At 49.0% G+C, this 555849-nt stretch overlaps 22 protein-coding genes, 1 long non-coding RNA gene, 3 other non-coding genes and 1 pseudogene across 69 annotated transcripts in view; 12 read left to right on the forward strand and 15 right to left on the reverse strand.

Moving 5' to 3' along the window:
* Positions 1 to 2142: 2142 nt before the first annotated feature.
* On the forward strand, positions 2143 to 53781 carry LOC123623175 (store-operated calcium entry regulator STIMATE). The gene is made up of 8 exons (XM_045530001.1): positions 2143 to 2425; positions 38644 to 38692; positions 41674 to 41769; positions 44150 to 44271; positions 49150 to 49262; positions 50259 to 50336; positions 51099 to 51248; positions 53080 to 53781. The coding sequence occupies exons 1-8, from the start codon at positions 2266 to 2268 to the stop codon at positions 53194 to 53196; spliced, it is 885 nt and encodes a 294-aa protein (XP_045385957.1). The 5' UTR covers positions 2143 to 2265; the 3' UTR covers positions 53197 to 53781.
* Positions 32278 to 35312, reverse strand: LOC123623177. Of its 2 annotated transcripts, XR_006729817.1 has the most exons (4): positions 35217 to 35312; positions 34820 to 34855; positions 33966 to 34725; positions 32278 to 32473 (listed from the first exon to the last, which is right to left on the reverse strand). It is a non-coding gene; the product is annotated as an uncharacterized LOC123623177 (long non-coding RNA). The 2 variants fall into 2 exon arrangements; XR_006729816.1 differs by having other exon boundaries at positions 34820 to 35312.
* A 4435-nt stretch (positions 53782 to 58216) lies between the features above and the next one.
* MUSTN1 (musculoskeletal, embryonic nuclear protein 1) lies at positions 58217 to 60348 on the forward strand. The gene is made up of 3 exons (XM_045530002.1): positions 58217 to 58527; positions 59770 to 59902; positions 60073 to 60348. The coding sequence occupies exons 1-3, from the start codon at positions 58519 to 58521 to the stop codon at positions 60177 to 60179; spliced, it is 249 nt and encodes an 82-aa protein (XP_045385958.1). The 5' UTR covers positions 58217 to 58518; the 3' UTR covers positions 60180 to 60348.
* On the forward strand, positions 60281 to 78561 carry ITIH4 (inter-alpha-trypsin inhibitor heavy chain 4). Of its 3 annotated transcripts, none has more exons than XM_045529998.1 (25): positions 60281 to 60362; positions 62968 to 63085; positions 64250 to 64410; positions 66124 to 66228; positions 66368 to 66530; positions 66670 to 66780; positions 67284 to 67412; positions 68074 to 68190; positions 68446 to 68614; positions 68693 to 68818; positions 69003 to 69184; positions 69266 to 69451; positions 71640 to 71779; positions 72014 to 72168; positions 72500 to 72526; positions 72828 to 72881; positions 73012 to 73065; positions 73278 to 73424; positions 74306 to 74368; positions 74570 to 74596; positions 74686 to 74802; positions 75796 to 75970; positions 77522 to 77676; positions 77806 to 77902; positions 78353 to 78561. In XM_045529998.1, the coding sequence occupies exons 2-25, from the start codon at positions 62996 to 62998 to the stop codon at positions 78420 to 78422; spliced, it is 2820 nt and encodes a 939-aa protein (XP_045385954.1). In that variant the 5' UTR covers positions 60281 to 60362; positions 62968 to 62995; the 3' UTR covers positions 78423 to 78561. The 3 variants fall into 3 exon arrangements, with proteins under 3 accessions (XP_045385954.1, XP_045385955.1, XP_045385956.1); XM_045529999.1 differs by having other exon boundaries at positions 74306 to 74347; XM_045530000.1 differs by lacking the exon at positions 73012 to 73065.
* Positions 78562 to 82551: 3990 nt separating this feature from the next.
* On the reverse strand, positions 82552 to 95586 carry ITIH3 (inter-alpha-trypsin inhibitor heavy chain 3). Its single transcript, XM_045530004.1, has 22 exons — positions 95464 to 95586; positions 94821 to 94841; positions 93678 to 93844; positions 93481 to 93585; positions 93083 to 93245; positions 92471 to 92584; positions 91730 to 91855; positions 91327 to 91443; positions 90918 to 91086; positions 90229 to 90354; positions 89749 to 89930; positions 88411 to 88596; positions 88116 to 88255; positions 87259 to 87404; positions 86529 to 86537; positions 85442 to 85474; positions 85146 to 85187; positions 84876 to 84989; positions 84181 to 84385; positions 83361 to 83533; positions 83056 to 83167; positions 82552 to 82789 (listed from the first exon to the last, which is right to left on the reverse strand). Exons 1-22 carry the CDS (start codon positions 95554 to 95556, stop codon positions 82660 to 82662), a joined length of 2673 nt encoding a protein of 890 aa, XP_045385960.1. The 5' UTR covers positions 95557 to 95586; the 3' UTR covers positions 82552 to 82659.
* A 2836-nt stretch (positions 95587 to 98422) lies between these two features.
* ITIH1 (inter-alpha-trypsin inhibitor heavy chain 1) lies at positions 98423 to 112230 on the reverse strand. Of its 2 annotated transcripts, XM_045530005.1 has the most exons (22): positions 112077 to 112230; positions 111789 to 111809; positions 111312 to 111478; positions 110770 to 110874; positions 110240 to 110402; positions 109600 to 109713; positions 107807 to 107932; positions 107606 to 107722; positions 106744 to 106912; positions 106525 to 106650; positions 105406 to 105587; positions 104953 to 105138; positions 103731 to 103870; positions 102961 to 103115; positions 102859 to 102873; positions 102455 to 102475; positions 101981 to 102061; positions 101747 to 101860; positions 100595 to 100796; positions 99584 to 99756; positions 98863 to 98974; positions 98423 to 98702 (listed from the first exon to the last, which is right to left on the reverse strand). In XM_045530005.1, the coding sequence occupies exons 1-22, from the start codon at positions 112188 to 112190 to the stop codon at positions 98573 to 98575; spliced, it is 2733 nt and encodes a 910-aa protein (XP_045385961.1). In that variant the 5' UTR covers positions 112191 to 112230; the 3' UTR covers positions 98423 to 98572. The 2 variants fall into 2 exon arrangements, with proteins under 2 accessions (XP_045385961.1, XP_045385962.1); XM_045530006.1 differs by lacking the exons at positions 110240 to 110402; positions 110770 to 110874; positions 111312 to 111478; positions 111789 to 111809; positions 112077 to 112230 and adding an exon at positions 109893 to 110107.
* A 3235-nt stretch (positions 112231 to 115465) lies between these two features.
* NEK4 (NIMA related kinase 4) lies at positions 115466 to 151598 on the forward strand. 8 transcript variants are annotated; one of them, XM_045530007.1, is made up of 15 exons: positions 115466 to 115713; positions 117658 to 117924; positions 118879 to 119076; positions 119270 to 119377; positions 121140 to 121294; positions 122965 to 123106; positions 127498 to 127899; positions 133260 to 133409; positions 134371 to 134517; positions 134973 to 135039; positions 136131 to 136300; positions 137801 to 137889; positions 139859 to 140064; positions 140525 to 140658; positions 151032 to 151598. In XM_045530007.1, exons 1-15 carry the CDS (start codon positions 115621 to 115623, stop codon positions 151122 to 151124), a joined length of 2421 nt encoding a protein of 806 aa, XP_045385963.1. In that variant the 5' UTR covers positions 115466 to 115620; the 3' UTR covers positions 151125 to 151598. The 8 variants fall into 8 exon arrangements, with proteins under 8 accessions (XP_045385963.1, XP_045385965.1, XP_045385966.1 ...); XM_045530009.1 differs by having other exon boundaries at positions 136131 to 136240; XM_045530010.1 differs by having other exon boundaries at positions 133359 to 133409.
* A 3192-nt stretch (positions 151599 to 154790) lies between these two features.
* On the reverse strand, positions 154791 to 156784 carry SPCS1 (signal peptidase complex subunit 1). The gene is made up of 4 exons (XM_045530036.1): positions 156363 to 156784; positions 155962 to 156021; positions 155795 to 155881; positions 154791 to 155277 (listed from the first exon to the last, which is right to left on the reverse strand). The coding sequence occupies exons 1-4, from the start codon at positions 156597 to 156599 to the stop codon at positions 155152 to 155154; spliced, it is 510 nt and encodes a 169-aa protein (XP_045385992.1). The 5' UTR covers positions 156600 to 156784; the 3' UTR covers positions 154791 to 155151.
* GLT8D1 (glycosyltransferase 8 domain containing 1) lies at positions 156628 to 167245 on the forward strand. 2 transcript variants are annotated; one of them, XM_045530035.1, is made up of 11 exons: positions 156628 to 157098; positions 157683 to 157908; positions 161052 to 161105; positions 161190 to 161288; positions 163636 to 163849; positions 165207 to 165324; positions 165554 to 165638; positions 165804 to 165916; positions 166242 to 166408; positions 166518 to 166630; positions 166747 to 167245. In XM_045530035.1, the coding sequence occupies exons 3-11, from the start codon at positions 161090 to 161092 to the stop codon at positions 166935 to 166937; spliced, it is 1116 nt and encodes a 371-aa protein (XP_045385991.1). In that variant the 5' UTR covers positions 156628 to 157098; positions 157683 to 157908; positions 161052 to 161089; the 3' UTR covers positions 166938 to 167245. The 2 variants fall into 2 exon arrangements, with proteins under 2 accessions (XP_045385991.1, XP_045385990.1); XM_045530034.1 differs by lacking the exon at positions 157683 to 157908.
* Positions 167246 to 167326: 81 nt separating this feature from the next.
* On the reverse strand, positions 167327 to 174598 carry GNL3 (G protein nucleolar 3). The gene is made up of 15 exons (XM_045530033.1): positions 174454 to 174598; positions 173781 to 173839; positions 172942 to 173079; positions 172710 to 172823; positions 172401 to 172484; positions 171536 to 171668; positions 170606 to 170718; positions 170238 to 170355; positions 169716 to 169803; positions 168704 to 168878; positions 168450 to 168592; positions 168234 to 168370; positions 167980 to 168146; positions 167627 to 167693; positions 167327 to 167529 (listed from the first exon to the last, which is right to left on the reverse strand). The coding sequence occupies exons 1-15, from the start codon at positions 174464 to 174466 to the stop codon at positions 167447 to 167449; spliced, it is 1632 nt and encodes a 543-aa protein (XP_045385989.1). The 5' UTR covers positions 174467 to 174598; the 3' UTR covers positions 167327 to 167446.
* LOC123623700 lies at positions 168938 to 169014 on the reverse strand. Its single transcript, XR_006729988.1, has one exon. It is a non-coding gene; the product is annotated as a small nucleolar RNA SNORD69 (small nucleolar RNA).
* LOC123623703 lies at positions 170477 to 170559 on the reverse strand. Its single transcript, XR_006729990.1, has one exon. It is a non-coding gene; the product is annotated as a small nucleolar RNA SNORD19B (small nucleolar RNA).
* On the reverse strand, positions 171418 to 171494 carry LOC123623699. The gene has a single exon (XR_006729987.1). It is a non-coding gene; the product is annotated as a small nucleolar RNA SNORD19 (small nucleolar RNA).
* Positions 174599 to 174658: 60 nt separating the features above from the next.
* PBRM1 (polybromo 1) lies at positions 174659 to 295000 on the forward strand. 16 transcript variants are annotated; one of them, XM_045530020.1, is made up of 32 exons: positions 174689 to 174823; positions 179411 to 179563; positions 180880 to 180977; positions 190017 to 190164; positions 193284 to 193427; positions 196466 to 196582; positions 199917 to 199985; positions 202829 to 202927; positions 206342 to 206427; positions 207278 to 207373; positions 208003 to 208094; positions 213746 to 213959; positions 220291 to 220432; positions 221567 to 221664; positions 223751 to 223795; positions 229534 to 229810; positions 231623 to 231728; positions 234370 to 235012; positions 239410 to 239621; positions 256081 to 256266; positions 257659 to 257816; positions 258450 to 258713; positions 265906 to 266051; positions 268212 to 268369; positions 277692 to 277875; positions 278758 to 278974; positions 279669 to 279870; positions 283260 to 283424; positions 286779 to 286934; positions 290006 to 290076; positions 290189 to 290405; positions 292118 to 295000. In XM_045530020.1, the coding sequence occupies exons 2-32, from the start codon at positions 179426 to 179428 to the stop codon at positions 292288 to 292290; spliced, it is 5121 nt and encodes a 1706-aa protein (XP_045385976.1). In that variant the 5' UTR covers positions 174689 to 174823; positions 179411 to 179425; the 3' UTR covers positions 292291 to 295000. The 16 variants fall into 16 exon arrangements, with proteins under 16 accessions (XP_045385984.1, XP_045385985.1, XP_045385976.1 ...); XM_045530016.1 differs by lacking the exon at positions 174689 to 174823 and adding an exon at positions 177607 to 177711; XM_045530017.1 differs by lacking the exon at positions 174689 to 174823 and adding an exon at positions 177608 to 177711 and having other exon boundaries at positions 278758 to 278968.
* Positions 295001 to 297827: 2827 nt separating this feature from the next.
* On the reverse strand, positions 297828 to 302406 carry SMIM4 (small integral membrane protein 4). 2 transcript variants are annotated; one of them, XM_045530037.1, is made up of 3 exons: positions 302129 to 302395; positions 298789 to 298876; positions 297828 to 298438 (listed from the first exon to the last, which is right to left on the reverse strand). In XM_045530037.1, the coding sequence occupies exons 1-2, from the start codon at positions 302277 to 302279 to the stop codon at positions 298815 to 298817; spliced, it is 213 nt and encodes a 70-aa protein (XP_045385993.1). In that variant the 5' UTR covers positions 302280 to 302395; the 3' UTR covers positions 297828 to 298438; positions 298789 to 298814. The 2 variants fall into 2 exon arrangements, with proteins under 2 accessions (XP_045385993.1, XP_045385994.1); XM_045530038.1 differs by lacking the exon at positions 297828 to 298438 and having other exon boundaries at positions 298772 to 298876; positions 302129 to 302406.
* Positions 302407 to 304916: 2510 nt separating this feature from the next.
* On the forward strand, positions 304917 to 313757 carry NT5DC2 (5'-nucleotidase domain containing 2). Its single transcript, XM_045530041.1, has 14 exons — positions 304917 to 305157; positions 309160 to 309344; positions 309554 to 309628; positions 309852 to 309907; positions 310002 to 310095; positions 310295 to 310423; positions 310510 to 310570; positions 310654 to 310756; positions 310865 to 310966; positions 311191 to 311272; positions 312857 to 312943; positions 313024 to 313164; positions 313253 to 313317; positions 313397 to 313757. Exons 1-14 carry the CDS (start codon positions 304938 to 304940, stop codon positions 313656 to 313658), a joined length of 1662 nt encoding a protein of 553 aa, XP_045385997.1. The 5' UTR covers positions 304917 to 304937; the 3' UTR covers positions 313659 to 313757.
* STAB1 (stabilin 1) lies at positions 313633 to 340622 on the reverse strand. Of its 2 annotated transcripts, none has more exons than XM_045530040.1 (69): positions 340461 to 340622; positions 335827 to 335963; positions 335458 to 335573; positions 335125 to 335210; positions 334987 to 335056; positions 334498 to 334593; positions 334145 to 334255; positions 333700 to 333896; positions 333328 to 333458; positions 333062 to 333189; positions 332715 to 332797; positions 332368 to 332505; positions 332088 to 332228; positions 331872 to 331934; positions 331478 to 331591; positions 331324 to 331377; positions 331005 to 331085; positions 330353 to 330511; positions 329988 to 330050; positions 329644 to 329739; positions 329340 to 329426; positions 328701 to 328812; positions 328053 to 328239; positions 327866 to 327959; positions 327594 to 327752; positions 326369 to 326464; positions 325663 to 325758; positions 325458 to 325505; positions 325175 to 325305; positions 324890 to 325001; positions 324310 to 324387; positions 324130 to 324222; positions 323903 to 323995; positions 323632 to 323763; positions 323276 to 323404; positions 323060 to 323116; positions 322635 to 322718; positions 321894 to 322089; positions 321697 to 321792; positions 321560 to 321605; positions 321387 to 321463; positions 321051 to 321176; positions 320786 to 320859; positions 320557 to 320631; positions 320182 to 320304; positions 319825 to 319872; positions 319560 to 319637; positions 319304 to 319450; positions 318786 to 318926; positions 318626 to 318685; positions 318012 to 318188; positions 317842 to 317928; positions 317583 to 317732; positions 317433 to 317489; positions 317143 to 317344; positions 316670 to 316819; positions 316446 to 316550; positions 316166 to 316273; positions 315888 to 316081; positions 315648 to 315792; positions 315432 to 315565; positions 315176 to 315344; positions 314982 to 315091; positions 314768 to 314887; positions 314533 to 314682; positions 314363 to 314467; positions 314119 to 314265; positions 313920 to 314036; positions 313633 to 313843 (listed from the first exon to the last, which is right to left on the reverse strand). In XM_045530040.1, exons 1-69 carry the CDS (start codon positions 340539 to 340541, stop codon positions 313787 to 313789), a joined length of 7704 nt encoding a protein of 2567 aa, XP_045385996.1. In that variant the 5' UTR covers positions 340542 to 340622; the 3' UTR covers positions 313633 to 313786. The 2 variants fall into 2 exon arrangements, with proteins under 2 accessions (XP_045385996.1, XP_045385995.1); XM_045530039.1 differs by having other exon boundaries at positions 318786 to 318950; positions 332088 to 332231; positions 332326 to 332505.
* A 2237-nt stretch (positions 340623 to 342859) lies between these two features.
* Positions 342860 to 378154, reverse strand: NISCH (nischarin). 3 transcript variants are annotated; one of them, XM_045530042.1, is made up of 21 exons: positions 377919 to 378154; positions 375725 to 375808; positions 374811 to 374993; positions 365278 to 365326; positions 364161 to 364324; positions 363763 to 363858; positions 362226 to 362321; positions 360174 to 360326; positions 359467 to 359535; positions 358819 to 359004; positions 358517 to 358645; positions 357210 to 357323; positions 356796 to 356907; positions 352342 to 352466; positions 351210 to 351259; positions 348538 to 349944; positions 346289 to 346697; positions 345632 to 345788; positions 345057 to 345185; positions 344388 to 344549; positions 342860 to 344063 (listed from the first exon to the last, which is right to left on the reverse strand). In XM_045530042.1, exons 1-21 carry the CDS (start codon positions 378012 to 378014, stop codon positions 343453 to 343455), a joined length of 4581 nt encoding a protein of 1526 aa, XP_045385998.1. In that variant the 5' UTR covers positions 378015 to 378154; the 3' UTR covers positions 342860 to 343452. The 3 variants fall into 3 exon arrangements, with proteins under 3 accessions (XP_045385998.1, XP_045385999.1, XP_045386000.1); XM_045530043.1 differs by having other exon boundaries at positions 346289 to 346691; positions 377919 to 378103; XM_045530044.1 differs by lacking the exons at positions 342860 to 344063; positions 344388 to 344549; positions 345057 to 345185; ... (3 more) ...; positions 351210 to 351259; positions 352342 to 352466 and adding an exon at positions 355004 to 356209 and having other exon boundaries at positions 377919 to 378103.
* Positions 378155 to 379584: 1430 nt separating this feature from the next.
* On the forward strand, positions 379585 to 382598 carry TNNC1 (troponin C1, slow skeletal and cardiac type). Its single transcript, XM_045530045.1, has 6 exons — positions 379585 to 379665; positions 381179 to 381209; positions 381449 to 381595; positions 381849 to 381963; positions 382166 to 382302; positions 382388 to 382598. Exons 1-6 carry the CDS (start codon positions 379642 to 379644, stop codon positions 382417 to 382419), a joined length of 486 nt encoding a protein of 161 aa, XP_045386001.1. The 5' UTR covers positions 379585 to 379641; the 3' UTR covers positions 382420 to 382598.
* Positions 382599 to 388091: 5493 nt separating this feature from the next.
* On the forward strand, positions 388092 to 398651 carry SEMA3G (semaphorin 3G). Of its 2 annotated transcripts, XM_045530047.1 has the most exons (17): positions 388190 to 388266; positions 389361 to 389415; positions 389516 to 389676; positions 389802 to 389864; positions 390109 to 390228; positions 390499 to 390589; positions 390700 to 390816; positions 390968 to 391113; positions 391306 to 391420; positions 391529 to 391598; positions 391876 to 392020; positions 392271 to 392502; positions 392597 to 392688; positions 393371 to 393412; positions 394095 to 394323; positions 394620 to 394756; positions 396042 to 398651. In XM_045530047.1, exons 2-17 carry the CDS (start codon positions 389397 to 389399, stop codon positions 396510 to 396512), a joined length of 2250 nt encoding a protein of 749 aa, XP_045386003.1. In that variant the 5' UTR covers positions 388190 to 388266; positions 389361 to 389396; the 3' UTR covers positions 396513 to 398651. The 2 variants fall into 2 exon arrangements, with proteins under 2 accessions (XP_045386002.1, XP_045386003.1); XM_045530046.1 differs by lacking the exon at positions 389361 to 389415 and having other exon boundaries at positions 388092 to 388266.
* A 5619-nt stretch (positions 398652 to 404270) lies between these two features.
* Positions 404271 to 419977, reverse strand: PHF7 (PHD finger protein 7). Of its 4 annotated transcripts, none has more exons than XM_045530051.1 (11): positions 419266 to 419977; positions 417980 to 418092; positions 417010 to 417062; positions 416484 to 416575; positions 412308 to 412409; positions 411814 to 411938; positions 411193 to 411352; positions 410244 to 410350; positions 409669 to 409785; positions 409102 to 409226; positions 404271 to 405444 (listed from the first exon to the last, which is right to left on the reverse strand). In XM_045530051.1, exons 2-11 carry the CDS (start codon positions 418021 to 418023, stop codon positions 405380 to 405382), a joined length of 990 nt encoding a protein of 329 aa, XP_045386007.1. In that variant the 5' UTR covers positions 418024 to 418092; positions 419266 to 419977; the 3' UTR covers positions 404271 to 405379. The 4 variants fall into 4 exon arrangements, with proteins under 4 accessions (XP_045386007.1, XP_045386004.1, XP_045386005.1 ...); XM_045530048.1 differs by lacking the exon at positions 404271 to 405444 and adding an exon at positions 408339 to 408892; XM_045530049.1 differs by lacking the exons at positions 404271 to 405444; positions 412308 to 412409 and adding an exon at positions 408339 to 408892.
* Positions 419978 to 420104: 127 nt separating this feature from the next.
* BAP1 (BRCA1 associated protein 1) lies at positions 420105 to 429124 on the forward strand. Its single transcript, XM_045530052.1, has 17 exons — positions 420105 to 420307; positions 420406 to 420435; positions 420533 to 420587; positions 421543 to 421675; positions 422069 to 422188; positions 422684 to 422745; positions 422828 to 422970; positions 423232 to 423310; positions 423764 to 423887; positions 424256 to 424403; positions 424890 to 425074; positions 425565 to 425698; positions 426265 to 426743; positions 426862 to 427025; positions 427274 to 427366; positions 427473 to 427545; positions 427731 to 429124. The coding sequence occupies exons 1-17, from the start codon at positions 420271 to 420273 to the stop codon at positions 427862 to 427864; spliced, it is 2193 nt and encodes a 730-aa protein (XP_045386008.1). The 5' UTR covers positions 420105 to 420270; the 3' UTR covers positions 427865 to 429124.
* Positions 427992 to 429124, forward strand: LOC123623195 (annotated as a pseudogene). The gene has a single exon (XR_006729820.1). The product of XR_006729820.1 is annotated as an uncharacterized LOC123623195 (transcript).
* Positions 429125 to 429623: 499 nt separating this feature from the next.
* DNAH1 (dynein axonemal heavy chain 1) lies at positions 429624 to 497441 on the reverse strand. Its single transcript, XM_045530053.1, has 79 exons — positions 497410 to 497441; positions 493375 to 493414; positions 492847 to 493227; positions 491762 to 491834; positions 489600 to 489774; positions 489046 to 489202; positions 487998 to 488130; positions 485312 to 485473; positions 484478 to 484730; positions 478335 to 478492; positions 477253 to 477464; positions 476238 to 476536; positions 475033 to 475183; positions 474142 to 474335; positions 473833 to 474058; positions 473183 to 473302; positions 472697 to 472779; positions 471476 to 471617; positions 470854 to 471009; positions 470301 to 470499; positions 469968 to 470221; positions 469145 to 469357; positions 467464 to 467628; positions 466858 to 466979; positions 466591 to 466696; positions 465799 to 465978; positions 465167 to 465307; positions 464460 to 464623; positions 464167 to 464280; positions 463220 to 463408; positions 462826 to 462931; positions 462043 to 462156; positions 461401 to 461550; positions 459697 to 459783; positions 459401 to 459587; positions 457851 to 457942; positions 457500 to 457654; positions 455953 to 456130; positions 454944 to 455138; positions 454735 to 454854; positions 454353 to 454511; positions 454158 to 454265; positions 452979 to 453119; positions 452678 to 452838; positions 452043 to 452200; positions 451565 to 451738; positions 450771 to 450809; positions 449099 to 449277; positions 447921 to 448151; positions 446684 to 446880; positions 446069 to 446204; positions 444912 to 445120; positions 444521 to 444692; positions 443907 to 444098; positions 443471 to 443581; positions 442517 to 442702; positions 441962 to 442153; positions 440573 to 440740; positions 440298 to 440489; positions 440032 to 440163; positions 439404 to 439529; positions 438626 to 438745; positions 438393 to 438542; positions 438122 to 438282; positions 437069 to 437294; positions 436759 to 436954; positions 436289 to 436440; positions 435133 to 435329; positions 434747 to 434891; positions 434324 to 434482; positions 434111 to 434242; positions 433168 to 433338; positions 432915 to 433094; positions 432670 to 432846; positions 431840 to 432010; positions 431552 to 431682; positions 430853 to 431204; positions 430308 to 430542; positions 429624 to 429791 (listed from the first exon to the last, which is right to left on the reverse strand). The coding sequence occupies exons 2-79, from the start codon at positions 493411 to 493413 to the stop codon at positions 429670 to 429672; spliced, it is 12885 nt and encodes a 4294-aa protein (XP_045386009.1). The 5' UTR covers position 493414; positions 497410 to 497441; the 3' UTR covers positions 429624 to 429669.
* Positions 497442 to 519517: 22076 nt separating this feature from the next.
* GLYCTK (glycerate kinase) lies at positions 519518 to 524867 on the reverse strand. 4 transcript variants are annotated; one of them, XM_045530055.1, is made up of 6 exons: positions 524843 to 524867; positions 523779 to 523911; positions 522300 to 522715; positions 521890 to 522041; positions 521098 to 521273; positions 519518 to 520788 (listed from the first exon to the last, which is right to left on the reverse strand). In XM_045530055.1, the coding sequence occupies exons 3-6, from the start codon at positions 522674 to 522676 to the stop codon at positions 519922 to 519924; spliced, it is 1572 nt and encodes a 523-aa protein (XP_045386011.1). In that variant the 5' UTR covers positions 522677 to 522715; positions 523779 to 523911; positions 524843 to 524867; the 3' UTR covers positions 519518 to 519921. The 4 variants fall into 4 exon arrangements, with proteins under 4 accessions (XP_045386011.1, XP_045386012.1, XP_045386010.1 ...); XM_045530056.1 differs by lacking the exon at positions 523779 to 523911 and having other exon boundaries at positions 524843 to 524861; XM_045530054.1 differs by lacking the exons at positions 523779 to 523911; positions 524843 to 524867 and having other exon boundaries at positions 522300 to 523707.
* An 8301-nt stretch (positions 524868 to 533168) lies between these two features.
* WDR82 (WD repeat domain 82) lies at positions 533169 to 550937 on the forward strand. The gene is made up of 9 exons (XM_045530058.1): positions 533169 to 533612; positions 538462 to 538559; positions 541172 to 541238; positions 544802 to 544901; positions 545396 to 545512; positions 545754 to 545909; positions 546340 to 546409; positions 546957 to 547099; positions 548131 to 550937. Exons 1-9 carry the CDS (start codon positions 533452 to 533454, stop codon positions 548158 to 548160), a joined length of 942 nt encoding a protein of 313 aa, XP_045386014.1. The 5' UTR covers positions 533169 to 533451; the 3' UTR covers positions 548161 to 550937.
* Positions 550938 to 553116: 2179 nt separating this feature from the next.
* PPM1M (protein phosphatase, Mg2+/Mn2+ dependent 1M) overlaps positions 553117 to 555849 on the reverse strand; it is a 4761-nt gene continuing 2028 nt past the window's right edge. Inside the window, exons 5-10 of one of the 5 annotated variants that reach the window (XM_045530061.1) lie at positions 555426 to 555510; positions 555196 to 555314; positions 554949 to 555012; positions 554589 to 554696; positions 554329 to 554477; positions 553117 to 553986 (exon numbers count right to left, since the gene is read on the reverse strand). In XM_045530061.1, the coding sequence (XP_045386017.1) occupies positions 553845 to 553986; positions 554329 to 554477; positions 554589 to 554696; positions 554949 to 555012; positions 555196 to 555314; positions 555426 to 555510 (667 nt within the window). In that variant the 3' untranslated portion in view covers positions 553117 to 553844. Of the gene's footprint in view, positions 553987 to 554328; positions 554491 to 554588; positions 554697 to 554948; positions 555013 to 555195; positions 555511 to 555849 lie in introns of those variants that run through there. The other 4 variants (XM_045530059.1, XM_045530060.1, XM_045530062.1 and 1 more) reach the window with 4 other exon arrangements.

Below are 555849 nucleotides of genomic sequence, written 5' to 3' on the forward strand. Positions count from 1 at the left end.
CACATGCTGCCTCACCTGGCTCAGGATTTAGGTACTTTCTCATTGTTTTAATATTTATTTAATTTTTATGTTTTTTTAGAGATGGGGTCTCATTCTGTTGCTCAGACTGGGGTGCAGTGGCCCGGTCATAGCTCACATAGCTCACTGCAGCCTCCTGGGCTCAAGCAATGCTTCCACCTCAGTTAGGACTACAGGTGTACACCATCATGTCCAGCTAATTTTTTTCTTTTTTTTAAGGTGGAGGGTTCACTACATTGCTCAGGCTGGTCTCGAACTCCTGGCCTCAAGTGATCCTCCCACCTCAGCCTCCCAGAGTGCTGGGATTACAGGTGTGAGTCACCGTGTGCAGCCAGGTTTAGGTATTTTTTAATTCCAGGTCAGGAAAGGTAGGAAAAGAATTTTCCCACAGTGACTTTGCTCTTGGCATTGGGGATTCTGCCCCTGATCTCTGAAGACTGCTTCTTGTTCCTCTATAGTGCTTTGTCAAAAACTTCATTTTTCAGATCTATGTGCAATTTTCTTTGAGCTTTGTCTTCGAGCAATCAATAGTCTCCTTATGCCTAACCACAGTCTCTTCTGCTTTAAGACACATCCTCTTTGGTTCTCTCTGAACATGTACTGTTAACTGTTGAGCATCCTTATAAGATCCCTCTTAAAGACAGTAATACAATTCTGATTTTCCCTTATCTGGTTATTTTCTTAACCAGATTTTCTGTATTTGCCCATGGTCAGTACTTGTGGAGAGTTTTAAATTTTATAAATTAAAATTTCGTTTAAATTAAAAATCATTTTGTTTCATGTTCTCTGTGTGAGGCACTATGTTGAATTCAAAGGTGAAAAAAAACCCACTTCCTGTCCTCAGGAGGCTCACACTCAGCTATGGCAGAGAGACATGTACAGCTGTCAAATTAGGCAGTTTTAAAAGTTCTGGTGGAGCAGCACACACAAGTTAATGTGGGAGCACGGGGGAGAGGGAGGTCAGGTAGGCCTTGAAAGTAAGCAGCAGTTAGTTCATGGAGCAGGGGAAAGGGAATAGCATCCGTACAGCTAGAATGCCACACAAAGGTACAGAGGTGTGAGAGTGTAGAGAAGTGTGTAAGGGAAGGCTGGAGAATTGCATTTTTTTCCTCTGGGTAAGCAGGTTAATGTTTCTGTTAACCATGAAAGCTTTTAAAATAGCATTTAACTCTCTTAGGTAACTGGAATTTCTTGGGGCTATTTTATGGGGAAGATTTTCCCTAGAGATGATATTCAACTGGACTCTTACCATGTGTATGCTGACATTATGCAGCAGGAAGGAAAGGGGCTCTCAAGCACCAAGAGGTGTCTAAAGAGAGGCCAGAGGGGGCTGGGAGAGTGGATGAGAATGAGGACTAGAGTACCTAGTAGAGGCAGAAAACAGAATCTAAGGAGTTATTATAGAAAGCGTTAGGTGGGAGTAGCTGTGTGTATGCAGGGGGATGTTGGAGACAGGCAAATACCAATCATTTGTCTTAATGAGTCATGTTCAAAATGTAGTTGTACCCCCTTCGTGAATAAGGTGGAAATATGTGCACATCAAGTTTTCAGTGTAAACCTGGTATATTTCTAAATGAAAGCGATTGGATTGAAGTGACCATTTAAATTATGTTTACGGGGGGAAAAATGGACTTGAGGCCTTGAAAAGCATTTGGCCAGGGAAGTAGGAGAAGGACTCAAATGCCTGAGTTGGAGGGAGGACGCGTGTGTACAGTCTTAGATTGTTTTCCTTAACCACCTGCTTCGGAATAATCCAGGCTGCAGACTATTGGGCCCCATTGCTGAACTACTGAATCGGAACCTCTGAGGGTGGAATCCAGGTGTATTAACAAATTGTCCAGGGTGTAAGGATTTATCTTAGGGGGAAAACATTTAATCACAGACCGCCCCTGCTTTCGCCTCAGGACCCGGAGTTCCTGGTCCCTGGGCCCTCAGTCCCGCGTGCGCAACCCGACTCACCTGGTCGGTTTACCTGCGGGCGGGGACCCACGACCCCGCCCCGTAGCCTGGGCGGGAGCCCCGCCCCTCGGGGAGAGCCGGGGCGTCAGAGGCCCGCCCCCACGCCGGATTGGGCCAATCAGGCGCTGCTATCTCAGACGTCGGGTTACGCGCGGCGGTGAGTCGGCCGCCGGGCGGAGGTACCGGCTCCGGGCTCGGGCTCCCGGCTCCGAGCTGGGCGGCGCGGCCCCGGCAGGCAGCGAGGCCGGGCGGGCTGCGGCGCCTCGCGCCCCTCCCGCCAGGCCCGCCATGCAGGGCCCCTCCGGGAACGCGAGCCGCGGACTGCCGGGCGGGCCGCCCTCCACAGTGGCGTCCGGGGCGGGCCGCTGCGAGAGCGGCGCGCTAATGCACAGTTTCGGCATCTTCCTGCAGGGGTTGCTCGGCGTCGTGGCCTTCAGCACGTTGATGCGTGAGTCTGGGACCCCCGCCCCTCCCGAGGCCCTGCGCGCTCAGCCCCGGGCCGGGCCCCGGCCCCGCCTCGGGGCTCCTCCTGTCCGAAGAGTTCGGGCCTGAGCACCCGCGTCCTTTGGCGGGGGTGCCTTCTTCCCTCGCGAGCTCCTGCTGGACATTACAGACGAGGGGGTAGTCCGGGACCCCGAGTCCTGAGCCTCTCTCCTTATCGCTGTAGCCTCTACCCAGGAGTGATCCAGCCCCTCTCCACCTTACATGTCTGTCTTCAGAGATGCCCACCTGAAACTGGCCCCCCTCCCATGTTGCCATCTCGAATCAAGGTTACCCCGCTTCCCAGCCTGGAGTCGTGACCCCAAGGGTGGCATCTTCCTCTCTGTCCCATTTCAAAGGCTCTTTTTGGCCTCTCCTTGCTTTGAACCCACATCCCTAAATCCCCCGTCTGATGCTGAGCTCTTTTCTGCACCTTCACTCTTCAAGGATTTTCCATCTCGTTCGCATTTAAACCCTACTACCCTTGCATCCCTGTCAATACCTGGAGTGTTAGGGCCATACCTTCCGTTTCCCAGTACCACTCTCCCCCACCTCCCACTTCGTGGTCTTTGTCCCTGAGCTTTATTTTTTCTGGATCAGGGCAAGACCCACCTAGACTGCCCTCTCCCCCAGATATCTTCCTTCCTCTCCTTTCTTCCACAACAAGCCCACCTGTTTCATCTCTGTCCCAAGCCTTCCTAATTAAGTCGCATCTCAAGCTTCCCCTGGCTGTTTCCTTTCCCAACCCACTTTTATCATTTATTTTTTAAGTTTCCTTCTTTTCCATGAAACTTGGACAACCTAGTGGCTGAATAGGGAAGGAGGTCTCAGAATCCCTGTGCTAAGTCACCAGGGGCCCTTCCTTAGGAGTCTGTGATGAAGAAGGAAGCCCCAAATGGCCCCTCTGGAAAACTAGATAGTTCCACCCTGTTGTCATGTGTGCTGTGAGGTGGGGAGTTGTGCTTTTCTTAGAGTACATCCTTCCCCTTATTAAAGTAAGAAGCAGTTTTATTTGGCACATAGGTCTAGGAGTGTGCCTGTGATTGCATTTTAGGGGGAAGAAAACATCATACCTATTTGTACAGAGACATTAATTCAAAAAATGACTTGTTCTCAAACTTCCCCACATGGGCAGAGTGGGAAGTTTCTGCAGAAAGTATGCTCCTTGGTACCAGGGAGGGATCCTGCAGTTGTGTGCACATGTCTTGTAGGGTCCAAGGCTGGAGTGGCTGCCTTGCTTGTTTATAACAGGAGGGTTTCTTTGGGTGAATTCTCCCAGGCTTTAGGGAGCCCTGGAGAGGCTCTGATCTTGGACACCACTTTCTTCTGGTTGCCTGGCCCTGATAAGCCGTACAAGTGTCCAACTGTATATGTTTACCACTTCTTTCCTTTTTAGTCCCTACTTGCCTTGCTGTTTGCTCTGCTGAGCAAATACCCACTTGTTCCCGCAGTAATGATTTGTGACAACTTAGCCAAAATCAGCTGCTGACTTGGGTGCATTTACTGTGTCGTTTATGTTTTCAAGACATGTGAGTGGGTCTTCACACTCCTCCCACTTCTCTTTCCTCCAGCCTGCCTTCCTTTCTCTCTAAAGGAACTACAGGTTAATTTTTATTTTGTTCCCTAACCTAACCCTAGCTCTGGCTGTTTTCATGGGTTTGATTGATGCTGATGGCCTGGCTTATCCCTTGTGGTTTGACACATGTGATTCAGAGAGGGAAATGTGATTATGACAGGGCAGAGTTGCTTGCAGCTGGGAAGTCTGCCGGTCGAATGTGTTCAGAGTGGAGCCTTCAGGGACACACTTCTTTACTTAATCTTCAGTGTGAACACATGTGCAAATCCCACTGAGGTTGGTACTTTCTGTGGACTAGAAAGTAGACTCTTGCTCAGAGGCTTGACATGGAAGGAGCGTGTGGAAATGGCTGGTAGGTCCTGGGATGATGTGGGTAGGAGTGATGGAGGGACGAGTTGGAAAGCTGTGTCTTCCCTGGGCACCGAAATGGAAATGAGAGTGAGAACCTCATCCCGCTACCTAGAAACAGACGCAGCTGGACAAGAAGGATCCCACTAACTAGGCCCCAGAAAGGGAATTGGCTTTCTTAGCTCTCAGATTCCTTGGTCCTGTTGAAATAGAACTGTGGGTGCTTTTCCTTCTTGAACTGCTGGGAAGAGGAGACAGTCCGTAAGGGGCTGCTTTACACTTGCAATCGATGCCGGGGGAAAAGGAAAGGGGTGGAGGTAGTGTCGAGAAGTACATCTGTGAGTTCATTGGCTTTGTCCTGGGCTTTTAGTCTTCCCAGTCACAGAGTCTGCTTTGTCAGTCTGGCGGGGCTGCCAGGAGGGGAATCTTTAAAGCCAGGCTCCCTTGATAAGAGTGTCCACCTTGCAGCCCTTGAGGGAGGGACATCATGGTGCGTTAAGATCAGGCCACTCCATCTTTCTTCAGTTCTGTTATCGTCTTCAAGCATATTTTAAATGCCAATCAGTCTTTTCTAAGCATTGTAAACTAAGCCCCTATCCTCTTTGAGGTCTTAATCTTTTCCCTTCCAAGTACTTTCACGCCCCTCTACCACCCACTGAGGCAGTCAGCTCAGTGCCTCTCTTCTGGGGTGCTTGCCTAGTTCTGAGGACAGGTGCTGTTCAGTTTTCCTATTGGACCAGCTCCGTTCTCTAGGAAAAGCTGTGAGGTAATTTTCCTCACTTCACATCCCTGATTCCAGTGAATCCTCAGACCACTGTCTTTATGTTTATTTCTCTACCCAGAAAATGACGTTTTTCTCCACTTACAAATTGCTGTGTTTTTTCCCTGGGTGGTTTTTTCCTGGAGGAAGATTTCTCACATATATTAATGTTTCTGAGGAGGATTTCTTACAAGGATTTCTCATTCTGGGGCTTTGATGGGCCTTTTGCCTTATTGTGTGGGTTTACAGACTGTCTCAGTCCAGGCAGTTGAGAGTGTGGGTGCCAGGTCATATCTGTAGCCCATTCTTCAAGCTACATAAACATACCATTACAGGTCACCATCCGCAGGCACGTCCCAGCGTCAGCATTGCCTTGCTAAGTTGGTGGGCTTTCCAAAGGCTCCAGCTAAGGTGCCCTCTGTATGTAACAAAAGCTGAACAGACTCAGAGGCAAGTTTATAAAGACACTTACCACTTAAGGTTTTCTGGAATGTCACTGAGAGCCACTGGGTGAAATGCTTTAAAGAAATGCTTTAAACGAGGGCGCTTTGTCATGATCTGTCTGCAGAGCAGTTGCTCGTGTTTTGGCGGCTGTCTGTAGTCTGTGACTTGATGAAGTCACTCAGACTAGAGTCGCAACAGAACAGAGCTGAGCAGCCCTGGAGTTCAGCAAGCTGTTCCAGTGCAGGGTAGTCGTCCCGCTATCAGCCAAAGGTCAGTAGTGGCCAGTGTGTGTGTTGGCATTTGGGAGTGTTTACTCTCAGGACATGCGAGTGCAAAGCAAACTCAAGCCGCCTTCACCGTGCATAGTCAGGGTTCTGGGCTGAAGTACAGACAGAATTGGTTTTTAACAAAACAAGTATTTTGAGAGCTTGGATAAATCTGCCTGCCTATTTTCATGTTACAGACATGGGGACTAGCCAGCTGGGAGAAATGTGTCAGTGTTTTACAAAAACACTGCTGGCATTGAGAAGTGATAGCTTTTTTCCTGTGGCCCAAAGTAAAATCACAAACCAGTCCACCCAGCTTTGATATCTTAATCTCAAATAAGAGTCCCTGGTGTTTTCTCTCATGGTGGACTGGCCTCCCTGTTTGCCCTGTGCAGACAGACTTGTGTTGGCACAACCTTTCCTATAGTCATCTCTCCCCACTCCACCCCAGTTTTTATCTTAAAATATGTCACACATAGAAAAGAAAAATAGTACAGTGAACACCTGTCTGCCCTCTACCTAGATTCACCAGCTTTCACATTTATCATATTTGCTTTATCTCTTTATGGGTTTTTTTTTGGCTGAGCCATTTGAAGGTATGTTGTAACCAGCATAACACTTTACCTCTAAATACTTCAGCTAAATAAGGACAATCTGCCACATAACCACAATTTCATCATCATACCTAGGAGAATTAATAACTTCATAATATCTCACATCCAGTGTATAATCACATATCCCCAAATTTCGCAAGTCTGTTATGGCTGGAGTTTTTAAAAATTAAGATCCAGTCAAAGTGCACACATTGTGTTTGGTTCTATTTTTCAGTCACTTTTACTTCTAGAAGAATCTTCATCTATACATGCATCTATACGTGCACACTTTTTTTAATGGTACTGACTTTGAAGAGGCCTGGCTGCTTGTCTTGTAGAGTATCCCATATTCTGGAGTTGTCTGGTGTTTCTTTGTGGTGTTGAATTGTTGCACTGACCCCTGTCTCCTGAGTTTGGTCTGGAGGAGTTATTAGATCCAGGTAGCCATTTTTTATGGCAAGAACACTCCATAAGCAGCGCTGTGTGTTCCATATTACATTTCACCAGGAGGCAGGTGACATCAGGCTGTCCCACTATTAGTAATAATAAGGTTGATTACTTGGTGGAGGGTGGAAGACCTCTGAATCTCTCCCTTATAGAGATATGTCTTCCCTTTGGCAATTCATAAATGATCTCTATGGTGGTAATACTTTGAGATCATGTGAATACCCTGCTCCCCAGTAAGCTTTCACCCTGTACCTCCTCCTGGTAAAATAGAGAAACAGTGGTGGCTCACGAGTCTCTGCACCCAACACATGCCCAGGCAGTGTCAGCGTCCTGTCCTTCTGGAGTGCCAGCCCAGGTAAAGGAAGAACATCCCTTTTTCCATTCCAGGCTGGGATTGTGCCCAAGGGGGAAAGTAGTGTGGCCAATGTTAGCATTCAGAGTCTTTACTTTTAGAAGGTTTCAGGTTTTCTAAATACCAATTAATTTGGTAGCATTTATCCATAATGGTGATTTACTGCTTTATTTATCCTATGACTTCATTAATTTAGAATAAAATCAGGACAAGAAGAAGTTGTCTGAATTTGAGGACAATCTAAGTTGTAAAATAATTTCATCAAATGCATTTTTTAAACTTTAAATACCTCTGTTGGCCCAGGTTGCCCTATAGGGGCCTGTCAAGCTTCTGTTGCTTTGATGATCTGTTTAAAATCGTTTGCAATTAGTATATTTGCATGATGTTGACAGTGTGATGAAGGAGTTTTACAGGTGGTTAGAAATAGCAGGATCCCTGGTTCTGGATTCAGTCTGAGCAGGCTTCCATTTCTGCCTCTGCCATGCAGTGCCCTGCACAACTTCCGCATTTCTCAAAGATTCAGTTTCCTCCCCAGTACAACATGAATAGTAATTTCTCTTTTCTGGGTCTGTGGAGCTTAGAAAGAATGCTGTAAGGAAGCTGGATCAGTGTCAGGCACGCATTAGGCCCTCCATGGGTGTGGGTGAGGGGTGATGTCTTCATCCTTATTATTACAGTATTTGCATTCATGAGTTCCGGTGAAGAACATTTCACAGCTGCTTAAGGAACTCATTTTCTGAATTAGGTTAATCGTCTCCCTGTCTTTCTTGCTTGTATAATGTCTTTACCTTTAGTCCTCTTCATAGGGTGCATAAGAGTAAAACACTTTAACCCAGCCATCACGGTGAATGCGAATTCCAAATTAGCATGCCCTGAAAACAGTTGGCTTTAGTAGTCATAATAATCTCCTTCCTTCACCCAGCCTTTTCTTGTGTTTTCACCTGTAGAGCCCCACGTGGGCTTTGAGAGGGCCGTGAGTGGACTGGGGCTGCCCCACTTCCAGGTGATGAACCTGCATTGAGTCACTGGCTTTATTTCACCCCAGGTGCCTTGGCGGTAGGTGATGGGGCTGGCCACAAGAGCCAGCTTCTTCCCTGCAGCCTGCTCTTTCCTGAGTCTCTGGGGTGCCGGCTCTTGTGCTCAGCGCTTGATACACTCACAGGAACCCTGTAAGGAAGGGGTTATTTTCATTTTATAAACAAGCACAATGAGCAGGTGAAGTGCCTTGCACAAGGTCTCCTGGTTCCTAGGTGCAGAGCTGAAATGTTAGCTGGGTCCCTCAGACTCCAAGCACTCTTAGCCACTTCCTCTGTCCCCGTCTGCCTTCTTTCATCCCTCTTTCCACACAAGTGCGCTTTGTGATCACTCTATCTGTGGCTACTTCATTTTTTCCCCTATCTGAACAATTCTGATTTTCTTTCTTAATAATTATTTTTATGTCCAAAGTATTATCATTTTATGGCTGTTGATAGTGCTAAAAGTACAAATTAAAGTGACTTGCCAATCATTTCATGCATATATGAGTTACATCTTACATTTGCTTTCCTGGCCTGAGCTTTTATGAAGGTTTTTCTTAGCTATGCCAGAGGATGGTGCAAAGGATCCTATCCCAGGGCTAAGATCTAGTATCTGAGGCAAAGGCACCCCCCCCAACCCCTCCACCCTGCAGAAAGGAGGTGAGTACAGGGGTCCATTTCCCAACTGGTGAGGAAAGGATTTCCAAGGCCCTGGGTGGTTTCAGGTTACCTGCTGAGTTTCACAGAATTTGTTTCCCTGCTGCTATATGACTATAAGGAAAGTCGTTAATCTTAAGAGTTACCCTTAAGAGTTATTCTTTTCCTCATGTATGCATGGAAGTAGTTGGCAAGTCTCTTTTAGATTACTCCGCTGCTAAGAAAGCTATCCATCTAATCCAGGGTTTTAAAATTTGGCACTATTGGCATTTTGGACAAGATAATTCTTTGTTGCAGGGGCTGTCCTGTGCATTATAAGGTGCTTAGCAGCATCCCTGGCCTCTGCCCACTAGATGCCAGTAGAATCCCTCATTGTGACAACCAAAAATGTCTCCAGGCATTGCCAAATGTCTCCTAGGGGTGGAAATCACCCCTTTTTGAGAAGCACTGCATCTGTTCAGTTTGTGGAAACTCGTATCAGCTCTAGGAGAACAGATTAGAATGCCAATATGTTGTTCTCAAAGTATAAGAACAGTGGACTATTAGTATTTATTAAGTACTTGGGTGCCAAGCGTGGTACTGGATGCTCCCTTGACGAAGAAAAGCTGAGACCCAGTCCCCGTCGTGGAAGGGCTCACGGCCAGAGCAGGCTGTAGGTGGGCTGGCAGGTAATTCCAGTGCAGTGTGAAGAGGGTTGTATAAGTTGACCAGACTTGAGAGGAGGAAGGAGGGATTCTGCCTGGAGACTTGGGGAAGTATCCTGAGCACAAGGCCGAAGGTGAAGGAGGTATGAGGGGCTCTCAACATGGAGGGAGTGCTGAGAGCAAAAGTCTGTGGAGGAGGGAATCAGGCTAGGGGCCGTGGGGGCAGAGGACCCTAGGAAGGAGGTGGTGTGTGCGGAGGGTTCCAGAGAGCCTGCCTTATTCACTGCCCGGCTCTTTAACAGGTGCACTTAAACAGGAGGGTGAATTAGATGGCAGGGTGTCAAGTCAGGGTCTGCATTTACCTTATGCTCCACTTGGGTTATTTCTTTGAGAACCTTTCTTTTAAAGCAGTTTTTAGATCGAATGTGGTCCCCCGAGGAACATATACTGTGTGTCTTTTGGGCTGCAGAAGAAGAAATGGGGGCCCAGTAACCTCCCAGCCCGTCCTCCTGGCAGTGCCTTCGAAGATTGCTGGTGGTGACGATGTGAGCAAATGAGCAGCGCTTGCTCAGTGCCAGGCACGTAATCCTCACGCCACCTGGCAAGTTGATACTAATATTATCTCCATTTTAGAGACGAGGAAATTGAGTCACAGGTTAAATAACGCACCCAAGGTCACACAGCCACCAAGTGGTAGAGTGAGGCTCTTTGACTCTGGAGACCTTGCTTTTTGGTAATAAATGAAGCAGTCCCTTATTGTTAAGTAGCTTTTATTGACTGTCTCCCACATTCCACGTAGATGTAGAGAAAGTGGAGAGCTTCCATCTGTAGGAATTTATTCCAGCCTCGATTCTGTATAACTGTTGGGTGTGGTCACAGAGTAATGCCAGGCTGGGCAAGTCCTGGGAACCTCTGTCGCCCACTCGGAGCATGGTCCCAGGCTTTGGTAGAGTTGAACTTGGCTACAGAACATCTCCGACAAGAACTCCAGTTGTCAGTACCTTATAGAAATCCTATACCTCCCGCAGCAAGATTGTGGAAATCACTTTTGTGCCTATGAAAGACTTCTCACTTACTGCAATCCTGTCTTATCACCAGACACGTCCTTCCTGCTGTTTCATTTGGCTGAGAATATCCTCTTCATTCGAAAGGGCATTTTGTGCTCTCAGCAAGTTCCACTCAAGCCACTTTGGGGAGGAGGAGGCAGGAGCTGGTGAGCTCAGCGTCACCAAGGGTAGGCCTTCGTGGTGCACCCAGGGGATGGGGTAGCACCAGGAAGGGGCCCTGGAGGAAGTGGGGAAAGGCTGGGGATGCTCATCCAGTGTTTTCCTTGGCTTTAAAACCTAAAGACTTAGTGCCCGGTATTTGTGGCTTTTTCTATCACCAACCATTGATAGGCATCAAGAGCTTTGGTGCTTTTTCTTGATTTTCTTGTTGACAAAGTCATATGCACAGTAGGTCATTAGGAAAAGTTTCTTGTAAGATGGATAGGATGTAGCTAGGTGGGGAAGAAGGAGAAATGCATTTGGGGTATGCAGAAAAAACACTTAAGTCTGCTTGTACTGTGTCTGCAGGAACCCAGCACACACCCCGCATCTCTGGTCTCTTGTGCTTCTGGATCCCTGTTCACTCCAGAGCCAGACCGAGGGTGGGGGCGATGGTGGAAATGGCAGGCTTGGAATCTACTCTGTTGCCTCAGAAGCCCCAGTGGCAAAGCCCCAGCAGACTGAAAAGAGATGTGGCAACTAAATGCAAAGTGTGACCCTGGACCAGGAACCTAGCCCGTGCTTTTCTCCTTTGAAGCCCATAGGATGCCCAGTCAGTGCTGTCCAGAGCAGGCCTCTGCTTGGCTCTGCCCCTTTCTGTGCCGGGGTCTGGTCTGCCTCGCGGGCTGTGCTGGCCTGTGCAGGTACATGGGGATGCTCAGGGGAAGTGCCCTGGTCCCAGTTTGTTCTTGGGAGGTGGGAGGAGACTGAGATCTTTTTCTTTTCTAACTTCTAAATACTTTAGCATGCGTTTTCTAAGGACACAGATGTTCTTTTCTGTAACCAAAGTGTGATGATCAAAACTTGGGAAATTTAACATTACTATATTGTTATCCATCCAGAGTCCATATTCACATTTCATCAATTGCCTAAATGCTGTCATAGCTATTTTTTCGTGGTTCAGGGTCACACTTTGCATTTAGTTGTCACATCTCTTGTAGTCTGGAATAGTTCCTTAGCCTTTCTTTGTCTTTCTTTGCCTGTACACTTTTGAAGAGTACAGGCCAGTGATTCTGTAGAATGTCCCAGATTGGGTTTGTCTGATATTTTCTCCCGATTACATTCAGGTTATGTATTTTTAGCAGGGATGCTGCATCAGTGAGGTTTGGCCTCCTCAGTGCATCATAACCTGAGGCGCATGGTGTTCGTGTATCCCAGCGTTTATGAAGTTCTCTTTGATGACTTGAGTAAGGTGGTTCTTCCATCTCTCCCCACTGTGAAGTTATAACTTTTCCCTTTGTAACTGATGACTGATTTAGAAGAAGATGTTTTGAGACAATGTAAAAACATTGTTTTCAGTGTTCCTTGTAAAGCCTCCCCTAGTTGGGAGGTTGGAGCCACACATACAGAGTGAAGGTGTTTTGGCCAGTTTTTGATCTGGTAACTATCTGGTGACAATGCTGAGTCACATTTGTAAAGTGCTCATTATGTGCCAAGGCCTGTAAATGCTTTATATATGTTAACTCATGTGCTCCTCATATTAGTCCTATAAGATGAGTACTCATATTATCCTATTTTGCACCTAGGGAAACAGACACTGAGAAGTTGATTTGTCTAAGGTTCCAGCGGCCACTGAGTGGCAAAATTGTAATTCAAAGCCAGTGGGTCTTATTCCAGCACTGAGTCTTTCCACCTCCTGCCATTCTGCCCACCTGCCTGCCATGTGCAACGTGCGCATGTGCTACCTGACACAGGACTCTGCTTCTCTAACCTCTCTGGGTCCCGTCTCCTCTGCGTGTGGAGGTCTTCAACATCGTTTGGTTCCTACTGTCCCTGACCTGCTTGGTTTTTCACTGAGAGCCTTGCTGCAATCTTTTTAGTAGACATGGTAGATGGGGGACTGGGAAAAAGCGAAAGGCTTTTCATTTTGAGATTGGAATCTATAGGGCTTGTCAATAAAGCCAGATGAATCTTTCCTATGTGGATAAATTTAACACTTGAGCCTGTGCAAAAGTGGATGGGTAGGCTTTTGCCCATGAAGGAGTAACTGGTATAGAACTTGCTTTTCTTCTATGTGCAACCAGAAAGTAGGCCCATATATATGAAATAACTGTTTGCAGACATTGGACAACAGGCAGCTCAGAATAGTGATCCCTGAGGGAAAAGAAATAATGAGGTGAGCCCTATGGTCTTCCCACTCACATTCTGCCTGGAGACAATTTTCAGATCTCAGAGCAGTGAGGAAGAGCCCAACAGAGCCCAGCAGTCTTGCTGAGTTGAGAAGACAAAGTTGAGGAAACCAAAGCAGTTGGAGTATTCAGGGGGCAATATGGAGAAAAAAGAGCTATGTAGAGAAAAAGCTCTCGACCTCTGCTTAGGGGTCTCCTGGAGACTTTTTATGAACAAATCTCTGTTGCATAGGGTGCAACTCAGGGAGCACATTGAAAAACAGCTGCTGGGGAACTGTAAGCAGAACTGTTTTGGAGACATTTGAGGTCTTTCCAGATAGAAAGGAGAGACCTTGTTGAATGCCTGGGGCATTCAGTTGACACCTCAAAAGAATCACGCCCAAAGATTAGGTCTTACCTAGCTCTAGAGAAAAGAGTACAAAGCTTAAAGACAAGCCTTGATACCTTACACAAAAATTGACTAGAAATAGATCACAGATCTACATGTAGAAATGAAAACTGTAGCAACACTTCTAGAAAAAAACATAAGAGCAAATCTTTGTAACCTTGGAATAGGCAAAGATTTCTTAGGACACAAAAAGCTTGAGCCATTAAAAATAATAATGATACATTGGACTTCACCTAAATTAAGAATTTCTGCCCTTCAAAACATACTGTTAATAAAAAGGCAAGCCACAGAACGGGAGAAAATATTTGCAATATGACAATCTGACCAAGGGCTTATAACCAGAATATGTAAAGAATTCTAGGCCGGGCACGGTGGCTCACGCCTGTAATCCTAGCCCTCTGGGAGGCCGAGGCAGGTGGATCGCTCGAGGTCAGGAGTTCGAGACCAGCCTGAGTGAGACCCCGTCTCTACTAAGAATAGCGATAAAAATTATCTGGACAACTAAAAATATATATAGAAAAAATTAGCCGGGCATGGTGGCGCATGCCTGTAGTCCCAGCTACTTGGGTGGCTGAGGCAGTAGGATCACTTAAGCCCAGGAGTTTGAGGTTGCTGTGAGCTAGGCTGATGCCACGGCACTCACTCTAGCCCGGGCAACAAAGTGAGACTCTGTCTCAAAAAAAAAAAGAGAATTCTTACAACTCTGAAAAAAGACAAGGCAGTTTTAAAATAGGCAAAGAAACTGATTAGACATTTCTCCAAAGGAGATATACAGAGACCACTAAGCACATGAAAAGATGCTCAATATCAGTCATCAGGGAAATGCAAATTAATGATGAGATACCAATATGTACCCACAAGAACAACTAAAATGAAAAAGACTGACCAACAATACCAAGAGTAGAAGAGACTGTGAATTAGGAACTCTTTTACATTGTGGTGGAAATGCAAAATGGTACAACCACTTTGGAAAATTGTTTGAAAGTTTCTTACAAAGAAAATTACATGTACCATACAACTCAGCAGTTTCACCCCTGGAGATTTACCCAAGAGAAAAGAAAACATATGGCCACAAAAGAACTTTTGCATGAATGTTCTTAGCAACTTCATAATTGCCCCAAACTAGAAACAACCCAAATGTTCATCAACAGATGAATGAATAAACAAATTGTGGTGTGTCCATACAATGGAATAAATGTCAGCAACAAAGAGGAATAAATTACTGACACGTGCAACAACATGGTTGAATATACTGAGCAAAAGAAGCCAGATAAAAAGAACACATACTATATAACTTCTTTTGTATGAAATTCTGGAAAAGGGAAATCTGTAGTGACAGAAAGCAGATTAGTGGTTGCCTTGGGGTAGTAAAGGTGGAATTAACTGCAAAGGGACTTGAAAGAACTTTTTGGGGCAGTGGAAATTACTATATCTTGATTGTAGTAGGATTATATCAGTATACATGTTTCTCAAAACTCGTAGAACTGTATGCCTAATATAAGTGCATTTTTGCTATGTAAATTGTACCTGAAATTTGATTTAAAAGAGAAAGGGAAAAAAAGCTTCAAAACGATCGAGCTACTCTACAAACTGAACTGTTGGCCCAAACAAACTTCAGTACTCGTTAAAAGAAGACAAAATTTAAATACTTAACTGTGTAACTAACAGTCATAGTGTATAGCCCCAATCAGAAATTTCTACACATGATGAAGAAGCAGAGGACTGTGTGTGACCTATAATCAGGAGAAAAGGCAGTCTATATACATAGACCAAGAACTCGCAGAGATTAGAGAATCACCAGAAAAGGATTTTAAAACAGTTATGATAAATATGCTGAAGGTCTTAAAGAAAAATTGGATCATAATGAGCACAACAGGAGATATAAAAGTAAATTAAATCAGACTTCTAGAACTGAAAATGTAATTTCTGAAAACCTTATAGACTTATAAGCAGAAAATTAGACTATAGAAGAATAGTGAACTTGAAAACATAGTAACAGAAGCTTTATAAATTAAAACACAAAAGAAAGTCTGGGGAAAGAAAAAATGAACAGAGCCTTAGTGGCCCATGGGACAATATCAAAGGTCTACATGTAATTGGATTTCCAGAGGAAGCAGGAGAGGAAAAGGCAGAAAAGTATTTGAAGAAATAATGACTGAACATTTTCCAAAGTTGATGAAAACTATAAACTCACAGATCTGAGAAGTATAATGAACCCCATGCAGGATAAACACAAAGAAAATCACACTAAACCACCTCATAATCAAATTGTTGAAAAACAGTGATAAAAAGAAAATTGTAAAAGCAACCAGAGGGGGGAAAAACATCATATTCAGGGAAATAAACGTAAGAACTAATACATTTTGTCAAATTATTCAAGCCAGAAGACAGTGGAACAACAACTTTAAAGCACTGAAAGTAAAAACCTGTCAACCTAGGATTCTATATCCAGTGAGAAACATCTTTTATAAATGAAGGCAGATTAAAAAAAATGGATGAAGGCACTTTGATCCTTCCTTGGCCAAAGCAAGTGGCTCCAGTCCTTATAATGGCCATTCGGACTCAGCTCCTGGGCCCCTTTATAAGTTTTGACATCTTTTGTTACAATCTCAAGAGTTAAGTGTGACTATAGCAAATTACATAAGTTTGGGAGAAACTGAGTTGCTTTCCTGCGTTAACAACTGCTGCCAGCACAATAACAAAAGGCGGTGCAGGGGGGTTTAGGCTTGTGCTGGGAAATCATGTGATCTCAGCGCCTTTCCCCACCTTCCCCGTGCTGCTGTGGCACACTGTAAATGCCAGGTCCTAAGCCCTTCTTCGTACACCTCCATGGCACCATTTGGGTCCAGGCTGCCCTTGTTTTACTTGGGCTAATGAGAAAAGGTACTTAAGACACCTTCTTAGCTGAAGTAGATTAGGGGAAAGGGAATATCATTTAGGGGTGGACAGAAACACCGTGGTGACTACTTCTAGTGCCGTGTCCTTTTTTCCTACCTTGGAGGGCTGTTAGCCAAGTAGATCAGCAGTGAGCATGAGAGTGTTAGCCAAGACTGAATTGAAAGCAGAACAGCAGCTTCCAGTTCCCCCTTGAAAGACGTACCTGTTCTATGTTCAGTGAACATTTCCTGAGAACTTAGAATGGCACCTGTGGCAGCCAGCCTCCATGACGGGCCCTAGCAATCCCCACTCCTGTGTTCACACCCTTGTACTGTCCCCTCCCACACTATCAAGGCTAGTCTGTGTGAAGTAGAACATGTCAGAAGTGATGATATGTGGGATAAAATTAGGTTATTAAAAAGATAATACTGTGACTTCTATCTTGGAGTGCTGTCTTGCTTCCTGTTGTATCACTTGCTCTGGGGAAAGCCAGCTGCCATGTCTTGAGGACACTTGAGCAGTCCTGTGGAGAGACCCCAACCCACAGCCACGTATGTGAGCCTTCTTAGCAGTGGATCCTCCAGCCCAAATGAAGGCTTCAGATGATGCAGCCCTGGCCGACAGCTTGACTGCAGCCTTCCAAGAGACCGTGAGTCAGAACAACACAGTTGATATTAAATGTTTGTTGTTTTAGGCCACTAAGTTTTGGAGTAATTTGTGACACAGTGGTACAAAACTATTAGGTTATCATGTATGGAATGTCCGATTTCCTTAAATACTAAGTTTGACAGTTGATATCTCTGACATTTCACTTTGATGCTTCTTGTTTCATTTTTATTGTGAAGGTACATCCTCATTCTTTCAAACACATGTACTGGCTTGTGATTACATTTTTAAGAGCAATTTTTGTGAAAACATGGTTAAGTAAAAAAAGTGTGTTATTTTTCAATATGCATTTCATCATAGAACCAATGCGGCACAGACAGCTCAAAATATCAATGAAGTGTTTGGGAAGATGTGGCTAATGAACATACAGTGTGTCGATGGTTTGAGAAGTTCCATTCTGGTGATTTTAATCTTGAAAATGAGCCATGTGAGTGACCTGAGACCAGGGTAGATAATGATGAGCTATGAGAGCTGTAGTGGAAACGAATCCATCTCAACCTATGTGTGAATTAGCAGCAAGGTTTGACGTTACTATTTCAACAATATTGGACCATTTGAAACAAATGAGCAAGGTAAAGAAGCTGGATAGATGGGTACCACGTGAATTAAATGAGCATCAGAAGAAAAATTGTCTCGAAGCTTGCCTTTCTGTGCTGTCACAACATAAAGGTGAACCATTTCTACACTGTATTGTTATGTGTGATGAAAAATGGGTACTTTTTGACAGTTGCAAGCATTTGGCACAATGGTTGGATGAAGATGAAGTGCCAAAACACAGTCCAAAACTGAATATTCATTAAAAAAAGCTAATAGTGTCTGTTTGGTGGTCCAGCGCTGGTATTATCCACTACAGCTTCATGAAACCTGGTCAATCGATTATAGCAGATGTCTACTGCAACCAGCTGGACAAAATGATGAGGATGCTTGTGATTAAGCAACCAAGATTGATCAATAGAGACAGGCCAATCCTCTTTTAAGACCATGTTGCAAAAAACAACACTGCTCAAACTATAGAGGCTGGACTTGGAAACTCTGTCATTCACTGTATTCACCAGACCTTGCACCAACTGACTACCACTTCCTCCAGGCTTTGGACCACTTCTTGCAAGGAAAGATATTCAATTCTCAACAAGCTGTGGAAAACAACTTTCATGATTTCATCGCCACTCGCTCTCCAGGCTTCTTCACTATTGACATGAGCAAGCTACCATTAAGATGGCAAAACTGTCAATAGCTTAGGCACATACTTTGATTAATTGTACTTTGTTTGTTGTTTGAGATAGAATAAACTAAACTTTTGATTCAACATTGGACATTTCTTATTTAATGACTTAATATATCAAGGCCAAGTGTGAGAAAAGTTAGGAGACTTGATCCTCCTCCAGGAATCTGCAGTCTACTTAGGAAGACAGATCTCTTGAGTAAGTAACTATTCTAGGCTTGTATGCTGAGTGGACAAAAATTCATTCAGGTTTATCTACCTATTGGGCGGAAAGTGAGAGCTTTTCAATTGCATTTCATCTTGGTGAGCCAGAATGCTGGGAGTGTGTTGTAGCGTTACTGTTCCTTCTGAGCTCGTAAAGATAAACAGGCTCAGAGATACCAGCACACATCTCATCCAGGGACCGGAGTTGGCTCCTTCTTCAGTCTTAAGGGTTTCACAGAGGCAGTTTGTCATATTCTTATATTTGCTTGCCTTTAGCAAGCCTACCTGATTGCTCACTGCTTGTATTTTACCTGGTAAGAAATCTGAGTTTTTACAGTCCACACTGGATTGTTGAGCAAAGATGCATCTCAGACTATTTTTGTTGTATAATGAGCCTTTGAGTTACGTGTGGGAGTCAAACAGGGGCTAATGATTGAACTGGAGCCTGCTCAGTCTGTGTATGGTGCCTTTCTACACGTTTTCAGTCTTTTCAGTTGCATGGCTTTGTTTCAGGACCCTCTTTGTAAGGAAGCAGGGGATGGGTCTTCCTCCCCGCTCTCTCTTTCAAAGGTACCAGCAGCCCCAGGAGCTCAGTCTCAAATGCTAAGGGGGAGGACGTGCTAATGGGGCTTGACAGAGTCTTTGTTCTCCACAGAAAGCGGTCCCAGTGGGTTTCTTCTCAGCCGCCTTCTCTTCCCCTATCCCTAGACTGTGCTAAGACACAGTCACCACTCCCCTGATTCTTACAGCAGATTGTGTGGTCACTTCTTGACAGAGAGTTTTAATTCTGCTTTCTTTGGTTCTGTCCCTGCCCACCCACATCTGGACCCTCTTGCATAGCATCAGGTGTGGTAAGACGCTTAGCTAGGTCTCCCGCAGATAGCTTGGTTGAAGAGCAAGTCCGAAGGATGCGTGCTGACTGGGACTCCTGTCTGGCTGATGCACACCCACTGGCACTGTGGCCTGGTAGGAGAGTCCGAGGGCAGGTTGGAGGACCCTACCTGGCCCTAACCCCCGCTTCTTCCCAGACTCTCCTGGATTGTGCTTGGCCTTTCTGAGAAGGAGCCAGAACATTCAGAATAGGCAGGCCTGTTTCAAATAAGAACTAGTAGGGCCAGGACATGCTGATTCTCTAGGGTTTTATCCATTCTAAACTTTTAGGAAGGCTGGAACCAAGGAAGAGCTGTGAGACAACTCCAAAAACATCACCTAGCAAGCCCCTCTGCAAAGCTTCTGAGCACCACGGATGCTCAGTGGCTTCCTTTGTAGCGCTCAAGGAAAGAGGCTGGGCGACAGGCCTCCTCTGAGACTCATTCTGTAAGCAAGCTGTCTGCCCACTCACTATGTATTCTGCATGATAGGCTAAGGAATGCAGAAAAACTTAATTTGATAGTGCCTTTCATGACCACCATGCCACACGATGGTAGTTCTTCCAGTGCCTTCATGGAAAGAAAATTTGAAGGACTCAAGTAGATAGATGAACAAATTGAGCTCTGAGAGTTTAGGAATCCTAATTTGACTGAGACTTTGCCTTCCCTCAGGCAGCTTTTGCTCCAGTCCTCAGTCTTGGTTTATTTATATTGAATTTCTCCCTGTACTGGTATACAAGCTTCTCATGTATCACTTCTTCCTCCCTCCCAGTCTGCCTGCTCCTCATAAGTGGAGAAGAGGTAAAAATAGCTATTTGAGGAAGCCCAGGGTACCTGAAGTGCCCATCAGACCACTCTGGATGGGATTCCCACTGCCAGCCAAGGAGGGCTGCAGATACTTTAGCTCGTACTGGGTCAAGAGTTCCTCGCCTAAGGTTCCAAGCCTCCTGGGGTCAGGTGATTGTTGTAGTTAAGGCTTCCCTGGCTGCTCTCTGTTGCCCTGCTGCCTGACTCCCAGGCCTGGGGCCTCAGGAAATAAGCTCTATTGTTCTCTTCTGTTCAGATCCTGGTTGGTTACACAACTTGTATTGTTTGAGAAGAGAATACTCTGGATACCAGCTTCACTGGGCTGAGGAGCTAGGGAAAAGGTCTTATGTGTAATTTAATAACTGTGGTGTCAAGAGAAGAGCTGGTCTTCCATTAACTGTTTTGCCAAGGGTGCTTACTAATTCACTTTCCTCAGTGAAATTCTCAGGTAAAGTCCAGTGTTCCGAGAGGAAGAGTTTTGTGCTTGGGTAAATGTATAGTACCCGCACAAGGCCAAGGGATGCTCTTGCTACATCTCCTCACTTGCACAGCGGTGGGAGCCTCTCTGAAGACTGGTCGCCCACCATGCTATTGGCAGTCCCACACACTCCGTCCATGTGGCCTTCTGAAGCTCTGGGGAGCTGGGCCTCTGAACTTGGACTTGCCCTTGACTTGTTTACGTAGCTTCATAATAAGCCAATTTCTCTTGGTTTTAGGTGCATGCCCTTGGGAAAACAGTGGAAATGTTTTTGTTCAATGTTATTAGGTCATAAATGCATTTAAATAGGCTCTTCAGACAACTAGGTAGACAAGTGCTTGTCACTCAAAGGGAATGTTCATAGACCAGGGAATGAAGGAGGTATAGCCAGGACTATTGGGTTCTTAGACCAGGGAATGGAGGTGGTCACATGCATGGACTATGGCATCAAACTGCCTGAATTTGAGCCCTGGCCTTTCATGACCACCATGCCACATTATGGTGGTTTCTCCAGTACTGTGTGACTTTATCCCTCTGAGATTGTTTCTTGTCCTCCAGATGTGGGAGATGATTACCTGTCTTGATGGGTCTTGAGAATTAAACAAGATATGGTGCTTAGCACTGCCTGGTGCACAGTAGGTGCTAAGTGTTGGCTCACTGAGGCCCACCTTGGCTGACTGGCTTCCACAGCAGAACAGTTCACACCATATCATCAGTTATTAGAATGGAAAAATACAGATAACTTAATCCAAGACTGCATGCACAGGTGGAATTGGAGGGATTGAATGGCTCACCTGAGACTTCCCAGTAGGTCAGAGGCTGAGCCAGGACTAGAACCCATGTGTCCTGCCTCCCAGGCCTCTGCTCTTTCCCCTCCAGCACTGAGTCATGTGGCCCCTGCCACAGCACACATTTATTTATGCTTGTTATTAATAGTTTGTCCAGGCAGGGCTTGTCAGAGGAGACCTGTTACAGCCTCAGCCAAAGTGGCCCCTGCCCTGTTCCAGTGAACTTCAGTGGGCAAATGTTCTCACTTTTAACCTGCACGAAGACTTGAGTTGACTTCTTACCACAAGCCTTGACATTTTGGACCACGCATGTATTATACATACATTAACCACCATCCGCATAGAATAACATTCTTGAATTGTTTTTCCATCTACAGTTGACTCCCCCACCCACCCCACCCCCATACGGTTGAAAATTCATGTATAAATTTTGACTCCCCCAAAACTAACCACTAATAGCCTAGTGTTGACTGGAAGCCTTGCTAATAACATAAACAATTAACACATATTTTGTATGCCATATGTGTTACATACTGTATTCTTACAATAAAGTAAGCTAGAGAAAAGAACATGTTATTAAGAAAATCATGAGGAAGAGAAAATATATTTACTATTCATTAAGTGGAAGTGGATCATCATAAACATCTTCATCCTTGTCTTCACATAGAGTAGGCTGAGGAGGAAGAAGAGGAGGGATTGGTTTTGCTGTCTCAGGCTTGGCAGAGGCAGGAGAAAATCCACGTATAAGTGGAGCCATGCAGTTCAGACCATGTTGTTCAAGGGTCAACTGTTGATTTCAGTTTTCTAAACTAATTCTCTTTTAGAGGCTTTTCTTGACTTTTGATAATGCTGTCTGGACTGCACATAGAGGTCTGAGTTTCACAAGCTGTGCATTTGGTATCAAGAGGCCAGGCTCAAGTCGGTCCCGATGCTGGTGCCTGGCTGTTCAGTGGGGCATGAGGGTCAGCAGTAGCCTGGGTTCTGGCCCTGGCTCTACCACTTGCTGCCTGTAGACTTCAGCAAGTTCCTTAACTGCTCTGAGCATCAGTTTCTTCGTCTGAAAATTAGTATGATTCTATCCACTTTCTAGGATTAAATGAAGAATGATTGAGTTAATTTATCTTGCGTGCCCAGAGCCATCAGCATTACTGATGTTGATAATATCTTATCTGATGAGGCTGTCTCAGAAATCCACGTGGAACTCAGTTTAATGCATATTGGTTTAGGTGGCAGAGGAAGCTGTTTGTCTTTGGAGGTGAAGCAGGATGCTGTTGGGGGGACCATGTCGGGGCTGGGCCGTCCTTGCCAGCCAGGTTCACACGGCTTCCCCAAGTGAGCCGGCTGCTCACAGAACCTATCACTGCTCACGAGGGCTGCTGGGTGAGGGAGGGGTGGCCCCTTCACCCCTGCCAGGGAATGGCCTTCAAAGTGTATGACCTCCAGATGGTAAGAAGGCAAGTGGAGTCATCTTTATGAATGAAACACACTACATTGGGGGTTTTCCCCTAGTGAAATTCTTACAGTTGAGTGACCCAGTTAAGTGAGTTGGCAGCTTTGTGTCCAGTCCTTTTGCTCCTGGGTTTAACTCTTGGCAAGTGGACCCCAAGAGCCCCACCCTTTCCTTCTAGATTGGAGGAGTGAAAACAGCATCACAAGTGCCCCTCCCTGTACCTGTTACATGTTCTGTTCTCTGCCAAGTTTGAACCACCCCAAGCAGCCAGAATCGCGTCAGAGCCTTGGGTTACAGTGATAGAACTCTAACCTGCGATTTGGAACTCCCCTCACTATGTGATGGGGCCTGTGGGTGTCCCCTGTGACCATAGGAGGCAGAGAGACAAGTGTCCGCTCTGCGCTGCCTGAGTTGAGGATCAGCATCTGTGGTGGGTTGGGAAGGTTGCACGTGTTACCTCTGAGAAATGCAGGCTCCAGCACTGTGCCTTTTTCTAAAACTTGACCAACCGTGAGGTGGTGGTGAAGGTCAGTTCTCTTAATAAAGAAAACTTTTCATAGTCAAGGGCCTCTTATCTAACACAATTGGAATTGTTGGTTGATTAATTTTTAAAAGGCATTGAAACTGGGGAATCCTAAAAAGTAGAAACATAACACAAGGAACACTTTATGCTAACTCATGCCTGTTGGCCTGGAGGATGAGGGCAGCCCCTGGCCTGGAGGACAGGAGCAGAGGGGCCTGTGCCCACCAGGTCCAGCAGTGCAGCAGTAACCCTAGAGCCCCCTGGACGTGGACTCAGCCGGCTGAAGTGACACGTTTCCCATCTCTAGTGAATTCCGCCTGCTGGTAGCTTTTCTCTCAGAGGGAAATTTTCTAAATGAGTTGGGTTTGAGGAAGGCTATTAATTACCTAATGTGCAAAATTGTAGTTTAGTCATTTTTTAATTATTGTTTTTAGCAGCAGAGACCATTATACTTACTATAAAAGCAATACATGTTTACTATAAACAACTAAAACATTATGAAAATATATAGCATAAAAAGTGAAAGTTCATTGTAATTCCATCCTCTAGAGGCCTAACCATGGTTAACAGTTTATTGTGTATCCCTCTATTCCTTTTTCTTTTTTCTCTTTTTTACCCCCACTGCTGTATATGCTTCTAAATTTCTCTTTTTATATGTATAAAAATAGGTTCACACTACACATTTACTGTTTTGGTGACTTGCTTTTTTTCCCCCCATTTAACATAACATGCATTTTTCCATTTCAGTGCAGATAGATCTGTTAAAGAGCTTTTTTTAATATAAATTTTTTTTATTTCAGCATATTATGGGGGTACAAAAGTTTAGGCTACGTATATTGCCTTTGCCCCCCACCCCCCCGAATCAGAGCTTCAAGGGTGTCCATCCCCTAGACAGTGCGCATCACACTCATTATGTATGTATACACCCATCCCCTACCCTTCCCCACACTGCCCGACACCCGATTAATGTTATTCCTAAATGTGCTCTCAGGTGATGATCAGGGAAACCAATTTGATGGTAAGTACACGTGGTGCTTATTTTTCCATTCTTGGGATACTTCACTTAGTAGAATGGGTTCCAGCTCTATCCAGGAAAATACAAGAGGTGCTGTATCACCATTGTTTCTTATAGCTGTAGTACTCCATGGTATACATATACCACATCTTATTAATCCACTCATGTATTGATGGACACTTGGGTTGTTTCCACATCTTCGCAATTGTGAATTGTGCTGCTATAAATATTTGAGTGCAGATGTCTTTATTATAGAATGTCTTTTGTTCTTTTGGGTAAATGCCCAATAATGGGATTGCTGGATCGAATGGTAGGTCTACTTGAATCTGTTTAAGGTATCTCCATATTGTTTTCCACAGGGGTTGCACTAGTTTGCAGTCCCACCAGCAGTGTATGAGTGTTCCTGTCTCTCCGCATCCACGCCAACATTTATTGTTTTGGGACTTTTTGATAAAGGCCATTCTCACTGGAGTTAAGTGATATCTCATTGTGGTTTTGATTTGCATTTCCCTGATGATTAGAGATGTTGAGCATGTCTTCATATGTTTGTTGGCCATTCTTCTGTCTTCTTTTGAAAAATTTCTATTCATGTCGTTTGCACACTTTTTGATAGGGTTGTTTGATTTTTTTCTTGCTGATTTTCCTGAGTTTTAAATAGATTCTAGTTATCAGCCCTTTATCGGATGTGTAGCATGTGAAAATTTTTTCCCATTCTGTAGGTTGTCTGTTTGCTCTCATGACAGTTTCTTTGGCTGTGCAGAAGCTTTTTAATTTAATCAGGTCCCATTTATTTTTTATTAAACAGTTTTTTGAAGTATAATTTATGTGCCATAAAATTCACCCATTGCAAGTATGTAGTCTCTACCTTACTTTTTAACAGTTGATTGTAACATATGATTAGTACCTTCCCTATCGGTGGACATTTAGGTAATTTTTAAGTCTTCCATTCTTACAGACAGTGCCCCACGGAATACTCTAATGCAGACTCATGGGCATTTGTGTGAATGTAACTAAAGAAGAAAATCTTAGAAGTGGAATTTCTGGGTCTCACGATGTACAAACATTTAACATTGTAATAGATGTTGCCAAAATACCTGACGCAGCTTTTCATGTTTGTCTGTGGATTGATAGTGAACACACACACATGCGTGCACGCACTCCCGCGCACACACACACGCATCTTTACCCTCTATGAGTGTGGTCCTCAATACCTGGGCTGTGGATCAGTACTGGTCCATAGCCTGTTAGCGACTGGGCCACACAGCAGGAGGTGAGTGCAGGGTGAGCAGAGAGTGAGCGAGAGAAGCTTCATCCATGTTTACGGCCACTCCCCATCGCTTGCGTCACCACCTGAGCTCTGCCTCCCCCTGCCGCCAGGTCCGCGGAACGTCCGTGGAAAAACTGTCCTCCATGAAACTAGTCCCTGGTGCCAGAAAGGTTGGGGATTGCTGCTCTGTGAGATTAGACGAAATGCCTCAATTTGTCTGTCTGTGGAATACAGGTTCGCAGCACAGTGGTGACACAAAGCAAGAACAGCTGCAGCATATCTCTGTGGGTTTCCCAGCTGCCTGGGACACTGGCTCACAGGATAGGGACCTTCCGGGACAACCTGATTATACGTGGGGCTTCCATCGGTGTTCAGAAAGGACGTACACTAACAGTCAAGCCCTCATTAGGGAGTACGTACAGGTCTCCAGCTCCTCGTGGATCTTACGTCAAACTCAGCATCCTGGAAGCCTCTTCCCTCCCCCTCCACCTCCCCCAGGGCTCACAGAGCAGCACGTTTAACATCTCTGCCTCCAGGGCACCTGGTTTCCAGAAGGCTTCCTTCACTGAGGCCACCCTGACACCAGTTTAATGCTCCTCTTTACCTGGGTGTTCTGGGGACCAGGATCACAAATCTACTTCCCCACATTTACCAAGCAGTCGTTCAACTTACTTTTCTATCAGCAGTTTAAGAATCCCTGTTTCCTAATACCCTCACCAAATGGTTTAATCTTTGCTAATCTGGGTGAAAATAATTACTAATTTGCATTTTTAAAATCAGTGTTATTAAGGTTGGTTATCTTCTCATATGTTTATCAGCCCTTCGTATTTCTTTCTATCAAACAGAATCCCCCGTGGAACACGTGCGCAGTGGGAATGCCCCTCACTCCTACTGCGATCCTTGTCCTTGGCAATGGCACCGCAGCCCTGCTCCTGCGGGAAGCCGGGGCTCTAAGGAGGCCTGTGTTCAGAGAATGAAGCATGTTTTCTTGCTAGACAGTTCAGCTTTTTTTCAGTCATCGTTTCTCTCAACCTTTAGCCAAACGTCTGTGAAGGAGGATTTAAGCTGGCTAACTTAGAAGCTGGCGGCTTCTGAGAAAAAATCAAATCCTTACCAAAAAAGGTTTATGGGGACTTAGGCTGGTTACAAACCCAGATTATCTGGTTCTTGCTTTTAAGACCAGATGTGGTGAGGGAAACCGTGACTGGCTGGTTCGTCCTGCCTTGCCAATAATGATGAGGAAGAAAAGTTTAGAGTAGTCGTCCTCTGACAGTCTTGCTGGCAGCTTGCTTTGTCCAGAACCAAACCAATTTTAGTCCTGTTGCAGGACTCATGACTTGCAAACCATGCTTCTGGGAGATTGTATCACAAAAATTCATGGAACTTGTTGAATTAAAAATAAATATCTGGACATTACTCAATAAATATGACTTAAGTGACAGACCGCATGAATTCCTTCGTTCAACAGGTGGTTTAGCTACCTGTTCTTAGCCAGGCTCCCTGAAGGTAAAGGGGGTAAACAGAACAGAAGTTCCTGGTTTTGCAGAGCTTATCTTCTAGTGGGGAGAAGACAGTAATAAGAAAACGTGAGAATTTCTGAGATTCGTGCTGTGAAGAAAACAGAGAAATGAAATCAAGGGATGGGGCAAGGTGGGACATGCACACCTGTAGATGAGGTGACCTGAGAGCTGAGACAGGAGTGAAAAGGAGTCAGCCACTTCACCTAGTGTTCCGGAGCTGGGAGGAGGGTTCCAGATGGAAGGTGCAGCAGAGGCAGGATGGGGCTTGGACTGTGATGCATCGAGGGAAGGCCCGTGTGGCTGGAGTGCAGGGGGCTGCGGTCAGAGGAGCAGGCAGGGCCTACGTCATGTGGGACCCCAGCCAGAGGAGGACCCGCATTTTTTTTGTACCTACTGTGGAAAGGCATGGGAGGGCTTTTTGTTTGTGTGTTTTAATTTTATAGAAGTATCATTTACATAATGATCATTTAAGACCATTTGCATAGATCTTAAATGTAAAGTTTGGCTTTTGACAAATTTATGTGTCATAGGAATTTTAAGTGGAATGGAGGTGACATAATTTTATTTATATTTTAAGAACACCCCACCAACAACTGTGTGGAAGCTGAATGGACAAACAGTAGTCCCATCTTATTATGTAAAATGAAGTGTGGCTCTGAGTGGGACCTTTGATGGGAGGTGGCATATGAAGCTGTCCCTCTGCTGTCCCTGCCCAGGGAAAGGCTAGGGGGGAGTGGGTTTGAAACCAGAGTCCTGTGCTGGTTTGCCTTGGCTCGGCCCCGCAGGTCCTGCAGTCCCCAGGGTGTTTCTACTCCGACGGTGCTTGTTGATAGTAGCGAGCGAGCAAGTCTGGACGCTGCCAACTCTGCAGGAGATGTGAGTCATGTGGCATTCACAGCTGGACAGGCATGTGGACGTTCATCCACGTGATGTGATTCATGAGGGTTGTTAAAAAGGTCCCTCTTCAAAGATAGCTTTTCCATCACCCTTTTTTTGGTATCTGAAATTCCAGCATTAAAATGTCTTGTTTTTAAGCATGTGAAGCTATCATGAGTCACTATCCTATGTGACGGGAGGTGGCAGTAGTTGATTGAATTGCTTCCTCATGTGACGGGCAGGCAGCAGGATGTGGGGTGGGTAGGTGTGAAGGTTGCTTGGGGACTGGGAAAGACCCAGGGCCCGAGGCACTGTCCTGAGTGGACAGGTCCAAGCAAGGGGCCTGGGAAGCAGCCCCGTGGGAGTGCTGAGAAGGTGCTGAGGTCTCCTTAGACACCTCCCAGCCTCCCGCCAGTTGTTCTGGTGAGAGGGCACGTGGTTACTCAGAGCTCCACAGTGCCCTATGGAGGGAGCTTCTTGGCTAAGTGCTGACCTCGGCACTCTCCTGTGGGCGCCGGGTCAGCCAGTTCACGTGGGTGGTGGCACCAGCCTGCTGTTCCTATTGGACTGAAGCATGATGACAGGGTGTCTCACCCACTCCCTGAACAGGTGATGTGTCACTTCTAGTTTTTTCCTCACTCTGATTAGAGAGGGAATCCTACAGCATCCCAAACTTGATTTCATGGTGTGTCTCCTATTGTCAGCCAAGAGTGTCGTGAGATGTCCTTCCTGTCAGACCTTCAGTGTTTCCCTGGCACCTGCCATGCCCCTGCCCTTGGGCTGCGCCACCTGAGGAGTTCCTGCCTCTCTGCCTCCAGGCGTCCACTTTACATAGTCACTGGTGCCCTTGTTCCGGGCAGAGAGTGGCAGGCCTAGAGCTTGAGAACCTTGATGACTTTCTGTTTCTCTCGTCCAGGTTGTCTCTGTCACCTCTCTTACGTGCTTACCTCTCAGAGCACCAGCAGAGAGTTCTTCCAGCGGCAGCCTTAGGGGCAGATGGAGGCCGACAGACCTGGAGCAGAGAGCAGAGCTTGTTCAGTCTGTTTGGTGTGCGCAGCTGGAAGGAGATTTGGAACCAGAACCGCAGTGATACCACAACCAGTGATTTTGGTTGTATTCCGATGATGACATTTTAGATAACTTTTCTCTTCTTCTGGTTTCCAAACTTATTACAATGATTCATTAATATAATTGAAAAGAAAAAAGAAGGACATTTAGGAGGCCCTGGATCCACAGATTGTAAGCAGGTGTGTGCTTTCTTGTTTTCTGCAGCTGGGCTTTGTGTTTGAGGATTTATTCTTCCTCTAGCAGTAATACCACTGCTATGTCTTGCTGACATGTGCTTGCCAAGTACAAAGCACAGCTCTAGTGCTCTATGTTATTTTATTACTACTCCTATGAGGTGGGAACTATAATTTCTTCCATTTTTTAGAGAACAGTTGTGGCCCAGAGAGGTTAAGCAATCCTCCCTTGTCCCACAGTAGGTTCTGGAGCAAGGGTTTGAACCCAGAGCTCATACACGCAGGCACTAAGCTCTGCCTCCTTTGACTTGTGCCGGAGTGCCAGCACGCCCTGCTCCTCTTGCTCAGTTGAGTAGTTAAGTATCTGCTTCATTCCAGGTACGGGGCTGGGTGCCGAGCGTGTAAACGTGAATCAGACAAGGTTCCTGTCTGCCTCCTTAACTAATCATCCAGTGGGAGAGCAGACAGATGCTTAGCATCACATGTGAAGTGTCAGTCCAAAGGTGTGCATGGGACACTTGGGGAGCCGGAGGGAGACAGGGACACTTAGTTGCAAGGGAATGAGGGAAGATGCCTCAGAGTTATCCAGGAAAAGAAATGTGGGGCCCTTCCTAAGCTAAGGGGACAATATGAGTGACAGCACTGAGATGGGAGATGTCAGGCCATGAGGGTCCTTGTCACCAGCTTACAAAGTCTGCATTGTGCTCCCTGAGGAAGCAGAGGCAGGGTGGGCACAGGAGGATTTTAAGTTCCATTCACTGCGCTCCAGGTTGGGGTGGACTCAAGGAAGAGGACTGGAGTTGGGAAAACCTATGGGAGTGAAGGGGGTCTCCTGAGCACCAGGCCAGCACCCTTTCTGCCACCTCGAGGGATGTCCCCACCAGAAACACTGTGGTCTTACGTTTATGCCTCTTGCTTTCCCGCTGGATGGTCACATTCAGCTGTGTATTGTAATCATCAGGATGGCAGGGAACTGTGGGCTTTGGATCCGGGTGGAGTTAGATACACGTCCTAGTGGTGCCATTTTTGGCCTTAGGCAGACCCTTTGACCTTATCAGTAAAATGGGGCTGCAAGGTTGTCATAAAGATTAGAAGCAGTGATGGGAAGTGCCTGTAATAAGTACCTAATAAATGGTGACAGTGCTGATGGCAGCTGCCTGCTCTTCTCCCCACATTGACCCCATTCAGTGGGCAACTGAGGAAACTTGGTCTCAGAAAAGTTAGGTGACTGGCTTAAAATCGTAACACTTTGATAAAGCTGGAACTAGATATCAAGCCACCCCCACTTGACTGCACTTAGTTCCTTCCCATAAGAATCTCCTGGACCTCTGTTTCTCCCTGACAGTGGCCCGGCCTGGGTGGACAGCTTTCCTAGGCTGGAGCTCGGCCACACGCGGCTGCGGGAGAGGCTGGGAAGCATGCCTTGCAGCTGCCGACCAAGGGAGTTCTCTCGGCAAGGAAGCGCGGAATGCATTTGGGAGGCGACCAGCGATCTACCTCAGTGACTTCCGGGGACTTTGTCCCTGGGTACCTCTGGGGTTTTGGCACTACTGAGGAGGTTTGGGATGGGACTTGGCTGTTGGGGTGTTTCCTTATAATTTAGGAAAGGTGTAGAAACACCTCTGGATTTTTCCTTGATGGCTGGTTCCCTCAGCAAGAGTGGGTTTGCTCACCTCCTCCCAGCGCAGTTTCTGCCCTCTGGGAGCGTTGTAGACCTAGTCAGCAAGTGTGGAGGCGGGCCCTGGGCTCCTGGGGCCAACAAAGCATGGCTCGAGGTCACTGGCCCACCCAGTGCTGGTTAGAGAAGGAGTACTGGCTCTGGTGACTTGGCTCTATTCCAACTCCTCCTCTGACCGCTGGGGTGATCCTGGACAGATCACCCCTTCCCTCACCATTTTCACACCCTTTACACAGGGGCGTTGGACACTCAAGGACAACACTCTGACTCGGGGTCCACACTGCCTGGCTTATGAGTTGGTCCCCAGCTGGCACTAACATTCAGCTGGAGGTGGGACTGCTTACCATTTGCCCTGGCTTAGAGTCTGTCACCTTCAACGTTAGCCTGTGTTGCACGGGGCACTGGCTCTTGGTGCAGCTTGAGAAATGAAGTTCTATCAGCAGCATTCCACACTGGGCAGAGGGCTGCAAAAGTATGGTGTTTTTCTGGCTCCCGGTCATTGGAAAGGGAGTATTTTCCCCAGGAATAAATAAGAAAGCATGCAGACTTCTGCATGCTCACGGCCTCCAGAGCTCCCAGATCCCAAGAGTTGGGAAACTTGCTCACATTCTGAGGTCCCAGCAGAGAGCCTGTGCCCGTGATTTCCTGCCGTCTGTAAGGCAGAGTGATCCAGAGGGTCTTCTGTTGTCTCTTTTTGAAACATTAGGAGCTAAAGTGGCCACTGTGAGGTCTGTGATTACTTTCCTGCTTCAGGATTACACTTTATTTTGTATTTCTATTTGTTAGAGACAGAGTCTCATTCTGTCACCCAGGCTGGAGTGTGGTAGCATGATCATAGCTCACTGCAGCCTCCAACTCCTGGGCTCAAGCAATCCTCCTGCTTCAGCCTCCTGAGTAGCTGGGACTACAGGCATGTGCCACTGCACCTGGCCAACTTTTGATGCACTTCTAGGAATTTACTCCTCAGATATGTACCCACACAGGCAGAGATAGCACATGGCAGGGGATTTGATGGCAGCAGTGTTCGTAGAGTGAATTAAGAGATGACATGGCCACACCGTGGGATGCCACGTAGCCTAATAGAAGAGGTAGAGCCACGTGTACAGTAGGTGAAACATCCTCCCAGGGGCAGGGGGGGTTTCAGGTTAGAGTGTGTAAACCATGCTACCATTTTCTTCCTCTTTAAAGAGACAGTTTGTGCATCTGTCTGCTTGCCTTGCCTGTCCTTGGACGGGTGTGTAAGGTGGGGGACAGTGGTTGGCCCTGAGAAGGCAAACAGAGGTCCTGGGGGTTTCAGATGGAGGGGGACTTTACACGGAGTATGTTCTGTACTCTTTGAGTTTTGTTTTGTTTTTTTTAAGAAAAAAAGAAAAAAATCTTTGTTAGTTTACTGGAGATGCCATAACAAATAATCACAAACTTCGTGACTTCACAGAAATTTATTCTCTCACAGTTCGGAGGCCCCAAGGCCAGAGTGGAAGTGTGAGCAGAGCCATGCTCTCTCCAGCAGCCTCGGGGAGGACCCTTGCTTGCCTCTTCCAGCTCCTCGGGCTGCAGGGATTCCTTGGCTTGTGGCTGCATCACTCCAGTCCCTGCCTCCATCTTCTCAGGCCCTCTCTTCTCCCTGTGTCTTCTACTCTCCTGTTTCTCCTAAAGATACTTGTAATGAGATTTAGGGCCCACCTGGTTAGCCCAGAATAATCTTTCCTCAAGATCTTTAACTTAATTTTATTTGCAAAGACTTTTTTTCCAAATAAGGTCACATTTGCAAGTATTGGGGATTAGGACTTGAACATATCTTTTTGGGCACCACCATTCAACTACTATAATTGCCAACTAGATTTTGGGGGCAAAACTCACCTATATGCTGCTTATAATAGGCCCACTTTACATATAGAGTTGAAAAAAGAGAGATTGAAAAAGATATACCATACAAATACTACCAAAAGAATGTACTCGTTCTTAGTGAAGAATGTAAAAAATTTTATATACTCCACATATTCACCTTTTCCAAAAGATATACTTTAATTCAAATATGGCTAAGGTTGGAGAAGATGGGAGCTGTGTTTTAGGCGAGTTAGAGGGTGTGCAGCGTAATTAGACCAAAAGCTCCCTGAGGGCAAGGACTGTCTGTGTCGTCCATGGCTGTGTTCCCAGCACAGAGGAAGTGCTCAGTGCAGCCGGCTGCGTGGGAAGGTGGCTGAAGAGACCAGGAGCAGGGAGTCCTGTTTCATTGGCACAGGAAGGAAATCATGAGAGCCAGGACTAGTTTGGTGGTAGAAATGGAGAAAGGTGCATGTGCAGAAGACTCTTAAATTGAAGAATTGGCAGGGGAGGTTGACAGTTGAGTGGGAGGAGAGTAAGGAGCCCCGGAGGTGAGGATACCTCTGTTCTACAAGGAAATGGCGAGGCCAGCAGGACTAGCAGGGGCCAGCAGGCCGGGCAGCCTGCGGTTGCAGCATCACAAGGAGGCCAGGGCTGGGATGGAGGCTGGCAAGCCCTTGGCATTGAAGCCCTGAGAGGAGAACTTCTCCCCAAGAGTCAAGAGGAAGAAGAAGAGGCTGTGGAGGGAGGACAGGACCATGGGAGGTGGAAGAGAGCCACAGAGGAGCCCTGGGAGCGTTGGAAGGACAGCCAGGGGAGGAGGGCTGGGTTGGGGGATCCTAGGATCCTCCTAGGGTTGGGCCCCTGAGCTGCCTGGAGGTGGAGGAGGGAGGGGTTGGTGTAGAGAGGTTAGGTTGCAGCTGGCAGACCCTGGGTCACATGCATGTCAGAGACCAGGAGGGGGTGGCTCAGCCCCAGGAGTAAGGAGAGCAGATGAGGAGAGGAGGAGCAGGGAGACAGTGCAGAGGAGGCATGGCAGAACCAGGCTTGCTTTCCTGAGTATGTGTTCAGTGCTGGCCCTTCCGCCTCTCTTCTCTCACCAAAAGTCACAGAGCTAGACAGCAGCAGAGACAGGATTCAAAGCTAGGTCTGTCTGGCTCTGAAGCCCAGGCTCTGGACACTGCTCCTTTTCAGAGTGTAGGGCCCCGTGCCTGTCTTCAGGATAGCTGTACCAAAGGCTGAGAGCCTGCTGAGGAGCGCGCCGCACACTGACGCTCGGGATGGGACCGTGCGCGGGGCAGTGTGGCTCCCCTCTCACCTTTGCTTGCTCACTGGGGGCTCTCTCAGGCGTTAGCTGCTCCTCCACCAGCCTTTGATCCCAGGTCTGGTCGGCAGGCGGAGCTGAGGCTGACCTGTGCTTAAGGTGTGCCTGCCTCCCCGCAGCCTTCCGCCTCAGGGGTGGGTGGTGGATTTGGGGTTAGAAAGGATGGATTGCGCTTTGCTGTGCCCTCCAGCTCCCTCTGAGTGAGTTCTCTCCGTCCTGCAGAAGCACCACTGACGAAGAAGGGTCACTTGTCCCAGACGGAGCTCTGCCTGAGCCTCTGTGAGCCTCCTCGTGGCTGGCTTCTGAGGGGGCAGCTGCCAGGCCCCTCAGAGAGCGCTTGTCCCTGTGGGGCTGGGTACCTGGCGTGCCATCTCTGCACTTCTCACCTGCAGGGAAGCCTGGGTCTCCCTTGTGGGCCACCCCACCCCTCAGAACCTGCAGTGCCGTGGAACGGGGTCACCTCCCACCGAGTCAGCCCTGGCCATCCTCTTTCTCTCACAGCCCATGTCCACTCTGTCAGCAAACGCCCAGGGCCAGAGCCTGACCTCCCCTCCCCTGCTGCCGCTGCCGGGGCCAGCCCCCCACATTTGGCCCTGGGTTACCGTGGTCTGCTCCCTGTTCTGTGTCGTCCCTTGCGGCTGCTCCCAGCACAGCAGCCAGAGCTCAGCCACCACGCACAGGCCGAGGCAGAACCCACACCTCCAGCCTCCAGCCCCCACTGCGAAGAAGCCAGGGGTTTTGTGTGCTTCATCTCCTGCGGGACAGAACAGGGCTCACTGATTGCACAGCAAACCCCTCGATAACATGACAGGAGGGACAAATGAATTTTTCTGGGTTTTTCCCCTTACCAAATTAGATCTGTAGAAGCTCTCTTAATATTTCTTCTTCCTTTAATTAAAAAAAAAAAGGTTTTTTTTACTCTGGAATATTCTAGGGAAGGGGGATAGGAGATGGAGAGGAAGAAGGCAGGAGCCATGCTTCTGCTGTCCAGAAGAATCAAATCATTCTGAATTCTGTATGAGGTGCTCCTACGTGTGGCCGCCGCAGGGCACCGAGCACCTGCACACACAGTCTTCCTTCCCTGCCCAGAGCCCGACTGTGGGTCATACTGGTTCTCCCACAGCCCACTCTGCTACATGAGCTCCAGTCTCTGAGACAGGTTTGCTTTTCTTTCTCAATTTTTTAAATAAAAGCAGTGAATATATAAGAGTGATTTAACTATTCAGAATGATATAAAGAGGCTACTTTCCTGATCCATAATTCTTTTCATCAGAGGTAGTTGCTGGGCATGGTGATGTGGTCCTGTAATCCCAGTGAAGCCGAAGTGGGAGGCTGCAGTGAGCTGTGATGATGCCACTGCACTCCAGCCTGGGCAACAAATTAAGACCCTGTCTCAAAAAAAAAAAAAGGTGACACTTGTATATCCTTCTAGGAAAAAAATTATGCATAATACCAGCATAAATTTTTATCCATCTAAAATGGACGTGAACAGAATCATGGTAGGCATATTATTCTATACTTTATTAATGTAATTTAGAAATCTTTCTATATTACTCCATATAGATTTACCTTGTTTTTAGCAACTGCTTAGTTTTATAGTGAATGTAAGTACCATAGTATATACACCTAACCTCATACTGACGGACATTGATTTTTGTTATGATGGTGTTGCAGTGAATATCCTTATATATCCTGATGTGTCTGCAGGAAAAAAATTGTAGAATGCATACCTGGCAATGCATTGCAGATTAAAGGGGCATGGGCATTTAAAATTTTGATAGATATTGCCAAGCTGACCTTTGAATGGTTACACTAGTTCATTCTTCTAGAATATGTTTTTCAGCCCACTTTTTTTTTTTTTTTTTTTTTTAAGACAGGGTCTCACTCTGTTGCCCCGGCTAGAGTGCAGTGGCGCAATCATAGCTCACTGCAGCCTCCAACCTCCAACTCCTGGGCTCAAGTTATCCTCCTGCCTCAGCCTCCTTAGTAGATGAGACCACAGGCATGTGCTACCATGCCCAGCTAGTTTTTTAATTTTTTTGTAGAGAGAGGGTCTCGCTATGTTGCCCAGGCTGATCTTGAACTCCTGGCCTCAAGTGATCCTCTTGCCTTGGCCTCCCAAATGGCTGTGATTACAGGCATGAGCCACCACGCCTGGTTCCCCAGCTTTTTATTCGGAAAAAATGTTAAACTACAGAAAAGTCTAAATAATTGTATAATGAATACCCAAACCTCCTTCACCGCAGTTCACCAATTATTGTGTTGCCATGGGTGTTAGTTTTCTCAGGCTGCCATAATAAAATGTCATAGACCTGATGGCTGAAACAACAGACACACACTTTCCCACAGTCCTGGAGGCTGGAAGTCTGACGTGAAGGTGTCACTTGGCAGGGACGATTTCTTCTGAGGCTTCTCTGTTGGCTTGCAGGTTGTGTTCTCACATGGCCTTTTGTTGGTGCACTCACACCCTGTGTCCTCATCTCCTCTTAAAAGGATACCTGTAGCATTAGATTAGGGTCGAATACTACCTCATTTAGCCTTAATTACCTCTTTAAAGGCCCCATCTCCAAATACAGTCACACTCTGAGGTACTGAGGGTTAGGACTTCAACATACGAGTTTGGGGGGCACAGTTCAGTCCATAATACCACATTTGCTTCTCTCTCTCCTACTGTATATCATATTAATATAGTATAATTATAACATAATAGACATATAATTATATTGTATTATAATTATACCATTTATAATATATTTGCCATATGTAATTATAATATATAATGTATAATTTTCCCCCTAAACCACTTGAAAGTATATTGCAGGCAGTCTGTTACTTTGGCATGTATCTCCTAGGAATGAGGTCCTCAGGATATGTTTGATGTCTTGTCTTTTATACTGCTGGGGACAGATTCCCCTGAAGCAGAGGACCAAATGAACGTGAAGCGGCTCTGGCCCTGACTGGAGGCTTTCCCTCCAGATGGTTTTGTCCCGCCCCAGTTTCCTCCATGTCTCCCTCCTGAACCTCCTGCCCCGAGGGAGACTTGGCATACGCCTGGGAAGGAGCCTCTTGCCTTTGAGAGCTATTCGGGTGAGCAGAACCTCTCGGCCTCAACTCTAGATTCTTTGGCCTTGTTGATGTCTTAGATCTGCAGTGTGTCAACGAAATGACGGACCTCCTTACGATTCCACCTGCTTTTTGGTCTCTATCAACATGTCTCCCTATATACCAGACTTGCTATTTCAATTCTTTGTAGAGGCAGCCCTTGCTTTGCAAAGTGCAGGCTGCCTGTATTTATTCAGAGTGAGATTTATTGCTTTGGGTACCATTTCCTCCCTCCCTGTCTCCCTTCTCCACCTGTACCCTCATTGGCAGTTCGGAACTCTGCCAGAGGTTGGTTCTTGCCTGCTACCGGTAGTAACGAGGCATCCTCTGTGGGTTTGTCGCTGTCTGTTTCCTCCTCAGCACTGTTGTGTGGGAAAACATCCTACAGGCAGCACTCCCAGTGCTTGTTTTAGTAGACAGAATCATTGTGCAAGCCTTCAATGGAGGATGTGTAGCTTTAAGTCTTTGTATTTCCTCTCATTCAAATCGGTTTTGTGTCTGCAGACCCAAGGTACAGATGTCAAACTGGTGAGTCCTCGGCCTTCTGAGGCCAAGCAGGCTGCTGCTGAATGAGTGCCCCACTCCTGCTGACTGTTCCATCGCAGGAGCACTGCTACCTAGTGGCCATAGCCAGTGTCCTTCCTTGGTCCCGTCCACCCCCAGAAATCCATCATCTACTCAATTAACAGAGCTGCCTTTCTGCAACACAGTTCAACACGTCTGTGACTCTGCTTAGAACTCTTCCCTGGTTTTTCCTTTCCTACAGGATTCATTCCAGACTCTTTGGCCCAGCATTTCATCCCCTCACTCTTTGGCCCCTGTTCAATTTGTCACCCTATTACCTGCCTTTCCCCCAGAAGGCTCCCTTGTTACCTGCTGTGTTGAAGCCAAACTGAATTATGCCAGACACTCTGCCCTGCTACTTCCCTGCACCTATTAAGGAAGTTGTGGTGTTTACTCCACCCAGAACGTGTCTTCTCCCCATCCCCTCCAATCATGGTCTGTTTGCCAGCCTTCAGGGCCTGGCTTGCCCATCTCCCAGCAGGGAAACCTGTCCTAACTGCTGCTCTCCTCCAGGCAGGTGGAGTTGGCCATCCTTCCCTTGTGCCATCGTTCTGCCTCAGACTTCTCTCTTCTCTAGCACTTACCACACTATGTGCTTAAGTGTCTGTCCCCCAAGTTGCTAGACAACTGACTTTACCATTATGTCCTTAGTGCCTGGCTTGGGGTAGGCACTTCGTAAACATTTGGGTGGCTGGATGGATTTATCCTTGAATAGAACAAATCCTGAAGTTGGAAGCAGCTACATTCCACCTTGCTGTTACCAGTGCTTACATGAATAGGCCTTGTCACAGGTGTGAGGAGTCATTCTTCCTGAGTGTCCAGTTCTGAAGCGTCCATACTGTCATCAGCAGTATAGGGCCTCAGTTGGCTTATTGTATATTATCACATGTTGAAATAGAAAGTACCTTAACTTAGGTAGACAGTGAGTAGACTGGTAGCCCTACTTGTCACGTGTACTTTGCTGTTTGTTGCTTTGGAAAGCCGTGATGTCTGTCTTGTCTTTCAGTCAAACGCTTCAGAGAACCAAAGCATGAAAGACGTCCGTGGAGGATATGGTATGTATTTACGTATTAACTCATTTCTAGGATGCTTTTGACAATGTTGGGGATTATTTGGAGTGGTATTGGGGTGGGGAGGGGATGGAATATGAGAAATGATGTGTATGTGTCTAGGATCCCTTAGTTGAGTTAATCATTAGGAATTATGGATAATATAAAGCACTTCTATTTCTTCAGATAACTTTTGGTCCCTACCTTTATTTTATGATCACTCTGTTTCCACTGTTGAAAGATAGAAGGTAATACAAATAGTCCCTGCTGCAGGCTCCTGCATCTGTATCTGCCTGTTAGATTAGGTTTGAATTCTTGGATTCTGTAGTCTATGTGTGTAAGCAGAAGGCAATCTAAATTTGGAGATCAGCCAGCTATGCCATGAAAATACTACTCTCCCTAAAACTAGTCTTTCGTGGTCCTAGGATAAAGGAAAACTATTTCTCTACTCACAGCACTTCTCATACCAAATATATGGGATTTTTTTTCCCCACACCAACCAAGTTTCTGTCTCTCCAGATACCAACAGGGTGTCCCATAATTTAATTCAATTCTGATACTACCTGGACTTAGTATAGACCCCACAGGTTAAGGGCTCAGTCCCACAAGACTGCCCCCAACTTCAGATGCCAGTCACAGTCCACACTTCTGCCCAAATTGGCTCCAAAGTTGGGGGCTCCCACAGCCCCCCTCAGGTTCAGTAATTTGCTAGAATGGCTTACGGAACTCAGGGAAACCTTTATTTACATTTGCTTCTTTGTTATAAAGGGTACAGATGAGCAGCTAGATGAAGAGAGGTACAAAGGCCGAGGTCAGGAAGGGTCCCAGGTCCAGGATCTGGCGTCCCAGTGTGTGGATGTGTTCACCAGCTTAGAAACTCCTGGGCCCTATAGTGGAGGGATTTTTATGGAGGCGTCATCACGTAGGCGTGATTGATCATTAACTCCGTCTCTGGGCCCTCTCTCCTCCCTGGAGGGTGGGAGTGGACTGAAAGTTCCAAGCTTCTCATCATGACTTGGTCTTTCCGGTGACCAGCCCATGCTGAAGCTGTCCAGGAGCCCACTAAGAGTCCCCTCATTTGAACAAAAGGCTCCTGTGACCCAGGAAATTCCAGGGGGGTTATTTAGGTGCTCTGTGTCAGGAACTAGGGTCAAAGACCAAATATTAGAACAAAAGGTGCCCCTAGCACCCCTGTCACTCAGGAAATCACAGGGGTTTTAGGAGCTCCATGCCAGGAAACAGAGCAGAGACCAAATATATGTATTTCTTATATATATTTTGAGATATTTATCAAGCATATATTTATTTCATATAGGATGATCCTTCAGTGGCAGTATCTCCTTTGTAAAATGGTGGTAAAGCTTCAGGTGTAGGTTCCAAAGGTAAAACTCCAAGAAAATAAATCATCTGGAAGGAAATAGCATTTCAACACAACACAGTGTCCACAAGAAGCTGCCTCTGTAGGCTGGCATCTGCCCTAACAAAATATCCCTTCTCCTTCAAAAGAAACTTCAATAAACTGCAGTGATAAAAAGTCACTTCATAAAAATTTAAGCATGTTCTTGCTTATTCTTAAATGCATTACTATCAAATGTCGCTAATTCTTATTTTTATTTTTCCCAATTGGTTTCTCTTAAGTCTAGGTATTTAACTTTAGAATATGTGACTCCCACCTCAGCTCTGGGGAGGGACTTGGTGAAGACCTAGGTTTGGGCCTCTCTGTGTCTTACACATTGTCCTTTGGTAACTCCTCCTCTCTCATGAGTTTAGGGCATGATTTTCCAGCCTTGGTTACAGAGCTGGTCTGGATAATCTCCACAGTTGGTTCCGGTCCTGAGAGCCTGGGGCTGATGCCCAACTGGGAGGCCAAGAGAGGCGGCCACAATCAAGAGGTGCTTTGGCCACAGACGTGAGTGGCCACGTCAGACATGAGTGTGGCAGAAGAGTCTGAAGGCACACACCGTCGCCACCATGCTCCTGCCACATGGATGGGGTGACAGGGTGTCCCAAAGATTAACACTCTTGTTTTTTCTTTTTCGAAACACCTGTCACCTAGCCCACACTGCAGCCTGCAGGCCAGTCTGTGTTACGGGAATAGCTGTGTCTATGGCCATTTTCATGCTCCGGCTCCAATGGCAGCGTTGAGCAGTTGAGACAGGAAACATATGGCCCACAACACCTAAAATATTTACTCTGGCCTTTTACAGAAAAAGTTTGCATACCCCTCATCTAGCCCATTGTTTAAATGGCAGCAGCTGGAATTTGTTTAGGGATCCACCTCTAACGCTGGATTTCTGCAAGTCTTGTTAATCCTGCAAATAGTTTAGCTCATTGTGAGTGAAGTCAAATGGGGGCTCTTTAAAATAGGGGGCACCTTGGGCTTCATTGCAAAGCTGTGATCTAGCATTTTATTTTGAAGTTACAAAATGAAAAATTAAAAACATTATTTTAAATATGATTAATAGTGGCCTGGCTGGGCGGGGTGTCTCATGCCTGTAATCTTAGCACTCTGAGAGGCAGAGGTGGGAGGATTGCTTGAGGTCAGGAGTTTTAGATCAGCCTGAGCAAGAGTAAGACCCTGTCTCTACCAAAAAATAGAAAAATTAGCCAGGTGTGATGGTGCAGGTTGGTAGTCCCAGCTACTCAGGAGGCTGAGGGAGGAGGATTGCTTGAGCCCAGGAGTTTGACATTGCAGTGAGCTATGATGACACCAGTGTACTCTAGTCAGGGTGACAGGGTGACTCTGTCTCTGAAAGAATAAAAACAAGTGGCCTTTTACGGATTTCAAAGGCAGTGTTACTGAAGGTTTTGAAAGTTGGCTGAAATGGCCTGAGTTAGTACTGAAGGCCCCAGGAAGAGGTGACTAGTAATTGGAAGGTTGGGGTCTCCCTGGCAGCTTTTTTCCTGTTTCAGATGTCTCGTTTTCCCCAAATTGCATAGTACCCTCCTGTCAGACAGATAACAAGTGCTGGTTCTATTTTGTACAGGTTTTTAGACACTTCCAAACAAGCCATAGGAATGCTGTTCATCCACTTTGCAAATGTATACCTAGCAGATCTCACTGAAGAGGACCCTTGTTCACTGTAAGTGGTTCGCATTTGAGTACAAACATTGCAAACGTCACTCACCCCTCCATTCAAAATGTAGGCTGGCCTTGCTTTCGCTGCTGGTCCCGCTCCCTCCAGCTTGGGGAGAGGGTGCTCCCCTTTTCTCTTCTGTGTTCCTCTGAGAGGCCACCTGTGCACGCTGTCCCTGAACTCACACACAGCTGTCAGTTGGCTCACAGGGCTTTGCATGGTGACACATGATCCATGCTTTGGCTTTCTGCTGATCAGTCCAAGTTCTGTCCTTCGATTTTATATTGCCTTTTTGTCTCCCAGTTTCCAAGCAGCCCCTGGCAAGGAAAGGTAACACCCTACAGGTGTGTCTCTGTGCTGGAACCAGGACACACAGGGCTTCTCTTTGGTGTCAGCCACTCAGGGTCAGAACTGTTGCTGATAGGCCGGGCGCGGTGGCTCACGCCTGTAATCCTAGCTCTGGGAGGCCGAGGCGGGTGGATCGCTCGAGGTCAGGAGTTCGAGACCAGCCTGAGCAAGAGTGAGACCCCGTCTCTACTAAAAATAGAAAGAAATTATCTGGCCAACTAAAAATATATATACAAAAAAATTAGCCGGGCATGGTTGCTCATGCCTGTAGTCCCAGCTACTCGGGAGGCTGAGGCAGTAGGATCGTTTAAGCCCAGGAGTCTGAGGTTGCTGTGAGCTAAGCTGACGCCACGGCACTCACTCTAGCCCGGGCAACAAAGTGAGACTCTGTCTCAAAAAAAAAAAAAAAAAAAAAAAAAGAACTGTTGCTGACCATTCTTGACCTCTTTGACCTAGAGACCAGGGGTTCTTCTGCCCTCTCACTGCACTGTGCCTTCCACACAGCCCCCAGAGCCGTCTGTCTGCAACCTTAGTCTGGCCACGATATGCTGTCCTCCTTGCTGACAGCATTGCTGCACAATTCTGCATCGAAGCAGATGGAAAGGCAAAGGAGGCTCACACTTCATCCCGGCCCCGTCTCCTGCCTGCTTTCATCCTCATAGCAGCCCAGCTGTATATTATAGATACTTTGATTATCCCCATCTGAAGCACAGAGAAGTTCTATATAAGTGCAGGGTCGCATAGCTCAGGGGTGATGGGGCCCCTCCAGTCTGGCTCCAGCACCACGTGGTGCTCTGCTGTCTGCCGGTCTCACCTGTTTTGAGTACAGAGCACAGGACTTTCTTTACTGCCAGGGCCCGGCACACCGCAGGCTCAGTAAATATTTGGGGAGTGAGTGAATGAACGTAAGGCGTATACATACCTCAGGTGTCCTTGTTCTCATTTTCTGGATGGGTCTCAGGTGTGAGAACTCAGGTGCGAGAAGCTCTGGACACCAGTTAAGTGTCAGAGCAGTGTAACCTCGGGCCAGAGGAGAAATTGCCCTGGAAGCTGTTGCTGTTCCTGCCATCTCTGGTCTGAGAGTGACCCCTTGTGATTTTAAAGAGGAAGGGCAGGCGGAAGACATGTGGCCCCCTCCCTCTTCACAGTGATTCTCGAGCGCTCTGACCCTAGAGCGTGCTGTGCACACGGCCGAGGCCGGGCTTCATAAAATGCCTCAAGCCCCAGCAACTCAAAAGCTGCCGTGGCCAGGTCTTGTGTCCTGAAGCTTACCTGCAAGGATCTCGGAGCCGTGTGGTGGCACAGAGGGTCAGCACCTGGCCCAGTGACCCAGTCTACCGTAGGGTGGAGCTCCGCTGGATCTGGGTGCAGGGCCCTCGAGAGAGGGCGCTGGTGAGGGGAAAGGTTTCTGTCAGACAGGTGGAGACAGACCTCACAAGGACACGTGGTCAGTGTGGGCATACCCTTCGGGCCCTCCTCCTCCTCTCTTCCTCCCACCATCTTGCCTTTTCCTGAGGGGAATAAAGCTCTCTTTTCGAAGTATAAAAATATTACTTGCACCAGACTCCAGATGGAGATGAGTGAGGGCCACGTGGCCCTGCCCCCTTTGTCTAGAGACCCCAGAGAGCATTCTCCTGCCGTGCTCGGGGGCAGCAGCATTGCTGGGGCCTCGCATGAGCCGCATCGTCAGGGCGTGGACAGAACGTTGGATGGATCTGTTTGTCCCAGTTATATTCTGTTTTCCTGTTGATTTCCTTGGCTGCTTCCAGGTACTCTGTCTTGCGTTGAACCTTTGCCTGGCAGGTACACTTGAGGGTTTTTAAGTTCCTTTGTCCCATTTCCACCCCTCCGTCAAGTCATTTGACTCCCGATGAGCTGAGGGGCAGGAGAGCTGCACGGGCACCTTAACACGGCCAGCCCCAAACAAGCCCGAGCAAGCACTGGGCCAGTCAGCCCCTCCAGGCCACACTGCGTCGGCCTTGACCTCCAGCCTCGGCAGGCAGCACGCTGACAGTGCTGGTGCGCCCTCTCCCCACAGGTATCTCATCAACTTCCTCCTGGACGCCACCGTGGGCATGCTGCTCATCTACGTGGGCGTGCGTGCCGTCAGCGTGCTGGTGGAGTGGCAGCAGTGGGAGTCCCTGCGCTTTGGCGAATACGGTAACGGGCCGTGGACGTTGGACAGGGCGCGTTGGGACTGCCGGGAGGTCTGCTCCTTGCCCCGTGCAGCCCACCACACACATGGTTCCAGAAAAGGCTCAGGAGCTGGCAGCTGTCTCCAGCTGGTGGTGGGGCTGCTGGCGGGGCCGGTTCTGGGGCCTGAGCACACCCTCTGTGGGCATGGGTACCTGCCTCACTGCTGGGGCCCTCACCTTGTGGCAGCGAAGTTGGCAGGAGCCAGGAGACACTAGACTTGGAAGGAGGCCAGATGTTTGCCCCTTCCACCAGAGGGCACCAGTGGTCCCACCCACAGGGCCACAAGGCCACTTCGTTCTGCCAGGCTTCCCATAGAGCGCACGGCACCTGCCCACCACATCAGAGGGATGGGGACAACTCTCATTGTGTAGAGGTGCAGAGCTCTGCCCCTCTCTGTGCTGCATATTTGTGCTTGTCCCATCACCGGGCCATTCTCTTGGCAGAGTAGAGCTCACACAGCCAGTGCTGGCAGGTGCATCCCCTTGGAGACCAGGTTGCTTTACTATCTCCCAACTGCAGGCTCACACCCAGCCCAGAATCTGGCATGTACCAGTCACCAGGGACACGAGGGTCATCCTCACTCAGAGACACGGCTCAGAACAGATGACTTGTGGATGCTGGCCAGGCTGTGACCCACTCCCATCTCAGACCCCATTGGGAGACAGCTTAGGTAGGAAGCTGCCTGGTGCTGGCTCTGAATGTGGGAAACAGCTGGATGTGGCCTCCACAGGGGCTGCTGGTGAGAGGTGCCTCTTTGGGCCCTCACTGCCCTCTGGGGTTTTGGGACAGGCTTAAGGGGTAACATCAGCTCTTTCCCACCTTCACAGCTGGCCCCGCTGTCTGCAGGCAGGAGCTCCCCCGCCCAGTTGGAGCAGCATCAGTGGAGCCTTGGCCATGAGAGGGGCACACAGGACAAGAGAGAGGGAGTGCGGATGGAATTCTGGATCCCCTCTCTGCTTTCCTGGTCACGCCTACCAAAGAGCTCATGGCCCTGGGCCTGAAGGCCACTCACTCCTAGATCGCTGAAGATTCACAAGGGCCTGACAGTTTAAAAGGGGAGCTGGCTGTGAATGCCTTGGGTATTTCTAGAAATCTTAAGTAATTGTTTGTCTCCGTTGAGGGGAGATGAACTCAGGGAGGGCTTTTCTTAGTCCCGTCACTTGATGCCCGATGAGTCACTGACTTAAGATAGTGTCCAGCACACAGCGTGTGGCTCCAGGGAAGGCTTTTGAGAAGCCCCGAGTCATCCGTCCTCGGCTTGCAGGACAGAAGTGGACCACAGCACGTGTGGACCAGCGCAGCAGCCTCTTCGTTTACAGAGCAGGCACCCAGCAGAGTTCAGTGACGCAGGAGCTCACCCAGCCAGCGCGTGGGTCGGGGAGCCTCGTGCCCGCTGCGCCGGGACACCCGAACCCTCCACCACCTCCGGGACAGTGCTCATAACTACTCCTTTGCTGTCGAGAGCCCTTTGGGAAAGGATCAGCTCGACAGTAGCTGACCAGTGCTAAGGTGGATCTGCCTGTCACCTGTTGTTTTCTATTTCTCACAATTTCTGTCATTTTCTATTGCTCTGTAACAAACTACCACAAATTTCATGGCTCAAAACGACACGAATTGACTACCTTACAATTCTTTCGTTCAGAGTCCAACATGGGTCTCACTGGGCAAACTGCAGGTGCCGGTAGGGATGGCTTCTGGAGGCCCTGGGAGACCGTTCCTGCACTCTGCAGCCTCGGGAGGCCGCCGCACGCCTTGTCTTGTGGCCCCTTCCTGTGTCTCCACAGCAGCCACACATCGCATTGCTCTGCCCTCCCAATGCCTCCTGCCACTTTAAAGTGGCCTGTGATTACATTGGCCCCACCTGGACACTCTAGATACTTTTCCTATCTTAAAGTTAGCTGATGAGCAACTTCAATTCCATTTGCAGCCACAATTCCCTCTTTGCTATGGAGCATTACACAATCACGTATTCCGAGGATTCAGATGTAGGCTTCTTTGCAGGGATGTTATTCTACCTCCCAGAACTGTTAACCTGCTCATCCATTTGAGGCAGTAATTCCCTGTAAGCCTGCAGCCCCCAGCCCCCAGGCTGCGGACCGGAATCAGTCCAAGGCCTGTTAGGGACTGGGCCGCAGAGCTCCCCCACCTCACCCTCCCTGCCCTGTCCATGGAAAAATTGTCTTCTATGAAACTGGTCCCCGGTGCCAAAAAGGTTGGGGACCGCTGATGTAGGCCCCACAGCTCTCTCAGCTAAATGAAGAGGAGGGGCTTATTTTCCAGGTAGCTTTTCTTCTTCCTAGAAAAGAAGGTCATGAGCTTGCTAACAAGAGCATGGGGCCAGGTGCGAGGCTCACGCCTGTAATCCTAGCACTCTGGGAGGCCGAGGCGGGTGGATCGCTCAAGGTCAGGAGTTCGAGACCAGCCTGAGCAAGAGCGAGACCCCGTCTCTACTAAAAAAATAGAAAGAAATTATCTGGCCAACTAAAAATATATATAGCAAAAATTAGCCGGGCATGGTGGCACATGCCTGTAGTCCCAGCTACCCGGGAGGCTGAGGCATTAGGATCGCTGAAGCCCAGGAGTTTGAGGTTGCTGTGAGCTAGGCTGACACCACGGCACTCATTCTAGCCAGGGCAACAAAGCGAGACTCTGTCTTAAAAAAAAAAAAAAAACAAGAGCATGGGACTCGGGGAAATCAGCCACACATCCCTGGGGGCAAGACTGGATCCAGTGTCTGCAGTCTGATGACCAGGCCCCTCCTTCCCATGCAGAAGGGAAAAGGTCTGTGCCCCACGGGACGGTGCTTCCTGGGCTTTGCCACCCCTCCCTGTCCAAACGCTTTCTAGAAGCCTCTCAGCACAGATATGTTCCCTCCTTTTGGCCCCTATTCTGCAGAAATAATTCAACACCGGCAACACACGCATGTACCTGAGGTTGTCCACTGCAGTAAGAAGCAGGGCGTGCCAACCCTGTCCACCGTGTCTGCCCTGTAACGACGAGGCCCTGGGGAGCGTTTGAGAGACTCACAGGAAACAGGAGTCAGGAAATACGCTGGCACACGTGCACTCACCCCACCGTGGCCGCCATCCGGGTGCACCAGAGGACATGATGCCCCAGAGTGGGGTTACAGATGCTTTTTTTCTTTCTACACCATGTTTCTGAATTTTATTTTAGCATCTAAATGAGAAAAGAAGCAGCTGCAGCTAAGTCATGCAGCAAAAAACTGAGAACATCGGAGCAACATGAGGCAGACAGGAGGAAAAGCAGTTTCCTCTTTCGTCAGTCACTTTAAGAGCAGATGGAGTGAGCACACTGAGCCCGCAGACGTCCTTTTGGTAGTAAATAAGTGGTGCCACGTGTTGTGCGGCCTCCGAAACACACCAGGCCCCATCGGAGAGACTTCCTAGTAGCACTTCCTATCTAACTATTTTCATTCTTAATGGCTTTTCACAAATACTTTCATCTGTTGTTTTTGAGAACTTTTCTCAATAAGGTCAGGCGATTTACTGAAAGGATTGCAAAACCCCATTAGCAGTCCTGTCAAGGAGGGGTTGTGCTTCTGAAATGTTTTTTTGGCTCAAATATCTCTTGTCCCGTAAGTGAAAGTAGAAAGGAAGACCTCAGAAGAGGCGACTCATGTTTCTGCATGCTTTCTGCCATGCTTCTCCCGGGCTTTTCCAGAAAAGGGAATGGCCTGGTGTTTTGTCCATTACAGCTGCGTAATGGCATTCACTTGTGCTTGCATTGTGTGCAGCTGGCAGGCTCGGGCGGGCTGGGGGCCTCCCGCCTGGGCGCCTGAGCAGGATTGCTACAGAAACAGTAGAACCAAATGAGAAGCTGGAGATTTCTCTTTGAGCCAAATTCTCTTCTCACAGACTAGATAAGGGCCTTTGCCTCCCCTGAAACGTTGCCCTCTATCCCCTCTTCTGGCCATCTTCTAACAGAGCTTCCGGGGGGAGCCCAAGGCAGCCTCCCCCATACCCCTCACTCCCCTGTGTCTCCCCTGCTCCCAGGCCCACCCCAGGGTTCTGCGTGTCTCAGGATCATTCCCTGCAGGGGCTGGTCCCTGTCCTTTGAGTACCTTTTGAATCATTCTGGAGGCACCACAGGGCCTGAGTACCCCCAGCTTGGAATGTGGGGCTCCTCGGTTCTCAAGCTTGGTGACTGAAGGGATCACAGTTGGGCCTTTGTCAGAGCCAGGCCTGGGCCCATCACTCCCACCTCCTTGCCCTGAGGGCTTCTCTTCTCTTCCTCGTCCCTGGCCAGGGTGTTTGGGGTGATCCACACTAGGCGGTCGGAATCTGAATTCGTCCAGAATGAGATTTCTGCTCTCAGTGTGAGGGCATCGGGGACGGCCAGGGAGCGGGGTATGGGTGGGAGACACACAGAGAGGTTGATGCTGCCTTCGTCATCCACAGAGGTCAGTCCACTCACGGACGGAGGAAAGGAGGGGCAGCAGCACAGTCACTGGAAAAATCAACAGCGGACAATAATAGCAGTCTTGCTTCACACAGCTTCTGCTGCCAGCAGGCAGGCAGAGCAGCTTTTCTGGGCTCCAGCAATGAGCACTTACTAACTTTAGTGCTTTTTAATTCCATCTTAGAATCTCTTGAAAGAAAGACCATTTTGGTATCTTCAAATGAATTCCTGATTTTATTTAGAACACTGCATTTATCTGTTAGGGGTGAGGTCATTTTTAGCGCTCTGGGGGCTCATGAAGCACCCTTCAAGCCAGGGTTCTGGGGTGCAGGTGGGGGTGTGAAGGCTCAGGAGCCGTGGGCAAGGGGGGTGTTTCACCCAGATGCTGGGCCCCCTGTGACTGAGCACCGCCTGTCCCTGCAGGTGACCCTCTGCAGTGTGGAGCCTGGGTCGGGCAGTGCGCTCTTTACATCGTGATCATGATTTTTGAAAAATCTGTCGTCTTCATCATCCTGTTAATACTTCAGTGGAAAAAGGTTTGCCTCTCGCCCTGCTTTGGCCTCTCCCTGCTGAGCTAAGCACACGGCACTTCCCCATCCCCCCCACACCCCAACCTTAGTGGAAAACCACAGTTGTTTTTTCTAACTCCATGAACGTCCCCTGGATTTGGTCTGCTATGGCAGCTACTCATAAGAGCATTAACTTGTCATTCTTTGACTTAGCCTCCATCCACTTCATTTATATAAATGTCTGCTCTAGGCTAAGCCTTGGGATATATAAAGCTAAGGAAATGCAGTGCCTGCCCTCGGCTTGCTTACCATCTGATGCTAGTTTCAGGCCTTGCAACTATAAATGTTTCTGCAGTGGCAAACGACCTCCTCACATGCCTGTCTTTGCTAGTGGTTTAACTGAGCCATTTGGTGCCACAGGCAGTTTCCAGGATTTGTGCCCACCAACACCCTGAAGCCCTGGCCTCTACCCCCAGCCCCAGTGCTGTGCAGATAAGCCTCCATGGCTCATCTCTGCACTCCCACACGAAACAAGCCAAAGCCTTCAAGAGCAATTGGCCCAGATCTTGGCCTCCCTTTGGTTTTATTTGTGGCTGGGTTTTATTTTTTTAAGAAAATAAGCTAAGGCTTTTCAGAGCTGTTGTCTTTTGGGGTGATTGGGGTGCAGGATTTCTGATGGAAAGTGGTCTGGCCTCATTGCTGCAGTCTAATGAGCGTTCACCCCTTCAATGCCCCGTAAGCCCACACTCCGCTCTCAGGGGACACTGCTTTGCTCTGGCTTGGTGGCTATAAGCCAAGGGGAAAGCTGTGAGAGCACCAGCTGCTCACTGTGGTCCCCAAGGGGTCCCTCGTTGACAGTCCCATCTGGGGGGCCGTGCAGCACTAGGCAGAGGTGCTGTTCCCACCAGGCTCCAGGGCAGTGTCTAAGCTAAGCTCCCAGGGGCATGGCCGTCTCCACCCCACCCCACCCCGCGCTCTCTTGGTGGCCTCTCCTCACCTCACTGAGTCCACTTCTCTTCACAGGTGGCCCTGTTGAATCCCATTGAAAACCCAGACTTGAAACTGGCCATCGTCATGCTGATCGTCCCCTTCTTTGTCAACGTCAGTGCCAATGTTGCATTTTTACCCCAGTTTGTGCCCTGCCTTCCAGGGTTCCTTTCCAGCGCTCTGAGTCTTAGAGAAAACTCACCTTATGGCCCTCAGGTCATTCTGTGTGACCATTTGTCACCTCCAGCCCCCACCCCAGCCCTGGAAATGGTGGGATTGTTTTCTCAAGAGGCGGGCCCCCGCTCCAGGGCTCCTGCGTGCGATGGAGGGTCCTGGGAACTTTGTCTTGTCCTCCGTGCTGGGGGACCTCCCACCAGAGAGTCCCATCCCTTGTACAGCACCAGCTTGTAGATAAGGATCATTTCCAGTGTCCCCAGTCCTTTATTCCAGAGCACAGATCTCAAAGAGAAACTTGTGGACACATGGCTAGAAGTTAGATCGTGAGAAGAGATGGTGAAGGAGCCTGGGACAGGCAGATGATGGCGAGTGTGCCAGCCACCGCGTGGGTCTGTGGGGAGGGCCCCGGCGCAGGTGTCAGAGACCTGGGTTTCAGGCCCGAGACAGGCTGTCCCGTCCATTAGCTCAGCAAAACCCCTCAGAGTGACTGGGGCACGCAGCTTCTTGCCCATTCTCTGATAATAAAACTGAAGCAAAGAAAACACATTGGGAATCTCTAAGCTTCTGGGAGACAGTAGGGGGCTAGGTGAGGTTTTCCTTTCCGTAGTCTGGAAGGGGGGTGGGGACAGGTGGATTGGGGGCTGCTCTGCTCTGCAAAGTGGTTTCTGCCGGAGTAACCTGCACTCTTCTTCCCCACAGGCTTTGATGTTTTGGGTAGTGGACAATTTCCTCATGAGAAAAGGGAAGACGAAAGCTAAGCTAGAAGAAAGGGGAGCCAACCAGGACTCGAGGAATGGGAGCAAGGTCCGCTACCGGCGGGCGGCGTCCCACGAGGAGTCTGAGTCTGAGGTAGGGGCCTCCCTGGCTCTTTGGGGCCTGAGCCATCCCACCCCTGGCCCGTGGAGGTCCCCGCTCTTCACTCAAGTGCTGAGTCACCGCACCAGTCGGGGTGGGGGTGGGGGTGGGGGGAAGAGTCTGAGCTAGAGAACAGCCAAGGGCACGGACCGCTCCCGCCCAGCTGGGACTGCTCCTGCTGCCCCGTGGGGCCGGCTTGTTCCCAGCAGTCCCTCCGCCAGCAGAGAAGGACAGGCACGGAGTGGCTGCCTCGTTCCAGGGGAGCTGGCAAGGCCTCTTACGGGCCTGATGGTTGACCTTCAAGCATTAAGGTGTTTGAGTCCCTGCCCACCACTAAAGAGCAAGGGAAGTGTTGGCTAAGCCAGCTGGAAACTTCTAAAACGTAGGAGTAGCCAGACTTTGCAGGAGGAAGCTCGTCTCCCCTCGTTTTCCGGTCTCCTAAGTTCAGAGGTTTGGAGCTCAGGGGAGGATGCTGGTCACGCACAGCAGCCTCGGCCAGCCCGCAGTACTCACTCCACACCTGCGTCCCGTGGGGTGAGGCGGGGCCCACTCGTGGGAGGCCCTGGGGAGTCCCCGCATTGTGCTGAGCCCTGTGCTGCGGGTGGCAGCTACAGAAGTGGCTGAGACTGACGTCTTCCCCCAAGAGGCCTTGAGACTTGCAGGTGAGGCGCAGGCAAAACACTCTGGGACGGAAGCACAGCGGAACGTGGGGGGACCCTGGCAGTCTGGAGGGAGCTGTGGAAGACAAAGAGATGGGTAGGACAGAGGATAAGCCCGTCTCTTCTCTAGGGGCGTGTCCCTAGAATGTGGCCGGGGCCTGTGATATGAGAGTTTGGTGAGCATTAGGTGAATGACAGACACTGCCATAGGCAGAAGCAGCTCGTGAGCATTGATGGTCTCATGATTTAGTGTCTAGGTAATAGCATGAAATTCACTGTGGCCAGCGTGGCGTGTGTTCCAGAATATGGGACGAGTGACGAGAAGTGAGGACAGGCAGAGTCGGAGCTGGATGGGCAAGGTGCTTTGTGATCCAGGCAGAGCAATGGGCTGTGCTCGTGCCAGTCAGGGGCTGACTGGAGGCAGGAAGCCCTGCGAGGGGACAGTCCGAGAGAGGCAGTCAGACCGTGCGCCTGAAGGAGCTGCCTCCCTTGCGCAGGTGGGCCTTGGACCTCTTGCTCCCAACATGGGCTGTGCCAGTCTCTCCCTGGTGCTCAGAGGCCTGAGGAGCCAGGCAGGCGTCCTGGCAGGTGTAGGAATGAACGTGTCTGTCCGAGGTGACCCAGCTGCACAGCCGAGTCATTTGGGGCTCAGAAAAGGGAAGTGCTCCCGTTTGTCCTCAGAAGGTACAAGGTTGGTTCAGAGCAGCCACTCCAAAGCTCTGGAAGCCCCACTTCTGTGTGCCTCACAGATGTTTTCTTTTCCTTCTGGAAGAGGCTTTGCTTCTGCTGTATTTAAGGCAATTTGAAGGACCTGGGACTCCATGTGCCCAGACTGAGCTTTTTTCCCCAGGAGAACGTTAGGCTGCAGGTCCCTGCTGAGGTTGCTCTGATCGGGGTTTGCTTCCCGCTGGAGGTCGGATGGAGAAGTGGGGAGCGTTAGTGGAGGAAGCGGGGTCTGTTGACACGGTACAGGTTTCAGTAGCCCGTGACTGTCCTTGGAGCGAATGCGGTCTGTGCTGGGCCTGCGTGTCTCATTGTGTAAGGGGCCTCCCCGTGCCCCTCCCCCTCTTCTAAAGACACTCGCCTCCCTGAGGGGACGGGGTCTGGGTGGGCGGATGCGGAAGGCCTGCAGGTGGTGACTCGGACCTGCCTCTGCACGGCCTCAGATCCTGATCTCGGCCGACGACGAGATGGAGGAGTCCGACGTGGAGGAGGATCTCCGCAGACTGACCCCCCTCAAGCCTGTGAAGAAAAAGAAGCACCGCTTTGGGCTGCCTGTATGACACAGTCCCCTGCTGGGGGTGACGGGCGGGGCCCACCGGCCACGGGTCTGCAGCATCGTTCCTTCCCTCCTCTCTCTGCCCCTCCTCTTCTACCTCCACTCCTTGCTGTCTCTGCCCACTCTACCCGCCCCCAGACTACTGTGACCTGCCAAGAGGGAAGAGGAGCCAGCGCCTGCGGGGCCAGGGGCTGAGGTCCCCACTCAGTTGCACTACAAACACTGACCAAATATGCAAGCGAGGAGTTTTGTCTGTTTGTTGTTGTCCTGAGCAGTGTTGTAAGGGACCTTGAGGCCCTGCCCTGTGTCCGACTGGGTGGCCAGGTGGAAGGAATCAGGCACAGACCACGGTGGTCCTTTCGCCAGGCTGCAGGCAGTGTGAGCACGTGACGCGTTTGGGGCTAAAAGTCACTCATTGACCAAATCAGAACCGGAATGCTTTCTTACTCGAAATGGCTTTTGTAACTATTGATTTTTGGAGCCGGTTTTATGAGCTGTGGCCGTGTTACTGGTTTTTGAGTATGTGTTTATTTCCTACAAAGTACCTTTGGGACTAATGGGCAAAACAGAGATTTTTAAGTCTTCCGTATGCTGTTTGACTTTTATATTTTTAAGTTATATTTTCATACTATTGTATTTAAAAACTCTTTTTAATCCCCAAAGAAATGGGTTTGTTTGCCTTTCATGGGGTGTGAGCTGGTGGGAGGAAAAATCCGGGAGTTTTTCGCTTGGGATATTACTGGATTCTGGACATGGATGTGGATGGGACGGGCGCTGCCCAGGGCCCATGAGCTCTGTGGGCTGTCTGCGGGCAGGTTAGAGGCCTTGGTTAAACTTGACCAAGAAAGGAACCTAAGAGGTCTTTGTGTCCTCGCTATCTCTGCCACTCTCCCGTGTGTTCCCTGCCTCTCTACAGAGCCTCCAGATCTCTAGTAAATAGTGACGGCCTCCTAGCCCTGCTGCCGCAGCCTGAGAGCCAGCCCTGGGCCCACGTCCAGGAGCCTCCTCTCACGCTGCCCTGGTGCCTGTCGTCTACTCACGTTGCACAGCAGTCTGGAGGATGTCGGCCTGGTGGGGATGCTGGTTTTCAGCCCCTCCGAAGCTGTGAGGTGGCTGGGTGGGTATGCGGGAGAGAGCTTGCTCTCTACACCCACAGGCAGGAGGAGGTGCCTCTAGGCTGTGTCCCTTGGGGGTGGCCCCACTCCTCAGCATGGCCCTAGGCCCCCCTGGCTTTGGGAGTTTGCCGGGTGGCAGTGGAATGGGTTGACCCCAGCAATTTCTCTGCTGGGGAAGGAGCTGCCTAGTGGTTTGTCAAGCCACAGGCAGCCATGGATGTTTAGAAACAGCAAACCACTGCTAAGGTATAAGCTGGAAGGGAGGCAGCCCGGGCCTTAAGTGAGACAAGTGCAGGGGAGGCCACACCACTCAGAGCCTTCTTTTAGACCTACACAAAAACATGTTTTACTTAAACACATGGGGTCTGAATGGTGGCACGTAAGCCCAGCTGTTAAACCAGCCACCCTGGGGCTATCCTCTGCCTCTCACAGGCCCTCCTGTCCTGGACTTGGGGCAAGCCGGGGGCAGGAGGCATTGCAGCCCATCTTCCTCCAGGAGTGCAGAGCCAGGGGGCTGAGAGGAGCAGGCAGCATAGCTGTGCATAGGAGGCCACCCTGCCAGTGTGGGCCTGGGGCAAGAGGAGGGGCAGGCCGGACGGCGCCTGAGACTGGAGTCATCTCGGGTCCGCATTGCTCCTGTTCACGTTTACTCTCTTCTCGCCTCCAGCTGTGGTGGTGAGTCTTTCCCCGCCGGTCAGTCCCCTCGTGGGGAAGAGTGGCTGGAGCCAGGAGGCTATACGGGTCGAGTTCAGGATGACCAGGACTGATGTTCCTGGTGGGGCAGTCTCTTCCTCTTGGCATCCTGGCTCAGTTCTAATTCCTCCCCTCCTGTTTTGTTTGAACAGCCTGTGTCTGCAGCTGTTTCTTCCACCTTCCTGGAGCACAGAATTGGAGCTTCATTTTCAGTGTTGGGCTCCTAACATTTCCAAAAGAGAGCAGGGGTGAGAGAGTGGTAATCTGTGAAAGGTGGAAACTCTGGGTTATGAGGACGTCGGGTGGTCTCATCTGAAGGCTCGTCCCAGTTCCTGCCGAGCAGTGGGTTTGCGGGACAGAGGTAGCTGGTGAGCGACGGTTTTCCCTGCATCCTGGTTTTCAGGAAGGGCTTTAGTCTCTGAGCTGCAGCTGTGTAGCCGGCTACCCAGGAATGGCGATCTGACGGCGCGTCTGAGCACAGGGGACCCCTTAGTGTGTGGGGCTGGACAGTATGGCCTCTGCGTTTGGCCTTCCCCTCCTCCCGTGTGTGTGAACACGCACACACACGCACGCACATACACACGAGAGTCTGCTCCCCAGGAGTGCCTCCTGCAGTCGCTGGGGGCTCTTGTGTGGCGCCTCGTCCCACGGAGCGTGGAGGGCTGCACGCGGGACTTCCTCCTGAGCTGCCCTCCCTCCCAGGGATGAGTTTCCTCACCACCTGCTCCAAGGTGCCTTACGAGGTGCAGCTCTTCACCTAGCCACGTGGCTTACGTCACCATGCGTGAGAAATGATGGGACGCCGACTGGACACTGTGTGCCACCTATCTGATTTGTCCAAATCCGGACTTTGGCCAAGCCACCGGTGATGGAAACTTGGAAAGCCAAGGTCGTGAACAAGTTTCCTGTAACTAATGGAAATAAGCTGATGAGGTAGAACTGTCATATCTGAACAGAAGAGGTAGTCGTTGCTGTTATTTCCTGTTGTTGTCAGAGGGACGTTGACAAGGGGTGTGGGGGGAATGTCGGTGAGATCGCGGGTGGTGGTGGCTTCTTGGTCCGCTCAGCGGAAACACATGCAAGGTTAGGGTCTGTGGCTCCCCAGCCCCAGGCGCGCCGGTGGCCTCCTGCCTCAGGCTTTAACTTGTGCCTGCCCTGGCAACAGGGAGTCATGGGTTAATGTCACCTTTCGTGCCCCTTTCTTCAGGGAAAATATTAAAAAGGCTCAAATCCAAGTTTTAACTTCCTTAGGCAGAGTAAGCCTGTAAGCTACAGCCCCGAGTCCACATCCAGCGGCTGTCCCGGAACCTGGGGGCAGCAGCCGACTCTGCTCTCCAGACTGCAGCTCACTGGCCGTCTTGCAGCCAGGCCGAGACAGGCAGCTCCGGGGCTTCCCACCAGCCAGAGCAGCCACGTTGTAGGGTGCGGGGCTGGCTTTTAAAGTTTCGCATGCTTGCAGCTGAGTGCATAGCTCTCTGTTTCACCGGTGAAGCATTGGTAGCTCTGAGGGGCTTTGCTTTTTTGGTGAGGGACTTGTGACGGTCTGCCATGTTACCGTGAGTACCTTGAGCCTCTGGGTGGGTTGGTTGGTTTGGTTGCTTTAAGTTTGATTTTTTTTCATGAAGTTAATTAGAAGTCAGACCTATGTGAGCAAAACCATGGCCACTTCAGCTGCCATCCAGTGGGGGTGTTATGATTATGGGAACACATTTTTGAAATGAAAGGGAAGATGATGTACTTGCGTTGTAAAGTGGTTTACAATAAAGTTTGACATCTTACTACGGTTTTTAAAAAAAAAAAAAGCCATCACTTTTGTGATTGTTGGTTGTGTGTTCTCTGATATGGAAACAGCTTAGTGGGATCAAAAAAATTTCCCCAGTGAGTTAGAAGGTTCTTCCCAGGAAGCAGAGTGAGAATGAACCTTACGTAGCCTTGTGGCAGAGATGGGAGCCAAGCTCTGCTGAGGGCGGAAACCAGGCGTGCTCTTGCCGTTTCCACTTCCTCGCTAATGAGATTTAAAGCTAGTCCCCTCCTGAGGGAGTTGCGTTGGGAGAGAGAGGAGTGAACATTCCGTGTCCCTGAGGCCACGGGGCTGGAAGGCAGGTGCCCCCTGGATGGAGCCAGCTGTGGGGCAGCGCTGTGGCATCCCCTGCCATCCGTGGTGCCCCCGGAGCTGGTGGAAGGGCCCTGACGGAGCCCAGCCTGCCCTTGGCCTGCGTTCAGATTCCTGGGCATTCCTCGTGTCAGCACTCGTCTCGCGTCGAGCCTGGCAGGCCTCACACCGGCCTCCTGGCACCGGGCTGGAGGTGGAGGGGTGGGGGTGGGGCCCAACAGCAGTGGAGTGGCATTTGGGATAACCAAATGTCAGCGCCTGGTTGGGTTCCATCTGCCTTAAGCCTTCAAGGATAAAAATAATCTCCATCACAAACTGAAAAGAGGAGCTTGGTATGTCTAATCTAACGGGGCCCTGACCTCCTACCCACATCACTCCCCACACCCACCCCAGGCTTAGTGTCCTGTCCTGGGCCCCGGGGGATCTTCCCCTTGTGAGGATGGGGTGTTAGAAGCTTCTAGCAGAGGAGAGCTAAGTGACCTTTTGGGGGAGGCCTCGGGCCTGTTCTTGTCTTCACAACTCAATACTGGGCGTGGGCTTCACTCTCCCCCTCCCTCTTTCAGCAACTTACCCTGTCCCGCTGGCCGGTCCCACTTCAGTGGCCTCACCTCAGTCAGAGCCTCCGCACCCCAGACCTCCCTGCCTTCCTGTCACTGGCACCTCACCATCGAGCATGGCTTCCTCCCCGGTCCTTCCTGGGCCCCTTACCCCCCCAGCCTCGCTTTGTCCCTTTGCTAAACTTGCACTGGGAGCCCGACAGTGGAAAAGGGGCCCCAGCAAAAACATGGGCACCTCCCCTTGGCCTCAATTTCCCCACCTGTAAACCAATGGTAGCCGCTCGCTCTGAGTTAGCTGTGAGGGCCCAGTCAGCTCATCGTCCTGAGCAAATGCTTCCTAGCGACAAACACAGGAAGCTCCTGCTCTGCTGCCGGCAAGGATGGAAAATCTCTTTCTACTGGAATCCAGGGGAAGGGGTGGAAGAGATAGAAAAACAACCTCTGAGCGGAGCGGTCCAATGGGCTAGGCCCCTCCCCTCCCTCAGGGACACCCCACACCCTGCGATGAGCCCTTGCAGACCAACGGTTCAGAGTGTCGCACATTCCAGAACCCACATCCGTAAACACACACGCACACAGCAAGTCCCACCAGGGCCAGCACCTCCCGCCTGTGAGTAAAGCAGCTGTCCCAGGCAGCAGTGCTCAGAGAGCCCCTCTCATCTCCGAGAATAAACTCTGAAGCCAGCGGCTGTGCGGACCTGAATCATCAGGGAGCCTGTCGGGGCAGGGGGAGTGACGTCCCAGGACGGGCAGGCAGGCTATATAAGCTCCAGAGGGCTGGGCCCGCTCAGATCTCTTCCCCAGCCACTGCCTGCCAGAGAGTCGCCTTTGCAGAGCCAGCACGCACCATGTCCCAGGTAGGAGGGCCCAGCCGGAGCCCTGCTGGTGCCAGAGGGAGTGGAGGTTGGGACCTGGACGCTGTTAGTGCTGGCAGCTGCGTCTTGCGCTGAGCCCCAGGCATGAACAGGAGGCTTTGCAGCCCCTGGGGGGCCGGGTCTCAGGGAGGATGCCCTGAGGAACCCCTGGTCAGCACGGCTTTGGTGCTATTCCGTGGTTTGTTAGGAGGGGTGGGGAGAAATACGTGTAGGGCTTACACAGATCTCTGCATGTGCTTTGTGTGTGTGTGAGGGAGCTGCCTGTAGAGCTTAGCGTGTGCAGTTGTGTACATTTGTAGCTTTGGCCTCTGCAATCATGCACTCTGTGTGCGCGGGTGTATACATAAGGCTGTATCTGTCTCTGTGGGTGTACACATGAAGCTGTATCTGTTTGTATGTACGTACACATGCAGCTATCTGTGTATACACGTGAGGTGTGTGTGTTATGTGCGCACGAGGCTGTATCTGTCTCTGCATTTGCACACAAGGCTGTATCTGTGTGTGTGTGTGTGTGTGTGTGTGTGTGTGTAGACACATGAGGCTGTGCCGGTGGGTGCGCAGCTCTGTGCCTGGGTATTCCCCAGCGAGGGAAGGAATCCCTGCACCTGCCCCCAGGGCTTAGAAAGGAATAAGGCCACAGACCCACAGGCGCCTGGGGTTGAGGAGTAGGGTGAGCACGGGAGGAACCGACAGATCAGCCTGCCTGGGGGGAGGGTTGTCCCCTCCTGTCATGGGGAGGTGCTGACTTTCAACTGTAATTTTGTGGGCATCTGCTCCCAGTCTACCTTATTTTCACCCCCCAAAATAAAGTAAACACTGGCACTTTTTTGGGAGAGGGGCAATCCCTAAGGGACCCCCTGCTACCCAGTGAGCAGGTCTTGGAACTGACCAAGTTCCCTAGGACTGCCCACCCTCGAAGCCAGTCCCTTCCCCTTTGCCCACGGTGCCCAGCCAAGCTCAGGCAGATCCGTGTGAGGCGCAGCAGCCACTACCCCCAGGGGCTCCCAGTCTGGGGGGAAGGGCAGATAGGCAAGTCAGACCGAGAGAGCTGGGAGACACAGGGGTGGGGTATAGTCGGGAAGGCTTCCTGGAAGAGGAGTGAGGCTTTGAATCAGCCTGAGTTCAGTGAGCAGAGAAGAGGGGTCTTGGCCAAGGTGCAGAGGTAGGAAAAGGGTACCCACCTCAAGGCTTCCAGTGGTAAGATAGGACTCTGGGGTCTCCAAGGCTGACACTCAGGAAGCCCCCATCAAGAAGAAGCGCCCCCCTGTGAAGGAGGAGGACCTAAAGGGGGCCCGAGGGAGCCTGGCCAGGAACCAGGAGATCAAGTCCAAGACCTACCAGGTCATGCGGGAGTGTGGTAAGTGTCCTGCGGTCCGCTGGGGCTGGGGGTTGGGGCACAGATGTGCGTCAGTGGTGGGGGAGGGGGTTAAGGGTCCTTTTCTGAGAATCCAGAGTTCCTGGGCTCAGGAGAGGGGCCTCCCCTCCCCGGAAGCCAGGCCAGGCCACTGACTGTGCCTCCTCCCGCAGAGCAAGCTGGCTCGGCCGCCCCGTCGGTGTTCAGCCGCTCCCGCACGGGCACAGAGACTGTCTTCGAGAAGCCCAAAGCGGGACCTGCCAAGAGTGTCTTTGGCTGAGAAGTGCGTGCCACGCCCCTCGCCACCCAAGCACCTAGACACAGCAGCCTTTCCCAAGAACTCTTTTTTTATGCCAGAACACCCCTTCTCCCCTGCCGGCTCTGGGCTGCCGCCCTCCCCTCCAGCTCTGCACCAGCACCAATAAAGAGGATGCCCAAGTGCCCCAGCCGTTCGAGCGCGTCGGTTGGTCACTGGCCAAGGCCACTATCTACAGGGGAGCGGGAGGAAGGGTGGGGTGTGGAACATGTCCTGTACCTTTCCCGGGCGTTTGGGAGGGCCCCAGGGGATAGCACAGGTGCTATCATGGCCATGCCACATGCCAGAAGGAGCCTGGGACGCAGATTCCCAGTGCTGAACTGTGTGTCTCAGACCAGACTCTTTGCTGAGCCTCAGTTTCTCCTATATGACAAGGAGTTGAGCTGGAGCCTATCCCATAACCAGGCCACAGTGACACTGCTCGGGGTGGAGCAGGTGGGGTTTGGGGTTCGATCCTCCTCTGCCTTCTACATAAGCCACTGCGTTGCTTCCAAGGACCCCAAGGCTCTGCAGCACCTGGGGACCTCAAAGCTCCCTCCCCTGCACCCTTGTTCACGCTGCCTTCTTGACAGCTGTGCCCCCTCTAAGACACAGCCAGATAGATGGAGGTTCCTCTCTGGCCAGGGGCAGGCAGCTCCCTGAGCTACCGCCGCCTCTTCCAAATAGCAGGGTGAGCCTGCCCCCACCATGCTGCCTGGGGCATGAGAGTGCCAGATTCTTGGCCAGTGTGATCGTCCCTCTTCAGTCTTGTGTCACCTGTGTGCGTGGAACTGTCAGATTCAGAACTTGCCCCAATATGATGACAAGACCATGGATAGGCTGACGGTGGCAGTGGCTCATTTCTGGACTGGCAGGGCCCAGCCTGGCTCAGGGCTGAGGACTGCCTATCCCGGGGGGCAGATGGAGCTGACTGCTTGGAGCCTTTCCCACGGCCCCGGCCAGCCTGGCCTTATATAGCTCTGGCCGGGCCCATGCTCTGTGCCCCAGGGGAGCAGACTTCTGTGAGGAAGGGCCTGGGCCTGCTCACTGGGCACCCTGGGGAGGCTCCCCAGATACAGAAGATGTATGTCCCTGTGTAGTCCGAGTCATATCCACAGCCAAAGGGTGAGCAGTAGAGGTGAGCACAGAGATGAGACCTCTGGCCATAGTCATGCCAAGGAAGGGGGGGACATTTACTTGCAGCCATAGAAATATTATAGCTCCAGAGTCTATGGTGCCCTTCCCCAGGGCCAGATGCTGCCGGCTCTGATGGAGACAGGGCTGATGGAGAAAGCCCTTCCCCAGCCTCTGGAAGCCACCCACTGCCTCCCCGCCCCGTGTCGGCCCCCACGGTGACTGGCCCTCCCCAGGGCTGGTGTCACTGAGTGGTCTTCCTTCCCAGACCCACCACTTGGTACTTGGGCACACTTTATGACTCATCTTTACCCATCTGTGGCCACAGAGTCAGGAGCTGGCGTTGTCAGAGCCACCAGGGAACATGGGTGCCAGCTGCAGAGTGCCTGCCATTTATTCACACTCTTACTGTTTGGTTTTGTTTGTTTGTTTGTTTGTCTTGAGACAGAGTCTCACTCTGTTGCCCTGAGTACAGTGCCATGGTGTCAGCCTAGCTCACAGCAACCTCAAACTCCTGGGCTCAAGCAATCCTCCTGCCTCAGCCTCCCGAGTAGCTGGGACTACAGGCATGCGCCACCATGCCCGGCTGATTTTTTCTATATTTTTAGTTGTCCAGCTGATTTCTATTTTTTAGTAGAGACGGGGTCTCGCTCTTGCTCAGGCTGGTCTCGAACTCCTGAGCTCAAACGATCCACCCACCTCGGCCTCCCAGAGTGCTAGGATTACAGGCGTGAGCCACCGCACCTGGCCTCTTACTGTTTGTTACAAAAGGAACACGTCAACTTTATTAAATGCAACTTTGTTTTTTAAAATGTCACCGAGACCTTCACCCAGGCCCTTGGGGAGCACTCCAGCACCCCCATGGGTCTGGGCTGTGGCAGGTCACGCCAGTCAAGACAATGGCATTCTGCCCTCTCTCAAGCAGCGATCCATGGGCACCCTTGGCACGACTGGCCTCCATGCCCAATCACCCCATCAGGAGCTCTTCGTGCCATTAGCGCTCTCTTCTGTTCCACGCTCTCCTGTCAGTACATTCCCTGCATCAAGACCTCTGGGCCACGGGACGCAGTGTCTTTATGACTCTCACTTTGTATTGTCAAATTGCAGGTCTTGTTTTGGAGGGCCCTGGACTCCAGGAATAAGGCATATCTGTCCTGCCTTGGCCCCAGTAGATCTTACCCCATGCAGACACCTCCACGGGCCTCTGGATGCCTTCCGGGTCCCCCCCTGCCCAGTCACACTCCCCTGGCTGCCAAGGCCCTCCTTCTCCAGGAAGCCACTTGGGCTGGCCCTGCAGCCCTAGTCTTCCCCGCCCCGCCGTCCGTTTCCCCCCAGGCTGACTCATGGAGAGCAGGCTGGCATCTTCACGGTTGCCCCCTCGTCGGTGGGATGACAGGTGTGAAGGCTGGCAAGGTTCTGCCTTCAGAGGGGGTGCCAGTACCCAACTGCAGCCCGAGCCTGCCTTTCCTCAGTAGATGTTCCTGCCCCCAGCCAAGGTTCACGGACACTCGTCATTTACCTGCTTATCTGAGGCCACTGCAGTTTTTGGCTTAAAGATCCCAATTTCTCAGAACCTGCCCCCGCAGGGGCGGGGCAGAAGCAAGTTACTAATTCATTCCCCACTTGCTCTTCGGTTCAGAAGCAGCCTGGTGGCCACCGGAGCCACGATGAAGCCCCCAGCCGCTGTCCACGCCCGCGGCTTCATGCTGGTCCTGCTCTGGCTGCTGGCTGTCCTCCAGACCAACACTGCCCGGAAGGTAGCTGACGTCCACGGTGCCTGTGTGCGGGCAGCGTGAGCTGGGAACGAGAGAACGTGTCTGGGACGTGGGGGAGAGCTTCCGTGCGTGCAGGCGTGTCAGTGTGTGTGTGCAAAGGAAAGGTGCTGACCACCCACCAGGCGCCACCCGAGGGCCTTACAGGAATCCTCCCACTTAATAAACGGGGTGATCCTGTTTCTCCATTTTACAGATGAGGAAATCCGGTTTTGAGCCCAGTTCTATGGCTCCTGGCTGAGGGACCTCGGGGAAGTTATTTATGCTATGTCTCGGTTTCCTCATCGGTAAAACAGGGTAATAATGAACCTATTCAGAGCACTGTTGTGAAATCAAACCCATAACACCTGTAAAGTGCTTAGCACAATGCTGGGCGCAGAGCAAACACTCGAGCACATGAACAAGCCTCTCAGCACCTCTGTGCTAAGCCGCGTGTGCAGCTAGACAGCGGTGCATACACGAGCATTGCATGTGGGCAGGTCAGCGGTGTGTAAGGCTCTGCGTGAGTGCACATATGTCCTTCCTCTGGGGGACCACAGACCTTGGGGCAAAGGGCATGTGAGAGGCAGAACTGGGGGAGGGTGCGCTGCAGGGGAAGGGCACAAAGAGGAGGAGTCCCGGCTCTTAAAGTCTGGCCCCTCACCTACCTTCAGGTTCTCCCAGTTCCCACAGCCCCTGGCAGGGGACCGGCAGGAGTTGTTTGCCCCAGTTTCCGTGGAGGCCACCACCTCCAGGAACCAAAGGACCTGTTCACTGCCCTCCCCTGGGCAGGGCTCAGCCTGCGCACAAAGCTTCCTGGCCCCACCAGGGCCCTCGCCTCTGCCCAAAGGATGAGTGTGACATCCCTTCCAGACACTGGGGCTCAGGCTTCACCAGCCACTGCGTGCTTGTTCTCCAAGGGACACTGTGGGCCCCCCTAGATCAAAACGGACGTGGCCCCTGCCCCCTGGCACTGTAGGGTGGGGAGTGAGGCACACAGCTGCCTCTTATTTGAGGTGAATGTGCACCTGTGACTGCCTGGCCGGTCCCGCCTGAGGCCGGGTCCGGGCTTAGCTGGGCTGGAGCAGGGCTTGGTCTACGCGTGGGGAGTGTTGCCCTGAGCTGGGGCAGCGATGAAACTCTCCGACCCCTTCTCCCTCACTGCTGCAGAATGACATCGACATCTACAGCCTCACCGTGGACTCCAAGGTCTCATCCCGGTTTTCCCACACAGTCGTCACCAGCCGAGTGGTCAATAGGGCCGACACTGTGCAGGAGGCCACCTTCCAGATGGAGCTGCCCAGGAAAGCCTTCATCACCAACTTCTCCATGTAGGTGCCCCCCACCCGCGTCCTCATCGCCTCCCCCAGCGCGGCGACCCCATCTGCTCTGCGCCCCATCTTCCACCTTCCTGAGGGAGGCGTGCAGGGTGCGTGCAGCTTTACCAAGGAAGCGTCGGTTCGCAGAGACGCCTCCCTGGCTGCATCCGCCATCCCTGAGCGCTGCCCAGGCAGCCGGCGGAGAACCGTGGCACCTGTGTCTGTGCCCGCGAGGAGCACAAACTCACGGCATCCTGAGGCCAGACACAGGCAGGAGCAAGTCACCAAAAAGCAGATTCCAGCTCAGAATATGAAAAACGTCCTAACCCCCTGGACTGCCCCGCAACAGAGAGTCACCCTGAGGAGGGGTCCTCCTTGGCTGCCCCAAACTTGGGTGCTGCAGAGGGTGTTTCTGCTCAGCTGCGTGAGGAGGTGCCCGGGGTTCTGTGGACCCTGAGCCAGTGATGATCCTTACTCTCTCCGTCCTCTGCCGACTCGCTTTTGCAATGTTTGCTGAATGTCTGTCCCTGGGCCCCGGGAGAGGCCATGATTAAGGACAGGGGAGAGGCTGCTCCCTGAAGCAGCGAGGGCAGAGGCAGGGGCAGAGAGGAAGTGTCTCTTAGGCGGGGTCCCCAATGTACCCTGGGGCCTCTGGGAAACGGCCAAACTGCTGTGGAGGGCTGGGGTCCCTGTAGTTGGCTCCTCCCTCCCTCCCTACCTGTGCCCCACTCCACAGCAGCCCCCACACTCCCCACCCCAGAGCCCAGGTCTGTGCTGCCCAATGCGCCCCGTGAGCCTCGCAGGCTGTGCTGGCTTCGGCATGGGTGCCCGGGCTGGTAGGTTGCCATGGCATCTGCCTGGAGCCCAGCACTGTCACCACCCCTCTCTGAACCTAGACCCTGTTGCTGCAGCAGACAGGAAAGCAGAGGGCGGTGTTCCCTGCTCCCTGACCTGGCCAGGAGCCCCAGGTACCGGGAACTGTCCGCCCGGGACGTGGAGCCCAGCTGCCATCCCGGCCCAGAGTTAAACGATAACCAGGAAGGTCAGGGAGGGGGGCCGCGGGGTCCCAGTGTCCTGGCTGCACCCCCTCCCACCCAGCCTGCACGTTCCCACCCTTCATGCCACCCCCAGAGGAAGCAGGCGTATGCTTACCACGGCCCTACTCACCCCATAAGGGGGTTCTGGAAAAGTCATTTTCCTTCCAGAGAAACAGCTCAGGCAGTTCTTTCTCAGCCCCAAACGATGGAAGCTGGGAGCCTCTCCACACCCCCTAGAGTCCCAACCACCAGTTGTCCAAAACCTACTTCCAGAGAGGTCCGCCCTCCCAAAGTGCCTGCCTTGCGCGGGGGGAGGACGGAAACAGCGCAGGGGCCTGGAGTCAGAGCCTTCAGCCTGTGTCTCCCTCCTCAGTCTTGGCCCCGCAGGGCTGGGCGCAAGTCGGCTCAGAAAGCTCCTGCTGGTGATTAACTGGCAGCTCTGGGAACGGTCTGGGAGGGGAAGGAGCAAGCGGGGATGTGGGGCCCGCCCGGGCAGGCAAAGGGAGGGCAGCAGTCAACCCAGCCCTGCCCTCCGCGGCCTCCCTCCTCCGACCCTTCATGAAATGCACGTTACTGACACTGCGCAGGCCTCGGGGAGCTGAGGCCTGGCGCACTCTGCGGAGGCCCTGCCCTCGCCCTGTGCCGTGCAGTGGAGCGGGCCCCTCCCACCAGGCTCTCCTGCCCCCAGGGTCATCGACGGCGTGACCTACCCGGGGAACATCAAGGAGAAGGCTGCAGCCCAGGAGCAGTACAGCGCAGCGGTGGCCCAGGGCAAGAGCGCCGGCCTCGTCAAGTGAGCAGTGGGGGGAGACGGGCTGGCGTGGGGGGTGGTGCAGACAGAGCCCCTGCCTCGGCCCTTGGCCTTGCTCCCACCTCCAGCAGCCTCACCCCATCTGGCCTGGAGGGGCAGGCCTGACGCCCCCCTCTCCCAGGGCCACCGGGAGAAAGACGGAGCAGTTCCAGGTGTCGGTCAGCGTGGCTCCCTCTGCCAAAGTCACCTTCGAGCTGGTGTACGAGGAGCTGCTCAGGCGGCATCTGGGGGTGTATGAGCTGCTGCTGAAAGTGCAGCCCCAGCAGCCGGTCAAGCATCTGCAGGTACCTGGCGCGACCTCTTCCCAGGAGGCCTCCTGGGTGGCCCCTTCCCTGCTGAGGGCAACCCCTCCTCGTCCCTGAGCTTCCTGTGAGTCCCAGCCCAGTCTCCCAGCTGACCCGGTGCCCCACGTCTTGCCTCCAGATGGACATTCACATCTTCGAGCCACAGGGCATCAGCTTTCTGGAGACAGAGAGCACCTTTGTGACCAATGAGCTGGCAGATGCCCTCACCATCTCACAGAACGCGACCAAGGTGGGCCTGCCGTGGACAGCAGGTGGGGTGCCAAGGACCCTGGCTTCAGTCCAGCCCTGAGCCTGGATTTCCAGACAGAGGGACAGTTGGGGAGAGTCTCTGAGCTGGAGGGGCTTCTGGGATCTCTGTGTCTGTGCTGTCATCTGGCAAGGCCTGGAGAAGGACAGTGGGTCCCTGCATGAGCACTGACATCTGTGGGGCAAGGACTTGGAGAGTGGACTGATGTGAGGGTCCTAGGCCCCGGTGGAGAGGAGATAGCTGGATCCCGCACGGCCTGAGCCCGGCCTCTGCTTGCACAGCTCTAGGAACAGGGGACTCACTCTCACACCCTCTGCCCTGCATGGAAGCAGGACATCAATAGCTCAGCCTGAGAGAAAGTTCCCTGGAACGTTGACCCAAGGCTGCATCCTGGAATTGGGACTTCCCAACATACAGACGGGATACATGGTGGTGTTGGCTTGGCCTTGCTGCGCCGCCCAACTTCAGCCCGGTTGTTTCTTCAGGCTCACATCCTGTTCAAGCCAACGCTCTCCCAGAAGCAAAAGCCCCCAAAGCTGCAGGACACAGTCCTGGATGGCAGCCTCATCGTCCGCTATGATGTGAACCGGACTCACTCAGGGAGCTCCATTCAGGTGGGTGGATTCCAGGCAAGAGCAGGGCAACCTGGAAATCTGTCCACCCTCAAGGGTATGAGCTTGGGTAGTCTGGCAGAGGAAAATAACCACTCCTGCTTAGCAGTGTGCACCAGGGCCTGGCACAGATAGAAAACAGGCAGTTTCATTGTGTTGTCCCTGAAACTGTCCTTTTCAGAGGCAGAAAAGTTTGTCTCTATGAAGAGCTTCTCTGTGGGGTTTCCCTCTTTACCTTTGCTGCCAGGAGGCTCACAGCTTAGTTTTGTGCTCAACTGCAGTAGTTTCTTTCATACTATTTTCTGACGTTATTATGCTTCTCTTTGACTCCTTGTTTGTTAAGTCTTCCCTCTTATGATGGATGTCAGGTTTATTGTGTCTGAACCTTTTAGGATAAGCTGCCTCAAATACCAAAACAAATAGGAGATAAAGTTGTGGGGAGCATTCTAGTGAGCTGTGCATGAGCAGGGAAAGCTTCTGTGGAAGAGGGGCTGGGCTGAGCCCTGAAATAGGGAGAGGATTTGGGGAGACTAGCAGTGGGATGTAGATGGGAGGTTGGAACAAGGGGAGCATAGGAGCCCAAGGATTTGGGGTGAGGAGGCTGGACCGGGCAGGGCAGGGCTGCAGCTCTGATTGCCTGGGTGTGGTCTCACTCTGGCCACAGATTGAGAACGGCTACTTTGTGCACTACTTTGCTCCCGAGGGCCTGTCCACAATGCCCAAGAACGTGGTCTTCGTCATTGACAAGAGTGGCTCCATGAGCGGCAGGAAAATCCAGCAGGTGGGTCCCCTGGGCCTGGACAGGGCCCTGAAAACTCCCAGGCCTCTCGCACCATCGGCTGTGGTCCAGCAAGCAGACCTCCATCCTCCTGGGTAGGGGATTCCAGGGGCCAAGGTTGGCCAGAGCATGGGGCAGCCTCTGCCCCGAGAGCGTACGCCACGTCCCCACCCCAGACAGGAGGCCAGGGCTGCCAGCCCAAGGGCACATGAGCCCTCAAGGAACCCCTCTGAGCTCCTTCTCCTCTCCCCCGACCAGACCCGGGAAGCCCTAATCAAGATCCTGGATGACCTCAGCTCCAAAGATCAGTTCAACCTCATTGTGTTCAGCGGGAGAGCAGCCCAGTGGAAGCCGGCCCTGGTGCCAGCTTCAGTGGAGAACGTGAATGAGGCCAGGAGCTTCGCTTCCGACATCCAGGCCTTCGGAGGTGCGTGCCTCTGCGGCCCTGCAGTGGGGGCTTCCGGGCACCTGGCTGGGAGCCACCTTGACAGCGTGTGCCCCTCAGGGACCAACATCAACGACGCGATGCAGATGGCCGTGCAGCTGCTGGACAGCAGCAACCAGGAAGAGCTGCTGCCCGGCGGCAGCGTCTCCCTCATCATCCTGCTCACCGACGGCGACCCCACCGAGGGTGAGGCTCTGCCGGCACCTCCAGGGCACACCGTGCCGGGGAGCAGCTGGGCCCGCACCTGGGCTTGCTGTGGGACCTGGGGCAGGGAGGGGGGCTGCTGAGGCCCCTCTGGCTCTGAGGTTCCAGAAATATCCATTGAGCAAATCACTATTTTCTCACCCTCTTCCCAAACCCACGGGTCCAGGGGAGATCAACCCCGCAAGGATCCAGGAGAATGTGCGGGAAGGCATAGGTGGCCGGTACAGCGTCTTCTGCCTGGGCTTCGGCTTCCACGTCAGCTACGCCTTCCTGGAGAAGCTGGCGTTGGACAACGGCGGCCTGGCCCGGCGCATCTATGAGGACTCGGACTCTGCCTTGCAGCTGCAGGTGCCAGAGTGCCTGGGGCGGACTGCACAGAGCGCTGGAAAGACTCCAGCCTGGCCCTCGTGACACCCCCTTGCCCTGCAGGACTTCTACCAGGAGGTGGCCAACCCACTGTTGACGGCAGTGGCCTTCGAGTACCCAAGCAATGCCGTGGACGAGGTCACGCGGGAAAACTTCCGGCTCTTCTTCAAGGGCTCGGAGATGGTGGTGGCCGGGAAGCTCCGGGACCAGAGCCCTGATGTGCTGTCAGCCAAAGTCAGCGGGCAGACGGTGAGTGTGGCCAAGCCATCCTGGAGGGGAAGGGCAGCTGGGGCAGCCACCCCCTCTACAGCCAGAGCAGCTGGGTTCAAATCCCAGACGCACCAAGCTCCTCATCTCAAAGTGCCCTGAGCCTCAGGTTTTCCCTCTGCCGCCTGGAGGGTGAACCCATTGCCTGGGTTCACCATAGAGATTCAATGAGACAAAGTAGTGATTCTCATGAGACCACCTGTGCTGTGACCAGAATAGGTAGGCACTCAGCACTCAGTCTGTGCACCTGTGAGCACAAGGGGACAGCAGACATTCCTTCCCAATTGTCATCTCCTGCTGTCCTCACACTGGCCCTCGGAGGTTGCAGTCAGGCAGGGAGGGCTGCTCCCATTTCACAGATGTGCACACTGAGCTCCAACAAGGCAGGCCACTTGCCCTGGGCCCCACTGCAGCAGGGTCCCAAACCCCGCTCACCACACGGCGCCCCGTCCTGACCCAGCCTTCTCTGCCTCCTCCTAGTCAGCCCCTGTCATTCCACAAAGGGAAACTGAGCACCTGCCCTGGGCCAGGTCCTGGGTAGATAGTGACGAACAAGGCTGACCCCAACAGCCGTGGCTCATCCTCACACAAACAAGGAGCTACAGGCCGGGATCTGCCCCGGGACTCAGGAGAACAGCGCCAGGGGCCCCAACCTGGCCTGGGGACCAGGGAGGGCTTCCCGGTGGAGGCTCAGCTGAGACTGAGGGATAAGTAGGAGGAGGGCGGAACCCGAATGGTGGAGTGAGGGAGGAATGTTCTGGGCTTGTGTGGCAGCAGGGCAGCACATGTGAGGAGAGTGGCAGTGGGTGTCAGGGGCCCAGGCCCTTGTGTCGGGAGAAGTGGCCAAGTGCCATGACTGTCGGCAGAGGCAACCTCCTGGCTTCAAACCCAGCTCTGCCACCTCCCAGAGGTGAGACGTGGAGAAGTCACTTAACCTCCCTGTGCCTCAGTTTCCTCCTGTGTAAAAATGGGAGTAAGTCATGTACCCACCTCATAAAGTCCCTGTGTGATTAATATCTGGTCCAGATATTAACCTGGTAAAAATTCCATGTGTGTTGGCAGCTGATACTCGTCTGGAGGCCACACATTCCCGAAGAGTGGAACCCAAGGTGACTCAGGGTGGTTCACAGACAGACATGTCTTTGTTTTAGTAGTTATACGTTTATTTTAATGTGTATTTTAAAAAATATGACTCAAACCTCAGACCTAAGATTCCACAGATATTATTACTTGAGGTAAGGCCAAGTAAAAAGTGCTAGTCTATTTAAAGTTAATTTTAAAAAAAACATCAAATAAACAGCTGTACATGTGGACAGGGCAAAATTCATGCAGGTAGCCCAGGTACCTGCCCAGGTGTGCCCTGGGCAAGACAGAGGAGGCTGGTGCCAGTCGGGGCAGGATCTGATCCACATTGTAGAAAGGTCTCTCGGCTGCCAGGGGAGCTCCGGCAAGAGAGGCTTGGGGGTCCTTTGCCCTCAGAGCCCGTTTCCCAGGCTGCGAGCTGGGTCAGCCTGTGACCACAAGCCATTCCCGGGGGGGGGGGGGGGGCGGGAAGCAGCCAGTCCACACAGAGCTGGGGCACATGCTTCCCTGTCATTGTCCCCCAGTGACCAGCCCCAGCAGAGGGGCTAACTCAGGCAGGGGACGGTTGTTGGGGTAGATGGGGCCCCAACCCCAGAGCCATGACACCTGAATTCTAGTCTCAACTCTGCCACTGACCGCTGGGGAAGGCCCTTCCCTCTCTGTCCCTTTGCCCCATCTTTGAGGTAAGGGTGAGCAGTATCTGGGGACCCCTCCTGCTCCACATTGCACTCGCAAAGCCTTCCTGCTGCCGTTCCTGCTCTGATCTGGGGTTCTGACCCCATCCTCATGTCCCTCTCTCCCAAGGGTCGGCTAATCTGAGCTCCTGCTTCTGCTCCTGCCTTGTTGCACCCGGGGTGGTTTGCTCCCTTTTATCTCCACTTCCTGCTCATCCTTGGCGGCTCTGTGATGGAGCCCCTTGCACCCCCAAACTCCCTCCCTACCCTCCACTCTACTCAAAGGGAGTGCAGTCCTCACAGTCAGTGCCTGGGACCTGCCCCAGCTCCAATCACAGAAGAGCTCGGAAGTGCCAGGCCAGGTGCAGACGTCAGGCCGTCACTGCTCCTGCCGACTGGGCCCCTCTTTTCAGCATACACAGAACATCACCTTCCAAACTGAGTCCAGCGTGGCAGAGCAGGAGGAGGAATTCCAGAGCCCCAAGTATATCTTCCACAACTTCATGGAGAGACTCTGGGCGTACCTGACTATCCAGCAACTGCTGGAGCAAAGGTGACAGTGGCCCCAGCCCTCATGGGCCACTTCTGCAGGACACACACCACGCCTGTCACTGGTGGGGCAGGCACAGCTGGCATGAGGCATCCCCTAGGCATGGAGAGAGGGTGGTTTAACATCGTGTCTGAGCTCCTGACTCTCCCAGGGGACCTTCCAGAAGGGGCTGGTTGGGAAGGAGAATCTGTTCTGGCGTCCAGCAACCTCCTGAGCTCCGATGTCCTCACCCTACAGTGTTTCCGCGTCAGATGCCGAACGGCAGGCCCTCGAGACCCGAGCTCTCAACTTATCGCTGCGCTACAGCTTCGTTACTCCTCTCACATCTATGGTGGTCACCAAACCCGAAGGCCAAGAACAGTCTCAAGTTGCTGAGAAACCCGTGGAAGATGGTGGGTGGGGGCTGGGATCCCAGCCTCCTAGGCAGTAGGGCTGGACCCAGCATTCTCCCTGTCCCTTCTCCTGCAGCCGGCCAAGGCCCCGACCCTGCCATCCTCAGACTCCCAGGAGCCCCGGAGACCCGTCCCGTTTCACTGATGAGAAAACTGAGGCCAAGTCTCCTGGCTCCCCAAATTCACTGCACTATGTAGTTCTGGGGTTGGGTAGCAGGATTAAACATAAGCATTTCAAATTGATCAAAACCACCCTGACAATCTCTCTTTCTCTCTCTCTCTCTCTCCGCCCCCCCTTCTTTCTCTCTCTTTGTCTCTTTGTTTTATCCAGAAAATAGACACAAGAACGTCCACTCAGGTAAAGGCCAAATATCTTCAAAGGCTGGGCTAGGTGGTGGTCCACTGACACAGGGCCTAGGGGACCAGCCCCTGAGGTCACTGTCCAGGGCCCAGGTCCGCCCCAGGCCTCTCCAGCCCAGCCTTGCTGCCAGGAGATGGCATCTGACCAAGCACGGGGTGCATTTAGTCACCTGTTCATTCAAATATTGGCTGCCCCTCAGGCCCTACCCCTGGCACGAGGGACACAATCCCCATCCCCCCACCCCCGCCCCCGAGAAAGCTGGGTCCAAGAAGCAAACCCAGGTCTCACTGACTTCCAGGTCACACTCGCTTCAGATCTCACGTCATAGGAGGTCGACAGTCCAGAATAACAGGTGGGAAAGGAGGAGGGGGTGGGAGGGAGATTGACAGGACCTCGGCCCCTGGCTGTGGAGGGAGAGTGCCTTGCCTGGCTCACCTGGCTGGTGACAGGCCTGGAGCTTAAGTTCAGGTGTGTCTGATTAGGAATCAGCCCTGCAGAGCCTTCCCTTGCCCATAGAAGAAGATGGAGTGCACAAGGTAGTTTGAGGGGTACCGCAGGGGGAGGCCTGACATCCTGGGGGAGGAGTTCCAGAGGGGTCCACTGGTGCTCCAGCATTGTTGTCTCCTGGCGTGGGACAGGGGAGCCGCCTGCCCTCTCCACATCCCACCCCAGGGCGGGGTCCCGACCCCTGGCTGTGAGGACCCGCACACTGCCTCAGAGAATTCCGCATGTGTCAATTTTTCCAAAGGTGGAGTTTCTGGCATCCCTCCGAGTTTCGGGTTTGGATTTCACACCTCCTCAAAGATGCGTGGACTCCCGGGACCCCCGGGACCTCCGCATGTTCCTGATTTTGCTCTTGCAAACTGGGAAGATGCACTACCAACCTCAGCGTTCTGTAAGCCACTTCCTGGCCTGCTGAGGGCCTCGGGTTCCTCACAGCAATCACTGAACGCCCCCCAGAGTAGGGTGAGATAAAGCTTGAAGCCCAGGGCCTGGCAAGAGAAGTGGCTGTGGGGCATGATGCTGAGTGATCGTGGGTCGGCCCGTTCCAGGGCACGAGGGAGCAGCATTTCCCGGGGGGCTGCCCTCGCCCTCCCAGCTCTCCACCGGCCACCCCTTTGCCTGGTCCTTGGCATTTCATCCCCCCGGTATGAGCTCTCCTGCACTCCGCCACATAGTGTGAGCTCTTCCAGCTGTCCCTGGGTCAGCAGGCCACAAGCCTTGACAGAGCAGCCTCTCCCACACTCCTCTACAGAGGGGCTGGCACCAACCATGAGGGCTCACGGTGGGGCTGTTTGGGGCAGTCATTGCCCACCCTTCCTCCCAGCCCCCTCCTCCCCCACCCAGCTTGTGGACTTCAGGCATCCCCTCCACAAGGCAGGACTCTATTTGTCCTTTATTTTCACTGAATAGGATTCACTATATTCTGGAGGCTGACTCACGATGAAACCTTCTAGAAAGGGAGGGTTTCCTCCATTCACAAAGCCAGCTACGGTCCCTTGAACAGTGTCTGATCCCCAAGTCTGTACTCAGACACAGCCGCAGAGCCAGGCTAGGCCTGTCTCCTCGGCGTTTGCCCTGATATCGTGCTCTTCTGGTCGAAAATCTCCACAGCGGAGACTATTCTAGGTGGGGGGGGGTGTCCGGGGTTGGAGGGGCTGGCGCCTGGCAGGCAGCAGGTGGCAGGGACGGCTGGAGGACGTGCTCGTTGTTCTGAACGCTCACTGACTTCCCCCTGTTTGTTTCCCGATGTTCCTGCACTGACGCCTGCTTCAGCGCCATCGGCCGCCTCAAATCCTGGACCAGCTACGTCCCATGGTGTGGATATAAAAATCAAAGGTGTCCCCCAGGCCAGAGCCCCTGGAGTAGCTTCTTATCCTAATGAGGAGACCCTGGGAGGGGAGAGCCCTGGGGGTGTCTATGAACCTGTCACAGTGTTGAAGTGGAGAGGGAGCCCCGGCACACCCATCCACCACTCCACCCCTCAACCCTCCTGCCCCCAGGGAGGGCAGCCTAAACCCAGACTTTTTCTTCTTTTAGAAACAATCACAATAGCCCCAGCCCCAGGTAAGTTGCCAACCCCCTCAGCCCCCTTCCCCACCCTTGTCCCCCCAGCCTGCTCTCCCTGCCCCAGGGGCCACGCACCGCTGTCCCAGCCCCCATCCAGGCCGCTTCCGCCATCTTGCCGCTGCCTGGGCAGAGCGTGGAGCAGCTCTGCGTGGACTTCAAGCACTCTCAGGGGCCGATGAACCTGCTCTCAGACCCTGACCAAGGTGAGACGTGCCCGCCCTTCGTCCACCTAGAGAGACCCAGATACCACTCACACCCGCTCACTACCCGCCCACAGAGAAACGCACAGCGTGGACAGACCTGGCCCGGGGCAGGCCCTTCCCCAATCATGGCACAGTCACGCCCTCAGGCCCTGACACTGGCATTCACGCAGCCACGCTGCAGGCCTGTCACTGGGCGCCGCATATGCGGGTCCGGGTGGTCCGAATGCAGATAAGTGAGCCCAAGGGAGCAGGCCAGGGCTGCCTGGGGGTGAGGGGAGCTGCTTGGGCTCACGCAGGAGTGGCAGGGCCTTGGCAGATGACAGAGGAAGGGGTAAGGATGTTCTAGACGGAGGGATTGGTGCCTGCAGAGCACAGAGCCCCGAGAGATGGGACCCCAAGAGGGTGTGGAGGAGGGGGATGGCAGGAGGAGGTGTGTGTGCGCTTCAGGCCTTGCCGCTTCACTCCGGGAAGGGCCTCACTGGTTGAGCTGAGGTGGCAGGTCAGATGCGGAGATGCACAAGCACTCAGGGATGCTCTGCAGCACCATGCAGAACCACGCAGCCACGGGACGGCCACGGCGGCCTTGCTCCTCCCAGATCCACATGATGCCCCACTTCATCCCCCAGGCTGTCTGTCCCTGAGGGCAGGAGCGTCAATTCTCTGTCTCACCCTTGGCCCCGGCCTCTAGCTCAGAGCCGGGCACACCATGGGGGAGTTATGAAGGCTGTTGATTTGAGACCAGACCTCCCTTCTAAGAGGTCTCATCTGAGGGTGGCTGTCACGGAGGGCTGGGGGCCCCTCCAAAGCCACAAGAGATGAGGGATGAGTGCAGAGATTGTGGGGCCGGGCGCCCAGTGGGAAGGAATGCTGAGGAAGGGCTGCCCCCAAGGTGGTGCGGAACTCCAGGGATAGACTCAGGGAGGGCTCCCCGTGAGGACAGTGTCCAGCCCTGGCTGGGGCCACCGCTTTGACCTCCCTGGTCCTGCCCTCCAGGGCTTGAGGTGACTGGCCAATATGAGGAGAAGGCGGCTGGGTTCTCATGGATCAAGGTGACCTTCAAGAACCCCCAGCTGCAGGTTCATGTGTCCCCTGAGCACGTAGTGGTCACTCGGAACCGAAGAAACTCTGTGTACAAGTGGAAGGAGACGCTGTTCTCGGTGATGCCCGGGTAAGCCCCACTCTGGAGGCCCCCAGGGGGAGGGTGACCCCTCAGGCCTCACTGGCTGATGATGTGCTGACGGGTGGCCTGAGGCCACAGGCCTGGGGATGGAGTGGCCGCACTCGCAGGAGGGCCAGAGATGCAGAAGCCCTGTACCCCTACAGCTCTACAAGGCACTGAGGAGCTGTCCTGGGGACCTGGTGCCCCTCACAGTTGGCCTGGGTCACTGTCCCATGCAGGAGACAGTGTGGGTCGGAGCTGGCTCTGCTGCGAATCCTGGGTGACCCTGGGTAGGCCGCCTAGCCCTGTGAGCCTCAGCTTCCGCACTAATAACGGGATAACCATCCCAGCCCGCAGCCAGAAGGCCGGGGGATCCCAGTGAGGGAGTGAAGCCGGGGAGCCCTGCGCCACGGGTGGTGTGGTGCCCGCTGGCACCCCACAGAGAGAAGCCCGAGGGCACTGTCCACAGGGCAGGTTATAAATGTTGTCCTCACATACTCTCGGAGCTCTGGTGAGGAGGGACAAGTCCAGCTGGCTTCAAATACTGGGCAGCCGCTGGGTAGTGGAGGCAGAAGGCGAGCTCTTCTGGGTGTTGTGGCTGCCCCACTCTGGGCCTTTCAGGGGCAGCTCTCCAGCTCCAGAAATCAGCAGGGGCCTCGGGGAGGGTCTGCAGAGCCTGGCCCTCTGCAGGCAGTGCCCTCCCAGCCCCCTGCCGGTGCCATAGCCTGTCTTTCCCAAGTGTGGAAAGCCTTGTCCATTGTCACCCCACTGTGCCCTTTGGCGGGGACTCGTCTCCATTCAACTGAGTGCACACCCAGCAAATGCAAGGTCATCTGAGAACCTTCCCAATTGCTTCAAGGTCTTGACGTTTCTTGTTATCTGATAGATTCCCAAAAATCAATAGCACATCTATGCCGAGAAAATGCAATGAAGGATCCTATGAATTTAGTGATAGAAGGTCCCAATACTTGCATGGGCTACAGAAGATATAAATAAAATAGACCACATCTCTAGATTGCATTGAATCAACAGGACAGGTACGTTCAGGGCGATTCCATTTCAATGAGCTTCAGGTTAACAGCAGGGTCTTATTCAGTGTGCTTAAAGGAGCCTAAGATTCATGAGAAAACCAAAAAGGCAAGAATCTCAAAGACAGAATGAGAAGAGACTTGCCCTCTAGACAGTGAAACACATGATTAAACACCAGCCACCAAAAGAAAGTGGCACCAGCCATAAAAGCAAAAGGGATAGAGTCACCGGGGAAACCCCCTAAATCACATAAAATGAATTTGTGAGAAGCCAAATTTAAGAAAACCAGAGGGAAAGGGACAATTATTTTATGTTATAAATAATGCTGGGGAAACCAGATATCATCAAGTTGATTTTGGTCATGTTTTACCATTGAGGAAACTGAAACCCAAAAGATTGAGGGGACTTCCCACCCAAGGCCACACTGTGACTTCCTGACAAGAAGGGAGGCCAGCCCACCGCCCCCAGACTGCTGAGGGTCCGTGCGGGGGGTCTCTGCCTTCCTGCTCAGGATGCTGGGTCTCTCCGCAGCCTGAAGATGACCATGGACAAGATGGGTCTCCTGCTGCTCAGTGGCCCAGACAAAGTGACCATTGGCCTGTTGTCCTGGGATGGCCCTGGGGAGGGGCTCCGGCTCCTTCTGCGTGACACTGACCGCTTCTCCAGCCACGTCAGCGGGCCCCTCGGTACTCTGCCCATGGCCCAGGGTCAGGGGGTCCTCAGAAGCCTCTTCTGCCTGGGAACAGGCAGCGTCCCTCCCCTCCACGTCTCCCGGGCTGTCTTTATGCCTTGCTGACCCACCCTTTGTACCTCAGGCCAGTTTTACCAGGAGGTGCTCTGGGGGTCCCCAGAAGCGTCAGATGACAGCAAACGCACACTGAGGGTTCAAGGCAATGACTACCCTGCTACAAGGTGACTCAGCACAGGCAGGCCGCTGAGCCTGGCTGGGGCAGGGTGGGGATGGAGAGGCCAGGAGCTGGCTCTGCAGGACCCCATTCTTTCTGTCCTTGCCCAGGAACTAGAAACAGGTGGAAGCTAATGCCTTAGACACGTCTAGGCCAGCTCTCAGGGACCCCACAAAGGGTGGCCAACTCAGACCCACAGAAAACACACCGGCCGAGAGCACTGGCGTTGGTTGGGGACAGTAGGAACCTCTCCCTATTCACACCCCAAACTCCCGGAGCCCTGGACTCTGGAGGCCATACCCTCTGAGCCACTGGGCGTTGTTGGCCTGTGCTGGAAGGAATTCTAGAGGGACACTGGGACTCGGCACCCTCCACATTCCTGTCCCTAGCTGTCCTCCTCTCTTCCCACCACAGCTAAGATTTACTGAACACTTGTCTGTCTGTCTTTCCATCCCAGAGAGCTCAAGGTGGATTACCAGGTGGGGCCCCCAGGAACAGAGGTTTCTTGCTGGACTGTGGAGCTGTAGTTCTGGTGACAGAAGCTGTGCCTGCTATGTACACTTGGCTGCCACCCTGCAAATACAGGGTCACCTGTGGGCCTGGACCACGATGGGGGAAGGGATTCCCCCTCATTACAAATAAAGAAAGGGGGTGCGAGCACAGGGAGTAGGTGTCTCTAGTTCTCTCTGGCCGAATCCCAGGGCCTCAGAATCTCATCCTGAACACTTAACCATCATGGAACATGAGATCTGCCACTGTCAGCTAAGGGCCTGTGGCCAGCAAGGTCCATGGAGAGCTTTCCGTCCAATCACCCCTCTTTACAAACAGGGAAACCGAGATTAAACCACTTATGTAATATGTCACTCCAGCTCCCAGCTGGGGGCCTAGGGCTGGAGAACATTCCAGGAACAGAGGTCCAGTCTGCTTTATGGTCACTTGGACTCTGAAAACCAGTTTTGACTCAAAAAAAAAAAAAAAAGAGAGTGAACTGGGTGAGAATCCTTTGTAGTCCAACTCCCTGACTTTCTCAGGGAGCTTTTGGGCCCCTTTGCAATGGAATTTGCTTACACAATTTGATTTTCACACCTGTACTCAGGAACAGGCCTGTCTGCTCACTGCCTGGTACAAAAGCCAGCACTAGAAGGCAAAGGAGACAGAGAGACAAGTCCCCAGTCCCAAGGGGAGAACAAGGGCCTGTTCCCAGGAACCTCTAGTGTGATAGGGGTGATCTGAGTCCTCAACCCTAAATCCTATGATGTCTCCTCTCGTGTTCATGCCACGGGGTTAGGCACCCCAAAGATTCCACCCAGCTTCTGCACAGGCAAAGCATACTTTAAAAATGTATTATTGCTCCTCCTGCTTGTAAAAAAAAGGACACAAGTCTGTGGCTTACAAATAAAAAGCATAAAGAGAATAAAACCAAAATCCATGGGTATGAGAATGAAAGAAAAGAGCCAAGCAGGAGGACAGTTAAATCAGAGACAACAGGGTAGGGGAAGCTGCAGCGGTGATTGAGCACGAAGCTTTGCTGTGAGCTTCCTGGCAGCCAAGGTAAAGCAGAAAATGAGCTCATTTGCTTGCTAAGAGGAAACAGACCAGATCATCAGGGAAACGTTCTTTCCCAGCTATGGAGGGTGTTTGCCTAGTGGGTCTTTCTAGAAGGGTTAGAGGACAGGCCAGTGGGAGGGGTCTCCAGCAGCAGCTTTTCCCAACACACAGAAACACTGCTGCCTGCACGGCTGCTTCCCCATCAAGCCTCCTTGGCAAGTGGGAGTCTCAGGCTGAGTCACTTTGTGAAGGTCATTGAGAGGCCCGCAGGCCAGAGCGTCAGTGGGGATTTGCTGTGGGGCTAGCTGTGACATACAGAGAGGAGTGCCCACCCCACGCTCACCCCTCTGGGACACGGCCAGCTGGCCCAGGCTGCAGACTTTGTGCGACAGCAGAGGAGTCACACTTGACTTTCTGGCCCTGCCAGCACCGAGGGGCAGGTACTCCCTGTGAACAGCTTGAGTCGATCCCTGCTCTTCACTCTTTTGTCCACCAAGTGCTTTCCGGCACCTGCTTGAGCCAGGCCCTGGGGGTGCTGTGGGTACGCTGGGCACATGACAGGTACAGTGCCTATTGTGACAGCTGCCACCCAGAAAATGACCTGGTGCTGCAGAAGCCTGGAGGGATACGGGCTTTCAGGGAAGGCTAGTATTGTAGAGGTGGTATTGTTGGGGATGAGTTTGAAGAAAGAAGAGAAGTTAGCTCAGTGGAAAAGGAGGGCAAGGACACCAGGTGGCAGGAACAGCATGTTCCCAGGCCTAGAGCCAGGACACTGTGCTGAGGTCAGGGACAGTGAAGGAAGGAGGGGCTGTTGGATGAGGGGGAGGGGGAGGGAGGGCCAGGCCAAGCGGGCTGTGCACACCTCACCACACAGCATGGCCCCTGTCCTAGAAGCCAGGTTGCAGGCAGGGACAGGCAGAGCTAGTACTGATGTGGGACAGGGAGAGGACAGAGTCCACCTAGTTTTTGCCTGCATGAAGGGCCTCCCTGCCTGTGTGTGGGGGAGAGGGGACAGGATTTTGGCTGGGGACCTCTTCTTGCCTTTCTCCCAACCTGCGTGGCATGGCTGCTACCTGGAGCTGCAGGGCAGAGACAGGCACTTTGGCAGGACCAGAAACCATACTGAGGATGCTGTTGTACACTCTCCGTCAGCAGGACCATTCTCCCCGTTTCACAGATGAGAAAATTGACCTCAAAATGACTGGCTGAAAGCTATGTGGCTCAGCCAGCCCAGGATTGAATGAGATGACAGGGGCTGCCCACTCTGGGGCGTCCCATCACTGGCCTAGGCCCTTTTAGCCAGTCCAGCCCATACCCCTGCCACATTCACCCTGAGGCCATGGGGCACCTTCAAGACAGGAGCCACATCTCAGGTGGCTCCCTAGAGCAGTAAGAGCCACTGATCCCCCACTAGTATCCTGTAGCCACCTGGGAGTCTTCTCTGATGAGAAATATTTCCTCCTAGACCACCCTTCCTGCCCTCCAATCCCCTCTCCAGGCCCCTGGCCAGTGTGGACCCCAGAAAACTATAGTTCTGGCTCCAGCAGAAGGGAGAGGCTGTGGGGCCCCTGGAGTGGGAGGTAGGACAACTTTCTAGTCACCATGGCCTCATGCCACCACCCCTGCCCACTGACATTCATGGTGCCCCCCAGTCTGATTCCAACCTCCTCCAGCCTTACTGTGCCGCCTGCTCTGCCATCAAAGCTTCCACTGCCTCCTTCAATGGGGTAACCCCTGCCCAGCATCCCCTCAGCCCCTCAGGCAGAGAACAGCAGAGGCAAAGGACCTAGGGCAGGAGGGGTCAGTCACATTTGCACAGTGGAAGCAGCCTGTGTGTCTGGAACCCAGAAAGTGAGGGGTGCTCCTGGTGTGTGAGGGGAGCTGGAGAGGCCATAGGAAGGACTTTTGTCTTGGTCCCTGGAGCAATGGATGGAAGATGTCATTTGTAGGTATTTAGGCAGGGAGTGGTGATCAGTTCTGCTCTGTGGAAAGCTCTCTCTGGAAGGCAGTAAGGGAGGCAAGGAGACACAGGAAGGGGCAGTTGCAGTTGTCCAGGTGGGAAAGGGTTGTCCAGGCTGAAGATTTCTCGGAGCCCCTTCTCCAGGAATCTCTCTCTGATCCCCTACCCTATCCATATTCAATGGAAGGTTAGAGCAAGTGGTCACCATGAGGTGAAATTGGAGGATTCCAGAGATCCCTGGCCCAGATGAAGGCAAACTTGGGCACTCATGAACATAGGAACTGGATTACTAAGCTGTGTGTCCCCAGATCCTGACCCAGGGTATTGTGTTCATCTTCTGAATCAACGGATAGGTGGATGAATGGATGAATGGATGAACAGACAAATGCTTGAAAGGATGGATAGATGGTAGGATGGATGAGTAAACAAAAGCTTGGTTGGAGATGAATGGGTGGGTGGGTGGTTGGATGGATGGAAGGATGGAGGGACAGATGACTGAAGAGATGGGTGGATGGTAGGATGGATAGGTGGGTGGATAGATGGATGGCTGGTGGAGGGATGGACAAATAGATGGACAGATGGATGGACAGATGGATGGGTGGATGAGTGGGTAAACAGATGGTCAGATGGTGAATGGGTGGGTGGGTGTGTGAATGGATGGATGGATGGATGGATGGATGAGTGGGTGCATAGATGGTCAGATGGTGAATGGGTGGGTGGGTGTGTGAATGGATGGATGGTGGATGGATGGATGAGTGGGTGCATAGATGGAGGGGTGAATGACATCCTCACTTAGATGTGGGCTGTGGCTTCCCTAGAGCACTTTCTACTTCTGAGGGTCCTGATAAGAGCTTTTGAGCCACATCTCTTTACTTTTCTCATGACCTTCCTGAATGCTGAAATGTACTCAATCCTTCCTGACTTCTCAGCCCCTTTGCTCCAAAGTCAATTCTCGATTTTCCTTTCCCAAACTATCATATATTTGACTCCCCATAACGCCACTCCTAACCAAATCTGTCTCTTAGCTGTGTCAGTTGAGAGGCCCAAGAAGTTGGCTTCCCACCAGCCTTCCCCTCCTTTGGGCTGTCTAGGATCCCAGCTATTCCCTGGAGCAGAGGCTCATGAAGGCATGTAGAGGCTGGTAGCTCTCTGGTTTCCAACCTGGGCTTTATTGTCCCAGTCCCTCCCACAGGGCCCATTCTGCACCCCTGTTGCAGATGCAGGAAACGCATTTCAACAAGAGCTGGTGTGTCTACTCAAAACAGGTTGGGGACAATGTAGTCAGTATGGACACCATCAATCAGCCCTTCCCCATTGTTGTGGACAAACCAGCAGGCGACCTTCGTGCCGACACTGGCATCCTTTCTGTAGTCTTTCTGGGAGCCCCTGGGGGAAAGAAGAGAGAGGCTGTAATACACAGGGTGGGCAAAATGGCTGCTGTGGCCATTGACCTGAGGTTGAAAAAGAGTGTGAAGTTGGCAATTCTAAGAGCCCAGAATTCTTCAGTCCAGAATGAAATCATATGATTTCTCTTCTCATGAGGCCAAGGTTAGGCTTCTCCCTCAAATGGAAATAAGAGTACCCCATAGAAGACAAGAGCCCATGAGGAAAATGTGCCTGGGCAGAGTGAGGGACCAGAGGGACCCCCTCACCTGGTAACAGTCAGCCGATGGTTCTTCACCACCATGGTGGCATCTGGCTTTGTGGGGTCAGAGCCTGGGTGGATGTCAGACACTTTAAAGTCAAAAGGGTGGAAGAATTGCCCTGGGAATGAAAATGTTCACACTGTCAGCACCTGGCCATTGCCATGGGTAACCCAGCCACTGACCTTTCAGGGTTGATGCAAAGACTGAATGGGGTGTCATGAGCTGGGTATAGAGTGCCTAAGGAGGCCTTGTGCATGTCTTTCCCATGCTGCTATCTGGCCTGAACAGCTTGCAGTCTGAACATTCCATACCCAGCAGCCCATGTGTCTGTGCTGACATCCAGTGACTGTCCATGACATAGAAGCCTAGAAAGTCCTGGTGGAAAGGATGTTTCTTCCACACCTGGTGCAGGACAACCACAAAGGTAACCCCATCTCCAAAGGAGACCACCATATTCTTCTTCCTGTTGATGGTCACGGACAGCCTACAAGAGAAGAGGAGGTCAGCAGGTGGCTGTGGGGCCCAGTGGCCATGACACTGAGCGTGTGAATCAAGGGCATCTTGGCAGGGCCTCCCCTGCACATGGCACCCGAGAGCCCATGGACTCCAGGAACTATCTCAGGAGTGTTGGAAAGAGGATGCCTCATGCATGTTGTGTATGTCTCCACTGAATGGATCCTTGCTCCTTAGTAAGCAGCAGTCCAGAGGCCTGGGTCCAGCCCCAGCTCAGTCACTGATGTCCTGTGTGACCTCGGGCAGGTCCCACCCCTCTGTGGGCCTCAATGGGAGTAGCACTCCTGCCCTGCCACTGGGCTCCGGGGCATCTGAAGACACAGGAGAGGCCGGGGAGTTTGAGGACTCACATTTCAGCCATGGGAGATGCCAAAGGGGATTCTTGTTATCACCACCTAGCACTCTCCCCCAACCAGCCCTTCCCTCGAGCTCAGGCCTGTGAGCTGTCCAGCTACCATTCTGGCTCTGACAGGGCCCCAGAGGTTGGTCACCCTCCCCTGTGGCAGGGGACTGAACTCTGAGGCAACCAGTCTTTCCTGGGATTTGTCCAAATCCCTCAAGAGCCTCCTTAGAGCCTCAGGCTGTAGAAGCCCTTGTGGACCTAGCAGGGGACATTACCCATCCTGTGTGACTGTGACTGTGTCCAGCCAGCTGAAAGTGCTGGGCACAGCTCCACTCCACAAGGTGATCTTCTCCGTTGTCACCTCAATCTGGAGGTCCATCTGAGTGTTGGTAATGCCCAGTTTTCCAAAGTAAGTCTTTCTGGTCTCAGAGTCAGGGCTGCCTCTCTTGTCGCCAATGATCTGCCCGTTAACTGTGAGGCCTGCCAGAGGGTCAGGCAGGGAGAGAGACCAGCGAGAACTTCTGAGTCCAGGCTGGCCTTTTGGGGTGTGCCTTCCCCTTCAACCAGATCTGCTGAGAGGGAGCAGAGTGGGAACCCCAAGGAGAGACCAGGACTTCAGAGCCCAACCCTGTCTGTTCCTAAACAATCTAGGTTTGGATCCTGCTGGGACATTGTGGATCTGCCTTTTGCCTCAGCCAGGGAGTGGTGTTCAGAGAAAAACTATTCCCCAGACACACTTTGGGTCCTACCCCCAGGCCCAAGCTGCCCATTCACCCTAACCATTTCTCCAATGGCACTGGCACATGGGGACTTAGCCTGTGGCCCCCACAGCTCCCCACCCCAGGGAGTGCTCTGTATATGAAGATGGATGAGTTCCTGGGCAGAGCGAGGACCTGATCCATGTGCCCCTTGGGGCTCCAGGCTCCCTCAGGAATAACCCCTGGCCCCAGCCCTAGCCTGCAGCCCCCACCTGTGTCCGGATCCCGAATGAGGCGTAGCACCGTGCCTGGGTCTTCATCAATGTTGAAGCAGAGGGCATCGTCTTTCTCAGGAACTTGGATGATGAAATGGGGGTCCCCATCCACTAGGGGCACATCAGAAAAGCGGCTGGCTCTTGGGACCTCTTACTACACCTGGGGCCTCCCCAGCCTCCGGGCCCCCATGGGTTGGACTCCTAGACAGGCAGGAGCGCTGTGCCCAGGACAGTTCCCTTGCCCCCAGGAGGAGCCAGCGAACTCACCGTAGTAGTAGGGTCTTTGAGGAGGGTGGTAGCTGACTTGGGCTGCAAAGGGGAGAGGGCTGAGCTAAGCAAGCAGCCCTAGGGAGGTGCCAGGACCCCCACCCAAGATTTGGCTCGCACCCCTCCCCTTCCTCTCCCTAATGCTCTCGCCCCTCCCCACCCCCAATTTCCTCAGGATACATTGTCCCTCTGCCTGTCCCAGAGTGCTGATTCAGGAAAGACCACAGACAGGAAGGGGACAGGGTCAAGCTCTGGGCCATGGGCAGGGAGGGCTGCAGCGGCCAGCATGTACTCACTCAGGAAGGCCCCGGAGGTGGTGACAGAGGTGGCTAAAAGAAGCCAAAGGGCAGTCGTGAGCAGGCTCTAGGGATTCCCTCCCCCAACCCTGTGTCTTCTGCCTGTGCTGGGGCTACCGGTCCAGTCCCCAGTGGGGCCCCAACTCCAGCAGATAGAGGTGGAGATGTGACCCCAAAGCTTAGGCTTCAGAAATGGGGGCATGCCCAGGGAACTTCTTTACAGGGCTGGTGGCAATAGGAGTGTAATTTACGTGCTAGGGGCAGGGCATATTGATGTATCTAAGATGCAAGCCATGAAGTCATCAGCTTCTCTCTCTTGAGTAATGCTCACAGCAGACATCTGCTCCACCCCTGGACTCCCCATCCCCCAACTGGGGTGAGTGAGGCTCACAGCTGACTATTGCTCCTTGGCAGTAAAACACCCACTCACATGCACATGCACACACAGGCACATGTATGTACGTACATGCATACACATGCATACACATGCACACACATGCACACACATGTGCCAGTACATTTGTCAGGGCTGTTCTGGAGGGAAAGTGATGACCCCATCCAAATGTGCTCCCCTTATAGAGGGAGGTGGGTCAGGCCAACAGGGGCTGGGGAGGCCCTGCCCGGTGGTGGGGGCTTTTGGGAATGATGTTCCAATTTTAGGGGGACACAAGCACTGTGATCCCCAGTAATCCCTCGCATGGGCCCTGGCCTACATCCCAGCTCAGCCACCTACTAAGTCCTTGAGCAAATAGACTTAACCACTCTGTGCCTCAGTTTCCTCACTGTAAAGTGGGAATGGTAAAAGGACCCTCTTGGAGGGTTGCTGTGGGGTTAGTGGCTGATGTGCAGGTCACAGAACACTCTCATACTGATAGTCTTTCCTTGGGCAGGGGAAGCCACCCCAATCAGCTGACAAGGGCTCTGAGGCCCAGAGAGGGGCAGAGTCATGGCTGGGCAGTGGAGCTGGACCTGAGCCCGGGTGTCCTGAGGCCTCCCAGGCTGGCTGTCCCAGCTGGCTTGGAAAGGCCTCCTCAGTGCCCTTGTGTCTCTTCTCCATGATGCCCCCCAACGACTGGCTCCAGCTTACCTTCTGCATCTGCAGGTGTCGCGAGGGAGAAAGAGGAGAAATGAGTTAGAAGCCATAGGCTACTGGTGTCAGGGCCAATGCAACCAATGGCAGTGGCCTGAGCAGGGCCCAGGGCTTGCTGCCTGCCCAACCAGCCTCCCGGCAGCCAGCTGTGCCCCTGGAAGAAGGAGTCCTGCAAGCCAGAGGCCTGGCCTGGCCTAGACCGGGTCCTTGCCCCCTGTGCCTCCCCACACCAACCTCTGCACGTGCCCTGTGCCCAGCTGCAGTGGGCATTTGGGACCCCTGTTGAGTAGGATGGTCTGGGGTCTGGCTGAGGAGACTGGGTCCCAGCCTCCAGCTCTCAGGGCCTCTTCCTCTCACAATCCCCAGGTGCCTGGTAGCCTGCTCCAAGTTGGAAGTGCTTCCTCTTGTCTACCTAAGCCCTTCCATGCTGCAGCCTAAGCCCTCTTCCTTGAAGTGGGCCCTGGGCATTGTGCCCGCTTACTCACATCCCTTCAAGAGATGCAGTGGCTTCTATTCACCCCGCGCCCCACTGTCCATGCTGACGGCTTCCTTCTCTCCAGACAACCTTCCCCAGCCCTTGGCCAGTTTTTCTTCAGGTGCCCCTGGACCTGCCCCTCTTTGGCAGGTGTGGTTCTCCCCATGCCTGGCCCACTCCTCTGCTGGGCACCCGGGGCCCAGGGTCCTAGGGGGAGGCCTCCAGGTTCTGGCTTCTACCCCCGGTGCCCACCTTCCCCAGGTTTGTCGGCGATGTCCTCATTGTCCTCGGGCTTGGTCACCACCATGGAGGTCAGTGGAGTCACAAAGTGGTACTTGAGGGACAGGTCCAGGGCTTGGGCTGTGAGCTTCTCCTTCTCCTCGCCGTGGGCGTTCTTGCTGTGACGAGGGCAGGCCAGGAGGCTCAGCCCAGAGAACAGCTCCCTGCCTGCCTCCCCTGCACTGGCTCCCAGAACCAGACCAGGGGCCCCAGGGGCAGCCAGGGCCCCTCCTGACCTCTCCTATTGTGGGGGCCTCCAGGGTGGAGCCCACCGGAGCTCGGAAAAGACTGGTTCATGTGGACAAGCCCTGCTTCTTCCCTAGGCCTTAGTTTCCCCACCTATGAAATACACGGAGCTCCAACAGTCACTCGTGACAGCGTCTGCGTGCCGAGTGCTCAGCACGTGCCAGATCCCGTGCGGGGGCTTCACAGCTGTCCCACCTCAGTGGGCACTGACGCTGCCCTCTCGAGAGGGCGCAGCTCTGCCCTCCGGGAGCTGGGAGCTGGGGTTCCAGCCCTCAGTTCCGCCCCGCCTTGCCATGCCTCGGCCGCGCTGGGTGGGGGAGCAGGGTGCTGAGGCCCTCCCTGCCCTCGAGGCACTCCCAGGCTGCCGGCCGTGGTGCTTGCCCACTTGCGCCTTGACAGCTAGGGAGCGGGGACACAGGGTTCCTTACCGATGGCTCTGCAAGCAGTTCCCGGGGCTGGGCCAAGAAGAGGGCAGGACAGCTGGGACTAGGTGCGGGGGCGCCCTTCCCTGGGGTGCGGCCGAGTCACAGCCAGCACAGGTGCAGGCACAGGTGGGCGCTGGGGCAGGGTGGGGCCCAGCTCACCGTTTCTCCAGCAGCTGCTCAATGGTGAGGTAGGCCCAGAGCCGCTCGATGTAATTCCCGAAAATGTAATCCCGCTCCTGCAGGGCCTTCTCCACCTCCTTCACGTCCACCTCCTCCGTGAAGGTCAGGTCGTTGATGGCCTGCGGCAGGGGTCGGAGGAGGTGAGAGGCTGGAGGCCTGGAGCCAGGTGGGCCAGGTTCGGGGCCACCACTCCTGGGCTGTCAGCCAAGAGGCTGGAGCCCTATTGGTGCTGGTCCCCTGGCCCAGCACACTTCCAGGCCCCAGCCCCGCTCACCCCATGGCCCTTCACATCGGCCTTAAAGCTGTTCAGGTGCTCGTCCGCCAGGCGCCCGGACACCACGATCTCAGAGCCATCATAGAAGTGCTGGTAACTGTTCTGGGTGAGGTCCAGGATGGCATTCTCAGGGTACTCCACCTCCACGCCTGTCAGCAGTGGGTTGGCCACCTCCTCGTAGAAGCCCTGGAGTTCAGATGGTGGGGAGGGGACCGGTCATGTCAGGCCGCAGGGCAGGCACGGAGAGGCTGGGGTGGGTGGGCTCCCACTGATGCTGCAGCATGTCGTCAGTCCCCCAGGCTGGGCCAGTCCTGGCTCCTGATTTTCGCTTCTGCCTGGCCGCCCTGGCTGTGCCCTGCAGTCTGCAGGAGCCCTCTCTGCCCCCCACCTACCCCAGGTAGACACTAGGGAGACTAGAAAGAAAAAACAGAGTTCTTGGCACATAGAAAGTACATACGCAACGTCTGTTGGAACGAAAGCAAGGAGGAAAGGGAGAGAGGCAGACGAGAAGGCGAGGTAGGCAGGAGAGCAGCCATCAGGAGACGGACTGGGGGAGGGGTGGGGAGCCCTGCAGAGGTGGAGGTGCCGCTACCTGCCAGATTCAGCAAACAAAATGATGGGACTTGCTGTCAAATTGAATGTCATAAACAAGGAATTTTTTTTTTTAATATATCTGTTATGAGTTGAATTGTGTACTCCTAAAATTTAACCTTTTTTGGAGAGAGGGTATCCAAAATAAAGTCATTAGGGGAGCCCTAATCCAAGATGACGGGTGTCGTTATAAAAAGGGGAACTTGGACACAGACACACATAGGGAAGATGTGGGAAGACACAGGTAGAAGATGACCATCGACAAGCCAAGGAAGGAGGCCTAGAGCACTTCCTTCCGTTCTAGGCCTTTTACGTACCCTCAAAAGAAACCAACCCACTGACACATTGATCTTGGACTTCCAGCCTCCTGAACTGGGAGACAATACATTTCTGTTGTTGAAGCCACTCAGGCTGTGGTACTTTGCTATAGCAACCCCAGGAAACTAACAAAATGTCCTATGCAATATTTGGGGTATGCTTACACTGAAAAAGAATTCATTGTTTATCAGACATTCATAGTTAACCATATGTCCTGCATTTGATGTGACGATCCTACTGAAGAAGCAGGTCTGTTCTGTGTGGCCTGAGGACAAAATCAGAACCATTGTTGATGGGTAAGAGGTAGTTAGAGTAGATTTCAACACAAGAGGAAGCTCTTCCTAATAACTGAAATTGTCACATGGTGAAACAGCTGCCTGAGGAAGTAGTGAGCTTCTCATTCCTGGAAGTGTGCAAGACAAGGCATACCTGCAACTGCAAATCGGCATCGGAATCCTCATAAATGCGTCGGGCAAACCCATGGTTCTCCAGGGCCATAGCATCCAGCAAGTTATAATTCAGATTGTTGCCAAAGCCCAGATTATACAAGGGGAACTTGCCCCTGATGGCATTTCGCACGTTCTCTTGGATTTTTTCAGGATTTGTCACACCTGTAGGAGAAGAGAGTGTTCACACTCCAGCCAGAGCCCTGGGGACTGGCTAGCCCAGCTCTGTCTGGAGAGAGCTGACCCCTGCACAAGCAGAGTTGGGGGAGTCATGGCCACAGGCCCTTGTCAGGGCAGATGGTGGGGTGCCTTGGCAGAGGGAGGCAGAGCCCTGCCCTCGAAGGGCTCACAGGCCATGGGGGACCCTGGGAAGAGCTGCCCAAGGCTTTCCAGTGAGCCAGCTACAGTAGGAGCAGCGGCCAGGTGCCCTGCTCCAGTGCAGAGCTACACCCGCCCTCCTCACCAGTATTGGCTTCCCCGTCAGTCAGCATGATGACAATGGAGGTGCTCCTCTCTGGGACTCTGTGATTCTCCCGGGCCTCATTCAACATACCGATGCCCCTCAACAGCCCGTCATTGAGGTTGGTCACTGGGACACAAACAGCACTGTGGGAGGGTGTCCTCAGGGTGCCAGGGTGCGGGGAGTCTGGGGTGGAGGAGGCCAGGACCGCAGGCCTTGCCCACGTGCCCAAGGACCCCGTCTGCTTCAGCCAGACTGCATGGATCAGTGCATGAACACACAGGACTTACGCTTTCAAATGAGGGGGAAAGCACGTGGTGATTGTAAACGCAATTTGGAAAACAGTCCAGTGGACTCCCAGCCCCTCTCACTGGGAGGAGATAGGACTGGTGTAGGTGATTTTCCCTAAGATAAGAAATGGGGCCAAGAAGGGTTTGCTGTGGCCTTAGCTTGCTGGGACTTTCTGGGCACCAGGATTATGGGTTAGAAACAAAAAGAATGGGTTTCCCGGGACCACAGAGAAGCCACCCGGTATCCTGTCTTCAAGCCTGAGGATTGCCCACTCCCACCTCTCCTCCCAGCTCGGTTCTGCAGGGTCTGAGACCAGCAGGCCCATGAGGAGGAGGCAACCAGGCTGCGCAGGGCAGAGAGGGGAGCTGCAAGGAGGCCCATCCACACTCCTCTGCTCTTACTTCCTCTTTCCTCAATGGTCTTCACAAACGCCCTGGCCTCCTGCAGGTTCTCAGCAGTGGCTTGGACTAAGTGCTCTCTCCAGGTGGTCACGTCGCTACTGAACAGGATGAAATTCAGGTAGTCCACTTCCTTCATATCGTCCAGGATTTTGAGGAGGGCATCTCTTGTCTGGGGAAGAGAGAGACTAACAGACAAGGAGTGGGAGAAGCAGCGACAGAGAGCGGTGGAGCTTGTGCCCTGCGTCCGCGGGCTGAGCCGAGGCTTGCCACACAAGTGGGCAGAGGCCTTGAGCCTTCTTTTATCCTTTCTCCTCATTCACTGCAAATATCAGCTTTTTCTACCTAACAAAAAACCTCTTCTTCCCCCATTCCACAACCCCCGGCTCTGCCGCTTGCGCAAAGGAGGTACCTGCTGTATTTTCCGGCCAGCCATGGAGCCGCTGACATCAATCACGAAGACCACGTTCTTGGGCACCACTGGGAGGCCTTGAGGTGCAAAGAAGTGCACGAAGTAGCCGTTGACTATCTGCAAAGGGGGGAGAGCAACGGAAGCCATGTCCCTTTAGCAATACCACATTGACTGCTCTTCCAGATAGAAGCCAGACATTCACCGGCCTGGGCAAAAGATGTCCCTTTCCCACCCTCGAGGGGCTGCTGTACAAAGGCTCTGGGCCATTGGCTGTCCCATGTCACATAGGAAAACTCAGTCTTGGGCTGAGGATCAAGGGTGATGTCACTAGATGTGGCTGCAACCCTGCCCCACACCAGCCCTCGCCCAAGCACGATGATGATGATTTGGCCAGCCCGGGTACCTGTACGCTGGCTGGAGACTCTCTGTTCACATCATAGGTGATGGTGAAATCTCCATTGAGGAGGGAGTCTGTGCAGTTTGGGCATGAACGCTGTTGGTCTAAGCTGGGCTTGAAGGACACGTGGCCCTGAGGGACAGAGATGGAGGACCTTGCTCAGCTTGGCCTGGGCCTGCCCTCAGGCAGATCGCAGCCTGGGGGTGCCCACGGGTCGGCCCTGCAGAAGCCAGCAGCCCTCAGTGTGTGCTCCTCGGGCTGCGCTCTGGAAGTACTGAATGTCCGAGTTGTGTTGTTTATATAAACATTTGTTCATCCACCGCTCCCTGTCAATGGGGTCCCTGGAATAGCTGGGGGCCTCAGGGACTGGAGCCAACCACCCAGCCCCAAGAGTGAAGTTCTGTTTAATCTTTTGCCCCTCGATGTGGAGTCAGTAGATCTGAATGACTCTTTCTGGCCTTGGTCTCCTAACCTGTAAAACAGGAACGATGATCCCTGCCCTGTCCACTTCTCAAGGTGGGATTGTCCCCCTATGCCCCGGCACAGCCGAGGCCCCAGTTCCTCTGGCAGGTCATCAGCAGCCCCCCGAAGCATCCTCACTCTGGACCCAAGAGGGCCAGGAGGAAGGCGATGGCTGCAGACTGATCTCCCCCCACCCAACACGCACACGCTTGCCTCAGCCATTGTGGGCTATGGCCTGTGCCAGTGTTCCTGCCCTGCCCCCGGGCTGAGGGGCGTCTATACCACCTTTTTCCCTGAGAAGGACTTGGTGAGGGCACTGCCCAGGAGGTCATTGGTGATGAACGAGGCCTCGGCATCCAGCATGCTGATGCCCTGGGGCTCGAAGATGTCTACGTTGATCTGGAACAGCCAAAGGGAGGTGATGTCACTCAGTGGCAGTGCAGAGGCCAGCCTCCAGGACAAGACCCACGGGACTGAGGCGGGTCTGATGATGCAGGGACCCTCTAGGGCAGTGCTGAGGGTCTGCCTGGGATCTCCCACCAGAAAATGACCTCAGGGCTTGTAGAGGGTGTCCCAATTCCGGAGTGTTTCCACCACCTGCCAGATTCTACCACTAAGGCATTGCCTTTGGCTTTCAGTGGTGAGATGCCCATGTACCCAGTTATGAGCACGGCAGAGGCAGCCTGTGGTATTGCCCTGGGGGGCCCAGCCCCAGATCTGGGTCTTCAGAGTCCAGCCCAGCCTCCTCCTCTCGGCCCCAGCTGCTGTGATTCCTCCAAGCCTCCTCAACCAAGCCCGGGGCCAGAACTTTCTGTCGTTGACCCTGGTCTGAGTCTGCCCCTGGGTTCTTTCCTGCACCCCTGAAGTTGGTGCAGGAGCTGCAGGAGCACAGATTACCTCAAAGTGTTTGACCAGTTGCTTGGGCTGGACCTTGAGGTACATCTCGTACTTGCCCTTGTGCCTCTTCAGCAGCTCCTCATAGGTCAGCTCGAAGGTGACCTTGCTGCCCGCAGCCACGTTGACCGAGACGGTGAACTTCTCCAGCTTCCTCCCGGAGGCCCTGAACCAGGAGCAAGACGGTGACCCCCAAAGACTGCATGAGCCCCCCTTCCTCCGCCCTGGGTTCAAGTCCCAGACCTTTGGTTAGGGAAAGCCCTAACCATTCTCCAGCTCTACATGGAACAATGTAAATAGGGCACAGTTTAATATAACAATAATAATAGCTGTTCTTGTTCACAGCTCTGAATGCCCTTGAAACCCAGATGTTCTCCCGAGGCCTGGGGGTCTGCGCTTACTTGACCAAACCGGCTGTCTTGCCCTGGGACACAGCCTTTTCATACTGCTTCTTGGCGACTTCCTTCTCCTTGACGTTCCCAGGGTAGGTAATGCCATCAATAGTCCTGCAGGGAAGGAGAGTTTGTGGGGCGTGGGGGTCACACCGGGCCAGACCCTGCCCTCCAAGCCCAGAGCCAGCGGCCATGGTGGTACCCACAAGGTGAAGTTCGTGATGAAGGCTGTCTTGGGCAGGTCCACGTCAAAGGAAACCTCCTTGGCCACGTCTGCACGGTTGACGGCTCTTGTGGTGACAACATTGTGAGCAAAGCGGGAGGTCACCTTGCTGTTGATTTTGGTGCTGTAGACCTCGATGCCATCAATCACCTGTGGGAGAGTGGGCAGGGGTCAGCCAGGCAGGGTCACTGGGGAACCAGGCCTGCAACCTGTCCTCCCTTCCAAACTCTCCTGTGCAGGTTCTGAGGCCCCTGTCGTCCTCCCAGTCCCACATTCAGTGGGCCACCATCGTGCTGGGGCTGGCTCTGCTTTGCGATCTGTTTACACACAGCTGCAGCCGGTGAGACCTGTCCTACCCACTCCCATCTCCAGAGCTCCAGCCATGCCCAGGTTTGCCCGGAACACTTGCCCCTGGCTCTTCCTGTTCATCCTTCACACCCCAAGTTCCCTCACCCCCCACCCTCCCTCACACACACCCACCCTCCCTCACACACCCCCACATTCCCTCACGTGCACCCCACATTCCCTCACATGCACCCCACCCTCCCTCACGCACACCCCACATTCCCTCATGCACACCCCACACTCCCTCACACACACCCCACATTCCCTCACGCACACACTCCAGCAGCCTCCCATGTCCTTCGATAATTGCCAGAGTCTGTCTCCCAAACAGGAACTTATGTCCTGCGCTAAGGGGTTCCTGGACACCCCCCTTCCCACAGTGGTGTTGGACTGAGGGGGCTTTAGCAGATGTCTGGGTTAAACAGGGATATAAAGGTGCTTTGTGAGGGTGACAGACACCGCTCCACTGTGTTCTCAGCCCTGCACACAGGGCCAGGTGCCAACAGGTGCTTGGTGTTTGTGGAAGGAAGGGATGCCTGGTGGGGCCCTCCTGGGCTGCATCCCATGATGGTGGGGGCCCATGAGGTTGGGGGGGGCCGCAGTTGTGTGGTGCTCTTTCCCAGGGGTCTTGTGCCGTGCAGGAGTCTGTTAGGGCAGAGGGCTGTGAGCCGGTTTGCCGGTTGTGAGGGGCCTGTTGTTACGGCCCACACCTTCCGCAATTGGGCAACTGGCTCCATCCTCCCCTGCCCCACCTGGCCCCTTTCCCAGAGAAAGTTCTTACCCCTTCCGGGAGGCTCCGTTTCTGCAAAGATAAAAACAAACAGGAGTTAGGCCAAGGCCAAGGCCACATGGCCTGGGAGCAGGCTGTGGTCTGGGACCAGGGTTCAGCAGCGCCTGCCTCCACACACGCTTGAGGGCCCTCCCAGAGCCGCATGTCAGAGCAGGAAGGACTCTGAATAGACGGGGAAACTGAGGTCCAGAGAGGGGCAGTTCTCCACGTTCCCCGGGGGAACAGGGCAGGGAGACCTGAACCCAGAGCCCTCTTTATGTCCCACATACCCACCTCATTCTGTCCCTCATTCTGCCTTTCCCTGGCCCCCAGAGCCCTTCAGCCTCCTCCCAGAACACCCCCACCCCACCACACCCCGCAGGGCTCAGCTCAGCACGTTGTAGAGGCCTCTGCACTCGCCTAAGACTGGGACCCTCACAGCCCTCAGGGAGGCGAGCAGTTCCCAGTGCATTGCTCATTTGACAGGTAGGGAAACCGAGGCTCAGGGAGTTTTAAGAGCCTTGCCCAGGGTTAGACAGCAGGTTTCTATAGGCCTTGGCTGAGCCCAGTGCTCTCACTGCCCAGCCCTCTGCCTCCTCTCACCCCAACGCCCGCTGGACACTGAGGCCCAGAGGGCGAAGAGGGGCAGACTCACCCCCAGCAGCCGGAAGGAGCTTCTTGGGAAGCCAGAGGCTGCCAAGCCGGAGAGCAGAGCCAAGACCAGGCAGGGCCACCAAGCAGATGCCATTGCTGAGCACACAGACAGGCCCACACTCCTTATATGAGCTGGCCTGGTGTTTTCCAAGCAGGGTCAGCGACCCGAGTGGGAATGGGAGGGGCGGGGGTGGGAAGCTCCTCCGGCAAGCCGGGCATGGGCGGGGTTACGGTCCCCAGATGTGTGTCTGAAGAGGGCCAGTGGTCACCGGCAACAGCGTTGGGGCTTCACTCCTGACGGGGGACCACGGAGGCCCTCAGGAAAGCTGAAGCTGTGTGCTGACGTTGGGCCCTGGGACTCCCTGGTGTGGGTGATGGAGACAGGTGCGGAGCTGCATTCAGAGCAAACGGTATCTCCGCATTGTCGCCTCTTGTCCCGCCATTGATACAGCCTCTGGTCTGGCCCCCTAGATCTCAGCCTCTCCCTTTTCAAGGCAGCCAGGGCGCAAAACCAGACCCATCCCCTTCAGGCTCAGACCTCTGCAACTGAGCCCCTCACTCACTGGGGCTGCTGTGGCTCCCAGGGCCCCAGGGAAAGGGCACACCCCAAGTCCTGCGGGCCCAGCTCTCTGTGATCTGGCTCCACCTGGCTCTTCTGAACGTGCTCTCCGCCCACTGGCGTGCCCTCCCCTTCTCTGGGCACAGGGCCTCCCCTCCAGCCACCTTCCTCCTCTGTTCCCTATGGACAAGGAGACAGCCCTGCTCCCAGCCCCAAGCCCCCGAGGGCCTGCTTTGTCATTATATTAATATGTTGAGGTTTCGGAGCTCACCTCTGACTGCCCCCTCTGGGCCCAGAGCTCCTGGAGGGCTAAGCCATGTCACGTTCCCCTCTGTCCTCCCAGAGCCCAGCTAGGGACTTGGCTACCCTCAGCCTCTTGGGGAGTCATTCCCCTAGAAGTCTCCAGTCAGGCTGGGCTCTGGCTTCCAGGCAATGAGAGTTTCAGAGGCAGGACCTGGTCCTTCCCAGTGGGAGCTGGGACTTCCTGAGCCACACCAGAGCCACACCAGTTCCCAGCCCCTCTAGGGCCGCTGCCACATGCATACCACACCCATGGCTTCTCTGAGCAAAGCTGACCCTGTGACCCTCCCCTGGGTGGGCCACTACTGAACGGAGTGGACGAAGATGCCTGGGCCCAGGACAGCTAACTTGTGGACTGCGCCCTGGCCTCGGCAGAAAGCTCTGGGAGCAGAGAAACAGGGCAGAAAGCAGAAGTCATGAGGCAGTGGCAGCCACGAGGACAGTGTGGACTCCCCGTTAGAAGAGAAAGAAGCCACAGAGCAATGACAGAGAGTTGCCAAGTCAGGGAAACGATGCCCGAGTGACAGATGCAGCTGCCGAGGGGCCGCTGCCTGTGCGTGAAGCTGGCTGGGCGGTGCCTGTCTCCCTCAGGCCTCCTGAACCCTCGTGCCAACTGCCCGCTGCAGCAGGCGCCAAGCCCAGGCCGACGGGGCCAAACCCAGCAGGTGCTGACACCTGGATGTGGGGAGAGGACCCCTCAGAGCTTCAGTCTCATTGTTTCCTGGCTCCTGGGATGTCCCATGCACATGGTCATTTTCAGCACTTGTAGCCGCTGACGGCTGGGTGGCTGAGGTTGTTGCTCATTGGCTGCTGCGTGGTGTTGCCCGATGGCCCCTCCTCACGGGCCTGCAGCTGCCGGCAGAGCTGCTTCCATCCTCCTGCACCCAGACTGCAGCCTCCTCCCCAAGTGCGTGGAGCCTGGGGAGAGGGACAACTGGAAGCAGGGATTCTGAAGCTGTCTAGAGCCCCAAGGGACGACTGGGGACTTGAAGGAAACCAGAGTCATCTTGCAAAATTTAGAATTAGAAGGAACCTAAGAGATCTTCAGGTTCATCTCACTTTTATTCTACAGGAGGGGAAGATGAGGCCCCAGGCCTGGGGCAGCCTTTGAGCTCAGCATTTGTGTTATTGATTTGGGCCCTCAAAGCCAGGCCTCGTCTGGTCTGGGCCCTGTGGACCTCATTGGTAGGGGCCACTGGGCAGAAGCCAGAGCAAAAGCAGAAAGCCTGTGGAAAGGAGTGTGTGGAGGCCCACCCACCTTCACATGATGGACTCCCCAAAGTGGGGGCTCTCCCTGTGATGTTGCATTTTAACTGGGCCCCAAGGCCAAGCCAGGAGAAGGAGCCCCACTGGGGCAGTTCCAGGCATTCACATGAGAAGACGGAGGGGTGCCGTTCCTGGTCCCCCAAACTTACAGTCACTGCCTTTGGAAAGTGCCAGCCTGGCTGTCAGAGTTGCAAAGTCCAGCAGGGAACTGGGGCTGAGGGGGAGGCCCTGACCCCAACAGTGCAAGCTCCCGCTCTTGGTGGGACTTCTTCAGGAGCCCGATCCACCTGTAACAGTTCTTTCCCATGTTCATTTTAAGTGATACTTTGGAATATCCAGAACCAAGTCCCAACAGGCTTTGACCGTCAGCCTCCCAGCTGACTGGAGTATTCATATGGGGGTGGTTAAGTGCACAGATGCTGACATCAGACAGCATGGGTTCAAACCCCTGCTCTGCCACTTGCTAGCTGAGTAATTTTGGAAAAACTACCCAACTCAGTTTCCTCAGCTGTAAATGGGCATGATGAATGTGCCCCCTAGGGCTGCTGGGAGCACAGACTTAGTGAATTCAAGTGAGGTGCCCAAACAATGCCTGGCTACAGGCAGCGCTGGGTCAGCTGAGGCTGTTCATGCTGCCAGAGTGTCCACTGGTCCCTGCGCCTAGCAGGGAGCTGTGTGCGGGGGGCACTCAGGGGACAGAGCTGGTGTGGGCTCCCCTCCCAGCCTCCAACCTGCTTCTCCCATCCCTCGGTTTGCTGTGACCCCTAAGCCCTTCCGAGGGGCAGTGTCTTGAGCTGCCTCCCTACCATCCTCCCTCCCAGAAAGCAGCCAGCTCTGGGGTGGACACAGTCTCTCTTTAATGGAAGTCATGGGGTGCTTGACACGGGACCAGCTTGGTCAGGGAGGTGTAGCCTGGGCAGCAGGTCAGGACACTGTCCTCCTCTGCAATGGTCCCAGGGCAAGACAGGTGTGCCGGCTAGAGGGCTCAGAAGATATCAGGGACAATATAGTCGGTGTAAACGCCATCGATCAGTCCAGCCCCATTGTTGTGGATGAACCAGCAGGACACCTCGGCCCCATGCCGGGGGTCCTTGCTGTAGTCTTTTTGCAAGCCCCTGGGGAGAGACAAGATAACTGGGGTCACTCTTTGGAACCTGCAGGGTGGCACCTCCCAGGAAAATCACCCCACCTGTGTGACACCTGGAGGAAGGCCCAGACCACCGAAAGCAACTGCAAAGCAGCCCAAGGCAGAAATGCTGGGCAGCACCCGCCCACCTGGTGACCGTCAGCTGGCGGTTCTTCACCACCATTGTGGCATCTGGCTTTGTGGGGTCGGAGCCTGGGTGGAGGTCCAACACTTCAAAACTAAAGGGGTGGAAGAATTGCCCTGGAAAGACACATTGGAGGCAGCAGTTACCACCTTGGAGCTTGCACTCAGTAGGTGCTCACCGGGGGTTTACAGAGCTGCTTGAATACTTTTTTCAAGGGCTTGATTAATGCTTGTAAGTCCTGGCATCAAAAGCTACCTCTAGTTCACTTGCTGTACAGAAGGAGATATATTTCCAGGTGGTTCTACCTCCCGTCTTTTATAACCAATTTCAAAGGGATCTGGCTGGGGAGAAGGTTCGAGGGGCAGGTGCCCATGGAGAGCAGTGTTCATGGGAAGGCCACACAGGAGCACTGTGGCCAAGGACCCACCCCACTCACAAGGTCCCTGGGAACCTTCTGGACCTTTCTGTTTGCTAATAGGACCTCTCCTTGCACCTGCTCCCAGACTCACTTAAGCTTTTGTTTCACTGTGTGTTTGATCACAGCCTTTTTGAGGGACAAGACCCTCACCAAGACAACCCGTCTTTGGAGTTCTGAGCCTTGGAGGCCACATTGAGGGTGGGCCTGTCTTGGTGCCCAGCTGCAAAGCTGCCCCACAGCCCCAGGACCCACGAGTCGCCTGGCTTCAACACCCTGCCCCACAACTCTGCTCTCCTGGCAGCCGTACCCAGCAGCCCATGTGTCCGGGCAGACATCCGATGACTATCCAGCACGTAGAAGCCCAAGAAATCCTGGTGGACCGCACTGTCCTTCCACACTCGGTGCAGGACAACCTCAAAGGTGGCCCCGTTGTCTAGGGACACCATGAGGTTTCTCTTCTTGTTGATGGTCACCACCACCCTGCGGGGCCAGGTGGACATGAGGGCAGGTGTGGCTGCACTGCTTCTCTCTCCATTCGGCTGCTCTCGTGCTCCGGGCCCCAGCTGTTATGTCCAGTTCCCTCCGCCCGTGGTCTTCACTCCCAAGTGGTGGGCTGTTACCTGCTCCATGCTCCTCCCCACATGTTGCTGTTGTGTATGGGACCCTTATGGTGAGCCAGGCCCGGTGCTAGGCCCTCCTATGCAAACTGCATCATTCACTTCTCACTCTGACCTTGTGAGGACCAAGGCTCAGAGAAGTTAAGTAACTTGCCTGAAGTGGCACAGCTGGTAAGCAGTGGAGCCAGGACTTAGATTTCAGTCTAACATCAGAGTCTGTATTCTGACTCCCACTTGTAACCTGTGTCTTCTACACCCAACTCTGTCCACCTCTTCCTAAAGCTCAGCTACCCAGCATCAGGCTCTGGTGCTCGGCAGTTTGTTGAATGATTGAATGAGTGAAGGAAGGAAAAAGCACAAGGAAAACTATGACAGGTGCCACAGGGGAAACCCAGAGAACTCTGTTCAGCAGAGGAAGAGAGGGCTTCAGGGAAGAGGTGGCCTTTATGCCGGGCCTGGGAGGATGAGCTGGCTTTGTCTGGTAGAGGTGGGTGGCATTGAGGGCAGGATGTCATGTGAGCACAGGCAGCTGGGCCCAGAGCACATGTCCAGGAGCCAAGGGAAATGGATGTGTCTGCACAGGCCACGTGGCTGTCAACCGCTGACGTGGCTCAGAGGCCGGAGCCCTGCAGGCTCAGGCAGCGAGCCCTGAGCCCGTGCCACGCCTCCCCCTGCCTCCCCTCCCAGCCCCAGCGGGTTACCCATCCTGCCGCAGCGCAGCCTGGTCCCTCCAGGAGAACACAGGCCCTCCGGAGCCTGGGTTCAGTGTAATGTTCTGAGGAGTCACTTCCAGCTGAAAGTCCGTTGCGGGGTTTGCAATGCCCAGCCGCCCGAAGTACGTGCCCTCATGCTGCCCAGGGCCCCTGTCCTTGTTGCCAATGAGCTGCCCATTCACTGAGAAGCCTGCAGCGGGGCGAGGAGCCGTCCGGGTCAGGGAGAGGCCTGCCGGCCGCGCCTCCTTCCTGGGAGGCACCACCCATGCCACTCCAACCCATGCCATTCCATCTTTGAGTGTGTTGCCTCTTGTGGGGCCTTCAGGACTCCACCTCCCTTTCCACCCCACCTCTCCTGCCACACTAAGCCTCCCATACTGAGCCCTCGGTTCCGGGCCCTGACAGTGGTCTTGCCTCCCTGAGGACCAGGCCTGGGGCTGCCCCTTCTCTGTGGCCTGAGTCCCTTACACAGGGACAGGCTCCCCTGACCTGACCGGCCCAGCAGCCCCTCCTCACCCTCACTGTCCCAGCACAGCCCTGAGATGACCCCCTCAGAACGTGGTCACTGTTCGTCTTGCTCTGCGGGAGCAAGCCTGTCTTGGTTCCCACTATGCCCCCAGCCCCAGCGGGTGCTCAACAAGCATGTGCAGACAGACTGACTGGACTGGGGGGAGGGAGAGAGGAGCGGGGAAGGACCGTGTGGTGGAGAGAGAGTCATTCCCGGTCACCAGGGCACTGCCAGGAGAGAGGCACTTTGAGGCCCTGTCCAGCCATGTGTGGGGCAAGCTGGAGCAGCACTGCTGCATAATTTGTAGGACCTAGTAGGAAATGAAAATGAAGGGCCTCTTCCTAACAAATTGTTAAGGATTTCAAAAGGCAACAGAAGAGCGTTAAACCCAGTTCGAGGCCCTTCCAAGTATAGCCCCTGTTTGCCTGCACAGGTCACACGCTGGCGAAGCTAGCCTGTGTAGGGTCCAGCCAGGAAGATGGGGTGAGAAGCGGCAGGTGGAGCCCACCCGGGCGGACGGTGCACAGGAGTGGGCAGTGGAGGCCTTGGCCACAGTCCGTCTGTGGCTGGATGTCAAAGGCAGAAGAGCCTGGGCCCTGCTCTGTCTGGCAGAGGCATGATGGCCACTGTACCTGTGTCGGGGTCTTGTACCAGGCTCAGGATCACACCAGGCTCCTCATTGATGTTGAAGCACAGGGTGTCCTCTTTCTGGGGCACGTGGATGATGAAGTGGGGGTCAGTGTCCACTGGGGGCACAGCATGGAGTCCATTAGATTGGGCATTGGGTAGATGGGGCTGGCCAGGGGCAAGGGTTCAACTAGGCAGATGCCAAGAAGGGCATCCCTCAGACCCTCCCAAGGACTCACCACCAGTCACTTTGTCGGGCAACTGATTGATATCGGAGCTGGGGCGCGTAGGAGAAGGCTGTGAGGCTGACAGCACGAACGCTGATGGGCGAGAGTGAATGGCATTTAGAAGGGAAGGCTAGGTCTACCCTGGAGCCTGCTGGCCCCTTTTCCAATGCCCCCTCCCTCCCAGATGGGCTGGCCTGAGGCCCCAGGAGCAGGGTGGCCACTGAGCATCACATGCACTTGACTGGCTCTTGGGATGTGGGGACAAAAGTTTGGCCCAGTGCAGCTGGCTGGCCCGTCTCTGTCTCCTCCCATGGGGCCTCGGTGGGGAGGCCAGGCTGTCCAGGGGGCTGTCCTAAGGACTCCCGGTGAGGGAGGGAGGGAGGAAGCCTCGGGGCTTTGGTCAGGATGGAATGCACAGCTGGAGGCCAGGAGTGTTCAGAGTAGAAAGGGGTAGAGATGTGAGTCGCCAGGATGACTGCCACTCACTCCGTCTGTGTCCCAGCATCTCTGTAGAAGACAAGGACATAGAGAACAGTGTCACCCACAGTGCCCCACAAAAAAGGCATGCAGCTCGGTCCACATCAGGCCTGGGCCCAGCCCTTCTCCTGGGGGTCTCAGGCCTCCCCCAGGGTCCTGCCTCCTCACAGACACGCACCCACACATGGAGGGCCCAGGGAGGCTGCTGGGGGTTCAGGCTGAGCAGAGGCTCATGAGGCACAAAGGGTTCGCTGGCAAGTGGAGAAGGGTGTCCAGGGGAGGCAAGAGCCTTTGAAGAAGGAGTGGAGTCAGGGAAGGTGTGGGAGTGGGAGCTGCATGCCTGGGGGCTGGAGCCCTTGTACCTGCCCGGCCACCGGAAGCCCCGCCCCAAACCAACGCCATTTAGAACTCACCCAAGGGCAGAGAATCTGGAAGGGAAGGAAAGGGAAAAGAATTAAAGCCCAGGAGGTTTTTGGCCCCTGGTCTCCCCCTCTGCAGACCCCCGCTGCCCGTACCCTCTGGGGGCTTGTCAATGACGGGCTTCAGGCCATCCTGGTCCGCCATGCCCCTGATGGTCATGGAGGTCAGCGGGGTCACAAACTGATAGGCCAGCGACATCTTCAGGGCCTGGGACGACAGTTTGGCCCTCTCCTCCCCCTCCACCTTCATCCTGTGAGTGAGACAGATGCCGGCTCCAAGCCTCACCGCCCAGGCTGTGATGGATTTGCACTCCCTCATTCTTTCACCCGTTCACTCACTCATTCACTCATTCAACAACCGTGTATTAAGCACCTGCCCCATTCAGTGGCTGTGACCTCAGGAACCTGAGGGTTTAATGACCTTCCACAGAGAAAACCTGAAGATGCGGCAGGGTTGAAGGGTATGCCTCAGAGATCACAGAGAATTTAATAGCTCTGAGATCTGGGTCAAATGGTCTAAATTTGCTGAGCCTCAGTTTGCTGGTCTATCAAATGGGGATGACGAGGGAATTCCCCTGCACATTGTGAGGGTTAAATGCATCTGGACACAGCAGCCCCACGGCAGCAGCAGCTCCCCCAGGGCAGCCCCATGGGGGTGAACAGCAGGCTGCCCTGTGTCCCTGCCCGGCCTGCACACACTGTTGACCGACTGGTTGATATTAACCCAGCGAGCAAAGCAGCAGAGGAAAGTAAATCTGACCTATTCGCAACCTCGGAGGCCCAGAACCACCCCTTCTCTGTTCCCACCTGAGCGCTGGGGGGACTCTGGGGTGGACAGCACCCCCCTGGGCTCTGTGGGGCCGTACCGCTTGGCCAGTAGCTCCTGGATGGTGAGGTAGGCCCAGAGGCGCTCAACATGGTTCTCCAGCATATGGCCACGCTCTTGGAGCAGTTTCTTCATCTCTTCCTCATCCACCAGGCAGGTTGTCCTGAATTCTTGTCCCTCCTAGGAGATGAGTCGGGTAGAGGCCGTGTAGGCAATGAGAAGTGCAGCCCTTGGCTGGTGCTTGAGGCTCTGAGGGGCCCCATTATCATCTGGTCTCTGCAAATTCCTTGAGCACCACCTGCTTTCCTGAGCCTGTTCTCCTCATCCTCATTCATTCATTCATTCCTTCTATGAATGCCTGCCAAGCACCCTCCATGAGCCAGGCTTGGCCTAGGCCCTGGGGATCGCATGGGATGGAAGGACCAGACCCTGGGCTCATAGGGTTACTCTCCCTAGGGAGAGCCAGCAGGTACCCGGTCGTTTCCACTACGACCTGCTCCTCCACATGCCCAGCAACTTACAGGTGGGCTGCACCGTTCACCTTGCCATAGCACACAAAGGTGCTTTCTCTCTCCAGTTACAATAACAGGGGCCACCACCTCCCAAGGACGTCCTACGCACCAGGCACTGCATAAGGGTGTTGGATGAATTATTCCATTTACTCCACACAACACTCTAGTGCAGTAATACCCCCATGGTGTACAAAAGGAAACTGAGGCCCAGAGAACTGGACCCACCACTTGCCAAGGACACTCAGCCGGTCAGGGTGGAGTCAGGGTCTAGCTCAGCTCTCCTCACTCAAAACCTGAGTTCTGAACCTTCAATCACACTACGGGGCTCGAGTCTGTGCCCCGGAGGGTGGGCTCCAGGTCTCACATGCCTGTGCCCCCCTCCCACCATACATGTGCACACACATTCAAGCGCTATGCCACGGCACAAAGCCTGGTACACAGTAGGTGTTCAGGAAGTGGTTGTCAAGTGAGAAGGGAGAGGCTGGCTTCTTGCTCTCTCACCTTGAGGGGAATGATGTGAGAAATAACAGATAACTGCCGCTAACCACGGGCACGTTGGCCCCATTCCAGCCTGTCCAGCCCCAGGATGCCTCTGTGTTCAGGCCTGATTGATAGGGGTGCATTGGTGGGGATGGGGGCACTCCTGTGGGGAAACAGAGGCCTCTGGGAGTGGGCAGTGCTGGGAACAGTGTGGGTTTGGAGCCTCTTGGTGCTGCCTTGTCTCTCTACCCTCCAGGGCCCACTATTTACCCCACGGGCCTGCACATCAGCCTTGAAGCTGCCCAGTTTGTGGTCAGCAATGCGCCCAGCCACCACAATCTCCGAGCCTTCGTAGTACTGTTTATGGTGGTGCTGGGTGAGGTCCAAGACAGCGTCCTCGGGGTACTGCAATTCCACATCCACCAGCAGGGGTCTGGCCACCTGCTTGTAGAAACCCTGCAGGGACGGAAGGTGCAGCCTCAGAACTGAGACCCTGCGCACCCGATGGGAAGCCTGCCCACAAAGTGGGGTGTTGGGAATCCCCATTTTAGAGAAGGAATCTGAAGCTCAGAGAGGCTAAGTAACTGGCTTGAGGTCACGCAGCTTATTTGAACTCTGTGCCAGAGCTTTATCTGCTGCTCTAGGCTGATGGGCAAGTGGCCACCACAGCTAGGCTCCCCGTGGCATGCCATTGGCAGTACATGGGGGCTGGGGGGTGGAGACCTGCAGCTGCTGGGTGGCGTCACGGTCCTCATAGATTCTCTGGGCCCGTCCGTTGTTCTCCATGGACATGACCTCCAGGAAGTTAAAGTCCACATTGTGGCCGAAGCCCAGGTTGTAGAGTGGGAACCTGCCCCGTATGGCTTCACGGATGTTCTTGAGGATTTGGGAACGGTTCGTCACCCCTGCAGCCATATACCTGGGCAGTGACAGGGTGCCAGCCCGCAGGCATATGGTGCACGAGGGGGCTCTGGGGAACACTCCCTGGGGTGCAAGCCTCCCATCTCAGACCACTCCTAGTCCCCATGGGCATCTTGGGGCATTGCCTCCTCCTGGCTTACCTGGGGGACTGCAACAGCTGCTGACGGAGCTCCTTCCAGACCCTGCCCGTCTATGAGGATCCATCACACGCAGACCTGATTCTGCTCTAAGCCCTCTCGAGGCTCCTTGCTGCAGTCTGCAAGGCCTTGCTTCCCTTCCCACCCTTGTTTCACCCCTTTCTGCTCATGCCTGCAGTTCCTGGGCGGGCCCTGCCAGTGCACACACCTTTTGCTCAAGCTGCCACCTCCATCAGAGATCCCTTCCTGTCCCCTCTCCTCTCTCCAGACTGAGCTCAGGAGTCACCTCCTCCAGGAGGCCTTTCCAGACCCTGCCCTTGTCTGTAGTTGCACAACCCCATGACACCCTGTTCTTTTGGGGCCCTCAGCAGAACGTCGGCTCCTGGGCCTGCCTCCCCCAGTGGACCCTGCTGGGCTCCTTGAGGGCAGAGACATGTCTCATTTCCTTCGTATCTTGTCTCAGACCTTCGTCCTGTGCTCAGCACACATCAGTGATGAATAGTTCATTAAACTCAATCTAGGAATCCTGCCCTTCCTCCTGGGCCCTGTGCAGCACAGGTCATGCCTGCAGAAATGTCCCCAATTTCTCAGCTCGCAGGAGGTATGCCTTGGAGCTCCTGCAGACTTTGTGGTCTGAATTGTGTTATTAGACCAGTGCTTGAATTTACCCTGAGCTTTTCTGCCCCTTGATGGTATCTCCAATGGTTGGGTCTCCGACTTCAGCTTGAATGCCTCTGGTAACAAGGAGATCATCACCTCCTAAAGCAGCCCTCAAGGTGCTTACCCTCTGTGGGATCGCCATCTGTCAACATGATGAGAATCGACGCATGGTTGCTGAGTTCTGGGAGGCTTTCGTGAGCTTTGTTCAAGATCTCAATTCCCCGGAGCAAACCTCCATTCAGGTTTGTGGCTGCAAACGAGAAAAAGCAGATCAGTGCATGCTCTCACTCTGAGGGGACAGAAGTGACACCAAGGTGGCCTGAGACCCTCCACCCTTACTTACCCTCATCCAGGGTGAAGCGCTGCACGAAGTCTCGAGCTGCCCGCAGATTGGCCTCGGATGCTTGCACCAGTGAGCCCCTCCATGACTGCACTCGGGTCCCAAAGAGGACCAGGTCAAAGTAGTCCCCTGGTTGCATGTCCCCTAGGATTTTAAGGAGTGCCTCCCTGGTCTGCAAAGACAAGACAGTTAGTAGAGGGACAGAGCCCCAGAGTGGCCCCAGGATGGCACCTTCCGTCAACCCCAGATGCTCATTTCAGAGATGTACAGTGCGGATAAGCAGGACAGGATGGACAGGACAGCCAGGTGGCCCTGAGGGAGGAGTGTCCTGCCAGGCCCTGGGGTGGATGAGGGGGATGGGGAAGGCAAAGAGACCCAGCGTGGAGAAAAGAAGTGATCAGGAGTTTGGGAGGGGCAGGATTGAGAAAGAGGACCCTAGGAGGCCGTGCTTCTAGAACTCTTCTTGTCTTGCCGTGGTTTCACTGTGCCACAGACAGGGCAGTCAGAGCACAGTGGTCAGTGGCCTGTGCCCTGCTACAAGACGCCTCTCCAGGGACCACCATAATTATCCCCAGCACTTGGTGTGCACAGGTGTCCTCTTCTAGCATGTCCCTATGGAGACATTCCGTGACCCTGCGGGCACCGTTACTATTCCCATCTTTGCCACTTAGGAGAGATGAATGCACTTGCCCAAGGCTGCACGGTGAGGAAGTCGTGCTGAATCCAGAGCCCCTAACTGCTGGGATTCCCTGTCAAATCACCCAGCATAAAGCCCAAATCAGACTCTGGCGGAAAAACTGGCCTGGAGTGAACAGCGGGGCTGAAGAAGCTTCCGCTGGGCGAGCTGTTTGAAGCTGCAGCCTACCTGCTTCACTTTCTGGCCTTGCATGGAGCCACTGATGTCAATCACAAAAACAACGTTCTTGTTCATGTTCGTCAGATTTTGGGGGGCAAAGAAGTGGGCGAAGTGGTTATTGGCCACCTGAAACAGAGGAGAATGAGCGAGGTCTCTCTCACAAGCATCCCTTGCCTGTCCTCTGGGTCGGGCCAGAAGCTTCAGGCTCACCAGGAGGTCGCAGAGGTCGTCTCGATTGACATCATAGGTCACCTTGAAGTCCCCGTTCAGCAAGGATGTAGAGCACGTGGGGCAGGACTGCTGCTGGGCCACAGTGGGGCGGAAAATCACGTGACCCTAGAACCATCGGGGCGTGAACCATTACTGGTTGGTTCAGCTGCAAACAGGATGTTTGCAAAGACAACATAAGAAGGTGTATGTGTGAGAGTGTGTGTGTGTGTGTGTGTGTGTGCATGTTTGTGTGGGCACAGAAATGGGTCCGGTGGGCCACTCGCCTAGCTGCTGAGAGTGCACCTGCGGGTGGCAGGAGAGAAGACCCATTGCTTATATGCTTCTGAATCATTGGGATTTTCTATAATAAGCATCATCACTTTGGGTACATAAATAAGAACAAAATAAGAGCAGTGTGATAGCATGAGAGACATCAGTCAGCCCAAACTGTTGAGTGAAAAAGCAAGGCTACAACACTGCGCTGGTCACCTGTGTTGACCAAGAGCAAAGACCAGAAGGAAGTGCTGAGAATGGACACTGAGGTCTGGTTTGAGCTGGTGTTGGTGCTTAGGGAAGCCAGGGATGGTTTTTACTCAATACTTTCTATATTTCTGTACTCTCTACATTTTCTTTAAAGAACTTTTTGTTTTTATTTTTGTTTGTTATAGAAGTGAGATAGGTTCATCAAAAAAATAATATAAACAAAGAAAAGAAAAACCTTGAAAAGAATTGTTAGGAAGGCTGGGTCCTTGCTGGGGGCAGTGGCTAACGCCTGTAATCCCAGCACTTTGGAAGGCCAAGAAGGGAGCATTGCTTGAGGCCAGGAGTTCAAGACCAGCCTGGGCAATATAGCGAGACCCCCATCTCTACAAACAATTAAAAAGTTATCTGGGCATGGTGATGTGCATCTGTAGCTCTAGCTACTTTGGAGGCTGAGGCAGGATTGCTTACGCCCGGGAGTTAAGGCTGCAGTGATCTATGATCGCATCACTGTACTCCAGCCTGGGTGACAGAGCAAGACTCTGTCTCTATTAAAAAGAAAAAAAAAGAAGAAGGCAGACAAAGACCCACCGCCTTTCCCCACAGAAAGCAATCATGTTTGCTAACACCCTGACGTGTCACATTTCCTTTAAAAGGAACCCCTCTAAACAGTAAGAAATACTTCTTTTAAATGAATTGCTATGGAGTCCCTATATAAATGAGGTGGGAAATAAAGTATTTGTTCCTGGCTCGGGTTGAGGGCAATCAGGAAGCAGGTACTTGCTGAGCCACCCACATTCCTCCAGGAGCCTGGGGTAGTGGCAAGGAGGGGACTTCTGAGATTCTTGCAAACAGGGGCCAAGGGACAAGTCATTGGGTAGGCCAAAGGCCTTTCCAAACTTAATTACGTTTCCAAGAAAGCAGAAGATTAGAGTCCTATCCACAACAGCACCTGAGGCTTGCTGACGTGCTGGACCTTTCCCAGAATACTTTCTCCCGTGCTTGAGGCAGGCAAAGAGGAAACCAAGGCTCAAGTGAGCCAGCAACTCACCCTGGAACATGCTGCCATGTGTGGTGGAGCCAGAGCTGGCGCCTTCCCCACCTCAGCATGCAGGCTTCTGCTAAATTGCTCTGAGAATCACGAGTGCTGAGTTCTCCAGGGACACCTACCACGTGATGCCTGCCTCTCTCATCCCGAGGGCAGCCTGCAGCCCCTGCACAGTCCCTGAGCTAAGTCTGGACGTTCCATAAGGGATGGGCCAGGCGGAGAAGCCCCTAGGGGGTCCGCCACTATCCCCTGCAATCCCACATACCTTTTTCCCTGAGAAGGACTTCTTGATTGTCTGGGCTGCCAGTTCCTTGGGGAGGAAGGAGGCCTGGGCATCCAGCTTGCTGATGCCTTGGGGCTCAAAGATGTCCACGTCGATCTGCATCATTGAAGCAAATTCTGTACCAGGGCTACCATTTGGGCCATCACCCAGTCTCACCCAAGAGCCAGCATGTATCCTGGCTACCTACTGTGTGCAGTGACCAACCAGCCCTCAGCAAAAGGGCCTGACATATAGTGGGCATTCTGAAAATATTTACCCAATGGAGGTACACATACCTGCACCCTGCAATTTGGCCACTACTCAGGTGCCAGCGATGATTCCAGCCCCTCAGGCTGCTCAGGACTTTCTGGCTTACACATTACCTGGACATTCAGTATCTCTTGTGATCCTTGTGGCAGTTCTGGGACCCCACAGAAATCCCCCATTTAGCAGATAAGCAAACTGAGGCTCAGAGATGGGGAGGAAGTTGGAGGGTTCAGGGAGCTCCCTGCCCAAGAAGAGCCCATCAGAGCTCACCCTGAGGAGTCAGTCCCCTTCCCTGTCTTCTCAGGCCTGGTGGGTGCTGAACCAATGGTGAGGGAGAGACAGAGGCAGGAGCCCTGCCTTGGGACCTGTGATCTACCTGAAAATGATGCACCAGCTGCTTGGGCTTGACTTTGATGACAATCTCGTACTGTGTAAGGCTTCGCTTCAGCACCTCCTCATAGGTCAGCTGAAATGTGACCTTGCTCTGGGGACTGACGGTCATGTGGATGGTGAATTGCTCCATATTTCTCCCCGAGGCCCTGGACATGCCAGGCAAAACAGGCAAAGTGTAAGTGACACGTGGATCCCTGTCACTTAAAGCATGGCCCTCAGAAACAATTTCTCCTGAGTGCTGCTCCTAGGTTTCCTTGATCCTCACCCTTGTCTGAGCTGGTCAGGGTCAGGGCCCAAGGATGGGGCCCTCCTGTCCCCCGGCAGGTGCGGGAAAAGGGCGACTGCACGCCAGCCTTGTTCAGTGCACTCGTGCCAGCATCTTCCCCTGGGCAGTTTGCTCACTCTTCTGTCATTCTGGGTCTGTTCCCCATCAAGGCCCCCTTGCAGGCCTCACATCTATTCTGGCTGGGGAGGGCAGCCCTGGAGACCAGGCCAGCAGGGCCCAGAACTCACCTGACGAGGCCAGCATTCTCTCCTGAGATGGCTGCTTTCCTGTACTGCTTCCATGCAGTCACTTTGTCCTTTATGTCCCCGACAAATGCAGTTCCATCTGCTGTGCTGCAGCGAATGAAGAACAACCTCAGGGGAGGTACCGCTCCTGGGCCACACAGGCCCCTTGTGCTGGGGGTGTGCCGAGGCTAGACCCTGGCAAGGCCCTGTCCGTGTGAGCCCCCCTAGGAGGGCATCTCCTGACCGGCCTTCCACTGCCCACAGTGGTGTGCCTGGGGGGTCTGGGGGGCCTCAGATGCTGGCCTCTGCTTTTTGGGTTCTGGGCTGACAACATGCTGTCAGAGACTCCAGCTTGCTCTCCAAGATGGGAGCCAAGATCAGACCTAAAGGGTTTCTTCCTCCCCTCGGAGCAAGGGCTGGCCTGTGGCTCTTTGGAGATGCAGAGATGCTCTGCACTGTCTGGCTGCTCTGAGCCATGGGATTAGGCTGGGACCAGTAAATGGACACCTCTGGGACTGGGTGTAGGAATCAGGCAGGGCACGTACATGGCAAAGTCACTGATGAAGGCTGTCTTGGGGATTTCCACATCGAAGGCCACTTCCCTGGCTTCATCAGCACTGTTGACCACTTGGCTGGTGATGACATAGTGGGCGAAGCGAGAGGTGACTTTGCAGTTGACTTTCAAAGTCCGGATGAACACTCCATCGACAGTCTACAGTGAGATGTGAGGGAGCCATGGCTGGGACAAGGCCCTCTGAACCAGTGAGGGACCCCTCTGTTATATTGGGGCTCAGCACCCAGCTCCGGTGCAAGGTGCCCAGATGCTGGAGGAACAGTGCAGACCTCCTGGGAAGACCCCTGCTTTCTGCCTGAGTCTGTGAAGTGGGGTGTGAGGTGACAAGGGAGCAAGCCCCCATTTCCAGGACACGGGAGTTCCCTCTGCCCATGGCACTGACAGAGCGGTACCCCCGAGGGATGGGCAAGAGATAAGGGCCCCATCACAGACCCCGACTCTCACTCACTGTGTCCACAGCCTGTCGCTTCTGCAAAACAAAACCAGGGCAAGTGTGAGTGGGAATGCTGAGGGGACCGTGGCCTACCTGTTCAGGGGTGGGAGTGCAGCGAGGCCTGCACCCTCTGCCCCTCAGCCTCTTCCCCATCCCCCGATGCTGCTGGGATGTCACCTCTCTAGTCAGAGGAGGCTGAGGTGATGGGGGTGGCCCAGGCCTCTGGAGTGGGGATCCTTCATCCCTCCCTGGCCGCATCCAGGTTTCGCTGCCTGTTTCTGCCCTCAGGGCTTAGCCACGTACCTGACCGCCCTTGGACCTGCCTGACGCCTGGCCTGGGGCAGGCATGGCCTGCAGGGCAAGGAGGGACACCAGACACACGCACAGCAGCACCCGCAGCCCCATGGCACCATCCATGGTCTCCAGCCTCCTGCTGCCCTGTCGCTTCCCTCAGACCATTAAGCAACACAGTACTGGGTAAACAGGGATTAAACATTAGACAGGGTGAAGGCAAATATTACAATTTGGGAAATCGAACATCAGCAGAGAAAGCTTTCTGCATAGGGAGGTGCCCAGCTCTGGGCTGTGCAAACTCCCAACCAGACTGCAGCTTGTGCCACTTGGCATAGAAGTGCACTCAGCCAGCGTGAGCTCATCCTGGGGCTGGCACAGGGCAGCACCGGTGGTATGGTGACATGTGGCAAGGAGCCACAGTTAAAAATGGATTTCTCAGATACCCTGACTTGATCGTTGCACATTCTATGCAAGTAACAAAACATCACAGGTACCCCAGAAATATGTAAAATATTATGTATCAATAAAAATGGATTTCTAAACTTCATTAGGATTTGCTTTCAAAAATTTTTAAACATCAATGAACTTTTCAGTCATGCTTTAGCCAGGGAGGCAGATACGGTGGCTTAAAAAGTGGGTGACATCTAAGCACACCCATGATGCTAGATGTGCCCATCTGGCAATAGCTTGTCAGAGGTGGTCTGGGCGGTCAGGGGAAGTGACCCAGGCTTTAGGTCAGTAGCTTCATCTCTCTCAACCTTCTCAACCAGATGTGGAAAGAACAGAAGTAAGCTTCATCGTCCTTCCCTCTGGGCAGGGAAGCCCACTGGTAAAGGGGAGATAAAGACAATGATGACATGTTTTCATGATTGAGCGCTGAATATGTGCCACGCATTGCTCTAAGCCTTTTATTGTTTAACTTTGCCCTCATGGTGTCCCTGGGACAATGGCCCCACAGCAAGTGACAAAACAGAGATTCAGACTCAGGTCTTTCAGACTCCAAAGCCCAAGCCCGTCATGTAATGACAGAGGAGCAAAGTTAATTTCATGTCCAAACCCTCCCTGTCCCCCACAAGCCACAACACACTGGGCAGACAGGGCCCCTGGTCAGTCCAGTCTGTGGCCCAGGGTGGGATATGCTGCCTGCAGTGACCCTGATACGACAAGGTGGCCCAGAGGCCTCACTGCTCTCTGTTTGCTTGTGCTGGACTTTGTCTCACAGAGCAGCTTCTGGGAAAGGGTTTATTGTCCTTAGGCCAGGGTGACCTTCTGGCCTTTCTGGTCTTTGTGGAAGATGAGATGGATCGACATGAAAACGGTACATTCGAGGTTCTGTTTATTTCCTGCATATTTCAGTATGGACTGAGCCCTGTGGCAGGTTGGGCATGATGCCAGGCACCGGGACACTGGTGAAATAAAGGTTGAAACCCTGCTGTATATATCTTTTTTGAAACATTAAGAAATTTGTAGCCATTTTTTATTATGGTAAAATATACAAAACATAAAATTTACCGTTTAACCATCTTTAAGTGTATAGTTTAGTGGCATAAATACATCCACATTGTTGTACAACCATCACCACTATCTCCAGAACTTTTTCATTTCCCCCAGCTGAAACTCTGTACCCATTAACCACTAACTTCCATTCCTCCTTCTCCCTCAACAGCTGGCAACCACCATTCTACTTTCTGTTTCTACGAATTTGCCTACTCTAGATACCTCACAGAAATGAGCACATATATTTGTCCTTTCGTGACTGTGTTGTTACATTTACCATAATGTTCTCAAGGTTCATCCATGTTGTAGCTTATGTCATAATCTCCTTCCTTTTTAAGGCTAAATAATATCCCATTTTATCTATATACCACAGCCTGTTTATCCATTCATCCAACAATGGATACTTGGGTTTTTCTACCTTTTGGTTATCGTAAATAATGCTGCTATGAACATAGCCGTACAAATATCTGTTTGAGTCCCACCTTTCAATTCTTTTGGGTATATGCTCATAAGTGAAATTGCTAGATCATACGGTAATTCTGTTTAATTTTTTGAGGAACCACAATTATCATTTTTCATGGCAAGCTGAACCATTTTATATTCCCATCAGCAATGCACAAGGGCTCTAATTTCCCCACATCCTTTGTCAATATCTTGACAGGAGATTTGGGTGTGTGAAATTGTCAAAATTATCTAATAGTACATTGAAGATTTGCACATTTCATTCAATGGAGATTTTTGTCTCCATGAGAAAATCAAACAAAAAGAATCATAAGTAAATATTGAACTCTAGTTAATGATATTGCTAAAGATAAGCAAAGCCAGGCACTAGTTAAAGCAATGAAAACAGATTTCATTCAGTAACAACTGACAGTAGGGGAAAAAGTTGAACTCCATTCTGATTTGTGTAGAGATGACTGGGCTTTTCAAAGGGAGAATGAGGGAGTAGGGAGAAAAAGCGAGAAGGGGGCTCAGGTAGAGTCAGGGAAAGTGAAAAATTACAAAGCCCTTGGTCAGTGTAAATGTAAATAGGCCAATTGTGTCTGCTAGCTGGCATTATGGAAATTAGCATTCCACCCTCCCACATAGACTGGGAGACAGAGAGCCTACTCTTCCTGATGATTATACTGCAAAGGAATGGATTTCAGGTCTTTGGAAAAGACATTCCTAGGTTGTAGGAGATACATACATATATCTCAAAAGGATAGAGGAAGGATTTATAATTGTCAGCTTTTTTTTTTTTTTTTTAAGTAAATTCTCTAGCAAAGGGAGGTGTTGGCGGGAACAAATGGTAAATTCTTTAGGCAGCCTTTAGCTTTCTCAGGCAGGCATTTTTAAATCGGGCCTTAAGCTGTGAGGAGCCATGTTAGAGTTTGGACAGTGGTTATGTGCCGAGAGTTCTTTGCAGTTCCCAGTAAGCAGGCTAAAATTTTTAGAGATGAAGTGTAATGATATCTTCAATTTATTTTGAAATGGATCAAAAAATAAGGTGGACTGCTGGATGGTTAGGCTTGTGATAAAGTAAAACACAGCAAATGATACTGGTAGAATCTGTAGTGTGTCACCCTCTCATTAGAATGTGAGCTCCAGGAGGGCAGGGACTTTGTCGTCCTGGCACACAGGCTGTCAATAAATATTTGTAGAATGAGTGAACACCACTTGTAAAGTACATAGTAAGTGACAGCTGCCTCAATTTTCTAGCTGCCGCACGCGGATGGTAGAACTGAGACACAGCGCGCACGCGCGCGAAAGGCCCGGCGGAGTCTCTCTGGCCGCCAGGAGCCTCGGCTCTATGGTCGGTCCTCCCGGGGCGGGGGAAGGGGGCGGCGGAACCGCTCTGGCCGCTCCTGGCGTCCGCTCTATGGCGGGTCCTCCGGGGATGCCGGAGCATGCGTGAACTGCCTCCACCCGATCGCTATGGCAGCGGCGTCGCCGTGGGCCGGGCCTTCCCGCTCACGCTCCTGTGGGGCCACCTCTCTGGCCTAAGCGGGCCCTCCGGCTGCGGCCCGCAGCTCTGTCAGCTGCTGCCTCCCGACCGTGGGCCGGCGCTGGGAACATGCCCGTGGCCGCCTACTGCTACCTGCGGGTCGTGGGCAGAGGCAGCTATGGGGAGGTGACGCTCGTGAAGCACCGGCGGGACGGCAGGCAGGTCAGCGGGGTTGGGGCCCAGCAAGGGGTGGGGGGCCGAGGGCGCCGTCCGGAGGACTAGGCCCAGGGTGGTCTCAAGGGGCTCATCTCAGATGGCACTTCTTCAGGGAAATGCCATCCCAGTCTACCGAGACGAGGTCAAGCCTCCCTGTGCTATGCGCCCCAAACTTCCTCTACTTCTCCCTTGTGGCATTAATTGGTGTGCTTTATCTACATACCTCTCTTCCACCCCCGACAATTCCACGAGAGCAGAAGGAATCAGGCATTCCCGGGACCTAACACAGCGCCTGGCAAGCATTACTCCTGGAATGAAGGTCCCCAAACGTGTCGTTTCTAAACTGCTGGACTCACTTAAAACTCACATCATTATCTTCCCTCCAGACCTTTTCTCACATCCCCGGTTGCAGTGAGTAGCACCATCAACCAGCCAGTTGCCCAAGCTGGACACCTAGAGTCATCTTTAAGCCCCCCACCCCCACCTCTAAACACTGATTATATTTATTTGCTACTAAGCCAACAGGCCTCCTCTCTGTCTCCACTTGTACCAGGCCAATCCAGGACACCATTATCTCTAGCTAGCTATGGCAAAGGCTTACCAACTGTTCCTGCCGCCTGACTGGCTCTGCTCCAATCCATCACTTTCATTGCAGCCTCGGTAACCTTTCAAAATTTTGATCTGATGTTGATACTCCTCCTTTGCTTTAAGCACTTTATCCCATCACGCTCAGGATAATGAACCAGTTCTTCAATGTGGTTTATTGATAGGTATATATTACATATAATGTACAAACTGGTACCACTTTGAAACTGAAAGGAGGTGCTATTAATAGGTACACCAGGACAATCAGACTGCCCACGCAAGCTGAGAGGAGATGTCCCCCCTAAGTATAGGACCCTCTCACCTCTTCTTCTTTGTCTCAGGTGCTGGTGACTCTGCCTTATGCTCAGGCATAAGAGGTTTATTCAGTAGGCATTGGGGGATCATTGGATTTTTGAGCTGAGGATGGGAGACTAGCTATAAGAATAGCCCCTCACATTTGAGCAGTAGTTTACATGTCACAAAGCATATTTATGTGTGTTTTTGTTGAAGAAATGAATTGTATGGTCTTTGAATTGATTGAGGGCAATGTATTAGGTGTTAGAGGATATTGATGTTTTTAAAAGTGGAAATAATTTTGTATGTTGAGAATCAGTGATTTTTTTTTTTTTTTTTTTTTTGTGGTAGAATCTTAGTCTGTCACCTGGGCTAGAGTGCAGTGGCATCGTCAAAGCCTAGTGCAACCTCAAACTCCTGGGCTCAAGCAATTCTCCTGCCTAAGCCTCCAGAGTAACTGGGACTACAGGCGGGTGCCACTACACCTGGAGAATTTTTTTCTATTTTTTGTAGAGATGGAGTCTCACTCTTGCTCAGGCTGTTCTCGAACTCCTGGCCCTAAGCAATCCTCCCACCTTGGCCTCCCAGAGTGCTAGGATTATAAGCGTGAGCCACTGCGCTTGGCCAGTGATTTTTAACCTTATTGGGCCATGGATCCCTGTGAGTATCTGATGTAATCAGTGGATCCATTCTGTCTGCAGATGTGTATTCAAGTCCATGTACGTTTGTAGGGGGACCTTAGAGGTTAAGAATTTCTAACACAGATTTTATGATTGATCCAATGGTATGTTCTCTTGGACTCAGTTTTTAGCATTTCTGAAATTATACAATGCAGGTGGAAAGGATAAATTTTTGTGACCTCACACTGCTATAAGTCTAACCTGCAAAAAGTATCATTAGTAATAGCAAGTATTTTCCCCCAATTTTGTGCTTGGGAAAGCAAAATAAATAGGTTATTTGACAGGCTCCAGAAGGTTGGTTTTGAGGACATTCGTAAGAGTCCTTAGATAACTCTGAACCCACAAATCTGTATGTTTATTTCACATTGTAAAATACATGTTTCCTTCATAGTATGTCATCAAAAAACTGAACCTCCAAAAAGCCTCTAGCCGAGAACGGCGAGCTGCTGAACAGGAAGCCCAGCTCTTGTCTCAGCTGAAGCACCCCAACATTGTCACCTACAAGGAGTCATGGGAGGGAGGAGACGGTCTGCTCTACATTGTCATGGGCTTCTGCGAAGGAGGTGATCTGTACCGAAAGCTCAAGGAACAGAAAGGGCAGCTTCTGCCCGAGAGTCAAGTGGTAGAGTGGTTTGTACAGATTGCCATGGCTTTGCAGGTACTGTCTAGACTCACAGCATCCCACTTGCTCCAAGGTGGCAGGAAGATGGCAGGTGTATTTCAGGACAATTTTTCCCCAAATACTTACATTAAAAAAAATGCATTTTTTTGAAAATTCATTTATGAAGTAGACTCAGTTCCTCTTACTGTAGCATCGGAATGTTGCTAAGTGAGTGATATCTATATTAAAGTAGGCATGGATTTCATGTCTAATTGCAGGAGAAGCCAGTTCTTTATTCATTTAATATTTATAGCAAAATCAATTTTAAGGGCCCTTTAAGTTGACCAAGAGCGAAGAGTGACAGCGTTTATTACCTGCTGGTGAGCTGCGTCATGCTGAAAGGTGGCTGGGCTAATTAATATGCCTAAACTGTGGGGATTTGGGCTTTCACCCTGCTGGGGCAGAGTGGGTAGAAATGCAAAACAAGTTTGTGTTTTAATATACATATGCTCAAAAGTGAGACTGTTTATGAAGTACCATTTTGAAACTGAGCAGACTTGTCCAGAATTAATTGACCTTGTTTAAATTCTAAGATACTCTCTCTAAATAAAAATATTCTTGTTATTTATATTTGAAAGTATTATTAAGCTGAGGATTTCGTGGGTCTAAGATGAATGGGCATCTGACTTTGTGTAAGTTGTCCCATCTTCAGTAGGAGTTTATAAGCATGTTTTTTAACTGGATTCATGTAGTGCTAAAATGGTAATAATTGTCAAGGTTCCAGGGAACAATTTTGATGGGTACCGGGCAAGTTAATATATGGAACTTAATTTTCTTACTTCAAAAGTTGTAAATTAGACCTTTTATTTAGAGATTATAAAACAATAATTTTTGGTAGGAAGGTAACTAAGTTTCTTAAATTCATGTAATTGCTGATGGTGCATAAGAAACCAAGAATAAATAAATAAATAACTATATTTATATGTAATGAAATTTTATTTCTCTCCTCAGTATTTACATGAAAAACACATCCTTCATCGAGATCTGAAAACTCAGAATGTCTTCCTGACAAGAACAAACATCATCAAAGTGGGTGACTTAGGAATTGCCCGGGTATTAGAGAATCACTGTGACATGGCTAGCACCCTCATTGGCACACCTTACTACATGAGTCCTGAATTGTTCTCAAACAAACCCTATAATTATAAGGTAGGGCTGGCTGTGTATGCTAGTTTACCTTGTCTCTGGGAAAGTAGTCGTAATTTCAGAACCCTTCAATATAGTTAAGTCAGAAGAATTATCTGTGAATCAGTTTAGGGAAAATGTCTTCTTTTTTTTTAAAGCAGGAAGAATGTAAATAAGCTATTTTGACTTTTAATTGTTTATTGTTTTTCTTTTCTAGTCTGATGTTTGGGCTCTGGGATGCTGTGTCTATGAAATGGCCACCCTGAGGCATGCTTTCAATGCAAAAGACATGAATTCTTTAGTTTATCGGATTATTGAAGGAAAGGTAAAGAATAATCTAGAACTAATTAAGCAAGTTTTATATAGTGCAGCTTTGTAAATATCTACTGGCAAAATCATTGATGATTTTGATGAGTCAATGAATAATTATTAATATTGGTGGATAGTTAAGAATGGTGGGTCTCTACCCGTGGAAAAGGTCAAACTAGAGGAGAAGGGATTGATCATTTCTTAACATTAATCTGTAAAGGTGGCTTAATGGTTCAAAAGAATTAGCTTTTTGAAAACCTCTCCCTATAGCCACAGGATATACTGGGTGCCCTGAGAGGTTATTAGTATTGTATCTTCTCCTAAACAGCTTATGGTTAGATGAGTTCCATTTAAAATGAGTCCACTCTGTTTGAACTTGTTCCTTTGGTAATCATCACAATCACCAGTAGCTATTTAAGAACTATGGAAAGCATTGTGTCTGATATGGACATCAGAGTGACTCATTTTATGTTAGTTCAGTGAGGCTAGTTGTCCTTGGCAGTGTCAGGCACATACCGTTAAGTTTTAAGGTCATAAATCACCTACTGATTTTAATATTATCCCAAGACTTGTTTAATCTTTTAATTTGAAAAATATTGAAAAACACATAAGAAAAGTAAAATTTGCCCATAATTCTACTACTTTAAAGAAACAAACAAGAAAGGAGTGAAACTCCCCCTTTTTGTGCCTTTCCTTTTGCTCTCCCTTTGCTGTGACAGTGGGTCTGGTCGTCATCTGTGGTGCATGTATCATGCTTTGTGAACCTGTATCTTGCTCTTGCCCTATAATCCTTTCTCTCCTCAATAAACCTCATTTTTGTGGTTGCCTTAAAAAAAAAAAAAGAAAAGAAAGAGAGGAGTGAAATTCCTCTCTCTTTTTATCTATTTCCTTACCCTGGAGATAACCATTGTTGGTAATTTGGTGCATGGCCTTCCTGGCTTTTTTTTTTTGAGACAGAATCTTGCTCTGTGGCCCAGGCTAGAGTGCAGTGGCGTCAGCCTAGCTCACAGCAACCTCAAGCTCCTCTGCTCAAGCAATCCTCCTGCCTCAGCCTCCTGAGGAGCTGGGATGTGCCACCATGCCCAACTAATTTTATCTATTTTTAGTAGCGACAGGGTCTCACTGTTGCTCTGGCTTGTCTTGAACTCCTGAGCTCAAGCAATCCTCCCACCTTGGCCTCGCCTGGAGTGCTAGGATTACAGGTGTGAGCCACTGCACCCAACCCCTTCCTGGCTTTTTCCTGTCTTTATACAGATGCAACTCTGGGTATATATTAGTATATGTACATATACACACAGATACTTAAAAAAATAAACAGAAATGTAATCAAGGCTGTACACATTGGTACATAACTGGCTTTTTTGACTTAATGTATGAGGGATATCTTTCCAGGTTGGGACCTATAAGTCTTTTATTTTTTAAGCAGCTGCCTAGTATTCTATAGGAAGGATGTACAATAATTTATTCCACAAGTCCCCTATGGATGGACATTTGTTTCCAGTTATTTACTACTGTAAGAACAATGCTGCATTGAACATCCCCGTACATAAATCGTTAGCAACTCTTGTTCTTATTTCTGAAGGGGAGAAATAAGTCCCCAAATGGGACTGCTAGGTTGAAGGATATACTTTTACAATCTTACAGCTTGTATACTTCCTGTAGACTAATATACTGGTTATTTTCTGTTTATGTGGATATATGACTTTAAATGCATATTAGGAAACCTCTACCAGCTTTTACTTTGTTAGTCATAATTGCAGTATTGTTTTTCTTTGTAGCTGCCACCAATGCCAAGAGATTATAGCCCAGAGCTGGCAGAACTAATAAGAACAATGTTGAGCAAAAGGCCTGAAGAAAGACCCTCTGTGAGGAGCATCCTGAGGCAGCCTTATATAAAGCGCCAAATCTCCATCTTTTTGGAGGCCACAAAGGCGTAAGATACTTCCCTTGCAAATAGCTGGGCTAAATAGATGGAGTAAAAAATAATTTTCATAATTGTCATATGAGTGAATTTATGGTGAGTTTTTTTAAACACAAAATAAAATTGCATGATTAGAATATGTAGAGGAGGCAAAATTCTACCTCAGAGTTTTTTGGCTGGGCCTGAGAATTAAACTGACAAATTAACAGAAGAAAAGCATACACATTTATTTAATACTTATGTAAGTTTTATGTGACACAGGAGTCCTCATAAGGAAATGAAGACCCAAAGAAGTGGCAAAACCTAAATGCATTTATGCTAGATTAAATGAAGAGAGGCGATTATGGAAAAGTACCTAAACTATGTGGAGAGGCTAAAGGAAGATGAGAATTATTTTAATAAGACCTGTTTGTACAGAATTCTCTCAGTCTCAACTCTCCGTTCCTTTGTGATTTTTAATTTTTTTTTTTTTTTTTTTTTTAAGACAGGGTCTTACCCTGTTGCCCAGGCTGAAATTCGGGCACAATCATACTGCAGCCTCAAACTCCTGTGTTCAAACAATCCTCCTGCCTCAGCCTCCCAAGTAGCCAGGACTATAGCACATGCCACCATAACTGATGAGCTATTTTTTAAATTTTTTGTAGAGATGAGGTCTTGCTATGTTGCCCAGGCTGGTCTCAAATTCTTGGGCTCACATGATCCTCCTGCTTGAGCCTCCCAAAGTCCTAGGATTATAGACATGAACCACTGTGCCTGGCCACAACTGCTACTTTATTTCTGGTATAGGGAGGACATATTCCATATGGAGGTTTTATCTCCTGCTTTCAGGAAGGAAAAGGGGAGGGTCAGAGTCCCCTTTTTGCACTCACCTTTCAAAGAGCCATTAGTCCAAAATAATCCTTATGCCAAAGTAGCATATTTTGGGATAGCATATACTGTCATCCTTGAAATACATGTTTAGTTTGCTTAATTTCAAACTAGAGAATCATTTAGAGAATCATCTAGAGAACCACTGTAACATTCCTCAAAGGGTTCCAATACATACAGAGTATGCTTCTTTTAAAAGAGCATATTTTAGAAACCATATGAAAATGAGAGATTATCTGAGAAACCTATTACATTATTTACTATGTAAAATAATAATCTCATCTAAAAAATAGTGCTCAAATTTCTGAGAGCTTTTGTGAAGTTCCCTCTTCATTCACATAACTTCTCAAGAGGAAAAGAATTCTTTGACTTGTAGGTTCTGCCTTCACCAAACAGGTGTTCCAGGATCTAAGACTTAGGGCTGGGCAAGACTCACAGTCTCCTTGGCTATTCCTCCTGCCTTGTGGCGTGTTAAATTTGGAAGAGAGGAGACATGTTGGAGGGGCCCAGGGGATAAAGGAGGACCGTCTTTTTGTTCACATTCTCTGTAACTTGCCACCAAACAGCCCTTTGACTTTCCACTGCTCTGGTCTCTGTGGTCCCCTTGAATTCTCTGGGGGTTTACCTAGTTTTAGAAATGACACACTAAAATAGTTGGGGATATTATTCCTGTATGCATTTATTCTGCAAGTCAGGACTGGGCCTATCAATCATTTTTACTCTCAAACTTGGCAAAGAAGTTGTGGTATTATTACAAATATGTGAAACTTGAAAATGAAACTTATAATGACTTCTTTCTTTTCTTCTTCATAAAGAAAAACTTCCAAAAATAACATTAAAAATGGTGACTCTAAATCCAAGCCTGTTGCTACAGTGGTTTCTGGAACGGCAGAATCAAATCATGAAGTAATCCACCCCCAAATACACTCTTCTGAGGGCTTCAAGACGTATGTAATGGTATGTTTCTTTTTAAAGGGTACATGTTTTAGAAACTGTACTTTAAAAAATAGGCTAGCGAAGCAAATTACGTGAAATGATTATGCTTTACTAGAGATGCTGTTGTGCACTTCCTTATTGTAAAGTAAGAATACAGATGAAGGTGATTCATTTAGCCCCCTTTATCCAAAGTGGGCTGTCAAACTGTTCACATAGCCAGTGCTGTAATAACTTTAAGAAATTTTTAGGTGAAATTTGTGTAACATAAAATTAACCATTTTAAAGCAAACAAATTGCATTTAGTACATTCATAATGTTGTGCAACCATTACCTCTATCTAGTTCCAAAACATTTTTATCACCCCAAAGGAAACCCCTTACCCATTAAGCAGTTCCCCGCCATTTTCTCCTCCACTCAGCCCCTGGCAACCACCAGGTGTTTTCTGACTCTGTGAATTTATCTATATGGGATATTTCATATAAATGGAATCAAAATATGTGACCTTTTGTGTCTGGTTTCTTTCCCTTAGCATGTTTTCAAGGTTCATCCATGTAGAATATATTTCATTTCTTTTCAGGTCTAATATTTCATTGTATGGATCTACCACAACTTATCCATTCATCCATTGGTGGACATTTGGGTGGTTTTCACCTTTTGGCTATTGCTGTGAACATTTGTGTGCAAGTTTTGAGTACCCAGTTCTTTTGAGTATATACCTAGGATGGGAATTGCTGGGTCAAATGGTAATTTTATATTTAACTTTTTGAGTAACCACTGTACTGTTTTCTGCAGTGACTGTACCATTTTACATTCCCATAAGCAAAGCACAAGGGTTCCAATTTTTTACATCTTTACCAATACTTATTTTGATTTTTTTTTTTTTTTTGAGACAGAGTCTCACTTTGTTGCCTGGGCTAGAGTGAGTGCCGTGGCGTCAGCCTAGCTCACAGCAACCTCAAACTCCTGGGCTTAAGCGATCCTACTGCCTCAGCCTCCCGAGTAGCTGGGACTACAGGCACGAGCCACCATGCCTGGCTAATTTTTTCTATACATATTTTTAGTTGTCCAGATAATTTATTTCTATTTTTAGTAGAGAAGTGGTCTCGATCAGGCTGGTCTCAAACTCCTGACCTCGAGCGATCCACCCGCCTCGGCCTCCCAGAGGGCTAGGATTACAGGTGTGAGCCATCGCGCCCGGCCTTTATTTTGATTTTTGATTCAAGCCGTCCTAGTAGGTGTGAAGTAGCATCTCATTATAGTTTTGATTTGCTTACCCTAATGACTGATGACATAGAGCATCTTTTTACATGCTTGTTAGCTATTATATGTCTTTGAAGAAATATATGTTAAGTCTTTTGCCCATTTTTTAATTGTATTTTTTTGTCTTTTTTTTTTTTTTGAGACAGAGTCTCACTTTGTTGCCCAGGCTAGAGTGAGTGCCGTGGCGTCAGCCTAGCTCACAGCAACCTCAAACTCCTGGGCTTAAGCGATCCTACTGCCTCAGCCTCCCGGGTAGCTGGGACTACAGGCATGTGCCACCATGCCCGGCTAATTTTTTCTATATATATATTTTAGTTGGCCAGATAATTTCTCTCTATTTTTAGTAGAGATGGGGTCTCGCTCTTGCTCAGGCTGGTCTTGAACTCCTGAGCCCAAGCAATCCACCCACCTCGGCCTCCCAGAGTGCTAGGATTACAGGCGTGAGCCACCGCGCCCGGCCTTTTTTTGTCTTTTTGTTGTTAAGTTGTAAGAGTTCTTTCTGTGTTCCAGGTATTAGACCCTTATTAGATATGTGACTTGAAAATATTTTGTCCATTCTGTAGGTTGTCTTTATTTTTTAATATACATATTTTAATTTTCAAATATATATTTTCTTATTTCTTATGTTTAAAATATATATTTCATATTTTCTATATATTTCTCAGTTTCCCGAGTAGATAGGACTATAGGTGCACACCACCATGCCTGGCTAATTGTTAAATTTTTTTGAGATGAGGTCTTGCTTTGTTGCCCAAGCTGGTCTCAAACTTCTGGCTTCAAGTGATCGTCCTGCTTTAGCCTCCCAAAGTGCTGAGATTATAAATTGTAAGAGTTCTTTCTATGTTCCAGGTATCAGACTCTTATCAGATATATTATTTGAAAATATTTTCTCTGTTCTGTAGGTTGTCCTCACTTTCTTTTTTTAAAAAATTTTTAATGTATATTTTCTTATTTATCTATTTTTTTCTTTTGTTGTTTGTGTGTTTGATGTCATATCTAAGAATCCCGTGACTAATCCAATATTTTGAAGGTTTGTGGCTATGTTTTCTTCTAACAATTTTATAATTTTAGCTCTTTTATTTAGGTTGTTAATCCATTTTTTTATTTTTAATTTTTTTTAATGTGGCAAAATACACATTGGAAGTATGAGTCCTCCATCTATTTTTCCTTTTCAAGATTGGGCTATTTGGGTCTCTTGAGATTCCATGTGAATTTTAGGATGGATTTTTCTGTTTCTGCAGAAAAGTCATTACGATTTTGATAGGGATTACATTGAACCTATAGATTGCTCTGGGTAATATTGACATCTTAACGGTGTTAAGTCCTCCTATCCATGAAAGTGAATGTATGTACATTCATTTATGTTGTCTTTAATTTCTTTCAGCAATGTTTTATAGTTTTCATTGTATAAGTCTTTCACTTTTTTGTTAATTCCTAAATATTTATTCTTTTTCATGCTATTGTAAATGGAATTGTTTTTATAATTTACTTTTCAGGTTATTGATTGTTAGTGTATAAAAATGCAAATGAGGCAAGGCATGGTGGCTCACATTTGTAATCCCAGCACTTTGGGAGACTGAGGTAAGAGGATTGCTTGAGGCCAGAAGTTCAAGACCAGCTTGGGCAATATAGCAAGACCTTATCTCTAAAAAAAATTTAAAAAATTAGCTGGTTAGTCATGGTGGTACATGCCTGTAGTCCCAGCTCCTCAGGAGGCTGAGGCAGGAGAATCGCTTAGCCTAGGAGTTCGAGGCTACAGTGAGCTGTGATTGCACCATTGCACTCCAGCCTCGGCGACAGAGTGAGACCCTGTCTCTTTAAAAAAAAAAAAAAAGGAACTGATTTTTGTGCTACTTTGCTAAATTTGTTAGTTCTCACATTTTTTGTGTATGTAATCTTCAGGATTTTCTACATATAAGATCATATCATCTATAAACAGATAATTTTACTTCTTCCCTTTAAATTTTGATTCCTTTTATTTCTTTTTATTGCCTAATGGCTCTGGCTAGAACTTCCTATTCTATATTGAGTAGAAGTGGCAAAAGTAGGCATCATTGCTTTGTTTTTGATCTTGGAGGAAAAACTTTTAGTCTTTTACTATTAAGTATAACGTTCACTGTGGGTGTTTCATATATGACTTTTATCATGTTGAGATAGTTTTCTTCTATTCCAAGATTATTGAAATTTTTTTATCATGAAAGGGTGTTGAATTTTGTCAAATACTTTTTCTGTGTTGATTGGGATGATCATTTGTTTTTTTTCCTTCATTCTGTTCATGTGGTCTGTTACATTGATTGATTTTCACTTGCCTCAGAATAGGCAAATCCAGCGGGAACAAGTGTTGCCAGGGGTTGAGGGGAAGGGAGAATGGAGAATGTCTATTATTGGGTACTGAGTTTCTTTTCACAGTGATGAAAATATTCTTCTGTTTAAACTGATACACGGAATAATTGATTTCCCTAAAATGACAACTAGAGCATAGCCATCCTTGCTTTCCAGGAATAAATCCCACTTGGTCACATTTTAACCATTTTTAAGTATATAATTCAGTATCCTTAATTATAGTCACAATGTCATACAACTATCACCACTATCTTCTAAAACTCTTTCATCGTTCTAAACAGAAACGCTGTACCCACTGGGCAATAACTCTGTATTCTCTCTATCCTCAGGCCCTGGTAACCTCTCATCTATTTTCTGTCTCTATGAATTTGGCTATTTTATGTATGTTATATAAGTGGAATCATACAATATTTGTCTTTTTATGTCTGGCTTATTTCACTTTGCATGTTTTCAGGGTTCATGCATGTTATAGCATGTATCAGAACTTCATTCCTTTTTATGGGTTAGTAATATTCCATTGTATGTATTATACATACCACATTTTGTTTCTCCATTCGTCTGCTGATAGACATTTGGGTTGTTCCTACCTTTTGCTTATTTTGAATAATGCTGCTATAAACTTTGGTGCACAAATATCTGTTTGACGCCCTGCTTTCGGTTCTGTGGAGTATATACCTAGGAATGGAATTGTTGGGTCATATGGAAATTCTGTGTTTAACTTTTTGGGGAGCCTGTTGTTGCATTTTGAGTTAATTTTTATATATGATATGAAGAGTGCTATAATAATTTAGAAACACGTTTTCATTCAGGGTGAAGACAAATGTTTGTCCCAGGAAAAACCCATGGTCATTGGTCCCTTGAAGTCTGCTAGTGTGAAAGGCCACACCTACAAACCAGACTTGAGCAATATTGCAGAGTCACTAGCCACGATCAGTAGGGTAAATATTGACATCTTACCTGCAGAAGGGAGGCCCTCAACGAGTGACAGCTTAGTTCGAGAGAATCAACCAAGACACTTAGATGCCTCTAATGAGTTAGAAGGTAAATGCAATATTTCTCAAGTGAAGCAGGAGACACTACAGGATATCACTAAGTCCAGTGCTCAACCTGAAATCCTGATTCCTACGTGGTCCTCTGACGTCACTGGGGCAAAGAATGAACCAGTGAAGCCTTTGCAGCTTCTAAACAAAGACCAAAACCCAAAGGACCAGGTGAGTGATACGTACACACAAAATACTGGTTTCAGAGAGAAGACTGGAAAGTACTATTATAAAAATGTGGGTCATGTTGTTTGATTATGCTTTAGTTGTCATTTTAGGGAAATCAGTTATTCTGTGTAACAGTTTAAACAGAAGAATATTTTCATCACTGTGTAAAGAAACCCAGTACCCAATAGCAGTCATTCTCCATTCCCCCTTTATTTTGCCCTAACCCCTGGCAAAAGATTTATCTATGGTGTAGCATGTACGAAGCATTTTATTCTTCTTTATTGTCAATATAATTTCCACTGTATGTATATATAATATTTATCCATTCATCAGTTGATGAATATTTGAGTTATTTCCACTTTTTGGCTACTGTGGGTAATGCTGCTGTGAATGTTCATGTCCAAGTTTTCGTGTGGACTTATGTTTTCAGTTTTGTTGGGTATATACCTAGGAGTTGAATTGCTGGGTCATATGGTAACTCTGTGTATAACTTTTTGAGGAGCTACAAAACTGTTTTCCAAAGCAACTGTATCATTTTACTTCTACCAACAATATATGAGGGTCTCAGTTTCTCTACATCCTTGCCAACACTTGTTATTGTCCATCATTTTGATCATAGCCATCCTAGTAGGTGTGAAGTGGCTTTGATTTGCATCTCCCTAATGACTAATGATGTTGAGCATCATTTTATATGCTTTTTGGCAATTTGTGTACCTCCTTTGGAGAAATAATCTGTTCAGATCCTTTGCTAATTTTTAATTGGTTTATCTTTTTATTATTGAATTGTAAGAGTATCTATTCTAGATACCAGTTCCTCATTAGACACAGCATTTGAAAATGTTGTCTCCAGGCAAGTGCAGTGGCTCATTTCTGTAACTCCACTACCTTGGAAGGCTGCGGTGGGAGGATCACTTGAGGCTAGGAGTTCAAAATAGCCTGGATAGCATAGTGAGACCCCAGCTTTAAAAACATAAAACTAAAAAAAATAGCTGGATATGGTGGCATGCATCTGTAGTCCCAGCCAGCTAGGAGGCTGAGACAGGAGGGTCACTTGAGCCCAGGAGTTTGAGGCTGTGATGAGCTATGATTGCATCTCTGTACTTTAGCCTGGATGACAGAGCAAGGCCCCAACTCTAAAAAAAAAAAAAAAAAGGGCCAGGCACAGTGGCTCACGCCTGTAATCCTAGCATTCTAGGAGGCTGAGGCGGGAGGATCGCTTGAGGTCAGGAGTTCGAGACCAGCCTGAGGAAGAGTGAGACCCTATCTCTACTAAAAATAGAAAGAAATTATCTGGACAACTAAAATATATATAGAGAGAAAATTAGCCAGGCATGGTGGCACATGCCTGTAATCCCAGCTACTCAGGGGGCTGAGGCAGTAGGATTGCTTGAGCCCAGGAGTTTGAGGTTGCTGTGAGCTAGGCTGACGCCACGGCACTCTAGCCTGGGCAACAGAGTGAGACTCCGTCTCAAAAAAAAAAAATAAATAAATAAATAAAAAGAAAAAAAAGAAAAAATTGTCTCCCATTCTGTAAATTGTTTTTTCACTTTCTTGATGATGTCCTTTGAAACACAAAAGTTTTAAAATTTTGATGAAATCCAATTATGTCTATTTTTTTCCTTTTGTCACTTGCGCTTGTAATGTCATGTTTTCTTTTAGGCATATACAGTTTTAACTCTTACATTTAGGTCTGTGATCTATTTTGAGTTAATTTTTGTATATGATGTGAGGAAGAGATACAACTTCACTCTGTTGTATGTGAATATCCAGTTGTCTTAGCACCATTTGTTGAAAAAATTATTCTTTTCCCATTGGATTATCTTGGTACCCTGTAGAAAATCAATAAACTGAAAGTGTAAGGATTTATTTCTAGGTTTTCAATTCTGTACCATTGATCTATATGTCTATCTTAATAACACATTGTCTTGATTACTGTAGCTTTGTAGTAAGTGTTGAAATTGGGAAGTATGAGTCTGCCAACTTTATTCTTATTTTTCAATATTGTTTTAGCTGTTTTCGGTCCTCTACATTTCTATGTGAATTTTCAAATCAGCTTGTCAGTTTTTGCAAAAAATGCTGGGATTTTGATAGGGATCGCTTTGAATCTGTAGATCATTTGCAGAATATTGCTATCTTAATATATAAGTCCCCCAATCCATGAATCCATGAATATGGGATGTCTTTCTATTTGTTTAGGTCTTCTTTAATTTCTTTCTCTCTCTCTCTTTTTTTTTTTTTTTTGAGACAATATCTCATTCTGTTGCCCTGGCTAGAGTGAAGTGGCGTCATCATAGCTCACTGCAACCTCAAATTCCTGGGCTCAAGTGATCCTTCTGCCTCAGCCTCCCGAGTAGCTGGGATTATACGCGAGTGCCACCGTGCCTGGCTAATTTTTCTATTTTTTGTAGGGATGGGATCTTGCTCTTGCTCAGGAAAGACTAGAACTCCTGACCTTAAGTAATCCTCCCACCTTGGCCTCCCAAAGTGCTAGGATTACAGACATGAGCCATCACACCTGTCCTGTTCTTTAATTTCTTACAGTGATGTTTGTTGTTTTCATTGTACAAGTCTTGAACTTAGTTTGTTGAAATTGTTTCTAAGTATTTTATTCTTTTTGATGCTATTGCAAATGGAATTGTTTTCATAATTTCATTTCCGGATTGTTCATTGCTAGTGTATAGAAATATAATTGATTTTTTTAATATTGATCTTTTATTCTGTAACCTTGCTGAACTCATTTATTGGTTCAAATAATTTATTTATTTTTTATTTTTATTATTTTTTTTATTTTTTTGAGACAGAGTCTCACTCTGTTGCCCAGGCTAGAGTGCCGTGGCGTCAGCCTAGCTCACAGCAACCTCAAACTCCTGGGCTCAAGCAATCCTCCTGCCTCAGCCTCCCGAGTAGCTGGGACTATAGGCATGCACCACCATGCCCAGCTAATTTTTTCTATATATATTTTTTAGTTGTCCATATAATTTCTTTCTATTTTTTTTAGTAGAGATGGAGTCTCGCTCTTGCTCAGGCTGGTCTCGAACTCCTGAGCTCAAATAATCCACCTGCCTTGGCCTCCTAGAGTGCTGAGATTACAGGTGTGAACTACTGCGCCTGGCCTTCAAATAATTTTTTTTAAGTGAACTCTTTAGGATTTTCTGAATACAAGATCATGTCATCTGTGAACAGAGACAATAGTTTTACTTATTCTTTTCCAATCTGGAATCCCTTTATTTCTTTTTCTTACCAAATTGCATTGGCTAAAACCTCCAGTACAGTGTTGAATAGAAGTGGTGAGAGTGGACATCTTTGTTTTGTTCATGATTGAATCTGTTTTCTTACACCAGGCTTTTTAGAGCAGGCTTTTTTGTTTGTTTGATAGAATTTCATGTCTAGCATTTCCTCTATCTTTTGTTTTTATTTTTGTTTTCTTCTTCATAAAAGTGGATGAACTTTTTTAGGACCAATTGGATTTCATGGAGAAGCTCTTCAATTGTTCCTATCATTCTTGTACATATTAACTAAGTTTTATTTTGAATATTCCATACTTATTACCAGTAGAGAAACATTTATTTTCCTCTTCAGAATTGGATCATTTGTTGTGTGTTTTCTTGGTCTCCTTGTTTAGCTAGATTATTATGTAATAATATTGTAAAATTAATCATTTACCATATTTTACATCCCATATTGGGTATACTCTTAGAAGAATAAATTTACAAGTTATTTTACCTATGGTTTTGTGTTTGCCAGAGATATAAAAATGTTGTCTTGGCTGGGCAAGGTGGCTCACACCTGTAATCATAGCACTCTTGGAAGCTGAGACAAGAGGATCACTTGAGCTCAGGAGTTTGAGACCAGCCTGAGCAAGAGCAAGACCCTGTCTCTACAAAAAATGGAAAAATTACCTGGGTGTGGTGGTACACACCTGTAGTCCCAGCTCCTCGGGAGGTTGAGGCAGGAGGATCACTTGAGCCCAAGAATGTGAAGTTGCAGTGAGCTATGATGACACCACTGCATTCTAGCCAGGGCAACAAAGTGAGACTGCGTTTCAAAAAAAGAAAATGTCTTAATGATAAGCTGTTAAGGGCCGGTCTCCATGGCTCATGGCTGTAATCCTAGCACTCTGGGAGGCCAAGGCTGGAGGATCGCTTGATGTCAGGAGTTCACGACCAGCTTGAGCAAGAGCGAGACCCCATCTCTAAAAAAAACCAAAATGATAATGGCTATTAGATGGTGGCAATTTTACCTTGTATTACTATCACATTGTTCATTTTTCTTTCTAAAATGTTCCACATAGTAGATTCTTGATAAAAATGTGTTGATTGAATGATATTCAATTACCAGTGTCCTTATACTTGAAAACCTGACTATTCTGATAGTTAAAAATTGGTAAAAATAGATGCAAAAATCTGGCAGGTACAGTAGCACGTGTGTGTAGTCCCAGTTATTCAGGAGGCTCAGACAGGAGGATTGCTTGAGCCCAGGAGTTCAAAACCAGCCTACATAGTGAGGCAACATAGTGAGACCCCCAACTCTGAATAAGTGAGTGAATGAATGAGTGAATGCAAGGAAGAATCTATTTTATTTTAATGTTTGATATGCATTAGTTTTAAAACCATCTATCCAAATAAAATACTAAGTCCCTGGTGATCTTTATAACTTAAAAGGTAATGTGCTACCAATAGTTCTCATTCTTTGACCATCTAATATATGCTAGATATAGTCCTAAGTACTTTTAGTGTATCATCTCAGCTAATTCTCAGATAGTAATACCATGTATAGGGGGCATTAAACCCAGTTTTAGATGAGGAAACTGGGCTCAGGAAGATTAAGTTTCTCCCATGAGACTCCATCTAACTCCTAACTCCATCTAACATCTAAACTCAATGTTCTTTTCTTTGTGTTCTTAAGGGTATATCCAAATAACTGATGTTTACTTAGAAAGCAAATGTATATTAAATTGGAGTTCATTTTGGACATTTGTTCATTTTCAGAATGGAAAACCTATTAAAAGTTATGAAGAGATTAAAAAAAAACCTGAATCAAACATGAGTAGTTTAAGGCTAATCAGGAGTTGAGTAATTTAATTAAAATAATTATTTTTATTTAGAAGAAGACAAAGAAAGCCAGAACATTTAGATAACTGATATCAGCATTCTGTTTTTGGCTGTCAGCACTGCAAATAAGCATTAATTTGAGAAAGACTATTCCTCCTTCTCATTTTCATTTACCATTTTAAAAGTACTGGAGGAGGAGAAGAAAAAAAAGAAGTAGATATGGAGGGTTCGGCCATTTGGAAGTTCAAAAGACTATTTCATTATTCTGTGGGGTTTTTTTTGGTATGTTTGTTTCATTTTGTTATTTTTAAGGACCAAGTTGCTGGTGAGTGTATTAAAGAAAAACAGGGCAGAATCCACTCAGGTTTACAGCCACACAGCTCTGGGTCTGAACCTTCCCTGTCTCGACAGCGACGGCAGAAGAAAAGAGAACAGACTGAGCACAGCAGGGGAAAGAGACAGGTTGGTGGAGATCTCTTTGCAGTAATTCATTGCGCTGCTGTTTGGGAGATAGACTTTGGGAAGCTTGATTTCTATTTAGAATGATTAAGAGTTGCCAAAAAGACACATAAGAAAATGAAAGGAACATATGGAGAAGGGTGGCAATGGCAAGATGCTAAATATCAGTTTTCAAATATCAGTGGAGCTGGAAGCAGAGGAAAGATTTTATCTTCCCCAGCAAAGATGGGCAGATCATTTTGAGAGTTAAAAGAGCAGGCTAATGAGGGTAATCTTTGACCCCTTCTATATTATACTGGTGAACAGTTCTTCCCTCATCTTCTGCACAAAATCATGTTGACACCTCATTTCTTTCTTTTTTTTTTTTTTTGAGATAGAGTCTCACTCTGTTGCCTGGGCTAGAGTGAGTGCCGTGGTATCAGCCTAGCTCACAGCAGCCTCAAACTCCTGGGCTCTTGCAATCCTCCTGCCTCAGCCTCCCGAGTAGCTGGGACTACAGGCATGTACCAGCATGCCTGGCTAATTTTTTCTATATATATATATATATATATATATATATATATATATATATATATATATATATATATATATATGTTTTTAGCTGTCCGTATAATTTCTTTTCTATTTTTAGTACAGACAGGGTCTTGCTCTTGCTCAGGCTGGTCTCGAACTCCTGAGCTCAAACAATCTGCCCGCCTCGGCCTCCCAGAGTGCTAGGATTACAGGCGTGAGCCACCGCACCCGGCCGACACCTCATTTCTTGAAGTAACTTTCACAGGCACCGTCTCCATAAACTTCTTAGGTGGTGATTTACTTTTGGCAGATTCTCTTTCCAAAATGCAATATTTTGAAGTTCTTAAGAGCAAATGACTGACAAAATACATAGGGAACCTACAGACAGGGAAACTCTGGAGGTGGCTATATGTGAAACTGATAATCTCCCCCTCTTTTTTAATTATTTAAGTTCCACGAGTCACCTCAACTTTTGCCTTCTCATCCCATTGTTGGAAAAGTGGATATAGTGCCTACACAAAAGGATGCTGAAAACCAAAGTAGCATGATCACTGGGTCTGTGAGCAGTTCAAGGACCAGTGAGATGTCCTCATCAAAGGTTTGTGGGAGTGTATGTTGAGTTTTTTAAAACCTTATAAAGCCTTTTGATTCTAAAATCCTATGTATATTGTGAAGTTTTAAATTGAAATGTCTTATCCCTGCTTCTTGCCAAACACTGGAAGGGATAGATGTGTGATTCTCAGCAGAAGCTTTGATTGAAATGGTGTCAGGGATGGTCACTTCTAGTTAGTCAAAGAGATCAAGTAGATTCTGACTGTAGGAAATGTGAAAGTCTCCATTTGCCCTTCCAAAAAATAAGTACCTCCTAGAAATGAGGGCCATGATCATTTCTTGCTAGTAGCTATAACTCTAATGTGGACTGGTTTCCAATGGACACTCTTCTAAATGTCAGTGCAAGGCCTTTTTTTTCATGCGGAATGATACATCATGCATTGTAGGTGTTATAAGAATAGTGAGTAGGAATGGAAATGACTCTGTGACCTTCTTTAAAAGGATCGACCATTATCAGCCAGAGAGAGGAGGCGACTAAAACAGTCACAGGAAGAGATGTTCCCCTCAGGTAAGCTGAACTCTTTTCTTCATCTTATCGGCAGCTATTGCTGTGGCTCATGGATGTAAGCATTAGTACTGATTGTGAGGTGTTAAGATTTTCAGGGTCAGGAGCAGTGATTCATGCCTGTAATCCTGGCACTTTGGGAGGCCGAGATGGGAGAATCACTTGAGGCCAGGAGTTTTAGACCAGCCTGAGCAACATAGACCCCATCTCTACAAACAATTTTTTAAAATTATCTAGGTGTGGTGTCACACATCTATAGTCCCAGCAACTCGGGAGGCTGAGGCAGCAGGATGGCTTGAAGCTAGGAGTCTGAGGTTTCGGTGAGCTATGATGATGCTACTGCACTCTAGCCCGGGCAACAGAGCAAGACCCTGTCTCAAAAAAAGAAAAGAAAAAAAGAAGACTTTCAAGCAGTAGTAATCCATTTGGCAAATCGATTTGGAAGAGTTTTTTAAATTTCTTAGTTGAGCCTTTTAAGAAATCATCATAGACTGTTGAATCTGGGACATACCGTCTATTAATACAGAATATTAAAAAGAAAACAAGAGGGCTTTGAGTGGCAGTAACTCCTGGGAGATTTCAGACTGGAAATCAAGTGAGTATTTAACTTGTTTCCATGTCCAGAGTCTACTGGTTGGTAAAGTGCTCTCTTCTCAGGAATAGAGGAAGCTGGAGGAATGGTGCTGCCATGGGATGAGGGCTGTGATCATTCCTATTACTGTTATCTAAAGATAGTACTAGCAGTTTCCATTTATTGAATGCTGACCAGTATTCAAGCATTGTGGTAAACATCTTAAAGGTATTACCTCATTTCATATTTACAATAACTGCCAAAGGTAGGTAGCATTATCTCAGTTTTGCAGCTGAGGAAACTGAGGCTCTGAGGGGTTAAGTAACTTGCCCAAGGTCACCAAGCTGGTAGAACCAGAGCTACGATTTCAGCTGGGTTTCAGACACCAGAGTGATGATGACTATACTGTTTATGTTACTTCAGGGCTGGCCCTTGTCGGGGTATCTTCCATACCCAGTGCAAAGCCCTCTTCGGTTGAGGCCAGCCCAACACAAACAACTGCTGGGGATGTTTGCTTTTTCAGGCTCTTCAGTGAGGAGAGCTTCTGTGAGTGCAGCAGAGCCAGGGAAACCACAGGAGGAAGGCCAGCCTGCTCCTGCCCGACGATTCTCCTCTGACTGCAGCATTGCTCAGGTGCATGACACACTCGTGAAGGAAAAGGTGGACATGTCTACATCTGACAAGGCTATTAAAGTAAATGTTACAAATGTCCGCTCTGTTTATTTCTGGGACAGGGCTGGCTTAAGTTAAATCATTTCACTCTTGATAAAGGAGGGAACTGGTAAATCATAATTAAAAGGATTGTGTTTGACCTATTAAGCAAATAATTTTTTTAGACACTCTTGTAAACAACTGGCATCCTGGTTAAAAATATTTCTTAGGTGGTCTTTAAAATGAGACTTCCCCCAGCCTGAGCAAGAGCGAGACCCTGTCTCTACTAAAAATAGAAAAATTAGTCACGTTTCATGGCACCTGTCTATAGTCCCAGCTACTCAGGAGGCTAAGGCAGGAGGATCGCTTGAGCCCAGGAGTTTGAGGTTGCAGTGAGATACTGTGACGCCACTGCCCTCTAGCCAGGGTGACAGAGTGAGACTTGTCTCAAAATGAAATAAAATCAAATAAAATGAGACTTCCCAAGGGCTTCCATTGTGCAACACTTTGCTTATTCTGCTGTGATACCAGTATACCTATGTGACCAGATTTTAGTCTCACTTAATAATCATGCCTCAGTTTCCTATCTGTGTCAATAGTTTACATTCTCATCTATGGATGACGTATGGCCACCGTCTGATGGCTAAATGAGTAGTTGCAAGGTTTCCCACCCGTGTTCTCCTCTCTATATAATACCCTGGGGATTAATTTTTCCTGACCTTTGAAAGTAATGAAAGTTTGTTTGTTTAACAGCATCATTTAGCTATTTCACTAATGGAGGCTGCCCTCTCCATTTGCCAGGGTTGTAAGATTTGTGTGTAATTGTATCAGATAATCCTTTAAAGCTGCGGTCCCCAACCCCTGGGCTGTGGACCGGTATTGGTCCTTGGCCTATTAGGGACTGGGCCACAGAGCTCCGATATCCCCACCTCCCTGCCCCGTCCAAGGAAAAATTGTCTTCCATGAAACTTAGGAAGGAGGAGCACACAGCAGGAGGTGAGTGGTGGGTGAGCCAGCAAAGTTTCATCTGTATTTACAGCCTCTCCCCATTGCTCACATCACTGCCTGAGCTCTGCACACCACCCCCAACCTGGACTGTGGAAAAATTGTCTTCCATGAAACTGGGCCCTGGTGCCAAAAAGGTTGGGAACCACTTTAAAGCACTTTAACAGTCTCACTTAAGAGCAAACTGAGATTGCCTTGATTTAGGTGGCATTCGAGCTAGTTTAAAATACCAATATTCTTTATGGGACAAACTCTCTACTTAGGAGTTGAAATACTAGAACTAATGATCACTCTCCACTGAAAAGGAAATTTCTTCACAATTGAGACTCTGCAGGGCCTTTGTAGAACTTCACCTTGATATTCCTCGAACCTCCTTGTGAACTTCATGGGTGAACCGGGATATCATTTGGGTATTTGTTAGTTTCTCCTCAGAATTGCATCTAGGAGCACATTGTTTCTGGTCATTTCATCTAAGACTCTTTCGACTGTTACATTCTGGTTGTCATGTAGAATCATGTTTCTTCCAAATATTAATAGGAAAGGAAACCGATTCATTGTCTGTCTGAGGATGAGTTAAGTTCTTCTACAAGTTCAACTGATAAGTCAGATGGGGATTCCAAGGAAGGGTAAGTTCTTGTTTTTCTGTCTCCCTTTATAAACTATTTCTGTTTGAATTAATCGTAAATGTCTATTTATAGTAGTATTCAGACCTGTAGTATTCTCATTGATAATGTTCATGGTATATGCTAGAGCTAAAAATGTCTCCTCTACGAACACATCTGATTTTCATTCAGAACTCTTATAGAATGTCTTCTTAGATCTGTAGATTTATAGTTCTCATCGGATTTAGAAAAATTTTGGCCATTTTCTGTTTTTTTTTTTTTTTTGTTTGTTTGTTTTGAGATGGGGTGTTGCTATATTGTCCAGGCTGGTCTCAAACTCATAGATTCAAGCAATCCTGGCTCAGCCTCCTGAGTAGCTGAGACTACAGGTGCATGCCACCATGCCTGGCTAATTTTTAAAAATATTTTTAAGAGACAAGATCTTGCTATGTTGCCCAGGCTTGTCTTAAACTTCTGGCCTCAAGTGATCCTTATGCCTCAGCTCCTGAGTAGCTGAGATTACAGGTGTGAGCCACTGTGCCCAGCTTGGCCATTATTTCTTCACACTTTTTTTTGGACTTTTTCCTGTTATCTTCGAGATTCCAATTACATATATAGTAGACTGCTTAAAGTTGTCCCACAACTCACTGATTCTCTGTTTATTTGTTTTACTTTTTTGCTCTGTTCCATATTTCATAGATTCTATTGCTATATATCTTTGAATTCACTAATCTTTTCTTCTGCAATATCTAATCTTTTAATCCTATCCATGGGCCTGGCACAGTGGCTCATGCCTGTAATCCTAGCACGCTGGGAGGCCGAGGCAGGAGGACTGATTGCGGCCAGGAATTAAGGACTTGCCTGAGCAAGAGTGAGACACCGTCTCTACAAAAAATAGAAAAAAATAGCCAGGCATGATGGCACATGCCTGTAGTCTCAGCTACTCTGGAGGCCAAGGCAGGAGGATTGCTTGAGCTCAGTAGTTTGGGTCTGTTTCTATTAACTGATTTCTTTCTCTTCACAAATGTGTGATATTTTCCTGATTCTTTGCCTGTCTGATAATTTTTGACTGGTTGCTAGACACTTATTTTACCTCATTGGGGCTGATTTTTTTTTTTTAAGTAGAGTCTAGGCTTGCTCTTGCTCAGGCTGGTCTTGAACTCCTGAGCTCACGCGATCCTCCCACCTCAGCCTCCCAGAGTGCTAGGATCAGAGTTGTGAGCCACCATGCCTGGGCTGGGGCTGGTACTTTTTGTTTCTTTAAATATTCTTGAGCTTTGTACTTGGGTGTAGTTAAGTTACTTGGAAATGGTTGGGCAGAATTTGTACATAGAATCTAGGACTGTTTCTTTCAGGCTCTCTCCTTTCCAAGATTCCTCTCTCACTTTCCAGAGGCAGTGGTTGTCGTGAACTCTGATCTGCCTATGGCCCGCCCTTAGGTTTAGAGGTGTTGACTTCTTTCCAAGATCTGCCTACGGATTTTGTATATTCTCCATTGCCTTCACATAGTTTTTTTGGGGGGGGTGGCGGGGGCAGAGTCTCACTCTGTTGTCTGGGCTGGAGTGCCGTGGCATCAGCCTAGCTCACAGCAACCTCAAACTCCTGGGCTCAAGTGATCCTCCTGCCTCAGCCTCCCAAGTAGCTGGGACTACAGGCACGCGTTTCCACGCCCAGTTAATTTTTTCTATTTTTAGGAGAGACAGGGTCTCACTCTTGCTCAGGCTGGTCTCAAACTCCTGACCTCAAGCAGTTCTCCTGCCTCGGCCTCCCAGAGTGCTAGGATTACAGGCGTGAGCCACTGCGCCTGGCCAGCCTTCACATAGTTGATTTTTGCATTTTGTCCACAGTGTATAGTTGTTGAGGGTCAGTCTGTAGGTGTTTACTTGGGCATTTGGCAGCAGAACTCCCTAAAGGTCATTTTGTATCTAATTTTTAATGACAAATTCTCATGAAGCCAATTAAATAACAAAGGAATTTTTTTTTTATTTTTCAGAAAAGGTCATACAAATGAAATGAGTGCATTGGTGCAATTGATGACTCAGACCCTGAAACTGGATTCTAAAGAGAGCTGTGATGACTTCCCGGTACCAAATCCAGTGTCAGAATTTAAACTTCATAGGAAATATCAGGACACACTGATACTTCATGGGAAAGTTGCAGAAGAGGCAGATGAACTCCATTTTGAAGAGCTACCTTCAGGTGATCAGTTTATTTCTTTACAGTAAGCTGGGAGCATGTGTTTTTTGCAGAAATGTGTCAAGGAGCTAATGCCTGTATATTTTTTTGGTATTTTTATTATTTCCTTTGGATATCTCCATAAAAGGTATATCTTATTTTATGCAAGAGATGTATTCCTGAAAAGTTGCATGAAAATTGATTTTTAAAAATAAATGTAAATAAATAAATGTTTGAGATTTTTCATGTGGATTTTCTTCAAGTTAGTTGTGGTTTATTTAGGTTTAGGAGGTGGTAGTGGTAGTAGGGAGATACAAAGCTCAAGTTTATATATAAATTTTTAGTCATTAAAATATAAATGAAGTCATTAAATCAAACTCTTGTCAAAGGGAAAAGAATCTTAAGATTTTTTTGAAAAATTGTGTTGTAATTGGTATAGTGGTGAAAGTGGTTATTTTTCCTTGTCTTTGTTATTGCTTTTTAGCTATTGTGCCAGGTTCTGAAAAGATCAAGAGAATAGTTGAAGTTTTGAGAGCTGATGTAATTCGGGGCCTTGGGGTTCAGCTTTTAGAGCAGGTGTATGATATTTTGGAAGAGGAGGATGAATTGGAGAGAGAGGTGAGTATTCCATTAGCAGTGTCAGGCTGCTCATGTTATAGAATTTTTTAAACAACCTTTTGAAATATAATTCACATAGCATATAATTCACTTATTTAAAGTATACAAGTCAATGGTTTTTAATATATTCACAGAGATGTATAATCATTACCACAATAAATGTTAGAACATTTTCATGAACCCCCAAAGAAACCCTGTACCCATTAGCAGTCATTCCCCATTGTCCCCTAAGTCTCCCACCCCTAAGCAACCAGTAATACTTCTATCTCCATAGATTTGCCTATTCTGGACAATTCATCTAAATGGAGTGATAAAAAAAAGTATTTTTTTGGTGATTTGCTTCTTTCACTGAGTGTAATGTCTTCAAGATTCATCCATGTTGTAATGTAGCATGTATTAGTACTTCATTCCTTTATATGGCCAAATAATATTCCATTGCATGGATTTTGTTTATTCATCAGCCGATGGAGATTTGGGTGGTTTCCACTTTTTGGCTATTATGAATAATGCTGCTGTGAACACTCACATGAAAATTTTTGTGTGGATTCAGTTCTCTAGGAGTGGGATTGGTTGATCATGTAGTAACTTTACATTTAAACATTTTGAGAAACTTATATGTTCCAAAGTGGCTGCACTATTTTACATTCCTACCAGCAGTGTAAAAGGTTCTAATTTCTCCACATCCTTGCCAACACGTTATTATCTGACTATGTGATTATAGCCATCCTAGTGGGTCTGAATGGTACTGTAGTTTTGATTTGCATTTCCCTGATGAATAATGATGTTGAGCAACTTTTATATACTCCTGTATGTTTTCTTTGGAGAAATGTCTATCAATTTCTTTGCCCATTTTTAAATTGGGTTATTTATCTTTTAATTATTGGTGTTTTTTTCCCTACCACACTTGCATGATAGGGAGGGGATTCTAATAGTGATTTCGTTGAACCTATAGATCTATTTGAGGAGTATTGCTATCTAAACAATATTAAGTCTTCTGATCCATGAACATAAGATGATTTTCCATTTATTTTAGATCTTTAATTTCTTTCAACAATGTTTTGTAGTGTTCAGGGTATATATTTTGTACTACTCTTGTTAAATTTATTCTTAAATATTTTATTCTTTTTGATGGTATTATAATTAGAATTTTCTTTCTTTCTCTTTCTTTCTTTCTTTCTTTTTTTTTTTTTTTTAGAGAAAGGGTCTCACACTGTAACCTAGGCTGGAGTGCAGTGGTATGACAGTAAGCTCACTGTAACCTCGAATTCTTGGGCTCAAGCGATCCTCCTACCTCAGCCTCCTGAGTAGCTAGACTATAGCCACATGCTACTACATCCAGCTAATTAAAAAAATTTCTTTTTTGTTGGATGGCATCTCACTATGTTGCCCAGGCTGGTCTCAAACTCCTGGCCTCAAGTGATCTTCCTTCCTTGGCCTCCTAAAGTGCTGGGATTACAGGCATGAGCCACTGTGCCCAGCTGGAATATTCTTACATTCACTTTGTGTTGTTCACTGGAATGCATAGAAATACATTTGATTTTTTAAAATATTAATCTTCTACAACCTTGCTGAACTCATTTATTTAGTTTAATAGCCTTTTTTTTGGTATGTGGGCTCCATAAGATTTTTTACATAGAAGATCGTGTCATCTGTGAATAGAGTTAGTTTTGCTTTCCAATCTGGATGCCTTTTACATCTTTTTCTAGCCTAATTTCCCTGGCTAAAACCGCCAGGACAATGTTGATTAGAAGTGGCAAGAGTAGACATCCTTGTGTTGTTTCTTAAAGGGAAAACATCCATTCTTTTACCATTAATTATGATGGTAGCTCTGGGGTTTTCATGGATGCCCTTTGTCAGGTTTAGGAAGTTCCCTTCTATTATATTTCTGGTTTGTTGACTTTTTTTTTTTTAATCATGAAAAGGAATTTGTCAAGTACTTTCTATTTATATGATTGTGTGGTTTTTGTTTTTATTCTGTTGATAATGGTATATTCCATTAATTGATTTTTGGATGTTAAACTAACCTTGTATTCCTGGGATAAATCTTACTTGATCATGATTTATACTTCTTATATGCAGCTGCACTCAGATTTCTAGTATTATTCTTAAGGATTTTTGTGTCCATATTCATATGAGATATTGTCTTTAGTTTTTTTTTTCTTGTGATGTCTTTGGTTTTATTATCAGAGTAAGACTGGCCTCATAGATTGACTGTTGGAGTGCTCCCTCATCTTCTATTTTTGGAACAGTTAGTAAAGAATTGATATAATTCTCAGAATGTTTGATAGAATTCACCAGTGAAGGCATCTGGGCCTGGGCTTTTCTTTGTGGGTAGTTTTTTCTTTTGGCCATGAATTCAGTGTCTTTTCTTGTTATAGTAAGATTATCTGTTTCTTCTTGAGTGAGTTGTTTTTATCTTTCTAGGATTTTTTCTACTTCCTCTAAGTTATCTAACTGGCACATAATTGTTCATAGTATTCTTTTATAATATTTTTTATTTCTAGGCCGGGCGCGGTGGCTCATGCCTGTAATCCTAGCACTCTGGGAGGCCGAGGCGGGTGGATCGCTCAAGGTCAGGAGTTCGAGACCAGCCTGAGCAAGAGCGAGACCCTGTCTCTACTAAAAAAATAGAAAGAAATTATCTGGCCAACTAAAATATATATAGCAAAAATTAGCCGGGCATGGTGGCACATGCCTGTAGTCCCAGCTACTAGGGAGGCTGAGGCAGTAGGATCGCTTAAGCCCAGGAGTTTGAGGTTGCTGTGAGCTAGGCTGATGCCACGGCACTCACTCTAGCCCAGGCAAAAAAGTGAGACGCTGTCTCAAAAAAAAAAAAAAAAAAATTTTTTTATTTCTGTAAGGTTTGTTATTTGGGAATCTGTGGTTTAATTTCCAAATATTTGTGAGTTTCCCCAATTTCTCTCTGTTAATGATTTCTAATTATGTTTCATTGTGGTTGGAGAACATACATTCTATTCTTTTGAAGTTATTCAGCTCTGTTTTATGGCCTACCATATGATCTAACCTGGAGAATGTTCCTTATGCACTTAGAAGAATGTATAGATATATAATTTTCTTATTTCAGCATATTATGGGGGTACAAATGTTTAGGTTACGAATATTGCCCTTGTTCCCCTCCCCCCCCAGAAGAATGTATATTTTGATGTCACTGTGTGGAATATTTATAGACGTCTATTAGGTCTAGTTTGTTTATAGTATTCAAATCTTCTATTTCCTTATTGATCTTCTGCCTAGTTGTTTTACCCATTATTTAAAGTGAGGTATGGGTGTCTCCAACTATTATTGTTGTATTGTTTATTTCTCCCTTCATTTTAGGTTTTGCTTCATATATTTTGGTGCTCTGATTAGGTGCATATATGTGTATAATTGTTATATTTTCCTAAGGGATTGACCTTTTATCATTATAACACGTTCCTCTTTATATATAGTGACATTTTTTTTGTTTTAAAGTCTTTTTTGTCTGATATTAGTATAGCTTTCTTGTGATTGCTGTTTGTATGATATATCATTTTCCATTTTTTTTATTTTCAATCTGTTTGTGTTTTTGAATTAAATGTGTGTGTCCTGTAGACAGCATATATTGGATCTTATTTTCTTATCCATTCTAATGATCTCTGCCTTTTGATTGGATTATTTAAACCGTTCACATTTAATGTTGTTATTGATACAGTGAGATTTATAGCTGACAGTTTACTTTTATTTTGTATATGTCTAATGTCTTTTTGTTCTGTATTTCTGCTTTATTTTCATTCAGTGAATATATTCTAATTAGCATTTTAATTAATGACTTTTTAACTATATATTTTTTAGTTATTTCCTTAGTGGTTGCTCTAAGGCTTACCAAGTACATCTTAACTTGTCAGAGTCAGCTTCAAATTTATACTAACTTAATTTCAGTGAGATGTAGAAATGTTACTCCTTTTCCCTTTATCCCTTTGTTGTTTTTTTGTTTGTTTTGTTTTGAGACAGAGTCTCACTCTGTTGCTCAGGCTAGAGTGCCGTGGCGTCAGCCTAGCTCACAGCAACCTCAAACTCCTGGGCTCACGCAATCCTCCTGCCTCAGCCTCCCGAGTAGCTGGGACTACAGGCATGTGCCACTGTGCCCGGACCCTTTATTGTTATATTATCGTTATACATATCATGCCTATAAATGTTATAAAACCAATGTTACATTACTATAATTATTACTTTATATAATTTTATGTGTCTTAAAGAAGATGAGAGAAGAAAGGAAAGAAAGCATATTTGTAGATTTTGCTATCACAACCTTCTTATTTATAATTTCTGGATCTCTGCATTTGTTCCTGTGGATTCAGTTTACCATCGGGAGTCATTTCTGTAACCTAATACAGCTTTGGTCCCACCTACCTCCTTTGTTTTGTTATTGGTAAATATATTACATTTCTATATGTTATAGGGTCACCAACATATATACTTTTTAAAAATTGTAGGAAAATATGTGCAACCTAAAATTTACCATTTTATCTATTTTTAAGTGTATAGTTCAGTGGGATTAAGTACATTCACATTGTTGTTCAACTATCATCACCATCCATCTTCAGAACTTTTTTCATCTTGTAAAACTGAAACTCTGTACCCATTAAACAATAATTCCCCATTCCCTGCTCCCACTAGCCCCTGGTAACCACCTTTCTACTTTCTGTCTCTATGAATCTGACTACTCTAGCATTTACAAAAAGCCTAAACATACCATCTAGAAAAAGTAAAACTTTCCCACAAAGAAAGTTCCATGCCCAGATGGCTTTACTGGTGAATTCTTCCAACCATCTAAGAAAGAAATAATACCAATCCTACACAAATTATTTTAGTTATTCATTTGTTTGTTTTGTTTTTAGAACACTTCTCAACTTGCTTCTACACATATTCTTCCAGAAAATTTTAAGAGGGGATACCTCCCAACTCACAAGACCCTGATACCAAAACCCAGCAAGGACACTACATGAAAACATATCAAATCAATATTTCTCCTGAACACAGGTGAAAAAAACCTTAGTCATCTAGATTTTGTTGAAGATTTTTGAATTGATGTTCATAAGGGTTATTGGCATGTATTTTTCTTTTCCTGTAATGTCTCTGTCTGGCCGCAGCACCAGGGCATTGCCAGCCTCATAAAATGAACCAGAAAGTGCTCCCTTCTCCTCAACTCTCTGTAAGAGTTTGAGAAGGATTGGCATCAGTTCCTCTCCAAATGTTTGGTAGCATTTGGTAGCATCACCAGCAAAGCCATCAGGTCTAGGGCCTTTTCTTGTTGGGAGGTTTTTGATTAATGATTCAGTTTCCTTACGCTAGTTATGGGTCTATTCAGATTTGCTATTTCTTTGTGATTTGGTCCTGGTAGGTTTTATGTTTCTAGGAATTTGTCCGTTTTATCTAGGTTATGTAATTTTTGACGTACAGTTGTTAGTTCTCTTATAATCCTTTTTAATTCTGTAGAGCTGGTAGTAATAGCCCCATTTTAGTTTCTGATTTTAGTAATTCGAGTCTTCTCTCATTTTTTCTTAGTCAATCTAGCTAAAGGTTTGTTAATTTTTAATATCTTTCAAACCCAACTTTTGGTTTCATTGATTTTCTTAATTTTTCTATTTTCTATTTTATTTATCTCAGCTCTAATCTTTATTATTTCCTTCCTTCTGTTTTGGGTTTAGTTTGTTCTTCTTTTTCTAGTTCCTTAAGTTGTAAAGTTAGGTTGTTGATTTGAGATCATTGTTTTTTAATTTAACACATTGAGTACCATGTGAATTGTATTTAACTCAGGCCAGTTTTGAGCCTGGGGCCATGTGAAGCAAAACCTTGCAGTTTATGGAAATCTTACTTGTTGATGTTCTTATTGTTACAGTTAATATTGATAATTTAATTCTAAAAACATGGATTGTGTTGCATATAACTCACGTACAGAAAACAGTAAAAAATAACAAATTAGAAAGAATTGTTTTAAGAAAACACTGTGGCCCCAGGGAAAAAAATTTTTCTAGTGTGGCAGTCAATGTGTTAATTGTGTACACCTATAAATCCCCCCCTTAGCACTACTTTGCTGAATACCAAAAGTTTGGGTATACTGTATTTTTATTTTCACTTGTCACTAAGTATTTTTCTTATCTTCCTTGTGATTTCCTCTTTGACACATTGGTTAAGAGTGTGTTGTTTAATTTCCACAAATTTGTGAATTTTCCAATTTTCCTTGTTAATGATTTCTAATTTCATCGTGTTGTGGTTGGAGAAGATATTTTGTGTTATATCTGTCTTTTAAAATCTATTGAGATTTAATTTGTGGCCTACCATATAGTCTATCCTGGAGAATGTCCCATGTGCACTTGAGAAGAATGTGTATTCTGTTGTTTTTGGGTAAAGTGTTTTGTATGTCTGTCCAACAATCTAGTTGGTTTATTATATTGTTTAAGTCTTCTATTTCCTTAAATATCTTCTGCCAGATTGTTCTATCCATTATTCAGAGTGGGCAATTGATAGTAATAATAGTCTCCAACTATTACTGTTTGTTATTAGGAGTATGAATGTTTATAATTATTCTATCTTCTTGTTATATTAAACCTTTTATTAATATACAGTGTCCTTCTTTGTCTCTTACAACCTTTTAAAATTTAAAGTCTGTTTTGTCTGATATAAGTATAGCCATCCTTGTTCTCTTTTTGTTACTATTTATGTGGAATATCTTTTTCAGTCTTTTCATTTTCAACATTTTTATATCCCTGGATCTCAAGTCTCTTGTAGACAGCATATGGTTGTATCTGTTTTTTTAAAATCCATTGTGCCAGTCTGGATCTTTTAATTGGAAAGTTTAATGCATTTATATTTAAAGTAATTGCTGAAAAGAACTTCTGTAATTTTACTACTTGTTTTCTGTATGCCTTATAGTTTTTTTTTAGTTGTTGTTCCTTATGTCCTCCATTACTGCCTTCTTTTGTGTTTAGTTGATTTTTTTGTAGTGAAAAATTTCAGTTCTCTCTCTCTATATATAAATATATATGTATTGTGTATATATTGTAACTATTTTCTTTGTGGTTACCATGAGGGTTATATTTAATATCCTAAAATTATAACACTTTAGTTTGAATTTATACCAGCTTAACTTCAATAACACACAAAAACTCTACTCTTTTAACAGCTCTGTCCCAACCTCTTCCAGTTATTGATGTCACAATATTATGTCTTTTAACATTGGGCATCCAAAAACATGAACTGATTGGTTTTTAAAAATGCATTAGTCTCTTCAATTATGTAGATAACAAAATGTGAACTACAAACCAAAGTTATACTAATATTAGCTTTTAGACTAATAATTTAAAAAAATGTATTAGTCTCTAAAATGTAGAAAGGGCCGGTCACTGTGGCTCATGCCTGTAATCCTAGCACTGTGAGAGGCCAGGGCAGGAGGATTGCTTGAGCTCAGGAGTTCGAGACCTGCTTAAGCAAGAGTGAGACCCCATCTCTACTAAAAATAGAAAAAATTAGCTGAGTATGGTGGCACATGCCTGTAGTCCCAGCTACTCAGGAGGCTGATGCAAGAGGATCGCTTGAGTCCTGGAGTTGGAGGTTGCTGTGAGCTAGGCTGATGCCATGGCACTCTAGCCAGGGCAACAGAGTAAGACTGTCTCAAAAAAAAAAAAAAAAAAAAAGTAGAAAACAAAAAGTGCAATTACAAATCATTTTTACAATAATAATAGCTTTTTTTTTTTTTTTTGAAACAGAGTCTCGCTCTGTTGCCTGGGCTAGAGTGAGTGCCGTGGCATCAGCCTAGCTCACAGCAACCTCAAACTCCTGGGCTCAAGCGATCCTACTGCCTCAGCCTCCCTAGTAGCTGGGACTACAGGCATGCGCCACCATGCCTGGCTAATTTTTTGTATATATATATTTTAGTTGGCCAGATAATTTCCCTCTATTTTTAGTAGAGACGGGGTCTCACTCTTGCTCAGGCTGGTCTCGAACTCCTGACCTTGAGTGATCCACCCGCCTCGGCCTCCCAGAGCTAGGATTACAGGTGTGAGCCACCGCGCCCGGCCAATAATAGCTTTTATAATTGCCCATGTAGTTGCCTTTACCAAAGATCTTTCTTTCTTTTTTAAATTTTTTACTGTTAATTGACACATTATAATTGTATATATTTATACAATGTGATGTTATATGTATATAATGTGAATTGATTAAATCAATGCAATTAACATATCCATCACCTCATATATTTATCATTTTTTGTGGCAAGAACATTTGAAATTTATTCACTTAGCTATTTTGAAATATACATTATTAACTATAGTCACCATTTTGTGCAGTAGATCTCAAAACACTTATTCCTTGGGCTAGACGCAGTGGCTAATGCCCATAATCCTAGCACTCTGGGAGGCTGAGGTGGGAGGATTGCTTGAGGTCAGGAGTTACAAGCAAGAGTGAGACCCCATCTCTACCAAAAATATAAATTAGTTGGGTGTGGTGGCTCACACCTGTAGTCCCAGGCACTTGGGAGGCTGATCCAGGAGGATTGCTTGAGCCCAGAAGTTTGAGGTTGCAGTGAGCTATGATGATGCCACTGCACTCTACCTGGGGTGACACAGCGAGATCCTATATCAAAAAAACAAAAACAAACAAACGAACAAAAAACAGGCAGCAGGATAAGTTATGCCAATGTCCTGCCCCTCCCAAGAAGATAGCCTTTCATTTGGGAGCTGGGGGGAGAGGAAGGCTTGTGTTCTTGGCTTCACTAGTCTGAGTTTTTGTCTTACTTAGGTAGGAGAATGGTGGGTGGCAGTTGGTCTTGATTCACATACCACTGACTCTCACTTTTTATACCAAGTTTTAGATTTTCTTGAATAAATGTTTCTTCTTTCAAAAGACAAAATTACAACAAATTTAGTTTGAAGATCTCACTTGGCTTTATTGTGATTCTAGTATGGGGAAACACTTCATTCCATAAAATAGAGTAAGTGTTCCAGTGAGTCAAGTAGAAGAGGTTGGTAGAAAAAGGGCTGAATGAAGCAGAAACAAAAAACCAAAAAGCAGATTGGTCATTTTAAGGTTACTTTTCTTGTAGGACAGTGACAGATAGATAGAACAATAGGAAAATAACTGATTAGCTAACATTAGGTTACTTTAGGTTAAAGATTAACACAGAGGTAACTTCATTATCATATCAATTGAAAGTGGCCTGTTTGGGAAATTAGGATGTTATCTGTTTGGTGAGTATGGGTAACTTCATTTTGATGTTTAGTCTGATCTGTTGGGTCTAGTGTAGTGGATTCCAAAACAATGGACTCTTATAATTTTTATTTAACAATTCATATGCTGTATGTCCTAAGCACCATTTCCAGAGATGTTAAATGGTTGGTATTTAAAATAATTTTTACTAGTTTCACTGAGGGGAGTGTGTGTGGGGGGTGGTCTACAGAGCTCCTTATGCTGTCATGCCGAATGTGGAAGCAATTAGGATTGTATTTTATATTCAGTTATGCCTCTTTCAATTTGGAAAAGTTCCTCAGTCTTTGTTTTTAATGACTTTGACATTTTTGAAGAAATATAGGCCATATGTTTTATATGATGTCCCTTGGTTGGATTTTTCTGATGTCTCATGAATAGATTTAGGTTATACTTTATTTATTTATTTATTTTTAGACTAGGTTTCACTGTGTTGCCAGGAGTGTGGTGGCTATTCACAGGTGCGATAATAACACACTGCAGCTTTGAACTCCTGGGCTCAAGTGATCCTTCTGCCTCAGCCTCCGGAATAGCTGGCACTACAGGCACAAGACACCATGCCAGGCTTAGGTTACACATTTTGGGCAGGAATACCATAGAAGTGATGTGTCCTCAGTGCATTGTATCAGGAGGTGTTAACATATATGTTTAATATACTAGGTGTTATTTTAATCTCAAGCATTTCTTTCAACAGACATACCTTGATGTCACACAGTACATTTGGATTATTAGGTTGAATTTTATATTAATTGGTTATTTGTATTACATTTTATAAACGCATGGGATTTACATTTATATACATATGTAAAGGGATCTGCTGAATTATCTATGGGATTTTGTTATTTTATCAATGCTAATATTGGGTTTTGTTGATTTCAAGATCTCTATATACTAATGCTGTTAATCCTTTGGCATGAATGTTGCAAATGTTTTCCCTAGTTTATTGTTTGCTCTTTAATTTCTTACTTTTTTTAAAAACTTAGTTGTAAATTTTTTTGTAAACAAAACTATTAGTATTTTTCCATCATTTCCACCTTTGGTGTCATGCTTAGAAAATCCCTTCCTCTAAGATTACAGAAATATTTTTTTCAACTACACACTGATTTTCTTTTTACCTGTTTCTCAAATAGGTACGTTTGCGGGAGCACATGGGCGAAAAGTATACAAGTTACAGTGTGAAAGCTTGCCACTTGAAATTTTTGGAAGAAAATGTAAATTTTTGAAAATGACCTGTTTTCAAAGGTTTGGGGATTAAAAAAAAAGAAATGAACCACAGCAATTGTTTGGAGGCCATTGACCATCCTTTTATATCTTTGGAGTTTTCTTACTGGAAAAAAAGTGGACAGAACAGAGTAATATGAAGCAAGCTGACAAAAGAAAAACCTTGGCTTTCATACTCTCTTTATGAGGACAAATCTGTTGGGTTTGTTTGGTTACCATTTATTGAGCCTTAAACCACTAACTTTATATCTAGAACTTTATTTTTTTAAGGTACTAATTAGCTTGAAAACAGGACCATAAAATACTGGATTGGAGGCTTTATTGTACTATAGTGACAAAAGCAATAGGAGAAACAAATGATATGACATTACCTGCTATTGTTAATAACCTTAGGGAGTAGTTGGTAAAATATTTTTTTTTTGAAGCAGAGTCTCACTCTGCCACTCGGGCTAGAGTGCCGTGGCATCAGTGTAGCTCACAGCAACCTCAAACTCCTGGGCTCAATACTCCTGCCTCAGCCTCCTGAGTAGCTGGGACTACAGGCACACGCCACCACGTTGGGCTTATTTGGTAAATTATTTTTTAAAAAGTCAATTCACAATTCTGGGAATAAATTTAAAGATTATAAAGTTCTTTCTAGTACTTGAGTAACTGAATTTCTTTTTTACACCTTGACGGATTTTATTTTCATTTAATATGAACCTATTTAGGGTATAGAAGAACTAAAACTAAGAGATATATTGGCTTTGTAAATCAGCATCTTTTAATATACTGGTTTTCTTAGATTTATTTTTCCATCAGTGAAAACATTTCTTAAACACTAATTCCTTTTCCAGTTAAGCAGTTTGTAAGTAAAGTCCAGGTCTATTTAGTTATTTTGGATATACTTAATGTTTGTCTCCTTTACTTTGTCTTCATGTACGTCAAGATATTGGTTGTCTTTCCATGATTTAAGTGTATAATTGTATGTCACATATTTTATTAGTTGTTTAATAAGAGATAATGCCCCTCTAGGAAATAAATAGTTTTTATAAAATTAAATACAAGTTTTGATGAGTAAATTTTCACTTCTGTATTCAAGGGGCTCTAAAAACGAATACTGCTCCAGAAATGTTTTCAGTTTTTATTAAAAATGTTATCTTTCTTTTTTTGAAAACTATACACATACAAAAAAAATACTCTAATGAAATGTTCCCTTTACAGTCACTTAACAAATTTTTACTTAGTTTTTACTCAGTGCCAGGTGCTTTGCCAGGAGCTAGGGATATGTTGGTGGATAAAGCAATAGTCCCTGCCATTACAGCACTCACAGCCTGGTTTCTGAGACCTCTTATTTTCACTCTGAAGGGTTAGCTACAACTCAGGTTGTAAAACTATCTAGTCCCAGTCCTCAGCTGGAAGCAAATATTTGTCAATCTGTTACATGTTTTTGGACAGTCATCAATTTTACTTACATTTTCTAACTTATTGGTATAAAGTACATATTATTTTCTTAGAGTTAAGTCTCCCCCATACTTTTCTTATTCCCATGCTGTATATTTTTTATTTTGTTTAAATATTCACTACAGGCGGTGGTTTAGGCCTGTAATCTCAACACTTTGGGAGGCTCAGCTGGGAGAATTGCTTGAGGTAAGGAGTTGAGAGCAGCCTAGACAACATAGTGAGACCTTGTTCTCTACAAAAGAAATTGCAGGTGTGGTGGTGCATCTCTATAGTCTCCCCAGCTGCTTGTGGTGCTGAGGCAGGCAGGCAGGATTGCTTGAGCCCAGGAGTTTATGATTGTGCCACTACACTCCAGCCTGGGCAACAGAGTGAGGCCTTGTCTCAAACAACAAAAAACAAAAAAACCCACAGTCAGTTTTCATCCCACTGTCTTTTTGTTATTTTGTGGCTCTTTTTTCTTGACTGCTTAATTCATTGTTCATCTTCCTTAACTGATTTTAAAACACATTCTTAAGACTATGAATTTTCTTTGGAGTATACCTTTGGCCACATTTCAGAGGCTTTGATCTGATACTCTTTGACATTAGCTCCAAAAAGTCAGTAATTCTGATTTTGATTTTCTCTTTTAGAAGTATTTAATTTCCACGGACTTAGAAAGCTTTCGAAGTTCTATGTCTTTGCTTCAGCTACATTGCAGTGTTGTTACTAAATGTGACCTGCACAACCTCTACTTCAGAATTTTGTTTTTTTTTTCCTGTTGGTTAGCATGTGATCCATTGTTGCAGTGGTCCTACAGGCATTCAATAAAGGTGGATTGTTAAACACAAAATCACTTGCCTGTTAAATATTATTCAAGGTTCTGTGTAAGACCTAATCAATACAATTTTGTGATGGAGATGTTCTGTATCTACCCTGTCCAATATGGTAGCTACTAGTCATATATGGCTATTGAGCCCTTTAATTGTGGCTAGTTTGATTAAGGAACTGAATTTTAAACTTTATTTAATTTTAATTAAGTTTAAATAGACCCACATGACTAGTGGCAGCATATTGGAGAGCATAATTCTTTCCGTATCATTCATTCAATACATATTTATTGAGCACCTGCAATGTGTCATGTAGTCTTCTAGGTACTAGGCAAACAGCAGTGAGCAAAACAAATTCCCTGTTCCCATGGAGCTAATGTTCTACTGAGAAGAATTAACAAATATATACCATGAGATATATTTGTATATAGGCTAAGTGGATGTATCGTGATAGGGCACACTGCATGGATATCTGAGGGAAAATGTTCCAAGACCAGGGAATTAAGAACAAAAGTCTTTATGTCCATTGCCTACTTGATCTCCCAAATGCTGAAAGATAGCATATTGGTCTACCAAGAGGGTGGCTTTGCCAAACTCTTACATATGTAACAGTCTTTGCTTCATACAATTCATGGCTCTTTTTTTTTTTTTAACTTTTTATTTTGTAGTTCACATCTTATTCAATACAATGATTCCTAATAGTGACATCTTGGCAGCTATGAAATGTCCTCTTTGCAGCATTTAATGCTTTCTAAGTATTTGACTTTTTCACTATTACCCCTCTTTTATGCTTCCATCTGCCTAATATATCCTTGCTCCTGTTTTTAACCTTTGGATGTCATTTTGAGAACATGAAGTAATTTGATTTTTAACCCTATCTGGGAACCTCTCACTTTTTAATCACATTTATTATACCAATATGCTTGGTCTTATTTCTGCCTTCTTAGTTTTTATTACCTTTAAAAAAAAATCTTTCCTGAGTTTTGCTGTATTAAGGTCTTTGCTACCTTTTTTTAAAACTCATAGTTTGGAAGTCCTATATCCTGGCATTGTGAAACAAAGCATTTACCTATAATAACCCTCCCACTCCAAACCTCTAACACAAGACCTTTAAGCACATTTTCCTCTTCAGCCCTCTGGAAAAAGTAAAAGGATTTTACAGCTTTATGGGTTTTTAGTTTGGTCCATTTCAAATAAAGCATGAATTAAATGTTTTCTGCTTAAGAACAGTCTTATTTCAGTGGTACCAAAACACTACTTTACCACAAATTTACATTAATGCATTTTTTCATAGGTGCTTGCTATTGTTACAGAAAATAAAAATGGTGCTTATGCTTTCAGAACCCCAACCTTCTCACTTTGGCTGTACTAATACTCTTGTTGGCAGAACAATGAACAAAAGACCCTTTGGACATAAACTTGCACTATGAGTTTTAATTGGAAACATAAAAATGGTTTAATGACTCCTAATGAATTATAAAACTTTAAGAGTTAAATTGTACTATCTTTTTTATGAGGCATTTATTGTTTTTTATTTATGTATACGTGAAAGAACATACTTGTGTTTTCTGTTCCCCATTTCAGAGGAAGATTATGAAGAGAGGGTCTAAACTATTTATAAGTCACAACCCACCTGGGTTAGAAATGAAATATAAAGAGAACTAAAACTATACACAGTTGTGCCGTAAGAGCATAGGTGGCTTAACTCATATTTTGGGTATGAAGCAATTTAGCTCATCTCACAGGAAACAAAAGCAGGTGCTGATGACGAAAACTCCAATTAGTTATTTTTAGCATGCCTCTTAACTTTTCTCTCCCCTGGTTTCTTATCTTCTGTGCCTGAGTCTTGAACAGGTAACCACTTGAGAGGATGTCGCCGATAGATGGGCCAGGGAGGAAGTGTCAGCTGGGCCAGAACAGAGAAAATGCATCATTTATAGCCATTAAACGTTTTAAAAACCATTCTTTAAAATGCCTAGTTTCCAAATGATTCCTATACAAAAAGGAAAAAAACAAAACAAAACAAAAAAACCCTGATATTCCTATGAAAGCTCTGTGCCACTGCCCAGACAGATACTGTAAGATGGGAACACACTCTGTTTACACATAAATGGCTTTAAGACCTAAAAGAAAGGTGAGGGGGCAGTGTGAACACAAGATACTCCTGCTAGCTTTGACGTTAAGATTATTGCCTGGAGTAGCTGCCAAAGGAAATGAGCTGTGTTCATTTATGCAGTCCACACCATCTGACACTATTAGGCATTCTACTTTTCCAATGATTGCAAGAGGAAAACACTGATGGGAAGGATGAGGGGAAAGTTGACTCTATGCTATGTATGCAGGGTTAGCCACAGACACTACTAACTAGGTCCAACCAAAGCAACCTCAATCTGAGTTGCCACTAACACCCACAAATTTCTTACCAAACACGAAAATGCAAATCCGGCCATAACTATATAGACAGTCCACCCGAACTGTTCAGCCACGTACCCGTAGATAAATCCAATTATCTAGAGACAAACAAAAGTATATTAAACATAGTCAAGCTGGAGGGGGTGGGGGGAAGATTAAATATAAAATCAATACTTACCGCAGAAAAAAGAATAATTCCCTGAAACATCTGTTCAGCTAGTTTCTGGCCCTTGTAGTCCTGAAGTGAAGGAGAGCAAAAAAAATTGGGTCCACCACCGAGGAGGTACAGTTCCTGCCCTGACCTCATAGCTTTGGGACAGGATAACCCCAACATCAGGGCCTGGGCAAGGAATCAAATTCTGGGTTTCCTGAGGGGAACTGAAGTATCCTAACGGAGCATAAACAGGGGGATCCTCGCGAGGGAAAAGAGAAGGGGACACAGGCGGCAATTCGGGCAAGAGAGTGCACGGTAAGTATCCGGGCCAGAAACCGCGCAGCACCGGGTCGGTGCTCCGACAAGGGCTTTGAAGCTGCCAGGCTAGAGAGCAGCATGCGGAGATCCCAGGGCCGCGCCCTCACCATCTGCGTGGGCAGCGAGCTCAGGTGCTCCAGCATGGCTGGCCGAGGAGGCGGGCAGTAGAGCGCTGGCGGCAGGCTGCAGGACGAGGGCGACTGAGACTCAGCGATCGTAGGGCCCGGGGTCTGATGCTGTGCGTCGCAGGGCTGGCCAGCCGAGCCGGGGAGTGCGATGGCCGCGGATCCGGAAGCGGATGTCTGCGATAGGTTGGGACAGCCCATGGCCCCGCCCCGCGCCATCGCTAGACGACGTGCGCTTTCGCTGCTGGCTGTAGTTCGGCGTGCTGCCCGCGAGGGCTGAGGTGGCGACCGCAGCGACCCGGCCCCGGCATCGCGCGCCCGTGAAGGTTTCCGCGTCAGTGCTGTTGGGTGCCGGGGGCCGCGGACCCGGCCCAGAAAACTGCCCTCCACAGCGCCTCCGCGGATTAACGGCCACCGGCGCGCGCTGCGTCTCCATGGCGACGGCCTTTCTCTGCGAGGACCCCGGCATAGGGGCTGCCCCGCGGCGCCTGCTTGACGAGGCGAGCTCGCAGCCGGAGCAGCGGGCGGGCTGGGGACTGTAGGACTGCGCTGCTGCCGTGGAGCGAGCGGACAAGTGGGCTCCGCCCCGAGTGAAGGGGTCGCCGGTGGCCTGGCGGCTGTCTGGGCCCCCGGGCCTGCGTCGCGGGCGCTGAGCTGGCAGGGCGGGCCGGGGCGCGGGCGTCGGTGTCGGCAGCTGCAGCTCCTGCTCCGCCTTCAGGTAAGGGCGGCTGCAGTGAGCCTCCGAGGGGAAAGACTTGTCGGACCTCTGACCCGTGATATCTCTGGGCCTGGCTGGGTCCCTCCTGAGGATCAGGGCGCCCTACTGAGCCTTAGAATTTAGGGGGGACTACCCCAGGCCACATCCTTGAGAGAAAGGGACATTCTCTCGGAGAAGGGACCTCCGTTCTCGGCCATCCCTGGCACCCACAGGGAGAGAGTCCCCCATCCGGTGGGTCCCGAATATGCTGGCTGACTTTACTGGCCCTTACAGACGCAGGATTGGTCCTCCCGTTAGAGACCAGCCAAGGGTTCACCCAACTCCTCTTTCAAGGCTGGTGTATATCTCAAAATCTTAGAGCCTCCCCCGTTACCGCGAGCTAGGTGGGGTGCCCACATATTGGAGAGAACCGTTCTGGGGAACCCAGGCCTCTGGGTCCCAGCTGGCTCTCTGGTTTCTAGGCTATGTAGGCAGGGTTAGCCAAAGACAGTGGGAATCTAGGCATTCCCGGGGCAAGGTGGTGTGTAGCTGCTTCCCTCGTTCATGCAGCCAGCAAATGTTCACGACACCTTGTTTTGTGCCAGGGGACCGAGTGTACGGCTGTTACCAAGACCAGGCTCTTGCCTTACTAGAGCCAAGAGTGTGTCAAGGAGACAGCCACATCACTCCGGAAATATATAACAGCGGAAAAGCCCCGGGCTAGGGAGGTCAAGGAGATGTGGGAGCTCAGGAGAGGTGCAGCTCAACGTGGCGTTTGGAGGAGGCTGCCTTGACTCCTGAAAACCAAGTAGGAGCTAGCTGAATGAAGAGGTAGGAGAAAGTGTATGTATATTCACAGTGCCTTTCTATCCTTCCACGTGGCAGAGAGTAAACAGTAAAGTACAGACACCTTTGACATTTTTCTAACCTCAGAAGGAGCCATTGCATGCAGAGGACCGAAGTAGGGATGGGCTAGAATTTATACTGGTCTCCTTTCCATGCTATGTGTGCTATGTGTATATTTCTTGGTGTGTTTGAACAGACTTTCTGTTGTGTGTATAAATAGACATATCTCTCTGTGTTGTCTCTCTTCAGGTGGACTTCATATGATGGCAGTTGGTGTAGAGAGTTTATGGTGTTTGAGCTATAAAGATATGGGAAAAGGAAATTACCTGTCAGGTTCCATTTGAGAGAGTTCCATTGGAATCCATGTTTTTCCTTATGTTGGAATTTGTTTTCATGATTATTACCAAAGATTGCATTCCCTTTCTGAGTTGAGAACTTGCTCCTAGATTAGTAAGATCATTCAACAAATAAAACATGCCTACCACCATTTGCCAGATACAGTTTTAAGTGGCAGGGATACATCCTAAACATTTTCATTGGGGTCCCTGTTTTCACAGAGCTTACATTCTAGTCAGGGAAGATGGAAATAAATAAATGAGGTAATTTCATAATTGAGGAGGGGGAGTAGTGAAGTTTCCTGATGGTCTTTGAAGGGATCCATAAGGGGAGGACAGAAAAATGACCCTGGGCTTTGGCGACCTCCACAAGAACAGTTTGAATGTAGGAACAGAATTCTGATTGGAGGAGGGAGGCTAAAGAGAGAAGAGAGGAAGTGGAGCTAGAGACTATATCCTTTCAAGCTTTTAGAGTGAGGAGAAGAGAAATGGATCAATGGGTTAGTGGGGGGTGGGAGGGATGTTGCTTTTTTTTTTTTTTTTAATTAACTGGAAGATACCAGAGCATGATAGCGTGTTGATGGGTGTGATCCATCAGAGAGCAAAAGATGATGCTACACCAAGGAAACAATTATAGGATAGGATACAGAGCACCAGTAGAATGGTCTTGCATGGAAGTACTTGATCCATAGTAACAGGAGGGAAAACAGAAAAGGTGGGCACAGCTGCTGAGAATGTGGGTATAAGTGCAGGTAGCTAGCAAGTTAAAGTTGTTTTCCCCTAAAGTTTCTTTCATATTTGTGGGTATGCCTGACCTAGGCCTGTGTGCATTTGTGTGTGTGTGTTTGTTGTTTTGTTTCTGTGAGTGATTTAGGAATGTGGAAATTTTATAATTTCTGAACAAAAATATTTATTTTTATAGTGAACAGTTGAATACAATTGGCTCTCTGTATCCACGGGTTTCACATCCTCAGATTCAACCTACCGAGGATCAAAGTCCATGGAAACAGAGGGCTGACTACACTATGCCATTTTATACAGGGGACTTGAGCATCCACAGATTTTGATATCCATGGGTGGGGGTTCTGGAACCAATGCCCCATGGATACTGAGGACCAACTATATTGCTGATCAAACTGTACACATCGTGTACTCTTACAAAAATGTAGCTACTATTATACATCCAGGGTCTACATGCAATTTTGAGAATTCCTTCTAGCCAGATCAGGGAAGCTCTGTGACCAGGAATAGCACCAGGAAAGGAAATATGGACTAGACATACTCCATGATAATTGGCATTTTACATGTAGGTAACTGTGGAACAGTCTTAGGGGAAGTGGTTTCTGCCATGCTAATCTACTTAAGTATATCAAATACCTGCTAGAATTGTGTTTTTCATGTGTCCAGCTAACTGGAATAGTGCAAGTACATGTGCCTCTCAATCCATATCCTACCTGTGAGTGTTACTGGAAGTTGAGGAGCTAAAACATCGTCCCTTGTGCCATTAACTAACTGAGATTTATCGGAGTGAGATTGTTTTCTCCAGTCGTGGTAAAAGTTGGCTTAATGCAGGCAGATGTTGGGGCTTTATCTGAGCAACTTCCAATTTGCCAGCTTCTATAGATAAGGGTCACAATATAATAGAGGCAGAATGGCTTAGGGTAGATAATGTATATTCTTTAGAGAGGAAGTTCATTGGTATAATGTACTTCATATATACTGAATCTAGAAATGTGTGTGTGTGTGTGTGTATTTAGGTTGTTCCTTGGGAGTCTGAATTATTTTCCCCCAAATTTGCAATCTGGCCTGTGATCCCCAGTTTTTTAAACAGATCTTCAATATATTTCTCCTCTTTACAAAGGCCTTGAGAAATCAAGTGCTTGATATGCACACAATTTGCCTAGAATGAAATTAATTCTAACTTACTTTGATTCTTAGAAAATATGCTATGTTTGAAAGTGCTTTGTAAAATTAATAGCCTTATATAAATGTTAGGTGCTACCATGAGTGAAGATGAAATTAAAAAAGGGCCAAAATGTAGGATCACAATATCCTGGTTGCATAAAATCTGTTTTTAAGGAAACATTTTACCCAGAGGTTGTTGAAGAAATTTAATTGTTAAATTTAGTTCCACCTACAATCTTGTTTCCATTGAATTATTTGTTTTGAAAAAGTGAAAGCATCAGATGAGCTGGGGAAGACTAGCCAGGGCAGAGTGACAGTATTTTTTGTAGTTAAAATGGCTAGAAATACACTCTAAACTTTTGGTAGCAAGATTGGATTTTGTGAATTTCTGTAACTATTTTTCTGTGTTGTGGTTTTGTCAAGTGAATTTAGATAATGTTCTTTTCTCTGAGCATACTCATGTTAAAGGTAACTGGGATACAACTCTGAAGAGGGATATTTTGAAGTGATGAGGCTAAGACCTCAGGTTGCTTGGTAATAGACAACTGAGTCCATGTCTACTTTAGGAATTTTAAGTAGAAATTTATTCTTAAATGTTTCTCTAGTTGTTAGACTCCAGGTATTCCTCATAGTAGAATTTCTTTTGCTTGTCATCTAGTGGTACATGATGTACATGGCTAAAGCTATGTATTTCTCCAAGTTATTTGGAAATAGTTTTACTACCATAAAGATTTCAGATCCCAACTTGGGTTCTTGGAAACTGTTAATTCGAGTTTCTGGCAGAGCACCATATCTGCCTCATGTTTCTACCTGAATAAAAGTGCTTCGGCATTTTGATGGCCATTCTCATATACTTACTGACTTTGGGCGCTTGTTTTTGTTTTGTAGGGTTAATAACTAATATTTATATAAGACAGAAGAGAAAGATGTCATTCCGTAAAGGTATGCTCTTTCTACAAGTTATATTGTTTTGATACCTGGTCAAAAGTAGAGATGTGTAATGCAGGTTTTTCCCATCTGTTTCAGTAAACATCGTCATCTTGGTCCTGGCTGTTGCTCTCTTCTTACTGGTTTTGCACCATAACTTCCTCGGCTTGAGCAGTTTGCTGAGGAATGAGGTTTCAGGTATGGGAACCCTTACAGATAGATGCCTTGGGATCTGTTGAGGACCTGGAGTTCTCTGTGTCCCACATCCTAAGTTGCGTCACTATGTTAAAGGGGAAAAAAGCGCTAAAGTCTTACCAGAAGTTACAAAAGACTCTGGGAAAAGGCATGGTGGGTACTCATTGTGCTGTTACACTGCCCCCCACTTTTCTTCTTCCTATAGTGCAGTTGTTTGCTAAGGGTTTGATCTGACAGAGTATTGCTTTTCATCAAATCAGAGGCCTTAGAGGAGCCTCTGTGGGCTGACATCTGCTCACATTTCAGCAGGGCAGGACTTTGGAACGTGAGGGCAGGCAAGTATCCCTGGTGTTTGATGCCTGCTCTAGTCACTAGAGTGTCAGTCTGGTCACTTTCCTTCACCCACTACTTTCCTTTAACTTGTACAACTGCATCAGGGGGACTCTAGTAATAAGACAAAATCATAAAACCTTGTCAACTGGTTTTAAAAAATCACTTTATTGTATAATTATGTTGCAAGTTATTTTAAATTAGTTGTTCATACTGCTTTGCTTTGGTATTGAGGGATGTTTGAGGCTTCAGGGTGTTTGTCAAGGCATTTTTGGATTGTTACCTACCAGAGCAAGACACTAATAGCGTTCTTCTTTCACAGAGTGCTCTGATAGTGTTTTATAACAAGATGTTTAATTTATATAAAGGTAGTGCATGCTCTTGGTGGGAAAATTTATAAAAAAGAAAATAGGGCTGGGTGCAGGTGCTCGTGCCTGTAATCCTAGCACTCTGGGAGGCCGAGGCGGGAGGATTGCTTGAGGCCAGAAGTTTGAGGTTGCTGTAAGCTAGGCTGATGCCACGCCACTCTAGCCTGGGCAACAGAGTGAGACTCTGACTCGAAAAAAAAAAAAAAAGAGGATTCAAGTTCTGTGAGAGCAATTTCTTCACTGCTTTATCTCCCATGGCTACAGATAATGGCTGATACTAGGAGGTGTTCAATAAATATTAGTTGAATGAATGATTTCAATGCCTAGAGGTAACTGTTATTAAAATTTTGGCGTAGTACCTTCCAGTCTTTTTGTTTTTTATTCCCTCCCCCAGTCTTTTTCTTCACGTGTGTTTTTCTACACGGTGAGATTATACTATAAACTGTCCATAGGACATGTTTTTCCGTGTGATTATATCATAAGCATGTCACCATGTTAGTAGAAACTCTCCATATATAATCTTAATGGCATATAGTTTGTTTCCACAGGAAAACATCTTTTGGTACAATGATTTTTAGGCTTTATTTTTACTTTCAGATTTTTAATGGCAACCCACAGTAAGAAATGTATTACATGCAGCATACACATATACATGTGTATTTGCTTCTTGTCTGTCTTCCGTAATGGAAGATATTTGTCTGTTTTATTCATGGCTATAACCCCAGTGCCTTGATATTGCCTGGCACATAGTAGGTGCTCAGCATTCAGTGAATGAGTAAATGAATGAATATATTGTGAAAGGCAAGGACATTGATAGAACACCACATACAGTTGCTTTGTGCAGTACACTTTCTCTGATCTAATTCAATTTTCTATGCCAATCCAGAAACTTCCTACTTAAATACAGATTGTGACCCACTAAACTGATTTCATACCTACTTATGATTTGTGACTTGAAAAACACTGATTTAGTCTGTTTCTAGGTTTTCACTAATTGTTTCACTCTGTTGTCTGAGCTAGAGTGCAGTGGCATCATCATAGCTTACTGCAACCTCAAACTCCTGGGCTCAAGTGATCCTCCTGCCTCAGCCTCCCAAGTAGCTAGGACTACAGGTGTGCACCACCATGCCTGGCTACTTTTTCTTATTTTTTGTAGAGACAGGGTCTTACTATATTGCTCAGGCTCGTCTTGAACTCCTAGCCTCAAGCGATCTTCCCATCTTGGCCTCCCAAAGTGCTAGGATTATAGGCATGACCCACCATGCCTGGCCAAATTGTAACTTTTGATTACACTTCAGATTTTGTGCTTAAAAGAGGTGGCAAGGGGAATGATTGGGTCAAAGGCCATGTACATGTTTAAGACTCTTGATACAAATTGCCATGATACATTCTAGAAAGGTTTTGTTATTTTCCTACCTGTAGTATATCAGAGTGCCTTCAGCCTGTTTTTAAAAAAGCTTTCACTTTTCCAAATGCTTGATTACATATGAGAAAACAAAAGTTCTGGGCTGTATACTTTAGAGTTTAATGGGGGAGAATGAAGTAAATCAGTATAATCCCTCTTTACCTCTTTCCATGTCTTGGACTCTTTATCAGAAGCTTATGGAATTGTGTTTGTATCACAGAACCTTCCTTATGTGTGTTCTTTTCAGATTCAGAAATTGTGGGGCTTCAGCCCATAGACTTTGTTCCAAATTCTCCCCGACATGCAGTAGACTGGAGACAAGAGGAGATTCCTGTGGTCATTGCTGCATCTGAAGACAGGCTTGGGGGGGCCATTGCAGCCATAAACAGCATTCAGCAGAATACTCGTTCCAACGTGATTTTCTACATTGTTACACTCAACAATACAGCAGACCATCTCCGGTGAGCTCTGCTTGCCTGATTCTGTTTCTAGAGGATGCTCTAGAGCAGGCCAGCTGCCAATCCAAGAATTGTCTTTCTGCATTATATGTATTTTATACAATTTGAGATTATAGCACATACAAGCTACACATGTGACATGTTTTATTGTATCATAAGCATGTCCCCATGATAGCAGAAATGATATAAGGAGCTTATGCCAAGAAGTAATCAACTATGTTGCTATGTACAGAGTTAACTTCACCTGATGTTTTGGTAGTAAGACATTCTCAGTGAAGGAAGCAGCGTGTTGATTTATAGGTCACAAGTTCCTTATCTCATGGACATGCTCTGCGTAGTTCTGGTCTAGAGTGGGAAGGGACTTGGGAACAATAGCAAGGAAGAGTGATGAAGTTTTGAGCACAGATCCTGATCCAAATCCTGGCTCAGAGTGATCTGGGGCTCATTTCTTCATTTGTAATTATTGGGCAAAAATATCCAATTTAGGATTGTTGTGTCAAGTAAATGAGAAAATACATATAAAACACCTAGCACATTGCTCAGTAAATGGTCCTTACAATTTTAGTTGTTGTGATAAATAGAAACCCAATCTGATAGACAGTCTAATTCATGTTTTAAAAATGAATTAAGACTTAAAAAGTTTATTCCAAGAAGCAGCTTGTCTAACAGGTTAACTGTAGTAAGAGTTCTAAAACATTTCTGTCCTTGTGGATTTCTCCATGATTCATATTTAGTTTGTGAAAGTTAATATGATTTTCTCTTATTTTCATTAAGATACAAGCATATTAAATAGGAAAGAAAAAAAAAGACAAAAACCCGCAGAACCCATTAAAATATAGAAATAAAAAACATTAATATAGACTACAGAAATGCTGATATGAAAGAGACCTAGAAAAAATGTGCATGACTTCCTTAGGAAACATTGGCTTTTCATACACGTAGTGCCTCAGACACAGGTGCAGGAATTACTTACGATCATCAGTGTATTAATAAGTCAAACCGTAGATAGCAGACTGATTGCTTTCTTGGGTACTTTTCATTACCTTCATACTTTGACTCATTTTCTTCACCAGTGTATGTGGAGGGTTGAGTTGAATGGTCCATGTGATGAAATGTTCTTAATTCCATAGTTTTTCTAGAGTAGTTCTAGTTTTGGAAGAGAATTACCATAGAATCTTGGTTCAGGGAGGGACTTTTGTGGGAATGCCCTCACTTCAGGTGAAGAAACCAAGGCTCACAAAGATAAAGGAGCTTGAAAACACCCATTTGGCTCTTAGGGTTTCTCTTAAGTTATATTACGCCCCATTGGTTTGGAGACATGAATATTTAAAACTGAAATTTGGTGCTTTATCCTCACCAGGTCCTGGCTCAACAGTGATCCCCTGAAAAGCATCAGGTACAAAATTGTGAATTTTGACACTAAACTTTTGGAAGGGAAAGTAAAGGAGGATCCTGACCAAGGTGAATCCATGAAACCAGTAAGTTCCATGCATCCTGGTTTGTGCTTTGTCCATGATGGGAAAAAACTAGAATACCTGGGTAACTTTGGCTATAACGCAAGTAGTTCCCCAAGGGGACCAAGCCTTGGGCAGGTCTGAGTCGACTGGCTGTCTTCTGCATGGGTACTGAGAGCATTCTAGGAGTTTCTACGTAAATAAAAGCACAGCCACTGCAGTATCTTTTGCCAATGATTCTTTCCTTTTCCAGTTAACCTTTGCAAGGTTCTACTTGCCAATTCTGGTTCCCAGTGCAAAGAAGGCCATATATATGGATGATGATGTAATTGTGCAAGGTACCAAAGATTGTCACCATGAGTGCTGTTCTCCATCCAGATTGTGGGTGTAGTGGTTGTCTTATTTATGGTCTCCTATAAAAGGTCACCATGGGAAGTGGGAGGAAAAGGGAATCAATCTCAAGGCAACTGGTAATGTAAATCTTAACGGCGGATTTACTTCAGGTGATATTCTTGCCCTTTTTAATACACCACTGAAGCCAGGACATGCAGCTGCATTTTCAGAAGATTGTGATTCAGCCTCTACTAAAGTTGTTATCCGTGGAGCAGGGAACCAGGTAAGTTGCTTACTAGACACCCCACTGTCTATAGTATAGCTTAATGGGAAGAGGTGGCAAATTCAGGGAATTCTTGTTTTTGCTGAATTATTTCATTCCAAAACTCAAGGCTGCTTTTCTATAGATTTGTTCATGGACTTTACAACCTAATTGTCCTTGAATATCTGATTTAATGTCAAAATCTAGGTTCCTATTCTAAGTTAGTGTTATCACTTTATTTGCTAATTATCTGAGAATTTAGTTTTAACAAGATTTTTTATTAGCTGTAAGATCGTATCTATTCTGTTTGAAACAGTAAATACATATATCCCATTTGCGTTTTTAGTACAATTATATTGGCTATCTTGACTATAAAAAGGAAAGAATTCGTAAGCTTTCCATGAAAGCCAGCACCTGCTCATTTAATCCTGGAGTTTTTGTTGCAAACCTGACAGAATGGAAACGACAGAATATAACCAACCAGCTGGAAAAATGGATGAAACTCAATGTTGAGTAAGTATGTAACTGACTCAGCTATGAAAACGCTTGTATTTCATTTCTGGGAATCTTGACTAACAGGAGGTAATGTTCTCCACTAACATTTGTCATCTGTTCCACCAAGAGAGGGACTGTACAGCAGAACACTGGCTGGGAGCATCACAACACCTCCTCTACTCATCGTATTTTATCAACAGCACTCCACCATCGACCCTATGTGGAATGTCCGCCACCTTGGTAAGTAGAAATAATTGACCGATGGGATATAGCCATTGTTTTTGTTTTCTGCAGAATTTGGTGCAGTATTGTCTGACGTGTAGAATCATTTGGCTCTTTTTCTCTGAATTATTAAGGTTCCAGTGCTGGAAAACGATATTCACCCCAGTTTGTAAAAGCTGCCAAGTTACTGCATTGGAATGGACACTTTAAGCCATGGGGAAGGACTGCTTCATATATGGATGTTTGGGAAAAATGGTATATTCCAGATCCAACAGGCAAATTCAGCCTAATCCGAAGATATACAGAGATCTCAAACATAAAATGAAATAGAATTTAAACTATAAGCTTTTCTCAGGAAATCCTGCAAGACAGTATGTGTGGGAAGTAACAGTTGCTAGGCTTCATCAATGCCTATCTGTAACAACCCATGGAAAAACCAGATAGACTATAAGTATGTCTCCATCTGCTTTACCAAGTGTTTTCTTACTATAATGCTGAATGACCAGAAGAATGGACTTACATGGTTGATATAGCTAGTTCAGCTAGCTTACCAGCTAATTCGAAACTGCTGCTTGGTTTTAATTTTGGAACCTATGGCTGACTGTAAATAGAACTTTGATTTTTCAATACGTATCTGGGGTTTTTTGTTTGTTTGCTTCCAGATAACTATTTCCATCTACTCATGGTATTATAAGAGGTGATATGAGACATTCCTAATTGCCTGATTGTTTTAATGAATATAACATTCACAAAATTTACAGCTTATGTCACATACCATAACAAATGCACATTATACACATAACAGTTTGGCAGTTTTATAAAAGGACATTGTTGTTACACATAATCTGTACTGAAATCATAAGCATCATCCTCTGGAATCACTTTATCCAAGATAAAAGATCTTGCAGACTGTTCACCTATATTGCAGGAAAACAAAATAAGATTTTATTTTAAAAAAGCGTGAGTGATTCTATACCATGATGCTTTGATAGAAGCTCTTTGCCCCAGACTCACCTGCTGTAGACTCCTCAGGTAGTACCTCCTGTGTCTCTTCTGCAGGGGACATGTCTGAGCTCTTTTCCTGTAGGACCAAAAAAAGGTGTTGGATTAGTAGCCTTTGCTCATTAATCCAAGTAATTAGATACCTGGAAAAATTAAGTCTTTGAAGGTATACGTAACAGGATGTGCAAAATAAAAGCTAATGATCACAAGCCTCAAATACCTAAATTGTACAGGGCTACTTCTTCCAGTGGATCACAAATTATTTAATTTCTAACTTCTGCCCCTTACCATTCATTATACATTATAATGCTAGAAAACTCACTTCAGCTTTAAACAACTCTTTAAGAAATGGAGAACCTACTTACATCAGTTTCATTATCAACAATTTCCTGGTCACTCTCCATGTCTTCATTCTCCTCCTCCTCCTTCTGTTTTGGCACTACATCATGTATGTCCTTTTCCTCCATTATTCCACTTGTCAGACTTGAAGAGCGGAAAAGGATACTATTGGCCAAAAGAGGGCCCCTGATGGCTAGGAAATGAACAAATCCCACGTAAACAGATAGGACCTGTGCTGGCCTGTTAGCCAACGAAGACAGCAGGGAAACACAAGCCTCACCTTTTATGCTGTGTGCATTGTTCTTTTCCAGTTCTTCCAGATTAAAACCACATTTCATGTCTGCCATAATAGTCTCATTAAAATGTGGAGGAGGAGTCCAGAATGTAGGAGGATGGCAATAGTAACCTAATGAGGCACTGATATTAAAAACAAGATTTGTCAAAAATCAGTTCCTTTATTCTATGTGGACACCAAAATGCCAACAAAAAGCCTTACCCAGTCCACTCAGACCACAGCAGTTTGGCAGCACCTTCAACGTTTGGGGTTCCACCTTTTTGGTGCAGACCTCTTCTCTGAGCAAGCATAGTAAAAAATTCCAGAGAATTCTTAAAGTCTGGGACAGTATATTTCAGTACTACCTTAAAAAAAAAAAAAATAGAACTGTCATCATCTGATGGAGTACACATATAAAATGCTTATAATAAAAGACAAAATGGTGGTAAGGACCTCAAGGGAAGGGATTCTTTTACCTGTCGAGTGTCAGCCTGGGAGAGGATGGCACTGGCAGCCTCCATTGGTTTTATCACTTCAATACTTGCTGGACTTCGCAGAGCAAGTGCAGTGGAGGAGTTAAGTGGAGATACAATGACGCATGGACTATCTATGATTGTGATATGCTTGTCCAAGGGGACAACCTGCATGCTCCTGAAAGAAGAGAGATGGAATCAATGGGGGCATTGGTTTATCTGGAGGGCAAGACACAGAACATGAAGCTCAGGGTTGGATTGAACAAACTCAGCACAGTCAGTCAGATCCAGTTTATCATCATTTGCTTCATGTTTATTGAAAACCCTAATAGCATATCCGCCTCTTCTGAAGAGAAACACTACAGGTTAAAACTTATATACTGACCTAAACACATGCTGTCTTTTCTACTATAGATATCCCTTCTCACTGGCAAACTTTTATTCATTTCTCAAGGCCAAGTACAAACATCACTTCCTCCAAGGCAGCTTTCCTCCTAATCTTATTTGTCTTTCAAACTAAACTGTGAACAACTATCCCACTCCAGTCAATTCTTCCCCAAGCATGGCAATGGCTTAACCCTCTTCCTTTCACTGACAGCTTTAAAAAAAAAAAGAAAGAAAGAAAGAAAGAAAATTGTTTTTCTCAAGATAATCAAAATAAAATCATATTTACTCATCTACAATAATAAAATATTCCAGACTAGGCACTGAGACTCATGCCTATAATCCTAGCACTCTGGGAGGCCAAGGTGGGCAGATCGCTTGAGGTCAGGAGTTTGAGACCAGCCTGAGCAAGAGTGAGACCCCATCTTTACCAAAAATAGAAAAAATTAGCCAGGTGTGGTAGTCTTTAGTAGCCTTTAGTCCCAGCTACTAGGGAGGCTGAGGCAGGAGGATTGCTTGAGCCCAGGAGTTTGAGGCTGCACTGAGCTATGATGATGCCACTGTACTTTAGCCTGGGTGACAGAGCCAAAAAACAACCAAATAGTAATAATAATGGAACAGCTCAATATACCTTGTAAGCCCCATGGAAACACCAACATTACATATCCGTTCTTGTTTTAAGCTATTGATGATGCTGCTTTTCCCCACGTTTGGGAAGCCTACAAATAAACGGGAAATGAACAGATGTAAAAAGCATAATGTGTTGGTAGTTATAAAATTTTCACCGCCTAATTTGACATTTGCTTGATATTTAGTGCAAGATCAGAGTTGGATCTGAGCGTCTTCACTTCACCACTAAGACCAACCTTAGCTTCTTCATTTCTTGCACAAGTAATGAAAGGGCAGGAAAAGACTATTAATTCAAACAAACCAAGAGTTTATAGAAGCCAACTTCCTTTAGTGCTCAGTCAAAACAAAGAACTGAATCCAGCAACAATTAAGTTTTTTTCTTTAAGTTGTGAGTGCTTATATGTTTTTGGTAAGGTGGGAAAAAAAGCTAATATTTGAGCAAGCCTTTATTTGACAATACCATATACTGTTACTTAACATGAATCTTGATACTTAAATAAAAAAGTGATGAACTGAAACTCACCAATTACTCCAACCTGAATGGCTTTGCCATAAGTCTCCTGAAAACCTCCAAGAAGTTTCCAAAGGGCCTCTTTCCCAAAGCAGACTTTACTTTTGAATGGAGCAGCTTTCTTCTTTACCTTCACATGTTAAAATTCCAAATAATTAGTTTAATTATTGTGACAAGTCAGTAAAAACCAAGCAATCTGGCTCTAGCACTCAGCTCTTAAAATCACCATACTTTATTGCCTTCCAGATGATCTCCGGATGAAATCAGAGTTGGATCTTGTAATTTTTCATTTTTTAAATCAAGATTTTGTAATCTCATCATATTTCAACCATCCAAAATCTGAAAGAACCGTATTTCTCACCACCAGGAGTAGAAAGTACCTTGGTTATCCTCCCTTTGTCCCTCGGATTTGTTGAGGCCTTGAACACCACTGTTGGCAGTTCTTTCTTCAAATAATTTAGCCAGCTCTCCAAATTCTCCTTTGGTACCAGATCTGACATGAATTAGAAATAAGACACATGCTCCATTTAGTCATTTTGTCGAGATTAATCTGCAATATATGGTAAACTGCTGATTTTACTCTAGTCTGCCTCTTCTATTTTTTCAAAAGGATTTAAGTAGAAAATTGGGGGAAGATAAACTCTCCTACCGTGCTGCCGTTTTTTTAACAGAGCTCAATATCTACACTCCTGTATTTCAATCCCCCCTGCATTGCTCACCTTTTCAGGACAGACTCAACATCTGGATTATGACCCTCCTAACCCTACACCTCTATTTCCAGAATTTACTCTCAGCTTGCAGCCATCTGTTTCCTAACCCCAATAATTCTGGGTCCCATTTCAACTTTCTGCTTCATAAATCTTGGTTCTGGTTGTTCCTGTTCCTGCTGCTCAAACTCAGATACATAATTATGCATTTCACTTAAATATTTTGTCACAACCATCCCAATTTATCTCACTCCTCAACTAATACTCAACATAGTGTAGGTGTGGGGAATTTGGCACATAGTCATAACTTCCTACATGAAATATACTACACAGTAAGCTGGACATAGAAGCTTATGCTCTTAAATAAGCTACGATGGTAAGTATTAAATGGCAAAAGAACAGTAGAAACCAGTCGAATAACTTGTAAAACTCACCTTCCCCCCCACTGCCCAGCACTGTCTTTGGCAACCAGAGTGCAATGCTCTGGCTTTGCTGAGGTCAGAGTTGGATCTTATCAGTCCTCAGTGACAATCAGACTGTTAAGATGTTTTCCTCATACCTCACCAGCACACATGGAAGACAAAGGGCATCCCCTTGGCTCACCTGATTTATTTAATACAAGTACCAGCTTTTTTGGTCCATGCTGAACAATGGCCTCTTCTATCTGAGGACACCTGCAACCAAGAGGATCTCTGGCATCCAACACCTCTAGCACAACATCTGAGGCTTCAATCACCTGTCAAGGAAGAAATGATCAGAACTGCATCCCTTGCTCTGGTAATACCTTCAACAGGAGCCTACTGGCATTATCAGCAAGGTAAGATCAGAGCTGGATCTCATGTCTTCACTTTGGTATGAAGAATGTTGACACACTCATCATTTCTCACATAGGAAAACAAAAGGCTTGTTCAGCAGCCTCTGATCAACATAGATTTCAAAAGCAAAAATAGCCCCTACTATCTGAATACACTATCATCCCACAGGGAATTATGTAGTTTGATAAGCCCTTTTGGCCTTGCCAAGAGCTGCTGAGAGGCATAGTCAGGTCCTATCCACAGGGGGCAGGGAGCCTGAGAAAATGAACAATGGGGATAGGAGTGCTGCGGATGACATCACCATCCTTCACTTAGGTTTCAACGGAGTACTTACTTTGACACTGCTTACATTAATATACTTTCCTCAATCTTAAAAAACACTATGTCAACGTGTTTCTTTAACACAAAGTGCCACTTTGTAAGTCATGCTTGGGGGAACTATGTCCATGCAAAAATTTAAAAGCAAAGAAAATACTTCCATCAGCTAAACACAACAGGAAAGGCCTTAAAAAGGATAAGCCAAATTGCTAAAGAATTCTTCCAGCTCAGGTGAACTCTACTTCCATCTTTACAAGGCTGGTATTAGGTCAAGAAATGATTTGAGTCTTTTAAACCTGGTTACCATTTTTAGACACTGACCTAGGCTCAGATACCTTTTTAAGTTCTTGACAATACAACTTCTTTGAACTCTGTTTACCCGAAATGGCTTTGTTCTTAGTTTTGCAATGCCCAAATTCCTAGAGGATAAAGGGGAAAAGGACACAAAATTATAAGTACGGCAGTTGTAACCCGTATCTCCATTTTCCATAGCTGATTAGCAGTAGTGCAGTTGATATTTTAAATAAGGTAAGAAAACATGAACTCAGTTTTCTTCCACCCAAACTCAGCAGCCCTTCCCCTTTGCATGTGTTTTACTTCTGCATCAGAATTCATCTCTCATTTACAAAGGGACCTAATCATACCTCTTCCACGGGTTCCACATTAGATAGCTTAACAACAGGATTAGTTTCAAGTTTTCTTTTCTTTTCTTGTTCCTTCTGCCTGTCAAGTTTCTGCTGCTGTTTTAGTTCTTCAAGCTGTGTCCGAGCCATAAAATAAAATAGGTGAGCCAGTGACTAGTGCTGTTACCTTACTCTTAAAAAAAACATACCCACACTGCACCACTCACTGAAAATTTCAGCTAACATAACTTACCCGCTGTTTCCTTAGCTCAGCTTCACGAAGAAGAGCCTCCTTAAAGGGAGCGCTATTTGGAACTCCTGGATCTTTCCTAGGCTTCTTGTGACCCCGTTTTTTAGCCTCTTTCCTCAATTTTCGATGGTGCTCTCGGACCTATTATAATAAACAAAGGTTATCTGTTTACAAAAATATTTTCATTTAAGCAGAATTCAAGTGAGAAACCAATCTGGCTGCAGTTTGGTTATGCCCGGAAAATGTCCTAGGAAAATGGGGTTTTAATTGGAATCACACAGAGAGCATGCATGTATATGTATAAATCAAAGAAAATACCTTTAAGCTAGATACAGTGGCTCATGCCTGTAATCCTAGCACTCTAGGAGGCTGAGGCAGGAGGATCGCTTGAGTTCAGGAGTTCCAGCCTGACCAAGTGACCCCATCTCTACCAAAAAATAGAAAAACTTAGTTGGGCGTGGGGGCATGCGCCTGTAGTCTCAGCTACTTGGGAAGCTGAGGCAAGAGGATCACTCAAGCCCATGAGTTTAAGGTTGCAGTGAGCTATAATGACATGACGCCACTGCACTCTACCCAGTGCGATAGAACAAGACTCTGTCTCAAACAAAACAAAACTTTAGAAGGCTCTCTGCAGAGATTATTAACACGCTGAACAGAGTTTATAGACTTTCTTACCACCAAATTACTGCATTTTCCCACAGCTACACTCCTGATGCCTGAGAGCTTATGCACACGGTCCAAGCCCATTTCCCAAGACTAAATCATATTAATCCAGACTTCCCCATGAGGACAGTGAAGCAGAAATCAGTTTAGTAATATATTTGGTATACCACAACACTTACCTTTTTTTGGATTTTATACCGCTTGTGGCAGGTCATGCGTTTACTTGCTTTTTTCAACTCTAGAAAAAAAAGCACATGACAAATGGACTAACACAATTGGTCTGCTTAGTTTTTGGTGAGCCCACTATGGAAATCACGTCCTTTTTTGTGTTATTTGCTGTCAAACCTAACGTTAAGAATCATGTGGGGTGCTTAACACAAACATACATGCCACTCGCAAGTCCCAAAGAATCTGATTCAATAGATCCAAAATGGAGTCCAAGTTCCCTGCGCCTACTCTTCCCATATTAGAATGGAACCACACACAGGAGCGTATGAGACCCCAAACGACAGCTACTTCGTCCCAAGCACTACAAATCCCAAGGCAGGAGAGGAACAGTGGGTTTGGGAAGCAGCTCTCAGCCGACGCGCACGTGCCCGCAGAAAAATCTTGGGGCGTGAAGCCTGGCTCAGACGCTGTTTCCCAATGAGAACCTGGCCCAGTTTTCCTTCCGCACAATGAGCCCGCGGTTAACAGGATCGGCCTGAGATCTTTCAACTCTCGGTTCTACATGGGGACAAGGCGGCGGCCTACCCATAGTCTCCTACCCCAACCTCCGCAGAAGAGCGCCCCGGTGGGTTCGGCGACCACCAAACAGGGCTCCCTCCACGGCCACCTCCCGACCCCACTCACTCGGCCGCTTCATGCTGGCTGAGAAAATGACAGTGGCAGGAGAAGCAGTAGCAACAAGGTTGTCTCCGCGGGCGCCACGTGCGACCTCGCGCCTCCGGCGAGCATCACGCAATTACGCTGCCGCCGTAAAGTGCACCACCGTCCTTCCGCGTGCGCGCTCACGCAGTGTCGTGAGGAGGTGGGATTGCTTGGCGGCCGCCGGGCTGGTTTTGCGGCGGCACCGGGAGGGGTGAGGGCGGTGAGGGCGGCGGGTGCTGGAGCGACGGCAGCGGCCGCGGCCGGAGGAGCAATACCAGCAGCCGTGGCGGCCACGGGGCGGGGCGCGGCGGTCGGTGACCGCGGCCGGGGCTGCAGGCGGCGGAGCGGCTGGGTAAGGCCGGGCCCGGGGCGGGCGGGGCCGTTCCCCCTCGGCCAGCTGCCGGGCCTTTGTGTGGGTCCGGGCGGGCGGGAGCCGCGGCGGAGGCCCCGCCCCGGCCGTGGGGACGCGCCGGTCGGGCCCGGCGCGCGGGGCGGGGCGGGGCGGGGTGCGGCGGCGGCGGGCCGCGGGACGGGCCTGGCAGCCTTGCCGCACCTGCCAGCCGGGACAAAGGCGCGCCACGGCCCAGAAACTCCCCGCATCCTGCTTTCCCGCTCGTCGCGGGGCAGCTTCAAAGCTGTCAACGTTTTTCTTAGTCCCCTTACCAGTGACAGGTCGGGAAAGTCCTTCATTTCCTCCGCCGCACTGGCCTCCTTTTTTGGTGGTGGTTTCTTGATGGCTTGACACAAACTCTCCTGATGATCTTTTTTCTTTCCGTATTTTTTCTGAGTATTTTTATCTGTGGGACTTGTACTTAGAGTAGAAGCTAGGTATTTCAGCTTCTTATCTCAACACTACAAAGAATCGCGGTTTTGAAAACTATACATTTCCTGGTTTAGGGAAGCATAGTTTTGTTATTATAAGGAAGAAGTTTTAGTTTAAAGGGGAGAGAAAGAGTTGAAAAATATAGAAGAAATTCTGAAAAACAAATGATAAGTACACATTATACTTAATATGGACATTCTTACAATTATGGAAGCATGTATTAGAGCAAAACATTTTAATTTACTTTCTAACACACTAGGACTCCTAAAAAATGACGTTAGGTGTTTTTTTTCCATTTGGTAGTGCACTTTTCCCAAATATAATTCATAAGCAAATTGGACACAATGTAAATATTAAAAAGTAGGATAATTTTTGCTTTATTATTAACATTGTCAATAATTTGCATTTTAAGATTCAAAATGGATGATTGGACAGTATCTTTTGAAGAGGTGTTTCAGATTAAAACAATAACAAATATGAATGAATGGAAGGGCCTTGATGACTTTCGTTGGTTTTGGGAATGTACAAAATACCACCAATATTAATATTCTACCAAAATCCCCAAGATTAATAAATTGTAGTGTATCTGTATGATAGACTACTATCATGCCATCAAACATCATGAAAAAGAATGTTAACTTGAAAGAGTCTTCCCTGAGTTAAAACACAGGCTGCAAAATAATACATATGGTTTGTTGACACTTTGGTGGAAAAAAAATAGGTAACTAAGACATAGATAAATATCAAAAATTCTTAACACCAACGTTGAGGGTGGTTTTTCTCTGGGAAGTAGGATTTATAGGTGCATTTTTTTTCTTTGAGTCTTTTGTTTTCTAAGATTTTTGTTTTAAGCGTGTATTACAGTACTGAATGTCACTAGAAATATAAGGGAGTACTTAAAGTTTATAAACTGTCAAACTATTTGGCTATGCTGACTAAATATTCTCCCAGTTGCACATTATAAAGTATTCTTTATTGTCCACTGTAAATTATCATTGGTGGTCAGACTTTTGAACTTGTGACTGTAATCATGGCGATTTTAAAACCTGAAATTGAGCCACAGAATCTATTTCTTTTCTCTTCATGGAAAAAAAATGCCAAAGGGATGCTTACACGCCTTTTAAACTACACAAACTTTTCTTAAAGGCTGCACTTAATTGTACTTTTAATACATTTATTAAAAAGATAAATTGAGCACCCAGATAAGACAGGGCTAATAAAATTAATAAGATGCTATTCCTGTGCCCAGGGAGCATTCAGTCCTTGAGTTGTGCTTTGAAATTTCAAAATGATTTCATGCACATAGTCTTATTTCACTGTCACAGCAATCCAAGGGATATAGGTACACTTTACTGTTCTCATTTTAGAGATGAAAAAACAGATCTGAGAGGTTGTGATTCAGGCAATGTAAAACAGATAACTAGAGGTAAAAAACCTGGGACTCCTATTCTGGTCTTACCAGCATAGGTCCTATTGCTTTTCCCACCTCACAACATTGACTTTCTTGCCAAACTTTCAACATAACGTTTTAAAATGTATTCTCTGGGTGAGAAAATAACTTGAAAATTATCCATAAGTTGCGTCTGTTTCTTGTCTTATCAAAGTAATGATTCAAAGATTGTGGGATATTATATCATCTCAACTACATACACATACTGATAATTTACATTTTTTGTCATTTGATTTTCAGTGGATTATTTGTAAAAGTAATAACTGAGCTTCTGCCAAAATGGTTGAAGTTTTTTTTTTTTAGCCTTGTTAAACTTATATATGATGTCTTCCCAATGCAGATAGGACTTTTGGAAAGAAATGTTGTCTTTCTCTGAATTTTTGTAGGGGAGAGTTTTCCAGACTCTTTGCTCACACGAGCCATTCTCTGTTTGTTCTGGCTTGCCAACACTTGGTGTCACATGTGAGCCTCCCACATGTATTTACTCTCTATTCCAGCTCTGTGTTTGAACTCTACTCTTACTGACTAGGGGACAGTTGGGCAGGCATGCTTCATTCCGGGAATTGACAGTCATTCCATGTGAGTAAAGGGGAACCTCAGTGTAACATCTTTAAGCATATGAAAGGATTTGGTTTTAAAATGAAAAAAATGCCAGGTACTGTTAGTGCCCGAGCCTTTGCAAGCAGTTTGTTTGATAGGTACCAGAGAACTGATATGCCTATTTTCTCCAGTTCTCTTACTTTTCTTTAGCAATTCTATTTGAATGTTTTCTATCTATTCGTACTCATTTTTACTCCTTCTGACTCTTCTTTTCTATTTCCTCTTTCTCTGCCTTGTTCTTCTCTTTCAGTTTTGAATATACTAACACTGAATCAGCACTTCTATAGCCCTGCCTTCTCCCACTGGCTTCACTTGGCCTTCAGACATAATGAGGAGACTGGCTTTTCGAGGCGCTGGTTGTGCTCTGGTAAAGCTGGTAAATTACTGATCATCTACACCCTTTCCCTTTTCTGTCCTTCCTTGCCTTTTCCCTTCCACCTTTCTTAAATTTTTGTTATCCTTTCCATAAATATTCCCTCCTTATGTTCATCAAATTCAGTTGTGTCCTTGTCATAGATTGTTTACAAAGGATTCTTAATTATTTTATCTTAATGAATTGAAGGAAGTTTATCAGCCTTTTATATAATGAACAAAAATCAACAAAACTTGGCTCAGTTTTGGCCTAAGCATTTTGAAGCTTTTAGCTACTTTTAGCCACTGTTAGCCAGTTTCAAACTAATGTACTGTATAATAAACCAAAACCTAAAGGAAGGAACGTCATCATGGTAGATTCTGTTTTAAAACACCATGTGTACTTGAGTTTGAAGAAAGAGATAGGAGACTCCTCTTGTTTCTTAGTTACTTACCAGGATTTTTTATTTGCTTGTTTTGCTCCGGCTTTCTGTTCCATGGAGATCCCCAACTTTTCTTTCCATACTACTGGCAACCAGTGCTCTACTATTCCTAATCATTCAGCTGCTGGTATCTTAGTTTCCTGAAATTGAATGTCAGTAAGTGAAACTTGGATCTGTTATTTCTTTTAGCTTTAAAATATCCTTTGAAATCACAATATACTATTTGGTACTGTTATTATTAGTAAATTGCATAAGCATTGTAGGACTTTCTTTGGTATACACCCTTTCTGTCTGTAGCAGATCATTTCAGTGGTTGCGTTTCTTGTGTTATTGTCAAATGCATCTATTTGTAAAGTTGTGTTAAGATTGATTACTTAGCAGCCAGCCCAAAACCAAGCAGATAATTTATGTGTTTCTGAACAACCATGCAGGACCTAGACCTAAAAGTTCACATTATGAGGTGCTCTTCCAGATTATTTACTGAGACTTAAAGCTATGATTTCAAAATTTATGGGGAACAGAGTACCACATATAACTGAAAATGAAGTAGTTTAGTTTAACAGAAGAGTTTCAAAGGACAGTTTGGCTACTTTTGCCTATGTATGGCAAGTGTCATTAAGTGTTTTCCAGGAGTATGTCTTGTGGATCCTGCTTTAATGAATGGTGAAAATTCATTTTCAGGGTGTTAATTTTAGGGTACATCTCAAATGCTAAAAGGCTAATTGTGCTCTGTCCCCTTACCTTTTTTGCACTACTCATTTGTCTTAGGCACTGTTTCCTACTTTTTTCCACATCATGGCCCTCCAGGAAAATGGTCATAATTGTAAGGCACATGGGAAAGCAAATGAGGCTGCTGACTCCAGAGGTGACTGTCTTGGGGCCTCTGTCTCCCAGGCTTGCCTGATTGCCTCAGGGGCTGAGAGAGCAGTTCCTCCAGCATACTGATATACCACTACACGTGGGTTGGGAAACTCAAGTCCAGAGTAAACTTGGGACCTGAAGTGATTGAGTCATTCAAAATTGTTGATATGCAAATGAGTACATTTTTGTTGAATTTGCCCCATCAAAGCTGAAAGTGTAGCATTCTGGTAAGTGAAAAGGCAAAAGAAACAAGATCCAGAACTTAAATTAAAAAAACTCATAGCTAGTTAAACTCCTTTGCAACAAGTTAAAATATCTTTCTAAGTGAGCCAGAAGTTTGGTGGCAGGTGATCAGCTGAGGGCTTGGTGCCAAAGTCTAAATATAAGAACGTGGCTAATTATTTCTTATAGAAGAAGTTGGATTCCATGGGTTCCAAGAGAAGAAGAGCTACCTCCCCTTCCAGCAGTGTCAGTGGTGACTTTGATGACGGGCACCATTCTGTGTCCACACCAGGCCCAAGCAGGAAAAGGAGGAGACTTTCCAATCTTCCAACTGTAGATCCTGTGAGTAACTTGGGTCACACAGTTTCTGCTTGCTTTTTCCATAATTCCTCTACCCTTCCTTTAATGGTAAATGGTTAATATGCACTAAGATGCAAGGCCTCTCCACTTTTTTGTCTAGCTTGATCTTAACCTTTCTTTTATGAAAAGTATGTATTTAGCCAAAGTCTTACAGTAGTAGTATAATATTTTGAAATAGTAAAGAATATCAGTATGTTATATCACATATGAATTCATTAAATGATTATGTGCCTGTCATGTGTACTGTTCTCATGGTTGGGATATAGCCATGTGTGAGGTAAGTCCAGTTTTTACATGGAGGTTAGATTCCAGTGTGGGGGAAGTAGAATGTAAATAAGTGAACAAATAAATAATAAAGTATTCTTAGCTAATAATAAGTGCTAAGAAGAAAAGTTTGAGTGCTTTGAGCTGTTTTGGCCTGAATATTCTGGAAGATTATTGAGAAGACACCAATCCTGCAGAGCCCTTGGGAAGAGTGTTTCAGGCATAGGGGACCAGCGTAGAGGGGCTGCATTAGGGATGGGTTTGGTGTGTCATGATTACAGACATGGTCAGGAGAAAGAAGGAAACTGGTGAGCTCCAACCAGCCAGAGTATGTAGGGCCTTCATAAGCAATGTTAGGAGTTTAGATTTTATTCTCTATGTAGTGAGAAGCCCTTCTGTTTGATGACTTGTCACCAATATGAACTCATTTAGTTTAAAAGAAAAAAATCAGGCCAGGCGCGGTGGCTCACGCCTGTAATCCTAGCACTCTGGGAGGCCGAGGCGGGAGGATTGCTCGAGGTCAGGAGTTCGAGACCAGCCTGAACAAGAGCGAGACCCCGTCTCTACTAAAAATAGAAAGACATTATCTGGACAGCTAAATATATATATATAGAAAAAAAATATTAGCCAGGCATGGTGGTGCATGCCTGTAGTCCCAGCTACTCAGGAGGTTGAGGCAGAAGGATTGCTTAAGCCCAGGATTTGAGATTGCTGTGAGCTAGGCTGATGCAACAGAGCAAGACTCTATCTCAAAAAGAAAAAGAAAAAGAAAAATATCACCAGTAGCATAAATCTGATGAAACATACCAAAAATATAATCAATTATTAATAGATAATTTTAAAGGATAGATACCATCAGCATATTTCAGGCCTGGGTTTCTATGTGGTAATTTGGAAACTCATCTTTTTTCTTCTCTATTTGCCTCTTATAGATATGTTTGTGTTGAAGAATAGTAGATATAGTAGATAATCCTTACGCCTAGACTGGCTTTCTGTTCACTTTTTTGGTGCTTTTTTCCTTTTCCTATATGTAGATTGCTGTGTGCCATGAACTCTATAACACCATCCGAGACTATAAGGATGAGCAGGGCAGACTACTCTGTGAGCTCTTCATTAGGGCACCGAAGCGAAGGTGAGTTAGAAGCACACCAGTACAGTGGGAGGGATTTGGTCCAGGGTCCATGTTTAAAGGGTTTGACAATTGAGTTTTTCTTTGGCAGGAATGGCTTAACTGATACTGGGGTCCAATTTTAGTCTTAGTTATTGTCAAAATGTGGTAACTTTTTTTTAGTTAAAATTTTTTTAAGCCAGACATGATGGTATACACCTGTAGTTCAAGCTACTCGGGATGCTAAGGTGGGAGGATTGCTTGAACCCAGGAGTTTGAGGCCAGCCTGAACAGCATAGTGAAACCCTGTCTCAAAGAAAAAAAAATTTAGTTGTGGGGAAAAAAACGCATAACATAAAATTTACAATATTAGCCATTTTTAAATCTACAGTTCAGTAAGTATTATGTGTATTAGCATTGTGCAAAAGCCTCTAGAACTTTTTCATATTTCAAAACTGAAACTCTATACCCATTAAAATCTACTCCCCATTTCTCCCTGGCAACCACCATTCTACTTTGTTTCTATGAATTTCACTACTTTAGATACCTCGTATAAGTGGAATCATACCATATTTGTCATTTTGAGACTGTCGTATTTCACTTAGCATAATGCCCTCAAGATTATTCATCCATGTTGTAGCATGTGACAGGATTTCTTTCATTTTTGAGGCTGAATAATATTTCATTGTATGTATACCTCACATTTTGTTTATCCATTCATCCATTGAAAGGCTCTTAAGTTGCTTTCACCTCTTGACTATTGGGAACAATGAACATATAGGTGTGTAGATACATCTTTGAGATTTTGCTTTCAGTTTTTTTGGATATTGCAAAGAAGTGAGATGGCTGGATCATGTAGTAGTTCTACTTCTAATTTTTTGAGGAACCAACATATTGTGTTCAATAGCAGCCATACCATTTTATATTCCCACTAATAATGCACACAGTTCAGTTTCTCTGGATCCTCATCAACACTTGTTATTTTCTGTTTTTTTGATGGTAGCCATCATGGTGGGTGAGAGTTGGTATATCATTGTGGTTTTGGTTTGCCTTTCCTTAATGATTAGTGATGTTGAACATCTTTTCATGTGCATATGGTCCATTTGTACATTTTCTTTGCAGAAATGTCTGTTCACATGTTTTGCCCATTTTTGAATTAGGTTTTTGGTGTTTTTGTTGTTGAGTTTTAGTTCTCTATATATTCTGGATATTAATCTCTTATCAGACACATGGTTTGCAGATATTTTCTGCCATTCTGTTGGTTGCCCTTTCACTCTGTTGATAGTGTCCTTTGGTGCACAAAAGGTTTTAATTTTCATGAAGTCTACTTTGTCTATTTTTTCTTTTGTTGCCTATGTCTTTGGTGTCATATCCAAGAAACCAACATCAAATCCAATATCGTGAAGCTTTTGCCCTATGTTTTCTTCTGAGAGTTTAATAATTCTAGCTCTTACATTTAGGTCTTTGATCCCTTTTGAATTAATTTTTGTATATAGTGTTAGGTATGGATCCAGCTTCATTCTTTACCTGTGGATATTCAGTTTTCCCAGCACCATTTGTTGAAAGACTCTCCTTTCCTCCTCGTTGAATGGTCTTGGGACCCTTGTCAAAAATCATTTGTTCATTTATCTGAGAGTTTATTTCTCAGCACTGTTTTATTCCATTGGTCTATCTGTCTTTATGCTAGTAGCACACTATTTTGATTACTGTAGTTTTGTACTAAGTTTTGAAATCTGGAAGTATGAATATCCATCTTTGTTGTTCTTTTTTAAGATTGTTTTGGCTATTTGGAGTCTCTTGAGATTCCATATGAATTTTAGGATTGATTTTTCTGTTTCTCAAAAAAATGCCATTGGGATTTTGATAGGGATTAGATTGAATCTGTAGATTACTTTGGATAATATTGGCATCTTAACAATATTAAGTCTTCCAACTCATGAACATGGGATGTCTTTCCATTTTTTTGTGTCATCTTTAATTTCAGCAGTGTTGTGTAGTTTTTGGTATACAACTCTTTTACTTTCTTGGTTACTTTTATTCCTGAGTATTTTATTCTTTTTGATATTATTGTAAATGGAGTTGTTTTCTTAATTTCCTTTTCTGGATTTTTTCCTGGAATACAAGGATGGTTCAACATGCAAAAATTGATCAGTGTGATACACTACATTAACAGAATGAAAGAAAACAACTAAATAGTTATCTCAGTTGATGTGGAAAAAGCATTTGACAAAATGCAGCACCTTTTCATGATAAAAGCAGCAAACTAGGAATAGAAATAACTTGCCTCAATATAATGAAGGTCATATATGAAAAGCCAATGGCAAACATCATATTCAATGGTAAAAGACTAAAAGGTTTCCCTCTAAAATCAAAAACAAGACAATGATGCCCACTCTTGCCACTTCTGTTCAATACTGTGTGTGCTGTGGAATAAATCCCATTTGGTCATGGTATGTGTTCCTGTTAATATGCTGCTGAATTCTGTTTGATAATATTTTATTGAGGATTTTTGCATCAGTGTTCATAAAGGATATTGATCTGTAGTTTTCTTGTGGTGTCTTTGTCTGGCTTTGGTATGAGGGCAATGCTAGCCTCATAGAATAAGTTAGGAAGTGATCCCTCCTCATCAGTTTTTTGGGAAAGTTTGAGAAGGATTGTTGTTAGTTCTTTAAATGTTTGGTAGAATTCACTAGTGAAACTATCAGGTCTAGAACTTTTTTTCTTGGGAGATTTTTGGTTACTTATTCAGTCTCCTTACTAGTTACAGGTTTATTCAGGCTTTCTATTTCTTCATTTTCAATCTTGGTAGGTTGTGTGTTTCTAGGAAATTATCCATTTCTTCTAGATTATTCAATTCGTTGGCATATAATTTTTCGTAGTATTCTCTCATAACCCTTTTTTTCTGTGGCATCTGTTGTAATGTCCCCTCTTCATTTCTGACTTTAGTTACTTGAATCATCTCTCTTTTTTTCTTTATTAATCTAGTTAAGGAATTGTAAATTTTGTTGATCATTTCAAAAACCCAACTCTTAGTTTTGTTAATTTTTTTCTATTTTTTTTTGTTCTCCATTTTGTTTAACTCTGTTCTGTTATTATTTCCCTCCTTCTGCTAGCTGTGGGTTTAGTTTGTTTTTCTTACCCTATTTCCTTGAGAGTGAGAAATATTTTTAAAAATTATTTAATGTCTTTTAAGATAACAGTGAAGTTGTTGCAGTCATAGTTAAAAGGGCTCAGTTTTTTAAACTGCACAGGTATCTTGCATACACACCTTCCTGTGGAGGCTATGTTCCCGTTAACTAGAGCATCCTTCCTCTCTTGCTGTCAAAATATCATCACTATTCCCTTCCAAGCCCTGGCAATTGAAGTTACTTGTTCTGAAAAGATACATGAGTGTGTATGACAGAATAATGGTCCCCAAGTATGTCCATGTTCTAATCTCTGGAACCTGTGAATTTGTTGGGTTTTATGGCAGAGGCAAACTAAGTTTGCTAATAACTGACCTTGAGTTGGAGACATTATCCTGGATTATCTGTGTGATCCCAGTGTAAACACAAGAGTCCTTAAATGGGGAATAAAGATTCAGCTGGAGAGAGATTTGAAGATGCTCTACTGCTGGCTTTGAAGATCAAGGAAGGGAACAACAAGCCAAGGAATGCAAGCCACTCTAGAAGCTAGAAAAGGCAAGGAAACAGAATCTCCATTAGAACCTCCAGAAGGCATGCAGCCCTGCTAGCACCTTGATTTTAGCCCAGTGAGATCCATTTTGGACTTCTGACTTCCAGAACTAAGATAATAAATTTGTGTTGTTTTAATCCCCTATGTTTGTAGTAATTGTTGTGGCAGCTATAGAAAACTAATACAATAAGTTAACAAAAAATTAAGATCCATTCATGATTGTTGATATTGCAGTGGGTAGCTAACAAGCTCTAACTTGAGCTGAAGGCAAATTTCTCACCTCAAAGAGCAGAACCACCAAGGATGCAGTGTTACCATCCTGAGTTAGGAGAGCCCTTTAATTAGTGATGGCCAAAAAGGAAGAGCTGTTTTTAAGATGAGGTAATTGTCTCCAGATTGGAGTTGGTTTATCAATAATAGTCTTCTAAAAGTTGTTATTTAATTAGCATAAGATAATAAAAGCACATATTTATTGTTTACCATATGCTAGACATAGTGCCAAGCACTTTCCAGACCATATCTTGTTTAAACTTGTGAAGTATTATTATCACAGTTTATAGATGAGAACTTGCACAAATTCTTAGAACTACTAAAAGATAACTGGAGTTCAGACTCAAATCATTCTGGGCCTAAAGCCTATGCTCTTAACCATTATGTGGTATAGAGGAGCAGCAGCAGCATACTAGAGTACACAAAACCCAGCATAGAAAAGGTACCATACGTCTGCTGCCTGTTTTTCAACAGCAGGCTAGTGCTAAGGGACAGAAGATATAACCCCTTGGGTGCTAGAGCACTGTCAAATTGCAACCTTGAAGATGTGGTACTTTCTTCTGAGCCCTGTGCCTGAGAGCATCTCAGACACTCTGTGGAATGCAAATGTTTTCTCAAGTGTTTATGGGAAGTAGTATTGCCCAGAGCTATAAAATTGTGAATCTCTTTTTGATGCTTTGTCTTGGTTAGTATATTAGGCTGCTTGTTACTAGGACATCCAAATTAACAATGGCTGAAACAAGAGAGAGGTTTTTCTCCTGTGTGAAAGTCCTGTTCTATGACATCTTCAGGGCCCAAGTACTATCTGTCACTTTTTTCTGCATCCTTGTGGTATCACCCTTTTCTGCATGGTCTGAGATAACTCACCACAACTACCTTCCAGCCAGGAGAAAAAAGAAGGCATGATAAGGATGTGATTTGGACATGGTACACTTCAGCTCTTACATTGGCCAGAACCTATCTGCAGTGAGGCTGGAGAATGTGGTCCTTAAGATTTTTTTTTCCCCCTAAGAAAAGGTTTTGCTCTGCTGCCCAGGCAGGCTCCTGGGCTCAAGGGATCCTCCAGGCTCAGCATCCTGAGTAGCTGGAACTATAGGTGCATGCCATCATGCCTGGCTGAGAATATAGTCTTTAGTAGCCATGTAGCAGCTTAGAATGCTGTCATCCTGGGAAGAAGGGAGAATAAGGGTGGGGATAGCCAGCAGGGTCTGTATGTCAGGGCTAGTGTTAATCACTGTTCTGGTTATAACTCTGAGTTTTGGCTATTCTGCAGCCATGTTGTGGCAGGGTGCCTACTGCTATTGTTGAAAGAGAAAAGCTGTTTTGAAAGAACATATACTGCATAATCCTGTTAATGTTAAATTTGGTTTGTGTATACATGTGCATAGAGAAGTCTGGAAGAATGTGATTTAAGTGGAAAAAATCAGTAGAACTATCTCATTTTGGAAGTAGGGGGACATGTTTTTGTCCATATTATATAGAGTAGGATGCTGGAATCCTGATCATCCTTTTGTCTGTGTGGTAATTCTGAAATGTTTGTGAGGAACCTTGTAGCAGTGATTCGGGGCATTGTGTCCTCTCTAGGCACGTATCCTCATTGGATTCTCAATTGTCTGCAGATAATCCCCCAAGCCTGAGAGGCTGCTGAGGTCCTCCCTCAGCAAGGAGCAGTGGACTATGGCCCAGTCAGCCCAAATAGAGAGTTGCATCTTGGATATTAAGTTAGCAAAGCCCTAATGCTCACTCTGAGAAAGTCACTTGCTGCCACCAACATCATCAGTATTAGGCCAGTATGGGCCTTCATTGTCACCCACTGAGAACTTCATGTTCTTATCCTTTCTCTGACTAGCAGATGGAATTCTCCTTTTTTCCCCTCCTAATTAATTTTATAGTTCACTGAAATTGTAAGTAGTTGATACGAGTTTTTAAAAATTAAATTTATTCTTCCTCTTTCCTTTCTGGAGAATTCAGTCCCAAAGCTATTGGGTAAGACTAAGCAAGGTAGGCATCTTCAGGAAAGACAAGAGGAGGGGTTTGGGGGTGGGAGGAAGGATCTCTGGAAATGGGTGAGAGAAGTGGATAGTAGCAGGTTGTCAGAGCCTGAGCATGGTAATGAGGGTAGGATGTTCATGTAGGTGGGCTTTCTGGCACAAAGTGGTGGGGCTTAAGTGGAGGAAAGGGGGTGTACATGTTTGAGGGGGTGGCAGAAGTTTGTCAAGGGATGTCAGAACCTGAGTGGGGTATAAGGAGGGCATCCACACAGGGTGTGGCCTAGCATGGGGGAGGGTCAGAGTCTGAGTGCATAAGGAGAGCATTGTGGGGTGGAAGTAGGACAGCAGCAAGAGGAGATTGGTTACATATAGGAGAGCAATAATGTATGTAAATACCTTGTGGATAATGGGAGTCAGGCTTGTTACTACCTGAGAAGGGGAGTGCAAGTAAGGAATGAAAACTGGAATGAACCCTTTGGTATTGGATTGGAATTGTTAATATTGGTGTGAATTAATGGTTTCCAGTACGTGTAGATATGGAAATAAATATAGATTTGAATGAGCATATGTAATTTCCTAGCTTTGTCCTTTGAGACAGCCTGGGAGCAGCAATAGTGCAGTAAAAATCAGCACATCCAACACCCAGATCTTGGTTTTTAAATACCATTTTACCAATAAAAGGAACCAGAGTTTCTTGAGGAAATGATTGATTTCCAGGGTTGGGGCAAGGAAAGTACAAGATGAGGCTGGAACATCTTATGGTGTTAGGAAATAAGCAAGTGCTCAGTGTGATGGGAACATGTCAGAAGGACATAGAAAACAGAAGCCTTCTTGACAGGACTTCTGCTAACCTGTAGCAATTTGAGCATCAAAATAATTACTGTAATGGTTTGTAATCCACTCAGTAAAATAGGAATCTAGGAGTTCATATTGATATAAATAAATGAATAAATTGAAAGTTTGATGAGGAATGAAGTTTTACATAGTCTGGAGGTACCTCCCCATAAAGTACAAAGAACTTGGTCAATAGAGAAGCCTGGCACACAGCAGCATTAATGAAGTGATCAAAGTTAACTTCATCTGAGTAGACAAGACAAAATTGTATGTGACCTGACAGGATACAATGAGATGAATGCAGCATCACTTCTGTTATAGTCCTGATAAAGAGGCGTAACCTGAATTTAATTGTCAAGAAAGTAGAAAAACTGAAATTGAAGGACACTGCAAAATAACTGGCCTTTAATCTTCAAAAGTGTCAAGATCTTGAAAGTCTAGGAAGGACTAAGGAACTATTTCAGAAAAACGGAAACTAAGGCAATGTAATTAAATGCAACATGTGATCTGGACTTTATTCTTTTGCTGTAAAGGACAGTTTTGGAACAGTTGGGAAAATAAGAATGGGGTCTGAGGATTAGACGGCAGTAGTACACTCATCCTTCAGTATATGCAAGAGATTGGTTCCAGGACTCCCCATACCAAAATCCGCGCATACTCAAGTCCCGCAGTCGGCCCTGTGGAACCTGAGTATATAAAAAGTTGGCCCTCCATATATGCAGGATTAGCATCCCTCAAATACTATAATTTTGATCTGAGTTTGGCTGACAAAAATCTACATGTAAGTGGCAGTTCAAACCTGTGTTGTTCAAGGGTCACCTGTGCTGTATCAAAGTTCATTTACTGAGTTAAATGATTGAATTACGGTCCTTGTTTTTAAGGAACGTACACTAAACCATCAGGAGTGATGGGACATCATGTCAGAACTTACTCAAATGGTTCAGAAAAAAATACTGTTCTTGCAACTTTTATGTTAGAATAAAAAGTAAAAAATAAATATGTTTACTAAAAGAATGCCTGTAACATGTCGGATAAGGTCCCAAGAGAGATCAAAGCCTTAATGACCATAACATTCTTTGTAATAACTTATCTAATTTGCATCTAGAGGTTTAGTTGTCTCATAGAACTCTGTTGGAAAAAAGCCAGAAAGAATAAATATCCATGGCCGGGCGCGGTGGCTCACGCCTGTAAACCTAGCACTCTGGGAGGCTGAGGTGGGTGGATTGCTCGAGGTCAGGAGTTCAAGACCAGCCTCAGCAAGAGCGAGACCCCGTCTCTACTAAAAAAAAATAGAAAGAAATTATCTGGTCAACTGAAATATATATATAGAAAAAATTAGCCAGGCATGGTGGCGCATGCCTGTAGTCCCAGCTACTGGGGAGGCTGAGGCAGTAAGATCGCTTAAGCCCAGGAGTTTGAGGTTGCTGTGAGCTAGGCTGACGCCACAGCACTCACTCTAGCCCGGGCAACACAGCGAGACTCTGTCTCAAAAAAAAAAAAAAAAAAAAAGAATAAATATCCATGAACCTAAAACCCAAGAAATTATCTTGGGAACATAAGAAATTGTCATTATAATTACATGTGAAATTTAAGAAATAAATTTCTTAATTTATTTTAACAAATTGTCATTGTAATTACCTTTGAAGTTTTCCATATGTTCCTTACTATCTTTCTCCAAGATATAACCACTATTCTGAATTTTATGTTTATTATTCCCATGCTTTTTTTTTTTAATAGTTTGGTCATGTGTAGATGTATCTTATGTCCTTTCCTCTTTGGTAAGCTCTTTAAGCTAAGGGCCTCATCTTTGTCCTAGTAATTGATTTTAAAGTGATGTATATAATAGGCACTTGATGGTACTTAGCAGAAAAAGTCTCTGTCACCACTAACTGAAGAAAGAATTCATTTTGTAAATTTATAAAGGAGGTATCAAACATGTACCTGTTTTCAGCCATTTATGAACACCATGAAAGGTAAATCATCTTCATTTATAGAAGATCCCATTAACATGGGTTTAGTGCTTGTGCCCTAAATCTTAAATACTTAGCATCTAAAGGACCATCACAGATGTTAATTTAGGTTTTTATGTCCTTAACATATAGTTTGAAGAGGAAATGCACACACATCTTGATTTTGTTGTTCTCTTTTAGTTTTAATCATGGGGATAATCTGATGGCAGATTCTAATATGTTCTGTCACTTGGAATATTGGACATTACCACAGATAGTTTTGAAATATAACTTTTTATAGGCTTTGGATTGATATCGTTTTTTTAAAAATTTAATTGTAACAGAAATCAACCAGACTATTATGAAGTGGTTTCTCAACCCATTGACTTGATGAAAATCCAACAGAAACTAAAAATGGAAGAGTATGATGATGTTAATCTGCTGACTGCTGACTTCCAGCTGCTTTTTAACAACGCAAAGGCTTATTATAAGGTAAGAAAGCATCAAATTTGGGAGGAATCCAATCTGATAATTGTCTGGCTTTTTAATATTGATCAATGTGGTAGATGAGTAGTGGTTTCTTTTGTGGTTTGAGTTTGCATTTCTCTTATTAGTAAGGAGATTGAACATTCATATGAATTTGAGCCATTCCTGTTTCTCTTGTGTTTGCTCACATCTTTTGTCCATTTTTCTCTTGGATTGTTAGTCATTTTCATATTTATTTCTGGAAATTTTTAAATATCTTAGATACTCATCCTTTTTTGATTATATGTGTTTCAAATATCTTCTCCCACTGTGTGTCTGTTTTTTCACTCTTTTTATGGTGTCTTTTGATGAACATAAGTTTTTATTTTAATATAATCAAATTTATCACTCTTTAAGTTTGTGATTTATTCTTTGTTTCTTGTTTCGGAAATTCCTCTTGCCCAAAAGTTATAAAGATATTCTTCTCTTATATATTCTTCTTAAGGTTTTATAGTTTTGTCTTTTACATATAAGCCTTTAATGCAGCTGGGATTGATTTTTGTGTCTTTTATGAGGTAGGGATCTGTTTTTTTCCCACAGGTATAACCAGCACCACCCTCTTTGCATATGTTGCAGTGTCAGTGCTTTCATTGTTTCCATATCCTCCTGGATCTGTTTCTGTCCTTTTATTCTGTTCCACGGGCAAGTCTATCTATTACTGGGTTGTTTTGTTTATTTCTTAATTATAATACTATAGCTTTATAATTCTTTATCTGGTAATACTGAAAGCAGCTTAACTATACTTGTCCTTTTGCATTTTCTTACACATATTTAAATTAGTGTGTTAAGTCAGCAAGCACAAAAACAATTGTTGGAATTTTTATTGGAATTTCATTGACTCTGTAGATCATATTGGGGAGAATTGGCATAATATTGACTATTCCATTCTATAAATTTGGTATGTCTTCATTTATTAAAGTCATCTTTATTGTATTTTAGTAAAGCTTTACATGTTTGTTTATAAAGAGTCTACAAATATATTGTTAGATTTATTCTTAAGACTGTGTTTATGTTTTTAAATTGAGATATAATTCACACACTCTCTTAAAAATGTAGAATTAAGGGGTTTTTAGTTATTCATAAAATTTTGTGACCATCATCATTAACTCCAGAATATTTATTATGCAGAAAAGAAAACCATACCAATTAGCAGGCAGTCTCCATTTCCCATTTTCACAGCCTTTGGCAACCACTAATCTACTTTCTTTCTGTATGGAATTGCTTGTTCAGACTTTGCATATAAATAGAATCATAACAATATATGGCCCTTTGTGACTGGCTTTTTCATTGAGCATAATATCAAGGATCATCCATGTTGTAACACATGTATCAGTACTTCATTCTTTTTTATGGTTGAATAGTAGTCCATTGTATTGATATACCACATTTTGTTTATCCATTTCCTAGTTGATGGAACATTTGGTTTCCACTTTTGGCTATTATGAATAATGGTGCTATGAATTTTGTGACTATAAGAGTGTCATTCGTAGGGTACTGATGCATATCTTGAAAATAGCATATATGTGAACTGTTAATTCAGTTTATAATCTTTACCTTTTAACTAGAGCATTTCAACTCTTTACAGTTTTTATAGTTACCAATATATTTGGATATATTCCTGCCATCTAAATTTCTACTTTCTATCTCACTTGTTAATGTTTTTATTTTTTTCTCTCTGCCTTCTTTTGGTTTTTGTTTTGTTTATTCCCTCTAAAATTTGGAAGTTGTAAGATCCATTGATAATTTTTTAGTTCTTCTCCAAAAAGCTTTAATGTACGTAATTAACTTATCAAAGCCAGAAGTTAATCATCATGTTAATCCTGCTTCCAAACAATACAAAGACCTTAGAATAATTCAACTCTGATCACCTTTCTCCTTATTTATAATGCTGATGTTGTGTACTTTAATTCTTTTGTGGCAATTTTCAATCCTATAAAATAATATTATTGTTTTATATAGTCAGTATTTATTTCTACTACTTTCTTTATTCTTCATTCCTTTATTGCTATTAAGAAGTCATTTGTCTGTGTAATTGTTCCTTTAAAGGTTATCTGTCTCCTCTTTCTGGCTAACTTTAGTATCTTCTTTTTCTTTTTCATATTCTATAGTCTCGTTGTGATATATTTAGATGTAGATATCTTTTTATTTATAAAATTTGTGGGTTGTAACACCTCCTAAGTCTTAGATTGGTGTTTCTCATCAGCTCTGGAGAATTTTCAGCCATTGTATCTTCTCATATTGCCTGTGCCCCATTCCCTCTTTCTTCTCCTTGTTAGAACTCTAAGTGGATGTTGTATTAGATTTCTCTCAGGTCTCCATTTCTCTTAACCTTTCATATACTTTTGTGTCTGTGTTGTTTTTTAGGTAATTTTTAGTTCTTTCCGATTTCTTGGTAATATCTGCTCTTTGTCTCCCATCCTTATAGCCAAGAATCCTTGGAAACTAAACCTTAGTTTTATCACAAATAAATGCCCTCGGGGTGAATATTGGCCACAGTGTTCTGCTTTTTCATGTCGATTCCCACTTTTATTCCTTATTTTTATGAATATTCTTACTTTTTATTAGCAGCTCATGGATGCATTTTTAAAGTTTTGTTTTATTTTTTAAACATTGTATCCAACATTGTTTTTACTAGAAAGTTTCAGTTCATGCCCACTATACTTCAGGAGTATAAATCTTCAAGTTATTAAATAGTTTAAAAATAGAAGTTATATCATTACAGTCATTAGCTTCTATCTTTTAGATCAGGTCTTGCCTTTAAATTGTCTTTCTTAGTGTAGTAGTAATAATTAGTTTTACTTTAGTAAATCATTTGTCTTCTGCCTGAAGTCTTTCTGTAATGAGAGAGGACATAAATAAATAATTTGATTTCAGAATTCCTTTAAAACATATACTTAGTTTCTCAGAAGAGGGATTAAGGCCTATATATCTTCTAATCATAAGGATTTTAACATTTATAATAGATTTTTTTAAAGTTATGTCTTAAAATACTAGTCTCTCCTGGAACAGGATGCTTTAAAAGTAGCAACTGATTTACAATAAATTACTAAAGTGATATTTTTTCTCTTCTCTTTGCTAATATACAGCCAGATTCCCCTGAATATAAAGCTGCTTGCAAACTCTGGGATTTGTACCTTCGAACAAGAAATGAGTTTGTTCAGAAAGGGGAAGCAGATGACGAAGATGATGATGAAGATGGTCAAGACAATCAAGGCACAGTGACCGAAGGAGTAAGTGTGCAGCTGGAACTGGTAATGGATGGGCTGTTTGAAGGTGGACAGGGCCCCTGCCTGTGATTCCCTCTGGGTTGTCAAGGGCTTCTTGGGCAGTCATATGGGTAATTGGGAGGGTAAATGGACATTCAGCCGGAGAGCTCTAATCCAGTTTCAAGGGAACCTAGGGTATCGTGGACAATGTGTGCTATGTGTGTTTGTTTTCATGAATTGTTCTTATATTAATGCATAGTTTCTGCTCAATTTTAAAGCAAATCTTGCTACCATCAAGAACTAGTTCAGTATTGCTAGATTTGAGACATCATGTAAGGGTGGGCAGTATTGTGATTAAAATTTGGAGAGTTAGTGGAATTACCTTAGGAATATTTTTGCAGGTTAGACTGGTTACTGTTCCTAGAACATGCCAACATTGTTTTTATTAGAGTTTCAGTCAAGAGTTCATGCTATACTTCAGGAACATAAATCTGAAGTGTGTTCCTGCCTCTGGAATTTTGTAGTTGCGCTTACCACTGGTTAGAATGTGCTTCCTTTGGCCTTTCCTGTGACTGGCTCTTTTTCATTATTTTAACGTCAGTTACAGTGGTGTCAACTGAAAGAGGGCTTTTCTTACCACCCTATCTAAATTGTTTGCTTCACACTCCTCTTCATCCTTCACCCCACCCTACCCCATCATCACATCATTCTGTTCTGTGGTCTTCTGTTTTCATTACTATTTGTGAAATAACTTGTTCATTAGTTTATGTGTTTATTTTCTGTCTTCCCCCAAGTAGAATGATAGCTCCTCAAAAGACACCTTGTTTATTTATTCCTGGCATCTACACTATACCTGACCTGTAGGTACTGATAAATATTTGCTGAATGAAAATACATGTTTGGAAAGAGAAAAAAAGAATACTAGAGGGGATCACAACTCTATTCTGCAGCAAAATTGTAAGAAACTCAAAGCAGAGCATTCCACTTTCTTCTGTAAGATACCTAGATAGACCTTTTGCTGAAACACAGAAATAAGCAGTAGTAGGTGAAATTCTCAATTCTTAGCATCTCAAAATATAGTTCCTAGGCACTTTGTCAATTTCTTTTAAGAAATTAAGTGATTGGAATTAGGTAGAAGGCTATTAACAGTAGAGATTTCCTGGAATTTTACTCTGATATGAATACAGGAGAAGCAACTCAACCTATGCTTTTGGGGGTAGAATATTACTTGCAGAGGCCCCAGCCTTACTATAAGCCTCCAGGGTTCTAGTCAAAGAATAAAAATGCCTATGTTTAGGACTTGGCTATATTGCTTTCTGTAATGCATAATTGATGAGAAAGTGAGATGATCTTGTACATTCATATATATACCTCGTAAGTTTCTTTGCAGCCTTAAGGTTCCCATGACAGGAGAGGAATTTTCAAGCTTCTAATTCTTAAGTCAATGATGATTTCCCAGCTGGGAGCAGTAGCTCATGCCTGTAATCCTAGCACTCTGGGAGACCGAGGTGGTAAGATCACTTGTCAGGAGTTTGAGACCAGGCTGAGCAAGAGCAAGACCCCATGTCTGTAAAAAAATAGAAAACTTTGCTGGATGTGGTGGTGCATGCCTGTAGTGCCAGCCACGTGGGAGGCTGAGGCGGGAAGATCACTTGAGCCCAGGAGTTTGAGGTTGCGGTGAGCTAAGATGAAGCCACTGCACTCTAACCAGGGTAGCAGAGCAAGACTCTGTCTCAAATAGGAAAAAAAAAAAAAAGATTTCCTTGGAGTTTTCCCAATTGTGGGAATGGGTTGTATGAATGTATCCATAATACCCTATTTCTTTTGTCACCTGCCAACACATTTTCAAAGTAGTTGATTGGGTTGGGAGGAAAAGAATCTTGGCTGTAGAACATATCTCTCCTCTTTTTGAAACTAACTCCATGGTACTACTATGTTTTAGCCAGGAAGTAAATGACATAGTGGGAATTTTAGTTTACTTTCATTAGTATCATTTTGTTTCTCTAAGCTTATATGTTAGCACTGAGACAGAAGGCTTTAACCTCTGCCAGTCTCCCAAGCTTACGTAGTTGGAGACTCTGAACTAATCACATGTCTTATATATTAAATAGTTATTGGGTGTCTGTTATTGCCAAGCATTGTTCTAGGCCCATGAAGTGTTAGTGCCCTATCTGTGGAATTAATGTTCTACCTTAAAATTGAGACTATACTAAATAAAAAGAGCTTCTGTTAGATTAAGACAAAAATACCAGTGCTTTTATGATTTAAACCAGAAATAATTATTAATCTTCATTTCATATGCACGTAACATGGTTTGGACTTGAAGTACCATTTAACATAAGCCTTGATTAAGGCATCCCATTGCTCACTCTAGAAATTTGCTTTAGATTCACACCCTCCCTGGTCAAGTACTCTTTGGGGCATATACTTTCCCATGTTAAAACAATGACTAAGCTAGGTGTAAACCAGTCAGTCTGAAGAGCAGAAATAGTGTGCATCAATTTATTCAATATTAATCCAGTATTGACATAACTTGAATTCACTTGTGAGGCCTAGTAGAGCAACCCATGGTTAACAGTATGTAGTCCCCACTCTACATAAATGGTCATCTACCAGAATACCAAGACTTCAGTAGATATAAAGAGCAGACACAGAAATGGCCAAGTGTAATGGGGCATGTTTTCTCTAGCTCAGTTGCTCGGACCCTAAAAAGGTATGCATTTCCATCATTTCACACATACACTGCTTGAACTTTGCTATTACAATGTTTACTGTGGAATAAAGTGCAGTAAAAGGACCTGGTACAAGGGATTTAGTTACAGAAACAGTGAAAGGAACCTGGTTAGTTTCATGTAGGCTATTCTAGGGATATAATCCCTATTATCTGGCATCAGAGTATTTCTGTGATATTCTTGAAACTTGTACTTTAAATAAGTAATACTTAGAAGTTGCTCTTTTGAATTAGATTTATAATTTTAAAAGCTATTTAATATTTAGCACTTATGTATTGATTTCTATCACAAAGTATTTTTTTCTCCCCTCTCACCCCCACCCCCCACCAGTCTTCTCCAGGCTACTTGAAGGAGATCCTGGAGCAGCTTCTCGAAGCCATAGTTGTAGCCACAAATCCATCAGGACGTCTCATTAGTGAACTTTTTCAGAAACTGCCTTCTAAAGTGGTAAGTTATGTGATTAAAGACAGGTGAATTAAAGTGTTTGGTTTTTTTAAGTACTTCAAGAATTTTATTAGTTCTTAATAAATAAAGTAAGGTTAAAAGGAACGTGTCGGATGCAGCCAAGAGATCCTCCTCCTGGCCTCAGCAGCAAGCACAAGGGACATACATGGTCTGTCATTTTACTTGACCAAAAGGTTGTGGATTTTTTTTTTTTTTTGAATCGTTTTTGTTTTTTTGATTGATAGTTCTTTTTTTTATATTGTGGTAAAATATACATACCATAAAATTTACCATTTTAGCCATTTTTAAGTCTACAGTTGTGTAGAATTAAGTACATTGACATTGTTGTGCAGCCATCACCACCATCCATCTTCAGAACTTTTTAGTCTTGCAAAACTGAAATTCCATACCCATTAAACTATGTCCACTCCCTCTTCCCCCAGCTCCTGGAAACCACCATTCTGCTTTCTGTCTCTATGAATTTGCCTATTTTAGATACCTCAAATAAGAGAAATCATACAATATTTGTCCTTTTGTGACTGGCTTATTTCTCTTAGTGTATGTTCAGGATTCATGCATATTGTAGCATGTATCAGAATTTCATTCCTTTTTAAAACTGAATAGTATTTTATTGTTTATATATACTACAGTTTTGTTTTTAAGCTTTTTTGTTTGTTTGTTTGTTTATTTATTTATTTATTTTGAGACAGTCTCACTCTGTTGCCCAGGCTGGACTTGAACTCCTGGGCTCGAGCGATCCTACTGCCTCAGGCTTCCAAGTAGCTGGGGCTACAGGCACGTACCACCACACCCTACTACATATTGTTTATCCACTCATCTGTCAATGGCCATTTAGGTTGTTTCCAAAATTGGTAAAATCTTGGTCAGTGATAAAAATAAGCACCTTAACTAAACCTTTTATTTATAAAAGAGAGGAAACTTTGCTCAGGAGACAGGGTGAAAGGAAAATAAATGAGTTCTTCCTCCCTTAGTTCTCCTTGGTCTCCTGGTGTTGTAGAAGAGAGAGAGATGAATTAGGTATTCTTCTACCCCAGAAAGGAAGTGGTTTTCTAGACAAGTGAGACCTTTTGAAGGTATCAGGGCCCCTTATGGCTTCACACCCAAGAGACAATTAATCTAGCTATAGGTTTGACTCACATTAGCCTATGAAACTGCTAAAATTTCCATGGCCTCAGTATTCTTACATTTCTATATAGGCTATACTTTGAGAAGTACTCCACCATACTACTTAACCCCATTGTGGTCATGTACTTGTGTATCTGCCTTCTTCCCTACTCCCTGCATTTCCTGAGGACAGCAAATTTACCTTTGTGTCCCTGCCATGTAGTTGGAACCCAGTATGTCATAGATGTGCAAGAAGTGCTTGTTGACTGATGAGTGGCATTGACAAAATTAGTCATTTAAAGATGTGTCTTGACTAATTATAGGGCAATTATGACATTAGAAATAAAGTGTATGGGCCAGGCATGGTGGCTCACACCTGTAATCCTAACACTCTGGGAGGCCGAGGCAGGTGGATCGTTTGAGCTCAAGAGTTTGAGACCAGCCGGAGCAAGAGTGAGACCCCGTCTCTACTAAAAAAATAGAAAGAAATTAGCTGGAAAACTAAAAATATATAGAAAAAAAAAAATTAGCCAGCATGATGGCGCATGCCTGTGGTGCCAGTTACTCGGGAGGCTGAGACAGTAGGATTGCTTGAGCCCAAGAGTTTGAGGTTACTGTGAGTTAGGCTGACGCCACGGCACTAGCCCAGGGCAACAGAGTGAGACTCTGTCTGAAAAAAAGAGTTATTTTTACTCTGCAGGAGATAATCAGTAGTGGTCAAACCACCAAGTGTGATTTAGAGCAATAAAACATTGATATGTAGTTTCTCCCATTTCGGGAGGGACTTCAGGGACATCAGGCAGGAGTTGGTTGGGGAAAGCAGGTTTCTGTTGGTCCTTTGGGATGTGACAGTTTGAAAGATAACAAGGATTGAGACCTGGAGGGGCAGGGCAGTTTTGACTTCCTTTATAAGTCCTTCCCAAGCAGGCTGGCTGAGTGGGAGAGGTGGATAAGGGAATATGTGGACCAACAGCCTGGATTACTCTGTACCCATCCTGGGTGGCCTTGACATAATTTTTTTTCTGAAGTGTCCCTCAGGTAGAACTGCTGAAGAGAAGAGACAAGAAAGCTAGGAGAAGTGTTAAGAAATAGTGGTAAAATTAGGGAGCAAATGAGATGAAGCAACATTGAGATCATCCCTTCAGCCCAGTAATTGAGTGAAGGCCTTCTGTTTCATTGTTCTTGCTTGGGCTTCAGTCGGGTTGAACAGGTAGGGAGAGCTGGCAGAGCATAGGGTGACTTCTCCTGAACCTCTCCTGCCTGAGAAGACCAACTTTTGATTTTTGGTTGACTTCTTTCCTCCAAGGAACAAAACCTGTAGGAAAGTGTAAGGGCAGTGAATGACCGTAGGTATTAGGAAAGCCTCAAAGATAGTCCTAAACATGTTCAACTTCTTGGGATGAGCTAGTGTTTGATAAATCAGAAATTGCTTATAATTTTGCTTCATTTCTTTAACAAAGTTCATTTTAAAGGCGTTTTGTTTTGAAAAAACTTACTTTGAAATAAATAGAAGCATTAAGTTAAACATGAAGTTAACACATCTTGCAACCTTTTTTCTTATGATCTGTATGAATGCTTATGTGAAATATAATTACGTTATTTAGATTGCCAAATTAAAAGAGCTTATAACAAATTCATCAAGAGCATTCTTCTGTTTTATTTCCAGGCATAGACATCTTGGAACCTTAAATTAAAAATTGTATGATTCTGTGAATTTAGATTTTTTTTTTCTTGGCACTGACAACACCAGTAGAATTTTTTAAAATATTAAATTGTTAGCTGGGCTTGGTAGCATGCACCTATAGTCCCAGAATTCCGGAGGCTGAGGCAGGAGGATCTCTCGAGCCCAGGAGTTCGAGGCTGCAGTGAACTATGATCACACCACTGCACCCCGCCTGGTGACAGAGTTAGACTCTGTCTCAAAAGGAAAAAAAAAAAATTAAATCATAATATGTTAGTTGCCTAATGATAACTATCAAATACCAAGTATAAACTCCTATAACATGCTGTTGGGTATTTCATGAAGCTTCTTAAAAGTAAATGCTTTTTGTTTCAAATATAACAGACAATATGCTGGATAGCTGTGGCTTCAGCCTTGAATCTCACAAAACTGCTGATGTCATTGTTTGAGCAACAGATTGTCAATGTGCTTCTTTGTCTTGTTAGCTGAATACCCTCACTTATTGATAATGCCTGGGTTTTTGTCTTCCAGCAATATCCAGACTATTATGCAATAATTAAGGAACCTATAGATCTCAAGACCATTGCCCAGAGGATACAGGTATGATGGTGACCATATGTAACCATATATGGTTTAGAGAAGATTGGCCTATGGTCTTTCTTAGAAGCTTTTAGAAAATCGAGAAGCCATATGTCTATAAGGGGTTATTAGTAAATAAAATAAACAGATTACAATCACTGTTATTAATTGTAGCTTTGGATTGTATCTTAGTACAAAAATTAAAACACGTTAGTTACAGACATTTCTGATTGTGAAAGGCACATTGGCAATAAAAGCTTTGTTGTTTATTTTTATCTGCTTCCATACAGCTTTAGGATATACTAGAGTAAGTTATCCATAACAGATATTAGAGTGTAAGGTCAGTGAACAAAGGTACTGCTTTGTTCTCTTCATCTCTCTCCCCTGTCCCCTCCTCACTATATCCCCAGCAGTAAATAGCAGCGACTAACACTCACATAGATTTGCTATGTACCTAGCACTGTTCTAAGTGCCCTCCCTAAATGTATAAGCTAATTAATTCTTATAATAGCTCCATGGGGTAGATACTGTTACTATTCCCATTTTACAGATTAGACAACTGAAATGTTAAGTAACTTGCCCAAGTCTCCACCTAAGGATTTGAATCCAGACAGTCTGGCTCCAGAGTCTGTGCTCTTAACCCCTACACATACTATCTCTCCACAGAGTAGGTGCTTGATAAGTAATAATTGAGCGAATAAATGACTAGAGTTTAAAGTTTGATGATTAGTGGTTAAGGAAAGTATAGGGAGAGAGAGCTAAATTATACCAGAAATCTAGTTTTTACAATGGAACTGATGTGGTTCTTTTCTTAGCTCTGCTTCTTACTAGCTATGTCACTCTGGTTAGGTGACTTGCCTGTTTGCTCTGCTTGCACACTGGGTATGGTGTTGCCACTTTGCAGAGTCAAAGAGGTCAGTGACAATGTATGTAAAGCATCTGTCATAGCACCTACAGGATGAGGCCCTAGTAAATGTGAATCACTGATTCTCCCAAGGTAAGGCAGCTTTGCTGCTCCCAGGAGATAATGCAAAAAGGAAAACATAATGTGTTACATAGTCCCATTGAAAAATGATACTGAAAGCAACAGTGGTTTGTTGGGAGGGAGAAACTTCTTTGGCTTTAAATCTGAGAGAGTAGTCAAGAATGACAATGTAGTAATTACTAGTACCACGAATACATTTTCACAGAATGTTAACATACAGATTCCCCAATGTATCCTCTAGTTTTTAAGGCAAACCCATAAGTGCTACTAAGAATGATTCAAGTCTCCTAAATCCCTAGGTTTTCTAACATGTGTCTACGGCGATAATGTTTTCATAATACTGAAAATGAAATCAGATCTTTAAACAGTTCTATTTGAGCTCCAGTTTTCTTTCTCTTTGACTTGTCACCTTATCTTGTCCTTTCTTCCTTCCAGAAGTCTCAGAGTCATCTTTTGCCATCACCCTAATCAAGATCCTGTCCTCTTATATCTGAATTGCTGCAATAATCTTTCCTACCTCTCTGATGAAAAGCTCTCTAGTCATTTCTACATCTTGCTTCCTGATACTGGCTTTCTTCCTGCCATTCTGCTGCTCAAAGACTTAAGTCGCTTGTTTTCTAATGCCTGCTAAAGCATGTCACAACTCCTTGTACCAGTTCAACAATAACCAACTCTGACTAACTTAAGCAGAAAAGGAATTTTTGAAAATGATATTGGATAGCTCATAGAATTGTTGGGAGAGAAGGCTAGGGAACTAGCTTGCAGATAACAGGCAGAACTCAGGGCCGTCATGGCACAGCTGAGGTCATGCACAGCCTCAAGGTGCCACTACTGTTAACCACTGTCATTTTTCACTGTGGGCCCCAGATGCTTGCTGCTCCACTGCTAGACTCTCCTCCCCTGCAGGAGTCAGGAATGAATTCCTGCCATCCCTGGCTATTGCAGTAGTGCCTCTAGACCTAAGAGTGAATTAGCCGACCTATGGTTACTACCCCTTCTCTGGCTATTAGGCTTCTGGCAAAGCAACCATTTGCCCACTTTCAACCTCCTTGTGGAAGATAGGGCCCTCCCTACCACCTGTGTTGGATTTGCCTCCAGATAAGAAACATGCACAGATGTTGGGTAGTCCCACATGGAAAATAGCTACTCTCCTTCACCTGACTTTCTGGATTCTGTCTTATTTGTCCTTACCTTATCTAAGCACCTTGTGCTTATGGCTACTCTTCTCCACCCTCCACTTCACTGAATTTGGTTTCCTCATTCTCTCTAGAACATGTCCTGTTCATTTTTGTGTGCTTACCATTAGTCTTGTGTACCTTTTACCTAGAATGTGTCCCTCTTTCCTTTCCTCTGTAAAGTTAGGCAACTGTGTGATCCCTGGGTTATTTTGGACTGTGTGAGTTTTAAGATGTGAAAGCTCTAGCACATAATAGGTACTTACAAAATATTAGCCTTTGTGTTGGACTCATTTTATATTTAACCCCAAGTGGTCTGTATAACTAGAGGGAGTTTTACTTCACATTATTAAGCCCACTTTAGTGAATTAGTATTCATGAAGCACTTAGAACTGTGCTTGGCACATAGTAAGCACGATGTGTTTGCTAAGTAAAACTTTTATTTGATGTTTTAAAAATTGTAAGTTATTTTTGTGAAAATAATGTAGCTCTGGTTTTGTTACCTATCTCAGAAACATATTTGTAAATGGGTACAGTAGTAATTTATAAAAAAGAAAATGACTTTACATATTGTTCATATATGTACTTTCCAATAATGTCTTGGAATATGGTGACAATTTAAAAATACGTGGAGTTTTTTTTTATAAGGTTATACTGATTAACTCTCATTAAGAGGAACTGCTATATTTTGTTGTTTACTATAGAATGGAAGCTACAAAAGTATTCATGCAATGGCCAAAGATATAGATCTCCTAGCAAAAAATGCCAAAACTTATAATGAGCCTGGTTCTCAAGTATTCAAGGTTAGTTTTTTGTTGTTGCTGTTTTTATTGATAATAGTAAATACTTTAATTTAGGGTTAATAATTTTTATATAACAACTTCATTGAGATATACTTCACATACCATACATTTCACCCATCTAAATAAAGTATGTGACGTAATGGTTTTTAGTATATTCAGAGTTGTGCAACCGTCACCCTAATCAATTAGCAGTCACTCTTCAGTTTCCCTAGCCCTAGGCAACCTCCAGTCTACTTTCTGTCTCTGTATGTTTGCCTATTCTGAGCATTTCATATAAATTAAATCATATACTATGTGATGTGGATTCTTTTGTAACTAGATTTCCTTCATAATGATTCTAGCATAATGGTTTCAAGATTCATCCATGTTGTAGCTGTCACTACTTCATTCTTTTTATTGCTGAATGATATTCTATTGTGTGGATATACCATATTTTATTTACCCATTCGTCGATAGCTAGATATTTGGTTATTTCCACTTTTTGGCTGTTATGAATAATGCTACTGTGAACATTTGCTTATAAGTTTTTATGTGCACATATATTTTCATTTCTCTTGGGTGTACCTACCTGGGAATGGAATTGTGAGGTCATATGGTAACTATATATTTAACTTCCTGAAGAACTGTCAAACTGTTTTGCAAAGTAGCTGTACATTTTACATTCTGCTAGCAATGTACAAGTATTGTAATTTCTCCACATCCTCTCCAACACTTGTTTTCCATTTTTGTTTTTGTCCTTATAGCCATCCTAGTGAGTGTGAAGTGGTATGTCATTGTGGTTTTGATTTACATTGCCTTAATAATTAATGATGCTAAACATCTTTTCATGTGCATATTGGCCATTCTTATATCTTCTTTGGAGAAATGTCTCTTCAGATCTTTTTCCATTTTTTAATTAGGTTACTTGTCTTTTATTGTTGAGTTGTAAGAGTTCTTTATATATATATTCTGGATATTAGACCCTTATCAGATATATGATTTGCAAATATTTTCTCCCATTCTCTTTTCACTTTTGTGATTGTGTCCATTGACACACAAAAATTTTTAATTTTTATGAAGTCCAGTTTATCTGTTTTTATCTTTGGTTTGCTTATGCTTTAGGTGTCATATCAAAGAAACCATTGCCTAATCCAAGGTCACAAAGATTTATACCTGTTTTCTTATAAGAATTTTATAATTTTAGCTGTTTACATATTTATATCTTAGATCCAATTTGAATTAATTTTGGATTAGTTAGTAGGTACATGGTAGGCATATATATAGGGTATGTGTGAGGTAGGAGTCCAAATTCATTCTTTAAATGGGTTATTATCCCAGCTATATGTATTGAAAAGACATTTTTTCCCCATTGAATTGTCTTTGTACCCTTGTTGAAAATCAATTGACCATAGATGTATGGGTTTGTTTCTGGATTCTTGGTTCTGTTTCATTTATCTAAATGTCTATCCTTATTCCAGACAAGGTTATTTTTTGATCCATTTTTTGGTTAAATATTGATTTGTTTCCTGATTTTAAGCTTCATAAATATAGAAAAACAACATGTGTAATGTAGTACACGATGTAAAATGACTATCATTGCTTTGCAATTTCCTCTTAGAAGTTATGTTGTCCTATAAGGAATAGTTGCTTGTAGAAATTTACTGAATTAGTCATATATCATTAGGAATTTAGCAAAGAATGCTCAGAAAATCTTTTGGGGGTAAAATCATTTAGAGTTTCTGAATGTTGACTCAAATACTCAAAATTTCTGTTGGTAGTTAATACTAACTTTTATCTTGTATCTTTTAAGAAACTCTGAGTGAGAGTCAGGAATGAACTGTGAAATCCTTGTATTCTTAGTCCCTAATAGCACATTTTAATAGTGTATAGTACTAATGTTGTTATAGTTCAGAATTTCACTTTTTGGTTTAACTATTTTCTCTAATGTCAATTTTAAACAGAACAGAAACTTTTTTTTTGTTTTTGAGACAATCTCACTCTGTCACCCTGGCTAGAGTGCCGTGGCATCAGCCTAGCTCACAGCAACCTCAAACTCCCGGGCTCAAGCAATCCTCCTGCCTCAGCCTCCCGAGTAGCTGGGACTACAGACATGCACCGCCATGCCTGGCTAATTTTTTTTATATGTATATTTTTTTCTTAGTTGTCCAGCTAATTTCTTTCTATTTTTTTAGTAGAGACAGGGTCTCGTTCTTGCTCAGGCTGAGCTCAAACGATCCTCCCGCTTCGGCCTCCCAGAGTGCTAGGATTACAGGAGTGAGCCACCATGCCCAACCAGAACAGAAACTTTTGATTTAGTTTATTAGTATGCTATTAATTTAAGTGAGTACATCATCCTAAATTTGTGTGCACAGTCTTTAACCTTAGAAGTGCATCTTTGTTCCAATTTTTAGGTTATTGTATACAAGTAGAGTTCATTATATATAGTTGCCCCGTATACATTTTCAGTTTCACTTTCAGTTTCACTTTCCATGGTTTGGGGGTAAGAAAATATTAAATGGAAAATTCCAGAAATAAACAATTCGTAAGTTTTAAATTACACGCTGTTCTGAATATCATGATGAAATCTCGTGCTGTCCAGCTGTGTCCCATCCAGTCCCACACGGTCCCTCTGGGGATGTGAATTATCCCTTTGCCTGTCTACTCTGTGTACACTACCAGCCCATTAGTCAGTCACTGAGAAGCCATCTCGATTATTACATCAACTGTTGTGGTGTAGCAGTGCTTATGTTCAAGTAACTATTATTGTGCTTAATAATGGCTTCACAGCACAAGAGTAGTGATACTAGCTAGCAATTTGAGATGCCATAAAGTGTTTTCTTTGAGTGAAAAGGTAAAAATTTTTGACTTAATAGAAAAGGAAAAGAATCATGCTGAAATTGCTAAGATATGTGGTAAGAACAAATCTCCTATCCATGAAATTGTAAAGAAGGAAAAGGAAATTTGTGCTAGTTTTGCTATTGCATCTCAAACTGCAAAAGTTACGGCCACAGTGCATGATGAGTGCTTAGTTAAGATGGAAAAAGAATTAAATTTGTGGCTGGAAGACATAAATAGAAACATGTTTTGAGTTTGGTACTATCTGAGGTTTCTGGCATACACTGGGGATCTTAGAACATATCTCCCACGGGTGGGGGGGGGCGCTACTGTATTTCACCATTAGATCTTTGTCTATGTATTACTTGACTAATTGTGAAAGAGCTAGGAGGCCTTTTAACTTATATTTAATTAGTGACAATATTATGAAGATGTTTGGGAAGCTTGTTGAAAGGTTAGAGGATGCAGCTTTGTGGATATTGAATGGAAGTCTGCTGTAAGTAGAAAGAGTGTCATAGAAGGTGCCCACTGCATGAGTAGGGGCATTTTAAACTTTCCTTTTTTATTCCTTTTTTAAGCCAAGTAATTTTATCTTGACAGGATGCAAATTCAATTAAAAAAATATTTTATATGAAAAAGGCAGAAATTGAACATCATGAAATGGCTAAGTCAAGTCTTCGAATGAGGTAGGTTAAAAAATGGCTAAAATCCTTATCCCTTTGTGGTTGCTGAATTTTCTAGCTAGTGAAATCAATACAGTAGAAAATAAGATTTATATGACATTTCAAGATTATTCTTAGAGTTGATAATGTGATTCTGAAGACAGTAGAGGTAACTCTTACCCAGCCCCTTCATTGCAGCTGAAGGGCTTTATTTAAAAAGAAATATTTTTAAGACTTAACACCACTATATACTTTTATTGCTTTATACAAATATAACTATATATGTATGTAACATATATTCTACATATATATCATACATAGTGAATATGTATGGAGTATTATGGTATTTGTATATAATATACAAGAGTATATATTCATATTTGCAGTAAGGGTATTTAGCCAGGTATTCAGTCAGGAAATCTAAAGTCTCATCCTGGCTTTTCCTTGTACTAGTACTGTGGTTTTGAACAAGTCTTAGTTTCTTCCTACCTGAAATGGGACTGTTGGGTGACTACTTTCAAAGGTTTCTCTTAGCCCTGACATTTGTTTCAATACCAGGTCCTCTGGTCACTGCAGTGATCATAAACTGTCTAGGTCAGCCCTAGTCTGTTCTCTTCTGCAGAGTCCCCAGGTCCTGGAGCAGAGTCTGCTGCATAGTGGATGCTCAGAAATACGAGGGCTGTCTGGAAAGTGTCCAGCCATTTTAATATGAAAAATATGTATTAACAATGGCTGGATACTTTCCCGACAGCCCTCGTACTTTAGTTGGCATTTCTATTTAGAAAAGAAAATAGTTGTCCTTTTTTTTTTGTTTGTCCAGCATTCTGATTTCAGCTATCAAGTTTCTGAGCCTTTTAATCTTTTCTCTGGATAGGACTTCATCGAATTTGGCTACAGCCAGGCTGACAGGTCCTTCACACAGTAAAGGCAGCCTTGGTGAAGAGAGAAATCCCAGTAGCAAGTATTACCGGTGAGAGAAAGAGTGTTTAGTCTGAGAGCTGACCTGTGCTTATGAAGATAGGCATACTAGTGTTTGACTGATAGCTATCTTGAAAGTATATTGTTGAGTATAGTTGGATTATTATGAGAATTTGTTATCAAATTTTTTATTTAAAAGGTTGAGGTGCTATAGTAGACTTACATCACCTCTTAGACAATGCTGAAGCATTGTTTTTCAGGTAGTGTTTAATGTTAGTTATCAATAAAATGTGGGGTTAACTACTAATAGGTTTTATGTTCATAGTAGAATTTGTGTCATTGTAAAATATGAGCATCTTAGAATTATCAGCAACTGTGACTCAATTTTTATTTTCCATGAAATAAGGTATAGTGCTACAATTAAGTAAAAAGCAAATTGCAAGTAGCCTACTCTAGGCTTTCTATTGCCACTCCCTCTTTTCTGAAAGAAAAAAATTACTTTCTTGGCTAAGATTGATTATGAGGAATATTAAGAAGTACAGAGATAAACTGAGGAGGCAGTTGAATGGAAATTATTTTACTTTTATATTAATGCTTTGTTAACAGTTCCTATTTCCTGTAAAGTAGCCTAATTTTTAAAACATCTTTTCCTATCTGCTAATTGCTTGTTTTTCTTTGTAGTAATAAAAGAGCAGTCCAAGGGGGTCGTTTATCAGCAATTACCATGGCACTTCAGTATGGCTCAGAAAGTGAAGAGGATGCTGCTTTAGCTGGTAGGCATTAGGTTGTGACTAGTTACATGCCTGCTCAGTGGATCCTTTTGGCTAAGGGAAATTAGAGTGACTTTGGTCCAGCCTGGAGTTTCTTGGAGTTCAGAGTACATGCCATTATTTTGTAGCATTTGATTATACTTTAGCTTATTGCTTTATTTTGTGTTAAAGCTCATATCTGGGTAGATATATACTTCTATAAAAACAAGCAATAACCTAGCAGATCCTGGTTTAAAACCTATAATGATAAATAGTACTGGTGAAACCGTTAGGAAATCTCAAAAGGAAATCCATACCATGTTAGATTTTCAGACTGTTGGCTTATATTTTCAGTAGGCTCCAATTTCTTCTTGGCTAGAGCTTATGATTTAAAGATAGATATAAATTATAATCAGAGCAGTGTGGTAAATGGTTATTTAAACAAGTCCAACAAAGGATATTGGGCACTAGAAATCAATGTAAGAGAATACAATTTGTTAAAAATAGGAACCTAAAGGGTAGCAGTAGAGGTATATTTGATTTCATTGTCTTTCTTTTAAGTGTAAATATTTTTACTTTTACTGCAGATATTTTTGTGTAGAGGTAAAATTTATTTTATTAAATTATTCTGGCGTATCTTTCAATTTTGTAATCAAATATAACACAACAGATTTCTCTAATTGTATCTTACTTTTGAATTGAATTATTAAAATAATTATTTTTGAAGTATTTTTAAATCTATAGAAATTTGATAATCACTATGGCCTATTAGGAATAAATTTAATTTTCAACACACTTACCTACAGAATTATTCAGTGGTTTTTTGTTTTTTTTTTTTTGTTTTTGTTTTTGTTTTGTTTTTTACTTGGGCCTGGTCTTATCAAAACTGAAAGAAAATTTATCTTTTTGAGGCCAGGCATGATGGCTCACACCTGTAATCTTAGCGCTGTAGGAGGATTGCTTGAGCTCTGGAGTTCAACACCAGCTTGAGCGAGAGTGAGACCCTGTCCCTACTAAAAATAGAAAAATTAGCTGGGCGCCTGTAGTCCCAGGTACTTGGGAGGCTGAGGCAGGAAAATCGCTTGAGCCCAAGAGTTGGAGGTTGCAGTGAGCTATGACAATGCCATTGTACTCTAGCCAGGGTGCCAGAGTAAGACTCTGTCTCCACACACACACAAAAATTTATTTTTTTTGTTTTCTTTTTTTAATTTTTATTTCAGCATATTACGGGGGTACAAATGTTTAGGTTACATATATTGCCTTTGCCCCACCTGAGTCAGAGCTTCAAGCGTGTCCATCACCCAGATAGTGTGCACCACACCCATTAAATGTGAATATACCCATCTCTTCCACCTCCTTCCCACCTGCCTGACACTCAGTGAATGTTACTACTATATGTGCACATAAATGTTGATCAGTTAATGCCAATTTTATAGTGAGTACATGTGGTGCTTGTTTTTCCATTCTTGTGATACTTAGTAGAATGTGCTCCAGCTCTATCCAGGATAATATGAGAGGTGCTAGATAACCATTGTTTTTTGTGGCTGAGTAGTAACTCCATGGTATACATATACCACATTTTATTAATCCACTCATGTATTAGCTTTGTTTTTCACTGATTGTAAAAGTGACACACACTTTATGTTTAGATTTTCTTCTAATTTTATTACTTCATTAGCTTTATGGTAGCATAACATATTAAAGGAAAACCACACCATTTATAAGATTCTTAAAAACCATTTATTGCATATTTTTCATCTAATGTCTAGTACATTTATAACAGGAGGATTCTTATGTAGTTAACTCAGCTGTAAGAAAACAAAGTGGATGCCAACCAACTTTGTTTGTAGTAGATCCCTCAGGCTGTCATTCAGAACCTGTTTATTTTTAATCTAGTCAAGATTCTAATGTATTTTGCTTTCTCCTTTCTTCCCATGGAAACAACTTAGGGGATAGGTACAGTGAAAATAGCAAAGAAGGGATAACTGATGATGTTAGAGCAACAGGGAAGAGCCCATAGACAGCAGGCATAAGAATTCAGAAGATGTCACCTGGTTTTTTAAGGTGATTCATTTTAGAGGTAAACCTGGGTGTATGTGGAGGAAGATGGAGCACCTAGTGGCAGTCACTATAAGAACAGATATGTAGAGTGGGGGATAGAATAAGAGAAACAGATAAAACCGGCCGGGCGCGGTGGCTCACGCCTGTAATCCTAGCACTCTGGGAGGCCGAGGCGGGTGGATCGCTCAAGGTCAGGAGTTCGAGACCAGCCTGAGCAAGAGCGAGACCCCGTCTCTACTAAAAAAAATAGAAAGAAATTATCTGGCCAGCTAAAATATATATAGCAAAAATTAGCCGGGCATGGTGGCACATGCCTATAGTCCCAGCTACTGGGGAGGCTGAGGCAGTAGGATCACTTAAGCCCAGGAGTTTGAGGTTGCTGTGAGCTAGGCTAATGCCACGGCACTCACTCTAGCCCAGGCAACAAAGCAAGATGCTGTCTCAAAAAAAAAAAAAAAGATAAAACCTTCAGTCCTTACTCCACCAGCAAAAATAAGACAAGGCAACAAAAAGAAACGGAAAGGGTGGGATAAGTAGAAAACATAAAAATGAAGGAAACAAGCCTAAAAATTATGTTAGAAATTACATCAGTATTAATGGCCTAAATTTGCCAATTAAGACAATTTCAGATTGGATTTTTAAAAAATTAGATTATATTCTGGTTACAAGAGACATATCTTAAATATAAAAAATCGGAGAGTTGAATTTAAAAGGATGGAAAGAAGATATACCAAGCAAATAACCAAAGAGTAGCTACATTGACTTCCAATAAGATGGACTTCCAGAGATCATTACAAAGATAAAAAGGATTCATGTCATAATGGTAAAAGGTTTATTTTATCAGGAAGATAAATTCCAAAAGAGCTCAAAATATGTAAAACAAGAAGATGGAACTTTACCGAGAAATTGAAAACACTACACTGTGAGTGGGAGCCCCCTTCCCTCAATTGTTAGATAAGCAGACAGAATACCAATGAAGACTGAGGTTTGAACACACTTCTTCGTCAGTAAGTGTCTTTCCTATTGCTGCCGAAACAAATTACCAAAGACTTAGTGGCTTAAAACAATGCAAACTTACTCTTTTACAGTTCAGGAGGTCAGAAGTCTAAAATCAAGGTGTCAGCAGGCTAATGTTCCTTCTGCATGTTCTAGGGAAGAAGCTGTTTCCTTGCCTTTTCTAGCTTCTAGAGGCTACTTGTATCCCTTGGCTCCTGGCCCCTTCCTCCATCTTTAAAACACAGCACTCCAACCTCTGAATCTGTTAGTCCATCTTCCTTCTTTGAAGTTCTTGCCTGGACCCTTGTGATTGTGATTACATTTAGTGCCCACCCACATGATCCAGAGATTAATTCAGCTTTAAGTCAATATTTTTGACTTAATCATATCTGACAAGTCCCTTTTACCATGTAAGGTAACATTCACAGGTTCTGTGGATTAAAGACATAAATATGTTTTCATGGCCCTTATTCCACCTACCACAAGTTTGATATACTATACATATATTCTATAATTAGAGTACATGTTCTTCCCAGGCTCACATTTATAAAAACTGACCATGCACTTAGCCTTAAAAACAAATTTCAACAAATGTGAAGGATTATTATACAGACCATGTTTCTGACCACATTACAGCTAAGACATCAACTAATAATATATTAAATAAAAAGTTATTCTGTTAAAACTCTTAATAAAATAAGCAAGTCTGATATTATCAAGAAAGAAACAGAAGGTAAAAATAAACAATACTGGGGGGAAGGAAGGAACATACAGAGATTAAAAAGAGAATGTACGAATAGCTTTATGCAAATAAATTTTAAAATTTAGATGAACAAACTCCTAGAAAATAATAAATGTCTAAAACTGATTCAGGAATAAAAGGGCTCATTAGTCATAGAAATCATTAAAGAAATTAAATTATCAGTTAAAAATCTCCCCATATAGAAAATACTAGGCCAAACATTTGAGGAACAGAATTTTGTAGAAACTCCTGCAGAGTAGAAAAGGAGCTTTCCAATTCCTTCTGTGAATCTGATATAACCTAGATGTCAAAATCAAACAAAATATAAGCACAATGTATCTAGCAGTATATAGAAAAGACACTATATGATTACACAGTTGGGTTTATTCGAGGAATACTAGGTTGGTTCAGTATTAGAAAACATTAAAAAGTAGTATTCACCACATTAGCAGATTAAAGGAGTAAAACCGTATGATTGACTCAGCAAATGCATTTGATAAATGCTTCGGTTCCCATTCATGATAAAAATTCTTGGCAAACTAGAAATAGATCTTTCCTAACTTGATAAAGAGTATCTCCATTTTTAATGGAGAAGAGTTAGCACTATTCTCTTTACCAACAGAAACAAGATAAGAATGCTGTTACCTCATTAATCAAAGTACTACCCAGCCTACAGTGACAACAATGAAAGTACAGGATTGGAAAAGAAGAAAGATGGATAAGAATTACAGTTGATAGGTTGTGTTTTAGTTTTGTACTCAAAAGACTCTATAGATAAATTATTAAACTAATAAAAATAATAAGGTGCTAGATTATAAGATCATTGTAAAAAAATCCATTTCATTTCTGGAAATGGCCACAAAAAGAAAATGTAATTTTAAAAAAGATAATAGTTTACAGTAGCAACAAAATATGTATCTAGGTACATATCCAACAAAAGATGTGTAAGCTTTTTATGGAAAACATCAGAGATAGTGGAGTCAGAAAAGACTACTTTGAAATCCTTATCTGTTTCTAGCTCCATGACTGTGGATCCAAGTCCTCTCTGGCTATTTTACAGGGTGACTGATCTTGTGTAAATTATTAACCTTGTATGCCCAGTTTTCTCATTTGAGAAAGAAATAACAGTACCTATCTTGTGTGGTGGTGTTAGGATTACTTGACTCTGATAATTATGAAGCTCTTAACACATATCTAAATACTTAATAAATGATTATTGTTCCTACCTGGAAGTACATAACAATTATGGTTATTCCAATCCACCAAGAAGAATTTAAATTATGGTCCTGATACAGGTCTATGAATTCAGGGAAATGACCAATATATTTTTCATTTCTTTAAAAATGATTACATGTTTCATTTGTTTTGGTGTTTTTATGATTATCTTCTACCTAGAATTTACTCAGTAAGGAAATATATCATTCCTCTGGGATGTTATAGATCAGTGGGGCAAAGTCACAAAGACATAAGGCTAAATCACGTCTGATAGTTTCAGCCCAATCTAAATTCATGCTATCATAAATTTCATGCTAACTGCTTCAGTTCTGAAATCTCTGAATGGCTACTTGCTCCTTTTGGCCAAGCATAGTAAAGAGTCTCTGAAAAAAGCACATTTAAAAAGAAAATATTTTGCAACTTTTTAAACAAGTGTAACTTTTGCTATTTAACATTCTATTTCTATGTAATATTTCCTTAAATATGCAATTATATTAAGCATTTTTGACATGATCTTTAATGAAGGTTAAAGACTATTTTAACATAATTCTCAAACATATATAGCTCAATCTGGAAGGTTGTTAAAAGAACTTTAAAGTATGGTTCTTTCTTTATTTCTTTCTTCTCCTTATATATATATGCCTTTTTTTGGTCTTCCCAGCTGCACGTTATGAAGAGGGAGAGTCAGAAGCAGAGAGCATCACTTCCTTTATGGATGTTTCAAATCCTTTTTATCAGCTTTATGACACAGTTAGGAGCTGTCGGAATAACCAAGGGCAGCTAATAGCTGAACCTTTTTTCCATTTGCCTTCAAAGAAAAAATACCCTGATTATTATCAGCAAATTAAAATGCCCATATCACTTCAACAGATCAGGTAAGATGTCTTCTACATTACTCAGTATAAATCTCTTTTCTTGTGGTTGAGCCTGCATATACATATTCCTCCCTAAAATGGATAAGAATATTAAAGGCAAAAATGCTTTTTACATCAAATTTTAACTGTTCATTTGTCTTATATCTGAGAAAAGTACATATATCTTTCTGCCTATACCTTTCGTTAATATTTTTTGCCTTTTCTAGAAGTTCATATCATTTAATTAATTCATTCATTTTTTATTTTAATAGGTTTGGGGGTACAAATTGAATTCCATTACATGTATATATTATTTAGTGGTGGAGTCTGGGCTTTTGATCACCCAAGTATTGTCCATTGTACCCCATAGGTAATTTTTCATCCCTCACCCCCTCTTATCCTTCCCCCTTTTGAGTCTCCAGTGTCCATTATACCACTCTGTGTGCCCTTGTAGACTCCCACTTATCAATACAAGTGAAAATATGTGGCATTTATTTTTCTTTTCCTAGGTTACATAGTATAATGGCCTCCAGTTCCATCCAAGTTGCTGCAAAAGCCATTCTTTCATTCTTTCTTATCGCTGAGTAGTACTCCATGGTGTATACACACACCACATTTTCTTGATCCACTCATCATTGGATGGGCAGGTACTTAGGTTGATTCCATATCTTTGTGATTGTGAGTTGTGCTGTGATAAACGGGTATCTTTTTGATATAATGATTTCTTTTCCTCTGGGTAGATAGTAGTGAGATTGCAGGATCGAACGGTAGAACTACTTTTAGTTCTTTGAGAATTCTCCATACTAATCCCATAGAAGTTGTACTAATTTACATTCCCACCAACAGTGTATAAGTGTTCCCTTTTTAAGCATCCATCCCAACATGTATTGGTTTTTGCCTTTTTAAATGGCCCTTCCAATTGGAGTAAGATGGTATCTCATTGTGGTTTTAATTTGCATTTCCCTGATGATTAGTGATGGTGAGCATTTTTTTCATGTTTATTGGCCATTTGTATATCTTCTTTTGAAAAATGCCTGTTTATATTATTTGCCCACTTTTTAAGGGAGTTGTTTGTTTCTTTTCTTTCTGAATTTGACTTCCTTGTATATTCTAGATTTAGTCCTTTGTTGGAAACCAGGTTTGCAAATGTTTTCTTCCATCCCATAAGTTGTCTTACTCTTTTGATTATTTCTTTTGCTATGCAGAAGATTTTTAGTTAGTTCCACCTCTCATTAATATTTTAATTATGACAATTAATCTGTATTTAAATTCTGTATTTGTAATTAAACCCCTACGATAAGCAGAGTCAGTTCTTAGAGAATTCATTAACTGAAACCATACCTGAAAGATGGTTCATCTTGGCTTCCTTTTTCTGTTTAGAAGATGTTAAAGTGACCACTGGAAATTCAGCCAGACAAAATACTTAAACCATCATAGTGTCATTAAAAATAGTATGAAATCTCAACCACAAAAAAAAAAAAAAATTCAAAACTAGGCAAAGGACATTTTGGATAAATGGACATTTATTCAAAGAAAATGTGCAATTGACTGGCTAATAAGCACATGAAAAGATGGTAAACATCACTAATTATTAGGGAAATGCAAATCAAAACTATAGTGAGATACCACTTCACACCCATTAGGATGGTTACTTTCAAAAAACAGAAAACAACAAATGTTGGGGAGGATGTGGAGAAATTGGAATCCTTGTGTGTGTGGAATGTAAAATGGTATAGCTGCTGTGGAAAACATTATGGTAGTTGCTAAAAAAAATTAAACATAGAATTACCATATGATCCAGCAATTCCACTTCGAGTATATACCCAAAAGAATTGAAAGCAGGGTCTCAAAGAGGTATTTGTAAACCTATGTTCACAGCAGCATTATTCACAATAGGTAAAACATGGAAGCAATTCAAGTATCCATTGATCAAGAGATGAATGGAGAAGCAAAATGTGTATACATAAAATGGAATGTTTTTCAGCCTTAAAAAGGAAGGAAATTCTGACATACTATAACACGGATGAACCTTGAGGACATTATACTAAGTAAAATAACCCAATCACAAAAAGATAAATACTGTATGATTCTGCTTGTATGAGGTACTACTTGGAGTAGCCAGAAATCATGGAGACAGACGGTAGAATGGTGGTTGCCTGGAGCTGGGAGCAGGGGGAATAGGGAGTTACTATTTCATGGGTACAGAGTTTCAGTCTTACAAGATGAGAAGAGCTCCGAATATTGATGGTCATGATGGTTGCACAACATTATGGATGTATTTAATACTGCTGAACTGTACACTTAAAAATGGTCAAGATGGTAAATTTTTCATTAACTTGTATTTTACCACAATAAAATTGGAGTGGGGGGAGCCTTTTCTTCAATGCTCATTTTCTGCCAAGACTTCTCCAATATCAAGTTTACTTTTTATCTATTCTGTTACAGCTAAAAAAATCAATGATATACTGGAGAGTATACTTGGGCTGTCTATGACATCTGTGAAAGTCAAACCGTGTTTTCTAGACAGATACAAAATTCATGGGGCTTTTAACTCATTTTTAAGTCAATCTGACCTAATATAAAAAATTGAGAACAGGTGACTAGTATTCCCAAAAATTCAAAACATTCTAAAGAATAGATACTTTCAAAAAAGTTAACTGAAAATCCCAAGTTGTAATCAAATTGAGTGAGTATGTTTAAAATGATTTGGTTTGTGTTCCATCTTTTAATCAATCTGTATGAATCTTGATATTACCTATACATTTCAAGCTCCTTTCTTACATCTTATAAATTTTCAAAGATATTTTTTGTAGTGCTTTCAGGAAATCAATAAAAATTTCTTAGGTTCCTGTGTGTAAAGAACAGAAAAACAAAGAGCTTAATTGGCCCAGCTGTATCCTCTTGTTTATTTAAGTTAAAAATAAACTAAAAAAACAATAGGAAATAAGTAATATAAAATACAGTATTTTGTAGCAATATACCCAGATAGAGTCAAGAAGCAGATAAAAATAACTGGGCAAGGTAATGATAAGCTGGTCTTCATGGCAGATAACTAAGCTTACAAATAGTAATAGTACAAAGTCTTTTTTTTCTTTTTTTTTTTTTGAGACAGAGTCTCACTCTATTGTCTGGGCTAGAGTGCTGTGGCATCAGCCTAGCTTACAGCAACCTCAAACTCCTGGGCTCAAGCAATCCTTCTGCCTCAGCCTCCTGAGTAGCTGGGATTACAGGCATGCACCACCATGCCCAGCTAAATTTTTCTATATTTTTATTTGTCCAGCTAATTTCTTTCTATTTTTAGTAGAGATGGTGTCTCGCTCTTGCTGAGGCTGGTCTCAGACTCCTGACCTTGAGCGATCCTCCTGCCTCGGCCTCCCAGAGTGCTAGGATTATAGGCGTGAGCCACCACACCCAGCCAGTAATAGTACAAATTCTTGTACTTGCAGGATTCTGGGAAATAAGAGTGGCTAACAATGTATGTTTCATGCTTTCAAATTTGTAACTTTTTTTTTCAGCATTTGAGCAGTAAGATTTGTGGTGCTGTTATTTAATCTAAACTTTGGAAGTCTTGTATACAAGTAGAATATAGAAAATTGGTTTACTTGGCCCTATTAAAATAACACAGAAATTAAGGTTGACATTCATTAAATAAGTAGATTAGATATTTGTCTTTTATATTCTTTGCCTTGGAAAAGATGGTGGCAGTCTTGTGTATGTTGAGAGGTTCCCTTTTAATTGAATAATTTTTGTTCTTGATTTCTTTTCTCTTTCATTCTTTTTTTAAAATTCAAATAGTCCAATTACAGTAGTTTAGTTCAAAAGAAGACAAATTAAATCCTCAGCCAACTCAGTCCCCTGCCCACTACCTTCTTCCAAGTTGGAATTTGCCAGTATAAACTTTGCTTTGTTAAGTCCCATAGTTCTATACCTTGTACCTCCCCCCACCCCTTTTAAAATTTGTTATAGGTAAGTGATTGAGGCCTAGCTGGTAGCACTCAAAATTTCTGAACAGTCAGCTTTTAGAATGTCTGGTACTACTCCCTTCCAAGGACACTGAATAAGTGGTGCCTGACAGTAGCATTGCTGTGCCAGGGGCCCCTTCCTTGTACTATGCAGAGCAAGAAGGAACTCTAGGGTAGTGCTATTCAATAGAACTTTCTGCAATTGTGGAAATGTTTTATTATCTACATTGTCCAATATGATAGCCACTAGTTACGTGTGTCTTTTGAGCACTTGAAATGTGGCTTGTGCACCTAAGGACTTAGATTTTAAATTTTGTTTAATTTTAATTTAAATAGCCACATATGGCTACTGGCTCCTGTATTTATTGTACAGCATAGTTCTAGGAAGATTGTTAGCAGAAGGAAAATAGTGTCCCCCAAAGCAACAAAAATGGATACGTGAGCAGGAGCTACATAGTGTAGGCTCTATATACTACCTTCTGCTGTGCTGGGGTTTGTCAACCCATGTCTTATTTTCCATTTTTCCCTTCCCTCTCCCTGCTACTGCTATCCTTGTTCCCCCTGCTACATTAGTGTGGTAAATATCTGTAGGTTTATTATTGTTATCGTTTACAAGTTTGAATTTTGTGTTCTTTTTGGGTGTTGAGAACACTTAGCACTTTTCCCTTTGAGTTGACAGGAGGCTGAATTTAAACTCTAGGTGCTAGCTACATAGCTAGTACTGAGAGATGAATTTGTGCTAAGTTGTTTTTTGCTTCAGCCCAGAGATGTTCTTTAATATTCTTATGTCTTTAAGGACTACAAAGTGTCTGAATATGATTTTGGATTTTTTTTTTTTTTTTGAGACAGAGTCTTATTCTGTCGCCCTAGGTACAGTACAGTGGTGTCATCACAGCTCACCGCAACCTGAAACTCCTGGGCTCAAGGGATCTGCCTGCCTCAGCCTCCCAAGTAGTTGAGACTACAGGTGCATATCACAACACCTGGCTAATTTTTTCTATTTTTAGTAGAGATGGGGTCTCACTCTTGCTCAGGCTGGTCTCGAACTCCTGAGCTTAAGCAATCCTTCCACCTCAGCCTCCCTCAGCACCTCAGGAGTGCTAGGATTATAGGCATGAGCCACTATTCCTGGCAATTTTGGTAAATTTTAAGTAAAACTTTGCATACAGAATGGATGATGCCATTCTAAGAGAAAAGTTTATACTGTACATTCATTCTATGAAGCTATTTGCACATATTGTTCACTTAATACTGTTTTTGTGATTTGTTTTTTTCTTTGAGATAGTCTCTTTCTGTTGCTCAGGCTAGACAGTAGTGTCCATCATACCTCACTGAAACTTCTAACTCCTGGGCTCAAGTGATACTCCTGCCTCAGCCTCCCAAGTAGCTAGAACTACAGGCATGCACCACCACACCCAGCTAATTTTTCTGTTTTTTGCAAAGATGGGGTCTCACTCTTGCTCAGGCTGGTTTTGAACTCCTGGCCTCAAGTGATCCTCTTGCCTTGGCCTCCCTCATTGCTAAGATTACAGACGTGAGCCACTGTGCCCAGCCTGTTTTTGTGATTTTGATGGTTAGCATGCACATGCTGCAATTGAAGGATTTAAAAGTCTATCCTGTCTAAATCCATATAGCGTTATAGCAAGTAATGACTCTTTACTTTGTACAAAGTACATTAGGGCTTTATGAGGGCTGGTACTAGCAATAGTGGTAGTTTCTAAGAGAGATATCTAAATTCTTAAGTCTTTTAAGTAAAATAAGTAAAAACCCTAATTTTAAACTGTCTTAATTCATTATAAATGTTTATACTGGGGGAATAGTAGTGATTAGACTCTGACATATCTACCTCTTATTTACCATTGTAAGACCACTCTTCGCTGTCCATATGTGTCTCCCTGGAGATAAATAAATTATTCTAAGTGCTTCTTCATGGTGTTGTCAGTACTTCCTCTTTTCTTTAACCTCCATGAACTAGAATGGCTTCTTCTTTTCAGAAATGGATAGGTCACTGTGATTCTTCATTGAGGTAGCTTTAAAACCTCCTTAATTTTTGTCCCTTCCTAAGGTTTGCTTATTAAGCACTAACAGGATTATTCCATCAGGGTTTTTCCTAGTATATCTGCTTTGTAATTGACCGCTTTATAGGGTCCTCTTATTCTTATAGTGTTTTAGCTTATTCTTTTGGATTTTCAAGTACACTTTCATATTGCTTAGATGTAATGACGCTTTTTACCTCCTTTGTATCTTGAAAGTCATTTTGAAGTTTCTAATCAGTATCCCTAGTAAAGATACCATCTAGTGCTTGTCAAAATTTTTACACTGGACTTTCAGGAAGAATGTTTTCATAATTTTCATAATGGAAAATTCTAGCCTATGTTTGTCTTTCACAGAACAAAGCTGAAGAACCAAGAATATGAAACTTTAGATCATTTGGAGTGTGATCTGAATTTAATGTTTGAAAATGCCAAACGCTATAATGTTCCAAATTCAGCCATCTACAAGAGAGTTCTAAAATTACAGCAAGTTATGCAGGTATGATCTCTTGATTTTGCTAAGTTTATTGTATGAACGATTAAAATAATTTCACGTTTTGAGTGCATTCTTTTGAAGTGTGATTTCCCGTCCCCCTGCCTGCCAGCAATATCACATCATTCATTTCAACCGTAAGTACTGCTGAATATTTTTTTAGAGTTGTCAGGGCAATATACAGTAGAAATAATGGTTTAGACAGGGTTAGCTTTCTGAGAGGAGGAAGCAGGGATTTGTCCCTGGGGGATAATTTTAGGATTTTCAGAAAGTTACCCTGTATTCACAGATGATATTCCATCATTTAGGTTTTACTCCTTTGGTTCTAGACTTTGTTTCTGTTAAAGTAGGGCTAGTCCTAACAGAAAGGACCTCTGAAAGCTAATTAATCATTGTATAGTGTTCATGTGTTCATGATGTAACAGATCACCTCTGAGAGAACCCCTTGCAGGACATCTGAGGGTCATCTAGGGATTTTAAGACAAAAAGGTAGGTATGAAATAGAAATTGGGTCTGTGTGACAGTTTTTGGTAGAATCTTTCTGGAAAGACAATCTCAGAGCAAGGAAGCAACAAAGCCAATTTTAGATCACCCACAGAGTCTTCATTTTGTGTGATCAACACTGTGATCCTTAGTGCTATGACTTTCAAGTATTACCTTTTCAGTACTCCATGTATATATTCCCTAAGCCTGCTCTGCTTGGACTTTCAGCTCCATTTGGCAGAGGTCTTTCAAAATGTATGTGTTGAAAGGTAGATCTTCTTTCACTTCTCACAATAAACTTTATTCTTAACTACACTGCCCCTTAGAAGCCGGGAGTACTTAAATATGGCCACCAGAGCAAGATACCCCTACACCTTGCCTTAGTGCTTTTAACCACTCGGCACCCTTTGTAGTCTTAAATACTCTAGCTAGCATTGATTCCTCAAGTCTCTAGATCCACTTTTTTAATGTACTTTTTTGACACGCAGGCTTTTGTTAAATTGGGTTATTGAAAATGTTTAATGACTCTAATTTTGTGCATCCTACACGTGGTTTACCTTTCTGAGTGAATTGGATATGTGTAGCTCTTTAACGTTCATATATTCATAGGAGTATTCAGCAGAATGAGCTTGACTCCTGAGATCTGCTCTGTTTTAGGCAAAGAAGAAAGAGCTTGCCAGGAGAGATGACATTGAGGATGGAGACAGCATGATCTCTTCAGCCACCTCTGATACTGGTAGTGCCAAAAGAAAAAGGTATATACTCTTCTCAAAGCTGGAGACATCTCAGTTCCTGTTTATATTGTTTTAGATAAGTACAGACAAATGGCTTTTTTTAAGCTATCAAGTATGAATTCTATTATAAGCTTTAAATATTTGATTTCTTCTTTTACAATTCATTTGTAAAGTGGATGATTAACTTTTTTGTACAAATACCATATTGCTTTTAGAGGACACAGATGAAAATGACAACTACATATGTAGCTTGGCAAAACATGTTATTCTTTTTGCCGTCCAGGTTATTTTTTTTAATGTGGCATTTGAAGAGTGCCTCTTAATCTAATTTAGGTAATTTCCACATGGTGAATTATAAAAATGAAATATGAATTAAGAAAAGTAAGGAGAAATTCTGTACTACCACCTCAGTGAAGTTAGTCATTGCTCTTACTCCTTTGTTTGTGTTAACCTGATCTTTATATGCCATTTTAAGAATATCAGATTGTTCTTATAGCTCATGGAATGTTAAGCTAGATATTTGGGTTTTTTTCCTCTCTAGCCTGTCTCTCAACTTCCCTAACTCTTTATTCCTCTCACGGGTTTTGTGGAAGGGGATCTTACTATGAAATTCTGAAGTTGGGCTCCTGTAAGGAATCATGCAAGAACATTTCTTTTGTCTACGTCTTCCACTCGGAGTTTCTCTGGCCTGATCATTGTAGTACACTGTATTCTTCCTCAAGCATAACTGTCTTACCATCTTTGTAGCAACTGTCAAAACAGAGAGAATACCTTAAACAAGGAATAAGCTAATCACTAATAGCAGGACATGACAGATTCAAAATTGAATGAAGTCATTAGTAACTCTTGACAGTTCTGTACATGCATTAAGCAATCCACTAAGATCAGATTTTAAAAAGTCGTTTAGAAAAGAGAGGCTGTCCTATCTTTCCCTCTTATAAATAGCATTGGGAGAATTTTTTAGCATTGAAAATAACTTTGTCATGATAACTAAATTGATTGGTGTACCCTGAGATGTGAGTCTCCTCCATTATTGGCCTATGAATTTCATCCTTCCAAGTTCTTAATTCCTTGTTATACCAGGGACAACGGAGGAAAAGTATGAAACCAGATCAGAGACATCAAATCAAGAACATCTTTGAGTGTAATTATATTACTACTACAGCATCACCTGTGTTTTCCAGATCAGTCACCAATCAAAGATTAAAACTTCTCAGGCAAAAGAAGGTAATGGAGGCAAAAGTGATGGTACAATTAGTGCCAACACTGGATGAAAAGAGAGATCTTAAATTAATTGAATGTTAAGAAAACAATTCCAAGGAAGCATTAGCCCAGGCCATATCTTTAAAATTATGTATCTCTGTGGCTTATAGTTTGTGGGACACTCAAGTAGATTAAATGAAAGTTAGTGCCCTAAAACCTCCTGTAAAAAGAAAACTGAGCTTTATGTTCTTGAAGTAATAAAATTCCACTTCAGACAAAAAGTCTTTATGAACAGTTTTCCTAGGAAGTGTTTTATACAATGAAGGGGAGAACACAAATAAGAGAAGAACAAATATAAACCATCCCTCTAAAGTAATAAAAGAATAAACCTGGGTTTGAAATGCAGCCATGAGTGGATGTTAAAAGATTGAGAGAATTAATTCCTATACTTCAGACTATGACAAAGGAATTAACATGATGAGCCTTGTGGAAGGTAGTTAAGAGGTTTTGGTAACAAGAAATAGACCTCTCCAGAAGTCAGGCAAACAGCAGCCTAGGTTGAGCTAAGCTTGGCCATAGAAGTCAGGGCCAGGTTTTCCAAGTGCCACTTGACTCCTAAGTATTTTGTATGATTCTACTTTTGCTTTATTTTTTTAATACCAAAGAGTGTGAGAAAAATTAAATGTGGGTATGTTCTCTTCATTCTGGGAATGCATTCTTTTCCCCCTACCCTACACCCAAATATCCACCTTCTGTCTTCTGTGTTGAAATGTTCCAGGTATTATTTATCTTTTAGCCTTTGGACTGAATAATTCTCTTTTTTCTCAACCATATTTGGTTTATACCCTCCAATGTTGCTTGTTTTGTTTCTCTTCACATGTAATGTTTGTTTCTGCTTTCCCAGGAACACTCATGACAGTGAGATGTTGGGTCTCAGGAGGCTATCCAGGTGTGCAGTCCTTTTTTATGCATAAACATTCTTTTAAAAGTATAACTTTTCTGTGGCATGGTCAGTACTGATTAGGTGAAAAGTGAAGCCTCAAGCATATAAAAAAAGTATCTGGGTGCCAGTTTATTTTATGAATAAAGAAAGCAGTGCAGTTTAGAAGTCTAGTTAGTAAAATAAATTCAGAATTAGTTAGCCTAGATATGTTCATGAGTATCCTTACTTTGTTGCTAGCTTTGCCGGGACAGAAAACCCCCTCACTAATCATTGTGGCTATGCTTCTGTAGCAACAGGTAGAAGGTGGCATTGCCAGTGACCAGGGACTGGCGGATGCTGATTCCCTTTCAGGGATGGCTTTTACTGATTGGAGGGGGTGGAGGGATCAGAATCAACATTGACAGTCCAAGTGATGTCAGTGCATGTGGTCACTATGCATTGGGTTAGTGCTTCACCAGCATGCATACATTTACTCAGTCTCTGATCTTATCCTCGTCTTTTTTTAAAAAGAATCCATTCTTTTGCATGTTACTTATTTTCAAAACAACCTATGAGTTGTCATGCCATAGTGCTTGTAATAATTGTATAGTATTTTTGTTTTCACATTTGCCATCTGATGTTCACAAAGTATCAGTTACTTATGGAACACTAGACTCTGCTCTTACAGGTCATAAAGGAGAACATTCAGTAATTTCTTCTACCTACCAGGAACTTATTGGCCAGGGAAAGAGGCAGTTTAAAAACAAATGAAATTATATGGAAACAATGTAGTAAAATAATTGCATAAGGTACACAACTATGTAGTTATATAGAAATGTTGTATGATTGCCCAGATAACTTTAAGATTGTTTCCCCACCATGCGTTTCCTTGAAAATTAAGGTCTTAAATTACCTACATGTTGCTACCCTATGTAATCCACTCTATAAAATGACTACGTTATCATTGTCATCTTCTAATATTTTCCATAAGAAAAGTTTTCTGAGACAGTAAATTTAGCGAAAAGAACATGGATTGTATTCTTTTATGTATCATTCATAGTGTCTGGCACTAACTATAAGTGGTAATAGAAACAGAAATTGGAGGCATCATGGGGTAGTGTTACAACCCCAAGCTTTAGAGCCTAACTGCCCAAGTTCAAATCCCAGCTGTTCTTATTAGCTCTGTGATCTAAGCCTCATTTCACCTTCATCTGAAAAAGGAGTTGATGACAGTACCTACATAGGATTGCTATGAGAATGCATTTGGTTAATATATGTAAAGCCTTTAGGACTGGATGCAGTGAGTACTCAATAAATGTAGCTCTGATTATTTTCTGGAAGTATAGTGCCTGTTGACATAAGGACTCAGTAGATGTCATTTTGTTTTTAGTCAGATGTTACCAGTCTGGGAAGACTCATTGGAAAACATGAATGAAAAGGTTTTATCTCTTAAAGATTTGAAAATGAAATATAGCAAACCTTGTAAAAGAAAGAACTTTTGTGTTTACTGAGCTTAATAACAAGTACCACTGAAGCTCCAAGGCCAGGGAGCTAAATGCTGGGAGACCTGGCAGCCTGTGAACAGGGCTGAATTTAAAGAGGCTCTTTATAAGCACCAACTTATCAAGGGACATGATAAAAGCTACATGATGATTATCAGCTGATTCGAGTGTCAGTTCTGATTATTCACTTTGTGGCCTTAGTTATTCATTTGATTTCTCTAAGCCTCAATTTTTACATCTGCAAAATTGGGATAATAATTGTACCTGATTCTCAGAGTTTGGGGATTAAATGAGTACATAGTATTTAGCACATGATAGAAGTGGTAGCTATTATAACTATAAGAATTTTGTGTGTATGTATGCAAATGGATATATATAATAATAAGTAGTAGCTTCAGAGGAATAATGATAAGGACATTTGAGAAAATGGTTGGCCACGAAGTATGAGGGCCAGGACTAACACTGTGGCATGAAACATTGAAAGGAAAATCACATCTAGAAGGGCTGTGGAAATCCTCTAGAACTTAGTAATAAGATAAGGGTAGCAGAAAGTGACTGTGCAGTGTTTTAGGTTGGGTTGGGTTGGGTTGGGTTCTGGAGGTTGGTGGTGGTCCTGGAAAATTAGACTCAGAACAGAGCCTCTACTAGCTTATAATCTTTGTGCAAATGAGATAAAGAACCCATTTCTCAAGACATTTATTTGACTTTCATGTATTGGAAAATTGCTTTAAAATGCTTATTTTGTTACCACAGGACCCTTTGTGGCCCATCTTCTATAAAATTGTATATTTATTATAGCAATGTCTATGATCTGAATTGTTGTCCCTTTAAGCATGGCCCCTTTAGTGCACAATGATGAATACCCTTAGTTTTGAACTCCCTCAAGATGTATTTTACTTTAGTATGTTAAAAGATGCTGATTAAAAAAGGATAATGATTATGCTAGTTACAAGGTCTGGGATTGAATGATACATACCTTTCCAAAAATGGAGAAGAGTAAACAAACTGTTCACAGTTAATGGTTTGAAGGAGGAGAAGTAGGACATATAGAGAGGTTCTAAGAAGAATCTGAAAAGCAAAGTGACAAAGAAAATAGTGGCCAGAAAGTTTCAAATAGGGGACTGTAGTGGCTGAATTTTTGTAATGCAGAGTGTATTCATTTCAAAGGGTATTTAAAGCTTTCAGAAGTCATGGATATAATACAGCTTAGCATCCATAATAGAAAAAGATAAAGCAAGCATACCAGCCACCCAAGCAAATACAGTTATTATAAAAGAGTATGAAGTTTAGCTCTGAGTTTTTTCTGGTAGCTAGGTTAAAATTAATGGGCCTGGGCCAGGCACAGTGGCTCATGCCTATAATCCTAACACTTTGAGAGGCTGAAGTGGGAAAATCTCTTGAGGCCAGAAGTTTAAGACCAGCCTGGGAAATAGTGAGGGCCTGTCTCTACAAAAAGAAAAAGAAAAATTAACCAGGCGTGGCGACATACGCCTGTAATCCCAGCTACTTGGTAGGCTAAGAGAAGAGGATCTTGTGAGCCCAGGAGTTTGAGGTTGCAGTGAGCTAGCCTGGGCATAAGAGAGAGACACTGTCTCCAAAAAATAATAATATAATAATAATTGGCCAGTGAGTCTTAGTCTCAAAGGTACTCTAAGGATCTGGAAAAATGTAAACAAAATAACAAAGCTGGATTGGTTCAGAGAAGGTCAAAAGTGACCCTAGTAATAGAAGTTTTGCTTGCCTTTGAGGATGGAAATCAATTACACATCACTCTCTTAAGGAGCAAATGATACACATGGAGGAAAAAAAATGACGAGTAATAAGAGTGCTAAAACAATAAATTTCAGTTATTAGGGCAATTTCTTACATACAACCAGATTTCACATTCTGGGTATGTCCCACTCAAAGCTACCAAGTATCAGAGTTATTGGTGTTGGAATAATGGGCCACTTTCTGTTCTTTTACTTTGTTGGCAAAATTCAGTTAAAAACTTCCCATTGGTCTGGGCACAGTGGCTCACGCCTGTAATCCTACCTCTATGGGAGGTGGAGGCAGAAGGATTGCTTGAGCTAATGAGTTTGAGACCAGCCTGAGCAATAGTGAGACCCATCTCTACCAAAAATAGAAAACTTGTACGGGCGCATGGTGGCACATGCCTGTGGTCCCAGCTACTTTGGAGGCTGAGTCAGGAGGATCGCTTGAGCCTAGGAGTTTGAGGTTACAGTGAACTATAATGACACCACTGCACTCTAACCAGGGTGACATAGCAAGACTCTGTCTCCAAAAAAAAAAAAAAAACTTTTCCCAGATGAGAGTATTTGTAGCTTCATACAGGAATAGGAAAGCCTAATGATAATTGAGAGTGGTTTGCTGGAACCCAGAAAGAAATAGGGCTGATCTCCTGGTCCAGGTCAGGCCTTAACTGAATTGTTAAGCTGTTTAAAATTCCCATAATAAGGACTGATTTCATTCTGACTAGCTTATTGAAGAGATATTTAAAGCTTAGAGCTTCAAAATTGAATCCCTGAGTCTTCCTTTTAAAGTCAGCCCTCACATGTGAGACCTAAACAAACCATATCTGATTTCAGGTTCTGAAATTTTCCCTTAGTGATTTCCTAAAAGTTAAAGTCATCTGTGTTCTTATCTCTGTAGTATTGGAGCTTGGTCCCACCTTCCCTTCTGTTACCCACTTGCTAAAGGCTTAGAATAAGAGAACTCTCACATCATCACCCCAGGATGCCTCTTTGGAGAGATAGTTTCCGCTAGAATATGAAATGTCTCCTAGATTGCCATGTGGCTCACACCTGTTATCCTAGCACTTTGGGAGGCCGAAGTGGGAGGATCTCTTAAGGCCAGGAGTTTGAGGGCAATAACAAGACCCCCATCTCTACAAAAACTAAAAAAATTAGCCAGGCATAGTGGTGCGCGCCTGTAGTCCCAGCTGCTTAGGAGGCTGAGGCAGGAGGATCCTTGAGCCCAGGAGTTGGAGGTTGCAGTGAGCTGTGATCAAGCCACTGTACTCCAGCCTGGGTGACAGAGCAAGACGCTGTCTCTAAAATAAATAAAAAGTGCACAGAAGGATGTGCATAGATTATATGCAAAAACCATACTATTTTATATAAGGGACTTGAGCATCCACAGCTTTTGGTATCTGCAGGAGGTGCTAGAACCAATTCCTCACAAATACCAATGGATGACTATACTGTATTATTAAATCTTAGTAAATGTTTATTGAATAGAAATTAACTCTTAAGTCATTTCTTATTATTTCCTACCTGACTGTTCGCTTAACATAAGAACAGTTGACCAGAAGTCTTTTCAGAAGAGCATCTCTTCTAACAGTTTACTGGGCAGCTCACCTTGGGCAAGTTGTTTAGCCTCTCTGAGCCAGTTTTCTCAACAATTAGGAGGCAAGACCATCTGCTCTTTCGGGCCCCTTTTGAATTCTGGTTCTAATTTCTGGTCCCTTGTGCTTTATTCCATGCCACTTCCCATTAGTTTCTCAGCATCATATTTCACTGGGGGAATCTGGAGAATAAGACAGGGATTCATACTCTAGGATGAAAATTTACTCCAGAGAATGCAGATGAACCACAGATCATTTATTATTTAAACTAGCTTGGGATTGTGGAATAATACTGATGGAGGGAGGGAGCAGGGATTGACCCTGACAGAATCAATACCGGAGAGACTTGTACCCACTGTGGAATGGAGACACTTAGTCTGGTAGACAGTCTCCTTTTATTTTCTGGGAACCAGAATATACAGGTATTCAGTAGTAGTTGTCTTAAGAGATGGAACATTTATCTTTGCTAGGTTTTTTTTTTTTTGGTTGTTTCCTTTTTTTGTGCTTGGAAGTGAGAATAATAGTAACAAGAGGGAATCACTAGTTTTATTGCACTTTTGCTCTATTCATCTTTAGACAAAAAAATGTATTTCATTTAATTATAGAATTTCATTTTCTTTCAGTGTCAGATCTTTTTTCAAACATTGCATTTCATAAGATATTCTAAACAGCTTTATCTGGTGTTCACTGGCTGCTCCTGCCAGGGTCACTATGTTTTAACTATTTTGGAAATTTTTCTAATATTTGCTTATAGCTTCCAGCATGTTTACTGTGTTTGTGGCATATGTAATCAGTAAATTGTAATCATTATGAAGCACCTGCCCACAGATTAATCTGTTTCATTTCACGTTCATCCACGTATAAAGAAAACTGAACCTATTCTCATTTTTTCCCTTTTCTGCCTCCTCCCTCAACAGTAAAAAGAACATAAGAAAGCAACGAATGAAAATCTTATTCAATGTTGTTCTTGAAGCTCGAGAGCCAGGTTCAGGCAGAAGACTTTGTGATCTCTTTATGGTTAAACCATCCAAAAAGGACTATCCTGATTATTATAAAATCATCTTGGAGCCAATGGACTTGAAAATAATTGAGCATAATATCCGCAATGACAAATATGCAGGTGAAGAAGGAATGATAGAAGACATGAAGCTGATGTTCCGCAATGCTAGGCACTACAATGAGGAGGGCTCCCAGGTAAGGAGGGGTGGAGATCCTTAAGTAGGCACTTTTTCTTTTAGGTGGCGATAGAACAATGCCTTTTGAGAGATCAGCTTGAGAGGCCTAACTTAAGTTATTCTTCTTGGTGACTAGGTTAATAACTTTGTATTTTCTTAATTGGTTAAAATCAGAGGCAGTATAGTATAAAAGTTAAAAGTTCATACTTTGTTGTCTGACATCCTAGATTTGAATCCCACTCTGCCCATCCCTGTGTAACTAACTTATCTTTCCTGATACCCAGTTTCCTCATCTGTAAATTAGGAACAATAATAGTACTTGCATCAGGGTTGTTGTAGGATTTAAAAGAGGTAATACATACCGAGCATTTAACACAGTACTGAATAAGCACTCAAAGGAAAGCCAGTAGCATTAAAATCTTTCATCATCATTATTATTGCTATCTTCCATAGCCCATACTTCTCCAAAGACAGTCCATGAGATGATATAATTATATAAGAATCAGCATGATATTCCCATAAATGTACCTCTAAATAATTGATTTAACTGATTTTGGTATGAAGCATCTGATTTTTATTTCTTTATCAGTATAGCTAAAATACAGTCTTCATTCTTTGATATTTCTTCTATTTTATATCTTTTATCCATTTTAAATCTCCCAGAAATAAAATAACATTTTCAAATCATTTATTTCCTTTCTTCGGCTTGGAAGAAAGCATTACATTTGATTATAAAATAAAATATGCATTGAGGATGCTTGTAGATCAAAGAAATGGTTCCCTCTATCATGGGGGTTTAGTCTGTCCTCAGTATCATGGGCTAATGTACTACTTCTCTGTCACTGGTAGAGAAAAAAGCTACCTTTAAAAGAAGTGGCCAGGCTGGGAGCAGTGGCTCATGCCTGTAATCCTAGCACTTTGGGAGGCCAACGCAGGAGGATTGCTTGAGCCCAGGAGTTTGGGACCAGCCTGAGCAAGAGTGAGACCCCGTGTCTACAAAAAAAACAAAAATAGAAAAATTAGCCAGGCACGGTGGCACGCACCTATAATCCCAGCTACTCGGGAGGCTGAAGCAAGAGGATCACTTGAACCCAGGAGTTTGAGGTTGCTGTGAGCTATGGTGACAATACTACACTCTAGCCTGGGTGACAGATTGAGACCCTGTTTCAAAAATAAATAAATAAATAAAAGAGGTGGCCAAAGAAGAGAGGTCACTTATATCCTCAGCCACTCTGCTCTGGTGGGTGGTCAGGGGAGGACATAGCCTCTGCTGGGGAGGTAGGAGGAGGCAGCCCTGGAGGCAAAGCCATTAGGTGAGTAACCTAGTTGTTGGCTGCATATTACCACCCTTGGCTCCATCTTCAGAGAGAAATCCTTACACAGGGATTGTTTATTTATGTATCAGATTCCAGACTGAACTCGGATTTGGGATTTAACAATATTTGAGATATTGTTCTGTAATCGTCAGATATTTTTAATCTCTAATTCCCATTGGGCTAAGTGTGCTACCTTTAAGGTCCAGTGGGGAAAAAAATAGGTTTCTGAGGAAAACAACACATGTAAATGTGTTTTAGGACTTCTGTTAAAACTTATGATGATTCTACTATAGTAGTTCTCAGACATTAGCTTGCTTATCTGCACACTAGAATCACCTGGGAAGCTTACGAAACCAATTTAGGCCAAGGCCCTCCCTACAGAGGTTGTGATTTTATTGCTCTGTAGTGCTCCCAACTATCCTAAACTGTGATTTTAAAGCTGCTTTATGGATACATATTATACCTTATTAAAAAGTTTTTTAGAAAATAATTTTAAATATGTTTTTGGAATGTAGGTGTACAACGATGCACATATCCTGGAGAAGCTACTCAAGGATAAAAGGAAAGAGCTGGGGCCCCTGCCCGATGATGATGACATGGCTTCCCCCAAACTCAAACTGAGTAAGGCAGCATCATGTTTCTTTTTCAGTTTAGTCTGTCAAGGAGAGATTACCAATTTTCTGAAGTAATATTTAATTAAATTAAGTATTTAATTAAATGAGTATATTTAAACTCACTAGCACTCCAGTATGGAGTTTCTTCCCTCTTCTCAAGCATTGTCTTTTACTATATTTTAAGCAGCTAAACTGTGATGAGCACATGGGGAATAGAATATAACATCAAAGGTTTTGTTTACTTTCCTGAATGTGGTGGACATTTTGTAAACATTAAATAGCAAGAATAGATATTTTTTCTATGTATGATACCTGGAAGAGTATAGTGGCAGATTTTTGTTTTTTGTATGTTTGGTAATTACTAGAATTAAAAATGAATCCCAGCAGCTCCCACTGGACAGAATTTCAGAGATTAGAGGTATCCATTCACTGTACTGTACTCAGCTGTCATTTGAGTGTGGTTTTGGATGGTCATTTTATTAAAAGTCAAGGAGAAAAGATAGCAAAAGTAATTAATACCATTGGACTAAACAAGAAGTTTCTGTCTTATTTAAAATATGTAAATAAAATAAATACCAAGCAAATGTTAGTGATGTCAGATACTCTTTAGAGCCATATTTGCTGATAAGGAGGAAAACAAACAGACCTGCTTTTTTATAAGAAATGACTATAAACTAAATTTCATAGTAGCTTTGGGTTTGATTTACTTCTTTTTAAGGTATTTATCTTTTCATGGAATTACAAAAGCATGCAGAAGGTTTGCAGATATATAAAATTTTCATTCTGGTTTGTAGGGGCACAATACCCTTTAAAACTAGAATTGATTCCATAAGTTGAGTTAGGAGACTAATTAACAATAGATAGTTTAATAATAACTATCTAAATGTATGTATGTATTTTATGGTTTTTTGGAGTCAGGGTCTCGCTTTGTTGCCCAGGTTAGAATGCAGTGGGATCATCATAGTTCACCGCAACCTCCAACTCCTGGGTTCAAGTGATCCTCCTCCTGCCTCAGCCTCCCGAGTAGCTGAGACTGAGACTACAAACACAAATCACCTGGCCAGGTGCGGTGGCTCACACCTGTAATCCTAGCACTCTGGGAGGCCAAAGTGGGAGGATCGCTCAAGGTCAGGAGTTCGAGACCAGCCTGAGCAAGAGTGAGATCCCATCTCTACTAAAAATAGAAAGAAATTAGCTGGACAACTAAAAATATATAGAAAAAATTAGCCAGGCATGGTGGCACATGCCTATAGTCCCAGCTACTTGGGAGTCTGAGGCAGGATTGCTTAAGCCCAAGAGTTTGAGGTTGCTGTGAGCTAGGCTAATGCCACGATACTCCAGCTTGGGCAACAGAATGAGACTCTGTCTCCAAAAAAAAAAAAAAAAAACCATACATCACCACACCCAGCTACTTTTTTATCTTTTGTAGAGATAGGATCTCACTGTTTCTCAGGCTGGTCTTAAACTCCTGGCCTCAAGCAGTCCTCCCACCTCGGATTCCCAAAGTGCTGGGATTACAGGTGTGAGCCATCACACCCATCCTAAATATGTGTGTGTGTGTGTGTGTGTACATATATACACGGACATACACACATCCACACATGTATATGTGTGTATATATGTATATATTTTTTAAAAAATAAATACACACATATTTTACAAGTTTAGGGAAAGGGAATTTTAATGTTGAATGTTAATTTCCTTCTTATTTCTCTGTTTTCTTATGAAAAATTTCAAGCATATACAAATGTAAAGAAAGAATACTACAGTGAACTCTTTTGTATACACCTCTTACCCAATATTTATCAACAGTTTGTCATACTTATTTCCTATATCCCCTTTTTCTCTTTTTTTCTAAATTATTTTAAAGCAAATCCAATCCTATCATTTTACTTCTACATAGTTCAATATGTATGTCTAAAATATGCAGACATTTTCTTAAATAGCCATGAAGTCATTATCATACCTAACAAAACTAGCAAGAATTTCTTGGTTTCATATAATACCTGACAAATTTTCAAGTTCTGTTGTCTCACAAATGTATTTTTATACTGTGTTTCTTCAAATCAGGATCTAATTAAGTTCTGTATAGTATATTTGATTGTTATGCCCTTAAACTCTTCTTATAGAACAGTCTTCTCTTTTCTTTCCTCATGTCACTGACTCATTGAAGAAACCAGGTCACTTTCTTGTAGATATGTTTGTGTTTATATTTAAAGATAAAATACATTATAAGTTCATACTGATACTTTTAATTGAGGTTCAAGGCTACAAGGTTTTTATTCAGTGTCCTTTGTTTTAATATCTATATCTCTTTTTCTTCAATGATGAAAATCTCAGTTCTCGGGGATACCAGTGATAATAGAATTAGAATTCACATAGCTACTTCATTTGCTTTGTTCCACCTTAGTCACAGCTATCTCAACATAAGCAGTACTTACTCTCCTATCAAAAATGTAGTTACTGAAAACAGTTAAAATTTTTTTCCAGTTCTTTTTTTTTATCTATAGGTTATATTTTACTAAAGATATGCTAATTACTGTGTTTTACAAATCACTTGGAATAGTCCCTTTCCTGTGGTTATGCTACCAACTATATACAAATTTAGTTTCATTTATTTTATTATAACATTGAATCTCTTTCTTTAGGTAGGAAGAGTGGCATTTCTCCTAAAAAATCAAAATATATGACTCCAATGCAGCAGAAACTAAATGAAGTCTATGAAGCTGTAAAGAACTATACTGATAAGAGGGGTCGCCGCCTCAGTGCTATATTTCTGAGGCTTCCTTCTAGATCTGAGTTGCCTGACTACTATCTGACCATTAAGAAGCCCATGGACATGGAAAAAATTCGAAGTCACATGATGGCCAACAAGTACCAAGATGTAGATTCTATGGTTGAGGACTTTGTCATGATGTTTAATAATGCCTGTACATACAATGAGCCTGAATCTTTGATCTACAAAGATGCCCTTGTCCTACACAAAGTCCTGCTTGAAACTCGGAGAGACCTGGAGGGAGATGAGGACTCTCATGTCCCAAATGTGACCTTGCTGATTCAAGAGCTTATCCATAATCTTTTTGTGTCAGTCATGAGTCATCAGGATGATGAGGGAAGGTGCTACAGTGATTCCTTAGCAGAAATTCCTGCTGTGGATCCCAACTTTCCTAACAAACCACCCCTTACTTTTGACATAATTAGGAAGAATGTTGAAAATAATCGCTACCGGCGGCTTGATTTATTTCAAGAGCACATGTTTGAAGTATTGGAAAGGGCAAGAAGGATGAATCGGTATGTTTTCAAAGCCATTTTCTATTTGAAAGCTTTTGATATTTAATACAAAACAGATGAAAGAATACTGCTTTGATGTACCGTTTTGGCTTAGGTACATGATTACAGTTGGTAGCATACTGTTCTGAATCCTAATTACTCAAAACTTCTAAAGAACAAACGTGGGGAAGAGAGGGCACGCTATTAAGTTACCTAGATTAGGGCCAATTAGAAGGAGTAATACAAAATTGAAGATCCCTTCACAAACATAAAGTTAAAATACAGCCTTTCACAGAATGTATTTTTTAAAGAATAAATGCTTCTAAGTTTGAAGTAGGAATTAGAAATAGTAACAGGATTTTTAAGGTTTGACTTCAGTCCAAGAATGCTTTAAATAATAGCTCCAAAGTATTGATCTGAGATTAGGCTGATATAAATTTGATCACCGTTTTAAGTACCTAAAAGGGCTTCTTTTTTTAATCTCAGATTTCTCGCTGTAAGAGCCTGCTGCAGACATTAAATGTTCCAAAAGAAGTAAATTTAGATTTTTGTCAAAGTTAAATTTCCTTCTAATTTTGATCTGTGGTATATTTTTGCTACATATCAATAGCATATTTGACTGTTAAGACAAATTGAATTCAGCAATTATAGTGTATTTTCTGTGTGCTCTTAGAGATAGTCGGGAGTATATAAAAAGTTAAAGATATAAACCCTACCTTCCTGGAGTTTACAGTCTTATCATGATGAGAACTAGAACTTTAGACAGTGTAATTCCAGCTGAGGAAGCTGTAAAGCCAGCATTTGCTCTGGACCTTGAAAGAAAAATAAATAGTAATGTTTGCTATTTCTCTTAAGTACCTGCTCTTTGTAAAGCACCATGCTAAGCACTTGATGTAGGTAATATCTAATTCTTTTAATAGCCTTTCTAGGTAATCAATAATCTTCCCAGTTTGCATATGAAGAATCAGAGGCACAGGCAGAGAGAAATTACCCAAAGTTGCACAACTAGAAGTGGTGTGGCTGTTCTTGTCCCCCGCACTGTAGAAGGCGGCTGATGAGCTAGTTACCAGGACATCAGTCATGGAGCACAGCTGTGGATGACAAGCCTTGAACTCTGTGCTCTAAGAGCTTGAAGTATGATGGATGGAACAGGACCTATGCTTAGGGAAAAATTATTATAGACAAGAGATAACATCACAACCTGATATTTAGTAAAGATGGTGATACAAGGAACTCCATGGGCTAGAGTTCTCCTACAAAGGCATGAGGCATCAAGGAAGAATGGGTAGGATTCAAATGAGTAGGGGTGGCTGGGTGTGGTGGCTGACACCTGTAATCCTAGCACTTTGGGAGGCTGAGACGGGAGAATCAAAGGGATCCCTGGAGCCCAGGAAGTCAAGGTTACAATGTGCTGTGATCACCACTGCACTCCAGCCTGGGCAACAGAGAAAGACCCTGTCTTGTAAAAAAAAATGAGTAGGGGAGAGGATATTTCAAATAATACAAGTATTAATATGCAGAGGCCTAGGGTTAGCAAATGAATATGACATGTTCAAGAGATAGGGTTAGAGTTAGGGCTAGATTTCCTAAATGTGCACCCTTGAGCAACACATTTAAGAAATGGTACTTAATTCTTTAACAATAGGGTAGAAATAAAAAGAAAGATGGGGGGACATATTATAGTCAAAATGTGGTAGAGTTATTCATTTATTCAACAAATTTTTATTGAGTCACTACTAGTGAATGAGCAAGTTCTAGATGCGTGGCACACACTGCTTTCATGGAATTTAGACATCCATTCTTGTTCTTGGTTTATTTATGTAGTCCTTAAGTCTAAAGCCACTCCCTTCTCCCCTTCCCTCCCCAGTCCAGTTACATCTTGGGGTTAGTTTTGTGAGTCTTCCACAGAGTATTTGCCTCTTAGATTATTAGGAAATTTGTTTATCCTGTATAGATAACCTGTTTATTTCAAGAATTAAGCAAATTTGTATCTCTAGGAAATAAGTTTTTTTCATTCTTTCTTTGTTGACATTTTTGTTTTTGAGGCCTGGGAGGTAAGAGTCCAAGGTGTATTTATATGAGATAGTGATGCATACAGTTTCATTCTCGTTCTCAGAGCTTTGTTGAGAAACATAAGGGAAGCTATTCTTATCTTTAAGAATGAAGGTAGTTTACAGTATTTAATAAGAATTAAGAATAAGTACTTAATAAGAATTGATGAGGATGCATCACTTTAGTGAATGATAAACTCTGCCTTTATCTAGTATATTGCCAGTAATGGATATAGACATCCCAGATATATTAAGTTCATGAATTCAATGAAGTCCACATACAGTAGATTTCCATGTTGATCTCTAAGAGTGTTCATGCTTTATCACCATTTACCCCTACCCAACATCACCTGGAACTTCACACTCTGAAATGGAATCTGAATGGTGAGACTTAACTGAAGAGAAAATTCATTCGGGTGACAGTGGTTTGTCCATCAGCAGTACTCAGTAGCAACATAGTGCTGATTCTGCTAGTTGGCTGCTGGCTTTCCTAATTTGTTAACAGTATTCTTGGATTGAACACTCTGACTCCCTTGTAGGTAAGAAGGACTCATGGGAAGACAAGGACAGGGAAACATCAAGAGCCTCCTATAATCTTAATTATTTCCTGTTGCTGAATGTGAAGGTAACAGGATTACCTAATAATTGAGGCGAGTTAAAGTTGTTTTTCCATCTTGAGTTTTTGTTCTTGCACATTAAGTGAACACTTGGCCTCTTAGATTGACAGATTCTTCATAGTACTTTGAATAAAAAAAACGAAAAGGACATACCAGGCATTTAGTGACTTCTGTGCAAAATTTTTATGTCTAAACTATGTGACATAATGGAATTATGAATCTGCCCTTTCAATGTAACATGGATTTATGAAAAGTGCATTTTCACTTTTAGTTTTATATTTACAATTGTAAGCTATTATAAAATGAATTTCATGTGAACAGGCTTCAGATATCTATATTCAAAAAACAGGCTCAAAGTGTCTTAGAGATTTCTTCCCTTGTAACTTTTATTGCTTTCCTATAAGTATTAGCATTTCTGTAACCTCAAAATGTATTTAAAACCTTTCCAGTAGCACCCATTTAGGTTATTGGCAGTGTTTTTTAATTGTTTGCCAGTTCACTTTTGCTGATCTGATGGCCTCACTGAAATTTAATGCTCTAGTGGTGTGTGTCAGCAGGGGCTGAATTAGCTTGTTATGCCTGTCACACTCTCCTGACCAGAATGTCTTCATAACTGCTAAGACATTTGTCTGTGGCTAGTTTTGTGAATAATTTTTGTTTGTTTTGTTTTGTGACAGGGTCTCTCTCTGTTGCCTGGGCTAGAGTGCGGTCGAGTCGTCATAGCTCACTACAACCTCGAACTCCTGGGCTCAAGCAATCCTCCTTCCTCAGGCTCCTGAGTAGCTAGGACTGCAGCACATGCAACCATGCCTGGCTAATTTTTCTATTTTTAATAGAGACGGGGTCTCGCTCTTGCTCAGGCTGGTCTTGAACTCCTGAGCTCAAGTGATCCTCCTGCCCTGGTCTCCCAGAGTGCTAGGATTACAGGCGTGAGCCACCATGCCTGGCCTGAAAAATTCTTTAGACCCTGGTATTATTAGTTAATAGAATATATCCGTGGACCACAGTGGATTAGAAATTTCTTTCCGTCAAAATTCTAAAGTTTGTTTTGTCTAGTACCCTTATTTTATAAATGAGGAAAGGGCTCAGAAAAGTTCTGAATGTGACACAGATAATTTTTTTCCATCTTTCATTATCTTGCCTCTGCCAGTTCCCCAGAATGACATAGTTATTTCTGGGAAACTAAGATGAACACTAACTCTGAGACCTGTAACCATTATAGGATGCCCTTATGCTTTGCAGTTTAGGTTCAAATAATCACTGGGTCATGCCAACCTGGGCAACCAAAAAGAAGAAAATGGACATAGCCTGAATCTTTTGTTAAGACTTTATATGATATGTTGTTCTGCATTAAGAGAGAGTAAAAATTAATCTAAAGATTAGATGTAAGTGTTGGACATGGTGTGGAGCCTGGGTACAGTTCTTAATTTTGGCAACCATCTTCTTTTGCCAGAATGGACTGATACATGTGCTAGGTATCTCCAAGGGAAAATGCCTAAGGCCTTTTCTTTTATGTGAGCTATGCAAGGAATGAGAAAAGGGAACTGATAGGAATGAGGCTTACCGTAGTAAAATGACACTTCAGATTCTGCTCTAGCAAACTTCAAGAAGATACCCTTCATGGAACTGTACAGAAACACCATTATATCTATTAACATATTAAAGAAGCATTTAATAGAATTTAACATGTAATTGAGGTGTTTAAACAAAACAGCTTATGTGTCAATGGATACTCTTGATGCCGTTACAGGACAGATTCTGAAATATATGAGGATGCCGTAGAACTTCAGCAGTTTTTTATTAAAATTCGTGATGAACTCTGCAAAAATGGAGAGATCCTTCTTTCACCAGCACTCAGTTATACCACAAAACATTTGCATAATGACGTGGAAAAAGAGAAAAAGGAAAAATTGCCAAAAGAAATAGAGGAAGATAAACTAAAACGAGAAGAAGAAAAAAGAGGTTGGTTTCTTTTCATTTTATTAAATATGAAGACATATTATACTCTGTTCTAGCTGGTCTCATAATTAGCTATGGAATAGAGTCCTGTTTATGTGAATGAAGGCTCGGGGTATTGACTATTTCATAGTAGGTACGATGAGATGGAATTGTTTTTTATCATTATCAGTTTGATCACCAGACTGGAAAAGATTGAAAGTTGCCTGTGACACAGCTGTTATTCTAATATTCTGGGAACAGAGTCAGTTAATTCGAAGTGTGAGAATTTAATGCCTCTTCATACTATTGGTAGATAAAAACCTACGGGGCCTAGCTAGGGCTAGAAAGAATTCTCAGATTCCATAGTTTCTGCCATATCATCTAGTAGCACTGCTTTCCTCTTACATACTCTGGGCCAGACAAATAGCTGATATTTTGGTTGAACCACATACCTAGGAGAAAGTTTTATTTTAATCATATCATCCTAAAAATGTTACTTTGAATCACTTGCCTGAATTTAGAAATATTTTGATAACAAGAATTTTTTTTTTTTTTTGAGACAGTGTCTCAGCCCCCCCAAATAGCTGGGACTAGAGGTGCGTGCCACTGTGCCCACCTAATTTTTCCTATTTTTAGTAAAGACGGTGTCTCACTCTTGCTCAAGCTGGTCTTAACCTCCTGACCCCAAGCAATCCTCCCGCTTTGGCCTCCCACGTGAGCCACCGCACCTGGCCAACACCTTTTTTTTGTTTGTTTGTTTGTTTGTTTTACAAATTTGATCATTTCTGATAAAGTTTGAGTTTACATAGATTCCTAGAATATATGACTTTCCAATAGTTATATTAATCTTTAGCATCAAATCTCTGTAGGTTTTTTTCCTTAGGCAAGAAAACAAAATAAATTTGAAGCAAAGCAGATTTGAAGCAAATTCTTTTTTTTTTTTTTTTTTTTTTTGAGACAGAGTGTCACTTTGTTGCCCCGGCTAGAGTGAGTGCTGTGGCGTCAGCCTCGCTCACAGCAACCTCAAACTCCTGGGCTTAAGCAATCCTACTGCCTCAGCCTCCCGAGTAGCTGGGACTACAGGCATGTGCCACCATGCCCGGCTAATTTTTTCTATATATATTTTTAGTTGTCCAGATAGTTTATTTCTATTTTTAGTAGAGACGGGGTCTCGCTCAGGCTGGTCTCGAACTCCTGACCTCAAGCGATCCACCTGCCTCGGCCTCCCAGAGGGCTAGGATTACAGGCGTGAGCCACCGCGCCCGGCCTGAAGCAAATTCTTATAAGCAATGGCATATCCAAAAAAGGAAGAGAAAGGAGTCTGGTTATTGAGAATAGTAATTTTGCCAGCATAGGGCTAATTGCAGAAACCAGCACCTTCACTCCCATAGGGAATGTATTCATTCAGGATGGTGAATGTCAGTGTGGGGAATGGCAATGGAAAATCTGTGTCTGCCAGCTAAAAATGGTTGATGTAGAAATGCATGGAGTAAAGCTGCAGCTTTGCTATCCTGAGGTGATAGTCTAGGTTAAAGAATATTCTGGAAAATAGAGAGCTATAGAAGGGCTGAGATAAGCTCTCCACACATTCCCAGCTGACTGGAAAACCACATAGTTAGAGGGGGAGGTACAAAAGAACCTGGTGAAAAACAAAACCCAAGGGATACTTGAAAATAGGCTGCAAATTTGAATGCATCCCCTAACGTATACACAGATCCATTAGCAGAGGGCAAATCCTTATGGGCTTGAGGTGTTTGAGTACAACGTTCGCCTGAATTATTGACTGACTGCTAGCTATGCAGGCATAGAAGCAACCCCTAGTGTTAAGTCTTTTATATACCTTTAATGGGAGTCCCAGAGGAGAGAAGAGAAAGAGGGAGAAAAAAAGATTTGAAGACATAATAGCTGAAAACATCTCAAATTTGATTAAAAACATTAACCTGCAGCTCCAAGAACTCCAAGTAGGATAAACACAAAGAGAACCACATTTAGATACATTATAATCAGAATGATGTACGAGGAAATCTTGAAAGCAGCAAATGGATCATCACATATAAGAAAATAATAGTATGATTAATAACTGACTTTTCATATGAAATAATGGAGGTCAAAAGGCAATGAAATGATATTCAAGGTATTAAAAGAAAAAACATGAACCACGATTTGTATATCCAATGAATCTGTTTTAAAGTGAAATTGAAGTAAAGACATTCCCAGATAGACAAAAACTGAGAGAATTCACAGCTGGCAGTCTTGCCCTATAAGAAATACTAAAGTAAGGAGCTTCAGGCCAAAAGAAAATGACACCAGAAGGTAAATCAAATCCACAAAAAGGACTGGAAAGCATTGGAAATGATAAATATGTGGATAAATGTAAAAGATTGTGTGTGTGATTTACTTTTATCCTAATTTCTTTAAAAAAATTAGATTGACAAATGCAATAATTACAACACTATTGTTAGGTTTATAACATTTGTAGAAGTGATATATGTGACAGTAAGAATGCCAAGGAAGGGGGGATAACGGAGCTATCTTGGAGCAAAGTCACAGTATTTAATGAAATTAAGTCAGTATTTAACAAAAATAAGTAGGTGGTGGTAAGTTAAAGATATATATTGTAATGCCTAAAGTAAGTACTCAAAAAACAAATAGCCAAAAAAATCACCACAGGAATTAAAACGATACACAAAAAAATACTTGCTTAACAGTTACAAAAGAAGGTAGTAAAGGAGGAAAAGAGGAACAAAAAGACATAAGACATAAAGAACAGCAGTCCCCAACCTTTTGGGCACCAGGGACGAGTTTCGTGGAAGGCAGTTTTTCCACTGGGTGTAGGGGGGCACTGTTTCAGGATGATTCAAGCGCATTACATTCATTGTGCAGTCAAACCTCCCTGCTAATGATAATCTGTATTTGCAGCCACTCCCACAGCGCTAGCATCACCGCCTCAGCTCCACCTCAGATGATCAGGCACTGGATTCTCATAAGGAGCATGAAACCTAGATCCCTCGCATGCATAGTTTGCAGTAGGGTTCGTGCTTCTATGAGAATCCAATGCTGATCTGACAGGAGGCAGAACTTATACAGAGATGCAAGCGATGGGGAGCAGCTATAAATACCCTCATTGACCCACCACTCACCTGCTGTGTGACCCAGTTCCTAACAGGTCATGGACCAGTACCTGTCCATGGTTGGGTACCGCAGATATAGAGAACAAATAACAAAATGGCAGGTGTGAATTCATTTGTATCAGTGGTTACATTAAATGTGAATAGACTATACACTCCAATCAAAACATGGAGTGATAGAACTTAAGAGAAAAAAGAATACTAAAGACAAAGCGGAATATTTCATAATGATAAAAACATCAACATATTGAGAACATATATTTATAAATGTATATATACCTAACAACAGAACACCAAAAATACATGAAGTGACAATTGAAAGGAGATATAGACAGTTCAACAATTATAGTCTCAATACTCCATCCTCAGTAATTGGCAGAACAACTAGACCAAAAATTAGTAAATATATAGAAAACATGAATATATCACTGTGAACCAACTGGCTTAACTGACGTGTTGAACACTATCCAGACATACCTTGTTTTATTATGCTTTGCAAATACTATGTCTTTTTTTTACAAATTGAAGGTTTCTGGCAACCCTGCATGGAGCAAGTCATTTTATCTTATTGTCATTATAGCTGTTATGGTGATCTGTGATCAGTGATCTTCAGTGTTACTATTGCAGTTATTTTGGAATGCCACGAACTGCACCCATATAAGACAGTGAACTTAATCGACATAAGTTATGTGTGTTCTGACTGCTCCACCAACCAGCTGTTCTCCAGTCTCTCTCTCCTTAGGCCCCCCTATTTCCTAGGACACAACAATATTAAAATTAGGCCAATTAAGAATCATACAGTGACCTCTAAGTATTAAAGTGAAAGGAAGAGTCACACATCTCTCACTTTAAATCAAAAGCTGGAAATGATTAAGCTTAGTGAAGAAGGCATGTCAAAAGCTGAGATAGGCCAAAAGCTAGGCCTCTTGTGCCAAACATTTAACTAAGTTTGTCAGTGCAAAGGAAAAGTTCTTGAAGGAAATTCAAGGTACTACGTAAATGAACACACAAATGATAAGAAAGCAAAACAGACATTGCTGGTAGGAAGAAAGTTTTAGTGGTCTGGATCAAACCAGTCACAACTATGGCTTAAACCAAAGCCTATTCCAGAGCAAGGCCATAACTCTTGTAAGTTCTGTGAAGGCTGAAACAGGTGATGAAGCTATAGAAGAAAAGTTTGAAGCTAGCAAAAGGTTTGTTTAATGAAAGAAGTGATCTCCATGACATAAAAGTACATGGTGAAGCAGCAAATGCTGATGTAGAAGCTGCAGCCAGTTGTCTGAAGATCTAGCTAAGATAATTTATGAAGGTGGCTATATAAACAAATTTTCACTGTAGATGAAACAGCCTTCTATTGGAAAAAGATGCCATCTAGGATTTTCATAGCTGCAGAGAAGTGAGTGACTGGCTTCAAAGGGTAGGCTAACTTCTTATTAGGGGTTAATGCAACTGGTGACTTTAAGTTGAAGTCAGTGCTCATTTACCATTCTGAAAATCCTGGGACCCGTAAGAATTATGCTAAATCTACTCTGCCTGTGCTCTATAAATGGAACAACAAAGCCTGGAGGACAACACGACCGTTTACAGCATGGTTTACTGAATATTTTAAGCCCACTATTGAGACCTGCTCAATGATTTCTTTCAACTTTTCAGTGTTGCAAAAGTGATACTCACTCAGTAGAAACTGTACTTTGAGTACCCATACAACCATTCTGTTTTTCACTTTCAGTACAGTATTCAGTAAATTACATGGAATATTCAACAGTTGATTATAAAGTAGCCCTTGTGTTAGGTGGTTTTGGCCAACTGAAGGCCAATGTAAGTATTTTAAGCATGTTTAAGATGGGCTAGGCCAAGCAAGCTTTGGTGTTCAATAGGTTAAATGTATTAAGTGCATTTTTGACTTATGATAAGTCTGAGGGCATCTTTAGGTGTTTCTAGCCACAAAGGAACTACAGTGTGCTTTAGATCATCCTATGTCCAATTTTATGAATATTAAAAGACAATCAAGGCCGTGCGTGGTGGCTCACGCCTGTAATCCTAGCATTCTGGGAGGCCTAGGAGGGAGGATCACTTGAGGTCAGGAGTTCAAGAGCAGCCTGAGTGAGACCCCATCTTTACCAAAAATAGAAAAAATTAGCTAGGCATGGTGGCATGCACCTGTAGTCCCAGCTACTCTGGAGGCTGAGGCAGGAGGACTGCTTGAGCCCAGGATTTTGAGGTTGCAGTGAGCTATGATGATATCGCTGCACTCTAGCTGGGATGAGAGAGTGAAACACTGTCTCAAAAAAAAAAAAAAAAAAATCAAAAAGTTAGATAGTGGCTGTGTATGTCAAATCAGCCCTGTCTGTCTTTAAGTCATAAGAGGAGGATTCTTAGCAACAACCTGATGGACATTAAGGGAAGCTAGAAGATCTCACACACCGGTGTTTTTATTAAATACCAAAAGTCCTCATACAGGGTAAATAAGGATAAAACAACATAGAGAACTTTCAGTTAAATGTGGAAGATTGTAGACAAATGTTCACTGCTATTTCTTCCCAAAACACCTCTAAAATGATGGAAAGGGGATTTAAAAACAACATAAAAAGACAGACACACAAGCATTCCCCTCCCTCAAAAAAAAAAAAAAATGGAAATCAATGAAAGATGAGATGGTGGCAATTGAAATTTGGGAGCTAAAAATGGATAGATAAATTGCTAACATTGGTTTCAATATCAGCAGTGGATGTAGACCTTAAGCAGGACAAATCCTGTCTTAGACCAGCACAGGGATTAGAACAGATAGCACTTCCAAAAATTGAGATGCATGTGGGGCTGAAAACAGGAGGATTAGTAGAAAGTCTAAAAGGAGTTGAGCCAGGCATGGTAGCATGTGCCTGTGGTCCCACCTACTCAAAAGGCTGAAGTGGGAGTATTGCTTGAGCCCAGGAATTCAAGCCCAGCCTGGGCAATATAGTGAGGCCCTGTCTCTTAAAAAAAAAAAAGTAAAAGGAATTGAGCTTCCAGATCACTGCCTCAACCCTTCCTGTGACTGTTCCTCTTAAAGAGTCTAGATTCAGGAATATGAAGCAGACCTAAGGGGTAGAAGTAAGGTACTGAAAAGGAAGGTTAAGTGAAAGGATTTATACTACATTGTGAGATCCTTTGGCCCTCCTAGCTATTTAGCTTCTAGAATGCTGGATGCCAGCATTCCAAGGCAAGAAGGAGGTTTTCTCTTGAGAAATGGACCAGGCAATGAGGAAAAACTAAAGATAATAACATCTGGAGGTCTCCTTTGAAATCCATCTGTTAGCCAGCCTTTTTAGTGTCTCACTGTTAAATAGGAGCAGGTATTTGTTTAAATAGGATTAAATATTTAAGGAAAATCTCTAAAATGTTAAACTTTTTTTTAAAAAACTTAAGCTAAAATTTAAATCTTTAGGCACATGACAAGTTACTGCATCTGTAAAACAAGAACAGAAGACTATTAAAAATGAACATTCACAGAACAAAAATTTTCTTGGTAATTAAAAATATGTTTGTAGTCATGACCAGCCTGGGCAACATAGTAAGATCCCCTCTCTACATAAAATTTAAAAATTAGCCAGACATGGTGTCAGGCACCTGTAGTCCTAGCTACTCAAGAGGCTTAAGCAGGAAAATCACTTGAGCCCAGGCACTTGAAGCAGCAGTGAGCTATGATTGTGCCACTGCACTCCAGCCTAGGTGACAGAGGAAGACACTGTCTCTTAAAAAAAAGAGGGAGAGAAAATATTCACAAATTATATATCTGATAAGAGTCTATTATCCAGAGTATATAAAGAACTTCAACAAAAACAAGACAACCCAATCCAAAAATGGGCAAAGGATTTCAATAGACATTTCTCCAAAGAAATCATATTATACAAATGGCCAAAAAGTACACGAAAATATGTTAAACATCATTAATCATTAGAAAAATTGCAAATCAGAACCATGAGATATACCACTTGCACTCCCTTTAGGATGGCTATTATCAAAAAAAAATAACAAGTGTTGATGAAGATACGGAGAAATTGGAATCCTGGTACATTGCTGGTGGGAATGTAAAGTGGTACAGCCTCTATGGAATACAATTTGGTGGTTCCTCAAAAAGCTAAATATTGGATTACCATGTGATTCACCAATTCCAATCCTAGGTATATATCCAAAAGAAATAAAAGCAGGAACTCGAAGAGAAGTTTGTATTGTATATCCATGTCCATAGGAGCATTATTTATGATAGTCAAAAGGCAGAAATAGCCCAAGTGTCCATCAACAGATGAATGGGTAAACACAGTATGGTATATTCAAAGTGATGTCTGTCAGTAAGATAGCCAAGTAGAAGCCCCTAGTGCTCATACCCCTCATAAAGACAGCCAGAAAAACGAATAAGCAACTTCATTTTAACAAAAGTAACTGAAGGAGAATGCCGGAGCCCATCAGAGGAGTAACAGAAACGTTGGTGAACACAAAAACTACGTATGGCCGCATAAAGAACAGAAGAAAACGTCGAGCCTCCACCATCCCATCCCCCAACTAGGATCAGCTGAGAACCAGGGGAACATCTCCCTACAACAAGGAGATAAACAAGAGGATCCCATCAACCCCCATAAATATTTTGGACACTTATAAACCATGGCTGGTGTCTCCTCATGCACTAAGCCCAGCTGAGGGAGCTACCTGGAGACCCCATAGTTGTGCTCCCCCTAGAGAAGGAGCCAACACTCTGCCATATTGGAATTGGAACTATGGCTAGAATGTGTCTTGCTCCAGAGACGAGTAGCCACAGCTCCCCTTCATCACTGAGGCTAAGCTGCCACAGAACCATCCCAGCCTGGTGGCCCATCATCCCCAAGCCAAGGTGTGAGCAGCTGTTACACCCTTCTCTGAGGGGCTAAGCAGAGCTAGAGCCATTCCATCTACCTGTGTCCCCACCCCCTCAGGCCAGAGCTGAATTGGCACCCTGCCTCCTGGGAAAACAATATGTTGGCTACTGAGAGCAGTCACACTTCCCCAGTGCCTACACTGAAGCAGTTCCCTGCATCCCAGGGAAATGGTGCCTGGGCCACCCAGAACATTCGTTCTCCTCAGGCCTGAGCTCAAGCGACACGTCACTCACTGGGGAATCAGTCTCCTGGGCAAGCTAAGCAGCTATGCATCCCAGGGCTAAGTTGATGTAGTATTCTGTGTCCCAGGGAAACATCAGTGGCTGAGCTGAGACACCCAACCCTATAGGTCAAACAACTCGAATACCCTGGAGCTACATTAGCCCCCTAGAGTCTGAGCAGCTGAGACACCCGTCTCCGGAGTCATGGCTGTGCTTTTTCTGCAGCAACCCCCTCTCGCTCCCCCTAGTGCTGAAATGACAGTTGTGCTCTTCCCTGCTGGGGTACTGGCTGCTATTTAATCTGGATTTACAGAATCTGGGATACTGACAAGCCCCACGATCTCATGGTCTAGTGTCACTACTACATAGTGCCTCATCCGCTGGGACCCAAGTTGCTACTGAGTCCTATTGGCTCAGATTTCTGAATTGCAGTCATACCCTTCCCGCCATGGGTAGAATCACAGCTACAACCTGGCCCCCTAGACTCAAGATACTAGGGAGTACCTCAGAGTCACAGATCTTGGCTCTGTGTGCAACCTACAGGTTGGATAACCCTGCTACAGAGAGAAAACCTGCACTCCCAGGCCCAGGTGCCATAATAGGTTCATGAGACCCTGAGCCTAGGACCCTGGCCCCATAGCTGCTCTGAGCACCTGCTTCTGGATCCTAGCTGCTTGTAGGTGATGTCAAACCTGAAAACAAGAGTGTTCCCCTTGGCTAAGTCTCCTCATGATGATAATAGTAGGAGGACAGTAACAGCCTATACCACTGCTGCCACAAATGTCTACAGGCTTTTGAAGTACCCACAGTTATTGCTGACGTTGAATCAGCTGAAGAAGCTTCATGGAGACTATACCATTGCACCTATTGAGAAACACAGTTAACAGATCCTTCCCAATGCCACAGTAAAGCCCAACTGCAAGTGAAAGTCTTTCTTTACAAAAGCCACTCTAGAAAGTTTGGAAGAGGCAGTTGGTCTACCACATGCAGACATCAGTGCAGGGACCCAAGAAAAGTAAGGAGGTATGACACCACTACAGGAAACAATCTGTCTCTAGTAACAGACCCCAGTGAAAAGGAAGTTACTGAATTGCCAGAAAAAGAATTTAAAATAATGATCCTAAGGAAATTCAGTGAAATACAAGAAAATACAGATAGGTGATTAAACAAAATCAGGATAACTACATGAACAAGAAATTCAACAAGAAGTTAGAAATTTTTAAAAGCCAAATAGAAGTTCTGTAGCAGAATTCAATGAATAACAAATACAGTGGAGAGCTTCAACAACAGTCTTTGTCATGCCGAAGAAAGAATCTGAACTTGAAGATAGGTCCTTTGAAACTACCCAGAGAGAAAAAAAGAAATAAAAATGATAAAGAATAAAGAAAGCTTATTAGACTTAGGGGATATCATTTAGCAAACAAATATTTGCTTTATGAGTGTTCCCAAAGGAGAAGAGAAAAGAAGAGGCATAGAAAACCTATTTAATGAAATAAGAGCTGAAAACTTTACAAGTCTGGCGAGAGATATGGATATCCACATCCAGGAAACTCAAAAGTCCCCAAATAGATTCAATGCATAGAGATCTTCCTCAGGACAAATTATAGCCCCGCTGTCAAAAGGCAAAGACAAAGAAAATTTTGAAAACTACAAGAGAAAAGCATCAAGCCACATATTAGGGAATCCTCACTAGACTAACAACAGATTTCTCTGCTAAAACCTTACAGGCCCAGGAGAAAATGGGACGATATATTCAGAGTACTGAATGAAAAGAATTGCCATCCAAGAATATTATACTCAGAAGTTATCCTTGAGAAATAAAGTAGAAATAAAATGTTTCCCAGATAAATATAAAATTGAGAGAATTCATCACCACTAGACCAGACCAGCCTTACAAGATTTATTCAAGGAAGTCCGATGTCTAGAAACAAAAAGATGATAATCACTGTCATGAAAACATGCAACAGTATAAAACTCACAGGTGGAAGAGATACACAAAGGAGAAAGAAAAGAAACAACCTTATCACTACAGAAAACCACCAAACCACAATGATAATAAGAGAAAAAGAAAGAAGCAAAGTATACAGAACAATCAGAAAACAATTAACAAGATGACTGGTAAGTCATTTTGGTAGGTAAGCCTTCACCTTTGATAGGTAAGTCTTCACCTATCAAGAATAACATTGAATGTAAACAGATTAAATTCCTCAATTAAAAAACGTAGGCTGGCTAAATGGATAAAAACAACATATACTACCTATAGGAAACTTGATCTGTAAAGACACATGTAGACTGAAAGTTAAGGGATGCAAATAAATATTCCATGCAAACAGAAACCAAAAGTGAGCAGGAGTCGCTGTACTTAATTAGATAAAACGGACTTTAAGTTAAAAACTAAAACGACACAAAAAAGATATTTGTATAATGATAAAGGGACCAGTTCAACTAGAGAATATCACAGTTCTGTGTGCATCCAATGCCAGAGCACCCAAATATATAAAGCAAATATTATTAAATCTAAAGGTAGAGATTGATGCCAGTACAATAATATTAATAGTTAGGGACCTCAACACCTCACTTTTAGTATCGGACAGATCATTTACACAGAAAGCACAGAAACATTGGTTTTAAGCTGCACTTTAGAACTAATGAACCTAACAGACATTTACAGAATATTTCATCCAACACTGAAGAATACACATTCTTTTCATTAGCACATGGAACATTTTCCAGGATAGGCCACATATTAGACCACAAAACAATTCTCAGCAAATTTAAAAGAATTGAAATCATATCAAGTATTTTTTCTGACCACAATGGAATAAAACTAGAAATCAATATCGAGAAACTTTTAAAATTGTACAAACACATGAAAATTAAACAACATGTACCCAAACAGCCAATGGGTCAATGAAGAAATTAAGAAGGAAATTGAAAAATTTCTGAAACAGATATAAGTACAGCTTTTCAAGGAAGACGCGCTCACAGATGCAGTGGAAGCGTGTTGTGCCTGCTTCTGCTCCTGACTAAGCGCTGTTCACTCTCACTGAGGAACAAGTTGGTCAGGAAACTACACCGCAGCCATGGCTTTTAAAGATACCGGAAAAACACCCATGGAGCCAGAGGTGGCGATTCACCGAATTAGAATTACCCTAACCAGCCACAACATAAAATCCCTGAAGAAGGTGTGTGCTGACTTGATCATAGGTGCAAAGGAAAAGAACCTCAAAGTGAGAGGACCAGTTCGGATGCCTCCCAAGACTTTGAGAATCACTACAAGAAAAACTCCTTGTAGTGAAGGTTCTAAGACTTTGGACCACTTCCAGATGAGAATCCAAAAGTGACTCATTGACTTGCATAGTCCTTCTGAGATTGTTAAGAGGATTACTTCTATCAGTATTGAGCTGGGAGTTGAGATTGAAGTCACCATTGCAGATGCTTAAGTCAACTGTTTTAATAAACTGATTACCAGTTGTTAAAAAAAACATGTAAGTAGAAACACAACATACCAAAACCTATGGGATACAGCAAAAATAGTACAAAGAAGGAAGTTTATAAAATACCTACATTAAAAAATAGTTATCAAATAAATGAATGATGCCTCTCAAGGCACTAGAAAAGCAAGTACAAACCAAACCTAAAACTAATAGAAGGAAAGAAATAATAAAATTCAGAGCAGAAACAAGCAAAACTATTTTTGTTTATTTTGTAATGCCAATGTGATTACCACTACACTACAGAAACTTTATTTTTGTTTATTTTGTAATAAAATAAGATATCTTAAGAAGATAAACAAAATTGACAAACCACTGGCTAGACCAACCACACACACAAAAAGACCCAAGTAAATAAAATCGGAAATGAAAAAGGAAACATAACAACTGATACAACAGAAGTACAAAAGATCATTAGAGACTGTTACAAACAAGTATACGTCAGCAAATTAGAAAACCTAGCAGAAATGGATAAATTCTGGGGCACATAAATCCTACCAACATTGAACCAAGAAGAAATAGAAAACCTGAACAGATCAGTAACAGGAATAAAATTCCGTCCATACTGAAAAATCTGCATTAAGGAAAAGCCCAGGAGACCTGAAGCCTCCACTGATAAATTCTACCAAACATTAAAGCAGAATTAATACCAGTTCTTCTCAAACTCTTCCAGAAAATTGAAGACAGGGGAATTCTTCCAAACACATTCTACATGGCCAGCATTACACTGATATCAGAACCAAACAAGAACACAACAAAAAAGGAAAACTATAGGCCAATATTCCCAACATACATAGATGCAAAATTCATCAACAAAGTACTACCAAACCAAACCTCAAAGCACATTAAAAAAGACCATTCACCTAGCTTGCATGTAGGGTTAAAAAAAAAAATCATTCATCATGATCAAGTGGGACTTATCCCAGGGATGAAAGGATGGTTCAACATAATGTGTATAAGTAAACAAGATACATCAATCACACCAACAAAGTGAAGGACAGAAACCATATGATCTCTCAGTAGACACAGGAAAAGCGTTTGGTAAAATTCAACGTCCCTTCATGATAAAAATTCTCAACAAGTTAGTTATAGAAGGAACATACCTCAACACAGTGAAGGCCGTATGACAAACCCACAGCCCGCATCATACTGAATGGGCAAAAGTTGAAAGTTTTTCTCTCTGATCTGGATGCCCAGTCTTAACACTTTTATTCAACATAGTGCTGGAAGTCCTAACCAGAGCATTACACATTTTATATGTGTATCAAAATATCATACTGTGCCCCATAAATGTGTACGATTATGTGTCAACTAAAAATAATAAAAGCAATAACAGTGGTATATCCCAACAATGGAGTATTATTCATCCATAAAAAGGAATGAAATGCTGATACATGCTACATGGATTAACATTAAAAAGCTTATGCCAAGTGAAATAAGCCAGACAGAAAAGGAAAATACATGATTGCACTTGTCTGAAGTATCTAGAATATGCAAATTCATAGAGACATACAGTAGAATAGAGGTTACCAGGGGCCGGGGGGAGGAAGGTGGAGTTATTGTTTAATGATTAGAGTTTCTGTGTGGGGTAATCAAAACGTTTTGGAAATAGTGGTTATGGTTAATTGTATACTTTAAAATGGTCAGAATGATGAGTTTTATGTCATGTTTTATCATAATTTTTTAAAACTAATAATGTAATATACCAAAAACCATTGAACTTTAAATAGGTGAATTGTCACATGTGAATCATACCTCAATAAAACTGTTTTTATTTTTTATTTTATTTTATTTTTTGAGACAGAGTCTCGCTCTGTTCCCTGGGCTAGAGTGCTGTGGTGTCAAGCTCACAGCAACCTCAAACTCCTGGGCTTAAACAATCCTTCTGCCCTCAGCCTCCTGAGTAGCTGGGACTATAGGCATGTGCCACCATGCCCGGCTAATTTTTTTCTATATATATTTTTAGCTGTCCAGATAATTTCTTTCTATTTTTAGTAGAGATGGGGTCTCGCTCTTGCTCAGGCTGGTCTCGAACTTCTGACCTGGAGCAATCCTCCCACCTCGGCCTCCCAGAGTGCTAGGATTACAGGCGTGAACCACCGCGCCTGACCAATAAAGCTGTTTTTAAAAATATGATGACCAAAAAGAAACATTCAGAGAAATATTAGAATATAAAGTTGAAAAATCTCCCAGGAAGTAGAACAGCAGCAAACAGAAATAAAGGAAGAAAAAGATAACTAAAAGATATGCCCAGGAGGCCCAAAATCCAAATAACTGCAGGACATAATTTCACTAAGCGTTTTCTTTTTTTTTTTTGGAGACAGGGTCTCGCTCTGTTGCCGGGGCTAGAGTGCCTGACTTGCTGGGGCTAGAGTGCCTGACGTCAGCCTAGCTCTCAGCAACCTCAAACTCCTGGGCTCAAGTGATCCTCCTGCCTCAGCCTCCCGAGTAGCTGGGACTACAGGCATGCGCCACCATGCCCGACTAATTTTTTCTATGTATTAGTTGTCCAGCTAATTTCTTTCTATTTTTAGTAGAGACAGGGTCTTGCTCTTGCTGAGGCTGGTCTTGAACTCCTGACCTCGAGCCATCCTCCTGCCTCAGCCTCCTAGCACTAAGCTTTATCATATAACAAAGATCCCCTTTCCTTCACTTACAACAATATTTTTTTCCTTTTTTTTTTTTTTTTTTTTTTTTTGAGACAGAGTCTCATTCTGTCTGGGTAGAGTGCAGTGACATCATCACAGCTCACTGCAATCTCAAACTCCTGGGCTCAAGCCATCCTCCTATCTCAGCCTCCCGAGTAGCTGGGACTACAGGTGTGCCCATGACACCAGCCTAATTTTTTCTATTTTAATAGAGACGGGGTCTTGCTCTAGCTCAGGCTGGTCTCAAACTCATGAGCTCAAGCAATCCTCCCACCTTGACCTCTCAGAGTGCTAGGATTACAACCATGCCTGTCCCAACAACCTTCTCATTTCTTTCTGAGTCTTCCACTTGACAAGTCTTTAATGTCCTTTTTTTTTTTTTTTACTAGCAGTCTATTTAAAGCAATACAGGCTTTTTCTATCATGTTTCTCAAAATTCTTCGTCTCTGCTCACTGCCCAATTCCAAAGTCACTTCCATATTTTTTGGTTATTTGTTATAGTAGTATGCCTCTAACAGGTACCTAAATCTCATCTAAATATCATCAACTCAAAAGTCCCAGACCTCATCATATAAGTGTATGGGTGAGGCTCTGGGTGTGATCCATCCTGGGACACAGTTCTTTTCGCTGTGTGGACCTGTAAAACTTAGAAAACAATTTCTCTGATCTTAAAATACAATGAGACTTGCATGGAATAATGGTTATGGATATTCCTGTTCAAAAAGGGATAAGAAAGATAGAAGTGTAACCAATTCCAAGCAGTTTTGAAATCCGGCTAGGCAGACTCCATTTGGTTTCTAGGCCTGGGAACAATCCTCTGCAGCTTGACACTGTCCTCTGAATCATCCTTTTTCAAGAAAGCACATATTTGCAATTGAGTAATTGTTCCCTATCTCTGGAATTTTGGGTGTTGGACAGCCTTTCATTTTGTACTCTCTCTGTCCCTTTCAATTCACCTGACAGTGTTTCTGCTGGAATTATAATACCAGTGTTAGGGAATGGAGAAACAGACCCTTTGTAGTCAACAGTGAGGGACTTGAGTTGGTATAGCCTTTTGGAGATATATTTGGAATATGCATTTTAATAATATTTAAAAGGCTTATTTCCAGCTCTTCCATTTATGGGAAATTATTGTAGGTAAGTAATCAAAGATGTGGGCAAAGATTTGTCTTAAAAAAAAAAAGTAGGGCCAGGCGCAGTGGCTCACGCCTGTAATCCTAGCACTCTGGGAGGCCGAGGCGGGTGGATTGCTCGAGGTGAGGAGTTCGAGACCAGCCTGAGCAAGAGTGAGACCCCGTCTCTACTAAAAATAGAAAGAAATTAGCTGGCCAACTAAAAATATATATATAGAAAAAATTAGCCGGGCATGGTGGCACATGCCTGTAGTCCGAGCTACTGGGGAGGCTGAGGCAGTAGGATCGCTTAAGCCCAGGAGTTTGAGGTTGCTGTGAGCTAGGCTGACGCCACAGCACTCACTCTAGCCTGGGCAACACAGCGAGACTCTGTCTCAAAAAAAAAAAAGTAGGATATTTGCAAAGGATGGTTTATACTAGAACCATTAAAAAGTCTGATTTAACAAAAATAAAAGTCATATTGAAAAGCATTTAATCTCAGGGGAAATGTTCATGATATATTAAATATACATATATATTGTTTATATTGTATGGTAAAGATATTCCATATTTTCTCAATTCTAAGACTCCATTGAATCATATCCATGTAATAACTGTTAGAAAACAAAACAAATTCAGAAGCATTAAGATGGAGAGGAATTACATCAGAAATTATCTCTAGAATTACATGATTTATAATTAACTTATTTTCTTCTTTATGTCTTTCTGTATTATCTAAAACGACCATATTCTATGGTTCCTTTGTTTACTTATCTGTTTATTTAAATTAATGGCAGTTGGTTGTAATTCAAAAAGACAGTTTTAGGTAGAGGCTGTTAGTAATGTGGAGGTCATACTACTTTTGCTGATTCTTGCCTTTGAATGTTATGAAAAGAATTAAATGTATTTGTGTGTTGTTTGGATCCTACATCTGACTCTAATATCCCTTTAATGAGTACTTTTTTTTTCTTTTTTTTTTTTTAAACCTAAGAAGCTGAAAAGAGTGAAGATTCTTCTGGTACTGCAGGCCTCTCAGGCTTACATCGCACATACAGCCAAGACTGCAGCTTTAAGAACAGCATGTACCATGTTGGAGATTACGTCTATGTGGAACCTGCAGAGGCCAACCTACAACCACACATAGTCTGTATTGAGAGACTATGGGAAGACTCAACTGGTAAGTTTGCTTTAAATCAAAGGACAGATTGGTAAGATGTGCCTATTTTACTCCTCCTTGCTCCTCAGGAAACAAAATTTTAACTCAGACATTTTATGCCTTCCAACAATAATTGTTCAATATATGAGTAAATATAATTAAGCACGCACTCCATATGGAAAACATAGTATCTAGCATTATTGGGCAGTGTTGTAGTTGAGTCAAAAGAAATGCAACTTCTTGAAGTTGAGATTTTTTCATTCAACTGATATTTATTAAAAACATACTTTGAGCCAAAATCCATGTAGAATGACATAGAAGAACAAAAAGCTCATGTTTTTCCCCTGGCAAAACCACTCCAGTAAATATTACAAATAAAAAAGAAATTACTATAGGGATGCATTTGCCTTGGCTTAGAATTTGTTTTCAAAAAGGTTTCCTAGAACAGTTGAGACATGGAAAATGAATAGAAGTTAATGAAGCCAGGCTGGGCATGGTGGCTGATGTCTATAATCCTAGTACTTTGGGAGGCCAAGGCAGGAAGATCGCTTGAGGCCAAGAGTTTGAGGGCAGCCTGGTCAGTAGGGAGACCCACCCCTACAAAAAGCAAAAACAAAAATTAGGCAGGTGTAGTGGTGTGTACCTGTAGTCCCAGCTACTCAGGAGGCTGAGGCAAGAGGATCACTTGAGCCCAGGAGTTTGAGGTTGCTGTGAGCTATGATGACGTCAGTACACTCTAACCGAGGCAACATAGTGAAACCCTGTCTCAAACAAAATACAAAAAGACAGAAAAAGAAGTTAATAAAGCCAAAAACAGGTAGAAATGTGAGCCAGGCAATGCAGTTTTTTTAGCTGCCAGTCATGTGAAATACTTTTGAATACCTTTGCCTAAGTGCTAAATAACGTCCTTCAGTATGTCTGCATCCTTACTAAAGCACCCAACTCTAGGTGTGTACTCACTGGAGCAAAGTGGAACAGGTCTCATCACCTTCTTTCCTCATTCTCTGTGTTATATCTTTTAATATGAAGGAGTAAGTAGCATTTTTTAGGCCTCATTACACTTCCTTATTTTAAAATATTATTTCTTCTAAGATATTAAGAAACTGTGGCCTAAAAAGCACAGTGTTAGATTCAGACCATGGCAGAATGGCTTAATGGACTACTTCCTAATTTTGCAGTGAATGTGTGATTTCTGAGGCAGGCAGGGTAGCATTCATCTGTAGTCCTAGCTCCTTGGGAGTCTGAGGTGGGAGGATTGCTTGAGCCCAGGAATTTGAGCCCAGCCTGGGCAACATAGCAAGACCACACGCATCTCTTAAAAAAAAAAAAATAGAATGTGTGATTTCTTTTAATGATGTCTCTCTCTGTCTCTCTCTCTCTCTCTCTGTCTTTCTCTTTCTCTCTGTGTTTAAGGTGAAAAATGGTTGTATGGCTGTTGGTTTTATCGACCAAATGAAACATTCCACCTGGCTACACGAAAATTTCTAGAAAAAGAAGTTTTTAAGAGTGACTATTACAATAAAGTTCCTGTTAGTAAAATCCTAGGCAAATGTGTGGTCATGTTTGTCAAGGTAAGAAATTCATTAACCCCAAAAGTATCACTCATTCCCTGGGAATAAAATTTTAAAACACAAAAATCAGTATTTACAAAATTACGAACTCTCTTTTAAACTGTTTGGTTTTTTAAGCTGTGTCTATATAGCTATATGTAAAGATTTAGGAAGAAATTAACCTGAACATGGTTATGAAAGACCATTTGCTGCCCACACTGTTAAGTTATATGCAGTTAGCTTAAGTTGCCAAGCTAATTGTTAGGAATGTTATTTTCTGAAGGATAATCATAAATTGTCAGTTTGGTTTTTAGGTAGTTAGGTATGCTTTTCTGTATCTGTCTTATATACCTGAGCCCTGTCCAAAACTTTCAGGAGTAGTATAGCTATATGAAATATTATAGTTGCAAAGAGAAGTGGTAAGCTAAATAGAACTATTCGTGTTTATAAGTCAAAGGGTGTGTATTTAATAAGTCTATTCTGTAGCCAAGGAAATATTCCTAGATCTCTAGCCACTTAACCATTTATTGTTAACTGCCAGAAAGTCTAATCCATTTAGCTTTTGTTTCGTTGTTGGTTGGTATTTGCTTTTGTATTTTTTGGTTGTGGTTTTCAGAAAATGCACCTAACTAGTTTTGTTCTTATCCCCCCCAGGAATACTTTAAATTATGCCCAGAAAACTTTCGAGATGAGGATGTTTTCGTTTGTGAATCACGGTATTCAGCCAAAACTAAATCTTTTAAGAAAATTAAACTGTGGACCATGCCCGTCAGCTCAGTTAGGTTTATCCCTCGAGATGTGCCCCTGCCTGTGGTCCGTGTGGCATCTGTATTTGCAAATGCAGATAAAGGGGATGATGAGAAGAATACAGACAATTCAGAAGACAGTCGAGCTGAAGATAATTTTAACTTGGAAAAGGTATGTAGAGAGTAACCACACAGAAAAGAATTTTATGTCTCAAAATATGTATTCCAAAAAATAAATGAATAATGTATTCAGAATTAGAAAAAAAGCAATAATATAAAACCTTAGCCAAAGAGAAAAGACAGAAACTATAAAGGAAAAAAAGACATTAATACTTAGAAAATAGTATAATTGAATTTAAAAGTAAGACAGGCATGGTGGCTCGTGCCTATAATCGCAGCACTTTGGAAGGCTGGGGCAGAAGGATCCCTTGAGGCCAGGAGTTCAGGACTAGACTGGGCAATATAGTCTCTCTACCAAAAAAAAAAAAGTTTGAATATTAGGCATGTTATGTGCCTATAATCCTAGCTACTTAGGAAGCTGAGGCAGGAGGATCTTTTTTTTTTTTTCCAGCATATTATGGGGGTACAAAAGTTTAAGTTACCTATATTGCCCTTGCCCCTCCCCACCCCCAGTCAGAGCTTCAAGCGTGTCCATCACCCAGACGGTGCACATCGCACTCATTATATATGTATATACCCATCCCCTCCCCGCCTCCCATCTGTCCGGCACCCAATTAATGTTATTCCTATATGTGCACTTAGGTGTTGATCAGTGAAACCAATTTGATGGTGAGTACATGTGGTGCTTATTTTTCCATTCTTGGGATACTTTACTTAGTAGAATGGGTTCCAGCTCTATCCAGGAAAATACAAGAGGCGCTATATCACCATTGTTTCTTATAGCTGAGTAGTACTCCATGGTATACATATACCACATTTTATTAATCCACTCATGTATTGATGGACACTTGGGTTGTTTCCACATCTTTGTAATTGTGAATTGTGCTGCTATAAACATTCAAGTGCAGATGTCTTTTTTATAGAATGTCTTTTGTTCTTTTGGGTAGATTCCCAATGCAAATGGTAGGTCTACTTGTATCGCTTTAAGTTATCTCCATATTGCTTTCTACAGAGATTGCACTAGTTTGCAGTCCTACCACCAGTGTATGAGTGTTCCTATCTGCACGTCCACGCCAACATTTATTGGTTTGGGACTTTTTGATAAAGGCCATTCCAGGAGGATCTTTTGAGCCCAGGAGTTTGAGGTTGCAGTAAGCTATGATCATGCCACTACACTCTAGCCTGGGCAACAGAATGAGACCCTGTCTCAAATCTAAGCGCTAATTCTTTGGCAAATCCAAGGAGAAAAACTATCAGCTGTCTTAATAAAGGAAAAATAAGGGGTTAAGCTCAGACACACAAAATGTGGAAGAAATCTAAAGACTGTACATTTCTGCTGATAAATTTGAAAGCCTGAATAAAATGAATAATTTTCTAGGATATTGCAAATTACCGAAATGGAATCAAGAAGAGATATAACATGTAAGTGGACAACAACATGAAGAAATTGAAAAAAGTGTGAAAGAGCTAATGCCAAAGAGTACTGAGATCAAATAGCTCCATAGGTGAATTTTTTTTTTTTTTTGAGACACAGTCTTACTCTGTTGCCTGGACTAGGACTAGAGTGCCATGGCATCAGCCTAGCTCACAGCAACCTCAAACTCCTAGGCTCAAGCAATCCTTCTGCCTCATCCTCCTGAATAGCTGGGACTACAGGCATGCACCACCATGCCTGGCTAATTTTTTCTATATTTTTAGTTATCCAGCTAATTTCTATTTTTTAGTAGAGATGGGGTCTCGCTCTTGCTCAGGCTGGTCTCGAACTCCTGACCTCAAGCGATCCTCCCGTGTCGGCCTCCCAGAGTGCTAGGATTACAGGCGTGAGCCACTGTGCTTGGCCCATAAGTGAATTCTTATAACCCTTTAAGGGACCTATAATCATAATGCTGTTTCAGAACATGGGGAACAAAGAAAACTCCCTGGTTCATTTCACAAAGCCAAAATAAACTTGATTCCGCAAACTGACAAAATAAAAACATAAATGAGCTCATAAGTGAGCTCAGTCTCATGAATATTAATGCAAAATTTACTTGGGAAAAATATTTTTATAAGTGAAATTAGATTCGTTAAGAACAACATGGCTGGCCGGGCGTGGTGGCTCATGCCTATAATCCTAGCACTCTGGAAAGCCAAGGCGGCAGGGGGATCCCTTGAGCTCAGGAGTTCGAGACCAGCCTGAGCAAGAGCAAGTCTCCATCTCTACTAAAAATAGAAAAAATTAGCTGGGCAACTAAAGATAGAAACAAAAAATTATCTGGGCATGGTGGGGAGTGCTTGTAGTCCCAGCTACTTGAGAAGCTGAGGCAGGAGAATTGCTTGAGCCAAGGAGTGTGAGGCGGCTGTGAGCTAGGCTGACACCGTGGCACTCACTCTAACCTGAGCAACAGAGTGAGACTCTGTCTCAAAAAAAAAAAAAAAAAAAAAAGGAACATGACTAGGAACAGGGGGAGTTCATTCTAGGAATGCAAGCATTGTTGAAAATTAGGAAAATCTTTACATTTTATTATATTAATAGATCAAAGGAAAAATTTTAAGTCTTTAGATGGATATTTCCTCAGTGTGGTTTCTTAAAATTGTATTTCTATCTTGAGCCTAAAGGCTGTAAAACAAATTCCCTTTTAAAGGTATGTACTGGTGATATTTGTTGTACCACCATTAGCTAATATTTTCTAGAAGTAGCCAATGTAATTAGATAAACATGAGCAGTGAAAATACTGACACTAAAGAAGCAAGATTACTTTTTGCAGATAATGGGGGGAAATTAACTAAAATGCTTTAGGAAACAGAAAATTCAACAAGTATAAATTTGAAAGTTCATCTACAAATCAATAACTATCTTGTATAAACCTAACAATAATTTATAAGACTTTTGGCTGGGCACAGTGGCTCACACCTGTAATCCTAGCACTCTGGGAGGCCGAGGCGGGTGGATCATTTGAGGTCAGGAGTCGAGACCAGCCTGAGCAAGAGCGAGACCCCATCTCTACTAAATATAGAAGGAAATTAGCTGGACAACTAAAAATGTATAGAAAAAATTAGCCAGGCATGGTGGCGCATGCCTGTAGTCCCAGCTACTTGGGAGGCTGAGGCAGTAGGATTGCTTGAGCCCAGGAGTTTGAGGTTGCTGTGAGCTAGGCTGACACCATGGCACTGTAGCCCGGGCAACAGAGTGAGACTCTGTCTCAAAAAAAAAAAAAAAAATTTATAAGACTTTTAAAAGTAAAGAGTTAAGTACATTATAGCAATGGTTAGAAAAATCTTATGGAAGAAAATATCCAGTTCACATTACAACAAAATACATTAAGAAATGACCTTAACAGGGAATATATAGAACCTCTAAGGAGAAAAAGTCAACCTACTGAAGGACATAAAAGACTTGAATAAATTGTTTTTGAAACTTGACAAAATTATTCTAGCATTTTTATTAAGAATTAATATATACACTCACCAGAAAAGGAGGAAATAAAGAATGTTGAAAAGAGCTTTGCCATGCCAGATATTATTATGTTTTATAAAACTGCATTTAAAAAACAAAATTTGAGGTACCTGCTCAGCACTAGTCAATGGAAGGGATAGGCTTTTCACAATTAAATCCAAGCATAAATGGCTAATGAATGTAAAGATGGTATTTTAAATGAACAGGGAGAGGATAGAATCAAATGATACTGGAAAAACTGGTAGCCATTTGGAAAAAAAACACCTAGCCTCTCCATTGCTTCATATTCTAAAATAAATAAGACAGAAACATTAAAAAAGAGAAACAGTAAGTGTACTAGTTGCTAACATAAAAACATTTGTTATTAATATTTAACTATAATTGTTTTTCAATAATAAGTTTGGAATGGAGGAAACTTTTATGTGCATGATACCAAACCCAGTAACCATAAAAGGAAAAAACTGATCATTTTATTGATTTACAATTGAAAATGTCATCAGTTAAGTTAATAAAACAGCCTGAGGACTACTGTTTCTAATATAAAAAGAGCTCTTTGAAGTCTAGAGGGGAAAGTAGCACTAGAAAAATGGGCAAAGGACCAAACATAATTTACAGAGTGAAGGCAGCCAAAAAACGTAAGAAAATGTGTTAATTATCCTAATAATTTTTTTTGTTTGTTTTGTTTTTGAGACAGAGTCTCACTTTGTTGCCCGGGCTAGAGTGAGTGCCGTGGCATCAGCCTAGCTCACAGCAACCTCAGACTCCTGGGCTTAAGTGATCCTACTGCCTCAGCCTCCCGAGTAGCTAGGACTACAGGCATGCGCCACCATGCCCGGCTAATTTTTTTTTATATATATATATTTTTAGTTGTCCAGATAATTTATTTCTATTTTTAGTAGAGACGGGGTCTCGCTCAGGCTGGTCTCGAACTCCTAACCTCGAGCGATACACCTGCCTCTGCCTCCCAGAGCGCTAGGATTACAGGCGTGAGCCACCGCACCCGGCCAATTATCCTAATAATTTTTTAAAATGCCAGATTGCCCAGGTGTTCAAAAGACTGATAATACATGTGCAGATATGGGGCCATACACTCTTATCTCCTATTGGTGGCATTTCATTGCCTCTGACCCAGCAGTCTGATAGCAAGGAATGTGCTCCAGTGGTAACACTCCACAGTGCTCCAAAAAGAATTCTCCACAAGAGGTGACATCAGTGTTGTTTATAAAAGTGAAAACCCTAGGCTAAACCCAAATGTTCATGAATGGGAATTGAATAAGTTGTCATACATTCATATGATGTAATGCTGTGCAGCCAGTAAAAGGAATAAAGTAGATCTATGTGTATAGTAACATTGAAAATTTTCCAAGATATTTGAAAAAAAAAGGTTACTAATTAACAGGTTGCAGCATGATGGGTTGTATTCTCACCATTATTCAATAAAACCAAAATGCCACAGCCATACCACCCTGAGTGTGCCCAATCTCATCTGATCCTGGAAACTAAGCAGAGTTGGGCCTGGTTAGTATTTGGATAGGATTCTACCTTCTGCCTGGAATATTGGGTTTTGTAGGCTTAAAGGAGAAAAAAAGTATTTTACATACATGAATGTGAAAACAAAACTGGGTGATGCAGGGGTTGGATTACAGAAGACGTTCATTTTTTTTAAGTTTTACGTGCTGTAATGTTTGAATTATTTCTAGCAAATACACTGCATGTATAAAATCAAGAAAAATGAAATTTTACATTCTTAATGTAAAAACTAGAAAAAATTGAATTCTTAATGTTTTTTAAAATACTATCAATTTTAGTGTCCTAACACTATTGTGTTAGAAAGGGACCTTGGGAAAGAATGTGACAATTTTTACCTTTTACGTTCTGCCAGTATGTGTGGAATTTATAGAATCTTTTTTTTTTTTTTAAGAGAGTCTCACTCTGTCACCCTGGCTGAAATGCAGTGGCATAATCATAGCTCTCTGGAATCTCAAACTCTTGGGCTTAAGCGATCCCCCTGCCTCAGTCCCCAAGTTGCAAGCAGTACAGGCATGCCCCACCACTCCCAGCTAATTTTTAAAAATTTTTTTGTAGAGATAGGGTCTCACTATGTTGTCCAGGCTAGTCTTGAATCCTTGCCTCAAGAGATTTTCCCACCTCAGCCTCCCAAAGTGCTGGGATTACAGATGTGAGCCACCCCGCTCAGCCAGGATCAGTAGTTTTAAAAGAAGAGGAAATAGCAATCCAGCATGAGAATTAGATTTGTTGTCTAGTATTTGTAAGTTCCCAGGGTCCTGTCTGATAATGAGTTACTTGGGTTTTTTTGGTCTCATATCTTTATTTTAATAACAAGACAAGTCATTCCAGGAACTGTTTTAAAGAATAACTTTAGAACAGAATCCATTCCTAAAAGAAAAATGTTTTCTTAATCTCAGGGGTTATTTTTTTTTTACAGCTTCCATTCCTTCAGGTGCCCCAGCATGTATGTGGGACCTTTCTCATTCTTAAGGATTTTCCAAGAAGATTATTTCAGTATCACATTTCAAGTAATAAAGATCAGGACATTAAATTATTTGGACACCCTAAAGGAGATTATTTTTAAGTGCGAAGTTTGAAATATTCTCAGACAAGGAGATGCAATAGAGAATTTGGGGGTTTTGGAATTTCTTTAGCTTTTTATGTTTTGGAGTTAATATATTTAAAATATCTAGTCCTATACCCATTATCTGCTAGGTTCTCAGGATCTTTACCATCTTTACATTTATCAGAGTATCTTTTTTCTTTTTCTTTTTTTAGCTGGGACTATAAAACAACAATAACAATGTTTGTTAAGTGTTTTTCATAAGTCAGGCATCGTTCTACGTACTTAAGCATGGATTATGTCATTTAAGCTTTCTAACAAGTCCACTATCATTATCCTCATTGTACAGATGAGGAAACTAAGGCACAAGAGGTCAAGTAATTTGCCCAACATCACAGCAGCCAGTAGGTGACAGACCCTATAATTTATTCACAGAGTGTGTGTGTTTGTCACAGAGGCTGGATGTTCCTTTCCATGTTGGAATAAATTAAAATAGTGAAATTTTTAAATCTATCCTTTTTTTTTTTTTAGACAGAGTCTCACTCTGTTGCCCGGGCTAGAGTGCCGTGACATCAGCCTAGCTCACAGCAACCTCAAACTCCTGGGCTCGAGCAATCCTCCTGCCTCAGCCTCCCGAGTAGCTGGGACTACAGGCATGTACCACCATGCCCGGCTAATTTTTTCTATATATATATGTGTGTTTTTTTAGCTGTCTGTATAATTTCTTTTCTATTTTTAGTAGAGACGGGGCCTTGCTCTTGCTCAGGCTGGTCTCGAACTCCTGAGCTCAAACAATCCGCCCGCCTCGGCCTCCCAGAGTGCTAGGATTACAGGCGTGAGCCACGGCACCTGGCCTAAATCTATCCATTTTTAATGTTACAATATTAAGGGAGCTCAATGAATGTGGTGAAGAGGAAGCTTGTGTAGAATTTGCTCCTTATACTCTGCAGATTATTTTATAAAGGCTTTGGGAATGGGGGGAAGTAAGCAGAGGGAATAAAAGCATCTTGGGGTAACATTATTTTATGAAAATTAACTAGAAATTTAAAATAGAATACTTGATAAGACTTAGTTTGATTTCAGTAACCTAGTTTTTTGGTTTCCTAACCTTTGTCAAAGCTTCTGTTGTGGTGTTTTTTTCTTTTAAGTTAATGCAAAGGAAAGTCTGCTTTTTTTCCTTATTTCCTGTCTACTCTTTGTCAGCTGCCTTTTTTCAACCAGTTTCCTTTACCACAGGACAAAGAAGATGTCCCTGTGGAAATGTCCAATGGTGAACCAGGTTGTCACTACTTTGAGCAGCTTCATTACAATGACATGTGGCTTAAAGTTGGCGACTGTGTCTTCATCAAATCCCATGGCCTGGTGCGCCCTCGTGTGGGCAGGTGAGCATCATTGAAGTAGGGAAGATGAGATTGGGTCGGAGAGATATGGAGCCAGTAGAAATTTCATCACTCTTAGGATGAAGACAAAAGGCCTTCCCCTGGCAACTTCTCCAGCTTTCTCTCCTACGACACTTGGCCTACTTTTACATTTCACCACGTGCTCTTCTTTAAATTACTCTTGTGGGCTCTTTTATTTTCTTCTCCCACCATTTACTACTGAGCTCTCAGCTCAGAAATCTCCCTGTCTGCTTCAAAAGGTAAACTCCTTTAACTTAAATTTGAAATGGCACTTCCTTAAAAGGCAATCAGTCTTTCCTGTCCCCTGCAGACTAGGTTAAGTCTCCCTGTTACACAGGCTCATAGCACCTCAAATTTCCTTCTCCTTAGAGTACATATCACATGTTGGTGTTTATTTTTTTAAGTTTCTATACCCTGAGTTTCCAAATGCCCTGAAAGTAAGAACTCTTTTTTTCTCACCTTTGTATCCACTGCTGAAATCATAGTGCGTGAAACATAGTAGGAGCTCAGATACTTGATGAACAAGTAAATTGACAAAAGGACAGAAGTATGGTTAAATGGCAAAAACAGCAGTAAAAGAGTTCAGTACAGGATTGGGCTGTAGACAATAGTGGTTAAGAACCGTAGTTGGTTCTAGGTGGTCTTGGTTTAAGACCCAGCTCTGCTAGTGACATGTCCTTAGGCAGAGATTTACCTCACTGGGCTTGGGTTTCTTCATCATATTCAGTAAGTTATTACACCTACTATTTACCAGGCTCTGAGGGTACACTAGTGAATAAAACAAATATTCTTAGGTCTGTGGAGCCACCTTCTAGTGAGAAGACAATACGAAACATCTTGAATAAGTAAAGTATATAGTATGTTCGATCATGATACATGCTCTAGAAAAAATAGAACAGGATAAGGTATGTTGGGCATCCCATGATTGGAGCAGGGAGGGTGGTCTGTATAGACCTCACTGAGAAGCTGGCAATTGAACCAATACTTGAAGAAACAAAGGAAGTGAATATCTCAGAAAAAAGTATTCTGGGCCAAGGGAACAGCCAGTATAAATACCTGAGAGAGAAGCATGCCAGGCCTGTTGAAACCAGCAGAATTTGTTACTAGGAGAGTGAGCCATGCATATGTTAGATAGGAGATGAGGGCTTAGGAGTAGGGTGCAAATCATATAGGGCCTCAGAGACCATTACAGGGACTTGGGCTTTTACTGAGTTAAATGGCATGCCATTGCATTGTTTCAAGTACAGAAGTGACATTTGACTTAGGTCTTAATAGGATTGCTCTGTTGGTTGTTGAGAATAGACTGTAAAGGATCAAGGGTAGAAGCAAGGGGATTTGCTAGGAGGCTATTGCAATAATCCAAGCAAGAATGATGGTGGCTCAGACCAGGGTGATTGCAAAGGTTACTATTTTTAAGGTCACATTAATAGTATTCTTGATAAATGGGATGGTGGGTCTGAGAGAAGCCAGTGGTGACTCATGTGTGTTGACCTGAGGAACTGGAAGGATAGAGTTACCATTAACTGAGATGAGGATGCTGATTCGTGTCAGGAACCATGACAATATGGGACGGTAATAATATAACTTTATGGTTGGTTGTGAGGAATACTATATAGTACTTCATAGACAGATGTTAATTTTCATTTGTTTCTGGGGAGGTATCTGGCTTTCATCAGATTCTCAAGAGGTGAAGGGGCACTAGATCTTGATCTTCAAAAAAAGATCATAAACCACCATCTTAAAGGAATGTCTGCCCCTCATGTGACCTCACCCCAAATATTGATGTTTTGTGTCATTACTTGGCTCACAAGTCTAGTGACATATGGTTAATTGTGTTTTCATCTTGAGCATCTCAGGAAGACATTCTGGTAGTCAGATAAAACTATTACATTATATACTTTGACATTATTTTAAAATATTTTTTTCCCTCAGATGAGTAGCCAAATGTTCTTTTCTCTTTTTCCAAGTATCTTCTCATGTGATTAAAGGGGGGAAAAATCAACGAAGTTGTCTTATCAAAACAGCCAGTGAAACTCCTCTAAATGGTACATATTATTAAGTTTTTGGTTAATGGAATTTTTGTTAGATTAACCCTTCAAGAATGAAACTATTTTAATGTGATTTCTCCATTTTTCTCTTAAGAATTGAAAAAGTATGGGTTCGAGATGGAGCTGCATATTTTTATGGCCCCATCTTTATTCACCCAGAAGAGACAGAGCATGAGCCCACAAAAATGTTCTACAAAAAAGAAGTATTTCTGAGTAATCTGGAAGAAACCTGCCCCATGACATGTATTCTGGGTAGGTATTTGTGCTTTTTCATTTAATCACATTCATTCCATAAAAACTAATTGAATACTGCTTCTATGTTAGTCCTGTTCTGGGAGTTAGGTATATAGCAGTGAACAAATCTAAATCTCTGCCGTCTTAAAGACTTACATTGGGGCAGAGGTTGGGGAGTCAGTAAATAAATTAAAAAATAAATACAGGCTGGGCGCGGTGGCTCACACCTGTAATCCTAACACTGTGGGAGGCCAAGGTGGGTGAATCACTTGAGTTCAGGTGTTTGAGACCAGCCTGAGTAAGAGTGAGACCCTGTCTCTACTAAAAATAGAAAAATTAACTGGGTGTGGTGGTGCACACCTATAGTCCCAGCTCCTCAGGAAGCTGAGGCAGGAGGATCGCTTGAGCCTAGGAGTTTGAGTTTGCTGTGAGCTAGGCTGATGCCACCACACTCTAGCCAGGGCAACAGAGTGAGACTCTGTTTAAAAAAAATAAATACATACATAAATAAATACATAAAGCATCAGGTGGTAATTAGGCTGTGAATAAAAATAAAGGAGAGTAAGAGGATAGAGAGTAGTATTGAGGCTAAGGCCTGTGGTCAGAAAAAGCTCCTCTGGTGGGTGACATGTGAATGGAGCCCTGAAAAAAGTGAGGAAGAAAACCATTTGAGTGTCTGAGGTTTTATTGCCTTTAGGCATAGCAGATGCCAAATGCAAAGGCATGTTTGAGACACAATAAGAAAGCTGGGTGGCTAGAGCAGGGCAGTGGGTTATGGTAGGGGATAAGCCCTCTGAGGTGGACATCCAGTCATGGTAGGTCCTGTAGATAATGCAGAGATTGAGTTTAGAGTAAAGGGGAAGTCCTGGGAGGGGTTTGAGCAGAGTGGTGGTATAAGCTGACATACACATTAGAGGAATCACTATGGCTGCTTTATGGAGAATATGTTGTAAGAATAGGGTAAGAAACAGAGAGCAGTCAAAAGACTTACAGTCTCTGTTGGACTCTTAACCCTGGTAATGTTATTGTCCCCATTCCAGACTCCTGTTTTGATGTCTGTTCTGTCATTCTACGAAGTGTTCACAGTGGCATTCTCTTTCTTAGATCTAATTGTATGCATCATATACGAGCATCTTTTTCAGCTATTGTATTTCTTTTGACCTTGAGTTAACTCTGTAGCTTACTTGTGTCAGTTGCTCCTTACATCTGCTAGAATAGTTTTCTAAAAGGTTACTGGTCACAAGCTTTACATTGATTGCTCATGGTTTTGAAGAAGCCATCATGCTCACAAACCAGAAGGAAATTTGCAGATTAAAAAGTATTTTAGGCTGGGTGCAGTGGCTTATACCTGGAATGCTAGCACTTTGGGAGGCCAAGGCAGGAGGATCACTTGAGCCCAGGAGTCAGAGACCAGCCTGGGCAACATAGCAAGACCCCATCTTTACCTTAAAAATAAGAATAATAATTAGCCAGGCATGGTGGTGCATACCTGTAGTCCTAGCTACTCAGGAGACTAAGACAGGAAGATGGCTTGAGCACAGGAGTTCCAAGTTGCAGTGAGCTGTGATTGGGCCACTGCACTCCAGCCTGGGTGACAGGGTGAGACCCTGTATCCAAAAAAATATTTTATACTTAGACTTTGTTTGATTGTTTTAATGTTTACTAGGTTGTTTTTGGTGCTTTGAATTTTTTCAGAATTGAACATAGTAAAAATGTCTAAATGTCTGAAAGCTCGATACATTTTTGCCTCCTCACTCTGGAGAGAGGGAACAAAGACCCATGAAGTCGTTACATTCTTCTTGAGTTTGTGCAGCAGAGAATGTCTTCCTTCCAAGTTGTGATCCAGACTAAAGCAGTACTCCAGAGCCTCATGTCCTAGTGTAAACCCAGCTAAGAGACACAATAGGTGCATAATGAAGGTGGGACTGAAGTCTCCTTTGGTTAGGGCAACCATATAGTTTATTGTTTGTTTGTTATTTTCTTAGTGGTTACCCTGGGGATTACAATTAACATCTTAAATTTATGACCATCTAGTTGGAGTTAATAGTGACTGTTTCAATAGTATACAAAAACTCTGCTCCCATACAGCGACATCCCTCCTTTTGTATGTTATTGTTGTCACATTTATGTGCCCATTGACATAGATTTCTTTCTAATTATAATAGAAAAAAACAAGATGACTTACAACCTAAAATATAGTAATACTAGCTTTTTTATATTTACCTATGTGATTCCATCTACTGGTATATTTTGTTTCTTTATATAGCTTCAAGATATTGTCTAGTGTCCTTTCATTTTTTTCTTTTTTCTTCGTGATAGCCTACCATTGAAAATGTCCTTTCATTTCAGCCTGAAGGACTCCCTTTAGCATTTCTTCTAGGGCAGGTCTAATAGTGACAAACTCCCTCATCCTTTGTTTTTCTGGAAATGTCTTAATTTCACCCTCATTTTTGAAGGATGGTTCTGTTAAATGTAGAATTCTCAGTTGATAGTTTTTTTCTTTCATATCTCATCAAATTTGGGAAGGTTTTGGCCATTATTTCTTCAAATATTCTTTGTGTTCCTTTCTCTATTCTCCTTCTGGAACTCCCATTATACCTATATTGGTACACTTAATGGTGTCTCACAGGTATCTTAGACTCTTCATTTTTCTTTAGTTTTTTTTCTTTCTGCTTCTCACACTTTCTTCAAGTACACTGATTGTTCTGCCCACTCAAAATCTTATGTTGAACCCCTCTAATAAATTTTTCATTTCAGTGACTATTCAGCCCCAAAATTTCAATTTAGTTTTTATAATTTCTGTCTCTTTATTGATATTCTCTGTGTGGTAAGACATTATACTGGTTTCCTTTAGTTCTTCGAGTATATTTAAGACAGTTGATTTAAAGTTTTTGTTTAATAAGTCCAATGTCTGGGCTTCCTCAGGAACAATTTCTGTTAATTTCTTTTTTTGCTATGAATGGGCCGTACTTTAGTTTCCTTGCATGCCTCCTAATTTTTTGTTCAAAACTGGACATTTAGGGTATTATAATGTGATAACTCTGGAAATCAGATTCTGTCCCCTTCCTCAGGCTTTGTTCTTACTGCTTGTTATGGGTTGTAGTTGTTCGTTAGGTGACTTTCCTAATTTTTTTTTTTTTTTTGAAGATTGTATTCTTTGTTGTATGTGATCACTGTAGTTTCTGTTCTGTTAGCTTAATGATTCGCTAGTGATTTGACAGGGTTTTTCTGAAATGCCTGGAGCAAAAAAAGCCTCTCTGTCTCTGCAGCTGGGTTCTCTGCATGTGTTGGAACATACCTTCAACACTCTGCCTTTGTGTTTACTTCCTGCTTGCGCAGAGCTTGAAGGTCAACCAGAGATGATAGCTTAGGGCCTTCTCAGGTCTTTTCTGAGCATGCTCCCTACTGTTGACATGTGCATGGCCTTATAGGTTCCCAGGAATATGTAGAAACTTTTAAAACCCTTATTCCCCAAAGCATCTCACTCCCCACCTGTTTTCTTCCCAGGCTTTTTGGCATGTCTGTGGTTTGCCACAACTGATAGATAGCCTTTGTCCCAGCTGGCAGCAGCTGGTTCATTTGCCATTAGATGTGCTGTGGTTTGAATGTGTCCCCTTCAAAATTCATAGGTTAAAACTTAATCCCCAGTGCCAACAGTATTGGGAGGTGGGGCCTTTTGGGAGTTATTTGGCAGAGCCCTTATGAACAGATTAATTGTGTTATAAAAAAGACCTATGTAAGTAGGTTTTGCTCTCTCTTGCACTCATGCTCTTCTGTCATGTGATGATGTAGCAAGAAGGCCCTTACCAGATGCTGGCACCTTAATCTTGGACTTCCCAGCCTCCAGAACTGTGAGAAAATAAATTTCTCTTCTTTATAAGTTACCTAATCTGTGGTATTCTGTTATAGCACATAAACTGACTAAGATAAAATATTTTCAACAAAAATACTTCCAAGTTAGGCAAAATAAAGGCAGGCGACCTGTGTTAGTCTTAAGGAAGCCACCCAACAGATCAAAACAGATAACCACAATTCTTTGAGCACAAGGACTGCTCTACACCCTCAGCACCAAAAACTCACACCAGGAATTCAGGCTGCCATCTTCAAGACTGCCACTGAGACAGAAAGAGGGCCAGAGGGAAGAATGAGGATAAGTTAAAGCTCTCCTGCCAAGTTTCAGTCACTTTTTTCTTAATTAAGTTTTTTCCTTAATTAGTTTGCTTGATTGCTATAAACTTTTGACTATTTTCCAGAGTTCAGATAAAGTTGATTCTGACAGTTTTTCCTGGATTTTTTCAGTATTTCTGTAAAGGAATGGCCCTTGGAGCTCCCTCCTCCTCCATTTTCACTGAAATGATTTGGAGTAATTCCTTTCTAAAGGCATCTATTAGAGTATGTTGCATTCTACAGTTTAATACCAGTTTTATATCCGGGATCTCATTTGATTCTCAACATGACCCTATAAGAAAGATGCTGATATTCTCAAAAAGGTGAAGGTACTGCCCAAGGAGTGGGCCAGAACTAAAACCTACATTTTCCCTCTCTACTAGCTGGTTTATAGGTAGCTGGGACACTTTGGAGAGTGAAAGGAGGTACCAGCAATATTAGGCAGAACAACAGGCATACAGTAAGACATATGTTTACTTTATCTTGAGATGAAACCAAAAAGAAAATGCACGTACTAGTCACAACATGGGATTTCAGCCTAGCTTGTGGAATTCAGTATTCCCCAACCCCCAAAGAAAATGAGTTTTATTACATAAGCTTTGGAGGAGTTATGATTTCATTGTGTTAACTATACACACTGTTATATGTACATCTTATTTTTGTACTGTTTTTCTTTCTCTGAAATAGAAGTTTTGAAGATAATTAGGTGAGGTGTCAGTTTTTCATCTTCCATTACATACACAGAAGGAAGCAGTCCTGTTTTCCTAACTGTTAGATATATGTTCTTTGTTAAGTTCTGTTGAAGAGTTAACTGACTTCATTAACTTAAACAATGATCAGATGGTCACACCTGGCAGCGAGTATCTCCACACTTAACCACTCGGTGATAAAATTTCTAGAACCGGGGCTCCTGAAACATGCTAATTACTAATTTATTTGCAGGTTCTGTTTCCTTCATAGTAGGTTTTTCTAGTGCTTCATTAGTTAAAACTGAAACTCCTCAGTAAGGCAAGAAAAATAAAAAGTTTAAAGATTTGAAAGAAAAAACAAAAGGGTCGATTTTTTTTTCAAAAACTTTACTATGTATATAGAAAATCCAAGAGATATTCAGATAAACTATTAAGTATAATTAATGAAAATATAAAGATATTTATATTTCTATTTACCATGAATAAACAAAATTAAATAAATATACCATTTACATTCAATACCTAGGATTAATCTTTAAAAGATATATAAGACACCTACACAGATACAAAACTATAAGAAAATTACTGGGAGAAATTAAAGAAGATCTAGCTGGCCACAGTGGCTCATGCCTGTAGTCCCAGGAGGGACTGAGGCAGGAGGATCGCTTGAGCCTAGGAGTTCAAGACTGCAGAGAGATATGATTGTGCCACTGTACCCCAGCCTAGGTGACAGAGCAAGACCCTGTCTCTAAAAACAAAAGAAAGAAAATGAATTCAAGATGACCTTAAATAAATGAAAATGATCTATCATGTCTATATTCAGAAGATTCAATATTGTAAAGATGTCAGTTCTCCCCACATTGACCCATGGGTTCATTGCAGTTCCAATAAAAATCCAGCAGGTTTTATAAATTTTTTGTACTTTGTTAAATGCAGCTTCATAAACTCCTGTCTTTTGGGAGTCTGTCTTTTGGGAGTCTGGTAGGACCCACAACTCAAGACGCAGAGATATCACATCCATTTCAGGGCCACCAATCACTTTCACTCTTTAGCTGTGAGCAGAATTCTTACCCTTTCCAAATGTATATTTTTCTTTCTCTAAAATATGAAAAATCTTAACTGTCCCTTTTCTGAATTGAAAGGCCTTTGGATTATGTAAATAAAGTGTTGTGTAAGTCCAAGGCAGTGATAGTAATTTGTAGCTATTTTAAGCTTCTAAAATGTTTCTGATCTGTTTTGCATGTAAATATTTAATAAGTTGTTAACAAAAATTAACATTCTTGTTAAGGTCAAGAGCAAAATACAGATGTCCTTATTGCTCTTACTGAACATTGTTCTGGAGGTACTAGCCAGTGCAATTAGACAGAAGTAAGAAACAGAAGTCTAAAATAGGGAAAATAAGGAGATGAAAATTTAAGAGAATCAACTAAGAAACCATGGCAAACAGTAAGAGAAGTAAGAATGGTTGAGTATGAAATAAATAACAAATCTATTATTTTAAAAGATTCAGTAATAAGATAAAATGCCTTGGATAAACTTAATGGGATACGTGCCGTATCTATATGAAGAAAGTTTTTAAATGCTATTGAGGAAATGCTTGAACAAACTGAAAAGCATACCATGTGCTTAGATAGGTCTGGACATCATAAAGATGTCCATTTTCCCTAAATTAATCTTTAATGGAATCCAAATAGGTATACCAGTGGGAATTTTCTTGTTAGAAAGTTGAGACTAAATAAACTGATTTTTAAAATCATATCAAAAAAGAAACAAAATAAAAATCAGGAAAATTCTGAAAAGCATAGTGAAAAGGGGTCTTTCCTTACTAGATATTACAACATTATATTAATAATATTATAATAATTAAAGCTATTTTATGGTATGTGAGTAAAGAAATTAATTGAGCAAAATAGAAAGTTTAGCAATAGGTTCAAATATAATTTATGATAAAGGTGTCATGCTAAATAAGTGAGAAAAAGTAAATTTTTCTCTAAATGATATTTGGAAACTGGATAGCTATTTGGAAAAATAAAATTGTAGCCATATCTCACATCTTAACTTCAGATAAATTCCCAGATGAATTATAGATTTAAATGAACATAAGTTGAGGCAAAAAAGATAACAAAAGAAACCATGGGCAAGAAATTCTGTTCATCTCCAACATAAAGCCTGGAACCCATATAAGAAAAGATGCATAAATTCAAGTATATAAAAAATAGAAACTATCTGCATGACTAAAACTGGCAGAAGCAAAGACAAATGGCAACCTTGGGAAAATATTTGCAATGTATATCATAGAGATCTAATTTCCCTCATATATGAAGAGCTCCTATAAAGTAATTAGAAAAAGGTCAACATCCAACAGGAAAATGGAAAAAGGTTAAGAAGAGAGAGCAGAAAAATTACCAGTGGTTCTTAAATGAAAATATGACCAATCTCAGCTATTAGAGAAATGCAAATTAAAACTACCCAGATCCCCCCACTTTTTTTTGAGATTACCTATCAGATCATCAAAGATCCAAAAGACATTTTGTGTTAGTTGACAAGAGCATAGGGAAGCAGTGTTCTCCTACTTTTTGGTGGCCTATGAATTAGCACCTCTATGGAAGTTAATTTGATAATACTTGCAAAAATTAAAATGTACATACCTTTGACTCAGCTTTTGTACTTCCAGAAATTTCTATGTGCAATTTTTGTTTCTGAAATTGGTTCTACCTCCTGACATGTGCAAATTGATATGTGTATGTGTGTCTTACGTTGTTTATTTCAGCATTGTTTAGCTTCAGCAAGAGAGTAAAAATTTGGAAACAACCTAAATATCCATCAGTAGGGGAACTAGTTGAATAAATATAATATGTTAATACAAGCAGTGATCTTGAAGATATATGATTTTGTGACATTTAGATGCAAAACAGTGTAAGTGATGTGCTACCATTTGTGGGAGTTTTTTATTGTGATAAAATATATATAACATAAAATTCATCAATTTAACCATTTTTAAGTGCACAGTTCAGTGGCTTTAAGTCCATTGACAATATTGTACAACCATCACTACTATCCATTTCTAGAACTTTCTCATTATCCCAAATAGAAACTCTGTACCCATTAAACAATAACTCTCCATTTTCCCTTCCCCCCACCCCCTAGTAATCTGTTCTACTTTTGGTCTGTGAATTTTGCCCATTCTAGGTACTACATATAAATGGAATCATGCTATATTTGTCCTTTTGTGTCTGGGCTTATTTCACTTAGCATAATGTTTTCAAGGTTCATCCATACTGTAGCATGTATCAGAATTTTATTCCTTTTTAAAGCTGAATAATATTCCATTGTTTATATACCCCATTTTGTTTATCCATTCATCTGTTGATGGGCATTTAGGTTGTTTTTATGTTTCAGCTGTTGTGAATGATACTGCTATGATCATTAGCGTATAAGTATCTCTTTAAGCCTCTGATTTCAGTTCTTTTGGATATATCGCTAGAAGTAAAATTGTTGGGTCATATGGTAACTTTGTGTTTAAATTTTTGAAGGAACTGACAAACTATTTTCCATAGTATGTGCACAATTTTACTAATCCCACCAGCAATATACAAGGGTGCTAATTTCTCCACATCCTTGCCAACACTTGTTATTTTCTATTTTTTTTTTTAATAATAGCCATCCTAATTGGGTGTAAAGTATATATCCTTGTGGTTTTGATTTGCATTTCCCTAATGATTAGTGATGTTGAGCATTGTTTCATGTGCTTATTGGCCATGTGTAGGTCTTCTTTAGAGAAATGTCTATTCAGATTCTTTGCCCATTTTTTAATTGGGTTGTTTGTCTTATTATTGTTGAGTTGTAGAAGTTCTTTATATATTTTAGATATTATACTCTTCCTAGATACGTTTTACAAATATTTTCTTCTGAGTTTTCTTTTCACTTTCTTCATAGTACGCTTTGAAGTACAGAAATTTTTAATTGTGGTGAAGTCTAGTTTATCTTTATTTCCTTTGGTTGCTTTTGCTTCTGGTGTCATGTCAACCATTACCTAATCCAAGGTCACAAAGATTTACACCAAGGTTTTCTTCTAAGAATTTTATAGTTATGGCTCTCACATTTAGGTCTTTGATCCATTTTGAGTTAATTTTTATATATGGTATGAGATAGGAGTTCACCTTCATTATTTTGCATGTGGAAATCCATGCATGGGACCAGTACTATCTGTTGAAGAAATTATTCATTTCTCCCATTGAATCGTCTTCAACCCTTTATCAAAAATCAGTTGCCCATAAAAGCCTAATTGTATGGATTTGTTTCTAGACTTTCAGTTCTATTCCATTGATCTATATAGTCTGCCTTTATGCCAATATATACCCTTTTATATCTTTTTAATTTTGAATCATATGACTATATTAATTCAAAAATATTAAAATTTTGAAACAATTATTAACTATGACCACAATTTACTCCTTTAATTTCTCTCCAATTTTCCCTTTCAGGAAAGTGTGCTGTGTTGTCATTCAAGGACTTCCTCTCCTGCAGACCAACTGAAATACCAGAAAATGACATTCTGCTTTGTGAGAGCCGGTACAATGAGAGTGACAAGCAGATGAAGAAATTCAAGGGACTGAAGAGGTTTTCACTCTCTGCTAAAGTGGTAGATGATGAAATTTACTACTTCAGGTAAATCTTGAAAAAACTAAGGAAGAAAGAGCACTTCAGCTAACTGATACCAAAATAGTGTAGTCCAGGGCCAGGTGCTGTGGCTCACGCCTGTGATCCTAGCACTCTGGGAGGCTGAGATGGGAGGATCACTTGAGTTCAGGAGTTCAAGAGCAGCCTGAACAAGGGCGAGACCCCATCTCTACAAAAAATAGAAAAATTAGCCCAGCATGGTGATGTGTGCCTATAGCCCCAGCTATTCAGGAGGCTGAGGCAAGAGAATTACTTGAGCCCAGGAGTTTGAGGTTGCAGTGAGCTATGATGATGCTGCTTCACTCTACCCGGGAAGACAGAGCAAGACTCTATCTCAAAAAAAAAAAAAAATGTAGTCTGGTGTTGTTGTTGTTGTTGTTGTTGTTGTTGTTGTTTTATTTCATCTTAAACTAGAGGAATAGACATTTCAAGTAGAAAATATTGATTAATTCAGTTAAAGATTAAAGGAAAACTTTCATAATCTGCTGAGACCTAGTAACTGCTCTAATAGTACCTTTGGCTTAGACTGCAGTAATTATAAATTGGAGGCAAAAATACTTTGTTCTGGTTTACATCCTGTCAGGAGATTTCTCAGTTCCACAGATTATGAAAACTGTTTTCACTGCAGCTAGATCCCAACTTTGGACTCAGTGATTTTGTGGGTATTAAGAAGAATCCTTTAAAAACAAACATCTCTAAGTGGAAGTGACTTCATAAATACACATTTAAACTCTTTTCCTTGCTACCTTTAGAGTATACATTGCAGATTGCAGGAAGTCATTTCTAGACATTAAGGTAGAACACTACTTTCTGAACCAGTCCTGGAGTGGTATTAGGTAATTTTAGTTTTTTTTATGTCACTTCTTTCAGAAAACCAATTGTTCCTCAGAAGGAGCCCTCACCTTTGCTGGAAAAGAAGATCCAGTTGCTAGAAGCTAAATTTGCCGAGTTAGAAGGTGGAGATGATGATATTGAAGAGATGGGAGAAGAAGATAGTGAGGTCATTGAACCTCCTTCTCTACCTCAGCTTCAGACTCCCCTGGCCAGTGAGCTGGACCTCATGCCCTACACACCTCCACAGGTGAAGGTGACAAGTTCCTGTTACTTGTCTTATTCCCACCTTTGGTTTGCAACAGACCCAAACCAAAGTAAAGAGACATCAAGACGCTCCATGTGTGAGCTTCAACCTAGAATTCTGCAGGAAGGAATAGATTTTTTTTCTTTCTCAATGCTATTATTTCTGTATTTATTTATTTTTAATTGATAAGATTATACATTTATCATGTCATGTCACTAATAATTTATTATTATGCCATTAATGCCATTAATAATTTAAAATTTAATATCTTCTAGAATTTCATAGATAGCTGTTTTAATGGCAGGTTTAGTTAGAAGACTATCCCTGCCTTGTACTGAAGAAAAGCAATAGGAGCTTTTATTGCCCGTATCTTTTTAATTTCTCCTTCTTAATTTAGGACCTCATCTTTTGGTTGAGGGTGATCCCTATTAGTATTTTTTTTCTCATTCAGAATTTTGTCAAGACTTAATTGTGAGGTCACCATTACAGATTGCAGTCATGGAATTCAGTGACACTTTCATTTATTTTTTACATGGTAAGAGGCAAGGAAGAGGTGTGTTTTGATCAAGAAAATGGCCAGCTATAAACTGAATATGTCTATAGAACAGTAACTATTGAATCACATGTTCCTGGCTTCCAAAGCTTTTGAGAGGTTAACTAAATGCAGTGTTCTGATGCACCATAAGAGCTTTCTGTCTTACAGTCTACTCCAAAGTCTGCCAAAGGCAGTGCAAAGAAGGAAAGCTCCAAACGGAAAATCAACATGAGTGGCTACATCCTGTTTAGCAGTGAGATGAGAGCTGTGATTAAGGCACAGCACCCAGACTACTCTTTCGGGGAGCTCAGCCGACTGGTGGGGACAGAATGGAGAAACCTTGAGACAGCCAAGAAAGCAGAATATGAAGGTAAATAGAGACTAGGCACAATTGTCTCAGCTTTCCAAGCAAGGGGGTGTTTTCAGGAATGCACGTGCCTAGACAGGTTTTACTCTCTTGTTCTTACCACTTGCCACGTGAACTTTGTGTTGAGTACCGTTCCAAATGGCACCCAACAGCAGTTTAGATGCCAGTCTTGTCCTGACTGAGCAGAGCGCTACCCCTGACGGCCTCTGATCCTGGTGTGGTTTCCCCCCACCCCCAGATTTTTCAAACAAATATTTTGCTATTAAAAATTGCATGATTTTTTTTTTCATTGATCCCTATAAGCACACATATGTTGAGCTGGGGAATGGTTGTATAGTGATATTAAATAGAATTTTAACTAAAATTCATCTGAAAAGGGCCTTTTAAAATCAGTGATCTTCTGTTACAGCTCTCAATAAGCTGTATGTTTATTTTTATGTTTTTAAGAGAGGGAGGGAGGCTGACAGTGAGCCACGTATTCAAACTACAGGCTGAGGCCTTGCTGAAGTGCTTGGTTTCCTAGGCCAGTCCTGGCCTGTGCTATGTCTGCGTTCATAGCTACTTTTAAGGCACTTGGAGTCTCTTTGATGAAGCTCAATTGCCTTTATTTTTCTTTTACTCTATAATTAAATCACTTTTGGCCATGAGCTGTCATTCAGGGATTTGTCGGTTCTTAGCTATTTAGGGACAAATACTTGAGAGAGATTTCTGGGTTTTTTGTTGTTGTTGCTTTTTAGTATCAGGCACAGCTTTAATAAAGAAATGAGTAGTAAACATTAGATTAGGCAGGACTATTGCCCTTTTATCTATATTTTTCCATTTGGAATTTTATATATTGATTCATTTTGCCAGTTTAGAGCTTTCCTCTCTACATGGTCAACTGTTAACTCTTCTTTGCTGGGTACAAACCCACTATTTTCCAGCAAATGTAAATTAATTATTAAGGCTGCTCCCTTTATTAAAGTTTATGAAGTCTTCAAAGGAACCCTCCTTTAAAAAAAAAAAGATTTTATTTCTTTCATTTGTTACAACTAATTGCTTATTATAAAATTATCTGACAGACTTTTCTAAGGATCTTCTGCAGAGGAGCCTAATCCTGCAAGATGCTTAGCCAAAAAACATTTTGTGGCAAAACCATTTCAAGATGCATTCCAAACTCTCTCTTGGAAACTTACGATGCATATTCCCATGCTAAAGACTTTAAGACCTATGATAAAGAACCTGTTTTTTTTTAATCTGGCATTTTTTGAAATTTGACCAGGTATTCATGTAATACCTATTCATATACTGAAGAACTAATATATTTTGCAGAACATTCTTTAAGAAACCCTAGTCAGTTCCATAAGAACCTAGAACTTTGGGGAGCTTTGCCATTTCTGACCTTAGTGAAAGTTAAGACCAAATATACCATTCAGTTGGAGGACTGTTGGAAATTAAGCTAACAGGCAAATGAAGCCAGTACTGGGTGGCTGGTTATTTAGGATGTGAACAGGAGAGAGGTATCTCGAGATACTTATAAAGGTAAACACACTGGAGCAGGGCTGAAGAGTGGGAGAGATGATGGCTTCCAGGAAATTCTGCCAGATTTAAAAGGGAGTCAGAAATTCAGTGAGTACCTAGGGAGGGGAAGTTACATGACTCAACAGTATCTGTTTGAGACATAATATCTGAAGTTTTGGTGTTCTCACGTATTAAATTCAAAACCCACAGTTTGGAGTTTGGCTGGCTTAGTTTTAAAGTTCTTTTTTCCAAGACAGCCTTATTGGGCTTCTCCTAGAAAGAACCAACAGGTAGCCAGTCCAATATTCTCCATAGGCCTGAATTTTTCTAGTTTTTCGACTTTGTTTTTTTGCTCTCGCATTTTACTGTGTCATTTGTGTAGTGAAAAATACTAGAATTTAAAGTGGAAGTCTATATCATCAATTTTTTTTACTGCTAGCTCAAGGAAACACGTTGTTCAAATAGCCTTTGTCCCTCACATTCATTGTACAAAGGGTCTATAAACTAGGACAGTGTTTGTGAGCAATGATAAGTCTATGCATGCAATTCTGTCACAGCCAAGGGGCCTTTGACTTGCTTGACTTTCATACTCTTACACTAAAGGAGGACTGGAGCTGTTGCTTCTTGATTCTTTTTAAAGCCATGTGACCTTAAGCTATTTCCCCCTCCTCAGATCAGTGGTAGTCTCTTGAATTCCATGTTGGAGGGTTAATGTGTGGCAGTTAGAGTATCATATTAGTAGTTAGGGCCACAGGTTGCTGGTTCTCTCTGTATCCTTAGACAAGTTACTACCTGTCTTCCAGCCTCCATTTGCCCATGTGAAGAGTGGGGGGATTTCCTGTTTATGAATGGTGAAGCAGAAGAAACCCTATATGGTTGGAGTTTGGGGAATACAGTGTTTCTAGAGTTCTCCAGTAAAGGTCCAGACTGCTGGCTCCCAAAAAGACTGGGAATATGTTCATTGAGGCTGCTTGCTCTGGGGATTCAGGCAGGGTAGCTCAAGGGAATGGGGGAGGTGAGGGGTAGCAGGATGTTCTGCAGCCCAGAACTACCACAGCAAATTCCCTTCTTGTATTTTGGATGAAATAAGGTGGATTCTGGAATTTTCACTGATTTAGGATGATCTATGGTCAGTATTGAACTGCTCAGCTTCAGGCAACCTGGTTCTTTCAGTATACTGTCCACTGCTACATATGTGTATATATAATTCCCTGCTTCTGATGATTGTAACCTGGAGTACGAGTATAATGCATTTTTTTTCCTTGAGATTTATTAAACATGACCTCTTTGCTTCACTAGAACATAGAAATTAGTGTTTACTTTCCCTAAAACCTTGTGGAGGAGGCAGTAAGCTACTTTTCCCTTACAGAGTTAATTTTCTTCAGCTGCTAAATCCCATGACACTAATGATGAGTCCTCAAATCTTAGTAAAATTGGGTACAAAGAATCAGGAAATATAGTAAGTAACAATTGTACCAAAAATTATAATGGGCCATGGAATTGCTTCATGTTGAAATTATAAATAATCTGTAATGCTATTAATACTAGAATAATGGTAGCGCTTCTCATCTTCAGGGTGCCTCGTGAGATTAACCATGGTGGTTATGCTGGTGACGTGTTTAAATAAAACCTGTGCTTTCTGAATGTGTGTTGCAGTCTTAACATTCTTGAAATCTTTGCAGACCAGTTCTCAAGATGGGATAGGAGAGCTGGACTCTAGGTTACCAAGTGAAATCGGCCCGACTTCTCCTGTGTTGAGACTAGTCATCTACTGTTCCTTCCATTGAGACAGAACTGTTGCCTGTGTTTTTACTAGTCCTGTTGAATGCAATGGATGGTATTTTGAATTCCTGGGTTAAAAACAGAATTGAAAATCTGAAATGCCTTTACAGAGCGGGCAGCTAAAGTTGCTGAGCAGCAGGAGAGAGAGCGAGCAGCACAGCAACAGCAGCCGAGTGCTTCTCCCCGAGCAGGCACCCCTGTGGGGGCTCTCATGGGGGTGGTGCCACCACCAACACCAATGGGGATGCTCAATCAGCAGTTGACACCTGTTGCAGGTAAAAACAGGAGCTAAGACCATTTTTTTCCACTTTAAGAAATTCCTTCATTTTTTTTTTCTCCAATGAGGAGTAGGCCACAGTCTATAGCCTTTTCTCATGACAGATTCAAAGTCTGAAGTCATCCATGTCGTCCTATATTGCCTTTCCCATATGGGCAATGCCTCCTTTCTGCCCTAGAAATGGGCCCTGGGCCCAACCCTGGGAACTGGTAGGGAAGAGCTGCTCCCTGGCTGTGGGCATGGTCTGGTGATGTTTTCCACCCCAGACTACTCTTGATAGAGTGCTATAGCAGAAAATATAAATAGACCCTGAATTCTGTTCTAGAGGAATTCCCAAGAGAAAACACAGAACCAGTCTTTAGGTGGTATAGATTTTCCCGTCTCATTCCAGTATTCAGTTTGCCTTGTTCTGCTGCAGCCATCCTTAAAAGACTGACCATTTCAAAGGACTTTTTGACAACGAATTGTAAATCCTTTCTTGGTCACCAATGTGCATGACTGCTAAATATTAGAATACAAAGTCCTTATTCAATTCATTGTGCCCACTCTGTAATGCTTTTCTATTTAATTACATTAAACTGCATTTTCTGTTAGTATCCCAGTCACATATTTAAAAAAAAAAAATGATGAATGTGGTTTGCTTGTGTGTGTTGTCTCTGGTTCTGGTAGCCATAGCAAATTTGACTCTTCTTGATTTGAATATACTTGTCTGACATGTCTCCAGTGAGAAGCCTGCAGACCACCTCTCGGGCTCCTCCTTTGAGATCTCTCTGAGCCTGGTGAGGTCTGTACAAGCCACCTGTGTTTCTTCTTAAGCAAGCAATCTGACCTCTTTCCTAGGGAGTCCAAGACAGTGTTTGTTCAAGGCAGGCTCGTTGGGATGCTGTTTTTGATTTTGCTGTTTTTGTTTTTGCTTTTTAAGGAAGAGTAGCATAGGATAACTTTTCCATTGTCGCTCCTAACTTTTGTGATGGCAAGTTCTCAAATGCACTGTCGCTGAACTCAGCAGTTGCACTCGCCAAAGCACATCTAAATCATGGCTTTCAGAACTTTCAGTGTAACTGATGGTGATCTAACAAATCTCATAATCGCCTGCTCTATTCCATGGCCCATTTTGGTTAATGGGGTTCCAGAGGTTTTTAGAAATCAGGCCTTGAACATGGGGACTTTGAAAGTTAGAATTCCCTCATTGACATCCTGTTTTGTTCTATTTGACATGTGATATTGCGGCACTATGCCCTTGACTTCAAAACCCAGGAACACATTAACAAAATGAATACAAACAGCTAAAAACATTTAAAAAACAGCAGCTGCAGCATTTTAGCTCCCTGTTGGGGAATAACATAGAGCTGTATGGATGAGGAGGGTCAGCCCTCTAGAAAGCCCCTGCTCCATTATTAAGGTTGTACTGGCCAGACTTCTGGGCCATGGGAGTGAAGGGCAAGCATTCTCTACAATAACCAGTCTTTCATCCTCAGTGGGAACTTTGCAGCTAAGAGGATGATTTTTCATGGTCTTACAGGTTGCTTAGGGCCTGAGTCTTAGCCTTGTTGCTGTCTGAAACCAGCTTTGCTTACAAGCATTGAAGCTCATTTGAACACATGTGACTGGGATAATAAATGCCAAAGTACAGTTTAATGAAGACAAGTGTCATGTCTTTCAGTTCTTAATAATTTCTTCAACCACAGCCCATGAAGGCTGCGTTCAGATGGGCTTTTGTAATTGAAAGCAAAGCCTCCTAACATCTTTAAATTTCCTACCTACTTAGCCCTAAAAGCTATAACTGGTGGTATGGTTAAAAGGCAGTATGGTAGCATTGCATCTCCTCATGGTTAAGATGATGGTGTCTGTTCATAAGTAGTTTTTACTCTGAACTCTCATTTTAAAAAATGAAACTTATAATCCTATTTCATGTATAAAGATATGACCATTTAAAATTGTTATATTGGTTTATATAACTGTAAGTGTTTCAGTCAGCTTAGATATGACTAGTGAAGTAGGGTGAATCGATCTCAAAATTTCCAATAATTTCATAGCTTTAAAAGACTAAACCTTTGTAAATAAATACCTTTCACATAATTCTTCAGGGAAAGTCAAAGAGTAAAATTTTCAGAGTCTGGAGTTTTCCACTGTTTCCCAGAACCCCTCTCTTCTACAAAGAGTATTTTATAAAAATAAGGTTTGGCACCAGTCCCTCAATCCTCCCTTTTTGAGGAGCTGTGACCAAAGGTGACTGCATTTTGGGGAGAGCTTTGTGTTCTTGTTCATCGTGATCATTACAAATCTCAGAAAAATGAAGTTTTTCTTTTTTAAAAAAATGCCATGTGGTTTTAAAGGTCTTTTGATAGGTGAGTCCTTGACATTTTGAAATTATTTTCTTTCTTTCATTCCTTTTGCCAAAAATACTTGTTTGCTGAAACTTTTCCCTAGCCAGCAAATAATATTTTGTTATGTGAAGGTGCACTTTGAAAATAAAGAGAAAAAAGCCTCTGTGCAGAGAAATTTTTTACTTCAATTAAAATGCTCCCTGTTAACTGAAGGTTTATCTGAGGACATTTGTGAGCTTGGAGACAGTGGTGACAATTGGCCTCTTCTCATGTCAGCAGAGCCTGATTCTCCAGCTGTTCCTCCTTAAGGTCTGTATGTAGGCTCCTAAGCAACCTGAGCTTTGGTTGGCTTGGAAGGGTTCAGGTTTTATCTTTATTTTATCACATTTTGAGATTGAAAGATGAAACATTCGCTGCTATGGCTCTTTGAAGCTACTCCCCAGCACAACCCATTCTTTTAACCAGCAGTGGGTTGGTGGGGCTAGAAGGGAGGAGGAACAGATATAGAAGCCTTGAAAAAATTTTGCCCCCAAGCTGGAGAACCATGCTTTGTGATCAGGACTATGCGCCTCATTTCCCTCCATTCCGGTTTCCCCTCATGTGTACCCATGATAGGCATATGAACGTGAGCAGAGTGGAATGATGGTGTTTATGTTATTCAATTAGAATTGCAGTCGGCAGAACTGCTCACTCGTTTGAACAGCTTGCAGTAATCATGACCTTGGGAAGGCTGTTATTAGAACTTTTTATTGTTATTTAACTGAAAACATGCAGTATATTTATCCCAGGAACAATAACTACAGATAATATAATATACTAAGTACTAATTCATCCAAATGTTGGATTTCATATTGGTAACTTTTTATTTTGTTCATTATTGCAACAAAATAATTGCACTAATTGCCGTTATATCATGCAGTACTAAGGGCGCTTTATTCATTGGTAGTGCATGTGGGAGGGTTGTTATTACTTAGCTCATGTTGCATGTTAATGATGCATGTCTGAAATTTGTTGTGTCCTTCAAGGCATGATGGGTGGCTATCCGCCAGGCCTTCCACCTTTGCAGGGCCCAGTTGATGGCCTTGTTAGCATGGGCAGCATGCAGCCACTTCACCCTGGGGGGCCTCCACCCCACCATCTTCCGCCAGGTGTGTCCGGCCTCCCGGGCATCCCACCACCGGGTAAGAACTTCATCCTCATTCACTCATTAATGTCATCTTCATGTTCTCTTTTTCCTCCCTCAGCCAGTTGTTCCAGGAGGCACCTGCTGCCCATTATGGCCAGGCCTTCCCTCACTGAGAATCCCAGGGTTGTCAGCAGCAGGGCCTGTCCTGTGTGTTGAGCAGGTGGTCCAGCACTGTGCCTTTGTGCAGCTGACTGCCTGGCAGCAGCACAGGACACATGGCAGGGGCCAGACTCAGCAGACCAAGGGGCAAGAGGCATCTTGTGTAATCACTCAAGTAGTTTGACATGTGCTTCAAAAGCCAACAGCCTAGAAGGCCATGCCTTCTTGTCGGTGAATAGTTTCCCAAATTACTAGTTTAGAGTCACATATAAAAATACTTTTTGCTCCTGAGTGTATTTCTTCCTTCAGTGCAATTCTTATCTCACAAGGTTTTCTGTATAGAGCCTCTGTTCCATCTCCCCCTCCTCTTCCTCCTCCTCCTCAAACAGCCCTTCTATGAGATTGCAAAGTTGCTAAGGTAGAACTCTTCAGAAATCCTTTGCTCAGTCTAATTTGAACAAAGGAGGGAGAGAATGAATTTGCACTGAATTAGTTTTCTGTGAGTCCCCTAAAAAGCATGACATAACATTTTAAAGAACAGCTTAGCCTACCCTCCTAGCTATAGACACGGGTTTGTCTGTCAACAAAAGCTCAGAAGTTCTTTTGTATAGAAATATATAAATGGAGTCCAGAAATAGCTACATTCAGTTTCACTTTATAATAAATTAGCAAGCTGAAAAGTTATTTTAAAGAAAACTTAAATGAAAGGAATATCACAAGTTTCCATGTTAATTGCCATCATATGCAAAAGAACTCTTAGCTATAATCTAGTTGGAGGGAATGTGACATTGAGATGACTTGGAATAGCATTGAAACATCAGCTAAGGGCCCAACCCAGATAATATGCGCATGGAAACTTGATAGATTTGCTTACATCTGTGTTGGACCTACCAATGATAGGGTTTTGCAAAGGATGCTTCAGAGGGTGGACCTAGCTGTGTGCAGGGTGAGCAAACCTGGTGGCTTATTCTGGAGCCTCCAGCCACACTCTTTGTGAGTGTTGCTTAGAGTATGGCCATCACTCCATAGAAGCATTTGCTCCAAATGTTTCCCAAAGGAGGAAATGTTTATGGGGGTGGATACTTCATTGTAGAAATTGTAGTCTGTGTGTGAGTTGCTATTGCAGCAGGAGTCAATCATAAAATAAGTGTTCTCATGTGGCAAGTAGACTTGGTATCTTATTGAGTCTCTAAGACCATGCTGGAGATGACACCTTCTAGGTACATGTAGTACTCAGTGGGAACCATGTCTAAGGCCAGTACCCTCTAGATAGCAGATGTCTTTTGGTGGGTGTTAGGATGTAGCTATCTTCCATTCCCCTTCTTGAGATTCTGAATTGAATTTGAAGGAAGTACAACACATCTGGTTGTAGTCAGGAAGATAGGAAAGAACCCCTCTTAGTGTTCGCACATGCACATGTCTAAGCAGGCTTTGGGGAGCAGAGGATTCAGTGAGCTTTTCTGGTGACTCTTCTCACTGGCCTGCCCCTGGCATGGCATTTGTAAATAGAGGAAGTAGAGGGGGTTGCTGATTTGTTTGTGTTGCCCTCCAAAGCAATGATATAGGCAGCTTAGGGAGCCACACTGTGTTGTGGAGTCTAAGGTGGGTAAGTGTCCTGGGTGGGAGGGGGACGGGTTAACATGATGCTGGAGCAGCAGCTTAGCACAATCTCCTCATCCCTGAATAATTATCAGGATCCTACTGTGGTGATCCAGGTATACTGGGTACTTGGGAAATAAAAATCCCTGCTTTTTAAACAGAAGCTTTATTATTTATTTTCTCTCTAACAAATAAGAGGATGTCTGATACTTCCTGGAAGTGGCATTTACCAATTCTAAACTTTAGTGCTGGCTTTGGCAGCACATACGATTAACATGGTCCCAGCACACGGATGACATGCAAGTTCATGGTATATTCTGAACCTTAGAATAATGAGCTGCTTCTGCATGGTAAAAATATCAGCATTTTTAATCCAGAGGAACTATAGACTATAGAATTACCTCTTTTTGATCCTTCTACGAGCAGTGGGGCTTGTTTAAACTTTAAAGAATAACTCACCACAGTTTTGGTTGTGGCTTGTTAGTTTTTAATGAACTGGGTCCCTTGTCTATTTCTGTTTTATTGGAATAGCCATTGTTTGGCCCTGAGATAAAAATAGCTTTGGACACTAAATTTAGGATATCTCATTATTATCTACTGGTGCCTGTGAGACAACAATTGCTCGTGAGCATTCACCAAGGGAAGTTTACAAAATTACCACCAGAGACATAGTACAAATATAGTAAAGCCATGAAGCCTTTCTCTTTGTCATTTTGCATCTGAAGTGATAGCAACAAGGCTACTCCACTTCCAGATGATCCCTTTTCAGAGTGCGGCTCTCTCAGATGGAAATGTCCTCTCTCTGCCAACGCTAGTGACTCCACTTAGAACCAGGTACTGGTGGTCTGTGAGGGCACAGCAAGGCTGTGCTTCCAGCATTCACAAATGTCATTTAACTGTGCACTTCCACAGCCTCATCCCTTGTGTCCCTCCTAGCATATTACTTAGTGCTGAGCCTGATTCCAATGCCATTCCTGCTGGAATTAAACACAGGCTTCAGTTGTACAAGAAAGATACTCCAGTTGTAAGAGAAAGAAAGTACTTTGAAAATAGAGGTGTATTCTGACTATAGGTTTTACCTAGGGAAATACTAGAATTTTATGCAGGATTCAAATCATTTCTAAGCCATGAGTAATTGATGTACATCTGACAAGTTGTACTAGCATTGTACTTGAAGTACCTAGAAACAAAAGAATTTTCTATTTGAATCCTATTTTGGGTGCTTAGGATTCCTAGCCACAGAGACTCAAGTCAAGGACAGAGGTACATAGGTTTGCATTATAAATGGCATCATTTCTAATCAAACAGTACTTTTTCAGTCATCTCAACCCAGAGCCTCTAATTGTGCCATTGCATTCTGAATTATAGGTGTGATGAACCAAGGAGTAGCCCCTATGGTAGGGACTCCAGCACCAGGTGGAAGTCCATATGGACAACAGGTGAGCCTCCCAGTTTGATTTTCTGGGACTTGACAGCATTTTACTCATCTTCCTTCTCAGAACATGTGCAGAGTAACTTTTTGCCTTACCATGTGGTCCCATGCTCTTTCAGGTGGGAGTTTTGGGGCCTCCAGGACAGCAGGCACCACCTCCATATCCTGGCCCACATCCAGCCGGCCCCCCTGTCATACAGCAGCCAACAACACCCATGTTTGTGGCTCCCCCACCAAAGACCCAGCGACTTCTCCACTCAGAGGCCTACCTGAAATACATTGAAGGACTCAGTGCTGAATCCACCAGCATTAGCAAGTGGGATCAGACGCTGGCAGGTAAGGAGAGTCTTTCTAAATGAGCCTTTGTGAAATACATACTTCCTCAAAGGCCTCTTGCTGCTATTGGCAGATTGTATTGTATAATAAACATCTCTTTTTCCTATACAATTAAATAAATCATATATTTCATAGAATAGTTTGGAGTTTCTTTGCATGTTAACATCACACACTGAAAATGGATTTTTTGGCAAATTTCAATGGTAAGTTTGTCGTAAACATCACTGCCATCTTTTTCGGTATATTCTGAATTTTTTTCAATTATTTTTCAGTCATTTGGGTATTAGTATAGATGCATTTGAGTAAACTAAAAATTATTTCATCTCAATTTAATAAAAAGAAAAATGTGAGAAAGCATGTTTCTATTAACCTATCAAGTAATTTAGTTCAACAGACTTAATGTATTTTCAGTACATACTGAAGTAACATGCCTAGTTTCTGTAGAAAAATTAGTAAGTTTCTACTTGTTCTTCATTTCTAAACAAAATTTGATCACTTTATTTCTTGTGAGTAGTAGGTATGTTTTCCCTTTCTTCATGTTTACATTTTTAGACATTTTTTTTAATACTGAAGTAATTATTAAATATCAAGGGTGCTTATAAAAAATATTAATGATCAGGCCAGGCATGGTGGCTCATACCTATAATCCTAGCACTTTGGGAGGCAGGAGGATTGCTTGAGGCCAGGAGTTTGAGACCAGCCTTGGCAATATAGCAAGATCCCATCTCTACAAAAAAACAGAAAAATTAGCCAGTCATGGTGCTATGCACCTGTAGTCCTAGCCACTCAGGAGGCTGAGGCAGGAGGATTGCTTGAGCCTACTAAGACTTTGAGGTTATAGTGAACTATGATAATGCCACTGCACTGTCAGGCAACAGAGTGAGACCCTGTCTCAAAAAAAAAAAAAATTTGGCCGAGGGCAGTGGCTCACCCCTATAATCCTAGTGCTCTACGAGGCCAAAGCAGGAGGATCACTTGAGGTCTGGAATTCGAGACCAGCCTGAACAAGAGCAATACCCCATCTCCACCAAAAATAGAAAAAATTAGCCAGGCATAGTGGTAAGCACCTGTAGTCCCAGCTACTCAGGAGCTAAGGCAGAAGGATCACTTGAGCCCAGGAATTTGAGGTTGCTGTGAGCTGTGGTGACACCACTGCACTCTGCCCAGGGTAACAGAGTGAGACTCTGTCTCAAAAAAGAAAAAAAAATTATTATATTTTTAATGCCTAATAAAATGATATAAAAATTTGTTTGGAAATATTCTGTAGTTAAAATCCATAATATTTAATGAATATTAAATGCTTTATGACTTCATAAGTCTGTCAGACCTTAGAACTAAGGGAAATTTTTTCACCTTAAAATTCCAATTTCCGGGCCAGATGCAGTGACTCATGCCTGTAATCCCAGCACTTTGGGAGGCCAGGGTGGGAGGATCGCTTGAGGCCAGGAGTTTGAGACCAGCCTGAGCAACATAGCAAGACCCCGTCCCTACAAAAAATAATTTAAAAAATTAGCCGGGCATTGTAGCACACACCTTAGTCCCAGCTATTCAGGAGGCTGAGGTGAGAGGATTGCTTGAGCCCAGGAATTTGAGGTTCCAATGACTTATGATCATGCTACCACTGCACTAGCCTAGGTGCCAGAGGAAGACCCTGTCTCAAAAAAAAAAAAAAATTCCAATTTCTGTTTCTCTGTCTGCACTTTAATTTTCAGCTCGAAGACGTGACGTCCATTTGTCAAAAGAACAGGAGAGCCGCCTACCCTCTCATTGGCTAAAAAGTAAAGGGGCCCACACTACTATGGCAGATGCCCTCTGGCGCCTTCGGGATTTGATGCTCCGAGATACCCTCAACATTCGCCAAGCATACAACCTAGAAAACATTTAATCACATCATTGTTTCTTTTATAGAAGCATAAAGAGTTGTGGAACAGTAGCCATTTTAGTTACTGGGGGTGGGGGGAAGGAACACAGGATGATAATTTTTATTGCATTTTACTGTACATCACAAGGCCATTTTTATATAAGGACACTTTTAATAAGCTATTTCAATTTGTTTTTGTTATATTAAGTTGACTTTATCAAATACACAAAGATTTTTTTGCATATGTTTCCTTCGTTTAAAACCAGTTTCATAATTGGTTATATATGTGGACTTGGAGTTTTATCTTTTTACTTGTTGCCATGGAACTGAAACCATCAAAGGTTTTGTCTTGGCTTGGGGTTTTTGTGTTTTGTTTTTTTGTTTTGGGGGTTTTTGTTTTTATAAAAGAACAAACAAAATGAAAAAAAAAACACACACACACACACAAAAAAGAGTTTACAGATTAGTTTAAGTTGATAATGAAATGTGAAGTTGGTCCTAGTTTACATCAGACAGGGAGTGTACTTGTGTTTGTTTCATGTGCCTGAATATCTTAAGCCACTTTCCACAAAAGCTGATTCTTACAGGTGAAGTGAAGTGCTTTTTTTGAAAAGTGGTTATTTAGGTTATCGATGTTTGACAGACATGGCACATTTGCTCTGTTAACGCAGAGGCTCACTACAGAAATCTGTAATCAGTGCTGTGCATCTGTCTGCAGCTAGTGTACCTCCTGGACACTAAGAGGGAAAAAGCATTTTTTTCTTGTGTTGAGTTAGACATCTTTGCTGTCAGTGATTTTTGCAGAACATGTGTACAACCACCTTGAATTGTATTTAGTCCTAAAGGTAAGTTTAAGGGTACTTTTGATCTGTTCATAATGAATTCACAATTTATGCCTATACATGTTAGATGATATAAAGTTTTAAATCTGTTTCATTGGAAAACATTGAAGTTCATCTTTAAGAAAGCATTAAGGTGTGTATGGAGCTGATTTATTTTTAAACATAATACCTGACCTAACATAGGGAAGGGAGTGTGTAACTAGATGTGAGCTGCATCATAAGCATAATTGTGAAAGGGTAGATTGCCTGCATATGCAAATGTTTTAGTATTCTTTATTTTTTCATTATCAGATGTGACATTTTTTTTTTCTTCTAAGTTTTAGGGTTGTAATTCTCAATCAGAAATTCAATACTTTCTAAAATATTTTTTAAATTTAGCTTGTGCTTTTGAATTATAGGAGAAGGGAAACCATAATTTAAGAATATGCTCACCAAAAAGACCATTACAGATCCCAAACACTTGGGTTTGGTGACCCTTTCTTTCTTATATGACCCTAAAGTCAACATTTGGAGGCAGTGTATGATGTTCACACAGTAGGAAGCAACAAACATGGAACATTATTTCATTTGACAGTATGTTTTTGAAAACTGCTTTACTGTAACAGGTAGTTGCCGTGCTGGTGGAGCTTCCACTGCTGTTTGTGAATTGAGAGTGACTCTCAGAAGATACTTTTTTCCTTTTAATCTGCTATGAATCAGTGCCCAGATGTTTAATTACTGTACTTACTAAATCATGAGGGCAAAAGAGTATAAAATGGAAGAAGGTCTCTTATAGCTAGATACTTTAAATACAGGAGGCCCTTGTAACTTAATTGCCTTTAGTCAACCACTGGATCTCAATTTTCATCAAGTATTTTAAATAGTTTTGAATTTTAAAAAATGTATTGCAGTAGTGTGTCAGTATCTTATTGTTAAACTGAATCAGATGAATCTTCAGTTCCTGGTTATCTGGGCCATCAAATCATCATGGACTGTGTAATGCAATCAGATTATTTTGTTCCTAGACATCCTTGAATTACACCAAAGAACCTGAAATTTAGTTTTGGTTAAATTATTTATTTATTTCATGCATTCTTTTTATCTCCCTTTTTAAGGTCTGGATGAGACTTCTTTGGGGAGCCTCTAAAAACTCCTCACTGTGGGCCAAGTGGGGTATTAGAAGCCAGTGCACTTCTCCTCCAGGCTCCTTCCCAGTGCCTAGAGGTGCTGCAGGGACCATAGATCCAGCCAGCGGCTTCCCGAAAGCAGTGCAGAGCTGGCGCAGGGTGCCACTAGGCAGGCCCTAATTAAGTTTAAAAAAAAAAAAAAAAGCCTATGTATTTATTTTAGAATCATGTCTCTGTATATTAACTTGGAAAATATCAGTTAATATTTAGGATATAAGATTTGAGGCCAGCCATCTTCAAAATAAGAAAAGCCAAAAAAAAAAAAAAAAGTCCTGACTGAAGAAAGTACAAGTAAACTATACATCTTTTTTTCATGAGTTTTAGGAACTACAGTAATGTGGCTTAGAAAGTATAATGGCCTAAATGTTCTCAAAATGTAAGTTCCTGTGGAGAATTCTGTTTATATGGGGGGAAAACCTATAGGTTTAAAATAGTGTGTTTGTCAGCCAACTGATTTTAAAAGGCCTTTGTTTTTTTTAACCCACCCTTCCCTTCCTATGAGGAAGAATTGAGGGGGGACACTTATTTGTGTAAAATCCCCAAATTGGTGTTGATGACTTTTCAGCTTGGAGGTTTTCAGACCTGATTAAAACTTGGTTTATTCTAATTTCTGTATCATATCATCATCTGAGGTTTAAGTGGTAACTAGTCTTATAACATGTATGTATCATATGTTTGTTCATCTAAAGCTTTTTAATCCAAATAAAAATGGAGTTTGCAAAGTGATTTGGATTAACCAGATTTGGTTGTTCTGTTAAAATTGTGTCAGATGTTAATTGCAAATAGATTTAACTCCTGCAAGCTCTGATTTCATGCTGACAAGGATATGGCTGCCAATTTAAAAGAAGCAAGCTCCTCAGGTAGAGATGAAACTCAGCGTCCAGACCTCTGGTTCAGGGCTCAGGCTGCATTAACAGAGATGCCAAATGTAGTCAGACTGCAGCCTGACATGTCCTACACCACACTGCTCAGGCTGGCAGTCAGAGAATTCCCAACATGTCCTCAGGATGGGCAGAAATGCAGGTTGAAGTTAAAATTGAAGAGAGCATTGCATTACTGAGGGCAGATGGTGAGGAAAGCATGTCCTCTATCGTAAAGCAGTATCACCCACTTCAAATAGCTTGTCTGTGGCCAGAAGATACAGATGTGTTTTTAACATGTTCATAAGTTCTTAAAACATAACCACACTTTCAATAGAAAGTGTTGGTAAAATCAACCAACTGTTTTCCTCTAACATCACTTTGCAAATCCCTGTGGCTCTGTTCTCCTGAAAGTTTAAGACTGTACTGCCATCTATGCTCATGAGCATAGTTTGAACGATCATTGATATATAAACATCCCAGCTGAACACTATGAGCAAACAAACACTGCTAAGTATTACTCTGTTCCTTTTTAGTTTGGAAGTATGCTAGGTCAGCTGAATGAAAGTTCACAACCAAACAAATTAATAGACTGTTCCTTTCCCTGTTTGGGGTATTTTGTGGTATTTATGTCTTGTGGATTGCACATAAATGTGACAAGAAACTGCAAATTTAATGCACCTGTGAAGATTGAGCACTGATACTCCTTTACAAGGAAAGAAGTTGCTTCGGAAAACACCATGGTCCGAGTGTGTGTGTGCACACACGACATTTTTTTTTTCTTTTGAGACAGGTCAACTCTGTTGCCCAGGCTGGAGTGCAGTGGTCCAGTCATACTCACTGCAACCTCCAACTCCTGGGCTCAAGCAATCCTCCTGCCTCAGCCTCCCAAAGTGCTGGGATTAAAGTCATGAGCCACTGCACCTGGCCCAAGTATATTTTTTAAAGTGCAGTAACTCAGTGTGAGAAGTTCAGACATACACACAAAAGAGAGATTAAGTATAACATCAGAGATTTAGGTAAGACTTCCAAAATACAACTGCTAGATGGACAAAAATAACCCTCATTTATCATTGATTATGTGCCTGGCTTAGGTACTTTCTCTGTAAATTCAGATGATAAAGTGATGCTCCAAGGCTCATGTTCTTTCCCCAGCATCACAGTAGAGTTCTAGCAATAAATGTCAATTAGGTTTTCATCAAAAATCTGGAATAAGTGCTGTAGTTTTAAATTTTTGCCTTATAGTGTTACACTAGGTGGCACTGTGATTCTGTAATCAGCATGTAAGAGCATCGCAGTTCTTTTCACTTTAAAAGCTTGCACTAGCCGGTGCGGTGGCTCATGCCTGTAATCCTAGCACTATGGGAGGCCAAGGCAGGAGGATTGCTCAAGATCAGGAGTTTGAGACCAGCCTGAGCAAGAGCAAGACCCCGTCTCTACTAAAAATAGAAATGATCTAGACAGCTAAAAATATATATATAAAAAAAAAAATTAGCCAGGCATGGTGGCGCATGTCTGTAGTCCCAGCTACTCGGGAGGCTGAGGCAGAAGGATTGTTTAAGCCCAGGAGTTTGAGGTTGCTGTGAGCTTGACGCCACAGCACTCTAGCCAGGGCAATAGAGCGAGACTCTGTCTCAAAAAAAAAAAAAAAAAAAAAAGCTTGCACCTTGATTAACAAAGATGAATTCTTACTCATAGCATCCAAACTAATGTACTCTGAAAATATGTCTTCCATTGAATACAATAATTGCTAGTCTATTTGCCTTAAAGTCAGAAGTCCTTAATTTTCAAAAGTTTGGTGTCCTTCAATAAATCAACACTCTAATGGAAAGAAAAAGAAATGAAGAGGAAAACCCTAGGGAAAGCTAATACAAACCTCAGGCTAATGGTTCTCTCTGGGGTAGAGGCAGAGGGATGGGCCAGGGAATCAACCCACAGCAGACACAGAAGTTGACTAATGGTTTTATTAGTGTTTACTGTTATTCTTTGTAAAAGGTGTGTATGTGTGTTATGTATTCTCTTTATGTATGAAATATTAAACTTCTAAATTTAGAAGCGGTGAGTGGGCAAGGGGGGACATGTGGAATATGGCCATATAATTGAGAGAATCATACTGCAGTTTATTATGCAGCAGTCTAACCACTAAAAATGCCTGTAAAATTAGGTTCACCACAAACTCTGGGTGACACAGCTGAGCATGAGAATACAATGAGCCCCATTCCTCTCCCTGGTGGTATTGGTCATTACTGGCCTTCACATTCAAGCCATCTCCCAGCTATGACTCTGGGCTTGCTGTAAGTAGTTCTTTAATGAGATCTGAGCAGTTAATGATTCTTTACTGAATTGGTTCTAACATAAATGGACTAAAATTGGAAAAAAAATCTCTAGAAAAATTTAGGAGGAAACGTGTTTGTGGCAGAGATCATTAACTTGAGGATATCTTACAGCCTTAAGCATCAGCTTTATTCTTGTGCAATAGTTAGAAACTTTTTTTTTTAACACAGAGTCTCACTCTGTTGCCCCAGGTAGTGTACACTGGCATCATAGTAGCTCACTGCAACCTTAGACTCCTGGGCTCAAGCAATCCTTCTGCCTCAGCCTCCCACATAGCTGGGACTACAGGTGTGCATCACGACACTCGGCTCATTTTTCTATTTTGAGTAGAGATGGGGAGTTGCTCTTGCTCAGGCTGGTCTTGCACTCCTGAGCTCAAGTAATCCTCCCACCTCAGCCTCCCAGAATGTTAGGATTACAGGCATGAGCCACGAAACTATTTTGAAACTTAGTCTTCTACAGTATGTAGATATTTTGTTTGAAACAATGTTGGATATGATTATCCAACCATGGGAAGACATCTTTGGTTTTTTTTTTTTTTTTTTTACAAGGCAGACCCAAACTTACACTGAGTCAAACTGCCAAATTTCTCAATAGACTGAGCCTCTGATTTAGCTCAAGTCTGTGGTTGCTTTACACTGTGTAGCTTCACTTTCTTATGGAAGGAGCAATTGTCTTTATCATTAGTGGCTGGATGAAAGAACAGCATCTTCATCACAGAGAGGTGTGAAGCCTGTTGCCCATAGTCCTCATGGAGGTCCAGCCCTTGTATGTTAGTGGAGCCAGGCAAGGGAGGGGCTTATTTCTGTTTACAACAATATTAGCATGAGTAATGTGTAGTCAGTCAGGAATTTCTACTCTCCTAGAAAAAAAGATTATAATCTGGTAGCTGGCAGAGATGTAATCTGCATAATTATCCTGGTTTAAATGATCTTGTAATGGAGAATGTGTCCGTGATTTAATGTGAATTCTGCAAAAAAGTAAATAAGGTTATCATTAGTTGCCTAAAAACAAAGGGCTTCACAAACAATACAAACTGCACTGAAAAGCATCCTGCTTGATCCTCTGAATTGTTTAAGAAATATTTCATGGACTAGATTCACTGGGTAAGTGTTTCAGGGGGAAATAATTTTCCCACAAGTTCTGCCCAGCAATTAGTTGGGAAGTATTCCAGCAGAGATTGCAAAACTATAAAAATTCTTTATAAAGACAGTTCTTAGAATACTGTAAAGCTGCTAAAGGACAAGCTGTGTAAGAATAAGAGATCTGAAAAGTACATTTTCACAGGTGTTGAAACCAATAGTGAAAATTCATATTCACTTTATTGACTGCTGAAGCTCAGTCTCTCATTCATCTTCCAGCCTTCTCTGATATTGTCTTTCTGAGGCTTTTCTACGGTAGACATCATCTGTATCAAACAAAAAGTTTGCTTAGATTTTTTAAAAACTGAGGAATTTAAAATACACAGATCTGAATAATTCAACCAATAGTCTAGATCTGTCACCTATTTCTGAATCTCATTGTTTAACTCAATACCAAATAATACCAAAATAAGCTTAAATTTAAAACAGAACTTGAGTTAAATGAGGACTGTGTAAATGGAGTTCTAGACTTAAATAGCAAACATTGGATCATGTCCTAGCATGCCTCTTAGCAATGTTTTATGACTTCCCTCACGTGTCCCCCCCCCCCCCCCCCGCCCCCCAGTTTCTATTCTGTGTTCTGAAATCATCCTGCTTAACTAAAACCTGGCCCGGCCCCTCAAAGGCACTTCTTGCCCCTGCTCTCTGCTACTCCATCTCCTACACCCAAAAACCTTCAGGTGGGGAGGGGAGGTCAATTTCCATGTTCTCAGCTGTTGCTTTTCCAGACTGATTCTCTACCCTCAAAGAATCCTCTTCCTTTGTGGCATATGCCATTTGACTTTCACCACCACCTCTGCACTGGCATCTGCTCCCCCATCATGCCTCTTCAGTGGCTGAAAGCGAAGGCCTCTAGTTTAGGCTCCTTGCCCCTGACCTGTGCCTTCCTCCCAGATACCACTGCTACCATGGGGGTGAAGCACCAGCTCCCTTCACCTCTGGCTTCTCCAGTCACTTGCAGTGCTCCTATGAAGGAAATCTGCTCAGACCACAACTTCCACTAACCCTTCTAGCCCTCCTATCCTTGGATCCCACCAACTTCTTCGCCAGCCCCTTGGCCCCTGTCTCCCCAGCAGTCCCCCCCCCGCCCCCTTCTCTCTTCCTGCCAAACCAGCTGGCATTCCTTCACACTCTTGTTAATATCTTGACAACTTGACACATCTTCAAAACCCCAACCACAGATTAATCCACTTACTCCCTTCTCCAGGCCTCACCCTACTTGCTATGCACTGCAGGGCCAAATAATGCCTCTAATTGGGTCCACTGCGATGCCCCAACAGTCCTGTTTCCTCAGAAGACCCTTCTTCACCCACTCTCAAATGGCCTTGAAGTCTTCACAGAGAAAAATCATCAGTAAAAAACTCTTTCAGGCCGGGCGCGGTGGCTCACGCCTGTAATCCTAGCTCTGGGAGGCCGAGGCGGGTGGATCGCTCGAGGTCAGGAGTTCGAGACCAGCCTGAGCAAGAGTGAGACCCCGTCTCTACCAAAAATAGAAAGAAATTATCTGGCCAACTAAAAATATATATACAAAAAAATTAGCCGGGCATGGTGGCTCATGCCTGTAGTCCCAGCTACTCGGGAGGCTGAGGCAGTAGGATCGCTTAAGCCCAGGAGTCTGAGGTTGCTGTGAGCTAGGCTGATGCCACGGCACTCACTCTAGCCTGGGCAACAAAGTGAGACTCTGTCTCAAAAAAAAAAAAAAAACTCTTTCAGCTAACTTCCAAGGGCTACTTCTGCCATCCAGCTCTGATCCCATCCTCTCCCACAATCTCAAGGGTCAAGTGTCTCCAGCTTCCCTCCACCCCTTCCTTCCTGATCATCATTTGCACATCCTCCAGTCTCTCCAGGGGGAGGGGTTACCTCCCCTTCACTGAGTCAAACTTCTTTAACCTCCTGTCTTCTGTCATAACCTTCCTGGTTTCCCTCTCTGCCTCTGGCCATTCTCAATCATCCTTAAAATATTGGGGTATGACTCTGTGACTTTCATCACAATTTGCTTGTGAATGGTCCACATATCCACATTTCTGGCCCAGATATGCCTCCTGGGCTTTCATATCTGTATAACCACCTCCACCTCAGCACATCCCAAATGGAGCCCAGGATCACTCTGCCTGTGTTCTGCACCTTCAGGAAAGTATCACCCGTTTCAACTGTTCTACCAGAAGCCTCCACTCATCTCCTGAGTCTCCTCCATCACCAAGCCCTGTCAGTACTACCTCTGGGGTGTTTCTAATGCCACCCACCCCTTGGCATCCCTTCTGCCCCCAACCCAGATCAGGCCACTATCTCAAATCTCGACAGCCACATAGCCTAAGTGTTCTGCCAATCTGCTCTCCACAAAGAGACATGGAGCCATTCTCCACAGTGTTAATCCACTGCTTAAAACCCCTCAATCCTTGTGATCCATTCTTGGTTCTTCAGTCCCTTTGCAGCCCTGCCCAGGCACCCTTTTAGCCACTTCACCCCCTCACTGTTCATCTGCTTCAATCCCTCACACACACAGCATGCTCTCACACAAGGCCCATGTCTAGTTTTACCACTGCCCTGAAGATGCTTTCAACTCCGCAAACCTTCCCCTCATCTGGCTGACACCTAATCAATATTCAGGTCCTACTTTACTTAGTAACCGCTTCAGGAAGCCTTCCCTGCACCTTCTAGTCCAGTTGAGGTGCCCACCCAAGACTCCTATGCACCTCCCACTTCCTCATAGCACTGATCATGCTTAATGGTAACTCTCATCTGAGAGCTCTTCTGGAGTGAGGAACCCTGTGCCTTATTCATTATATCCTCTCAGGGATGCTCATTAAATATCGATGAACGGATGAACACGAGGACTAAATATCTTTAGGAATAACTAATGTAACATTTTTTTTTAAAGTGAGGGTTGGCAATTCACAAGTGATACAGTGTTTCAGGAGAGGGGCAAAAAAAGGGGGGCCTAAAGGGGTTGGGGCAAGTCTTTATGAAAGAAGACCTGGCTTGCCCAGAGTTAGTGCTCAGCAAAGCAATGCGAGGCATTCTTTTCACAGTGCTGAGCCAAAGACCTGGCGCCAGTGACTGCCCTGTAACGACAGCGGTAATTAGCCAAGCTAGGCAGATCAGCTCTCTCCAGCGTTTAGACGGTAGAGTCCAGAGGGGACTAGCCAGTGCACAGCAGTTTCCATGAATCCTCAGGCTCCACCTCCTCCTACGTTGGCTGTGAGCAAGTCTGTTTCTTAGGCCCAAACAATGTCACTGGCAGGGGTGACGGGCAGGCTTGGGAGGACTGAAGGTACGTGCCCTCTCCTCAAAGTGCAGGGAAGGTCGCAATGCTGGACGCCAACGCCCGGCTTAGAGGAGAGAGGAAGCGATTGCCAAGCGAAAGGAATCGCACTTGCCGTTCTGAGAAGAATAAAAGCAGCTCAGCTCTCTGAATGGAATGACTGGTCTGCAATATAAGAATACCCCCCAGGAAAAAGGAATCCCTGCCGCTTCGTGCATTCCTGAAAAGAAACGAAGGCTGCTGTACCCTCACTTACAGAAGGTCTCCTGGCCCACGCGCACTTTAATCATGATCCACTCCATCAATCCTCCCAGGACAAAAAAGAAGGGCAGGAACCTGTAGATGCCGAATTGCTGCTTCCCGGGCACCCGTTGCAGAATCCGCCTCACCTGAGCCCTGGAGAACATGCTCGACTGAGGTCGTGGAGAGAGGTATGGCGGAACCGGCGCCACCGGAGCGCCAGGACCCAGCCTAGGCCGCCGCGCCAGTCCTCGCCGCGCACAGACGCCCAGACGCTGAGCGACTGCCGCCTGGTGAGAGAGAGCCGGGTCCGCCAATCGGGGTGCAGCGGGGCGTGCGGATCCGCCAATCAGAGTACTGCGGGGCGCGCGTGCTCCGTGAGGCCGAGCCGAGCCACAGGCAGCTGGCGCAGGCGCCTCGGCGCTGGAGGCGGAGCAGCCCAAAGGGGCGGGGCCGTCCACGTGGCGTCGGCCCCGCCCCGGCCCCGGCCTCCCGGGTGCGGGACGGGGCTCGGAGTTGGCAGCCGCGCGCCCTAAGCTGCCGTCGCCATCTTTTTTCTTAATACCCTGGTAGAAGTGAGACCCTCTTTGATGGAGTAATCCTGTACTACACCACACTCTAAAATGCAATTATTTAAGGCCTTGCGTTTATTTCGGGCACGTGATTAGACTTATAAAATAACAGAATTTGATATGCATTATGGAAAGCTGAATTTTATCATCACAACAAAAGTCTAAGTAAGCGCCTTGCGACAAACAACCCTAAAATTAATAGAAGCTATCATCTATTCACAATAATCGCAGAAAAGCATGATGGTCAAAGAGCTTGGGGGTGGCCGGGGGTGCTGGCTCACGCCTGTAATCCTAGCATTCTTAGGAGGCCAAGGCGGGAGGATCACTTAAGTCAGGAGTTGGAGACCAGCCTGAGAAAGAGTGAGACCCGGTCTCTACTAAAAATAGAAAAAATTAGCCAGGCGTGGTGGCGAGGCCTTTAGTCCCAGCTACTTGGGAGGCTGAGGCAGGAGAATCACTTGAGCCCAGGAGTTTGAGGTTGCTGTGAGGTAGGCTGATGCCATAGCACTCTACCCAGGACAACAGAGCGAGACTCTGTCTTCATTAATACATAAATAAATAAGAACGTGGGCTTTTGTCAAACCACATCCCTGCTCCACAGGTACTACCTTAGCCTGTCTCCATTCCTAGAGGGTAAAATGTGGAACTTTCTCTACAGTATTATGATAATAATAATGATTTGCTGAGCCCTGGCTCTTCATATGTACTCCCTTAACTGAGAAGTTAAGAGATTAAGCCAGCTAGAAGCAGAGCTCTAACTCCAGAGCGTCCACTCATCATTATATCCTCTCATGCTGCCTCACTGTGCTTGCTGAAGATATCTATAAGGGACTGTCACCCCATTACGTAGGGCTAAAATAACAACTGGAGGAACAGCTTTAGAACGGAAACAACTATTAGACAATATTAAGAAAATCAAATGAAAGCTTAGAACCAATGAGGGGATTTGGTGATAGGGATCCAAAATATACAAAAACAGACTGGAAGAGAGAAAAAGAACACGAGCAGGGCCCCAAAAAGGGTCATAGGGCCGGCAGTGAACACACACACACACACACACACACACACACACACAGCTTTTCTCTTGGTGGTTCTGAGGGCGGCACAACACAGGGTGTCCACTTGCCTGGAGGAAGTTCAATGAGGCCAGGTCCCCAGAGCCCGCCTGGCTCACTGGAGTCCTCAGGGGCGCCACTACCCATGGGCCCACCCTTTGGCCTCGATCCTCACCAGTGCCTGGCTCAGTGTCTGACACATTGCACATCTTCAGCCAGAGTTCAGTGGAGCTTCAAACACACCTGCACCCTTAAATCCGGCGAGGCTGCCTCAGGCAATTGTATTCCCACTTGGCCAGCTGCCCACCCACAGGGCCCAGGGTGCTGGGTCAGCCTCCTCCGGGCCCAGTGCACAGCTTGGTGCGTGTGCAGGCTCTGAAAACAGTTCTGAGTAGCAATGTGGCGGGGGGACAGAGGTTCCAAGACGAAAAGACGAATTTCCTTGGAAAGTCTAGCGACAAAGCTAAAAGAGACCGCAGCATCTTAAGAGGGGCCTGCGCCTGGAAGCCAGGAGCTGGGCAGGTCATGCGGCCATTTGCTGCGGTCAGAACCAAGCCGGCACAGTGACCCCTGGCCCACTGCTCTTCGTTAGAAGGGGTCACCTGGAGGTACCGGGAGAAGCAGCTGCACAGTGGACGTTGGCTGCCCTGCAAGTCCTGTGGTCTCACCCAGTGTGGGACTGGCACCAGTGAGAGCGTGGGTAGGGCTCTTTATTCGCTAAATAGATGAACTGAAGCGGCCCGGGCTCTGGTCAGCGGGCAGTCAGGGGCTAGAGGCGGGGGACAGGGTCCCGCGAAAGGAGGACCCGGGCCCTTCGGGAGGGGAGCGGAGGATCTGGGGCCAGGAGGACCCGGGGGCTGGGGTGGACCGCCGCGCTCCGGCCCCCTCCTCTCGGCGCCTTGGCAGTGCAGCTGAGTCTGAAGCCCTCCGACTTCCGACAGGAGACTGAGCCGCCATCGCAGCCGTGACGACCGAAGGGGGGCGCAGAGTCCTTTGCCGCCCCGCTGGAGACTGGGGGGAGGGGACCTGGGAATCCGCCCCGCCTGCCCGGCCGGGACCTCCCGCCCCCCGGGCCGAGCGGCGCTCCCATTGGCCTGCCGGGCTCCGCGCGCCGCTCCCATTGGCCGGCCGCCGTGAGCTGCACGCGGCCACCGTGGCGGGCGCGCAGTCGGAGGGCGGCGGGCGGCGGGCGGTGGGCATGGCGGGCGCGGGGCTGCGGGCGGCCGCTCGTCGCTGGCTGCTCGGCGGAGGCCAGGGCAGGCCGCGAGCCGCCTCGACCTCGCCCTCCTGCCCTGGCTGCGGCCCCCCGGGTCCCGGCGCCCACTGCCCCGGCACTCCCCGCTCCGCGCCCACCGGCGGCGCCGAACTCAGCGCACACCTGTGGGCCCGCTACCAGGACATGCGGAGACTGGTGCACGGTGGGTGAGCCGGAGCGGGACGCGCGCCGGAGGTGTCTCACGCGGGGCGGACGGACGGACGGACCCAGCGCCAGGACACCGCCCCCGAGCCGTCGCGGGCGCCGCTCCTCTCGGGAAGCGCCCGGTGGGGCTCGCCGGGGCCCGGGCGCCCGAGGGCCGGGCGGCTTTTCGGGAGAGGCTCGGGCGGGAGGTTTGTTCCCGGCTCGTTCTACGGGAGCTCGAGGCACCCGTAGCGGCCGCCAGAGTGCTGGCCCCCCCGCCGTCTTTCTTTGGGGTCCCGCCCGCCGGGAGGCCATAGCGGAAACGCCCCCAACCCCTTGTTCTGCGCCGGCCCGTAGTTGGGGCGGGAGTGCTGTGGGCAAAGCCAGCGAGCAGCGCTGGCAGCGCTGGCCTGGACGGGCTCCTGGGGGCGGCCCGACCTAGGCGGACGCTGGCTGGACTTTTCAGACACACCTCTTGATTTCGCCCTGGAGGTCCAGAGCACTCGCAGCATGCCAGGCGAGAGCGTTGGAGAAACCAGAGCAAGTACCCCCAGTCCCCTGGAATCCAGAAGGGCTGCTACAGCCTTGACCAGGGCTGCAGGGGGCACTTAACCTCTGGTTCTCCCCTCTCCCTCTGCGAAATGGGATGATGAGGCCTGAGGCCCCCTCTCAGCAAGACCAGCCTGGGGTGCACTGGGTAGCCCGAGAGCTGAGAATGCCAGACATCTGCCCACTTGTCCGGGTGTGTCAAGTGGGGTCCTGCCTCTGCAGCAGACAGATGTGGTTTGGGTCATGGCCCTATCACCAGCCCGGTGGCCCTCAGCAAGCCTCATCCTCTCGAATCTCAGTGTCCTTGGGCACAAAACAGTCCTGAGACCTTTGTCACAGGTTGTGGTGATGACTGGAAAAGAGCCAGGCCAAGAATGGACAGAGAAACTTCCAGAGGAACCCCCAGGGATGATGTGGCTTTCATTGTCTGATAAGACAAAGTAGCCCTGTCTGGAAGATCTCAATGGACTGGACAAGGGCTTCCACTGCAGCTGTGTGGAGACCTGGGGAGTGGAGGGTGACTGAGACTCACTTCTTGACAAGTTGAAGGCAGAATAGTGAAGTCCCCTGAGGAAGGGTTGTTTTGAAGCCCTCGGGCCTCTATCAGCCCTTGAGGTCCTGGGTTGAATTTGCCTCCGTGGAGGGGCAGGCCTGGGTGCTATTTAAGAAGTCTGCTCTGGGCCTGGAGCAGCCTGCCTTGGAGGTTTGAGGGGGAGGAGAGGTCTACTACATTGTCCTCCAGGGCCTGCCTGCATCTGTGGATCCTCCCAGGCCCCCTCAGCTCCTCTTCCCAAGGGGCCAGGTGATTTCCACCACATGCCGTGATGAGCACCAGAACAAGCCAACTTCACAGTCCTGGGCCCTGACCCTCTCCACCTGGGTGAGATTCTGGGAAGTGACGTAGGCTTTAGACTAATGCCTATGGCAAAACTTTGTCAGGGAGCCAGGCTCCAGGCCAGCCCCGGGGCCCTGAGAGCAGTGCAGCAGGACCCCCCGGCCCCACCTGGCCTCAGTGTGGTGACTTTGGAGGGCTAGGCTGAGGGACACAATGATTAAGGTAGGTGGGGTGATGTCAATGCAGATCTGAACTCCATTGCCTACTGCTGGGTGGTTTGGAGCAAATGACTTCACCTCTCTGTCCAGTTTCTTCCTCTGGACAACAGAGGAATAAGTGTGACCTCCTCACAGGACTGGAGTGAGGATTAAACAAGACAAGCCTCCAAGGCACCCACAAGTGAGTGTCATGGCTGCCAGGGAGGAGCTGGCCCCTGGACCTGGAGCCATGCACAGGTATGGGAGCTTGGGGCTGAGGAGTAAAGAGAGCATAAGATGGCCATAGGGGTGGCAGGCCAGTGCCGGGTCAGGAGGCACATCCTCACCTGGCCCTGTACACCACCACCCTGTGGAAGGGAGTGGGACCCTGCGGCCCCCTGAGCTATGACTTGCTTGGTCTAAAAATCAGGTCAGGAGGCCAAACCTTGTGGAGTGCTTCCTCATCCTGCTTTGTTCCTGGGAGGATTGTGTCCCTGGGCCCCTGGGAACATCCTCAAGGGCACAGGTGAAGGCCTGGTCTTAGCCAGAATTCTGTGCCAGCAAGAGTGGGGCTTCTGGACACTGCACCAAGAGCCACGGTCACAGCTGGTACCCAGGAACTCGGTGCCATGGGAAGGGTGAGGCTCAGGGTCCTAGTGACACCAGGTGAGGGGCATCTCCGAAGCACCTCCCTAGAGGGTTGCAGTTGACTGTGTCTTGTGTGCATCCAAGTGAACAGTGTCCTGTCTGCACCCACAAATCTGCAGAGCAGCTGGTCTGTGCTGGCCTGGAAACCAGCTGCACCTGTTCCCCCACCCACACCCTGCACTTGCTCCAAAGGAAAAGGGTGGGGGCAGAGCGCTATGTTCCCCAGAGGCCTCCAAGGCAAATGCTCTGGGCATGGGAGCACATCACCAAGGTGTCTGCCTCTTGAGTACACCAGCTGCCCGGCACAGCTAGGGGCTTCTGCTCTGTGATTGGGACTAGCTGTGGCTGAGACAGGGATCGTGGAGACTTGGACCCTGGGGTCCCTGCGAGGCAGTGCCCTGTGCACCTAGTCCTGCCTGCTCCCCTGTCCCTGCAGCCCCTGTTGCTAGAGTGACATGGGGAAATTGAGAATAGGGAGATCATGGGCTTGGGAGGGACATCACCGATTTAATCCTGCGTATGAGCCAGTATAGGGTGGGAATGTTGCAGCACCTTCCATGTGCCCATTTTAGTAAATATGTAAAAATTAGTAAATTTAGTAAAAATTAGTAAATTTAGTAAAAACTTTTAATACCCCTTTCTCTAAAGGAAACAGGCTCAAGAGCTGAGGTGACATTCCTGAAGTCACAGCCATGAGAGGGCATGAGCTTATCTGGCTGACTGCAGTGCCCTTTCCAGCACATCTCCTTTCCCCATCAGCCTCCACCACTGTACAGATGGGGAAACCAAGGCAGATGACCTGGGACCCCAGAGCCCATTCTGCTCAGAGCCAACTGCAGCCAGGGACTTGGTGGCCATGACTACATCCCCAGAAGGGAGCAGCAGCCTGTGTAATGGCCCAGAACCCGACATCACACGTCCCGCCTGTCGTAATTAGCAATGTTCCCTGGTTAGAGCCAGCAAATGTCATTAGGTGGGCTGGCAGGCAGCTGAAATCCGATTAGAGGGGCCTTGCTCTCTGGGCTGTGGCAGGTGCTCAGAGCTGGCAGCCTGAGCAGCAGAGGGGCTCCCTACCCCACTAATGTTTCTGAGCCCTAATCTGAGCTGCAGGCGAGGTGGAAACAGCTCTACGGCTTCAGCCCCCTAGTCTGGCCAAGACAGAGCCAGCACTCTCTGGGTTGGAGTCCTCAGTCCCCACATGCTGTCCTCACACCCCCAAGGAGGTCAGGAGATGGCCAGTGGGCAGCCAGGTAGCTGAGAGAGGAGCAAAGGAGTTGCTGTCCTACAGGGATGAGACTCTGGTGTTTCTGAGTGGTTTTTGAGCAAGGGGGAGGATTTGCATTGTAGACCGTCCCAAGGGCAGCTGTTCTGGGGCTAGACAGTGAGGAGTTGAGTGCCCGTGTGCCTGCAGGGTGCTGCCAGGGTTCCAGCACAGCCGTGTGTCTGATGGGGCTTTGTGGTGAGAGCCTGGAGGGGCACAGGCTCGGTGCCCCTGGTGGGCTACAGGTGGTGGTATACCACAGGCAGGTATACCTGGGGGACCGAGAGAAGGAGCTCCAGCCATGGGCTTAGCCCACCACCAGCTCTGCCTTACCCCAACCATGTGACCCTGGGCAGATGACTTCTGTCCAAGTCTCAGTTTGACCATCTGCAGCATTGGGCTAAGAGTTGCCATTGTGAGGTGTTTGGTGAGGCTTACAGAGCTGGGCACCCACAAAGTACACAGGAACCATTAGCTGCTGTGGTGGTCATCGTCCCTGTTGTATCGCCTCCTTGCATCTCCTTCCTTTAGACCTTCTGCCCCCCGAGGTCTGCAGTCTCCTGAACCCGGCAGCCATCTACGCCAACAATGAGATCAGCCTGCGCGATGTTGAGGTTTACGGCTTCGACTACGACTACACGCTGGCCCAGTATGCAGATGCGCTGCACCCCGAGATCTTCAGTGCTGCCCGTGACATCCTAATTGAGCACTACAAGGTGAGTCTAGCCAGGCAGGAGGCCCATGCCACTGCCAGGTCCCAGAGACTGGCGGGGTCCAGGTTGGCCTAAGCCCAGGGCTGAGTCATGGGCTCCCCTGACCTAGCAACTGCCCTGGGCAAGTAGCTGGACTGACCCCCACGGTGGCAGTCCAGCCAGCAGGTGCGGTGGTGCTACTGGCTTAGGCCTGGTCCTCTTCCCCCCAACAGTACCCAGAGGGGATTCGGAAGTACGACTACAACCCCAGCTTTGCCATCCGTGGCCTCCACTACGACATTCAGAAGGTGAGGGGCTGGACATTAACAGGGGCTACTTCCTTGGCCCCCTCTCCTCTAGAGGGGTTTCCTCACCTGTCCATCTCCTTGGCCTCCAAGCTGTGGCCTCCTCTTGGTGTGCACATGATCCCCTGGGTACCGTCCAGCTGGGGCTGTGGCATGGGGTAGAAGAGGCTGGCTCAGCCAGCAGCAAAGCTACCCCAACGCCTGTCCTGGCCCGTGGTGCCCCCAGAGCCTTCTGATGAAGATTGACGCCTTCCACTATGTGCAGCTGGGGACAGCCTACAGGTCAGTGCTGACTCTGCCCTGACCCCACCCCAGCCCACACCACTGCCCAGGCTCAGGACCACTCTGGACTGATGGTGTCTGTGCACCCACTCAGGGGCCTCCAGCCTGTGCCAGACGAGGAGGTGATCGACCTATATGGGGGCACCCAGCACATCCCACTGTACCAGATGAGTGGCTTCTATGGCAAGGTACTCCCTCCATCCACTGCTGCCCACAGCAGCCCAGCTCAGTGTTGTCGCTGTGGGTGCTGGCTGGAAGGCAGTACCTGCACCCTGACCCACAGGCTGCGCCCTCCACCCGTGCCCCAAGGCAGACTTGGAGCCCTGAGTCTCCAGTGCCAGGGGTGGTGGGGCCAGAGGGGTGTCTGAGAATGTGGCCCCTCCCTAGGGCCCCTCCATCAAGCAGTTCATGGACATCTTCTCACTGCCGGAGATGGCACTACTGTCCTGTGTGGTAGACCACTTCCTAGGCCACGGCCTGGAGTTTGACCAAGCACACCTCTACAAGGACGTGACGGTGAGGATGCTGGGCCTGCCCCTTGGGTGCGGTAGGAAAGGCCCTCCTGGGCCTGCTGTACCCTCACTGTCCCCCCGTGCCCCCAGGACGCCATTCGAGATGTGCATGTGAAGGGCCTCATGTACCAGTGGATTGAGCAGGACATGGGTAAGGGTGGACGATGGTCCTGCCGTGGCGTGCCTGACCAGGGTGGCAGGGTTGGCCCTCACAGACCCACCTTCCCCCCTTAGAGAAGTACATCCTGAGAGGGGACGAAACGTTCGCTGTCCTGAGCCGCCTGGTGGCCCATGGGAAACAGCTGTTCCTCATCACCAACAGTCCTTTCAGCTTTGTGTGAGTGTAGCCCCACTGTGGAAGGAGGGGCAGGGCCGGGGCCCCTGTGGGGTGGGCAGGCACAGAGCCACCTTCAGACTGCTTGCTACCTGTACCACCTCTACACAGGGACAAGGGGATGCGGCACATGGTGGGTCCCGATTGGCGCCAGCTCTTCGATGTGGTCATCGTCCAGGCGGACAAGCCCAGCTTTTTCACTGACCGGCGCAAGTATGGGCCCGGGAGGGGCGGGCAGGGCCAGGGAGGGGGAATGGAGGCCCCACCCCAATGAGGGGGCTGAGGCAGGCCAGCCTGGCCTTTGCTCACTGCTCTGCGTGCTTGAGGATGAGGACAGCCCCTTGCTGGCATGTGGCCCTCTATGGAGGAAGGGGAAAGGTGCCCCCACCCGTGGCCCTGCCACAGATTGGCAATCAAGCCCTTCACCCCTGCCCCAGGCCTTTCAGAAAACTGGACGAGAAGGGCTCACTGCAGTGGGACCGTATCACCCGCCTGGAAAAGGGCAAGATCTATCGGCAGGTGAGGGCCGTCTGGGGAGAAAGCACATGGTGGGGGCACAGGGCCCAACCAAGACCCCAGGCTGTGCAGGGGCAGCATCCGAGGAAGCAGCACTACTCCTGGGCCCTGACCAGCCCTGTGCTGTGGGGTTGGAGCCAGGGGCCACCAGGGAATGGCTGTCAGGGAGCAGGTCTGGGTGATGTCAGGCTGCCTGGGTTTGAATTCCAGCTCCGCTACTCAGTAGCAGAGGGAGCCTGGCTAGTTACCTGACCTGCCTGTGCCTTACTTTCCTTATCTGAAAGAGGTCTAATACTGTCTGCTTGAGTTGTGGTGTAAAGCCCTGCGAATGGCCAGCGATTGCTAAGTGCCCAGTGAACGGTACTTCTTAGCTGGGACTGTGCACTGTGCCACAGCTAGCGTGGGTCTGGTTGGGGCCCCTGAACTGGGCCAGTGGGAGCAGCTCATTGGGCTCTCTGGGGAGATTCCCCCCTTCCTGTCTCTGTAGGACGGCAAGAGGGGGCCTGGTGCTGGGCTGGGGGATTGGATGGCTGCAAACAGGAGGTGATTAAGGTTTAGCCCTGGCTGGAATGCGGAAATCCTGGCTGAGCTGGGCTTCTTAGGTGTGGGGGTTCCATAGGCCTTGGGGTGGGGGAGGGGGGAAGCCAGGAGTTGGCCGGGAGAGCAGCGGAGGGGGGGGCGAGTGCCCCCACCCTCTTACCCCTGCTCAGCCTCCCACCCTGTGGCACCCAAGCTCTCATGGCCTCTCAGGCCCAGGTGCACCCCCTTAGCTCTGAGGGCCATGCGCTGCCTTGGCATCTGGCCAGGGCTGAAGGAGGGTCACCAACCTTTGTGGGAAACATGTGCCTTTTTCTTGTTCTGAAGCCTCCTCATGCTGGGTGTGTTGGCTCCTGCCCTGGTTCTCAGTAGCCTCTCACTCTGAGTCCCGTCCGTCTCTGCCCTCCGGGGGCGTGTCCTCAGTGGGCCCCCCTGCTCCTCAGCCTCTCCACTTGAACTTATTTCAACAATGAAGTTGTCCCACAACCACCTGCTTCCATCTCTGAGGCTCTTAGATGCACAGACTGCTCTTTGCTGGGTGCAAATTCCTCCTGCATCTGGGTGTGGGCTGCTCCCCTGTGAGCTTGCCTGAGTGTCCCTGTCTTGCTCTGGCTCTGGAGCGGGAGAAGCAGATGGCTCCAGTGAGGTCTTCCCTTGGCTCGCTGGGTCCCTCTGGGGTGAGGCTGGGGAGGCCGGCAAGGACTTCAGGGCCTCTTTGTTTCAGGGCCCCATGGCCTTCCTTGCAATTGCTTTCTCACAGCCGGGGACTGAAGCCCTAGCCTGGGGTGGGTGTGAGGCCACAGGGAGGGGAGGCCCTTGAGGCACAGGCACCGTGCCAGGCCGTCAGGAGCCCTTCCTGCAGCAGGCAGAACCCCTTCCCAAGTGGGAGGGGGAAGTAACAAGAGCTAGAGCCCAGGGAAGGGACAGCAAGGCCACGGGAAAGGGCAGCCCGCATCCGGCTGGGTTGGGGCTGCCTCTGGAGATTTGGGAGGGAGGACTGGTGGAGGACAAGGCACACTTAGCCTACCAATGTCCCCCTCCTGTCCCCAGGGAAACCTGTTTGACTTCCTGCGCTTGACAGAGTGGCGTGGGCCCCGCGTGCTCTACTTTGGAGACCACCTCTACAGTGACCTGGCGGTGAGGGGACAGGGCTGGGCTGTGGGAGAGGGCAGGGAGCCTTCCCAGCTGGCGCTGAGCCCCCACACCCCATCCACCAGGATCTCATGCTGCGGCACGGCTGGCGCACAGGCGCCATCATCCCCGAGCTGGAGCGCGAGATCCGCATCATCAACACGGAGCAGTACATGCACTCGCTGACATGGCAGCAGGCACTCACGGGGCTGCTGGAGCGCATGCAGGTGCAGGGGGGTGGCCGGGAGGCTGGGGCGGGCCCAGGGTTGCAGCCTCCCAGATGCACACGCCCAGCGCACATCGTGTGTCCTGCAGACCTATCAGGACGCGGAGTCGAGGCAGGTGCTGGCTGCCTGGATGAAGGAGCGGCAGGAGCTGAGGTGAGCAGGGGCCTGGGCAGCAGTCCCGGCCCAAGCCCCTCCTGGCCCACCCCTTGAGCACCCGCATCTCCCTCCCCAGGTGCATCACCAAGGCGCTGTTCAACGCACAGTTTGGGAGCATCTTCCGCACCTTCCACAACCCCACCTACTTCTCCAGGCGCCTCGTGCGCTTCTCCGACCTCTACATGGCCTCCCTCAGCTGCCTGCTCAACTACCGTGTGGACTTCACCTTCTACCCGCGCCGCACACCCCTGCAACACGAGGCACCTCTCTGGATGGACCAGCTGTGCACTGGCTGCATGAAGACACCCTTCCTCGGCGACATGGCCCACATCCGCTGAGGGCACCTTTATTGTCGGGGACAGGCACCCAGCCCTTCCTGCCCCGTCATCCACTCTGGGCGTCTGTCCAGACAAGCAATAAAAGTGATCTCCTTCCTGCACACGCCTCTGCTTCAGCACCGGCCTCGTCACTTGACCGTGAGGATCCTCTGGGTGTCGGGGAAGTCCTCCTCCAGCAGCGCATCCTAGGGGAGGAGGGCTGTTTGTGGTGGGCACAGCCAGGGCCCGGCCCGTTCCACATCCCCACGCCCCCACACTCACATCAAAGGGCTCACAAAAGGCATCATGGCTGCCAAAGACAGGGTTGGGGACAGAGACCAGGGTTGGGCTGGTCCCTTCTTGCCATGGGGAGAAGTCATCATCAGCATCGTCTTCTGCCTGGGAGCAGGGTGGAGTGAGGGCCCTCAAGCGGGATCAGAAGACCCCACTCCACTGATGGCAGCTCCCAACCCAACCCTACCTGGAAGGTGGAGAAGCCAAAGCCTGTGGTTTTGCCTCGGGCACGGAGGTAGAGGGCTCCAGCCACCAGGCCCAGCAGTGCTCCAGCAGCTGCCACAGCCCCCACACCTGCTGCCACAGGCGGCGCCTCAGGTGCCAGCACCGCCCGCTGGAAACAAGGAGAGCGTCAAGGACCTGGCCAGAGACGTCCCTGCCTCCCACCCCCAACTCACAGCAGCGGGGGTAACAGGAGGGCCCTGACTCACGGGCTGTGGGGGTGTCAGGAGGGGACTGGCCAGAGCATGGATGATGCCATTGAAGGCCATGATGTCCCACACGATGACATGGCTGACCACGACTACCCCTGGGGCCTGCAGGGAGACCAGTGGTGAGTGAGGGCCAGTGCTGGCAGGGCAGGGGCAGGGGCCAGACTCACCACAGGGGCCCAGGAACTGTTGTTGGGGCCCACATCCCTGACGGTGAGGCTGAGGCCCGAGTGGGCAGGGAGTAACGTCCCCTGGCTGGCGTTGGCACTTAGGAAGGTCGTGTTGGAGGCATGCAGCTCCAGGTCTGGGCCACTCAGCGTCTGTGGGCAGAGCAAGACCTGTTGGCCTGAGCCAGCCCAAGAGCGCAGACTTGGGCTCAGCTCTGCCTACGCCCTTGCTAGTTACCATGTTGTCCAAAAAGCCTTCGTTGACAGGGACAAAGAGTGTCTTGTAGGTGAGCTCGTCGTCCAGGAAGTCCAGGAAGTCAAGACCCTGCTGGGTGGCATTGGCATAGCCCAGTAGCATCTGGGAAGGTGGGGAGACAGGGCTGTGAGCAGGCTCCCTCCCTGGGATCCTAGCTGGGCTGTGCCCCCCACCCCTAGGCTGGGCTGCCGCACACCCCATAGAAGGTGGAAAAGTTGGCGGTGGCAGCCAGGACGTCGAGGAGCTTCCCATTGCACGTGCTAATCCCATCACCCACGAAGCCATCCCGGCATCGGCAGGCCACATCTGCAGGAAAGGCTGGTCAGTGGCTCTGCAGACTGGTGGGAAGGAGCAAAGCCAGGGAGTGGGGCTTGGAGGGGGAAGACACACCTTGCACACGGAAGCAGTAGGCGTCCCAGTGCTCTGAGAGGTTCTTGCGAGCACCCAGGCTGATGATGCCCACCTGACCGTTACCGCAGTCTGCCGCCGCAGGGAAAACGACAGGGTGGGCGGCAGAGCCGTTGGCCAGCCAGCCCACGAGGCACAGGTGGAAGCCCAGCTGTAGGGGCAGGAAGGGATGCTGAAACCCAGTGTCCAACTCAAGGGACACCCCGAGGCTGGGCTCCAACTCCTAGGCCCCACACACCTGCTGGGCAGCAGAGAGCTGAGGGAGTGAAGCAAGGACGGCTCCCTGGGCCCCACATGCCGCCTCAGCCTCTGAGAAGTTCAGGCCGTAAGGGCCACTGGTGGCCTGGAGGTGGAAGACACCAGCCCGTTTCTCTGCAGAAGGGAAGGGCACATGGTCAGCTGGCCGGCACTGAGGGATGAAGCAGGGGCACGAGAAGCAGGCAGGAGTGCATACCCTGGAAGTGCAGGTCAGTGCACACGGCGTCCACGTGGCAGGGTGGTGGCTGGCCCAGGCAGCGGTCCACAGGTGGCTCCAGCTCCTCCAAACACTGCAGCCCGTCACCCACGTAGCCTGCGTGGCACTTACAGCGCCGTGTGTTCTGGGGGTGGGGACAGCAGTGGGGACGTTCAGAGACCAGGGAGCCAGTCTGCGGGGCCTCCCCACCCTGGCTGCTGGGCTTCCCCACATGCTCACCGGGCCAGTGCTCAGGCAGTCGGCATGCTCACTGCAGCCCCCACGGTGGCCGTCTGCGCAGGGGTTGCGGGCCCGGCAGCTCCAGCCATCACCCTCGTAGTCGGGCAGGCAAGTACAGGTGACCACTGTGCCTACCTGGCTGCAGTTGGCATGCTCGCTGCAGCCACCATGGCCGTCCTGGCATAGGTCTGCCACTGAAGGCAGGGAGGGAGTGGTTGCACCCAGTGGCTGCAGGGGAGTGGGGGCCTCCTGCCTCCACATCCCCACCCACCTCTTACCTGTGCACACTCGGCCATCGCCTTCGTAGCCCAGGCTGCACTCACAGCTGTTGCCCTCACGGCACATGGCCTGGGGTGCGCAGGGCGGGGCACACACAGGCTGCAGCTCTGTGTCCCGGGGCCCACCCCATATAACCAAGTTAGTAGCTGCCCTCCTGGCCTCCCCCCGCCCCACTCACCCTCCCCTGCCCTCGCCTGAGTGAAGCTGGGGCAGGCACTGGTATGTGCAAGTGTACGCAAGTGTGCAGGGAGACTGGACACAAGCACAGGGGCTGCTCACCCAGCTGCGCCTCACAGCGGGGCCCAGTCCAACCTTCGTCACAGAAGCAGGAGCCAGAGCCCCCAAGGCCCTCATCACAGTGGCCATGTGAGGCACAGTGGCAGGCTAGGCAGAGGGACAGACAGGAGGATAGGGTTGGTATACAGGGCCAAGAGAATCAGGGAGTGGAGTGGGGTGGAGTGGAGTGGAGTGGGGTGGGGTGGGGCAGGGCAGGGACAGCCCACCTTGGCAATTGGGTCCAAAGGCACCTGGAGCGCAGAGTTCACAGGCTGTCCCAGCAAAACCTGAACGGCATCTACACTGCCCACTGCCACTCATGCCGTCCAGGCACACACCATGGTTACTGCAGGGGCTGCTGGGGCCGCCAGGGCAAGCTAGCAGAGGGGGTGGGAGAAGTGAGTTGGGGCAGGGGCTCTCACCAAGACCCCCACACACGCACCCCCAGCCTAGCTCCACCATCTGTTCCCCACCCATGTCCCCCCACTGCTAGGAACTCCCCAGGCCCCCCAGTACTCCCCACCAGGTTCTGTACCATCTACACACCCACGCCACATCTTCCAGCATTCCCTCTAGTAAGATCTACTCACTGCCCAGACCTCCCCAGTCCTAGAGCTCCCTAACACTCTCAGGGACAGTGGCCGGAGCCATGCCCTCTGCTATCTTGGGGACCAGAGGAGCCAGTCAGCAGGATGCTCACCTTGGCATTCACTGCCATAGTGACCAGGGCAACAGCTGGGCTTCCAGGTGGTGGTGACACAGTTGCGATGGCAGCCCCTGCCCCGGCCTTGGGGCTGGCCCCAGAGGCTAGGCCGGGCCCAGATGCTGCGTAGTGCCAGAGAGCGCAGCGGAGGGGACATCCAGAACTTCGAGAAGTAGCGCCAGCAGGCCTCAGGGCTGCCCTGTGCCAAGACAAAAAGGGCCACAGACAGCCTAAGTTTGTTGGTCCCTGGGCCCTGCCCAACCTCCCACTCAGCCCCCAGCCCCTACCTGCTCCTGTGAGCCCTCAGGACAGGGTGGCTCCAGCCCACAGATGCTGCAGGTCTTCTGAAAGGGATGGAGACCAACACAGCAAAGTCAAGTGGATGGACACCACAGCTGTGCTTGGGCTCCTGCCCATCCGCCTACGGCCTCCCTCACCAGTTGCAGCGGCCGGGTCTCAAAGCGGTCACAGCGAGCACCAAGGCCGGGTGGCTCCAGCAGCTGGTCGATGCCATAGGCCACGCCACCCTCAAAGGGCAAGTGCCGCTGCACAATGCGGGCATCATCCTCACCTACCATGAGCTCACCCTGCAGGGGGAGGATGAGGGTCCATGGGGGTCACAGGTATACTGCAGCCTCCTACTGCTAGGGCCCCTGCCTCCTGCTTCCCTCATCCAAGCCCTCTCCCCAGACTCACTGGTCGGGCGCGGCTGCAGGAGAAGGAGACGGGGGTCCCATGCATGGTTCGGAGTGGGCCCAGGTTGGGCAGGTCAGATGCCAAGCCCTGAGCAGATGGAGCCATGGTTGGAGCTGGAGAGGCAGGCTGAGCTGTAGACAGCGAGGACCAAGGTCCGGGGGTGCACCTACCTCGACATTGCGGATCACATGGCCCCGCAGAATGGCTGCCAGCTTGTCACGGTGGTCCTCATGGTACAGCCAGGCCTGGCGATCAGGAGGCAAGGCTCTCAGTGCAGAGTCTGTGGGCCACAGCATTGTGAGGGGCCTATGAGAGGCATCTCGAAGAAGGGGAAGGAGTCCAGCCACCTGGTGGGGTAGAGCAAAGGTGTGGCAGTCACAGCCCAGTCAGAAACTAGTGGTCTGAGGCAAGGGGTGCGGGTAGAAGGGGGTTGCTGGACCACAGACACCAGGGAGGGGCTCCAGAGACCTAGCCGTATTCCCATTGCCACATTCATCTGTGGCCATACCAGCCACATACACGTGGGCACACTTACAGGGATGTTTGCACACGCCTCAACCATGCACTCTGTTGTCAGGTATGCAGGCACATGTAAGCACATCCTTGTACTCACACCGGGAAGCTCATGCACACAGACATGGCCTGTGCACACGTGAGTTCACACAGATGTGTTCACATAGAACAGGTTTGCACACAGGTGGGTGTGCATGAACAGGTAAGGATACACACTTGCACGCACACAGGCATATGCACACCCTGACAGGCCCACACACGGGAGCAGTACCGACAAGAGGCCGCTGAAGATCTTGTAACCGAAGCTCTCAGCGGCAGCAGTGACGTTTCTCTGGGGAAAGGCGCTCATGAACAGCGAGGTCAGGCAGGAAGGGAGGATCCCAGGCCCCCAGCCGCCTGCCTTCCGCTGCCCAGGCCCGTGCCCAGGTTACCCGCGGGACCGGGGCAGCGTCAGGCTCCCAGTGTAGCGCGTCGGGCGGCAGCAGGACACGGTCGATGAAGTGCAGAACGCCATTCACTGCCTCGTGGTCACTGCTCACCACGCGCGCGAAGTCATTGATATAGATGCTGCCCTGGGGGTGGAGCGTAGGCGGGGCCTGGGGCTGAATGAAGCTGATTGGTGGGGGGGCGAGCTGGGGGCGGAGCCTGGCTTGGGGGCGTCTCCGGTTCAGGACTGGGGCAGGTGGGCGGGACCCAGGGCACAGCCAGGGGAGGGGGCGGAGCTCACGTCCTCTCACTCGGGGATGTTGGGGATGTGGGGGGCGGAGGGGCGGTGGGAGCTGGAGTCCTAGGCCGGGGACAGGCCCATTGTAGTGGGCGGGGCTCATCGCCCTCCAGCTGAAGCGCCCCTGGCTAAAGGGAGGTGTGAGGGTCTTAACCCGTGGGGCAGGCACAGGGCGCGGGGACCGGCTCGAGTGGGGCCGAGTCGGCGGGCAGGCCCGGGGCTCACCTCCCTCTCGCTGAAGCGCAGCGTGTGCCCGGAGAGCGCCGTGGCGTACTCCTGGTCCAGCAGCTCCTGGCTCCGCAGCTGCCGGCAGCCAACCACGTGGTAGCGAAACACCAGCTGGCGATGTGCGCGGATCCGGGCCAGCTCACCCTGGAGTGGAACCGTGAGGGAGTGGGGGCCCTGCCTGTTGCCTCTGCCCACACGGTGCCCACCACCGGAGTGCCCATCCCTCCTCAGCCTCGCTCTGGGGGCTGCGTACCTGTGACAGGTTGGTCATTAGATCTGCGTGAGGCACGAAGACTGTGAAAGGCCCCTCGCCCCTGAGCTCCTTGTATTCCTGGGGTCGAGAGCGACAGCTTCAGTGGAAGGGGAGCAACCTGGGACCGAGGTGCGGCTTCCACGTCTTCTGGGAAAGACTTGGACTCTGAGAGACCAGACCAGCCAACCCTCTGACCAGATGGGGACATCGAGGCCCAGAGAGGGGTGGGACTTGCAGATCGCAGAGGCCCAGGAGGGACACTCACCAGGAGATGGAGGCTGAAGAATGAGGCGTGCCTATCCCGAAGGAGCTCCTGGGGGGGCGAGGATCAGCTCAGATTTTGAGTGGCCCCCACAGGGCCTGGTGCCTGTCCCAGCACTTGCAGCCCAAGGTCTGGCCAAGGCAGAGATGGGGAAAGGAAAGCTGGGGGGTCTGAGCTGGGGTTAGGATTAGTTTCATGGGTCACAGCTGGGGTCAGGCCCAGGTAGAGTCAGGGGTCAGGCTCAGGGTCATGGTCAGGGCCAGGATCAGGATCAAATCTGGGGTCTTAGCCAAGACCATGGGGTCAGGCCCATGGAGCACAGCCAAGACCAGATTGGGGCTCAGACTTGGGTGTCATTACCAGGCCAACTCGGGCACGGCAGGTGAAACCATCACCCACGGTATGGGCTGTGTCACAGGTACATGTCCTCTGGCCATCCCCTGTGCTTTTGCACACGGCATAAGGGCTGCAGCCTCCATTGCTCTGAGGCAGGGACAGGAGAGGGAGGTATCAGTGGCTTTCAAGACCTCTCTATTCCTCCCACCCCTATGGAAGAGGCCATGAAGGTCGCAGCTCAACCCCTAAAGCCCTATTTCCTACTGATTAGCCAGACTTGAGCTTGAGGGGAGTGTTGCCCACCCTTCAGAGGCCCTTAGGACCCTGCTGGGGTGAGGAGGGCTGGTTCCTGCCTCAGTCTCCTCTCCCTGAAAAACGGCGTAGGACTGGGGGGCTGACCTGAGAGCAGGGGTCCAGCAGCTCGCAGGTCCGGATGCCATCTCCACTGTAACCCTCTCGGCACATGCAGGAGACCTGTCCCAAATCCTAATCAGTGGAGCTTCTGGGAGCCAACAGCTGGCCAGCACCCTGGATAAAAGGGTCACCCCCTCCCCAAGCCTGCTCTGAAGGGTGTCCCCACCCTGTGAGGGAATGGCACCACCCCAGCATCCAGCCCTGCCATGCTGACCTGCTGGGGGCCTGTGGGGATGCACTCGGCATGAATGTGGCAGCCCCCGTGGTGGATGAGACAGCTGTTAACCTCTGGGGGAAAAGACACAGGATGGGGATGGCCCTTAGCCCTTCTCTTCATCCGTCCATCTGTATCCTCAGGTGCTCATCCCCTCCTCTCTCAGCCCCCGCACCTGTGCCCCTCAGCCCTTCCTAGGCTCACTTGGATCCCTGAAGCCAGACCCCCAGCCCCACATGCACCTGGGTTGGGGGCCCAGCCTCACCCTGGCACAGCTCCCCGTCGCCCATGTAGCCATCCTGGCAGGTGCATGTCCGCTGCCCAGGTGCCACCTTGGTGCAGTTGGCATGGGGGGAGCAGCCCCCGTGGCCATGGGCACAGGGGTCCACCTCTACGGGTAGATGGTTCCAGAGAGTTGTGAGGAGCAGGCATGGGGTGGGACAGGAGATGAGGACATGAGAGACAGGAAGAGGTCAGAGGGAGAGGTAAGCCCCGAGATGGGACAGTGATAGAAGCTAGACCCAGACAGAGTGGAGGGGGCTCTGTGGGAACAGCCACCCCAACATTTCAGGGAGGGGCCCTGGCATCCGTGTGGCTGGACCTGAACAGTAGGTGCCGTTGCCCGAGTATCCCGCGGCACAGGCACAGGTGGAGGCTCCAGCAGAGTCCTGCACGCAGCTAGGAGAGACGGCAGCAGCTCAGCTGCGCCTGCCCCTGCCCTGACCCCCAGGCCCCTGACCACCTGCCCACCTGCCCCAGGCTGGACCCACTCACTTGGCATTGGGGTCACACTTCTTGGGGCACTGAGGGCCAGTGATTTCTGGAGAGTAAGAGGATGGCTCTGGTCATTCAGACCCAGGAACTGCCTCCCCAGTAATCACTCACCCCTCGCCCTTGAGACCCACTCTTACTCTGGTCACAGCGGAGGCCCTGCCAGCCCACATTACAGACACAGCTTCCATCTCCTTGCAGCCCCTCCTGGCACAGCCCGTGGGCACAGTCACACACTGCAAGTGGGACAAGGGAAGACAGGAGATACTCAGTGCCTCTAGCCAGCCCTCCTTTGCCAGGAGCCCCCCACCTCCCCCGCCCTCGCCCCAGACCTCACCTCCAGTGCAGTTGGGCCCATAGCGGCCCAGCTCACACATCTCACAGGCTGTTCCGTGGAAGCCCTCGTGGCAGCGGCACTCCCCACTGCCCAGGAGCCTGTCCTGACACTGCCCGTGGCCCGAGCACACTCCCCCGAGGCCCCCTGGGCACGGCTCACACAGTGTGCCAAAGAAGCCAGGGCAGCAATCGGGCACCTATAGGGGGCAGGAAGGAGGGAGAGCCCCGACACAGGCCAGGACAGATGTCAGAGGAAGGGAAAGGAGGCATCTTGGGGCCACAGGCCCATAGAACAAAGCAACTTGGAACCCCAGACCCAGGGATGGGTAGAAAGTCAGAGACAAAAGGGGCATGGAGAAAGCCTTCTACAACCCTCCCCCAGCAGGGGTGGGGAAACTGAGGCTCAAGCAGGGAAGAGCTGAGCCCCAATCCTACAGTGGGGGTCAGAGCCAGGCCCAGTTGCTGCCCCTGGGGCTTGGCTGTTGGAGCCACTCTGGACTGAGCCCCTTTCTCCCTCTCCCCATCCCTACTCCCTAGGGGGTAGGCACAGGGACAAACACTAGCCCACCAACTCCAGACCTCTCTCCTCTCCCCTTCCTCTGGGCCTTTGTTTCACTGACCTTACCCTCGTCCCAGCCCAGCCTCTGCCCTGGACATCCAATCCGAGCTCCTCTCCTGGGTCCCCACCCACTCCCGCCGCCTCCTCTCTGGCCAGACTTGGGCTGGGGGGCTCAGGACAAACCTGGATCTTCTTGGCACATGTGTAAGAGCAGCCCCGGGAGAAGGAGAAGCCAGATCGATAGAGACAGCTCTTTCTGGGTGTGTCCTGGAAACGGGGGACAGGCAGGAGGAGTCAGCCAGTGGCTTTGGCAGGGGCAGGGCAGAGCGTGGGGAGACAGACAAACTACAGGTGTCTGACAGATAAGCAGGATAGCAGAAGGGCAGGGAGGGGCAGGCAGGCAGGTAGGATCCAGGCCTCAGGCCGCAAACCTGAGTGAATCTCTGAGCAGACCTGGGCCAGGCCTCAGGGCCTCCGCCAGGGAAGTCGGCTGCCCAGTTCCCTAGGCCTCGGCCAGGCAGGGCTGGGGTTGGGGGGGGAGGGTTGGCACTCTGGGGGCAGCAAGGGCAGGCAGAGCAGGATTGGAGCTGTGCTAAGTCCAGCCTCACCTGCAGCTGGAAGCCCTGAGCGCAGCGGAATTTCCGGGTGCAGTTTATGCATTTCTCCTGGAAGGAAGGAGGGCAAGGCATCAGGCGGTCCAGGGTCAGGGGCTCCCAACCCACCATCCTTCCTCCAGGGCAGGCTGCCCTAGAGCCCCTCCCCGGCAGCCAGCAGCCCCTAGCTCTTAACTGCCCAGCTGCCCTCCTGTGTCCCCCGCCTCTCACCCGCAGGGCCTCCGCATGGCTGTGCAGGCAGCGGCTGGAGCCCACTGTCAGGACCCCCGACAAGCCAAACAGTGAGCGGCCAGGGGCCTCGAGCACAGGGCCTTCCAGCGGCACGTGGTTCACCTCAGGCTGGGGGTGGGATAGGAGGCTGAATCCGCACCACCACCCCCCCCCCCCGCCACCCTCCCCTTCGGGGCTGTGAGGTCAGGAGGTACCCCAGGGCTGAGGGATCTCCAGGGATGGGAGGGGTCTCCCTGGGGCAGAAGTTGGAGGCTCGCTGGGGAGACTCCAAAGAGACTGGGTCCTCAAGAGCAGGGTCCCCGGGATAGGGTCTCCTTGCTCCATGTCACCCAAACCTGGCCGCTGTGGTTGTAGAAGACGAGCCAGTGGGCGGGGCCCAGGAGGGAGTTGCGGTGTCCCCCCCTCCTCAGGGCTTCCACGGAGAGCGCCTCCCCCAGGACCACGTGGTGTCGCACTGTGTCTGCGTCCTGGGAAGGAAGGAGCACTCAGGGGATCCAGGACTAGCAAGTGCCCTGCCCTGGGCGGCACGTCGCACCCACTGTGTCCCTTTGCCATGGGACGGGGGGTTCACCCTCCCGCCTTGCTGCCCCATCCCTATGGCCTCACCAGGCCGCTGCTGTTGCCCTCCAGGGAGCGGTTTGTGGGCACGAAGATGGTGTAGGCAGTGGCGGCCTCAATCTGGGACACCAACCTGTGGCGCTAGGGATGGGGGCGGGGGTCAGGGATGGGAATATTGGTCCTCAACCCCGACACAGGGAGCCAACTAGCCCTTTCCAGACACAAGGGACGGTACCCCCTGGAGCAGACACTCCCCCTCTTGCAGCCTCCCTTACCTGCAGCAGCTCCCGGAAGAGGCTGAAGGCGGGCACCAAGGCCAGCTGCTGCAGCAACCCGCCCTGCACGTCCCCTCGGGAGGGCAGTAAGACCTGGTGCAGAGCACGAGGACTGGTCAGGGTTTCGCCGTCTCTTGGCCTGCCTAGAGGCTCCCTGCACACACCCTGCTCTGGCCATACCTGGCTGAGGATGTGTAGGACGCCGTTCGTGGCGAGGAGGTCAGCCACATCTATGCTGGCATTCTGCACCCAGACCCTCTGGAAGGCAGCAGCCACGCCCAGTCACAGGTGGGCACAGATAGATGCTTAAGTGTGGGTGCAGCCTCAACAGAGAGGCTGCCGGGCACACAGGTACCTGCTGGTGGTCCCCAGTCTGGCCCAGGGGCTGGGTCCCACACAGAAGCCCCCTCCCATGGCCCAGCCTGGCCACAGCGGCCCCACCTGGCCCACTGAGACACTCACACTCAGGATCTACCACATGAGCACATAGACCCTCCCCAGGGCCCGTGGTGACAGGGATGGTTATGCACGTACAGACTTAGGTGGACAGATAGCCCCTGGCAGGTGGTCACTGTTGGCCCAAAGCCATACTGCCCATCAGCAAGGTGTCCTGAGCACATCTTCTGAACCAGGCTCTAGGCAGGGCCAGGGGAGCCCAGTCTCATCCCATGGAGGCCCTGGTGTTGGGGGCCCTGCAGCCACTCGAGCTCCCTCCCATGCCCTGCCTGGTCCCCTCTACTGCCCAGAGCTCACCACATACCCCGCTGATGTTATGAATCTCCCAGCGTGTGGTGGGGCTCAGGGTGGCCACATCCTGCCCACCTAGCCGGGCCAGCTCTTCCTCGCAGAGGGCACCCTGGAGAAAATGGGCCCTGAAGGAGAAAAGTTTGTGGGAGGTCATGGAATAGGTTAGTATAACTTACAAAGACCCTTGGGACTGGGCTCTACCCCAAGGGGTGAGCACATGCCAGGCTGGGGACCCTCTGGGGAGGGGCTGGGTCCCATACAGAAGGCCCCTCCGATGGCCCAGCCAAGGCTACCCCACCTGACCAGGTTCGGCAGCATCCTCGGCTGCAGCCAGAAGGCTTGGTCCTCAGGGCTCAGCCTACGGATCGCAGCCTCGCTGGGCACCAGGGCTGTGACTCGGCCATCAATAGGAAGCATGATGCCAGCACTCTGCATGCACACAGTGGGCAGGGGGGCAGGAGGAGTGATGAAGGCAGTCTAGAGACCACCTGCTCCAGCTCTTAAAGATGTTACATGGCACCCCACCTCCAGGCAGACCTCCTAGATTTGAGCCCCAACCCCTGCATTCCGCCCTATCCTACCTTGAACCACTGGTAGAAGCCAGAGAACTGAGCATTTGCCTCCAGCTCCTAAGGGGAGGGAAAGAGCTGAGGTCACATGCCTAAGGGCAAATTCAACCCGTTCCCCACCAAGGACCCTGAGCACCCCCCCTTCCCACCAGAGGTGCATGAGAGGACTCCTCCCCAAGCATAGGGAAGACAGGAAACAAATGTGAGCACCACTTACCCGGGAGATGTCTCCATAGCAGCTGAAACCATCACCCCCAAAGCCAGGGGGACATGTGCAGACCCGCTGACCTCCGCCCACTGCCCGGCAGGTGGCCTGGGGTCGGGGTGGGGCAGAGACAAGGCCCTCTATTCAGTACCCATGTGACAAGCTGGCCCCACCCCCATCTCTCTGCCTGTCCAGCCACCCTGTCTGTGCTCCTGTGACTGCTCGGGTGTGCCTGGCCCTGCACTCCAGGATCACGGGGCATTTGACGTGCATCGGCCCCCATCGTGATAGATGGGTCGGGGGAGGCCCAGGGCTGTGGGGGCGCCTAGCAGGCCCTGCACCCTCAGGAGCCTGAGCTGAGAGCAGGGGGAGTGATGAGGGGTGTGGGGGATGGAGAAAAGCAAGGCCGGGCAGGGAGGAGCTCAAAGTGGCCAGAGGAGCATGCACTGGGGGTGCAGCAGAGGGGGGCAGCTGGGCGGGGGCTGGGCTGGCATGTGCAGGGCCTGTGGCCTTAATAAGGAGGGGTGAAGGCTTTATTCTGGGAACAAGTGAGGGATATAGTTGGATTTGGAGTTTAGAAAGATCCCGATCCTGACAGGAGACAGATCCTGAGGGGGGGGGGAGGGAGGGAGGCAGAGAAGCAGGGACAGGCACGGAACTGCAGCCCAAGCCCACCCCAGAAGCCTCCCCAGGGCTCTGAGCCCTCACACCCCCTCACCAGGCCATGGCAGCCACCGTTGCCTGCCCGGCAGGGGTCGATGGGGCTGCACTCGTAGCCGTCCCCGGCGAAGCCCAGCTTGCAGGTGCACCGGCTCTGGAGAGGTCAGGAACAGGGGCCTCCTCGCACCATGAGCCCGACCCTCTCCTCCGCCACTCCTTGGCTCTCGCTGGGTACTGCCCCCCCGCCAGGGAGCCTGCCCAGACCCCAGAGGAGCTTCTCCCAGCTCCCCCTCTTAGAGATCTGTGTTCTGCGTGGGGAGACTAAGGCCCTGAGGGGAAACTGGCTCTCAGGATGGTCCGAGAAAGTGATGGCATCGGCAGGGGAGCATCCACAGAGACTTGGGGCCCCTCTGCGCCTGCAGCCCTGCCAAGGCCGTTGAGGCCAGCGGCTTGTGGCAAGTGGGCAGGTGTCTGCCAAGGCCGGTCCTAGGGATGGCGGCTCAGATCCCACCTCCATCCCTGCCCCCCAGCTCGGCTGCTCTGATCCCCCCCACTAAACACCAGTGGCCCCTGAGCTTGTCCACCCTGCAGGTGGGTGACCAGTGAGACCACCCCCCGCCAGATCTCAGCTGCCCTTGTTCCAAATTGGGGGTATCTCACCTGTTCACTCGACAACTCCGTTCTGAATTTGAAGGCCCAGATGGGGTTTGGAGCTCCAGCTCTCACACCCTCTGAGTTCTTACTGCTAAGGCCCCGCGGGCTGGTGCCCAAAGGCCGTTGGGAGTTGGGAGGACAGAGAACCCCCTGGGTCCCTGCACAGGCTTGGGCCATGCAAAAGCTGACCCTGAACAAGCCAGGCCTGGCCTCCCACTTGGCACTTTAGGTATCCTTAAATGCCTGTCAGGACTTGGGTTCACCAGGCCTGAAAGGTCTCTAAGAGCCTGTGACTAGAATCTGAGACTTCAAAGTTCCAGAGCTGGATTTCCATGAGCCTAAAGATTTGGGAATGTCACTCCCATGGGCAGGGGTCTCTTCCTGTTTTGCTCAGTATCACATTCCCTGAGTCTAGGACAGGGACTAGCACGTAACAGGTGCCTTGACGACACGAGGGAAACCGATGAGTGGGTGAGTAAACTAACCCCAGGTGGTACGACTCGGCCCATCAGAACTGGATTCTCGCAGCTGAGGTTTGAGACACTGAGTGTGTGACCCCAGGAGTGGAGCAGGGAGAGAGTCCCCCAGAACAGAAGCCCCCACCCCACTCTGGGCCTGCTGTGCCTCACCTGCCCAGGGCCCACGTAGCTGCAGAGAGCGTCGGCGTGGCAGCCACCTCGCCCGTCCAGCTCACACTCATCAATGGCCACACAGATGCGGCCATCCCCACTCCAGCCTTTGTGGCATGTGCAGTGGTAGGCGCCCAGGGCCCCAGGGACACACTCAGCCTGTGAGAGCCATGGATAAATAACTCAGGGACACAGGGCCATGGGTAGAGGGCCAGGGAGTCCTGCCTCCCCACCCCTGAGTCAGAACTTCAGGGAGGGGCAAGGGGACTGACGTTCTCTGAGCAGCCTCCACGGTTTGGGTGGGAGCAGGGGTTGCTGGGTGTACAGGAAAAGCCATCACCCTCAAAGCCGTCGAGACAGAGACATCTGGGGGGGGTGGAGAAGGGGCCTCCAGTGAGCCTCTGGAAGAGGCTAGAGGCAAGGTTATGGACGGGGCGGAGGGGAAGTGCGAGTCCTCACCTGGCGACGCCGGCCTGGCTAACGCAGCGGGCATGCAGGTGGCAGTGCTGGGCCAGCCCCGTGGGCCCACAGTCCGCCACTGTCTCATTGCAGAAGCGGCCAGTGAAGCCAGGGACACACGTGCCGTGCTGGCACACACCCCCGCTGCCTGGACGGTTGTCACAGAGACCATGGACACAGCCGCAGTCTGCAGGGACGAGATGGGAGTGGGGAAACTGAGGCAGGAGGCAGGGCTGGTTGGGAGCCAGGATGGATTGGTGGGGGGAGGTTTGGGATAGGGCAGCCAGTATAGATTTTACTTCAGGGTCACAAAATCAGAGGTCATCCCAGACTCCACGGACGGGCATATGAAATGTGAGCGGTGTTCTGAGCTTTCTAATCATCCCATTCTAGCTACCCCACCCCTGCCCCACCAGTAAGTTCTTCAGTGTGTCTGACCTAACTCCTACATGCTTTAGATTACATTGCAGTTCTCTTCCTGGTATGGGTGAGGGAGACAGCATCTATTTCTGTTCCTAAATCTTCCTCCACTCCCTCTGGCCTTCATGTCTCCTCCTGGGGCCCTGTTTCCCCTCTTGGAGCCCCCAGACCCCTTTCTAAGCAGACCCTCTTTCTCCCCAGGAGGCAGCCTAGGCCAGGACCACCCACCTTCCTGGCACTGCTCTCCATGCTTGTTTGGGTTGGAGCAGATGTGGCAGGCGATACCCTTGTAGTCTGGGAAGCAGAGGCAGACCCCGTTGCCCTGGATCCCATCGCTGCACTGGAGGGTGGGCAGGAGGCAGGATCAGTCCTCAGTCATGGGAAAGGGACTCTCCACATCCGCTTCCCCAGCATCCCCCACACCCCCACAGGCTGGCTCCGAGCTCCTGCTCCCCATAAGAGCTCACCCTGGAAGGGACCTTCAAAATCACTGATGCTGACAAAGACCCGGCCCCCTAAATTAAGGCACGTGGCCTTGCAGGCATCATGGGTGACTTCTGCTCAACCTAGAAACACAGAACTCCTGTGTTCTTTCACAGCCAGGTGCTAGAGTAACCCTGATACTACAAAGTGACAAAAACAGAACACAAAAGAAAACTACTGACAAATTGCCTTTTTGAAACTAAATGGAAAAAAATCTAACTATTTTTAATTAAAATGAGAAATAATTTGATCTAATTTTCATTTATGAGGACCCCAAGGCCAGAGAGAGGCAGGCTTGGTCCAGACACAGAGCCAGTCACTGGCCAAGTCAGGAGGGAGTCACCTGTCTTCCCCACGCCTCCCCCAGGGGAGTATGGGACTCACGTTGCCTTTGCCATAGCAAGGGTTGGAGAAACCCCCAGGACACTGTGTGCAGTCGGGCCCAAAAAATCCTTTGCAGCAGCCAAGTTTCTGCAAGAGACAGAGCATGTCTGAGGGTCGGTCTGGGCCACAATCCTCCCTGGCCAGGCTACTTCTGCTCCCCGGTCCCATCTCTAGAGCAAGGAAGTGGGCAAGGCCCCTCTATGCCACCCCTTCCGCCCTTGGACTGCAGTGCTGCTCTCTGAGGACAGCAGCCCACTCAGCCCCAGCTGGAGGGCACAGGTGGGCAGCAGGGGTGCAGGCTCACCGTGATGGTCTGGTTGCAGTAGCTGGCACAGCCCTTCTTTAGCACGTTGAGCCCAGTAGGGTCATGGATATAGACACATTCCTTGGGATAGAGGTCCTGGGGTGGGCCACACAAGGCTGGTCAGCAGGTGTGGGTCCTGGGCCAGCCCCTTTTCCAGGCAGCCCCGGTCAAGGGACCTCAGCCCCCTGGGTCCAGGGCTCCCACCCTCAGTGGGGCTGTGAGGCCCTGAGCCTCCAGGTCTGGCCTGGCCTCCCACCCCTACTCCCCTGCCATGACCCAGGGCAGATAGCTCAGCAGGCAGCCGGGAGTCAGGGGCCCTGAGGGCTGGGCCAAGGGGTGCTCACCAGTCTCACACTGTTGGGGGGGCATGTGCTGGTGTTCAGGGCTTGGCAGTCCACACAGGAGCCCTGGGCAGGGTAGTGGGGGAGGACAGGGAGAGAGGCTAGTCACTGCTTACTCAGCAAACCCTGAGGAAGTGACGTGAGCCAAGGCCTGAGGGACAGGACGGCCCGGGCTGGCATCATGGGCAGAGGGCAGAGCTGGTGCCTGAGAAAGAGCAGGGAGGCAGGGGCAGGGTGGGTGCATGAAGCGGGTGGTGAGAGTTGTCTCAAAGGCAGAGCCCACAGGGCCGGGAGGGCAGGGTGTGGGGTGGTCCAGGCGGGCCCTGGGGAGTCGAGGGTGACTGGCCCCGGCGGAGGCTGAGGCTCACCGCCACCATCTTGTGCTGCTCCTCGTTGCAGTGCTGGGGCAGGATGGGCAGGATGGTTGTCGGCAGCAGGACGCCCTCCAGCATGTGGATCACGCCGTTGGCCGCCTGCACGTCCACTCTCCGCAGCGGGACCCCCTCAGGTCCCAGCAGGATGCGCCCCTGCGGCAGAGACCCTCTGTGCCACCCCCAGCCCAGCAGGCCCCACACCGGCCCTCACCACCCACCTCCACCCCTGCAGAGCTGGCAGGGAAGGAGGGGCTGACGGAGGTGAGGGCAGGGCGGCTCAGTGTGATGTTGAAGGCCCGACCTGCTGTGCCCGCCTCTTCCCCTCTGCACGAGCCGGCAACTCTGTTCCAGCCTCCAGGCCCTACCCAGATGGTTTCCGCCACACAAGCCCGCTGCCATATGCTTCCCCTCCTCCTCCCCTCCCCTCCCCTCCCCTCCCCTCCCCTCCCTCCCCCTCCCCCCCAGTGGGCCCCAGGAGAGGAATTTGATCTATGCCTGCTTTCCACATGAGCCCACCAGGGTCTCGCACAGCGTCCTGCCTGCCGCAGGGCTCAGAGCACACGGGCAGGCCTGAGAGAGGCTGAGTGACTCTGGTCATCACCAGCCCTGCATTGGTCCGTTCGTTCCAGATGTCCATGGATCTCACCTCCTCAGAGATGTTCACGGCCAGCACCTGGTTTGCCATGGTGAGGACCCGACCCTTGGAGATGAGCTTCTCAACAGTCAGCTGGGTGAGGGACAGTGTGGCTTTAGGCTGGGCATCGGCCACACCTGGTGGCCACGCCCAGTCCTGCCTAGGTGACCCACGGCTACCCCCTTGGTCCCCAGGCCCTCCTCTGTGCCACAGTAGTCCAGATGGGAGGGGGCGGAGATGGGGCCCCTGGGAAGACCAGAACCCGCAGATACCCCACCCCGGGGGCCCAGCAGCAGGTGCCAGCTGGCGGCCCTCCCAGAAGACCTCTCACCTGGCCGTGGCTGTAGATGTGGTACCTCACCAGCTCCTGCAGTTTCGAGAGACCCTGGCAGGGGAGAGAGGGTTTGGTTCCTGGAGGCCCCAGGGGGAAGGGTGGAGGCTCTGGTGCCCCCCTACCCACAGCCCCTCCTGCCTGCAGAGCTTACAGCTGTGAAGAGGTAGATCAGGCGGCCATCACGCAAGCCGTCCACGGCCTCGTTGCTTGGGGCGAAGACCGTGAAGGGCCCAGGTCCGTCCAGGATGGAGGGCAGCCCACAGTTCTGTGGTGCAAGGGAGGCTCAGGGGGGCTCCGTGGCCAGCCTCCACCTCTGAGCCCCGCCTGGGCCCTGCCACCGTTGGGCCGCAGGGAACTCCCACTGAGTAAGTGGGAAACGTGGACAGGGGGTCCATACTACCCCAGAGCCTCAGGCTCCAGGAGAGGGGCATGGGCAAAGGCCATGCTACTGCAGAAGCCCAGGTCACTGTGGGGCAGATTCTGGGAAAACGAGGAGTCCTGGCCCAGAAGCCCAGAGGGGCTGGGACTGCCTCCCGACGGCTTACCTCCAGGATGGTTTCAAACCGGCTGAAGGCTTCGCTAGAGGCAAGGATCTGGCCAATAGTTCTCTGCAGAAAGGGACCAGTGTGAGGCTCCCAGGGAAGAGGGTGAGGCTGCTCCAGCCCTGCGCAGAACTGCCCTTGCCTCCTCCCTCCCTGAAGTCTGCAGGGTCCACGGTCACCCAGCAGCACAAGGGAGGGGAGGCGAAGGTGCCAGCTCACCTGGGGATCCCCAGAGGTCCCAGAGGGAGGCTGCCACCGCAGGCCAGTGACCAAGTGGAAGACTCCATTGGCTGCTATGTAGTTGGCCCTTCGGATGTTGAACGTCTGCTGGGGCTGGTCCCCGTACTTGTAGGAGTATTTCTGCTGAGACACGAGAGGTCAGGCCAGATGCCACACACCAGCCTCTGTCCCAAGGCTCCTTCCCACTCGCACACCTTTGCCAGGCTGTGTCCCCCACCTGTGATTCCTCTGGTCTCCCAGGCTGGGGTCCCTCCCTTACTGTGAAGCTGCTGAAGGTGACGGTGATCTCCTGCCCGGCCAGCGTCCACCACCTTCGTGTTTTCTGGGTCCCCATGTCCCCCAGTATGTGCTGCCCTGCGATGATGTGCTGTCTGCAGAGCTGCTGGGCCAGGGACGCCTGCAGATGCAGGGGATGGGTGCCAAGTGAGCTCCGGGTGGCCAGTCCTCTTCATGCCACCCCCACCCAAGCAGTGGAGGGGACAAGATGCCCCAGGCCTCTGTTGCCCAGAGTGCGAGCAGTGGATTCTCTCAGGGTCCTGAAGATTGAGGCAGCACCCAGGGGAGGCACAAGGTCGGTGGCCAGCTCCTCGACAGGGAGGGGCTCACGTTCACGGTCCTGGAGGAGAGGAAGGACGGCACCAGCACAGTGAACGGGCCCGACGTGCTGAGGATCTCCCGGCAGCCCTGGTCTGGGGGGCAGAGAGGGCAAATCAGAACAGACCTGGGAGACCCTGGGGGAATCCAGCTGGGTGTGGGAAGACCCGCAGGCATCGATCCTAGGTTTGGGGAGCTGGGGTCTAGGTTTAGGGTAGATGGAGGGCTGGGGGCAGCTCCCATCATACACCTCCCACAGCCCACTCTTGGCTTCCACAGCTCTTGGGCAGAGCATGGGAATCCAGAGTCCTCCCCTCCCTCCCTGCCCGCTCCGCTGGGACAAGGGGCGGGTCACACACCCAGCATGGCCACGGCAGCTCTGAGCAGCAGGGGCACCAGGCCTATCTGGCTGGCCTTCTGCACCTCGCGGAGCAGGTGTCCGTAGCAGGCACGCCCATCGCCCACCTCGCTCTCCTTGCACACACAGCTGGGGACCCAGGGACAGCCTTTAGGGCAGGGCCGTGGCCAGAGCCACCTCCCGGCCCTTGTCCACCCCTCCTGGAGGCCTCGGGCTGAGGCGCACACTGGCCCAGACCCCTCCCCAGCCTCAGGCCCCTGTGCCCACCTGGTCTTCCCACTGGGGGTCAGCTGGCAGGTGGCTGACTTGTCACAGGAGTGCGGGGAGCAGAAGGCAAAGCAGCCCGCAGAGGTGCCGCGGCTGGTGCTGACCAGGCCTGGCCGACAGGTGCAGGAGGCCTGCCGTGGTGGAGCAGAGGGAGACACCATGTCCGTCCCCGAGGACCACTGGCTTCTGTCCCACCCACGGACCCCTGCTTGGTGCCCACAACTGCCCTCCCAGAAGAGGGCCGTCATCCTCCCCGCATCTTACAAGTGGGTCCGCTGAGGCTCCCAGAGGGCCCATGATTTGCTCAGGGTCCCATGGCCAGCGTGAACGGGTGCACTGTGGGGACAGTTCCAGCCCAGGGCCCTGGCTCACCTGGCCGGGCCTCTGGTACAAACACAAGGTGGAGTTGCTGGGGCAGCCACCAAAGTTGACGGTGCACGGGTCCTGGGGCAGACACACCCTCCCGTCGCCATGATAGTTCTCAGGGCAGTGACACTGAGCCTGCCCCTTGGGGCTCACCGAGCACCGTGCCAATGGGGAGCAGGGTGATGGCCGGCAGGGGTCGGGTGCTGCCAGGACAGAGAGGGCCTGAGTGAGCCGAGCACCAAGGACCCTGTCGTCTTCACATCTTCCACCAGGATGGCCAGAAGTCGGAGTGCATAGGTTGACCTAGGCCTCGAGGACAGGCCCTCTGCTCCCCTAGCGATAGTTCTGCCTCCCTGTCGATGGCCACATTGCACTTGCGGGGCCAAAAGGGTACCCTCCCAGCCCCGCTCACCCTGAGCTGGGGTCCCCAGCCTCCAGGTCACAGGCTTACCTCGGCATTCACTGCCCTGCTGGGTGTGGCCAGGCAGGCACCTGCAGGCGGGGGCCTCTGCAGAACACTGGGAGTTCTGGGGACAGTGCAGGGCCTGGCAGGCGGGCAGCTCTGGGCAGAGAGGAAAGAGCACTGCGATGGCCCAAAGCCCAGGTTTGGGGGGAACACGGAGCAAACATGCTCTGCCTCATTTGCTGTGGGACTCTGAGCAGGGCCCTGCCTCTTCCAGGCCTCCGGACAGCAGAGGTCCTGCATGACACCCCTCCCTGCCGAGGCTCAGGCCCCGTCTCTCACCCAGGTGGCCTCTCCTACTCTGGCCACAGTGGACCTGCTGCCCTAGTGGCACTGCTCACCTTGGTCGCAGCGGGGCCCAGTGTATCCAGCAAAGCACAGACAGCTTCCATCCCCAAGAGGGCCATGGCTGCACACGCCATGCACACAGCTGCACACTGGGAGGAACACACAGGGACAGGTGGGACCCTAGCCTCGCCCAGGCACACAGGGTCCCTGCCCTCTGCATTTGCAGAACTCAGCTCAGAAGGTACAGCCTTGGGAGTAGAGAACTGTGACACAGGACCATAGGTGTGGTGGGAACCTGGAGAAGGCAGTTGACCCAGCCTGGATGTTCAGGGAGGGCTTCCTGGAGGAAGCCTCTAAGGAGAATAGCATGTGCAAGAGCCTGGAGGTATGACGAAGCAAAACACACGTTCCTGAAGGGGCAGTCAAGGCTGAGGGGCTGGGACGGGGGCAGAAGGAAGAGGTGGGAGCTGGGTGTTGGGACTGCATCCCCATGGGCCCCCAGGTAGACGCTGGCCCTGCCCACCTGCCTCGCAAACACTCACCTGATTGGCAGTCAGGCCCGAAATGGTTGGGGTCCCGGCACTCTTGGCAGGCTGAGCCGCTGAAGTTTTCCTGGTGGTGGATGCACCAACTCAGCGCGGCCCCTGCCCGCTCCCCACCTCACCCTGCCCGGCCCTTACCTGGCACACACAGGTCCCGTTCCTGGCCATACCATCCAGGCAGGTCCCGTGGCCGTTGCATGGGGTCTCAGCACCCCCAGGGCATTCTGTGGACCCCCCCAAAACTCAGCTCTGTCTCCAGAACCTTCCACTTACCTCTGACCCCAGCAGCTCTGGCCAACCCCAGACTCAGAACCTCCCCCAGGGCAGCCAGAGCTAGGGGCCAAGCCTTGGAGGCTCTCAGTGAAGTGCTCATTAGAAGAACAAGTTGAGGGGGAACACAGGCAGCTCTTGCACAGGGGGAGCCCAGGGTGGGGCTGGGGAGTGAGGAGCAAGGCGGGCCCCTCCCTGTACCGTAGCACTGGGAGCCCCAGTAGCCGGGGCAGCAGGCCTTCTGCACCACGTCCTTCCAGCACTCGCGACTGCAGCCCACCATGGACACCACAGCGTCCCCCAGCTGCACCTCGTAGCTGAGGGCAGAGAGTGGGCAGGGTGGTGGGAGTGGCCCCACCCACAGCCCCTCCCCACCCACCTGCCTGCTCTGCCTGGCCCAGAGCTGAGCACAGGCCTGGCCCTTAGCAGGCGCCCAATAAGCCCCACCTGCCCCGGCCCTCACACCCTCCTCCCTCCTGGTCTCTGCCTCCCAGGGTGTCCACAGGTGGGTGAGTAAGCGAGTGCCCCCTCGGGTCCCTGCCACCAGCAATGATGGGGCTCAGCTCGCACCGGCAGTCCTGGGATATCTTCTCGGGGACCTCTCGAAGCCAGCCCGCAGGACACGCCCGCTTCTCAATGACCGCGCAGGAGGTGCAGGGTACATGAGTGACGTACTTGGTCATTGTGTCGCAGCGTTTGGACCGCACCTGGGCCACAGACAGGGCTAGAGTGAGGGGCCTGGACCCCACGCCCAGTCCTGCCTCTGTCCTGAGTGCGGCGAGGCCCAGCACCGGCCCAGGCCTCAGTTTCCCATCTGTTCAGTGGGAACGCACTGAGGGTGGGGAAGGCCCTGAGAACCCTGCCTGGCACGAGCTGCTGAGGCCACAGTGAGTGCCTGTGTTCACGGCCCGGAGGCTCGGAGTCTACACCTCCTGACGGAGAGAATCTAGCCTGTCGCTCCACCTTAGCCCTTGTCAGGTGAGACTGACACCGGCAGGGCAGCCCTTGTCCAGAGTTGTGACAGGTGTGAACCAGGGACTAGGACCTGGACTCCCAGCCTCGTGCCTATTTTTGCCTTTCGTTTAAAAATAAAGAAACAATAAATGGCAGAGCTGACACTGGGAGAACACAGCAATTCCAACCTCAATTCACAGGCCTGGGTGCGGTGCAGGTTCCAGCTGTGCCCCTCCAGCCTCGGCGCTGCTCTGAGCTTTTCCCCACGTGGCTCTGCCGGAGCCCAAGGGCCTTCTCCACTGCCGGGGGGTCAGAGGCTGAGACACCCCCGCCCTGAGAGGTTGGTCTGGACATGCTTGGGCCGGGCAGTCACAGGCCACTGAGCCCTCACTCCAGGCCTGGCCCGGCACCCCCACCCACAGGCGGGGACCCTGGGGTCTAGGCGATGATGGGCAATGCTGGCAGCTAAGGGGGCCAAGAGCACCCAGGCTGGGGGCCCAGATGGCTTTCTGGGGAGGTGACAGTTGAGTTGGGACCTGAAGGCTACACAAGTGTCAGCCAGGGCCAGCAGAAGCAAAGGCTGGGAGTGGGAAGGAGCAAACAACCACGTGTGACAAGGCGGAGAGTGACCTCAGGAGGGGCTGGTGGCCAGGGCGCCAGGGCCTCATAAGCCTGGGGGAGACAGAGTCCAGGGCCACCCCAGGACTCAGTCCGTGCTGTGCATGGGGACAGAGGGGAGGTGGAGGTAGGCAGGGGAAAAGGTGGCCGGGGCCCAGGCAGGAACACATTCTAGAGGACTCTGGGTGGTGGGATGAATTGGGGGAAGGGCTCAACACCTAAGTGGGGGATGGAAGGTGTGAGGGGGTCCTGCTGCCATGCCGTGGGCACGGGGGCACTGCCAACAGCCCCAGCCCTGCAGTCCCACTCACGCGTGCCATAGCTCCCAGCGTCCGCCACTGGGGCTACCTTTTATGGCAGCAAAGTCCCAGTAACATGCAGCACTGTGCTCTGGACGGGCAGAACCTAAACTCACAGTTCTAGTGAGAGGAAGGGGCAGAGGGCAGGTGCGTCCTGAAGGTGTCTGGGGGGATTGGGGCGTAGCCTGGAGAAGCCAAGATGTTCTCATCTTGAAAAATGCTGAACTCACTGTTGTGACTGGGTGGGAAATAAGGAAAAAAAAAAAACAGGAAAAAAAAAAAAAACAGAAAAAGAAAAATGCTGAGCACACTGTGGTCCAAAGGGAGTGAGCCTGGAACATGCCTTTCCTAGAATGAATGACAGATGTGTGGCTTCTCAAAGCAAGAGAAAAGGAGAAATGATGCCCCCAACACTTTCCTCTGGGGAACACGAGGCCCCGGGGCCTGTGTGCCACTGTGATTTGGCCTTTTCCGCTCATGCCTCTGCGGTCTGGAAATAGGGAAGTGGCTCCCGGCGGCCTCAGAGCTGAGCTGTGCGGCCGGGACGCTGAGGTCTCATTTCCCACCCTGGAGCTCATCTTTGCTGAGCCAGGGAGCAACTAGGAAATTGGGCAACTCCAGGGCCGAGCAGCTGCTGGCTCAGGGCAAGGCTTGGCGGGCAGTGGGCTCCCCTCAAGGCCACCTGGCCAGCGGGCAAAGCTGCCACCATGGCCACCACTCTGGCCAGGGCACCAGCTCTCAGAGGAATGTTGGGCAGCCCTGAGTAGGGCTCAGGGCGAGGGAGAGAGCGCTGTACCCACTCTGGGGCACTCACGGCCAGGTTGAGGCAGGGCCCCAGAGGGAGCTGGAGCTCTGGGTCCTGGTGTGGACACTCGCAGGACGGCAGTGTGTGTCAGTGTGTGTGAAATGCTGATGGACAGAAAAAGCAGCTGCCAAATCAGCACCTCCCCGGGGACCACACCGAGGGGCCCTGGCTCTGCCCCAGGGGCTGGAAGGAGCGTTAGTGGCCTGAGCCACATCTCTGTTGGTCCTGCGGGGTGGAGTGAGACCGGGTCACAGCCTGAGTGCTGGATCAGATTCCCTTCTTCCTGGGGCGTCTCGGGACCTGCCTGAGCACTATGAACTATGTCACAATGTCTGCTTCCCATGGAGATGCTGCTGGGGAAGTTGAGGACACACGAAGTCTTACGCCTTTGGTGAGAAGGTGGATGAAACCCCCCAAGTTGAGACTTTCTGGGGTCCCAGCTCAGAAAGTGGGGATGGTGGGGACTTTCTGAGGCTGAGAGCCCAGAATCCAAACCCTCTCGGAGAGGAAGGGACCTCCATCCTGCTCCCCCTGCCCTAGACCAGAGCGGGCAGGGCAGAGGGCTGGGTTCGGGCCAATGCCCCCCTCCCTTCAGACCCTGGCTGCAGACCGAGCCGCGGCTGCCCGTGCCTACAGCATGCGCTTCCACCAGGTGCGGCGTGGATGGTGCTGAGACCTCCCCGCGGCATCGGCCCCCCTGCCTCTACTGCCTGCGTCGCGCTCCTGTCCTGCTGCTGCCCCTTGCTGGGTGTATGGCGCAGGACGTCTCTTCCCCTGGGAGCCGCCAATCCTAATACAGCCGTCCCTCAGTGTCCGTGGGGCACTGGGGCCAGGACCTCCCTCAGACACCAAAATCTGCAGATGCTCAAGTCCCTGATGTAACCTGTGCACACCCTCCCGTATATTTTAAATCCTCTAGTTTACTTACCATACCTAGTACTCTGTAAATGCATGTAAATGGGGAAAAGCCTGGACATGCTCAGTAGAAATACAATTTTTTTCCCAAATGTTTTCAATCCAGGGTTGGTTGGGTCCATGGATGCAGTGTGGACACACACGGAGGGAGGGCCGACCGTTTACACAGGGCCGAGTGGCTGTGTGAGATGGGCCAGCACCGCTGCCTCTCCGTCCACAAAGACCCCCGGACCCTCTTCCCTTCCCTGGCCCAGGCTGCCTGAGCCCCAGCCCCAGCCCCAGACTCAGGGTGGGCAGAGCCACAGGTATCTGGCAAGGAAAAAACTCCATCCCGAGGTCACTCATTGACCCCCGTCCTCGTTGCCCAGAGCATGAGGAGGTGTGGAGGACTTTGAAATTTCCTTGCATTGTGTACTTGGGGAAACTGAGTCAAGGCGAGGGCAGGTGCCCCCCTGCAGGGCTCAGCATAGCCCTGGAACCCTTGGGTCTTCCCCCAGCAGTCACCTCAGCTTCACATCTGCCTGTCCCCAACTCTGAGCTGTCCCTGAAGCTGGTGGAGCCTTTCTGAGAGACCACAAGGAACACAAGAGAAGGAGCCTGACAGTGGCATGGGGCCTGGGTCCCTGTGTGGGACTGCCTGGGGGTGGGATCCGGGTACGCCCGTCCCTTCTCTGGACCTCAGTCTGCCCATTAGTGCCACTGGAGCAGCTGCCCCAGGAGGCCGATGAACTTGGCCTCACAGGAGAGGGTCCCTCACCTGGAGGCAGGTCCCAGCCAAGGGACTCTGTCCCCAGACACAGGGTGGGAGACTCTTCCGGAAGCTCCAGTGGGAACAATGTTCCTACCGTGGGGCCTGGGGTGACCTGCAGCCTGAGGTGGCTGGCACACAGAGGCCTGGCAGAGGGGACAGCCACAGCTGCACACCAGGACCCTGTCTGCTCCCCAGCACGCCTGGCAAGCCGGGGACTCACGGGCAGTGGGTAGAGCAGGGCTTCAGCGTGAGAATGGCCCGTCTCCATCATCCAGGGCCTTAATTCCCACAAGGGGAACAGCAGGACACATCACCCCAGGGGAGGCTGTGAGGGTTCAAGGGGACCTGCCCGAGACTGTGGCTGGTCAGCGGCAGCTCTGGGGCTGGAGGGTTTTACTGTTGGCTGCAGGCGACTCTCATCCTGCCTCCAGGCCCTCCTGGGGCTGGACACCGGCACACACACGTGCACACACACGTTCCATGTCCAGTTTGTGGGTCCCTCGGGGGTTGGCAGTGATTACGTCTCCAGTCCCCAGGCAAGGGCCACACAGAGACCTGGGCCTCAGTCTGGGCAGGGCACCAGGAGGGTGGGCCTGCCTCTGTACCCTCACCGGCCTGGGGGGCTCTGGGCCGGCTGCCGGCCAGGCCGACACACCCGTGCTCCCAGGTGGCCACAGACCTCAGCCCACGGGGTGGGCACAACAGCCTGGCCACCCAGGCCTGCTCAGAGAAGGTCAGACAGGCACCAGCTGCTCTGCATGTCCCCAGACCCATGCCCCCTCCGTGTTCAGTCCCTCCATGCTCCCGCCGCTGGCTGGCAAGGCCTGGATGCCATGTGTCCCCGCAGCGGGCTCACACTCACCTTCTGGCCCCTGACGAAGCTGAAGCCTGCCAGGCAGAAGGCCAGGAGGCAGAGCAGGAGGAGGCCCCGAGGCCCCGCCATGGCTGGCGGTGGCTGGTGGGCACGCTGTCCGGGACAGAGTCGGGGCAGCCGGCAGCGAGGGGAATGAGCTCTAGGAGGTGAGCACGGGGCAGGCAGGCGGGACGGGGCGGGCAGTTGCCTTAAAAGCGGCCGGAGGCCCCGCCAGCTCACTCCCACAGGAACCCGCCAGGATTTCCTCCTGTGTATCAGCAGCCTGCAGGCGGAAGGGAAGGCGCTGGCCACTGACCCCTGCGTGGATGGCCTGGGCACTGCTCGGGGCTCCCTGGCCCAGGACCCTCCTCCTGGTATCATGGCTAGAAGCCTAAGACCACTGTCAGCTTTGGACCTGGGGTCTATCTGAGGTTCCGAAGCGAATTCAAATGCAAATGTGAACAACTTGCTACCGCTTCTGAGAGCCAAGCCCATTTCACCCAGGAGCTCTGGGGGTCTGTCTGCCCCGCCTCCACCTTTCCCACTTTCCGATTGCGAGCGCACTCGCCAGGCTCTCACTCGCTGCCGGCAAGGTGCTAGCCTGCCAGACCTCGTGTCCTCACCTGCCCCAGCCACTCCCCAGCGGGTCCTGCCCGCCAACCCCCATACCCTCCGTGCACCCCTCCCTCCCTGGTCTGCCCTTCACCCAGCAGCCCCGGCCCCCTGGCTCCCCACTGCACTCCGAACCCCTCCCCACGCCGGCGCCTCTCTCGACTTGCCCGACTGCCTCTGCTCCAGCCACTTGAGCCTCTTACTCCTTAAAAGCAAGCTCCCCTGGCATGCCTGTTACCCCAGATTGTCACGCAGCGGCTCCCTCTCCTACGTCCAGTCTCAGGTCAAGGGCCACCGGCTCAGAGCGCGTCCCTGATCCCAGGCTGTGGGGTCACCCTGCACCTGGTTTCACCTCCTCGCAGCCATGGCCACCGGTGCTGCTAGAAAGGTCTGAATTAAATTGGCTTACTTACAATTTAGCTTAGTTGTTAAATTAGCTTATAACTTAAAAATTAGCTTATAAATAAGCAAAATTAGCTTATTTATAGTTAATTTTCTGTTCCTCCTGGAACATCGGCTGTGGGAGAGCAAGGACAGTGTGTGGCTGATACGCACAGTAGACGCTCCACACAGTGTGCAGCACAGGTGGGAGACGGTGGGGACCTTCTTGTCCCTCTGCTACTGGTGGGGAAACAGGCTCAGAGGGGCTGGGTAGCTCGTCCAAGGCCGCCCAGCTAGTCAGTGGTGCAGATCCAAGCCCAGGGCTGCCACCGGCAGAGCGGCCACTGCCACACTGCACAGCCGCCCCCAGTAGACGTGGTGGGCCCAGGCTGGGGGCCGGTGTGCAGGGCCTGCCTGGGCCTGGTTGTCACTGCTCCCCAGTTACAGATGGCGTACGGGGATGGAGAGTGGAAAGAGCTGACCACAGAGCCAGGTGGCCATTTGTAAAGGCCTTTGGTAAAAGCCTGGTTGGGGGAAGCTGGTAACCAGCCCCTCCTCCTCCTCAGCATGCCCCATCCCCGTCAGCTTGGGGGGCTATTGGGCTGGCCTTTGAGGTCGGGCTGGGAAGGGGGTTGCAAGTGGAGAGCCCCCCCCTTTGGTGACTCCTTCCACCTCTTTTCCTCCCCCTCCCCTTCACCCTGCCCGAGGCAATGGGTCCCCCAGGCCAGGATCCCCACTCTGCTGGCACCGATGGAAACTGGGGAGCAGGAGCAGGCCTGGGAGCTGGAGCGGCCACTCCCCTCTTAACCCTCCATAACCCGCCTGGCCCAGGGACCCGGAGCTCCTCACTGGGCCAGGAGAGGCAAGAGGGGCTCAGGGGCCCTGCTTTGGGGTAGGAATGAGGGGAGGGTGGGGCACAGGGGCTGGCATGTACCCTCCTCTCCACTGCCCACTGCCCGGGGCCACGTCCCCACAGGCCCTCCCCTGCCACCATTCAAGGGCCATCTTGGTGAGACCTCCTGGCCCCCCCAGCAGCTATCCCATACTCTAGGCCTCACTGTCACAACACAGACTGCAGCTTCGGCGGGCTAGGCCCAGGTGTGACACTTGAGGCCTGCAGGACTTAAGGAGGGTGGCACGCCTGCACCCAGGCAGAGGGGCTTGTGTGTCTGGGTGCCTTGAGTTTCACTCTTCTTTGCCCCAGGCTCATGGTAGTCTCTGTACAGCACGGCCCTGTCTAGAGAGGTCCCCTGGCCCTCTCCTTGTCCCAACAAGCTTCTGGCCCCTGGAGGGCCGCTTCTTCCTATCCCCCAACACCTGGCCCTCCTGTGTCTCACGGAGGGCCCCCCTGCCAAGCATAACCGTGCTGAAGCCCTGCTGCAACCCCAGTGACCCCTGAAACACAAGACCCAGACTGTGTCAAACTCTGCTTTATTGGGAGAGAGAATATAGGCAACAGGGATCACGCCTGGTGCTGGCAGCTCTAGGTCCCCTGCCCCACCCCTCTTAGCCCAAGGCTGGAGGAGACTCCTGTCCCCGGGGGGCTCTCCCACTCGTCTGGACCAGGGGAGGCTCCACTTTGAAACAGCACAGGGGTGGGAGCTTCCAATGTGCACTCTGCCACCAGCTTCGTGATTAGCAGCAAAATACCCACAATGACAGCGACAGCAACAAAGGACTGGACTGGACACTTCAGAACGTGTAAAAGAGTAAATCAGACCCACAGCGCCACATGTTAACAACGGTCCCACGACAAAAGACACGACGCTGGTGTACCCAGCCACGCTACACCAGGGCAGGCGACACCCCCGGGAGCGGCCGGCACACGCACGGCCCTGGAAGGGCCCGGCGTTCTCACTCCCAGCATTGGGATTAACTGAACATATACTTTCACATTCTGTGGGGACAGTCAAATTAAGGTACCAAAAGGGAAGAGAAAACATTTTTTAGAGAACAAAAAAAGCCTGCTTCCCTGCCCCTGCAGGCACCAGGCTGGCCGTGCCCCGGGCTAGCCGGTGAGCTCCACGGGCAGCTCGCGGCCGCACAGGGCCTCCCACTGGCGGGCCAACAGCGAGATCAGCTTCTCTCGGCTCTCAGCGCTGGGGACAAACACCTGCCACTGGACCTCACGGCCCTGGCCAGCGCCGGCTGGGCCACCTGGTATCTCCCCAAAGTGGTCCAGGGTGACATTGCCCATGAGGTCGTGACCCTGCACGTCATCAAAGACGAGAGTGAGGGCCTGCGGGTAGGTCTGGTAGCCCATGAGCACTCGGTCCAGGTCCCGGACGCGGCGGCCATCGTCCAGCCGGTACCTGTCCCTCTGTGGTGGCTCTTTGGCAAACTCGGGCAGCGGGTAGTGGACGTAGTCCTCATCCAGGAGAAAGATCTCGGCGCTGGTGAGCAGGAGCGTCTTGGGGCGCAGCGGGCCTCTGCAGCGCCCAGGCGGCGGTGTGCCCACCTGGAAGGCTTGCACGTACAGCAAGATGCTGAGGCCTGGCGCCTTCTCTGGGTCAGCCAACTTCTGGGCCACGATGAAGGTCAGGTCCCCAATCTCCTCCTCACTGGGGTAGGTGAACTTGACGCGGCTTGAGTGGATCAGCTCGTAGTTCTCCATCTTCCCTGCAGAGAGATGCCACAGGGCTGTAGCCTGGGACTGGCTCGTGGTGCAACTGGAAGCCAGTGGTCCCAAGCCAGAGACCTGGCGTGAGATAGGCAGGAGAGGGTGCTCCAAGCCCCCACGCTCGGCCGGAGCCCTGCCAGCCAGCAGCCCAGAGCAGACGTGGACAAGTGCCTGCCAGATGGCTGGGGGGTTACTGGGAGGGAGACGGCTGTGACAAAGCCCCACATAAAACCCTGACCTGCTAAGTGGGGAAAGAGAGGGACAGAGGCGCAGAGGCACTCGGGGCCATCATGTCTGCTGCAGCCTGAGCTGGACAGGGGTACCTGTGGTCTTGTTCCCAAACTCAGAGTAGAAGTCCTTGTCAACAGGCTCAGGTGAGGGCGTGCGTTCCAGCGAGGACAGCACGACCATGAGGTGCTGGAGGAAGCAGTGTGTCAGGTAGCTGTCCCGCGTCAGGCATGTGACCACCTGTACTGGGGAGGAGCCTGCAGGGGAAGCGGCTGGTCACGGTCACAGCCCACTCCCACCAGAGCCACCTCTAGTCCCTAGCAAGTCTCAGCCTGGACCTGAAGCCCAGAAAGCCGGGCCAGGAGGGCCCATGTGGGAAAGCATCACGGGCCCGGGAAGGCAGCCATTTCTCAGGCCGGAAGGGCTGAGATATTTTTCTGGAAAGGGATACAGAAGCATTAGGGAAAGAGCTTAGTTTTCGCTCTTCAGGAAGTGTGAGTCAGAAACATCCTGCCCCCGAGCCCAGGGCCCACTCTGCTGTCCGGGCTGGCGCTGGCCGCACGTCCCACCTCCTGCTCTGGGCCCTGGGCACGAGTTCTGCACCCTCAGCAGTTCCTGAGGCTGCTTCCTCCCGCCCCGGGCAACTGACTCCTGAGCAGGGAGATAACTCTGCCTGTGATAACGTGCCCGCATATGGAAGGTGGAAGCCCACTGGTGACACTGGCCTTCACCCGAAAGAGGACAAAGCACAGTGGGTCACTCACCCGTCAGCCGGAAATACTGGTCAAAAAGCCCAACGTTGACCGACTGCAGGTCGCCGAGTTTCAGAACAAAGCACTGGGAGATGTGGAAGGGACTGTTGTTGTAGTCAGTGTTTTTCTGATGCCAGAAATCTGTGACGGTGAGAAAGGGACTGAGTGTGGTGGTGGCCGTGGCAGGTGAGCACAAGGGTCCCAGGCGTGCCGCATGCCCAGCAGGGACGGATCTACTGGCCTGGCCTGCTGAAGCCTGGCGAGGCACCGCCACTGCCTCCGCGTACCAGGCCACTGGCCGAGGCTCCCACCGAGGCCCCGAGGGGCAGAGGCTGCCCAGCCCCTCTTCATAACGGCCAGTTCCCAAGCGCTGGGCACCGGCTTGGTGCGTGCACCCCGTCTTAGGGCCCTCGTGACAACCCCAGGAGGGAGGTGCTGTTGCTATCGCCTTCCTCAGACAAGGACTCTCGGCCCACTGCAGCCAAGTCACTGCTGCCTGAGGCCACACAGTTGGCTCCAGACGCAGCCCCAGGCTGCCGTGGGCACCTGCCCCAAGCGCCCGAGCGCCGGCAGGCCTTAGCGCCTACCCTGCAGCGGCTCTGAGAAGTAGCGGCGGAGGCCGTCGTGTAGCACAAAGTACACAGCCTTGGTGGAGAGCAGCACGCAGGCAGTCACCTCCAGCGCTGGGGTCTGGTAGAACACCACCGAGGACCACATGAGGTGCCTCAGTTCCTCGTTCTCAACCTGGAGAGAGATGGGCTAGGTTTGGGTCTGTGGGAGAGCAGGCACGTTCTGTTCCAGACCACACCTGAAGACAGACCCAGCAGGGCAGCTCCCCCAGCACTACCTGTCAGCCCCACCGCCCTGGTGACCGGCACGTCCCACAGCAGGCCCACGGCCCCAGCCAGGGAGGCGTGGGAAGCTCATCTCATCAACGTACCTCTACATCCAGAAGCACAAAGGAAGTGCGGGGCGGGAGATGGGTATGGGGTAGGGTCTGCCTGGGGCCGGGGGTTGCACGGGGGAGGTAGGGGAGGAGGACGACTGGCTGGGGTGGGGGCAGCTCGGGGCCTCCCTACCTAGGTCCTCAAAGCTGTGAGCAGCTAAGCTGGGGACCACATGACATGAGAGACATCCAGAGACCTGAGGCTGACCCGAAGGCAAGCCCGGCCTCTCTGTCAGTACCAACCAGTGCCACAGCCAGCACTCACACGTGCCAGCCCGCAGGAGCAGCCCGGCCCTACCTCGGCAATGCTGCGGTGGAAGAGCTCGATGATGGCGCTCCCGCGCAGGCTGGCAATGTGCCGCAGGGACGGGCAGGCAGGCAGGTGCGAGGGGATCTGATTCTCCTCCGAGGTGGACTGGATCAGGTGCTCGCTTGGATACTGGCTGGGGACCTCAGCTTGTGCCTGGGCCTCGGCTGGGGCTGGGACTGGAGCTGGAGCCGGGGCTGGGGTCTCCACTGGGGCCTCTTCTGGGACCGCAGCTGGACCTGAGACCTCCACTGGGGCTGAGGCATCTGTCGGAGCTGGAGTCCTTGCTGGGCTTGGGCCTGAGGCTGCTGCCAGGGCTGGAGCTGGGACCTCCACTGCGGCCGGGGCTGGAGTTGGAGCCTCTGCTGGGGCCTCCTGGGGACACTGGTCATTGCTGCATCTCCCAATCCCCCCAAAAACACCAAATTAACAAGCGGACCCCAAAGAGAGATTCACCTCGTATGTACCACCTCAGATCGCGAGGGGTCTATTGCACTACACACCACCTGTGGGTCACCTGGAACTTCCCCACCCAGTTCTCTAAAGGAGGACAAAACGGCAGGGGGGAAGTGTCCAGGCCCTTGCTCTTGCTCTTGGAAGGAAGATGGGCAGGTGGGGGCAGAGCAGACCATCTGGCCCCCCAGAGGTGAGCTGGCCAGATACATGTGGCAAAGGTTCTTTGGACTGAAAACTCAGGTGGCAGGTGTCAGAATTGCCATTCCAGAGCCCAGAGTGCCAAGTGAGGTGCCCAGGGCTGGGACCAGGGTGCATGTGGAGGGGAGAACCAAAAACCCAAACTGCCCGTCAGTTTGCCTCTGGGGTGTCCTCATGTGGCCCAGGCTCTCGGCCCACCCAGCCACCACTGCACATGGCCACACCAGTCCGTTCCAGACACGAGACGGAATAATGCTCAGAACCTTAAAGCTCATGGAGGCTGAGGGGTTCCCTGAACAAATCCCACATGGCCACGCCCATGCCAAAGGGGGGTCCTTGGATGTCATCCTCTTAACTGGACCCAGCCCAGCTATTGAGAGATCCCTGCAGCTCTGGCCTTGCACTTGGCCAAAAACCCCAAGAAGCCTCTGGGCTGTCTTCCTGCCCTCCTGGAAGATGGCAGGGGTTGCATCTGCTGGGGGAAGTGAGGCACCCGGTTTCTGCATGCGGTTCTCACTGTGGGCAGGTTCCAGCCTTGGTTGGGGTGGCAGAGAAACGGAGATGAGGTGCCCAGCACCCGAAGCCTCAGCATAGGGGAGAGGCGATGAGGAGACGGCCAGGCAGGGCCACCTGTGGCACGAGCTGCTCTGCAGCACTTGGAGGTACTAGGGGGGTCTCGAGCTGGGCACGAGATGGGCACCGGACCCAGCCTAGAAGAGGCCAGGAGCCCTTTGGGAGCATCATTTGGGGGGCTCGTTCGAGGGAAAAGGCAGATCCCATGAGATGCTGAGGAGAGGTGGGGTGAGGACAGGCTCTCCACCATCTACCAGGATGGAAGGGAACATGAGTTAGACTGTGTCTCGGGACGGGAGGGCAGACAGATGAAGGGCTTTCTTCCCCGGCCTGGGGAAGCCCCTGTGTATATGAAGCCAGGAAGCCAGCAACAGGAGGCAGGTCATCCATATGGGCACAAGGTCTCCCGTGAGGCCCAGGTAGGGTAAGCTGTGGGGGCCCCTCAGAGGTCCCACTACAACCCCACCCCAAGGCAGTCCTGAGGGAAACCCGGGAGGGAGTCCAGGGGAAGCCAAGCAGGGTGGGTGGGAGTAAGGAAGAACAGGGACAAGGCTGCCATTCCTTCCTGCTCTGGACCTCAGCCTCCCCTAGAAGAAAGGGGCTCGGGATGAGATGACTCACCCAGATCAGACACTCAGATCTTGCCTGGGTCCAGTGGAGCAGGGCGGCAGGGCCAGGGTGACAGCTCTCCTGGCCTCAGGGTGCTGCAGCCTATGACCCTCCCACGCATGGGTGGGGGCAGCCCCCTTGGCCTGCCACGCATGGGTGGCAGGAGCCTGGGCCAAGCTGGTTTGTGAGAGGACAGCTTTCCTCTTCTATAGCCCTGGGCGATAAGGAGCAGCCTGGCACCCAGCCTGAGGCGGTGATGCTAGGGACAGGCAGGAACTGAGGAGCAGGAGAGTGGCCCTGCAAGAGCTGGTCCAACCCTGGGCCCACCACCAACTGCTGCTGCTCAGAGATCACATCATACCAGCCCATGCCCCTGGGTCCCCAAGAACTGTGCTTCATCTCACCTGGCCCTGCCCTCGGTAGGCTGGCCATCTGCGAGGGGACTCTGGGGGCTGGCCCCAGTTGCAGGGGTCTTGGCGATGACCACGGTCTTCAGGTCCTGCAGTGAGGCCCGCAGCTGGTTGTAGATGCGCAGGAAGTGGAACTTCTCATGGGGCAGCACGAAGATGGCGGTGACAAAGCGATAGCCCACGAGCAGCTCAAGCACGTGGCCATCAGCAAAGGCACCCCGAGGCTGGGTGCAGCTGCGTGTGGGGTCCAGCAGCACGGTGGAGAGGGGCACACGACTGAGCTTGAAGCTGTTGCGGTTCCGACAGTTGTGGGTGCCACGGTTGGGCATGGGGTTGAAGTCGGCCTTGATGACATTGAGGTGCTGGGACGTAAGCAGTAGCCAGTAGGGGATGGCGGCAGACTTGACAGCCTCAGAGGGCGCACAGCAGGAGCGTCGCACGGCTGAGCAGAGCGTGCAGCTGGCCCACTCGATGTTGCCCGAGTAGTCCCCGGCAGCCGTCTGCACCATGCGCTTGTCGCTATAGACCAGGTAGACTGGGAAGCAGCCCTGGCTGCGCTCCTGGCAGCCGCCGGCCACCTTGTAGAAGGTGAGCAGCTGGCGCAGGAACTCCTGCAGGCTGGTGTGGCTGCCGTAGAGGATGGGGCTGCATAGCATGGCCATGTGCTGTGGCGCGAAGCATGAGCGCAGGTCCACGTGGAACTCGTGCAGGTTGGCGGCGTCCGAGATGATGAAGAGCGTGTTCTCGCTGTGCCGCACCTTGAGCACCAGGCACAGCTCCGGCATGAGGAAGCCGAACTCGGTGAGGTCACCGTGCGGGAAGCAGAAGACGAAGCGCAGGGACGAGAGGATGTGCTGGCTGCTGCCCCGCGACTCCTGGTGCGGGATCTCGAAGACGGCAATGCCGAAGTCGGTGAGCACGAGGCAGGCGGCAAACTGGCGGATGCTGCCCTGCACGTGGATCAGGAAGCACCACAGCACCTTGAGGATGCGGATGTGCTCCAGCAGGAAGTCCTCGTCCGCGCCCAGGGCCCACTCTAGAGCTAGGCGCTCCTCCTCGGCTTCCTCATCCTCTTCCTCCTCCTCCTCTTCCTCCCCCCGGCCTCCTTCCTCCTCTTCCTCTGCATCCGGGGGCCCCATCTCAAAGTAGCGGTTCTCAGCAACATCCTCTTCCTCGTCCTCGTCGTCATCCTCCTCGCCCTGTTCGCCCTGGCCCTCCTCCCGCTGGTTGGCAGCCTCGATCCAGGCGGGCAGCTGCCGCTCGATGGCCTGCCGGATCAGCGTGCTCAGGCGCTGGATGAAGTCCTGGTTGGTGGCCGTGTAGCCGATGCAGGTAAAAGGCAGGAAGATGATCTGGCCGGACCCGGGTACCACCTGGACCTCTGGCTCTGCATGCTCTGGGCTGTGCGGGAGAGGCCAGCTCAGTGACGGGCTGGGTGGGGACACCCTTGTCTCCCACGTCCAGAGCCTGCTGCTGTACCTTGGCCCAGAGGAACCAACCCATGGGTCTCCAAACCCTTCTGTATAACCAAGCCTACTCTGGGACAAGGGCCCCGGCAGGGAGCCAAGGTGCTGAGTGCTGGAAGGCTGGGCTCCCCATGCTTCCAGGGGCTTGGGCCACAGGCACGCAGTGCAGCTCTGCCCGGGGCTTGGGAACCTCTTCCTGTGTGACCCTGGGGACAGACGAGGACTCTGCAAACCGTCCCGATGTTATATTGCCCAAACCATACTGGTTCCCATGACAGAAGCGCACCCACAAAGACTTCTCAGCCATTCGGACACTGCCATGAGCCCCCGAGGAGTACTCCAGGGCAGGAACCCACGTGCTGATCAAGATTCCCTTCAGGCGGACCCCGTGGCCTTCAGGGCAGGGCAGTGGGCTGGGGTGGGTCTTAGGACCTTGGCATTTAAATTCTAGCTCTTCTTGGCCACTGCAGCCCTTGCATATAGGATGAGAGCTGGGAAACTTCTGTAGAGGCTCAGAGAGTAAGTATTTCAGGATTTGTGGGCCGCCCTTATGCCCATGATCTTCTTTTCTAAACAGCCCTTTAAGAATGTAACTGTTGGCCGGGCACAGTGGCTCACACCTGTAATCCTAGCACTCTGGGAGGCCAAGGCAGGATCGCTTGAGCTCAGGAGTTCAAGACCAGCCTGAGAAACAGTGAGACCCTGTCTCCATTAAAAATAGAAAAATTAGCAGAGCATTATGGCCCATGCCTGTAGTCCCAGTTACTTGAGAGGCTGAGGCAGGATCACTGGAGCCCAGGAGTTTGAGATTGTAGTGAGCTATGATGACATCACTGCATTCTACCTGGGGCGACAGGGAGAGACTGTCTCAAAAAAAAAAAAAGAAAGAAAAAGAAAAGAAAAAAGAACATAACTGCCATTCTGAGCTCACAGGCTGTACAAAACAGGTTGTGGATCCAACAGGCCTTGATCTGCCAATCCCTAGTGTAAGATAACACGTGTCAGGCAGAGTTTAGGGATTAGAATTTGGAAATAGACTAGAGAGCCCATCTCATTTGTGTTTATTTAAAGGAGGAAATAGTACCGTGGGACTTCTGTGAGCACTGTTAACAATACCAACTGGTCGCCACGAGCCCACAGCTGAGCATGTGCGGGCGGCTGTGTAGCCAGGCCCAGAACACCTCCCAACCTCTTCCTTACCTTACACCGCCAACAGCTCCCGGCACGTCCCTTAACTCGTCAGAAGCCGCCTAGAGAAGGAAACACAGTCAGCCCCCACCTGCTGCAGCCCGCCCGGCACTTACTAGGTGCCAGACCCTGAGCCAGCACCCCGCCCCCCCTTACGCCCTAAGGAGGCACCTCACCACTCCCACGCTGCGTGTTATCCTGCCGGCAAGCGGCAGGGCTGGGATTCCCACCTTGTCTGCCTGACTACAGCCCACACTCCCTACCCAGGGCCAGAGCCTCTCGCCACTCCAGGGATGTGGTGTCCAAGGGTCCAGGCGGACAGTCTACCAATTTGGTCCAGCTATAGCTGGCCAGCAAGGGACACGCTGAGTAGAGGCAGTGCAGCCCCAACACAGCCCAACAGTCTCTGTGCGCTGGGGAAGACCTGAGGCTTGGGAACCCACGGCTGTGTGACCCGGGGGAGGGTGACAGGACTCTGCAAACCGCCTCTGTGTCACACAGCCATGACCCTGTGCTGCTGCAGAGCTGGGGCTGGAGGGAAGCCCAGGCACTTAAACACACTCCCAAGCACACAGCAAATGGGCTGCCCTTGCCTTCCTCCTTTCTCCTCCCACAGCACAGGAAGGGGCTCTGGGACCCTCAGCAGTAGCCACAGAGGAGGTACTGGAGTCACACTATGTCCCAGACCACCAGGGTGACATTTGGGAAAAGGCAGAATGGCCCCAGGGGTGCCACGCAGTAGAGGAGAAACTTCCTGATGGGGAACCCCGCGACAAGGGCCTTCAGAACTGCCTTCCCCAGGGGAGTGTGCTCAGGGGAACTCAAGGGTCATCCGCCCTCTGCCTGTCCCCCAGGGCCCAGTGAGAGAACTGCCTGTTCCCATCAACAGAGAGAGAGAGAAGAGAAGAGAGAGAGGAGGTGGCGGCGGGGAGGGAGGATTGAGCACAAACCCTTAACCGCTGGATTTGTCAAGAAGACTCAACTAGAGACACGTCCAAGAGAAAGACCGTGTGGGCAAAGTATACCAAACCCTGGGAGCATCTGCTGTAGCTCCAGCTAGGCCACTTCCTACTGCAGACAACTTCATGCAGGAGAGCTGGTCCGGAGAGGTTAACGGTCCCCAGGAGCAGGAGGAGGGCATTACCTGTCCTGCAGGGATGGACTCCAAGGAATCGGAGCATTCCCGGGCAATGGGCCGGTCCTCAGGAGTCAGACTGTCGGTGGACGAGAGGCTGCTGGCCAGGGCCTCCTCCTGCACGAACATGATTCCTGGAGAGACCAGGGTGGGCAGGTGGGGTGGGCGGGATGGGGAGAGCAGCCGTTCAACAAACAGGGCTGGGCCCCTAAGGCTACTGGCGTAGCTGGGGGCTAGCCAGACCCCAAAACCCAGCCACACGGTACAGAAGGAAATGTTAACACAGAAATCTCAGAAAACCTCAAGAAAGAGCAAACGACTGCTTATCTAATCTCAGAGTAGGGAAAGGTTTTCTGAGCATAAATGCAACAGAAGAAAGACTACCTAAAAATTAAACTTCTATGGACAAATTTTTTAATAACTAAGTTAAAATCAAATGAAACGAGAAAAAAAGTGCTTGCAATATCTAACAAAGGTGTGTATCTTTGGTCTATAAGAAGCTCTTACAGATTACAAAAATGGGGGAAGGTTAGAAACCCCATGAAGAGACTGCAAAGGACGTGAACAGACATTCCACAGAAGAAAAACAAACAAATATAACATGAAAAAATGCTCACCCTTACAGGTACACAAAGAAAGGCAAGTTGAAACAAAAGACTAGTTTTGTCTCTCACTCTGGCGAAAGTCAGACTGACTGCAGCCTGCCCCAGCCTCACTGGGCAGAGGTGGGTGCTGGGGCGCGAGCTGGCCCAGCCATCGGGAGGGCAGTTGGGCGATACGTCCACCAAGAGTCTTAACCGTGTTTACTCCTGGAGAATTTTCCCAATGACATGTGACCCCATCCCCAGACCTGACATCTCTGCAGGGCTCACAGATGGTGCAGACTTGGTTCCTCCAGGGCTGCTGAGTACATGCCGAGCCTGCGCCCAAAGGCTGTTCCCACTGACCTGCCCTGGGGCCACCTCCATGGACAGTGGCACTCTCATGCGCCCTGGAAATGCATGGTGTCCTCAAACCCTGCTGAGGCTGTTTAATGAATACAGCCTATCTGGACCTGTTATTCACTCCAGATAATTTCTAGATGGGTTGAGGGAAAAGCCTTTTGTTAACGTGTCCCTAACCGCAGCTAGCTGCGTGAACACTGGGCATCAGCCCCCCGTTTCACCAAGGTTTGTATGAGCCCTAAGCACGCTGGCACGGCCTGGTTCATCACCAGTCACCATGGCCCAATGCAATGACCCTGAGCCCTGAGCGCCCTACAGGTCATGAGACATTTGTCCAGCTCAGCTGTGGACAGGACAACTCACACAGCCCAGGTCCTCTGCCCGTGGGCCAGGAGGGCAGGCGGCCCAAGCCCAGCACCCCTACAAAGCGAAGCAGCAGGGGCCACGCACAGGCAGGAGGTCAGCAAGCACACGGCCACACACACAGGGCCTTCCACAGCCCCTTCCAGGCCTCTGCCTACGCTGCCGTTCCCTCCTGGAATCCTCCCTTTGCCACCAATACGTCAAATGAGATTCAGCTCAGACACCACCTCCACTGCAGACTTTCTCTGTTCTAGACATTCTACAAATGTCCCAGACCGTTCTGCCCTGAGCTCCCTTGGGCATACGGTTCATCTTCCTAGTGGCTCCAAGTTCTTCAGGGGCCCCGTCTTGGTCATCTTAGATGCCACCCCCACCCCGCCCCCGCCTAAGGATGCAGGAAACGGAAGCCCTTCCCGACCATGTTTGTGGGGCTAAGAGCAGTGCTAAGCGCCCCCCAGCATAAGCTCATGCAAGCCTCTCATTATGTATTTACCACATTTCATCAAATCTAAGATGCGGGGATGTGGTGCCATCTTGGTCTTGGCGGGTGTCCACAGAAGGTTGCCCACGATTCCATCACGAATACCAGCTGGCTGACCGCAACTTTGAGACGCCACTGACTGAAAGACGCATCTCAATTTCAGAAGTCAAAAGGTAGAAATGTGTGCATCTTAGAATCGATGAAGTAGGGTGTATCCGCTTTAAAGTTGCGAAGACAGCTTCAGAGAGGCTGCAAGTTGCTCGAGGTGACACGGCCAGGAAGTTGGGATGCAAACTCGGCTGACTGCCCCGTGCCTGCTCCTAACCATCTCTCTACACAGCCTCCTCTCAGCTGTGGGCCTGGCTGGGGAATCAACTCTGGCATTTTGCCTGTCGGCCCGCCCCCGTGGCATGACAGCTGGCTAACAGCACCTGTGACCACCAGAGGCCAGGTGTTTTCGTCAGTGCCCGCGTCGGGCAGGCCCCGAGCACCCAGTTCCCCTGCAAGTAGGCGCCCTGCTACAGAACCAGGCTGGGAGCAACAGGCATCGGTTAGCAAAGCCGCTCCCACATGGGAGAAACCCCTGCCCATCCAGGCAAGATCCAGTAACACACGGCTGAACAAAACACGTGTGGATGCCTCTACATTAGTGAGAAAAAAAAACCAACATTTTCTTGTCTCTACCCACCCAAGCCCTGTTTGCACACAAGGAAATGTGGACAGGGACAGTCTGTCCACTTCCTTCCTGGACCATGGCCTATACAAACAAGTGGTCAGAAGGGGCCACTCAGCAGATGGAACAGGGGACATCAGGAGAGTCCTCAATGGGGGTCCGACCTTTGTTGTTTCTCAGCAAAAGGAAAGAGATGTGCACGCACACAGAGACATCCAGTACGGTTTTATTTATAAGAGGTGCAAATCTGGAGACAGCGTCTAGAAGTCCAGTGACTAGGGAGGGGGACAGTCGACAGAGCACCACTCTGTGGACTGTCCCCAGGGTGCGGAGGGCAGTGAGGAAGGAGGAGCTGAGGCTGGCGCCGAGGCTTCCCCACCAGAGCAGGGGGCTGCCTGCAGCCGCAGACTCGGGGAGTCCTCCCCCACCCACCAGGGCCTGTGCCTGGCCGGCTGGGTCTCTGCTTGCTCCTTCTCTCACTCACACACCAACAAATGCTCAGGGAACCCTGCATCCCTGGCCTCAAGGACCAGACACATCTCCCTGTCCCCAGAAGCCTACTGTCCCATGGCTCCTCCACGGGCTCGCCAGTGCTGTGGGGCCACAGAGAGGAGCTTGGCCCAGCCATAGGGCCAGGGCAGGGTCAGGGAAGCTTCCTCACAGCGACACAACCCTCCCCCGCTTTTATGTAAAAAAAAAAAAAATACAACCAAAAATTCTCAGTTAAGAGTTTGACAAAAAGCTGGGCACCTGTAATCCCAATACTCTGGGAGACTGAGGCAGGAGGATAGCTTGAGCCAGGAGTTTGAGACCTGCCCGGGCAACATAGCGAGACCCCGTCTCTACAAAAAATTAATAATAATAATAAAAAGAGCTTGGCAAAAGCAAAATGGGCAGTCACTGTGGCACCTAACCCACCATTCCACGCTCATGAATTCTCTTCCGCATCTCACGGTCACCACCTTGGCGTGCTGCTTGGCGTCAGGCCCTGCCTTAACGTGAGCACCTCTCCCTCTTCCTGCCCAGGCCTCTCCCTGCTGGACAGCTGCAGGGCACCAGTGCCACCGCTGACGCTCCCTCTCCTCCGACCGTTCAGCCACAGCCCGTGTTCTGGCAGCGGCGAGCATTTCCCCTCCCCATGCCCAGTATCGCATCCCTCTAAGAGAAAACCCCACCAGCAGGATTACCAGGTCAAGGGGTAGGAATGTTTTTCTGGCTCTTAAAACACAGGGTCAACTGTTTTCCCAAGACCTCACACCAAGTTCTGCGTCTCCAGGAGCCTGGGCAGGCAGCGTTCTTTCCTGCGTGTCCCGAGCCTTGGCTCCACTCGGGACGGCACACCCTCCCCTCTTCCGTGGGGCCGGGCCGGCAGACACGCTCATGGGACCTGCTTCACTCACTCATCTCCGAGGGTGCCTGGGTTCAGAGGTGAAAGCCCTTTGAAAACGCTCAAGACAGTGGGCAGGTGAGAAGGACTGCTCCTCCATGGGTCCACGGGAACACACAGCCCGTCTTGGTCCCACAAACACTATGTTTTGGGGCCAAGTCACACCACGAGAGCCACAGAGATGAGGCAGTGATAAAAGCAAGCTCTCCATACAGGGATCAGGGCTCCAGACTCAATAAAGTGGCAAGGAAGGCCTGGCTTTCCATTGACAAGGAGCCGACCTGCCTGCGTTGCTGGCGGGGAACAGGTCCCACGAACCAACCACCCGAGCCTGTTCCAAGGGCAGCCTCAGGGCCCAGGAGGCACCCCATGGTATCCAAGAGGAATTAGATGTGGGCGTCAGAGCACTTGTGAGTCCTCATCAAGCAAACAACAGAACTGAAATCAGGCTGGGCACCCCCACCATGTGGCCCTGAGAGGAGCCACCTGCGGACAGCACTGCCCTCCCTGTGTCTGACCCTGCAGGAAGCAGGTGCTGGCATCTCTCCCCCAACCCCAGCCAGGGGGCCCAGCCAGGCTGTGGCTCCACTAGGAGCAAGATACACACGTGATTACCTTGGTTGGAGAGGATGGGCTGGGGCAGGGAGGCAGACGTGGGAGCCACGGTGGGAGGGGAGCTGCCGGGTCTGACGCAGGCGGCGGCCGAGAGCCGGGAATCCTCACCAACCTGAGGAGGAGAGCTGAGTTAGCCGGGAGAGAAGGGAGAGCTCGGGAAGAACAGAGCTCCACAAGGCCAGGGGTGTGAGAAGGGACGAGCTTGGAGGTTCTCGCAAACCTGTGATGCTGAAGATGGTCCTGCCTAATCCTTACAGCAGGTACTATCACTGTCCCCACCCCACAGATGGGATCGGAGGCCCTGACTTGCCCAAGGTCATGCAGCCGGGGAGTGGTGCAGCTGGGACTGAGGGGCCCGAGCAATCCCACGGCCTAGCTCCCCACGGCCCCTCTCACCTCCCACACAAAACCCACCTTCTTCTCCGGGTTGCTCAGTTTGGACTTGACCTCCTTGGCTTTCTGAATTGCTTTTAGCACTTCCACAGTGTCTAGCTCCTTCTCTGTGGTCACTGTGTCATCCAGACAGACCTAGACAGAATCCAGAAAGTAGCATGGGGACTGGCAGGCATGGAGGGGGAGAATGGTAGAGCCCTGTTGCGTGGGCACAAGCACCGCTGTGGGCCAGGCCCCATGAGGACCCAGCGTGCCGGGAGGCTCCTCACACCCACAGAATTGAGCTGGCAGCGCCTTGAAGGGGACCAGGAAGGTCCCACACTGCCTAGTCTGTCTTGGGGAGTCCCTCTACAAGAAGGGGAGGCAGCAGCCTCTTGGGTGTCTGGGACTGGAAGAAGAAGGTGACTTGAACTAAAGCCTCTGGTTACAAGCAGATTGTAGATCATCAAAGATCGTAGGGAGAGACTTCTGGGCAGGGAAACTGAAGGGCAAGGGCACAGAGAGTGGCAGCAGAGGGCAAGGGGGACCCTGCCTGCGTATGCAGGTGGGGGCCATGGGCGGGCTGGCTGGCAGGCAGTCTGGTGGGCAGTGTGGTTGAACAAGGGAAGGTTCCAAGGGCCTGGACAGGAGCTGACACCTGTGGCCTGGGAGCCTCCCACGGTCTAGAGCCCAGGAAGGGAGGAGGAGATGGCATCTTGTGAAGACTGTCTTGGTGACAGTGTGGAAGAAGGGGCACTTGGGGCCAAAAACAGGCAGTGGAATGCTAATGGACACCCAGGTATCTTCTGCCCCGGGATCTGGGAGAACAGCGGCTCCAAGGGCCAGTCAAACTCGGGAGGTGCCTGCTGAAGGCTGAGGAGATGGTGCACCTTCTAAGGGCTGTTTGGTTGACATGGCGATAGGTGGCCGGCCAGCCAGCGGCACTAGGCTAGGCTGTGCTGGTGGAGGCAAATCCTTTGGATTTCTAGTCAGACACTATGGCCACAAGCTGTCCAGGAAACATGATAATTTCAAGTGTCTCATTTCTGTCCCCTGCCTAGGATAAACAATGCTTTTTGTTAAGACAGGCCCTCCACAGGGAGTTTGTGCCTGCTGGCTCATGGGGAGTCCTGGCCCAAGGCTCTGATAGTGACATCTTATGAGCCAGCAGCTCCCAACAGGAAAGGGGGGTAAGACACAAGGGAGCCTTTTCCTGGGGACAGATGGACTTCCCAGAACCGAAGGGCCCTCAAGGGCTAGGCATCCTGAAGCAGGCAAGGGTAGAACAGCAGGCCTCCCCCCGACTCTGCCCTCTCTCTCCAGGTGACAATGACTGCACCGGGGCTTACCTCCGAGGCCCTCTCTCCAAACTGAGCGAGCACCTTGGTCCGGTAGTCAGGGATGATGCTCAGAGGGTTGTTCAGCAGAGCCACGTGCTCCAGGCACGGGAGGCTGCCTATGCTCCTGACCTCCTCCATCTGCAAGGCATGAGTTCCATTCCCTTTGGTCCCTTCTCTTACATTTCAGCAACACACCAACATGTTTGATGGCCTCTTTTAAATGAAAGGAATCTTAACATTCTTCTTGAAAGTGATAAACACCAAGGCATAGAAGTCCCAGGAGCCTGAGATGCTCCGGCGCCACGGCTCACCTGTTCGATTCTGTTGTTGCTGAGATCCAGGTTGACCAGTGAGTAGAGCTTATGCAGGCCGCTCAGACTCTCTAGGAGGTTGCCTGCCAGATTCAGGGTCTTGATGTTCCCCAGCTTGGTGTGAACCCCTTCCAAAGAGGAGAGCTTGTTGTAGGACAGGTCCAGGTGCACAAGGTTGTACAGGTGCTGCAGCAGCATCAAGAATAGGGTAAAGTGGTTCAGGTCGAGTCTCCAACGAAAAGGGATTGAGGCTAATGGCATGACAGGCCCTCCAACCCAAACCACCCAATTCTGCAAGGCCCTCTGATGGTGACTGGGAAGGGAAGTCCCACTTCTCCCCTGCACATGCCATGGCACAGTGGCACCCCTGCAGACAGGTTGGGGTGGACACTGAAAACAAGGCTGTCCATCTTCAGGACAGAGGTGCCTCACCACGCACTTGGTTTGTGTTTATTCATCTTTTCTAATTCTTTGGAACTGGAGCAACAATCACTGAGTGCATCACTGGGTCCCTCAACAGAGGAGGCAGCCCCTGCCCTTACGAACTACTGGGTATGGCCCATTTCCCGAGGCTGCATCAGCCTCCGAAACTCTCAGAATGGGACCTTGGGAGTACCTGCAGGCAAGGCTGGCCTCCACAGACATTACCTGCAGATTGTCCACAAACAGCAATCCATTGTGACTCAGGTCCAGGAACTCAATCTTTGGGATTAGTTTCTTATGAAAGAAAAGAACACCGGACGTTACTCTGCGGGGCTGGACCCTACACAGCCACTGCACACAGTGGACAGTCGGCCCAGACTCACTCCTGATCACAGACTCCGGCCGCCTGGCCCTGCAGCACCCCTGAAGAACGCATGGGGACTCCAGTGCTGGGCACAATCCAGTTTACAGAACACTTGGCTGATGAAAATGACACACAGCAAGGTCCCAGACAGAGAAGGGAGTATGTCCTTCAACCCTGCCCACACTCTGCCCACACCTACCAAGCAGCACAAATACAGGAACCACATTCTTACTGCCCAAATGCCCTCTGGAAGTCACTCTGACATGGGCGCACCTGTCATCTTTGGAGTGATTTTTCTGCTCTACTCCTCGGGAGTAAATGTCATCCCTTATTGTAGTTCTATTATATCAAATGTATATGCAATTAATATGCTTTATTTGATTATAAGTACTACACTGCCAAATTTTAAGTAATTCCACTTTGAAATTAACTTAAAAATTGCAGGCAATGCACAGAGCACTGGATACAGGTTTTCTATGGTCCTTCCAGAAAAAGTCAAGTCAAATACCCAATCTCAGGGTTTGATCAGGCCAGAGAAGCCCCTGGCACCCACTGAGAGCATACATACCACAGACTCGTCGATCTCAGAGATGCTGTTGTGGCTCAGATCGAGAGTGGTCAGTGCTTGCCAAGTGGGGATGACAGCAGTCACAGGGCCTTCCAGGGCCGTGCCTTCTGGCTCCCACTCATCAAATTCCAAGGCTTCAGGAACAAGGACTTCCTGCACAAGAACATCTGTTGAGCACCACACGCAACGCTCACTAGGAACACAATCATTGCAAAATTTAAGGAAGAGCTGGAGCATATTTAGCATGTGGAAGTGAACTTGCATTAAAACAGGGCTTTTCGGGCCGGGCGCGGTGGCTCACGCCTGTAATCCTAGCTCTGGGAGGCCGAGGCGGGTGGATCGCTCGAGGTCAGGAGTTCGAGACCAGCCTGAGCAAGAGTGAGACCCCGTCTCTACTAAAAATAGAAAGAAATTATCTGGCCAACTAAAAATATATATACAAAAAAATTAGCCGGGCATGGTGGCTCATGCCTGTAGTCCCGGCTACTCGGGAGGCTGAGGCAGTAGGATCGCTTAAGCCCAGGAGTCTGAGGTTGCTGTGAGCTAGGCTGATGCCACGGCACTCACTCTAGCCCGGGCAACAAAGTGAGACTCTGTCTCAAAAAAAAAAAAAAAAAAAAAAAAAAAAAAAAAAAAAAAAAAAAAATAAAACAGGGCTTTTCATACGTCTTTAAACGATTGTGAAATAACTGAAAAGCTTAGTCACATAACAGCCGCTTAGCTTATGTCCTGGCCCTGCTTCAGGAGCAAATGCTTTCAAGCCCATAAGGGCCTTTTGCTACATGCTGATGCCTTTTCTGGCTTAAATCTCAGGGGCTGGCGGTCAGAATTCATGGTGTTTCCAGGCAACTAACTGCACTTTCCCAGCTGATGATGTGGTCCTCATTGCGGACAGTGGGCCCTTTTAACCGTTCCTTCACAGGGACAAAGTCAATGCTAAAACCAGGGTAGCCACGCAGAGCCCAGAGACCACTGAAAGGAGGGAGACAGGCCTCCTCATTGACACTTTTGATGCCTACAAGACCTCTCCTCTCACGGTGGATCACCTTGGGCTCCTTTAGCCAGGCAACAAGGAGAGCCTCAGTGGGACAAGGTGGTCCAATGCCCTTGTCTCTCCATAAGAGAGAAACTTCACCAAATCTTGATCATACATCTGAAGTCATAAAATTAGCCATTATATGCTTTTTCTATACCTGGGGAAGGATTTTAACATTACCAAGGTGTAACTCATAAAAGAAAGCAAGCTCCTGCATTCCCAATTCGAATGTTTCTGTTGCTCACATAAAAACAACAGGGCCTGGCACTTCCACAACCTTGCCTTCTACTTCAAGTCCACGGAGAACAAGACAGAAAATGAGAGCTAAGCCAGGGCTTGTTAAGCGTAGAGAAACAGTGATATCAATCTAACTAATAAAGGTCCTGCCACTTGCCACGCTGAACACTTTGTTCACTAAAAACCAGTGACATTTTATTTTTTGGGGAAAAAACACAGTTCCCTAAAATGTCTTGTTAACAACATTGATTTTTTTGTTTGTTTGTTTGTTTTTGCTTTTTTAAGAGACAGGGTCTCACTCTGTTGCCCAGGCTAGAGTACAGTGGGTGATCATAGCTTACTGCAGCCTTCAACTCCTGGGCTCAAGCATGGCTAACTTTTTTTTTTCTTTTTTGTTTTTAACTCATGCTGTAAAGCATGGCTAACTTTAAAAAAAAATTTTGTAGATGGGGTCTTGCTATGTTGCCCAGGCTGCTCTCGAACTCCTAGCCTCAAGCTATCCTCCGGCTTCAGCCTCCCAGAGTGCTAGGATTACAGGCGTGAGCCACCCCACCTGGCCAACAACATTGATTTTTTAATAAAGATGTGAACTAATGTGTCCCAAGGGCTGTCAAGTGCTGGGAGGTCCTGAGTGAATGTGTGTGGCTACCAAGGGAAAGGTCCAGCAGCCAAGTACCGATGGATATCCAAGTGTCCATACCCATCCTCAGTGGTAGGGACTGTAGACCGCGACCCTGCCCCAAAGATAGTGCCCCAGGCAGGAAACAGATGAAACTTACCTTCATCGAGGTTGCTGAGAAGCGGATGCTCATTGTGGCTAAGGTGGGCTTTGATGCGACCAGCCCTCGGATATGCTTGGCATCACAGTGACTTATCTGGAACAAGGAACAGCTGTCTCAGAAGCAATATCCTTGCTCTATCATAAGTCCCAGGAAGTGGGTGGTCATCACCCACGCACAAAAGCAGCACAGCAATAGGCAAGCTGGAATCCTTGGAGACAGAGGCAACTCCCCATCTGTCTCTCTTTTTCCCAATGTTGAGTGGTGACCAAACATTCTCTGAAGTATCTAGTAAGACAGGCACCTGGTTTCTCAGACTCACAAAGAACCACAAATTCCATTTTCTCTGTGAGGGCTGCTTGGGGCTTGGTAGGTGGACAGAAGGTGTGGGTCATGGAAACCAGAGCTGGAGAACGAGGTGCCTCCACGACGCAGTGGGTGTGGTGGGCCCTCCTGCGCCCCCAGCCCCCAGTCCACCTCAGCAGTCCTGCGGCCAGGAGGGGAGGGGTACGGCCAAAGCACACTCCCCTGAGCCACCTGCCCAAGCGCCACACACCCACAGACCTAAACCCACGAAGCCTCAGCCGGGCGAGCAGGGGCTGGGTTGGGCTTTCCTCTCGCGTCCCAGTCCTCACTGGGCCTGCAGCGGTCTAGGCACACCACAAGATTCCAGCAAGGGGGGTGGTCCTTAGGGTCTCTGAGACAAACCTAGAATGCTGCAGGCAGAATAGCCCAGTGGAAAGCGGAGGCTCTGGGGTCAGACTCTGCTGAATTTGAATCCCAGCTTTCCCCTCATTAACTGTGTGATCTTGGCCAAATGTCCTTATCTCCCCAAGCCTCAGTTTCCTCAACTGTAAAATGGGGATAAAAGTGCTCTCTTCACAGGGCTGTTGGGAAGATTTAACCAAAGAGACATGGGGCATAGGGCCACACATAAAAGTCACGCTTAAAAAACTTAAAAGCTTAAAGCTTAAAATAAGCTTCAAAACATATTTTAGTATTCATTATTGACTCCCCTTTCTTTTCAAAAATGATAATAAAATTGGCACTGAGAACCAAGGAGTTCAGCAGTGAGTAATGCAAAGTATTTCCTGTTAAGGGCAGATAACCCAGGGGGCAGGGGACCCTCAGAGCCCTTTGCTGGTCTGCCTTGGGAAATACAGATTTGGGCTTGGCTCTGTCTGACCCTCCGGATGACTCCCAGGACTTCAATTTCAACAATGCGCTCCCCACGCCCCCATGAAGAGGCCCAGAAGGAGCCAGGTGCTGGTGCCTCCTGCCTGTCTAAATGCCCCCTGCTGCCCAGGCCAAGGGCAGAGGCATGCAGACCAGCCAAGGACAGGAGAGGCCCCTCTTTGCCCACACAGGGCCTGGCTTACCTACGCGGAATCGGCCACATGGTGCCAAACATGAAAGCAACGTTGCCTTACACTTAAATTTGGACACCTGACATCACAAACGCTCCCCAGGCAGAGACACAGCGAAAGGATGCCCGCACTGGGGGCCCCGCCTGCATTTCAGCAGCCCTGGGCCTTACCTCCACCTGATGAAGGGACTTGAATATTGATAGATCAAACGGCAGAAACTGCTCCTGAATGTTGCTGGTCCCAAAAGGTCCTTCTGTGCCAGAAACCTGAGGCCAAAGATGTGGCTTGAATCAGGGATGCCGCTGTGACCGTCCCCTATTCACATGCACAGGGCAGCACTGCAGCAGCTGACAAGCCTGAACCTTTGACCACTTCTGCCTTCAACAATGCAGGCTAAGGCTGGGTTTGAAGTTAAGGGGACTGGGACATTGGGTCATGACCGCCCCCTGGTGCCCACAGCCAGAAGCACAGTGCCAAGAACACCAGGTGGCCTGCCTTTAGCAGGAAGCACATACACTGCCCCCCAGTGAGCTGTCAGCCCCCACCCACTGAGCTGCTGCAGCTTTACCTTAAGGTACTTAAGGCGACAGGTGAAGTCCAGGATGTGCCCAAGGTCAGTCTTGGCGTCTCCACTGGTGCATGTGGGCTTTCCCTGCAGCAGCTGCTCGGTGACCGCATAGAGCTGCAGGGGCCCGATGGCAAAGACCTCGCCGGCCCCCAGGAGCTGCTCTCCTGCAACAGCCATGCCCTGAGGGATGAGTGTCCAGCCCCAGCCCCTGCCCTCATGCAGCCAGTGCATCTGTCTGCCAGGCCAACAGTCAACAGGCACTTGGCAAACACCTATTATGTGCCCCACCATATCAGAGCAAAGCCACAGCCCTGAGTGCGCAGGAAAGCTGCCCTCCTGAGTGCACACTGGGCACAAGGCCACCCTAGACATCTGATGACAGGGGAGGGCAGGGCCATGGGGCTGTGCAGCTTGGGACCACCCTGAGCAATGAGGCCGAAGGCACTAAGCCAGGGGTAAGGCTGACAAGAGGAAGCATTCCGGGCATCAGACCCACTACGCTGCAGCCTCCTAAACGCAGACATCCAGGGCAGGTGTGGGCCAAGGCTGCCAGCACAGTGCTGACTGGCACCTGGTCCTTGCTCTGCTCCTTCCAGCCATGTACCCTCAAGCAGATCGCTGGGCCTCTGACCCTCAGTGTCCTCACCTGTGCCTAACCTATGGCTCCTGGGGGAAGCAGTATGATGCTAAACACGAGGCTGGACTACAGGAAGCACTTGTTGCATGTTAGCTACTGTTACTACCGTTAGCTACTGTTATTATGCTCACGACACAAGGTCAGCTTCTATTATATTTGCCATCTGAACCCTTTCAGGTAAGCACAAACCAGGTGCAAGAGGGCAGCAAGCCATCCACCTTCCAACACCCCACCACAGGCACTCAGGAGTCTTAAGGTAAAGGACCCAGTGTTCGGACCTGGCTACCCACAGGGCAGGAAGGTGGCCAGGTGTGGCTGCGGACCAGATCCAGGGATTTGGGCAACCCCAAGGAGTGGGCCGCTGCTAGGACTCGCTTGGCACAGCTCAACAGACTGAGTTCTGTGCTACCCTGGGCCTCTGGCCACCTAGCAGGGCTATGCAAGTTGTGCCCAACATTTCAAGGACCTGTGGCCACATACCTTTTTCAAAGAGCTCTTCGGCCAGTGCTGCAGTGATGCCATTTATCTCCTGCAGAGAAAACAAAACCTGTAGTTAGGAAGTGCACCTGGCCCCAGTCACTGTGATTTACAAACTCCTGCCATCTACCCCCTCTGCTGTGGCAGTACCAGCTCTCTAGAGAGTTAAACAACATAAAGGAGAGGGTAAACCTATAAGGAAGCAAGGAGCTTAGACAGGCAAACTAAGTGTTTCTAGTTACATGAATACCTAGAATGTCTCCTCAAAAATGGAATGGAAACCAGACTAATGGCTGCAACTCCCAGTCCATGGGCACTAGCTGAACACACAAGGGCCCAGGAGGCCAGCACAGCAGAGCTATGCCAAGGGCTTTCAGGAAGCTAACAGCTTCCCAAACTGGCTCCAGGAGTCCCTAGGAGAGGGCAAGGCAGAGAGGAAGTCCTGTTTCTTCTGGAAAAGGGGCTCCTATCACCCTGGTGGGATGAGGGACCTCCCAGAGCCAACCTTCCCTGGGAATGAGCATTTCAGTTTTTCTCATGTTTCACCTGTATCTCAGGAGAGCAAACACTTGTTCTCTTCCTGTGCTCTTCCCTTCCAGATGCACAACAGTAACACTTAGCCCCAGGTCACAAGAAAGACGTGGAAAAGGATTTCCTTTTTAAATGAGGTAACAGAGGCATTGCAAAGGACAAGCCTTTGGTTATGTGAACAGCTAACCTGCTGGATCTGAATTCACACCAGGCAATGAATTTGGTAGTACTGGCTCCTTAAATCCTCTCCAATGCCCCAATGCCAAAAAGAGGAAGCTGCTCTCTTTTTGTTTGATTTTTGGGTTTCGTTTTTTTTTTTTAAAGGTTTCATTCTGTCACCTAGGCTGGAGTACAGGCACAATCATAGATCACTGTAACCTTGAACTCCTGGGCTCAAGTGATCCTCCCTCCTCAGCCTCCTGAGTAGCTGAGACTTCATATGCGCAACCTCCCTGACACTCTGGCTAATTAAAAAAAAAATTTTTTTTTTTTTTTAGAGATAGGGTCTTGCTATGTTGCCCAGGCTGGTCTCAACTCCTGGCCTCAAGCTATCCTCCAGCCTCAGCCTCCCAAAGTGATGGGATTATAGGCATGAGCCACCACACCTGGCCTAGGAAGCTGCTATCTTGAACCCTGTTTCACAGATGAGCAAAGGGGGAGAGGAGCTGTGACGCTACAATTTTACAAGGCCAGGAACTAGCAAAGCCACACTCAAGGCACTTGGCCTTGGGCCTCTCTGTCTGTGCACAACCAGCTGCCTCAGCACTTCAGCAGTGTAATCGTGGGGTTGGCAGGGCCCCCCAAAACCCTCTGCCTCGCTCCCCCACACCCCACAGGTAAGAAATTTAACTAATAGACAGAAGGCAGCCAACAGACCTTTTTGTAAACAGGTCCAGATGGAGGCTGCATTATCACCCTCATAACTCACTGGAACGTCGCTGCCACCGGGACATGCAATTCACGTGTTTATGGGACTCAAAAGGCACCAGGTTACAGAAGACAGTGTGTCCTTTCCCTGTTTATCTCTTTGGTTGTTTGTCTCCTTGTTATCTTTTCTATATCATGGCTATTTTAATGGCTGTTTATATGTTGCAAGTATTTCCTCCTAATCCATGTATGTCGTTTACCTTTGTTCACAATGGTTTTCTTGACATAGAGAGGTTTTTCATTTTTACATTGTTTAAACCTGCAATTCTTTTCCTTTGTGACTTCTGGGGCCTCTTCTCCCACCCCAAGATTATAAAAATATTCTCCTTTCTTTATGGTCCTTTATGGTATCTTTTGAAAACGTGTTTATTCCTTTAATCTGCTTGAAATTCAGTTTACATATAGTATGAGAATAACCTGCCCCCCCCACCCCGACAAAAAGCCAAAAGGAGCAAACAGAGCCTCAGCTTTAAGGGACTTAGAGCCCAGCAGGGTACAGGGCCACATGTAAATGGGCCAACAGAGGGACAAAGCAGGCCCTGAGCAGGAGCGGGTTCCTGCTGCAAGTAAGAGGAGCAGCTATGGGTTCCCTCAGAAGTTCACCTTCAGTCTCTTGCAACCACTTAAGCTCAGTTACATTTTCCTTGGTAGCTGTGGTAGCTGTGAAGAACTAAAAATAAGGAGGAGTTTGGAATCATCCAAAGGCTTGTTTCTCCACGGATGGGTTTGAGAACCAAGCCCTGTCTATAAATCAGCACTACCTAGTCCTCCCTGCTGTCAGATCACTCCTCCCTGCTGTCAGATCACCTGGATCTGAGCAGGTCCCAGGGGCTGCCAATCTTTGCCCACCTCAATTTCCCAACAGTAGCTCCAGGGCCTCTCAGACACCTTGTTATGGACACAGGCTCCCAGAGGTCTCTCATGGCAAAGGGTTCCTTGCCCCATGATCAGTACCAAACAACCCTCCCTTTCCCAGCACGTTCCCTCAGCCAGCTGGCACCAGTCAGAAAGAACACAGAGAAAAAAATCTTCTTGGGCTGGGTGTGGTAGCACCTGCCTGTAGTCCCAGCTACTCAGGAGGCTGAGGCAAGAGGATCACTTGAGGCCAGGTGTTCGAGTCCAGCCTGGGCAACAGAGAGATACCCTGTCTCTCAGAAAAAAAAAAAAAAAATCGCCCTGGATGCCAGCCCATCTAAGGAGACAGGGCTGCAATTTCCAGAAAACACAGAAACCTGAGAGATAGTGAGGGCCCAAGGGCTCCTACTAATCAAACAGCAAGCTTTCACTTCTGAGGAATCTCAAAAGCAAACTGTAAATTTTTTTCTCCCTGCTCCTTGGGGCACAGGAAATGCATACTGCTGCAACACTTTTCTACTTGGTTTCCCAGGCCAATCTTCACCATGGAAGGGAGACTGAACCAGATAGGAACATAGAAATGCCTCAGCCCCCAAACCTAGAGCACTGGCCTCCTCACAGAGTTCTCTGGTCAAACCGTGGGCTTGTGAGCAAAGATGTGCAGAGTCAGGAGGAGATGGGGGCCTCAGTGGCCCCTGAGCCTAAGCTGCTGCAGATACTCCTGGGAGGTCACCTGTGGGGACAGGCGACTCCCACGTGCCCTATACCATCTGTGTTGAAGGAACTTGAAGTGCCATATACCTCTGAATTGAAATGTATTTTTAAAAAGGACATTCTTTTTTTTTTTTTTGAGATAGAGTCTCACTTTGTTGCCCAGGCTAGAGTGAGTGCCGTGGCGTCAGCCTAGCTCACAGTAAACTCAAACTCCTGGGCTTAAGCAATCCTACTGCCTCAGCCTCCCGAGTAGCTGGGACTACAGGCATGCGCCACCATGCCTGGCTAATTTTTTCTATATATATTTTTAGTTGTCCAGATAATTTTTATTTCTATTTTTAGTAGAGACAGGGTCTCGCTCAGGCTGGTCTTGAACTCCTGACCTCGAGCGATCCACCTGCCTCAGCCTCCCAGAGGGCTAGGATTACCACCGCACCCGGCCTAAAAAGGACATTCTTTATAACTCAATGAAAATTTCAATTAAAAAATCATTAATATTAGCTATGTTTACAAATTTTAATATAACACTCACCTTCCAAATGTGTTACAGACCAACTGATCGGCCGCACCACCAGCTGCTGGGACCCTATGCTGGTGTGTAGCCTTGGGCAGGGGTTTGAGCTTCACATAAACACACCGTGGACTAGTCAAGCTGTAGCTCTGTGACTTACATGCACACAGAGCCCTGCAACCAAGTGTACCCAGAAACACACATGCCTGCATGCAAAGGAAAACCTTAGGCCAGTCCCTGACGCATCTGTTTGGCACATGCTCAGGCAGTGAGATTGTCGCTGGGGCATTAACCAGGGAATTAATTACACATCACTGAGATCATCATCCAAGTGTGGTTTCTTTTTTTTTTTTTTTTTGAGACAGAGTCTTGCTCTGTTGCCTGGGCTAAAGTGCCATGGTGTCAGTCTAGCTCACAGCAATCTCAGACTCCTGGGCTCAAGCAATCCTTCTGCCTCAGCCTCCCCAGTAGCTGGGACTACAGGCATGTGCCACCAAGCCCGGCTAATTTTTTCCACATATTTTTAGTTGTCCAGCTAATTTCTTTCTATTTTTTTAGTAGAGGCAGGGTCTTGCTCTTGCTCAGGCTGGTCTTGAACTCCTGACCTCGAGCAATCCTCCTGCCTCAGCCTCCCAGAGTGCTAGGATTACAGGTGTGAGCCACCACCATGCCCGGTCCCAAGTGCGGTTTAGACACACAATGCTAAGGATTGGGGGGGTTTTGTCTAACTTTATTTATGTTGGTGATGAGGCATTCTCACAGGAGTCAAATATATTATGTGTGATTCAACTTGAAGCAAAATGTCCCTACTGAGGGATTCAAACCTAAACTTCAACTAAAGAGAGTTCCAAGACTGTAAGTAACCTGAAAAGAAATCTGTTATCATTCACCGCCTCAGTACTTCGAAGTAAAACAAATCATGGAAGCAAATTGGATGCGAAAGCCAATGTTAAGATGGTAACAGTTCAACATAGCCCCTGATTCCACATTTTGAAAAATATCTTTGCTCTAGCCAACTGGCTTTAAAACAAAAAATTAACATAAATACCTTTCAAGAGAACCAAATGTCTTTTCATTACCAGGACAGCCCAGTAATGGCTGTCACATGGCCAGCCCTGACCCTGGGCCCATCCTCTTCTAAGCCCTTGACCTTCACTGCACCATCTCCTGCAGGTCTCACAGGGGATCAGGATCATCACCCCCCAACTCACAGGAGGGGAACTAGGGCACAGAGAGGTTAAATGACTGACTTGGAATAAACTGGTGGGAAGCAGTAGGGCTGGGAGATAAACTCGGCTCTGCCCATCTCCAAGTCCACTGTTAGATATCCTGCCCCAAAATGGTGTGCTGGAATTCGCTGTGGGATTCCCTTTCATTGAGTTTGAAAACCTCTGCTCTAGGGGTCCTGGGACGAGGTCTGTGACTGTGGGTCCAGGAGGATCAGGGCACAGCTACCTGGAGAGACAGCAGAAATGGGTCCCAGTGCTGCAGTGTGCCCTCTCACTGCAACACAGGCTGCACCATCCCCCAGACTCCCCAGCGCAGAGTTGGCTGGGAACAGAAGTGGTGCTTTCTTTCTTTGTCATTAAAATCCATACTGCAAAAGAATGAATTTGGATCCCTATTTCACATCATATACAAAAAGTAACTCAAAATAGACCAAAGATCTAAATTAAGAGCTAAAACTACAAAGCTCTTGGAAGAAAATATAGATATAAATCTTTGTGACCTTGGGTTAGGCAAGGGTTTCTTTGATATGACACCAAAAACACAAGCAACCAAAGAAAAAATTGATAAACTGAATTCAAAGTCTAAAACTTTTGTGCTTCAAAGGACACTATCAAAAAATGAAAAGAATGAGAGGAATTATTTACCTATTATATTTCTGACATGGTCCAGTATCCAGAATATATAAAGAACTCTTACAAACCAACAAAAGACAACCCAACTTTTAAAAGGACAAAGGATTGAAAACATTTCTCCAAAGATATACAAATGGCCAATAAGCATATGAGAATAGGCTCCACATCATCAGTCACTAGGAAAATGCAATCAAAACCATAATGAAATACCACTCCACATACACTAGGATGTCTACAATGAAAAAAAATGGACAAGTGTTAGCAAGGACGTGGGGACATTATAACCAATCCATTCCTTATCGGAATGTAAAATGGTATAGCAATTTTGGAAAACATTTTTCCAGTTCTTCAAAAAGTCAAACATGCAGTTACCATATAACTCAGCTTCCACTTCTAGGTATATAACCAACAAAAATGAAAACATAAGTTCACACAAAAACTTATACAAAAATTTTCATAGCAGCATTATTCACAATAGCCAAAAAGTGGAAACAACCCAAATGCCTGTCAACTGATAACAGATAAGCATAATGTGGTATATCCAAATGATACAATATTACTTGTCACAAAAGGACTGAAGGATTAATGTTATAATATGAATGAAAACAGTGCTAAATGAAAGAAAGCCAGTCACAAAAGCCACATATTATATGATTCCATTTATATGAAATGCCCAGACTAGGCAAACCCATAGAGACAGAAAGTACACTCAGGGACTGTGAGAGACTGAGGGGCAGAGGGATGGGAAGTGACTGCTAATGGGTACAGGGTTCCTTTTTGGGGTGATGAAATGTTCTAGAATTAGATAGTGGTGATGGTTGCACAACTTTGTGAATATACTGAAAACTACCAAATTGTACACTTTAAAAGAGTGAATTTTATGGCATGTAAATTATATGTCAATTAAAAAACAATCCACATCACAGCTAAATAGGGTTCCCTGTCCAATGTCAGCAACACAAGAGGTGGAACACATTGGAAAAATTTCAAAGAGGACTGATGGTACAAAGGTTAAGAGAAACATTCCTTAGAGAGCTCCCAGCCTGGGGAAAAGGCTGACAGATCTTTTAGGCCCTGTTTGTTCAAACCCAAATGAAGATCTAATCCAGTGGTTCTCAACTGGGGGCAATTGTGCCCCACAGGGGGACATTTGGCAATGTCTGAAAACATTTTTAGATGCTGCAACTGGGTAGGGAAGTGCTACTGGCATCCGGTGGGCAGAGGCCAGGGATGCTACTAAACGATGCACAGGACAGCACCTCACAGCAAAAAATTATGCAGTTCAAAATGTCAACAAAGCCACAGTTGAGAAACCCTGGTGTAATCTAATGATGGGTTCAATTACTATTTTAAATCCTGGTCTTCCTGAATGATGGTTTAAAATTAAAAAAAAAAAAAAAAAAAAAAGGGAAAACTATCTTAAATCCTTGGATTTATACAACTTAGGGATCTGTTCAATAATAATAATTTCAAATATGTCCAAGTTGCTCCAAGTAGTAGAGCACGCCTCAAACCAGAACCAGGGATGTAGCTGGCCCCAGGCTCATCTCAGGCAAACCAGTCTCAAAAGAACAGTCGAGGCTGGGCGTGGTGGCTCATGCCTGTAATCCCAGCATTTTGGGAGGCCAAGATGGGAGGATCAGTTGAGGCCAGGAGTTTGAGACCAGCCTGAGCAACACAGGGAGACCCTGTCTCTACAAAAAATTAAAAAATTGGCAGGCATGGTGGCATGTACCTGTAGTCCCAGCTGAGGTGGGAAGATTGCCTGAGCCCAGGAGTTTGAGGCTATAGTAAGCCAAGATTGGGCCACTGCACTCCAGTATGGGCAAGAGAGCAAGACCCTGTCTCAAAAAAAAAAAAAAAGCAGTGCAGGCCCTTCCATGCTCAGAGTTGGGCAAACTCAAGGCAGGTTGTGAGACTTCCTCTCCTCAAAGGCACAGGTCTCAAGCAGTGAATACTTTCAAAGCGCTGCTTATCCAGTTCCACCCTTAAATGGCTAATCTAAGCTTTCTTAAAATGCAGTATTTCTTAAAATACTAACCAGTAAAGTTTATCTGAAAGACATGCATAAGGAATGCAAATTTTTTCTCACATAAGGAAATGTAAAAATATGTTTACAACAAGAAATGTTGTTAACTACATACTTGCTGGCATATGCTAAATAAAATTCAAAGCAAACATATAGACCCCATCTATAAATACCACCCATTTTTCCACAGGGCCCCTTCAAGCCTAGTGGCTCAAGGCTAGCACTGTCATCAAATTTCCAGGCTCTATTTAGTGCTCCGAGAAAGGTTCAGCTATCTTACTGTAAAATGATTTCAAGAAAGTTGTATTTTAAACAAGGCTGGGCCTTTAAGACTGTTGGGCCGGGCGCAGTGGCTCACGCCTGTAATCCTAGCACTCTGGGAGGCTGAGGCGGGTGGATTGTTTGAGCTCAGGAGTTCGAGACCAGCCTGAGCAAGAGCGAGACCCCGTCTCCACTAAAAAATAGAAATTAGCTGGACAACTAAAAATATACATAAAAAATTAGCCGGGCATGGTAGTGCATGCCTGTAGTCCCAGCTACTCGGGAGGCTGAGGCAGGAGAATCGCTTAAGCCCAGGAGTTTGAGGTTGCTGTGAGCTAGGCTGACGCCATGGCACTCTAGCCAGGGTGACAGAGCACTCTAGCCAGGGTGACAGAGCAGGACTCTGCCAAAAAAAAAAGACGGTAACCTACAGGTCCCTTCCTAAAAGGTGAGCCTGGGCCGGGCGCGGTGGCTCACGCCTGTAATCCTAGCACTCTGGGAGGCCGTGGCGGGTGGATCGCTCGAGACCAGCCTGAGCAAGAGCGAGACCCCATCTCTACTAAAAAAAAAAAATAGAAAGAAATTAGCTGGACAATTAAAAATATATAGAAAAAAATTAGCTGGGCATGGTGGCGCATGCCTGTAGTCCCAGCTATTCAGGAGGCTGAGGCAGGAGGATTGCTTGAACCCAGGAGTTTGAGGTTGCTGTGAGCTAGGCTGATGCCACGGCACTCTAGCCTGGGCAACAGAGTGCGACTCTGTCACAAAAAAAAAAAAAAAAAAAGTGAGCCTGAAACGAGAATGGAGTCTTTCCTATCTTCATCACATAAAAGGAAAACAATTAAATATAAATTATCTGAAAATCTATCACCCAGAGAAAACTACTTCCAGAATTTTGGTGTAAACCTACAAGTTTCCTAGACAAACAGATGCACATAAATTTTTCTTATAATAATGGGACCATAGTCTACATACCGTTTTATGACTCGATCTTTTCATATAATATACCTATTTTCTCATGTCAATATACCTATTTTCTCAAGTCCACAGCTACACCATTATTTCCCCAGCAGTATGTTATCCAACTGTATGACTGTACCCTTTGATTTTTTTTTTTAACCTCTTCCTCCTGGACTTTTGGATCATCTTCAGTATAATGTTACAATCCTGGAATGACTACCTGTGTTCACATATGCTTTTTGCAGCTGCCTGATTTTTTTCTTAGAATAAATTCTCATAATTGGAACTGCTATTAAATATTTTAGTTTCACACTGCCAAACTGCCCTTCTTGAAGTCTGACAACTCAACCTGTCATCAGCAGCCCATGAAAGTTGTTCCTCCACCCAGAAGGAAGTGCAGAGCTGCTCTACGAGATACTCTCCCATCCAGAGGAAGGTGTCTACCCTCAGCCTCAGCACCCTGGAAATGTGCCCCAAGATGGTAATATCCCACCATCACAGACTGATCCCTTAGTCTCCAGCTGTGAACCAACAACTCAACAATAGTCTATACCAGGTGTCAGCTGTTTCCAATCCATTCTCATCCATTGGGATGGAAAACCTAGCTTAAATACCCACAAGGCCATTTTTGCTAAAGAAAATGCCTTTCAGTGGAACAAAACATCTCTGTGGTCACAGCCAGCCTAATTTAAGGCAAATCTGTTAACAAACGTGCTTCTGCTCACAGCCCATCCATAACCAGGGTGGTATTCCTCCATTTTCTAACCTAGGGTGAAACTCCAGCCCATTTCTTCTCATCAAAGCTAAGGTCTACACTGGTTTGCTGCCTCGAGCTTTGGCAGTTGTGGGTTTGCAGGCAAAGGTGAAAACCCCATGAGGAACTTACGTAGAAGTGAAAATGCAAGAAGTGGGCCAGTACTCTGGGGGCCACGCCAGGGAAAGCAGCCAGGAGTGTCTGGAGGTAGACCTCCAGATCCTTCTCCCTCTTCTCCACCAAGCTTCTTGAGTTTTTCCCAATTATCTTTTTAGGTGGAAGCAGATTTTTATCAATCTTCCTCTCTGCAACGAGCTGTAAGAAAACACAAGCACATCAACCACAGAGGCTCTGTGCCTACGTAAGACCAAGGAAAGCAGTCTGAGTGCCAGCATTCCTTACAACTTCCGCAGCCCTTCCAGACGGCAGTACAGGATCAGTGATCACACTAGTGCACCTGGGATTTGGCCTCTTCAAATTCAATTAGCATTGGAAATACCAATACAATTCCAGACAAGGAACTCCATCTGGAGACTTTAGAGACATTCAGAAAATACCTCTTGGCCCCTAAAATTGCCATCTTTTCCAAACCAGAATGAAAACCCACCAGGGCGGTGGTTTATCTTTAAAACACTCATGCTGCAAATCACCCGGAGACAGATAGTACTCTCCAAAAACAAAGAAATAAATGGAATCACAGCCAGATATTAAAGTGCAGGCTCTGGAATAGCTATAGTTAGTTGGAACAAGTTCAAACCTGTCCCCTTCCCAGGAAACTGTCCCAGCATCTCATATCCAAGCTAGAACTGGCAATCTTAAAACTGAAATTCAAATATGCTCCTTGCAGACTGTCTGATACAATGCTTGAACGCTAGCATTTACATGCTGCATTAATGAATGCAGTTATATTACTAAACTGGTTTATTAAAGAAGCAAACTATAGGCATGGAGCCTGTTTTGCCCTAAAACTAATGTAGGGGACAGTGGGAATTTGGCCTAAAAGCCCCCAAGCCCTGAGACACCAGCTCCCAGCTCCTCAGGGTTACCTTTTCATGCAGGTCATGGAAGTCGCTATAGCGGTGCTTGACTGTCCACTCATGGATGCCATCAGTGACTTGGATGATATAAACCTAAAATGGGAAACCGACAGCTCTTGTAGCAAGGGAGGCAGCCAGCAACAAGGAGTACCCTTCCCCCACAGCAATAGCTGCAGGGCACTCAGACCCCCACCAAATGGCCAGAGTCAGGCTGCCCTAGCCCACCAGCCTCTGCGCCTGACCCTTGCTGAGTAGCAGAGCCCCTCTCAGTCTCTTCCATGGCCCTAGCACTAGGGCTGAGGGGCACACAGGACAAGACTGTGGCTCTATCCATCAGTAAGAAATGGAAAATGTGACTACAACAAGCCACCTCTTTAGTTTTTTACCTCCTGCCTTTAGGTAATTTGAAACCCAACGTGAGCTGCAGGCAAGGCCACCCTTTCCAAGGGAGGCAGAGCAAGGCCAGATCAAACCTGACCAGCTCCTCTGTTGTACTTCTTTCCAGGTGCCCAGATTACATCCTGGAAGCAAGTCCTTTTCCAACCCCTTCAACTGGTTCCTGACTGAGATTTCTATAGCTAAGCCAGGAGTCACAGCACCATGCTGATGGGGGAAGGCACTTCTTCGTGCCCTAAAGGAGGCAACATGGCTCAGAGGCAGAGGAAGACCTGAGTTCAAAACCTGGTTCTGCCATTGCCTGGTTGTGTGGCTTATGTGTCACTTATGTAAGTAACTGGGCACCGAAGTTCTCTCTGAGCCTTGATTCCACCATCTTAAAATCTGATAGGTTTAATGATCAAGTAAGGTAATGCATGTAAAATGCTTTGTATAGGGCCTGACACATAGCCAGTGGCCAAAAGGTAGGTGTGTTAATAACATCCAGCTTGGCACACCCAAAGACAGACGATGGTAGGGTCAGCCTGGATCACCACTTCCCCCTCACACATTCAGAGAAGGGGCTCAGCCGTGAATAGGGAGAGCTTTCTGAAGATGACCTTCCAGCTGAACATAGCCCCTGGGTGATGGACGGCCAGCCATCAGCTCAGAGACCTCATCCGTCACCTGGACCCGGCCCCTTGGACCTAGTTTCCCTCCCTTCTCTGCAGCATGCAAGGAAGGGGGAGGAAAAAACCGTCAACTCAGCTGAAGCCTCCTGCCCTGAGCAGCCATTTCTCCAGGGCCGGCCTGTTGCTCCAGGATCCGCCCCCAGCCTCTCTTCCCATCCCCCGGGTTCCCTCCCCTCGCCCCCAGGAAAGCAGAAAAAAGCCAGAGGAAAGGCCTTTAGGAGTGGGTGGTTAGGATGAGGGCCAAGCGGGGTGGGGCGCAGGCTGGGCCAAGCCCCCACCCACTCCCCACCCTATGGGAACAAAGGACAGGAGGCTGGGAGGTGCTCAATTCGCCCCTACCCCAGGGCCAGTTTCTGCTGGGCAGTCCACCAGGCTCACAGGCCTGGCATCCAACCCCATCCAGACCCTGAAGGGCCTCCAACCCCCTCACAGTTGGTAACTACCCCTCTTTTCTGTTCTCCATCTCCCCCATAGCCTTGAAATATGTGTGGGCGGCTTCTCGCCCCACCTCGCCCCCACAGCCCAAAGCCACGAAGCCCTCTAAGGTTTCTAGGGCCTAAGCTTCGGCACTGAGACCACCCCTCATTTCCCCATGGCTGGACTCCACCCCTCCTCCATTCTTGTCTCCGATCGACCCAGATCCTTCCTGCATTTCTCAGAGCACATCTCATCTGCGACCCCAGGCTCCGGGATCAGAGCCCCGCTCTCTGTCCTTCAAAGCCTACAGGGCCTGACCCTGTCCCCGACTCCATCCATCAAAGACCCTCTCCCCAGCCCTCTCCTCCCAGCCCTCAGGTCACGGCATCCCAGGTCGGCACCCTCCGGGCCAGGAGAATCTAGAGGGGTTTCACCTCATCTAGACACTCCCCTCTCCCGAGGCCCTTTTATCCCCAAATCCCGCCCCCAACCCGAGGCTCCTTTTCTGATCACGTACCCCTTTCCCAAACCGCTCCCCGGGCCCCGCACGGGCTCCCCTCCGGGACCTGCGAGGCCCAAACCCGTTCCCCCAGATTCCCTCATCCCAAGCGCCCCTTCTCTCAGGTTGCGGGGCCCGATCCCTCCCCAAATTCCCAACCCCGGTCGGACTCCCGGTTCCGGCCACCACCCCGTTTCGGGTGCCCGCGCCCCCAGCACACCGTGTACGTGTCCACGAGCTCGGAGCCCACGACGCGCGCCTCCTTGGCCGGCTCGGCTTCCCGCTCGGGACCGAAGCTGCGCGCCGCAGCCGCCATGTTGGGGGCTCTCCCTCCGCCGCCGCCGCCGCCCGGCACAGACAGGCAGCAGCAGGGGGCGGGGTCAGCGTCCCACCGCCCCGCGGCCGCTACCGCCCCCCGCCCCCGCCGCGCGCGGCGCCGCCATCTTGGCCCCGCCGCCTTCCGCGCCCTCGCTCCGCCCCTCACGCTTAATTGACAGCAGCCACCAACGACGCGCGTGCGCAGGCCGCGCGAGCCTGCTGTCTTGCGTAATCTTACCTGCGTAGAGCAGCTGGGTCTGCCTTGCGCAGCCGAGGAGAAACTGAGACCCCGGGCGGTGACAGCTTTGGGCGTCTCCCCTCGGTCATCGGGAAGGGAGGGCAGAAGGTCCTGCGCCTCCCAGGCTACCCAAAGCAAGTCACTGTTCTGCCTGGCCTCATTTCCCCCCTCCGGAAAAAGGAGGCTGCAGTAGCACCTCACCTGGCTGTTAAGACCTATAAGGAGTGGCTTGAAGGAGAAGATAAGACCTGTGCTTAGAGCAAGAGCAGGGCTAGAGTGACTCTGGGCCGGTTCCGAACCTCCCTGAGATTCGTTCGGAGTCTCTGTCAGTTGGGACTCCTGGAGAATTGAGTGGATTAATTCATGCAGTGCCCTCATGCCGCAGTGCTCAAGGCAGGGAGCTGGTGTGTGTTTTTAAGAGGGGGCTGTGTATGAAGTGCGTGTAGGTGGTGGGAAGGGGTATGGTCTGGCCATTGGGCACAAGAACCCCACAGAGTGTCCTGCCAGAGCTAAAAACAAGGGAGAGACAGGCTGGCCCTGGACCCAGGAACTACACTGCTGGAATAGGGAAACTGAGCACTAGCCCAGGGGAAGACTGAGACCTAGAAGAGAGAGTGGTAACCAAACTGGAGGGTGAGGAGGGAGAGAGCCTGGCACAGATGGGGCGCTTGTTGAATAAGTGAGTTCAGATGACTCAAGCCTAAAGTGGGCACTGCTCTCCCCAGGGAGAGGGAAGGTCTGGGGCATGGCACCTCAGCCTAAAGGGCTCCAGACCACCCTGCCCTTAGGTGAGTCAGTGACTTCCTCCTTTGCCAGTTCCATAGCACTATACTGTAAGTGCATCATTCAAAGCTGCTTTTGGCAGGGACCAGCACTCCCAGCCTCTCCTTGCAAATTGCCCCCAACTCCAGGAGGTTTAGCTAAAGACAGGGGCTGCCAAATCAACCAGATCTCAGGCAAGTCACCACCCTCTGGAGCCTCAGCTTCCTTATCTGGAAAGTGGGGGTATAGCACCCACCTCCCTGGTTGGATGGGAGGTTGAGGTGCGGTGTGTAAGGCCCTGGCCTGAGGCCCACTACTTTGTAGTGCCTTGTCCTGTCCTGGGCTCATGTTTTCATTCATTCAAGAAATCTTTTCAGAGAGTTCCTCGAGGAACGTGGGGAACAGAGGGAAAGAAACCTGGTCATTGCAGCCCTTCATCTGCTCCCCGCCCTGGGCAGAGGACACATGGGACTCAAGCCAGCCTGAGATCACTGGGACCAGAGGAGGGGGTGGAGGATACTGCATGCAGGGGTGGGCTGGGCTGGGCTGGGAATGCAGCAGGGCAGGGCTATTTAAGTCCAGTGCCGGCTGACAGCCCCAGCAGCCTGTCCTGTGAACCGCCAGCATGGATGACATCTACAAGGCTGCGGTGAGGGACTGGACGGGCCTGGGCAGGGCTGGGGTGGGTGGGCCCATGGGAACTCACTCAGCTCAAATAGGGGCAAGGTCACCCCAGGGAAGTGGTGGGGACCCAGGAGAGGGCCCATGTACCTTCATCCCAGGCCCCCAAAGGGATTGTGGGTCTGGCATTCAGGGGTGCAGGGGTGTAGATAGGGGTGCAGTTCAGGGCTTGGAGAGGAGCTCTCAGGGTGGGTGGTGGAGGAGGTCACAGCTATTAGCAGCACGACGTCTGCTCCTCCAAGTGTCTCTAGTCCGTCACTGTTTCTCTGCCGCATCTCTCTGCATTTGTCTCTGGCTCTCTTTGCCTTTATCAGCTCTTTCCAGCTCTGTTCCTCCTGAGCTGTCTCTCTGAGTCCCTGTTTCCCTGTCCCCACCCCGCATTCCTGCACCTCACATTCTGCTTCTCACACACAACCCACCACCCTCCTCCAGCCCCTTGGTGGCTAAAGTTGCTTTGGAGGGTGGAAGGGGGACTGAGGAGGGGGCTGCAGAGCCTGAATCCTGGGCTGGGGAAGGGGCTTTGAAATTATGAGGCGATTTGAGGCATGGAAGGGCTGGGCATAGAGGAGAGCCAGGGAAGAAGGAACAGAGAACTGGGGCCCCAGGCCGCACAGTGCTGGGCAGGCTCGGGGTTCAGTGCTTCAGCTGGGAGTGAAGGTGAGGGAGCAAGGGCTATAGAGTGGCCATCCCAAGTCCTTGCCTCCAGGGTCACTGAGGGGATTCAGATGCTATTCCGTGGTGGGGGAAGGGGTGATCTCCCCCTCCCCCAGGGACAAGGACATCATGGCACAGACAGCTGTCCCTAGGGGAACCTCTCCCTCAGCCTCCAGAATGCAGCCCCCCTCCTGGGCAGGGAAGCGCTATAGCTAATGTGAGGGCACCCCTGCTTATCCTGCAGGAGTCCATGGAGCTGGGGGGCAGCCCTCCACCCAGTGCCCATACAAGGCCTGGCGGGGCTGGGGACTAATTTTGGCTCCTGACACCAGCAGACCAGGGGACCAGATAACACTGCCCCGCCCCCTGCATGCCAAAGTCCCCAGAACAATCACCAGGTTTAACTTTGTCCCCCGTTAAAAATAGCCCAGTGGCCACCCTGCTCAGGTTACAGTGGGTGGCTTGTCCACCCACACACTGTTTTTATTGTCTCCACCTGAGGGACAGCTGTCCCTCAGGCCACCCAGCTTGGGTTTCATCAGGGGGGCCAAAAGGGCATTGAGTGGTCACTGACTATTGTTACTCAAGGTCACCTTGGGCCTGAAGGGGGTGCCCACCTGTCACCCTGGCCCTGAGCCCAGCCTTAGTGAGGCCAGCCAGGTCACTTCAGGGCTTTGAGGGCAGGGAGGGAGGACTGAGGCCTCTGCGTTGTGACCTGGGAGTAACCTGGCTCCCCTTGCTTCAGTCTTCCCACCTGTGGAATGGGTTGGTTTCCTCGACAGCAGCTAAGCCTGAGTCTGAGTCCTGAGACCACTTTTCCTCTCTAGGTAGAGCAATTGACAGAAGAGCAGAAAAATGGTGAGTGCCCCCTATCGCACATATGGGGGACCAGCAGGGCCAGGCTGGGGAGCATGGGGACCGCTTACCAGAAGAGGACCCCAGACTGGAGACCAGAGGCTGGTCCCTCTCTCTGTGACATCAGAGGGGTCCTGGAGGGATGTGGACAGCTGGCCAGGTGGCTCCAGGGATCTGGTCTCCCAGGGTCCTGTCTCCTGAGCCTTGACTGCTGTACCCCTCACCCCTGCCATCGGATACAGAGTTCAAGGCAGCCTTCGACATCTTCGTGCTGGGCGCTGAGGATGGCTGCATCAGCACCAAGGAGCTGGGCAAGGTGATGAGGATGCTGGGCCAGAACCCCACACCCGAGGAGCTGCAGGAGATGATCGACGAGGTGGACGAGGATGGTGAGCCCCTCTGCCCCCAGGCTCCAGACGCACAGTGCCCCCAGCTTGCTGGGGGCTTGCAGCCTGGTTTTGTTTAGCTAGGAGCTATTAGCCTCTCTGAGCCTCGGTTGCCTCATCTATAAAATGGGCATGGTGACCACACAAGCCTCACAGGGGTGGTGTGAGGCTGTGGTGGGAACACAGGGGTTTGCGTCGAGGGCACTGCCTGCAGTTCTGACGGGGCCTCTCTCCCGGCCGTGCCCCTCATCCCCAGGCAGCGGCACAGTGGACTTTGATGAGTTCCTGGTCATGATGGTTCGGTGTATGAAGGATGACAGTAAAGGGAAGTCTGAGGAGGAGCTGTCTGACCTTTTCCGCATGTTTGACAAGTAAGCCTGTGGCCCTTGACTTCTGACCCTGATCCTGACCCAGCAGAGCAGGGGAAAGAGGGTCAGTCCGATTCCAGGCCTGTCTCCAGTTCTGTGTGATGGGGGGAGGGTGTCGCTGCTGTGCCTCCTAGCATTGTGCTCTTCCCCCGCCCCCCGCCCCAGCCCTGCCTGGGCTCTGAGGCCCCCATCGCCCTCCCCACAGAAATGCCGATGGCTACATCGACCTGGATGAGCTGAAGATGATGCTGCAGGCTACAGGCGAGACCATCACAGAGGACGACATCGAGGAGCTCATGAAGGATGGAGACAAGAACAACGATGGCCGCATCGACTATGACGGTGAGTGGGCGGGTGGGCTGTGTCCCCCGCTTTGGTCCCCTGCCCAGCTGCCACCTCTGACCCACACCTGCCCCTCTCTCCACAGAGTTCCTGGAGTTCATGAAGGGTGTGGAGTAGACGCTCACCTTCGCCGGAGCTGCCCATGCCCACCCTCCAACTTCAGCCAGGCCTGGGTAGGGGGTTGGGGGCCAGGGTCCCCAGGACCTGAGCCTGTGTCCGGCCTCAACCCCTGGCGCTCCCTGACTCTCTCCCCAGACCTGTCCTGGAGAATGCAAATAAAGCCTTGCTCCCTGGAAGCCTGGTGTCTGGCCGTGCAGTTCCCCAGCGCTGTAGACTTCCCCAGAGTGCACCCCTGCGGACCACGTTTCCTTCCCTGTCTCAGGCCGGCTGGCTGCAGGGCTCCGACCGCCGCTCAACACCACTGTCTGAGGGAGGGTTTAGATTAGCCCAGTGACTGCCACACTGTGTGCCCTGCTGACTGTTTCTATACCTGCCGGTGCCCAGGCCCCGTATCCATCCAGCATCCAGAGTCTGAGGTGGCCCCAGAACCTGCATTTTATCAAGCTCCTGGGCCATTGCTTTGGTCACCCAGTGTGGCAGCATAGGGCTCCTCTACTTGGGGAGAGTAGTTAGCTGGATGCCCCTTGACACAGCAAACCCAGCAACCTCTCGGCTCTGATTGGAGTGGATCTGAGCCCTGTGGGGGCCCAGCAGGCCCCAGCGCTAGTCCACCAGCCCACTCACCTGCATTTCCTGCCGGCAACATTGACTCCCAGGGACTGAGGCACATCTAGTCTGCTCTGCCTCTCTACTGTGAGACAGGTGAGGACCCATGGCCCAGAGAGGTGCATGGACCTGTCAGGGGCATCTGGGGAGTCTCGGGGAGAGATGAACCACCTGGCTTCCAGCCAAGGGCTCTGTCACGTGGGCCAGGACCAAATGGGCCTAATTTCCATTTCCTGTGAACCTCGAAGGCTCACCCCCAGCAGCCCAGTCTCCCTCCCTGACGGGGAATAGAGGCCCGATCCTGGCGGCTCCCAGCTTAGTGGGGGCGCCCAGTCCCCATCTGCAGCTGAACAATGATGCTGCCTTGGGGAGGCTGCAAGGAAGTGGAGGTGTCAGCCGTGGCGCATGCAGGGGGGACAGCTGTCACGGGCGCCCAGGCTCCAGTCAGAATGCCAGCAGCTGTCCTTGTTCCGCCCAGCCACCCTGAGGCCTCTGCACCTGTGCCCCTGCCTTGGCGTTCCTCAGACAGGCCCAGCATTCTGGAGACGGTCTTGGAATTCTAGAGATGCCTCTGGTGGGGGCCAGAGCTAGCAGGAGCTTCCTGGTGCCTGGAGAGACCTGGGGGGAGAGGAGAGGAGTCCCCTCAGGCCTGCCCTAGGGAGTTAGAGAACTTGGGGACCTATACAGACACCCAGAGTGACCCAGGAAGGATGATGTTCCAGGAGAGAAGGAAGGGCCACAGTGGATGGCGCTGCCAGCTAGTTCACCATTCAGTGGTTTATTCACACACTGACCATGTGCCTGGTGCGGGGCTGGATGCTGGGATGTGGCAGAGTGAGGCTCAGTCCCTCATCTCATGGAATTTTAAGGACACGAGTGCAGGGAGGAAACTGGCACGGGGCTGGAATGGAAATTGTGGAGGCACGGGGGGCCTACGAGGCAGAGCGGTCTGGGAAAGCTTCCAGGCCGAGCTGCCCCTGGGTGAGCCCTGGAGAACCACAGGGACCTGGCCATGGGAGGGTGTGGGGAAAGACCAGGGAGGGTCTCGGGAGCAGAAAGGCAGTGGGGGGCTGGGAACCACGCCCCAGCAGCCTCGGGGGAGGGGGGCAGTGCCAGGCCCCGAGAGAAGCCCAGTCCATGTTGGGGGCGAGGGGCTGTCAGGGCTGCAGAGTGGAGGAGGGCTTATGGGGGAGCCAGGAGCTGGCCTCAGGCAGGGCAGGTCGTGGGAGAGAAGGCCTGATGGCTCTTTGCACAGTGGGGAGCTGGGGAGAGAGGGGTGGGGGTGTGCATGGATTCAGGGCACTTTGGGGACTACAATGGACAGCACTTGCTAAAGGCTTGAATGCGAAGGGTGAGAAAGTGGGGAGTCAAGGTTGACCCTTAGAATTTTGGCCATACTGCCATTTCCTGAGATATGGAAGCCTGGGGGAGGTGCTGGTTAGGCAGCGGGGTTTTGGGAAGTGAAGGTTACTTTTATTTTAGTGGATTTTTTGTTTTGTTTTGAAATTTCAGACTTGCTAAAATGTTGCAAAAATAGTACAAAGAATTCCCATTTGTTAGGCGGCTTCCTCAAATGTTAACATTTTAAATAACCACAGGACAATGATCAAACCCCAGAAATTATGATCAAACTTTGACACAACACTGCTAATTCATCTTCTGCGGTTATTGAAGTTTGGCAGGTTGCCCTCCTAAAGGCCTTTTCCTGGAACAGGAGCCAATTCAAGTTCACAGTAGTGTGATCTAGTCACACTAGCGTCTCCTGCTCTCCACCACCCTGTGACAAGTGCTCAATCCTCATCTTTCAAGACCTTGAGCCATTTAGAGAGCACGGGCCAGCTATTTTGTGGAATCTCACTCGCTTTGGGTATGCTGGGTGTGTCCTCAAGACTAGATTTAGGTGATGCATTTTTGATGGGATGATCGCAGGAAAGATGGAGGGTTTTTTGTCTGTGTCACAGTTGACATGCCTCTGAGATGGGCTGGCGGGAAGGTCAAAACCAGGTGGGAGCTAAGGGAGAGGGCAAAGGGACAGCCATGGACACAGGTGTCGTCAGGGTAAGAAGCCTTTTCCCAGCCCTTGTCATAAACAGGACCCCTAGGGAGAGAGTTCTCAGGGGGAGGTGGCATCCCGCATGGGCAGTCAGGGAGAGGAGGTGTGGCCAGTGGGGTGGGGGAAGGGCCCAGGGGCCAGGAGTGAAAGAAGGGGGCATGGTGACATTTGATGGCCCTGGATGGGAGCATTCCAGTGGAGCAGCAGGGTGGAAGCTGGGGTACAGGGGAGATGGTGAGTGTGGGCAACACCCAGGGAGCAGAGGAGTGGGCCAGGGCAGAGGGGCAACATGGGGTCCAGGGAAGCTTGTTTAAGGAGTGAGTAAAGGAAGGGCTTGAATGCTCATGGGAACAACTCAACGAAGCAGGTAACAGACAACGCAAGATCCAGGGCAGTGCTGTAGCAGGCCTGTGGCCTCAGGGCTTGAGCAGTGTTTGCAAGGGCCTGGCTCTAGCGCTGGCCGTGGATCCAAGCTGGGCAGGGAGAAAGGGGGCCTTGAGGCAGTGAGGGGCAGGCAGACAGGTCTCCGTGAGTGAAGGATGTGGCAGTGGGGTACTGAGGCACAGACGGTGGTGTCCAGAGAAAGGGATGTTCCAAATGGACATGCAGAAGATCACGTCCTTGCTGGTGGCGACCTGGAGGGTGGGTGGCTGAGGAGGAGTAGATGGTGACTGGCAGTGAGGAGGACAAGGACACAAGTGGCCAGGGGCACCCAACCAGCTGATGGGGTTGAGGAAGGGGAAGAGAGTTAAGCCCGCGGGAAGGAAATAGAAGGGTGGCCGGGCTAGCTACAGAGAGGGTGCTGGGGGTGCTGCCTCAGGCAAGGGCCACCTGTGCCCGGCTTGGGGAGAGGAGGGGCTGTCAGGAAGGGGCAGCAGGGGGAGGAAGGCCTGCCCACCGCCTGGCTCTTCCTTCATCAGCTGTGGGGGCAGTGGGATGCATCCCCCAGAGAGGCTGAGGAGATGGATGGCCCCACTTGCAGGTGGGAGGTTGGGAGTGGCTAGGAGCTGCGGGGAAGACTGACTGGGAGGTTCACCCTCTGCAAGCAGCTGAGGGTCCACGGTGGGGGGCACATGGAATTGTCCTAATATCTCTGTTTTTCCAATGAAACTGGGGGAAGGGATTGGGGGCATCCATTCCTTTCAGGCATGCTCACCCCAGAATCCTAGCTGGGAGAGGCTGGGCTGTGACCCGCCACGTACCCACTTGGTGGTACTTGCTGCAGGCATCAGTCTGGGGCTCACAGTCTCTCACCGGGACATGGTGTTTTGCTCCGTACATGTGTCCCTAGTTCTGCCTGTTTTGCTGAGTTCAGTCCTCTCTGCTTCTGAGCTGTGTCATCTTTGCCCGGATGGTGCTTCCTCCATGAAGCCTCCCTAATTTCCTCCATCAGAAGCAATCACTGGAGCGTCTCCCGCTGCCCTGGCTCTTTGTGCTGCGGGTGCCTGGTTACTGCCTGTCTTCTCAGGAGGCTGCAGCTTGTGGCAGCCCTGCTGCCCAGCACAAGGCGTTCTGCAGCTCCCTCTTTGCCCACTAGATGGCGCACGATGCCTGTGTCCGGACCCGTAGATGGAAGCATTCGGGGCACCCTTGGGGTCTTTCCCACCTGTAGCTGGCAAGCAAGGGGCCTTTGAGAAGATCCCTACCCCTCTCCCTAGACTGGAAAACTGAGGCCCAGAGAGAGAGAGAGGGGACCTGAACGAGGCCACAGAAGTTAACAGTAGAGTTTGGACTCCCAGCCCCTGCCACAGGCCCTTACTGCAGCATGGAGTGGGCCACCCCAACACTCTGCCTCGGTGGACCCAGGCATTCCTGCAGCCCCAGCTGGGGCTCTGGCTGAGCTGAGCCCCCGGGGTGGGCTGGCAGGCTGAGGCGTGGTTGGGCCTCCTGCCCACAGCTGGTGGCCACATGCCTGCTGACGGGCTGTCCGGTTCGGTCTCCAGCTAGACACGGCCCCCAGCCTGGGCTACACGCCCGAACATCTCCCCGGAGGCGGGGGTGGGGCATGCACCCCCCAGGTCGCGGGATATAACCACCATCGCAGCAGCCTCTGCACACACACTGCTCACCAGTTTATATCTTTCCTTTTTGTTGTTGCTGCTCACCAGTTTATAACGCCTGGCCACACCCAAGCTGGCTTGTGGCTGGCCCTGGGAGGAGGAGACAGACCCAGAGACAGAAGGGCCTTGGCCAAGGTTCTCCAGCAGAGCCGGGGGCAGGGCTAGGCATGGGGGTCTCTGGGAAGAACCCACCACTGAACTGGGTCTCTGGAAGGACTGGACGCCTGAGGGAGGCAGGGAAATGGGGGGTCCCCCGTTAGCATGGGGTGGATTCTTCCCCTTGCCCCAAAGCAAGCCCAGTGAGCTGAGATGGCGCCTGGTAGCTGTGGGAGGGGCCATGCGGCCTGGAGGGCAGATGGAGGCAGTCCTGGGTGGGAGGGGCTGGGCATTCTTGCCAATCCCAGATGTGTGAAGTGTGGCCAGACCTCAACCACCTGCCTAGGACGTGGAGCCCCTTGTCCTGGGAATGACCCCCCACCGCCCTGCAGACAGCTTGGGCCCTACCAGGGCAGCCTGGCTGATACTTCACGGGGCTGGACCATCCTGGTATTGGGGACCTGGCCCAGAGCCAGTTTGTGGGGGTCTCTGCCATGGGCACTGGAGGGGCAGGGAACAAAGGAGATCCCAGCCAGACCCCCACCCAGCCCATCAACCTCTGACCTCTCATCCCCAACCTCCCTTTCAGGCTATTTCCTACCTAGTCACTTTGCTGGGGCTGGGGAAACCTGCATCTGTGAATATCTCTCTGTGCAAATTGTCCACGGCACAGATGGGAAAGTCTCCCCAGTGGGGACCTGGCCAATCTGACACAAAGGCATGCACTGGGCAGCCAGGGTGGAGGGAGAAGCTGCAGGTGGATGGCCCGGACCCTGTCTCCTCCCCTCCTCCTCCTGCCTTCCCGCCCAGGACTGGGTGGAGCCACTGCCTTATAAGTGACTGGCCTGGTGGCAACAGAGCAAACTACAGCCAGCAGCGGGACTGGAGGGCTGCTCTGCAGGCAGTGGTGCCCTGGGTTCGCCAGCATGGCCCCCTCATCCTGGGCCACCTGCTGCCTTCTGGGGGGCCTCCTGCTCTGTGGGGGTAGCCCTGGCCCCGGCGTGCCCCGCCTGAGGCTCTCCTACCGAGGTACTGGCCACTGCATGCCCGGTTTGTGTGTCTGTCCGTGTGTGTCCCAGGCTCTGCCACGCTCCCAGCCAGCCACTCCCTGCACAACTCTTGGGAAGCGGGGAGGCAGGTCCTGAGAGACCTGACCAGGGTGGAGGGCGAGAGACCTGGAGGAAAAGCCTGAGGGGGCTGCTGGGGGGCTCTGGGAGACCCTGTGAGACCTCAGTAGAGTCAGGGCAGAGAGAGATGGGGAGGGGACGGGGGACTGGGCAGAGGAGAGGGGATAGAGAGAGCATGTGTGGAGGGTCTGTGTGGGCCCAGCAGCTCTTTGCCCAGGGTGGCCCGTGGGGCAGCATGCTGTCCCTCTGGTCCCCCAGCCACAGGGAGGGGGAGGAGCCCCCTTGCAACCCACATTCTAAAGTTGGCTTTTTCATGCTCCCTCCATCCTGCAAGCCCCACACAGCCCAGGGCGAGTTCCAGCCTCCCCTCCTTGGCCCCCACCCGGCTGGGGCTTTCCTCTGTGCTCTCCTAGGTGTGTTGTGCTGTAGCTGGCACAGGCCTCCTCTGATGGGCCATGGGGAAGGGTCCCTGAGATGCGGGCTGGGCAGATTCTTCTTCTTGGGGAAACCAGAGGGGTGATCACCTTCCCCTGGGAGCCCCAGCTGAGGGGGACACAGGCCTGCTGTGGAGACTCTGTGGGGGCGTCGCACCACCCTGGAAAGTCTGAGGAGGAGTGTGGTCCTGTCCCAGGAGCTGCGGTTTTGGGGGGAGGTCAGGCTACTAGAAAAAGCCCCAAATGGGGAAAGATCCCCCAAAGTGCTGTCATCCATGAGGGCTTCCTGGGAGAGGCTGTCGACGAGTTTTGGGGGAGGGGTGGGTGCTGGGCCAAGCTGCAGGCTGCTCACTCACCCAACCCGTCTCAGCACTTTGCCCAGTTTGCTGCCCTAATTTCTGCCAGGGGGGCTGCCTTCCTTGGGGACCAGGAGGGCACAGATGGGACAGTGGGAAGATGTCTGCTGAGGGATGGGGGACTAAAGAATGGAGGAGTGGCAGGCGGGCCCCGGTAGGCTGGGCCGGGTGGGGGGCTCAGAGCCTCCTGTCCCACTCACCCCCAGGAGCCATGTTCCGAAAGCCTTCCAGCAGTCCTGTGGATGGAAACATTTTCCAGATGTGAGTGGGGGGAGCAAATGCACAGCTGGGACCCTCCACCTCCACTCCTTGGCTGGGAAGTAGGCCAAGTAGCCCTAACCCGCCCTCTGCCCCCTCCTAGACCTCCTGTCTGCCAACCGCTCTGCCATCTTCCTGGGCCCCCGGGGCTCGCTGGACCTCCAGGCCATGTACCTGGACGAGTACCGAGACCGCCTTTTTCTGGGGGGCCTTGACACCCTCTACTCTCTGCGGCTGGACCAGGTCTGGCCAGATCCCCGGGAGGTGAGCTGGGCTGAGAGGGGAGAGGGTCTGTCTGAGAGCTGGGCACCTCCAACTGGGCGGACAGATGGGGAAACTGAGGCAGTGAGGTCAGGGGAGTACGTGAGGTCAGCCAGGCTGTGTTTCAGGTCCTGTGGCCGCCACAGCCAGGACAGAGGGAGGAATGTGTTCGAAAGGGAAGAGATCCTTTGGTGAGTGCTGTTGGGAGGGACGGTCCCCCAACCCAACTGCAGGCCCTGACCCCAGGATGGCCTGTGGCCATGCCCCCAGGTGCCTCTGCTGAGGGGCATTTGGAACAGATCCTGAGGGCTTTTGGAGGTCTGTGAAGAATGTCACCCCCACCCCTTCTCCAGAGCTGATCACCAGGCGGGCTGAGCCGGAGGAGGTGGCGGGTACCCCGTCTGACCCCGGCCACACCCTGCCTCTCCCTGATAGACGGAGTGTGCCAACTTCGTGCGGGTGCTGCAGCCCCACAACCGGACCCACCTGCTGGCCTGTGGCACCGGGGCCTTCCAGCCCGTCTGTGCCCTCATCACGGTCGGGCACCGTGGGGAGGTGAGCCTGGGCTGGGCCCCCAAGTGACTAGGAGGCAGTGACATTTTTCTCTGGCTGCCTGAACGCTTCCCATTGAGTCTGGGTAGGGACAAAGGGGCAGGGGCTGAAAGGCGCCTTTGTGCCAGGGAGCCGACCCCTCAGAGAGGCCCTGAGGAAGCGTGTCTTCCGCCCACCCCCCACCCGCCAGCCGCACGCAAGGTGTCCCTGCTGCCCGGGTTGGGGGGGCTGGTGCTTCTTTCCCGGGTGACACCTCCCTCGGCCCCTCCCTAGCACGTGCTCCGCCTGGAGCCCGCCAGTGTGGAGGGTGGGCGGGGACGGTGCCCGCACGAGCCCAGCCGTCCCTTTGCCAGCACCTTTGTAGGTGAGTGATGCCCAGGCTGGGGGGGGACAGGGAGGGTGGGAGATGTTTTATGTCACTGGGGAGGGCGGGCCTGGGCCTGCTCCCCTGACTCTGCCCCCACCTCCTCCCAGGCGGGGAGCTGTACACGGGCCTTACTGCTGACTTCCTGGGGCGCGAGCCCATGATCTTCCGAAGTGGGGGTCCCCGACCAGCCCTGCGCTCTGACTCCGACCAGAGCCTCTTGCATGGTGAGGCCTGCTGGGGCAAGGCTGGCTGCGCTCCGCCCCGGGACTGGCAGGACAGGAGGTGCTGGAGTGGGGAGGAGAGGCTGCGTCACCCCCAGCATGCCAGCCTCCCCTGTGACCCCTCCTCACCAGCGTAACCCTGTCACCCTCCCAGAGCCCCGGTTCGTGATGGCCGCCCGGATCCCTGACAACTCTGACCGGGACGATGACAAGGTGTACTTCTTCTTCTCGGAGACTGTCCCTTCCTCTGATGGCAGCCCGGGCCATGTCACTGTCAGCCGTGTGGGCCGAGTCTGTGTGGTGAGAGCTGTGAAGGGATGGTGAGGTTCAAGTTCTTGCCCTTCCCAGGCCTGTATCCCTGACAGCAATAGGGAAACTGAGGCAAGGATGCAGAGCTGATGTGCATACCTATCCTGCATGGGTGAGGGTGGAAGAGCGGGCGGTGGGCCCATCCTCAGGGGGCCCCGGGCTGACGACGGTCCCCACCCCCAGAATGATGCTGGTGGCCAGCGGGTGCTGGTGAACAAATGGAGCACCTTCCTCAAGGCCAGGCTGGTGTGCTCGGTGCCGGGCCCTGCAGGTGCTGAGACCCACTTTGACCAGCTGGGTAAGGGCATGGCCAAGAAGGCCTGGGTGCTGGGCGTGGGAGGGCCCAGAGCTGGCAAGCAGGGGCATCAGCAGGGGCCGTGATGCCGTGCTCCCTTCTGTGTCCCAGAGGACGTGTTCCTGCTGTGGCCCGAGGCAGGGAGGAGCCTCGAGGTGTACGCGCTGTTCAGCACCGTCAGGTGGGCACACCCAGCCTCCTGCACCCACCCCCCTGCCCCCTGTGAGCTGCGGCTGTCACGCTCCAGCCTGGCAATGGATCCCTGTCTTTGTCCCTGATTCGGTGACCTGTGGCTGCATTCTCTGTCTCCTCTCTGCCTTTGCCTCGGTGTCCTTGCTTTTCAGAGTCTCTGCTTGCTGCAGGCACTGTCACCTCCTGTCCAGCCTGTGGAGCCAGGCCACCCCCTTCCTGCCTGTGGTGACCACTCTGGCCTGACTATCCCTGTCTGCCCTTGGCAGTGCTGTGTTCCAGGGCTTCGCCGTCTGCGTGTACCACATGGCAGACATCTGGGAGGTCTTCAACGGGCCCTTTGCCCACCAAGAGGGTCCCCAGCAGCAGTGGGGGCCCTATGGGGGCAAGGTGCCCTTCCCCCGCCCTGGCGTGGTGAGTCTCTGAGCCGGCCAGGCCGGGGAAAGAGGCCTGAACAGATACCAGAGGGTCTCCTGCTTGGAACAGCCCTGGGTCCCCAGGCAGCAGACAGCAGCTGAGCTGGGGCTCCAGAGGGCCTGGCGGGCTGGGGTGGGGGAGAAGAGCCCCCCACAGCAAGAGTGGTTCCCCTGTCAGGGGTGGAAACAGGCTGGGGGGGCCAGCGTGTGACCCCAGAATACTTTAGGGCTCCCTTTGCTGCCCACAGTGCCCCAGCAAGATGACCGCGCAGCCAGGGCAGCCCTTTGGCAGCACCAAGGACTACCCAGACGAGGTGCTGCAGTTCGCCCGAGCCCACCCACTCATGTTCCGGCCTGTGCGGCCTCAGCATGGCCGCCCCATCCTTGTCAAGACCCACCTGGCCCAGCGGCTGTGCCAGATCGTGGTGGACCGCGTGGAGGCGGAGGACGGCACGTACGACGTCATCTTCCTGGGGACTGGTAGGAGGGCTGAGTCGGGGTGGCCGGCTGGGGAGGGGTGCAGGGTGCTGGACTCCCCCCTCCTCTTCCACTGACCACTCCTCCCCTGCCCCAGACTCAGGCTCCGTGCTCAAAGTCATTGCCCTTCAGGAAGGTGGCTCAGCAGAGCCCGAGGAGGTGGTTCTGGAGGAGCTCCAGGTGTTTAAGGTGAGCGGGGGGCTGATGTCCCTGGGTCCGGGCCTGGCTACAGGGGAGCAGGAGCACACAGGAGGGAGCCGGCTTGTCTTTACCAAACTTGCATTTGGGGATGGGGGTGGGGGTGGGGCTGAAAGTGATGGCCCCACTGGGCAGGCCCCTCTAAGGCCTCGCTGATGATGCCTCTGAGTGACTGTAGCCTGGTGCTGCAGTCTGTGAGCTGACAGTGCCCAGGGTGTCAGGGACGGATGGCCAACAAGAGCACCCCTTGACAAAGCCCTTATGGGCTCAAGTTGTAGTGAGGAGGTGGCTGAGACCTTAAATCCCCCAGGGGTTCCTTGCACCCTCTGTAGACTCAAGCAGGGTCTTCTATGTTAGGGGGATGGTTGTGCCTCCTGGACCTGAGCTGGGTGATTTGGAACAGCTGCCTTATTGCTGGGGAACGGGGCTGTGGGAGGGGACACAGGAGCTCAGTGCTTTTAGCCAAACCTCCTGCTTGGAGGCCAGCCAGGACCAGGGGTCCTTTCTTGGAACCCACTGGGAAAGACTGTCTAGCCTTAGTTGCCAGGGGTTGTATGAGCTGGGCTGGGAGCTGGGTAGCTTCCACCCCAGGGGTTGGAGGAGGCTGAAAGCAGGGGTGCAGGGGAGGGTCTCGTGCCACCCACCCCACGCTGAGACCCTGCTCCTTCCCCAGGTGCCAACACCCATCACTGAGATGGAGATCTCTGTCAAAAGGGTAAGAGCAGCGGCATCCTTCCTCTGGATGGGCGCAGCCTCCCTGAGCATTGCTGTGTGCACGGCTGGACTTGCCCACGCAGGGAGTGGCCAGGAAGGCTGGGAGCTGAGCTTCACAGGCGTGAAACCAGGGCACAATGGGAGGTGCCCTAAGGCTGTGTTCAGATAAGGGACTAGCCACAAAGACCAGTTCATAAGGGAGGCAAAAGTGTGCTTGAAAATAAAATCCAGATTTTAAATCCAATGAGGGAGCCCCTTTTTAGAGGCCTACTGTATTTGCCAAGTGGTAAATACCATCTCCCCAAGTTTATCTGCCCCAGCTTATCTTTGGGTAAATCCCAACTTCTGTACTGGGATTGCTTAAAGCAAGATGCACCTCTAAGGTCAGAGGCAAGTCAGGACGAAGGCTACTGGGGTAGAGGGCAAAGGTCAGCAGCAAAGAGGGCCTGGAGAAGCCCCTTAGAGAAAAGACCCTGGGTCTGCCCCGTCCCCTCCATGTCGTGACATAGGATCTGGTCTATAGCAGGTGGGTGATAAACACTTTATTTTGTGAGTGAACCCAAGAGGTTCTGGAAGAGTTCCTGCGAGTGGCAGGGGTCCCAGGAAGCCAAGGGGGCTGGGAACCTCACTGCTTCTGGGCAAAGCCTGGGCTCACCATGGGCTCTGCCCGGGTCCCTCCACAGCAAATGCTATACGTGGGCTCTCGGCTGGGCGTGGCCCAGCTGCGGCTGCACCAGTGTGAGACCTACGGCAGTGCCTGTGCCGAGTGCTGCCTGGCCCGGGACCCATACTGCGCCTGGGACGGCACCTCCTGTACCCGCTACCGCCCCAGTCCCAGCAAGCGCCGGTTCCGCCGGCAGGACATCCGGCACGGCAACCCTGCCCTGCAGTGCCTGGGCCAGAGCCAGGAAGGTGAGTGGCAGAAGGGTGGGGGCACGGGCTGGGCTCTTACAGGGCCCTGACGTGCCCCTGTGGCCTTTTCTCAGGCTGGTCCTGTTGTAACAAACTGTCCTCAGTTTCCCTACCTGTGAAGCTCCTGGCAGTGCATGGGTAAAGGGTCCCTGGACACAGCGACTGGCCTGGAGTGGTCAATGAATGCCTAGGTCTTTGTCACGCTGATCGGGGCTCCTGGGCTATGGGAGTAAGTGGTGGCTTTGGGGCCTGGGTCCCACAGTTCCCAAGCTGAGCCGACCTCTGCCCCTCTCCAGAGGAGGCTGCGGGCCTGGCAGTCACCACGGTCTACGGCACAGAGCACAACAGCACCTTCCTGGAGTGCCTGCCCAAGTCTCCCCAGGCTGCTGTGCACTGGCTCTTGCAGAGGCCGGGGGATGAGGGGCCTGACCAGGTGAGTGAGGACCCTGTCACCAGCCTCCATGTCCTGAGGTCACCTCCCTCCCTGAACCTCAAGCCCTGAGACCTAGGAAGATGCTCTGGGGGAAACCTGCCAAGATCAACCCTAAGAAAAGTGTGTACTAGGCCCCTGGGGTGCCTAGAAGGAGGTGCCCCTATTTCTACCATCTGGGAACAACAAGGCAGGCGTGGCTGGAAGCCCCTCCTCCAGTCTGAGAGGTGGGCAGCAGAGATGGAAGGAAATCCCCCACGCTCACACTGTGGGTCATCCTTGAAGGGGTCTCTTCCCCAGGTGTTCTTGTTCCTCCTCTGCCCCAGACCTGAGTCCCTGACCACTGGCCCTTGCACCCCGCAATGCGTGGCCCCACACTTCCTCCTTAGAGTCCAGCTGTCTGCCCAGGCCCTCTCCTCCCCCACCCAGAGATGGCTTCAGGCTGAGGCCTGAGGATGGGCGTGGGCAGGGCAGGGTGAGGCACCACTCCCCCACAGGGCAGGGGAGGGGCTCCCCTCCGGCTTGGGAACTGGGGGAGGCCAGCCTTGGGCCAGCTGTTGGGCTGGGCACCGAGAAGATTCCCCAGGGGAGAAGGCAGCAACAGGATGAAGTTACACAACACTAAGCCCAAGCGATCCACCCTCAGCATGTGCAGACTAAAGCCCGGACAGGGTTCAGGCTGAGGCGGGCTGGGATCAGAGCAGCACTCCTGCCTCCCAGGCTGCGGTGGGCACTCGGCCCACCCTGGTCTGGGGCCACTGCTCCCACATGGGGGCAGTGAACATGCAGCCCATGACAGGGGGTGCTGAGTGTGCCTATGTGCGTTGGGGGTGAGGGTACGCAACCGTGTACATACGTGTATGGACCAGAGGGAGGTTCTAAAGCCTAGTCCTGGGGCTGGGGGTACAGCCTCTGTGCTCAGTAAAGCCTGTAGATAGATACCCTTTGAACCCCTCTGCTCCCTGGGAATGTGTGCCAGGGCCCTCGGGGGCCAAGAATGATGTTCTCTGACTAGGGGAGACCCCAGTCAGTCGAATCTTTGAAAAGGCCCTTTGCAGGCCCTGTCCTGGGGCTCTGGGAAGGTGAGGCCCTGCCTGCAATTAGCCCACAGTGTAGAGGAGGCTGCGCCTGCCACGCTGCTGGTCCCCTCCTGGAAAGGGGGACTGGGCAAGGGGACGTGCCCAAGCACTGGGCCCAAGGATGGCAAATTTGGCAAAGCTGGGGGTAGAGAAGCTGATGGTGCATGTCCTGGCCCGCAGCCCGCTCATGCCCTCTGCCCACCTGGCAGGTGAAGACAGACGAGCGAGTCCTGCACGTGGAGCAGGGGCTGCTGTTCCGCAGGCTCAGCCGCCTCGATGCAGGCACCTACACCTGCACGACGCTGGAGCACGGCTTCTCCCAGACTGTGGTCCGCCTGGCTCTGGAGGTTATCGTGGCCTCGCAGCTGGACAGCCTGTTCCCTCGGGAGCCAAGGCCAGAGGAGCCCCCAGCCCCGGGAGGCCTGGCCCCCGCCCCCCCCAAGGCCTGGTACAAAGACATCCTGCAGCTCATCGGCTTCGCCAGCCTACCCCGGGTGGATGAGTACTGCGAGCGTGTGTGGTGCCGGGGCATCGGGGAGTGCTCGGGCTCCTTCCGGAGCCGGGGCCGGGGCAAGCAGGCCAAGGGCAAGAGCTGGGCGGGGCTGGAGCTGGGCAAGAAGGTGAAGAGCCGGGTTCAGGCCGAGCATAACCGGACACCCCGGGAGGTGGAGGCCACGTAGGAGAGGGCAGAGGAGGGGGGGTCAGGATGGGCCGGGGAGCCCAGTAGCAGCCCCCAGCATCTCCCACCCCCCCAGCAGGCGCAGAGGGGGCTGGGATGCCTGACCACCTCTTAGAGACGGGTGTCTCTGCCCCTACACCCCTACCGGGCCACCTCCAGAGAAGACGGGGGGCCTAGTGGAGGGCCTGTGCCTGAGCCTGTTCCCCACCCCTCTGTGCTTTCAGTCTTAGGCTGGAGCCAGCACCCTCTGGCCACGGGCAGCCCCATGGGACCTGCCATTTGTTCTCAGAGATGGCCTGGCTTCCCAAGCTCATTTCCGGTTGTGCCCAGAGGCAAGAGGGTTGGGTGGTTCTTTCCCAGCCTACAGAACAATGGCCATTCTGGGTGACCCTCAGATGGGGTGTGTGTGTGGGTCTGAGAGGGTATCTGGGTACGGGGCCCTCAGGCAGCCAGAGGAGATGGAGGTGGCCTCTCAGGTAGCACCCTTTAAGAAGGGACCACCTGACTGAGGACTTGGGAAGGGGAAGTGGGGATGTCCAGAAGGTGGAGCAGCAAGGCTCCTTGGCCCCATGTCAAGCCTTGATATCTTGGTGTTCCCCGGCATGGCCCACCACCTCTTCTCCATCTCAGAATCACAGAGCCATAGACTGCTAGAGCCCCTTGGGACCTGGGGTGGTCAGGGCCTCAGGCTCCACTTTGGGTCAGGTTTGTGGGGATGCCCACTCCCCACTAGGACCCCCTCCCACGATCAAGGTCTCCATGCCGATGAGCGGGGAGGGGTGGGCTCCAGGGGAATGTCACCCCTCATCTCTGTGGACTAGAGGTGCGAGGAGGAGCTGGGGAGGTGTGGGGCTGGGAGGAGTGGGCTGTCTCCCAGGGCGATGCCAGCGCGCCCCAGCCCTGGGAGGGTGGGAACAGGGAGGTCTGAGAGCTGTAGCTGGTCCTCAAGATCAGGGCCAGGGCTTCATCCAGGGCCACAGAGGACTGGGAGGCTATTGAGGTGGAGAGAGGGCAGGAGACCCTTAGGATGGCTCTGGGACCCAGGCAGGAATAGGTGTCCTTAAGGATTCGAGATGAGATCAATTAGCTCAGGAGCCACAGGGAAAGCCAGAGGTTTCCAACCCTGGAATCTCTATTTTTTGCTAAGTAAGGGCCAGGCATGGATGATGCATTTAGGAAGATTTTTTGTCTTATAAAGGGAAAAAAAGGTAGAGGAAAAAGCTAGAAGCTCTAAGTCCTGCTGATTCTTGGGGGTGAGGCTTGGATGTCAAGGGCACTTCCTGCCTGGGCGTGTAGGGAGGTGTTTTGCCATCAGCAGTTTCTCAGGCTGGGGAACACGGAGGGGAGGAGGAGGACTAAATGAAAAGTTGTTCCCAGCCTTCACATGAACAAACTAGTGACGCACAAAACCGACCTGGGGGAGACAGGAGCGTGGGGTTTGGGATTCTCTGTATTAAAAAAGCGAGACAAAGAAAGGAGGCAAAAAGGAGATAAAAAGCAAGACAGGGCTTTCTGTCTCACTGAAACTCAAACCTAGAGCGTCTCAGGTCCTCTCTCCCCCGACCCCGACACCTCCAGAGAACTGGGATCTGGACTGGCCCCCGGCCCCCTTTGACTGTGCAGTAAGTGAGCCAGAAGCACTGAGGTGAACCCAACAGCACCTTGAGAACCTGCTGCAGGGGCGTCAGCAGGTGAGGCACAGGGGAGAAGAGGAAGGGGCTGGAGAGCAGAAGGGAGGAGACAATGCCAGAAAGAAACAACCAGGCCCTCAGGGGCCTTTCGGCTGGTCCCAGGCTTGGGGAAGTGACTTGGAAAATGAAGGGAGAAGAAACACAAGATCCTGCACAGCGAACACCTGCACTTGGAAACACACGGACAGCTTCTCCCAGCCGTGCCCGCCTCGTGGTACCGCGTGTTATTCACTCCTAGAAATGCCCTGTGTGTGAATTCTCTTTCTGTATTTGTATGTTGAGCTGGGCCTTGTGGTCTCTCTGTTTTTAGGACACACTTCTTGTATTTACTATTATTATTTTTATATTCATGACTTCCCTTGAGCTCTGGTGAGGAAAACAGAACCGATGAGGAAAGGGATGAAGTTAATATTTGCATCACATAATTATATCATTATTGTATCTGTGTATTTCTGTACTAAATTGACTGATGCCATCTACATGAGCTGGAAATGAGGCACCCTCTCCATGAGGGAGAAGGTCACACTGGGTGGTATTTTCTAGGAGGGAGGGAGATGAGTATGGGGGAGGAAGGAGTCAGAGGGCTTTGTCTATGAAGCCGAGATTGCTCGTTAAATGAGGAAAATCCTGCCCTGCAGGCTTGTGAGACTGACCTTCTTGGAACTTCAGGAAGATCTTGAGCCAGAAGGGGAAAAAAGAAATGCTGGCAAAGGGCAGCTGGGCACGTAGGCAGCTCTGCTCATTTTTCACAACACTTGACATTTGTAACAGCGACACTTGGCCTGATTCCTGCCGTCATCCCAAGCCACATACCAATGGATAGTAAAGCCACTGTGCTCGTGCCTGGGCTCCTGGGGCTGTGCTGTGGGGGCTGCAGCTTCTGGGGAGGAGGAGAGGCCCCAGAGAGCCCCTCTGACCACGGCTCCCACTGCCCCAGGGGCGTCATGCCCCCTGCCCAAAGAGCACCCACTGATGCTGGAGGGAAATGGAAAATCTGCAGTGTACTTTAAAGATGGGAGACACATTGCCTCATCTTCCCAGGGAGACTGCCCTGGGCCTCTTGCTTGGATGGTCCCCTCAATCCATGCTGCAGACTAGGAGTCAGTCATCAGTCCCATCTGGCGGTCGCGGCCCTGGAGCCAGGCCCTTCCTTTTGTCCCTCACCCTGTCCATAAACACCCAGGCCCGACAGAAGCTGAAACCCTGTTACTCCATCCCAAGCTGTCGTCATCACCACCATCTGAGAAGCATCAGCAGAGCGTCTTCCTGCACAGAGTGCCGGGCTGGGAGGGGTGTGCGAGCGAATGTGGCCTCTGCAGCCCCCTCCTCCCCTCAAGCACCACTCTCCTGGGGATGGCCCAGCCACCACTGCACCCATGCCCGGAAGACCCCTCCGGACCAGACTTCTCCCTGCCCCCTTCCCCCTCCCATCTTGAGCCCTGTTTCCTGCCTCAGCAATTTCACCCTCTCTCATCCCCTCACAGCTCTTTCCTCTAAGTCGCATGCTTCCTCTGGTCTTTGGGCCTCTGTTTCTTGATTTCCCACACAGGTTTACAGCTGGAAAAGGGCTTAGAGACAGACTAGTTGAGTGTTTCCAAAATGGTGTGTGTGAAACAATAATCCCATCAGATCCTCCACATCTCCTGGTCTCTGTGGTCAAATGAGTCGGAGGATTTCTGGCCCCTTCGCCCCCATGGAGCAATATGCTGCCTGCTTGCTTGCCCTTGAAGGCCTGAGAAGTCCTGCGATGATCTCTCACCAATTGGATGCCCACTATGTGCTATGTGATTTCCCAAAACATTTGGTTCTATCTCTCTATTTTTTTTTTTTAACCATGAAGCAGCTTCTCATGTTTCTAACATTTTGAAGAACACTTTGGAAAAATGCTGATTAATTTTCTCCCTTAACACATGAGATTAATTTATTAATCTCTGCCTTCCAAACCTATAAACTCAGGAGGCCCTGGCCTCCCAGATGGAATAGCCACATCTTGTTCTTTTATGGCCCTCAGTGGAGTAGAATCTACCACCCCTGGACAGAGCTGCCAAGCTGTGAGTCTGCTGACCCTTGGGCCTGGACCCTGCCCTGCCTCTGGCTCTCGTCCCTCCACTCCCAGCCTACTGCCAGCCCCTCCTGTGTCTGGCATGGTCCTCTGTGGAGGGCTAGGATTCACCCCAAGCCTGTGGCTGTCCTGCAATCCAATGGACTAGTTTCTAAGGAAGGTAGGGGACAGGAAGAGGTCTGAATAAGGGAAGAAAACAGCCCTTTTCACTTTCTCAAATGGCTTCTGTGCTTTTCTTTCATTTAGCTAAGCGCGGATCAGGTCCTAGATACCCCTAGAATCCCCTACTTCGAGGAGTAGGCAGGTAGCAGCCACCAGGAGCTTGGCCTGCCCCCTGCCAGGCTATCTTGTCTGGGGACTGGCAGAGGCCTGGCTGCAGCTCCAGCGGGGTGGGCCCCAGAGGACTGGCTCACATGCCTCTGCCGATCCAGCAAACTGAGGCTTCTCTGGCCAGCCACATCTTTAGAACTCAGAGACAGTTGCTCAGAAATAGCTCAGTTTCTGTCTGAGTGAAGGACCCACTCCAGCCTCACCTAAGTCCTGGGCTGCAGAGGCTTCCTCAAGGAGAAAGTTCAACACACACCAAGAACAAGTCCCCAGGGTTTTCTAAGACTACAGAGTTGGAATGAGTGGGTAGGGCTTGGCTTGGACACAATACCTGATAAGGAGCCTGGGAATTGTTGGGCCTCCACCCTGGCTCCTCTTCCGTACTCACCCATCCCTCTGTGTCCAGGCGGTGAGGCAAGGCAGCTGTGGCCCTGTGCCCACTTCCCACTGCCCAGCCCCTGCCCCCCTTTGCTGTGGGTACCACTGCCGGACCCACTTGCTTAGAGGCTGAGTCCTAATGAAGCCTTTCACTTTCCCTGCTGGAGTTTCATTAAGGAAATTCCTGGTTCCTCATGTAGCCTTTTAAAAACTCATTCTCCACTGAGCATGGAAACTGCTGCAAAGTCTCCAGGGAGGTAAGGGATGCTGGGTTGTCGTCATGCCAGGCCTCCAGCAACTAACTGATAGCCTCCACTCAGGGGCTCTGCTGACGGGAGGACTCAGGTGACCTGTCTTGACCTTTTTACCCTAGGGAGGAAGATGACCAGAGTGCACCCTAATTCAGCCAGTGGGGCATGTTTCACTGCCAGGAGTACCCCACTGGGCACAGAGGGATGACCAGGGCAAGGGGGCAGATGTAGGGTGACAGGATTCCAAAGCAACTCAACAGAGGTCTGGAGCAAAGTCCAGGTGTCTGCCATCAAATAGAGGGGACTGTACTAGGGACACTTGAAGCCTGGATTGACAGAGGGCAAGGTGGGCCCTGCTCTCACAGATAAAGGTGGAGGAGAATGACATGTGAGACCAGCAGCTTGCTCTATGGACATGATCTCATCTGTTCACCCCTCCTCCTCTGCCCCCAGCTGATAAGAATCTGTTGCTGTTTCCTGTAGTCCAAGGGTCTCAGACAATGGTGTGAACGGCTGGCTCTACTGGAAAAGACATTGTTCAGGGAAGAAAAAAACAACATACCAGCACAAAGCCAGGGCAGGACCGGTCTAAATGCAAGGGCCTGTTTACAAATCCATGATTTCCAAGGGGAGGAACACAATGGGGGATTGTTTTGGTGAGGCTGGTGTCCCCTCCAGTATGCTCCTGGGGGCTGGGATGGCTTTGATGGCCCAGAAAGGTCTCAGATGCTCTGAAAGGATGGACGCTGATGGCGCAGACGCCTTCCTGTTTATCAGGGATGCATGCAGGGCAGGGTCAAGAAGCCAGTTTACACCAAAGACTCCTGGCCTCAGCCCTTCCATCTGGGCCTCATGCTGTCATGCTGCTCAAGGATCCCGGGGCTAGAGGGGGTTTGCTAGGGAGAAGTAACGGCAAGGTGTTCATTTTCTGTTTTGGGAAAAATACCAACTCTTCAGTTTATGGCCTCCAATTGTCATGTTGCTTTTTGGAAAAAATGTACAAGGCATGAGATCTTTGCAAATGGCCAGCTCCTTTGGAATGAGGCTCCCTGGCTTAGTCACCAGGGAGCCTTCTCACACCTGAGGGCTCCCAGGATGCTGTGACTAACCTCCAGCCAGCCTGGGAGCACATGGGGAGATGGCACAGTGTCCCTGGGGTCAGGGCCAGTGGAGGTGCTGTTTCTTGTAACAACTTCCCCCGCTGCCCACAGCGGTTAGAGCCTTTGAACCACCACCCAGAGGCCCTGATGTCAGTGAGTGTGCACTCACGTGTACATGTACCTGTGTGTGTGTGTGTGTGTGTGTGTGTGTGTGTGTGTGTGCGTGCATGCATGTGGTAGGAGGGCTGGGCAGAAAAGGAACAGAGAACCATATCACATATTCCCCTTGGGATTGGCAGTTGCCATTTTGGGGACTAGGGGTGGGGAGGGCAGCTGTATGTCTCCCAGTGGGGAATTGTGAGACATTTCTGGTGGGCGAGACGGGTTCCTTTGGACTTGGATAGACCATGAAGGCAGTCTTGTCTGAGGATCTGACCTGTGGTAGAAGCATCATTAGTACTTTTCTACTGGTCTCTAAACTCAACAGAAATACACCTCATGAATAAACTCAAACAGATGTGCTTGGAACAAGTGAGGAGCAATTAGGTTCCATGCAATCCCAAAACAGAAGCGAGATTTTCCTAAGCCATTCTCAATCTTCCAGCTCTGAGGATGTCTAATCTTCTTCGTCAACATGCTAACTGTGCCCTCTGGTGTTTGGCAGCAAAACAACAGGCGTACGAATACAGGGTATGACCATCCATCAGTTCAGTAGACGTTAATTTGCCTCTGAACGTGGGGTCCTGGGCCAGGAACCACAAGGGAAGAAAGGCTAATAAGACAGACAGGTCCCTGCTGGCAAGGAGCTTCCAATCTAGCAGGAGAGATAGACCCACAACTGTAGGACAGACAGAGAACGACAGGGGCTATAGCAGGGGTACAAACAGAGGCCAGTGAGAGGGCCTGTGGATGAAGAAGTAGCCCTCATGCTGGGTTCAACAGGCTGAGCATGAAGTCAGGACTCTCCAGGCTGAGAGCCCCAGGCCTAGGCCCCAGTATTCCAGGGTAGCCAGGGCAGAATGCTGGTGGGTGGGGTGTCCTGGGAGATGCAACTGTGCAGGGCCCTGTTTGTGGAAGGACTTGGAGGCCAATCTCAGCAGGGCCATCCTGAGCAAAGAACTAGCAGATGTTTTATGGTAACTGGCAGAAGGGGCAAGGGTGGATGTGTCAGTGAAGCAAGTGGACACAGGAAACCACGCTGCCAGAAGGCTTCTGTTGCGGTCTTGTGAGGCACAAAGGTCTGAGCTGAGCGCTGGCAAGGGGAAGGAGAGGAAGGCAAACATTTTTAAAAAACAGCCAAATTGACAAGGAAGAGGGTGGTTGAGCAGAGAGGGAAGCAGAAGGAAATTCTGAGGTTTCTGGTCTCAGTTTATGGTACCTGTAAAGGTAAGAATTAGGGGGAGGGGAGCAGGTGCTTTGGGGAATTTTTACTTAGCATCTATTTTTACCCTCCCCAAGTGAACTAATTTGTTCCAGGTCCTAAGTTATGAAATGGTAATTAATCCTAATACATCACATCGGTTATAAAAACAGGTATTTAAAATATACAGGATGAGCTTGGGGCATCTGTAATGCCAGAAAGTAAGAAAGTACTCAAAAACAAAATAAAACAAAACACACAATAATGGGGATGTGTGGAAAGGACACATGAGCACCCAATGGCCAAAGCCGGAACAATTTGAGCAACAAAACAAAGCAGTTTTGGATTGTAACCCAAAGTGCAATACAGGTGGTCCCTGTTATGGATAAGATGCGTTCCTGAGAATGTCTTTAAGTTGGAGTTGTATGTAACTCAGATCCCTGATGAACAGCATATATACGGTGATAATTAATAAGAATACTATAATGGCTCATATGTGGTAATAATAATACCGTCTAATAGTGTAATAATACCCTTGTACTATAATACATTACAGAAATTATTGTGCTCTTTCTTTTAATTCAAACAAATATAACATAAAAACTAACTCATACAAAAAGTTTAAATAGGAGAAATTTCAAAAAAGAATATTAAACGTTAACATCTAATGTATCAACACTAGGTAGGCTAACAGGAAAGTTACACTTATTTTGAACTTCTAACCAAATCAATAATAACCTTTCCATTTCAATAATTAATCCACTATGTTGGTTAGGAATAACTGATGCTTTCACTGGAGCACGGCCTTTCACATGTTCCATTATTCTCACTTTATCCTTTATAATTGTTCCGATAGTCAAGCAACCGAAGCCTAATGCTTTCCTAGTGAATGATGGCGTCTGGCCTTTCTCTGAAAGCTTATTTCTACTGTCATTTCCATCGTGATCACCTTTCTCTTTGCTGCAGGCTTCCTGGACTTGCAGTGGACCTTTGCTCGGAAGGCATGGTCATAAGGATAAGCACAGACTCAGACTCAAATAAAAAGCTAAGATGAAGGTGATGCTGTGCAATGAGACTATTAGCATAAAGATGCTGCGCTAGCGAACTGCTTAAGCTACGTGGGTGTGTTTACATGTGTGGAAGAAACTAGTGTCTGAATTATTAATTATTTAATTATAAATTATCTTTATGGGGAGCCTTAGTAGCCCGTTTGTAAGTGCAGAACGTTGTAAGTCAGGTTGTCCATAACTCGGGGACTGCCTGTATACACATCCAGGACTCCATAAGTGGGACCGAATAGGTAAATCTCCCATGCAGAAAAATTTCACGTAATTTCTGTAGATACTCTATCCTTGGGGCGTGTGTGTATACATAAATCCCTACTCCTTAATTGTGGGCTGCACACTGTGACTTCCTTCCAGAAGGTACAGTATGCAAAGGTGGAAAAAATAGTAACCTCAGCCAGGTGATCAAGGTTAACATCAGCAGCGACAGAGGTCATGTTGATAGTATGTAACTTTGATATGATGTGATTAGAACAACACTTTCCCAGTGTCTTCCTCCCACAAACTATTAAGCCCGGTCTAATCATGAGAAAAACATCAGACAAATCCCAATTGAGGGACACTCTGCAAAATACCTGACCAGTACTCCTCAAAATTGTCAAGATCATCAAAAATAAGGAAAGTATGACAAACAGTCACAGCCAAGAGGAACCTAAGGAGATGTGATGACTCAATGCAATGTTGTGTCCTGGATGGGATCCTGGAACAGAAAAAAGACATTGGGTAAAAACTAAGAAAATATGAAAGCACAGGTTTGAGTTAATATTAATGTATCAATATTGGTTCATGAATTGTGACAAATTTAGCATAAGATGTTAATAATAGAGGAAATTCGCCGGGTGCTATGGTTCACCCCTGTAATCTTAGCAACTTGGGAGGCTGAGGCAGGAGGATCACTTGAGGCCAGGAGTTTGAGACCAGCCTGGGCAGCATAGCAAGACCCCATCTCTACAAAAAATTAACTGGGTGTGGTGGCACACACTTGTAGTCCTAGCTACTCAGGAGGCTAAAGCTGGAAGATCACTTGAGCCCAGGAGTTTGAGGCTGCAGTGAGCTATGACTGTGCCACTGCACTCTATCCTGGGCAACAGAGCAAGACCGTCTCTAAAAAAGATAAAAATAAATAATAGGGGAAATTGTTTGGGGGATATATGAGGACTGTTTATATTATCTTCACAATTTTTCTGTAAATCTAAAACTATTCTAAATTAAAAGTTTATTTAAGAAAAAAATCCAATTATTTAGTAGAGAATGAATGATTAGGCCCAGATGAACAGAACATTTCAAAGTTGGACTTTCTAGCCTACAAAAATGGGGTTGGTTATTAATATTGATGGAGAGTAAAAGTACAAAGAGTAAAAAATGGTTAATAGTTAAGAAATAGTTAAAAGGTATGTGTGTACACACTGTCTTGCTAGCTGAGCAGGTACCCATAGTACCCATACTGTACACAGAGGTGGGACAGCTGAATGTCTGGGTGACCAAAAAGCACCTGCAAGCTCCACCTTCCACCCACTGAAGCTGAAGTTGAGAGGAGGCCATTACTTTCAGTTAAGATAGTGTTTCTCACACTTGAGCTGTATGCAAACGGACTCCTTTTAAAGGAAAAGATACTACCACAGATCTCTAAGCATATGCCTGGTGACCCAAGTTATAGAAACTTTAGGTTAAGAAACTAAAGTCTTAATCTAGGAAGCATCTTTCAGTTTTGAATTATCACTGCAAGAGCTGAGTCTTTAGGATGGGTAAAATATTGTTTTTGAAACGAAAATTCACAATTTAAAAATTCTCTTGTCACTTCCAAAGCTCTGACAAAATCTCCTTGGATGTCCCGGTAAGGAAGCATAGCACTGAGTCATCAAACCTGTGAGACAGAAAATGAAGACAAAGGGCATAATTGTGGGGAGCCCTAGGGTGACATCTGTGCAGGAGGCCCTGGGGCAGCCAGCTCAGAAGTAGGCTCTAGGAGGCAGCTCTTCCAGAAAAGAAGTGCAGCAGATAGAGATCTGATGCTTGGCCTATGAGGAGGATTGTATTTGGAGACATTTTATCGATCATTTGGAACATGTGAGAAGAATTAGCAATAGGTACATAGTAAATTAAAAAGGCAGTTATTAATTTCAGGAAAAAAAACTTTGCACAGGAGAGGAAAGGTAATCATAGTATACAGTCTGGCTCAATAGTAAGCAGCACTTCCATAGTCATAATAATGGAAACACTGAGAATTAATTTGACAAAAACTGTGAGTCAATGATATAAGATGGGGAAAATGAAAATGGGAAGGTTCTAAAGGTGCTAAATCTTTACATAATAGAAAGTCAATGTCTAAGATTGGGTTGGGCGTAGTGCCTCATGCCTGTAACCCCAGCACTTTGAGAGGCTGAAGTAGGAAGATTGCTTGAGGCCAGGAGTTTGAGACTGGCCTGGGCAACATATTGAGACCCCATCTCTAAAAAAAAATTTAAAAATCAGCCAGGGATGGTGATGTGTGTCTGTAGTCCCAGCTACTTGGGAGGCTGAGGTGGGAGGATTGCTTTAGCCCAAAATTGGAGGTTACAGTGAGCTATCATTGGGCCACTGCACTCTAGCCTGGGTAACAGAGTAAGACCCTGTCTCTTAAGAAAAAAAAAAGTCTATGATTAATAAGTCAAGAAACAGCCAAAAAGATGGAAAGTAGTTGCCTTTAGGGAATAGGACTGGAAGTAGGGAAGGGTAAGGTGAAACTATTTTTCATTATAATCCTTTTAGTACTATTAGACTTTTAAAATCTTTATTACTTTGCCTATATACTTTGATAACAACAAAAAGACACATATACCCTCCATTTGATTCCAGGTGAATCTGGTCAAATCCGAAAGCGCTCATTGCATACATAACTTGGATGTAAGTCTTCAGAGATTTGCAATGCTTGGAATGAGAACATTGTCCTCTACCATTAGTGACAATGACTCAGTGAGATGCTGGGAACTCAGCATCTGGCAATGGTTCTGAGTTCCCCCCACTAATCCAAATCCCATGAAATCATTAAAAACATACAAATGTTAAGATAGGCTTTATTCAGTTTCTCCCTAGGCCTTCTGCCAGATTCCCATCCTAGCTGCCTTGCCTAATGTGAATGTCCTGGCATGCAAATTCGTAGTTACACTCTGGATGGAAATGTTTGCACCACCAGGCAGCAAGAGTTGGAACAGCTCATTCATGCTGTGGGGTGTGCTGAAGCCCACACCAGCCTGGAATGAATGGAGTCCCTTCTGCCATGAGCATGGCAGTCCCTGGCCTGTTTGAATATAGGGCCCCAAACCTTGCAACAAGGGCCTGTTCTCAGTCCAGTGTGGACTACTGGCTCACCTCCCCGATGAGAACTTGTGTGTTCATCTGCACAGTGATGAAAATCTCTGCCCCTGCAATGTCAATTTCCCTGCAAACTGATTCCCTTTCAAAGAAACATGTCTATGTTCTAAATTGAAAGTTCTACATTAACTCACCGAGTTTTATGGACTAGGAGGGTGAGTTTTTTTTTATTCCCTCACTCTACTCTCCAAATTCCTTAGTGTGCTAGACAAATTCCACAGTGAATCTACAAGGAGACACCAATGGAGAGAAAACCTTTATTTGCATACTACTGAACATGGGTGAAAAAGAGGCATGTGAGAATGAAATTAAGGTGGAAGAATCTTGGTGGAAGAAGAGGAGAAGAAACGGCCCTCTGGGAATCCAGAAGAAAGAGCAGAGGCACTCTGGGAGCCACAGTCCCTTGTTGGCATTGGGACTCTGCTCTCTCCTCACTCACTCTACCCTGGGACTTCTCTTTCCTTGGCTCATAGTCTCACTGCTGGCCCCTTTCCTTGTCTCACAGTCCCGGGGTGTTTCCTCCCCCAAATCCAATGGAGGAGCACAGCTTCATACCCAATATGCTGGGTAGCAACTACTCAGAAGCTGTTACTTGGATTTTTTGACACCCTTGGACCGCCAGGAGTGGCCCCTCCTGCCACCAGAGGACTCTGGCTTTTCTAATAAGGAAGGTCCTGGCCAATCAGTCCCAGAAGGGCCTGGATTCTCTTCCAGGCTGGTGTCTCTGTAGAAATGCTCCTCAGGGTGGAAGGTGCTGCTACAGCAAGGGATGTCACCTGAGTTTTCAGGTATGTAGTCTGTGGTGAAAGAAAGGTAGGAGAAGAAAACTCAACCCTCTGCTTCTCCCAGTTGCAGGTCCTTAAGCCCCTCCCTAGCCATTTTCCTTCCAAAGCTAAAGGCCTCAACTAAAAGTCCTGCTCTGGTGGCATGTCTTCCTTCTTTCCCAGGCACAACAATGTCCCCCACCCAGCCCAGTTCTTAGACCAGCCCATTCCTCCAGCCTTACCTGTGGCTGAAGCAGAAGGTGAACATTCCTCACACTCCCATTTCTTACTGTTGGATCTAAGAGAGGAGCAGTCTCTGTGGGTCCCCTGGGATCCGCATGTAGCACACAGAATGAGGCACCACCTCCTACAGGAAGAGCCAAGGAAGGGTTGTGGGGACAAATAGAACACTAACTACCCTTTTTGGACGTTTGCTATGGGCCAGCCTCAGCTGTGCTGAGGGCTTCCCAGGCATTTTTTATTATACATTTTACTCATCAAGGATGCATGGCTCAGAGAGGCTGAGTGCTGATCTTAGGAGCCTGCAGTCAGCCCCTCACAAGGTGGATTTGGAAAGGAATTGGCCCTGAGTGTCTCTCCACTGAGCACAAGGAGAAGCAGACCCTGCAGAGGATACCTGTTCACTTGCACATGAGTGAGTCAGGGGCTAGTCAAGAAGAGAATTAGCAATTGTGTTCACCCTCAGGTCTGTAGACAAGAATGAATTTCTTGCTCCTAACACCTGTGCCAAGGTCTAACTCTAAGATTGCACTGACAAGATTTCTTTATAGCCAGAAGCCTTTCCCTACCCTTCATCCTCAAAGCTGTCTCTGCCTTGTTCGTACAGACAGGTGGGGGCATCACAATGCTGATAGCGCTGATACAACTCTGAGAAAGCCCCTGGCTCAAGTTCCCAGGCAGCATCTCTGCAGTGGGAGAAGAAACAGTCAGTAAGGGACACATAATTGGTTGCTGAAACCTTCGTCCGTCAAGGAAGGACTAGGAACATCCCAAGCTAAGCCCAGCAAAAGAGTTCAACAGGCTGCCTGAACACTTCCCACAAGGCTGGGTGAGTGGGCTGGCAGTGGGAAAGGGTTGAGGCAGGATGAGTAGAACATGAGAGGTCCTGAGTTCTACTCTGGAATTTAAGAAACCAACCCTCCAAGGAATTCTGATCCCCAAAATGCCCTTCTCAGAAACATGTCCCCCCCAACTTTTTCTCCCTCTTTTCGTTTGATAATTAAAAAGCACTCCCTCCACCCCTTCCCTCTTCACTTCCCTCTGCTGCTCTCATTCTCTGAACTATCCTCTCACTCACCTCTCCTCTCTAGAAATCTAGGCAACCCACTCCCTGGCTCAGTTCCTGCTTTAGGGTTTCCACTACCTGTCTGGAATGTGAATTCCCATTCTTAGCATTTCTTGAGGAAACTCTTCTCGATTGTTACACTGTGGACATTTGAAGAAATGCTTTGCTGATGTGTGGGCATATTTCTGTAAGAGAAACATGGAAAAGCATGTGTTTGTAAGAACACTTTGACCACCTTCTTTCCAATCCCACCCTCACCCCACAAGGAGGATGTTGCTAAGAGAGCCTGACGGGGGTGCAGGAAAAGGAGTTTGGTGGGCTAGGGTAAGGGCTGCAAATCCAGGTGTCAGACCTGGGGCCAAAATATTTTCAAGAGAGTTCCCAGAAGTGCCTCAGCTGTCATCTCTGGCCATGCGGCTTAGCAGTGCTAAGTAGGGATCAGGAGCCCAGCCACATGTTTCCCTTTTTTTCCATCCCAAGAAGTGAGGCTGATTTTGAGGCTCCTTGACTCATTTTGGGATGAGTCCATTCGCTCTAGGAATCCTGAGGATTTGGCTCAGTCTAAATCTTATCACAAATGAGGTCCTGCTGGTTGTGGTGGCTCACACCTGTAATCCCAGCACTTTGGAAGGCAAGGGCAGAAGGATCACTTGAGGCCAGGAGTTCGAGACTAGCCTGGGCAACACAGTGAAACTCTATGTCTATAGTCCCAGCTACTCGGGAGGCTGGGGCAGGAGGATCCCTTGAACCCAGGAGCTTGAGGCTGCAGTAAGCTGTGATTGAACCACTGCACTCTAGCCTCAGCAACAGAGACCCTGTCTCTAAGATAATAATAATAATAAATAAAAATAAAAATAAATGAATGAGGTCCTATAGGCCAAGGATGACCAGACTGGACTGACTTTCCTTGAACAGGCCTCCAGCACGGAATGCTAAAGCTGATATGTACCGCACATTAATAGGGTGCTGTAGTTCCAGGCATAGAACTAGGGTAATTATGGAAGGTCCCAGAGCAGAGAAGCCCCACCTGTATACACTTGCGGTGGTAGATAGCTTGACTACAACACGGGCTCTGGATGTTCTCAACACTCGCTTGGGATAAATCTTCACAACACAAGACGCAGCTTTCCTCCCTCACGTTCCCCTGTTGAATGTCCTGTTTTGGGCGATGTTTTCCACAAAATGATCTGTGGGAGGTAAACAGACTTGGTTTCTGGTTTGTCATGAATGCAGTTTTCCAGCTGCCTGGTCTAGGAAGGGCAGTGAGCACCCAGGCTGGTGCCCAGTGAACCTCCACACTCACGGGGAGGAGAAGCAGAGTGAAGAACAGCCACATGCCTTCTCATGGCTGCTCTCCCACTGAACAAAGCTCCCAGGACCGTATCCACAGCCTCTTGTTCCTGAAAGCCCCACTTAGTTCTGAGCAGCTGTCTACGAACCCCAGCTGTTTGTAATTTAAGGAGGGGCCGGAAAGCAAGAAGAAACCCCTGTGAAAGCACCAAGTTAAGATACTGTTTCCCATTATTGAATGGAAGGACAGATTCACTGGTGAATTGAAACAGGCCTGTGAGAAGCAGACTCTGATGTCGTTAGTGGCTAAATAGTAAGTTTCAAAAGGGCAGCCTTACATTTCCCCTTCCTCACTCACTTGTACTCTCCAAAAAATTGTGAAAGGCAACCCTTTTCTTGGCCACAAGGCAGATGGAAGTTTCTGACGCACTGATCCTTCTGGCAGTTGATAGCAGCTCCCTTTTTCTTGCACACAAAGCAGATCTGCAAATGAGATCCCATATAGTGCTCAGGGCCCCCCCAAGACAGACATGGTGTGGCACATCTTTCTGTGAAATGGAAATCATGTGAAGCAACAGCCATTCCCTTTTCTCAGTGGTCTTGAAAGCTTCGGGGCACCCTGAAGCTGAGCTTTAAGCAGCACTAAATTCTTTTTTGTTTTCTCAGGATGTTTCTCTCTCTCCTCACTTAGGACACCTCAGCCCAGAGGAATTATGACCTGAGAAGGACCAGTTGGGAAATCCAAGTATCCTTTTACTTCTGAGCTAGCAACTAGGGAAAAGAGCAGAAACAAGGATGAGAGAGGTATGAGAAGAGGCCTACCCTAAGGTCCCCATTTCAGGACATTCTAACCTTCCTAGAAGCCCGGACTGCCTCCTTTTTGATGTCTTCAGGCAGGAATCCATGCAAACCTCTGTTGGACTGGCCCCTCTGAGGCAGCTTGCTAGATAGGATCTGGGAGGCAGCAGAACCAGACTGTCAACATTAATGGTCAGTGGAACAGTGCAGTGGGGTGAGGAGGATGACAGGGTAAGAGAGCTAAGAAATAGAGGTTGGTGGAATACATATCATTTGCAGGGTACTTTATTTAATGAAGGCTTATATAGGATCCACTATTAATATTTAACATGTGTGGGTACTCTAAGCACTTTTCAAATATTAACTCACTGAATCCTCCCAACAACACTAGGAGGTAGGTACTATTATCATCCTCATTTTCTCAGAGAGATGATGTGACTTGCTCAACGAAGGGTGGGAAACCTGTAGCCTTGGGGCCACACGAGGCCTTCTGGATCCTTGAGTGTAGCCTTTTGATTGAATCTAAAGTTTACAGAACAGATCCTTTTAATAAAGGGATTAGTTCTGTGAAGTCTCGATTCAGTCAAGGGGCCGCACTTGTGAATCGGGAGGGCCACATGTGGCCTTGAGGCCGCAGGTTCCCCACTCCACTCACCTTTATGTTATGCTGTCTCTCATTTACTGAGGGCTGCTATTGTGTGCTCAGCACTTTGGGGAAACACTCCCTCTGGAATGACTCATTTTATGCTCACCACAACCCTATGATATAGATGCTATAGTGACCTTCATCATATAGAGGAGGCTACTGAGGTGCAGTGTGGTAAGTGACATGGCTGGGGTCACATGGCAAGGAGGAGCAGAACTGGCATTCATACCTGGGCCCATGGAACCCACACTCTTACCCTTCCTACTGTGTTGTCCCCCTGTACAGAATAAATACTCTTCTCAGAGTACTATAGGAAGGAAAACAGCGTTTTAAAATCTCCTGACTGTAGTCATTCTGCATTGTAGGCAAAAGGAAGGAATTGGATTTTTCTTTTAAAAACACACTTTAAAGGGCCTTTTGTGTCTGAAAACTTCCCAAAGCAGAGTCTGGATGGGAAATCAAGGAAAAAGAAGCTAAACTGTTCTATAACATACATTGGGAGAATGTTAGCACCTCACCCCAACCCCAAAAATCATCCAAAAATCCTGGGAAGGGTGCTAGATTTCCTGCAGTAATTACATGAAATGCATAAGGGGAGCTCAGGTTATTTTATTTTAACATTGTAAAAACGGTGACCCTACAACGTCAAATGACTTGAGGGCACTTGGATTACAGCTGTATGTTCCCAATTATGGTTAAAACACATATGATACATATTTAACACTTATTATCTCAGGGTTTTAGGATGAGTTATTTCTGTTTTCTTTATACCTTTAAGTATTATTCATGTTTTCTACAATAAGCACGTTATCTATAAATAGAAAAATTAATAGTGAAAGATCATAAACAATCTAAGTGTCCTTTAATGGGGGTTTGTTTTGATACTTTTAGGTACACCCATACCATGAAATACCAATTAGCTATTAAAAAGAAAAAACTAGATCTATATGTCCTACAAGGAAAAATCTCCAAAATATATGAGATGAAAAAAAACAAGATACAAAACACTGTGTATGTTTATTTTTATATTCAAAATGTATATGTGTGTAAATGCATCAAAATTAACCCAGCCCTGACATCTAACAGTATTTACAAGAAAGGAAAATCACAGACCAAGCTTTCTTATGAGCATGGATAAAAAATCAAACAAAATATTATCAAACTGAATCTGGCACCATATAAAAAGGATAATACATCATGACCAAGTATGGCTTATACCAGGAATGCACAATTAATTTAACATTAAAGAATCTAGTTCATGTAACAAACCATATTAACAAAATAAAGGAAAAATCAAGATTATCTCAATAAATGCAGAAAAAGTATTTGACAAAATTCAACACGTTAATGATACCCTTGGCAAACTAGGAATAAAAGGGAACTTCAATTTGATAAAAACATCTATGAACAAAACCTACAGCTAACATATTTTAATAGTGCAAAACTAGATGCTGTCCCTGATGGTAGGAAAAAGACAAGGCTAACAACTCACAGTACGTCTATTCAACATTAGGTTGAAGGTCCTAGCCAGTACAATAAAGGCAAGAAGAAATAAAAGGCAAAGATTGGAAAGGAAGATGTAGAACTGTCTTTATTCACACATGGCACGATTGTGTACACCATGAATCCTAAGGCATTTATAACAAAATGTAAGAAAATAAAAACAACTACTGAGCTAATAAGCAAATTTGACAGGATTACAGGACACAATTTTAATATACAAAAATAAAATGTATTTCTACATACCAGCAAACTTGAAAATAAAATAAAAATACCATTTACAATAGTATAACCACAAAATATTTAGGAATACATTTAAAAAATATGTGCAAGACTTCTTCACTAAAACTACAAAACATTGCTGAGATAAATTTTAAAGATCCAAATAAATGGAGAAATATACTACACCCATGGATCGGAAGATTTAATATTATTTATCAATTCTTCCCAAATTGACCTATACATTCACTGCAATTCTAATCACAATCTCAGCAGGCTTTTTTTTTTTAAAAGACAACTTGACAAGCTTAACATAAAATTTATAAAGAAAAAGAAAGGACCTAACAGCCATAATACTTAATTTCAAGACACTATAAAGCCACAACAATAAAGAGGGTGGGCTATTGGCATAAGGATAGACACATAGATCAATGACATAAATAGATCATCCAGATCCACAGATATATATGATCAATTGATTTTGACAAAGGCACCCAGATAATTCAATGGGTAGGCAAAGATTTCTTTGGGACACATAAAAAGCACTAACCATAGAAGACCAAAATTGATAGATCAACCTCACTAAAATTAAAAACTTGTTCTTCAAAAGACACTATCATAAAAATGAAAAGGCAAGCCACAGACTAGGAAGAAAATAGTCACAATACATATGTCTGAAAAATAATTTATATCCGGAATATATTATATAAATAATTCTTACAACTCAATAAGACAAAACAACCCAATTTTTCAAATGGACAAAGATATTTGTGCAGATACTTCACAAAAGAAAACATGTGAATGGCCAATAAGCACATGAAAAGAAGCTCAACATCTTTCGTCGTCAGAAAAATGCAAATTAAAGCCACAATAAGACACTACATACACACCAAGCAGAATGGCTAAAATTGAAAAAGACTGACAATACCAAGTATTGGCAACAATATTGTGCAACTTTCATAAATTTCTTGTGGGAGTGTAAACTGGTACGACTACTTTGGAAAGTGACTTGGCAACCTCACATAAAGTTAAACATCTAGTTAGCATACAGCAAGCAACCCCACTTCAAGGTATTTGCCCAAGAGAAGTGGGAACACATGTTCACAAAAAGATGAATGCTTATAGCAGCTTTATTCATAATAGTCCCAAAATGGAAACAATTCAAATGTCCATCAACAGGTGAATAGATACGCAAATTATAACACACTCATACAGCAGAATACTACTAGGCAATAAAAAGGCATAAGCTACAGTACAGATGCATGCAACAACATGGATGAATCTCCAAAACATTGTGTTGGGAGAAAAAAGCCAGATGCAAAAGCATATATACTGTATGATTCCATTCATATGAAGTAACAGAACAGGTAAAAATAATCTATAGATCAGAATAATGATTATCTCTGGTGGGACTGACTGGAAGGGGGCAGGAGGGAACTTTCTAGGATGATGAAAATGTAATTTATTTTGATTGTTACACGGGGATATACATTTATCAAAACTCATCAAACAGTACATTTAAAATTGGTATATTTTACAGTATGCAAATTCTACCTAACGGAAAAGAATATTGGGAAAAAATGACAGGAAGGACATTCCAGCTGTTGTCAGCATTTGTTTCTGGGGAGAGGGAGGATTGGGAATATTGTTTTGGGAAGAGATCTTTTATTGTACATACATTATACTGTCAAATTTTATACCAGGAACATATATTATTTTAAAAAAAATAGATTTTAAAAGAGAAAAAGCTATTAAGAAAAACAAACAAACAGGGCTGTGGAACTGAGGGACTGGATGCAAAAATAGAGAACAGTTTGCATATCAAAGCCATAAAACTTTCAAAGCCAAGGAGGCCTTATACTCACAAGACAAAAATAATGCACGCTGAGATTGTCTTTCTGAAGAAATTCCCCTAATTTTTCGGGATCCCCAGGTTCTTGAAGGCATAGCCGGCAAACTACAAGTGAGGACATTAAGAATTAATCATAGGTTTGGCTCAAGCTGACCATTAAGAATGGAAGAGAAGTGTGGGAATATGACCATTTCTCTAGGTACAGGAAGAATACTGAGAAAAGGGTCATTTTGGCAAGGAGGAAGGTTGATGTGGTCTAATTTGGTATCAGTTAAGCTGTTACATAATTTTGGTCACATTGAAGGAGTTGGATGCAACTGCTCACTTCATATTTTTTTTGTCTCAGATGACTTTAATTAACTTGTTTCTTGAACTTTGGATGTGAAATTTTAAAATTACAGACCCTGAGTCTTCTGGATCTTAGAGAATATGGGAAGGAAGTAAGGTTGACAGTGAGAGAAGTTTATTGCCCCATACAAGTGGCCTTCTTTGCTGAGGTCTGGAGGCAGTGGCTGAATACAACCGCCATTCTTTCATACCAGGCCCTGAAGATGGCTTCCTCTGGGTGACCCTCCTTGTCTTGGCAGATTTTCTATACAAGAGAAAGAAGAAGTGTACGGTGGTCTTTGAGGGCCCTGTCAATAACCCTTGTAACATTTCCCTTAAAAAGCCATTCATGGGTTTGATGAAGGCCCAAAATATCTAAAGGCTAAGACATGAGTTTCTTTTCATATTTCATACATTTTTTTCAAAATGGAGATGACGTCTTGCTATGTCACCCAGGTTGGTCTCAAACTCCTGGCCTCAAGTGATCTTCTGTCTTGGTCTCCCAAAGCGGTGGGAATATAGGTGTGAGCCACAGCACCCAGCCCATATTTCATATTTTTTTGAAAGCACAAAACATACCTACTGAGTTATTCAAGGTAGGGACCAGACTGTAACCATCTTTCTGTCCTCAGTGCCTGTACTGCCTGTGTTAACAGCATGAATGCAAGAGCAAACCCTCTTTTACTTTTTTCCTGTTTCTTCTGCCAACTACTCTGAATCTCAAGTGGCATCACCTTCACAAAACATACTAAAATGATACCAAAAATGACTGAGCATTTCCCATTGCTAGGCACTACTCTTGGCACTTTATATGTATTAGATCAATGAATCTGTGGCAGCTCAATGAATCTACACAACAATCTAAAGGTGGGTGCTATTATTATGCACATTTTCCAGATGAGGACACTAAAGCATAAAGAAATGAAGTGACTTGTCCCCTGTCGCATAGTTAGCAAGTGACAGAGCCAGGACATGAATCCAAGTAGTAAGGTTCCAGAGCCAGCGCTTTGCTACTAGGGACAGCCCTAGGAAGACAGGGCAGCTTCCAGGAGACCACTGGTGTGTGCTTCCAAACTGTCCAACCCCAGGCCACAAGATGATGCCAAAGGGGGCAAAAAGTGCAGAATATACCATAAACCATTGGACAATTTCTTCTAAACTCCCTTATATCACCTACTCTACCTTGATCTTTGGCGTTCCTTCTTCTTTTCTTTTATAGTCTTCATTCGCTGCTGTCTCTTTCTCTTATCTTGAATTCTTCTGTACTATTATGAGGACAACACAGGTTCTTCCAGCTATAAATATAAACAGGGCTTGGTCAGCAATTTAATTCTATATTTGCTTATCAAGTTCCATAGGGTCAAGGCACTTCACCTCCCGACCTACGTGATGGAATAAAAGAGACACATCCACTATCAATGCTAGTAACAGCCAGCAATTATTAAATCATGCCAAGTACTATTCTAGGCACTTTACATGTGTTAACTCATAAAAACCCCATGTAGTAGGTACTATTATTATTCCCATTTTCAAGATGAGGAGACTGAGGCACAGAGAGGTAAGCATCTTGCCCAAGGTCAGAGTTAGTAAGTGATATAGGTGGGATCTGAACCTGGCTCCAGAGGCCAACATTAACTCTCATGTTATACTGCTATCACACAGTAGTATGAGAAGTTAGAAATACTTTTGAGCTAGCTAAATTGCTCTGTTTCTTTGTGCCTATTAAATGCACAAGGTAACATTCAGGCAAAAAGTCTCCTTTCGCACTTAAGCATGGGTGCCTTAATTCTACCCAGGAAAAGCTAGATAAGGTAGCTCTTTCCTAGGAAAAGTTGCCTGTGAGATTTTGGCTGCCTAAAAGCAAGAACTCCCTCTAGTTAGAGAACTGAGTACAATATCCAATAGTGGAGAAAGCACCTTTCCTCCTCCCGCCACCAATATCAGCAGACTACAAATTTACAAAGTTTCCATTGGTTAAGCAGGAAATCCCTGAAAGTGAAGGGGACAAAAGAAGTAAGATCCATCCCTATGAAGAAAGGACTGTGTCTAGTCAGGGGAGGTGAGAAGGACAGCATTTCTTAGAAGAGCTGGGTGAATGAGGTCACTCCAGAGACATAAACTCCAGTACCCATGGCCTTGGATCATGGGTGATTGGAAATATCTTCTGGGACTTTCAAAACCATTCTGCATGAATACTACTAAGGCAATTAGCTGCACAGAAAACCAAAGCTATCTTGCCCTCCCTTTCTTTGCTCGTGAGCCATCTCCTCTTCTAACCCATGAGTTGCAGTTGCAGAAGTAATGACATTTGATGGTTTCTTCCTCAACAAAAGTACATGGACAGGCTGGAAGAGGAGAGAGAGGGGCGTGCCTTGACTTTGCTAGTCCCACAAGGGATCCTCATTAGGGACTACTGAGAGTTCCCAGTTGTTGGGGCTACCCCAACCATCTAGCAATAGAAATAAAACCTTGAAACTTCAGTTCTTTGCATCGCTGGGCCAAGACGTTCCTCGAGTAGGATTCTGTGCACACTGGTAGTTACAAGATGCAACAATCTTCAACACGCGTGAGGAGGGATGTTGCAAATGCGGGCTTCCACAAACTGCTCGGTCCGTGATTTCCTAAGCCGGCGGACGCTCCTCGAAACGCTTACCAAGCTGTTTCACTAGATAAGTACTAGGTAAATGCTTGTTGAGAAAATTAAAAATAAATAAACGTATTCGGCCCCGCCGCCGCAAGAATAAACAATGATTTATTTGGAAAATACGTGTCGTTGTGGCCACAACCGTCTCCCGGAGGTAACAGCCGGAGAAGGGGCTCAAGAAGCATCCCGCGGGTGCCAGACCAGGCTCATGTCGCGCCTGCCGGGTGGCTGGTGCGGGGCCGGGCCGGAGGTCTCCGCCGCTTCCTCTCACGGTAGCTCGCCGCCCGCCCAGCTGTCACTGAGGGCGCCGCTGTCCCGGAGCTTTATTCGTTGTCACAAGCCGCCGTGGTAGCTACCTCACGGGCGGCCGCCCCGCGCGGTGACTGCGCCGGTGAAGGGGGCGAGCGCGCAAACGGGAGCCGGGTCGCGCGGACTGTGACCCGCAAGGGCAGCTGCAACGCCGACCGTTGGCAGAACGGAACCGCTAACGGCCACGCGCCAAAGGCCGCGCGCCCAGCCCCTTACATTCCTGCCCTCTTGCCCTCAACGCCCAACACCGCCCCGCCCCTTCCCTCGCCCCGCCTCCCGCGCGTGCGTGCCCGCCCCCGAGCGCGTGCCCGCAACCCCATAGGCGGAAGACGAGCCCAGAGGCGGGGCGGGGCCGTCGCGCCGTAGTGGCGTCATGCAGGCGGCGCGGGCGGGTGACGCGGCGGGGCCCGTTGTCTGTGTGTGGGGCTAAGGGGCCCCGGGGGTGGTGGGGGGCTCCCGGTGGGGGCGGCGGTGGGCGGGAGGGCCTGGACATGGCGCTGAGGGGTCGCCCCACGGGAAGATGAATAAGGGCTGGCTGGAGCTGGAGAGCGACCCGGGTGAGGAGGGGGCCGGGCGGGCCGGGGACTGGGGAGGCCGGATAGGCCCGGGACACGCCTGCCTGACCATCACCCCCTCCTCTTGTCGCCCCACCCAGGCCTCTTCACCCTCCTGGTGGAAGATTTTGGTATGAACCTCTTGTGGGGTTGTGGGAGCCCACCCCTGCGCCCTCGCTCCAGGACCTGGGGCTGCCCTTCCCAAGCGCTTTTCTTTCCTGATTGCAGGTGTCAAAGGGGTGCAGGTGGAGGAAATCTATGACCTTCAGAGCAAATGCCAAGGGTGAGTGGCCATACGCCTGGGCCTCCCCTTACACCCATAGGGCTTGGGAAGGGCCCAAGAAAGAGTGCCTGTCAACGGAGGTAATATCAGGAACCCCAAGTTGTAAAATCTCACATAAAGAAGCATTCTCTCCTCTCTGGATCAAGCTAATATCATTTTCTCTCAATCTTCCCTCAGCGCTTGCATTTATGTAGTAGCCTCATCTCCAGCATTAACCGTCCTTTGGGATGCAGTTCAGCTGCCTTTTCTGATCTTGCAGGAATCCCCTTGCAACAGGAAGACCCAGATCACATAGTGCCTTTTGTGCAGTTGTGTAATTTATTTATTAACTACAATGTGCTCGTGTGTGCCGTTGCTTTAATCCTGACACAAAGCTCTTCCTGTATTGATTGGTTGGTGTGACAGAGCCCCTTCTGAATGCTCAAACTTAGGATCTTGCCTTCATGGCTCCATGGAATAAAGGTATAGAGAGACTGCTGAACCAAGACTGAGACAGTGACTGAACCAAGAAGTCTGCTTTAATTTCCTGGGAAAGCAGGGACTGGTGTGGTTGTTCATTTGTTTTCCTAACTGCACTGGGGGGCCCACAAGTGAGAATTAGTGTTTAAATTCCTCATCAGAGTTCTTGTTCTTGCCTTATTTTGTGTTCTTACCCTGTCCCATCCTGGGCCATCACTTCCAACTTTTCTTACCCAGAATCATAGACTTCATAAGGAGACTGGATGGACTCCTAGAGCACCACAGCCAGCAGCTGATGCCTTAGCCTGTGGCAGGCCTCTGGGGTGTGAGGGCACAGGGCTACTTTGGACACAGTGTTGGAAAGAAGCCAGGGGGGAGGTGGGATCACAGCAAGGGCACCTGAGTGGTGACCCAGTGCACAGGAATAGGAGAAAGAAGGGGTTTCTGATTGCCTTTTGCTGCTTGACTGATCTAGTTCTCCCCCTATTTCCCCCAGCCCTGTATATGGATTCATCTTCCTGTTCAAATGGATCGAAGAGCGCCGGTCCCGTCGCAAGGTTTCTACCTTGGTGGATGATACATCCGTGATTGATGATGATATTGTGAATAACATGTTCTTTGCTCACCAGGTCTGCTGGGCTCTGTGCTCTGTCTGGAGGGTGGGATGCTGCCGTTTTCTTTGCTTGGGAAGTGGAAGTGGAGGAAAACAGGAGGAGACAGGCAAGATACCAGGGGTGCTGGTTACAGAAACCCCTTGGCAGAAGGAACTGAGCTCTTACTCATTAAAGGCAGCATCTTCAGAGCATGGTGGTGTCTGATAGCTCTATGTCCCCAGATAGCTGGTGAGTGTTTAGTTGATGCTTGTTAAATGAGGAAACAATGGACAAAGATGAGGGGAGCTGATGAGGGTTCTTGTCCAGATTTGACTGTCCTTCTCTGGATCCCCATTCCTGATGAATATGGGCTTGGAGGAGCTTGGGGTGAGGGGTGCTGTGTATTGGTGACTGTTCTTGGTTTCACAGCTGATACCCAACTCTTGTGCCACACACGCCTTGCTGAGTGTGCTCTTGAACTGCAGCAGTGTGGACCTGGGGCCCACCCTGAGTCGCATGAAGGACTTCACCAAAGGCTTCAGCCCTGAGGTAGGTAGGCTGCAGTGCCTTAATCCTGGCTCACAGCCGGCTGGGCAGATCTGACCCTCAGGGCCATTGGTAATGCCACCACATGGTATTTGGCACTATTAGGCTGTTTCTTTTTCAAATGATCATTTATATTACATTTGATGCTTAAATTAATTATGTAAGGCAATTGGTTTTAGGCCCAATTGTCAGGAAAGGAGACAGACTGAGGGAGGGAAGAGAGTTTCCTTTAGTCATATCATGTCAGAACCTTTGTCAGGAATTTTTCTATCAGGTCATGTTGCTCCCCAATGTCCACTGATTATTTGCAAAGCCAGCAGTGGCCATCGCTTTGGAGCTCCAGAGCTCTTTTTTGCCCCCATTAACATTTTAGGAAAGTTCATCTGTGCTCCTTTAGATTCCTAAAATGCCTCCAGACCTGCTCTCTAGAGCTTTGCCTTCCACCCAGATGCCCACTTGAGGAGAAATTGTTCTGATGTGGCCTTTTCTTGCATCTAGAGCAAAGGATATGCAATTGGCAATGCCCCGGAGTTGGCCAAGGCACACAATAGCCATGCCAGGTATGTGGTTGCTGTGGGAGCTGATGTGGGGTGAGGGTGGGGGGAGTGTCATATTTTGGGCCCTGACTGTGTCCTTCCCCAGGCCTGAGCCACGCCACCTTCCCGAAAAGCAGAACGGCCTTAGTGCAGTGCGGACCATGGAGGCGTTCCACTTTGTCAGCTATGTGCCTATCACAGGCCGGCTCTTTGAGCTGGATGGGCTGAAGGTCTACCCCATTGACCATGGTAGGCACCCTGAGCTGGGGGCCTGTTTCTCTGCTTGCTTCCTGGGGACCTGGAGCTCAGGGCCCTCAGGTGCTTGGGATCCAGTGGTAGACGATGTGGGTACTGAGGACATCTGACTCTGGTCTGGATTTTACCCTACATTGCATTGCTTGACCAGCTCCTAACTCCCTGGCTTAACTGCTCTCGTCTATCCTTCTCACTCCTGGCCTGCCCAAACTCAGGTTTCACACCTGCTGATTCATTTGTCTTGATCTTCCCTAGGGCCCTGGGGGGAGGATGAGGAGTGGACAGACAAGGCCCGGCGGGTCATCATGGAGCGTATCGGCCTCGCCACTGCAGGGTAAGGGACCTGTGCTTGCCCTGCTCTACCCACTGGAGCTGTCCAAAACCTCAGAGGGGTTTGAGAGGGGACAGAGAGAGGCCAGGTGATTTGTAAATCACAAGGCCACATGGTGAATCTGGCAAGAATCAAGCTTAGATCGTGGGCTTTCAACTCCTTTCCTTATTTCCTACTGGGGCTGCCTATGGCCCCCCTGGATGGGCTGGGGGCAGGGCAGGCCATTGTGGATTCCTGGGTGGCCGGCTCACTTCCTGACAGGTCCCTCACACAGCTCGTTGGAAGGAACCAGCTCAGGTGCCTGGCGTACATGGCCAGTTGCTGCCTGCCTGTAGGGGTAGGGCCTATACCTATGGCTACAGGTGTGACTGCAGGGAGCCCTGCCAGGATATCTGCCTCAACCTGATGGCGGGGCCAGAGCGGGAGCTGCTCTCATGGCTGCGGCTGTGACTGCAGGGAGCCCTACCACGACATCCGCTTCAACCTGATGGCAGTGGTGCCCGACCGCAGGATCAAGTACGAGGCCAGGCTGCACGTGCTGAAGGTGAACCGTCAGACAGTACTGGAGGCCCTGCAGCAGGTGGGTTCCCCTCCTGCCTGGCCCCTGCCCAACACAGCCCTCCCTGTCTTTCCCCCACTGCAGCATCCAGCTCTGATTCCCAGATCACACTCTTGTGGTTCTGGGCTCACAGAGAAATAAACAGCCAAACCAAACCCCCCTTAGAAGTTAATCCCTCCTTTCCCTTGCTGTTATGTAGGAAAGGTGGGACTTGGGGTTGGGGAGGGGGTAACTTCTAAGGGGGGTTTGGTTTGGCTGTTTATTTCTCTGTGAGTAAGTGAATGGGTATAGCCAAGGCCACCATGCCCTTTAGTCCTGCAGCCTTCAGCTGTCCGAGGTAGAGGCCTGGGTCTGCCCTTCCTCATTTGAGCCTTGGATTCTGTTTTTAGCTGATTAGGGTAACACAGCCAGAGCTGATTCAAACCCACAAGTCTCAAGACTCACAGCTGCCTGAGGAGTCCAAGCCAGCCAGCAGCAAGTCCCCCCTGGTGCTGGAGACAAGCAGAGTCCCAGTGGCCTCTGAGGGCACCCACACAGGTACTGTGGGGGTTGAGGTCTCTCATAGGCCTCAGAGCCACCCCCTCATAGCTTGTCCTGGGAGGCCCAAGCAGAGCAGGCCTTTTTCTAGGAGGTACTTGGACAGTGGTGCAGAGGCTCCTACGGGAAGGCCTGAAAGCCCAGTGCTCAGAACATAGAAAGAGAATAGTTCCTCCCTAAAGAAAGGTACCTGTAAGGGGCTGCCGTTACCACTGGCCCTGTACCCTTCTCCATGATGTACACTTCCTTTCTTGTTTTCTCTAGAAGCCATTTTCTTTCTTCTTCCCTCTATTTTTCCATCTCATTCTTCTTCCGGTCTTGCTGTAGGGTCATGTCCCAGAGCCTGCTGGCTCCCATTCCACCAGCTGGCTGGGCTGCTCTCTGGGGAGGGAGGGGAGCAGTGCTGTGTCACAGAACGGGGGAGATTGTGGGCCCTTCTTGAGGATCCTACAGAAGGTCCTGTCTATGCTCCTTGCCTTGTCTCAGGTGGTGCGGAGGAAGTGGCTGGTTCATGCACACAAGCCCCGTCCCATAGTCCCCCCAGCAAACCCAAGCTGGTGGTGAAGCCTCCAGGGAGCGGCCTGAATGGGGTTCCCCCCACTCCCACCCCCACTGTCCAGTGGCTGCCAGCCTTTCTAGACAATCACAACTATGCCAAGTCCCCTATGCAGGTAAGTGGCACCCTTGCGGGATTCTCTGTGATTCTCTTGAGAGGCTGTAATAGGCAGTTTCCCATGTGGTTCCTTGGTATTCGCCCTCTGCCTACGCCTGGGTTGCCAGGTTCCTTTGTCTGATACACAGAAGCCCCCACAACAGCAGGGGCTTAGGGAGGCAGGGAGAGCTCCTCCAACTTTAATCTAGTCATATGGGTGTGGGGTTAAACGTTTAGGGCATGCTCTTTGGTACAACTCTATAGGTTGGGTTCTGCTAGCAAAATAAAGGCATGTGTTTTAAGGCACTCTCTTTCTCTTAGCAGCTCTCTGTAGGCTTCTATGCAGGTGGGAGGCAGCCCCGCAGGAGCCAAGGGTGGGCTCTGGAGCACCTGGAGGGGTTAAGCTGACTCAGCCTGGAGAGCCACGTTGGCTTTCTCTCCAGCCATGTGCATCTGTGCCCAGCGGGGCTGAGCAGCCTCTGCTCATGACTCCCTGGTCTCTGCCTCAGGAGGAGGAAGACCTGGCAGCTGGTGTGGGCCGCAGCCGGGTTCCAGTCCGCCCACCCCAGCAATACTCAGATGACGAGGACGACTATGAGGATGACGAGGAGGATGATGTACAGAATACCAACTCTGCCATCAGGTCAGCCCTGGCTCTGTAAGGCTACCAGGCTCTGGGTGCGTTGGGTCCTATTGTGAGTATCGCAGCCCATGTGTGAGAATGCCCTTCAGCATATAACGCTGAGCACCTGCAGAGTGTAGGGCCCTGGGGGAGGCTGGCATGAAGGGGCTGACCACAGGTCTCCAAAAGGTTTTTAGTGGGCTTGGGAGAGGGCTGAGCACATAAGCACACACAAGGTATGTCCTGTTGGAGATGGCTTTTCAGCCAGGCCTCAAACGATTAGTTGGGGCAGGGATGGAGGAGATATGTATGGATGGGTGGGGGCAACTTTGCTGGAACACACAGCATTGGCAAAAGGCCAGAAGTGAGGCAGCTAGGATAGAGGAGGTGTCCTCTGAGGACACCTGGCTGCAGCTGACAGAGCTTAGGGTACCAGGCTTGGCATGGGTGGGTCAAGCTGCTGGACCAAGTACAAGGAGCTTTAGAGGCAGCCCCTGGAAGTCAGGATGTGTTGAAACCATTCTGGGCACTGCTGGGTGTGGTCACATGGTCTGTTCTCTTGCTCCACCTCTTCTTGGTCCCCACAGGTATAAGCGGAAGGGGACAGGGAAGCCAGGGTCCTTGAGTGGTTCCGCAGATGGGCAGCTGTCAGTGCTGCAGCCCAATACCATCAACGTCTTGGCCGAGAAGCTTAAAGAGTCCCAGAAAGACCTCTCAATTCCTCTGTCCATCAAGACTAGCAGTGGGGCTGGGAGTCCAGCTGTGGCAGTGCCCACGCACTCGCAGCCCTCACCCACCCCCAGCAATGAGAGCACAGACACGGCCTCTGAGATCGGCAGTGCTTTCAACTCGCCGCTGCGCTCGCCCATCCGCTCGGCCAACCCAACACGGCCCTCCAGCCCTGTCACCTCCCACATCTCCAAGGTGCTTTTTGGAGAGGATGACAGCCTGTTACGTGTTGACTGCATACGCTACAACCGTGCTGTTCGCGACTTGGGTCCTGTCATCAGCACAGGCCTGCTGCACCTGGCTGAGGATGGTGTGCTGAGTCCCCTGGTGCTGACTGGTGAGTCTTGGTCTGGCTCACTGGCTACTTGGTGCACCCAGGAGGGATGAGGGAGGCCGCCAAGTGACCACAAAGTGTCTTGCACTCTGATGGGTGTTCTGGTGCCTGCTCTTTCCAGACGGTGGTGGGAAGGGTTCCTCGCCCTCCGTCAGACCAAGCCAAGGCAACCAGGGATCCAGCAGCCCAGTGGAGAAGGAGGTGGTGGAAGCCCCGGACAGCAGAGAGAAGACTGGGCTGGTCAGGCCCAGCGAGCCCTTGAGTGGGGAGAAGTACTCACCCAAGGTGGGCCTCCTTTGTGGCTTTCTCTTTTAGTCGTTGGCAGGGGGAAGGGCTGCTGCCCAGGTGCTGGCTTCTTGATTGGAATTTCGGTGGCTGGAGCCAGGTGCCAGGAAGCCCTTCTGGGCTGGGTGGTGGCAGGGGCCTCAGTAGGCTCCATGGACTCTATTCATCCTTGCCTCTAGCTGCGTCTTGGTGTTGGGGCTTTGGTGATGGCCAGTCCCTGTCAGAGGTACAATGTTGGGTTTTGGCAGGAGCTGCTGGCACTGCTGAAGTGTGTGGAGGCTGAAATTGCAAACTATGAGGCCTGCCTCAAGGAAGAGGTGGAGAAGAGGAAGAAGTTCAAGGTGGGTGATCTCTCCACCTGCTTGGTCCTCAGCCCCTCCCAAGGTCAGCTGGTGGCTGCTCGGGGGAGATGGGCTGCAGTGCCCTCAGCCTCCTTCCCTCCCACAGATTGACGACCAGAGAAGGACCCACAACTATGATGAGTTCATCTGCACCTTCATCTCCATGCTGGCTCAGGAAGGTGAGAGGACTCACTGCTGTGTCCAACCTGACATGCCCTGCTGAGGGCCATGTCCCTCAGGTCCCCCCTCCCTCAGGCCTCTCCTGAGGCTTGAGCAGACTGTGGGGCACAGGCAGGGCCGTGAAAGCCTCAGCTGCCGGCCTGAGGCCACCAGCCGCCTGTTCAAGGGTCTCTGCCCCCCACAGGCATGCTGGCCAACCTGGTGGAGCAGAACATCTCGGTGCGGCGGCGCCAAGGGGTCAGCATTGGCCGGCTCCACAAGCAGCGGAAGCCTGACCGGCGGAAACGCTCTCGCCCCTACAAGGCCAAGCGCCAGTGAAGACTGCTGGCTCTGACTCTGCAGCCCACTCTTGCCGCGTGGCCCTCACCAGGGACTCCTCCTTGCCCCACTCCCCCTTTTCCCAGTATTACTGAATAGTTCCAGCCGGAGAGCCCAGGCCCTGGGAATGGGAGCCAGGCCACATGCCCGGCATCATGCCCTGGGGCCTGGCAGGGGCAGGTCAGCCCCACATTGCTCAGGAGGCAGCAGCTGGAATTGGGGCACAGCAAGGTACTGCGGCTTCTTCCACAGCCGGCTGTGGAGTGGCAGGACCTGGCCCTTCTGCATGGATAGCAGAATACATATTTTACCTATCAGAGACATCTATTTTTCTGGGCTCCAACCCATCTTGCCACTGTGTTGACATAGCCAGCTTCCTGACTCTGCTTTGTGTCCTAGCAGCTATCATCCTGATGGGCCCAGGTCCCTGCATCATGCCAGGGTCACAACTGCAAAGTCCCAGCTGGGGGCCTGGGTGGGCATCAGGCCCTGCTGCTCTAGCCTCAGCTGCCAGCCTGTCCCTGTCCCTGTCGTGAGGAAGCCAGGCCTGCTCTCTTCATTTCTCTTGGGAGAGTGCCAAACTCAGGGACCTGACTGCTGGGCTGCACTGGGAGTGGGGTGTCCCAGCAGGGGTGGGATGAGCAGCCTGCTGGGGTCCCTGACCTGAGCAGAGAGGAGTGTTTGAATTGTTTGGTGGCCTGTAAACTGTCCTAGTTCTAGCCAGACTTATGGAGACTGCTCTCCACAGCAAGGTTCTGGGCCTCCTCACCTTCAGTGTTATGCCCCTACCTATGGGCCTGCCTCGGGCTCCTCGTCTCTGTTCCTGGAGCTTGGGGCTCAGAGGAGCCTCTGCCCAGCCCCTCAGTATTACCATGTCTCCCTCCTCTAAGGGATAGCAGACAGGCCTGCTTGCAGGAAGCTCGCACACTGAGCCCCACCTGCCAGCTTCCTCAGCCTCTGCAAGGCACTCACGGTGGGAGACAGCAGGATCGAGACAACTGATTGGATCCCCTGTGTTCCCAAAGGGTCTGATGCTAAGGGGCAATGGGCCTAACACTGCCTCTGGAGCTCAGGCCCCAAACAGCCCCATGGCCTCTGACAGGTGGCTTTGAACGTGATCCAAGCAAGCCTCTTATCTGTACATAGTGACTGGGGGTCTGGCAGGTGTGGCAGCTGCCTCTCTGGGCTGAGCACAGCCTGACCCCTCCAGCCCCTGTAAATACTGGATCAATGAATGAATAAAATTCTCCTAAAAAATGAGCCTGCCTGTGGTTGCTGGCCTGAGGCTAGGATGTGGTGGGAGTAAGGACCTACTAGGCCTCCTGGGCCCAAGACCCTGTGACTAGCATTGAAAGAAGTAGACAATCCTGGGGCGTCTGGCTTGCTTCTGGGCCAGAGATCTCTGGGACCCTAGGCCTGGGATTTAGGAGCTGAGCTGAAGAAGGGGCTTCAGGTGGGCTCCAGACAAGGTGTACTTTGTGGGGACAGGGCCGTGGCTTTCATCAGATCTGGTGGCTTTGCTGCCTAGAGGGGTGCTGGGGCTCTTTGTCTTGCAGGCAGGGCTGCCTCTAGTCCTGCCTGGCACGTTCTCCCTGGGAGGGCACATGTTCCTCCCCTGTTGCATTTGGAAAGCTGCTACTTCTGTCCCTCTATCCCCTGCTGATTGAATTCTCTGCCGAGGCTGCTGTAGCCCCTTACACCCACCCTGGCCGTGAGTCCTACAGAGGGCTGCATGCAAGCAGTTAAGGCACAGCTGGACTGCTTGGAAAGCTCAACTTTAATGGCCCTGACCCATCTGTCTGAGTCTAGTAGTCCAGGGCACAGATGAGGGCCACACCACGCTTTATCCAGTGTCGCTGGGGCTGGTTGGTGGGGATCTCCACAGCAATGACGTAGTTGGTGGAGTGTCCTGTGGTTGATAGTGTTCCTGGGATAGGCAAGAAGGGGGAAAGTTTAGGTCATGCCCTGTCACGACTAGAGCAGAGATAGGGTAGCGGCAAGCCCAGTGGGGTTGGCAGACTAAGCTGAGGACAGGGAGGGGTCCCTCACCTGACTGGTGAGTGGGTCTAGCCAAGGCTTAAGTGTGCCCAGGGTTACTGCACCAGTGATTGAGGATGGGAATGGAAGAGTTGATGCCACTTGTCATTGCCTGATAGACCTGGCCCAAGCCCATCCCTGCTCTGGGCCTCAGTTACCCCTCCGAACCCCCGAGGGTAGGCTGGGACTCATAGGCTCCCAGGACCCAAGGTGGATCTGCTGGGAGGCAAGTAGGTGATCCCAGCCCTTGGCCATTATCCTGTCTGCATCTGTCCTGGCCCAAACCTCGGTTGGCCTTCCTGTTCGGCTAACTGTGTCAGTCTAACTGGCTTGGGCTGGGCTGGCCGGGCTGGGTCATTCGTGGGCCCCCACTAGTAGTGTAGGCTTCCCGCCCTGGGCCCCGTACCAGCACGGGTCAGTGTCTTGTAGATGGGGCACAGGTAGAAGTCTCGGTCCCGGGCCTTGCGGTTGGGCACTGGCAGGAGCCAGATAACAGCCATCTCTGTATACAGCTCCTTGGGCCGAGATTCAGCCAGCTGGAAGTCCACTGGATCCCAGCGGGCACCTTCTAGGAACAGTCCATGGATATAGCACCCTACTTCAGGTCTTGTCTTGAACTCTGATGGTGCCGGGGACATCACCTGTGGTGGGCACACAGACGTACCCACATACCAACACCCAGAATCTGGGTTAGGATTTGGGTCAGGAGGCACAAACTCCCTCCTGAGAGGTGCTGCCTGCCCATCACTTTCCCACCATTTCAGCCAGCAGCCTCTGACTGTGTCCTGCCCTTGTGGATTTCCCTGGGACTCATGGCCTCTTCTGGCCTGGGTCTCCCCACCCTCCTGCTCAGGGGTGTCCTGACTGCCAGCCAGCTGTGGCCTCAGTACCCCTTCCTGCCTGGGCTTTACCCTAGCCTGTCACCTGACCTGGCCCTGGCTGTGCCCAGACCTTGAAATCGAAAGAGATGGTGTCGATGGAGATCACAGATTTGCGGGCAAAGTTCTGCAGAGTGCCTGTCAAGAAAGCCTGAGGGAAGAAGAAGCCACTGATCCAGAAGACAGCCGGGATGCCACCTTGGATCCAGGCCTGCACAAATTTCAGCCGTTGCAGCAGGTCCATGACCCATGAGGACAGCGGCTTGAGCGATGGGTAGGCCTTGGCATTCCAGAGCTCAGGCACGGTATTGTTATACAGGCTGGCAGCCATCAGTTCCAGCTGCAAGGACATCACCACCAGCCCCTTGAGTGCCTTGAGCAGGTCTTGCAGCGTCTGTGTGATCACCTGCAGCAGCCGGTTGTACCTATGGGGCCAGGGGCAAGGAAGTGGGCAGTGGGTTGGGGTTGTGTGGTAGTATCTATGCTCCCTAGGAGAAACAATGGCAGAAAGTAGCAGCTAAGAGCATAGAGCTGGATCAGGTGGCCTGGGTACAGATTCCAGCTCTGGGTCTTGTGAAATGTGTGAACCTGGACAGGTCACTTAACCTTTTCTGGGCCTCATCTATAAAATGAGAATAATAAACATGTGGCTGAGTTAGAGGATGGATATATAGCACTTGGCATGGTGCCTGGCCCATAGTGACTCCTGTCACCATTTCTCTACAGTCCAGTGGCTGCTGACTCGGGGTGGGATGTGTGGCAGGGGCATTACCTAATGACCTCTTGCACCAGCACTGTGTTCATTGATTCCTCATACAGCACGGGGTACTTGGCCATCACCCATTGCAAGTTGATAGGCTGAGGTACCTTGAGCAGAATCTTCTGGGCCACGTCCTGTACTATCTGCAGGGGCAAAGGGCACTGGGAGTCAGGGCTGGCCCCTCTTAACCCTTGTAGGATTCCACACGCAGAGTTTCTTCCACAGGCCTGCAGGCAGCATGGTGGAGCCCAGCCCCGCCCCCCGCCAGCCCTCAGGTCCCTGCCCCCTGCCACTACCCACCTCTTCCTGGCCCTGGCCACCCACAGAGGATGATTTCGGTTGCAGCTGGATGATGGCACCCAGCAGGGCAAACGTCTCATTCTGGGCGAAGGTGATGTTGGCATTGTCATGCAGGCCGAAGATCTCGGGCATGTCATTGAGTGGGAGGCTCTTGATGTAGGAGAGGTAGCCCTAGGAGGTAGGAGGGCTGCAACTGAAGCCCCTGCCTTGCTCTACTGCAGCCTTCAGGGTAACCCTCCAGTTGGGTGCATCCCCACTTGTCACGTCCCCCACTCGTCACCCCTGGTTGTAACCCTTTCACATGTCCCTGTTGTTCTTGGGACTCCATGGCCTCTAAGGCACCATGTGGTGCGGCCCTTGCTTCCCTCTCACTCCCCTTCTCACTGCTGTCTACTCCCAGCTTCTCCATTCAGAGGCTCAAACCTGTCATGCTCCCTCCTGCCACAGGCCCTTTGCACTGATGATGACCCTCCCAATACAGCCCGGGCTCATGACTCTCCCCACACATGTTCCTCAGGGAGCCCTCCCTGACTGCATAGTCGGCCTGGTTACTATCTTGGAGGTCTGCCACAGCCCTCACTGAATAATTACACTCAGGGAGTGGCTGAGCTGAGTGGGAGTTCGTCTCTCTCCAGAGCCAAACTCCAGGGGGCAGGGACTGACTCCACCTCCCTCACCCTGGCTATCCTTGTGGGATGGATTAATCAATGAGAAGAAGCTACTGGAGGGCAGGGGCCATGTCTCCTCTCACCCAGCACCAAGGTGTTCACAGGACCTCAGGAGCCCAGTTTGGCAGGCCCCTCCCGCAATGCCCTTGAGGGTGGGCTCACGTTAAGGTCATAGGTAGGTTGGATCTGGTGGTAGACACCCGAGGTGCTGTAGCAGTGCTCAGGGGAGAGTACAGCGGGGTTGTAGAAGTCCTCCAGGATGTTCATGACGCAGCGCCTGTCCCAGTCATCAGTGACACGGCCCCCATAATTGATCTCACCTGCTGTGTACTTGAGGACCTGTGGAGGAGGTGGGTGAGGGTCCCCTAAGTGCCAGAGCCCCCAGCTCCCAGCCTGTCCCGGCCTACCTTGTAGGGGATGTCATCATATTCGTCCAGAAACATCTTGAGCTGGCTGATGCAGATGCGCAGGTCTCCGTCTGTGAACTCGTAGGGGATGTTGAAGCCCAGGGGCCCAAACTTACAGCGCTCCAGTGCATTCCCATGGAACAGGCACAGAGACAGCAGCAGGGACTTGAACTCCAGCACCTGCAGGAGGCGGGGGATGTGAGGGGCGGGGATGGGGGCAGGTAGGGTGGGCGTGCACCCAAGTGTGCCTCACCTTGCGACAGGAGTTGAGGAAGTCATCACTGAGGCTGCTGTAGGACTTCATCAGGTTGGCCTTGACGCCACGTGGTGGCTCAATGGTCATCTTGGAGCCATTCTGCAGGATGGACACTGGGAACTTGTTGCTGGGCAGGCTGGTGAGCCACAAGCGGAAGTCTCGATGCACCTGGTGGCCACGGCTCCACATGAGCATTGAGACCCAAACCTGGTGGCCACCCCAACACCAGGGTCTCTCCTACCCAGGGAGCCTAGGACTCCACCCCTGGGCTCAGCCAAGCAAGGCTGCATGGACAACTGGGTTAAGAATATGGGGTTTTAGGCCGGGCATGGTGGCTCATGCCTGTAATCCTAGCACTCTGGGAGGCCAAGGTGGGCAGATCGTTTGAGCGCAGGAGTTCAAAACCAGCCTGAGCAAGAGCAAGACCCCATGTCTACTAAAAAAATAGAAAGAAATTAGTTGGACAACTAAAACATATAGAAAAACGTAGCCAGGCATGGTGGCGCATGCCTGTAGTCCCAGCTACTCAGGAGGCTGAGGCAGTAGGATCGCTTGAGCCCAGGAGTGTGAGGTTGCTGTGAGCTAGGATGACCCCACGGCACTCTAGCCCGGGCAACAGAGTGAGACTCTGTCTCAAAAAAAGAAGAAAAAAGAAAAAAGAATATGGGCTTTGGCAATTCCCACAGTGTCACTGATCTGTGCTGGGTGGCTCTGGTCAAGTCATATCACCACTTGTACCAGTAACTCAGAGGGTCATTGAGATTGATCTAGTCAGTGCATGGTACTTGTTTCAGTTACTGAGCGCTTGCTATGTGCTTGGGGCTAGGCTGAGTGCTCTGCAGGATCATCTCATTTAAGCCTCATCAGTCCCTGATGGATGCACTGTGTGTCCCTTCAGCAGGGAGGCCCCAGTGGGCCTGTGACAGGCAGGGTAGCATACCTTGTCGGGGTTGATGTGCTCGATGAGGCGTTCTAGGGCTGGCATCCAGCTTGGTGCCAGGTGGCAGTTTTGGAAGAAGACCCACTTGCCCCTCTCTATGGAGCTGCGCATCATGGCTTCCGCCCGAGGGCCCTGTGTGGGGAGCACTGGGTGGTGGGGAGCCAGCTGGCCCACCCCCACAGCCCACGCCCTTCCTCCCTGCCTAACCTTTACCTGCCCTTGGCCCAGGGAGATGGCAGAGAGCTTCTTGGAGAACTTCATCTCTTCGGCAAACTTGTAGAGGTCAGCAGCAGGGTCTGTGCCAGGCGACAGCACAAAGATGAGGGGTGTGGTGGAGTTGGAGTCTTTGAACACCACTGATAGGTTGGCGGTCTGCAAGGGCAGGGAGAGATGCTGGGACCACCTGGGGCTGAAGAGAGACAGGGACCAGGGCAAGGGAGGGAGATCCTAGGGTTTGCAGAGAGATCCCAGAGCGGCTGCTGGGTGGGGCCCAGAATCTCCCAGAGACTACGGGGTGGGCGGGATTCCCGGTCTGGCTGAGGCTGCAAAGCAGTATGTCCAGGTGCAGCCAGGGCCCTGGGACCTGGGCTGGGCATTATCCCAGGGTGCCAGTCCTGCCTGGGTGCCAGCACTTGCCTGGGGCTCAATGAAGCGTGGTTCCAGGTTGGTAGCCACAAAATCCTGCATGGCGTTGGTAACCTTGTCCCCACGAAGGCAGCGGAGGACTAGAAGCTTCTGGAACTGGTCCAGGTACTGGTCCCAGATGCCAGGCAAAGGCTGCCTGCAACGGTGCCCACATCTCCCTGAGAGCTGGCCTGTGGGAGGTCACTGGCCCCAGGGAGTCTGCTGGCCAGACAGCAGGGGAGGTAGCCCAGGGACACAGGGTTGGGAGCACAGAAGAGATGTGGCCACAGCTTCAGGGCAACTTGTGTGGCCCCTCAGACAAGGCTCCTGGGCAGGTCTTTTCCTAGGGTCTCCCCCCTTGATATGCCCATCCTGCCATACTCTGGGACCTCGCTAACCGGTGGGGCTCAGGGCTGTCAAAGATGATCCGGAATTCTGAGAGGTGCTTCACAAAGTCAGAGGAGAAGGAGGAAAAGGCTGGTAGGTTCGAGAGTGCCAGGATGTCTTGCCAGGCCCGGTCTGACAGCCAGTCTGGTGCAGGATTCGCAGTCACGGTCTGGATGGAGCCCCCAGACAGGAGGTAGCGCCACTCACTCTAGCAGGGGACAGGGGGAGGCTGGTGCCAGGGCCTGTGGCCAGTTGTTCCCCACCTCTGTGCACCCTACCACCCTCACCCGGGGAAATTTAGCCCCCCTTGGGGGTGGCAGTCGAACAGTGTCCTCACTCCACCTTTTCCTGGTTGTGTGCCCTTAGGGCAAAGGATTGGACCTCTCAAGGCCTCAGTCTCCTATTTGAAAAGTAGGACAAAGCAGAACTCCAACTGCTTTCCAGGCAAGAGCCTGGTGCCAGGCACACAGGGCTCTAGCAGTGGTGGCTGTCACTCCCACTATGTTGGCAGGGCTTTCCAATACACCACATAATACCTGGGGCTTCTTGAGAGTGCGCTCCTGGCCAAAAAGGTGTGACAGGCTCAGGACAGTCTGTCCCAGGGGACAGTCTCTGTGCTCACCCACACACTCTGTGAACCTTCTCAGAGTGCACAGCATCACAGCTCACAGTTAACTCAGGGTATTCTGGCTGGTTTTTAAATTTAAATTTAAATTTTTAAAAGTTTTTTAGAGATAGGGTCTCACTGTCACCCAGGCTGGAATGCAATGGCACAATCATAGCTCACTGTGGCCTTGAACTCCTGGGCTCAAGTGATCCTTCTGCCTTAGCCTCCCGAGTAGCTGGGACTACAGGTGTGTACCACCATACCTGGCTAATTTTTAAATTTTTTATAGCGACGGGGTCTCAGGGTCTCGATATGTTGCCCAGGCTGGTCTTGAACTCATGGCCTCAGGCAATCCTCCCACCTTGGCCTCCCAAAGTGCTGGGATTATAGGCATGAGCCACCATGCCTGGCCAGCTGGCTGTTTTTAACCAAGGAATTGTGTGTCCTCTGCCCCTTTGCTCTTGCTGTGCCTCGTGCCTAGCTTTCCCTTTCCTTCCACCCTGTTCCCAGGCCCGCAGCAAGGGCTGGCCGCCCACCCAGCCGTCTCACTGCCCATGCACCTGGTTGATCTTGCCCTCGTTCATCATGATGCGGACACACAGCAGGAAGGCGAACATCAGCTTGTGCTTCTCAAACAGGCTGCGGCAGACGTTGCTGTAGAGGCTGTAGGTCAGGTAGCGATTGATGTTGCTGATGCGCTTCTTGAGGTGGTCTGCAGGGCACGGAGGTGATGGCAGGGTGTGGAGAGAGGTGAGAAGAAGGCAGATCCCTGGTGTCCAGCCCAGCCTAGCCGCCCCCCCAGCAGCCATAGGGGCAGCCTGGGCCTCCCTTTGGGTCACTTGGTGTTCCCAGTGAAGGGGCTCCAAGGAGGGGTGTGTGATGTTCTTACGTACTGTGAGTTGGATACGAGAGTGTGTTCAGGTGAACGTGAGCGTGAGTTTACATGTGTATATCTCACAATGGAAATGTGTCCACAGGGGTCATGTCTACGTTGGAGTGGGACCCTCGTTTGCGCCAGCACCAGCACTACCTGCCCTCTCTGAGTTGGCGATGCCCGAGAGGAAGATGTTGAGAAACCACTCGAGGGAGTACTGGTACATGGGGTCCACGTTGGCCAGGTCAGACACGCAGAAGAAGAGGATCTGGGTGCGGACGGCCACAGGTATGTACTCCATGCGTGTGAGGTCGATGTCCTTCTCTGTCTGCTCTGCAATTCTGACCTTGGCCTGGGGTGTGGTGGGAGGAAGGTCAGGCCCGGGCAGGCCGGCAGAGCGGAAGGCAGAGGTAGGTGAGGGGTGGGGCAGGCCTGGGGCAGGTGGGGTGGGCAGGCAGTTGCTGACCTGGATCTCACCAGCCTTCATCTTAGAAGCTTCCAGCACCTTGATGAGCTCCATGTCATCCACGGGGTTGCCCTCAGAGGAGCTGAGCCGGTACAGGATCTGATCTTCGATGTCTTTCAGCTCCTGACGCATCTTGGCGTTACTGATAATCAGCTGGTTCTTGGCCTCCTCCAGGTCGGGTCGCTCCTCAGCCACTACCTGGCCCAGTAGCTGGTCCTCCAGGCCACTGCCAGCGGCAGGAGACACCACGTCTGTAATACTTGGTGGGCCCTGGAGGGCCACCCTTGGGGCTCTAAGAGCCTGGCATCCTTGCCGGTGTCAGCCTGGGAGGCCTAGCCTCCGTCTCAGGCTAAGGACTAGTGCACACCCTACCTTCACAGTGACCAGTTCTCAGTGAGACCTCGGGTGGCAGCCTGGAATCCTAGCAGGGGCCAGCCAGTTGGATGTGTGACCTGCTGGGGTCTCCAGACACCTCCCCAGCAGGAGGGAGCTGTGGGTGACCCATAGGGACAGGCCTTAGGGCATTTTCACCCCCTGGCTTGTGGAGTGGTTCATAGTGCCCACTGGAATGGAGGCCGTGGCATGGAGCAGGCCTGTGGGGTGTGGGCTCTGTATGGGTGACCAGCAAAAGCCACGGAGCCTGGGCTCATGGCAGCAAGGGGAGGAAGCAGGGGTTGGGTTCAGGGAGCCAGACTGTGCCCAGCTCAGGGCTCTGGGACAGCTCTGGGGGTGAGGGCACAGGGGCCTGGCAAGGGCTAAGCTGGAGAGGAAGTGTGCCTGGAGGGGGCAGGGCTGGTGCTGGCCAGGGAAGCTAGGGACCCTAACCAAGGATCCAGATGGGTTGGGGGCAAGGGTTCTTAGGTGGAAATGGGGGCAGGTAAGGGGGGCTGGCAGAGGGGCTCAAAAGGCCTGGAATGCCTTCCTCTGGGAGGAAACTGGCAGAGGCTTTGAGTCAGGGAAAGTCCCACTGAGTCCTGGCCTGGGGTGGGAGAAGGGCAGCCAGGAAGGTGGAGGCGGCACTCATGCTTGGTGTCCCGGGGGGTGGGGGCTTACCTGGGTGACAGGGTGAAGTTGATGAGGGTAAGTTTGGTGGAGATCTCAGGTGTGTAGTGTGGGTTGGGGAGCTTGGTGGTGATGTACATCCTGAAGTCCTCGTGGTAGGGGATCACTGTGTCCCCCAGCTTCAGCACGGTGTTCCCCTGCTGCTTGTATGTCTGTGGGGCGGGGGTGGGAAGGGCAGGGCCTGAGCCTCACCAGTGTGGCAGGGAAGGGACCTGCCCTCTGCCCTGTCCGGGCCCCAGGGCCCCAGCCCCCATAGGCCCACCTGCTTGAGCAGCACAGGCTCCAGGGCTGGGTCCAGCTCCTCGCCCACGTTCTCCAGAAGACATGGCTTGCCGAAGCGGATGGCGTTCTCCATGCTGCGCAGGAAGTCGCGGTCACTCAGCTTGAACACATCCAGGCCACTGTCCTTCTCCTGTGGGGCAAGGGGGCAGGTGGCGGTTGTAGGGGCTGAGAGTCAGCCTGGTGGCAGGGGGTGGTGCCAGTGGGGGGGCTCACCATATTCTTGATCCACTTGTTGGCCTGGCCCTGAGGGTCAATGAAGTGGGTCCAGCGCTGGGAGAACTGGTTGATGACCCCGTTCTCCACTGACAGTGTGTCGTTGGGGAGGCCAGCGATCTGCGGAGGGCCAGGCACGGGACTGGGTCAGGGTTTTCATGCAAGCAGGGCCTCCTGGGGCATCAGCTACTCCCAACCTCGTGCTCTGGCTGTGGACTTCCCTCTCCTTATTGCACCCCCCTTGGAGGTAGGGGGCAAGTGACAATGTGGGCAAGGTCTCAGCCCCCAGGACCCTCTGCCTCTCTCCGGCTCCTGGCCTGGCTCCTGGTGCCCTCCTTTGCTGGGCCTTTCTGTCCTCTTGCCTGCTGAGTCCCTCACTCCGTGGGACCATCTTCACGGGGCCCCACCCTACCAAGCCTCCCAGCCTTTGTCCGTGCTCAGCCTCTGCCTACAGCCTCTTCTCTCCCTTTGCCAACTCTCCCTGCCCTTCAGACACAACTTCTTTTAGGAAACCTTTCTTAACCCTCACTCTGGACACTGCTCCCCAACCCCCACCCCACAGTCCTAAAAGAATCCCATAAGCCCGCTGCCCACATTTAGCTAGCATCTGAGCCACATTCGCCCAGCTTTCCTCTCCTCTCCCGCCCACCACCCTCTTGCTGGGCCCAGGAGGGTTCAGAGGAGGGTTCGGGCCCTGGAAGGGAGGCAGGAGGCTCCTGGCCCAGCCTGGACTATGGCACAGGCCCTGTCTGGTCACTCCTGCCCCTAGGGTGGGCACCTGCCACGAGCGAATCTTCACAGGGTTCCCCAGTGTCCCGATCAGTGTGGGCTCAGAGGTGTGTGGAACATCGTGGGTTATGAGCTGCTTGACCCAGCTGTCGTAGAGCACTGTGCGGTACTGGCCCTGGGGAGATGCCAGACTCAGGGCCACCACTCCATGACACCCAGGGAACACTCTCCGCCTTCCGCTACACCACAGCACTCAGCAGTTGCACACAGGGGTCAAGAGCTCAGATGTGGAGCCAGATGCCTGCATTCTAGTCCCACTTTGGGTGACTTCCTTGGCCTCCACAAACCTCAGCCCCCCATTTGTGAAATGGGCATGATACTAACAATGCCTACCCGTAAAAGTGGCTGCAAGGACTAAATAGAATACATGGATAGAGTGTTTAGAACAGAACAGCACCCAGCACAGAGCAAGTGTGGAAGTGTGAGCTCCCGCTAGGTGGGTTTGCTGGCTTTCTGTGTGCTGCCGGGGCCCCAGCGCCTCGCAGCGCCTGCCTCTGAGAGGGTGCCTGCTACAGGCGCGCTGGGCGGCTGAGTGAGGGGAGAGCTGCCCTGCAGGCCCCTCATGGAGGTAAGGCGGAAAGGAAGGGCCTCTTTGGGCAGAGCTGGGGGCTCCCTACCGTGAAGGGGCCCAAGTAGGCCACAAAGCCGGCAGCCACCAGCATGTCACCGGAGATGTTGTTGAGCATGTACTCCAGGTTCTCCACCGTCTCCTGCCAGCGCACCTTCTCGTCCGACAGCCCGTTGATGAGCTGCAGAGGCAGCCCCACGGGGTTGGGCTCTGAGAGGCTCGGCTGGGGGCCTGGGGCTGCCAGGAAGGGGGTCGGGACAGCCACCCCAGGACCCGCCCACACCCCAGGCCCTTCAGCCTTGGCAGAGTGCACACCTTGTCGGCGCGGCCCAGCCGCTGCTCACACTGATCACACTTCAGCTCCAGGTCCTCCTTCTTAGCGATGCATTCTCGGTACTTGGCCTGCATGGTGGCGATGCCGTTCTCCACCTCGAGAAGGCGCTGCTTTGCCTCCCCCAGGATCCGCTGCGTCACCTCTAGGTCGTCCTGGGCTTCCTGCAGGGCTTGCTGCAGAGGGCAGAAGGTGTGGGGCTAGCTCACCATACGCCAGGGAGGGGAGCCCACCCCCACCAGCTCTGCTCAGCCCTCACCCGCTTGGGCTCCACGGCCTTGGCCACGAAGTGGTACTTGTGCATGGCGCGCACCCACTGGCAGATGGAGGTGCAGGCCTTGGACACCTTGGCAATGGCGGCTGGCTGGAACTCTTCGTTGTCAATGTATGGCTGGATGGCTTTGATCACTGCCTCCCCAATGTTGTCCTGGGGTGGGAACGCTGGGCCTCAGGAGGCTGCTTCTCAAGGGTGGCGGGGGGGTGGGGGCGGGGGGGAGCTCTGCTGGGAGGTGGGGCCTGCTGAGGGACACCTTGGTCCTGCTTCTATGCCCCATGCCCCGTGCAGGCCCTAGTAGAGACGGGCTTCTCCTTAAGGAACAGCACAGCCCAGAAGGGCTGGCCAGAAAAGGAACTTCTCTGTCCCCAGAATTCTGGATAATATGATTAGAAAGTTCTTCCTTGGAAAACTGTGGCAGCTTCAAGATCTGATAGTACACAAGGCCCCATTTGAAAACTCATCTGAAGACCAGGCTGCCTCCTGAAGGCAACACCACCAGCAGGTGGAAGGGGTGCGTCGTTCTGATGCCAGCCAGGCTCATGTTCAAGGGAATATTAATTCCCACCCCGAGAGCCTACCGCACCCTCCAGGGCTATTGTCCCACCCAGGGAGAGTCCAACCCTGTAGTTCATGAGGGGCCCAAGAATGTGCATTTTCACAAGCTCTCAGGGTGCTTCTCAGAGGAGCCTGATGAGGCCTGCAGGGCCTCTGGTTTCCCATCTGGTGGAAGAGGAGGAGGAGGGAGGGGGCACCACAGGTGGTCCAGCTGCTACTGAGATGGCTGTGGGAAGTGCCCAGGGCGCAGACTCTGACAAGTGGTGGCAGGCAGCGGCCCAGGTGGGACAGGCAGCTACACAGGGGCCCTCCAAAAGGGCTGTGGGCGTCAGGCTGACCTAACTCTGGCACAGCCCCTGAGAGAGCACACACTCAGGGACGCTGACAGCCCCAGATGGACAGAGAAACTCAGAGACAAAGAAAGCTCAGATGCTGAAGCCGAGGGAGAGACGTGATGACTGAGCACATGGGGACCGTCTTGGCTAAGGCTACGGGGTTGCAGGGAGGAAAGGGCATGAAAGAATCTCCAGGCTGTGGAGCCTCAGAGTGACTGTGGGTGACATCCTGTGGGGCCGCCTGGTCCCAATTTCCTCAGTACCCATCTGTTGGTGGGTCTGTCTGTCACCACCCCAGACCGAGAGCTCCTCGGGGCCAGGCTCTGGTCCCAGTCAGCTGTGGGCTGACTCTGTGGGCAGAGACCAGACAGAGACCATGGCACACGCAGATGCTGTGGTGGGACAGGCTCCCCTCCGGCTCCACTGCCCTGTCTGGTCCTGTCCTCACTCCCGGGCTGGCCCGGATGCCTGGCCTGCTCACCTTGTCAAACTTGAAGAGGCTCTCGAGGAAGCGGCCTGGGTCCTGCAGCAGCCCCTTGCCTGGCTCCCAGTAATCATCCACCTTGGTGCCTGGTTTCTCTCCAGGAACCTTCTTGGGCTTGATGCCCTTCATGATGCACACAGCTTCTATGACCAGCTTCACGCCTGGGGGTGGCCTCTGCATGGCACGCACCTGTGGGCCAAACCACGGGTGGGGAAGGGGAAGACCCATCACCAGTGGGTATCCCTAGGCAGGGACCTTGCCAGAAAGGTTGGCCCCACCAACCAAGTCCCTACCACCACAGGACAAAGGGTGTACCCAGACCCAGCCTCAGCCTGTGGCTCCTCCTGCTCTCCTGGTCCCCATGTGCCTGCCTGGGCCCTGGGGGCCGGTACAAGGAGGGCAGGATAGGCAGCTGGGTTCCAGCCCAAGTTCTGCCCTCTCCTCTTGGTGCATGGTCCCCAAGGGATGTGCCGAGGAAGGGCCTGTGGACTAGGACTCAAGAGGACAGCAGAGAGGGATGTGGGAGGGAGTTCCAGGCGCCCAGCTGCCCACCTCAGTCACATCGTTCTTGTTGAGGTTGCGCAGGCTGGCCAGGGCTGCGTCCAGGGCTGGCAGCGCCTCGTCCAGATCCTTCTGGGCATCGTCGGCAATAGCTTGTGCCTTCCTGGCCTTGTCATTGGCCTTCATCTCTTCTTCCTGCACTGAATTCCGGGTCTCCTCAGCGATGGCCGTATCCACCTGGGGTGGGAGCCAGGGAGAGTCCAGCTGGGGGCCAGTGGCAGGCCCAGGCCTGCCCTCCTCCCCTTTCTCCTCTCCGCGTCTCAGTCTCCCCAGAAGGAAGGAAATGAGCACTGCCCTGCTCTGCAACAGCCCTCCAGCTACGACAGGCCACGGAGATCTGGGAACACCAGGAGCCCCTTCCATGTCCTGAGTACTCACCACGAGCCTGGCATGGGGCTCAGGGCTTTACGGATTTGAGCATAAGTGTCCCACAGGGCAGGGCTCCCTCAGACACCTCATGCAAGACAGAGAAAGGCCCTCCTCCCACCTTTCTTCCATCTTCTTTCCATCTGCTGGAAGATTTTGCAATGCACTGACTTTGCAGAGCAGGACACCTGACTACTTCTGTCAGAATGAACATATGAATCTATCATGTCTGCTGTGAGGAGGGGCCCTCCACCGTGGGGCCTCGTGCTGTAGAGTGTGCACCTCTGCCTGTGGCAGCCCTGCCCCTCAGTCGCGCTGTGAATGTCAGTGTTGTCTGGGGTTGCTTGGGTTCCCCTGCCTTGCTTTTCACGCGTCCCCTGCCCAGGGCAGTGTCTGCCACAGGATAGGTTCTGACCAAACATTTCTTGAATGAATGAATGAATGAATGACCACTGAATGAGGAAACCGGGGCACACAAGGGCTGAACAACTTGCAGCGGTCAGGAAGCAATCGATCGTGTGATTGTATGGAGCTGTCGAGCATCCTCAGACGGGGGGGGGCCCCAGGAGCACCCCCAACCTTGATCTGATCCATGGTGAGTATGGTGTCCTTGGCAGCCTCCTCCAGCAGGGGGCGCATGATCTCCAGATCCTCCTGCATCCTGGCCACATCCTCCGCAGTGCGCAGCAGCTGGGGTTGGGGCACAGAAAGGAAAACAGGTGTGACAGGGGACAGAGGGAGCCGGCCTACTGGGCTGGCCCCATTCATGAGAGAGAGGCCGTGGGTGGCAGCTTCCGTGGCCCTCAGGTTGCCCAGTGGACCCAGGGGGAAAGGGGTCAGTTCCCCAAGAATTTGTGGGTGCCCTGCTTTAGTGCCTTTGGCTGGCAACTTTTATTCTTTCAACAAAGGGGACGGCCACCCACTGAAACCCCGCGGGCTGTGGCGTGACAGACCAGCTGGGATGCCCTGGGCTGAGGCAGCCAGCCGTGGTCCTCGAGGCCTCGCCGGGACCCACCTTGTCAAGGCCACTCTTCATGCGGTTCTTGGCAGTTTTCAGCTCCAACTTCTTCTGCTTGATGAGGATGGAGAAAGTATTGAGCAGCTCCAGGTAGCTCTTGGGGGTCACGTAGTTGTGGCGGGCCAGCTCTGCCAGGTACTCCACACATTTCTTGGCCACGGACTGGTGAATATGCACACAGACCTGAATCTGCGGGGAGGGGGACCACTAAGGCCAGCCGTGTAGAGGCCCCAGCAAAGACAGGGCCCCGGGCGCCCACGAAGCCACTGCAGCCTGGTCCGAAGGAAGGAACGTGGCAGGGACCTCCATGCCTCTCACGATCCTCCTGTGGTCTCTGGAGCTGTGTGAGGGGCTCTTGCAAGAAAGCTGCCATGAGGCCCTCAGGCAATAAGGGAGACAGCAACTGAGTAGCTATGTGCCCAGCACCATGACAACCTACAGCACTCCCCATTTTACAGATGAGGAAACTGAGGCTGAGACAGGGGAAGCCGTCTGACCAAGGCTTACCCTTGGGGTGGGCCCGGGACTTTCTCCCAGGCCTCAGTGATCCCGAGCCCATGCCACAAACTTAACAGCTCCCCCGAGGGCTTGCTCCTCACCAAGGCACCTACCAGTCCTCTAATTACTTCAGAGGAGGATTCCAGTTCTGGGATCTCATTTAGAAACCTGGTGGCCACAGACTCCAGCGCCTCTCCAGGCCACTCGTTAAACCAGTCGATAGTACAGCAGTTGACCAGGGAGGGGAACTGCCTCAGGCGAGCTCGGAAGACCTCTCCGATGGGGCTGGGAAGCCGGGGATCCAAATGAGGCCCAGAGACACTGACTAAGGCCCCAGGAACCCAGAACCCAGGGCCCTCCCACAGCCCTGTGGCGTAGCAGCCAGGACGCAACAGCACAGCAGCCTGGGCCCAGTGGCACGCTGGCCACGCCCAAGTGTCCCTGGGGCCAGCCCCACCCGCCGAGCCCTGCTGCCCCAGTCCGGCCTGACGACAGCTGCCGTACCTCATGCACAGGACCATGTGGATGTTGCTGCGCACACGCCCGGTGTAGGCCGCCATGAGGTTGGCCTTGGTAGGCTGCAGACCCTGCTCCTGGATGTAGGGCCGCATGGTGTTCATGATCTGGTCCTGCTCGTCCGCGGTGTAGATGTTGGGAATGTCACCTGAGTTTAGGACGTTGTTGATGTCTTCCAGGAAGGACTCGTTCTTGATCTGGGGAGGAGAACATGGTCGGGGAGCTAAGCCCCTGCGTGTTGGACTCCACAGCCATGGTCTCACTGGACCTTCACAACAGCCCCATTTGACAGACTCTGCCACTAAGGCTCGGAGAATTCATACACTGGTGACCTCATAAGTGACCTCATAGTCATAGTCTAGGACTTGCACCTGGGCCTGCCCCACTGTGGAGGCTCTGAACATAAGCACTGGGCTGTGGCAGGGCCCGGGTCTGGGTAGGGGACAGGACATCTCCCTCCTCACGTTCCAGGCCTCTCTCCATGCCTCAGTTTACTCACAGGAGGAAACCATGGCCACAGGCAGAGATGGGTCCTTGTCTGGCTCACATGGCCTGGGCATCCTCGCTTTCCTGACTAACTCAGTGGCTGCCTGCAGGGATCCCTGGGGTCAGGACAGGGGTGGGAAGCAGAGGGGCTTTTGTCCAGGGTGGGGCACATTCTGGGGCTTCAGCCTAGGCCCCTGAGCCCAACCCTGCCCACCAGCCAGGCTGAAGATCTGCACTCGTCTTGTGGCCTGAGAGCAGCAACCTCTCTTCCTCTCAGAGACCTGGGCAGGGGCCTTGTTCCCAGGGAGCCCCAGAGGAAGCAATCCCCAAGAGGGGAGCCTCGCGTCCCAGCACTTTGGGCACAAGTCCTGTGTCCTTGAGGTGGGCAACTGTTGGTCAGTGAGTGGGGTGCCAGGCCATTCGTTGCTCTTGGGACATAAGTTATGATCTATAACCCCCTTAGCTCTGGGAGGTTGGGTTTGGCCCCATGCTCCTAACTTGCCCGTCTGTGGCCCCACCTGGTCCCAGTGGTCCCTTTCAAGATCTGCCCAACTGACAGTGAGCTGGGCGTGAAGGACTGACCCCCTTCCAGGATGCTACACTGGGATGAGGCTGTGTGCAGCCTGCCCTGAGCCCTGCTCTTGCCGTGGTGGTGGCACCTGGGTGTCTGAGAACAGGAAGGTGACTGGCAGGCTGTGCAGGCCTGCCTTGAGCAGGACCTTCTTGACATCTTCACGCCACTCAGACATGCCGTAGTTCTTGGATAGCTCAATCTGGAAGCACTCATACTCGGCCCTGGAAGCAGGAGTGCGGGTTGAGGTGTGCCAGGGGGTCGGGGCCAGGCAGGGAGGGCTGGTGGGTACCTAGACCCCACCCTGACCATCTGGACTCTTGCTCCCATCCCGGGCAGAGCTGCAGACTCTCCAGGCCCTGAACCTGCTCTCTTGCCTCCAGGCCTTTGCTCAAGCTGTTCCCTTAGCCTGGAAGGTGCTTCCCTCCCAGCCACCCAGCTCTGATTCTGAGAGCAGCCTGTGGCCACCTCCCCTAGGCATCCCTCTGCAAGCCCCAGCTGCCCTCCCTCTCTGCAGCACCCCGGGCACTGCTGCGGCCTCTCTTTGGAGCCCAGGTCCTGCTCCCCTGCCTTTCAGAAGCCCACAGCCTGGGTGGGTCTGCCGCAGGGCTGCCCCTAGCTTCCACCACTGTGGAAGAACACATGGGTCAAGCCGACAGTCCACCACTGGCCACCTAGTGCCCGCCGCGCCTGGGGCCCTCACATGTGCGAGGCGAGCCGGGTGAGGGAGCTGCGGCCACTGCCGCCCACGCCCAGCAGGAGTGCGTTGCCCAGCGCCTGGCGCAGAGTGCGGCTGATGCGGCAGATGTGGCTCATGGCATCCATGAAAAGCACCAGCTTCAGCTTGGCCGTGTTGATCTGGTTGTAGTCCTCCATGTACTCCTCGATCACCTGCATCATCTGCAGAGCCGGGGGCAGGGGCGGGAAAGCGGGCTCTCTACTGTAGGGCTCCCAGGTCCCCTGCCTTTTTCTCTGTGACCTGGCCAACTGCGTGTTTTCCCCTGCGGGTTCGAACCCTAGCCGGGGCCTTGAACGTTCCCAGGCACTGATAAAATTATTTAGATTGTTGCTTAAAATACTGAAGGATCAACCATGTTACTAAGCACGTAGAAGTGAGCCTCGCCCTGCCAAATTCCTTAACCCTCATATGATCTCCCCCTCCACACCCCTCATTGTGGACAGGCCTAGGCAGGACATCTTCATCTCTCCTAATAAATGCTTTGGACCAATCGCCCTGGCATTTAGTGTTTCTCTCTTTGGAATCTCAAGCAGCCCCATCAAGGGGTGGGTTGGGACAGTCCCTTGTAGGAACTCACCTGCTGCTACTTTTGGGGTGACTCCAGCCCTGGGTTCACTGGTTGGAACCCTACGTACCGACACCCTCCCTGCCAGGGGGCTCACCCCTCCCATTGCTGGTACTGCTCCTCCTGTGCGTGGAGGATGCCGGGCCTTAACAAGCCAGGTCTGCCTGAATGGGGCCTGAGGGCCAGGGTCAGAGCCCTGCCTGGTCCCCTGGGGCGCACTAGGCTGTACTGAGCCTGGGGGAGCTCCTGGGAACTGGGAGAGGGCGTGTGTGGAGAGGAACTGCTTGGAGGCCCACTTCAGCCATGCAGCTCGGAGGCCACTGACTGAGGCCTCTGCCCTGCTTCCCTGGGGTCCTGACTAAGACCTGTGTCCCCAGGGTCCCTGTGGCCCCACTGTAGTGGGATGACAGCCCTCAAACGGGCACGGTATGGCCCTGTTTATGGAGCCTGTCCCAGCTGAGCCACAGGCTTGTTCTTAGAGCCGGTGGAGCAGGCCTGCTGGCTGCGCATTTGACAGGTGAGGAAGCGGGGCCCAGAGAGAGCCAGCGCGTGCCAGTGTCCCGCCCCTTCTGTTAGTGGGGACTGCAGAGGGCCTGGGCCCGCGCCAGGGGTAGGGCGCCCGCCTGGGCCCCTCACCTTAGTCTCATTGGTGATGAGCTCGTAGGATTTGACGTCGGAGCCTGGCGACATGAAGTCCCCGTAAAGAATGGGCTGGAAGGGGCAGACCTCCTTGAAGGTCACCTCCCACTGCTCCATGCGGCTCTTGAGGAGCTGGTCGAACCAGCTGCGGTCCTCGTCGTTCACCAGTCGGTCGCGGAACACGCGGCAGTTCTCGTGATACCACAGCCGCAGCAGCTGCACCTTGTCCTGCGGCAGCCCCAGCGTCAGCACGTGCCCTCGGCCCTGGGGCCTCAGCCATTCCTCAAAGCCCCAGGAGGGGGGGCCACAGCTCCTGGACCCCTCATCTGGGCCTGGCCTCCCACCACAGCCTGGCCACGGCCCCGTGGGGGCTGCTGGAAGGTGCGTCTGTTGACTGACGCAGAACTGAGCACGTCGCATGGCACTGCCAGGGCCTCTCCACACCCCGGGCTCCTGGTCCAGTTGGCCAAGCGCCCCCAGGCACCCAGCTCCACTAGCTGGCCACGAGCACCTCAGATCATCACTTCCCCCTCTTTTAGCTCCCATGGCTCCCCTCACCCCAAGCCCAAGAGCTTGATTCTCCTCACACCCTCCCAACACCCCACATCTGACCACTCAAGCCCGAGGACGGGACTTCACAAATCTCTGACTCTCCATCCCTTCCCTGGCCCCTCCCCCAGGGGCTGGACCCCCAGGCTCTTCTCTTGACTCCACTGGCTACAAGCTCAGCAAGGCCAGGGCTGGCCCTGTCCTGTTTGCCCCATCTTTCCAGCCCTGGGCTCCACGTACATGCCCAGTCCCATTCCAAAGGGCAAGTCTGTCCCTGCTCACCCCCCCATGGCTCCCTGTCACCCTTCAGACAGAGCCTGAGCTCCATCCTGGCCCCTCCAGCCCCCAGTGCCCCTGACAGCCCACTCCCCTGCCCACTCTCCCAAGCCTCCTCACACACAGGGCCTCCACCGGAAACCCTCTTTCTCCCTGTCCTTCCCTGGCTCCCTCCCCGGCCCCAGGCACGAGTTTTGCCACAAGATAGGGGTCAGCTGCACCAAGGCTGGGCTCTTGAGGGCCCAGCCCCCTCAGGGCCTGTTTGGGCAGGAAGACCTGAAACTGGTGGGGCCAGGGAGGACAGCGAGGGCAGCGCAGGCCCCTGGTGAGGGTGCCTGCCAGATCCTCACCTCGACCTTGGCTGGTTCGGCCATGAGCATGCCCTGGAAGACTTTGGAGAGGTCCCTCAGGTTGAAAGTGTAGTGGGACTTGGCTGGAGTGGGCAGCAGCTGGGAGGTGATGGTGGCATATACCACGATGGTGGCTTCCACAAGGGGCTCTGTGAAGTGGGCGATGTGGGGGGCCCCGGCTGGGGGAATGAGAGAGACATTCTCATTCCCCCAGCCAGGTGGGACTTGGGGACAGACCATGGACAGGTGAAGGCAGACACAAGGAGCCCAGGGAGGGGGCTGTGGCAGCGGTTGGGCACGGGTGGCGGGGCCCGAATGGGGAGGTGACAGGATCCCCTGACAGAAGAGGGGCCAAGGTTGGCGCTAAGGCTCCATCTTGTCTTGAGTGCCTAGAAGGATGGAGTTGCCATCACCTGGGACGAGAAGAGTGCTGGGGGTGGGGAGCATCCAGGAGGTGGACTTGGGCAGGGTCAGCCCGAGACACCCAGTGGACATCCAGGGAAGATGTGGGGTTGGGCCTACAGGAGACAGGTCTGGGCTGAGGACGTGAAGTGGGGTGTCGTAGGCACGAGACGGTTTTTACCATCGGAGGGGGGACAGATGGTCTGGGAGAGTGTGGCTGGAGAGAGAAGAGGCTGACACAAGCCCCAGTCAACCTGAGAAGGGGCAGCCGGGAGGGAGGGAGGCCTGAGAGATGCATGCAGCGGGTGGGGGGGCTCTGCCGGGTCCATGCTGCTGACCCTGGGGAAGATGAGGACCAAGAGCTGATTGCTGGTCTGGCCACATGAGGCCACTGGTGACAAGAGCGCTCCCAGGGGGAGTGGGGGGAGGGCTGGTGCAGCAGGAAGAGACAATGCTTTTGAGTTTTGCTCTCAAGGCGAGCAGAGAAAGCAGGCAGAGTGGGTGGGAAGGGGCAAGAGAGGCTGGTTGTGTCTGGTTGTTGAGATGGGAGGAGTCGGGTAGTCTGCATGCTGGCAGAACGGCCCCCGGGGAGGGAGCCCTGGTGTTGGGGGAGGGTGGGGCCACATCCGCAAGCAGGCCCCAGAGGGTGGGCCTTGCTCTGGAGCAGGACGTCCACTCCTGGGTGCAAGAGAGAAGACAGGGCCGGGGAGGCTGGGCGCGGGCCAGCAGGCAGGTGTGGGGGAGGCACAAAGGCGTGCCGTCTTCTGCAGCCTCTTCGAGCTGGCGGTGAGCAGGGGCAGAGGCAGCGTGGGTGAGGGCGGACACTGACGTGGGCAGCGCCCTGCTGCGGGGCCCGGCAGGCCCACGAGGGAGGCCTGCCCCGCGGAAATCACTCCACGCCCTCTCATCGGAGAGCGCCGGCTCACTTTTGAGCTCTGGCTCTCCACACAGGTGGGAGTTCGTCAGATTCCTTTATCCATTCATCCATCTTGCCTTTCCTTTGCATCTACCGTCAGTGGGACACCAAGCCAGGCACTGAAGGACTGACTGGTTATGAGAATGGGAGGACGAGCCCATGCAGGTGGCCAGTGCTGGTGTCAACCTTCACTCTGGCACCCAGTGGCCCAAGAGCCCAAATGAGCCTGAGGATGGTTCGCTACGGCGCCTGGGCCCAGCTCCAGCACACCTACCCGGAGCCCAGGGCTCACCCTGGGAGGGTGCCCCCTTCCCAGCCAGGCCCTCCCAGGCCCCTGCCTGGAACTGCACTTACGCACAGGCTCCCGGTAACTTCTTTCTCCAAGGAGTCCATCTAGAGGTGGAGGGAGAGACACAAGGCTCAGAGTTAGGTGGACACCTTGCTGCCCACCTTGGCTGGCTGTATCCAGCTGGGAAGCTTCCAGAGCAGCCACTGACCACCCCGCCACCTCTCCCCAGAGCAGTGTGCTCCCCACCCCCAGCTGGACATGCAGGCAAGTCCTGGCCTACAGCCCTGGGGGCAGGCCAGGCCAGAGAAGGGAAGGCCTTCCATCGTGGTAGGTCAGAGTGTGTGTTTGCAGGGAGGTGGGCTGGGGGTAAATGGCATCCTGGGGTGGACTTTTCTCCAAACTCCATGAAGGCTCAGGGCCACTTTGTCCATTCTATTTTGGTGGTTTTTCCTGATTTACAAAAGTAATAGCCACCAAAGTTTCTGGGCAAGTACTAACATGTACATGTGTACATATATGGGTGAAATCATACACGTATGTATGGGTCATATATTCAGCAATCACCACGTGCCAGGCTTCATGCTAGATGTCCTGCATGCAATACCATACTTAACCCTCATGACTTGCAATAGTAGGTACTAATATCATCACCCATTTTACAGATGAAGAAACCGAGGCTCAGAGAGGTTCATAAGCTTGCCACAGGTAATAAAGGTGAGTAAGGGGTGAAGCCGGGGTTGTGGTCAGTGTTTCAGCCACTCCATCCTTTCCATGGCTGTCCAGCTGTCCTTGGCGTGACTCAGCTGGCCTGGGCTTGGGTCTTGGCCCATGGTCTCCCCTGCCCCAACCCAGGACTCACTTGTCCAACTGTCCAGGATGGTGGAGAAGATGCGTTTCTTGCTGACCTCATCCATCTCAGTGAAGGACAGGTAGTTGAAGTGACGTGTCAGCCTTGGGGTGATGGCATTCCTGCCTCCACCCGGGGGGCCCATGGCACAGACAAAGTTGATGTTCACCAGGCTCTTGAAGGCTCCTGGAGTGAGGGCAGGGAGTTAGGGAGGGCCCTGCTCCAGGCTGCATTATGGCCTTTGTGGGTACCCCCTCCATAAGAAATGAAAAATTATAATTTACAACAGTACTGGCATAAAGACAAATATATTAATATACATTAAAATTTTTCTTTGACCTAAAAGGTCATTCCCCCTTACCGACTTTAAGAGAAGTTAACATATTTTCACGGGCCCCTACAAGTATGATGATCCTTCAGGCTTATGTCTTCTGTGCCCCCGCCCGGCACACCCAGCCCTCACCCCGCCATGCAGGACGGCCGCACGCACCGATGATCTTGCGGTCGTACCAGCCGCCGTGGTCCATCCACTGGCGCAGCAGCTCAATGGGCGGCTGTGCGCCGTACGTCTCCAGGGCCGGCATGTTCAGGTCATCGATGAAGAAGATGAAGTTGCGTCCCAGGGGTGGCCCGAACACACCCTTCCGCCTGCGGGGAGGGGCCGTGTGAGCCCAGCACCCATGGGTACCGGGTCCTCTGAGAACCCAGGGGCAACAGGATGGCAGCTCTGCCTCTGGGAAGCCCTCATTCAATTTCGGCCTCCTCTAAATTGCTAGACAGCTTGACCAGCCCTTCGTCTTGTTCTGAACGTCCTGGGACCTCTCAGACTGGCTGGCCTAGGACTGAGCTCCCTTCAGGCTAGTGTCACCTCCCAGGCACATGGATAACAGGCACCTCAAAGACCCATGGCCCAGCCCGCCACTGAAAGGCTCTGCAGGAATTCTTGCTGGGGGAAAGGCTCTGGAACAGTCTTCGAGGGAGCCCTGGGCCCTTTGGGGAGCCGCCAGCTTTCCCTGGGAGGTTTCTAGCAAACACAGGAACATCAGTTGGTGGGAGGTGAGACAGCAGCTGATTCAGCTGAGCTGGGGGACACTGGGGCTGAGGATGGAACAAGGGGTGCCCTGCCTCTTGTCCAGCTTGCTGTCAATGAGGTCCTGGGTCTGGTTGGCTGAAGTGCGGGCTGAGAAGGTCAGGAAGTGGCTGATGTACTCCAGTGGCAGGTTCTTGAGGAGCTTGTCAGAGATGGTGAGGGTCTTCCCCGTGCCCGTTGGCCCAACACACAGCACCTGAAGAGTGGGGACCGTGCAGGCGGAGTGCGTACTGCGCCCAGCACACGGGAGCTGCCACCCTGTCAGTGCGGGAGGCTAGCCAACCCCCAGCCTGGGCCTTGCAGTGGGCGGAGGCAGGCCATGGCCGGGGCACTCACGGGCTTGGAGTTGGTGAGCAGCATGCCCAGCAGGTAGGACATCTGCACGGTGTCCATGGTGGGCACGATGATGTTGCAGTAGTTGGTGTCTGGCATCATGGTGAATGTGGCTGAGGAGTCGATCCACTTCACCCAGGCAACCTGGAATCACAGGTGGCTCAGGGGTGGGCCCAGAACCCCGCCCCGCCCCTCTGCTGGCTGTGGCCCTGTGGCCAAGTGCAGCAGGCAAGGAGCAGCAGTGCTGGCGCTGCTTCTGATGAGGTGGGAAGTCCTGTGCCCGGCTCTCTGCCTGGGGCCAGGGCTCCCAGCACATACCGCCAGGAATGGGGGACTCTCTGAACACAGCTGCCCAGTGGGGGCTCCCTAAGGACTGCCAGTCCCTGGGTCTCTTCGTAAAGATGCTCTGGGAACTGCACAACCCAGAATGCAGGGGTGTTTGGCGTCTAGTTTCAGGCCACCCAGTGAACCATGGGGCCAGAACCATGGGCGCTGGTGCCAGCTGGATGCTGAGAGGCCGCCTGGCCTGGTCTCCCCCACAGCGCTGACCCACCTTGCAGACTTCCCTTGATGGGGGCTCACTATGGCCAAATCAACATGTCCCACTGGGGACACTGCTGACCATTAGGCCCAAATGTGCCCTGTAAGCCCCCAGCAGGACTCTGCACGGTGACTGTCTAGTCTCTACAGACCCCCCTCTGGACCCTCCTCCTGGGCCCGGGTCCTCAGCTTGGAATGAGGGTGGGCTCATGGAACCCTCGCTGGCTGATAGTAGGGCAGGGGACAGTGAGGGAGGCCACAAGGACTCCCCCCCACCTTGGGGGAGCCCAGTCTTGGGGCAAATGGGGCCTTTCAGTAGCACTGAGGCAGCCGGTCCCCGGGCTCAGCATCAGCACGGAGGGGGCAGTGGGTACAGCTGGGGAGGGAGACACTCTGACGCCTTCCAGCCCCAGGTCCAGGTCCAGCTCTGTCACCAGACAGCCGGTGGGATTGCTGTGACCCCCACTGTCTGGAAAACAGGCACAATTACCGCCACCCCACGGGTCTGTGAGGATGCATGAGGCGATGCAAATGACCCCCAGCCTGAGGCCTGGTGGCCAACACCATGGCCTCCTATCTGGTCATCACTCCTCGAGCAAAACAGCCACCACCCAGGGGCCTGCCCAGCCCGGCCTGAGGCACCTTCTTGCCCTCCTCCTCCTCATCCTCATCGTCCTCGGTGTTGCTGATCCCCGCGTCCTCCAGCCTGTAGTCGAACACCAGCCCCTCTTCCGGGAACGGCAGAGTCAGCTGCCGGGGCCAGGAGAGAGTCAGGGTGTGAAGCCCAGCAGGTCTGAGAGGACCGGTCCCTGGGCCTGGGCCAGGGCGCCGACTCACCTCTTCAGCCTTCATCTTGGTCCGCAGCCAGTGGCTGAAGCTGGTGCGGCCTTTGCTGTCCCCGGTGGCACCCACGCTCCAGATCAGGGCAAAGATGAACCAGGGCTCGATCAGCTCTGGGATGCGACTCAGCTTCTCAGGGGGTATTTTCTTGAGGCCCTGGGGACAGAGGGAACAGCATCAGGCTGAGATAGGAACAGTACTGAGGGGCCTGAGGAAGTGGGGCAGGGGCAACACAGCTTTGTTTCTTTACAGCAAGTGGGACGGTGTGGTCCCATGACCCCTGCCACACCAACCCGTGTCTCTCTCCCCAGCCCTCGGGGTTCAGGCAAGGAGCTAGGGGCAGCAGGGAGCAGGCACCCAGCCCCCCTTAGGGCTGTACCTCTCTAGGCAGAAAGGGCTTGAAGAAGCACTCGAGCAGCTTGAGGAAGCTCATGGTCAGGTTGCCGTTGGTCGAGGTGATCACCTCCTTCACCGAGGACCGAACAAAGGCGATGGATTCCTGCAGGGGGTGAGCACCCAGTCCTCATGGCTGTTGGCCACAGTGCCCTCTGCCCCACCGGGCCCGGGGATACCTGTGGCCTGGCTTACCTCCAGGAAGCTGACAAAGAGGGCCTTAAAATGCTCCTCGTAGGGCCTCAGAATGCCAGGGAGCTTCTTCAGCCAGCACTCGACGAAGGGCAAGAGCCCCAGGATGCTAGGCTCCAGGTACACCATGCCACAGCGGGACACCGTGGCTGGCGAGGCCACTGCCAGGTCTTGCACCTCGAACATCATGGTCATTGCCTGGAGCCAATATGAGCTGTGTGAGTGGGTGGGTTGCCAGGCCCCAGGGCTGGAGAAAGGGCCACAAGGCCGTGGGGAAGGGCTGTCATCCTGTGAGAGGCAGCGAAGGGCAGGCCATGGGAGAGGGCAGTACGGGGTGGGAAGCAGGAATCCCTGGGCCCACAGGTGATAACGTGGCCCTCCCTGGAGTCCTTATGCAGAGCCCACATTGGGAGGTTGCTGAGACTCTCTGGCCAGCCTGCGGGCAGGACATTTGGGCATCTCCAGAAGCCTGGGGAAATAGGACAGGAACTTTGTGCCCTGCTCCACCCTGTGCACAAGGACACAGGTCCACCTTGACTGCCAGGTGCTCTCAGAAGGACTCAAGAGCTCAACTCAGCATAGCTACTGCGAACTGCTCTCATGCCAGGCCATAGCCCTCTTTTTCTGAAAACCGTCCCTCACACACCAGGGAGGTCCCTGTGGTGGTCTATACCACCTGTCCCCCAGACCCCCCTGGGCATGGTGCCAGGACCTGTGGACACCTGACCCAGATGGGCTGGCACAGCTGCAAGTGGGCCTGGGAGGCACGAGGCAGTGTGCGCCGGGGGGCAGCAGGGTATCATCCTGGCCCTGCGCCAGGACATGGGGCCAAGGAGGGGTGCTGGGAGCCGTGCCCAAGCTCTTGCCTGCTGGTGGCTCCTGGGCAGGTCGCAGTGACAGTCTGAGATGCAGCCACGGCCCCAAGAGGGAGGCGAGGAGGGGGACCAAGCTCGGCCAGTGTGGTGTAAAGTCTGCCCTGCCTTGGAGAGCAGGGGGCGCACGGGGGCCGCACCTCCGTGAGCTTGATGATCTCCCCGGAGCTGAGGCACAGCTTCTTGTTGTCGTCCAGCACCGTGTTCATGTTCTCAATCCAGACGGCGTCCACCGGCCCGTCGAACATGTACCACTTCTTGTTGGTGTCAGAGGCGATGGCCCCCGCCCGGATGAGGGAGGAGAAAATCCCGTCTGTCCTGTAGGGCCGGGGAGGAGAGGGCTGTGGTGCTGGGTGGGCTCCTGGGAAACTGGCCACCGGGCTGGGCCCACCCTGCTTTATTTATTCCTTCAATATCTTCATTCTTTCAAAAATTATAATGGGAAAAATGGGACTTTTTGGTGTAACATGGTGTAATGAAAATATGCGCTTATATGCCCTCCCTGCTGAATCACCCCAAAGTCCCATTAAAAGCAGCTATTGGAAAACCCTGACAGGAAATGGGGGTGGGGGAGGCAGTGCACGCCAGGGAGGAGGTGCAGGGCTGACAGAGATGCTCTGCTGGGCCAACCTGAGGCGCCGGGACCTTCCCCCTGGCCCGACTGAGCACTTCCTTGTAAAATCCAGCTTTAGCAGAGAGCCCTGCTAAGTCGGTTTAGCCAGGACCCTTGATACCTGATCGCCCCCCAACGCCCTCCCTGAGATGTGTGATCCCCTGGCCTGTCTCCAGCTAGAACCCCCCTTACCCCTGGTGTTTCCTCTTGACCTTCTGGATTTTTCCATCTACCGACCCCTACCCTACTCCTTGGCTGTAAATTCCCACGTGCCTGCGCTGTATCCAAAGCCAAGCCCAATCTCTGTCCCCTGTTGTAAGACCCTGTTGCGGTGTCCCTACACCTATCATGACATCATGATGGTCCTGAATAAAATTTCCTTACCATGCTTTGAAAAGCATCACTGAATAACTTTTTTCTTTAACAGAGGACATTTTTCTGGTCTGACCCCCAGGCCCCGCATCTATTAATACCTACGTGATAGCCTGATGTGGATGCGGGTGAGACCCTTCACCAGAGTGGGGGGAGCGGTACCAGCCCACACTGGGAAATGCAGGTGACTCTCCCTCCCCAGGGCCCATCCCGCCTGGGCCCCCAGGACACTGAAGCCAAGCAGACACCCCCAGCAGAAGACTGCAGACTCTTCTCTGGAGAAACAGAGAGCCCTAGAGAAAAGCCCCTCAGGTGCTGGCAACTCCATGCAGTTGCCCTCCTCCCGTCTCAGTGCGCTTTCCCTAACATGCACACCCTAGCCTGGGTGCAGGGGTCCTCAGGGTCCCACCAGCCTCTCCCAGTCTTCTACTGAGGCTTACTGCTCTCCAGACACTGTTGGGGCACTTTTCATCTGTCAAGTTCGTTCTTGCCTTAGGATAATAATGGTGCCATTATTGTCCCCACTGCAGATGAAGGAACCAAGGCCTGGGGCAGGGGTGAGGAAGGTCACTCAGAGAGGCTTTGGGCTGCAGGGCCTGAGCACCCAACCTTCCACTGGGCTAAGGGAGGGAATGGGGTGCCATGGCCCGCAGCCTCCAGAGGTCCGGGAGAGGGTGGTCACTGGAGGTCAGGGCTACTCACCACTCATGGGTGAGCAGGTCGAACTCTCCGTACAGCTGGCCCATCGTGATGGACTTGGGGTTGAGCACATAGTAGTTGACAGCCTCGTACACACCACCACTGATGGACGGCTGCCCTTTCAGCAACGTCATGGCGGCTGCCAGCACTCTGTAACACTGGGGAGACAGGCCCCGGGGGGTGAGCCTCCTGGCTCCCCAGAGAGCAGGGCTGGAGTGGGCTGGGGAGCACAGGAAGTAGGAGAGGTGTTCTAGAGGCCAAGGGGTACAAGCAGAGGCTGACACCCCTGCTGAAGCCGCCCCACCCCTCGGGACCACTGTCGGGCACAGGGCTGCCCAGCTGGGCTCCACTTACATTGCTCTTGCCGGAGCCCGTGGGCCCGACAAGCATGAGGCCGTGCCGCACCACTGTGGTCTCATAGAGCTGGATGCACTTGGTCAGGAAGCCTGCAGGACACGGCAGGGGGGCCTGGGGTCAGAGCACGGGTGTGGGTCCTGGCTATACCACTAGCTTGTGTGACCCTGGGTGAGTCACTTCACTCCCTGAGCCTCAGTTTCCTTATCTGTAAAATGAGGATGGTAGTAGCACCAACCCCATAGGAACTGTCTAAATGCCAGCCGTTATCTCCATCATGACTATCATTCCTTAACATTCACTGGTCAGGTGGGCAGCTGTCACAGCCTGCTCGGTGTCGGCTGTCACAGGCCCCACGACCGACTTCAGCCCCATCCTGCTGAGAGCACCAGCCCAAGTAAGTCCTGGCCAATATGGGGCAAAATCCTGGGGACAAACTCCAGGGGTCAGTGAGGGCTATAGAGACAGCTGCCAGCCGTGGCAGAGGTCAGGCCCACACGGGTAGGGAATACAAGCATCGCCTTAGCCCAAGGGTGTGGTGATGGCTACGGCCCTGTGGGTCTTGGGGTCCCAGGTCCACTGAGCCAGGGATGGCAAAGCTGACATAAGGCTGTGAGGGAGCGAAGAGTTTGAGGCTTCATTCAACAAGCACGCTGGGGCGCAGATGGTGGTCTGAGAAGGAAACATTAGAGCCGCACGTGGAAGTTAAGAGCAATGGAGGGTGCTGGGGAGAGGACTTACAGGGCTAAGTGAGGGCGCTCAACTGTTCAGGCCCCACAGGAGGGCCCTGTGTGGCCAGGGTGGCCAGGCATGACTTCCTGGAAGAACATCCTCTAGCTAAAGGGCCAACTGGAGGGGTCTGGGAGGAGAGGAGGGGACAGCTGGGCTGGAGGACAGTGGAGACGACAGCTCAAGCTGTGTGGACACGTGGTGGCTCAACTGAGATCCTCACCCTACTGTGAGGGAAGAGGGCTTGGGGTGACAGGGTGTCTCCTTAAGGGCAGTGTCCCCAGAGCCCTTCCAGCCACATGGTGGATTTTCTAACAAGCTGGTTAAGGAAGGGCCCAAATGTTCCTTAGCACAATGATGCCAGGGCTGTCACTCAACAAGGAACATGAGCAAGTGAGCAAGTCTCTTTAGTGGCATGGAGCCCAGGCAGCCCTCAGAAGAGGGGAGTGATGGCTAGAACATGGCACTGAAGCACCATTCCTGCCTCAGGTGGGAGAGGGTGGTGCAGAGGAGCCGGAGCCTAGGGAAGCAAGGCTCTGAGCCCTTGGTCCTCGCATGGGAAGGCTGAAATCATGAGGTCTTGGGAAGGGGACAGCACCTGCTTCCCCATCACCAGGTGGGTTCTGGTGGAGATGCCAGAGGCACCTGCCCTGTCCCTGGACTGCTTGGCCGAGAGCCCCAGCCTGCAGCACACTTGGCCAGGTGTGGGGGACCCTGAGGCTTGAGTGTCCTGTCCCTGTCCCCCTGCCCAGGACTCCAGGGTGGCCAGAGACAGCCCCACCTGGCTCTGGGACTCTGGGGAGGCAGGGCCCGTGGCTCACCGTCCACATCCTTGAGGTTGCTCTTCTCACAGGCCTTGCGGATGGCCTTGTCCAGGATGCCGTAGTCAGTCTCTTCCTCCTTGATGGTGGGGAACAGGTCGGACACGATCCCGGAGAAGAGCTTGAGGTCCTCCTGCAGGAACTTGGGCACGTTCACGTCGCGGATGGCCCGGAGGCAGATCAACTCCTGCAGCAGTTGCCAGCGGAGCTTGCAGAGTGGCAGGCCAGATGCCCCTCCAGCCGCCCAGCAGCGCTCCCAGAGCCCTGCTCCCTGGAAGCCCCTGGACGGAGCTCACCTCATTCATGCTGGGGTTTTCTCGTTTGAGGTTCCCAGCAGCTGAGATCACAGTCTTCACGGCTCTCATCCCGAAGTCATAGTGATCCTATCACCGTATGTGAGGAGGTGTGGGTAGGCACTGTCCCTCTCAGGGCTTCTGGCTGGACATGCTGCCTCCCACCTGGTACCTGGTACCTGGTACCTAGTCACACTTCATTGCCAGCTCACAGCTTAAATGTCACTTCCTCTCCAGGCCCTCTGCCACCACCTACATGCCCTGGCCTATGCTGGTGCCCCTCCCTGGACTCCTCTGGCACCCTCTACTCCACCATTCCAATGGCTCTCTCCCTTTGTCAGGTTATCTGTTCTTGAACTCCTGGCCTCAACCAATCCTCCCTCCTCGGCCTCCCAAAGTGCTGGGATTACAGATGTGAGCCACCACGTCCAGCCCTGGGTCACATGTTCTCCATCCATTCTGCCTTGGTCACTGCTAAATCCCTGTAGTCCCAGCATATCACCAAAGGCAGGGAGGCACTCAAGTTGTGTTGGAAAAGTGAATGAAGGAACTTCCTGTCTGTGCAACAAATGGCTTGGCCTCCATAGCCTTTGAGCTTCCCTCTAACATTCTCCTGCAACATCTCTCCAGACCACCCTGATTCTGTTTCTCTCCATTGCACAGTGGGTGTGATGGAAATAGTCAAATTCGTCACCTTGCCCCATGGTGCCAGACTATGAGGGCTACGTCTAGACCCCCACAGATAGCACAGGCACTTGAAGCTGCATGAAGACACCAGGCTTGACTGTGGGTCATCGCCACTGGGGAAGGGCTAAGTGCATTTCCAGAGCCATGTGGGATAGTTGCTCTAATGGCGGGGTGGGGGTGTGGATTTTTCAAAGTGGGTAATTGGAAAGAAGGGTGTGTGTGAGTGCTGGCACCCAGGCACACACTATTACTGCTTTTCCTCTTAACAGATTGCATCTCTTCTAGCCCATGGATCTTGGTGGGCTGCACCTGGCCACAGGCAGTATGGTTGCCCCCTGGCCACAGTGATTGGTGCTCATGGACGAGCAGGTGACCCAGAGAAGGCCCAGTAGGGCAACACCAGGCATTTTTTTCTGAAACTATTAAGAAAGAGAAACTAAGTTGGTAGCATGTAAGCCTGGAGGTGGGACTTGTCTCTGCTGCCACAGAGGGGGACACTGCCTAAGAGCTGAGCTGAACATGAAAGCTCCTCCACCAGTACCGGCACCCAGGCCGGCCCCGTCTGCCCTTGAACCTGGGCTCAGCACACGGAGAGGAAGGCCCAAGGTGCTGGGAGGCTTGGGGGTCCCAGCCACCCTGCTCTGGCCCCATGAGGCCCGGGTGCGCTTGCTCCCCAGCTTTGGGTCATGTGGCTTTGGGTTCCCTAACGATCAGCCCTTCCTCGCACCCAAGCCAGCCAGGTGAGCATCTGTTCCTGTTCCTGCTCCCGCTGCACTGTGCCCTGCGGGAGCCTGGCCAGGCTCAGCTGCCTGGGACCTCAGTGTCCTCAGCTGAGAAACGGGCACGTAACTCCCACCTCACAGGGCTGCTGGGAGGAGTCAACAAGATGTGCCTGTAAAGCGCGTAGCCCAGAGCGTGGCCCTCGGCAGGTGCCAGTAGAAGGTGAGTTCCGAGCTGCTCTGGAGCCTGGGGTAAGCCGCACTTCTCAGCCCCTGGAACCTGACCAGGGCGGGGCCTCACCTGGGAGCTGAGCTGCTCCGAAGACAGCTTGAAGGTGGTCGTGATCTTCTTAGCCAGCACATTGGCCTCATTGAAGCCAAAGGAGTAGAGTGAGATCTCGGCGATCATGGCATAATCCGGAACCATCATGGCCACGGGCCGGAAGAGCGCCTGGGGCACAGGGCAGGTGCGTGAACGGTAGGCAGCCCTCGCCCCTAAAACACCAGCTGCTCTCTGGACCATCTGGCCCCCAGAGGCAGTTCACCTGGCCCTCCGCTCCAGCGAATGCCGTGGCCGAGGCTTACACGCCCCTGTGGCTGGACGGCTCTGGCCTTCGTGTCGATCTGAACCTGCCCCATGTAACTCCCAGGAGATGGCCCCGCTTGGCTCCTGTCTTCCTGTTTCTCCCGAAGGCCTAGCCTGAGCAGCCCCCATCAGATGCCCCTGGACACAAACGTAGGCAACCCTGACCTCTCCATGCCCTGAGCACAAGCTTGGGGCCTCCCCTCCATGGCGGGGCTTTAGGACCGCTGGGCAGGGGGCTGCCATAGGAGAACACAGTCCCTGAAGTCCAAGCGGCTGTGTGTCCTGCATAAGTGATTTCGCGTCTCTGAGCCCAGCCAGAGCTCTGGCGCCTCTGGAGCTGCCGGGGCCTGAACTTGCCTTCAGGTTGTCAGGCAGCTCCGTGCGGCCAGCATATCCCGGGTTCATGGTGATAAACACCGCACAGGACGGCACCAGCGGGATCTCCACACCTTCAAACACAAAGCGTTCCACCTGCAGGGGAAAGGGTGGTGACTCACCTGGGCAAGGGCGCCCAGCCCTGTCCCCTCCTCTGGATGGACCCGCATATCCCCTGTTGATGGTCCTGTCTGGGCCAGGACTGGACCCTGATCATGGGTTGGATCCTCTCTCGGGTCCTGGCTCCAGTCTCTCTGAGGTCCCCACACATCTGCTTCCCATTCCCTCCACCCCCAGTTCCTGACACTGAATCTCCCCGACTCAGTCAAGTTCAGCCCTGACTAGGGCTCAGGGCCCTACGTAGCGGGGAGGGACTGTCTGCCAGCCTCTCAGCTCTTGTACCCAGGACAAGATTCCTGGCTGCCCTGCACAAGGCCCGAGAAAGGACCAGTGCCTGGGGCTTTCCATAAGGGTCAGGATGAGGGAAGGGACCCCTTCATCTGCTGCAGCTTGGCCGGGAGCTGCACACAGACTGGGGTAAGGATGTGGGACTTCCTGACTGACTGCAAAAGCCCTCCAGGGATAGCTCTGTGGGGGTGGGGAGCATGCTGTGCCCCTGCGAGATGGGAGAGGCTGGACCCGGGGCAGGCCCCAGTCCTGGCTTCTCAGCCTGCAGTGTGGGGAGCTGCGTGGCAGCGCGGGTGTGGCGGGTAAGGTGGGCGTGGTGGGGTGGCAGGCAGTGCAGGTGGTGCCCCCAAGGCTCACCCGCTGTTGCTGTGCCTTCTGGATGGTGGTGATCTGCTGTGCCACCACAGACAGCACCTCGATGTCGATGCGATTGAACTCGTCAAAGCAGGCCCAGGCCCCAGCACTAAGGCCAGAACGTCGGCGGGGGACATGTATTCAGAGCCCAAACTGGCACCCCTCCAAGGGCCCCTCTGATTCCACTGGGGAGGAAGCCCTCCACGGCAATCTCCACCAGATCAGCCACAATCCCACTGCCACCCCCTAGTGCCCACTGGGGCCAAGCCCTTGACTCCTGTCAAACATTCTGACCCCACCATCCTGTGAGCAGCCCCCGAAGCAGCACCCTTGTCTAGCCCACCCCGGAGAGCCCTGCCATGCTGTGCTGTCCCGGCCATCTCACACCACGCCTCACCTGGCCAGGCCCTTGAAGAACTTGCCCATGGCCATGAAGTCGAGCTGGTCAGAGCAGTTGAACACAACGGTTTGTATGGCCAAGGCCTTGCCCAGGTCTTTGGTGGTCTCAGTTTTCCCTGTGCCAGCTGGGCCAGCTGGGGCACCCCCAAACTTGAGGTGCAAGGCTCCGGTCAGTGTCAGATAGCACCTGCAGGAGGGAGAGGGGGTGGGCACTGCCACACACGTCCTGGACATGTCCCCTTCCTCGAGATTTCCACAGACATGGGACAGCCTCCTCCTCTAGGGCCTGTGGACAGGTGGCTGTCACTCCTCCCCCAGTCAGGGCCCCAGGTGTGCCCAGCCCTGCCAGGGTCAGGATTGGAGCCCACGGCCACCCGTCCAGTGCTTTCTCATTTCACAGCCCTGCAGAGCTCTGCTCAGGGACCCACTGGGATGGCCGACTTGTGGCCACACTTCACTTCCCTTCCTCAAAACCCAGCTTGAAAATCCAGCTGGTACTAAGTACAGCAGCAAGATGCAAGGTGAAATCACTGATTGCTTTAGAAGAGAATTCTTATAAAGGGACTCGCCATTATGTCTCTTTCAAGATCTGTTTCTCCGGCACGTTTGAAGGCTATGACTGATACAAATAGTAACACTCACACACGTTAGATACCTACCGAGTGAGTGCCACACATGCTAAGAGCTTCACTCATATCAGCTCAGGAAATTTTCATGGCCACGCCGAGGAGGCCTCAGAAGAAACTGAGCCACAGAGGGTTTGAGTCACCCGTGCAAGGTCACTCTACCTGTGATGGGCAGAGATTTGAACCCAGAGCCTGTGCTCCTAACCCTGCACTGCTCTGATGGAATAGATCATATGGAGTGGCCATGGTCCCGTGCTCCTGGGCCAGCAAGAACCGGAGGGAGGGTCTCAGTGTGGGAGAGAGCTTGGGGGATGCTCACCTGTCGGTGAGGGGTGTGATCACCAGCCTGCCACTGTTGCCTAGGTACTCATAGCCGTAGATGAACTCAGCATTCACGGCACAGATGTACAGGTCGCTGTTTGTCCAGTAGTACCTGTAATGCAGGGACATGGGTTCCTGGGCCTTGGGGTCCAGACCACTAGGCAGCTATGCGGTCGAGGAGAGGGGGTTTGGGGGGAATGAGGGCATCAAGGCACCCAGCCCAGCTTGTCTCAGAACCTTGAGGACAGGGACCTGGCAGCAGCTGTGGCCCTGGGGGTGGCCCCGCCTCACCTCAGCTGTGAGATCCACTCAAAGTCGTGTACGCTGACCACAGCCTCCTGGATCAGCTTGCTCACCACATCCTTGGCGTGGACCTCAATGACGATTAGCGCTGACAGCACTGCCCGCTGCATGCGGGACAGCTTCCCCCGCACCAGGGCCACCAGGTCACTGAGCTGCAGGAATGGGAGGCACTGTCAGAGATCAGGGAGCCACGGGGCAGATCCCCCTCCCTCACCCAGAGGCTGGGCTTCCACCATGAACAGCCCTTCTATCCTGGGGGCTTCTGACAGCCTGGGATGGGGGTGCGCAGGGACTGCGCAGGGGAAGGAAGTAAATAAAAACAGGCACACGCATGGCAAGTGCCTCCCTGCAGTGGATGGCGCCATCTGAGCCTTCAAGAGCCAGGTGGTGGAGCCTGGTGACGAGCCAGAGCGCAGAGCAAGGAGAGCCTGGAGGACAGTGTGGGAGGGACCCAGGCATGTGGCGCCCTCACTGACCGCCAGGAGGCACATCTGCCTGGCCTGGCAGCCCTCCTCAGACCCCTGGTCCCTCCTGCTGGTGGCTGGTTGTGAGACACTTGTTTCAGGAGTGTCTCACCTTCTGCTCTTTGGATGCAACCCCGGGCCTCTTCCAGGCTCAAAATAGGAAAAACTCCTGGAGGGACTGGGGTCTCCTGGGTGTGGGTGTGTGGGGACGGTGATCTTTTTAACTCCTACCTGCTGGGACAGTTGGGGGAACAGCTGGCTCTTGAGGTCACCAGCCTCCAGAGCCTGCGCCACCTCCATGGTCCAGTAGGTCTGGCACCCGGCGATGGTCACCTGGCCAGGCCAGTTCAGAACCCACTGGGTCCTGGACATCTGGGAAGACAGCATAGGCAAGCTGACCAAGGCAGCTCTGTCCCCTCTCCTCCCCTTGAATGTTGTCCCCTGCTTTGGCCTTTCAAACTCTGGACTCAAATTGTTCATTCCACCGGTCCCTCAAAAGCAGAGAAGCCACTAAGCTCTGGGCTTCTCGGGGACAGGCAGAAGACATCTCTGAACTGACTCTATAGGACGGGGCTCAAGCGCAGCCCAGCTGCCGGCTGTGGGGCTGAGAGATGTAACACAGGTGAGTCCCGGCCTGGGGCCTGGCACACAGTCCGTGCTCAAAACGTAACGCCACCACGATTATTATTAGGAGTGAGCCTCACTCTCTGCAGTGTGTGTGGAAGGGAAAGCTTTCCGATTCCTGCCTGAGCCCCAGGGGCCGCCCGGCTGGGTGAGAGCAACGGCTGTGAAGGCTGCAGCCGGAGGACGAGGCAGAGAGAGGCACGAAGCGGGTGCGGAGCAGCCGGGCTGCGAGGGCTCACCGTGGGGTAGGCCTTGATGGCCCTCTCGATGATGTCGCGCACGCTGGCCTTCATGCTGTGTTCCAACTCCCGCAGCCAGTCCTCCACATTGCTGGAGGGGTAGATGGAGAAGGACAACCCCACCTCCTCACCCTCTGCTGAGTACATGTGTGTGATCTCCAGGTCCTCCTGGAACAGCAGCTGTGGGCCACGGGGGAACAGGAGCAGGGTTACCCTAAGTGCCCAGAGGCTCTGCCCACCACAGCCCCAGGGCCAGCCCCACCAGTGCCCTCCACCTGACGGGGAGAGCTCTGCTCAGTGTGCCTTGGGGCCTGCCCCACCTGCATGTCTGTCTTGGCTGGGCCTTCCCTGATCACATGTGGGCTGGATGGGCCCGTCCCCAGGTGTGGACTGGCCCCAGCCCAGGCCCGGCATGCAGCAGGCACTGGGAAGGAGCCCAAGCCTGCCCTGCAAGCCCCTGTCTTGTGCAGGTCTGTGCAGCCTCCTTGGTAGGTGAGGGGAAGATGAGGAGGGTCACGAGTCTTCTGGCCTTATGGGTTTCTTGACCCAGCCAACACCTCAGTGTGTTGGGGACAGGGAGCCCCTGGATGAATTGGGAGCCAAGGACCTCCCCTGAGCTGAGAGTTCTGCAGCTGACCTTCCTCTCACAGGCCCTGGGTGTGTCTCCAAAGACCAGGAATCTCACTTGCCACCTCATTTCCCGTTAAAAGAGCTTGGTGCAAAAGGAAAGATGTTCTCCCTGGGAAGATGCCCCAGTGTTCCCGGCCCTGGGCCCTAGGCCCAGCTACCCACCCGAGCAATGTTCTCGAAGCACTTGCGCAGGTGGGGCTGCACAGCTGTGGGGTCCTTTGTCTGGGACAAGATCTCTAGTAGTTCGTCATCTGACAGGAAGTAGAATCTGCCAGGGGAACAAGGGCGAGGGACCAGGTCAGGCGGGCTCCCTGGGCCCCAGCTGCCCAGCACCACTGATGTCCCTGCAGCCCAGCCTGAGCAGGGCACTCAATGCCCCAGCCTTGTGGGCAGACCCTGACAAGTGGGTGTGGGCCAGGTGGTGCCCACCTGGGGAAGGAGCTCCGCTTGGTCTCCAGGTACTCGCTGAGGCCCTTCTGCACCAGGTCCAGCAGCTTGTGGCAGTCCCGCAGGCTGTCCAGCAGCCTCTGGTCGGAACACACATTGATCACCTGCAGGGCCCGGGCCAGGGAGAGAAACTGGAAGTGAGCCTGGTCCAACCAGGAGGCAGCGAGGCAGGCCCACCAGAGTACCCACACCTGCCAGGGACCCTCAGTGGGCCTGGGAAGGAAAGGGGCAGGAAAATTGTCCCTGAGCCAGGGGCTGCATCCATCAGCCCTACCCCCCAACAGAAAAAAATTCTGTGGTCAAACAAATCAGGGATAAACAAAGCTAAGGAGTTTGCTTTGCTGCAGGACTTGTCAGGGCTGCTAAAATGTTAATGTGGACTTCAGCTTTCCAAGAGAAAAACTATCAATGGTTGTGCTTCTGAGGAGCATCTCTGAGACTGGGAGACCCATGTCCTCTGGAGTGGACCAAAGCCTCAGACTTGTCCTCTAGTCATTGTTGTTTAGGGAGGGAAGAGACCAGGAGGCCCCCAGCAATGTCGTCAGGGCCCTTGGTGGTCCAGCTGCCCCCCAGCCCCGTGGAGCTCGCCTCCTGGTTCTCGTAGGCGTTCTTCATGATCTTCTTCCAGATCCGCTCCATCGTCTGGTAGCGCTTGCTCTCCACGGGCAGCTGCCGGTTGATGTCCTCAGAGCTGAAGATGGGCTCCAGGTAGAGCCAGGACCGCTGGCAGTTCAGCCACTCCTCCAGCACCTCCTGGGCAGGGCAAGGGCAGGGCGGGCAGGATACGGACTATTAGGGTCCCAGCGGGGTTCTCTGTCCCCATGACTAAGATATTTCACCCCATCAGAGTGCTGGGCAGAACACTGGGCACCAGTTTCCAAGGGAAACTTCTAGATGGTACTGTCGGCCATGGTACTCCAGGAAACAAAGAAGATGCAGGGATGCCTGCCCTCCAGAAAAATCCCACATGCCTCTGAGGACACCCACGCCTCCAAAAGAGGGAAAGGAGCCGTTCTTCTCTGCGAGAGGAACACACCCAAACTGGCAAATCTTGCGGGAACAGAAGACCTGGTGCATGGGGGACAAAAACAGTCTCCTTTCCTGGGAGGACTTTTAGGTTCACGACCCCAGGATTCTCTGAGGTTCATCAGGACTTGAGTGTGAATTTCTTAAAATACCCTCAGAACCATCACTTTAAGAGTGAGACATCTTTCCCCTTCTGTCTCTGAAATCCCCATTTGGGGTTTATCTCCTGTCTTCTATCAGGTACGATCACTCGCTCATTCATTCGCCTCTTCTGCATGAGACGTGTGCCACAGCCAGCTGTGTCAGCCCGTGCCAGGCCCGTGTGGGCACCAGGAGATACAGGGGAACAGGGCATGGTCACTGCCCTCGAGGGGCCCACAGTCCATTTAGGGGCCAGTTCTGCTCCTGAATCGCCAAGGCCCAGCGTGTGAAGAGGCACTGCCCGAGGGCCTCAGTGGGAACACCTCGCAGGCGGGTGTGAGGGACTGGCGCGGCTGCTCGGTGCTGAGCCTTGGGGGAGATGGAAGGTGGGGACAGAACTCCAGGTGGAGGGGACAGCAGGAGCAAGGAGGGAGACCCAGGGGCAACGCTGACCAGCTCAGGCATCTCTGGATGATCTAGGGGTGGACAGACGAGCCTTCCTCACCCAGCTCCTGGCCTTCACTGGAGTGTCTGAACAGCTCCCAGGAAGGCCCCCGGGAGGGGCTATCAGAATCACACCTTCAGGTTGGACCTGGGATGTCCTCCAGGGCTCTGCAGGAAGCCCTTGCCTCTGGCCTTGACAACTGAAGCAAGGGCAGTCCCCAGTGCCCTGGCCCCTCACCCTGAGGTGACTCCAAATGAGATGGGAATGGGAGGCTCAGGAGGGTGGGAAAGGGCATGGAGGAGCCTGGGGGCTTGTGGCATCCAGCCCCAATACTGAAGGTCCCGGTTATCCCAAGTCCAGGCAGCCCTTTGGAGCTCTGCTGGCAGCTCTTGTGTCCTTCCTCAGTCACATCTTAGGACCAAATGCTGCCCTTGCACATCCTTAACTGCCTCTCTTGGTAGCTGAACCTCACAGGTGGATGGCCCCATCCTAGTCACCCTCCTCCGAATGGGGGGCTGGCCAGAGAGCCAGGGGCTGCGTGAACACGGACAAGGCGCTCTGCCGCTCCAAGCCCCACCTGGAGGCCATCACATGCCCTTATGGGACTGGGCTCCTTGAAGTGGGAGAGGGATGTGAGGACAGAAGACGAGGGCCCACCTGGGTCAGCTTCAGTTTGTTCTCCCAGGAGTTGATGCGTTGCTCAAAGGGCTTCTTGTAGGGGGAGAAGGACATGCTCTGGGTCATGACAATGTGGTCGTCAAGCAACTGTGAGGCCTCGTCTGGGCTCTTGAGGATGTAGGTGTCTGTCTCCTTGTAGGGCAGCACGTTGAACAGGATGGCCGACCACTCCTTCTCCATCTTGTCCAGTGCCTGGGGTGGGGCACGAGTCAAGACTGGGTCCCGGGAAGGGGCTGGCCGTCATGCTATCTGACCAGCACTGCGCAGGGAAGACTCCACCTGACCCTGGCCTTCCCATGGGCCCCTCTGGCAAACACGCTCAGTGTGTCTACTCAACAAGGCTCCCGTGGGCCTTGTCTGAATTCAGGGCCCACTCATCTTCACACGTGTGCTGCATGTGCACAACATGCTTGTACACACATGTTGGGAGGCAGCTGAGGTTAGGAGTGTAGATGCTGGTCCCAGCTCTGGCACTTACTGGCTGTGTCACCTTGGCCAGTTGCTGAACCTCTCTGAGCCCTAAGTTACTCATCTGTTAAATGAGGATAATGCTATCAGCTCCTTCCTGGGGATCCTGAGAAGAGTGACTGAGGGATGGCAGCAATGGCAGACGCTGTGCCAAGCACATTATGTGCATGATTAACTCACTTAAATAGAATGCACCTCAATCCCTGGGCATGATGACCCTGGAGATGGGGCCCATTACTGTCATGCTCCCAAGTGGCTGTCATTGCCAGGACTGGAGCCAGGCTGCCCAGCAGGGCCTGGGTGGGGTGGGGCAGGCCTGCTGGTGGCTGCCCACCTGCTCAATGGCATACTCCTTGCCAGCCACCTCGGCCACCTTGCTGATGCTCCCAATATAGTCCTGCAGGTTCATCTCAAGGCAGCGGGCAAAGGTCAGGTTGGCCTTGGGCCTGACGTTCATGTTGATCTCATTTGACAGTATGTCCCAGTGCCGGTTCCGCATGCCAGGGTTGCGCAGCCCCTGGATCAGCGGGATGTATGGCTTGAACTCCTCGATGCGGGCCCTGATGTCCAAGGCCACGTCCTGGCAGGCTGCCGGGTAGGGCAGAAGGGCATGAGAGGCAGCCAGCAGAGGCAGGGAAGGAGGGGACTAGGTGGCTCAGCTGCCTACCTGGGATATCCTTGAACTGCTTCACACACTTGTGCATGGTCTTGAAGGACTCAATGACGTTCTTCTCTAGCTGCTCAGCATCGATGGCTGACAGAGGGTCATTCATCCAGCTCTCGGACCAGCGCAGCCAGTCAGAGGCTGTGGTCCAGAGGTCCAGGTAGGGCTGGAAGTCCTTCACCATCCTGGAGAGCTTGTCGTACTACAGGGGCAGAAGGGCAGGGCTGGGGCTCTTGATGCCCCTTCTTGGGCCAGGTCCTCTCCCCATCCTGGCTCCTGGCTGCTGTCCCAGATCCTGCCACAGGGACCTGGGCCTGGCCTACCTTCTTCCCGCCCCACCCTACCCAGGCTCTGGGCTCAGGGATGACCCTCAGGCTCTTGCCTAGTTCTGGCAGCCTCCTCTACCCGAGAGCCAGGGTTGGGCTATCTCCTCTCCACACTCCCCCAAACGTCAGAGCCCTGCCACCTAGCAGCGGGGTCCTGATGTGGCTGCAGACACAAAGTGCTTCCTGAAACCCTGGGAGGGGTGCGAGGACAGGTGCCCCAGGGGGCCTACATTGGTGATGGGCAGGCCGAATATGCGCTCGCGGTTGTTGTAGAGCATGGCCAGCTGCTGGCAGTCCTTCAGCTGCTTCTTGACGCGCCGCACCTCATTGGCAATCTCATGTGCGCGTGCAATCTCCACGTGGGTGGAGAAGCCAGCTACCACCAGCTGTGGGCCAACAGGTCAGATGCCCCTGCAGCCCCACCCTTGCCCATGCATTCCCACACACCCAAGGAACCTGAGGTCCCAGAGCACCGACTGCTCCCAGTTCTGAGGGGACTTTGTTCTGGAGTGAGCAGGTTCCCAGCCCATCACAGGCTGGCTACTGCCCCATGGCAACATGGCAAGATTACAGGGAGACCCAGTGGCCTGGACACTGTGCCCACTGCCCACTGGGCACCAAGGGCATAACAGAAGAGTCGGGGTCTTTACTGCTCTGAGTTTTTCTGGAGCTTGCTGCCAGGCATCTCTTTGGCCTCTCAGGTCATTCCTTCAGCTGTCTATTCACCCATCCATCCACTTGTCAATCACACACGGACACAGCCCCCACTGAGCGCAGGGAGTGAGGCCGGGCCCTGGAGAACGGGGTGTGCTGGGCAGCGCATGCTCGCACACAGCCCTCAGCCATGCCCACCTGCAGCCCTTCCAGCTTCTCCTGGAAGTTGTTCTGATCCATGATCTGGATTTTGCGGAACTTCTCCTCATCCTCGATATGCTGGTGCTGTACCATCTCTATCTGCCCGAGGATCTTAGAAGGCCAGTTGCTGGCAGCCCATCTGCCAGGACGGTGGGTGGGGATTGAAATGAAACCGCCGAAATGACGGGCAGGAAAGGCCAGGCACCCAGGCGGCCAGGGCAGAGAGGGGAACAGGGGAATCCAGACAGCAGCTGAGGCCAGCTGAGCTGGGCAACTGGGAAGTCCAGGTAAGCTGGGAGGTAGCTACTGCCACTGCCAGAGGGGCTGCCTGCCCTCTGGGAGCTGTGGTCAGCATGCAGGGAGCTGCAGGTCCAGCTCACCCAGTGCCATGATGGGGGCCAAGGGGAAATGAGAGGAGTGAGGCCAAGTTCCCCTCTTAAGCCCCAGGGACCAGAGGGGCCTTTCCTCAGAGAAGACAAAACAATAGTCTCTAGCCTGCATGTGCTTGGTGACCACCCAGGGCCACCAGGTCAGCTTCCTTTATATCAGACCAACTTCCTTTGCCCAGCTGACATGGGGGATCATAGAATGCGAGGCTTCCACCTGCAGCTGGCCCAGTGACGCTGACCCTGGGGGTGGCCCCCCTGAGCCCCAAGATGCCCCACCAGGCCAGTGTCTTGTGGCTCCTGGGCAGGGCCCACGCTGAAGGCCCTGACGGCCCCTGTCTGTGAGGCAGTGCTGGGAAAGGGGTCTCTCGTGACCTCAGTAAGGCCGGGCTAGAAGAAGGCCCTTGGAGCTGTTTCCTGTGAGGCTCTGGTGCTAGACGAGTGTCCCTCCCAGGGACTGCCCACCAGGTTGGGCTTTGCCTTCTGTCCGTGCTACCAAGGACCCCAAAAGGCCCCAACCACAAACAGGAAACCCTAGGTCCTGGGCAAACATGTGTGTGTCAGGCTGTTGACTGGACAGAGACAAGGTTGGGGGGGCAGCTGGGTCCCTAAGCCAAGAGGCCCAAATGATTTCCTTCTGCCCCACTGGCCACCCAGCCCTGCCCAGTCCTGGCCCGTGTCTGGAGCCGTAGCCTCTGGCATCTTGGCAGGGTATTTCTTGTGTGACCACACAGCCTGTGGCAGCTGGGGCGTTTGGGAGCCACTGCAGCCCAGCAGCTCCTTCCCTGCCTCCTTCCATCCACCCTCCTCCCTGGCCTGAGCTCCCACTCACTTGTCATTGAAGTCATCCGAGCTGAGGTTGTAAAGGAATTCATCCATGACCTGGTAGTCATCCACGACCTTCACAATCCGCTCCTGCATGGACAGGTAGTGATGAAAACTGCGTGTGTGACGGGCAGGGGGCAGGTGACTGGGACCAGGCTCCCAGTTTGGCGGTGTGCTAGGGAGGGGTGCTGGGGAGGGGCTGTTCTCTTCCAGAGAGGGGAGGCCTGGGGTGGGGAAGGAGGCACAGGGTGCAAAGGCAGCATGAGGCTCAGGGCTCCAACTTCCAGTCCCCTGACCCATGCCTTCAGCCCTCCTGACCTCCCTGCCACACCCCTGCACGTAGCCCTCTAAACCCTACCTATCCTCTGTGTGTCTCCCTGATCCTCTGTGTGTCTCCTGGCCCCTGATCCCCCAGCCCCTGCCCACGCCGGCCCGCAGACGATGAACACCCACCCTGTGCCTCCCCGGCCTAGTCCCCACATGCCGGCCTCACCTCCAGCCCCACCAGCTTCTCCGGGATGCCCTTCATCCACTCTCGCAGCTCAGCCAGCTCCTCGATGCTGTTGGGCTTCTCGTAGATCTTGCGGCTGATGCTGCGGAATTCCTCACAGATCTGGCAGTGGGGGAGGGCAGTGCGCTGCTCTCTTGCCTTCCCTGGGGCCTGCTCCTCCTCCTCAGTCCCCAGCGTCCCCCCGACAGGTAACTGTCCCCCACACCACACCCTGTGGTGCTTCCAAGAGGGGCACCTGGTAGGTTCCCTGGGTGGCTGAGGCCGCTCGGTGGGGCAAGGGTGTCACCTGGCGCACCTCACCCTCCCAGCCTCCTCCGGCCCCACCAACACACACAGGACTTTGAGGCCTGCAGGTGCAACCCTGGCTCCATGAAACCATCCATCCCAGGGGGTCCTTCCTGAGGCCCTCCCAGGTATCTACAAGTCTGGGGAAGGAGGTGGAAACCTCCCTTTCCTGGGACCTCCCACATGGGACAGGCCCTGTAGACAGGCAGGGATCAGGGCAGGGTGACTTCAGTTCCTTCCACTGGCCTGGGCATCTGCAGGCAACCCCAACCCTGCCAGGGGACATCTCGCTAGTGGAGTACGCTGTGCATGTGTTGCTATGGTCACTGGGGCTTGGCAACACTCACACTCTCCACCTCCTCGTGCAGGTTCTTGGCCAGGATGTCCAGCATGGAAGTGGCCAGGGCCTTGCACTTCTTGGACAGGCTCTGCTTGACGTTGTCAATGTTGATGTAGAAGGGCCCGATGATGATGCTGCTGGGCAGCGAGTTGTCCAGGACCTCCTTCTCCCGCAGGTGGGTGAGCACCACCTCTTGCACCCCCTCAGCCGATGGGCACTTCGTCTGGTAGGCCCTGCGGACAGGGATGCACGTGAAGGGGCAGAGGATGGCGAGCAGGGTGGGCGAGGGTACATGGGCACAGATGTGCAGACGCACTTGAGGAAGGCGCTGATGTCGTTGTTGTTCAGCTCCAGGTACTTTCTGTACTCCTTGGCGTAGGCCTGCAGTGGGATCATGGCCTTGTGCACGGCATTGGCGATCGTGGCCCGTAGCTCCTCCACCAGGGGCTCATGGAGCCCTACCGACTCCAGCAGGGGGTCACCGCTGATAAAGATGTCCTCCATCACCAGCTGCGGAGGGAAGGGACAGGGGCACGGAGCTGGATGGGCCATGGGGCAGGTGGGCAGAAGGGCTGGAGATGGGGCGTACTCCTGAGGAGCAGGGGGTGGCCGAGCACATGGGGTGGGGGCAGGGAGGGGGATTGCTATACTCTCCAGGCAAGGCCAGAAGCCACCATGAGGCCCTCCAGGGGCAGCATCCTTGTCTGCTTGGGCCTAACTCAGCCCAGTGCCAGGGCAGGAGCAGAAGGGGCAAGCGGGTCACAATGGCTCTGATCGACCAGCAAGGGAGACAAGAAGGGACTTGAGTTACACAGGTTCTTGGGCCTGGGATGTGGCCTGTGCACAGCTAGGTGACTAGTGGGGACTTTCGACAAAAGGTTCTGTGCGTGGAAGTCAGGTCAGACGTAGCTGTGGCAGGAGTGGTCCAGCAAGCCCAGGATCCAAATCACAGTTCTGACACTTAGCAGCTATGTGACCTTAGGCTAATGATTAAGCTTCTCCAAGCCTCCTCTACAAAATGGGGGTGTTAATAGCTCACAATGCAACTTATTGTGAGGATTAAATGAGGTATCGAGAACCACAGGGCTGAGCACACTGCCCAGCCGGTGGGAGGCCCGTGATAAAGTTTAACCGCTCTGACATTTGTGGCGGCACCCCTGGGCAGGTAGCCACCAGCAGCCAGGGCAGCTCAAGCTGCAGCCCGTACCTTCTCCAGCTGGGGCACAGCGTGGGTGGCCAGGATGCCCTTGTCAAAGAGGTTGAGCAACGATGTCTCGAACTGTTCCAGTGGCGTGCTGTAGTGCACCCCAGAGCTGTCCAGCACCAGGTCTACGGTGAACAGGGGATTCCTCCGGGGCCTGCGGGCAATGGCTGGCTGACAGCGGGCAAGGGCCCAGGAGGCCTGCGGGCCAGAGGCCCAGCCCTCTGCCCTCGCTGCCAGCACCACGGCTCTCGAGCTTCTCTGTCACAATGCTCGCCTCCTCCTTCCTCCCAGGAACCTCCAAGTTACCAGGGAGGAAGACCCAGGCCAGCCAAACAGGCTCCTTGGCCCTTGCCACATGCCCCGAGGTCCCTGGGCACCACAAGGGACGGAGGCCCCCCACCCCTTCCTGAGGTCATCAGGGCAGGTCGCCGGACCCCAGGCACTGTGGCGCCCACACCCTCCCCAGGAGCCCATCATCTTTGCCTTCAGATACCCACTGCTCACCAACAGCTGTCAGGTCTGGACCCCACCGCCGGGCCCTGAGAATAAACCCAGCTCCCAGATGTGACCCCAGGAGGGACTGCCTGATCTGGCCTTGTCCCAGTGACCTCTCCCACTGCACCCTAAGCAGCCCTCCCACCCCACCCCATTCCAGCCACACCAGCCGGCCTTTCCTTCCTCGGCTGCCCAAGCTCTTCCTCCCCGTGGTGCCTCTGTGCATGTTGGTCCCTCCACCGGGTACCTCACCCCCACCCCTCGCATCTCCTCGTGACTTGTTCCTTCTCACATCTCCGGTCTTGGCACAGACGCCACCTCCTCCCTGATCCCCTGGCAAAGGCCCACCCCCAGCATCTTTCACAGCCCCTGCCAAAGTCGGCAGTGATCCATCTGCTCATTTGTTTGCTTGCTGTCTGTCTCCCCTGTGAGACCAGGGACCACCTCTCTCTTGTTCCGCGAGAACCGTGCCTGGTTCATGGCAAATGCTCAAACACTGTTTCTCCATGAGTAACTCAATGACTGCCTGAGTGAATGAAGAAATCCAAGCTGGAGCTGGTGGGACGATGCCCCAGAGTCTACAGGGACCTGGCAGTGCTGGGCACCCTGGCCCTGGCTGCCCTGGGGCCCCCACCCTGCACCACCCCAGCCACTGGGCCCTAGCAACGAGCGGCTCTGGTGTTGACAGCTGCCTCTGCCCAGCTGGGCCCCACCTGTAGGGGCTGTTTGTTAAGTCTTCGCCCCAGACCATGTCCTCGGTGCAGTCGAGCACGCTGCAGCAGGCGTCGCTGATGAACTGCGTGAAGCTGGCCAGCGAGTCCTGCACCAGGAAGCGCAGCGTGTCCTGCAGCATGTACTTGAGCAGCTCCATCAGCTTGCGCAGCTTCGACATGAGGTACACCTCCCAGTTGGTCTCGTAGAGGTTGTACCAGCCCTTGCTCATGTCGCGCAGGCTGCTGCGCATGGCTACCTTCAGCGTGCTGATCCAGCTGTCCTTGAGGAACATCTGCACCTGGAGTGGCCGCAGGTATCATCACATGGTCACCCAGGGACCTACCGCCCATAGCTGCTCACTGGGGGACTCTATGCCTCAGGGTGTTCAGGGTGGCCTCAGGACCCATCTGACTGTGGAAGGATCTCCCCCACCCCAGCTGACTGCCAAGCCCTGCCAAACAACACCTCATGTGACCCTGGGGGCCCAGGGCTGCTTGAGGAAGGTGGGAAGGAAGGAGGAAGGGGGGGAGGACAGGCAGCAGAAACAGGGTTTTCCCTCCAGCCATGGGAGAGACACAGAGACTCCGAGACAAGACAAGAGAGAGGCAGAGAGACAGAGAACAAGACAAAGACGGGCAGAAAGGGAAAGACACACAGAGAATAGGGCAGAGAGGCTATACCCCACCTCCCTCACACTCCAACCCTCACACCAACACGGGGGTGCACAGGGCTCCTGCTCCCCTTTCTAAGATCGGGGGTCTGCTTCAGAGGCGCCCAGAGTTGGGATGGAAAGTGGTTGAGAAGGAGCCTGCCCTGGTTGTCCCTTTCTCTCCAAGACAGCCTTCTCCCTCGTCCCCACCCCAGCCTCCAGTGAGGTCTAGGGAGAGGCCAAGGCCAGCTTTGGAGAAAAGCAGGGGCTCGAAGCTTCCCCTCATGGCCTTCCCTTGACCTGTGCCCGTCAGCTCCGAGTGTCTGCCCTGCGTCTGCCCCTCTGTGCCCTTGATGCCCACGCACCTGGGAGAAGGTCTGCGACTGGATCTGCTCGAACTCCTCCAGGCGGCTGTACTTGGAGAGGCTCGAGTGGAACAGGGACATGGCGGTCACTTTGTTGCACTCAGCCTTCACCTTGCTGAGGGCCGTGATGACCTCTGGCCGTGTCAGCAGGGACACGAAGGTGAAGTCCTCCTTCTGCTCCCGGAAGGGGTACTTGGGGACACTCACGAGCCCTGCAGGGGTAGGAGCCAAGGGCCAGCATCAGACCTGCCTGGGACACACCAGGGATCAGCACGGATGTACAGGGTGCTTGATGGGGGACCTCTGCCTCCTCCCTGGAAGAGATGCCCATGTTCCCAGAGCCTCTCTTTCCCTACAGCCTGCCCAAGTGGCCCTGTGGTCCCACAGCAAGGTGCCCACTCTGGGATGGGTAAAGGAATTCCCTCCAGGCCCCCCTGGTCACAGACTTCTTTGAGAAGTGACTGAGAACTGTGGACCCTCTCCCATCCACTCCCACTCATGCTGCACACAACCCTAAGGCCAGTCCAGAGCCCACCCTGAAGCTCCAAGGAAGGAAGACGTGGGCACCAGGGCCCCTCAGAATGCCCACTACCCACACCCCAGCCTGTGTCCTGGGCACATCACACACAGGAAGCCAGGTCCAGGAAGCTTAGCAGGGATGTGTGAGCTCAAACAAGGAGGGCTCTTGGAGACCTAGGGTCCTGCTCTGAGAGTTGGTCTGCACACATCATGTGGGGCAGCAGCAATGGCAAATCTACTTTTGCCAGCAGAGAAGAAAGGGCTATATGTCATCCAGGTCAGATCATCAGAACCCCTCCCATCACTTCTGAATGACTGCTTTCCTAGTGCATGTCCACCGTGACTTCCGCACTACTCAAGACTATTTTCAAAAAGAGCCTCCCCGGCCCCCCACCCAATCCAGCCCTCCAGGCAGCTGGGAGAAGTGGGACGAGTGCTGGGACACGCAGGCGCAGGGAGTGCTGGGCTGATGCCCACAGCACCAGGGCAGATGATCCTAGATGGGAGGCTTGGGGGCTCTGGCCAGGTGGGCCGCCTTGGGAGCTTTGTCCTGTGACCCTCACCTCGCTCAGGCACCTTCTCCTCCTCCTTCTTGGGCAGGGTCACATAGGAGAACGTGTCAGGCTTGGAGGAGACGATTTGGTCGAAGTTGATCTTGTTCATGCTACGCTCATAGTCCAGGCTCACTTCTTTGGCGAGACTGCTGAGGTGCTCTAGAACCCTGCCCACAGAGATGGGAGACGAGGCATCAGGGGGCGCTCCACGCCCCCTGTTGACCCCATGCTGTGGGCCAGCTGGGGTCCAGGCTCTGCTCTGGCACAGACCTGGGAACACAGTTCGGGGCTTCCCTTCTGGCTATGGGCACACCCCCACCTGGCCCTGAGCCACTAACTTCCATCACTCTTGTCCCCTGCTCCTTTCATGACCCGTCCCCATTTTCTGGTGCCAATCTCTGGAAGCCAAGTCTGGCTTCGGGGGTGGGATGGGGGGCAGGAAGCCTGGAGGTGTCGGGGAGGTGCCCACTCACGGCCTGCACCCCACACTGCCCCGTGGCTCGGGGCTCAGGGGAGCATGCCTGTCACCGAGCTCCTTGGCTTTCATTGAGCAAGTGTGTCTGCACCTGGAAGGTGCTGAGAACCAGTATACGCAAGGTGGATGTGAAGCCATGACTGAGCCTAAGTGTAAGTGACCCCTGCACTTCACCCCTAAACTTGGCCCTGAGATCTGGAATTCCCAGGCCTGGGGAGAGCTCGCACACCATCTCCACTCGCTCACACAGGCGGGGCCCCTGGGGGCATTTCACTCACTCTGAATACGATCCTGTGCCCGGTGTGCGGGGCACCTGGCTGGGCTTCTCCAGCCTTTCTGTCCCTTGACTTGATCTTTCCCATCAATCCCTCCCTCCGTCCCACCTCTGCCACCCCTGAACAGGCCATTTGGCTCTGGAAATGGCATCACAAGGGACTCTCGGTCCCCTGCAGCCCACTCTTGCACCAAGAGCTGTAGGATGTTGCCAGAGAACTTCGCTGGCAGGGGACCGGTCTCACCTTCAACACACTCTCACCTTGGCCTAGAAATCCACTCACCTCCCTCAGAACCTGGAAAAGACTATTTCTTACCTTCTCTGCAAACCCACAGACTTGCCCTTCCACTCTGGGTGACAAGTGCCTTGAACTCCATCCAGAAGCAGAAGCCGCTGGACTGGAACAACCCCATCTCCCCACCCCGAGGCCCACAGTCCTCCACTGGTAGGAGTCGTGCCTGTTCCCAAAGAGCCTGGCAAGCCCCCCATTATGCCAGGCCCTGCTGCGCCACCTTCTCTTCAGTCTCCTCAGCCCCTCCGCCTCCCCAAACTCCCTCCCAGTGGCCCCCCCACACGCCAGTGTCCCCCATGATTAGAAGCCAACCCTCGACCTCACTCCCCCAATCATGGTGTTATCTCCCTGTGACTCCTTATGGCAGAACAGTTCTCACTTCCTCCCTCCCCTTTTCTCCCCTGAGCCTGTGCTGCTGTAGCTGAGCTCGCAGCCGGCACACCACCCAGACCAGCTGTCCCTGCTGGGCCTCATCTCAGAGACCCCAGAGACATGGCACAGGGCTCTCTCCCTCCGCCTGCACCGCTTTCTTCACGGAGCTTCTGGGACACTCTTCTGGCTTCCTCGTCCCCTGACTTCCTAACCCTGGCCTGTGACAGGGCCAGTGCTGAGATCACCCCTCTCCCCCATACCTTCCCACCACTGGGATGTCTCACAGCATGTCATCCCTGGAATGTGCAAAAGCAAACTCTTCCCCAGTCCCCATCCCTGCCCATGCCTGCCCTCCCCGAGCCCCCTTGTCTCAGGAAGCAGCAGGCACCGGCTGATGGGCTGATCAAAGCCCAGGGAGAGGGTCCTTGGCCTCTTCCCTTTATTGGTGCCACCTCCAGGGAAACCCCAAAGGGATCTACTTCTCTCCTGCTCCTGCTCCACTACCCTGCTCCAAACCACCATCTTCCCCTCTAGCCTGGTGATGGCATTAGTCTCTTCCCTGGCCTCCCTGCTTCCACTCCAGCCTCCTTACAAACCATTCTCCACGTGGCAAGGAGAAAAAAGATATTTTAAACATGGAAATGATCAAACCGAGCCCCTGCTCAAAGCCGCCAGTGCGTTCTGTGGGCTGTAGGCCAGTCACTACCTGCGTGATGTGGCCCAGCCTCCCCCCAAAGCATCTCCCCACCACCGTTGTCCTCTCACACTCCACCCCAGCCATGTTAACACTGTCCTGCTCCTCGAATACCCCAAATTTGTGCCTGCACTGCTGTTCCCTCTACCAGAATCCTCCTCTGCCTCACTTTTTTAGGCTTCAGCTCAAATGTTATCCCCTCTGTGAGGTCGTCCTTGGCCAACTAATAGAAGCTGGCCCCTCCAGGACATCTCTGTTCCCTTGTCTTGCTCTGTCTTCAGAGTACTTATCAGAACCCCAGATCACCCGGATTTTTCATGGTCTTCCTGGCCACGCTAGAGCCCCAAGAGCAGGCCCCTTGCTGGGTATGGTTGCTCTGGTGCCCCAGTGCCTGGCACGAGATGGATGCTCCCCCCGCCACACACACACACACGGCTGCTTGCCTGTCTGCTGTCCACCTCTTCCCTTCATCCTCAGTTTTATTCTAGAATTCCATCTTTTCTCACCCGACCGAGGGAAAGGTAACTGCATCCCCAGCTCCAGGGGTCCATCTCAACTAGTCTACGCCAATCGTGGTGGAGTTTGCCCTGATTGCAATTGGTTTAGGAGCAGGAACATGTCCCTGTTATTAACAAAGACTGATGCAGAGATATGACAGTCAAGCCCTCTTGTTCTGGCTCTCTCAGGACGAATCTAGTGCCATCATGCTCCAGAGTTCCCCATGGGATCAGGCTGTGGCTAGGCATCTCCTTAAACCACATCTATGCCAGCTGCTCACTCTGAAATACCCTGCTTCCTTCACTCCCTTACAGATTTCTACTCAGAGGGCTCCATCAACAAATCATTTGCACAACAGGGTCTGCTTCTAAGGAACCGTCTCTAAGACAGGGCTGGGGTAGACCCTGGGCCTCGCTGTGCTCCTGAAACTGCGGCTGCCATCTTGGCTGCAAATGAAGCCAGCACACACAGCGGACAGAGCCCTGATTTACCAAGCCAGACTCCTTATGACAGGAATGCATTTCCCTGCTGTCTAAGCCAATCCAAGCCCACCGTGTTTGATACTTACAGCCAAAATCATTATAAATGGTATAAAACTCAAGAAGTAGAATTCTGGACAGCCAAGGTAAGCAAGGTGAGTACATCAATTCAAATCTCCTAGCACACCCCTGAATGAAAGAGAGAAAGAGAGAAAGAAAGAAAGATAGAAAGATAGAAAGAAGCAAGAAAGGCAAGAAGAAAAAAATAGCACTATCCAAACCCACACTATTAGCACAACTAGAATAAGGGAATGCCTTCAAATTATCTTTTAGTAAAAAAATAAACTTCAGCTGCCCGTTAGCTCTCTCTCACACCCTGCTGCGAGCCCTCACGGAGAACAAGGGCAGTCTAAGAAAAACTACAGAGGAATGGAATAGCAGTAGTCATAAGACTGATCTACAGTCCTGCCAGAAAGAGAAAGTACACCCTAACTGCAAATGTACTGAAAAAGACTCCCGTAAATCAGAGCACCTGCTACAAGGAAGGGACTGCAGTTCATGGTAGTGTTCTTTGAAAGGCATTACTTACGAGAGAGGGTAAAAAGGAAAGAAGAGGAGCCTTTGAAGAGTTCAGGGAAGGGAAAAGAAGCAAAAGTGAAATTTTGAGTCCTGCAGATCAGAGAGAACAAAAAAGTGGAGGACACACATCCCTCCTCCTAGGTACATGTGCGTGTACACACACACACACACACATACTCCCCATCCATTTAAAAAAAACTAATTTTCTACACTGACAGAAGAGGGCGTCCTCGAACCAGGAATCCTGCAAATCCACGCCATGATTAGGTGAAAGTAGACTACATTTATATGATTGTATAGTTTATATTTTTCTGTAAGAAAAAGAGAGAGAGCATCTTAACTGATAAAAATTCCCGTCCACCCTTAAAAAAATAAACAAGGACCAAGCAGAAGAATATCGTAACATAACACTTCAAGCAACTAAATAGCCTCAAACAAGTATTTGGGCATATGAAAAACCACTTTGAGTCAGAAATTCACAAATAAAACACAGAAATTTGTCTGTCCAGACAACAGGAAGAAAAGAGATTTAACTACGCTCAGGGAAAAAAAACGGAAGAGATAAAATTATCGCAGAGATGGAGGCTAAATTACAAGAAGCCCAAGAGAAAATAGAGTCAAATCAAAATGTAATAAAGTGTATTGAAGAAAGGCAGGAAGATAACTAAGAGAATGAAGATGAGAAAAAGAAAGAACTAAAGAGGGTCAGAAACTGGTGGAATTAGAAGATACGCAAAGAAGCAACAATACATATAACATATACAGCTATACAATGGAATCTCTGAGGAAGAAAAAATAAAACAATGAAATAGAACTGATATTTAAAACTATAATTCAATAAAAATTTTCAAAAATAAAAGAATACCTGCATCTATTCATGAATAGATTATAACATGAAATAATATGACAGAATTGAGATTAAACATATTAACCATATCAATAAATGTGAATGGGCTTAACTCACTTATTACAAGAAAAGATCCGTTGGGTATTTGGCAAAATTGACCCAGAATGTTCAACTCTGAAACATATTCAAATAACATGATTAGACTTTAAAGACTAAAAAAAAATTCTCAAGGCCTCCAAGGAAAAAGATCAAACAACTTACAAGGGAAGGGGCATTAAACTGTCATCAGACTTCTCAAAAGCCCCATACAAAGCAAGGCAACAAAAGAACCACATTTTTTAAAAACTCAAGGAATAAGGGTATGAATTAGAATTTTCTATCCAGTCAAGCTGTCCTTTAAGTATTAAATACACGAGAACTCAAGTAATTCTATACCCTGGAGCACTTCATGAGGAATCTAGTAGAAAAGGAATTTTATCCAACCAAGAGATGAGAGAGGAAACTTCAGAAAAAAGACTGACATAGTTAATAGAATTAATTGTAAATTGAAGACTAAAACAAAGGTAGAGATGAGAGTGGAAGAATATCATGTTAAAATATTACGTAGAAAAAGCAACTAAAAATACAAAGAGAAAGGAATGAGGGCCAGGCACAGTGGCTCATACCTGCAATCCCAGAACTTTGGAAAACCAAGACAGGAGGATTGCTTGAAGCCAAGAGCTCAAGACCAGCCTGGGCAACATAGTGAGAAGAAACGAAAGATGAGAGAGAGAGAGAGAGAGAGAGAGAGAGAGAGAGAGAGAAAGAGAGAGAGAGAGAGAGAGAGAGAGAGAGAGAGAGAGAGAGAGAGAAAGGAAGGAAGGAAGGAGGACAGAGGGAGAAAGAAAGGAAGGAAAAGAGAGGGAGGAAGGAAGGAAGGAAGGAAGGAAGGAAGGAAGGAAGGAAGGAAGGAAGGAAGGAGGAGAAAGAGAGGGAGAAGAAAGAAAAGAAAAAGAAAGAAAGAAAAGAGAGAAAAATTGGCTTGGTATAGTGATGCACATCTGTAGTTCCAGCTACTCAGGAGGCTGAGGTGGGAGGATCCCTTGAGCCCAGGAGCTCAAGGCTGCAGTGAGCTATGATGGTGCCACTGCACACCAGCCTGGGTGACAGAGCAAGACCTTGTCTCTTTAAAAACAAAAAAAGAAAGAAAGAAAGGAATAAGGAAAGCACAATAGGGTCAAGGCTTATTGCACAGGAAATAGAAGGAAGTTAGAAAATACCATTAAAAATGGACAGAAAGAGCTGATTTCAGGCCTGGATCTGGGGAAGTACCAGGTGAGCCTGGAACTTCTCGATGTGCCAGAAAGTAAGGATATGTTCAAAGAATGATGGAAACACATCAAAAGGACACAGGAATTGGAGTGAAAAGGGTTCCACTGCCAAATCTCGGACAATGTGAACATCAAAATAAAAAATAGTAGTAATGCACTATAACCCTTTGAATAAAATAAGAATCTGCGACTTCATATTGATAACGAGGACTCTGGAGATGAACAAGAAATTGTTGGATCCCCAACAAGCCCGTAGCACAGCGGGCAAAATAGCCCCGGACAGCTGTGGCCCAAGAGAACTCTCCCCACCCCCGTTAGAGCGCACTACTCACAGGGGCCCTTTGCGCATCCGGGGTGTGCTCATGGCCCACTGCTTGATCCTGCTCAGGCTCTGCTCGTTGATGACGCACTGGCCCTCGGAGGGCATGCAGTCCACATACAGGTTGTACAGCAGCAGCGCCTCCGTGTTCTTGCGCAGGGCATTGGCCTGGACCACACGCTGTGTGAACACGCGAGGGTCCTCAGCGAGGAAGAGAAGCTGGATCCGCGGCACCCAGTACTGACAGATCTGAAGAGGTGGCCTTCCTGGAGGCCAGGTGGGGGAGAAGGGGATACGCAGTCAGGCCGTCTCGCTGGAGCACTGGGTTCTGGCTGACTGCGCCGCTGATGCACAGAGGCCCTGAGCAAGTTGTTTCCCTTCTCTGACCCCCCGTTGCAACTGAGAAATGGGTATGACAACACTCCCTGCCCTGCCCACCTCACAGGGTGTCATGGATGGATGTGAAAAGGATTTGTAAACTGTAAAGCACTGTGTTTAGACAAGGAGTCACACAGGGGTGGCCATTCAAGTGCCCATGCCTCAATGCCACACCCAGGGCAGACGTCACTGATTGATGGGCCTCAGGCCCCTTTTCAACATCCTGCTAAAACAGCACTGCCAACTGCTTGGAGATGACATATCAGAGAATGACCATTTGCCCTTCCTGGGGTCTCTGAGTGATGGGTCCCCTGGTTCTTACTGATCAGGGTCCAGCCAGCCACAGGACAAACATAGCAAGGTAGAATTCAGACCTGAGCTGGCAATGCCCTAGGCAGGGGTGGCCTCAGTCCCAGGCTGGGCCAGACCTGAGTGGGGGTCTGCCTGGGGCAGAGGCAGGAACTTGTACCTTTAGCGGTGACCCCTCCATTCAGGATGGGGTTCCCCATCTCATCTCGCACCAGGCCTTTCTCGTCTGTCTTGTGCACCAGGTACAGCTTCTTCTCCTCGTCGTAGTCCAGGACGCCGACCTCACACCATTTGTAATCCAGCTTCTGACTCTTCGGGTCCTCTGAAACAGGAAGGGAACCCCTACCAGTGCTCCCTGCCACAGGGCAGGTGGGGGCTTCTGAGTGCAAGCAGCAGGTAGTGGGAATGGGTCTCAGAGGTCACTGGTCTGGCCTTTCTCCCACCAGGATGATGCCCTCTGGCTCCAGCAGAGCCAAGGCCCTGCTTCCTCCCAGCTGAGCGGGTCTCTGAGGAAGCCCAAGCTGCAGGAGCCAGAAAGACCAGGCTTCTCTGCACCAGTGCTCTGCACAACCCCCACGGGGCAGAGAGACAGGGTGACGGGGCTGGGACAGGAGGCACGAAAGCCCCAAGCAAATGGAAGACCTGTTGATAAGCCAGTTGTAAAGGTCATCATGGATAAGTGACCCCTTCAAGGTGATCAAGGCCAGAATGAAGCCCTCTCCATAGGCTGCCCCTGGCCATTCAGTCCCTGGTCCTTCGTATCAGAACAGGGCAGGGCAGGGCAGGGCAGGGCAGGAGACCGCTGTCCTGCAATGGGCTCAAAGTGGGCCTTGGGCCTGTTTGGTGAGGATGGGCCTCTCCCGACTCCTGGGCTGAAAGCCTGTGCCCACTCTCCAGCTCACCTCCTGCTGCTGCCCCTCACTCACTTCTCTCCAGCCACACTGCATGTCTAGCTATTCCTGTGACGTTCCGCCGTGCGCCTACCTCAGGGCTTTTGCACTGGCTGTGCCCCCTGCCTAGAACACTCTTGGCTCAGGTCACCTCACTGCTGCTTTGTTCCTGCTCAAGTGGCTTCTCCTTGGAGAGGCATCTCTGCCTAATACAGGCACCCTCTCACCTGTTACCCTGTTTTGTCCCTCATAGATCTTAAAGTCAAGCTACGTATGCATCGTCTCCTGGGTCACAGTCAGCCTCTTCATACTAGTGTCAACTTCCTAAGGGCAGAAGCAACTTTGTCCTATTTCGGTCACAGCTTTGTCCCTGGGTCTGGCATAGCAACTGGTACATAGTAGATGCTCAATCAACTTTTGCAGAAAGAAGATACACACACAGTGCCCAGCAGAGGAGGCCTCAGTACACAGTTGCTTCAAACTGATGGGCTCTACAGACTGGCTTGTGAAGGGAAGGGCTGGAATTCCAAAGAAATGCTCCCCACCAGCTGACACGAGAGAGCTGCATAAAGTAGGCTGCTGTCGAATACCTCACCTACTCTCCTTCTGTAGGGCTTTTCCCTTCCCTTCCTAGTAAGTTTCCTTCTTGAAAATGCTGGCCTTGTCTTGGCTCAGCTTAGATGACAAGATGTCACGGGAGTCCCCAGAGGCATGGCATACAAGAGGTCCCCAGCAGACTGCTCGCTGCTCACCCCTCTGCCCGCCAGTGCCACCACCGAGGCCAGGACCGTGTGAAGGGGGCAAGCAGAGCACCTCAGGGCAGGCGGGCACTTGGAGCACTTAAGGTTAACATGGCCCCAAACCTTCTGGTTTCATCACTAGGAATTGGAGATCTGGGAACAATGGAGTTAAATTATTTTTGTAATTAAGTCCAAAGTAAAGGGAACATTCTGGGCTTCTTGTCTACTTCATAGAAACTGAGTCCAGCATGAACACATTTTTTAAATGAAACATAAATTTCTAGCCTGCTTAATGGACTCACTGCGCAGTCTTAAAACCAGTCACTGCTCTCACAACCTTGCCTCCCATCCAGGGGCTGGCTCACTGGACCCACTTGCACTCCCCAACGCCTCGGCCCCCCAGTAGGCAGGGGACAGGGCAGCCTTCCGCCCTGCACAGGGGAACAGCCGCCTCCAACCTCCAAACGGATAAGCCAGACCTTCCCAAGATGCCTGCACAGACAGCAGGCGGCAGCCATGGACGCTCACCCTGGCACTGTTTCCGACAGCAGGAACAGTGGGGAGAGCCTCCACGGCCACCAGGGCAGGCCTGAGGCCAAAGGAGGAGCCAGGGGCACCGTGTGGGCAGATACAGACAAGGCCAAGACAAGGCAAGTCTGTGTGGCACCAAATGGGTGTGGGGGGGGTGGTATGTGATGGTGGTTGTAGACCTGTGACAGTAGGTTTGTGAGCGTGTGTTTGTGTGGTGAAAATGTGCAGTGAGTAAGACTGTGGGAGAGGGATAGTGTGTGTGTGTGACAGTGAGTGTGATCGCGAATGTGTGTGCCAGTGTGACAGAGTGTGTTGTCCACACAGGTGTAAGCGCTGAGGCCAGAGTTACAGCTGGAGCAATGGCGACTCTGGTGACGGGGTGGGAGAGCTAGAATTCTGCTTCTAATGCACGTTTGAACATTTCCAACAACCATGTATATTTTTGATTACCAATAAATCAAATATTTTTTTTAACACTAGACATCATCCAGCTGTCCCTTTCCCAGCCCCCCTGACAGTGTCATCCCTCATCCTTGCATGTCCTGCCTCTGTGGCTCCTTGACCTGTATCCCAGCTGGGAGGCCTCCAAAGGTCGCTCACCCCCCTGGATTGCCAGGTCCCAGAGGAGCCAGGAGTCCACGGCAGCAAACAAGACGGTGCCCCACCCTGGGCTGGCCCTGCTCACCATGCCCCAGGAAGTCGTCGGTGGGCAGGAGGGCCTTTCCAGGAACAGGTTTCCTGTCCAGAGACCCTGGCTCCAGGCCCATGTTGATCCACTCTCTGGGAGTCCGACAGTCAAACTCCTCATTGTCAAACACCTGGAAGAAAGCAGGCAAACACTGGGAGGAAGCAGCTCCTGGAGCGGGGCCTGGGTGGGCCCGACATGCCAGAGGATGGGGTGGCTAAGGAGCCTCCTCCCCAGATAAGGAGCCTGGGGGCTGAGGTTGAGCCCCTCTTCTGCTGCTGCCAGAGGCATGCAGGGTCTGGCTGGGTGAAAGCCTGGATCCCCATCCAGCCAAGGCCCCCCAAGGCTTGGACAGAGCAGTGTCTGGGCACTCACAGCAAGATGTGGGCTCTCTTTCCCCCTGGCCACAGCCATCCAGCCCAGGCCTGAGGGAGGAGGTGGGGCGCCCCACCCTGACTCGGAACGCTGGAGATTGGGGCTATCGGGAGGTAGCCCTTCATAGGGTGATGTGCAGCTACGTTCAGCTTCACCTCCCTACAGGCACCACCAGGTGAGAGACACTCAGGGCCACAGGGAGGAAGGGAGGAGATGGGGTGAAATCAGAGCCAGGCCATGCTCCTTCTTTCTCCTCCCTAGACTCAATTTCCCCATCTATACCCCAAGGAGGTGGTAGTAATGCCCTCCTCCCTCCCTGGTCTCCCCATTTCACTGAGCCAGGTGCAGTTCCCTACCCCAGGTGGCCTGCTCAAGGAGGCTTGGGCACTACTCTCGGGTGCCCATGAGTGGGCTGGAGGAAGAAGCCAGATGTACGGGCTTCCCTGGCTCTCAGCAAAGCAACAACGAATCAGCATCCCAGGGGTCTTAGGGTCCCTCCTGCTCCAGCTTGGGATGCTCAAGGTGCCTGGGGTAGGTTCCCATGATTGAGTGCCCTGTTTGACAAAGGAGTCCATATGATAGGTGTGGGGGTCCCCTTTTGGGCCTGACTCCTGAGCCTCAGCCGGGGTCTGTACCCCACACCCTCCATGGACCATTGCAGAAGCCGGCTCACCTTCAGCGGTAGATATATGGGGAAGAGCGGGTCATGGCCCTGTTCGATGGTGTGGGGGTGTTGGAGGTCTGGGTGCCTGGGCATGAGCTTGTTGGAGTCGATGCCCTCACTGCACAGCAACTGCTCGATGTCCAGGCTCAGGTACTGCTGCCTCCTCCTGGCCAAGGGAAGGGAGGGGACCTCAGGATGGCTTAGCTCATGCCAGGTGGCTCCATGGGTTTCAGCAAGGGCCCACGGGGTTGTGGTGGTAGGGGTGTGGCCCAGGAAGTGATGTGGTGGCTGGGGCTGGTGTCCCGGGCTCCAGCTACCCTTCTGTCTTGCCCTGCAGTCCCATTTCATTGACCCAAATGCCAACTTCCCTGCTTCCCAGCTTTCCAGCAAGGAAAACAATTTGCCCCTGTTAGGAGACCAAAGGGCTAGAAGATTTTGTCTAAGCACTTGTGCACAGACTCTGCCATGGGCATCGTCTCCTAGTGATCTGCAGTCCCTCATGCCCTAAGTCAGGCAGATGCCTCCCAGAGGACAGTCTCTCTCCACAGCCCACCCAACCGTACCTCTCAATCTCAGTCTTGCGGGGGCGCTGGCCTGGCAGCACCTGGAAGGGCACCTGCACCTTGGGCTCATAGGCCTGCGGAGGAAAGTCGGTCTGGGAGAGCAGCTGGGTGCTGGGCCCGATGCACTGCTGCTCAATGAGCTCTTCGAAGTTCTTGGGAACCTCAAAGCTTGTAACTGTGGGTAGAGGCAGAGGCAGGGTTTCAGGGCTCAGGCTAGAACCCAACAACCCCCTCCCCAGTAAGATGAATCACCAGCCAGGCAGGTACCAGGAGTGATGCTTTGGGGTGTGGGAAGCTCAGAGCTTGCCTGTGGCCGGGCAGGGGTGGGGAAAAGACAGATGTGGCACCTGGTACCCAAGGGGGTATGAGCTTGGAGGGGTGAGGGCCAGAAGGTCTGTTCTGGCCCTGCTTTCCCCATCCAGAGCCAGCATGCTTGGCCATTCCCATGTCCTCAGCACCAGGGGACATTGCTCAAGCCAGGTGCTGAGTTAAACCACAGGTGAGGGTTACAACTGGACAGGAAGATGAAACAGGATGATTCCTCCCATCTCTATCCAAGAGGGTCTGCCAGCACCTTGGAGTCTGATATTCACTCTCTGGGGCCATTTCCAGGTTCAAGGCATCCTGGATACCATAGGATCCCTGGCCCTGTAGGGCCCTCAAGTCACAAAATGCTGTCCCTGCTTAGATGACCAGGGCAGACATGTTTCTGTGCCAGGTCTGGGGAGGGAAATTGGTGGGGAAGGACCCATTGATAGGGTGACCAACCTTCCCAGCTTCCCTGGGACATAGGGTGCTCAGTGGAGAAGACAGCCCCAGGCAAACCGAGACCATATAGGTGGGGAGAGGGGGTGCAGGCACAGTCTTCAGGAGGAGATGGGAGAAGGACACATTTCCCAGGGGCTGGGTGGGCTCTGGACAGCTCAGTGATGGCTCCATCTACTTTCCTGGTAGAAGAAGGGTCCAGAGACTCCCAAGGACCCTGGGAGGCCCTGGAGACCCCCTCCTTGGGCCTCACTACCTCTCTGGGGTCAAGAGGTGGTCACACTGCAAGAGAGCTCCCCTGGGGAATGTCATCTGGGGCCCACAGCGCCTCTGGAGGCTGGGTCCGGGCTGGTGTGCAGGGCCCAGTGGAGGCCTCTCGCCCTCAGCAGGAGTCTGCTCTCTTACCAGGGCAGCCCAGTGGTCCAGGAACCCCCAGCACCAAAAAGGCCCAGCCACAAAGACAGTTTTCAGACCCCTAAGCACCAGCTCTTGAGCCTGTGGGTCTGTGACCCATTCCACCCCTGGACCTCTCAGGGGCCAAGAAGGAGCCAGGGCCATGAGGGCCACGCCACCTCCGGCCCCTGCTGTGCCCAGGGCAGCCTTCCCCAGCCCTCCATTTAGTCCTTGGACAGCAGAGCGGACATCCACCACTGGCTGTCAGGGCCCTGACTGTCATCTCCCTGTGGCCTTTGGGGGCTGCTTTTCCTCGTGTGGGTGGGGCCACCAATAGATGGTAGGAGCACTGTTCCCAGTGCCCCACAACCCTGGGATCCGTGGTTTGTAACCATTTTCTGGGTCACAGATACTTGTGAGACTGTTGAAAACAGTAGGCCAGATGCTCACATAGCTAACTATACAAATGCACGCATGTGTGACGTTTCCTGTGCCAGCTTGGGGGGTTCACAGACCCTGTAAGACCTGTGGGCTGCAAGAGAACTAATCTTGGCAGTGGCAACAGGAGCTACGCCTTTCCTGAGGGCAGAGAGGGGGGCAGACAGCCAGGACCACAGGACATCTGGGCCTGAGGGAGGGGGAGCGGCAGCCCAGACACAGTCCTGCCTCCTCTGCGCCCACGTTCCAGGGGAGGCAGAAAAGACACACATAATGCCCCTGTGACCCCAGCCAGGCAGACAGAACTGTGGCCATGGACCCCAGCCGCCCCAGCCCAGCCCAGTGTCATCGTCATGGCTCCACTAGGAGTAATGACGCTGCCGCAGCAGCTGGAGTTCACTGGGCACTCACTGAGAGCCAAGCCCTCGTGAAACACCTCATTGATCATCCTCCATTTACAGCTGAGGAAACTGGCTCATCCAAGAACAGACCATCTCCCAGAGGCCAAGGGCCCTGTTTCTAAATGCCCACCAGGACCTACCCATGCGGCCCTCCTGAGCACTGACCTTTTGGAGTAAACTTGTGGAGGTCAGCTTGCCACAGGAGGTTCTGGTTCATGTAAGGGCCATGGCACACATTCTGAAACCAAACCCCAGAGCCTGAGTGTGGGTAAACATCCCAGGGCCCGGGAGGGACCGAAGGCCAGGGGCCTCTCCTGAGGCTCTCCAGGGAGCCCCCTGGGAGCACGGGAGTCAGGGGCTGGGGGTGGGAGGGGGAGAACCAGTGAGTATGCACAATTCCTTGTTCAAAGACTACAATGGGTGACAAGCTGTGGCCACCTGGGCTACCCCTACCTCCACTCCACTCTGAGAATACTCCCAGCATGTGTCTAGAGGCTAAGCCACAAAGCAGGTGCTGCAAGGCCAGCAGGTATCTCTACAACTACCTCCTCTCCCAAGGGCCACTCTGTCACCACCAGTGTAGTGGTATTGGTGGGTCCTCACCCTGTCTCTCTTGCTCCTTCCCTGCCTAGAACCTTCCTAAGGCAGCCTGGGACCTATGGGGCTCTTCGAATTCTCTCCTAATCATTCCTTACCACCTTGCCCCTGCCCCCAGCCTCATGCCTTGATCTCTCCCCTCACATTCTACCCTCCTTCACATGGGCCATGCTCTCTCTAAGGGGCCCCAGGTCTTTGTGCCGTCTGTTCCCCTTGCCTGGGACATGCTCCCAGGCCCCTCACTCACCCAGCAAATGCAGACCCATCTTTTAGATCTCAGCAGTATGCCATCCATGGATCCCTCCCAACCAGAGCTGGGGGAGGAGGGCTTCGCCACCAAAGCCATTGTCCCATGACAATAGGGACATGGATGTCTCATCCCCACCGTGTCTCCAGGGCTCGGTCCAGGGCCTGGCACACAGCAGGAACTCAGTACTGATGGATGGATGGATGGATGGATGGATGGATGGATGGATGGACTGGTGGACGGATGGGGAGGTAGGGGGTTGGGGGTGGATGGATGGAAAAATTGACAGATGGATGGACTCATGGCCAAATGAACAGATGCACTGACGGAGAGAAGAATGAAAGGATGGGTGAATGGAACCCACAGAGAGGGCCCAGGCTTGGCAGGGGATGGCTGCCATACTCACCCCAAGTTGATCCAAGGTTCCAGGGCTGAGGATGTCAGAGTAGAACTCATGCTGCTTCATCAGTGGGTACTTCTTATCAGTGACTGACGGGGGCAACTTCTGAGGCTGCCCCAAGTCTGAGAGTGTGCGTGGGTCCAGGGGCAGGGGTAAAGGTTGGGGCTTGGGGTCAGGGCCTGGAGGAGGATTCTCCAATCTATAATCTGGTCCCTTAAGAATCTTCCCCAGGTTATACTCTAGGCTCGTAGGAATCCCCCCAAGACTGCACTGTTGGTCCCCAGGGGCACCACTGCACTCTGGGCCCTGCGGGGCCCTTCCTTGCTTGCAGCCTTCTCTGCCAGGCTGCTCCATGCTGCTTCTCAGGAAACGTTCCAGCCAGAACTCCTAGGAGAAGATACCCATGTCATTCAGCCCTTGCCAGCCTCTGTCTCAGCCCCCAGAGACACTGTGGTACCGGGATGCCTAGACTGCCTCCCAGCCCATGACCCACACCAGAAGGGAGGCGGGAGGGCAGGAGTGGTTTCCTCCTACCTGGACAGATACGCAGTGCCAGTGGGGCCTGCCCGGCATTCTGTGTGTGAGAAATGAGCCCCACCAAGTTAAAGGCTGAGTGAGGGGAAGCTCTGCAGATGACCCCCATTCAAGTGCCTCCTGTTGCACATGCCCACCCCCCTCCCTCATTTCAGAGAGCAAGGCCTGGCTTCTCAGCAGGGGCATACAGGGAGGCAGGCCCAGAGCTTGCTCACTGAATGAATTTCCCTAAAATGACTTTCAACCAGAAGCAACCCTGGGGCTCCCAGCCCAGCCCTGTCGGACTGCCCTGCTTCTTCCCAGTGTGAAGCGCCAGGCCTCCCTGCCACCTGTGAGCACTGGGCCATGTCCTGCCTCCCTCATGTTGCCCACTTTACCTTCCACCATACCCCAGGAGCCAAAGGACTAAATGGCTTCCACAGCAGGACCCCAACCCTGACCCTCTGTTGGCCCACAGATGCCCCTACCAGCAACAAAATGGCATTTACCCACCCTTGCTCTTGGGGTCAGCCCAGCTCAGGAAACATACACCTCTCTGTCTTTGCAAAGGGTTGCATGCACATCGACCACCTCAAGGACAAAGGTTTGCAGCATGTTTATTAGGGAATGAGCAAGCCCTTGCCAAGCCACTGTTGCTTCTGGCTACCTCCAAATGCATTACCAAGGGAAAGCCTTGGGCAGGAGAGCATTATAGGAATCGGACAAGGGTGTGGGGAAGAAGAGGTTTTCACATAATGCTGGTGCAAAAAATAAAAAGGAAATCTACAATTATCTCAATAAAATTTTCAATTAAAAAAAAGAATGTATCTTAACAAAAGGAAATAGAGGCCCAGCCCAGGCAAGTCCCTCTTGGCCCACACGTTCCCATTTTCCCATCCCTCTGCACACTGGGACAAGGCAGCCAGGAGCATGCAGTACAGGTCACTCTTTCTGCTAGGTGTTTTGTGGGACTGGCTGGTGAGGGCCCCCTGACGGATCATGCCAGGGGGCTCCTGCCTGCACTGAGCTGAGGGGTGGGATGGGTAGCCGGGGCTGCCTAGAACAAAGCTACCCGGCAGTGCCGAAGCAGCCTGCAGGAGCTGAGCCCACTTCTAAGAAGGGGGTGGTGAGTTGGCAGGCCACTTGAGGGATGGAGAAGGGCAGATGGGGCTCTGGCAGGAAGCCTAAGACACCCAGCCCAAAGGCTCGACCTGCCTTTAGCTAGTCAGGCCTTCCAGGCCGCCCCCACCAGAACTCTGCTTCCTGAATGCACTCCCTGGGGGCCAGCTGCCTCTCAGGGCAGGTGCTGGAGAAAGCGCCAAGTCTGGCCCACCTGTCTGACAGTCACCAGCCCTTCCCAGAGTGCTCTAAAGATCAGAGGACCCCTCCAGGGCTCAGCCCCATCATGCTGCAAACCCACAGATATGTTTCATTTTTGAACAAAATCACCAAATAGGGCAGGGCTTGGAGAGGCCAGGGTCCCAGCTCCAGAGAAGAGCTATTCTATTCTATTCCCCAGTTTTCTCAGCTCTCGAGTGGGCTTGAACATGCTTGGCCTGCTTTACTGGTGTGTTATAAGGAATTATAAGGATCTGTGGAGATAACAGATGTGCAAATGTCCGGGAAACTGCAGTGTCTCTGGGAGGAAAAGGAGTCCGTGATGGGTGGATCTGCTGTCATGGTGAACTGTTTCCCTCTGAGCAAGTGGCAGTGGGAGAAATGCATTGAGGTGTGTCCCAAGAAGGGAGGTGTGAGAGTGAGCTGCAAGCTCAGGACCTTGTTTCCTTCCATCCCTTGGCCCTTCACAATGGCTCCCTTCCTGCTTCGCCCGCACCCTGGCACCTGTACGTGGCCAGTGTGCACAGGAGCTGTAACAGACAGTAAGACCTCTGCTTGCTGTCACAGCCCCACAGTGACAGGAGCCTCTGCCTGAGAATGAGGGTGACTGGCAGAAGGGAGAAGGACATGGTTCCCAGCAAGGCCTCTGCCACTGATCACTCTGGGCTCCCCCTCGTTTTTGTGATGGAACTAGCCAACAAAATAGCACGGGTGGCCCTGGTAGACACAGTGTTGAGAATGGTGAATGTTATTAGGGGCTTAGGCTTATTTTATGCATCATATCATTTAAACTTCTGAGGTGGGAACTGAGACTATCCTCATTTCTCAGACAGGGGAAAACGAAGCTCAGAGAGGTTAAGTGACCTGCCCAAGGTCACACAGCCAGCAAGAGGCACAGTTGGAATTTGAACCCAAGTTCTGCCTTCTCCCCACTCAGGTCACCTGGGAGCCCTGTTGGCTTGCGCTAGAGGAGTCTTCAGGTTGGACTCACTGATATTTAACCCCACTTGACTCATCCACTCACCAAGTACTTGGCTGAATGGACACAGATGAATACGGGTATTTGATCCTCACAACAGGTAATACTATCATCACCAATCTACAAACAAGGAAACTAAAGCCCAGAGAAGTAAAGAAACTTGGAAAGGTCACACAACCAAGAACTGGAAGAAACAGAATGGAGACTGAGGTCTTCACCTTTGGCTGACCCAAAGGTCCATGTTCTGGTACCATAGCAGTGGTTCTCAAATTGGGTACCGTGGATCTCTGAGAGTCTGCAAAGTAGGTGCCTGTGGACAGGCCCCTAAGCAGAAGGGCTTCTGAGCTACCCACCTCTGATCTGACAAGGCCCCCATACCTTTATCTGTTTCACATCCCAGGGTTCTGTGTGAGCTCTCACTTGACAAATGGCTCTGTGAATTTTTTTTTTTTTTTGAGATAGGGTTTCTGTCACCCAGCTGAAGTGCAATGGCATAATCATACCTCACTACAACCTCAAAGTCCTGGGCTCAAACAGTCCTCCTGCCTCAGCCTCCTGAGAAGCTGGGACTATAGGCATGTACCACCATGCCCCGCTAATTTTTGTGTTTTTTGTAGAGATGGGTTCTTGCTCTTGTTCAGGCTGGTCTTGAACTCCTGACCTCAAGCTTTCCCCCCACATTGGCCTCCCAAAGTGCTAGAATTATGGGTATAACCCACCAAGCCCAGGTGGCTCTGTGACTTTAAGGGACTTTGGAAGTCTCTGCTCTTGTTGAGGCTACCAGGCAAACAATACTGTGGGTGGTTATTGCTCCCCTAGCCCACCCCCCCTTTTTTGAGACAGGATTTAGCTCTTTGGCCCAGGTTAGAGTACCATGGTGTCATCATAGCTCACTGCAACATCAAACCCCTGGGCTCAAGCCATCCTCCTGCCTCAGCCTCCCAAATAGCTAGGACTATAGGCATGCGCCACCATGCCAGGTTAATTTTTCTATTTTTTGTGGGGATGGCGAAGGTCTTGCTCTTGTGCAGGCTGATCTCAAACTCCTGACCTCAAGCAGTCCTCCCACCTCAGTTTCCCAAAGTGTTAGCATTACAGGCGTGAGCCACCGCCTGGATCCTCATCTACACTTCTGAAGAATTCACCTGATGCAGCCCCCCTCTGTGTTCCCACGGCTGTCTGAGGCGTTTCCCTCCCATGAACATCTCCCTGTATTATGTGTGTGCCTCTGTCTTTCCTGTCAGCCGGGCAGGAATTTTCAAGTAACAGTGATCTTGGACACTTGGTATCTAGCATGGGACTAGCACAGGCTTGGCACACAGGTGCCTAGAAAATATCTGCCAAATGATTGTGTGCACAAATGAAGGACTGAATGGGGTGAGTAGAGGAAGTTCATCTCTGTAACAACTCTGTTAGGGACGGGGGGGGGGGGGGGGGGCGGGGGGGACTGAGTGACTGATGAGGACCAGAATCTTCCCTGAATGTCCGTCCACAGGAGGAGGAGGGGGACACATGCTCGGCATGGGGGTGGGGCGCAAAAACTGGTCTGGTAAGTACAGGACTTAACGGCAAGGCAGTTTGGGTCACCGTCCTTCTTTCCCGCCGGCCAAGGCTCGGTCGGGCACCCGGATTCGTGCGCTGCCTCCTCCCTGTCCTCTCGCCCTCTGCCCTCGGCCCTCTGCCCTTATCCAGTCCCATGCCCGCGCTTGCCCCCAAATCCCTCCGCCTTTCCGACCTACCAGCTCCGCCGAGCAGTGCGGGTCGGTGGGCCCGGTCTCTAGGGACGGACTCCGGGCGCGTTGCTAAGGGGCGGGGCCCTCCGGCGGGGCGCTTCCGCCCGCCATCCGGGCGCGCGCGCACGCGCACGCGCACGCGCACCCTCTCCTCAGCGCCTCGTCGCGGGTCCTTCCGCCAGGACGCCTGGGTCTGGGGGCTCCCAGCACCGCCCCGGAGAGGAGCTGCGGGACTAGGGGCGGCCGGGGACCGTCAGCCCCCAGGCTCTCAGATCCAGGCTACATTACCCGCGGACCCTTCTAGAGTAACAGACACAACAGCCAAATGCAGTGAGAACTTTGATTGAATCCTGGCTTAAAAAATAAATAAATAAAAGCTATGTAAATTATTTGCGGGGAATAATCGGGGAAATTTACGAATTGGAAGTTCGTATTTAAGCCACAGCTGGGGGACACATGGTCCGGGCACTAAGGAAACCGTCCCTCCGGGTTCCCCGGAGGCTCTGCTCACACAGCCACACCCGCCCACCCAGTGTATCTCCCTGGCCCGGGGCGCCCACCGTCTAATGCCCTCATCTGCTCCAAGGACCTGGCAGGGCTTCAGGTTTTGATCCTCCTACCCTGTCCTGAATATTGAATTATTGTTAATTTTCTTAGATGTGATAATGCTATTGTGGTTATATAGGTGAGTGTCCTTGTTCTAGTTGATGTGGCCTGAAGAGTTTCAGGAAAAATGTCAGAATGCCTGCTGTAATTTCCTTTCAAACGATTCAGCAAAAATAATATATAGATAAGTACAGATAGATACAAAGAAAAAGGAGATAAAGCAAAAGTGGTACAATATTAACAATTAGAGAAACTAAAGGTTACAGACGTTCACTGTACCAGTCTTTCAGTTTTTCTGTAACAGAAAGAGGTGAGCTACAAACCAAAAGAAAAGAAAAAAATCAACCCAGCTCTCCCTGAGAACCCGCCCCGCCCCAGAGCCTTCTCAGAATTGGCTCCATTGTGTGGACAGGGAAACTGAGGCTCAGTGAGACAGGTTAGTGTTGGGGCAGGCAGTAGGCCCTGATGCTCATTGCACAAGTGTCTAATTTTATTTGACATTTTAGTAGTGCTGGCTTGGTGCCAGGCCTGTGCTAGGCACTAAGTGTCCAGAACCGAACTGGACCCTGTCCCTACCATAAAATGTGTGTTGAGTGGGAGAACTGGAGAGACCAGGCCCCGAGGAACCTAGGGGCAGGGTGTACGCTGTGCCTGGGAACAGTGATCCAGCCTTTGCACAGGCTTCTGCTTCCTCTGCCCAGAACATCTCTCTCCACCAGCTCCTGGTCCTGGCCAACTCCTATTCGCCCTAATGCTGGTGCAACCTTTCCTGAGCACAAACCATGGTTTTATTTGCTTTTCTTGTTGCCATTCACACAGTAGTTACTCAGAGACATTGCAGGAAGAAGGAAGGAGTGTAAGGGGGCTTGAAGGCAAGGGTGGGCACAGCTCTTCAATGGGACAGGGACCCCAAAGCCCTGTTTAGAGCAATCTGGTTCCTTGATGGGTCTGGGAATGGGCTGAGTACCCCACTCGGCTGTGGAGAGGCACCTGCTTCCCTGCCTTTGCTTGGCACTTCCCACACTGGGTACAGCTGTCCAAAAAGCTGCAGCATCCATCCGGGTTGCCACGGCAACATTAGCCCATGGTGGGACGTCAGGGATGAGAGGGGCAGAGTGCTAATCCTGGAAAGTTGCCAAGCAACACAGTGGGTTGGTGACTTCACAGAGACCATGGCTGCTGGACAGATGGACAGCCCAGAGCGGAAAGGGTCCACTCTCAGGAGGCCTGGCTCACAGAGCCACTCACCCCATCCCATGTGATGGTCACTGCTGTTTCTCCAAGTGAATGGTGGGCTTGAGGGGTGGGGGCCGGGGGTGCTGCTTTTACCAGCAGCCCTGCCAGCTCCACTTTGCCCCTCTTCAGGTGTGAGCTGTGGATGTACCCTCTCTCCCTCCCTGACAGGGGACTGTGGGTCAGTCCCTGCTCTCCTGGGTCTCATGTACCACCCTCTAAAGCCCCCATCTTATCTAATGGCTGGGCATGGGTTCAGGCTTTGGCTTTCCTGCCCTTCTCAGGAGGCCACCATACCACCTGGCTACCTGGGAAAAGAGTGAGGGGCTGTCATGACCTGCCCCTCCTCTGGTGGGAGGGCAATCTTTTGCCCCATATGGGCTGGAACAGAGGCCAGCCTTGCTCTTGTTGAAATCGGTGGACTGGGCTTCTGCAAGAGTTGGGGGAGGTGTCCATCTCTCACTCTGAGCCCCCCCTTGCTGAGGACTCTGGTGGCCTGGGAGCTGGGGACTTGGAGCAATAGGCTACTTAGGATGCCCTGGCCCAAGCCATGCCTTTCGAGCATGGGGTGTGAGGGCATGGCAGGTCTGGGTGCCCCTCCCTGTGCCTCCTCACTGGCTGAGGCAGGAGCAATGCTTCACTGGCTGCAGAGAAGAAAGCCCCATGTGAATGGGCGGCAGAATGGGCCCTTCATGTGGCTGGCCAGCCGGAACGGAGGGTGACAGGCATCCTGACGGAGTGGCTGGAGCTACCCGCTCCCCACCTGCCCCAGCCTGCCTCTTGGGCCCCCAGGACCTCCCTCTGGTTTTCTAGGCCTGGGGCTCTGAGCTGCTGCCAAGAGAAAATGAGTTGCAGGCATGGGGGAGTGTCAGAGAGGGGGGCTGGGCGAGGTCTAGGGTCCACCCCCTCCCCAGGCCTCCCCTTACCCTCCCTGCTGACATCGGCCAGCTCTGACCGGCATTTTCATTTCTCTGACCAGCATAATCATTTTGTTGATGGATACAAATGGAGATAAATTAATTCTCCTTTGATCCACATAGTCACCTTGACAGACAAGACCTTGAAAGCCCAAAGCTCAAGGAAGGAGTAGGAAGGTGTTGCCAGGGGGCTGGAGGGTGGAGACCCCTGGCCCATGGAGAGACAGTCTTCATCCCTCCCAGCCCCAGCCCACACCCGTGCCCACCTTCACTCCTGTGAGCCTCCCGGCTGCAGCCCCCTCCCTCTTTCCATTTTTCTGTAACTTTTCATCCCACCTCAGGCCACATCTCCTCGGGAAGCCCCCCCGAGTGTGTCTCCCCAGAACACACACTCTCCTCAGGGCCCCAGAGGACTGTAGTCAGTACCACTTGGTAGGTGACCTTGCAGTGGTCACTGCTGAGTCCCTGCCCCCAGCTGGAGGTGGGCCTGAGCTGTGGGGACCAGGGCCAGAGGGCACAGTTATTCCCAGCAGCCCTGCCGGTATATCAGTCCAGGAAGGACCTTGGAAAATGACTGGAAGAGACAGCAACCCACAGTGGGGCCGGCACCCAAAGGTGGTGGCTGCTGCCCAGCTGCACGTGGCCCACACGGCCTCACCCTCCCATCCTGCTCCCCAGCCAGTGTTTCTCTGACCATGTTGAGGACCCTGCCCAGGAACAGGTCTAGGACGCTGAGGCTCTGCTATCCAGGAACGGCAGCCGGGTGGAAATCCCTCCTGGCCCCCACTGCCTGGGCTGAAGCGCCAGGTGGCAGGCCCTGAGACAGTGACATCTTCCACAGGACATTTCCGGGGGCCCCAAGGAGCTGCACAGGGAGATGTTTATTATAATTAGGCTGTGAGTGTCTCTGATGTCCCCTCCGCCCTGAGGAGCTCAGTGAGTGTCAGCTAGGCCCTCCCGCTCCCCCACCCCCAAGGCTGGCCACTTTGGGGACCAGACTGCCAGCCTGTATCAATAGGCAGGAGAGCTGTCTTGCAGTGACTTACTGGGCAAGTCTCTTCCTTTGCTAGGCCTCAGTTTTCCCATCTGCACAGTGGGAAATACAATCCTTGCCCAGCCTCACAATGGGACCACCAGCACAGAGTGGTCTGAGAGACACCAGGACTGTGTCCCTGCCCTAAATACCTCCATTCCTGGCAAAAGCCATTGCCTTTGCCAGAGCTGTGAGAGAGAGTATGTAAGCAGCCGGGTGTGGTGGCACATGCCTATAGTCCCAACTACTCAGGAGGCTGAGGCAGGAGGATCGCTTGAGCCCAGGAGTTGGAGGCTGCAGTGACCTACGATTGCACCACTGCATCCTAGCCTGGCAACAGAGCAAATCCTTCATTATCAGAGATGTGGGGTTGGCCTTCTTCCCCCCAGCCTTGCAAATGGCCTGCCTGCTTTGGCCTGGGCATGGTTCGAACAGCTGGGGTGACAGCTGGAGCCGACAATTTCCTTGGCAATGTGCTCCCACACTCTGGGTCAGAAAACTGAGATAGCAAGAGGGGAGGGGCCACACCCAAGGTCATGGCACAGTGGGATGGGGACCCCAGGCTGTCCTGCAGGCTGCAGAGAGCCTAATATGGGCCATGAGACAAAGACCGGCTGCCATGGGAATACCACTTCCTTTTGCTACTCCTCCTGCCCCCTTGTCCCTCCTCCATGCCCCCATCTGGTGGTGGGGTATCAGAGAGCTGGCCACAGGCCAGACACTGACAGTTCCTAGGGTCTCAGTTTCCCCACCTGTTTATGAACGAAGTGGACTGTTGGATCACCAGCCCCCCAGCCAGCCTCCAGCTGCAGTCTCTCTCCCTGTGGGGGCCCCTGCCCCACTCTCTTTCTCTTTCCCCAAAACTCCTGACAGACCACTCAAGAACCTGGCACTAATGGTCCCTGCCCAGTTCCTCTGTACCCTTGAGGGGACTCTGGCAAATGTCATCTCCACCCCTAAGCAGTGACTCTGAAGTATGCAGAGGGAGACTCCAGTCTCCATGTAGTCTAGAAGGGGCCCTAGGAGTATGACCCAAGACACACACACCCTGTTTTTTTCCCAACCTGGCTGTCCTGTGTGACCCAGTTCTGGGACATTCTGGCCTCAGCTGTCCCTCCAAGCGGGGGGAAAGCGACCCTTAGAGACCCTGTGGCCAGGAATAACTGCTCCCATTTTATAGGCCAGGAGACTGAGGCCCTGAAGCAATGGTCTTGTTGTGGGCACACACACTGCTGGTCAGGCAGAGCTGGCTGGCAGCAGGACCCTCTGGCCCTGCCTGGGGCCCTCCCTGCTACCCCTCCTGGCCCTCCAAGAAGGCAGCTGGGCCTGGGGACAGGCAAGGAGTGCCTCGGGGAGGGCGCCTGGGCTGGGGAGCAGGTGGAGGGCAGCAGGTGCAGGATAATGGGGCCACCGGGGGAGGCCCAGGGAGCAGGTGCTGCCTGTGGAGGGGGTGAAGTTGTCATTGTATGCCCAGCTATGGTGGGCCCAGAGCAGGAGGGGGATCCCCGTGGGCCCCTGGGCTGCCCTGGCTCATGCTCAGAGGTCGTCCGGATGCCTGGGCTCAGGCACACAGCCAGGCCCCTCCTCTGGGTCCCAGCAACCCCACCAGGTTGCCATAACAACCAGCACTTTCATCCCTGTCCCTTTGGTCACGGTCCAACTTTTGTGGCCAGCCATAATTAGGGGGTGGGGGAAGGGGGCCTTGCCTCAGGACACACTCAGCTGGAGTGGATTGTGAACCCAAGGCGGCAGGGGCCAGAGGGCAGGTTAAAGAAAACCAGAGACGCAGAAAGCCTGGGCTTTGCTGGCCCTTGACCCCTGCAGCCCCCTCTCCTGGCTATGGGCCACATCCTCAGGGCCAAGTCTGCCGGCCTGGGGGTGACCTGGGCCCCAGGCTCTCCTATCCCCTCTCTGGGTCTTGTTTTCACATCTGTCAATGGAGCTGGGGATGATCCCTCTCGCCCGGTGCACTATGGCTCTGGGAGGCAAAAAGCATGGGCCAAACCAGAATTTGCTAATTCCTTTGTACACCTGGAGAAACTGAGGCATGGAGCAAAACTGGGCCCTGGTTTAGGTCACACCCACAGTGAGCAAGTGGCAAAGCCAAACCTACTGGAGGCCCAGGGACCCCAACAAACAAATTGAACCCCACAGTTGTCCCACCCCAACACCCCCCATAGGGAGGAGCCTGGCCCCAGGACTCAGTAGGGGTGTGAGGAGGCCTGTGGTGGCCTTTCCCCTCCTCATGCAGGCCCCACCAGCTGTGTACCTTTGGGCACATCCCTTCTCCTCTCACAGCCCCAGTGTGTAAAAAACAAAAGAGGGGTGTAGCAGCAGTCAACCCTCCATCCCTCAGCTGGCATGAGAACCAGGCCTACTCTGCACAGCACCAGCTACACCCCACAAACCCCACAAACCCCACTGTCCCTCCATCAGCCCCCCCAGATGACCTGGTGCTCCCCAACTGGCTGCCCTGCCTCACTGCTCTGGGCCTCTCTTTGCCCTGTGGTTACCTCCACCTGTGGTACTCTCTCCCCTCAGACGGGAATCGGGAGGTCTCGGGTCGCCAGGAGTTGGAGAGAATGATCACTGCTGTCTTAAACCCCAAGCATCCCCCTTGAGACAAGCTCTGAAGGTCAGCCCAGGATCCAGAGCGGAAGCAGAGAACATGGAGGGGGCTCCTGGGATGGGCCAGCACGGAAGTGTGGTGGCAGGGTGGTGCAGAGGTGACGGAGCAGCACGTGTCCTTTTTTCCTGGGCTGGCTCTTCTGATCTTGAGGGGAGCCAGGAGTTCCTGCAATCCCCGTGCCCCAGCCACCACCCTGCAGTCTTATGTGAGGCATCTGCTTCTGCTTCTACAGGGTCTGCCCCGCTCCAAGGGGCAGAGGCTCTACAGGCACCTCGGGCTCAAGAGGGATCTGCCCACCAGGGCTGCCTCGCAGGCATGACAAGGTCTGCTCACATGCCCCGGAGACCCCTCTGGGCAGACACCCCAGTCAGGATGGATCTGTGTCCCCCTTCTCAGCCAGCCCCTGAATGAGAGACTTGAGGAGCAGGGGGACCAGAGGTGAGGGGCTGGGGCTGAGCAGAGATCTGATTCAGTACCAGCAGGGCAGACCCACACCTCATCACGGCTCTGCCAACCCTAGAAAATGTCACTTCCTCTTCCCCATGAACATCTTCCTCTGCAATTAGCTGTGCATCTACACTGGATGTGAGAGGGGTGGTGGCAGGGTCTGCTACCTGAGGCCAGCAGGTGAGTACTGCAGCCTGGGCTAAGTATTTAACACTGGGGGTCCAAGCCAGGAGGACAGTATCCACCACTGTAGTTATTCATTGCCATTATGAGTTAGGAACCAGTTATTGAGAAATTAGCATATGTCATGAGGTTTATATATGTCATTTAGTCCTCACACCAGCCCTGGAAAGCAGTGGCTATTATTACTGTTTCTCCTTTTACAGGTGGGGTTGCTGAAGCTCAGAGAAATTAAGCTGTTTTGGGGAAAAGTGACTAGCAGACCCACCTGGAGAGAGAGGTGGGTAGGAAGCAGGGCTGAGGCCACTGGTATGTAGAAGTTAGCGCAAGACAGCTTTGGGTTCAGGTAAAACATTTTTTATTAATATAATGGTCCAAACTAAGGGACTAGGCTGCCCAGGTGGTGGGAGCTCCCTGTCACAGGAGGCATGCCAGGTGAAGCTGGATGGGTACCTGTCAGGCATCAGAATGGAAATAGTGAAACCATAAAAATTCTAGAGGCAAACGTAGGAAACACTCTTCTGGACATTGGCCTAGGCAAAGAATTTATGACTAAGACCCCAAAAGCAAATACAGCAATAACAAAAATAAATAAATGGGACTTAATTAAACTAAAAAGTTTATGCACAGCAAAGGAAATAATCGACAGAGTAAATATACAACCTACAGAATGGGAGTAAATATTTGCAAACTGTATAACCAACAAAGAGTTAATATCCAGAATCTACAAAGAACTCAAACAAATCATCTAGAAAAAACAACCCCATAAAAAGTGGGCAAAAGACATGAATGGATTTTTTTCCAAAAGAAGACAAATGGCCAACAAACATATGAAAACAATCATTAATTATCAGGGAAATGCAAATCAAAACCACAATGAGATACCACCTTACCCCCTTCAGAACAGCCATTATTAGAAAGTCAAAAAACAATAGCTGTTAGCGTGGATGCAGAGAAAAGAGATTGCTTACACACTATTGGTGGGAATATAAACTAGTACAACCTTTAAGGAAATCAGCGTGGAGATTTCTCAAAGAACTAAAAGTAGACCTACCATTCAACCCAGCAATGACAGTACTGGGTATCTACACAAAGGAAAAACAGTCATTTTATAAAAAAGACATCTGCACCTGAATGTTTATTGCAGCACAATTCACAATTGCAAAGATATGGAATCAACTTAAGTGCCCATCAACTGATGAGTGGATAAAGAAAATGTGGTATAAATATACCACGGAGTACTACTCAGCCATAAAAAGGAATGAAATGTCTTTTGCAGCAACTTGGATGGAACTTAGACCATTATCCTAAGTGAAATATCTCAGTGGAAAAACAAATATACCACACATTCTCACTTATAAGTGGGAGTAAATGAGGGGTATGTACAGTCATAAAGTAGTGTATTGCATGCTGAAAACTAAGAAGGGGGAGAGTTGGGAGTGAGGGATAAAACCTACTTATCATGTACAGTGTACACTATTCTGGTGATGAGTACACTAAAGCCCTGACTTCAGCATTATAAAGTTCATCTAGGTAACAAAAACACTTGTACCCCCTCAATCTACTGAAATTAAGAAAAAGAATGGAAATAGAGCACCTGAGGCCCTAGGCTGTCAATCCTGGCACCACCCCAGCTCTGGAGGGTGCAGAGAAGACAGTGCTTCCTAGATGGGGGTTGAAGGGCCCAGGGGGGGCTGCCCAGAATTACGCCCTTGTTGCCTCATCTCCAGAAGTGGCTTCCACTTTCCAATATGTGTCTTTCTTAGGGAGAAACTTCCGGGGACCTGAGATAGGACACAGTTGGGAGCACACAGCTGGGAGTGAGTACCCTAAATTTTCCATCCCAAGAACTTCATGTGTCCCATCCTAGCCTCAGCCCTATGGGGACATCTTACAGCCCATCCCCACTGCCAAGGTCCTTTTCTGGGGGGCTGATAGCCCCCTCCTTTCCCACTCCTTATACCTTGACATCAGTTCTAAATATTGCTCAAGTCCATCTGCTCCTTTCCAGATCCACAGCTGCAGCCCTGGCCGCCTCGTCCCTGGCCTCCCAGTGGCCAGCACCAGTTCCTTTTCTACCTAGCAGCCCTGCTTAGACACCTCCCTGCCCCTCCCCTCCCCCATCTGTCCCCTTACTCTCCCTCCTTGGTTCCCTCGTGCTGCCCTCTGGCCAGAGGGAGGCCCTTTCAGTTCCTGGCACATACCCTGCCCCCTTGCCACCTACATCATATTCATGGCAGCTCGGATTTCTTTCCCCCCAGGTCTGGGCTAAGCACTCCTGGGTACCCACAGCCACGGCAAAATTGTGTGGCCAGAGCCATTAATGTGTCTGCCTCCTTGGAGAGACCAAAGGTGCCGTGGGGCAGGGTCTGACCTACCTTGCCCAGCCTTATATCTCCACCCCTGCCCTGCTGCCTGGCACAGAGTAGATGCTCAGTTAGCAATGGCTGAATAAATGAATGAGCATGTGACCAAGGCTGGGAGGGCTGTCCTACATAGGCAGGTCCTCAGAGTCAGCAGGTCTGGAAGCCATGACAGAAAGTGGGTTTAAGGAGAAGTTTGGGGACCGGGTGAGGTGGTTCACGCCTGTAATCCTAGCACTCTGGGAGGCTGAGGTGGGAGGATCGCTTGAGCTCAGGAGTTTGAGACCAGCCTGAGCAAGAGCAAGACCCCATCTCTATTTAAAAAATTAAAAAAAAAAAAAAAAAAGGAGATGTTTGGGGCAGAAGACTAATTGGGCCAGTGGTCCTCTGTGGAGGCTCCAGACTTATGTGGCCCCAACTCCTGCCCTGAACCACAAACGGGGGGCAGCTCTAAGTTCCATGCACCTGCCAAAAGGGACAGGATTTGGGGATTCATGCCAAATAGAGGGGGTAGGTGAGGTGGATTCCTAGAGATCTCGCCCCCCGTCAGAGATTCCTTTTCAGCAAAGCCACTTTACGGTCTTTCCCGGAAACCTCAATGGGGTGTGAGGGAATTGAGCCCAAGTCCAAAGGACCAGCCACAGTGCACCTACCCTACTCAGCCAGAGGACAGGATGCCTCTTTGTGGCTTTGTACCACCTGTGCGTAGAGCAGGCGGACATGAGAGTGAAGGAGGTCTCCCTGGGCCTCGCAGACCTTGAACCTCCAGCCACCGTCTCTGTGGGTGGTCTCCCGCCTGCTTGGCTGCTTGTTCATACCCCTCCCGGCTCCGTGGCAGCCTCCTGAACTCCCTGGCTGGCTTCCAGGCCTCCGAGGAAGCCGCTGCCTCTACCACACCATTACCATCACCGCCACTGCTGCTGCGAAATTCAATTACAGCAAACAACAGCCGCCGCCTCACTTGAGCCTCACCATCCACACCTGGAACTAATTAACTTAATTAGGCCTTAATGAGCTACATTGGTCGGAATGCCTATTTTTACTTAATTATCCCCTAATGTGCTTGGCATGGAGGAGCGCAGGACCTGGAGCATGGCTTTGGCAGTGGGGTGGCAGCCAACTCTTCTCCTGCAGAAGGGACACTTAGGAGTGATGCCTGTCTACCAGAAGCAAGCCCCACTGAGCTGAGAGTCCCAGGAGAGGGGTGAGGCAGGGGTCATGCGGGCACGCCTGCAGGAATGGCACCCCCCACCCAACCCCATCATTCTGACTACTGTCTCTGAGCTGGGGCCGAAGCCATACTTTGCTCTGCTGAGGGTGTAATGGCATGACCTGGGTAGCTTTTGCATTCACAGACTTCTGGCAGGGGAGGACAGAGGCTCAGAGAGGTGAGGGGCTTGCCTTAGGACACACAGCTAACTGGTGGTGATGGAAGTGAATGGCTCCCAGATCCTCTGAAGGAGCATTTCAAGCCATGATGGGGTCCCGTCCAGCCTCTCCTGCAGCAGGCCAGGTTAGAGTGGGCAGAAAATCACCTGGATGCTGGCCTCTGAGGTTCCTGCAGCGGCACCTTCCACCCCTAGTTGGGCCTTGCCTCCGGAAAGCCGAGTTTGCTGGTCTTGGCTCACTGGGCAGAAATGGGGGAGGCATCAAGAGCAGGGTCCTTCCCTACTGGCCCCTGCCATGACCTTGCTGGGGCCTCTAGATCATTGGCTCATTTGAATCTGAGGTCCTGGGGCCGGAGAGGGACCTTGGCCCTCGTATAGGGGCAACGCCTCTATGTGCTAAACATAGGTCAAATCTCTCTCTTTTGGGGACAGCCCTCCCTCTGGAACCCCAGACTTAAACCTGACTGCTTCCTTGGTACGACCTGCCATACACAGCCCCGGGAGTCCCAATCCTAAACAACCCAGAACCCTCGATTTCCCTCTCACTGGCCTGCTTTCCCAGCATTCCTCTCCTCTGAAAACAGCCACACCACTTGCTCAAGTGTGTAAGCCAGGAACTGAAGAGCTGCCCTTGACAACCCTCCCTCACACCCCACGGCCGATCCGTCAAGAGTCCCACTTGTCCTGTCTCCAAGTAACATCCTCGAATGCCATTCCTGCCACCTTGCAGCAAACACCCAGTCCTGGCACCATCATCTCCCATCTCAACAGCCCCTGCTTTGGTCTTCAGCCTCCACAACCCAGTCTCTGGGAAGCTGTCTCAGTGATTTAAAAAAAAAAAATCATTCTCCAGTTCAAAACCCAGTGACTTCCCACCACACTTAGAATAAAGCCCCATAGGCCTTAGCCCAACCCCCAGAGCCCCTGCCTGCCTCTCTGGTCCCACCTACCTCCTTTTCCTTCCCCTTGCCAGTCACGTGGGCTGCCCTTTAGTGCCTCAGGGCCTTTGCACTGGCTGCTCCTTCTGCTGGAATGCTCTTCTCCCTGACCTTTGGATCCCCCAGATCTTGGCTTAAACATCACTGCAGCCTTTTCTGGCCCCACAATCTATAGTCCCGGCACTACAGGCTGAGCAAGGGAGTGAGTGAGAACACAGTGGGGCCAGGGAATGGACTCCCTCCCCCACACCGGGGGCACCTTCATCTCTTTCATCTGTGCAGTGGGGATAATCCAGAAATGGGCAGGACACAAAGGGAAGGGACAGCTATGAGGTCATAATTTGGAAAAAGGAAAGATGGATGTCAAGTTCCTTGGGTCTCACCTCCCAGGGGGCTCTGGACAGTCCCAGGATATCTGACACTATGGAGCATAGACCCTCTCCTTTGACAAAAGGAAACCGAAGCCTGAGGGAAAGGTTCAGTCTGGGTCACCCAAGCAGGCAGGGACAAGGGTCACTAGGGGATGGTTTCAGTTCCAAAAGCACCTCCTTGGAGGCCCTGGAGCCTCAGTTTCCCCATCTGCACAATGGTGGCCCTGACTCCCATCTTTTCCTTTCTTTCGTTTCCCCCACATCCCTGAAAGCTGTGAGGTTCACCAAGGCGAAGGCTGTAGACAGACCCTCAGGGAGGTCAGGCCCCTGCCTCCAAGCCTTGTGTCAGGTGTAGGGGAGGCTAAGGGGCCAGGAGCCTGGGGACCATGTCGGTGGCTCCAAAGGCAGCCCTGCCCCTCCTAGGGAAAGGAGCCCATGGCGGGGGCAGGAGTCCTCCCTGAGGCCGAGGGTGACATGCCTGGGCTTGAGAAGTCTCTAGCTGTGTTGGGCTGGTCTCAGGGTCAGCACTTCCATGACCGGCTCCACCCCCTTCTGTGCCCTGAGCCTCACTTTCCCCACTAGTGCCATGAGGATAATAGTGATGATCATCCCAGTCTTGCTAGTCTGTGGCCTCTCTGGGGCCCCGGGAAGGGCCAACAGGCCAGTGGGTATGAGACAGTGGCTCTTATGAGCAGCAAAGCCCTAAAAAAAGACAAGACAGCCAGCTAATGGTGGCATTTCAGGCACAGGACTTAGGGCAGAGGGGCCCCCAGTGCTCAGGCCCCCAAGCTCAGTCATGCCAGCCAAGCCACACCCCCTGCACAGGCCCTGGGGCTGGGGTGGTGGGTGGCAATACCCATCTGTGATGCGAATAGGCTCAGTCAGGGACTCCAGCAGCCCAGCGACCTGCCTTTCTGGCCCCACTGACTCTTCTGTCCTAGGCTGTCACCTGCCTGCAGTCACCTCACACACACAGCAGCCCACCGCCCACCCACCCACCTCCTTCCCGAACAGAGACAGCTGCTACGGCCTCCGTGCTGGAACCAAAATTGAATGAGCATTTTCACAATGTCGCCTCCCGCTGACAGCTCCTAATTGCATGTTGAAGCCATGTGATGGAGCCCAAGTTACACTAATTATGTCATTACCCTAATTAAGTAAATACTGTACGTGCTAATTGGCTGAGATCTCTTGGGGGGGATGGGCACTGGTGTCCCCTGGGCTTTCACTTGGATGGGCTGGGGTAACAGCTGCAGGTGGGGGCCTCCCTCCCTGGGTCACCCAGTGGGGTTCAGGGAGGACCCCAGGCCACAGCCCTAGACAGGTGCGCCCATGCTCCAGGGGAGGAAACAGAAGTGCTGACCAAATGGTCAGAGAGCCAGGTCAAAGGCCTGCCTTGCCCCCGACAGGCTGGGGGTCTTGAACAAGCCTTCCCCCCCCACCCTTTTTTTTTTTTTGTGAGACAGAGTCTCACTCTGTCGCCCGGGCTAGAGTGCAGTGGCATCATCATAGCTCACAGCAACCTCAAACTCCTGGGCTCAAACAATCCTCCTGCCTCAGCCTCCAGAGTAGTTGGGACTACAGGCATGTGCCACCGTGCGCGGCTAATTTTTCTGTTTTTTGTAGACATAGGGTCTTGCTCTTGCTCAGGCTTCTTCTCCCCTTTGCTGTCCTTCACCTCAGCCTATGGCCTTTCAGCAGAGGGACACCAGAGGAACCCAGTGTCAGTCACCTACGGAAGCCAGTTATATGCCTGGCCTGGGGCAGCCAGAGGAAGAAAGGCTGCTGACTGAGCAAAGCCTCAGTTCCAGGGGACAGTGCCCATGTAAACCAGGAAAAGAACAAACAGTGATGGCATTCCCAGAAAGGTATGTGAAGTAGGATGCTCTGAGGAGGTCTGGAGGGCTTCCTGGAGGAGGGGGGCTTCACTTACAAGGGAGAGAGGAAATGAGAGCATCAGACCTCAGGTCACCTTCAAGGTGTGATTTCTAAATGCCAAACTTCTTAGCCATGACTTTTTGGGTGGGAGCTGGGAGGAGTAAGAGTACAGCTATCTGCAGGAAGGCCTCCAGATGGGACTCCAACCCATTTGGGGACACGGGGGATGCAGAAAGAATGCCAGCCCTATGTCAGGGACCAGCATGTAAGCCCCATTAGGGCTGGAGCCGCCACCCTGCCCTCTCTGAGCAGAGTGGTGTGGACCAGCTGTCAGGTGGGACTGATCCCTGCCCTGTCTTTGGCAGGGGTGTGGGGAGGGTCCCAAAGGCAGGAGTGTGAGGCCTCGGTGCTGGGACTGAGGCCTGCAGCAGCTGGGTCTTTTCACACCGCTCAGGGCCAAACAGCACGCAGTCTCTGAGTGTGCCCAGGTGCCGCAGCGTGGCCATCCCTGCTCTGCCAGCTCCACCCCGCCTGCCTCCACCATCTCCACAGACATATGCTGCGGCTCCACACCCGGCAAACACCACATGCTCGCTTTCGTGTGTGACGGCTCCCTCCCTGCTCGCTGGCCCGCCTGCTTCCCAGGGCCACAGGCCCAGCACGGCCCCTACCCCCAACCCAGCCCTGGATGTCCAACTCCAGCCTGTCCTTGGCCAGTCCCCAGGTCTCAGGCCCCCACTAGGTGACATCCACTCGTTTGTTGCCTGTTCTAGGCCTTCATTCATTCCACATAACATGATCTGGGCTCCCCAGGGCTGGCTCCAGAAACAGAGACAGATAAGAAACAATCCTTTCAAACGTCTGGAACTTACTCAAATGGCCCATGAAAAAAATTATGTATGTCTATACACACATGCACAGCAGAGAGAGAGAGAGAGAGAGAGAGAAAGCAAATGTGGCTAAATATTCCCAATAGTGAACATATGCCCTAAAGGGTATTACAGGTGTCTTTTGTATTATTCCTATTCTGGCAACTTTTCTGTAAGTTTGAAATTATTTCTAAATAAAAAATAAAATAAAGGATGAGAAAGGAGGGAAAGAAGGAAAGTCCTTTCCTTTCTTGGGGCTCCAGGCTAGTGGAGGAGAGAGCTGGACCAGTGGCAGTGTCCATGTGGCCCTACTGGGTGGGGCAGGAGCGCTTCCCTGAGGAGGTGATAGGAGCCGGGCTGGGCACCCACCCACCTCTGACCCTTCCATGCAGGGTGGCACTTGGAGACTCTCTCCCACCCTCCCTGTCACAGGGTTAGGCGAGCCCACAGCTCCCTCCAACAAGAATGTGCTTTGGAACCCCCGTGAGGAGTCTCAGGTGGGGCAAGAAGGGGGACTTCCTTTGGTCGGAAGGTGTCGGGGGGCAGCTGGAAGTTCTGTGCCTCTGAGCACGAGAGGAGACTGAACCAGCCTGGGGGCTGTGCAGGATGAGTGAGGGAGGGGCCAGCCCTGGTCCAGGCCACCCGGCCCTCCCTTCCCCCAGCACTCATGCAGACTCGCCCAAGCGGATTCCCCAGGCAGTGCCCTTGCCTGTCACAGCAGCGCTTGGCAGCAGGAGGGTAGCAGCAGGGAAGCGGCTCATTATTCCATCCTTCATTAGGTCTGCATTCGGCAGCCCGAGGACCGTGGGGTGTGGAGTGGGAGGCTCTGCACCCAATGGGGCCCTCTGCCCTGGCCCACCCCATGCAGCCTCCTTCCCACCACACCCCTCCCTATCCCCTGGCTCCCCACACATCTCAGCCTCACTCCTCCCCTTCCTCAGTGTGCCCACCATCCTCCTTCCTTGGGGCCCCACATGCTCGCTCTTAAGAGGGGGCTTCCCCTACCCAGGTCTCACTCATAGGATAGGCCCCATCAGCCATCCCCTCCCCCAAAAAGACGCCAGCATCCTGATGTGTGGTCCATCACGGTGTGTGCCCTGGGTGTTCTGGGCTCTCAAAGAATGAAGGGAACCCCTGCCTGCCCTCACAGCCTCCTCTCCCCTCCACCTCAAGCTGCCACTTCAGAGCCTGGACTGCCCCAGAGTGGACCCACCCTCTGCCCAGGAGACCCTGTCTGGGATGCTCAGGGCTGGGGCACCCAGGGGTCAGCAGGAGCCGATTCCTCCATTCAGACACCTTTGTTCTTCTCACGCCTTTGTCGCCTTGTGACTGCCCCATCCTCTCAGCCAGCCCACCAGTCCAGCGCCTCACCCCGCGTCTGGCTGGTCCCCGCTCCCTGCCATTCCCCCTCGTGCATGGCCTTCTGCCCATTCAAGTCCTCTTGGCCTCCCCTGAGACCAGAGCCTGGAATGGGACAGGGGTGGGGCCCCTCTGCCCAGCCTGCCAGTCGGCTGGCCGCTGCCTGCCCCCTGCAGCCTGCAGCCTGCCAGCACAGCTCCCTCTCCTGCCCACGCCCCCTCGCCTGCCCTGCACCTCCTTACCCCATCCCTACTCTCCCGCCCTGTAACAGCCTCTCCCCTCTGGCCCCATCACCTCCTCAGCCCCCTCCCCATTTCCTCTCCCCTCCTTTCTTGGCCCCTCAGTCCCTGGGTGTCAGGCTTTATCTCTGAGCGGGCAGGCACGTTGTCCTCCCCTCCCCTCTTCTCTTCTCTCTCATCCTCTCCCTTCTCTCTTCCCCCTCCAGCCTCCACTCCTTCGCCTGCTCACTCACCCTCTCCCTCTCCCGCTGCCCCCCTCTTTCTCCCCCACCTCTTTGTTTCAGCTGAGAACCGGCTCCTCGGGACAGTTCCCACACTGCAGTGCCTCTGGTGAGGAGACAGCGCCACCGAGGTGAGCTTGGGGGATCTGGGGACGCAGGCAAGGGGCAGCCGGAGCCCGGGGGCAGGCAGGTGGGGAGAGTGGGCAGCCTGGGCCACGATGCTTCTCTGCCCTGGGCAGTGGGAGCAGCAGAGTGCCAACCTCAGGTGCCCGTGGTCAGCAGGAGTGGAGGGCGGAGGGGCAGCCCGTTGGCTGCGAGGGACAGGGCTGGCCAGGAGCTGGCAAGCTCTGTCCCTGCCCCAGTGCCTGGCTTCTGTGGGCAGCCCTGGGCTGAGAGAGACCCTCAGGGGGACCCAACAGGGTGGGTGGAGGCTGGGCTGCCTGGAATAGCCCACCTCTGAAGGCTGGAGTGTATGCCCAGTCCTGGAGTCCAGGGCTCTGAACCCTGCCTCTGGCTGGGCTGCAGCTATGGGGCTGCCGAGTGGCAGCAGCAGCACTGTCCATAGGGCTGTGACCCCTACAAGTGCCTGTCCCTGGGTAGGGTGAGGGGGGTTGCTAGTCAAAATGTGCTGGGACTGCTCCCACTGCCCGGTGGGGGTCTGGGCAGAGGAGAGATCATCCTCCTGCCACAGGCTCCCAGGTTTCCCTCCAAGCTACTGACTCCCAGACCCAGAGAGTCACATGGGGGGCCGAGTGCCTCTCCTTCCCCTGGGGGTCTTTGACCAGCTCCTCCAGACAGCTTTACCCAGAGTTGCAAACAGGAGGGTTTCAAGCCATAGCCTACATGGTCCTGCAGTCAGCCTCCTGGGACTGGGCTGGATAGGGAGAAATGGGGGCTCTGTGGGTAGGAGTGGGGGGAGCAGGTGGAGACAGAGCCCTGGCTTGAGTGAGGCTCCGAGTGTGATTTTTGGAGATGACCCAGAGCCACAAGAGATCCTGAGAACACAAAGCTGGGCAGGTGGGTGGGAGTGAACTGAAGGGCAGAAGCCAGTGCCGGCCCCGCACCCTTCTCAGCTGGAGCTGGGGATGGACACGCAGGGCTGGGGATGGGGAGAGGTGTGCTGCTCACACCTCCCCAGAGAGGTGGCTCTGCTAGCTACCAGAGGAAGGGCAGGAAGGGCTGGGAGTGTGGGGACACCGGGGAGGACCTTCCCAATGGGGTGCATTCTGAGGGGCCAGCCTCTGGCTGTCTGGTCAGGGCAGGGCAGATCCCTGGACCCCCAGGGAGCCAGTGGTGGAACAGATCATGGTGGGTAGTGGTCTCATGAGGCACAGCGGCTAAGGGCAGTGGCCCCTGTAGGACTGGGCCGATGGAGCACTTGTTTCCAGGGGCCACCTCTCTCTTGCCCTCTTCCTTGGCCAGAACCTCCTCATCTGAGCAGGGCAGCAGTACCCACCCACCCTCGCCATGGAGCAACATGCACAGGAGGTGGAATCAGAACTGTGGGGATGAGATGGTGCCGTGCAGGGGGTCCACCCCCAGCCCACCCCCTCCAGCCACTACATCTAGCCTGAGGCAGAAGTGGGGTGAGGGGAGAAAACCTTAGGACCAGCTCCAGTGGTTACCTGGGGAGGGTGTGACCCACAGACCTCCCTATCTTGGGAAGAAAGACCATCCCTTCCAGGCTGGGCACAGCTCATGACAGCTCCATCTCTCACATGGCAGCCTGCCTAGGTCATTGGCTTCCCCACGACCCAGGGCATATCAGTGTGCCCCATCCCTACACAACCTCTCTTTTACCCTAGCACACCCCAAATGCTCTCACCTAGCTAGGGATTCCAGACTGGGGTCAAGACAGTCCTCCCATCCCAGTCTGGGCCTCATTGTATTCCTCACCATCATCTAGACCCTAAAGGAGACAGGTTGCCCTGCCCAGGTTTCTGAGACATTAGGCGGTTCTTTTCTAGGCTGGGGCAGCTTATTCTGGCTCCAGCTGATCCCCCATCAGCTCCACGACCTCCCAGGGCACCATGCACCCTACTGGCCAATAAAGACTCAAATACCAGCCGGTTAGTGCCAGTCCAAAGCCAGAGGGCAGCAGGTTGCTTACTCAGCTTATAAGCACCAAGGTCCCACTGGCGCTAACCCTGGCCCTGCCCTGAATGAAGGGGACCTCCCTGAGCCGAGAGCTTCCTGAGATTGTCCTTGGAAGAGGCTAAGACCTTTCCCTTCTTTCCCTCCCTCCCTGAGCCTCCCGCTTGCACAGAGCTTTCCCACAGAGATCCACCTGCCGCTGACACTTCCCCAAAGAGGTGAGCAGGGCAAGGATGTTGTCCCCATTAGACAGGGGAGAAAATGGAGGCCTTGTAAGGCCAGGACAAGGACCAAGGACCTGACTCCCACTCCTTCCAGGCCACTTAACTGCCAATGAAATCCTCATTAGAGTGGGGGTCCCTATGCCCACCAAAGTGTCCACTAGCTGCCCAGCCTATCTGCCCTGCAAATCCTCAAGGCCCTCCTGGCATCCTCTGGGACAGATGGACTCAGTTACTTCGAGGAGTGTTTGAGCCAAGACTTCCAGCCTTGGTTCCAAAGTGGGCATCTACAGGGTTCCCTGGGCTGGCTGAAGGTTGCGGGGTTGAGGATGCAGAGGAGCAGGCAGAGAGAAGGTGGGAGGGGGTTCTCAAAGCCTGGTGATGCACCTCTCTCCCACCTGCGACCCTTCTCCATCTCCTTGCATGTGCCCATGCCCCACCCCCTGCAGTAAGGAAAGTGGCCCTCAGCATCGAAGTCCTACAATAGCCTCATGGTATCACTCCCTGCCAAAATCTTCATGAGGCTTGCCACTGCTGTCAACGTGAAGTCAACTCCCTCAGGTGGGCACACAAGGGCCTTTGCCAACTAGCTTCTACCAGCCTGTATGACCTCCTTGCCCAACTTGCTCCACTGTATCCCATCACTCTTAGGTACACCTGTATGTCTCCACCCTGGGATGGGGCAGAGCACAGCTCAGAGACTGGCTGTGGGCTGCACTAGACACACACATGCCCCCACAGATACCCATGTGCATGCACACAGATGTGCATACACACACACACCCCTTTATGTAGGAGCCCACCACTCAACTGCACGTGGTTTTCTGACAAATCACACACACACACAGCCACCCTTCTGAGCCAGGAAGAGTCCCACAAATCTGCTTTATGGATCCCTGGAGAGGCCAAGAGTGGTCATGTCACCATCCCCAAGCCCTTCAGGGGCAGTGGGGAGGTAGATGTAGATCCCCTGGGTCTGGGTGAGCCCTTCCTGGGCCTCAGGGCTTCTGAGTCCCAGGGGGTGGCAAAGAATAGTCAAGCAGGTCCCAACCAGGTTCTCATCCTGGTTCTGCGGCTGAAATGCTGTGCAGCCCCAGACAAGCCACCTACTCTCTCCATATTTCCAGCTATAAAACAAAGGGGTTTGGATGAGCTGACACCTAAGGGCCGTCCAGACCCACTGCCCAGCTGCTCTCAGCTTATGCCAAGTGCAGAGAATGAAGGGGCCCGTAAGGGCTGCTGCAGTCAGCGGGGCCAGGCATCCCCCATGACAAAAGCCTCCGATGAGCCAAGGAAAGCTTCAGGGAATGGAGATGCGGTGGGTGCAAGGGCACTAGGAACCTGAGCCAGGAGAGACAGAAGCCAAGAACCAAGGGAGGGGAGCACTTTAATGATCCATAATTGACATTTATGGAGCAAATGAATCCTATGGAACATTCACAATGTGGGGTTTCTCTCATTTTATCATCTAGACTGCAGCCAAATATATCCTTTCTTATCTCTGGGGTACCGAGTGAGCACATCTAATGGGTTAAGCCCACAAACTATTTGGCCCTTTGGGCCCAATCCAGGCCCTGGCCTCCCAACCCCCATAAACACAGGTATAGGGAACGGGCCAAAGGGGAATAGAGGGAGCCTCCAGCAAGACTCTACCCACGCCCCAAACCCTGAGCAGGTGTGTAAGCAGCCCTGTGCACAAACAGCATCACGTGTCCTGTGCTATCTACACGTACACTCACACACGCATTCCCCACCTTGGCATGCTGACACCAACGTTCATGTGCTCACATACCCTGCCCCCCAAACACACACACAGGACATGGCTACCAGGCCCTCAGCCCCAGCCCTCCTATCCTGCTTTTGCCTGCAACGTGGCACCCAGTGCTCCGATCATGCCCCCAAGGGCAAGGACTGAAACAGGGACAGAGCACATCTAGAGGCTGCCAGAGGAGCACCAGGGCATAGACACTGCCATGTGAGGATAACCACGTCCCCTGAGACTACAGCCCTGGTCAGCAGGAACTCCAATGCCAGCACAGAAGGAAAGAAAGCAGTACCCATGCATCCCAGTGGGGTGCACACTGCCCCTTCCCTAAACCTCCCTGGTCCCCAGAGCCCTGCTCACCTCTCTCCCAATTCCCAGCCTGCCCTGTGTGAGCCAGGTCCCCAGGTCATGAATTATCCGCAAGCTAGGCTGTCCAGAGCCCAAGTGGGGAAGGGACACTCTTCGCAGGGTGAGGGCACACCCTCAGGGAGGAGGGGAAGGGCAGGGTGGAATAAGGGCCTGCAAGAGCAGCCCCAGGCCTCGCTGTTCTCTATGGCTTTTTATTCCTATGTGATTCTACTGCTCACTCATATAGGGATTGGAGCCGTGGCGCACGGCGGGGACGGCCAGCGGAGGGCTCTGATACCCAGCAAGGGGGCCCCAGGGGCGCCAAGACAGTGGCACCTCCCTTTCCCAACCAGGTTGCTGGTCAGGTCAAGGGAGCCACTCCTCTGTGGCTCTCCTCCCCACACGCCTCTTCTCCCACCAGCCGTAATGGGAAGGGGCAGGGGGTTGCTGGACTCATTACTGCTGGGACCCAACATCCCAGCGCTGGAGACCCCCACTAAAGGGCTGGCACCAGGGCCTGGACTGTGTCCCCAGAGGAGCGGCTGAAAGAACTGGGGACGTTCAGCCTGGGAAAACGGGGCTGGCACGCGGAAACAAGGTCCAGCATCCTGTGTGGCTGAGGGTAGCCCCTGGATAAATAGAGGGCTGGGAGCTGGGGGCAGACTTAGGGGTGTCCAAAGACGGAAGGGACATCCTTGGTGGCAGGTAGTAAATGTTCATTCAATGAGGCGTAAGTCTGAGGCTGGAGAGACCATGGTAAGGATGCTACAACGGAGTCACGGCTGGCTGGGTGGCTGTCCTCCCTGGGGTCTCTGCTTGTACTCACTGAAGCTGTCAGGAGTCAGACTCCACCCGCACAGGCTGCAGAGAGACAGGCACAGGCTCCCATCTACTTGAAACAAGTCCCAAGCTCGCCCAGCAGAGCGGTGTGGGAAATCCCGTCAGTTCCTGGCTGCAGCCACAGCACACACCCCTCCCCAGCGGCTCCCCAGTGAGTCTTTGCTCTGAGGGAAGATAGACTGAGAACCCATAATGTGCTCCTTTTTATTTTCGGTCACTCTTGCTTCACTCCACAGAAACCAAAAAAAAAAAAAAAAAAAAAAAAAACAGGCTGAGCGGCTCAACAGAGGGGCTTCCCAGGAAAGAACAGTGAACTTGCCAAGGGGCTTGTCCTGGTCCTCAGGGGTACCTGCTACCATGGCATATGGGTAGAGGGGACCCCCACCTGCCAGTCTAGTTGGGGGGAACGGACATGCAGCAGAGAGGCCCTGAGTGGGAGGTGTGAGGGCCAACCAAGCAGCCGGGGCTGAGGAGAGAAGGAGCCCTAAGGCCTAGTGAGGCCCTGGAGACCAACCCTGTCTGCCCTAGGACCCTGCCCTTGTAGGCCTCCTCCAGACTCCCAAACTGTGTCCTATGCCATCACCGAGGCTGCAGGAACAAGAGGTGGATGTCCATGACATTGGTACCTGTCAGCCCTGTGTGCAGCAGGTGCGTCCCGCCCTGAAGGCGGCAGAAGAAGGTGTGTGAGTCATTGTGGGCTAAGAAAGTGGCCACATCCAGGCCCTCAGCAGCGGCCTGGCTGGCAAGCTCAGGCATGACCCAGGCCCCAGCAGCCTCTGTGGGCCCATCCTGCCCATCACTCCCACCACTCAAAAACAGCACATCAATGTGCCCCAGGGGCCATCTTTCCAGCTCTGCTCCAACACGCAGGGCCAGTTCCTGGTTCCGGCCACCCTTGCCTGAGCCCTGCAGCAGCACTGTGGGCTCGCCGCCAGCCAGCACACAGACTGGGCCCCTAGCCCCCACCATGGCTTCCAGAGCTTGCTCCAGCTGCAGGTCTGGGATCTGGAGCTCGGCTGCCAGCTCGTGGAGTTTTGCATCCTCTTCCACAGAAGCCCCAGCTATGGATGGGGTGAGGCGGGTTCCAGCCACCTGGGCCAGCAGCCCATAGAACTGGGCCACATTCTTCACATCACCCTGCATGGCTGCACTAAGCACCACAGCCCGGTAGCCCAGCACCTCGGCCTGCTGCTGGGCCTCAGCCAGCGCCAGTGCATTGGAGCCGATAATCACATTGAGGACGTGACCACAAGAGGGTGGCCCACGGGGGTCAGAGTCGGCCCGAGCCAGCACAGTCTTCACAGAACGTGGCAGGGCAGCACGAAGGCCATAGCGATTGAGGATATGCAGGCAATCTTGCACATTGTGGGCACTGGCGACAGTGGGACCACTGGCAATCACCTCCACAGGGTCCCCCACCACATCTGACAGGATCAGGCTCACCACCTGAGGAAGAGCCACAGGGCAAAGCTCTGTCCCACCTCCTCTTTGCCCCAGAGCCCATAAGGACAAATTGCTCCCTGGGCATCTACACACCCTCACACCACCCAGTGCATGTCTTCACCCATTTCTAACCCCTCTCAGGTGGGCTTGCAGAACACCTGGCCATGCCGACTCTCCATCACCCTCCCTAAGGCCCCTCCCATGACTTTACCCAGCCAGCCCCGTGGACTCTCCCACCAGGCCCCTTCCAATTTGTATGCTTTTCTAGGCTTTCATAACCCTGGCACATTGGGCCTGACTCCACCAAACTACCTGAGCAGGGTAGGCAGCCTGAGCCAGTCCCCCACCCTTGAGCTGGGACAGCGCCTTCCGAATGGTGTTCAGTTCCTGGATGGTGGCTCCACGGGCTGCCAGCAGCTTGGTGAGTGTCTGCTTCTCCTCCAGTGTGACAGGTGGGATGGGGGCAGGCAGCAGGGCCGAGCCCCCACCTGCAGAGACAGTGAAGGCATCAGACAGAAGGGACACCCCAACCCAGGGAACCAGGCAAGCAGTGGTGAACAAGCCCACATTAGGGAGGGGGGCTGGAAATGTGGGGTTAGGGTGGCCCCGTGTGGACGTACAATGTGTGCATGGTTACCACACACTGGCCACCTGAGGTTGTCCCCTGTCTTGAGATCCCAGCAGGCAGTGGAAGAACTAACTCTTCCTTAAGAGATGGAATAGCAGCAGGGCAGGAAGCGACAGCAGAGGATCAATGCAAGGGCTCCAAGAGGTCTGAAGACCTGAGTTCTGGGCCCAGGTGATATGGGTGCAGACAGCAACAAAAAGAGTGACATCTTCTGAGGGCTCTGCTGATGGCGCTCTTCATGCACCCTCTCATCATCACCCAACAAGGTCAGTTCAGCAGGGGGTGGGGAACTCCACAGCTCAGGCGAAGACAGATGACTGGCCCAAGGCTACCCAGGAGTCACCATCCAGGCTCCTCACAGCTTCCCTTGCTCCCAATTTCACCCTGTGGCCCTGGGGGCTCAGACCTGATCTCCTGAAGACCTGATATTTGGAGCACCCCCTGCCAACTGTCTTGAGCCAATCTGGCACCCATACCTGAGATGAGCACGAGCAGCAGGTCATCAGCTGTGAGTCCCTCGGCCAGCTGCTGGATGGCCAGTGCAGCACGAAGTGCATCGCGGTCTGGCAGGTTGTCCTCTGCACCCTCAAATACCTGGACACGGCTGTGTGGCTTCAGCAGCATCTCCCTGAAGAGGGAGAGAGCAGAGAGCAAGAAATGGGGTGGGCTCCTCTCCATCTCCTCACCTGATTTCTCAACTGTACAGCTGAAGGGGGCATGAATAAGGATGCCCACTGACACCTATCCTGGAGCCAAGCCAGACCCAGGAGAAAAAGGGAAGCTGGAGAGGAGGGAGAAGCTCGGATCCAGTCTGGGTCTGGGCCCAGGTTTCCTTCCAGAAGGACAGTGGGAAGCAGCCTCTCCCCACACCCCCAGGGCTCCTTACCATTTGCCGGCATGCTCCATGGCAGCACGGATGCCCTTAGGAACGCTGATCACACCCTGCACGAGATGCTGGCCCAGTAGCTCCTCGGCTGCAGCTGCCATGCCCAGCACAGCCTTGCCAAAGCCCACTAGGTAGAGGTTTTGCTGTAGCTGAAAGCTCCGGTCCCGCACCCTCAGCTGTCTGCCACCAGGGTCCAAGGACAGTGCCCGGTGCAGCATGGGGCCCGGCAACACAGCACCCACAGCACTCTCGAACAGCTGCTGCGCCTGCTCCGCCAAGGCCATGCCACTGGCCAGCCGGGCCACTGGGCCCCCCCAGAGGAGTGGAAGCAAGGGGGCTCGGGCCACACGGGGCAGCAACTGCAGGGCTGCAGCCATGCCCCACGGCTCTCAGCACTGCCTGGCACCCATGGCTGCCTATCGGGGAGAAAGCACAAATGAGGCCCTTGTAAGACAAGAGACAGGAGGGCCCCCACGGCCACCCCTCTGAGGGCTCAGAGCCAATGGACCCTACAGCTGTTGCTGTAAGAATGAGCCATCTGATAGCCCCAGGAGACTTCCTGAAGCCCACAGCTGCCTGATCTCACTATAGTCCTTAGAGACCAGCCGTGCCACCCAGCCATATCATCCCCTGCAGACCACATGCCAGCCCTCTGAACACTCTTGACCCAAGTCCAAAGTTCCTGTTAGCTAAGCCCTCCTCCTAGGTCACCCCCTTTGGCTGGGAGTTAATCATAAACAGAGGGAGCAATTCCTACCAGTGGGCTCCTGCCCTGCCTCTTTTCTACTCCCTGCACTTCAGAGCCCTCACCCAGGGCAACACCCCTTTCTGGTACTCCTTCCTTGCCTCTTTACCACCTCTGCTGCCAGGAGGCTCTTGATTGTCTCACCAACTTACCCCCAAGCCCACTGACGTCCGCCTACTCTATATTACTATCTCACAGGACTGGGATGGGGAGCCTGGGAACACTGGGTCTTTGTGGGGAGGCTGCAGGCTCACCAAAGCACTGACAGCCCATGCCCAGAACACATTCTCAAGCCACACAATCTGAGGAATCCCAGCATTCAGAATGACAGTCCAGCAAGAGGTTCAGGTTCAAAATACGAGTGGGAGAAAAGTCTGGGTCATGGTGGAACCACAGGGAAGTCCCTAGGCACCATCTGAGGCCATGTGCCAGGAGGCCCAATCTGCAGGACAGGACAGGATGCCCTTCCACCCACAATAGCTGGCCCCTTCTGGCTCTGAGATAACAAAACAAATCCTGGGTCACACCACCTATGTGATAAGAGCCCAGTGGCTGGAGCAGGCAGGCAAAGGCCAGGCTCTCATAGCTGAGCTCAAATAGTCATTTTCCCCACTGGGCAGAGAAACCCTACAGAAGCCTTGGGGTGAAGGTCAGGAAGCTGTACAGGGGTTTAGGAACAATAAAGGCCCAAAGAGTTCATCTGTAAAAATGAATCTTTTAAAATAAATGCCTACCATAAATGCTGCAAGCCGACTGCATCAGCAACTGTGGATGGAACAGGGGAAGGAGGCTGGGAATTGGGGTTCCAGCTTTATTACAGGTTTTCTGAGTAGCTGGGATGCCTCCATTTCTCTCAGTGGGCCTCATCTGCTAAATGAGAGGTGGGGTGAGATTAAGACTAACGCTCTCCCCTTGATACCCTAAGACTTTCTGATGCTGTCCACTGTAACACAGAAAACCCCAAACACGTTTATTTCACACCCAAATAAGGTGGCAACTTCTAAACCTTGGCCATTTAGTCTGCCTAGTTCTCAGCTTTCCCATTAAGAGAAGACTTAATAATATACCCTGTGAAAGGGAACACAGAGGGTACTCCCACCTGGATTCTGGAAATGGGCCGGTTTTTTGCGAGGGGGACAGACCCCTGGGGCTTGCCCATTAGGTTTGGCGCTAAAAGAGTCTTGGCATCTAAGACAGCTGATTTTTACAGCTTTGGTGAACTTTGTACCTATTTCCCCGATGGACAAAGGGCCCTAGAGGATCCCAGCATTGCTACTGGATACTAGAGCTCAGGGAAGGCGAACACTCAAGGCTAAGGTTGCCAGAGAAAATAGAGGGTGTCCACTTAAACCTGAATTTCAGATAAGTGATTTTTTAATGGAAGTATGTTCCATACAATATTCAGTACTTATACTAAAAATTATTCGTAGTACATCTGAAATTCAAATTTAACTGAACGCCCTGTATTTTTATTTGACAAATCCGCCAACTCCACTCAGCATACGGTCTCTTCTAAACCCCGGGACACGCCGGCGCCAAACGCGGAAATACCAAGACCACCGGACGGGACCCTTCCCGGCCACCTGCGCCACTTCCGGCTTTCATCTGCCCGCAGGGGTCCGGAAGTGACGTAATCCAAGGGCTGGGGCCCGGGGCTTTCGCGAGGGATACGGCTGCAGTGTAATGCCCAGTAACGCGAGAAAGCGAGAAAGAACGGCCCGCTGCCACCTGGACCTGCCATTGCCAGACCCAAGGACTGGTTTCGAAGGCCATGCGAGCCCTCGGAGAATGGACTTACGCCCCAATGGTTCCCAGCGTTGGGGACCAGAAGTCCTTGCGGGCGGGCGGGGCGGAATCCGGAAGTGTAGGGTGAGCGGGGCGGGGTGGGGGCGGGTGTCAGGTGTGCGCTCTGGCGGGAGAGGATGCCGAGGAAGCCGGGGTGGGGGTTATTGGCTCCGTATTGACTGCCAAGAGACCTGGAAGGAGTCACCTTCAGGCTTTAGTTTCTTCATCTCTACAATGGAGGTAATAAGCCCCGCCTCACCGAATTGCAGTATTTCTATATCCTGTACGATCCAATCAGCAAATACACCCCGAGCTCCTGTTAAGCACCAGGCACTTGGTTGAGCAAACTGAGACTCACTGCTTCCCCACAGCCCACCCCTTCTGGAGCCAGATTGTCATCCTCGCTCCTCCCCATAGCTATAATCCCACAACAATTCCTTGGTGTTCCTTCCTCTCCCCCATGGGCCACCAAATACAGCCAGAGAGTTCTGTGCCATGATACTCAAACACACAAGCTGAACGTAAACAAGAATGGCTCTGGGCCTTCCTCGCTGTCCCTGTGGCCGCCCTGACGAAGGCTTGATGCCTTTCCATAATACATAAGACAAGTCCTGACCAGACTCCAAAAACGCAAAAGAGTACACTGTATTTACTGATGATTTCTTGGGGAGATAGGGGAGACAGTTGCATCACAAATCACATGTCTAATTTCTTAAAAATCTTACTGAAATATATTTCTCACGTCAACCTAAAATAATCAGAAGGTTTAGGATCCAGTTAAAAGAGTTTGTTTAAGTGCAGTGTGAGAGTGTGGGGGGGGGGGGCGGAGAAAAAAAAAAAAGAATGTGTGTCACTTGGAAAGTCAGGCAAAGAATGGTGATCAGTGCTTCCTGGTAGGGAAAGGTGAGGATCACTTATGTAGGCAAAAACAAGGGTGCCAAAGAGAGTTACAACATTTTTCATACAAAGGCCAACATGTAGATATAAGATCTAATTGACTATTACTGATTACACTTTAAGGGGGTTGCTTAACCTATTGTGAAGAGGTAATAATCACAAGGGTCTCTAACTTTAGTCTAAGTTTGAATGAAGAGTAGGGAGTCTGGTTAATGTATAACATTTCAACACAAAGGTCAGGAAGCATTGGTCATGCACCAGAGAAGACAAAACAGCCATATTACCAGATCCAGTTTCCAGGGCTTAACTTTTCCCCTTGGCATAATAAATTTGGAAGGTCCTGAAATTTTCTTTTCTTTTCACTCCCCATCTGCTCCCTTTGGCAGTTGCCACATCTCTCCACAGGGCTCCAAACCATGCTCTGCTCTTGTGAACTATCCTTCCCCCTGCAACTTCCAGCTCTCTCCCTGACTTTTTCTTTCTCTTGATAACAGAGGACCTTTTATTCCCTCTCCCATATGATTCCCCACACCATCATCAAAACAGGCACCTTGGGAAGGCACTGTAATGTGGAGGAGATTGTAAATACTTAAATTTTCATAGTTTTTCCTTGCTTATAGTCAGCGTCTTTATCCATCCATGCGTTTATTCATCCCTCCATCATTCAACAGACATTTCCTGAGTGCCTTCTATGTGGTCCAAATGCCATAGCAGCTGGGATGAGTAAGAAGTGGTACTTTTAATTGGGAAACTTACTCTGCTTTTCTGTTTAATTTCTACAGTGCGGTTGGGGGTGTGAATTTGAGCACTTCCCATTATTTAGTGATAGAAACTCTCATAAACAGATACCATTTACTGTGCCAGTGCTATTCTGTCAGACCGTAAGTAGGAGACTAATTGTACCCATTTTTTAATCCTCCATGCCCACCCTGAAGCTACTCACAACATGCATTTAACAACAGCAAGGTTTATTATTATTATTATTATTTTTTTTTTGAGACAGAATCTCACTCTGTTGCCCAGGCTAGAGTACCATGGCATCAGCCTAGCTCACAGCAATCTCAAACTCCTGGGCTCAAGCAATCTTTCTGTCTCAGCCTCCCGAGTAGCTGAGATTACAGGCATGCACCACCATGCCCGGCTAGTTTTTTCTACATATATTTTTAGTTGTCCAGCTAATTTCTTTTTATTTTTAGTAGAGACAGGGTCTCGATCTTGCTCAGGCTGGTCTCAAACTCCTGAGCTCAACCGTTCACCTGCCTCAGCCTCCCAGAGTGCTAGGATTACAGGCGTGAGCCACCATGCCTGGCCAACAGCAAGGTTTAGATGCCCACTGGACTGTGATCTCTTGGAAAGTGGTGACTTGATCTAATTTGTATTTGTATTTCTACTGCCCTGCATATGATCAGGTGCAAAGAGAAGCTAGAATTTCTCTTTTCTTTTCTTTTTTAATGAATTAACAGGAGAACAGTGAAGTGCTCAGCTGCTAAGTGCTATAGACTCTAAGTGGAAAGGATTTCAGAAAAGGGAAAGAGATGGTGGTGGTGACTGGAAGTAGGTTTCATGAAGCAGTGGAATTTAGGTCTGAGAAAACAATTAGACTTCTCAGAATGCTTACACATACCTTGATAGTGGAAATAAACATATGTCTACAGTCTTTTTAGAGTGCACTTTGGCAGTAAGTATCAATATCAAACATTCCACAGGCAGTTTCACTCCAAGGAAATAATTAGGCATGTGGACAAAGATGGTGTAGGGGAAGAAAAACACTCTGACCCTCTTAGGTTCGGTGCTAATGCTAGCGTGGCATTGTGCAGGGTTGCTCAGTGGGAGGGAAGGTCAGCAGTGCTGGAAGTAGGGTAGAGTGGACTTTGTGTCTTAAGGGCTCTAAAACACCTCCAAGCTATTTTTCTTGGAAGGAAGGGTGGGGGAGAGTACAGACATCTCACCTGGAAGCAGCTTAGCTGTGACCAGCAAGTAACTGATGAGGAGGGGCCTCTAAATCTGTGTATGTTGCATTGTCAGGTTTTTTTTTTTTTCCAGGATCTTATGAGGGTACAAACATTTTGGTTGCATTTTGGTTACATTTGATGTCTTTGCCTCACCCAAGAGAGGTTGCATTGTGTTTTTAAGCCTTTGGAAACAGTTATGTAGTTTTAAAGATAGAGGCCCTGGGGCTCTAAACAGTTCCTTGAGGCCCTGGGCATTCAAGGCTTATCTGGGAAGATCCCATCCCCTCCTTCCATAACAAGAAGTCATTGTTTCCTAACAATGGACTTTGTTAAATGTGAATGATTATGCCCCCGGAAACAGAGCTGGAGCACTGAATTCAGACTCTAGTGCTTACTGGCTCTGTGACCTTGAGACAGTTACTTAACCTCTCAGAATCTCAGAGTCTTCAGCATTAAAATGAGGTTAAGAGCATTAAATAAACACTTTCAAGTGCTTGTAGAGAGGCTCAAAGTTTTGGCTGTACTATTCCTGGGTTAGGCCAGCTTTGTGCATGTGTGATATATGCAGTTAGAAGGGCCCTGCACTTGGTTTAATATTCTGTTGTTGCCATCTTTAGATTCAAAACAATTTTTTAACAAGCAGCCTATTTATTTATGTTGCACCGGGCCCCACAAATTATGTATTTGGTCCCTGCTACCAGGGAAAGATGCCCTCCTTTTGTTACTGAAAGTTCAGTACTTGTCCCTATCCCCAGGTCCAAACGAGGACAAGAGGTTTGAGGAGCAGGAAAGAGAAAATTATTAATTTGCCAGCAAATGAGAAGAATGACAGACTCTCCTCTTAAAGTACCATTGTCCTACCTATAAGCAGAAATACAGAGCTTTTAAAGGGGGGTTTTCAGCTTCAGGCTATTGATGTTTAACTATAGTTGATGGTTCTGGATCAACCCCATCTCCGGGGAAGACAATGTCCTGTGACCTCTGCCCTTGAGCCATCTCCTGTGGTACAAAAAGCCAAGGACACTCTCCTGTCCCTGATTGCTGGCCTTGGGCAGGCACGCAGGTTTTAGTTGCCAAAAAGGGTGAGGGGGTTTTAAAGAGACAGCTCATAAAACATTTTACCCTCTTTCAGGCCGTTACCTCTGTTACACTTTCATCCAGGCTCCCTGATCCTGGAGTCTCAAGATCTCTCCAAGGGATTCCAGTAAGTGCACATATGTTAGCACTGCCAGTGCTACACACTGTGGGAGGCAGAGGTGGCACTGTGGTTCCCAGCCAGTAGTGAGGCTGTAATGAAAAAGTCTGAGCCCCCTTGCTATAACAGACATTTCCTGGCCACCTGGCCCAGGACAGTTCTTTATGCAGGTGGCCTAGAAACCCTGGGCTCAGTTCATTCAGTAGCATCTCTGGAAGGCCACTTGGAGTCTTCCAGTTGACCCCGGTGGGAAACAGCACAGCATGTAATTCAGAAGTGGTACAAGCTGCAGAAATTGATATGAAATCAGCCAAAAAAAAAAAAGAAAAAGAAAAATCAAATATTCTTGCAAAAAAAAAAATCAAATGTTCTAATCTTTTAAAATGCTTTTAAGCATATATGCTTTCCTCCCTCTTTTTCATGAGGGGGAAGCAAGAAACCAATAGAAAATATGTTTAAATGAATAAAACCATTGCTGAGGTTGCCTTTAACTCCATAGAAGAGATTGTAATTTCAATTTGATGTAAAATATTACCTCTGCTCATGCCCATCTTAGAACATTTATTTCCTTTTGGTGGTGAGTGAAATGAAGCATTCATTTAGCAAATCAAGCAATTTATCAAGTGTGAAGTGGTTATACCAGAATAGTGTATGACAATTGAAACATGCTACACAATATTACCATGTATTACCATTGTGTTCCAACATTCTGCTTTTCCTCTTTGGCAATTAAGCCTGTGTGCGGTCTCTCTCTCTCTCTCTCACTCACCCTCTCACCCCTCTCTCATCCACACCCACACCCACACCCACACCCTCTTCCCAAAGAAGAGAGTTACCTGATTCTAGTTATTCCAAGGGCTTGTGTAAGAAGTTAATTAATCTCTAGGGAAGCCCCACTGCTGGGCACTGTAGCCCAGAAATTTCTCTCAAAGAATTATAATTCATAAGGAGCTCTCCGTTTTGGAAAAAAAGGATAAATTGCTTAGGACAGGTTCCATTTTAAGCTGTGTGGTGTGAAATGTAAAAATGTAATAAATGGACCAGTCAAATATCTGAAGTCCATTGGATAACTTCATTTTTTCACTTAATATATGTTGAGCTCTGGCTGGGCTCTCGATAAAATAGAAAGCAAAATTACTTTACAACCACATCATAGACTAGTAGGTAGCCATTCAAAATGATCGTGTATACCTATATTTATTGACCTGGAAGATGTTCATAGTATGGAAAAGGGTAGGTTTTAAATAATTTATGAACCCATTAAAAATATATTTCAGAGAAAAAAATCTGAAAAGTACATCAAAATGGTAAACTTTATATTATATATATTTCACTATAATAAAACAAGTAACAGTGGCTACATCCGGATGCTGTTTTTTATTTTTTATTTTATTTTTTTAGGCCCCTAGTTTTGTATGGATCGATGCTGTTTTTTTATTATTACTTGTGTTCTTTAGCTTTTCTGCAGTGAATATGTGAAAACTAAATAAGTGAAATAATGATTAAAGAGAAAAGAAAAACTAAAAATTAACTCTGATTTTTTTAAAGCCATCTGATTCACTTCTCACGGCAGCTTGGTCCACTCCCCAGCTAAAGCCAGCCTTTGTGGGTCACTTTCTAAAGTCTGTCCTTAAGGCAACAATGCTGTTGGACTGGAAGCCAGGAGAGCCCCACTATAATAGAGAAGGGAGCTGGGCTAGAAATGGGAAATGGTGAGAATGTGAATCAGGCTGAACATTTCAGGACCCTCTTAAAATATGAAAAAAATGACTTTTTGCATTCCAAAAATAATGCAGTAAGTCAAGTCGTCAAGTCTTGGGAGGAAGCTTTGCTCTGAACAGTGAAATCTGGAAAAGGTACAGGAAGTAAAATCCTTGAAAGATACCCAGCAAAGATTGCTTTTGGCCGACAACACTGAGTAGATTACAGCTGTTTCTGTGGCTATTTTTGTAAGTTAACACAGACCAAAAAATGGCATCTCACTGGGTGCATTCCTAACAGTTCCAGGACATGGCACTAGATCTGTCCTTGTTGCCATCTAATGATTCAAAGCAGACTCTCCATCAGCCTTTCTAGTCTCTGAAATAAAAACACAGGAATTACAGGGAAGCAGAGGGAGTGCTCTGGGGTGCGGAGGGCTTTTCTCCCATTGCTTTGCAGTTTGGAAAGTTGCCATCCATTCAGGTTTCACTCAAACCGGCTTTTTCCAGACCCCAGAACAAATTGTAGCCAGTAGCTCTGCTCTTTGTCAGGAGGCAATTGCAACCCATTTAGCAAGGATCTTGCCCTCTTCCCTTAAAAAACAACTTCCCTGAATAGGGATCCTGGCTCTCTTTTTACCCAGGCGGTAGGATACAGCCCCTAGTTCTTACCAGAAAAACCCCAACTGTCCCAGGGTTTCCATTTTGTTTTTACCAGTACCCATGTTATATCTGGGTCCCTCGATATCACACCTTCCTAAAATCAGTAATTGAAATATCTCACAGGCCAGGTGCTGTGGCTCATGCCTGTAATCCTAGCAGTCTGGGAGGCTAAGGCAGGAGGATTGCTTGAGCTCAGGAGTTTGAGACCAGCCTGAGCAACAGTGAGACCCTGTCTCTACTAAAAATAGAAAAATTAGCCAGGCATGGTGGCCAGCACCTGTAGTCCCAGCTACTCAGAAGGCTGAGGCAGGAGAATCACTTGAGCCCAGGAGTTTGAGGTTGCTGTGAACTAGGCCGATGCCACAGCACTCTAACCCGAGTGACAGAGTGAGACCCTGTCTCAAAAAAAAAAAAAAAAAGAAATGTCTCACAGTGTTTCCTCATTTTTTTTTCCTCTTTAGCTAAATAAAGCAAAACAAATAGGCCCGTCTCCATTGTCTGAGACCCCAAGCAATTAACCTTTTGAGGAGCTGCACACAAGTTAGAGATCTAGGCACACACATAGGTTGCATTGAATTTAACCCCTTGCACAGGAAGTTAAAGCTAGAAAGAGGCCCTTATAGAATAGAATCATTAAAGCAATCCTGTTGACTACAAAGAGGGTAAAGCAGCTATTTTATATCTTGAATGTGGTGGCAGTTGCATGACTGTTGGGTGTCAAAACATAAAACTATCTACTAAAATGGCTGATTTTTACTGTATATAAATTATACCGCGATTAAGAACACCAACAATAATCTGGTTTACTAACATGGAAAAATATGTAAAATTTAAACACTAAGGGGGGACAGGAGAGGGTTGCATCTATAAAGTTTATGTGTACATATGAATAACGAAAAGGAGGAGATCAAAAGAATTTAAAACTGTATCCCGTTGAATGAGGAGATAATTTTTTTCTTTTAAAAATTTCTTTGTAATTGATGCTGTGAGTTTTTGGAGCTGTAAATAGTTTTTTTTTTTTTTTTTTTTTGGAGATAGGGTCTTGCCCTGTCACCTGGGCTAGAGTGCAGTGGCATCATCATAACTGACTTCAACCTCCAACTCCTGGGCTCCAGGGATCCTCCTGCCTCATCCTTCTGAGTAGCTGGGACTACTGGGCATGCGCCAAGACACCCAGCTAAGTTTTGTATTTTTTGTACAGATGGGGCCTGACTCTTGCTCTGGCTGGTCTTGAACTCCTGGCCTCAAGCGATGATCCTGCCTCAGCCTCCCAAAGTGTTAGGATTACATATACTTAAAGATGAGAGTTTGTTATATTTATTAAAATGTATGGAGCTGTACACTTAAAATGAGTTCGCTTTAGGCACATTATGTTGTATGTCAATTTAAACATTTCTTAAGAAAGCTTAAAAGTTCTAGGTAGCGGTCACAGGGTGTATTGCCAAATGAAAAAAAATTCAGCTACTTAAAATTTGTGCAGTCTACCGTAATTATACCTCAATAAAATAATAAAGAAATCAAAGCTCTCTAAAGTGGCGCTGTGGCGGACTAGCGGTCAAGCCGCCCGCGATCTGTTCGCCGGATTCATCCCTAGAACAGGCCTCCGGGGCCGTCCCGGACCCCTGCAGTACACGCTCCCGCGCGGCCTGTGGCGGCGGCGCCCGCAGGCGGCCTCCGAGTCTGGGGTGGGGGGTGGACACCCCGCGCAAAGGCCCTCGGCTCTCGGGCACCCGCAGCCTTCCGGCCCACTGGGGACGGTCGTGGGCGTCCCAGCCCCTCAACCCAGCAGCCCGCCAGGGAACTGCCGCCTCGGGCGACCCTACCACTACACACCACCGCGGCCGCGCTAACGTCACCGCCTCCCCGCCTCGCTCGGCCGTTCCCGCCCCGCCCTCTCTCCCGGCGTGCACCGCGACGGAGGCTCCTCGCCCTCGGCTTCTGCTTGTCGCCCCAAGATGGCGGACACAATGAGCCGGCGCGGCGCCGGTTGCCCCTGAGGCGGCTCTGAGGACGAACAGTCATCTAGGACCCACAGTCCAGGCAGAAGAGCGTTGCTCAAGCAGGAGGAAGAGGAGGAGGCGGCCCAACTGTCGTCTGCCCTCCCGCCGGCCCGGCGCCCGCCCCGCCCGGGTTGGCCCCTCAGCAGCCCGCCCGCTCGCTCGCCGCCGGGCCCCGCCCCGGCCCTGCGCCGCCGCTACCTCCAGCAGCCGCCGCCATGAAGCTGACCGACAGCGTGCTGCGGAGCTTCCGCGTCGCCAAGGTGTTCCGCGAGAACTCGGACAAGATTAACTGCTTCGATTTCAGCCCTAACGGCGAGACGGTTATCTCGAGCAGCGACGACGACTCCATCGTGCTCTATGACTGCCAGGAGGGCAAGTGAGTGCGGCGGAGGCCCTGGGCCCGGGTCGGAGTCCCTCCCTCCCTCCGGTAGCCCACCACTGGCCCCGCGGTCCGCCCTCCGTCCCGACTTCAACCCCGGCCTGTTTTGCACTTTCTCCCACCAGGGCTGCCTCCACCTCGCAGCCGTCCAGGAGACCTTTTTTTTTTTCTTTTTTTTTTTTTAAATAATGATGGTCGTAATAATAATAGCATTATTGTTTTGTATGGCTTTGGTCTCCCCAGAATGCTTCTGCATCTTGCCAAACCCCATCTTGACCTTGACCTTTAAACGCCCTGTCCACCCACCCCAGCCCCAGTCTAGCTTTTTCTGCTCCTCAGGCTGTCAAAGGTACTAGTCGGCTCTGAGTCTGCAGGGGCTGCTCTCCTGCCTCATTCAACAGCGTCAACTCGCTCCTCTGCCCTCTCCGCTGTGACCTCGATTCCGCCCTGGCACTCCGCCCATCCCCTGCCCCTCAGCTTCCCGCGGCCTTTCTGCCATCAGGCTGCGTAGGTTGCAGTTCTTAGCTGTCAGGATGTATTTGTTGTGCCTCTTCGAGCCCCCTGGCTTTTTCTTCCTCTTCCAAGCTTTTCTCTTACTCCCTCAGACTCGGTGCCCACGTTTGTAGTGAACTTTTTAACAACATAAAAAAACCTCCTTTTTGCCAGATGCAAACGAACTTGGCTGTCCCATCCCGACCTGAGTGTGAGCTCCCATTAAAAGAAAGAAAGTATCGTAGAACAATTTTAGGTTTCCTCTTATACTTTTTTTTAAAATTACGATTTCTGGTCCACTTGGAATTCCAAGACTGATGAAACTTTTATGTTGCCTCAAACCATTTGGAGACCCACCACACCTGCATCTCTTTGCAAAATCTAGGCACAGCGTTTTGCCTTTTTCCCTGGGGGCCTTGTCAGCCTTGCCTCATCCCACCCCTGTGAACTTGCTCCAAGTCCTTGCTTAGTTGTGAGTTCCTTTAGAGACAAAACTGGTTCAGGTTAAATTTGATTTCCTCTCAGCAAGGAGGCTTGCTGAGGTTTAGTTTAATTGGGTGGCTACTGGTTTTGTCAGACTTCATTTTGTTACCTAGTAACAGATCTTATTTTTTGAAATCTTAAATTTTTCTCTACCTTCTCCAGCTGTTCCTTTTGCCTTTTTTTAATCTATGTCTTTTGGAAAGGGTGTCTCTTCACTTGTGAATTTGATTATCTAAAGTAATGCTGTTTTGAATTGAGCTAGAATGGTATCCCAATTTTTTCCTACTGGGGCTATGAAAAAGTATTATGTAACTGGCTCTGAACTGCCTTCAGTATGTGTAAGAGTGGCCTACAGTGGTGGTCCTGGGGGAGAAGGAATTGTTTGTTAGTTGGAAGATTACTTAGTTATTTGAGGCAGTGTTATTCATTTAGTAGATGGATTTCTGTCCAGGTCTGGTCACTTGGATGGGTTTAGAAGAGAGAGTAACCTTTAAAGCTGGAGTTGGGGTCGGGATTGAGGAGTCCTGGATTGTGGCATCCTGGAGCGAGAGGTAATTTGAAGCTGGCTTGCTTAAAATATTTAGTGCTTGTACACAGATTAGAAGAACCTCTCCCTGGACTGTGAGGATAGAGACGTATATCATTCAAAGGAAATGAAGGTTGTTGTGATAGCATTTCTTCACAGTTTGTATCCAAATGTGTAATTTTGAAGGATGACAGTGACATGAAGTCCTTTCTTGTTAAAAGTAAAATGCCAGTTTTATGACATAATGCAGTTCATCCACTTGTGTAGCATTTTTATATAATTACAAACTTACAGAAAGTTACAGCAAAGTTTCAAAGAATTCCTCATATGATTCAACCGCTGGTTACATTTTCCTCATTTGTTTTATTACTCTGTAGGTAAATGTTTATATGCACTGTATGCATTTTTTCTTTTTTATTGAACCATTAGAGAGTAAGTCGGAGATATCAATCGCCTTTATCCCTAAACACTTCAACATGGATTTCCTAAGGCACAGAGACATTCTTTTACATAACCACATCACAGTTATCTAAATTAGGAAATTTTATATCAATAAAATACTACAGGGCACGCTCTTTTGAATTTTGTCTAATCAATTAATTGCCTTTGTTTCTTTGTGATCTGTGATGAGGGAGTGGCCTGGTAGTTAGGAGACCTGGGTTCTAGTTTGGCCTTGTGAGCAGGTATGTGGCATTGATCAAATCCTTTTCTGGGTATTAGATGTTCTCTTTAGCCTCCGTGATTCTAAGTGATAATGTGAAGCAAAACTTTGTCACTAGTGTAGGTCAAACCAATATCCGAAGAAATGTATTTCCTTAGAAGGCATAATATCTTTATTAGATGGTACTAATGTTAGGATTTGGAGTTTGAAAATGGCTAAAACAAGATTTTTTTATGCTTAGTCTTTTCCAGTTTACTGTTCATTTAAACTTTCTTTATAATGGAGTTTATTCATTGAGTGATACTTCCACTTGGAAAGCTATAAAGGATATTGTTTGTGGTAGGTGATGCAAATAACTCAAAGGCTTTAATATTATTTTCTTTGTTTATACCTAATCACCAGAATCATAGTTTGAGGAGAAAAGCTTACCAAAATATTTGAAAAATGTTTTGCATGAAATTTGTAAAGACTCCTGAAATGGATGCAGTACATTAGAATCTTGTTTTCAAACTAGGAAATGAAATGAGGTAATTGATTTCTTTTATTAGGAACAAATCTCAGGTTAGTGTTTTTAATAAATTTGAGGTAAATAGTCCGTGTCTATGTGAAACTACTCCCTTTACTCTTCAGGTTAAAGAAAAGTTGGCTCTTCATATTCTGTCTTTACTATTGTTGGTGGGGTAAAATACTGATATAAACTTCTTCCACTGGTAAAAGCAAAGTCGACTATCTAGAAAGCAAGCAGACAGTCACATACTCAGGCTCACTTTCTCACTGGTTACCATGCAGTAACCTTACAGCAGAACCCCAGACAGTAGACTCCACAAGGTAGCCTTTGCTGATCTTTTTAGGGGTGAAGTATTATTTCAGTAAAGGTAAGAATGTTGAAAAATCCAGTGCACTTGTAGTGAGAAGTCTTGTTTGGAAATAGATTTTATGTAGGGAAGCACTTAGCCTCACTGATATTAACAAAAATTGAAAGTGCAAATGATTGACTTCTTAAGGCTGCCTGAGTCATCTGATTGTTTAGCATACAGATTCCAAGAGGATTTTACATTGAGAGGGTAAACTTTCCTTTACATAAATTGGAGCTCTTAGTAAACATTGGTAGAGGATTTATGAAATCCTTCTAAGACCTAAATGTAGAACATTCTTGTTTCTGACTTGGTACACGTTAGAGAGTTGTTCTAGCATTTGAATCTAGTTTTACAGAGACATTTAGGTGGAAAAAAAAAATTTTTTTTTTTTTGCATGACTTAAGTGCTGTGTGACAAAGTTTTTGGTTAAAGATTTTGCTGAGATCAGTTTTAGCTTGATCTTCAAGGTTCTATAAGAGGAAGACATTTAAGGGCCTTTAACAAATGGATTGGTAACATCTAGTTTTAAAATGTGTGATTTTACATTAAAATAAAAACAAAGAACCATTGACTAGTTTTGCTAGGGAGAGTTAGGCTTGCAAGAGGCAAATGCTTTGGATCTATAGAATAGGGAAGATGGATATCTTCTGCAAGAGCTCGTTATATTAGGAAAGGCGACCAGTTTTGCATCTGGTTTCAGTTTTGATAAATCACTGCCTTCTTGAAGAAAGAGCTTCTTTCTAAGTGAATGTCGTGAGAAAAGTTCTGGCCCAGCCTGAGCAAGAGCGAGACCCCGTCTGTACTAAAAATAGAAAGAAGTTATATGGACAGTTAAAAATACATATATAGAAAAATTAGCTGGGCATGATGGCGCATGCCTGTAGTCCCAGCTACCCGGGAGGCTGAGGCAGGAGGATCGCTTGAGCCCAGCAGTTTGAGGTTGCTTTGAGCTAGGCTACGCCATGGCACTCTAGCCCGGGCAAGAGAGTGAGACTCTCTCTCAAAAAAAAAAAAAAAGAAAAGTTCTGGCATCTTGAGTTTGATGTATTTTCACCCCTCTTTGTTGTAAGTTATGACATATTATTTTGTATGCCCTTCTTCCCAAATAGATATATGATCATGTGTTACTTAACCATAGGGATTGTTAGGTGCTTTTGTCATTTTGCCAACATTACAGAATGTATTTATATAAACTTAGATGGTATAGCCTACTACATACCTAGGCTATATGATATGATATTGCTCCTTGGCTGCAAACCTGTATAGCATGTGACTGTACTGAATACTATAGGCAATCGTGACACAGTGGTATTTGTGTATCTAAACATAGAAAAAGTTTTATACAGTAAAAATACTGTATAAAAGATAAATAAAGCCCTATACACCTGTTTAGGGCAGCTCTATTTTAATCTTATGAGACCACCATCGTTTAGGCAGTCTCTCATTGATTGAAATGTCATTATGTGGCACATGACTGTGTTTTTTCCTCAAAAGCTTACTTTTGAACATTGTAGTAAATTGAGTTCCCAGACTTACTTCTACCTCCTACCTGACCTTGGCATTAGCTGTTCTGAGGTGAAAGTCTTCTTTAGATGGCTGTTGCACTTGATTGGTTATTGTTTTCTCCCTTTTGGAAGAAATTCTGTTTCTTTCCAGTGTTAGAGCTTACCAAGAATCCTTACCTTTGCCACATCATTCAAGTGCTTCTCTTCATTTTTTTTTTTCTTTGCCATTCTCCTCTCAAGTGCTTCTCTTTATATGGAGATCACAGATTTTGGTGATAGAGAATTTTGATGGTTTTCTTTTCTCTGTCCATTTCCTCATCAGACCAAAGAGAACCCTGTACAGTAAGAAATACGGCGTGGACCTCATCAGATACACTCATGCAGCAAACACAGTTGTTTACAGCTCTAACAAAATAGACGGTAAGCAAGCCTTCTTTTTAGGATGTTATGGTCATGGTTTCCTTTGTTAAATAGTTCACGGAATCTTTGTGACTACTTCTGTTTGATTATAGTTACTTTAGTTTAAATATTTTCCTGTGATGTTCGCAATGCTAATTATGTTGTTGTAACTGAAAGAATGCTGGAAGCAAGCCTTCAGCACTTTGGAAGGACTTGAAACGGAGTGTAAAATGTCTCCAGTTTAGAGTGGGGAGTGGGGAAAGGAAGCAACTAATTGTATTTATGGTTTGTACTTCTTTAAACTTAAAAGAATATACTTTTAGAGCAAATAAAGGGAAAGAATACTTGACACACAACAAGTGGTAAACAATAGGACCTTGCATTCAAAATATATAGATTTGAGGAAAGTTTTCACAAATGCTTGAACTATGATAGTTTAAGGAAAGTTAGAAGAGTTTTTGGTGTTTGCCCAACCTTTTATGATCTGTGTCATAAAGTAAAGTATACTAACCTTAAGTCATCTTTGATTCCAGGGTCATTTTTTAATCTGAACTTTATCCCTTTTCCCTTTTAAATACAACTAATACCTTTGAAGAGTAATTTTTTTAGAAATTAAACTCATTAATTTCTTCTATAATAAGTGGTCTCTGTTTTTACCTGCAATTCCCCTGGGGTAAACCCTTCTAAGTTGATAGATTGATAATTGAGCTATAATGTTTCTTTTCTTTTCTTGTTTTTTTTTTCTTTAAACTCCTGTACTATTGACACTTATTTTCGATTTGGAATTTTTTTTTTTAACTTACGACTTACTGATCATTTCACTAATGTCATTTAACAAGAATTGGCTTAGACTGCTATTTTGGCCTTGCCTATCTCAGAGCAGGTGGGCAGAAGTCCCTTTTTTTTTTTTTTTTTTTTTATGAGACTTTTCTGCCTGTACTTGATTTTTATATAGTATATCATTTCTACTTTTCCTGCCTCTATTTCAGAAGTGATTTTCTAAGTAAGCAGTACAGTTGATGCTTTTGGACAAGAATATAAAAACAATAGGATCCTGAGGAAACATGTCTATGTGATCATCTGAATGACTGGTATATTTCTTCTGTTGGGCTGTTTTTCTGAGTGATTAAATGAGGATTCTCCAAATGTGGTACAAGATGAGGCAAATGTGTGGCATTTGCAGCTTTGCTGCCAGGCCTCTGCTGTGAGGATGTTGCCTTTCCTGTCTCGAGTGCATCCTGAAGAGTTCCTCCAGCGCTCCGTTTCCTTTGCCTGATTCCAGGCTGAGGTAGTAGTTTGTACAGTTTGAGGGTCTATGATACCACCCGGTACAGGAGATAACTGTACAGGCCACTGCCTTGCCAGGAACAGCGCGCCAGCTACTGAGTGGGGTGGAGAGGATGGCGTCGCCCTGCTCATCTCTGGGAAACCAGGTAATGGGGAGGAAGTCTGTCTTCTTAGGGCAGGTGAGTAATTCTTAGCACCAGAACAACCAGGAATACTTTGTAGTTATCATTCAAAAAGTTTGAAGATGTTTTCAGGGAAAACCATGTAGAGTTCAGTTATAGAACATACAAAGAATGCCCTTTTCCTCCTCCCAGATTAAATACCTTCTTATTAGAAAGCACCTCTGTGAACCACTGGGAAGACTTGGTGCTTTCAACCTTTTTATTCCTGTGTTCTGTCTGTCTTCAGAATGTTTTTTCTGTGCTTTTCTTTCTGCATTTCTACACCATTTCCTATTACCTGTTTCTCAACAATAATTTTTCCTTATTCCTATTCTTTTTAGGGGCATAGTAGTTTCCTACTTTCCAGTTCTATTCTTTATGGCACTTCATTTCCCTGCTACTTCCATCCTGTTTGTTTACTTTTTCAAATACAATCATTTGGTTTTTAAAAGTGTCTTATTTTCCTCAAGAACAAATCTGTATAATTAGTCCCTTCTTTAATATTGTCAGAATCTCACTGCTGTGACTTGTTGGTATATGAGTTTGACTTTTTAAATGTCTTAAGATCTTTTTAACCCAAATCTCAATATTCTCTTTCCATTTTGTTTAGTTTCAAGGTAAATTGTGTATCCACTTGAACATTCAAATAGGTCAGGGTTGGGTCAACACACTATTAGAGAGAACTCTGGACAAAAATTGCTGCCAGGGTCCAGCCTGATCTTCAGCTTAGCGTGGCTGCTTACCTCTTTGAGCCTGTTTCCTCAGCAGCCAAATATTTTTCTTTAAGGTTTGCCATTCTGTGGGCACTAGACCAATGTCTAAAACTATTGGCTTTGTTTGTTTTTTTTGTTTGTTTTGTTTTTTGTTTTGTTGTGTTTTTGGCTAGAGTACATTTGCAAGGCAAGTTGCATTTTAATTATGAAGAAGCCAAAGATTGGTAGTAAAACAATGATTTCAAACATTGTTTTCTATGCTCTCAACTTAAGAACTCTACATTTGAGCTATGTGAAATCTACATACCAACTCTTCAGTTGCAGAGGGGAATTATTCACCATTATTTATTCACACCTTGCTTGTGTTATGGAATACAGTGAGTCCTTTGACCTTGTCTTTTCAAGATGAAGATGCAAAGTAAATTCCTTTTAAATAGTACAGTATCATCGTACGTTATTTGTCTTCTTACAGATACTATTCGTTACCTGTCCTTGCATGACAACAAATACATCAGATACTTTCCTGGACATAGCAAAAGGTAAGACCTAAGTGTTGTAGAAGTAGATAATTCTTTTATCCCTGAGGTTACCCGGAGAATAGAAGAGTGGAGACATTTTATTAGTGAACTGAAGCTACTTTCTCACTGCTCTTTGGCATTCCTCTTCATCTTTTCTTGTTAACCCTCCTTAAATAGTCTCTTGATTTACTGAAGTTATGGAAGCAAGGGTAGTACTTCAGAGATAAACTGAAATCTCAGTTAAAATATAGCTAGAAAAAAAATGTTGATTAAAGATATTCAGTGAAAGCCTATGTATTAATAGTAAAAATTGCATTTGGCATTTAGGTATACCAAATCTCAGATATCCCTCAATAAAAGGACCATTTGTGTGTTTATAAGGCCTTCCAATATACGTGGCCCCCATTTCAGCACGCCTTTGTATAAAAATGTTCCATTTAAAGATCTTAATTTGGATGCAAAAGAAAAAAAAAAGTCCTTTGTTGCTTTTATAGTCAAGAAGTTTATCTCTTTATTTCTATATTGTAATGTAGGTTGTTTCTCTCTGATCCTCATTCCATTGTCTCCAATTTTTTGTCTTCAGTTTTTCAGATTTTGGTTGAATGTTAAACACATTTTCCTTTACCTTGGATAATATTTTAATCACTTGAGGTATTTCTCCCTTCACTACAGTAATGCAGGACAGTTAAGAGTACTAGGGAGATGGCCTGAGAGCTTTGTTACAAGTTGCACTTCTGTTTGAGCAGGACATTTCTGTATTGCTGAAGATACGAGGTGGCAGCTATTGGTTACTGTGTAGTTTCAGACAAAAGATGTCTTATAGATGTTTTTGCTTGTTTGTATTCAAATTAATGTTCACAAGGTACTATCTGTAATTAAGAGTTGATGCAGTTATTAAACCTCTTGAGCTCCTGATTCTTTGTGGATAACATTTTGTCCTTCCTTTTTTGAGAAAATCAAGACTATCCAAAATCTTTGAGTTCTTTTGAACTGCTATCCCTTCCACCTACATTGCTCTCTTCCTTGGAGCCCTTTCCTTGAGGAAGCAGTGTCCTTTCTTCCTTGACAAACCAACCTTTCTCCTCGCGCATGTTTCCATCTCCTTATTGGGCCTTTTTCTTGCTGCCTACAAATTTACTTGGTCATTCTTGTCTTGAATATTTATTGGCTGTATCATCTATTCCTTTTCACTATCAAAAGAATAATCTGGACATTTCCATCTCTACCTCACATATATTTACTGTTTAAATCACTTTTGCTGTAGTAACAGAATCATCTACAGGGCTTTATCCAAGCCTTTTTCCTTCCCTTTCCCTGCTGCCTCTGGTTACAATCCATTGCTTTGGGCTTTTCTTGGTGCTTAACCTCTTAGTAAAATTTTTCCTAGGGCAGTTGACTTTTCTCCTTTTGATTCTGTTTCTGCTATTCTCAGCCTCTCTGTTTTGACTCAGAACAAAGATTAAATAAATAAAGATTCTACCGTAACTCTCCCGCCTTGTTTTCTTCTCAACTATCTCCATCACTAATTTCATTCATCTTTACTCAGATGGCTTCCCCAATCAGTATTTTCAGCCCATGTCTGTCATGAATTTCAGACTCAGCCTTCACATACAAGTTTTATACACATCTATGTAGATGTCTCTTCTGTGCCCCTGCTATACAGATCTGAATCTCTGTGATTGTTACATTCCTTGGGCTAGCTCCTTTCTGTCGTTCTCATTTTTCTTTGTCTCTTTTCCTTCCAAGTCTCCCAGCTCAAAGTGCCTGTTGTCAATTCACTCCCTTTCCTCTGCCATCTAGTGAGTTGTTATATCCTGTTGATTCTACCTAGGTTTAACCTCATGTGTCACTTTCTTCTGTACTCTCTCCTTTGCTTCTTTCCTAGCTTATGCCCAATCAAGTGAATTATTATCAAATCCTAATTAATCACCCCATCTCTCAACATCCTGCTTTAGCATCCAATGTTGTAGTTCTAACTGCTTCACAACCTCCCTTAATGGTTCTCCACGTCTGCCTGCTCTTTTCCCCTTGGAATCAGGTTCTACCCCTTCCGGCTCTGACCCATTTTCCCAGCATTTTCTCTTGCCACTCCAGTTAGGTGAACTCTGGGCTGTTTCCTAAACATGGACCTCATGCCTTCTTGTGTGGCACCTTTCAGAAAGGTGTCTTCCTTTGAAACATTGTCCACCACAAATGTTGCTTCTTCCAGAAAGCCTTTGCTGTGACCCTCTTTTGGAGTTGTGTGAACCAGACAATTAAGCTTCCTTAGGGTCAGGATCTTGCTTCTCCTTGTGTTCCCTATACTTCTCAGCGTTGAGCCTTGTACCAGGATAGACCTTCTCTGAGCTCTTGAGCTGAGTGCCACGGCATGAAATTACGTGTACATAAGCTTTCTGCTCACTCTGTTTTATCTTAAGTTGAGGAGCTAGTACAAATGTTAGTTGAGTTATAAGTGTGGTGCCCAGACCAACAGCCTCACCAACACCTGGTAACTTGTTAGAAACTCAGATTCACAGACCCCAGCCCAGCCCTACTAGATTAAAAGCTCTGGGAGCAGATCCCAGCAATCTGTTTTAACCCATCCTCCAAGTGATGCTGATGCCACTCGGGTTTCAGAACATTGGTACAGTCCACAAATGTCTTGTTAAGCAATTATTCCTTCTTTTTTCAAATTGATATATAGTTCACATACCACAAATCGTCCCTTTTAAAATGTACAACTCAGTGGTTTTTACTGTATTTACAGAGTTGAGCAAGCATCACCACTATCTAATTTCAGAACATTTTCATCACTACAAAGGGAAACCTTGTACCCATTAGCAGTCACTCCCTTGGCCCTTGGCAATCACTAATCCACTTTCTCGGTATATAGATTTCCCTATTCTAGACATTTTGTATAAATGGCTTTTATGTCTGGCTTCTTTTACTTAGCACGGTGTTTCCAAGGTTCATCCATGTTGTCATATGAATCATACTTAATCCCTTATTATTGCCAACTAATATTTCATTGTATCGATATACCACATTTTGTTTATTCATTAGTTAATGGACATTGGAGTTGTTTCCACTTTTTGGCTATTATGAATAATGCTGCTATGAACATATGTATACATTTTTATGTGGATATATATTTTTAGTTCACTTGGGTATATACCTAGGAGTGGAATTTCTGGATCATATGGTAACTATTTTTTTGGAAAAACTTTTCCAGAGCAACTGTACCATTTTTTTCATTTCCACTAGCAATGTAGAAGGGTTCTAATTTCTCCACATCCTCACCAACACTTGTTATTATCTCTTTTTTATTAATAGCTGTGGCTGGTGAGTGTGAAGTAGTATTTCATTGTGTTTTTGATTTGCATTGGAGTCATAACATTTTTTTATGCTGTAATTTTAAGTTGCCTTTATTCATTATACTAGTTGTCTTTGATTATTCCAGGTATGCTTATGTATGTGTGTTTTAGTGTGTTTCTTAAAATGGCAGTTTTGGGAGAACAGGTGTATATAGATAGTGTTGTTTAGAGTTCACATTCAATTTTTGCTAATGTTTTACTTCAACTCCTGTTTATCTTGATGCATTACAGGGTGGTGGCCTTATCCATGTCACCTGTGGATGATACTTTCATTTCTGGGTCTCTTGATAAGACCATTCGACTCTGGGATCTCCGGTCTCCTAACTGCCAGGTAATGGTACTTCAAAGTTGTATTTTTGAGCTTTTTCTATGGTAGACATTCTCATCAACTCTACCTCTCAAGGAAGGTTGAAAGCAGCGGTTCCATTCTGGGATCCCAGAGTCTTTTTTAAACTTTGGAGAAAACCTGTTTTCCTGGTAGGAAAGCAAATACCCTAATCTAGTGTAGATTGCATTATACCCTGTGACTTAGTGTTTTAAAAACAGTGTTCCTAGAGCCTTTGAGCTACAGCTTTTAGCTTCAAGGAATTTTTTTTTACTTGAACTCTTGTCTATAATATTGTACAGTTAAGGTTAATCAGAAATCTGTTGTCTAGAGACCTGTCTTAAAAGCTTCGTTTTATTTATTTTTATGTTTGGTTTTTTTTCTGTTCTGTAGGTAGGCTGGTATTTGTTTATATGCCTTAGTTTTCTTTGGGAAAAGTAAATTATATAGTGGTAGGGTCCTGGATTCATTAACGCTTTGTCTTATTTCTTTTCTTTTAGGGCCTCATGCATCTACAGGGCAAGCCAGTTTGTTCTTTTGATCCAGAAGGGTTAATTTTTGCTGCAGGTGTCAACTCTGAAATGGTCAAACTTTATGACCTTCGTTCTTTTGATAAGGTAAATCTTTGAATCTTTGAGCTATCTTAATATTATGGAAGTTTGAAGGGTGAGGTAGACATTTTAAGAGCCTTTTCTACGATAACTAAGTGGTAGATATTAGAGAGTGGCAGAGCAGTTGTTCGTCCTCTGCTTTCCCTAGTCAGAAAGGAATCTAAAGGGATAGAATGGGAGTTGGCTCTAAGAGATGGAATTATTAATGTGCCTTGGGCCTGGGGCTGCTATTTTTTATCATTTGCAGGGGCCATTTGCAACCTTTAAGATGCAGTATGATCGGACTTGTGAATGGACAGGACTTAAGTTCAGCAATGATGGCAAGCTCATCCTCATCTCCACCAATGGCAGCTTCATTCGTCTTATCGATGCATTCAAGGGAGTGGTGATGCATACGTTTGGGGTGAGCTAAGTGCCTTTAAGCATGGCTGTTTCCATATGCTTACTTTCTGGGCTGAGAATTGTGTTAGCTGGTTGGTACAGGCCAGCAGTTATCCTTGACTCACTGATCAAGGCATGAACTTGAATTTTCTTCCTGTTCATGAACTCATTTTCCTTGGATTCTGTAGACATTCACTTTTCACCGAGTGACCCAAATTTGGTGTTTAGTTATAAAATAATTCCTAACAATAAACAGTTTTCTTGTCCCTTTGAATATGGAGTTGGGGGTAGAGGTGGATTATAAAGGCGACAGCCACATTTGAAACCTTGGTGGCATAGTACATAACAAGGAAAGAGTTTCATGGAAAGGAGGGTCATGCATATGCTGGGTTGGTGTTTTGTTTTTATTAATGGCCCTGTAACAACAAGAGAACCACTCTGTTTTGTTCTAGGGTTATGCCAACAGCAAAGCTGTCACACTGGAGGCTTCGTTTACTCCAGACTCTCAATTTATTATGATTGGTGAGCTTTTTTTTTTATCTCCCTTGGGGTTATTTCTCTGGTACTGTGCATTTGTTTGTTTAAATTAGAAACTAAGATATTATTATCTGTTTGATGTTCTCAGATTTCTGTATAGCACATTATGCCAAGGGTACTTTAAACTGTCCTGACTTTGGAGTTCTTTACTGGGAACTGGCATTAATGTTGGTCTTCCCTGGACCACCATTAGAGTTAAAGTCTGCAAGCACTACCTTGTTAGTAATACTAACGTCCTGGTATAATCCTCCATTCATCTTTGTGGCTAAATGTTGGTAGGGTAATGGTATTCAACCCCTTTTTTAGATGAGAAAACTGAAGTTAGAGGGGAAGTGATATGCCTGTGAGCAAATAACCAGGGTCAAGATCAGTTTTCAAAGTGTCGTCCTCACACTGCCTCTTCTCCCTCTAAATTTCTGCTGAGGGCTGGGTCCTGAGGCTTGGCCTATCTCGAGGCTTCAATTCATGTCTCCTTTATATTTTCTTTGTATTATGCCTTGAACTGTATATTTTCCTTGAATATTTTCTTTAGGTTCAGAGGATGGCAAGATCCATGTTTGGAATGGAGAGAGCGGTATAAAAGTGGCTGTGTTAGATGGTAAACACACCGGCCCCATTACCTGTTTGCAGTTCAACCCCAAGTTCATGACCTTTGCCAGCGCATGTTCCAACATGGTATGTGAACAAGAGGTGTCCTCTACCTAGGGGCCCTTTCCAGTTGGGGTGGTGGGTGCCTCGATAAGCACAGCCAGCTGTGTTCTACCTAGGTACATTACAAGCACCCCAGTTAATGTTTCTGAACTCGTGGCTTCCCTCTTTTACCTCATATTATGTGATCTCTGGTTATGCTAGTCTTTCATTTTTTATTCTTCCCTTTTCCCAGAATTGATCTAGGGTCACCCCAGAGCTCCAAGGAGGCCAGTTTTTGCTGTTTGAGCCTGATTTTAGGCTCAAACTACCTTGGCTATCCTTAACAGCTTTTTTTGCTCCTTAAAATACTCTGCATCAGTCTTTTGTGGCTATAACCTTTTAGTTTTCCATTCCTCTTGGTTTATGCTGAATTTCAGAAATTCTTGCAGTTAATCATAACTTAACACTTAGAATTAACTCCAGGCCCATATCTCTTCCTAGATAACATTAGCAGAATAAAGAATCAGTGAGTCTCAGCCTCCAGTTTCCTCTTAGGATTTCCTAAAACCCACCTGGGTATTTGGGGATGGGGCATTTCATTACAAGCCTACCCAGAGCACATTGCCCCCTCTCTTTTTTTAACCAAGAAAATGTCAGAAAAAATACAACAAAACCATTCAATCCCTCTCATTTTTTACGGCTCAGGAAGGAGAGGGCCTATCAGAAGTTCACCTGGTGGATTAGCAGTGAGGCCAGGTTACCCAGACCATCTGCTTCCTAAGCAGCTCTCCTTTTTTTCCTTAAAAAACTGATCTGGTATGGTGGAATGTGGACAGTGAGTGTTGGAGGGAAACAACCAGCTTACTTTCACATAAAGGGGAGAGTGTTTCTGCCACTATAGAGCTGGTCCTAGAGTCTTCTGCTAGAGCCAGTTGGTCAGGAGGGAGGGCCACCAGAGCCATTAACTCCTCCACCATTGGGGCTGGGCAGCTTGATGCTGTGGGGTGGGGTATGAAGAACCCTCAGTAGTGAGGGAATGCTTGGCTTTTCAAAGTTGATTTGTGTTCTCCTTCCAGGCCTTCTGGTTGCCCACCATTGATGACTGACCCTGATGCTGCTCGGCTATTTCTGTACAGTGAGGGCGGCCAGTAGGAGAAAACTCAGAGGGGACTGAGATAATAGTGGGATTGGATCATTTGACTGGGCTGGAGAACATCCTTTCACATGGCCTTCGCATCGATGTGCTGTCCTTTCACATGGCCTACCCATTGGTGTGCTGTACATCTGCGCAAAAGAAAAAAATGACTTTGCTGAGCTTCTTCAAAAGGACTCTTGGTGCAGCAGACTTAGTTGGGACTTAGCTTTTCTAGTTGTCACTGCACCAAGCTCCTCCAGAGGAGTGACCAGACTCGTGATTAGGGTATAGTGGGGCTCTCAAGGCACCTTCAATTTTGAATGTATTTGCTGCTGAAGAGCCAGTGAAGTTGTCAGTTCTGCACATCTCTTCTCCCACCCCCATAATGCATGGGAAGCCACGGTCTTGGTTTTGGGATGCTAGGGCAGCTCAGCACCCCTTGCCCTCACCCTGCATGTCTTGTTACTGGGTCTCCCTGTGTAATTGTGGCATTATTCCACAGCCATCATGTTTCTTAGGTGCCAAACATTTACAGAAATAAGTCTTCATATATTTTGGGGTCAAAGAAAGGGACAGGGATACAGAAGGACCTTGCTTGTCAGGAAGCTGTGCAGTTACTCATGTGAGGGTAGGTGTTCTGGGCAGGCCTTGGGCTCTGGGTATTGGGTGGGAAAAGGCCCAAGAGCCTGAAAGGGAGGAAGGGGGGTAGTAGGTGAGTTCTTTGCAGTACCCTGTCATCTAGACAAACCCGTGGTCCTCCTGGATGCCTACTGAGCTTGGTTTGTACAAAAGCAAGGTGGGAGTCTGTTTTTGTACATGAGATACATCACGCTTTCCTGTGGGCCAGTATTGTGAAGTGAGTCTGAGTTGTTTACACTGATGCCTTCCCTGCCGACCACAAATTGTGTACATAGTCTCCAGATGATACCACCCCTCTCCCCAGCTCCCAACCAAGAGCTGGTTCTAGGCCTGTGTTATATGTTATATTTAGCCTTTTTATATATGACCTTTGATTTCTGTTGTTTGTATTTTAGCACAGTGTGTACACCTGCATTTAAATATATCTGTGCATACATATATGCATATATGTGTATGTATGCGCATATATATATCTCTCATTTGTAGTTTCTGAGAGTTCAGCTGAAGGAGTTAGAGTCCTACAGCCTGGGGGAAAGACTGCATCCTTGCTAATAGTGTTTGCCACAAGTGTTAGTGAGTCTTCCCTATTACCATTTGCCCTTGGGGAGACTAAAGGAAGCAAAGTTTCTAGTGTTTGCTGTTTCCATGGCAGCTAAGTGAGGATCTTGGGATGATTCCCTGTTCCTCAAGCCGCACTTTGGGGCCCTTTCTGCAGTATTAGCCCCCTTTTTGCCCAGTGATGCTTTGTCTGCACCTGTTAATGTGTGTGACAGTCATTCTTGCATGGCTTCTGTGTCTGGCTTGCGGCATTTAGGACAGGATGCTGGAACCAGAGCATTTTCAGTTTGTCTGCGGCTTCTTTGCCAATTACAGATCACTCCCATTTACCTGATATGTCTGCTTTCTTGCTGCTTTTCCTTGCTTTCTCTTCGGAGAGGAAGGGGCTCTAGCCAGGCCCAGGTTAAAATGAGTTGCAGTGGGCCTATGGCCTTTTCCCCTGCATGGCCTTCTTAGAGCAAACCGAGTGGCATGTGATTTTACTAAGTTCCCAAACAACATTTATGCAGGTAACACTCCCTGCAGATATATAAACTGAGGCTCAACAAGGTTATGACTTACCCAAGAATATATAGCTGCTAGGAAATAAATTAGGCCATCACTGCTTCTGTTTAGCAGCAGGAATAGGCTGTGAATTCCTACCACTTTCTTTTTTTAAGCAATTACTTTTTGACTTGTTCCTCCAACCGAAAGTACAAGAGGTATACAGCTTTCCCAAATGTAGACCAGAATCTGCAGCTGCCACGATGCCACCTACTGTGTAGCTCTGCCTTCCCAGAGTGGAGGGACTTAAGAAACCAAATGATCTGAGCTGTTACTGCCCACCTCTGGCTTTGCAGGCAGAAAATTCATGAGAAGAGTAATTGTTCAGAGAATGCTTGGAACTGTGGGTTAACAAGAAAGGCTGCATAACTTGACATACCCGCAACCAGAGCAGCCACCAACCCTGACTTGCCCAGCAGCAGGAAGATGATTTGTATTTGAGTTTCTATGTGTCCAAAACTGAAGGTACCACGTTCTTTGAAAACATGCCTCCTCATGGCCTCTATTTCTGGGTCCTGTGGCTACAAAGCTGGCTCCTGAGTTGGGAGGAAAGGTAAAAGATGCAGTTAGAAGTGACTGGAGGGGATGTGGTGGAGGGGACAAGGCAGAAGAGAGGCTGAGAGCTGAGCTGCACAGATGCCCTCAGAAGGGGCCAGAGGCACTCAAGCTCTCCTGGGGGGAGGGGCTGCTCACCACCTTCTTAAGAGTCAGGGCCAAAGCCACTGATTCATATTTGACAGTGACACTGCACTTGCTCAACCACCAGCCAGAGGGGTATTTTTTTTTTATTGTTCCCTGTTGCAATTGTAATTACTGCTTATTAAGGAAAATTTGGGAATTTTACGAAGAATCACCCAACTGCTACCACTGTTAATCTTCTGGTGTTAAATGTTCCTCTAGACATTTCTGTGCATAGATTTTTGGTGTGTTTACACAGTTGTTATTCTATTGTATATACAATTTTATGTCCCTTTTGTACTTAACATATAAACATTTTTTCCATGTTAATAGTCTTAAACAGAATTTTATGGCTACAGCCTCTCCCATTGAGTTTCTGTAGCATTGTTTGCCTGGTTTCCAGAGTTGGAGGGCGAGTTGGTTGTCTCCTGTTCTAGCTCACACTGGGGCTCACTGTAATGCTGTGTGGATTGCTGGGCTCCCTGGGACTGCCCCCTGGTAACTAAGTCCTGTGGGCTGGTGGAAGGAACCACTACCCAACCCTCAACCCTAGCCTCCAACAAACAGCCATAAGGCCAGAAATGAGTGACTGGGAAAGGCAAGCCCGAGCCAAACTTGATCTTCAAAGACTGTATTTGGCACATGCCTCAGGCTGCCTTGTATCCCCCATTGTTTTACCTCTAACCCTTGATCAGATTGGCAACTTCTAGTTGGAATAAGTTTCATCTTGCCAGCCCTGGTTTCCGGAGGACAAGGACAGTGAGGCCTTTTTGAGGCTCCTGTACCAGGTCTGGCAGAAAGCCTGCCCAGTTGCTTGGTAACCCACTGCCTGGTAACTCCCAGAGCCTGCTGCTCTAGCTCAACATCCTCAGAGCTGCAGGACCTGCTTCTTGCCCCGTGCCTGGCTCTCTGAACCAGAGAAGAAAACCATGGGCCTGCCACATTGCCCGTGGTCATTGGAGGTTGGCTAGGGACTCTGTGACTGGCAGAGGGAATATCCTGGCTTGTGTGGTAGGCCAAGCATAGGATCTCCTGAAAGACTGCTCAAGGAGACCCCCTCATGGCCTGGTGGGAGGGCTGCTGCAGCGTTTGGCTCTACTAGGAGACGTGAACAAGTAGGTCAATGTGGCTGCCCTTGCAGCAGCCACACCTCTCTGGATTGCTTGGAACTGAGACCCACTGCACCCACTCCCCAGGCCCCCGGCCTTGTGAGGAACAAGAGCAGGCTGTGGGGGCGAGCCGGCTTAGCAGTTGATGTGGGTAAGAGAAGCAAGCACGGGATGCTGCCCACACTCCTTTGCTCAGGCAGGAGGGCGGGGCGGTCAGTGCTGAGGAGAGGAAGTGAAACTCCTATGGGCTGGGAGGGCAGCACTCCTGCACTTGCCTGCTTCCAGTTGTACTTGCCTGCTTCCTGACTGGAAGAGTCCTGGAGAGGATACTCGAGCTTCCAGGGCCAACTAGCTTGTCAGGGCCCAGCTGTAGACAGGTTCATGCCTGAAAGTCCTACGCTATGTGAAAAAATGGGAAATGTCTGAGGTTGCAGTTTTTTCCTATCTTCCTTGGAGAACATACAGGAAATGAAATCTATAATGAGTAAGTGGGCAGGAAAGGGGGTCTGAGAGCCTCTCAGATTAGTTAAATACACAAGTTTTACCATCAACCCTAGGACCCACTGGATCTTCTCTTTCCGGGCTGTAATTTAGGGCTGAGTTGCCTGGTAAGAATTCACCTCAATTGTAAACTAAAGTAGGAGTGATTGAGAGAAGTCAGGTAAAGCTGAGGTTATGAAGGTGTTTTACCTTGTAATTCAACAAATACTTCCTGAGCACTTGAGCTTTGGTAAGTTCCAGATGACAACAGTGTTGTAGGGAGGATAAACTAAGCTGTTTATCAAAGAGCAAGCCCTAGGGCCCCAGCTAACTAGTCTCCAGCCAAATCTAGCTTTATAGAAATGTGCATTCAAACATAAGTGAAAAGAAAGCAGGGCATGGTGGCTCATGTCTGTAATCCCAGCACTTTGGGATGCTGAGGTGGGAGGATCACTTAAGGCCAGGAGTTTGAGACCAGACTGGGCAGCATTGCAAGATCCCCATCTCTAAAAAATTAGCCCAGCATCATGGCGCATGCCTGTAGTACTGGCTACTCAGGAGGCTGAGGCAGGAAGATCCCTTGATCCCAGTAATTTGAGGCTACAGTGAGCTATGAGGACACCACGGTACTCTAGCCCGGACAATAGAGTGAGACCCTGTCTCTCAATAAACAAAAAAAAGTAAGTGAAAAGGCAACCATCTTGGTATCTCAAGCCCGGAGCTCACAAGTGGTAGTAGAGACCTACTTTGTTCTCTGGGCAAAAATTCTCTGGGGATCACTCAAGCTGAGAACTAGGAAGGCTGCAGAGAAAACACGGTCCCAATTATTTGCAAGCTGGAGCTAAGACTAATCCACTAGAAGGTAATAGCAATAGATCTCCTTAATCCAACCTGTACAGCAATACACGATTCACAAGGGCTCTTCTGCACACAAACATTTAATAACAGGGAGGTGATGGGAAACAAAGCAAAGGCATCACTGAGGTATCAGACTAAGGCAGGGTGAGGGCCAAGCTACAGGTAGCAAGCAACTGGAGAGCACTCACCCAACCAATTCGGGAGCCTCTCTTGCCCCATTTGATCTCCCACAACTTTAGCCCCAGGCCCTGTGTCTCACCTCCAATGGAAGAGGAGACCAGGGCAGGACCTGAGCTGGTCTCTTCTCAGGGGCTGTGCTCAAGATGGCTGTTCCAGCCGATGTGAGGTTGGCCAAAGCTTTCTACAAGGCACCATGCTGGGGGTTGCTGAATGGATGCCCTGATATCCATGGATTGGAGACCTGGATCCAAACCCAGCTAGCTGCCCCTGCTGGCATCTCTGGCTAATACCCTTAGCCCAGGCGTCCCTATCTGAGAATAATACTTGGGGCTGTTGAGGATCTTGTTTGAGGAGCCTCACTTGGTTTTCATAAGTTGTAAAGTGCCTCTGCCAGAGATGTTATCACTGCAAACAGGATTTGGTGGGCTGGGCAGTCCACACACTTCCAGCTCTGACTGCCTGGTATGTGTTCCCCTTGAAATGAGTGGATGGCAACAGCACTGGGCTGTGGCTGGGGACAGGGCAGGCAAGACCTGCTCTTGGCCACAGTGGAGGGGTGCCCAGACTGCACCTGGCACTGGAGTGTTTCTGGGATAAAGTGTCTGAATCCTTAGTGGCCACTGCTCCCTCGGCCCTGGCCGTGCAAGGGAATCACGAACACAGAGATGTCATCGTAGGACACCTGTCCTTCCCCCGTGGGACCATCCTTCCTCTGTGTGCTGTGTATCAGCATTTTGGCCAGCTCCGAGAACCTGTGAAGACCATCCTGTAGATATACTTCACGAGCAGAGCAAAGGGGCAAGGCCAGCCCTCCAGGAGAACTCATTGCATAGGACTGGATACTTGGGGACCCAAGCAATGCAGTCTGACTGTGGGCCAAGCAAGCAACAAGCTGAGAGGGCCACAGGTTGGACCACAGGAGTCTAGACCGAAAGCATTTTGGAACCCGCAGTCTCCCCTCCTCCCCCAGGGAAGCTTGAGACAGCCCTGATCCTGGCCACCTGCCCTGGGTCAGGCTCCTGGTCAGTGCTGTCTTCTCAGCCATAACTACTTCTTCAACCCATGCCCAGGCAGGTTCCCAGCAGCTACAGTACCTGTGTGGGTCCTCTCGGTTCCCAGGGAGGAAACTCCGTACCAGCCATGCCACCTGCTCATTGGACAGGACATCCCAGAGTCCATCAGTTGCCATGACAACCACATCCTCCTCCTGCAGCTCCAGCTGGCCCACATCCAGCACTGTTACCTGCAAGTTAAGCCTGAGGATGCTTCAGCATTCCCCTCCCTGCTCCCATCAGCCTCATTGTCTGACTTTGTGGGCAGATGGAAGCTGGGGTGGACAACCTTGTCCCCTCACCTGTGGGACAGAAAGCAAGAAGGGCTTGAGCTGGATGTTTGTGTCCAGGACTCTGAGCTGATGGTCTCCCAGGCCCCGAGAGACAGCCAGTGTTCCCAGTAACCGCGCCTGGGGGCAAGGGAGGTGTAAGGTGATGGCAAACATCCCCAGCAAATGCACCAGAGCTAGGCCCCAGCACTGCAGAGCACACGGGGTGAGGTGCAACGTCGCCCTCAGGAGCCCTGGGCTGAGGGGGCAACATCTGGTCTCAGAGCCAATCACTGGACACCCGCCACAACTACCGTAAAGGGACAAAGGGGCTCCCAACTCTGCAGGGGGGCAAGTGGAGAGGGATTCTTGGGTCGGGGGGCAGGCACTGACCTGCCTACCCTGTCCATGGATCAGTGGGTACTTGAGATCTGCTTTCTCCACACGCTTGTAGCTCCTACCAGGAGACCCAGCATCAACCCAGGCCCCACACCCTACCTCAACTCTCCCCCAACTCAGGGCCCAGCTATCACACCATGGTACCCACCCTACCCAGGTAAAGGGGGACTGCTCCAGGCCACACAGATGGACCTAGGCCCCAGGGCTCTCCCTTCCCACCATGTCCTGTCACCCTGCTCACCAGCCGCTCATGTGGTGATCCCTGAACAAAACCTTCTGCCCCAAGTCATCCCCTTTCAGCCGCCGAGGAAACTCCAGTCGGGTAAACTCACCAGCCAGAAGCTCAGGGTAGACAAAGGCCTGGGGTGGGGAGGCTGTGCTGAGGCCAGGCTCCCTCCTATGGCCTCTTGCGGCCCTGGACACAGGAATTGGGGCAGGGTTCCACAGTCTCCCCCTGCCAAAGACACCTACCAGCTGCTGGATTCGCTGCCGCTCAGTCTCTGGGGTGAACTCAGAGCTCAGCACCCGTACCTCATCTCTCCGCACGAGGATGGCCCTGGATGGGGTTGAGGAGGGGAGGCAGAGGTGGCCACTACCCTCACCAATGGCCACCCTCTTGCCAGCCCCTCCTCCAACCACCAGGAGCCAGCTCTCCCCACACTGATCCCTTGCTCAAAGCCCTCCATGACTGCCTAGTTCCTGCAGGGTAAAGGCCCAGCCCTTCAGCCCAGCACCTGAGCTCCCCGCCCTCCCCAGCATCCACCGCCCACCTTCACACCTGACACATGCCAAGTACATACACAAACAACTCAGCCAGTCAATCCTTCCCGTTTCCATCTGCCCACTTCCATCCGCCTTTCACTGTCCCCACTGCCTCTCCTGCCCTGCCTACCCT

Source organism: Lemur catta, chromosome 18 (assembly GCF_020740605.2).
Source record: "Lemur catta isolate mLemCat1 chromosome 18, mLemCat1.pri, whole genome shotgun sequence".
In the NCBI taxonomy this organism is placed as follows: domain Eukaryota; kingdom Metazoa; phylum Chordata; class Mammalia; order Primates; family Lemuridae; genus Lemur; species Lemur catta.

What these genes read in the sequence shown, in the direction of transcription:
- TNNC1 (XM_045530045.1), top strand. Translation starts at nt 379,642, where the DNA reads ATGGATGACATCTACAAGGCTGCG. An exon ending in ATGACATCTACAAGGCTGCG is followed by an intron (nt 379,666 to 381,178) that starts GTGAGGGACTGG and finishes TTTCCTCTCTAG; the next exon opens with GTAGAGCAATTGACAGAAGA. An exon ending in CGACGAGGTGGACGAGGATG is followed by an intron (nt 381,596 to 381,848) that starts GTGAGCCCCTCT and finishes CCTCATCCCCAG; the next exon opens with GCAGCGGCACAGTGGACTTT.
- WDR82 (XM_045530058.1), top strand. Translation starts at nt 533,452, where the DNA reads ATGAAGCTGACCGACAGCGTGCTGCGGAGCTTCCGCGTCGCCAAGGTG. An exon ending in TCCGGTCTCCTAACTGCCAG is followed by an intron (nt 544,902 to 545,395) that starts GTAATGGTACTT and finishes CTTTTCTTTTAG; the next exon opens with GGCCTCATGCATCTACAGGG. An exon ending in ACCTTCGTTCTTTTGATAAG is followed by an intron (nt 545,513 to 545,753) that starts GTAAATCTTTGA and finishes TATCATTTGCAG; the next exon opens with GGGCCATTTGCAACCTTTAA.
- SEMA3G (XM_045530046.1), top strand. Translation starts at nt 388,164, where the DNA reads ATGGCCCCCTCATCCTGGGCCACCTGCTGCCTTCTGGGGGGCCTCCTG. An exon ending in CTTTGCCAGCACCTTTGTAG is followed by an intron (nt 390,590 to 390,699) that starts GTGAGTGATGCC and finishes ACCTCCTCCCAG; the next exon opens with GCGGGGAGCTGTACACGGGC. An exon ending in CCTGGGCCAGAGCCAGGAAG is followed by an intron (nt 394,324 to 394,619) that starts GTGAGTGGCAGA and finishes GCCCCTCTCCAG; the next exon opens with AGGAGGCTGCGGGCCTGGCA.
- MUSTN1 (XM_045530002.1), top strand. An exon ending in CCAGGTCATGCGGGAGTGTG is followed by an intron (nt 59,903 to 60,072) that starts GTAAGTGTCCTG and finishes CTCCTCCCGCAG; the next exon opens with AGCAAGCTGGCTCGGCCGCC.
- SPCS1 (XM_045530036.1), bottom strand. Translation starts at nt 156,599, where the DNA reads ATGGCGCGGGGCGGGGCCATGGGCTGTCCCAACCTATCGCAGACATCC. An exon ending in GAATTATTCTTTTTTCTGCG is followed by an intron (nt 155,882 to 155,961) that starts GTAAGTATTGAT and finishes GTTTGTCTCTAG; the next exon opens with ATAATTGGATTTATCTACGG. An exon ending in GATTTGCATTTTCGTGTTTG is followed by an intron (nt 155,278 to 155,794) that starts GTAAGAAATTTG and finishes GTTCTGGCCCAG; the next exon opens with CTGACACTTCCTCCCTGGCC.
- PBRM1 (XM_045530016.1), top strand. Translation starts at nt 177,673, where the DNA reads ATGAGGAGACTGGCTTTTCGAGGCGCTGGTTGTGCTCTG. An exon ending in ATCTTCCAACTGTAGATCCT is followed by an intron (nt 179,564 to 180,879) that starts GTGAGTAACTTG and finishes TCCTATATGTAG; the next exon opens with ATTGCTGTGTGCCATGAACT. An exon ending in CCCCATGACATGTATTCTGG is followed by an intron (nt 268,370 to 277,691) that starts GTAGGTATTTGT and finishes TTTCCCTTTCAG; the next exon opens with GAAAGTGTGCTGTGTTGTCA.
- SMIM4 (XM_045530037.1), bottom strand. Translation starts at nt 302,279, where the DNA reads ATGTTCTCCAGGGCTCAGGTGAGGCGGATTCTGCAACGGGTGCCCGGG. An exon ending in CGTGGGCCAGGAGACCTTCT is followed by an intron (nt 298,877 to 302,128) that starts GTAAGTGAGGGT and finishes TGTTTGATACAG; the next exon opens with ATGATGTCTACCGTAGAAAA.
- LOC123623175 (XM_045530001.1), top strand. Translation starts at nt 2,266, where the DNA reads ATGCAGGGCCCCTCCGGGAACGCGAGCCGCGGACTGCCGGGCGGGCCG. An exon ending in TCGTCCCCTTCTTTGTCAAC is followed by an intron (nt 50,337 to 51,098) that starts GTCAGTGCCAAT and finishes TCTTCCCCACAG; the next exon opens with GCTTTGATGTTTTGGGTAGT. An exon ending in ACGAGGAGTCTGAGTCTGAG is followed by an intron (nt 51,249 to 53,079) that starts GTAGGGGCCTCC and finishes GCACGGCCTCAG; the next exon opens with ATCCTGATCTCGGCCGACGA.
- ITIH3 (XM_045530004.1), bottom strand. Translation starts at nt 95,556, where the DNA reads ATGGCATCTGCTTGGTGGCCCTGCCTGGTCTTGGCTCTGCTCTCCGGC. An exon ending in GACCATTGAGGAAAGAGGAA is followed by an intron (nt 90,355 to 90,917) that starts GTAAGAGCAGAG and finishes TTTGTGTCCCAG; the next exon opens with TGACCAACCTCAATGACGGG. An exon ending in GTCACAGTCACACAGGATGG is followed by an intron (nt 83,534 to 84,180) that starts GTAATGTCCCCT and finishes CTTCTCTTGTAG; the next exon opens with GCTGTCCGTGACCATCAACA.
- DNAH1 (XM_045530053.1), bottom strand. Translation starts at nt 493,413, where the DNA reads ATGCCGGGCAGGCCCCACTGGCACTGCGTATCTGTCCAG. An exon ending in GTACGACCGCAAGATCATCG is followed by an intron (nt 451,739 to 452,042) that starts GTGCGTGCGGCC and finishes CCCTCACTCCAG; the next exon opens with GAGCCTTCAAGAGCCTGGTG. An exon ending in CACATGGTCCTGTGCATGAG is followed by an intron (nt 444,693 to 444,911) that starts GTACGGCAGCTG and finishes CCGGCTTCCCAG; the next exon opens with CCCCATCGGAGAGGTCTTCC.
- BAP1 (XM_045530052.1), top strand. Translation starts at nt 420,271, where the DNA reads ATGAATAAGGGCTGGCTGGAGCTGGAGAGCGACCCGG. An exon ending in ACATGTTCTTTGCTCACCAG is followed by an intron (nt 421,676 to 422,068) that starts GTCTGCTGGGCT and finishes TTGGTTTCACAG; the next exon opens with CTGATACCCAACTCTTGTGC. An exon ending in CTCCATGCTGGCTCAGGAAG is followed by an intron (nt 427,546 to 427,730) that starts GTGAGAGGACTC and finishes TGCCCCCCACAG; the next exon opens with GCATGCTGGCCAACCTGGTG.
- GNL3 (XM_045530033.1), bottom strand. An exon ending in CTGAGCTAAGGAAACAGCGG is followed by an intron (nt 172,824 to 172,941) that starts GTAAGTTATGTT and finishes GCTCGGACACAG; the next exon opens with CTTGAAGAACTAAAACAGCA. An exon ending in ATTGTCAAGAACTTAAAAAG is followed by an intron (nt 171,669 to 172,400) that starts GTATCTGAGCCT and finishes CTTCCTTGACAG; the next exon opens with GTGATTGAAGCCTCAGATGT.
- PHF7 (XM_045530048.1), bottom strand. Translation starts at nt 418,023, where the DNA reads ATGAAGACTATAAAAGAAAAGAAGAAGGAACGCCAAAGATCAAG. An exon ending in GCGTGCATTATTTTTGTCTT is followed by an intron (nt 412,410 to 416,483) that starts GTGAGTATAAGG and finishes GCTGCCTCCCAG; the next exon opens with ATCCTATCTAGCAAGCTGCC. An exon ending in CAATTTTTTGGAGAGTACAA is followed by an intron (nt 411,353 to 411,813) that starts GTGAGTGAGGAA and finishes TACCTCCCACAG; the next exon opens with ATCATTTTGTGGAAAACATC.
- GLYCTK (XM_045530055.1), bottom strand. Translation starts at nt 522,676, where the DNA reads ATGGCTGCAGCCCTGCAGTTGCTGCCCCGTGTGGCCCGAGCCCCCTTG. An exon ending in ATGGAGCATGCCGGCAAATG is followed by an intron (nt 522,042 to 522,299) that starts GTAAGGAGCCCT and finishes CTCCCTCTTCAG; the next exon opens with GGAGATGCTGCTGAAGCCAC. An exon ending in GCTGCTCGTGCTCATCTCAG is followed by an intron (nt 521,274 to 521,889) that starts GTATGGGTGCCA and finishes CTGTCTCTGCAG; the next exon opens with GTGGGGGCTCGGCCCTGCTG.
- NEK4 (XM_045530007.1), top strand. Translation starts at nt 115,621, where the DNA reads ATGCCCGTGGCCGCCTACTGCTACCTGCGGGTCGTGGGCAGAGGCAGC. An exon ending in AGATTGCCATGGCTTTGCAG is followed by an intron (nt 117,925 to 118,878) that starts GTACTGTCTAGA and finishes TTCTCTCCTCAG; the next exon opens with TATTTACATGAAAAACACAT. An exon ending in ACCAAAACCCAAAGGACCAG is followed by an intron (nt 127,900 to 133,259) that starts GTGAGTGATACG and finishes GTTATTTTTAAG; the next exon opens with GACCAAGTTGCTGGTGAGTG.
- NISCH (XM_045530042.1), bottom strand. Translation starts at nt 378,014, where the DNA reads ATGGCGGCTGCGGCGCGCAGCTTCGGTCCCGAGCGGGAAGCCGAGCCG. An exon ending in AGCTCGTGGACACGTACACG is followed by an intron (nt 375,809 to 377,918) that starts GTGTGCTGGGGG and finishes TTCCCATTTTAG; the next exon opens with GTTTATATCATCCAAGTCAC. An exon ending in CCAGTATTTCCGGCTGACGG is followed by an intron (nt 344,550 to 345,056) that starts GTGAGTGACCCA and finishes CTTCCCCTGCAG; the next exon opens with GCTCCTCCCCAGTACAGGTG.
- GLT8D1 (XM_045530035.1), top strand. An exon ending in GCTGAGGAATGAGGTTTCAG is followed by an intron (nt 161,289 to 163,635) that starts GTATGGGAACCC and finishes TGTTCTTTTCAG; the next exon opens with ATTCAGAAATTGTGGGGCTT. An exon ending in AATACAGCAGACCATCTCCG is followed by an intron (nt 163,850 to 165,206) that starts GTGAGCTCTGCT and finishes TATCCTCACCAG; the next exon opens with GTCCTGGCTCAACAGTGATC.
- ITIH1 (XM_045530005.1), bottom strand. Translation starts at nt 112,190, where the DNA reads ATGGATGGTGCCATGGGGCTGCGGGTGCTGCTGTGCGTGTGTCTGGTG. An exon ending in ACGCCACCCAGCAGCTGCAG is followed by an intron (nt 105,139 to 105,405) that starts GTCTCCACCCCC and finishes CCGTCCCTGCAG; the next exon opens with GGTTTCTACAAGCAGGTGGC. An exon ending in GGTACAAGACCCCGACACAG is followed by an intron (nt 100,797 to 101,746) that starts GTACAGTGGCCA and finishes GCCCCGCTGCAG; the next exon opens with GCTTCTCAGTGAATGGGCAG.
- ITIH4 (XM_045529998.1), top strand. Translation starts at nt 62,996, where the DNA reads ATGAAGCCCCCAGCCGCTGTCCACGCCCGCGGCTTCATGCTGGTCCTG. An exon ending in ACTACCAACCTCAGCGTTCT is followed by an intron (nt 73,425 to 74,305) that starts GTAAGCCACTTC and finishes CGCCTGCTTCAG; the next exon opens with CGCCATCGGCCGCCTCAAAT. An exon ending in CTGTTCTCGGTGATGCCCGG is followed by an intron (nt 75,971 to 77,521) that starts GTAAGCCCCACT and finishes GTCTCTCCGCAG; the next exon opens with CCTGAAGATGACCATGGACA.
- STAB1 (XM_045530039.1), bottom strand. Translation starts at nt 340,541, where the DNA reads ATGGCGGGGCCTCGGGGCCTCCTCCTGCTCTGCCTCCTGGCCTTCTGC. An exon ending in CTTGCTATGGCAAAGGCAAC is followed by an intron (nt 328,813 to 329,339) that starts GTGAGTCCCATA and finishes CCCACCCTCCAG; the next exon opens with TGCAGCGATGGGATCCAGGG. An exon ending in GCCGTGCCCGAGTTGGCCTG is followed by an intron (nt 319,873 to 320,181) that starts GTAATGACACCC and finishes TCGCCCCCCCAG; the next exon opens with GAGCTCCTTCGGGATAGGCA.
- NT5DC2 (XM_045530041.1), top strand. Translation starts at nt 304,938, where the DNA reads ATGGCGGGCGCGGGGCTGCGGGCGGCCGCTCGTCGCTGGCTGCTCGGC. An exon ending in ACCTCTACAAGGACGTGACG is followed by an intron (nt 310,424 to 310,509) that starts GTGAGGATGCTG and finishes CCGTGCCCCCAG; the next exon opens with GACGCCATTCGAGATGTGCA. An exon ending in ACCTCTACAGTGACCTGGCG is followed by an intron (nt 312,944 to 313,023) that starts GTGAGGGGACAG and finishes CCCATCCACCAG; the next exon opens with GATCTCATGCTGCGGCACGG.